General features: G+C 39.7%; 1 protein-coding gene and 1 pseudogene across 1 annotated transcript; both read left to right on the top strand.

Annotated features, from left to right (window-relative positions):
• Positions 1-33,153: 33,153 nt before the first annotated feature.
• DNAH5 (dynein axonemal heavy chain 5) lies at positions 33,154-361,614 on the top strand. The gene is made up of 79 exons (XM_063664667.1): positions 33,154-33,428; positions 114,905-115,039; positions 117,978-118,062; positions 122,768-122,928; positions 123,880-124,101; positions 125,491-125,628; positions 126,754-126,930; positions 128,876-128,989; positions 129,675-129,782; positions 131,490-131,612; positions 132,175-132,390; positions 134,699-134,806; positions 144,088-144,173; positions 144,652-144,973; positions 145,813-146,019; positions 151,108-151,279; positions 154,791-154,936; positions 159,770-159,935; positions 160,713-160,949; positions 162,837-163,027; positions 163,116-163,203; positions 169,129-169,262; positions 174,268-174,469; positions 175,032-175,267; positions 178,015-178,233; positions 179,721-179,783; positions 180,097-180,335; positions 181,370-181,610; positions 183,268-183,467; positions 186,407-186,560; positions 195,744-195,907; positions 201,588-201,744; positions 204,570-204,782; positions 205,466-205,690; positions 207,080-207,252; positions 215,813-215,991; positions 216,377-216,564; positions 216,886-217,080; positions 222,855-222,989; positions 223,820-223,927; positions 226,704-226,857; positions 229,499-229,645; positions 232,341-232,582; positions 235,359-235,535; positions 236,914-237,115; positions 237,988-238,130; positions 239,440-239,574; positions 253,748-253,870; positions 254,078-254,291; positions 255,594-255,817; positions 258,879-259,077; positions 261,812-261,984; positions 267,171-267,301; positions 270,701-270,854; positions 271,354-271,621; positions 276,969-277,200; positions 278,335-278,449; positions 278,820-278,996; positions 281,774-281,977; positions 285,059-285,238; positions 288,982-289,119; positions 293,621-293,756; positions 294,330-294,646; positions 296,826-296,981; positions 297,852-298,034; positions 311,676-311,919; positions 313,248-313,362; positions 313,856-314,046; positions 319,611-319,732; positions 322,348-322,497; positions 328,756-329,001; positions 330,898-331,117; positions 332,480-332,685; positions 333,312-333,515; positions 335,391-335,606; positions 341,300-341,512; positions 350,466-350,618; positions 351,028-351,259; positions 359,793-361,614. Exons 1-79 carry the CDS (start codon positions 33,264-33,266, stop codon positions 359,942-359,944), a joined length of 13,980 nt encoding a protein of 4,659 aa, XP_063520737.1. The 5' UTR covers positions 33,154-33,263; the 3' UTR covers positions 359,945-361,614.
• A 57,316-nt stretch (positions 361,615-418,930) lies between these two features.
• Positions 418,931-419,397, top strand: LOC129037250 (large ribosomal subunit protein eL29-like; annotated as a pseudogene).
• Positions 419,398-502,986: the final 83,589 nt, after the last annotated feature.

The following is a 502,986-nucleotide window of genomic DNA, read 5'->3' as shown; positions in this document are numbered from 1 at the left end:
CCACAGTCCGTTATCCAAAACTTGCCATTGGATGTGTTCCAAAATACAGAATCTCTTTCTTTCTTTCTCTATTTCTTTCTTTCTTTCTCTATTTCTTTCTTTCTTTCTCTATTTCTTTCTTTCTCTCTTTCTTTTTCTTTCTTTCTTTCTTTCTTTCTTTCTTTCTTTCTTTCTTTCCTTCTCTTTCTTTCTTTCTTTCTTTCTTTCTTTCTTCCTTCCTTCCTTCCTTCCTTCCTTCCTTCCTTCCTTTCTTTTTCTTTCTTTCTTTCGACAGGGTTTCACTGTGTTATCCAAAACTTGGCATTGGATGTGTTCCAAAATTCAAAATTTCCTTCCTTCCTTCCTTCCTTCTTCCTTCCCTTCCCTTCCCTTCCCTTCCCTTTCCTTTCTTTCTTTTTTTTGAGATGGAGTCTTGCTCTGTAGCCCAGGCTGGAGTGCAGTGGTGCAATCTCGGCTCACTGCAGCCTCCACCTCCTGGGCTTAAGTGATCCTCCTACCTCAGCCCCTGGAATGGCTGGGACAACAGACACGTGCCACCATGCCTGGCTAATTTTTAATTTTTTGTGGAGATGGAGTCTCCCTATGTTGCTCAGGCTGGTATTGAACTTCTGGCCTCAAGTGATCCTCCTGCCTCGGCCTCCCAATATGCTGGGATTACAGGTGTAAGCTAACATGCCCAGCCCAGAATTGTTTTTAATTTTAGAAAGATAATTCAGTATATACAAGGAATGTGATGTAATACACACAGCATGATTATAAACGACTACAAATCGTCCCATATCAATTTTAGGTTTGGTTTTGTCACTAAATATATTTGCTGAATGTTTATTTCCAAATTTTTAGAGCTTTATAAATGACAGAATTTTGGATAAAGGATTGTGGACATATATCAAAGGTTATCAGTTTGGGGAGATAAGAAAAAAATTTCTCTTTGTAACCCAATATTTTCCCCTTGTGTATGGTTTATTTCTATCAGCCTTTTGATAAAATTGGTCAATTCATGGAAGAAAGGTAAATTGAAACAACAGATTGAATATTTATTCATATGACCAAAGGACTTTATGCGTACAGTTCTCAAGTCAACTGGAGCTATTGTGGAGAGGATCAACTTTTGACAAAAGTGATAGGGAGAAAATAAAGCAAATCATGTCAACTATTTGGAAATTAAGATTCAAAGTTGAGGTCCGAGATGGATGCATAACATTCATTAAAGAAAGTTAAGCAGAATTTAAGTTATGGTATTTAGATTAGATGGGTGAGAGGCAGAATTTAAGTTATGGTATTTAGATTAGATGGGTAAGAAAATATATTTGTTTTAGATTTAACTACCTAATCGGGGTGATTATACCATTGTATTTATTTATTTTTATTTTATTTATTTATTTTTTGAAACAGGGTCTTGCTCTGTCACCAAGGCTGGAGTGCAGTGGTGTAATCAAGGCTCATTATAGCCTCAGCCTCCCAGGATCAAGCAATCCTCCCACCTCAGCCTCCCAAGTAGCTGGGACTACAGCTACTTGTGCCACCACATCTGGCTAATTTTTAAATTTTTTGTAGAGATGGGGTTTTGCCATGTTGCCCAGGCTTGTCTCAAACTCCTGGGCTCAAGAGATCTGCTTGCCTTGGCCTCCCAAGGTGCTGGGATTATAGGCATGAGCCACTGTGCCCAGCCAGTTATGCCATTTTAAAGTCCTTATTCTGTGTGAAGCTTTGTGTTACATTTGTGTTTAAGTACATTCCCCTACCTAATCCTTATACAACTCTGTCTAGGTTATGCAATTTGTGAGGCCCAGTGAAAAAAGGAACATGTTGGACCCCTTGTTCAAATTATTAAGAATTTCAAGATGGCTACAGAAGGGCATTGAACCAAGCACACGGCACTTTGCAGCTTTGCAGTGTGGGCCCTGCAAGATGGCACGAGTCAGATGCTATGAAGCTGGGTGTTATGTCCTCATTTATCACAGGAGGAGACTGAGACACAGAGAAGCTATGTCCTACTCAAGGCCAGACAGCCTGGATGCTGAAGGTGAGCCTTATTGGTTATTGTACCCTGAGTTCAGCTCAGGGTAGATGCTCAGTGAATTCTATAGGACAGCAAATCGGGACAATCCAGCACGTGTCGAGAAGTGTCTAGAACTTTTGTAGCTCTTGTTGGGGCACAAGAGAGAGCAAGGTAAAACCCGACAACACGCATAAATAGTTCATGCGAGTAAATCACTGCAAACATGCAGGAGATCCTTCTCCCAACTCCCTTGCCAGGCTTTGTGGGGCATGTTTGTTCATTCCTCTGAGTGGGTGTACTAGTCTGTTCTCACACTGCTAATAAAGACATACCCAAGACTGGGTAGTTTGTAAATAAAGAGGTTTAATTGACTCATAGTTCAGCATGGCAGGGGAGGCTTCAGGAAACTTACAATCATGGTGGAAGATGAAGAGGAAGCAGGCACTTTCTTCACAAGGTGGCAGAAAGAAATGCAAGCAGGGGAAATGCCAGATGCTTATAAAACCATCAGATCGCACGAGACTCACTCATTATCACGAGAACAGCATGGAGGAAACCACCTTCATGATCCAGTTACCTCCACCGGGGTTCTGCCCTTGATACATGGGGATTATGGAGATTACAATTCAAAGTGAGATTTGGGTGGGGACACAGAGACGAACCGTATCAGAAGGTAACATGAGCCATCTAACTTGTGAAGGTGTCTCATTAAACAATGATTTTGCCTAACTGAGGTAAATCAGACTTAATGCTAATTAGTATCTTCCAAAGAGTAAAAATAGATCTTTAATCGCTCACATTCTTGCTGAGCACAGAGAGGACCGGGGAGCTGGGCTTTCAGAACCCACGTCTTACTCCACATTTTACATATTTCATGCAAAATCTCAGGTCAGTTGCATGGCAGTTGCTGACACGCTGCTGAGATGCTTGGACATGGCTTATTTTTAGAGGCTGTTGTCATGAGAAACTCCATCGCTAATGGCTATAACTGTGCTTGCGCAACTATGACAGAGAATTTCCCCCACAATGCTATGGCTGGAATGATGCTAGTGAAATTCAGGTGGCAGTTGAAGACAAGAAGATGGAAGGAGAATGGCCTGAGATGTGACAAATACTTGCATTCACCACATATGATAATTTGGGATCGGCCTTGGCATAGGATGGCACATGAGTACTTCGGTGTTCTCCCCTCCTCCTGCAGGATTCCGGCAAGATTGGAATGATCACGACAGCTGACACATCCAGCTGAGACTCCTGGCATTGCTCACTGGCTTAACATGAAAACGTTTCTTTTGTCTCCTACTGGCATGGAGGCTGTGGAACAAACACCATTGGGATCACTTAGGGTGCTCCAGGGAAGGTGCCCTAGATGATGGCATGGGGTCTGTCATCTCTCTCCCTGCTGTCCCAACAAGCACAGAGGAAGGAACCAGCAGGTGAGGGGAATCCAGCCTCTTAGGGATGTCACCAAGGCCTCCTAGCTCTTCCCATGCTTCCATTCCACCATCCCCAGCACATTGACTTTCATCTTCAGCTTCGTCCTCTCAAATCCACAAGACATCGTTTTCTCATAAAATTGTACCCAAATACAGGAAGAGTGTCTTATTTTGGGTTCCCCTAAAAGCAGAGCCTGATATATAATTTGGGAACTGGTCCAGAAGTAGGAGTGAGCAACTGGGGACCATGAGGCAGGAAGGGAGGAAAAGGCAGTGTAAGGGCTCGCTGTGGAGGCAGGTGCCATGGTCTCTGGGAATCATGCAGAACGTGGTCAGAATTTGTTCATCTGAAGATGATGCTCCCAGAGCCTTCTTCCAGTGCCCCTGTTCCCCAGCGGCTTGGAGGGTTTTGAACGCAGGTGTTTGGCATGGCAGTGGGGCAGTGCAGGAGAAAACTCAAAGGCAGAAAGTCAAGGTGCTCAATGTGGGCTTGGGGTGGTGCACTGCCGGCTCAAGGTGAGTCTGAGCTCGTGAAGATGCTCTCCATTATGGTGGTCTGAAGTGAAGGTTCAGTACTACGTGCTGCCTCAACACCTAACAGTAGGAGGGTAAGCTCCCCTCCACTCTGCTCCTACAGATAAGGTTCCCTAGCCAAACAATCCTCCTTATCACTGTGACCAGCCACAGTTCCTCCTTATTCTTATCCTGAGTATAGGATTCAGTTCCCTGCCAGACCAGGGAATTATTCAAATAAGCCAAGCGCATCCTCCCATGGGACTCAGGGGGCGCCTCATCCTCCTGATGCTACAAAAATGGCTTCCCACAGCCCCTGCTTGTTCACTCTGTTGCCAAGTGCCCTCTGTTCCCTGGGCCCTGCTTAGTGTGGAGTGTGCTGTGTTCTCTTCCACAGGCTGTATGTGTGATTGATAAACTGCTGGCGAGCACATCTGTCCAGTGTTGGGTGTCAGGGGTTGAGTGCTTAGCTATCCCCATTACCCTGTGGTGGGACTCCCTCCCTCACCAGTGGGGTGTCATGGAAGGAATAAAAATCACTGTGACTCGGAATGTCTATCACCACTGCAGCTGAAATTAAGGTGGGCTAAGGGATTTGATGCCAGGAACTACAGGCATCTCCTGCAAGGGGGGAACTTGGGGGATTTTTTCCATTCTTGTGTCTCTTTTTATCAGGGTTGGAGAATCTTTCCCAGAAGCCCCCAGCAGGTGCCTCTCATGTCCCATTGGACAGAACTGGGTCACCTGCCTACCTCGGAACCCATCGCTGGCAAATGACAAGGGCATTAGCGTGACTGAATGGAACTCATCACAGTTCCCTGTGTAGGCGTAGGGCCCCTTTCCATGATCATATTTCTCCTCAAGGCCTGAATGAAACTGGGGTTCTGTTAGTACCAAATAAAGGAGGAAGAGCTGTTGTGTGCACAACCAACAGTGTCTATTCTCCAGACAATGGAGAAACCCCTCAAGGCTTTAGAGGACAGAAATAGTGCCATCCTTGATGTGTTTGAACTCTGGTGACAGTAGGAAAAATAGAGAGGCAAGAAACTGGGCAGGCTCACCAATTAGCTACCTGAGCTGAAGACAGTGACCAGAGCAAATAGCAAAGAATGTGGGATGTTCCCTGCAATTGTGGTCATCATTTAAATACTGCATTTTATTGGTTCTCAAACTTCAGTGTTCTCAGAATCCCTGGGATTCTGATTCAGAAGGTCTGGGCTGAGGCCCAAGAGGATGTATTTTTAACTCACATCCCCCAGGTGACTCTGAAGCAGTTACTTGGCCTATACCTTGGGTATCACTCCTCCAGTGAGTTAAAAACCCAGGCTGGGACTGTGACAAACACAGCGGCAGCCCCAGCAGGAGTAGAAGGTAGGCTTAACACTTCCTGAAGTTTACTTGTCCAACCCCTACTTGGTGCAGAATCCAACACCACTGCAGACCAGTTCCACAGTCTTGAGCAGTCATGCCAGGAACCTCCATCAGCTCAGGTGCTGCAGTTTCAATGTCAAACTTCTTACTCAAGTGGGACCACTTCTCCTCTTACCCTGGTGCTTCCTCGTGTAGCTGGTGACCCTCATCCTTGGGTTCATCGGATAGCTGTCCCTGCCTTTCATGTGCTGGATTGGTTTTGTTGTATCTTCCTGTGATTGCTGACTTGGCTTGAGCCAAACATCATCCCACATACATGCTTCCTCATTTCTTCCTTTCATTTACTGCGAGCCTACGTGCCAGGTATTGTTTTAGGCTATGGGTTTCCAACATGGAAACAAATGGGCAAAGTCTCTACTCTCATGACACATGACATGAGTCACACAGTAAGCAAATCAATACAGAGTGTAATAGGTTGAATGGTGTCTCCCCAAAATATGTCCAAGTTCTAACCCCTGGTACCCGTGAGTGTATCTTATTTGGAGATAGGGTCTTTGCAGATGTAATTAAGTTAAAGATCTCAAGATAAGAACATCCTGGTTTTAGGGTGGGCCCTATATCCAATGACTGATGTCCTTATAAGAGAATAGAGAGGGAGGTTTGAGAGAGACAGATGGGAGAAGGGGGAGGCAGAGATTGGGGTGATACTGCCTCAAGTCCAGGAACACTTGGATCACCAAAAGCCTGGAGGGGCCGGGAATGTTTCTCCCCTGGAGCCCTTGGAGGGAGCACAGCCCTGCCGACACCTTGATCTTGGATTTCCAGTCTGCAGAGCTGTGTGAGACAACACAATTCTGTTCTCTCTGCTGCCCAGTTTGTCAGAATTTGTGATAAAAGCCCCAGGAAACTTACACACACAGTAAGTCAGCAGTAAAAGCTGGGAAGGAAAACAAGGTAGGTTAGAGGTCGGAGCGGGCTGGCGGGGAAGGAGATGCAGCGTAATTAGGAACACCCGGGTCCTCATCGTGCCTCTGACTCCCTGACCCATGCCTCATGGCCTCTTCATATTTGTTCCACCCCGGCTGTGTGCTCAGACCCTGAGTCATGCTCTCGCCTCCCACTCATCTGAAGATGATAGCTCAGTGGGGACTCTGTTTACTCTCTGGGGAAAGTAAGCGGCTTCCTTGTGGATAGGAGCAGGGGTCACAAGATCAGATGAGGACGTGGGTGAGGGGCAACCCAGACAGCAAATGTTCCTTCCTCACAGGCAGCTGCTGCATCGCAGGGATTAGGTGGACATGGCCAGATCTTCTACCTTCTCAAGAGAAGCTAGAAATCTAATAGGAGAAATGTCCGACTCTTTTTTTGTTGTTGTTCATTTACTTAAAAAAATTGAGGTGAAATTAACATAGGATGAAATTAATCTTTTTTTTTTTTTTTTTTTGAGATGGAGTCTCACTCTGTTGCCCAGGCTGGAATGCAGTGGCTGATCTCAGCTCACCGCAACCTCCGCCTCCCGGGTTCAAGGAATTCTCCTGCCTCGGCCTTCTGAGTATCTGGGATTACAGGTATCTGCCACCACGCTGGGCTAATTTTTGTATATTTAGTAGAGATGGGGCTTCACTATGTTGGCCAGGCTGGTCTCGAACTCCTGACCTCAAGTGATTCCGCCTGCCTCGGCCTCCCAAAGTGCTGAGATTACAGGCATGAGCCACCGCGCCCAGCCTAAAAGTAATCATTTTAAAGTGAATGATTCACTGGCATCTGGTACACCGACAAGTTTGTACAACTACCACCACTATCTAGTTCCAAACATTTTCTTCACTGCAAAAGGAAGCCCCATTCCCATTATATAGGCCATTTCCTATTCTCTCTAAACCCCAGCCATGGTAGCCACCAATCTGCCTGTTTCTATGGAGTTACCTATTCTGAATATTTCATGTAAATGCGATCATACAATTAAATGTTAACAGCTAACAACAACAGCAACAACAACAACAAAAGACACCATGCGGAGCGAGTGAACTGGCCCTTGGACTTTCTGTTTCTGACCTCCTGCTTGGCCTCTCCTATTGGTGATAGGGTTCACAGGGCAGCTGTCTCTGGCTCGTTGGGATGCCGAGAATGCCAGGCTAGGGCCAGGCTGGGAAATTCTGTCCTGGGGAAGTGGTTTTGGTGGCTGTGCTGTGAATCTGATCTCCTCCCCAAGAGGAAATGGGGCTGCGTCCCCAGGCCTGGAAGGGCAGCCCCTTCCTTGTCTGTGAGAGGGCTCTGAGGGGTAAGAAATGATGCTCCCCTTCTTGATGGTCCCTCTAATGTGCTACTAGGCGAGGAAGAACGCTCTGGAAAGGCACCTAAACAAGAGGCAAGTGCAAGGGTGATAGCACCAGTGCGGGGCCCAGATCTCATGGCTCCAGAAGCCCGTGTGCTCAAGGATGCCCCTTTTCTGCCTGGAATTTTGCTCTGCAGAGCAACTTGTCTACAGGTCTGTTGTTTTTCCCCAGGAGAGGTGAGATCACACTCTTCCTTTCAGTTTAAAGCAAGGACAGCATTAGACGTTAGAGCTGGAGGCTGGGCTCATTCCTTCCGAGAGTTATTCGTTCTTTTTGTAATGGTTCTCGAGCACCTGCTGGGTACCTGGTTGGATAAAAACACATGAACTGTCAGCCTGCAACTGTTAGTACAGGGTGACAAAAAAAAAAAATCAGTGTTTCCAAGTGTTAGCAATAAGGAACAACAGGGTCAAAAGTAGGGAAAAAAAGATTTTACCAGGAAGATGGGGAGGGGGAGTCATAAAAAATTCCATTTCCTTCTTCTCACGCCACTGCACAAGGTCCTGGAATTTGTTCTCTGCACAAAAGCAGGGGTGGAGGTGGTTAGGGGAAGGGCTAGAGGGCAGGGCAGAGGGGTGAGTGGAGATCCAGCCCATTTGCTTACTCACCAGGCCCCCAAACACTGGCTGTCAGCAGCTGCTGCCCCAAGCGGGTGCTTTTTCCTAATTCCTTCAACCCGGGGGGGGCCACCTTTTTCTAATTTGCACAGAAGCGGTGTGAGCTAGGCTCAAGGCTTTGCATATTTCTGCTCTGCAGTTTGTATTTTGGGGTTCAATTTTGCAGTGCCTTTGCTGTTGTTTTTGGAATATAGGTATGTATAGAAATGGGATTTATTATTGTTGTAAACAATCCTTCTCCAAGCAGCTTTTAAAAAATATGATTACCTCCCTTCTGGCTGGAATGATCGAGGTGTGGTGCTGCCTAAAGACCAAGCGAAGGATACAGTGACTCACTTAGATTCTTTCCAATGTTTAATTCAATGAATTAGGTTTTCTTTAGAGCCTATGAGTCACTTTCCCTGCTCAGTGACTTGCATGACAGAACGGTGAGATAACCGGGAACTTAGGGAGCCAACTGGTAGGTTTAGTGAAGGATTCTAAAGGAATGTAGACCTTTAAAGACCTGGGGAAAACCCAGGATCCTGGACAAGAGTCATTTGCGAATGCAGTCCCCAAACAAGGAGAAACATCTTCCAGCAGTCACGTATTTTCACCTTCTCACATTTCACTTTTGTTTAAGAAAAGAGTCTGACATCACCAGCGTGATTTGCCATGTCAGAAATACCGCGGGTGCCTTTGCAAACAGCTGCAGCGTTTGTGCTCTGCTAATTCTGCAGTTTGGGTAACTGTTTTGTCCACTGAGGTTAGAGTAATTGCCTCCCACTCCCTACTTAGCTAGTCTGCATTCCCGGCCTACCCTGTGAGAGGGATCTATAGCAAATGCCATTTTCATCTCAGAATCATCAGAAGGTGAACTTGAATAACGTGATCCCTGTGAGCAAAGCACCTATATATCTGGGTGCTATGAATGCTTAGAAGGATGGTGAAGGAAACAGATGTTATCTTGTTTCCTTTTCAAATTTGGGTTGAACAGTGAAAAAGCTGTTGTGTGTCAAACATGAAAATGGTAAAATGATCAAAAGAATGTCTGTCCTATCGGCTCAGGCTGCACGGAGAGGACATGTTTCCTTTTTATCAGTGTTTATAACTTGCAAAGGAAAAATGGTTTTGTGGGCAACATTTCGAATCGGTCCATGGATAGGCTATTTGTAAGAAATGCAAAATCACTATAATCGTTTTTGTGTGTGAATTGCTATGTGCAAGAGGGGAGAGTTTGTTTTCTTGTGCCTGGTTGTTAGCCTGGCCATTGGTTATGATTTGTTTGACACCGTGTAGAGAAGGAAGCTACAAAATGAACTTGTGGTATATTCTGGTTATCTATTGCCATGTGTCAAATTACCCCAAAACTTACCAGCTTAAAACAACAGCCATTTTTATTCTTTGTGTGTTTGTGGGTGAGGAGTTTGGGCGGGGCTCAGCTGCTCCATTGTTCTGTTCCATGTAGTGCTGCCTGAGGTGGTGTGGTTGTATTCAGCTGGCAGATGGGCTGGTCTGGAGGGTCCGGGACAGCTTCCCTTGTAAGTCTAGCACCTCAGTGGGGATGGCTGCAAGGCAAGGCTCAGCTGGAATTGCTGACTGCGTGCCAACACTTGGCTCTACAGCACCACAAGCACAGGAGTCCCAGGGAGAGAGCTCCAAGACACCAATGTCAGGCTTCCATAACCTACCCTTACTAGACCCTCAACATTGGGCTTCCATAACCTGCCATTAGCAGACACTCAAAGCAGCTGTTTGAAACCTTTTCCACTACTTTCCCTCAAACTTTCAGCCCTAGCACCTCCTGGCTAGGACATGTCTTTATTGACACCTTCGTGATCAAACATGGGCCATTAGGCATAAACTAAGTGAAATAGAGGAAAACAAAAACCACATGGGTTCTTGAGCCAAAGGACCCATGTTCAAAAGTCATCATTTATCGTCCTTGAGACCTTGAGCAAATTACCCAACCGCTCTAAGCCTTAGTTGCTGATATGGTCTGGCTGTGTCCCCAACCAAATCTCATCTTGAATTCCCATACGTTGTGGGAGGGACCCGGTGGGAGGTACTTGAATCATGGGGGCAGGTCTCTCCTGTGCTGTTCTCATGATAGTGAATAAGTCTCACGAGATCTGATGGTTTTAAAAACGGAAATTTCCCTGCAATAGTTCTCTTCTCTTGTCTGCCGCCATGTGAGACGTACCTTCCACCTTCCACCATGATTGTGAGGCCTCCCCAGCCACGTGGAATTGTAAGTCCAATAAACCTCTTTCTTTTGTAAATTGCCCAGTCTCAGGTATGTCTTTATCGGCAGTGTAAAAATGGGCTAATACAGTTGCCTTATCTGCAAAAAGAGGGTAAAATACCCAAATCATTATTGATTGAATGAGATATGTATGACAAACACATTTTACGGGCATTAGTAAGTGTAATTTCAAATGTAATTGACTTCGAGTACTATTTCTGCCCAACCTGTCTTAATATGGGCTCTTTACCTGCCATTGCCATTTATTAGAAGAAATCTAGAACAAATCACTAAAACTCTCTCTGAGAACTGTAATTACTTTCAGAGCTGAAGAGATGATTAAATAAAATGGCACCTGTGAAAGCCTGTATTGTTCTCAGGTGCATTATAATGATGAATAACAAATCAACAGTATCAGAATTACAATCAGCTTATAATTGCTTTGTATTCTACATGGTCAGAAGTGATCACCCATTTCTCTGCCTGTTGCTTATTTTCACAATGCTCTCAATGTTGGAGATGCTATGGAATGAGGACTAGAGAAAATAAACTTGTTCAAGGGTGAGAACAGACAACAGACATCAGCAATAATTTATGTAGTCTAAGCATATGTGCAAATTCACTATTATAATGAAATAAAACTCAACCAAGTTGATCTGACACATTTAATGATATACATAATCCTTACTTCTACTGCATGGTAATTTGGCATAAAAAGTAAGATTTAATGTAACATAAATAACTGTAATTAGTATCACTTGGGTGCCACCAAAGCAAATTTTAATCCATTCTCTCTTTTGTTATTTTTTCTAGAATCCATAATTAGTAATGACGTTAACAGTTTTCCCTGATAACGCCTACTGTTTAGTTTTTTTATTCATTCATTTACTTTTAATTAATTAATTAATTCATTCATTCATTCCTTAATTCATCCATCAAATATGTATTGGGTGCCTACTGTATGCCAGCCATGGTTCTAGGTACTGTAGATACAGCTGGTCCTGGGGAGACAGAAAATAAAAGATCTTATTTCAGTAGGCTGTGAACTGTCCAGTGATAGGATACTTTGGGCACTATAAGGGCACAAAAAGGGGCACATAATCTAATTTTGAGGTTACAATAAAAACTCACTAGAGGAGAAGATGAGCCTTAAAATACAAGTAGAATTTAGCCAGGACAAGAGGTTGGGTGAGGGGAGGAACAGCAAAAGAGAGCCTGTCACTGGGCATAGAGATCAAGTGGGGTGTGGCTGGGGAGGAGAGGGAGGAATGAGCTGAGGCCAGCTCAGGAAGGGCCCCACTGGCCACATTTATTATTAATGAATCTAATAATAAAGATATTTAAGGGAGCCAGACTTGGTGACTCACTGCCTGTGGGGGCCTAAGGGAGCAGGGGAGCTAAGGAGGCCATCTACACTTTTGAGTTGTGGAACTTGGTAGAGAGGACTGCATTTTACATTTTATTTCATTTTAATTGATTTACATTTAAATAGCAACATGTAACGGGTAGCTACCATACTGGACAGCACAGATTCGGATCCATATGCCAACCACCTAGGATGCATCCTCTTGGATGTCTGATACGCCACTCACACTCAACGTGCTCACAACAAATATCTTACCCTCGACACAGCTCTTCCTCCTGTCTCAGAGGAATATGGAGGCTTGAAAGTTGAAGGAACTATTTCAGGATTATGAGTGTGGTCAAGGGAATTAAAACTGCAAGAGGTGGAGTAGAAGAGGGTGGAAAAGAACCCATGGGGTTTAGCAGCCAGAAGGCTGTTGGCAAAGACCTTTTCAGTAGAGTAAAAGCGCAGGAGTCAGATTGGGTTAGGAATTAATGACAGATGTAGAAGAAGAGACAACAGTGGTGGCAATGCAAATAAAAGCAAATTCAAGGGACACAGGCCAACTGCAGGGCTTGGTCCCAAGATGTGGCATTGAGAGAAAAGTTGAGAAGATTTGGGAGAGGTTTCTCGCTTGGGGGCCCAAAAATGTATTGATGTGCTCTAGTTGAGTGCAAATAGACAAATCGGCTCCTATGGCACAAATCATCTCTGTGCTGCAGGTGTGGCCGTCTCCGTTTGGTGGGGGTATGAGGAGGGTATAATATAGCTGGTATAAGCTGTAAGCAGACACAGGAAGTAGGGGAGAATCAAGTGGAGGGAGATGACATGAACTTCAGTTTTGCACTTGTTGGGTTTTAGGTGTCTGGGGAATATTGATTGGCACTGTCCATCGGGAAGCTGAATATGCTAGTCTGAGGCTGAGGGTAGAAGTAAGAAATGGAAAGATAGATTAGGAGTCCTTTATATTCAGTGGCAGCTCCAGTTTATCTATAAAGGAGGGGTTTGAGGGCAGCAATCTGGCTGGAAGTAGGGCAAAGGGGCTGTATTTACATAACTCCTTACATGAGCTGAAGAAAATGTCAATCGCCTGCATTGGTGAATGGAGGAGGCACGGAAGTGGACTGTCCCAGCCCCTTGGCCACCATCACTGCTGCCTAGAGGTGCTGCTGAAGCTGCAAATGTGGAGGACCTCTCTCATAGGAGAGTGGCTCTGTAATTTGTTGTACAACATGAGACACTTTGGGGAGGGAAAAGGGGACAACAGGTGTAGACTAGGACTGTCCTGAGGACACTGGCCTGTGAGGTTACCAGACCCAGGGAGTGATGGTGGAGGGATGGGGGCTGGTGAGCAGGCACTGAGCAGAAGCTGCATTCTAGGGTTGAGGGAAATAATGAGGCTGATGAAGGAGACAATACGTTTAGGGTGATGAAGAATGAGAGAAGAGTAATGTCCCGGGGGTCAAGGTTAAAAGGAGTTGAAAGGAGGTGGTAATGAATGTGGCCAAGTCTGTGGTGGTCAGGCAGGAAAAGGAGCAAGACAAGTCCCATAAGTTTGTTCTTCAGGAGTCATATAAGGAATGGTTCCTTCACAGAGTTATGAGAGTGGTGCGTGGATTACAAGGGTAAGGAGAGAGCATGGGGGCAGGAGCAAGAGGCTGAATGATAGCCTACTAGGTAGGAGTTTGGTGGAAGATCAGGCAAGGAAGAAGGCATTGATTTCAGGCAGGTGTATGGTAGAACACTGCCCTGGGGAAGTGTCAGTAGGTGCTCCTGGATAACAGGGATTTGGCAGCAGTGATATGGCATATTCTCCTTTTGAAGATTCACAACTCATAATAACCATTATTTATATTAACACACATTAGAAATGACTGCACATTAATTAATATACATAATGTGGCCAGGCGTGGTGGCTCACATCTGTAATCCCAGCACTGTGGGAGGCCAAGGTGGGTGGATCATGAGGTAAGGAGTTCAAGACCAGCCTGATCAATGTGGTGAAACCCTGTCTTTACTAAAAATACAAAAATTAGCCAGGCGTGGTGGTGGACACCTGTAATCTCAGCTACTTGGGAGGCTGAGGCAGAGAATTGCTTGAACGTGGGAGGCGGAGGTTGCAGTGAGCCGAGATTGCGCCACTGTACTCCAGCCTGGGAGACAGAGCAACATTCTGTGTCAAAAATTAAAAAAAAAAAAAGTAAACTATATATATACACACACACACGATGTAATGCACATTAACAAATACACAGCATAATAATACTCGTGAACACTTACATAGGGCTTATATTGTGCCAGGCAATGTCTTAAATTCTTTACCCAGAAAAATTAATGAAATCCTTACAATTACCCAATGAGGTAGGTACTCTTATTACTCCCATTTTATTGATGGTGAAACTAAGAGGTTATTACTTGCCCAGGGCTCCCAAGCTGGTGGTGGTGGTGCCAGGATTTGAGTCTCCATCTTTGCATAAACCTATTTATCCTATAAGGGATGGAGGGCTGATTCTTGGTGATGTTCGGGACCTTTAACTAAGAAAGACCAGAGGAGAAAGTGACCCAAATCAGAGCAGAAGGAAGGGATTTGGGGCTGAAGGAAGGGCTGCTGCTGGAGTGGCAGCCCACAGTGTCTCCTTCTCACTGAAGGTGACATCCACGGTGAGGAGAGAGCAGGGCAGGGGTGGAGGTGGGGAGCTGAGACAAGTGGGAAGGTTTGTAACAGCTGCAGAGAGGAACGGAAAGGAAATCATGGAGTGATTAGGAAAATGATTGTCAAGAAGCATTCAGAACCCAGCTGTGAGACGGAAAGCATGAATCTGTGGTGGAATCACTCAGCTCAGTTAAAATTTCTTGCCATCAGCATTTAGGCAGTTATGAAGCAGAATATGTTGTCTTGACCCCAACTTTTTGCTCTATCTGTGCTTTGGGGGTGATAGGTATGACTGCCCCGTTAGTTCTTTGGGCACACTAGACTCCTTCCCTTTCCTTCTGACTAATAAGACTGTGTTCAGCTCTCTGCTCCCATCCCAAAGACTTGAGACAAAAGAGAAATCTGAGCTGTCACGATGTGAATTTCCTACTTAGGACCTCATCTGCGGAGTCCAGGTCAAACCTGGTGACTCTGAAGAACCAGGGGTCCAAAGTGCCATCAGGGAGAAAAAGAGGATGGGGGGAAGGAGAACAAAGAGCCTCACACAGCACCCTAATTGTCCTCTCTATGCCAGGTACCAGAGGGCACCCCATACAATCACCATTCAGGGTCAAGCGCTGTGCCAGTGTTCTTTCCAGGGACATCTAAGGGAGCCCCCAGTCGCTGATTTGGAGGCAAGTTGAGCTAAATCATTCTCCCTGCCCCAAATAGAGAAATATCACAGGCTCCAGCATGGAGGAGACAGAACAGACAGAAGGGCCCTCTGTGACCAGCTGAGGTTCCAGTAGAAGGGTAGAGTAGGAGGTAGCGCCTACAGAGAAACGGACGGCATTTTAGGAGCAGTAAGAAATTAACGTCAGATCCTTTTGTGGTCCATATTGTTTTAGGCATGCTGCTGATCAGGTCGCAGAGGATAAGTAAGGTTCATGCAGAGGAAGAGAAATTTCTGCAAATAACAGGGGCTCTGTAACAAGAAAGGGAAATGTGAGGACCGATCAGACTGACACCAGAGCCCTGTGGGGTGCAGAGCAGCACCAAGTGGAACCAGGACAAATCAGGGCAAGGAAAAATCTGGCTGGACCAGAACAGAAACATGATCTTACCTCCGCAGGGTTCCTCGTGGAGAAGGCAGAAATGACTAACTCTAAGTCCACTTCCTCCTCCTCCTCTGTGTCATTATCGTTTGGGGTGTATAATTATGTTTAAGTCAACCATATTGTAAACTACATTTAGTTTTCATCCCGTGGTGTGAATTCAGTCATTCTGACCAAATCCGTAAGTATTGTTAAGGATAATTTTCTGAATGGGGTGGCTCCCTTCTATCTATCAAATTCAAAGGTTTAATTCCCACAGTGGGAGAAACTGGGACACTTGTTGCTCCTAGAAAAGGCTGCTCATATTAGACTTATGTCTGTTGGGGGGTGTTATTTCCCAGATAGTTTACATTCAAGAACGTGTTTAAGTCACATGGAATGTGTTTCCTCCTCTCTCTCTTTTACAACTTTACCGATACTTATATTTCAAATATGATACAATATACCCATGTAAAGTGCACAGTCCAAGGATTTTTGAATATATTCATGCAATTGTGCAGCTGTCACCACCATCTAATTTTTCAAAAATTTTTTTTTTGGAGACAGGGTTTCACTCCCATCGCCCAGGCGGAAGTGCAATGGCATGATCTCAGCTCACTGCAACTTCTGCCTCCTGGGCTCACGTGATTCTCCTGCCTCAGCCTCCCAAGTAGCTGAGATGTGCCACCACATCTGGCTAATTTTCGTATTTTTTGTAGAGACAGGGTTTTGCCATGCTGCCCAGGCTGGTCTCAAACTCATGGGCTCAAGTGATCCTCCTGCCTCAGCCTCCCAAAGTACTGGGGTTACAGGTATGAGCCACCGTGCCGGGCCAAATATTACAATATTTTTAGTACGCCAGAAAGGAACCTCTTTTCATTAGCAGTCACTCTCTATCTGCCCCCCTCCCTTACCCTAGGCAACCATTAATGTACTTTCTGTTTCTGTGGATTTGTCTACCCTGGAGAATCTACATAAACTGAATCATACAATATGTGGTATTTTGTGACTGGCTTCTTTCACTCAGCATTGTATTTTTAAAGTTCATCCATGTTGTAGTATGTATCAGTACTTCATTCCTTTTTGTTGCCAAGTAATATTCCTTTGTGTGAACAAATCATTTTTTGTTTATCCATTCACCAGTTGGGTTGATAACATGGTATTTCCATACAGTGAAATATTATTCAGCAATTTAGATTATATTTCCACATTTTGCCTTATGAATAATGCTGCTATAAACACTACATCCAAGTTTTGTTTGAACATATTATTTTAATTTCTCTTGGGTCTATACTTAAAAGAGTAGAATAGCTGGGTCACGTGATAACTCTATGTTTAGCATTTTGGGGAACTACTAGACTGCTTGCCAAAGTTGATGTACACATTTTACATTTCCACCGGCAATGAATGAGGGTTCTAATTTCTCTACATCCTTACCCACACTTGTTGTCTGTCTTTTATTTCAGCCGTCCTAGTGGGTGTAAAGTGTTGTTTCCTCGTGGTTCTGATTTGCATTTCACTAATGACTAATGATGCTGAGCATCTTTTCATGCATCCTCTCCTCTCTCTTTACCTTCCCTCCTCCTATACAGGTTTCTGGAGAGACTTCAATGTACATAGCATGAGGACAAAATCATGTCCTCCATGATTTTCCAATATTGTCTCATTATTGGCAGCGTAAAAACAGAGTAATACATTCTCCTTCTAGTGACTTCAAGGTCTGGAAAAGGACAGGACCTGCAGCGGGGCTCCACAGGCAGGGAGTGTAGCAGACTAAATGTAAAAAGGAGGTGAGATGTCCAGAAAGGAGAGATGGTAACTGGGTAACCCAACAACTGCAAGGGCTGGCTATGGCTTTCCTAGTTGGCTAATGACCATAATACTTGACTTGAATGGGGAAGGGTCTTGGAAAGTACCCCTAGAATGGGTGGGGAGATGCTAATGAACTTCCCACACTTTATACTCTTAAACTCTGCCAAAAGGAGGAAAGAATGTGGAGGGGATGAGTCTCTCACAAAACTGATTGATATATTGTTGAATGGTAATGTCATCTGCCATTAACTTCTTGCTGCAGAATGACCAAAGTGACAACATTGTGGGTGCTAATCCAAGTGGCATTTGTTGTTTGTAATTGGGCTTAGCATTCATATATGATCTTCCATCTATCACAGTTCTTGCACTTGATCAACCATCTGTGCTTCCCAGAGTTTTAAATCACATCTTGTTAAAATATGCAGACCCAAAGTAGCTCGAACATTAACCCTCTTCATGGCATCCCCTATTGTGGTACAGCTCTAAGCAAACTGAAATAATGCTACATTACACTGAGAACACAGTACCTTCTCGTACATTCTAGTACCTTCTGCCCGTGGAGCCTGGAAAACAGATATTGCCACGTATTAAGGGACATGTGTCATGTGACATTAACAAAGATATTAATAAAATTGTTATCGGTGGCTAGGCATGATGGCTCATGCCTGTAATCCCAGCACTTTGGGAGGCCGAGGTGGGCAGATAACTTGAGGTCAGGAGTTTGAGACCAGCCTGGCCAACATAGTGAAACCCCATCTCTACTAAAAATACAAAAATTAGTGGGGCGTGGTGGCCGGTGCCTGTAATCCCAGCTACTCAGGAGGCTGAGGCAGGAGAATTGCTTGAACCTGAGAGGCAGAGGTTGCAGTGAGCCAAGATCATGCCATTCTACTCCAGCCTGGGCGACAGAGTGAAATTCTGTCTCAAAAAAAAAAAAAAAAGTTACTGATGTACACAGAATCAAGTTTCTTAGAACCAAAAAATCTTTAAAAATACATTTAATGAAGACTAGTTTTGAAAAGAGTAATATCATCACTGTGTTTTCATAATGAATGTTCAAGTGGAGGATCCATTGTTTAACCTGAACCAAGTCAATGAATTTTCCAGGAGTTTGACTCTTATTTCTGGTTATTCATGTTGTAAAATGTACACATCCACCCTTGCAATGATTTAGAGGAAAATAAATGAACATTTCTAAAAAGAGCATGGCATGCTTAATTGCTGGCAATGAATTTTCCCAAACATTGGTGCCACTCAATAAATGATAGTTTGGAGAAAATTTAGAGGGGGCTATCTTATGATATCAAAGAATAAAAATCAAATAGATAAGAATAAATAAAACAGAAAGGAAAACATTTCTTTAGTCACTCTTTTTCAAATACTACCAAGAAAAGATGCCATTAGGGTGAAACTGGGGTGGAGTTGAATGTGTTATGTTGAGTTTGCCAGGCCCGTTCCTCCTTTTAGCTGCTTAACCTGAAAATGCAATCTGCATGATTCAGCCTCCTGGCAGAACAGACAAGGTCTTCCTGCTTGAATTTAACCTTCTCAAAACTGTCCTAAAGGCAAGCTAGGGCTTACCTGGCCTGGTCAGCTATGGGGGGCATTCCACTTTCTCTCCTGTCAAACTGCTAGGGAGAGGGGAGGGCAATTCAGATAAGGAAAACTGAAAGGGATTTTCAAATATTTACACACACACACATGCTGCATGCACACACACACACACATATATCTGCATCTCTCACTAATTCAGACAAATGAATGAACTTCAGATTTTTTTTAAGTACAGTGTTTATTATTTTTAAATATACACAGCAGTTAGGCCTAGGATAGCAAAGCACTGCCTAGCAGAAGTCCTCAGGGAATCAGATTTGATGAATGCGTAAGAATGCTTTCCAATTAACTTATTAATGATTTATGAATACATGGTTCTCTGGAGTGCCTACAAATATTTAAAAAACGTAATTACTTATAGGAAGATTCAACAGGCTAAGTTTTTTTCCTTCAAACAAATTTTGAATACACCATCCATTTACTTAGCAAACTCCTTCTTTACACATAGCAAAAAGACACATTTGAGACCAATTCTTGTTTTTGTTATCAAAAACATCCAGTTTTGAGGAGTCTAAATTATGAGACTTTGTGCATCTAGAATCTTAAGGTGGTCTATTCCCAAGTTTACCTAAAAACAGGGGATTTGTAGGGTCATCCCAGCAGGAAAGGGTTTCCCAAAGATCTAGTTACACCATTCTTGCCCTGGTGAGAAAAACCTGAGAGAATGAACGATGATTATCGCACTAGTAGTAATGGCAAGTGATATAAGTTGAGATTCATTTAAATTTTTAAAATCACATTAAATAAATATTAATTTTATTTAAGTTTCATATATCTTAAATCTCATCTAACTTTGTAATTCAATTACTTAAAAAAAATGTTTCTGGCTCACCCTGTAATCCCAGCACTTTGGGAGGCCGAGGCTGGCAGATCACCTGAGATCAGGAGTTCGAGACCAGCTTGACCAACGTGGTGAAACCCTGTCTTAACCAAAACCACAAAAATTAGCCGGGCTTGGTGGTGGATGCCTGTAATCTCAGCTGTTTGGGAGGCTGAGGCAGGAGAATCACTTGAACCTGGGAGGCAGAGGTTACAGTGAGCCAAAATCGTGTTATACTGTACTCTACCCTGGGCAACAGAGCGAGACTCTGTCTCAAAAAAAAAAAAAAGTTTCTATCCAGACTGACCTTGATGATCTTAATCTAAGAGTAGTATGTATAAAAATATGTGGTGATGGCACTTTAATTGTTTGATGGATCCAGTAAGGAACTGGTTTGAGAGAAATCTGAAGCTCTAGTATGTTTGACCATTAAAGAGAATGGTCATATTTCTCGAACTAAAAATTTCTTTACTTGTTTAAGGAATCTAGTGGGCTCTGCAAGTGTTCTTTGTTGAGAGTAAAAGGCTTTAAGGAGTATAGATTCCAAAAAGAAAGCATCCCTATTATAGCAACTCTGGAGAAAGGTTTCACAATTTGCCCAGGAGAAAATCTAATGATAACAAAAAAGTACTGAAGAGACTAAACAATTGTACAGTAGGAAGTAGGTCTTCTTCAGTGTTAGGGCCACTCAAAGATCCCCTTGGTCAGGAGTTCCTTGAGTCCCTGTCATATTCTCTTCTGTGCACCCAGAAAACTTTGTACATACCTCCTCTAAATGCATATAGTGTTGTACTGTTTCTTTGGCATTTATAGATCTTACTCTCCCTCTGGCCAGGGAGATCCATAAGGGCAAGGAGGGTGTTTCATTCATCTTTTTTTCCCTAGTATAGTGTCTGGCATTGTTTGATTAATGAATGAATAAAGAAATTAATGAAAAATTATGGCATGAGATGGAGGCTGAAAGAGTGGGAAGAAAGTTTCTGCATTCTTGAAGTTGTCCCTTTCAGCTTGTAGAAGACACTTGCTAGGAAATGAAATAGGTTCCCTCAAATTTCTCTGTTGAAGTCATACCCCCAACATGACTGTGTTTAAAGATAGGGCTTCTAGGAAGTAATTCAAGTTAAGTGAGGTCATAAGCATGGGGCCCTCATCTGATAGGACTGGCGGCATTGTAAGAAGAGGAAGAAAGAGAGAGAGATCGATCCCTCTACATGCACATACACCGAGGAAAGGCCAAGTGAAGACACAGTGAGGAGGTGGCCGTCTGCAAGGCAGGAAGTGAGCCCTCAACAGAAAGTTTTCATGCTGGCATCCCGATCTTGGGCTTCCAGCCTAAAAAGCTATGAGAAAATAAATGTCTGTTGTTGAAGCCACCCAGTCGATGGTATTTTGTTATAGCAGCTTGAGCAGACCAAGACAGCATCTTATTCCATGTCCTTCCTTCTCTGGTAGCTTCTTCCCTCTCACAGGGATGGGTCCCTTGGTCCTGCTGGCTTCACTGGTCGGGGCTGATTGGACAAGGTGAACAGCAGCCCCAAGATTCCCTCCAAGAATTGGGATTAAGACACACTTGCCAGTCCGTCTCTTGTGGGTGTTTGAACTAAGGATTTTAAAACTTGGATGTCATGGGGTAGCAAGCTTCTGCTGTGTGCATGCAGAAGCCAAGTTCTGCAGGGAGAGTTATGCAGAGAGAAGCAGGGATTAGGAGGGGGTCATACTGGGGCCACTGAGAGGTGCTGCTGGCTGGATGCTTCTGGTCGGCCATGCTATTCCTCCCACCCTTCCTTGTGAGTCTTCCTACATCTTCCCTGTACCTCATTCTCTTTCCTTCCGACAATTTGAATGAGTTTCTGTTACTTTTTGTCAAAGCAGCTTGACAAAGATGAGGCGTTTTGAAATTCACTTTCCCTTTCTGGCTTGTGTTCTCAGAAAGGAGACTATAGATTAGGAAGCATGTAGAGGCATGTGACAAAGCCTCCTCTTCATTGGCAGGAAACATTTTTCAAGTGCCCAATTTTAGGAATTCTCTGGCATATTTTCTTTCTGATATTCCTCCCCCAGTGTAATCCTGTGATAGAGTGTAATTCTATGGTTATTTTTGTCAATTGGTGGTAGATGGTATACATAATGTTTTCCAAATTCAAAATGGCAACTGAGAAAGAAAACTGTCCCAAACAAGGTCTGCTATAGAAATTTTTTGCCACAATTTATAACTCCTTTTGGGAAGAAATTAGCGTTTCTGAGCAGTAGTCTGACACATTTGAAGAAGGTTAAATAATCCATTTGGAAAGTTATCTACCTACCCACCCAACTGACCATCTGCCTTTTGAGAAGTCTGATGTCACCAGGCATAGTTGATACCATATCATAACAAAGTATCATTAAAAAATTTTAAAGCATGATTCTCATATAAATATAAAACAGGATATGTCAACGTTTTTTCAACTCATTAACGAGAGATCCATCTGGCTTAAGAATTAGAGGACATTCTGAAGTATTTATTATCAGTGAAGAGTGCAAAGATAGCTATCAAACTGGTTAATGTCCCCCATGACAATAAAATAGTAACTCTTGTGATTATCATATATACACACATACATACACATATATACATACATGTATATGTATATATGTATGTATATATGTGTATATATGTATACACACATACATACATATATACATACATATATATGTATAAACATATATGTATGTGTGTATATGTATGTATGTATGTACATATACATACGTGTGTGTGTGTGTGTGTATATATAATGTGTATATATTTTGAGACGAGATCTCATCATGTTGCCTAGGTGGGCCTTGAACTCGTGGGGTCAGATGATCTTCCCACCTCAACCTCCTCAGTCACTACAGGCACAGAGTACCAAATCCATGATTATCTTTGCACCCAGACAGACATCATTTTCCTGTTTACTGAACAGAAATCTATGAGTTACCCTATAACTTCACAGAGTCTGTGACCTAGTCAGTGGTAAATACTCATTCAAAGGTACATTCCCCTAAATAATTAAATCATCTTTGGATGGGATAATTAATAATGCCCCACTCTAAGACTCAAAAGTCACAAAAGCTTCCTTCTTTCTAATTTCCAAGTTTGGAAAATTTTTCTCTAGCTGCTTCTTTTTTTTCTCTTTTCTTTTTTTCTAAGATGTCTAACAAAAGGGACATCTTTGAATTGGTTGCTTCTTCTCTGGGGAAGATTCAGAATAAAACTTTGACACGTTTTTTTCAATTGGCTGAGAAATTGCTTTAACACTTCAATATTAAAAATTATTAGTAAGGTCATCCAAGTGCCAGAAAGCAGCCATTTCTTGGACAGATTATTTTTCACCATTAATTTTTTCCAACCATTTAAAAATGAATTGGCTACATTCCAATATAGGTGGAAAATAGTGTTTTGATAAAAGAGCAAATCCACTTTATGAAGCTTTATTATTATTATTGTTTTTATGTATTTATTTTTAGACAGGGTCTGGCTCTGTTGCCCAGGCTGGAGGGGAAGGATGTGATCATGGCTCACTGCAGCCTCGACCTCTTGGGCTCAAGTGATCCTCCCACCTCAGGCTCCCAGGTAGCTAGGACCACAGGCATGAAACACTACACCTGGCTAAAAACAGACACTTCTCAAAAGAAGACATTTATGCAGCCAAAAAACACATGAAAAAATGCTCATCATCACTGGCCATCAGAAAAATGCAAATCAAAATCATGATGAGATACCATCTCACACCAGTTAGAATGGCGATCATTAAAAAGTCAGGAAACAACAGGTGCTGGAGAGGATGTGGAGAAACAGGAACACGTTTACACTGTTGGTGGGACTGTAAACTAGTTCAACCATTGTGGAAGACAATATGGCAATTCCTCAAGGATCTAGAACTAGAAATTCCATTTGACCCAGCCATCCCATTACTGGGTATATACCCAAAGGATTACAAATCATGCTGCTATAAAGACACATGCACACATATGTTTATTGTGGCACTATTCACAATAGCAAATACTTGGAACCAACCTAAATGTTCAACCATGATAGACTGGATTAAGAAAATGTGGCACATATACACCATGGAATACTATGCAGCCATAAAAAATGATGAGTTCATGTCCTTTGTAGGGACATGGATGAAGCTGGAAACTATCATTCTCAGCAAACTATCGCAAGGACAAAAAACCAAACACCGCATGTTCTCACTCATAGGTGGGAATTGAACAATGAGAACACATGGACACAGGAAGGGGAACATCACACACCGGGGACTGTTGTGGGGTGGGGGGAGGGGGGAGGGATAGCATTAGGAGATATACCTAATGCTAAATGACAAGTTAATGGGTGCAGCACACCAACATGGCACATGTATACATATGTAACAAACCTGCACGTTGTGCACATGTACCCTAAAACTTAAAGTATGATAATAAAAAAAAATTTTTTTTGTAGAGACAAGGTCTTACTATGTTGCCCAGGCTGGTCTCGAACCCCTGGGCTCAGGCAATCTTCCCATTTTGGCTTCAAAAAGTGCTGGGATTATGGGTGTGAGCCACCCCACCCACCCAGCTTTATTATTTTTATTAGAACATTGCACCTTGGCAGAAGTAAATGCAATTTTATTATATGTATTACATGGTTAGCATTTACTGTAATTGTAAACCCGAAACTGCTTGTTGAATTTTACTATTAGATATTGAGGTCCAGACACTATTTTTGTTGTAGTATTTTCTCCATTTTAGATAGAAATATTTTGTTAAGCCATGATTCTACAAATATAAGGTCCAGTGGAAAAGCCTTTGGGTTTTCTTTTTGGTAGCATCCTTTTTAGCTTAATCCTTCTGTGGCAGTTTTATACTTTCTCAGATGGATAAAAAAAGGATTCATCTTCTGTGCTTAGCTTTCTACGTCATAAGATTTTATTTTTGCTGGGGTCTAAGTTTTAATTATAAAAGCATTTTTATTAATAATATTTTGCAAATAACAGCACTTTAAAATATATCTCTCTTACGTTTGTTTTGTAGCAGAATGCTGTCAGCAAGTAGTCATTGTCTAAAGGCTTTAAGATAAAAACTGAATCTTCCTGAAGAAGCAGCAATATTGCCTGTGGGCTGCAGCTTCAGCTCCTGCACAAGTTTCCAGCCTGCTCTACAGATTTCCAACTTGCCAACCCACACAACTGTGTAAGCCAATTCCTTGAAATAGATCTCCTCACTTATAAAATATATACAGTTTGCATATATATGTATATGTATATGGGTGTGTGTGTGTGTGTGTGTGTGTGTGTGTGTGTGTGTGTGTGTGTGTGTGTGTGTGTGTGTGTGTGCATGCCCACATACATGTATGCATACATGTATATCTTACTGAATCTGTTTCTCTGGCCGAACCCTAAATAATAATACACCTTTGCAACTGGTAAACAAGGCTAGGAACTAGGAAACCACCCTCTTCCTCCCTGCAGAGACTCCCTCTGAAGAGCTTAACTTTTAAAATTTGCTCCCTAATTCTGAGGTTATGTTTACTATGCTACCTTACATCTCTCCTTCTCTATTTTCATAATTCATTTTGTTAATTAGCATTCCCAAACTTTATAAAGTACATTACACAAACACACTGCTTAACAGTCTTATAGTATCAAATGTGTGGCTGTATCCATCAGGATTCTTCTTCTTTTTTTTAAATTAAATTTTATTTTATTTTAAGTTCCGGGATACAGGTGCAGAATGTGCAGGTTTTGTTACATAGGTAAGCGTGTGCCATGGCAGTTTGCTGCACCTATCAACCCATCACCTAGGAATTAAGCCCCACATACATTAACCATTTATCCTGATGCTCTCCCTCCCCACCCCCCAACAGGCCCGGGTGTGTGTTATTCCCCTCCCTGTGTCCATGTGTTCTCATTGTTCAGCTCCCAGTTATGAGAGAATACCCAGTGTTTGGTTCTCTGTTCCTGTGTTAGTTTGCTGGGAATGATGGTTTCCAGCTTCATCTGTGTCCCTGCAAAGGACATGATCTCAAAAGCTCTTTAAGCTGATAAGCAACTTCAACAAAGTCTCAGGATACAAAATCAATGTGCAAAAATCAGAAGCATTCCTACACACCAGTGACAGACAAGCAGAGAGCCAAATCATGAATGAACTCCCATTCATGATTGCTGCAAAGAAAATAAAAAATACCTAGGAATACAGCTAACAAGGGATGTGAAGGACCTCTTGAAGGAGAACTACAAACCACTGCTCAAGGAAATAAGAGAGGACAGAAATAAATGGAAAAACATCCCATCCTTTTAGATAGGAAGAATCAGTATAATGAAAATGGCCATACTGCCCAAAGTAATTTAAAGATTCAATACTATTCCCATCAAACTACCATTGACATTCTTTACAGAATTAGAAAAAACAAATTTAAAATTCATATGGAACCAAAAAAAGAGCCCGTATAGCCAAGACAATCCTAAGCAAAAAGAACAGAGCTGGAGGCATCACACTACCTGACTTCAAACTATACTACAAGGCTACAGTAAGCAAAACAGCATGGTACTGGTACCAAAATAGACACATATACCTATTGAACAGAATAGAGATCTCAGAAATAAGACCACATATCTGCAACCATCTGATCTTCTACAAACCTGACAAAAACAAGCAATAGGGAAAGAATTTCCTATTTAATGAATGGTGCTGGGAAAGCTGACTAGCCATAGGCAGAAAACTGAAACTGGACCTCTTCCTGACACCTTATACAAATATTAACTCAAGATGGAGTAAAGACTTAAATGTAAAACCCCGAACCATAAAAACCCTAGAAGAAAATCTAGGCAATACCATTCAGTACATAGGCATGGACAAAGATTTTACAATGAAATTGCCAAAAGCAAATGCATCAGGATCCTTAATTGCAAACAATAGAGATTGACCATCACTGATTGAAGCAAAAAAAAAAAAAAAAGAATTTATTAAAAGGATATCAGGCAGCTCAGAATAGTTGATAACGTTGAATGGCAAGGCTTGGAAAATGGCCAGGTGGATATGTCATTTGCACCCAAGAGCACAGTCAAACATCCTGCCATGAAACCAGTGTGCTGAGGACATTGCTACAAGCCATACTGGCTCCTGGACACGTGACTTAGAGGCTACTGCTGCCCGAGCTGCCCTTGCAAACTCAATGCCGCTGTTGCTACTGCCACCTCTGTTGGAATATACTCTCTACTGTCACGTGTTTTGGGGTCACCAGCTCCTGATTCAAGTCCAAGATGGGTGCATTTGATTAGTCACGTCTGGGTCACATGATGATGCCCTAGGTGTAAGTGTGCCTGGGAAAGCCCTTGGTACTTTTAGTTTCTATGGGGGATAGAGGGCTCTGCTTGGGAGGAAATTCTCCAAGTACAGGAAGGCGATTTTGATGGCAGTCAGCTAAAGAGGACAAATATTCACTACAGTGCCTTTTGGTACCACTTGTCTGTGGAAGGTAGCATGGCAGTAGCAGCCTAGATGCCATGGCACACATCATGGAGTTCTTAACTGTTATCAGCAGGAAAGCAGGCTGGGAGAGACCGGGAGGAGCAGACTGAGCAGCCAAGTGGCTAAAGGGACTTGAAGATGCTACCCATGGGCTTGTGGACCACAATGACCAGCAGGAAAAGGGTGCCTGCAAGGAGTGAGTGCTGTCCATCGTCAGCCACAGATCCTTAACGGAGCATCTGTGAATGAGGAGGGGAGCCTGCCTGCAGCCCTGCTCATCACCATCAGGCAAAAGCATCCCAAGGAGGGCCAACGCCTGGGCATCTGCTCATACAGCACTGACACCTGCCTGTGCCTGGAGACTTTGCAAGCTCATTTTATTGACATGGGGTAGACATTCCTGATTCAACATCCAAGGACACTTGTAAGCCATCTTATCACCTACTTCCAAAGCAGACAGTGGGATTCTGGACACCCAGGTTGCTGGGGGCAGTCATGGAGGGGAACAGATGCCGCTCACCCAGCATCTGTCCTTGGGTGGACCTGAGCCAAACCAATTTGAGATTTCATTCACTGACTGTTTAACTCATGCCACTCCTCCTCCCGTAAGATTGGGATGGTGGTGAAATGAACCTCTGCTTATACAACTTAAAAGTCTTAGATTTGTAAAATAAAATTGACCCACAAAAGTATCTGAGAATAGTTGATAGTTGCTGTATTGATTAGGAATGCTTTTAGTTTTGGGCAAGAGAAAACACAATTGACAATGCTTTAAATAGACAGGGGTTCAGTTTCCCCATGTAACAAGTGGGTTTGGGAGAGGCACCTGTTATTGTTGGTTCAGAGATTCAGAGATGTCAAGGCTATCATTTCTGTAATTTGAATGGTTATGCCTTCATGGTTATAATACGGCTGACTGCAACAGTTCCAGGCATCAGGGCCAAGTTCCAGCTGGAAGAAGGTGTGAAAGAGACAGCTGGGTCTGCCTCTTTCATCAGGAAAGCAAAAGGATTCCCAGGGGCTCTAGTAGACTGTCATTTAAGCCAGAATCATGTCATAGCACCACCCATAGCTGCGAGGGTGGCTGGGAAATATTGACAGTTTCCTGTTGCTCTGCTAGAGGCAGGCAAAGACATTGAAACGGGGATGGATGAGCCAACAAACAGTGACTTCTGCCACTGCCAAGTTTATCACGTGAATTAATATTGATTTTTGAACTTATTAATTCCTTCATTGTATGTTGACACTTGCTAGCCCACAGTTTATGACAGGCAACAAAAGTTTTCCCCCAAAATTATGAAAGTAAAGCTGTCAATAAAATTTTGTTTAGTAAACTCTGTCTCTCTTCTGCAAAATAGAAAGAGGTTACTATTATATGACTGTAATAATGGGCAAAAATGATGAATTGCATGGAGCGCTAGTGAGCTAAGAGAGCACTGTAAAGCTCTGTAACTCTGAAAATCAGACCTAGAGAATGAAAGGTATGATTTTTAAGCATTAAAATGTATTAAAACACAGCACAAAAAGAAAACTTGGTTTCTAGTCCTGTTTCAGTCAATAAATAGCTATGTGGCCTCCAGTGAGTCAGTCCTTGTTTTCTTTTTAATAAAATGATCATCTTCTCTTTTTCTTTCTTTCTTTTTTTTTTTTTTTTTCTGAGATGGAGTCCTGCTCTATCACCCAGGCTGGAGTGCTATGGCATGATGTTGGCTCACTGCAACCTCCACCTCCTGGGTTCAAGCAATTCTCCTGCCTCAGTCTCCTGAGTAGCTGGAATTACAGGCATGTGCCACCACACCTGACTAATTTTTGTGTTAATAGAGACATGGTTTCCCCATGTTGGCCAGGCTGGTTTCAAACTTCTGACCTCGTGGTCTGCCTGCCTCAGCCTCCCAAAGTGCTGGGATCACAGGCGTGAGCCACTGCACCTGGCCTTATAAAGTTATAGTCTTTTCTATAAAATAAAACATAATCTCAATTGGTTATTCTTAGATCTGAAATTTTATACTTCCCTGTGATTAGTCTTCATGTCTATGTGGGTGGACAAGAAAGAAATCATCATGTGTCCAATTATTTAGTCTTCTAAAATTCAAGAGTTGTTTCTGAGCACCTACTGTGTGCTAGGCAATGAAGTCACCAAGGATAAATCTCTTGTTAAAAGACCAGTTGAGTGGAGGTTTTAGATTGAGGCTTACTTTAAAATTTTCTCAGGAGGCTGGGCATGGTGGCTCAGGCCTGTAATCCCAGCATTTTGGGAGGCCAAGGTGGGTAGATCACTTGAGGTGAGGAGTTCAAGACCAGCCTGGCCAACATAGTGAAACCCCGTCTCCGCTAAAAATACAAAAATTAGCCAGGTATGGTGGCACATGCCTGTAGTCCCAGCTATGCGGGAGGCTGAGACAGGAGAATCACTTGAACCCAGGAGGCAGAGGTTGCAGTGAGCCGAGATTGCACCACTGTACCCCAGCCTGGGCGACAGAGCAAGATTCCATTAAAAAAAAAATTGTTTTTAGGAAAAGAAATAAATGGAATTATTTCCTGAAGCAGTTTAATCTAATTCCTTCAATGGTAGGATCATTTCCAGCCATGGTCTGGACAGGCAAGATCAAAGGAGCCTGCAAGCTCCTTCACCTCCAGCGTCTTCCCCACCAGCCAGTCATCTCACTCAAGGTTCCCATCACTGAGCTGACTCTGTCTCCAGAAGGTCAAGTTTACGAGTATAGCTGTAGGAAGGGTGTGAGAGCCACCTGAGCCAGCTATCTTGTTCTGACCAACAATTTCTCGCTGCAGAAATTAATCTATAATATTAGCAGGAAAGCCACAAGGGGGTCCTATGGGGGTAGTGCCTGGGGGAGGGAGTTGTTAAGTATTAATGGTAGACCAGGATGGCTGGGGAAGCTCTGAAACCCAGGCCAGACCCAAGGAAGTCCACTCTAGCTTGGGGATCCTAAACAGCATACATCTTTCTGGGAGCAAAGGACTTTTAGCAGGAAGGGAACATCAAAGACAAAAGTGTGTAGGTCACATTTTGCCTAAAAAGGCACAGATCAGGGAACTATAAGATTGTATTAGCCCAGCTTTACCCCCGGTCTCTTTCTGAAATCAGAAAGACTCATGTCAGCACAGAAGTGCCCAACACAGAAGCTTCCCTGAAGATGCCCCTCCCTCGACGCCTGCCCCACTGCCCACCTTCCGTACTGTCTGTCATCTCAATAGAGTCCACAGGCACGAGGTGGAACCAGGGCTCCCAGCTCCTTCTACTCTTCTGCTTATGTAGCCTCGGGGAGGCCACTTCATCTTTCTCTGTGTCTCATCTGTAATAGGTAGGGGCACTGATGATAATGGCCAAGTTTAGAGGATGTTTTAAGATAAAATGAGTTAATACATAAAATTACCTAGACAAGTATTAGCTCACATGTCCCCTTCTTAGACCTGCCCTCTATGGACAGACTTTTCCCTTGAAGCTGCATATTTTGATTAAGCAGAGTTTTTACCTCTGTTAAAACAAACACTGTTTTCTTGAAGGCCTGGTTCTAAAACCTTCTAAGGTGATTATGAGGGTTACACTGAACTCTGATGATATTCTAGTGAGGGAGGCAGGACAATGACACTGTGCACTCCCCGAGAGCAGCAAGGAGCCCAGCGACTTTGAGTCCCAGGCTGGCTTCCTCTTCAGGCTAACACGAGAGGTATCATGGGGCAAAGATACCCTTTGTAGGCAAAGTTACACAAACTGTCTACAAAAGCAGATGGCTGGAATGTCATTTCTACTTTTCTCGGTTTCTGAAAAGTGTTTTTGCCACTTAAGGATTTTTTTCCCCTCTGGTAAGAATGGGAACACTTGTTCAAGAGTTAATCAGGGCCCAGCACAGTTGCTCACACCTGTAATCCCAGCACTTTGGGAGGTGGAGGGATCACCTGAGGTCACGAGTTCAAGACCAGCCTGGCCAACATGGCGAAAACCCATTTCTACTAAAAATACAAAAATTAGCCAGGCGCTGTGGCGTGCGCCTGTAATCTCAGCTACCTGGGAGACTGAAGCAGGAGAATCACTTGAATACGGGAGGCGAAGGTGGCAGTGAGCCAAGATGGTGCCACTGCACTCCAGCCTGGGTGACAGAGCAAGACTCTGTCTCAATTAAAAAAATAAAATAAAATGCCAGGCACGGTGGCTGACGCCTGTAATCCCAGCACTTTGGGAGGCGGAGGAGGGCGGATCAACTGATATCAGGAGTTCGAGACCAGCCTGGCCAACATGGTGAAAACCCATCTCTACTAAAAATACAAAAAAATTAGCCGGGCATGGTGGCAGGTGCCTGTAATCTCAGCTACTTGGGAGGTTGAGGCAGGAGAATTGCTTGAACCTGGAGGCAGAGGTTGCAGTGAGCCAAGACTTGGCCATTGCACTCCAGCCCGGGCAACAAGAGCTAAACTCCGTCTAAAAAAAAAAAAAAAAAAAGTTAATCAGGTTTTAGTAGGCCTGACAAGGAGACGAAATCCTCCCCGCCTCATGGAGATCTGGGGCTGGTCTTCCTAGAGTTCATAGTCTAGTGCAGGGGCTCCCAACCCAGGTCTGTGGTCTGTTAAGGAACCAGACCTCATCGTAGGAGGTGAGAGGCAGATAAGCCAAAGAAGCTTCATCTGTATTTACAGGTGCTCCGGGTCACTCACATTACTGCCTGAGCTCCACCTCCTGTCAGATCAGCCAGGGCATTAGAGTCTTATAGGAACACCAATGCTATTGTGAACCGCCCATGGGAGAGATCTAGGTTGCACCCTCCTATGAGAATCCAATGCCTGATGATTGGTCACTGTCTCCCATCACCCCCAGATGGGACCATCTAGTTGCAGGAAAACAAGATCAGGACTCCCACTGATTCTACATTACGGTGAGTTGTATAATTATTTCATTATATATTACGATACAATAATAATAGAAATAAAGTGCACAATAAATGTAATGTGCTTGAATCATCCTGCCCCATCTGTGGAAAAACTGTCTTTCACGAAACCAATCCCTGGTGCCAAAAAGTTTGGAAAGCACTGGCCTAGTGGATCTGCTCTGACCAATATAGTAGCCACCAATCACACTGGCCATTGAGCACTTGAAATGTGGCTAGTTCAAATTGAGATGTGCTTTATGTGTAAAATACACATCAGATTTCGAGGACTAGTACGATAAAAGAATGTAAACTGTCTCATGAATAATTTTTATATTGGTAGCATATTGAAATAATATTTTGGCTGAAACATAGTAATGACTTTGTTCATTAATGAATGAAGAAACTGAAACATACTATTAAAATTAATTTCACCTGCTTCTTTTACTTTTTAAAATGTGGCTCCTAAAAACATAAACTTTCACATGTGTCAGGCATTATATTTCTATTGGACAGTGCTGGCCCAGATGAGAAAGATTTTGCAGATACGAAATATTTCTATTCAAATTTCTTTGGAAAGTGCTTTAAGGCAAATTTCCTTGGAATTCATACATGCCAATGAGGTATTATTCTGATGGGTGTACAGTATTTAGAAAGTTATCTTTATTACCTATAGATTAAAACTCAAAGTTAAACGTTTCTATGGAGGTCTTAGCTGGAGAAATAGCTGTGAAGGTACCAGACACGGAAGCAATGAGAAGAATCTAAAACTTACAGTCTAAGACTAATAACCAAGACTGTGCGAATTAATGTTGAAATCTTCTAAATTTCATTTTGAATTATTTTTTCCTCCTAAAGCTAGAAACACTCAAAATTGCGCGTTCAAACAAATGCTAAACAATCAGGGGAGAGCTAAGAGAAACCTAATGGAAAATAGTCAAGAAACGGCATCTGGGGCCCCGTGGCAGGCCGGAAGCTCTGGGCTTCCCCGGAACCGGAGCCGGCTCCGAGCGTGCAAGTAGCTCGGGAGCCGCAGCCCGGGAAGCGCCGCGCCGCGCGAGGGGCGGTGGCCAGGCCCAGGCGGAGCATTGCCCGTCGCCATGGCGACGGCAGCAGCAGCAAACAGCCGGCGAGCCTGGCGGCCTGAGCGGACACCGGAGAGCAGACGAGGGCAGGGCGCGGCGGCTGCAGCGGGGTCCTCCCTGCACCGGGGGAGCGCTACGAGTCCCAGCGGAGCGCCTCCGCACGGCGCCATGGACAAGCTGGTACTGTGCGCGCTCGGGCCACGCGGCTTCCACGCCCGGCCAGGGCCGCCGCGGCGCATGCGCGGCCGAGCGGCCCGGTGTTCCCTGGCTCGCGGGGTTGGCGGCAGAGGCCAGGGAGGGGCTCGGCTTGTGGTCCGGGGTTTTCAGAGTCTGGGGGCCAAAAGCACTTTCTTGACATTTTAGGGTTGGGATTGCTGTTTCTGGAATTTTGCACGTTTTTTTCCCAGGTGGTAGTTGTCAATCACGCCCACCAGGGCACCCCAAAATGCAAAACGCACTGAGTTCAGGGGCTTCCTCCTCTTCCTCTTGCTGCTAAAAGGGCCATTGGTTGTCTGCGACGTGGACCCAATCCACCCATTGTCCTATAGCGAGCATCAGAGATATCCAGGTGTGGCGAAGGTCGCTTTTGTGTCTGTTGTTTGTTGGCTGTTACCAGCTCTCATTAGCCTTCGGGTTTGGACAAAAGCGAATGTTTAGTTCCCCTGGAGAGAGGGAGGGGTACGGTGTGCAGAGAAAGCCCGGCTGGGTGGGTTCTTTCTGTCTCTTACATTTGCCTTGGTGCGCATCGCAGCAGGTGCAGCTGGAAACGCACGCTGTACATTTAAATCAGCTTTCATTTCGTTAGTCTGGCCCTTTTTTTTTTTTTCAAGTGAATATTGTGGAATGAAGAATAATCCAAGTACAGTACTTGTTTTTGCATATATCTTCAAGGACGATTGCATTTATATATATTTTCATCAGGTACACTATAGTCATATAACTGTAGGGATCTATTATGCTAATCGATAAAATATGCCCTTTGTCATGATTTTAAAGATATAAATTTATACTTGTTGAATTAAGAGCAATGTATCTAGATTATGCAAATAATACTTCAGCGTTTTCCTCCTCTCTGTAAATATTTACCTTGCTCAAAATTGGCTTTTATTTTTGTGTGTATCCTTTTATGGTAGACCCATATTAATATTCTTATTTTCATATAATTTATGTTATAAATACTTGGAATTTTCACTATATTTTGTGTTTATTGAAGACATACTCGTTAGCTCTTTTTAGTATTTCAAGTGACTGTTCTCATTTTCTGTCAAAGAAAATGGTGACCCTGAAATGACAGATGACATTGTTACTTCTAATACCAGTAAACCAATGACTGTTTTCTATATCTTAATTTTAAATCCATATATAATAAAATCTTACATAAATTTACCAAGTTTTCCCCTTTAAGGATATAAAGCATGTCTATTAGCTTTCATTTGGGTTCTTATATTTTATTAATTATGCTTGTTTTCAGGTTTCAGCACTATGCTCTTTGCCTCTAATTTTCTCTTGGTCTGTTCAAGTTGAACTTAAAGAACTTGAAAATTATCAAATATCTCTTATTTAACTTCCATAGTAAACTAGGAAGTTAAATTGATATACCTCTTTTCATCTATTAAATTTGCAAAGACCTCTCACCTCCCTCCAAGTGTTACTGGAAAATGTTTAATAACATGGGAAAATGTTTACAATTAATGAGTGAAAAAAGTAAATTATTGAAGCAATAGGTTCCAATTTTATGGAAATAAAAACGGTATATAAATAGCTATAGAAAGCAGAATAAAAGGACATACACCAAAATATTGATGCTGATTATCTCTGGCTAGTGGCATTAAAGAGGATTTTAATTTTCTTTATTTTTAACATTTCTATAATGAATATACAGATTTTATACATACATAATTTATAGTTAGAAAAAAATTATAAAGAATAGTGACCTCAAAAATGTTTGCACAACATTCTTCTCCTAAGACACACTTAGCATCCTTTGGTAAATATTTTCGGTTTTCTGTTCACTTGGGTCACATCTTTGTAAACACTGTTTTACAACTCTTGCTCTCCCCAGCTAAGTAAGCAATCCCCATTTTACTTAAGCTGGAAGTATGGTGGAAGGTGGTAAATGAGCATGTGCAGATCAAAGTGAAGACCAGCAATCATGAAACAAACCTGTGGCCCAGTCCTCCTCTGTTTCCTGTACTGCATGATTTTCTTAACCCTCATCATTGGCAGGTTAGTGCCCCTAGTCCAAGATTGATTTGGAAAGGATTTTGGTAGCCCTAATAATTTATTATGCCTTCTGCAAATATGGATTTTTGTGGTTATATTATTTAGAAAAGATAGAAGCAAATAGACATTCAAGCAAATAGAAGGTGTAGAAATTGTTGCATCCCTGAAATGTCACTTTCACAGAATGTTCAATTCTCGCAGGAAGGCAGGGTCCCTTGTGTTTGTTTTCCCCAGGTGCCTGGTAATGGTGTGGCCAAGGCTTGTCTCAGTATTGGGAAAAGGATACAGTGAGTATGGCTATTTCGAGGAATTGGTTCCTGCTGCATAAGAAATGCTAGGAGGAAGTTTACCTGTTACATTTTCTCCTTTAGTCACGCTAAGCTCTTTCCTGGCACTCACCAGAGTGGCTGTGTATTTATACCTCTGTTCTGTTTGCATTTGGCTTTGCTTCTTATGGCCTTTCTTTTAACAAACAGACAAAAAAAGAGTTGAGCAACTGCTCACTCATTACTTTGTTTATGAATAAAAACCAACGGCTTCAACTCAAGAGTGAGTTACCTACCAGGGATATTTGTATTTCCCAGAATGTTGAGTTACAGTCCTGCCAGGAAACCAGCTTCAAGACAGGACATGGATCAGTTTGTCCTGTCCTTGCAGGGGCAGGCCCGGCCCGTGGCCAGGCCCGATGCGTGGGGTGAAGGGCATAGAACTGGTGGAATGAATGCTTTCTTTTTCTATTTACCTCTCTCTAGAGAAAATGCTTAGAAAGTGAGGCTGGAGTTGAGAAAATGGTATTACAGATACCTGGGCAGTTCAGTTCAATTCCATAAATACTTATTAAGTACCTACTATGTTTAAAGTACTGTGGAAAGGCTCTGGGGAATATGACCTTCCCTTTCTTCTTTTCTTCCTCCGTTTTTCCTTCCCTCTCCACCTTTGCCCTCCCTCTTTTGTTTTTGTTTTTGTTTTGTTTTTTTTTTTGACAGAGTCTCGCTCTGTCGCCCAGGCTGGAGTGCAGTAGTGCAGTCTGCAACCTCCACCTCCAAGGGTTCAAGCAATTCTCGATTCTCCTGCGATTCTCATACCACAGCTTCCTGAGTAGCTGGGATCACAGGCGCCTGCTACCAAGCCCTGCTACTTGGTTGTATTTTTAGTAGAGATGGGGTTTCACCATGTTGCCCAGGCTTGTCTCGAACTCCTGGGCTCAAGTAACCCACCCGCCTCGGCCTCCCAAAGTGCTGGAATTACCAGGCATGAGCCACCGCACCTGGCCACCCTCCCTCTTTCTTCCTTCATTCATCTCTTCTTCTCTCTCTCCCTCCATCCCCTCCTCCTTCCCTCCCTCCCTCATTTCTTCCTCTTTCCCTCTCCCTCATCCTCTTTTTCCTTCTTTCCTTCCTTCTAAAATACATACTGCATGCTTTCTTTTCTTTTCTTTTCTTTTTTCTTTCTTTCTTTTTTTTTTTTTCTAAGACGGATTCGTGCTCTATCGCCCAGGCTGGAATGCAATGGCGTGATCTCGGCTCACTGCAACCTCTGCCTCCTGGGTTCAAGTGATTTTCCTGTCTCAGCCTCCCGAGTAGTTGGGATTATAGGCATGTGCCATACACCTGGCTAATTTTTGTATTTTTAGTAGAGACAGGTTTTTGCCCTGTTGGCCAGGCTGGACTCGAACTCCTGACCTCAGGTGATCCACTCACCTCGGCCTCCCAAAGTGCTGGGATTACAGGCATGAGCCCTCGCACCTGGCCTACATACTGCATGCTTTCTGACGGACTTTTTTTTTGAATTCCCCTTTAGGACGCTGGAGCTCTCCTAACATTCATTACACAATTAATGATGCTTCCCCTCTTTTTTGTGAGGACCAAATGAGATGAACAAATTGTGACTGCTGTCCACTGTTTTTGGGTAACTTACAGCAAGATCAGTGTCCTGCCTTCCAGGAGATGGAGTCAGTGTATTGAGAAAGGAGAGTGCACATGTGATAATTGTCAGATTCTTATGAGGAATCTGTCCAAAGCTTATGCTATTTTAATGTCTATTTAATAGAGAAAGCCTGCCATTGTACCTATCCCAGATGGGGTAATAGAATTATGATCAGACTCCCATAGCTCGTCATTTCTGCTCTGAGGAGGTAACACAAAGAGTCAGAATATGAGAATATCTTTCTTTTTTGAAGCAGCTTCCAGATTGGGCCAGCAGGGCTTGGCTGTGGGGATGTGGCCTCAGCTCTGTATCCACCCCAGGGAGTGGGTGTGACTTTTCTGGACTGCTTGGACATTGGAAAAAAAAATAAAGTCATACTCTTGGAAGGCTGAAAGCTCTGTGGATCATTTCTGAACACTGTTTAGCCTGTTGGCTACACAATGAAAGAGGTTGTGATGCAGTGGTGTCCTGAGATGTCCATCTGATTGTTCATTACAAAGAACCGGGCAAGGCCTAGCTCAGAGAACGGTGTCATTGCTGACTCTAGCAATGTTCCCCAAAGGAAGATCAACTGTGTATCACAAACTGTGTTGGGGCTGAGGATATGTCAGGGAAGAAACAGACAAGAGTCCTCACCTGGGTGGAGCTGACAGCCTTGTGGGGCTATGGAGAGGGCGTGGAGGGCCTGGTCCACATCCAGAAAGAGACCAGGAGAGGCCAGAGGAGGAACAGAGCCATCCAGCCAGAAGAAATGACTTCTGAGAAGACCCAAGGCCATTGGAGGCTCGGAGTGGAGCTTATTGTGGAGGCAGCAGCAGGAGGCAGGAGGAGATGCTGCTGCAGCCAGGGCCGAGGACCAGATAGGGCCTGGGTGATCATCAATAAGAGAGAATAAAAAAGACCAAGCCCTCCTGTCAGCCCACAGCATTTAGAATTTAGTAAAAGGACATCAGCATTGTAACTGACAAGGCGGGTTTGGTAAGTACCACAGCATAAGTGCTTACTATGTGTTATGGGCTAAATTATGCCCTCTCCAAGTTTGTACGTTGAATTCCTAAATCCCCAGTATCTTGGAATGTATTTGGAGATAGGGCCATTAAAGAGGTAGTTAAGGTCAAATGAGGTCTTATGTGTGGGCTCCAATCCGAGATGATCGGTGTCCTTGTAAGAAGAGATTAGAACCTGACACACAGAGACCGAGGGGCCACCATGTGAAGATCCAGTAAGAAGGTAGCCATCTGCAAGCCAACGAGAGAGGCGTCAGAAGAAACCAAACCTTAATCTTGGACTTGCGGCTTCCAGAACTGTGAGAAAGCAAATTTCTTGTATTTAAGCACCAAGTCTATGGGATTTTGTTATGGCATCCTGAGTTGACTACCATACTGTGCTAAACAGTTTGCCCAGATCATCTCAGTTAATACCTATTATAGCCTTGTGCTGGTATGTAAACTGGATTTTACCGGTGGGAAAATTGAGGCTCAAAGAGGTTAAAGCTCAAGGTTGGCTCAAGGGCAGGCAGCAAGTATATGTCAGGGATGAACTGAAACTCAAGTCATTCAGAGCGAAGGTCTGGACTCTTGGTCACTTCATCTTTTTGAATAGTGGGTGATGGGAACACAACGCCAGGGTTGGGTGTGGGGAGGTGTTGGAGGGGGGGAAGAAGCAAGACAAAAGGTGTGGGTCTGCAAGGGGGGGTGGGTTTGGAACGGGGGGCTGCAGGAATCAGGACTTGAGGAATGGAATAAGCTCTCCTGGGAGTGATCCCCAAGAGGCTGGGTCCCTTGTCCCTGCTGATTTTGCCTTCCGGCTGCCTCCTTCATTCTGCCAGCCCTGTCTGGCTCTCAGGTGTGGGACGCTCCCTCCTACCCTGTCTATTTTTCCATTTCCTCTCAGAATCATTCTCAGCCTTTTCCATGCTAGAAAATTATCTGTGTGCTTTTGTTCATGGAGTTTCGTCCTTTAAGACACAAAGCTGATTGTGGATGTGAATTTAAAATGCAAATTCCAGAATATAAGGAAGAAAAATAAAACACCATATTTTTGGTCTTTCAAAAAGTCTTTTACCAAAACTTATCAATTGTGCAATGATGACTTAAAAGGAACACATTCAGGTGCTGCATTTTGAAGATTTTTCTCATCAGCTGATGCAAGTTAGGATGTCCAAAGTCTGTTTTTTTTTCGTTTGTTTGTTTATTATACAGCTATTATAATTGTTTTTATTTTGTTATTATTATACTTTAAGTTTTAGGGTACATGTGCACAATGTGCAGGTTTGTTACATATGTATACATGTGCCATGCTGGTGTGCTGCACCCATTAACTCATCATTTAGCATTAGGTATATCTCCTAATGCTATCCTTCCCCCCTCCCCCCACCCCACAACAGTCCCCAGAGTGTGATGTTCCCCTTCCTGTGTCCATGTGTTCTCATTGTTCAATTCCCACCTATGAGTGAGAACATGCGGTGTTTGGTTTTTTGTCCTTGCGATAGTTTACTGAGAATGATGATTTCCAATTTCATCCATGTCCCTACAAAGGACATGAACTCATCATTTTTTGTGGCTGCATAGTATTCCATGATGTATATGTGCCACATTTTCTTAATCCAGTCTATCATGGTTGGACATTTGGGTTGGTTCCAAGTCTTTGCTATTGTGAGTAGTGCTGCAATAAACATACGTGTGCATGTGTCTTTACAGCAGCATGATATATAGTCCTTTGGGTATATACCCAGTAATGGGATGGCTGGGTCAAATGGTATTTCTAGTTCTAGATCCCTGAGGAATCGCCACACTGACTTCCACAATGGTTGAACTAGTTTACAGTCCCACCAACAGTGTAAAAGTGTTCCTATTTCTCCACATCCTCTCCAGCACCTGTTGTTTCCTGATTTTTTAATGTTTGTCATTCTAACTGGTGTGAGATGGTATCTCACTGTGGTTTTGATTTGCATTTCTCTGATGGCCAGTGATGGTGAGCATTTTTTAATGTGTTTTTTGGCTACATAAATGTCTTCTTTTGAGAAGTGTCTGTTCATGTCCTTCGCCCACTTTTTGGTGGGGTTGTTTTTTTCTTGTAAATTTGTTTGAGTTCATTGTAGATTCTGGATATTAGCCCTTTGTCAGATGAGTAGGTTGCGAAAATTTTCTCCCATTCTGTAGGTTGCCTGTTCACTCTGATGGTAGTTTCTTTTGCTGTGCAGAAGCTCTTTAGTTTAATTAGATCCCATTTGTCAATTTTGGCTTTTGTTGCCATTGCTTTTGGTGTTTTAGACATGAAGTCCTTGCCCATGCCTATGTCCTGAATGGTAATGCCTAGGTTTTCTTCTAGGATTTTTATAGTTTTAGGTCTAACGTTTAAGTCTTTAATCCATCTTGAATTAATTTTTGTATAAGGTGTAAGGAAGGGATCCAGTTTCAGCTTTCTCCATATGGCTAGCCAGTTTTCCCAGCACCATTTATTAAATAGGGAATCCTTTCCCCATTGCTTGTTTTTCTCAGGTTTATCAAAGATCAGATAGTTGTAGATATGCGGCATTATTTCTGAGGGCTCTGTTCTGTTCCATTGACCTGTATCTCTGTTTTGGTACCAGTACCATGCTGTTTTGCTGACTGTAGCCTTGTAGTATAGTTTGAAGTCAGGTAGCGTGATGCCTCTAACTTTGTTCTTTTGGCTTAGGATTGACTTGGTGATGCGGACGCTTTTTCTGTTAACCCCTGAAGGAGCTGAAGTGGTGTGAATTTTTGAACACAGGCACAACAGCAGTTAAGTGTGTTGTTTGCTCAGCATTCTGTGTCCAACAAACCTTTATTTTTGTGTTCCTGTGATGTTGAAGATAATGAGATGAAAGATGGACAAGTACCTGCCCTCAGCGAGGGTAGAACTGAGCTGGAAGAAACAGAGAGGCCATTTCAATCATTATGTTAAGTTCTAGGTTGGAAGCATTCACTGGACTGTTTTTGTCATAGAAAGTTGGAGAACAGACTCCTGCCTGGGAGGGTCAAAGAGGGCTTTCTGGAAGGCGATGCTTGAGTTGAGGCTAGATGATGAAATGGAAGGTAACAATGTGGCAAAGGGGAGGGGGCTGGCAAAGGAATAGAGGGCTTGCCACTGGTGGGGGACTGAGTGGTTTGGTGCAGCTGGGGTGGGGAAGAGTCATAGAAGGATGTTGAGGCTGAGGCTGCAGAGGGACTTTCAAGTCCCATCATGAAGAGGCTCGTGTGCTGAGTTTTGAGACTTATCCTTGAAATCTGAGCTGCCTTCCTGAGTCCCAAGGTGGCCCTGGAAGCATGCGTGGGATGGTTTGAGACAGGATGGGACAAGAGAGGGAGAGACAAGTTAGGAGGTGATTGCAGAAATCTAAGGAAGTAAATAATAAAGGAGATGGAGAGGCTATTTAGATGAACCCATCATTTCACAGTTTAAACCAAAGCTCAGAGAGGTTAAGTCAGTTTTCTAAAGTCACACAGCTAATGAGCAGCAGAACCAATACTAGAAAAGAAAGATGGAAAAGTAGTCATAATTTCTGAAGGCCTGCTCTGTGCTATGCATGCTACATACATGTGCAGTTTCCTTTCACCTCACAGAGTAAGTGTGGTGGTTTCATTTCAGTGATGAAAATGCAGAGGCTCAAAGAAGTTAAGTGGCTTGCCCAAAGTCAAACAGCTTGTAAGTGCAGTGATGAAACCCAGACCTTTGCACCACAGTGTGCTGCTGCCATTGGGTATTGATAACTTTTGCAACGCAAGATGCATTATTAATAGGAAAAAGGGAATAGAAAAGGACTCCTTGTTCTTTAACTCCTGGGCCTTTCTGACTCCACATTGCTTGGATTTCAAAACAACTCTGTTGTTTGGTACTCAAGCCTTTTACCTTCTTTCTCCTCTCTGGTATAGGCAGCAAAAGCCTTTAATTAGCTAGCCTGCAGCTCATCAGAGAAAGGTGGCTGTAACTGATCTCTCCCTTTGCTTTCCACATGGCCTTACATTTCACAGGATTCTCCTCTCTTTTTCTCTTTCAGATAAGGAACAGCTGGGCCAGGGGGACTCTTAACCTAGATTTTGTGGCCCTGTTTCACAATGAAAGATATTTAAACAGACACGAAGCAGCAATATTCGAAGCATTTCTTTTCAAGTGAAAGAGGAAGTTCCAGAAAGTTGGAGCTTGTTCTTGATGTCATTGCTGCACAGCAGATTACTCCCAAAGTTAGTGGCTTGAAATAGCAACAATCATTGTATTCTCTCTTCCGATTTCCATAGGTCAGGAAACTGGGGAAGGGATGAGTTGGGTGGTTCTGGCATGGGGGTCTCTCCTGTGGGGCTTGGGAGGCTGGAATAGCTGGGGCTGATCCAGCACCTCTCTCTCTTTGTGTAATCTCAGACAGCTCCACGTGGTGTCTTCACGTGGGTCACTTTGGACCTGCTCCCAGCAGGGCAGCCTCAGGGCAGTGGGCTGCTTTCATGGTGGCTGAAAGCTTCAAAGAGAAAGTATTCTGGAGAGCAAGGCTTGGCCGCATCACTTTTATGACCCAGACTTGGAAGTCACTTCCGCTGTAATCTATTTGTCAAAGCAGTGACAGTCTCTCCTCCACTCCGCATTGAGAAGTGGAGACCGCACGTCTCAATGGGAAGAATGTCAAGCTCACACTGAAGGACGAGCATGTGGGATGGGATGTTTTTGTGGCCATCTTTGGAACTACTCTCTGCCTCAGAAGTCATGAATGGAGTATGAGAGAAAGGTGAGAGGGAGGAAGGACTAATTTGTCTTCTTTCTGACAGGGGCTAATGGTAATCTCTTAAGTGGCTTTTAATTTGCCATTCGATCTTACCTACCAAAGAAGTCAAAGTATTGCTCACATTATAAGTGAATCTCTATATTCAAATCAATACAGGATGAAAAATGCACATGCATTTTCTTCACAATCAAAAAACAAGAAATGAAATTCTCCCAGGCCCAAACTTTTTTGGTAAGGGAATATTTATTATCAAGTAGAAACATTTTTAAGAATTTTATATGTAACTCTGATGTTTTCTTCTTCAGATTTATAATTAATAGCAAGAATACAATTTATAGAAATAGATCAGTTAGATTAATTTACTGCTATTAAGACAAAATGAAAAAGGACAATGAGAATGATGTATTTCTATTATTAGGTGACTATCAGAAATGCTATAAAAATGCTAGTCATAAAAAACGAAACCTTTTTGCTTCAAAGCATCCAGGTGCTGTATCAACTGGAACTTTAAGTTGTACATTCTTTTGTTTATCAAAAAAGACATCTATTGCTCAGTTTTCAATTACTATCATAGTTGTGTTTTGTTCTTTAAAATGATTTTGTTCTTATAAGCAGAACTTATGGTTGTTCTTTGATTTCTGCCAAAGTGGCTTTTCTGAACAAATATAAATATATATATATTTATTAATAAAAAGTAAGTACACTTGAAAGATTATATCAAGAAGTAGATCCTAAAATTAAGAAAAATCTTTTTAAAAAAGTAAACTCAAATTCTTTTATTAGACATTGCAAATTTCTAGCATTAGTGGGAACTTTTGATCTGCTAAACAAAAATACTTGTTTTTTTTAAGCTACTGTGTGTGTATGTATCTGTGTATTTTGAAAATATGGATCTATATTTATAATAGTAATATCTTGATGATTAAACATTGTTTACAGAATACTATTCAAACACATATTGTTTTGCCAGACAAACCAAATAAATAAACTTCATTTTTTTTTTCTCATTGAAGTTACTAAATTTAGTCAAGTTGATCCGGTTTTAGAATTATGTAAACTCAGCCTCAAAATTTTTCCAATTTTTTGATATTGTCAACTTTAAAAGTACATTTATGTGTTTAATGTTTAACCTTAGAAAAAAACATAAAAACATCAGATAGCCAGAAAAACTCCCCAAACATAATGATCTCTTCAGATGTGCACCCATGAAAAGATACACATATGCACTTCACTAGAACTATGCATCTGAATCGTTTTTTCTAACTGATTTTTTTCAGTATTGTACGAATAGCCAAAGATATTAAAATTCATGGCCTGGCACGGTGGCTCAAGCCTGTAATCCCAGCACTTTGGGAGGCCGATGCAGGCGGATGACGAGGTCAGGAGATTGAGACCATCCTGGCTAACACGGTGAAACCCCGTCTCTACTAAAAATACAAAAATTAGCTGGGTATGGTGGTGCACACCTGTAGTCCCAGCTACTCAGGAGGCTGAGGCAGGATAATCACTTGAACCTGGGAGGTGGAGGTTGCAGTGAGCTGAGATTGTACCACTGCACTCCCGCCTGGCGACAGGGCAAGATGCTGTCTAAAAAAAAAAAATTCACACCAGCAAAGGGTTGGATCCCCATTGGGCTTATTGCTTTATTCTGGCTTTGATGGTGTGTGCGTGAAACTCTCTAATGCGCTGAGTGGTGGGCAGCATCTGCCTTACACAATGTGCTTAGCTGTCTGTATAGGGTGTGATTGGTGCCTCAGCTTCTCTTTTGCTTCAAATTTTACCAAACTAAAGTCATCCCTTTCAGTTATAAAGTATCCTTAAAAAAAAAAAAAAAAAAAAAAAAACTAGACTGGGCACAGTGGCTCATGCCTGTAATCCCAGCACTTTGGGAGGCTAAGGAGGGCGGATCACGAGGTCAGGAGATCGAGACCATCCTAGCTAACACAGTGAAACCCTGTCTCTACTAAAAATATAAAAAATTAGCTGGATGTGGTGGCGGGCGCCTGTAGTCCTAGCTACTCAGGAGGCTGAGGCAGGAGAATGGCATGAACCCAGGAGGCGGAGTTGTCAGTGAGCCGAGATCACACCACTGCACTCCAGTCTGGACGACAGAGCGAGACTCCGACTCTGTCTCAACAACAAAAAAAAAAACAAAAAATCACTAAGTATCTCAAGGGAAGATAATTGCATTACTTTTCTTTTTTTCCAACTTTTATTTTAGAGTTAGGGGATAGGTGCAGGTTTGTTACAGAGGTATATTGTGTGATTCTGAGGCTTGGAGTATGAATGAATCCTTTACCCAGGTACTGAGCATATTACCTAACAAATAGTTTTTCAGCGCTTGTCCTCTCCTTCTCTCTCCCCTCGAGTAGTCCTCTGTGTCTATTGTTCCCATCTTTATGTTCACGTGTACCCAGTGTTTAACTCTTACTTATAAGTGAGAACATGCAATATTTGGTTTTCTGTTCTGTGTTAGTTTGCTTAGGATAATGGCCTCCAGCTGTATCCATGTTGCTGCAAAGGACAGATTTCATTCTTTTTAATGGCTATGTAGTATTCCATGGAGTGTATGCACCATATTTTCTTTATCCAGTTTACCACTGATGGGCACCTGGGTTGATTCCATGTCTTTGCTATTGTGAATCCGTGCTGCAATGAACATACCAGTGCATGTCTCTTTTTGGTAGAATGATGTATTTTCCTTTGGGTATATACTCAGTAATGGGATTGCTGGGTTGAATGATAGTTAACTTCTTAGTTCTTTGAGAAATCACGAGGCTACTTTCCACAGTGGCTGGCCTAATTTACATTCCCATTCTAATAAGCATTCCCTTTTCCCCTGCAGCCTTGCCAGCATCCATTTTTTTTTTTTTTTTGGCTTTTTAACAAAAGCCATTCTGATGGGTATGAGATGGTATTTCATAAGTAACTCCATTAAAATGTGGGCAGAGGACATGAACAGGCACTTCTCAAAAGAAGGCATACAAGCAGCCAACAAACATTAAAAAAATGCTCATCATATAACTATCATGAGAGAAACATATTCATTTTCTAGGGCCGCAGCACTAAATTACCACAAACTGGGTGGCATAGAGCAACAGAAACTTATTCTCTCACAGTTTGGAGGCTAGGAGCTGAAATCTAGGTGTTGGCAAGGGCCGTGCTCACTCCGAAGGCTTTTTCCAGGCCTTGCTCCTAGCTTCTGGCGGCCCCAGGTGTTCCTTGGCTCCTAGCTGCATCACTCCAGTCACATGGCTGTTTTCTCCGTGTCCTCACATTGCCTTCCCTCTGTGCTTGTCTCTGTCCAGCTTTCCTCTTTTCAGAAGGACGCCAGTCAGATTGGATAGAGCCCACTCTAGTGACCTCATCTTAACTTGGTTAAATCTGCAAAGACCGTATTTCCAAAGAAGGCCACACCTTGAAGTACTTTGGGGGTGGTCAGGGTTTCCAAATATATTTTGATGGGACAACCCATAACAGTATTATGATGCATGAACCTATTATCAGTAATTTCTCTGTTAGTGTGAATTCTTTTTTCCTTTAAAATACATGATAAATTGTTTTTTAATCTAAAAGTCAAAACCTCAAGGAGGTGTTACCACACACCTGTCAAGATGGCTATCATAAAACAACAGCAACAACAAAGGGCGAGTATTGGAAAGATGGGGAAATCCCGGAGCCCTTGCACGCTGTTGGTAGAAATGCAGAATGCTGCAGTTGCTACTGAAGACAGTATGGAGGTTCTCAAAAAATTAACAAATACAACTACCAGATGATCCAGCCACCCCTCATTTCTGGATATTTATCCAAAAGAACTGAAATCAGGATCCCAAAGAGATAGCAGCATTCTCATATTTATTGCAGCTGTATTTACAATAGCTAAGATGTGGAAACAGCCTAAATGTCCATCAACGGCTGGATAAAGAAAATGTGCTGTATACATACAATGGAATACTATTCAGTTTTAAAATGAAGGAAATTCTGTAATATGCAACAACCTTGAAGAGGTTATGTTAAGTAAAATAAGCCAGTCGCAGACAAATAATGCATGATTCCACTTAGATGAGGTATCTAAAATACTCAAATTCATAGACGCAAAGAGTGGAATGGTGGTGGCCAGGGGGCTGGGGGAGCAGAAAGTGGGGAGTTGTTAATTAATGGGCATGAAGTTTCAGTTAAACAGGATGAGTAAGCCCTAGAGATCTGTTGTACAATGTTGTACCTATAGTTAGCAATAATGTATACTTGAAAATTTGTTGAGAGGGTAGATCTCATGTTAAATGTTCTTACTACAGTAAAATAAAATTTTAAAAAGTAATTAATGGCAGGCCGGTCACCGTAGCTCACGCCTGTAATCCCAGCACCTTGGGAGGCCAAGGCGGGCAGATCACTGGAGGTCAGGAGCTTGAGACCAGTCTGGCCAACATTACTAAACCCCGTCTCTACTAAAAGTAGGAACATTGGCTGGGCTTGGTGGCGCGTGCCTGTAGTCCCAGGTACTTGGAAGGCTGAGGCAGGAGAATTGCTTGAACTTGGGAGGCAGAGGTTGCAGTGAGCTGAGATTGAGCCACTGCACTCCAGCCTGAGTAACAGAGTGAGACCCCGTTTCAAGAAAAAAAAAAAAAAAAGAAGTAATCAGTGGCATGGGGAAAAACGAAAAGAAATTCTCAAGCGATATGAATGTGTGTGCAATTCAAAACATGTATTTATCCCAGCCCTGCCCACTAGCTCCCTCACTAGAAACAATCATTTCAAGAGTTGTTTGGACTATTTTTTGTTATCCTCTCAGAAATATGCTAGGCATTTTCATTTATAAAATAGAACTGTTACTTTCCTCATAAGATAATGTTTAGAACAAAATGAGTCAGTAAATGTAAAATACAAGGTGAGATAAGGTACTTAATAAAAGTTATTCACTTTCCCAACTCAGAATAGGTAGCCTAGAGTTGGGTTTACACTGGAGCTATTGAAGCTTGCCTTTCAGAGCCCTTCACGTACATGGGAAGGGCCAAGCAATGTGTTCAATGGGCATGTGTTTTTGTAAAATCTGCAAAAGTAAAGTTCTGTTGTTTGAATGTCTGTGTCCCTCCCCAAATTCATGTTGAAACTTAATCCTCACTGCAATAGTATTAAGAGGTGGGGCCTTTAAGAAGTTATTAGGTCGTGAGCGCTCTGCTCTCATAAATGGGAGTAATGTCCTTATAAAGGGCTTAAGGAAGTCTGTTAGTCCCATCAGCCCTTCCACTATGTGAGGTGCAGCAACAAGGTGCCATGGATGGAACAGAGAGTGAGCCCTCGCCGGACACTGAAACTGCCAGCATCTTGATCTTGGACTTTCCAGCCTCTAGAATTGTGAGAAATAGGCCAGGCATGGTGGCTCACGCCTGTAATCCCAGCACTTTGGGAGGCCGAGGCAGGTGGATCACCTGAGGTGAGGAGTTCAAGACCAGCCTGCCAACATGATGAAACCCCATCTCTACTAAAGATACAAAAATTAGCTGGGCATGGTGGTACATGCCTGTAGTCCCAACTACATGGGAGGCTGAGGCAGGAGAGTTGCTTGAACCTGGGAGGTGGAGGTTGCAGTGAGCTGAGATCGTGCCATGGCACTCCAACCTGGGTGACAGAATGAGACTCCGTCTCAAAAAAAAAAAAAAAAATAGAATTGTGAGAAATATATTTTTATTATTTATAAATTATCCAATCTAAGGTATTTTGTTACAGCAGCCCAAATGAACTAAGACAGAAATTGGTACCAGAAGTGGGGTGCTGCTGTAACAAATACCTGAAAATGTGGAAGCAGCTTTAGAACAGGGAAATGGGCAGAGGCTGGCAGAGTTTGGAGGAGCAGGCTAGAAAATGTCTGCATTGCCATGAATGGAAATAAAGGATAATTCTGGTGAGGGCGTAGAAGAAGAGAGCTGTAGAGAAAGCCTGTATCTTTTAAGAGATTGCTTAAGTGGTTGTGATCAGAATGTTGGTAGAGGGGTATAGCTCAAGGGTAGAGATTTGACTACAGAATGTTGGTAGACATATGAATAGTACAGGTCATTTGATGAGGTCTCAGATGGAAATGAGGAATATGTTATTGGAAACTGGAGGAAAGGCCATCCTTATTATAAAGTGACAGAGAACTTGGCTGAATTGTTTTTGTGTCATAGTGTTTTGTGGAAGGCAGAATATTTAGTGGAAGAAACCTCTAAGCCAAATGTTGAGGATGTGATGTGGCTTCTCTTGACTCTTATAATAAAATAGGAAAAGAGAGAAATAAATTAAAAATGGAATTTATAATCAAAAGGGAAGCAGAACCTAAAAAGTTGGAAAATTCTTAGCCTGTAAAAAATAAGAAAACATGTTCAGGAGAGAACACCATGGATGTGGCTCTACTAGGGCCACCCCTCCAAAAGAAAAAGTGGTAAACCTTGGTGATATCCTCATGATGCTAACTCTGCAGGTACCCAGAGTGCATGAGCTGTGGGGGAATGGCTGTCTCCACCTAGATTTCAAAGGATGCCCTGGAGAGTGTTGGAGTCTGGGCAGAGAACTGCTGCAGGGGCAGGACCACCACAGAGAGTCCCCAGTAGGTCAATGCCTGGCAGAACGGTGGGGTTGGGACCACCACAGGCAGCCTACGCTAGGGCAATGCCTAGTGAAGCTGTGGGATTGGGGCTGCCCCTGAGATCCCAGAATTATAGAGCCATCAGTGTGCAACCCCAGCCTAAGAGGGCTGCAGGCACAAGACTCCAACCGTGAGAGCTGCCCTGTGGGCTGTGCCCAGCAAAGCTATGGGGCCAGGCTGTCCAGAACCTTGGGGGTCTAACCTCTGCCCCAGAGTGACCAGAAGGTGGGAGATGGAGTCAGCCTTAAGGTTTAATGTTGTTTGCCCTGTTGAACTTTGGACTTGGTCAGGTCCTGTCACTTCTTTCTTCTTTCCTATTACTCCTTTTTGGAGGGGGGATGTCTATCCTATGTCTGTCCCAAAATTATATTTTGGAAGCACATACCTTCTTTGATTTCATAGGTTCACATGAATCATACCTTGAATATCACCCACATCTGATTTAGATGCTGTTGATATGAGACTTGGGAATTAGACTTTAAAGTGGAAGCTGGAACCAGTTAAGAGTTTTTTGGGACTATTGGGATGGAATGAATGTATTCTGTATGTGAGAAAGACATGAATTTGGGGTGAGGGGGGCGGCGGGAGAATGCTATGGTTTAAGTGTTGTGTCCCTCCAAAATTCTTGTTGAAATGTGATGCCCAGTGCAATAGTATTAGAAGGTGGGGCGTGGAAGCACGTGCTCCGTGGAGGAGAGAGTAGTTTTGAAATGCATGAGCCAGAAAGCCAGAAAGCCAGTGTATGGGAAACACCTTTAATCATCAGATGTGCCCGAAGTGGCAAATTGGAATCTCGTCAACCAAAACCGGAAATTTTCTACCGTCCAGGCTATTTCTGATAATGCAGTGATAACAGTTGTAAACACACCATACCTTTCTTCCTTTATGGTAGGAATTGTGTAGAATAGGCTTTATCAGAATTCCTGTGTTTGTAGGGTACAAATCTGTAAACTGTACTGCAAAGAGCCATGCATCTCTCTGTGAAGTTGTGTGTTTTTTGCATTCCATCTCTCCATTATAAAAGTCAAGTTCCAGTCAACTCTGCTGAAGGCAGGACTAAATTATTGTTGTATTCACTCTGGAAAATATTACCAAGTTGTTGAATAAAGAGAGGGTCAAAAAGTTTGTGGCCAAAAACATACCTATATACCTATACCATCTATGTGTATTATCTGTCCGTATCATCTGTGTATTTGATATGGAAGTCTTTTAGGAAGTTAATAAAAACATTTTGCTACTTTTTTTTTAAACCTGGATTTTGTGTTGTCCGTTTTACAAAATTTGTAATTTGTTATATTTTATTTTTTGTTTCTAAGTAAATATTCACTTTAATACCTGGCTTTGTGTTCATAATTTTCTAATTCTCTTTCTTAATATGGACCCCTCAGTTTGCATAAGCCTCAGGCCCCACTAAATCGAGATGCAGCCCGCTTAGGCCTAAGTCAGTTGCTACCCTGGTGACGTGGAAGCTCATGCAATGGAAGGAGGGAAGCAGGAGGGAGAAAGAGGATACAAGGATGGAAGAAAAGAGCTAAAGATTAACTTGGCTTTCGTCACAATTATCCTGAGGGGCTCACTTTGGGGGTTTGGACATCAGGGCATTGTCTGTAATTGCCCGCTACTGTATATGTGGTGCACTGCATGTGGCAATGTGGGAGACTTCAGAAGAAACTGAAAATGGGGCATTAGTTCTCAGCCTCCTCATTGGGAAGACAAGCTTGCCAAGCACTGCTGAAAAACCCACACAGATGAAATGAGAAATGAAAACTGACTCAGCACAAAAACGCATATGATTATTATGGCATGCAATGCATGGGAAGGGTCATTGTGGGGTGTAGTCTCAAATTGGCCTCTACCAGCCACCCCAGGTCCTGTCTGTGACAAGCTTGCCACCCTGAACTCCTGGAACGGGTATTCTGGCTTGCGTGGATTCTTGTTTGCTGAAACTCATGTGTGATGGATGGATGCTGCTGGAGACGGATTGTGGCAATGAACACAAGCAGCCATTCCCAGTGAACCTAAGCAGGTGAACAGCTAGCCACGCAGGCGGAAGAAATTTTATAGGCAAATGCGGTAATGGCAGTAGACAAATTAGGTGAGCAGCAATCTGAGCATCTGTGCTCAGAGCCAAGGGGAAGAGGTGGGTGAAGAGCTCTCAAATTGGGGTAATTCATCTCCAACCAGCTTCTGGGTTCCCCTTCCGTTTAAGCTTATGAGCAGAAGAGACTATTCAACCTATGGTGTGACTCCTTTATAGCAATACTACTGAAGAATAAGATAACCTTATTTTCTGTGTCAGGTCAGACTTTGAGTGTAAGTAGTTGTGTCAGGGTTTAGGTATCTTTTCATATCAGAAATGCATAATAAGTCATTTTATAACAGGATTCTACTCTTTTATCTTTGTTCTTCAAGGTCAGGTAATTTTGCGTAGTAAGACTATAAGTTGCTTATAGTAGTAATTTTTAAGGTCTACGTTTCTTGAATATATCTACCGTTGGCCTTTACAGAATGATGATAGTACTCTTCTAGGTCAGCGTAAATAATTCATGATCACAATGGCAAAATTCCTTTTTCGGGAGGAAATTGTCTTTGCTTGCTGGGGGCTGGGGGAACTCTGGTTAGGTCACGAGAGATAGGAGATAAGACCTGGGGGCAAAGGCAGAGTGAGCATGGAGAATGATTTATAGCAGTACCACCATCTTAGGGCCAGCCGGTGGGTGGCTGAGAGGCAGAGAGATGGAGGCATGCGGGAGGAAGCGCAGTGGGAAGCCTGCAGGCGGAGGCTGGGATGCAGGCGGAGGCTGGGATGCGTGCGGGGCAGGAGTCATAGGAAGATCCCCCAGGTCAGAGGTGAGCAGAGGACAGCCTGACAGCAGGCATGCCTGAGGCTCACCTGGAAATTGCCTTCGTCCTTCCAACCTCTGAGGAGGTCTGCTGGCTTCACAAGCCACTTTATCACTTCGTGGAATTTGAGCAATGGGTTGCATTATATACCTGGTTCCCTCAGGAAGGTCACAGCTGGAGGTGATCTTGCACCCTTAGCCCTCTGGGATCTGCTGAAGTCTTGGGGAGGGTGTGGACTGTGTGTTTGGGTCAGATTAATCTCAAGAAGCCAGCACATTACAACCGATTTCTGGCTTTATCATTGCGTGGGGATGTCTGTACATTAGGCAAGCTGATTCCACAACCACCCACGAAGCCAGTCTCTTTTTATAGCTGTGCTCATGCATGTGAAGCTTTTTGGAAGATGGGATATAGGATTCGCGTTATTTATGCCCTTAAGCTCTTAAGGAAATATTTACGATTATGTCTAAGTCAATGCTGAGCATATAGGGCAACTACACTTACATATTAACCATATGATCTTTTCTTGACTCTAAATTCTATGTAATCTATATTTTGTTATATTTGTAATAGTATAGTGGGGTAGAATATATGAGTTTTTTTTAGCTGGTAAAATTAATCTCAGAATCTTTGGGTGTTCGGTCCCCTTTTTCCAGGCTTGCTTAGACCTAGAACCTTAAAAATGAGAATCCCTCCCAGCCACTCCATTTATCTTTAAAATATGTTCCACCTGCTTAAAGAGAAAATTTAGAGACAGTAATAAAAACTCAGAGTATTTAACTCCTTTCTGAATGTGTTGAGCATCTGCATCATGATTACATTTGTTCATTAACTTCATAATGACTTCGGATCCTAATTTTATCTATGTTAGAATTCTGCATTCTCCATTGGAAAGCTAAGCATGCGTAGACGGGCATCGCTAAGGAAAAAAGTGGACGCCCATTGCCTCTTCATTGAGGATGTTAATCATGTTCTGTGTCTGTGACTTCCCATTGCCCTTTCATTGGCTTATGTCTAATAGCCACAGAATATGCTTTAAGGGTGTTAATGAATAACAGAAATAGATTTCCACTTCTCAAAAAAGAGCTTTGGTGTTTCTGGGACTAATTAAGGCGTCTGAAGAAGTAACTGGGTCACTGCCTAGCAGTCTCTGTAGTGAGGATTGGTTTAAGAGGGGAGAGGCTGATTAAGCTTCACCTTGGGAGTTTTAATTATGTCTTGGTAACTGTATGGAAATATATACTCAGTGAACTAATAACTTAAATCTTATTATAAAGATTTTAAAATGGCCAATAATGTATTTTTACCTTTTTGATCTCCTTTTAGTATTGGGAAATAATGACATTAGAGGAGAGTGGAATGCCGATCACTTGATTGTTGTTCATTAAATATGTTATGTAAGTACAACTCCATTACAAGGGGATCCCCTGGATATGAAAATGTATTCTTGCAGTGGAGTTTCTGAAAACTAGACTTTTAAAGTCAGGTTTTTAGGCCACTGGCACCAAAGTGAAATAAAACAGGGCCCAGCACATCACTAGTAAATTAGGAAGTGCAAAGAAATCAGGTTAAAATTTTTATCCATTTTGGTCAAAGCAAAATTAGGTACAAATGACCTTTACAAGAAAGTGATACAAAAATTCTGAAAAGAGAGATCATGGACTTTCCTTCATTCTCATTCTTATGTTTGTTCCTGAATTTCTTAAATGTGATTTGTGGGATTTTGTGGGTGATCTGGGGCGATGGTGGTTTTTTTGTGGGGGTTTGAGGCTTGGTGGGATTAGGATGCTTGTGGAGGAGATGGAAGAATCAGTCAATTGAGGCAGAAGAGTGAGATTTTGAAGAACAAGACTTGGCATTTGCAGTGACATGAATAATATTATTTTAAGACAATCTAATCCTTGACTATTTAAAATGTACTTGTTCAATGGAAACTGTAAGCCAAATGGGCAAGAGGAACCTTGATTTATTCCCTGTGAGTTTGTGAAGCTACTTTGCAGCTCTTTGGGTTTTTGTCTTCGTCTCTTGTCTAGTACCAGCTTTATTTATCTGAAGATTACTGTTTAAAAGTCCGTTCATTCTGCTTCGTGTACTGGAGGATTTGCTTCATGCTTGTTAGAGATGACACTCAAACTTCTTTACAGAATTTAATCCTGACCCTGTTTTTAAGGGATAGACACATTTATCTCTTTCGCAGATGGAGATTTTTGCCTAAAGTCTGTGCTGAGGGACAGAGAAAAAGAAATAGTTCTCTTCCCGTTTTTAGGCTACATGGGTTTTCAAGATATATTTGTGTCCCCTTTCTCAAAATGTAAACCTCAGTCATAGGAAAATGAAGGGCTCCCCCTCACACCTCTGTTCTGTCTTCACCTCCTCCCTTGTTTCTCCATTAATCCTCTTTCCTCCTGACTCCTTCCTCATCCTTGTATACAATCTCCCTCTCCCCTTCCTCCTCCTCTTCCCCCTCCTCCTCCTCTTTCTCCTTTTCCTCCTCCTCCTCTTCCTCCTCCCCCCTCCCCTCCCCTCCTCCCCTCCTCTTCCTCCTTCTCCTTCTGTTCCTCTTCCTCCTTCCACTTTTCCTTCCTTTCTTTCCCCTAATCCCTATCCTTGGCTCCTCGGGTCTGGGTCTGTCTGACAAGCAGGCATTTAGTCCAAAGGGAACGATTCAGCCCGTATCTTGTTTCTCAACCCAGTACTAAGCAGGGCAGCTGTCTTAGTCCACCTGAACTGTTTTCTTTTTTGCCATAGACCTCAATGGACTTCATTTATTCCCTTTCAGCTCTCTGGTCTTGAAGGAGACAAAGTTTTTAAACAGTGCAGACTGACATTTAAGGTTTGCTATGCTCTCAGCTTAGGCATTTTCCCTTTCCCTCTTTTCACAATGTGGTTTTCTTTTACCTAGTTAAAAAGAAAAATTAGAGCTTTCATGCCAGTCAGGTTGGGGCATGCTCTAGAGAGACAAAGTCAAGACTTGCAACTGGCAAGAAGTCAATTCAGCCCCTGACACCTACTGTGCTCTGAGAGGGGAAGCAGCCCGCGGGAGGGATTTTAGAAAAAAACCCCAAACTGCCTCTTATTTAAAAGGTGTTATTTGCATGTTTCTGGCTCTGTGCAGTTAATTTATTTAGGGTTAAATATTTCGATGTTATCTTTTTTCTGGTTACATTTTTTCTTTTCCTTGTTTTTTCTGAGACGGAGTTTCAGTCTTTTTGCCCAGGCTGGAGTGCAATGGTACAATCTTGGCTCACTGCAATCTCTGCCTCCCTGGTTCAAGTGATTCTCTTGCTTCAGCCTCCTGAGTAGCTGGGATTATAGGCACGCACCACCATGCCTGGCTAATTTTGTATTTTTAGTAGAGATGGGGTTTCACCATGTTGGCCAGGCTGGTCTCGAACTCTTGACCTCAAGCAATCCGCTGGCCTTGGCCTCCCAAAGCGTTGGGATTATAGGGGTGAGCCACCGCGCCCGGCCTCAATTTTTTAATTTAATTTAATTTTATTTTTTGAGATGGAGTCTTGCTCCGTCGCCCAGGCTGGAGTGCAGTGGTGCGATCTCGGCTCACTGCAAGCTCCGCCTCCCAGGTTCATGCCATTCTCCTGCCTCAGCCTCCCGAGTTGCTGGGACTACTGGTACCCGCCACCGCGCCCGGCTAATCTTTTTGTGTGTGTTTTTAGTAGAGACGGAGTTTCACCGTGTTGGCCAGGATGGTCTCGATCTGCTAACCTCGTGATCCACTCGCCTCGGCCTCCCAAAGTGCTGGGATTACAGGCGTGAGCCACCGTGCCCGGCCGCCTGGCCCCAATTTTTTAAAGTTTTTAGAACAACTGTGTATTGTTCTCTTGTGAGTCTCTTCCCTATCCCCATCCCTGCCCCCCTCTCTTCTTTCTTTCCATCCTTCCTTCCTTGCTTCTTCTTTATGCTTTTAATTTACTTTTTCTCATGTTTTATTAGTTAAGTGCACAGAAGCTGGAGCCGGACTTCCTGGGTCTGAATCGGCTCCACCACTCATTAGCTGTGTGACCTTGAGTAGGTCACTTAACCTCTCTGTGCTTCAATGTTTTAGTCTATAAAAATGGGGATGGTAATAGTACCTACTTCGCAGGCCTGTTGTGAACATTAAGTGAGTCAGTATTTATGAAGTGCTTAGAACAGGGCCTGGTATAGAGTAATGCTAGTGATTGAAAATAAGACAAGTAAACCAAGGAAAAAGAACATTAAAAAAATCTGTAAGTCTACCTCTGAGTCTCAGAAATATTAATCACTATTAATAGTCTCCCTCCGCCGGGTGCAGTGGCTCACGCCTGTAATCCCAGCACTTTGGGAGGCCGAGGTGGGTGGATTGTGAGCTCAGCAGATAGAGACCATCCTGGCTATCACGGTGAAAACCCGTCTCTACTAAAAATACAAAAAATTAGCCGGGCGTGGTGGCGGGTGCCTGTAGTCCCAGCTACCCGGGAGGCTGAGGCAGTAGAATGGCGTGAACCCAGGAGGCGGAGCTTGCAGTGAGCCGAGATCGCGCCACTGCACTCCAGCCTGGGCGACAGAGCCAGACTCCATCTAAAAAAAAAAAAAAAAAAAGTCTCCCTCTGCATGTATGCACACGTTATTTATTTATTACAAAAATTTATTTTTTTACAAAATTGGATCATTTTTGGGACCTGATTTTTTTTTCATTTTACAACATATCATAAACGTCTTTCGACTTAATTAAAATGCTTCTTCAAAACCATTTTTAATGGCTGCATAGAATTTCATTGTATAGCACTCCAGTAAATGATTTTATGGATTTCTTATTGTGAAGCTGCACTTTTTCTTGTAAAATATTTCCTCACATGAATCATTAGAAAGAAATAGTTCCACCCACTGTTGTTATCACAATATCCCTACACTTCACTTCCCATTCTGCAAGCAACCCGTTCCCCACTACCCGGCTCTTTCTGCTTTTCTTGGGTCTCCAGTGACCCTGCTTACCACATACCCTCGATCTGTACCCGGGCTGCATTTCAGAAATGCTGTTCTAAAAGATTTTTTGGGCCTGGTGCGGTGGCTCACGCCTCTAATCCCAGCATTTTGGGAGGTCGAGGCGGGCGAATCACAAGGTCAGGAGTTTGAGACCAGCCTGGCCAACATGGTGAAACCCCGTCTCTACTAAAAATACAAAAAATTAGCTGGGCATAGTGGCACGCGCCTGTAATCCCAGCTACTTGGGAGGCGGAGGCAGGAGAATCACTTGAACTAGGGAGGCAGAGGTTGCAGTGAGACGAGATCGCACCACTGCACTCCAACCCAGGTGACAGAGTAAGACTCTGTCTCAAAAAAAAAAAAAAAAAAAAAAAAATTTGGGCTGGATTTGGGCTGGGTGCAGTGGCTCATGCCTGTAATCCCAGCACTTTGGGAGGCTGAGCGAGGCAGGCGGATCACTTGAGGTCAGGAGTTTGAGACCAGCCTGGCCAATATGGTGAAACCCCATCTGTACTAAAAATATAAAAATTAACCAGGCGTGGTGGTGCACACCTGTAATCCCAGCTACTGTGGAGGCTGAGGCAGGAGAATCACTTGAACCCTGGAGGCAGAGGTTGCAGTGAGCTGAGATCATGCCACTGCACTCCAGCCTGGGCACCAGAGCCAGACTCTGTCTCAAAAAAAAAAAAAAAGGTGTTTTGGTTGTCATAACCAAAACACATATTCCTTCCAATTAAAGTACAACAGAGCCACAGCCCTCCTCAAACATCCTGTGATACAGATGCCTCCCTCTCCAGAAGGGGAGACCAAAGGGGCAGTGGCATCAAAGTTTGTGTAGTGATGGGTAAGTTAGACAATTCTCTACAATTTACATTCATTCCACTTTTATTTTATCTATGATACTACGATTTTCTACTTCTTGAATTTTCAGATTTCTTAAATTCTCAGATGATAGCATAGTAAATTTCAGTTTGTCAAAATAGCAAATCCTTATCAACCAAAATAAGAGCAGAGGCGACCTGGGAGTGAACCTTTAAACAGGCAAAGATGGTGAAAGCTCACCACCTAGCGGCTTTCCATGAAGTGGCTTCTTTGAATTTGATCCTATTTTGGTTTGGGTTTCCATGTGACGGGTTTGTCTAGTTTTTGACTCTATGTTCATTTTTTTTCTACAGGCAAAAGTAGGCATTATTTGAAGAGTCCTATTGAATATTCTTATTTAAGATTAAACAAGATTTTTTTTTTTTTTGATACTGTTGCCCAGGCTGGAGTGCAGTGGCACCATCTCAGCTCACTGCAACCTCCGCCTCCCGGGTTCAAGTGATTCTCCTGTCTCAGCCTCCCAAGTAGCTGGGATTACAGGCGTGCACCACCATGCCCGGCTAATTTTTTGTATTCTTAGTAGAGACAGGGTTCCACCATGTTGGCCAGGCTGGTCTTGAACTCCTGACCTCAGGTGATCTGCCCACCTCAGCCTCCCAAAGTGCTGGGATTACAGGCGTGAGCCACTGCACCTAGCAAGATTAGATTCTTATACAAGATTCAATTCTCTTGTATTTGAGAGGTGGTGAGGCCTTAAACTTGGTTTATTTGCTAATATCTTATTTTCCTTCTCTGGTGTGAGCAGTTGATTAGTGTTATGTGACTAAAGTAGCTGTCACCGTAATCTGCTTGGAGGGGTATTGGTTATTTTACAGCTTCAGTTAATTTAGTATATATTGCATTTTCAGTTACTAGAAAACTAGCCAGGATATTTTCATCTCTACTATATTCAGTGTCTAAGTGTACCATAGACCTCATTTTAACCAAGAATGTCTTGGAATGAGTTCCCTGAAAAGCAGAGCCTGAGGCAAGGATTTGTGTTACGAAATTTATGAGGAGTCCAATCCCAGGAAGGCAAGAGTGAGGGAAAAGTGAGGAGAAGCAGGGGAGGAGGGAGAATCAATATGAGGGCAGGTTATTTAGCTGGCTGCATCCAGGTAGCAGTCTGGTGGGCTTCTGCCATGAGGCCACATGAAAGCAGGGCAGTCAAGGAGGGGGAACGAAGGAGAATTTTCCCTTGCTCCGGCTTCCCACTGGCGAACGTTTCACTTAACCGTATTAATTCCTCTGCACTATTAGTTACGCATGATGCGTGACAAGCAGATCGCAAGTGTCTTGTGGAACAGGGAATCCCTGGGACAGGTGGCGAGAGGCATGCAGACTGTTCATCCCAGATTCTGCTCGCAGGAATCTATAGAGGAACGAAGTAAATATCAATTATGGATCTTACTTTGTTTTCTAACAAATGCTTGCCACCCTTACAATAGTGATATCTGGGTTAGGATTCTTTTGCTTGCAAAAAATGTATACCTACTAAAGCAGTGAAAGGGGCCTGGGCCAGGGTTGTCTCGGGGAATTACAGCATGGGTAGTGATGATGCCAGGTCTCAGGAAGGTGCAAGAAGCAGATGCAGGTAACCTAGGGCTCTCATCTCTGCACACATGACGTGTCTGTGTCATTCTTGTTCCTGTCTTTCTGAAGACTGGCTTTGTGTCCATAGTCTTTTTGGAGAGAGAAGCCAATCACTAGTGTTTGAGCTTCACATTTACCACTATCAAAGAGACAGGTTCTAGATTAGCTCCAATTCCAAATTCAGGGATGGAAACGCTGATTTGTCCAGCTTGGCCCGGGTTTCTCCTCTGATCCAGACAACCCTGTAGGGTGAAAGGACTCAGCCATTTCTGGAATGACTTGAAGTGGCCTAGAGGCAGTAGAGGGGAGGTTACCAGGGAAGTGCAGGATGTTGTATTCTAGGCTGATGTAGTGATTGACACACTACTTTCCACCCCTGGGCTGCTGGGAAGCTCAGAATGCACACACACAGTCCTTCCAATATTCACTCCCCAGCGATTCCTCTTGGAGCCACAATGCATTTCTCCTCATCCCCTCTGCCTCCGGCAGGAGACCCTAAGACTGTGTCCAGCTTTTGCACTTACTGGGGATGTCTCCAGGTCTCTTGCTGGTGGTCACTCCTTCAGTGTGGTCATGATCCAGGCCAAGGAGTACAGCAGGGGGCTAAGTGCTAAATTATTTAATCATCCTCATGACAACTGATGCAAAGTCACGGAGGGGGAAAAAGGAGGGCTGATGAAACCAAAATGCCCATTTGAAAAAATCCTGAATGGAGCAGACGCTTCAGTGAATCCTCTGGAGTTTGGTCATTGGCGCAGAGCCTGGGCCATTTGCAGACAGGGTTAGGGAGATGAATGGGGTCAGGGATTCTCATGGGCATCCTGTTGTTAACTGGGCTGTGGTGTGAGTTCCTTGCTTGGCTTACTTGTTTATACCGAGTTCTGCCCACAGGAAGGAATTCCTGACTCCAGGGTCTTCTGGCGAGTTCTCTGTTGGGGCAGTGTTCAGGTGCTGGTCAGTTTTGCCAGTGGTATTCGCTTCCTTTGTTGTAATAAATCACAAGCTTAGTGGCTTAAAACAACACACATTTGTTATCTAACAGTTCTGCTGGTTAGAATTCAGGCATGGATCTCTCTGGGCTGAAATCAAGTCAAATGCAGTCAGATGCAGTCATGGCTGCATCTTCCTGGAAGATGTGCACAACGTGCAGGTTTGTTACATATGTATACATGTGCCATGTTGGTGTGCTGCACCCATTAACTCGTCATTTACATTAGGTATATCTCCTAATGCTATCCCTCCCCACTCCCTGCACCCCATGACAGGCCCCGGTGTGTGATGTTCCCCTTCCTGTGTCCAAGTGTTCTCATTGTTCAGTTCCCACCTATGAGTGAGAACATGCGGTGTTTGGTTTTTTGTCCTTGCGATAGTTTGCTGAGAATGATGGTTTGCAGCTTCATCCATGTCCCTATAAAGGACATGAACTCATCATTTTTTGTGGCTGCATAGTATTCCATGGTGTATATGTGCCACATTTTCTTAATCCAGTCTATCATGTTGGACATTTGGGTTGGTTCCAAGTCTTTGCTATTGTGAATAGTGCCACAATAAACATACGTGTGCATGTGTCTTTATAGCAGCATGATTTATATTCCTTTGGGTATATATCCAGTAATGGGATGGCTGGGTCAAATGGTATTTCTAGTTCTAGATCCCTGAGGAATCGCCACACTGTCTTCCACAATGGTTGAACTAGTTTACAGTCCCACCAACAGTGTAAAATACAGAGCCAAAGACAAAAACCACATGATTATCTCAATAGATGCAGAAAAGGCCTTTGACAAAATTCAACAGCCCTTCATGCTAAAAACTCTCAATAAATTAGGTATTGATGGGACATATCTCAAAATAATAAGAGCTATCTAGGACAAACCCACAGCCAATATCATACTGAATGGGCAAAAACTGGAAGCATTCCCTTTGAAAACTGGCACAAGACAGGGATGCCCTCTCTTACCACTCCTATTCAACATAGTGTTGGAAGTTCTGGCCAGGGCAATCAGGCAGGAGAAAGAAAAAAAGGGTATTCAGTTAGGAAAAGAGGAAGTCTTTGCAAATGACATGATTGTATATCTAGAAAACCCTATCGTCTCAGCCCAAAATCTCCTTAAGCTGATAAGCAACTTCAGCAAAGTCTCAGGATACAAAATCAATGTGCAAAAATCACAAGCATTCTTATACACCAATAACAGACAGCCAAATTATGAGTGAACTCCCATTTACAATTGCTTCAACGAGAATAAAATACCTAGGAGTCCAACTTACAAGGGATGTGAAGGACCTCTTCAAGGAGAACTACAAATCTTTGCTTTTTCGAGTATTTAGAGGCGGCTGCATAGCTTGGCTCCAGGCTCCTTCAAAGCCAGCAACATTGCATGTCTCTGTCATGCTTCCTGTCATGTCTTTCTCTGCCCCCCTCTCCTGCCTGTCCCTTCCACATTTAAGGGCTCCTTATGATTACATCGAGCTCTCCTGGATAACCCAGGGTAACCTCTCCATTTGAAAATCAGCTGATTAGCAACGGTAGTTCCACCTGCCACCTAACGTAACTGAACATGCCACAGGTTCTGGGGATTAAGTCATGGAGGTCTTTGGGGGCCAGTAGTCCGCTGACTTTAACAGGTGTTTTCTGTGGTACCAGCGCTTGCGTCTGAAAATTGTCTGAGTGATTGAGCCAAGAGGCAGGCTTGGAGTGGTTCTGTTGTTTTAGCTTCCACAAAACCTTAGCTGATTGCCTTGTAGATGCCATTTTTGAGGACTCTCTTTTCTTCCAGTTAAACAGGAAATGATGTCATCCAGAATTTGGTCATGCCTCCATCAGTGTCCTCCAGGAAGCCTGGGGGCTCTGCTCCTTCCCATAGCCTAGAGGCTTTTAAAGCATGGTCCAGGACCCCAGATCCTTTCAGACAGTCCTAGAGGTCAAAACTATGCACACGCTTATCCTACCTTGCCTGTGCAGCTGTCTCCCAGGGGCTCTGTGATATGGGCAGCATCGTCACACTGATGCTGATGGAACGTGTTTGTGTATTCTTGTGTTTTAAACATGTCTCAGTTTTAATTTTTGTACAGTAAATATCAATAGCTATAACCTCCCCACACAAAGGTTCTTTGGAGTCCTTGATTATTTTTAAGAGTGTAAGGTGTTCCTGAGAACTAAAAGTTCAAGAACCACTGCGCCAGCCATGTAACGACTTCAGGCTCCAGGTTTGGATGGGAACCAGCAGGTTGGGGTGTTGTCTGGAGGGTCACCCTCACCCACAAGCTCAGTGGAAGAGGAATGAACTCCATTTGGAAGGTGTTCTCAGCCCTCACCTTCATCCAGCATGGAGGCAGCTGGACACTTGTGTCCACCCTGCTGCTGGGACTGGTCTCAGGATTGCATCGGCATCAACTAGGAGTCAGAAAAATCCAGATTCCTAGGGCTTTTGTGCGGTGGTTCTGATGCAGTGGGTTTGCAGCAGGCTTGACAATCAGTGTTTTCCCAAGCATCCCAGGTAGTTCAAATGCCTGCCAGGTTTAAGAATGGCTGCCTAATCTACCAGATATGCCCCTTTTGGGAAATTAGGGGACCAAGGTTGTGGAGGGATTCTAAGTTCACCAAGAGATGGAAGGAAGAGAAAGCAGAAGGGGAGCAATAGAGGTGCTGAAGGCGGAGCTCACGAGGCCTTGCTGTGGTCTCCAGGGGTGAGGGACCTGCTGATTTCTCTCTGCCTCTTGCAAAAAGGCAGAAGGAAACCAAAATGATGATGAAAGCAATGCAGTAGTGCATATGTCTATTCACTCATGCAATAATGCATATGTCTACTCACTCATGCAATGGTGCATATGTCTACTCACTCATACAATAGTGCATATGTCTACTCACTCATGCAATAGTGCATATACCTACTCACTCATGCAATAATGCGTATGTCTACGTGTGTATGCATATACTGAAAGGCTGAGCAATGGGGTAGGATGAGGCAAATAGAGAAAATAAAGACAACTAACTTGGGCATGAGGGTCTAACAAATAATTCCCTTTAACCAAAATACAATCAGATGAAATTAGAAAAAAATTGAAAGTTTATTGTCATACAATAAGAGAAAGTATAGATCTTCATCCGGGAGATTTCAAACCAGGTGGTAAGAAGCTCGCCTTGCAGCTTGGCAGCACAGTGTTTATGAAGCATAACGAGGGAAGTGTTTTGACCTTTTTCTCGATTGGTTGTTATACATGAACATTCTTTTTAGGGCAAGTAGAACTGTTAGGGCTGATTTGTCTATAGCCGATTGGTTTAATTTCACCAAATCATGCTGACAAGGACGTAAAGCTTACGTCTTGTGTTTCAGTTATGATTAGAGCCAGCACTTCTAGCATCTCGAGGAAATCAGGATGACTTCAGTGTTGGCCACGTAGTTATGGGTAGATGGCCTTGGGTACATCTAAACTGTGACCTCCAGTTTTACTTTTCTGTAACGCTTCTTCGCTCGTTTCCCCTCCTTGACCGAGAAGGATTCAGAGATCAAGATGATGTCAGACTGATAGAGATCAAGATATTGATCTGTTATTACTGATAAAGCTGATTAGAAGTCTATAGCCATTCAGACATCCCCACCATCTGGATGGATGGAGCCTCCCTCTTCCTCTTAGGGGCTGTCCTGGTAGCAGCGATGAGAGCGGACAGACAGCAACTGCTTGGAAGATGGGGGAGAGAGCCAGCACATTCCACTTCTTTCATAGTTCCAATAAAAATATCCACTTACCTTGCTTCTTCCCACAGGCAAGGGATGGGGAGAGAGGCCAGGAGTGTGAGTCTACCTGAAGTTCCTCCACAAGGAAGTATGAGGCATGAGGAATAACTGACATTCAGCTCCATCCACTCCTCAGTCTCTTTAATAATGTTCCACTCTAAGGCAGGCACGGTGCTGGGTGCTAGGGCACAAGTGTGAACGAGACACATAGGTGACCTTAAAGAGCTCATGATCAAGTGCATTTTCTTCAGAAATGTGTTTCCTAGACCACTGACATCTGAATCATCTGGATTTTCACTCAACACACATGTTTTGAACACCTGCTATGAACCAGGGGCTATTCTGGGTGCTGGGAATACAGCCGCGGACAAAACAGACCAAGACCCTTCCCTCCTTAGCTTCCATTCTAGTGGGGATAGTATGTACCATGTCCAAGGCTGTGGGCAAAAATAAGTGAAGCAAGGGAGCTGGAGAAGGTTGCAGAGAGTGGGTGGGAGGCAGGGCTTGCTACTTTATATAGTGGGGATCAGAAGTTGGCTCACCGGTAAGGGAGCATTTGAGCAGGGACCTGAAGGACTTGAGAGAATCATATGGCTATCTGGTACATGGGGTTCCAAGATGTGGGAAGATCAGGTGCAGAGGTCCTGTGGCCTAAGCTTGCTTGGCATCTTAATGGAACAGCTGAGGGAGGCCAAGTGCCTGGAGGGGAGCAGCAAAGAGGAAAAGTGGTAGGAGATGGAGTAGGAGAGGTATGGGGATGATAGTGGGGGCTAGCAGGAAAAACATGAACTGACCTCCATTCTGAAAGGACAATTCTGGTCTCTGTGTGGGAAAGTGGAAGGGGAAAGATAGAACCATTTGGGTGCTACTTCAGTAGTTTGGGTGAGAGATGATGGTGGCGTGGCCCAGAGTGGTAGTGGTGGATGAGCTAGGAGGTGGTCAGATTTGGGCTGTATTTTGCAGCAGAGCTGGTGGGGTTTCAGGGTGGGTTAGAAGTGAAGGGGGATGAGAGAAAGCAGATCGCAAGGCTGGTTGCCTTAGCACTGGAAGGAGGGGGAAGACTGAGAGAGGAGCAGGTTTGGGATGATAATGGCGCATGATGTGGGAGATGCTGAGTTTAATGCCTGAATTTGAGACGTCTACACAGAGAACAGGGAGGGAGTTGGACATCCATATCTGGAGTTGGAGGAACGTTCAGGGTTGGAGATAAGAAATTGGAGGTTCAATGGGGTCACCTGGGGGTTAGAATGAATGGAGAAGGGCTGAAGCCTGGGCTCTGAGCCAACATAACCTTAGAGGTCTGAGAGGTGAGAGACTGAGAAGGAGAAGCCAGCGGGTCAGTGCAGGGTCAGGAGAAGGAATGTCCTGGTCGAATGAGGAAGGCATTTCAAGAAGAAGGGATGGGCTAGGCACGGTGGGTCACGCCTGTAATCCCACCACTTTGGGAGGCTGAGGCAGGTGGATCACAAGGTCAAGAGATCAAGACCATTCTGGCCAACATGGTGAAACCCTATCTCTACTAAAAATACAAAAATTAGCCGGGTGTGGTGGTGGGTGCCTGTAGTCCCAGCTACTTGGGAGGCTGAGGCAGAAGAATCACTTGAACCAAGGAGGTGGAGGTTGCAGTGAGCCAAATTGCTCCACTGCACTCCAGCCTGGGCGATGGAGTGAGACTCCATCTCAAAAAGAAAAAGAAAAAAAAAACCCAAAAAACTTTGCCAAATGGAGTTGATCAGTAAAACAAACTAAGCAAAAAACCAAACAAACTTTGCCAAATGCAGTTGATCAAGTTTGCCAAATGCAGCTGATCAGTAAGATGAAGATCAATAGGCTTTAGCCACGTGAAGTTCTTAGTGCCTTGATGAGCTATTTCCATGTAGCTGAGGGGACAAAAGCCAGGTTGGGGTGAATTCCAGAGAGAATTGAAGAATGCAATGGAAGTCATAGAAACCATTGTTTAGAGGCATTTTGATGAGAGGGGAGCCACTGGGGCTGGTGGTGGTAGTGTTGTGGGACTAAGGAGGGGTCATTGATTTCACACATAGTAGTTGAGCACCTACTGTGTTTCAGGCTTGGCTTTAGGAGTTTGGGCTACATTGTGAATGAAACTAAAAAATCCATGTGCTGGGGAAGCTTACATTCCAGTTGATGGTGATGACAATAACATTAAACCAACACATTTTGTTTATATGTTGGAAGATGGTTCATGCTATAGGAAGAAAGAAGGGAGGAGGTAAGGAGCCTCAAGCGTGTGTGGTGGGGGGACTGAAATTTTGAATAAGGTGGGTGAGTAGGCCTCATGATGAAGGTGATGTTTGAGGAGGGACTTGCTGGACGTGTGGGCTTTGGGTATATGTACATATAGGGGAGGCCATTGCTGCAAAGGAAACAGTGAGCCGGAAAGCCCTAGGTTGGAGTGTAGGTGGTGGGAGGGAGTCACGAGGAGAGACCAGGAGATGAGTCCAGCAGGGGGAAGGAAGCAGGGTGTCTGTGTAAATGGGGTGGGGTTCTAGAAGCCTTCGTGGAGATGTTGGCTTTTACTCAGAGTAGAATTGGGAGCCAATGGAGGGCAGAGGAGCCTGGCCAGGTGAGAGTAGAGTGGTGAGACCAGGCGGCAGACATTGTATTAGCCAAGGTTCTCTAGAGAAACAGAATCACTAGGATGTGTATTTATGTCTAAATTCACATACACAGTCATATTCACTTAATGATGGAGACACATTCTGATAAATGTGCCATTAGGCAATTTCATCATTATGTGAACATCATAGAATGTACTTACAAACCTGGATGCTATAGTTTGCATATCCATAGGCTGTATGGCATAGCCTATTGCCCCTAGGCTACAAACCTGAACAGCAGCTTACTGTACTGAGTACTGTGGGCAACTGTAACACAATGGTAAGTATTTGTGTATCTAAACATAGAAAAGGCATGGTAAACATATGGCATTATAATCTTATGGGACACTGTCATATATGCGGTCCATTGTTGACTGAAATGTCATTATGTGGTATGTGACTGTATATATACACACGTATATACACAGACACACAGAGCCTGGAGACTACGGAGAGTAGATTTTGCAGCTTGAGTCCAAAGACAGTCTAGAGGTGGAATTCTCTCTTCCATGGAGTCCTCTGTCTTCATTCTATTAAGGCCTTCAACTGACTGGAAGAAGTCCCACCACATTCTGGATGGCAATCTCCTGTACTGGAAGTCTACTGATCTAAATGTTAATCTCATCTAAAAATGTCTTCACAGCAGCATCTAGAGTAGTGCTTCACCAAATATCTGGGTACCATGCCTGGCTGAGTGGACACATGAAATTAACCACTGCAGTGGTGGTGAAGGGTGCTGGGCTCTGGTGCAAGGTCTCTCTCTCTCGGCCGGAGGCAGGTGCTGTTACAAGCTTGAAGCCACAGTGTGTCTGTGCGTGAAAGTGCTCCATATTCTACCCTCCATAGGGACGATGCTTGGCCCTTTGGGCCTCAAAGCTGCACCTGCTCTTCCACTCAGCTCTCACAGAGTCCTCCATGGAGCTTATATACACAGCCTCTTCCCACGGGAGTCAGGCCTGAGTCAGGTTTAGGGCCTGGAATGTTTTCCGAGAGAGTCGCTTCTCTTTCTCTCCCTCTCATGATTCTCCCCTGGGCTCCTGTTTGAGACTCTTTCCCAGTGGCCAAAATAAGATAAAGGGAAGAAAATCCCTCAAAACCCTCCTGTAATTTAACTCTTATGAACCCTCCCAGCCCCCACCAAGGACTTCCCCTGCTCATCTCTCATGTCCAGATGTGTCCAGGTACAGATGGATCCCATGTGAGGTTGGATCCCATCCTGGGCTGGGACCCAGGATGCTGATGTGTGAGATCTTGGAAAATTCCCTCTGCCTTCAACGGAGCAATTGGAGTTGCTAGTCTAGCAGTGAACCAGTGAGGCAAGAAAGGGGGAGGATTCGGTCAGAGCCAGGAAAGACGGAGGAGGAGGGGAAAATTGAGGGGAGGGAGGAAAGTTAGGAAGGTCTGTGTGCAAGACTTGGAGCACCTTGGGGTGTGTGAGAATGAGGGAGCAGAGGATCTTGGACTTCCCAGCCTCCTGAGCGGTGAGAAATGAATTTCTGTTGTTTATAAGCCACTCAGTCTACGGTAATGTGTTAGAGTGGTCTGAATGGGCTGAGAAAGGAGCTGGGGACAGAGATGGGAGAGACATGTGTGTCCCACGTCCTTCACAGTGGCTTTTCCAGTGAGGTCCCGGAGAACCTGGGAGATGTCGTGGGCAAGCCTCCACCTGAGTGATCATTGCATGGACAAGCAGAAGCTGAGAAGTTGCAGCTCCTAAAAGGATGCTTGAAATATTGATTACAGCTCCTTTCCCAATGATTCCTAGAGTTACAGTTAATAAGCCTTCCTACCAAGACTGCTAACAGGAGTGACATTGTAATGAAACATTTCCAAAATACCTGTGCGTCCCTCCTTAGCAACAGAATAGCTTGGGAGTAGCCCCACCTTGTGGAGAAGTCTAAAAATAGTTTAGTGACACACCGTTCAAGGTTAGGGAATTGAGACAAAATAAATTTGAATTTTAATATTTTTACTCTCCAGAAAATACCTTGAAGTTTTATATAATCAGACCAATATATTCCATGTGACACCTATAAATGTTATTTTTCATAGGTGATGAAGTCACTTTCATCAGTTGGTATGAAGTCTTTGTAATTGCATGAATACAGTAATCCCTCTTTATCCTCCGGGAATGTAGTATTCTGAGACCCTCAGTGGATGCCTGAAACCACAGCCTGGACCAAATCCTGTGTGTGTGTGTGTGTGTGTGTGTGTGTGTATATATATATACTTTGTTTTTTTCTATACATACACACCTATGATAAAGTTCAATTTACAGATTAGACAAAATAAGAGATTAACAATAACTTAGTATAAAATGGAACAATTACAACAATATACTTTAATAAAAGTTAAGTGTGGCCTCCCTCTTTCAAGACATCTTATTGTGTTATGCTCACCCTTCCTGAGATGGTTTAAGATGTTAACCCAGAAAGCTACTGAGTGATGGTTGGGCGGGTAGTGTATACAGCATGGGTACGCTGGACAAAGGGATGATTCACCTCCTGGCTGGGACACAGCACGAGTGTGAGTGAGATTTCATCACACTACTCAGAATAGTGTACAATTTAAAACTTATGGGTTGTTTATTTCTGGAATTTTCCATTTAATATTTTTGGACAACTGTTGGCTGCAGGCAACTGAGGAAAGTGAAACTGTGGATAAGGGGGAACTACTGTATCTAATAATAAAAAGCCCATATGGCTTACCCTTAATTTCTTGCACAAAGAATTATTTTCATAATTCTAATGCATTCCCTTATGTTAGTTTTAACTAAATCTAGGACAAAGTGTGTTTGTGATTATCTTGGACTTGGACTTCAATGTCTCACACTGTATCTCTCTCCTCAGAACTTAGTTCTTTTTTAAAAAAATTTTTTTTAGAGGCAGAGTCTTGTTTTATTTCTCAGGCTGGAGTGCAGTGGCATGATTAATGCAGACTTGAACTCCTAGGCTCAAGCAGTCTTCCTGCCTTGGCCTCCCAAAGTGCTGGGATTACAGGCACAAGCCACTGTGCCTGGCAGAATTTAGTTCTGATTCAAAATCTTGTGCAAGTTTAGCTGACTGGAGGAGCAAAATTATATATGGAACCCTAAATGCAAGATAGCTGCACAGGAGTCTGGGAAATGTGGTTTTTAGCTACAGGTTATTATGATACAAAAGAGCACAAATACTAGAAATGTATTAGAATGGATGTTGAGTGAGCCAATCTTCAGTATCCACTAGACACTGAAGACTGCAAAACAGAATTTTATATAAGGCTGAAATTCATCAGATATGTACTGGTACAGCCATAATAATTGTTGGAAAGTTGAATACTTTCATTCCATATGGTAAGTAAACCCTGCCTCAGAACTCTTAAATGCCCCATTTTTGCCCTGTCCATTCTGTCTTCTCACTTGGGATCCTTTAAATTTCTCAATCATCCAGCAATGTAAGGACTAAATTAATCCTGGCACAGAGCTATGGGCTGGCATCTGTTGTTTGTTGGTGCCAGATATGGTTTGGCTCTGTGTCCCCACGCAAATCTCATCTTGAATTGTACTTCCATAATTCCCACATGTTGTGGGAGGGACCTAGTGGGAGATAATTGAATCATGGGGATGGTTTCCCCCACACGGCTCTTGTGGTAGTGAATAAATCTCACATAAGGAAAAACCCGTTTTGCTTGGCTCTCATTCTCTTTCTTGCCGCCGCCATGTGAGACATTCCTTTTACCTTCTGCCATAATTGCGAGGCCTCCGCAGCCAGTGGAACTGTAAGTCCAATAAACCTCTTTCTTTTGTAAATTGCCCAGTCTCAGGTATGTCTTTATCAGCAGCATGAAAACGCACTAATACAGTGCCCCAGTTCATCAATGCCCCTACAATTCTGCCTCCTGGATGCCTGCCACTGTATTTGCTCCCTCACTCTGTGGACTCCAGAGGGCCAATCTGTGCCTCATCAATACTCCCCAGCTCTTGAGAAGCCCTGGAACATCATGCTGTAGGGCTGCCCTGGTCCTTACCAGCCTCCTGGCCACTGATACCAGCTTTCCATGGCTTCTGAGTCATCATGTGTCTCCTCCTGGCAAGGTGGGCTCAGAGGCATGGGGGAGTAGTGGTGTAGTAGTGGAACCTTAATGGGCAAAGATGCTCATTGAGGCCTGTGAAGCTGTGGCTGCCGACTCATGGAAATTGTAGTCTCTTTAGGACTTTGGATATAGAAAGCCAGGAAAAGAGGGTGAGTAGCAAAGGGTGTCCTGCAGGCACCAGTTCAATGTTTCAACCTCCCTAGGCATGAAGGGCATAGAGAAGGATGGATAGGACTTATAGGGGGTGGTTTCGGGCCAGGAAACCTCCTTTTCACCATCCCTATTGAACTTTACCTTCATCCAATGGGACAAGTTCATTAAAACCCATCAAATGCCATCCTATCATAGTTATTAATGAATATGTGTTGTCAATCCAAATAATAGAGAGGGAGATTCTCTAAAAGAAAATGATGTTGCTGGGCATGATGGCTCATGCCTGTAATCTCAGCATTTTGGGAGGCCAAGGCAGGCAGATTGCTTGAGTCCAGCAGTTCAAGACCAGCCTGGGCAACATAGTGAAACCCCATCTCTACAACAAATACAAAAAATTACAGGTGGTGGTGCTCACCTGTAGTCCCAGCTACTCGAGATGGGAGGATTGCTTGAGCCTGGGAGGCAGAGGTTGCAGTAACCCCAGATTGCACCACTGCACTCCAACCTGGGTGACAGAGTGAGGCCCTGTCTAAAAAAAAAAAAAAAAGGAAAAAGCTAATTAAAATAAAGAAAAGAAAAAAGAAAATGATGTTTATTCAGGAATAGGGATCTCAGTGGGAATACCTGTGCATAGCAAACTAAGTGCATATTCAGCAAAGTAAAGGAAGGCAAAAGTTTTAAAAGGAAAAGTGAGGATGATTACATAATTGTTTTTAGATAATTATCCTTGGCCACATGTACCAATAAGAAGAGTGACGTCAGTCGGAAGTCAGACAGGCAGTTGATGGACAGATGTCCTTGCAGAAGTATTTTGAGGTGGCAATGGCTTTTATGCAACGTTGTGGATTTTGCAGAGTCTTTTGTGGTTGTTCTTGCCATCAGGCATTCGCACACAAGAACCTTCTGTTTATGGCCTTCTTTGGTTCTATTTGCCAAGTTTTTTTTTTTTTTTAACATAAGTGACTCCATTTTGATTCTGACAACTTGCACAATGTATATCTCTATATGACTATATATATCCATATCTCACTGCTCTGTGCCAAGGGTTTTCTAAAAGAAGATTAACTCATTTGGGTCCTATAATTAACATCCTCCTCCTCTCCATTTTACAAATGAGGAAACTGAAGCACAGAAAAAGTACTTGAAGTCACAGCAGAAGAGGAGCAGCTCAGTTGCAGGGCCATCCCCTGAACACACCCATCTCATGGGTTCGAGCTTATGAATTATGATGTGGCAACGAACACTCTTGAAGACTTAGTGATTGTATTAGTTTCATATTCTTACTGTAAGAAACTTGGTGACCCAAAGCAGCCCAAATTTATTCTCATACAGTGGTTAGAGGGCAGGAGTCCAAAGTCAGTTTTACTGGGCTAAAATCAAAATGCTGGCAGGCATTCCTTCTGGAGCTTCTAGGAGAGAATCGTTTCTGTCCCTTTTTCAGCTTCTAAAGGTCATCTGAATTCCTTGGCTCCTGGCCTCCCTCTGGCATTGCTGCAACAGCCCTTCTTTTATCACATCAACTTTTCTCTGAACTTGCCTCTCCTGTCTTCCACTTATGGAGATCCTTGTGATTACACTGGGCCCACCTGGATAATCCAGGCTCATCTCCCTCTCACTGAATCCTTAATCTATTCACATCTGCTAAGCCCCTCTTGTCATGTAAGGTAATATATTCACAGGCTTCCAAGATTAGAACATGAACATTTTTAAAAACATTTATTTATTTTTAGAGATGGGGTCTTGCTATGTTGCCCAGGAACCTGGGCATTTTTTGGGGGGGCAAAATAATAATGTTCAGAGTCTAAAAAAATAGCAGATAGGAGGCAGGATTAACTTGCAGCTCCCACTCGAATGGACAGAGCAGCATGTGGAGACTCACATCATGAACTTTTGCTCCAAGAACTACTGCAGGAACATACCAGGGAAGCTGAGAGAATCCACAGACCCTTTGAAGGAAGCGGCTTGCTGCTGCAGGCCCCGTGAGACAGCTGAGAAACTCCGAGTGCCCAAAGTGTGAGAGGGGAAAGTCTGCTCCCGAGCACTCATCCTCACTGCGGAACCTGAAGGTCCAGATCACAGAAGGATTTGACCTTACCTAGAGCTGAGATGTACTGAGAGAGTCAAGTGAAATGTAGAGGTAGAGGAAGCAGCGGGAAGAGTCCTGTGGTCTTGGTCTCCAGGGTCTCCACTCTTGGTCTCCAGGGAAGCCATTCCTGACTTTGTTTCACAGGGGTCCTTGGAGAGAGCTGCCAGTGGAACTGGGGAAAGACCACAGGGAGAAGGAAACTTCCAGCTGAACTTTGTAACAATTTGGATCAAACGTGAAGTTTCCTGGACAGAATCCGGGGGAAGGGGTGAATGGGGAGTGTAGCTATGAGCATAGAAACTGCGCCAGGTGGGGAGGCATGGAACCTGACAGCCCTGCTTGCTTTCTCAACAGGGAGGCTTGTAGCCTGAGGCAAGTTCTCAGCCTGCTCACCGGCTGCCTGGAAATAAACTTGCTGCTGTTGGGCCATGGTAGGAGTGTTTCGAGCTGCATGGGAGCTGGGTGAGGCCTGTCACTGCTGGCTTTTCCCCACTTCCTTGGCCACCTGTATGACACAGGGGAGGCAGCCATAATCCCCCTGGGAATGTAACTCCATTGGCCTGGGAACCACACCCCCATCCTCCACAGCAGCCACAGCAAGCCCTGCCCAAGGGGAGTCTGAGCTCAGACACGCCTAACACTGCCCCCACCTGATAGTCTTTTTCTACTCACCTTGGTAGCTGAAGACAAAAGACATAATCTCTTGGGAGCTCTATGGCCCTGGCCACCACCTGAGAAATCCTAATACATACCCAGGTGACCCTAGGGTAAGCTTGTATCCTCCCTATACTACCACAACTGATGCTGTCTTGAAAGCATCACCTCCCAGCTGGAGGCCAACCAACACGAAACCAGCACATTAAACAAAACTACCATCAAGGACCCTCACAGAATCCACTTCACTCCTTTGCTACCTCCACTGGAGCAGGTGCTGGTATCCACAGCTGAGAGACCTGAAGATGGATCACATCACAGGGCTCTTTGCAGACACTCCCCAGTACCAGACCATAGCCTAGTAGGTCCACTGGGTGGCTAGACCCAGAAGAGAAGTAACAATCACTGCAGTTCGGCTCTCAGGAAGCCCTATCCCTAGGGGAAGGGGGAGAACACCACATCCAGGGAGCACGTGGTGGGACCAAAGAATCTGAACAGCAGCCCTTGAGCCCCAGATCTTTTCTCTGACAGAGTCCACCCAAATGAGAAGGAACCAGAAAAACAATTCTGGTAATATGACAAAACAAGTTTCTGTAACATCCCTAAAAGATCACATTAGCTTATCAGCAATGGATCCAAACCAGGAAGAAATCACTGAATTACCAGAAAAAGAATCCAGAAGGTCAATTATGAAGCTACTCAAGGAGACACCAGAAAAAGGTGAATACCAACTTAAATAAATAAAAAAATGATACAGGATAAAAATTTCCAGAGAAATAGCCTAAATAGGAAACAATCACAGCTTCTGGAAATGAAGGACACACTTAGAGGAATGCAAAATACACTGGAAAGTCTCAGCAATAGAATAAAACAAGTAGAAGAAAGAACTTCAGAGCTCGAAAACAAGGCTTTCAAATTAACCCAATCGGACAAAGACAAAGAAAAAAGAAAAAAAATGAACAAAGCCTCCAAGAAGTTTGGGATTATGTTAAACTGCCAAACCTAAGAATAATTGATGTTCCCAAGGAAGAAGAGAAATCTAAAAGTTTGGAAAACATATTTGAGGGAATAGTTGAGGTAAATTTCCCTGGTCTTGCTAGAGAGCTAGACATCCAAATAAAAGAAGCTCAAAGAACATCCAGGAAATTCATAGCAAAAAGATCATCACCTAGACACATAGTCATCAGGTTATCTAAAGTCAAGATGAAGGAAAGAATCTTAAGAGCTGTGAGGCAAAAGCATCAGGTAACCTATAAAGGAAAACCTATCAGAGTAGCAGCAGATTTCTCAGCAGAAACCTATAACCTTGAAGGGATTGGATCCTGTCGTTAGCCTCCTTAAACAAAACAATTATCAGCCAATAATTTTGTATTCAGCAAAACTAAATTTCATAAATGAAAAAGATACAGTCTTTTTCAGACAAACGAATGCTCAGATAATTCACCACTATCAAGCCAGCACTACAAGAACTGCTAAAAGGAGCTCTAAATCTTGAAACAAATCCTCGAAATACACCAAAATAGAACCTCCGTAAAACATAAATCTCACAGGACCTATGAAACAATAACACAATGAAAAAAACCAATGAGGTATTCAGGCAATAACTAGCAAGATGAATAGAATAGTAGTACCTCACTTCTCAATACTAATGTAAATGGCATAAATGCTCCACTTAAAAGATACAGAATGGCAGAATGCATAAGAATCCACCAACCAAGTATCTCTTGTCTTCAAGAGACTCACCAACACATAAGGACTCACATACATTTAAGGTAAAGGGGTGGAAAAAGATATTCCATGCAAATGAACACCAAAAGCGAGCAGGAATAGCTATTCTTATATCAGACAAAACAGACTTTAAAGCAACAACTGTTAAAAAAGACAGAGGGACATTATATAATGATAAAAGGACTAGTACAACAGGAAAATATCACAATCTTAAATATATATGCATCTAACACTGGGGCTCCCAAATTTATAAAACAATTACTAGTAGACATTAGTAATGAGATAGCAACACAATAATAGTGGAGGACTTCAATACTTCAATGACAGGTCATCAAGACAGAAAGTCAACAAAGAAACAATGGACTTAAACTATACCCTAGAACAAATGGATTTAACAGATATTTACAGAACATTCTACCCAACAACTGCAGATTATACATTCTATTCATCAGCACATTGAACATTCTCCAAGATAGACCGTGTGATAGGCCACAAAACAAGTCTTGATAAATTTAAGAAAATTGAAATTATATCAAGTACTCTCTCAGACCACAGTGAAATGAAATTGGAAATCAACTCTAAAAGGAATCTTCAAAACCATGCAAATACATGGAAATTAAATAACCTGCTCCTGAATGATCATTGGGTCAACAATGAAATCAAGATGGAAATTAAAAAATTCATTGAAGTGAAAGTTAATCGTGACAAAACCTCTGGGATCCAGCAAAAGTGGTGTCAAGAGGAAAGTTCCTAGCATTGAATGCCCACAGCAGAAGGTCTGAGAGAGCACAAATAGATAATCTAAGATCACACCTCAAGGAACTAGATAAATAAGAACAAACCAAACCCGAACTCAACAGAAGAAAATAAATAACCAAGATCAGAGCAGAACTAAATGAAATTGAAACAAAAAAAATTACAGAAGATAAATGAAACAAAAAGCTGGTTCTTTGAAAAGATAAACAAAATTAATTAACCATTAGTGAGATTAATTAAGAAAAGAAGAGAGAAGATCCAAATAAGCTCAGTTAGAAATGAAACAGGAGATGTTACAACTGATACCACAGAAATACAAAAGATCATTCAAGGCTACTATGAATACCTTTATGCATACAAACTTGAAAACCTAGAGGAGATGGATAAATTCCTAGGAATATACAACTATCTTAGATTAAACCAGGAAGAAATAGAAATTCTGAACAGACCAATAACAAGCAGTGACATAGAAACGGTAATAAAAAAATTGCCAACAAAAAAATTCCAGGACCAGATGGATTCATTCACAGCTGAATTCTATCAGACATTCAAAGAAGAATTGATATCAATCCTATTGGCACTATTTCAAAAGACAGAGAAAGAGGGACTCCTCCCTAAATCATTCTATAAAGCCACTATCAGCCTAATACCAAAACCAGGAAACGACATAACAAAGAAAGAAAACTACAGGCCAATATCCCTAATGAACATAGATGCAAAAATCTGTAACAAAATACTACCTAACCTAATCCATCAGTATATCAAAAAGATAATCCACTATGATCAATTAGGTTTTATACCAGGGATTCAGGGATGGTTTAACATATGCAAGTCAATAAATGTGATATACCACATAAACAGAATTAAAAAGAAAAATCACACGATCATCTCAATAGATGCAGAAAAAGCATTGGACAAAATTTAGCATCCTTTATGATTAAAACCCTCAGCAAAAATGACATAGAAGGAACATACCTTAAGGTAATAAAAGCCATCTGCGACAAACCCACAGGCAACATTATACTGAACAGGGAAAAGTTGAAAGCATTCCCCCTGAGAACTAGAACAAGACAAGGATGCCCACTTTCACCACTTCAATTCAACATAGTACTGGAAATCCTATCCAGAGCAGTCAGACAAGAGAAAGAAAGAAAGGACATCCAAATCAGTAAAAAGGAAGTCAAACTGTCACTGTTCTCTGATGATATGATGGTATATTTAGAAAACTCTAAAGACTCATCCCCAAAGCTCCTAGCACTGATAAATGAGTTCAGCAGAACTTCAGAATACAAAATTAATGTACACAAATCAGTAGTACTGCTATACACCAACAGCGACCAAGCCGAGAATCAAATCAAGAACTCAACCCCTTTTACAATAGCTGCAAAAAAAAAAAAATGAAATAAAATACTTAGGAGTAAACCTAACCAAGGAGGTGAAGGACCTTTACAAGGAAAACTACAGAACACTACTGAAAGAAATCATAGGCAACACAAACGAATGGAAACCCATCCCATGCTGATGGATGGGTAGAATCAGTATTGTGAAAATGACCATATGGCCAAAAGCAATCTGCAAATTCAATGCAATTCCCATCAAAATACCACCATCATTCCTCACAGAATTGGAAAAAGCAATCATAAAATTCATATAGCACCAAAAAAGAGCCCACATAGCTAAAGCAAGACTAAGCAAAAAAAAAAAAACAAAACAAAAAAAAAACAAAAAACAAATCTGGAGGCATCACATTATCCAACTTCAAACTATACTATAAGGCTATAGTCATCAAATCAGCATGGTACTGGTATAAAAATAGGCACATAGACCAATGGAACAGAACAGAGAACCCAGAAATAAAGCCAAATACAGGCAGCTGATCTTCTACAAAGCAAATACATACATAAAGCAGGTAAGAACACCATATTCAACAAATGGTGCTGGAATAATTGGCAAGCCACATATATAAGAATGAAACTGGATCCTCAACTCTTACCTTACACAAAAATCAACTCAAGATGGATCAAAGACTTAAATCTAAGACTTGAAGCCATAAAAATTCTAGAAGATAACATTGGAAAAACCCTTCTTGACATTGGCTTAGGCAAAGACTTCATGATCCAGAATCCAAAAGCAAATGCAACAAAAACAAAGATAAATAGATGGGACTTAATTAAACCAAAAAGCTTCTAGGCTAGGTGCAGTGGCTCATGACTGTAATTCCAGGACTTTGGGAGGCTGAGGCAGGTGAATCACTTGAGGTCAGGAGTTCAAGACCAGCCTAGCCAACATGGCAAAACCCTATCTCTACTAAAAATACAAAAATTATCCAGGTGTGGTGGTGCACACCTGTAATCCCATCAACTTGGGTGGCTGAGGCACGAGAATCACTTGAATCCAGGAGGTGCAGGTTGCAGTGAGCCAAGGTCATGCCATTGCACTCCAGCCTGGGAGACAGAGCAAGACTCTGTCTCAAAAAACAAAAAGCAAAAAGCAAAAAACAAAAAACAATGCTTCGGCATAGCAAAAGAAATAATCAGCAGAGTAAACAGACAGTGGGAGAAAATCTTCACAAACTATGCATCCAACAAAGGACTAATATCCAGAATCTACAAGGAACTCGAACAAATCAGCAAGAAAACATCAAACAATCCCATCAAAAAGTGGGCTAAAGACATGAATAGACAATTCGCAAAAGAAGATATACAAATGGCTAACAAACATGAAAAAATGCCCAACATCACTAATGATCAGGGAAATGCAAATCAAAGTCACAATGTGATACCACCTTACTTCCACAAGAATGGCCATAATCAAAAAACCAAAAAAGAACAGATGTTGGTGGGGAGGTGGTGAGAAGGGAACACTTATACACTGCTGGTGGGAATGTAAACTAGTACAACCACTATGGAAAACAGTGTGTGAAGATTCCATAAGGAACTAAAAGTAGAACTACCATTTGATCCGGTAATCCTACTACTGGGTATCTACCCAGAGGAAAAGAAGTCATTATATGAAAAAGACACTTGAACATGGATGTTTATAACGGTACAATTCAGAATTGCAAAAATATGGAACTAGCCCAAATGCCCATCAGCCGACGAGTGGATAAAGAAATGTGATACACACACACACACACACACACACACACACACGCACCATGGAATACTACTCAGCCATAAAAGTGAACAAAATAATGGCATTTGCAGCAACCTGAATGGAATTAGAGACCATTATTCTAAGTGAAGTAACTCAGGAATGGAAAACCAAACATCGTATGTTCTCACTTATAAATGGGAGCTAAGCTATGAGGATGCAAAGTCATAAGAATGATACAATGGACGTTAGGGACTTGGGGGAAAGGATGGGAGAGGGGTGAGGGATAAAAGACTGTTCAGGTGATGGATGCACCAAAATCTCAGAAATCACCGATAAAGAACTAATCCATGTAGCCAGTGGTATCTATGGTTACACTGGTTGGTGTCCATGGAACCTTGGTATCCTTGATATCCATGGAACCACCTGTTCTCCAAATACCTATTGAAAAAAAAAATAATAATAATATTCAGCTCACTACAGCTGTTAGTGAAGATTTTGAATATGTAAAAATCTCAGTATTAGGAGGGCTAGGACATTTTTGAATATATTTGCTGTTAATTCAGGAGGAACTGGGTGAACATCCAGCCCCATGAACAATATAACTGATATTAAAGAGAAATTCTCCAGGACTTTGCCACTGAATAACTGTCAGATTAATGGAGGAAATTGGTTGGAAGAGACTATGCAGTTCTCTATGCCAAATAATGCCTTAAACAAAGCGTGTCTTTTGGGATGATATGTGAAACATAAGACTTTGCTAGTTGTTCTATATATAGTTTGAATGTTTTATGAGAAAGTTACTGTTTTCCAAGGTATGAAAACATGATTTTCATTATTCCTTAGAGTCACATTGGTTTCCTGTGAAAAACTTGCATTATGACACGTAAATAAAAATATTATTTTACTTAAAAGAACTCAATTTACATACAGTAATTTAGGTGCTTATCAATCATGTCCAGTTTATTTAGGGAATAAAAGGGAAGACATTAAAAAAACGGATTTGTCTGTTGACTTACATATCAATTTTTTTAACGTATAGGTTTTAAAACATTAGTGCCCTCTCAATAATAAACACTTGAGGGGCTCATTCTGGTAGAATGGGAGAGAGTTCTAGAAACACATGTTGACCCTCTAGGGTGCCGTGTGTAAGAATGAAAGGCTATGATGGGGAGGGACTGGCATTAGGGAAAGCCCTGTGGAGGAGTAATTACTAACCAAGTTGGAAACAAAGAACAGGAGCTTTCCCAGTGGACGAGGTGGAGGGATTTTTCACGGAACACAGTATCGGGAGACACATGGTATGTTTTGGACATTGAAGGTGTTACTATCTGGTACAAAGGGGACAACAGAGAGGAGATTTAGGGTGAGAAATGAGAAAGGGTCCTGGGGCTCAAAGGCATTTATCTGTTTAATTCACAATATTGACACTATTTTGTCTTCTCATTCCTGATCCTACTTCAGATACTGTATATATCTTTGAACACACGTTGGCATCACCCTCAGATCTTTGTATCCCCAACTTCTGCTTAGCCACCAGGTTCTGTCAGTTTTGTCTCATCTCCAATCCTGCGGCCACTGCCATGGTTTAGCGCCTTTACTCAGGTCCACTGATCTGGGACTTGGAATCAGGAGGGAGTGATCTAAGGTCAAGGCTACTTACAGCCCAATTTTGGTGACCACTGAGGCAGGGCTGAGAGTCAAGCACAGCTGGAGTCCATGTCCTCCAGTGTAACCTTGAGTGATCTCTCTGCCTCTAGCCCCTCTTAGTTCCCATCTAGTTTCTGAGCCTGATCCTCCTGTCTGTCCTGTGTGCCTTTTCAGTATCATTCCAATAACCTCCTTTCTTGCCATTTACCCAGTCACTGGGAGTTGATTCCAGGACCATCAACCAAGTGGGAGGTCTGAGACTCGGGAGAGACTCACCCAGTCACTTGCAACCATGGAGGAGCCAGAGGGGCTCAAATGGCCCGTTTTGGTACTAAGGTGCTCAGTCCTTGCAGTGTTCTAGGTGACCCTGGGCTGTCTCCTCTGAGTCCTGTCTGGGGTGCCATGATTGTCAACTAAAGAAAAAAAAAGTCAAGTTTTTAAAGAATTAAAGTTAGCTTTATTTAAAGTTTTACTGAGGACTGTAGGCCAAGGCCTATAGCTGAGGAACAGTCTTATCAGACTACTGTGGACAGTGGTTTAGCCTACTGCTTATGAAGAGGTGGCCGGGGATCGGTACATGTAAAATTATAATAGACTTGTTTAGAAGTTATATCGAAGCAGAATTAAAGTTTGCGGTTGGGTGCAAGGGTGCATGCCTGTGATCCCAGTGCTTTGGGAGGCTGAGGTGGCAGGATTACTTGAGGATAGGAGGATAGAGATCACGTCTCTACACAAAACATAAAAATTAGCTGGGCATGGTGGCACATGCCTGTCGTTCCATCTACTCAGGAGGCTGAGGCAGGAGGATCGTTTGAGTTCAGGAGTTCCAGGCTGTAGTGAGCTATGATAGTGCCACTGTGGAGAAGGAGGGTAGCGGGGAGAGCAATTTTATTAATGTTTGGGTATAAGAGTATATCTGGTTATAGATTATGGAAGTATAATTACTAATCCTGTCAGACATTATCTTACGTGTAGGAAAAAACAAGACTAGGTCATTTATTTGTTTATTTATTTATTTTGAGACAGAGTCTTGCTTTGTTGCCCAGGCTGGGTGCAATGGTGTGATCTTGGCTCACTGCAACCTCTGCCTCCCGGGTTCAAGCGATTCTTCCTGCCTCAGCCTCCCGAGTAGCTGGGATTACAGGTGCACGCCACCACACCCAGCTAATTTTTGTATTTTTAGTAGAGATGGGGTTTTGCCACGTTGGCCAGGCTGGTCTCGAACTCCTGACTTCAGGTGGTCCACCCGCCTCGGCCTCCCAGAGTGCTGGGATTATAGGCGTGAGCCACCATGCCCGACCAAGTCGTTTATTTTTTAAGGAATGTAATGATTTAGGCAAGAGGCATGGGGGGCCATATGCTCTGTTTTGTTTGTCATTTTGTTTTTAGAGAGTTGTATGTCATCTCAGAGTCAGGGGCTTTGTGAAATTATTCTGGCAAGAAGAAATGAGCAAATATGGCTTTTTATGATTGTTACTTTGTCTCACACCAAGCAGGAGCTCTAGCGGATCCAAGCAGTGATAGGAACAGTATAAACACAGGGAGAGGGAGAAGGTGGCTGGTCCTCAAAATGGCAGAGCACTTGGGCAGGGAGATGCTCCCTGCTCTTGGGACGTGGCCACTGTGGTGGATGCACCGCTGCTGTGGGGTGTGATGGACGTGGCACTTACCTGTGAGGCTGGCCGAGCAGCTGCCGGGACAGTTTGTCTTTGCTTGTGTGTCTTAAACTCCCATTTCCTGTGACAAGGACTCCCCTCCCTGACCAAACTTTTGTCAGCGCCCTCTTTTTGACTAGCTGGGTTCTTGGCCCTATCCTTGGCCTGCCAAGCCCAGCTTTAGCAGGAATCTTGCTAAGCCAGTTTAGGGAGAACCCCTTCCATCCCCTTTATATCTAATCAAGTTCTTCTTTCCCACCACACTTGATATCTCATCAAATTCCTCTTAGTAATTTTCCATCTACTGATGCCTGCCCGTTGGCTAAAAATCTCCAGCTGCTTTTGCTGTATTTGGAGTTAAGCTCAGTACTGAAGTCTGTCTTCTCTACTGCAGTAGCTTGAATAAAATGTTTTACAATTTTTAACAAGTGTCTGGTTCAGAGTGTTATGAGAGTTTTATGAGAGTGTTTTTTTGGTTCCTGGCAATCCAAAAAAGAACCTTTAGAAAACACAGATGTGTTCTATAATGCTAAAATTGCAGCATATTGAATGTTTTATGAGAAACTTATTGTTTTCTAAGGTATGAAAACATGATTTTCATTATTTCTTAGAGTCACATTGCTTTCCTGTGAAAAACTTGCATTATGTCATATAAATAAAAATATGATTTGATTAAAAAATTCAATTTACATACAATAAGTCAGGTGCTTATCAGTCATGTTCAGGGTTCTTGCCACACACAAAAAACATAATAACAAAACCAAACACCACAAAGAAGCATGAGGAAGCTTTTGAAGGTGATGGATATATTTTTACTTTGATTGTGGTGATGGTTTCATGGGTATATGCGTATATCCAAACTCATGAAATTGTATATGTTAAATATGTACAGTTTTTTGGTATATCAAGTATACTTCAATAAAGCTATTAATCATAAAGAAAAACCTCAAAAAGTATATATATGCACTGGCACCTGCTTTGCATTGAAAGCAAAGCACAAACAGACACAATTAAAATAATATAAACAAATAATAAAAGCGTTAGTGATTGAGTTCTATGTAGAGGAGTACCCAGGTCAGGAGAGAGTATCAATCAAGGCAGCCTTCTCGAAGGAGGAAGCTTTGGGTCAGGTTGGGAGGGAGTTGAGCATCAAGGATTAGTAGGAGGAATGGGGGAGGCATCTCACCAAGGGGCTCATAATGCTGTGTAGTGAAGATGGGATCATTTTGTCTGTGGGCTTTGGACGAGTCGCTTTACCATACCTTTCTTTCTTTCTTTCTCTTTTTCTTTTTTTCAGAAGGAGTCTCGCTCTGTCACCCAGGGTGGAGCGCAGTGGTGTGATCTTGGCTCACTGCAACCTCTGCCTCCCGGGTTCAAGCGATTCTCCCGCCTCAGCTTCCTGAGTAGCTGGGATTACAGGTGCCTGCCACCACACCCGGCTAATTTTTGTATTTTTAGTAGAGATGGGGTTTCACCATGTTGGCCAGGCTGGTCTTGAACTCCTAACCTCAGGCAATCTGCCTGCCTCAGCCTCCTAAAGTGCTGGGATTACAGGCGTGAGCCACCATGCTTGGCTCGCTTTACCTTTCCATCTCTGAGTTTCCTCATTTGGAAAATGGGAATAGGAACACTCACTTTTGTTAAAAATTACACATACTGGAAACGTACTTTGACTTTCTCACTCTCAGTTTCCTCACCTGGAAAATGGGTATAGTAATACTCTCTTTTATTTTAAAAAGATGATTTGTATATTATTAAATATATACAGAAAAGAACTGGAAAGTAGTCGAGGGAGGGAGGTATAGAAAAAGTTATTCAGCAAAGAATCTTCTTCCTCACCTGCCTTTCCTGACTCAATGAAATCTGCCCACAGCAGAACTGGGCCTGGGGAAACTCATTCCAATTTCTTTCCTTCCTTGGAGGTTGGGGAAAGAGTGGAGATTTCAGAGGCTTTCAGGATACCAAAGAAGGTAGGGGGAATGATAGGAAGCTATTGCAGCCTATTTCCAGTTCTCTCTTCTTGTGGAACTAAGCCCAATCCCATCTCACAATATTTGATACCAAAAAGATGACCACATGGAAGTGGGCACACGTGGGCACCTATGTGCTGAGCATGAGGCTGGTTGTGGATGAGTAAGTGAGGCGTGGTGCGTGTGGAGTAGCCACGGGGAGAGGGTGGGTGTGGGAGGAGGGATACTGAGGGACTCCCAGGGACGTGAGCAAGGAGCCGGTCTGTGCCTTGGCCAGGGGTTCCCCTATGCTGATGTAAGAAGAGAGGCACAGCCAAGTTGTGTGTGATGTTGGTTTAGACCAGAGGCCAGTGAATTTTTCTGTACGGGACCAGATAGATAAATATTACAGACTTTGCAGCTCTTGGTTGTAACTGCTCAAGTCTGCCATTGTAGCATGAACGCAGCCATGGGCAATACAGAAATGAATAAATACGTCTGTGTTCCAATCACATTTTGCTTACAAAAATAGACAGTGGGCCAGATTTTGCATATGAGCCATAGTTTGCCAACCCAGAGAGTTAGGAATTCTGAAAAAGGGATGTTAATTTCAATCATACCCCAGCAAGACGATGACGATGTGAGCCCATCAGTGCCTAGTGTTCACCCCTCCAGTGTTGGGGTTCACTCATCTGTGCACCTCCTCACATTCACTGTAACACAGTACGGTCCACCTCGTTTCTCCTCACCTTGCTTCTTGCATTTGCTCCACCAGAGTAACCTAAACTCAACAATTTTTTTTTAATCTCCTGGGATTGAAAGAACTTTTGCAGCATACTAAATCAAAAACTAAAGATTTGGATTTTTTTTTTTTTTTTTTGGAAGAAAAAAGTGCTTCCCTCATGCTGTAGGGAAGCAGAACACTCCTTTTCTATTCTTGTCTTTGCATTTTGACTGTAGCTGGGAGTGAGTCCAGTTCTGGGGGTGTTTTTCCTGGACTCAGTCATGAGGAATCTTTTTTTTTGAGATGGAGTTTTGCTCTTGTTGCCCAGGCTGGAGTGCAATGGCGCAATCTCAGTTCACTGCAACCTCCACCTCCCGGGTTCAAGAGAATCTCCTGCCTCAGCTTCCCAAGTAGCTGGGATCACAGGCATGTGCCACCACGCCTGGCTAATTTTGTATTTTTAGTAGAGACGGGGTTTCACCATGTTGGTCAGGCTGGTCTCAAATTCCTGACCTCAGGTGATCTGCCCACCTCAGCCTCCCAAAATGCTGGAATTACAGGTGTGAGCCACTGCGCCCAGCTGAGGAATCTTGATAGAACTCACACAGAATTCCAGGGAGAGGACTTGGGGTAAGGAATGAAGAGGGAGACCCACGGGGGTAAAACCACCTCCAGGTCCCACCTTTTCTCTGCCTTGGTGGCCCCAATCCTTTTCTCAAGGACCCCACTGTCCTGGGTGCTGGGATGGTCCGAAAAGGGACCTGCACTCATGGCATGAAGATGTGAAGCCCGGTTCTGACTTGGGGCTGGTTTGGCCAACTTGGCCTGATGAGGGGCACCTCTCCCTGACCTTCACCACCTGGCATTCTCGAAGACTGAGAGAGAATCCACACTTTTCTGCCTCTTCCCTCTCTATCAGTCTTCTTGAGTCTTCAGTGGGATTCATTGTATTGAAAATGGCCTGTATCTGCAGTTCGGAGTTCTGCGAGGACTCAAAGAAGAACTCTTTTTAAATTTAAAAGCTGTTGAGAGCCAGGCACAGAGGCTCATGCCTGTAATCCCAGCACTTTGGGAGGCCGAGGCAGGCTGACCACTGGAGGTTAGGAGTTTGAGACCAGCCTGACCAACATGGTGAAACCCCGTCTCTACTAAAAATACAAACATTAGCTGGGCGTGGTGGCACATGCCTGTAATTCTAGCTGAGGCAGGAGAATTGCTTGAACCTGAGAGGCGGAGGTTGCAGTGAGCCAAGATCACACCACTACACTCCAGCCTGGGTGACAGATGGAGATTCCATCTCAACAACAACAACAACAACAACAACAAAAAGGCTGTTGAGAAACATAAAATTCCTTCATGATTAATTTCTGACATAACATTGTAGGAGCTTGTGATTTGTGTCACTTCTCTTTAAAATGCATTAAGGTTTTGTGTGTTCTGATGATTAATTTTGTTAACTATCTATGGCACTGTAAGATAATAATTTGGGGGAGATTATAAGGTTTAGTATATTCCTGTTGAAACATTCTATTAGAACATCCTTTAACTATCGTTTTTGTTAATGTTACCTGTAGTTCTAACAGATTTTGCTTATTTTATTTTAGTACCGGTTTTTGGCACATAGCTACTATATATTCATAGTAAATTTTACGTTTTACGAAAATAAAATGGCTGTCTTGGTCCAAATCTTTAATACCTTTGTCTTTAATTCTACTCTATATAAGAGTAATATTGAAGCACCTATTCCTTTTTCTGGATGTGTGCTGTATCTTTATCCAGTCTTAAAAATAAAACCAATGGAAAGAAAATTATCAGAAGAAAAATAGGAAGGGACATGAACAGGCAGTTTACAAAAATAAAAACAAAACAAAACACAAATACCCAGTAAATATTTTTAACATGTTCAGCTTCACTTGTCAAAGATTTGCAAATTAAACTTGCAAAAAGATAACAGTAACTTAACCATTTCTCATCTATCATATTTGTAAAGATGTACAAAATTACATTAAATTTCTCATGGAAATCAAAGAGTATAATTTTGGAGAGATGAATTTTATAATAATTTATTGAAATTAATAAGTAGAGATTTATACCAAGGATTTGTATGCAGGGATATCCATTATACTGTTATTTATAATAGTGAAAAATTGGAACCAATCTAAAAGTAAAAAAAAATTGGCTAAATAAATCAAGGCCTATGTAATCGATATGCTATGCAATCGTTAGCTCATATTTTGAAGAATATTCAATAATATGAGAACATGTACATGATACATTTTAAACTAAAAATAAAGGTATATATACATATATACATATGCATGTGTGTATTTTATTTTTAAGAAAATGGGAGCTGGAATATTTATTGCTCATGGAGTAGAAGAATATATGTTAATAGTGTTCATATTATGGTAATTTTTTCTATTTGCCAATCAATTTTTATTATTTTCATAATAAAAATAAAGTATATTTAAAAATACAGGTATTGGAATTACTTAAAAGCAGTTAATGATCTTAAAGAAAAGATGATGTTACATTTTAAATGAGAGGAAATGATCAAAATCAACTCAAAGAATTCACTATGTAACTATCAATATTGGGATTACTATATATGGATATATTTACATAGTTTCCTCTTTAAAGATTGAGATAAAAGTTTTTGCCTCTTCAATGTACCATCTTCCACACAGTAAGATATATTTTATTATTTATAATTATTTTATTATTTAACTTGGGCCATATGATATAGATAGAGAAAATGTCTAAATTGGAAATTTTTGAAAGGGAAATCATCACAACATAAAGACAAGTTTCTTATGGGTTAGAATTGAAAAAGGAAGACTGGCTTCTCTTTCATTAAAGCATTCAGTAACTTTCCCACTATTCTGTCTTCTTTGTAAATATGAGACAATAAGTGTAAATAATTGATAACCTTTGATGTACTCATGAGACATGGGTCTGTTTTGTATTTCCTTAGCTCTTCAAGCAATGGTTAATGGGTGAGTTATACTTTCAGCCACTGGATGGCAGCTAACCTCCACTAGTAGTCAGCTGTTTCCAGAGTCCTTCTGTAGTGTAGACTGTGCTTTGTTTAGCGTATTGTGCTTGAAGGGAGAAAAGAATTCAACATGCAGTATCTCTGGATTAATCTCATTTTATTAACCTCCGAACATAAGATTTTATAGGGCATGAGATTGAAATGCTGTAAATCTTGTAACCGGAATCTGAGGATTTCTTCTTAAAAAGAAAAAAGCTAGATAAACTTGTCTGTTGATTGCAGGTACAGTGTTGTTTTCATGGACTGTAGATCCATCACTAATAGTAGAACTTTGCCAATTTGACATCCCTGCACTACAAATAAAATTGCACCAACAATTCCCTGTAAGGAAAATATTTGTGAACCTTAGCTGAGCCATGGTAAGTTGATGCTCAGTATATTGAAATTCACTCTTATGAATAATTCAGTTCATGAAATTTCACTGTGCAATTCTATCCCATTTGATAATCACTCAATAAAATGATAATAAAAAAGAGCACCTGCTATGCAGGAAAAAATATGGCAGTTGAATCGTGCTGTAAACCTCACACTTTGGTCTCTGCTAATAGAGGAACGTAGAAGTGCAGGATAAGCAGTTTCTCTCCTCTGTCTAACTAGGGGCACACATGGGCAGAGTGACACTCAAAGGAGGGGCTGGGATTTGCCTTTTACACTTACTAATGAGTTCTTTTACTGCATATCCTCAAATAACTCACTATCTATAGCAACAAGTTAACAAAGATAAAAGACAATAACAAAAATGAGAACAACAATGGCATGAAAAAGGACACCTTCAAGGGGATAAAAACAGAATAGAGGTATTACTTAACGAGAGAACATAGTTTTGGTTGATGACTATACACAGTATAGATGATGTCTAAAAATTACCATTCAACATATATTTAATGAGCATCTGTTATATGGCAGACATTGTGCTAGTCACAGTATTCATAGCCTTTGTTTTAAAAAATATCCCAGCATAAAGTATATTTCTAAAATGTAATTATTATTTAGTATGAAAATGATGAGATTCAAGGAATAAGCTGTAGAATTTCAGAGAAGGGAGCCATGAGATTTAGGAAGACTGCTATAGAGGAACGGCCATGGGAACAGATTCCTGACACGTGAATGGGACAGTGACCAGCAGAGATGGAATGAAGTGTGTGTCAGACCCTATGAAAGTGCATTTAGGGAAGAGCATGTACCACCCCACTGGTGAGCGTGGACAGCAGTGGTGGTTTGCAGGGAAGGTAGGAGATTCTTGAAGTTCTTTTTTTCTTCATTGTTGCACGCTCTTGGGAAGGACCTTCCCTCCCCTCATGTATTGCTTTTCCCTGTATATTAGAGTAAAATTTAATATTGAAATAAGAGTTTTGAACTGATTTTAAAAAGGTTTAATCTCTACCAGAGTTAAATAGAACTAATTAGGGAAATATAAACTCTAATTTTAGATTGTTTACTATTTTGAAAACCTTCCGTAGGACAAACTTTTGTGATTTAAAATGTTTTCCGTTTTATTAATTTTCTTTTTTTTTCTTAAAGAGAAAAAAGTAATTCCCAAATGAGGATAACAGTTTGGAGAAAAATTGCCTTCAGCCTTAGTTCTTTTAGTCGTATTTGCCTCACATTTTCCCCTAGGAGACTGCTGTTTTCAACTTTATGTATTTCCTGGATTAAGAAAGTAATAGATTTTCTCTTATTGCTCCCCATCACTCAGTGAATTAACCCCTCCAATTTTTGTTTCTTTACATTTGTTATTATTATGTAATGAGCTGGGCACATCCTGTTTTCTTCCATTCTTTGGCAGTGAAACCCACTAAGGATGCTGAGTTCTCTTGGTCGGTGTATTAGTCTTGTTTTCATACTGCTATAAAGACATACCTGAGACTGGGTAATTCATGAAGAAAAGAGGTTTAATTAATTCATGTTTCCACAGGCTTAACAGGAAGCATGGCTGGGGAGGCCTCAGGAAACTTACAATCGTGGCAGAAGGCGAGGAAGCAAGCACATCTCACCATGGTGGCAGGAGAGAGAGAGAGAGTGAGGGGGGAAGTGCCACACACTTTTAAACAACCAGCTCTTGTGAGAACTCAATCATGAGACAGCACTTGGGGGATGGTGCTAAACCATTAGAAATCATCCTGTGAGCCAGTCATCTCCCACCAGCCTCCACCTTCAATACGTGGGGATTAAGTTCCACATGAGATTTGGGTGGGGACAGAGAGCCAAACCATATCAGTCTGCCTTTGACTTTATGTTGATTGTGTGGTCCTAAGTTGTTTCAAAATGAAGCACAGAATGGCAAGGAAATTGGTGATGAGTGAGAGAGAATGTGTGAGAATTGGCTGAGATGATTTTCCTTTAGGCTTCAGGGTCAGAAAGAAGGGAGATAGAAAGCAGCCGGGGAGGTTAAGAGACAAAGAGTCAGAGATGTCCCAATGTGGAAGGTAGAACAGGCCTCACTCAAAAAGTAGCAGCGAGATCAACACTGGGGCAGTTTAATGGGCAGCGGGGAAACACTGTCTTACTTCTGGAATTTTCTGTTAGAACAGATTCAAGTGTTAACCCTCTACTTTGGGAAAGGGGGAGGAAGAAAGTAGAGAAGCAGAGAGAAACGACTTTCCCTGGCCTGCTCTCGCTCACTTTCGGAACACCTCTCTCAGGAACATATTTTCCTTTATTTTCTTCTATTACAAAAGGAAGATCTTGCAGATTTTATTTAAGCTTTTACGTTTTTCCTTCTAATTTTTAGGCATGCAATTGCTCCTCCTTCACTAAAGTGATTTAGACCAACTTCAAAACTGAGTTTTATGAAAAGTTCTTTCCTTATCCTGTAAACCTTATTGCATATAAAAGGGTATATTTTCCATGTGTCGACTCATGAGCTTGATATAGCAGCCTGGATTCCCACAACCTTCATAAGGTCTTATAATTTAGTACTTTATTATTTCACTTAGTTAGTTTTATCTCCTTTAATGGATTATAAGCTCTTTCTGGGAAGGAAGTGTTTTATACTTGAATAACGTCGTGCAGGGTATATCAGGGAAGCCTAATAAATATGTTTTGATTGCCTTTGGTGAGATGAATGAGTACACTAAAGTATTTTCTTAAAATATGTAACATTTCCTCTTAAATCACACCTAAAATATGGACTTACTTTTCTTACCATGTAGAAAAAAAATTTACCACCAGGTTTGACCTTTAGGGTCTTTACTGTCCTTTGTTTCTACTGAAACAGGAACTGGCCAGGCGTGGCAGCTCATACCTGTAATCCCAGCACTTTGGGAGGCCAAGGTGGGTGGATCACATGAGGTCAGGAGTTCAAGACCAGCCTGACCAACATGGTGAAATCTCATCTCTACCAAAAATACAAAAATTAGCTGGACATGGTGGCAAGCGCCTGTAATCCTAGCTGCTTGGGAGGCTGAGGCAGGAGAATCACTTGAACCTGGGAGGCAGAGGTTGCATCAAGCCGAGATCGCGCCATTGCACTCTAGCCTGGGTGACAGAGCAAGACTCCATCTCAGAACAAAACCAAAAATAAAACAAAACAGGAACCGTCCCACATTTTGAATGATATAATATTTGAAAGTTAAAACAATCAAAAGAAAGTAACTGTTCAGATTAATTCCATTGCAAATATTGAATCACCAAGTAAGGGCTATATTTTCAAAATTCTTGCCTTATCTTGTTCTTTATGTTTTCATATCAAGGTCCATTTATGTCCCCAACTTGGAATTTACTTCAATCAATGACTGTTGATTTATGTAGTTAATTGTGCCATTTCATTTGAATGTTTGAACCTACCCAGGGGCTACATTTGAATATAAGGCCCAATGCTAACTGTTTCCAGTAGAAGAGTTCATGACAAATGGAAAATCAGGTAGCTGACAATTCTTTTGGAAGCAGGAACAAGGTATTACATTCTAAAGCTATTGCCAAATGCATTTATGATAGAAATGTATATATATATATACGTTCACTTTAATTGGGTGTCATTTCACCTCTGCTCTGTCAGGAAGTTGTGATGTTGGTTTTAGAAAGAAGTGTTGAAACCCATCCTCAAAAAAACTCTGAAGGGACATTTGATCCGTACAGAGTTTCTATAATTTAGTCTTGTTAGCAATAAGATGAACTTATTCTTTATGTGTATGAAAAATGAAGTTTGTGTTAGGTCTCTAAAAGAATATTTTATTAATAGCAATTTTGCTCTTGAAGGAAACAGCAGTGTCAGAGATTTGTCTTGTGACAACACATTAAGTAGTAATGACGTTTATCACAAGTTATGTTACAGTGTTTAAGAAAGGTCAAATACTGAACACATAGATAGTCCCAGCTACTTGGGAGACTGGGGTGGAAGGATCGCTTGATCCCAGGAATTCCAGGCTGCAGTGAGCTATGATCGCACCACTGCACTCCAACCTGGGCAACAGAGTGAGACCCTGTCTCTTTAAAAAACCCTGAAGAAAACAGCAATGGGTAAATAAACGGGTTATTTTTGTCTTCCTTGGCAATGTAAATTTTGTTTTCTTGGTAGTGGAGTAACTCTAATACAATTTATAATTGTAGGTAGTTTGACATTTAAAGACATAATTAGGTCCTGGATGGGGTTATAAATGGGCTGGTCTTCATTTAATGAGCAGTTGGAAAACCCAGAAATACAGTCATGGGTTCGATCCCTGCCCTGTGAATTTGCAGTGATATTGGTGGAGGTTGGGAGTCATCAAAAACACAGCCCCTGAGCTTCCCCTTGAACGCTGATCTGCCACCAAGTGCTCTCTTTCTGGGATGATCAAATCATTCTTTCTCTGGCTAGAAACATCTTCCTTTGATGTCTCCCTGAGCCTATTTTTAAGCTTTTCAGAGACAGAACTTTCTTTGCAGAAATTGCTGCGTGCTTTAAAAAAATGGATTTGCTGTCTCTGATCACATTCTTGTAATCAGGAGTTTTCTGCCTTTCAAATCAGTGCATCTCATTTTAGTTCCAAACTCCTTAGTGTGGGCGTGAGTGCTAACCATCAGTGTTTATGGATATGTCTTGCTTATTTTCATGGATTTTTATTTGTGATAAATGTCAAGCTATCCCAAGTTGGGAAATCCCTCTGTGATGGTAGTTAATTAATGTGCTTCTGTTGTGGTGATGTTAGAGGCCCTTGGCTGGGGTGATTTTTCGTTGCTTTTAGAAGATGTCTCTTGAGTCAACAAACAATTCCTATTATCAAGATTTTATTTTACATTAAATGCCATTCGATTCACTTTTCTCATTAAATCTTTCTATAGGAAGAGAACATGATTTTGAGGTTACCATTTTCATGATATCTTAGCACAAGAGAAAAGCAAAGAGGACCTAAATGCAGGGTTAAAGGAGAATTTTTATGTTTGCTGGTAAACCTAACTCTACTTTTTACTTTCTCTTTTTAATGAAAACTAACACAGCAGTGATAGCAGCAAAGTTCGCCCCCAAAATGATCCCTCAGGGGAACTGGAGCCCTCGACTTTCCTTTCCACAGCTGTCTGGTTTCTGCAGGGTGGTGTGTGTCTGTTGATGGGACAGAGCAAGCACAGGAGGATGCAGGCTGGGGACTTTCTCCCCCTTGTTAACTGCTCCTTGATGTCTTCAAAACCAGGGACCAAATCTTGGCATGAGTAATGACTTATGAAATTAAATATATTTTCCTTTTCAATAAATACCTTATAAACTCAATCACAATTAAAAAAAGAGAGAATATGGACCAGGCATGGTGGCTCACGCCTGTAATCGCAGCACCTTGGGAGGCTGAGGCAGGAGGATTGCTCGAGTCCAGAGTTTGAGACCAGTCTGGGCAACATAGGAAGACCCCATCTCTACAAAAAATAAGTAAGAAATTAGCTGAGTCTGGTGGTGCACACCCGTGGTTCCAGCTATTTGGGGAGCTGAGGTGGGAGGATTGCTGGAGCCCAAGAAGTTGAGGCTGCAGTGAGCCATGATTGCATCACTGCACTTCAGCCTGGGTGAAGAGCAAGACCCTGCTTCAAAAAAAAAAAAAAAAAAAAAAAAAAAGAGAGAGACAGAGTATATGAATATTGTTACTTTATATTCAGGAAAATAATCATGATTTGGTGCCCTAGAATGCCAATGTGTGAAGTGGAAAAATATCAATTAAAAGGTAGCAAAAAGGTGAAGACCATCAGCTCCTAATGCTTTCATAAAGCAAGAAGTATCACGTTAATAAGGGTTCTCTTCCTATCTCTCTAATTAATTGTGGTTGTATATTTGTTTGGACTTTGAATTTCTGAAAGTACAAGTAATTAAGGCATGGGGTTATTCCCAAGCTGTTGGTTGTCCTTTAGATGATAACTACAAACAAGCTTCTAATAAAGTTTTTTTTTCTTGGTTCTATATGCCATAATGCTGAAATTTTGGTTCTGAACAAGTAACAACTGCAATCACCAAGCTAGGCGATACTCTCTGAAGAGACTCAACATGAAACGTAACTGTGCTATGCAGCAGAACTAAAAGCAGGATGCCAGAAAGACTTACTATAATAATCTTGGTGATTTGCACCTAAAATTGAATTTACATGTCTTCATTCACAACCCATGAGCTTTGTGTGTGTAGGTTTGGGAGAAAAATTTCAGAAAGCACTACAGCTTTATATACAAAGAATACGGCTGGGCGTGGTGGCTCATGCCTGTAATCCCAGCATTTTGGGAGGCTGAGGTGGGTGGATCACCTGAGGTCAGGAGTTCGAGACCACCTGACCAACATGGAGAAACCCCGTCTCTACTAAAAATACAAAATTAGCCGGGCGTGGTGGCGCACGCCTGTAATCCCAGCTACTTGGGAGGCTAAGGCAGGAGAATTGCTTGAACCCAGGAGGCGGAGGTTGCAGTGAGCCAAGATCATGCCATTGCACTCCAGACAACAAGAGCAAAACTCCATCTCAAAAAAAAAAAAAAAAATACAAGTGTGGTTTGGGGAGCAAAATTTGTTCAAAATATGGGCATCTGGAAAGGAAAAAATCTCTTATGGAGAAAACGCTATTATCATAGGTATAACAGTACTGCAGTGTTTAAGTGATAGGCCTCATCTCAGATGATCAAGTGGTCTCATAAGTTTTCTAATGTTTTGTGTACCATGTTATAAGATAGTACAAGTAGAAATCATATTAAGATAACACTGCAGTTACTTTCAGTATGCAGTATACTTGGGATCTGAGATCCTTCACTTAGGTTGTGCATTTTTCTTGGAGCCAGAAGTTACCTGCAAGATCATTGGGCCACCCATCTCATATAATTTAGGGGAAAATGGGGCCAGTGTAGCTGGCTGGTTGTTAATCAGAGGCCACCTAAGCAACCAGTATGTACAGGATTCAGGATCAGAAGCGTAACGTCCTAAAGCCAGGACAACATTATTTCTACAGGTATATGGAAGTATTACCAGGGAAGACAGAGATACTTCTGAGACAGTCTTTTCTTTAATGTATCCCTCTGTTAGTGCCAAATATTCCTAATTCTTACACTTTCTACATGAAAGGCACTATGCAAAATAACATCTGGGAAGTGCGTTTAGCCCCAAGCCTCTCTCTTCCTCCAAACGGCAGAACTTAGATGCTCTTAGTGTTTACTCTAAATGCATCAGCTTTCTGTGTCCTCCTCTGGAGTTTCTCCTCTCTTGCCTATCCTCTCTTTTGAATTTTGACAGATGAGGCTCCCAGGAAACTTGTGCATCTTTTCAAGATTACCCTGTATAATTTCAATCCATAAAAATGGTGACAAAATCAACCAACCATATCACTCCATTTGAAGCTCTTAGAATCACTGTCTTCTTTTGTGAGTATAGCTCAAATGATTATGGCATCAATACTATATTATTGGTTCCTTTATTTCCTTTTTATTATGAGTTTTTTCTTTTTATTGTGAGTTTTTAAATTACAATTGTATAAAGAAAAAGATACTGGATGTTTTTTGTCTTGCATATAATCATACTGGCTTTCATGTTTTCAAGATGGAAAGACCAAAAGGAAAAGTAAAGAATTAGAGCTTTATTTACATTTCCTTAGTCATCTAGTCTCCAAAAGGTACTTTTTCTAGATTCCTCTACTTCTGCTTAAGTTATGATGATTCTTTACCCAAGCTGGGAAACATGGAATCCTCTCTGACAATGGTGTCCTTTTCTCTGTTACCGGTTGTCAAGTTCCATTGTTATTTGTGTGTTTTTTTTTTCTTTCTGGTTTGTTCTATCTGTTCTTTCTCATTCCTTCCTCAACCAGGATTTCTCTAGAGGAGTAGCTTAGGGGCAGCAATATATTGGACAGGGACAAGGAGACTTGCCCCTTTTATTCAGCTTGTGAGTTTATTCATTTTTAGGTGGTTTGGGTGACCACAGTTTCCACCTCCCTCTATTGAATTCTGTATTTCTTCATGCCCAGGAGACTGCCTTCAGTCTCTCTCTACTTCATCCTTATCTGCGTGCAGCTATAATACCAGCATAACCTTCCTAAACAAGACTTTCATTAATTCAGTGACTCCTTAATTGCCTGCAAGACCCACTACCTTAGATTGACACTCACCATTCAGCCTCAACATACCTTTCAGAGATTAATCAATCATTTTTACTTAAAATTGCAGCACAAGGTGGACTCTGTTGAATTCCAGTCTCCAAGATAATTTTTCACATATGTTACACTCTAGTTTTCCTATCTACTAATTTGAATCTTACTCTTCTTTAGGGCTTGCCTTAAATCCTCCCTTCTCAAAAAAGTTTCTTTTGATCATTAGAACTCACAAAACTGTATTCATCTGACCTAATCCATTATCAGATGAAACACATTACTGTGTCATTAACCACCAAGAAGGAAAAACACCTATCCATTAAACTAAGATTCATTGCTTTCTTAGAATTTCAATTTTATTTTAATTGAAGCTCTTTTAAACATCACCCCCGTGCATCCATACAAAGATAAGTGCAATGAATTAGTTAAGAAACTTCTAAAACTTTTTCACATGTAGGGTTTGACTCTTCTGGGATTTTCTTCCAATCTACTAACATCCTTCCTGCAAGTTGCAGTGCTGGTGTTTTCTTGATCTTCCCAGAAGGTGTCAGTGAAGATTTTTAGAAAACAACCAGGACACACATTTCTTCCTCACATGGACCTTCTGTGGTTTGTTGGCTGTAACTTCCTGGTATTGTTGTGACCTTGTGGTGCCACTTGGGTGACAGCTGGGTGTGCACAACCTCTGGTAAGGACACTCATGTCATGATTTTTGTCTGGCCAACAGCAATTATAAGAGGACATTGAATATAAGATGCAATATCATGTTGCATTTGGAATGACCACATTTCAATATGGTAAAGCATGAAGACAAATGTGCAATGCTTAATGGGTGAAATATGGTACTCTCTCATCCCACTGAACTCATTTGCCATTTTTATATGCTGTAGTTTGTATCATTGTTTGCAAGGCTATTAAACTGATGAATGTGTTTGATCCTGTTGGGCCTCAGTAAGACATTCTTAGAGATGGAAATCCATGAAAAACGTGTAGCTAGTAACTGATAAAACTTGGATCCACTCTTTTGCTGGGACATACTCAGAAACTGAGAGCAAAATTTTCAACCAGCTCTTGACTGAAATGTGTGGGTTAGGTTAAGATTTAGGAATTTGTCCTCTCCATTGATATTGCCATAAATTGTAGTCTTATATAACTCTTTTGCAGATAAAAAATGTGGTTATATATTTCATTTATTAGGTGCCTATGAGGATCTAGGAGTTTTAAATATATTTAAATCATTACCAGTCTGTTAGGTAAGTGGTTTTATTTCTAACGTCTAATTTAGGAGACAAAATATCTGATGTCACATAGCTGGGATTTAAGTTCAGGTCTGTCTGACCGCAAAGTTGCACTTTCCTATTAAGCCATATGGAACGGGATGTACATACGAGGCTTCAAGATGTAGAGTAGATGACTCCATAATTTAGAGATGAGTTTAGAAAATTTTACACTTTGGAATGTGAGCATAAAGGTAACAATTCAGAACATATGTCCATATAAAGCTTATACCTTATTTTATTTTAAAATGATACTTAACAAAATTTGTAACATTTTACTTGTAATTATACATTTATTTATATATTTGCTTAATATCTACCCCCAGTAAAGGCAAGAATAACCATTTTTTATTATGAGGTGTACATTTGTCATATTTTAACATCTATGAAATCAGAATACACCTTAAAGTGGATATGTTTAATAGGCAGCATTATTTTTTCATTCTGAGTGTTGCAGAGGATAATTATGCATTCTACAATTAATATTTTTAAATGTCTGAGTAAACGTCTGTTTTTATTAGCTGTTCTATTCATAGTGTATAGCACAGTGTCTGGCTGCATAAAATGCCCTCATGAGCTTTTGTTCAATGAATGAAAATGGAAACTTCAAACTTTGCCTGCAGGTACTTGGATTTCTGGATGAAGCCTTCCGCCCACATGAGGTCCATTGTCTACTCTTGTTTTCCCATTATGTCTGACAGGATTTGTGTATGACCAATATTTTCAGCCTGGAAGGATGCACCATCCGCACAGACGGGGCTGCAGACCTCCCTCGTTTGAGTCCTATATATAGAGCCCTGCCAGCTGAAGCTGTTGCCTGGTGGAAACTATTTGTAGGCAAGCCTTTCTGAGTTTCCTACTGAACAATGTTTGATCATTTCCCTCCAAATACCAGAAATTGACTTTCATTCTGGCAGGGACTGGGGGGGTAGGTGGCCTGTTGTAAATTCAGCCTTGGCTTGCTTTGTTTGTGTTGTTCAACAACTTCCAGTGAGCCTGAGCGCTCAAGAAGATCCCTTAAGACGCCATCTACCTTGCCCGAGGGGTTGAAATTCAGCCACGCAGACTGGAAGGCTTTGCAGTTTGCTGTGAAGCCTCAAGAGAGTCATGGTTATGCCTGCCAAACACAAAATGCATGCCATCAGCCATCTGTGGAAATCTTCCCAGGAAGTAACTCTCCCCAAGTGATGCGTTGTAAATGGGCTGCTGCTGCAATGAGGATGGTGCCTAAAATACCATTAGGGAAGCACCGATATAAATGTAACTAATGAAAGATAATCGGGGATGGAATGAATTGTAACATGTTTGTCCTGAGGTCATGTGTTGACAGAGGATTCTTGGGATGGATAGGAAATGCCATGTGAGGAGGATCCGATCCTACTGCTATTTTCTGGTGTCTTCAGCACCACACAGAGAAGGGACTCAGAGTCTAGATACCGTCTTCAACACTCTTTATTAGAAATGGACAACAGCCGTTTACCAACAACCAGAGGTTGACTTCAACAAATATCCTGCAGGGCCTGGCCTGGTGGCTCATGCATATAATCCCAGCACTTTGGGAGGCTGAGGTGGGCAATCGTTTGAGGCCAGGAGTTTGAGACCAGCCTGGGCAATGTGGCCAAACCTGTCTCTACAAAAAATACAAAAATTAGCTGGGTGACACTTGCCTGTAGTCCCAGTTACTAGGAAGGCAGAGGTGGGAGGATCACCTGAGCCTGGGAGGTTGAGGCTGTGGTGAGTGGTGGTCACGCCACTGCACTCCAGCCTGTGTGACAGAGTGAGACCTGCAGGTCTCAAAAAAGAAAAAAAAAATCCTGCAAACAAACTTAAACTTCCTGTGTTCTAGTTATCTACTTACCAAATAATATCGAGGTCTAAATGTTGTCTGTTAACCTGACATATGGAGGCCGCGCCCTAGCAATGAATATCGACCAAGTGAATCTCCATGTTCTGAAACCATGTCAGCACCCTGCCTTCCAAGTCAGGCTCCACAGAGGTTGACTAGCAGGATGTTACCAGGATGAGTTCCCAATTTCCTGATTATCCTTGGATGACCTTTTAGGATTTGAGTTGCTGGACTGTGAATTCCAAGGACTAAATTCTAGATTCAACAAGACCAACCTTAAATGTCCTGCCTTTTATTCATCTCGATGGGAGAAACCATACATGAGAGATCTCTCAAAGCATTTGGCAGTGTTTTCCCATAACATCTTCACAGTTAAGATGATCAAGATGTTTAGCCACATAGGATAAATTACCTTGGCTGAAGTGTATGTGCAACTGTGTGAGCACAAGTAATTTATGGACATGGTTTGCTATTTGCATATGAAATAGACTTCTTGTTCTTTATGGGGGAGAAAATGGCTCCTATGGGTCACAATTAGCCTGTCTGGCAATGAGTCACAATTAGTCACAATGGTGGCAGTGCATCGTGCTTGCAAAGTTGTTTACACAAAATAAGACTGAGTTTCTCGACGTGGACAATGTATTGAGAGCTGTGGCTTCTCGGATTTCTAATCTGATATGGTTTAAAGTTTCTCATTGTTCAAAGAAAACTATTTAGATATCACTGTTGACTCAATGCTTATTATTGGGCAGTGAACAGAATTAATTGAACAACAGAAGGAGTCGTGTTGCTACCGAGCAGTTAAAATGCTTTGATTGGTTGATAAACATGATTAAGAGGCATGGTTCAACTGTATAGTGTGTAAACAATATTACCCTAACAACACCAGGCTTCGAGAGAGGAGAGGCCCAGGGCAGACACTGTAGAAGAAAAACTTGAGTGGCATAAGTGGAGTTTTAATTTTTACTCTGTGAGCGTAGTGAATAATACATGCAAATTAGAAACGTGAAAGTAAAATGGAAGTAAAACTTTCCATTTGGAGGCCTGTTGGATGTTGAGCAGGTCTGCCAGGAGTTAGAAGACCATTCCGGAAGAGCTGACTCCAGCCTGTCCATGCATGGCTACAATGTTTAGGATTGGGAGGAGACAGCTGTGGAAGCAGAGTGTCACTCGAGTTTTAACGGTAAGGTGCTGTTGTCTGTACCTTTGCACGTGTGTTTTGGATTATCATCTGTCACACCTGGGTGGAAAAAAAAAACTGAAAAATGTTCCAAGTCACACACTGATGAATTTGTGAGAAACACATTTTTTAACTAATGTTCACATGGTACATAGGCTACATATTCATTTTTTAAATAAAAAAAATTTTGCATCCATAGGCTTTTCCGCACATTGCCGCATAAACTATGCACATAGAAATTCATGCTGCATCTTTTGGGAAGATGCTTTCCTGGGGTAAAAAACACATTCATGGTGGTTTGGACACTTTGTATTCTTTCAAACCTGTAAACTTTAATTGGTGATTAGAAATAGTTAAGGCAGATTCTAGGCTGCAAGGTTTAGGCTTTGAAATCACTCCCCTGTTCTATATGCCTGCAAATGAGGTCACAGACGGTGAGATGCAAGGCTGTGCCTTTGGAAGTCACATTGAAGAATGAGCGTCCCTAGCATAGGGCTCAGCTCAGCAGCTTTTTATTATGCAAATGCATAGAGAGGGATTTGGAAACCTCTTCCACTGCCAATTAATGTCAGAAGAAATTGGAGGTTTCTCTAGGACTCAGTTCTCAACCATTAACCCATGCTTCCTACTGGGCTTGATCACTGTGTCTTTTTGTGTATTCCCAGAAGCTCACATGATCCCCCCTAGCCTGTTGTTTTTACCACAAAAGAGCAGGCATCTACCTCTGAATTTTCTAAGTATGCCACCACCTGCCACCCCTCACCTGCCCAAGCCACAAGATTCTGACGCATCCTTCCCAAGGTGAACGTCTTCTAGCCAAGTCCCTGAACTTGCTTGCTGGAGTTAGAAGACCATTCTGGAAGAGCTGACTCCAGCCAGTCCATGCACTGCTTATTCTTTAAGACTAAGTGCTGGTGTTACCTCCTCTGAGAAGCATCCCCTGACATTTTGAGGAGGAGGCAAGAGTTTCCTTCCTGTACCCTGTTAGCACTTTCCTTCGATGTCTTATGGAGTCCTTGTTATATCACTGTAGTGAAATGACATTTGTCCACATGTCTCTTTCTCTTGCTAGATTGTGAGTTCTCTTCATTTTAAAATAATCTTCCTTTAACACAGAGCTTGGTCCATAGTATATGCTTGGTCGTTCATATATGCTTGTGGAATAAGTTGAATGAATTAAACATTTCACATGCCTGAACATTTTTCCTGTACTTCAGTACCAAGTCTGAAACACCACAGTTGATGATAAAATCTCAGTTATAATTAATGAATTATTCTTCCTTGACATGAACTATGTTTTGAGAGTAAGTCAAGTATTTTGGAGGTTTCAATTATATATTTAGGATGCTGGTTTGGTTCACTCCACTGAAGTATAATATTAACAGAATTACCTTAATAGTATTGCAGCGTATTATGTAAATAATTACACAGTTTCTACTTACTGCACTGTGTTAAAGAAAAAAATTATTCAGTGACATGTGTTAAAGCATGGTAAGTAAGACTTTATTCACGACCATCAAGTTAGGTATAAGGACCTATCTGGGGAGTGATGGGAGAGATTGGGCTCAACTGTGAATATGGCATGGCCAAGTGAGGATTTGTAGCCAAGGAGCAGGGCAGGGGTCAGTGGATAGAAAAATGCTTAGAGGAAACATCAGTGGGGAGGAGGATTCTGGCTAAACTGATGACCTACCAGGATTCTTGCTGAAGAAAGGCCAGGGGGATGAGACAGCACGTGGGGGATAGTGGGGGATGAGGCAGCACGTGGGGGATGGTGAAGGATGAGGAACCCAATCAGTGATTGAAGGTGATCAGATATTGAGTACCCTCCACTGGGGGTTCCTGTTAACTGACTTAGCAGATTTCTTTGCTAAAACTAGATTTTACAAGGAAGTGTACAGATGGGCCTAGGAGAAGATTCAGGAACCTGACTAAAGTTTGGCCATGCAAAGAAAGTTTGTCAACTGATAAGATAGCTTATTATATTATAACTTCATGATCGAAAATGACCAATGGGAAACATTCCAGAGCTACCTAACTATGAGTATGTATGTATTTAACTGCAAGTCCGTATATATTTAACTAAGTTCCACACTAAGGTCTGGAACTATTATTGCAATGACGCTATGTTATAATTAGGTTGCTGTAATGTAATAATTGACTTTATCCATAAATATCATGCCAATAACAACCAAATGTACCATAAAGTCAAGCCATATATCTTTTCTCTTGTATAATAAACACACATTATTTTCAATTAAAAAACTTGAAATTATTCTGTATATATTCATTTGCTCATTTGCAAAAATTATGGTCCAGATCTGATGTCTGTCTTTTTTCTGCTTTTCTCAGAGATAAAGAATGCTTAGTACCAAGTTACAGGTGTACGATGGACATGAATTCCAGACTTGTGAATTCTGTTTTTCTTTACTTCCCTAAAATGAAACTGAAGTCTATAACTTTGTTGGTTGACTTTGTTGACTTCCAGAAAAAAGAACAACTTGAAAGATAGATGGTAGTCCTCTAGACTGTTAAATTTACCTAATTGCAAAGCTGGTTTTAAAATGGAGAAAAGTCTTCTCCCCACTGCAGCGGAATGTGTGTTGTTCCTGTTTTGTGCTGTATGTATTTGTGTTAGGGAATGCTGTTGCTCATGAACTTTCAGATTGCTGCAAGTTTTCTCTGAACAGTGAATCTCTTGTGGGTAGAAGCTGTGGGGGAAGAGAGCACACCTCCCTCTCCTGCTGAGAAGCTCTGCAGGAGGGCAGCCATTGTTTCCAGTGGGGTGCTTAGTAGAAGCCAAGACAGAAAGAACCTTTGCTCTCAGATTGTCTTTTAAAATCTGAAAAGATGTCCATTTTCTCATTCTCTGGCAAATTAACCAAACCATTTTCAGCATCCTGTTAATCAGGCCCAGACCCATTTGGCCAAGTCAACAAATTTCACATAGAGCAGATCAAAACCATTTCCTTAGAGCACTGGAAGGTCAATGGATCTAGGGTTTAGCTGGGAAGAGAGAGGTACTATCTGTTTTTTAATTTTTTTTTTTCATTTTTAGAGACAGTCTCACTCTGTCACCCTTGGCTGGACTGCAGTGGCACCATCGTAGCTCACTGCAGCCTAGAACTCCTGGGCTTAACAAATCCTTCCACCTCAGCCTCCTCAGTAGCTAGGACTATAGGCATGCATCCCCGCCTCTGGCTAATTTTTTAATTGTAATTTTTGTAGAGATGGAGTCTTGCTATGCTGCACAGACTGATCTCAAACTCCTGGCCTCAAGCAATCCTCCCGCCTCAGCCTCCCAAAGTGCTGGGATAACAGACGTGAGCCATTGTGCCAGTCCTGGTGCTGCTTGTTAAGGCCCACTGAGCACTCTCTAGCCTGAACTAGTTAAGGCCCAAAGATGCCCCATCATTATCGTGCCATAGCTAGACTCTGGGGGAATGTAACTGTATGTGCAAAACCTGTCCATTCCACGAATCTCTCTTGGATGCCTACTTTGTACTAAGTGCTGTGCTCTGTGATGTGGCAGGGAAAAACCCTTCTAGACGCCATGGAATTTAGAGCTGAACTTGTTCTATCATTCAATTTTTGCACAAGTCTAGTAAGGAGAAAAGGAGAAGTTAGAGTTAGAAGATCCCAAAATTTATGTCCTTGGGCTTTCTCTATTAAGTTTCTACCTCAAGTGAGAACTTGATCATACTAATACATCAGGATCAATTTGTAAAATGACTTCCTTGAGAACAGTGATGTCAGGCTGGGCTGTACATTAGAATCACTAGGGGAGCCTGGGCCCCGCACCTGACCAGATAAATCAGAATTTCTCCGGGGTGGGAGGCCCAGGCATTAGTATTTTACAGCTCTCCAATGATTCCAATGAGTGGCCAGCTTTAAGCACAGTAGTTTGTTGTATGAATAAGGGAAGTTTGGGAATTCCACTCCTGTGCCATATATAACGTGAATGGTGACATATTATATATTTATTTTTAGCATATGGGTAAGGGCCATTTGAGTTATATGGTCTCTGCTGCCAGAGAGACCTCTTGAAATTCTACATGAGAGGCATTTCTGATTTTGGAGTGAAATCACTGTGGGGTTAGGGAAAGAGGACATATGGCCATGTGAAAGTCCACCAAATCTCACTTCAGGTCCAGAAATTTGGTGTGCAGAAAACAGACTCTAAGTTAGAATTTGGATGATGGAATGTCAGGGGGAGGGGAGGCTGTGGACACCGGAATATGCCTACAGCAGATTTGGGGTTGGTCTGGGTGAAAAATTCACACATCGTAAATGCTAAAGAGAGCGTTCTTTATTTTCCTGGAAGGAATGATAGGTAAGGGAGTGAGTAAATAGGGAGAGCTAGAGGCCTTGGGAACTCCAGCAAAAATAGACGGGATGCCAAAGTTTATCCCTGGACAGAAGAAAATGGATGGTACCACACGCTGAAGTGCTATCTCTTTGCAATAGAGGGAAAGTGTGGCTCTTGTTAAATAGAAGAGGGCTTCACTAAAGCACCTGCTGTGAGTGGGATTAGCCAGCGTGTCGTCGTCTCTTTTCTTTCCCGAAACCACTTTACTGAAGTGCTCTTAATTCTGGAAGGAGGTGCCATGCTTCCTCTGCAGCTGTGGCCCTTCACCGGGAAAAATGAAATGAAAGGGGAGTCAGAAAAGCCGAGACTTGAAAAGTACAGTTAGGAGTGGAGAGTCTCTAAATTGTGGTTCTCCCAGCCAATTAAAGAGCAGGTTAGGCTGAGCTGGGAAGCATCACAGAGCAGCCTCTTCTCTCTGAGAGAGGCTGGGAAAGGAGACAGGGCCCTGTGGGTTGAAACAGAAAAGCTGGAAGCGAAAGAGGGAGGCTTTTCTCTGTGGGAAGACAGGGAAATAGGGTTGATTGTAGAGGGCTCTAAGGGTAAATGAGTTAGAGAACTGCTTCCCTCAGTTTGTCTAATTCAACAAAATAAAATGGGAGGCAGGTAAAGCAAGGTTAGCTGTATTTGCTGTAAACTGAAGGGGAGCTACTATCCTATCCAGGGTAGAATTCTGTGTAGTCATTTATGTTCCAGGCACAACAGCATGGATCCTATTGGCTTAATTTTGATTCTGTAATCGTGGACTCACATTCGTCTAGAATAATTTGTTCCAGCCCTTAATTACTTGAGAGTGACTTGTAAAATAATTTTAAAATTATTTAGAGATATTAATTGAGGATCTTCAGTGTGCCAGGGCCTGTTGTTGACACTGCTGCTATCAAATAAATCAAAATGGAAAACATCCCTTCCCTGTAAAGCCGGTGCTCTTGTAGGAATGACGAGATTCTCTTGTTATTTACTTTGTTTTACTGCGCAGGAGATAAGAAGGATCAGGTAATATATGTGGCAGATAGGAGAACTAAACCATTTGGGTGTCTTTAAAAAAAGAAAAGAAATACATATTTTACAAATAACCAGGTATTTCAGCCAGGCATGCACTTTGAATAATTTTCTTTTTCTGCTTATGAATTTGTCGTGATTCATCCACAGTTGGGGAAAGTGAAATAAAGTGAAGTTAACTGGCCTAAGATGATGAAATCCATGTCCTTGGTTTCATCAGCACTGTGTTCTCATCAAGTGATCAATTATCTGTGAACTTGAGATTGACACTGACAGCCAAATGGAAATCAGTCATGGACGTTTTTACTTTAGTTATTTAAGATAAGGAACTTTAACCATATAGTAGTTCTGTCTTATCCACTGGGAATATATTCCAAGACCCCCAGTGAATGCCAGAAACCATGGGTAGGATTGAACCCTATATATACTATGTTTTTTTGTATATATGTATATACATGTACATTTATATATGTACATTTTTTATATATACATATGTACATATATATACACCTATGACAAACTTTAACTTATAAATTAGGTGCAGTAGAAGATTAACAACAACAGTAATAATAAAAGAACAATCATAACTATATACTGTAATAAAAATTGTGTGAATGTGGTCTCTCTCAAAATATCTTATTGTACTGTATCTACCCTTCGTGTGTTGAAGTGAGGTGATACGAAGCCTGCATAATGAGATGAAGTGAGGTGAATGCTGTAGGCATTGTGATATAGTGTTTGGCTGCTACTGATCATCTGATGGTATAGCAGGAGGAGCATGTGCTTCGGGTGATCCTGGATCATTGAGCTATGATGATGTCAATGATTGGATGCTGGGAGCAGATGATGTTGATGATTAATGGTTAGGTAATGCCTACAGCATGGAGATGCTGGATGAGGGGATGGTTCATATCCCAGGTGGTATGGATTTGGACAGCATGAGATTTTACCACATTACTCCAAAGGGCATACAACTTAAAATTTACGAATTGTTTATTTCTGGAATTATCCATTTAACATTTTTGGGACAAGGTTGACCACAGGTAATGGAAACCATAGAAAGGGAAACCTTGGATGGGGATAGGAGAACGGTTGTAATTCATAGAGTACATTATTTACAATGATCTCAGATGGGGATTTTTACCTATATTATGCTCTATTATATTTGTTACATTACTGTATGAATACACATATATAAAGAACAAAATACTCAAATCAAACAAATAGAAATATATTCATTTCAATGTGTGCAACTGGACTTCCTTAAGTCAGATCTCTTTCTCTTTCTCAGATTCAGACGTGCAACAAAGCTAATCATGTCACCTGGAAAAACTTTTTTCTTTTAACAACAAAATATTCTTTGGCTGCAGAACCCATTCCTTTCCCTACCCACTTCCCTGTGCAAAGGTATTGTATGAGGACCTGATATATGCAGTATGATGTAGATAACAGTGATGCTGTCAGATGGAAGCAGCAGTGAGTGGGGGGAATCTGGAGCCTCACCTACTGACTACCCAAATGAGGAACTAACCTCTGAGACACTTTCAGGAGTAGAAGATGGGGTGAGGGTGTTATTTTCTGAGAGACACAGGAGTGCAGTGAGAACTGAATACATGCATCCCAGCTGGAAGCACTTGGGTACCAGTCCACACTGGCACTAAAATATCCCTGATATAACTCAGGAAATGTGTGTAGTTAACTGGTCTCCATCTACAACTCCTCGTATAACCCTCGTATGGGGTCTCCTGCTAGAGCACACTAGATAACTGTTAAGTGCTTATTTTTTAAGAAGTGCTTATGGAATATCACTTTGAAGTTATGCAAAATTCTTAGTTGCCCTTGGGCATCCTATGTCTTGGTCTGGTCCTGTGGACAGCGAGGGCTTGATTCCCAACCCTGCCACTTTCTTAGTTGTGTGCTTTTGGGAAAGCGGTTAATGGTCCGTAGTCTTGATTTCCTGGTGTGGAGATAATAATGTCTGCTTCATAGGGATTTTGTGACAATTAAACCAAAACATAGTGAGCAAATTATGACTAACAGAACCAAGCTGGCAATGCAACCAGGGCAACCAATGCAAAATATACACTTCAGGAGGGTCTGGGAAAAGATGTCCTTGCTTAGGCACAAAAGAACTCTCAGACCCAATAGCCCCATCCTCCATCCACTTCTGCTGGCTGCCAATGGGGTCAGTGGAGTAGATCTGTGTCAGGAACAAACCTGTCAACAAGGCAGAGCTTCATAAGGGTGTAGGAAGCTTAAACATTTGTCCAATTAAAAGAAATCATTACGAAAATGTTTTGTTTCACTTAAATTTTGATGTCCAGGATCAAATCCTTGGTCATGCCATTTTAATTCGAGTGCTGTTTGATTTAGTGTGATCACCAAACTGCATGCAATTTAACCCTCACAAACCTCTTTCAAGTTGGGACTTTTATCTCCATTTTACTTTTATCTTCATTTCTATAAGGTCTCCCATATAGTTGAGGATTATAAGCCTAGAGACAAAATGAAAGACTGATCATGTATGTAGTTTATACACAGTTTGTGTATATAAACATGCAGACTTGGACTTTGGTTCTACAGAGTTAAAGGCAAACGTTAGTATTTTTTAAACATCAGATGGATAGATTAGTTTTGAGACAGTCAGAGCTTTTTGGGGTATTCATTAGGATTTGTATTTTAAAATTTTGAGTCTGTAGATTGTATAGACGTCTGAAGTTATGAGAAGTAGTCCACATATTGGAGGAGGAATGAACCTTGACTGTCACCTGGTCCAACACTTTCGTTTTGTAGTTGAGGAAATTGTGGCCTGGAGAGGTTAAATGAAAGGTGTGAGGTCTTGCTATTAGTATCAGAGCTGGAACTAGAACCTACCACCTCATTCTGACATCAGTGCTCCTTTGTCTATGGGGGATTGGCCACCTGGGAAGTAGAGCTCCTTTCTTGTGAGGTAGTACATTAGCCACTCTCCCATTCTAAGGCAGTAATAACATATCACAAATTGCCACAATGTTTTAATACTGCTCTAGATTTCCTTGGACATTGAGTAGGTTTCTGGCCATGCTCCCCACCCCTATCCATTGATGCTTGTTCATGCAATGCAAAACAATTTTAATAGGACTCCAGAAAAGTCTTGACATAGTTTACTTCCTGCCTTCTTAATCCCTCTCTGCCTTCACTTTCCAAGTGTCCAGGTGTTTCAAAGGCCAGTAGGACAAGCCAACCCCCAAAGAACTAGTCACCTGACTGCTTGTTGCTGGAGTTCCTTAGCAGCCAGAAAGCTGCAGGGTTAGGTTTGTGGATTGACAGTGCACTGTTCTAATTACTAAATATTTGTTTGACATTATTGACTTTTTTATGGTAGTTAAAAAACAATCTCAATATTCCCAGGATACCTTAGTGTAGGGCAATGAAAGTTGAGATTGATAAACACTGTGGCCTTTCATCTATATGACACTAGGATTGACTTCATATTACTTGTCTTCAGGCAATAGAACAATCAGTTTAAATAAGAAAATATATTCAAGTCTTAACATGCTTTTAAATATATTAAATAACTTCCGAAAACATTTACTTAAAAATATGTCAATAATTAGCTTTGTATAAATAAAGCTGCTTTGGAAGTTTCTTTCTCCTGTGATATTTAAGTAAAAATAGAATAATTAGTGTTCTATTTTAGGGAGTGATTTCCCTCTTTTTCATTAGAATATTTTTTCCTCTGGAATCAGAAACAATTGGGTTATGAAGTAATGTGTTGCCATGGGAGAATCTTATTTAAATCTCTGTGTTCTTTGGAAGCCCTCAGTTCCTTGCCATGGAAGAATCTTTTTTAAATCTCTGTGCTCTTTGGAAGCCCTCGGTTCCTTTACATCTTGAATCTTCTGGCTGTCTACTTCTTTTATTTTTATTTTTGGCTACCAAGCATTTGCCATCTCTTTGTGTTGTTGCTGAATTCCTGGCTCCCCGGTTGACCTCTGAGTTCTCAAGCCACTAAAGATATTTAGCACAAACTTAGAGTGATCACTTAGAGAAAAGTCTTTTATTTCTCCCTGCCAGGAAGGCAGAAAACAATTCAAAACAACAGGACATCTTCCTGGCTTTAGTGACTTTTGAAAAAAGTTTTAACTGTACTTTTATTTGATGTTTATGGAATGAACTAACATGTTCCTTTTTAAAGAAATGGTGAGAAAACAGGTAGATTATCTATTTTTTAAACCTGAATCCTGCCTCTTGCCACCTCCCCAGCAAAGTTGTCTCTCAGATAGGTAGTCCTTCAAGTTCAGAGAAATGTATGTCAATTATATAGGTTTAGCAATAACCTTTGAATTGCTCTGAAATCTCCAACTTTTTCATCTTTACTTTTCCATAAGTCTTTTGTACCTTAAAAAATTCTTTCTTGACTCTAAGTTTTCCTCTCTATTACTACCACACCCTATTCCCTTATAGTCAAGTTTCTGGAAAAAGTAGTTTATATTCAGCATTTTTATATTTCTCTTTTCCCAGTCATCCTTTTCTCAAGTCTATATTTATTTCTGTCCAACCAATGAAATTATTCTAACAAAATTACTCTATTATTTATTTTTGCATTACAAACCAAACCAAAACTTAAGGGCCTAAAACAGAAACAATCATCTGTTATCTCTCTTGATTCTGTGAGTGACTGGGCTCTGCTGGGTGGTTCTTCTGCAGGTGCCATTGGCTGGCTTGCTGTCATCTGTAGGGGAAACTTAGGTTGGAACATCCAAGACAGCTTACTCAAATGGCTGAAAGTTGGTGCTGGGGTCAGCTAGAAGGTCAGATGGTGCCATTGACCAGAAGGTTTTGTTCTCCTCCATGTGGTCTGCCTACGTGGCTGAGTTCTAAGGCAACATTCTAAGTGCAAAGGCAGAAGGTGAAGATCTCTTAAGAACTAGCCTAGGAAGTCCCATCTCATTTACCCTCAGATTTTTTTTGGTGAAAACTGGCCATAGGGCTAGCCAAATTCAAGGGGAGGGGAAATACAGTCTATTTCTTGACAGGTTAGTGGCACAGTCACACTGCAAAAAGCTGTGAGAAGCAACCATCCTGTAAACACAATCCCTAAAGATATCCTAATTAACCCAACCAATCCTGTATAGCATTGTTGCTATTGGTCACTCTCCATGATTTATTGATACTACGGTTTCTTGGTTTCCTTTCTATCTCTTTGCACATTCATCCTTAGTTTTTTTTTTTTTTTTTTTTTTTTTGTTTTGAGGTGGAGTCTCACTCTGTCACCCAGGCTGGAGTGCAATGGCGCAATCTTGGCTCACTGCAACCTCTGCTTCTTGGGTTCAAGTGATTCTCCTGCCTCATCCTCCCAAGTAGCTGGGATTACAGGCACGTGCCACCATGCCTGGCTAATTTTTGTATTTTAGTAGAGACAGGGTTTTGCCGTGTTGGCCAGGCTGGTCTTGAACTCCTGACCTCAGGTGATCCACCCGCCTCAGCCTCCCAAAGTGCTGGGATTACAGGCATGAGCCACTGTGCCCAACCTCATCCTTAGCTTTCTTTATTTGCACTTCTTTTTCTCCTTGCTCCTGGGATACTGGTGGTCCCCAATTTTTTTCACTTTTTTGTGTGTTTTCATTTCAATATGTTTGTTAGAAAATCATATCTGCACTCATGGTTTAAACTTTGATTTATTCATTCATTTGACAAATATTTATTGAATGCACATACCACCTGCTGGTTTAAAAAGCTGTTGATGTGTACTTTTGCAGGTTCTGTACTGCACAACTCCAACAGGTACTACATTGTTTTCACACTGATTTGACATTGTAGCTTTTATATTGACCATCTTCTCTATGTCTATGTCTATATGTGCCTGTGTCTATATCTATATATTTGTCTGTATCATATCAGTGGTTCTGAACAGGAGAAGTTATTTTGTCCCACAGGGGCCATTTGGCAATGTCTGGAGACATTTTTTATTCCCAGGAGTTGGTGGTGGAGGCTACTGGGACCTAGAAGTTAGAGACCAAAGGCACTGCTAAAACCTCACATTGCACAGGACTGCCCCTCATAACAAGAATGGTCTGTCTCATAAAGTCATTGTGCTGAATTGAGAACCTGCATGTTATCTGTATCTGCAATGCAATTTCCCCTTGAACATTTCCAGTGGCCTGTCTGCCTCGTCCACCTGTGTATTGAGTCACCTCAAAATCTTACACATCCAAAAGCTGAACTTATGATTGTGTTGCTTCAACCTGTTCCTCTTGATGAATCCAGTGTCTGGGAATGCCACCATCACCCACCTGACTGCCTCTGGGCATGCATCACGCCAGCCTACTTTCCACACTACTGCCACAATGATGGATTTTTCAGTGTTGCACAGACAGCTAAACACCTATCTCTCTTGATTTGAAACTCATGAGTGATTCTCCGTGGATTTCACATAACAGTTAAACTTTGTAATGTGGTTCAGAAAATATTTATGGTCTGACTTTTTTCTCATTTCCTATTGTGTTTTCCCAGTCCTTTTTAGTTCATGCATCCTGGCTACCTTGTGGTTTTCAGAATGTGCTTTCGTGTGCCTCTCAGCCTTTGTGTATGCAGAAAGGCGACTGTCCTAGGAGTATGACCAACCCTCCTTCAATGCTAGGCTTCAGCCACCTCCTCCTGAAAGCTGTCTTGTCATTCCCACCCCTACCCCTTATCAACTCCAGGCTAGAGTGGGAGACCCTTCTTTTTGCTCCTTCTCTGTAGACCCATAAATGCCCCTGCATTTGGAGGCCCATAAATCTGATGCCCCTGTGGCAACTGCCATGCCATCTGTCATATTTAAACTTTCAGCTCACATCCTGTCAGCCAGGCCATGAGCTTTTCTGAGGTTACCAGGTAGTGTTAGCCTCTTCAGTGCTGGCACATATTAGGGGTTTAACAAATGTTTGTTGATTAAAAGAAGGGATCCAGAGGGGCCACTTTTCTTCTTCCCAGTGGGAGTTACTGGTTGGCATTAAAGGTAATGTATTATTCCAAGAATGAATGGGAAGCTGAATGTCTACCGGTGTCAAAATAGTTGAATAAAGTATGGTACATTCATACTGAATATTTTTGCAGCTATTACACAGGATGGAATAGTCTGTATTAAACTAGAAAGAAGTCCGTGATGTATTGTTAAGGGAGAAATGCATGAAAACATTTTATAGTATGATGTAAATATAGGTGTGTGCATATGTTTGAATAGGATTGTATGATCATACAGTATAAGGAAAGACATGCTTCAAACTGCCAACATCGGTTACATTAAGCATGCCTTATTCTCATAATTAACAATTGATAGTTAAAGAGCAAGCAATGGTATTCAGAAGTTAATTTCAAGACCAAATATGTAGCTGTAGATAAACAATAAAGATAGGAGATACTGTAAAAAAATATTACTTTAATGGCTTAGGAAAATGTTTACAAAAATGGAGATCTCTTTTTTTGGTATTCTGTTGAATGCTTATATACGCATAGAAATAAGTGTGTAAAGATTTAGAACAAAATGTTAACAATAATAATTTCTAGATGGCAGATGATTTTTCTCTCTTTTGGCTTCTTTGTATTACGCAATTTCACAACAATGAGCATGCTTTATTTTCATAAGAGAAATAAATTATTTCTAAAAATAGAAGATAGTACATAAAAATTGGTACCATTAAGTTGTCTGTTATCTGGATACCTAAGACTTGAAAAAACAACAATTGTATGAAATTATTACAAAATGAATCCACTTGAGAACAGCAGTTTCCATGTAACATTTTTATTCTTTTCTTTTAGCAAAGACTGAAGGAAGAGAAGGAAGCCAAGCGGGCTCTTTTGGATGGGAGGCATAACTACTTATTTGCAATTGTGGCTTCCTGTTTGGACCTGGACAAAACCGAAGTGGAGGATGCCATTCTTGAAGGGAATCAGGTGGGATGCGTTTCACTTCTCACTGACTTGATTATGGAGGGCACAGATGGTCTGTTGACACAGTCCTGTGGCAGGATCCCATGCTGTGCCCAGAGGGAGGTGCCTGTCGTAACGTGGACAGGGCTCCATTCTGATTCTTTGCTCGTGCTTGCAGAATGAGCTTAAGGCTCTCCAGCTCTCCAGGTTGAATAGGGGCACTTACAATTGTCATTTGAGTTCCGTGATTCTGACGGCATTGTCTGCATCTGTCTACATCCAGTGAAGCTGGGCTCTCATGCCATTTTGGAAACTAAAGCCGGGGAACAGAATCTCCTCTCAAGTTGCCAATTCGTCTTTTGTGCATTTCCCCTGTTCTAGGCGCTGGATTTGTGCCATGATTTTCTGGCTTTCACTTTGGTTTGGCAGCTGAACCTGCTTTCTTTTGTTCCTAACCTGCTTGCTTTGGTTCCCATCTTCTGCTACAATTTTTCTTTAAAACTGGGGGTGTGATTTGCTTTGTGTTTGACCTTGGTTGGGGAAGGCCAAAATATGGGAAGATATAATTTCCTGGGCAGTGAGAAAAGCATATAAGCAGCCCTGTGATGATTCCTGAAGATTTTTTAAAGAAACTAATTAGACATTAGGGAAAAAAAAGGAAGAAGGCAAGCCCTTTCTGTTGACAGGGTGCCACACCGTTGGGAACTCTTTTCAGTGGTAGGCTTGTAAATTTTAACAACTGGCTTTGGGCAAGGTTGGAGGAAGTAGACAGGGAGGTACTAGTTTGAGCATCTGCTAATTTCTGTGGTGTAAATACTCCCACAATGGCTGGTTCTAAACTACTATCATCATGTTACGAAATGCTGAGTTGGAAAGAGTTGTGATCCATTGGATATCCTGGGCCAGTACGAGCCATCTGCGGCACACCACTGGCTTCATTCCTTCCTGCTGGGCTACTCTGGTGGGGTTAGTAGGAGTTGGGGAACAATTAAGAATGGGTAACACGAAAATGGGTAAACTACAGGATGGATCAAGTGGGAACTGTGGAAATGTGCTTCTCCTCTTTCTCCTTCTCCTCATAGCTGACACTTATTGAATGTTTACCATGTGTCAGTCCCTATTCTCAGTCCCTTTCATACATGATTTCATTTCCATCTTGATAATACCAGGAGGTAGGTAATATTATTCCCAGAATATGGAGGCATAAAAGCAGAGAGGTCCAGTTGGGGAGATTGTTCCAGAGGTGAAGTGCTTTACTCCACCCTGCTTCCCAATTCAGACATCTGGATTTGGGAATATGCAAGGGGAAGAAGCAGGCAAAAGTTCAGCTCTGTAGGGATCCCAGGTTAAACTCCTATGGCAAGGTCAGAACCCAGGAATGTCAGAAATGGCGGTTTAAAGAAAGCATCTGGCTCAGGCTTTCAAGCACAGATAGGAGGGATAGGAGCTTCAATACTGACTGTGATGGAAGCATGCCCTTCACTGCATTCTTGGCCTGGAATTGAATCTTGGGGAGTCCTTCCTCCTCTTCCCTGTGGCATCTTCAATCGTGGTGGAAATTGAAGGGGACTTATTTTTCACATTTAATTGTTCAGGCTATATTTTATCCTTTAAAAACATTATTTTAAGATGTAGTAAATACACATCACATACAATTCACCATCTTAACCATTTTAAGTGTACAGTTCATCAGTGTTAAGTACATTCACATTACTGTGCAACAAATCTTCAGAATGCTTTTTGTTACAAAAACAGAAACTCTGTACCCATTAAACTACCACTCCACAGTCCTCCTTCCCTCCAGCCCCTGGCAACCCCCTCATTCTACTTTTTGTCTCTAGGAATTGGACTATTCCATAGGTACCTCACACAAATGGAGTCATGCAGTGTTCGTCTTTTTGTGATTGTCTTATTTCACTTAGTGTAAAGTTTGCAAGGTTCATCCATGTTGTAGCATGTGCCAGGATTCCCCTCCTTGTTAAGGCTGGATTATATTCCCTTGTATATGTATACCACATTTTGTTTATCGCTTTATCTGTCACTTTCATCTTTTGTGGAAGCTATTGTGAGTAATGCTGCTATGAACACGGGTATACAAATATCTCTTTGAGACTCCGCTTTCAATTCTTTGGGATATATACCCAGAAGTGGAGTTCCTGGATCATGTGGCAATTCTATTTTTAGTTTTTTAAGGAGCCTTCATACTGTTTTCCACAACGGCTGCACCATTTACATTCCCACCAATAGTGCTCAAGGGTTCCAGTTTCTCCACATCCTCACCAGCACTTGCTGTTTTCTGTTTTTTGGTGGTAGCCATCCTAATGCTTAAAGGGCGTGTGGATTTTATCTTTTTGTTTTCATATGAATTCCAAACTGTGCTATTGTCTATTTAAAAGAAGTGTTTCTGTTGGTAGCAGACCATTTTTTAGACTTGTAGACTTATAGTGAGCCTCAGGGATGGGACTCTTAGTCCCAGCTTAGTGCCAGGTTGCTACTGGAAGGTGTGTTCATAGTCAGATATGTTCTCATGACAGTTTTTGTGATTATTGCAATTTAATATTAATTATCTCTAGAGTGTTAGACTAAGTTTTGAAAGGTTTGTTCTTGCTTATCTGCAGTTGACTGAAGCTTATCTGCAGTTGATCTCTATTTAAATCTCCCTTCAACAGCTCAACACTTTAGGGAATTTGCGAATATGGATGGACAATGCTTTTCAAATGTGCATAAGTAGCAAATATTTCTATGATTCATGAAATTACTTTTTTGAACAGAGCCTTTACTGTGGTGAGACATTTATTCTTTTGATATAAATGCTCCCTTTTTTATAGGATACATTAGATGCAGTCCTGTTTGAATAAGAAAGATGACAGTAAATTTTCCTTTTTTAGATTATTAATGCTGATTTAAGTGCAGTTTCTAATTTGGATTGAAAATCATTATCTTGCCTTTTTCTTTTTCCCAGATTGAAAGAATTGATCAACTTTTTGCTGTTGGAGGTCTCCGACACCTCATGTTTTACTATCAAGATGTGCAGGAAGCAGAAACAGGTATCTGAATTTGATGTGACATAACCCAGAAATGTGTTATTAGATTTATCTGAGGGTAGCTTGAAGAAGAAAGCCACTGTGAGAACGGACCTGTTTCACCTTGCGGGCGGGAGGGAGGTGTGTGTGTGGGTCCATGTGGGAAACCATTAGTGTGTGGCTGTGGCCCTGTGGAAGAAGTTCTGTTTCACCTCAAGGATGGAGGACAGGTTACAGTTGGTATTTAGCCTGGTTGTTCTAACTTATTGGAGATATTTTGTTTTCCTTGTCAGGCTGTGCTAGCAATGAAGATAATAAAGTAGATTACGTTTGACTTCCTTTTCTTATATTCTAGTTCATTCTGTGTTTTATGTTCTAGAACTTATGTTCTAGAACTTACAATGGGCACCTGTTCTAGAACTTACAATGGGCACCTGTTTCACATGTATATAGGCATTATTTCTTTTTAACATAGGAATTATTGCCAGTATGTGTAACACCCCTTTTTAGTTAGATATCACATTGTGTTTATTTTCTACTGACTCTGCTTTAAATAAGTAATATTGGATGACAGGTTTCATCATTCTCATTTTTGAAAAATTTGCAAATCTTTTTTTGTTGTTGTTATTTATTATTATTATTTTTTGAGACAGTCTCGCTCTGTCACCAGACTGGAGTGCAGTGGTGTGATCTTGGCTCCCTGCAACCTCTACCCCCCGGGGTTCAAGCAGTTCTCCTGCCTCAGCCTCCTAAAGTACAGTCCCAGCCTGTAGCTGGGACTAGAGGTGCGCGCCACCACGCCCAGCTAATTTTTGTATTTTCAGTAGAGACGGGGTTTCGGCATGTTGGCTAGGATGGTCTCGATCTCTCGACCTTGTGATCCACCTGCCTCGGCTTCCCAAAGTGCTAGGATATAGGCGTGAGCCACCGTGCCTGGCCCAAATTTGCAATTCTTTCTATGGATTCAACTGGCATAGTCTATTCTACTTTTAAGTGGATTAATGTAATTTTAAAGGCCTAAATAGGAACATAAGTTAATATCTGATTAAATGTATTATTTAATATATTAAAAATATTATATACATCCTTTTTATGACCCATTTGATAAAAGGGAAAATAGTTATTGCTCTTGGCATATAGTAAGACTATACTTCTTTGTTTAAAAACTGAAGAAATTATGCATGCAAATTCGAACTGGCATTTTCTCAAAGCTGTCAATTTGATATTTTGTGCTTAGAAAGCTTATTACATTTTAAGTGAAAAATCAAGAGATAGAAGGTTTGGTTTCTACACGAGATTGCAAAACATAAGCTCAAATGAAAGATCAAGTTTATCCATGAACGGAGCACTGGATGAAACTGGCCTTCTGTATAAATTTTACTTGGACCAAGAAGTGTTCGTAGGATGTAAACATAAAAGCAAGTTTAACCTTTAAATCTCACTGGTGATAGTCCTTCTTCTGAACTTGGATTAGAATGCAGGCAATCCCATAACTTACCTGGACGTTCTTAGATTACAAAAATTTCTATAGTCATTTCAAATTACAAACACAACCTCAACTCAAAAAGAAAAACTGTCCAGTTGATAGAAAGCAAAATATTCTTCCCTCCTCATCCTTGAGCCTCCCATTTCTCTGAAGGTTGAACTTCTGAGTAGGAGAAGAGGGAGGACCACGTGCTTTTCTCCCTACCTTCGTCTTCTACCCCTTGTCCACATCAGCTTAACTAAAGTGGCTGACGATGTGAGGCCAGAGGCAGGGCAGAGGTAAGAGGGAAGGGGGGCAGAAAAGTTTTTACTGGACTGGCACTGTCATGAGCTGCTGACCTTGCACTCTTACCTTGCTCTTGTGGGCATGGTGGTGGGTTCTCCCGAGGTGACAGGCTGTCCTGATGATGGCCTCTGAAATTTGGTAGTGTAAGCCACCAGTCTCGCTCACTCTGTCCCATCCTCCCTCAGGTGCTCCTTTTGAGTAGGATTTAAGGTGGCTCCAGTCTGGCTCTTTTCAGCAGGGCCCCCACCTGGATTCCTAGGTCCCTGCCCTCCATGGTCATGCTGTTAGCTCCCAGTGCAGTCCAGTTTCTCTCTATCTGCCTTATTGAGCACTATGCTTAGATTTCTTGGTCAGGTGTCATATCCCAGTCATTTTGTTCCTAAACTCCAGGAGACATAAATCAAGCTCTTTGGGTGGTTGGGTTGCAGACCTTGTTTATTGACTGGAGTGACTGTCCTGATTGTAGCACTGAAAGTCCTGCATCCCAGGAAACCCCCCTGTCCTGGGCAAGCTGGGACAGTTGCAGTCTCATTCTTGACCTGAGGTAAAAGTAGGAACACTTTATAACCTCACCGTTTGCATAGAATGATATGGTTTGGCTCTGTGTCCCCACCGAAATCTCATCTCGAATTGTAACTCCCACAATTACCACGTGTCTTGGTAGGAACCTGGTGGGAGGTGATTGACTTATGGGGGCGGGTCTTTCCTGTGCCGTTCTGGTGATAGTGAATACGTCTCACGAGATCTGATAGTTTGATAAGGGGAAATCTGTTTCGCTTGGGTCTTATCCTCTCTTTGCCTGCTGCCATTCATGTAAGACGTGACTTGCTCCTCCTTGCCTTCTGCTATGATTGTGAGGCTTCCCCAGCCACGTGGAACTGTAAGGCCAATCAAACCTCTTTCTTTTGTAAGTTGCCTAGTCTCAGGTATGTCTCCATCAGCAGCATGAAAACGGACTAATACTTAGTTAGCATAACTGTCCTCACAAAATCCTTTCTTAGTCTACATGCTCTTGACCCTTTTGCATTCTGATGGAGGCCTGGGAGAAGATGTCTAATCAGTTCTAGGACAACAGCTTTGAAATTTCTGCAGAATTTTTTTTTTTCCTTTGAAATTCTGTTTTCTGATGTCTATCATGCCTTGGTGCCTCGGTTGAAACTTGTTGCCTAACATCTTATTACTCATGAGACCCAGGTGATACTAGCCAGGAGTGGGACGCAATTTTGAATGAGGGGGAGATTGACCTTCTATTTAGCTTTAATGAGGGTTCACTGTCCAAGCCCCATTCAAGGTCTCTAGTCTAGCACCATGGGAGGAGATCCCTGAGAGAGGATTACTCCAAGAGGTTCCAATCCCAGGATTTTAGGATTAAACTTCTGGTCCACTCCCCGTCCCAAAGTCCACCATTAGCACCATCCTCTCACCCCAGTGATCCTGAGTGAGCTACCAGTCCATTTGGAGATCTAAACATTTCTTGGGCAGGTAAGAACACAACGGAATAGCTCAGAGTGTATTCTATGTACTTAAATTATCTACTCAATGAGCCACATGCTTGGATAATCAAAGATGGCTGTTCAAATACTGATAATAATAATGCTTACACAGGCTAGTATTCTTATATTCTTATGTGCTTTTCTAAGGTCTTTACACAGTGTGTTCATTTTCACAACAGTTTCAAATGCTAAGTTCTAGTATCATTCTTTTTTTTTTTTTTTTTTTGAGACGGAGTTTCACTCTTGTTGCTCAGGCTAGAGTGCAATGGTGTGATCTCAGCTCACCACAACCTCCATCTCCTGGGTTCAAGCGATTCTCCTGCCTCAGCCTCCTAAGTAGCTGGGATTACAGGCATGTGCCACCACGCCTGGCTAATTTTGTATTTTTAGTAGAGAAGGGGTTTCTCCATGTTCATCAGGCTGGTCTCGAACTCCCGACCTTAGGTGATTCACCCGCCTTGGCCTCCTGAAGTGCTGGGATTACAAGCATGAGCCACTGCGCCAGGCCATATTATTCTCATTTTTAAGATGTGAATATGAGAAAATGGAGGCACAGAAAGATAAAGTAACTTGCCAAGGTCACATGGCTGGGAGCACAGCCTGAGATTGAAGTTCTGAGAGTCTGACTCTAGAGCCCACACTGTTAATCATTAAGTGTTCCTACCTCTACAAGACTCTGACTCCAGCAGTATTTGAAAGATAACCAGGTATGCGGACTATGACAGAGTAGGGACAGCATGCAGAAGGGGGTTCCGAGTTTTGTAGTCAGAGCTGGTTTTTGACCTTGGCTCTGCCACCTATTGGCTGTTTGACTTGGAACATGTCACAGCTGCCTCAGAGTTGTTTTTGTTTTTGTTTTTGAGACTGAGTTTCACTCTGTTGCCCAGGCTGAAGTGCAGTGGCGTGATCTCTGCCCACTGCAACCTCCGCCTCCTGGGTCCAAGTGATTCTCCTGCCTCAGCCTCCCAAGTAGCTGGGATTACAGGCACCCGCGACCACGCCCAGCTAATTTTTTTTTTTTTTTAGTAGAGACAGGGTTTCATCACGTTGGCCAGGCTGGTCTTGAACTCCTGACCTCAGGTGATCTGCCCGCCTCGGCCTCCCAAAGTGCTGGGATTATAGGTGTGAGCCACCGCACCCAGCCAGGTTGTGAGTTTTAATAATGTACACAGGGTACCTAGCAGAGGGTCTGGAACACAGTACATGCCAGTAGATACTTTGTCCTCCTTCCCTTTTTTCACTGCCCCTGAAACAACAAATTTGGAGTGAACCTATGATCTTGAATCAAACAGATTTTTTAAGATCCTTGTAGAGCTCATTCTAGAGATTGTTCAAGAGGTGGACCCACCCAAGGCACATGGACAAGTCAACAATGGCAATATTTTAACAAGGAAACTTCATTCCAAAGGCAACCACATGGACTGTAAAAAGCATTTGTGAAACTAAAATTATTTTGCTTTTGTAGGACAACTTGGCTCTCTAGGAGGGGTAAATCTTGTTTCTGGAAAGATAAAAAAACCTAAGGTGTTCGTGACCGAGGGAAAAGATGTGGCTCTTACTGGGGTATGTGTGTTCTTCATCAGGACTGACCCTTCCAAAGCCATCACCCCTGACAACATCCACCGGGTAAGGGGCAAGAGCCATTGTTTACTCTGAATTACCAAAAAACACACAACTTGCACACAAATATTCCTCTGGTGGAGACAATCATTGTATTCACTACAGTATCTAAAACTACTTTCAGAGAAGTATTTTTTAAAAATTTAAAGCAAGAAATTAAGAGGACATTCCCTTTAAATCTTTTGAGTAAGAGGACTTAATATTCAATTTATTAACACAAATTGATATAACCTTCTGGGTGTGTGTATAACATTGAGGGCTTTCTTTTTCTAAAGAATTCCCCATGCATAATTTACTTAATGGCAAATTTTATACATTTAAGATAAGATTTCTGAAAGCGGATATATAACTTTATTTTTTTGTGCAAAGTAAAGTGCATCTGTACAAGTTTTCCCCTTCCCTGTGATGGGTGCGCTATCTTCTTGGAGCAAATAAACTGGTAAACATCTGGTGTTCTATTTATTTCATGCTTTTATTTTGATGATTACAATTTAGAATAGTGTAAAGCTTATTTCTTAACCAGGTTGTCAAACTAATTTTTTTTTTTTTTTTTTTTTTTGAGACAGGGTCTTGCTCTGTCACCCAGGTTGGAGTGCAGTGGTGCCATCTTGGCTCACTGCAGCCTCTGCCTCCTGGATTCAAGCGATTCTCCTGCCTCAGCCTCCCGAGTAGCTGGGATTACAGGTGCCCGCCACCACACCAGGCTAATTTTTGTATGTTTAGTAGAGATGGGGTTTCACCATGTTGCCCAGGCTGGTCTTGAACACCTGACCTCAAGTGATCCCCCCACCTCAGCCTCCCAAAGTGCTGGGATTACAGGTGTGAGCCACCACACCTGGCACAAACTAATAATTTATTGGGTATTTGGTAAAGTGACAACATTTAAGAAATGACTTAGTAGCTGTGTTTCATTTGAGGATCATTTTTACAGTAAAAGATCTCTTGCTTGTTTTCCAGGAGGTGAGTTTTAACATGTTAGATGCGGCAGATGGAGGCCTGCTGAACAGTGTGAGACGTTTGCTGTCGGACATCTTCATTCCTGCTCTCAGAGCCACGAGCCATGGCTGGGGCGAGCTCGAGGGCCTTCAGGACGCAGCTAACATTCGCCAGGAGTTCTTGAGCTCCCTGGAAGGCTTTGTGAACGTCCTGTCGGGTGCACAGGAGAGTTTGAAGGAGAAGGTGAGGACGAATAAGCTGTTCCTTTAAAAATGATCAGGTGGTCAACAAGCACACTACATAAGTGTGTAATGCTCCTCTTAGATGGTCTTAATTCCTCTATGTTGCAGTTCTCAATAATTTTTGTAGGCAATTTTATTGCTCCTTCAAGATGTGGTGGTGATTAGATTTAAATTTCTACAGTTTGTCATGATCAACACATTCAGGGGTTCCATAAAAAAGCTGGCAGTGGTGTAGGGCTTTACTCAGTCAGTCAGATGAGCGACTCCAAAGGCAAGAGTCAGAAATTCTTGTGGCACTGCTGTGCATCCTAGAATGAAAGGAATTTGGAACCGAAGTGTGTGTGTGTGTGTGTGTGTGTTTGGGGTGGGGGGCGGGTGGGGTGGGCGGCAGATGGAGGTGGGAAGAGATCCTGAAGAAGCAGAAGAAGGAAAGAGGAATTGATATGTTTGGAGAGAGCAAGTTGGATCCTGTGGTTCAGCCAATGATCAAAAGGGCCTTTAAGAATAGTTTTGGCAAAGGTGACATTTAGTTTCTGTATGATTTGTGCTGTTTATAATAAGTCTGTGTTTGTGATTACTTGGGGCAGAGGTTGATGGATGCACACTTGTGTGTGTGTGTGTGTGTGTGTGTGTGTGTGTGAGGGAGTGAGAGAGAGATAAAGATAGAGCGAGAGAGAGAGAGAGAGAGAGAGACAGAGGGAGAGGGAGAGAGAGAGAAGATAAGGGAATAAGAGAGATGACAGAGCTCAGATCAGGCATGTAGGGGCAGGTAGGGAAATGGATCCTATGGTCATGATGACAGTGTGACACTCTGCCCTCCTCTCCCAGGAATGCTGATCCTGCTGGGATTGGGGAAGGGGCATTATGCTTTCCAAAGGATGTGGAATGGGGGAGTTAAGCAAATTTTATCCAGACAGACACAGGATGACTCCAGCTAACACTCGAATTATATTTGTGATTAACTGTGATGGAGGGCAGACCAAAATGCAGGTTGGACCAAATAAAATGGTTGGCATTCTGTCTAAAAAAGCAGTGTTTTTTTCATATGGGTCCACTTCAATTGCAATAAAAGTATTAACAAAATGGGATGGGTCCCCAGGTGGGAGGAGGCATTCTTTCTGAGTGGGAGAGGGCAGTGGGCTTTGGGTTGAATTGTGAGGGTGTGTAGGATCACAGGGAAGTGTTGGAAGGTCCCATCAGTCTGGGGGCAGCATGGACAAAGGCACGTGGGAGTGGAAAGGAGGTATGTGCTACCTGGTGGGCTTTCCAGAGCGCTGTCAGAGTGCAGCAAAGTGGAAAACACAGGGCCCGTGGTCTGTGTGTTTTAGGGCCCGTGGTCTGTGTGTTTTACAAAAGCATCATCTGATTATTTAATTTTCATTCTAATTAGGTGAACCTTCGAAAGTGTGACATACTTGAACTGACAACCCTAAAGGAACCTACGGACTACTTGACTCTAGCAAATAACCCTGAGACTTTGGGAAAAATAGAGAATTGCGTGAAAGTATGGATCAAACAGACAGAACAGGTAATTTTGAGAAACCAAACATCAATTTCAGGTGCCACATTACTGCACTAGACAATGGAAGAAGGTGTATCAATATACGACATTCCATTTGTTAAGAGTTTTACTGTAAATCCTTGAGGAGGTGAGAGGTCCAATGTGGTTTTCATTTACTGTCATGAATTAAGAAGAGGTAGTAAGAATTCTAAGAAATGAAAGAAAATGGCTGTATATACTCATATCACTCAAATGCTGCCCTTTGCCAGTTTCTTTTCTCAACGTCTAATTTACTTTGGAGAGAACCCCTGTAGAAGCATGAGGAGTTTTCTAATTTAGTATATCCTCCAAAAGGGAGCTTGAGACTTCACCTTAAAAAAAAATTCAGAAAAGTCCTCAATGAAGGAATGAAGGTGGACATTACAGTAAAAAGTAGGCACAATTAAAATCCACTAGCCTGAGCCATGCAGTTTAACAAGGCCATGTTCCTCCAAGGTTATAGAGTAAATGAATAGCCAAGAAAAATTCCTGAGGTCAAGGCCTTCAGAAGCTCATTACAGCTCATTAAATAGGTAGTTTTCGATTGCAGATTGGGTGACTGTAGTTAGCAACAGTATACTGTATATTTCAAAGTGTTAGGTTGGTGCAAAAGTAATTGTGGTTTTTGCCATTACTTTCAATGGCTAATTACTTTTGCACCAATCTAATACCTAGAAGAGAGGACTTGAAATGTTACCCACACGTAGAAATGATAAGTACTCAAGGTGATGATACCCCAAATACTCTGACCTGATCATGACACATTCTACACATATAACAAATACTCACATGTACCCCATAAATATGTAAAATCATCAATAAAAGAAAAAAGTACGAATTAAAAATCTTAAAAAAATCCCCAAAATATAAACTGTTTTCAAATGAGGAAAGCATAAGTGGTTTTCAGTTAAAACAAGTCAAAGAAATTTTCGTTGAAGTTTTAAAAATGGATACATGCTGAGTGAGTAAAAGGTTGTTATTGGAAACATGGAATACGAATATATCATGATCCAGATAGGATAACTGATTTCCTTTTTTTTTTTTTTGCTTGTGTATAACTTTAGTATCTCCAGCCCCATGCAATGGCTCGTGTTTTTCCCCGCGCATTTGCAGGTTCTTGCTGAAAACAATCAGCTGCGGAAGGAAGCGGATGACGTTGGGCCACGAGCGGAGCTGGAGCACTGGAAAAAAAGACTCTCCAAGTTTAACTACCTTTTGGAACAATTGAAAAGCCCGGATGTGAAGGCTGTGCTGGCAGTGCTTGCGGCGGCCAAGTCGAAACTGCTGAAGGTCGTCAGCCATTTCATTTTGCCTTGTGAAATGGGAATGAGAGTTCTCTATGCATATTTTCAAGGCATAGAGTGATTAGGAACAAAAAATGTTATTATACCTTGATGAAAAACATTTAAAATTACATAATACTTTCCTCATATCACTTTGGAGGCTGTGGAAATAGTCTTTGAATGAAAGGCATTTGTTAGCTGGTGTACATGTATGTATATGTGTTATTGGCATTGTATGTAATTAAGACAGAACATGATAGCATGTTTATATATATATCTATGTTTTATGATTTCAGACCAGCTAGAAATAATAATAATGAAAACTCACCCTATCTGTATTTATTTTTTAGTCCTTGTATATTAGCTTTATATTGCAAAACAACCCCCAAACTTAGCAGCTTAAAACAGCCAATAGGCCAGGCGTGGTGGCTCATGCCTGTAATCCCAGCACTTTGGGATGCCGAGGCAGGTGGATCACAAGGTCAGGAATTCGAGACCAGCCTGGCCAATATGGTGAAACCCCATCTCTTAAAAAGCACAAAAATTAGCTGGGCATAGTGGCGTGTGCCTGTAGTCCCAGCTACTTGGGAGGCTGAGGCAGAAGAATCGCTTGAACCCAGGAGGTGGAGGTTTGCAGTGAGTCGAGGTCGTGCCACTGCACTCCAGCCTGGGTGACAGAGTGAGACTCTGCCAAAATAAAAAACAAAAAACAAAAACAGCCAATATTTCAATCTCACACTCTGTGGGCCAGGAATCTGGGTGCAGCTTAGCTGGGTGCCTCTAACTCTGGGTATCTCATGAGGCTGCAGCTGTGATGTGGGTTCATCTTAGGGCTCAACTCGGGGAAGATCTGCTTCTGAGTTTACTCATCTGGTTGTTGCTGGATTCAGTTTCTTGCTGGCTGTTGGCTAGAGGCTTCCTTCAGTTCCTTCCCACATGGGCCTCTCTGTAGAGCAGCTTAGAACATAGCAACTGGCTTCCCTTAAAGGGAGCAAGTGAGGGAGGGCAAGAGAGCACCCAACCTAGAAGCCACAGTCTTTATGTAAATTAATTCTGGAAGTGACATCCCATCACTTTAGCCATATTCTCCTTATTAGAAGTAAGTCACTAGATTCAGCCCATGATCAAGGAGAAGGGATGAATACAAGAGCTTGAATACAGGGAGTCTGTGGATCACTGGGGACCATCATAGAGGCTGCCTAACTCACCTGGCACTGGTGCTGCAAAGACTATTTGTTAACTATTTGCATGGGTGTTATTAGCTATTTGCGTGTTTTGATACATGCAAATAATCTAAATAATCAGTAATAATTTGTTGCAATGAACGTGCTATAGATTTACTTTATATTATTCCTCAAAGAAATAGCAGAGGTGAGCCTTGCAATACAGTTCGGTAATACTATCAGTCGGACTTCCATGAAGTCAATGGAATGTATTGACGTGCTAAATAATTTCCTTTTACTTCTCTCACTTTTAGATTATATTTCCATTTCTAAGTTCCTAGCTCATACATAGCACAGTACTGGCATACGGTTGGCAGATAATAAACAATTACTACATTAATGGATAAATGTATAAGGATATAGGAAGGGAGTTAAGGTTAGAATAGAGGAAAGATAGAAAATATGGAAGGGTGGTATCAAATGGGTCTGCTAACCAGTGCAGGGGAAAAGGTGTGAGTTTAAAGGGCGGTGCTGTCCTCCTGGTGCTCTGTGATAGTCATGGCATAGATTTTATATGAGAAGCCCTGGAAGATATGCTTTAAAACATTTAGTCAAAAATTTTAAATTGCTTTCCAGCATAGCAATATCTCTCGCCCCTCTGGATTCAGTTTTATGTGAGATGCACAGAAAGTCTGGCCTAATGGACTTGTGGTGACTCTTAGCAGCAGTTATGTTGGAAGTTCCTCTATTAATAATTGCATTAAAATTGCTTTTCCGTATTGTGCTTAGACTTGGCGGGAGATGGATATTCGAATCACTGATGCAACTAATGAAGCAAAGGACAATGTGAAATACTTGTATACACTTGAAAAATGTTGTGACCCTTTGTACAGCAGCGATCCTGTGAGTTAAGGATTTCTACTCTTTCAGTCTATAGATAACCCTTTTTGCGCTAGCTGAATTGAATATTGAATTTTGGTTCATCGATATTACAGTTCATTGGAAAGGTCTTAGAAACTTTATTTTCAAGAAAATTATATATATATAGGTATATACACACATACATACAGATATCTGTATTTCTATATCTTTTTCTCTAAATAGTCTATCTCCTATCTATTGAAGATGTATATGAGATGTTATATTTTAAAACATTTATTGCATATTACATTTTCCATTAAATATTGCAAAGGACATTCTGAACTGTATACCCCAAAGAATTGTGGGAAAAGTCATTAGCTGGTGATTTTTAAAAAATCTTTTAGCTTTAGGAAGTGCCTGCTTTTACTTATTACGACATTAACTGTTATGAACAGTTTATCCTTAATAATAGTTAACAGTTAACTTGCTGTTGCTTGTCATTAACAGCGGGTCAATGTTTCTTCCACTGAAATAAAATTTGATTAACCATATATGACTAAAATAATAAAATTAATATTACGTATATTATTTTCATGTAAAGCATTAGATAGTATTTTTAAATCTTTAATAGAAATCTCTTAAATTTTATTTTAATGCAGATGGAATGGTTAGTCTTAGAATTTTGCTGAATTTGATAATTTTTTCTGAAAACTTTGATATCTTTCAGCGATCCATGATGGATGCTATTCCTACACTTATAAATGCAATTAAAATGATCTATAGTATCTCTCATTACTATAACACCTCTGAGAAGATCACATCTCTGTTTGTAAAGGTAAGTGCATGATGTAGAGTCCATGTTCATTTATATTTCTTTGCCAATGATCAATTTTTTGATAATTAAAAATTACCACATTGGCTCAGTTCAATATGTATGTATCTTAAAATTTTAAGAAGGCTTAGGCTATCAATAGAGATAGAGTTAAATTTATGTCAGAGGCTGATTCTAGCAAATCATAAAGCATTATTTCCCAAAGTAATTATTATGATAAATATTTTATTATTTATATAATACAAATGAAAAAAGATTACTCTTAGAATTTCTTTCCCTATGTGGTTTAGCACATCATGTATTCCTACTGGGTAAATTTTAATTAAGAAAAGCTATATTTAACTGGCTATCTCCTGTTTCATATTTCATATGCCACTGTTCCAAATTTATTTGATGCCACAGTTGTTTACTTGGTGTTATTAGAACAGTAATCATGGTAATAAAAGCCACGTGCAATGTTCTAGTAATCTATAAAGGAATTATAATGATTCTGCCAAAAAACATAACGATGCTTAAACCTTATGTCCTAACTTGTAAGTGTTTATGGTAAGCACTGTTGCTATTCTCATTTTCAACAGTCTGTAAGAAGTAAATGACTTTTTCATTATCAAAGCAAAAATCTTAAGTGTTGTATTAAAATAGAAGAATTTTTGACTCATCAAGACTTGTGTTCTGAATACTAACGCAATAGGAAGCACAATTCTTCCTGGGAATAAAGACATCCAGCCTTAAGAGCTCAGTGGGAAACGTTTACCTTCTCTCATGCAGGTAGTTCAGGTAGATATAAGGGATGGCTGCAAGATTCCCCCCCAGCTTCCTTATACTTTAAAATTATATGTTAGGGTTGCGAGAGTATTACCTGGGTAAATGACACCCAAAAGTAAATGTGTGTTATTAATTAAGATTTTATGCGTATTATTTGCAAAACTTGATTTAGCATAAAATAATGAAACCACCATTTATCTAATTATAAAAAACCTTTCATTATGGAAATGTTGAATTAGGTACAAAAGGAGAGAGAATTGTATACTGGAATGCCATGTACATATCACCTAGATTCAGCAGATATCCATGCATGGCTGATCTTGTTTCACCTATACCGCCACCCCTTGCACTGTAAACCCTGGGCATCATATCATTCCATGGATACAGCATAGTCATTTAATTTTCCTTATACTTTATTCAAAAAATTAGTAAATTTCTGAGGATTTTTGTAAAGTTTGGAGAGATGAATAAAATGTTAGTGGTTTTGTACGTTAGTTTTCCTTCTCTCTGCGGCCTTCTCCTTTTGACATTTCCATTGCTGATCATGGTCACACGAAAAGATCAGGAGTGGCAGTACTTTACATGGTGCTAGTAAACTGTGAGTTAGATATTAGAGCAGGCTACCTAAGGAGATTTGGGGAAACTCATCAGTTTTTAGGGAAGGAAATGAATCCTTCCTTGGTTGGTTAAGACATTCCTCCTGCATAGACAAGGTGGCCTAAATTGTCGATTTTCCATGGTGCTTCCAACTCTGTGATTTCACAAATGATTTTGACAATATCAAAGGGTTATTGGTGGATTATAACTGTGATGGAAAAATATAAACCCAAGCTCAAGTTAGAAGATTGTGAACTCTGAGAAGTAGAAGAGTTAAGGACCTTCTAGTCCAGTTTACAATCCATGGCTGTTTTACGTGCTTAACATCATTTTATTGGAAAATCCCAGGTGACAAATCAGATTATATCTGCATGTAAAGCTTATATTACCAATAATGGAACCGCTTCCATCTGGAACCAGCCACAGGATGTTGTTGAAGAAAAAATACTATCTGCGATTAAACTGAAACAGGTAATGGTCAGTTTAGTATTTAGATGTTCTATTCTTTTTATCTTATTTTTGTTGAGACCATCTTAAATCATTTTGTAATTATTATATCATTGGTTGATAAAAAGAACAGTGATTCTTGACTATGAAGAAAATGGAATGTTAATATACCTTACCAGGAAATTTTTTCACCTTTTTTTTACCCTCCTTGGGAGCCTACTATGTCCTGATACCAGAGTAAGTACTAGAAATATAAAGACAGCTAATATGAGGTAGTTTTCCTTAAGCATCTTAAAGATGAATGGAGAGAGAGTCATAGAAGGATGCTATTACCAAAACCGTGGGACCAAGATGGGAAAGCCACACCTTTGAGTTGCATCATGAGTAACCCGATTAGAATCTAGAATTGCTAGATTAGAGGAGGTGAAAAGATGATTTTCCAGGCTGATGAGTGAGTACATGCAAAGGCATGAAACTATGAAAAGGCTTACAGTTCCATCCTAATTTTGCTGTCGCATTCACTTAAGAAAATAAAGTTGATACCTTTCTTGTTCCCTTTGTTGTATATTTTTCTTTTGATGTTAAGGAATACCAGCACTGCTTTCACAAGACAAAACAAAAGCTTAAACAAAATCCAAATGCAAAACAATTTGATTTTAGCGAGATGTATATTTTTGGAAAATTTGAAACTTTTCACCGACGCCTTGCCAAGATAATAGACATCTTTACAACCCTCAAGACGTATTCAATCCTGCAAGATTCCACAATCGAAGGGCTGGAAGACATGGTCACTAAATACCAGGTATTGTACTTTAAAGCTATATTTTCTAACATAATCCACAACTAAACTTCAATATTTTATGCAAATAACAGTGTTTAGAATGATTCAAATAATCAGTCTGTAAAGTAAAATATAAATAATCTCATGGCCTTTTAACAATAAAGAAATTAGATTTATTTGAGAATTGTGTAATGGTGCTAATATGTTCTTTTCAGGTGTGTGGTTATAAGAATGACTTTCCAATAGTCTAAAATTAATCACCATTAAAAAACCATTTTCATTAGTAACACAAGAAAAATGTTTAAATGTAACTTATTATTTTATTTATTCTTGCAAGAAATATTTAATGAAGAGTATACTGTGTCAGGCACTAGTTGATACCAGGTAGTGCATGACACTAAATTATCTCTGCATTTAAGCATTTTATTTGGACCCATATTAAAAAATATAAAGGACCTGATTTTATTCTAGATCTGACTTCCCTAATTATTTTGATTGTTAACTGCTTTATCTTGTCATGGTATCTGTGTGACTAATTTTAGTTTTGAAAGTGGGCATAGTGACCTAATAACATTTTGAAGATTTTAGAAAAACAATTTACAAACAATTTGCTTTAAATTCTTCATATGGACATAGTCATTTTTTTTCTTTTTTTGGGGACAGTGACACTAAATCTTAAATTTTTTTGGTACTTGAATTTGAAAAGGATCATATAATTAACCACTACACACTAATTTTTGTACTCTAACAATTTAGCCCAATATAAGGAATCTTTTTCATTTCCTGAGTATACCAAGTTTTGGGAGAGAAAAAGAAAATACCTTTATATAGCAGGAAACAGTGTAAGTTTACTGGCACATAGTAGATGTGCAATAAATATCTGTCAAGAAAATAAGTAGATTGAGTTTGAGTAGTTGATGTAAAGGTCACGATTAATCATTTCCTGTATTTAACTTAATAATCTTAAGTGACCATTAAATCCAGTTATAGAGCAGGATTTTCTCAAGTCCCCAAATCTTTAAAATTACTACACCAAAATGTAGTAGCTTTTCCATACTTCTTTTAGACATTTTATATAACACTATATATGTGTGTGTGTATATATATATGTTTATATAACACTATATATAACACTATATATGTGTGTGTATATATGTGTATATACACACACATATATAGTGTTATATAAATTGTCTAAAAGAAGTATGGAAAAGCTACATGTGTATGTATATATGTGTATATATGCATACACACACACACTTTTGATTCTTTTGATTTTAAGTAATATCAGCACTGTAAATCCTAGACATTGTATCATTCCATGCATATATATATAGTGCGTGTATATATTTTATATAACATTCCATGCATACACACAAGTTATATAAAAAAGTATATATATATACACACACACACACAATTTCTAAATAGAACTAATTTTGTAGTTATGCAGCATGAAAAAGTAGGTTGTTTTATCTAGAAAACTTGATTCAAGAAGTTATGCTGTTTATACACTTTTGTCTATTGAGAGATTTGATGTTTAAATGGAAGTGACTTTGAAGAGGAGATTGTAGAAGAAGGAGGCCCAATATTCTATATAAAAATTATATGCTTCTGTCAACAATGTGGGCACCTGAGTTTGAGAATGGCTTAGTACCTGGTTAAGAGGAATCACAGAGCATTATAGCTCATTATTCAAAGCAAACAAAGCTTCTGATAATAGCATTTTCAAGGAGATGAACTTCCTAGTTTGTACTTTCCTAGTCACAGGCTGCAGCTTTGCAGGGCAGTAGGAAAGAATTAATTTTAGAGAGGTTTTAAGTGGTGGATTCTGGTTTGACATTTTTAAGATGTTTGAGGCTTGGAAAGTAGTAACTCATCTGTAGATATAACATAATTTATTTTCTTCCTATATTGTTTGTGTTCTGTGAAAGCTTTATTTATTTTCTGAGAAGATTTAAACTATTCAACACAAAATATTTTAATAAATTCTACTCTGGGCTTTAAAAATTATTTCAGATATGATTAACAATAAAATTTTAGTGGAAAAAATCTTTCCCAATTTTCAGGTGTGGTTTTTATTTTATTTTTTCAAAAATACATAAAACATCGTGAAAATACTTTCCAAGTGATTTCTTTGAATGCAGTAGGGCAACCTTACACTGCCTGTAAAATAATAAGCACAAAACAATGTGAGTAAAAAAATAAGGCTTCCTTTAAACTTATTTTTTTTGGCAATTATTGTATAGGCTCTACATTTAAGGGTCATATTTAGTTAGGTAATATAAGAATATTGAAATATTATCTAATTTATCTCATAATATTTCAGGGCATTGTGGCAACCATAAAGAAAAAGGAATACAATTTCCTAGACCAGCGGAAAATGGATTTTGACCAAGATTACGAAGAGTTTTGCAAGCAGACTAATGACCTTCATGTAGGTTGTATAATAAAATTCCTGTTGACAGTCATGTGTTTATTTTTTCCTTTCTGTATAATGCTGTTAATCATTACCCATTCAGAAGGCAGAGGTGTCTTCATCATGGAGGTGACCGATAGCAACCTCAGCCTGTGTTTTGTGATTTCAGATTAATAATTGAAGGCTGTTTTTCATGGATTAAAGGGTCATAAATATAGCTTTGGTTAATGATGTGTATCAGACTTCTACATGTCTTCCATTGAAGTTCTTAGAAAGTTAACTTTCATCTTCTGTTGAACATTGTGGCATGATGAGAATGTAGACTCTTATTTCCATTTGTCACTGTGTGGCAATGATTATGACCAGAGGTAGCTCAGGCAAATGGTCAGCAATGTCTGGCAGATTCCAAGGCAGGGCTGCCACTGGCCTTAGAAACGGTGACACCAGGACCGGCTCAGCACCTGGATCCCGCTTGCTCTTGCAACCCCTTTCTCTCTTCTTTCACTGCTCACTGCAGACCAGCCATCTTGCCTTGCAGCTCACATGAGCAGTTTACGGCATCAGCAGCTTCTGAGACTGTTTCACAGGGCCAGGCCAGCTCCAGATTCCCGAGGAAGGGGTTGGGCTAGCCAGTTCTGGTGAGGTGCCTAGTACTGGGCCTCTCAACTGTGAGATCCTGTGGTGGACACAGGCGGAATGGGATACACTGGGTCATTGGGAATGTTTATTATCAAGAAAGGGGAGTCAGGGAGGGTAAGATGGGAAGACACCCAACAGGTATCTACCATAATGAATATGAGGACATTTTCTCATCCCAGTGAGGTGCAAATGTCTATCTTTCTGACTGTAAGAGGAAAATAGCCACTCTATTTCTTCTTTCCCAGAGTTTTTGATTTGCATTAAATTTGTGCACTTCAAAGTAAAAGGAGCTCTGAGACACCTTGGGAGGAGTGAGTTCAGTGTTAGAATGAGTCGTAACAAAGCTAGCTAATTCTATGTGCCAGGCAGTGTTCTAAGCACTTTGTATGTGCTAATTCGTTTAATAATCATAATAATCCTATAAAGTGGGTGCTCTTGTTACTCTCATTTTGCAGAGGAGGAAACTGGGAAACTTCACTGTGAGGGGAAGTGGCTTGCCTAAAGTCACAGGCATAACAAGGGGTGGAGATGGGGTGAAAGCCAGGCAGTCTGGCTTTGAAATTCAACTTTTTTAACCATTGTGGCATGCAGCAGGCTTCATTTGATGGGAAGAGAGAGTACCTATAATAATATAAGCAATGAATTCTTTTGGGGGCAGATTCAGACATAAGGACAGTGAATGTTGGTCTCTTTTTGTTGGAAATTGATGAATAATGGCAGATTCTGATGTTCACCTGTGTTTCTTCAGCAGTGTCTGACCATGTGGTACTTCTGTAGCTTATATGTGGAACATAGATGGTGAGCACCTCGAATGCAGGGATCATGTTTTATTCCCATATGTTAATAAGAAGATGTAGATTTATTGCAATGAAACAAGCATTTGCTATATGGCAATTATGTATTAGACTTCTGTGCTGTAGGTTATGAATACAGAAATAAATCAAGTAGAAATGCCCTCTCAGCTCATAGTCAGATAGGAGGCAGATGGTGAAATGATGAAAATATAAGCACATACATTAGAACTGAGTAATGAATTTAGCATTTGAAAAAGGGCAAATGGGGTTAAAATGGCTACTTATGAAAGAATACTACTCTGATACTATATGAAAAAGTGAGGATTCAAAAATAAAGACACATAGCTCAAGGCCTACAAAAACGTATAGGGAGATCAGGCCTGCGAAACATTATGTAGAATCTGATCATGTGAACCTAGGAAAAGATAATCTGATACTTCTGCTTGGCTGGGGTTAGGAAAGGCTTCAGAGAGGAGGCTGTGGTTGATGCTAGAAAGATGTTTGTGTGGTTATATTTTCCATGGTTTCAATTACCCAGGGTCAACTGTGGTCTGAAAATAGGTGAGTATAGTACAATAAGATATTTTGAGAGAGAGAGGGGCCACATTCACATAAATTTTATTACAGTATATTGTTAAAAATTGTGCTATTTTATTATTATTGCCGCTCATCTCTTACTCTGCCTATTTTGTAAATTAAACATTATTATGTTTGTATGTATGTACAGGCAAAAACATAGTATATATAGGGTTTGGTTTCAGTCACCCACTGGGGATTTTGGAACATATTCCTGAGGATAAGAGGGGACTACTGTATTAGTTCCCGTTGTACTCAGCCTTCTTAAAAGAAATTCAACACTATTATCCATCTTGTCTTCCATGTCAGAAATTGTTCAGTCCTGTCTTTGGTTTGCCAATGAGTTTTTCTTTGACTTACACTTCTTTATTCCTTTGTCCATTCTCTTTCTCTTAACTAATTGTTCTGCAGTCTCTCCTTTAAATACTTACCCACTCATGAATTCAGCCCTCATCTTTATAAAACTGGGGCAAAAACACCTTCCCACGACTCTGGATGGAGTAAGGGCAGTGATGCATCCAGGAGTCTTGGAGAGACTCAGCAACAGTGGAATCTCAATTGAAAGTCTTCGTGAGTGATTTGGATCAGGGTGGTGTCAAAGGGATCAGAGCCTGGAATCCTCTCCAGATTTAGGGTTCGTGCTGGTACTAACAGGTCAAAGAGGGCAGCATGTTGGAACCAAGTGGGCTGTTGGAAGTCTAGAAGCATGCTGATCCCAGCAGATGGAGAAGGCACTACTTAGTAAAGGACGGGTGTTGAGGTGGCAAGCTGAGTTAAAGGAAAACTGAGTAGGAGCTGAGAACCCAAAACTCATGTGAAGACGAGTATGAAGATTCCACAACCCAGACCCCACAAACTGTAAGGATGGACCAAGGCTCAGAACAAGAAAATTAAGTCTAGGTCTTACATGTTGACAGAGAGTTCAGCCCAGGCCTTTGCGAAGCCATAGGGTAGAAAGGCAAGGAAAACCAGGTAAAAGTGTTAGGGCTCAGTAGAGATTTGCTGGTGTCTGAAGGAGAGGGAGGCAGTGGAAGGGTTATAAATGCTCTAGTTTTGCATAATTTATACATAGACATTTTTTATGTAGTGAAAAAATGTAGATGTTTATTTAGGTAGGCTAACTGTACTGTTTTTTAATGCAGGAACATTTTTTCATCCTAGGATGTGGACTTAGCAGAAGAAATAATGTCACTTAAAAAATACATATACTTCCAGTAGAAGTAGCTGAAACTATTGAGGGCAAGAAAGTATTGTAATAGGCTTCCAGATCCTTCAGTTTTGGAGCTTTGCTGGATCAGGCAGGAGGTTTGCAGCTTACCCATCCCCCACCCTGCCAATAGCTCAGTCTCCTCCACAGGTAGTATTTTCTGTGGTGGTCTGGATATTGCCAACTGGTTTTCTTACCGTATTACTTCTGACCTAACATTATCTGAAATCAAACCCATTTAGGTACTAATTCTTAGTGCATATCAAACTAGTCTCCTCATTTTAATACTACATCAATTAATGTCTCTTCAAGTTTGCAAAGACTTAATTAAAACTTCTGACTGGTAAGTTGAAAAAAAATTGTTCACTTTGTCTTGAAGCATGAAATATAAAATAAGAAAATAATTTTTCTATGTTTTATTTAACTGAATTTAGATTTTAATTATAGCTCTGCACTAAAGCTTAGGATGCACAAAGAATAAATTGTGCTTAGTTTTTTGGTGCAATTTTTTTGGGGGGAGGGTCATAGTTACATAATAGTATAAGATGTGTGACGTTCTCAGGAGAACCCATAAAGACCATTTCAGAAAACATATTTGAGGGGTTCATGAAAAGGATTTTTAAAAATCTTTGATATTTAAGTCATTCTTTTTACAACACGTTTCATCTTTAATGCTTTTAGAACAACTTTTACTCTTTGATTAATATCATTACCATATTCCCCCTTCTCTCCCCCAGGTTCTTTTTTTTGGGGGTGGGGAGAGGGGGACAGATTTTCACTCTGTTGCCCAGGCTGGAGTGCAGTGGCAAGATCTTGGCTCACTGCAACCTCTGCTTCCCGGGTTCAAGTGATTCTCCTGCCTCAGCCTCCTGAGTAGCTGGGATTACAGGCATGCTCCGCTATACCCGGCTAATTTTTGTATTTTTAGTACAGATGGGGTTTCACCATGTTGGCCAGACTGGTCTCGAACTCCTGACCTCGAGTGATTCACCTGTCTTGGCCTCCCAAAGTGCTGGGATTACAGTCGTGAGCCATCGTGCCTGGCCTCGTTCTGCTAGATTCTGATTTGACAGATGCTCTCAGTGTGAAATTGCATTCACCCCACTGCCCTTGGTTAATTTTGCCAAAGGTTAGTGTGTATTATTATTTTTCCCAAAGAGCAGCTTTGGAGATATTAATCTTGTCTCTTATTTCTTTGTTTTTAATTTTATTACATTTTGCTTTAAAACATTTTTTTCTTCTTTCTTTGGATTTATTCTGTTATTTTTACCTTTCTTCAGCTGACAGCTTAGCTCATTAATTTCCATTTCTTTTCTTTTTCTCTTTAAAATAGGTGCATGAAAGTCTATATCTTTTCCACGAAGGGTCACTGTTGTTGTTTCTTAAAAATTTTAATATGTAGTACATGTTGTTGTTGAGTTTAAAGTATCACATAATGTTCGTTATGATTTGTTATTTTACTCATGGATTATTTAAAAGCATTTTTAGCTTTTTTATTGTACTGTATTGGCTCTCATTTTATTTTGACGTAAATTATTATATTTTGATGTGAGAACATGGAATACTTTATGTCAATATTTTGGTATTTACTGAGATGTCCTCCGTGGCCTAGTTCGTAGTTAAGATTTGCAGATGTTCCATGTGTACTTGAAAAGAGTAGTGTTTTCTGTCTGGATTTGGGGTCTTTTTATGTCACTATATCACACTTTTAATTGGGTTATTCAAATATTTTACGTCCTCATTAAATATTTTTAAAAAATGACTTTTTAAAGAGAAGTTTTAGAGTCACAGCAAAATTGAGAGGAAGTACAGAGATTTACTATATTCCCCCTACTATCCCCCAGAATGCATAGCCTCTCCCATTATGAACATCCCCCGATAGGGTGGTACATTTGTTACAACTGATGAACCTAAATTGACACATCATTATCATTTAAAGTCCACAGTTTACATTAGGGCTCACTCTTGGTGTTATACATTCTATGGGTTTGGACAAAGATATAAGGATATGCATCCACCGTGATAATATCATGCTAAGTGTTTTCCTACCCAAAAAGTCCCCTGTGCTCCACCTATTCGTCCTTCCCTCTCCCGGCAACTACTGTCTTTTTACTGTCTATGTAGTTTTGCCTTTTCCATCTCGTCGGAAGTATACAGAATATGCCCTTTTAGATTGGCTTCTTTTAGTTAGTAATATGCCTTTATATTTTCTTCATGCCTTTTCGTGGCTTCATAGCTCATTTCTTTTTAGCACTGAATAATATCCTATTATTCAGTTGTGATGTACCACAGTTTATCCAGTCACACATTGAAAGACATCTTGGTTGCTTCCAAGTTTTGACAACCATGAATAAAGCTGCTATAAACATCGGTGTGTAGATTTTTGTGTGGATATAAGTTTTTAACTTCTTTGGGTGAGTACCAAGAAGTATGATTGCTGGATCATGTAGTATGAGCATTTTTAGTTTTGTAAGAAACCACCAAACTGTCTTCCAACATGGCCATACCATTTTGCATTCCCACTGGCAATGAATTAGAGTAGAGTTCTTGTTGCTCCACATCCTCACCAGCATTTGGTGTTTCCAGTGTTCTAGATTTTGACCATTCTAATATTTGTAGTGGTATACTGAATGTTTTTTTTTTTTTTTCTTTCTTTTATTGTAATTCGTCTTTGTCTGAGTTCTTTCTGTGTTGCTATAACAGAACTGCAGACTGGCTGATTTATAAAAAAAGAAATGTATTTCTTACAGTTCTGGAGACTGAGAAGTCCAAGATTGAGGAGCCCATGTCTGATGAGGGCCTTCTTGCTGCATGGCAGAAGGCTGAAGAGCAAGAGAGCTTGAGAAAGCAAGAGAGGGCTGAGCTCGTTTTTTATAACAACCCGCTCCTGCGATAACATTAATCCACCGATGGTAGCAGAGCCCTCAGGGCCTAATAACCTCTTAGTGGTGCCGCCTCTTAATATCATCACAATGGCAATTAAATTTCAACAGGAGTTTTGGAGAGGACATTCAAACCATAGCATGCTTGATCCATGGGTTTCTTAGAATCTGTGCATATATTTTGATTCAGTTGGTTAAACACAGACTCGAAATTGTTATATCTGCCAAATAAATTGTTCCTATTAACACTAAATTGTGACCATATTTATCTTCAGTGAGGCTCTTTGCCTTACAATCAATTTTGTGAATTATTTATATTGCTACTTCAACTTCCTTTTGGTTATTATTTACCTGAAATAAACATTTTTTCTGTTGTTTTACTTCCTACTATTTCTTTCTTTCATTTTCTTTTCTTTTTGAAACAGGGTCTTGCTCTGTCACCCAGGCTGGAGTGCAGTGGCGCGATCTTGCCTCACAGTAGCCTTAATCTGCTGGGTTCAAATGATCATCCCACCTCAGCCTCCCGAGTAGTTGAGACTACAGGTGCATGCCACCATGCCCAGCTAATTTTTGTATTTTTTGAAGAGTCAGGGTTTTGCCATGTTGCCCAGGCTGGTTTCAAACTTCTGGGGCCAAGGAATCTGCCAACTTTGGCCTCCCAATGTTCTGGGATTAAAGGTGTGAGCCACTGTACCTGGCCTACTATTTCTTAATTATTATATTTTAAACATATCTCTTTAAAAGAGCAATGGTTGGATTATATACGTATAATACAAACACACACAAACACACATAATCCACATACATAGAATCCATATATATAAAATCAATATATCTATAATTTATATATAATATCCTTATATATAATTCAACACATGCACATATATAATCCACTTATATATAAAATCCATATATCTATAATACATATATCTATAATTTACATATAATATCCATGTACAGTACATAAAATATATATAATCCATATCTCTATATAATTTATTTATGTATATATAAAAAATAGCTGAGACTCTCTTTCCTTTAATTGCAAGTTTAAGCCACTTACATTGATTGTTGTTTCTAGTATAGAGTTACTTCTACAATCTATTTTGAATTTTCAATGAGGTGAACTTTTTTCTTTGACTTTTTCCTTTTTATATTTTGTTGATTAAATTTTGTAATTCTCTTTATTCCTCTTCTATTTATATTTTTAATGTTGTATTTATATTTTTAGTGGTTTTAGCATATATACCTGACTTTAAAGAGTTTAATTGTTTTATCAGCCTACCTCTCATTCATGCTATGGTTGTCTTGAATTTTAGTTTTACCTTTGCTGCTAAACTTTTCAAACTTGTTATTACTAATAGTTATTTAAATTTAGCAACATGTTTACAGTTTGCTTTGCTTATTCTTGCATCTCGTTAGTAATCTAATTGTATCTCTCCCTCTTTTTGGGTTCATTATCGTTCTTAAAGAAGTATATTCTTTAGTTTTATTTTAACAAGAGTCTGTTAATGGTAAACTCTTCCAGTCTTTACACCCATATGCCTATAAAGTTGCCCTCAATCTTGAATATTATTCTCGTTTTATATGTGATTTTAGTTTGGGTGTTATTTTCCGTCATCCCTTAGAAGATCTTTATTCATTGATTTTTGTCGGCTATTGTTCTCCACGAGGTATTTGCTATCAAATAGTTATTTCTTTATAGATAAATTTGATTTCTCTCTTTTGTGATTTTAATATTTCTATCTTTTAATATTAATATTAATATTATTTTTCTTTTAATATTGTTTTTCTCTTTAACTTTGGCATCTTTATGTGAGTTTTAAGTGTGATTAAATCATATTTCTCTTCTTCAGAATTTGATGTGCTTCTTCCATTTGAGGACTAAGTCTTTTTTTAATTGTGGAAAATTCTTAGCCTTTCTCATTTTAAATATCTTAGGTTCTTCTTCCAAGATTTCCAATAGACATATGTTACACCTTATTTTTCTATCTTCCATGTTTGTTAACATCTTTTTTTGTATTTTTCCATTTCTTTATTTCTCTGCTATACTTTGGGTGATTTTATTTGAAAACTGTCTTGTAGTTCATCAGTTTTCTTTTCAGGTGTTTATAATTTGCATCTATTGTATTTTGAATTGTAATTATGTTCCCCTTTATACGTCTAAATTTTATTTTTAAAAATCTGAGTGCTCTTATTTTATTCTGTTCTGTTCTTTTTATGATTTCTGTTTCTTCTTTACTCTTTAATCACTTTAAATATACTTATTTCATAGTCTCCTTTAGACTGCTCTATCATTTTTAGTACTTGGTTACTAATTCTGTTTTGCATTCTGCTCCTTCTCTCTCAAAGATGATTTACTTATGGGGTTTTCAAAAACTTTTTGAGCTTCTTTAGAAGTTATGTATTTATTTATTTTTCCTATAGGAATCTTTTGGCCCTGGGCTTTGAAAGTGTTTCTGTAGAGTGGCTTTTCTTGCTGTGGTCCTAGTGGTTTTGCCTTCCCAGACTAGCTTTTATGTTAATGTCTTGGGTTATATCCCTTTCATTTCATGTGTAGTTTAAACCTGGACCCCTTATCTAGGTGTGGCACAGATGTGGGATTTCAGTTCCTCTAGGGCAGGGATCAGCAAACTATGTCCAAGAGCCAAACAGTGCCCTGCCCATTTGTTTGTGCACTGTCTATGGGTGCTTTGGCATTCCAGTGGTAGAAGTGAGTAGTTGTGATGAGAAAGTATGGGAACCCTATTGTAGGGTGACTTTTTTTTCCACCTATTCAAGGGTTTGGGCAGATGTCAAACATCTTTGCAGCTTTCCCAACTTGTGAATCAATTCCCTTTGCATGTACTGGGCAGCACTTCAAGGATCCCTGCTTTCCACAGGCTCTGTTGAGAATGTTAAGACCCCATAGCCCTTCTCCCCATATTGTGATAAGGCCCCAATGCCACTCCCCAGGCTCTGTGTCTGGCCCAATACCCATGGAACCTGACATGGCGCCAACTCCGATGGCTGACCTGGCTTTCAAGTCTCTCTTTGTTACTGGCTTCTGGGCATTTATTTTTCTTTTAAGCTCATTCAATTTTCAGTTACATTTTGTTCCATATTATATGTGTTTGCACAGAATGGAAAGCTCTTTTATCTTGTTGCTAAACAGTAAATTCCCAATTCTATCGTTTATCATCAGATTTTATTCTATTTTAGAACGAGTTGCAGAAGTTCATGGATGTTACATTTGAAAAGGTTCAAAACACAAATCAAGCTCTAAGAATGTTGAAGAAATTTGAAAGGTAAAAGTTTAAAGAAATTGTCTATTTTCTAAAATTGGGATAGTTTAGCTTTTATTGTTGTTATTCCTATTATTATTATTTCATATTCTGATGGAAAGGAAAACCTCTCTTGGCAATTTGGGTCACAAGGTCATAGTTTTTAAGTTTTTCAGAGGATTAATCCTTTTAAGGATTCAAGATTTATTTTATTTCTACAAATAAAGAATACTCTTAGCTTTGAAGTACCTTGTGACAGCCTATAATAATATTTCCTAATGTATAGATAATTTGCAAAAAGTCTTCCCACATTAATAGTTTTGCCTATATTTTATGGATGAGTTTTATTTTTATTCTTTTAATATTCCACATAAATATCTCATTCTTTTCCATTAGCATTTAAAAAAATAAATATTAATAAATGAGATTACTAGATATTTTATTGTGTATTTTATTTATTTTATTCCATTAATTCAAGCTTTTAACTTTTAAAAAAAATCAGATTGAATATACCTAATCTTGGTATTGATGACAAATATCGACTTATCCTTGAGAACTATGGGGCTGACATTGATATGATTTCAAAGCTGTATACAAAGCAGAAATACGATCCTCCTCTGGCTCGAAACCAGCCTCCCATCGCTGGAAAGATTTTGTGGGCCCGCCAGCTCTTCCATAGGATTCAGCAGCCCATGCAGCTTTTCCAGCAGCACCCAGCTGTGCTAAGCACGGCAGAAGCCAAACCTATAATTCGCAGTTACAACAGGATGGCCAAGGTCCTCCTGGAGTTTGAGGTCCTCTTCCACAGGGCGTGGCTTCGGCAAGTGAGTCCCTAAATTTATACTCTTCCCGTTGTTGGAATCATGGAAACCCCTCTTCTAGCATTTAACAGTGTGATTTCTGTAGAAAGCTGGATTTGTAGGTATTTTGTAAGGCAGATGGGTTGAATCTGAGCATTCAGAGTGTAATATGTCCACAAAGAAAAATAAGTATTAGATTTGAAAAAAAACCACAAGCCAGGTAACAGAACCACATTTTTATTTAATTTATGAACTCCAAAGTGAGAAGATCTTGTTTATTGGTTCCTATGCCCGATCTATTAGGATATCTTCCTTTTTAAAATTCAGTCAGATCCTAAATGTGTCAGTAAACGCTAGTACCTCTGTTAAACAAAGTCTCAAATTTTCTTTTGTTGTACAACTGGTTAATCATAGCATATCCTACCAATACATGTATTTCTTTGTAGGCTGTCAGGATGCGATGTCTCCATAGCTGTGTTCATTGTTTTTCTAGATAAGTAAAAACTGAGTTTAGGAGGTCTTATGAAACTTTTATTAGGAAGAATAATAGAGGAGGCATGAAGGTATCAGGTAGCTAAATGGCTTTTGAGACATCACCGCTGTTGCAGTGTCCACTTATTTATCAGTGTGAGAGTCATTGAAAGGTTTTATTGAATTGACTGCCCAATATCACCACCAAGAACTTGAAGCCTATTGTAGGAGACTGGATTTAGGAGAAGAGTGAGTGATCTTATTGCCCTTAATTTAGGAAGCTCAAATCCATGGAAGAACATTTAATGATCCTTATTCCCAGAGACAGCTGAGCTAGATACTCTGTATGAATTGAACTTTCTAATAGTAGTGATGTTGTTTTCTTTCCACAGATTGAAGAAATTCATGTAGGTCTTGAGGCTTCTTTATTGGTGAAGGCTCCAGGCACAGGGGAATTGTTTGTAAACTTTGACCCTCAGATATTAATCTTATTTAGAGAAACAGAGTGCATGGCCCAGATGGGTCTGGAAGTCTCTCCATTGGCAGCTTCCCTCTTCCAGAAACGAGATAGATACAAAAGGAACTTCAGTAACATGAAGGTATACTACTTTTATTTTTTCCCCCCATTCTTGGCTAGCTCTGGAATGTGTTTTAAAAAATTATGGTGATGTGTCATATTCAAGGAGCAGAAAGTGGCCAGGATGAATGGAGTGACTGAGGGGACAGTGCCATGGGGTGCGACTGCAGAGTTGGCTGGGGCCAGGCCGTTACAGGTCTTGCAGGCCAAGATGAGAAGCTTGGGTTTTATTGTGAATGTACCAGGAAACCACTGGAGGATTTCGAGCCACTGAAAAAGGCACGATCTCTTTTTATAACAAAAATTGTTCTTACTGCTGGGTGGAAAATGGATGTTAAGAGGGACAAGGGGTATCAGCAGGAAGCCCGTTTGTGAAGTGTTACACTGGCCCAGGATGAAGATGAGAGCTTGAACTAGGATGGCAGCAGAGTTGTTTGGAGAATTTAGAGTTATGTCAACCGTCAGGTTATGAGAGAACTCGGGAATAATACCTGTGCTTTTGGTGTGAGCAATTCCATGAATTAAAACAGGGGTGCCATAGAGTGCTGTGTAGGTTGCATTCTTTATAACTTGCACAATACTATGCAGGGGCCCTGACTGTAAGTTCAATTTATGGAGATGGCGAAAACCAAAACTAGTGTATTTGGAGCAGCAGGAGGGAATCAGTAGTTCCCATTTAAGTACAAGATAGTTTTTAGACAGCCGAGTGGCAATGTTGTCCATGCAGTTGGACACGTAAGTCTGGAGTTCAGTGGAGAAGCCAAAGTGGGAGGCAAACTTCTGAGAGTTATCAGAATATCATTGTTATTTAATGTCATTGTCCTGGATGAGATCTCTTAGGGGAGAGAATACAGACAGAGAAGAATGGAGGGCCACTGGACCAAGCATTGGGTTGTTCCAGTATTAACAGATCTGAAAGAAGAAGACAGATGTGCAAATAAAACAGAGGATTGACCTTTGAGCTGGGAAGAAACCAAGTGTCAAGGAAACCAAGGATGGCCGGGCGCGGTGGCTCATGCCTGTAATTCCAGCACTTTGGGAGGCTGAGACTGGCAGATCACCTGAGGTCAGGAGTTTGAGACCAGCCTGGCCAACATGGTGAAACCCCGTCTCTATTAAAAATACAAAAATTAGCTGAACATGTTGGCATGTGCCTGTAATCTCAGCTACTTGGGAGGCCAAGGCGGAGAATCTCTTGAACCGGGAGGTGGAGGTTGCAGTGAGCTGAGATTGCGCCACTGCACTCCAGCCTGGGTGACAGAGTGAGATCCGTCTCAAAAAACAAACAAACAAAAAACAACAAAAAAAGGAAGCCAAGGGTATGAAAAGGCTACTGAGAGAGGAACTGGTCACCAGTGACAAATGCTGCTACCCAGGGGATGAAAAAGGTGAGATCAGAGATGCAGCCATGGAATCTGATAACATGGAAACCATTGTTAAAATTTCATAATGGTTAACATCACGTGACAATACTAAGTCCATGCGCTTGCACTGTACTTTACATTTAAAGCCATCTTCATGCTCATTGTTTCATTTGATCTTTTCTAACGCCATGTTAGGTAAGTAGGACAGAATACTATTATTTTATTTTATAGATGACAAAACTGTGGCTGAGAGAAGTTAAAAGATTTAGCAAAGGTCTCATAGCTAGAAAGTGGCAGAAGAAAGACTGGAACCCAGACTTGTAGTCCACCGTCTTCCCACCACTTCATGTCGTATTAAAAAGTTGTATTGGCAAGGGACAGACATTCCTCAAATGTAGACTCAGAAAATAGCAGTTAGCATGTTGAGATTCCCTTTTAGACTCTTTCACATTAGGAAACTCACTTAGTCAATTTACATATTCATAAAGAAAATCGTATTTTTACTAAGAAACCATAATTATAAGATTATGAAATTACTGATAATTTAATTGTATTTGCAGATTTGTTGTTTCAGTTGTCTGTTTCAGGCAACAAGCACTTGTAAGCATGTTGTAGGGTTTACAATAACTGTATCATTATATCATGACTTTATGGGTAAAGAACTTGAGCGGGGCTTGGATAGGTGATTCTTCTGTTCCATGTATTGTTGACAAAGGTTGTTTATTGGTACTCAGCTGGCAGATGTTCAATCTGTAAGGTCCAAGAAGGGCTCTTCTAGTTTCTGTTTCTTTCCTGAGGAAAGCTGGAAGGTACACTCCAGTGGGACTGTGAACAGGCACATCTATACATGGCCTTCCAGTATGGAGGCCTCTGGCTAGTATAATTTCTTATATGGCAGCTCAGGGTTTCAAGAACAAGCACTACAGTGAACAATAAAGAAGCCACATGGTCTTTATAATAGCCTCAGGTGTCTCATAGCATCGTCTCTGTTGTACTCTGTTGGACTGTAAGCCTACCCAGATTCAAAAAAAAGGGGATGTGGTTCCCATCCCATGAAGGGAGGAGGATCAAAGAATGTTTTAAATGACAATTCAAAGGAATAAATTATCATCTCATTAACATTTATTATCTTGGAGGTTGGGAGTTAAAAGTTCCTGCTCCACCTGAGTAGCTGGTCAAAGCAGATCTATTGGCAGGTTTAGGGGACCATCTGAAGTATTGCAGAGTTATTGTGCTGAATATTTGACAGAGCTTTCAGGCTTCTGCAGATATGCCAAAGTAGCTGAGAATTTGTTTCTTCATCTGTTCCTTGGAAGACAGTTTAACTGGAAAGAGAAGACCAAGTACAGGCTAATAGTTATAAATATAGGTTCTGAAGCCAATTTAATCTGGATTCAAATCATTATCTTTGGGTAAATGACTTCACCTCCTAAGCCTGAGTTTCTCTTTTGTCAAAGCTGTTGAGTAATCCCTTCTGGGATTAAAGGTGGGAAGTAGAATGCCTGCTAGAAGCAGATTCTAAGAAGTGCTTCCAGATAGAATAACTGGTGAACATTGAAAAAAGACAAGCAGTGGATACAAGTTTCAGGAAATATATAAGTAGCTGCTAATAGAACCAGAAAATTTAGACTTTTCTAAAGTGGCTTTTATGGACATTGAAAGAATCTTATAGAAATTGTGGAAAAACATTATATGAGGAAAGGATTAGGAGGTCCATTTGGGAAATACTGTGTTTAACAAAATTTTCAAAGCCTTGCAAGGCTTCTTACTTCTTAAGCAGGTTTCTAAGAATCATTAATATTAGATGTGACCACCCAAGAGGGGAGATATTGTACACAGCATTTTCAAACTTTATCTATCAAAGGGCCGTTTTTCTTATAGAATCTCTTTGACCTAGTACTCCAGGCAAAACAGTTTGGAAAACATTAATCTATTATCAAGGTAATACCAACATGCACATATATGATCTTAATACCAACTGTATTTATGAGGCACATTAAAGTTAGTTTCTTATAATTAATGATTATTAATATTGACATGGTTACATATGAACAAAATATTGACACAGTTTGACATTATGTAAATAATACTGACACAGTTTGACATTATGTACATTTCAATGAAAGGTGAGAATCCCCATTTCAGATGAAAAATCCTTCTGATAACAGCTAATTAGATAGATATTGATTTATTATCTCCTATGTGCCAGGCACTGGTTCAGGCTCACTGGACAAAGCAGACAAAATTCTTGTCCTTGTAGAACTTGTAGTCTAATTGGGTAAGACAGAAAATGAACACTGTAAGTAGGCAAATTAATATAGTCTATTGTAATAAAGTGATAGTTATTATGGACAAAAAAGGGGGATAAAATGTGTGAGTGGTTTTGGTGGTGGTTTATAATCTTAAACAGGTAGTCAGGACAGGTATAATTGAGAAAGTATCATTTGAGTACTTATTTGAAGGAGGTGCAAAGGCCCTGAGGCTTAGGACCAGAAAGGAAGACAGTCAGGCAAGTGCAGATAAGAGAGGGAAAGAGTGGTTGGAGATGAGATCAGAGAAGTAATGGGACGAAATTGGGTAGATCTTTCTAGAACAAGCACCTATCCAAGTCCTTTGTATAAAGGTTTGTAGCCCTGAATTAAATGGGAGGCTATATAACCATGTGAGCAGAGGAGTAACATGATCTGAATTCTCATTTTGAAAGGATCATTTTTGCTGCTAAACTGTACCTAGACTTATTGGGAGGGTGAGTGGAAGCAGGATCTGACTTGCTTTCCACATTTACAGTTAGTGCCATCATTGGCTCCTACCTAAATTATTGGGATGGTCTACCGTTGTCTCCCTGCTTCCACTCACCCTCCCAGTAAGTCTAGGTACAGTTTAGACAGCAAACGAGATATCCTAATGGATTACCTGTGTGTGTGAGAGTGAAAGAGGAATCAAGGATGACTCTGACTTTTGACCTGTGGACTGGAAGGATAAAGTCACTATCAGCTAAGTTGGAGGATGCGCTGGGAAGAGGTTTTGGGAAAAGAACAAACTTTCAGTTTGGGACTTATTAAGTTTGAAATGTCTGTTACATATTGATGTGGAAACTTTGGTAGGCTGCTGCCATTTGTGAATCTAGACTTTCAGGAGTGAGATCTGGGCTGGAGATGTAAATGTGTTCGTTTCTGGCATCTGGATGAAATTCAAAGCCGTGACACTAGTTGAGATCAATACTGGTTCCCAGTGTGCTTTGGGTCTTGGCAACAAGATTTGGCCTATAATCCTAGCAAAGGACTGAGGTAGACCTCTGGCGACCCAGATGTTTTGAGTGATGGGTGTAGTCTGCAAGAGGTCCCCAGAGGAGCAGCACACATGTCGTACCAGTGTACAAAGAGGAACAAACAAGCCTCTTTGTACAAATGAGCAGGTGAAGGTGCCATTCCCGTGTTTCTGCATGGTTTAGAAAAATTACTTGGACTTAGATTTTCTCCCTTTTTAGGCTGTGTAGGAGGTGAGACACTCTTAGTCTTAAATTCTTGTTCATCTTCAGTTGTGTTTTTTTGGATTAGGAATTTGTAATTATGGAGAGAGTCCTTGTCTTCTTTTCTTTTTATTGTTTTGGCTACTCTACCTGCCAGGCTATTAGAGCCCTACAGTTTGACCCTAAATAAAAGTAGTCATTTTGTATAAAACATGAGATATTAACAGACATTAGAAGTGAGATATTAATTGATTACTTAACCCCAATTTCATTGCAGATGATGCTAGCCGAATATCAGAGAGTGAAGTCAAAAATGCCTGCTGCCATTGAGCAATTGATTGTCCCTCACTTGGCCAAAGTGGATGAAGCTCTCCAACCTGGCTTGGCTGCACTGACCTGGACATCACTGAATATTGAGACGTATTTAGAAAACACTTTTGCAAAGATCAGTAAGTCTGCCTAAGTAATTACTATTTGTGAATTCTAAAGGCTGAGTTCCTAACATCTGTTGTATAATTTCTCATCAATATGGAGATACAAATAATGAAATGGGGAGTGTTATTCTTAAGCTGTTTCATAAAGAATTGTTCCAAAGCATGTGAATTCAGTAATTTCCTGGAAACTATAAATATTCACTATTTATCTAAATAATCCCCAGAGATTAACCACATATTTTCATTTATTTGTATTTTTGGACATTAGGATTTAAAGTATCTTTAAAGTTATTCAGCTTTTTATATAAATAGGTTAGTGTATTTTGAGAGCTTGATTTGAAAGATGTGGAGATTTGGATAGGGTACAGCACTGAACAACAGGATAAATGGGAACAATTTAAAGGAACACAATTTTCCTTAAAAAGACATATAATAGTCTAAAATATATGTAAGGTAGTATATTCCATAAAATGCGCTCTTCTGGAATGTGTACGGATATGTTGCAAAGAAGGGCTCAAATATGTCTGGGAAATCCAGGAGGAGCAGTTGGACAGGTTTCTTTGCTGGAGGACTTTTCAGAGCCTTTAACATGCCAGCGTCTAGTAGGTGTCCAAAAGTGGCCTTTTGCGTGTGGCGTTTCCCAGAATTCCTTGGCTGCCTTCCGGGAGGACACATTAACACCTTACAGATCCTCTGTGGCAGACAGTGTAGCACAGTTTGGAACAGGTAATGGTTTTTTTTTTTTTTTTTTTCTCAGAAAGACTTAGACGTTGCTATTGTCCTCTCCTAGCCAGTGTCTTACACCCTCTCCTCTGCATGGCCCAATCCTCCCCACTCTTATAGCCCAGAGTAAGTCTTGTCCCTAGAAGGCTGCTCTGATTACTCTACCTCCTGTGACCTCCTGTTGGATTTATATTTGGGACCAGAGACTTCATATTTTGGTTGTCTTCTAATGGTTTAGTACAGTTTCACCTTTCTCCTCAAACAGACTACAAAGGACCTGAATATCAGGCTGTTTAATTTTTTTCTTTTTTTATTGTAAATTGATAATTTATAATTGTATAGATTTATGGATTCTGTGAAGAGGGAGTTGCATGGGGAAAAATTGATGGGATACAAAATGGTGTTACGATTTATGAATGCAATGTGAAATAATTAAATCCAGGCTGTTTACGTTTATACTTCTTTTGTGTTAGCTGGGTGTGTAGCAGACATCCATATACTTGCAGATTCATAATTGCAATAATTTTATATACTTAGTCTCTCTTCATTTCTTTATCACTGTAACCCTGTTCCTACCCCTCAAGCCCATTACCTTTTTTCTGGATACCTCTTCCTGGGCTTCCCTTTTAGATAGCTCTCGTGATTCCTCCTTTTATTCTCTCTCTCTCTCCTCCGCCCCCGCCCCTCAGGTCTCTCTCTTGTTCTGGTATTTATGGCTGTTAACATAGTACCTAGACTATTTATAATCTAAATTGTCAAGAGCTTGTCTTATCAGTAGATTTTCACTGTACTTTCCAAAAAACTTAGGGTTCAGAAGGTCCAGCTATTTAAATAGCCAGGTACTTTATATTTAAGAATATTTGAGAAGTACTGGGTTGGAGGGGAGTAGAGTGAGAAATTATGGTTGATCCCATACCTCACCTTTGTTATGCTTTATAGATTGGGAGCTGGACTCAAAGACAAATGATAATGGAGTTTTTGAATATGAATGAATATCAAGCCAGAGATGCTAAATGGGTTTTAATGTTACATAGATGTAAGAAATAATAATGAGTTTAGAACCAAATTTCCTTGCTCTAAATTAATATTTCTTCCAAAATACACCTCCCCAGGAAATAAAACAAGAGGAAATTGGCTAAAATTTCCTAAGGAGGCACTTATGAAATGTATAAAAACATCATAATAAGAGTTATCATAATCAAATTAGAACAGGCGACCAAGATAGACTTTAGTAATATCCTTCCTTTAGAACATTAGTATTAGAGTATTAACAATTTGGATGTTTTATTAGAATGTTAGCTGGAGACAAGGAACTAGTTTCTAGAGAAACTTCTTGTTCTTGTTTTCTATTATGTTTTTCTTTTTGTAATTTAAGGAACTAAAATAGAACAAAGATGAAGTTTCTTTGAGAGAAAACTATGTAAAATCTCAAGAGCAGTTGGATTTTAATTGGATTAGTAAGCCAATCCTACTTACAAGTGGTCATTTGCATCATGCATTTAAGAGAGTATAGATAATCTGGGACACTCTCCACATTACATAATCCTTAACTTGATCACATCTGCAAAATCCCTTTTGCCATATAAGGCAACATTCACAGGAGATTAGGATGTGGACATCCTTGGGGACTATTTTTTTCGGCTTAACACAGATGTCCTTAAAGATGAAGAAGCAGTCCGTTAAAAAGAGTAGAGAATTTTATTGCTCACACATACTTAAATGAAAGTTTGGCTCTCTTTTAGTATTGAATCAATTTACCAGGCAGAACTATTTGGTATCTTGAGTACCCTCTTTAATAATTAGCTTAGAAAAAATAGAAAACTTTTAGGCTTTTATTCTTTAGGAAATAAAGGTATTTATTTAAGGAAGTGTTTACATCTCCGATACAGCATTGGTATGTAACGTTGACTTTCCTGTATTCAATTTCTGCTTTATTTCCCAGGAGAAAGGAGTATTAGAAAAAGAGAAATTTTACTGTATGGTATCTGTTGAAAAATGTATTACCCTTAGATGGATATCCATTAGTAATCATTCCTACTTTTGATGTGCAGTTGTTGTTAGTTTGCTTCAGAGTTGGCCTTTGCATCCATTGAACTTAGCATTCAGTATTACTGCAGCACAACTAAAAAAATGTACCCTATGATATTTACAGTGAAAGAAAAAATAGGGAACTTTCACTTTAGTAAAATTTGTTGAATACTTCTTGTGGAATAGGCACCGGGTTAAATGTTGAAGATGTAAGGGTAAAAAATATGAATTCCAAAGAAGATAAGACACGTGGGTAGACAATCCGCAGAGATGGAAGGATGCTCCATCTGTGGTTTTACAGGAGGAGCGACCACTCCAGTGCACATGGATTCACCCAGGGCCTCTGCGGGGAAATGCACTTGAGCCAGATCTTTAAGTATGAATGAGAGTTAGGCAGGCAGGAGCTCAGAAACTGGTTACAGAGAAGGAACAATGGCCCCAGGAAATAAAACAAAAGGAAATTGGCTAAAATTCCCTAAGGAGGCATTTATAAAATGTATAAAAACTTTATAATAAGAATTATCATAATCAAATTAAAAGGGGCTACCAAGATAGACTTTCCATTCTCCCTACAGAGTATTAGTATTAGAAAGTTAACAATTTGGATATTTTATTAGCGACAACCAAGTGTGAATCAGCGGGGATCTGGGGGACGCACGTAACTGAGAATCTTTAAAGCTGATTTTACTACTGTCATTTAATCAAGGGTTGATTTTTTTAAAAAAACAAAATGCTTTACTTAATCTCTTTTATTTACTTTTATTTTTTCCCGAAGAGGACCTGGAGTTGCTGCTTGACAGGGTCAATGATTTGATTGCGTTCCGCATTGATGCCATTCTAGAAGAAATGAGCAGCACGCCTCTTTGTCAGCTTCCCCAGGAGGAGCCGCTAACCTGTGAAGAGTTTCTCCAAATGACAAAGGTCATTAAAGCCGTGATTTTTTTGTTTAAAGTTTTTAGTGATTCATTTTCCTATAAAGGTGACTTTTTTGAAGTTTAAGTTAGATTTTTTTCTCTACTTGCAGTGCTCTGTGATAGATGTGATTCAAACATGGAATCTTCTGACAATAATTTGCCAATGAAGAGAAATGTATCTAAGTAAGCAGTCACTTAGCTATGAGGAGCACATCATTTCAGATCAGTAGGAGAGAAATTGCCATGGAACACACTTGGAATTTTTCCATTTTTTAATGAAGGATAGAGCTATCTTGCAGAAGTGCTTCTCATAAGCTAGGGTTAATTAACAAAACAATTGTTTTGAACAGCTTCTAGACAAAATTTCTTCTTTAAACATTTTTGTTGAGGGGGGTTTCCCAAACTGGTGTTCTATAGCACACAATTCTGGAGCCATTGCTGGGAATCCTGAGAGAGGCAGGGAGTGAGTGCAAACTGCTTAGGGTAAAGACTGTGCTTACAGATCCACTACACTTTAACATATTAAGATAAAGGCCCTCAGAAGATCTCAATTTAACCTCCCCTTTTTTTTTTTGAGTTGGAGTCTTGCTCTGTTGCCCAGGCTGGAGTGCAGTGACGTAATCTCAGCTCACTGCAACCTCTGACTCCCAGGTTGAAGCAATTCTCCTGCCTCAGCTTCCTAAGTAGCTGGGACTACAGGCACATGCTGCCACGCCTGCCTAATTTTTTGTATTTTAGTAGAGATGGAGTTTCATCGTGTTGCCCAGGCTGGGCTTGAACTCCTGAGCTCAGGCAACCTGCCCACTTTGGCCTCCCAAAGTGCTGGGATTACAGGCGTGAGCCACTGCGCCCGGCCCTTCATTTAACTTTTTGTAGCTCATTATTTCTCCAACACATTTGCAAATGGGACACTTTCTTTCCTGTGCCAGGAGTAAGCTCCCGGGAGCAGTGCTCCATGAAGTGCCCCTTCAGGCATGTCACGTTAGCGTCATTTACAATATTCCCAGTGGGCCTCCTGAGGATAAGGACTCCTCGATCATGATTTTAATATGGTGTGTTGGAGTCCCCAAGACCACCCCCACTAGGAGGACTCACAGCACTCAGCACGTAGTTGCACTGCCCTGACATAGTTAAGAGACGCAGCCGGATCATAAGGAACAAAGACAGGTGGTGTCTGGGGAGTCCCTGTCCAGGCTTTCTCATGCTCTCTGCCTCCTGTGAGGCTTGCCCGGAGCTCACCGTCCCCTCTGTGCAATGTTTCTGCCCAGGGAAACCTATTATTAGAGACTCAGGGTCCAAGGTTCTTACTGGGTCTGGTCACACACTCTGCTTAGCTTGGACCAGAATTCCAGACTCCCAGAAGGAATCAGGTGTTCAGCATAAACTACATTGTTTGCACAAGCAGTTTAGGCACAGCAAACTATCTTTATCAGCAGGGCAACAGGGGGAACCCTCCCAAAATCCAAGCTTCCAGACGCCGGCCAAGGGACCACCTCCCAAGCAGGACTTTCTAAGGACAGCAGTTTCAGGCCTGCTGTGTTCACCCCTTGCTGTATATATGGCAGGTTATATTAAGTCATTTTATACTCAGAACTTACCGTCTACATGTTAGAAATTTCTAGTCCCTCCTCCTCACATTCACTAACTGTGGGTACACCTAACCATCCCCTTGTTCTTCCTGATCATTTAAAAAATGATTTCTTCCTCTAAGAAATCACTTGCCTCCATGGTTTTACTCTTACCCCTTTTCTGATGATTGTTTTATAAAAACACACTTGCTTTAAATTTAAAGGAAAGTTTCAGAATATTTTAAAAATGGAAAGAAACTAGCCTTTTAATCAATTATACCATCATTATTATAGTATTAATGCATTTTAAGCTTTTTAATAAAGTTGTGATTTCTACTCCATGTATATCAGGTTTTGAATAGTACTTTTTTCTCCAAGTTAACATCTCCTCACAAAATATTCTTCATGTTGCTACATGGCTTTCATAGGCAGCCTTTTAATGGTGCCTTCAGAATATTCTATTGAGTTGATTCACTATAATTTACTTACCAGTTTCTTATTGCTGAACCTTTAGATGGCTTCCAAAGTTTTGCTAATTCGTCAAGAACTGCAGTGAATATATGCATGTATCATGTATTTTCTCCTTTAATGTTATTCCCTCCCCCAAAATAAAATTATTGTGTCAGAGTATGGCCTTATTGGATGGCTGTTGATATTGGTAGCCAAATTGCTTTTCAAAAGGATGTTATCAGCTTACAATGCCACCAGCAATGCAGTACTACCAATTTCACTTTCAACAAACACTGTTTTATTATAGTTTACTACTTTTAGTTTAAGTAGCAAAATCGTGGAACCCAATTTGAATTTGCATTTTTGATTATCAGTATAGGTATTAATAAATCATTTCTCTTGAGTTTGTTTATTTTTCATAATTCAATTATGGAGAAAAGTGAAAAGGATGATGGAGAAAAGGAGTACCTGACAGAAAGTTGTGATTTTATGTTCATGGTCAGTGATGACTTCTATGGTTAGATTTGAAGGGAGGGAGTGAGAGTGCAAGCCATGTGAACATTTTAGTGGAAGAACATGCCAGGCAGAGAGAATAGCATGTGCAAAGGCCCTGAGGTGGAAGCATGTTGTAGTTGGAGAAAGGTGTTGAGTTGAAGTACATTGGGTGTTCATATGCTCAGGTGGAAAATCAATACAGAGGAAGAAAGGGGTAGGCTTGGTTTCTGAGGAAGCCAGAGAAGCTGTGATTCAGAACTCAGGTTGTGGATTTAGCCTTGAATAAAAGGAAAATGATTGCATTCACCAAAACAAGAGGAAAAGGGGCTCATGATGGAGGCCGATTTGTCTTCTGCATGAGGGCAGTGGGAGTTGTTTGAATCCCTGTGTCATGACCTCCATTTGCTTTGTGCTGTAGAAATCAAGGTCATTCTTTGAGTATGATGAGGAAGGATGGTGTAACGATTTGAGGACACAGGGATTTGAAGACACAGCTATTATGGAGCTTGGTAGAGGGAAGTGGCTATAGTCATGTAGAATGATTCCCGAGTAGCATTAGGGGCCAGTTTGAGTTTGGGGACCATGAATTCCCGGTGCCAAGCATCTGCATCACCATGACCTGTGCGTGCTGGTGGAGAGGGTAGGTCACCTGGTTCATTTGGGTTGGGCGTCTCCTGGGTGGGGCAGTGGGAGGTTGAGAGAGTGATGGAGTAAAGGATATTAGCAAAACAATGGTTGAAGTGTGAAATCATGTTAGGAGACGGCATGAACCAGGGAGTAAGGATGAAGAGACCTGGAGAAGACATGGCTTCTAGTAGGTTCCTGGTTTGCCAAAGCTGAAGCATCGTGGGAATGAGGAAATGGTGGAGCCCTACGCTGATTATTCAAGGAGGACACCACTCAGGATTGAAAGACAGGCCCTTTTGGTGGGTTTCAGCTTTTGGGTGTCATCATGGAGGTTAGTTGTTGAAATGAAGCAGGATAAGTGGAGGCAGCATCTTTCATTTATTTTATTTGTCCTAGGGGATATTTTAATGAGTCTATTTATTACTTCTTTTTCCTCATTGCGTTTATATTCTGCTTGGTTAATTTCTATGCTGTTTACATTTTTATGGTTATGCCTTCTCACAGAGAGAAAGAGTTAAGAGATGTAAACAACGTTGTTGGAACTATATTAGTCTTTGAGAGGTCATCAATCTCATCTTCTAGAACCCTCAATACAAAGGAATTTTATGATTTCAAATATGTGCTTGTGTTACTGAGAGGACTGGAAGAGCTGCAAGTTAATTGATTCCCTGTGAGAGCTGGTCCTGAAAATGGAGACCACATGTGTTCCCCTCCAAGGTAGAGTCAGAGGACTTAAGATTCAGACTTTAAAAAATATTAGTGTTCTCTCAGAGAATTGAGGAGTTAGTTTACGTGGAATGAGATGACTAACCTTTGCAAATATTTAGGTCGTGTGGATGTTTGTGATTTTCCAACCAATAATAATAACAAGGACTTCTTGTGTGCTTACTTTATGCCAGGCACTGCTCTTAGTGTTTTACTTGCATTTATTTTATGGAATACTTGCAAAAACTACAGTGAGTTCCACTATTATCACCATTATACATATGAGGGAATTGAGACTGAGAAGGATTTTCAGGATCACGCAGAGCAAGGATTTGAATCCTAGTTTTAAGCCGTATAAGTTTAAAGGTGTATAATGCTGGAACTTGGAATGGAGCTGCACACTGGGCGTTAACTTACAGTCTATTGTTTCATGGGCTTACTTTCCAACCAGGTGGTAAATCACTGATTCTGTCTATATCATCCATCTATAACTATCTGTCTACCTAATCTCCTCCAGAATTGATCACCATGCCTCAAATCATGTTAGTTTATATTTATTAAATCCATTCTTGAGAAATGTACAATATAGTTAGAGGGGTGGGTAGTGTCTTTGAAATTAATGAGGGGATGACTATGGTTTGTTGGCAAAGACAAGGAGAGAAAGAAGGGTGGCTGGATCTGATTTATGTGATATGAAGGAAATGTGATGAGTAGAGAGGCTGCTGATGGCTTTTGAAGATATTTTCTCTACTGGTGTAGAAGTGCCTGTAATTTTGGTACATCTACACTGATCCAGTTGGTTCCCTTGTCCTTAACACATTCCTTTGCAGGACACGTGGTGTGTGCTAGTGTGAAGGATATGGTCAAGCATCACTGGGGCTGAAATCTCACCTGAAGGCTGAGCCACAACATTGCTATCACTGTTTCTGTGCTCTCAAGAGCTAGATAAAAGATAAACCGTATACCACTGTGCTATCTTTTTTTTTTTTGGTTAGGATCTTTGTGTAAATGGTGCACAAATACTACATTTTAAAAGCTCATTAGTGGAGGAGGCAGTCAATGAGCTTGTAAATATGTTGCTGGATGTGGAAGTTTTATCTAAAGAAGAAAGTGAAAAAATATCCAATGAGAATAGTGTTAATTACAAAAATGAAAGTTCAGGTAAGAGATGGGGTAATGAAAGGGTCTTGTTTTTCTATGACATTTACTAAAAACTAAAACTGAATTTTCTACATAGCAATTAATTTCATACTTCTATAAACATCCTCTGAATTTTCTAATGATATGTATAAATCTGAAATTATGGCCCTGAGCATATTTTAGTGACTCTATGTTGTTAATTCCTACTACTTTTGGTTAAACTTTGCAAACATGCACTTTGCATTGGCCCTTGTTAGCTTTCTTTGCATTTATGTGTGGGTGGGTGTTTTATTTGACCTTATCAATAGAGTTGGATGGATTATTGACTGGAATTCCCCTTGGAATGCCTCTAGACTGAGCACACCTTTTGCAGGACAGAGGAGAACACTGAGATGTGGATGTGAAGAAGGGAAATTATTCCCCCAAAGTTTTAGGGTTATTGGTGGGAGGTAGCACCAGAACCCAGGTCCTTGGGGGCCAGTATAGCTTTTCCAGCTGTAGCTCCTGCCTCTCTTGTTGGCTGTTTTCTTGTATTGAGAAGGAGATGCTTCCGTCAATCCCGCTGGTTCCTGATTTCCTCCTACTACTTTTTGATGTGCTCACTTCCATGAAGTGTGATGTTTAAGTGATACTAAACTTGCATGTAATTTATCCTTTAATTGCAACAGATGATTCTATCTATCCATCTATCTATCTATCTATCTATCTATCTATCTATCTATCTATCTATCTATCTATCTATCTGTCCATCCATCCATCTAACTTATTTCTATCTCTATCTCTTTCATCTTGTAACAGCAAAAAGAGAAGGAAATTTTGACACCTTGACATCATCCATTAATGCCAGGGCCGATGCCCTGCTTTTGACGACAGTCACGAGGAAAAAGAAAGAAACTGAGATGTTAGGGGAAGAAGCCCACGAGTTGCTCTCTCATTTCAACCATCAGAACATGGATGCTCTTCTGAAAGTTACAAGGAATACACTAGAGGCCATTCGCAAACGTATTCATTCCTCTCACACAATTAACTTCCGGGGTAATAATCTTATATGGTTTGCTTAGTGGGTGATCAGGCATAGTTGCTGGGGTGTGTGTGTGTGTGTGTGCACGTGTGCATGTGCATGTACATTCCTGTTAAATTTAAATAATTAAAAATATTCATCTTTTTTTTTAATTTTTATTTTTTGAGACGGAGTCTCGCCCTGTCGCCCAGGTTGGAGGGTAGTGGCATGATCTCAGCTCACTGCAACCTTCGTTTCCTGGGTTCAAGTGATTGTCCAGCTTAGCCTCCCAAGTAGCTGGGACTACAGGCGCACTCTGCCACGCCTGGCTAATTTTTTGTATTTTAGTAGAGACAGGGTTTCACTATGTCGGTCAGGCTGGTGGCGAACTCCTGACCTCAGGTGATCCACCCGCCTCGGCCTCCCAAAGTGTTGGGATTACAGGCGTGAGCCACCATGCTTGGCCATATCCACCGTTTATTTAGTGCCTTCTTGTAAGTTTAAACATTATGAACTTTGATCATCCCAACAATTCTATTAAGTAGATACTGTCATTACTCTCATGTTAAATCAGAGAACTAGAGCACAGCACAGGGAGGTTAAATAGTTTGCTTAAGCTTTTGTTAATAACATGAAAATTGGTAGTACGTTTAATCTTTTTGTAATAAGATGAAAATATATAAAATTATTTTAATTGGTGAAAGAAAAAAATACATACTTTAAAGGAAGTTATATGGAAATGATTCTTTCATGGTTAAATCATTAGGTTTGTTAGCCAGTCTTACAAAGTGGAAACATCTTACTAGTGTCACACTCTTCAAAGGATATATATGTATTTTACTATTTTTATGCTAATTTAGTACTTTCTAGCTGGTTTCCTCATTTTCACTAGCATCTTTTCCTCAGCACAGTTCAGAAATAGGTGTTGTATTTCTCAGGTGGGCCACAAAAATCTGTCAAATCTAGAGGCATCCTGAAATTAAATTTTAAGTTAAAAATGGTAAAAAGAAAACAAATAATAGTAATTAATGAAAACTGAAATAATAGGATAATAAAATTTTTAAATATATTTTGAATATTGGCATTTAAAGGAAAGCATCTTCAATATTTAATTAAAAGTGGGTAAATAAAAGTGGAAACTCTGAAAGATTTTTTTTTTGTTTGGTGCCATGGCTTATTATGTTTTACTTCATTCAGGATGGAGGATAGTTCTTTTCTTTGACACACGGTTATTATTAGAACTTAATAAATGTTGGCTGATAGGCTAAATATTCAATCACAATTATTTCCCAGCTTTTCTATTACAGATATTTGCAACTACGTCAAGTTATGTATGATACACAGACACATATACATACATGTCTATATCTACATACCTATACCTATGTTCAACCTTAAAAGCTCCTTCAGTATGAATGGCGAATTACACTTTATTTCTTTTCCATTTTTTTAACTGCTCCACATTTGAATTTTACACACCATGGTAGGAAAGGCCTATGATTTATCTGAAATTCCAAAGTGGTTATTTGTTCTAACTTTGGCTTATGCTGATAGTCTTGTTCTTCATTCCTGGCTTACGTAGCTACATTTAACTAATTTGTTGGCATCCTGTTATTTGGAAGAATCATCTTCAATATTTTAGAGAAGTGTTTATAATTTAGCCTGATCCACACAGTGGGTTTCTTTGTGGACAGTATTCCAAGAAGCTGTAAACAGCAAAAAATGCCTTGGGTTCCCCTGAACTGCTTTGTTATATTGAGCAATACCAGATCCTCCATTAGTTTTAATTGGCTTATTCATTCAACAAATATTTCTTGGATTTTATCCCTATTATGTATTGTTTTAATTTTTATGGTTACAAAGGAAGCAAATCTTATTTTAAATTAAAAATGTGAATTCTTCCTTGTTTTGGGTTATCTCAGACAGTAACAGTGCCTCTAACATGAAGCAGAACAGTCTGCCCATTTTCCGGGCAAGTGTCACTCTGGCTATTCCCAACATCGTCATGGCCCCTGCCCTGGAAGAGATACAGCAGACCCTGAACAAAGCTGTGGAGTGCATCATCAGTGTCCCTAAGGGGGTCAGCCAGTGGAGCAGCGAACTGCTGTCCAAGGTGGGTGTGGGGTGCAGAAATGGTTTCATATGGAAACCACTTCTTTTACAGATAGGACAGAGCTGAAAAATATCCTTTTACATTATAGAAAAAGATACAAGAAAGAAAAATGGCTGCTTTGCAGAGTAATGAAGACAGTGATTCTGATATTGAAATGAGAGAAAATGAACTTCAAGGTAAATGTTCTTTTAGTCTTTTAAAAGAGGCATTGTAAATCAACATTCATTGAGCTTAAATGTTTTTTAACCCCTCCATGTCATTCTCAATTTATTTTAGATGAGAATATTAATCTATGAGCCAATTTGAAGTTGACAAAGTATCAAGGTCCACGTATTTTAATATCACCATTTGAGTTGACTTCTGTTAATATGGAGAATCACGTTTATTGATTTGCATATATTGAACCAATCTTGCATCCAGGGGATAAATTTCACTTAATCATGATGAATGATGTTTTAATGCACTGTTGAATATAATTTGCTAGGATTTTGTTGAGAATTTTTGCATTTATGTCTACCAGTGATATTGGCCTGTAGTGTTTTTAAAATTGTAGTGTCTGTGGCTAGCTTTGGTATCGGGGTAATGCTGGCCTTGTAAAATGAGTTTGGAAGTATTCCCTTCTCTTTAATTTTTTGAAGTGCTAGAGAAATATTGGTATTAGTTCTTTAAATGTTTGGTAGAATTTAGCTGTGCAACCGTCTGGGGGTAGGCTTTTTTTGATGTAGACTTTAAATTACTGATTTGATCTTTTTTTCTTACTATTGGTCTGTTCAGATTTTCAATTTCTTCTTGATTCCATCTTGGTAGGTTAAATATATGTTTCTAGGAATTTATTTATTTCTTCTAGGTTGGCACAAAATTGTTCTTAGCATTCTCATGATAATTTGTATTTTTGGGTTATCAGTAGTAATATCTCCATTCATTTGTGATTTTATTTACTTGAGTCCTCTTTTTTACTTAGTCTAGCTAAGGATTTGTCAATTTTGTGTAGCTTTTCAGAAAACCAACTTTTTGTTTCATTGATCTTTTCTATTGTTTTTCTAGTCTCTATTTCATTTGTTTATGCTCTGATCTTTATTTCCTCCCTTCTGCTAACTTTGGGCTTGTCTGTTCTCCTTTCTCTAGTTCTTTGAGTTGTAATTTTAGGTTATGTATTTGAGATCTCTCTCCTTTTTTGACTTAGCTGTCTATTTTGCTATACTGTTTCCTCTTAGAACTGCTTTTGCTGCATCCGATAAGTTTTGATATGTCATGTTTCCATTCTCATTTGTCTCAGGACATTTTAAAATTTCTCGTCTAATTACTTCTTTGATCTGATATGAGAAGTTTTTTTCAGAAGCATATTGTTTTATTTTCACATATTTAAAACATTTGCATGATTTTTCCTGTTTGATTTGTTTCCTGATTGATTTCTAGTTTCATACGATTGGTTTGGAAAATTTGTTATAATTTGTTATAAGATCAAATTTGTTATAATTTGATCTTAAGTTTGTTAAGACTCGTTTTGTGTCTAACATATGATCTATCATAGAGAGAATGTTCTGTGTGCACTCGAGAAGAATGTATATTCTGTTTCTGTTAGATGGAATATTCTGTCTGTTAGGTATATTTGGTCTAAAGTGTAGTTCAAGTCTAATATTTCTTTATTGAGTTTCTGTTTAGATGATCTGTTCAGTGATGAAAATAGGGTATTAAAATCCCCTACTATTATTGTGTTCTAATCTGTGTCTCTCTTCAGATCTCTTAATATTTACTTTATATAGTTATATGCTCCAATGTTGGGTGTATATGTATTTACAATTATCATTTTGAAGAATTTATTCCCTTTTTATTATATGATGATTTTTGTCTCTTTTTACACTTTTTGATGTGAAGTCTATTTTGTTTTTTCATTTATATGAACTTTATTTTTTCATCCCTTCACTTTCAATCTGTGAGTGAACTTTAAGGTGGAATGAGTCTCTTGTAAGCAGCATGTAGTTGGGTCTTTTTGTGGTCTTTTAGTCCATTTGGCCACTCTATGCCTTTTGATTGGAGTGTTTAATACATTCACATTCAAAGTAATTGTTGATAGGTACAGACTTACTTTTGCCTTTTTGTTAATTGTTTTCTGGTTGTTTTGTAGACCCTTTGTTTATTTCTTCCTTTGTGGTTTGATAGCTTTCTCTAGTGATATATTTTGGATCTTTTCTTTTTTTTTTCTTTTGTGTATCTCTTATAGCCTTTTGCTTTATGTTTACCCTGAGGCTTACATAAAACATCTTATACTTATTATAGGCTATTTTAAGTTGGTAACAACTTAATTTTGATTGCAAATACAAATTCTATACTTTTACTCCCCACCTCATACATTTTAAGTTTTTGATGTCACACTTTACATCTTTTTGTAATTTGTATCTCTTAATAAATTTGTGTAGCTCTAGTTGTTTTTAGTAGTTTTGCCTCTTACTTTTTTACTGGAAATATTAATGATTTACCCACCACCATTACAGTATTAGAGTGTTTTGGATTTGCCAATATACTTACTTTTATGAGTGAGTATTATATTTTCATATGTTTTCATGTTACTAGTAAGTGTCTTCTTCCTTCAGCTTAATCTCCATTTAGCATTTCTTGTAAGGTGGGTCTTGTGGTGATAAACTCTCTCAGCTTTTGTTTGTATGAGAAAGTTTGTACCATCCCTTTGTTTTTGAAAGATAGAATTGCTGGATGTAGTATTCTTAGCAGTTATTTTCTTTCAGTATTTTGAATATATCACTTCACTCCCTTCTAACCTGCAAGGCTTCTGCTAAGAAATCTACTGATAGTCTTATGAGTGTTCTCTTACATACAATGAAACACTTTTCCCTTGCTACTTTTAACACTCTTTATCTTTAGCTATTGACAATTTGATTATAATGTGTCTTGGTGTGAATGTTTTTGAATTAATCTTATTTAATGTCCTTTGGGCTTCCTGGAGCTGGCTTTCTATTTCCTCCCCCAGGCTTGGAAGTTTTTGCCATTATTTCTCTGAGTATGTTTCCTCTGTCTTTCTTTTCTCTTTCTGGCAAGCCAATAATGCATAAGTTGTTCCTTTTGATGGTGTCCCATAAGTCTGTTAAGATATCTTCATTCTTTTTCATTCTTTTTATTTTTTGCTTCTCAGATTGGATGATTTTCAGTGACCTCTCTTTGAATTCACTGTTTTTTTTCTACTTCTGCTTGATCTAGTCTTCTGTGGAAACTATTAAATTTTTGTGTTCAGTTACAGCATTCTTCAGTTTTATGTTTGCTGTTTGGTGCTTTTTTATACTTTCTGTCTTTGTTGAAGTTCTCAGTTTGTTTTTGCATTTCTCTCTTGATATTGGTGAGGATCTTTATGAATATTACAGATGGTCCCTGACTTAGAATGGTTTGGTTTCACATTTTTTTTGACTTTATAATGGGGTTATCAGGAAGTAACTTTATAGTAAGTCAAAGAGCATCTGTACTAAGAATAGTTTGACTTACAGATTTTTAACTTTACCATAGGCTTACTAGGGTATTAAGTGCATTATTGACTTAGGATATTTTTGACTTATGATGGATTTATTGGGATGTAACTTCATCATAGTTCAAGGAGCATCTGTATTTTGAATTCCCTGTCAGATAAATCACATATGTCCACTTCACTCAGAAAAGATTCTGGAGATTTATTTGGTTATTTTATTTGAACTGTATTTCCCTGTTTTTGTTCATTTTCTTTGACCCTCTGTGTTGGTTTCTGTGTATTACAAAAGACAGCTACCTCTTTCAGTCTTGTCGGACTGACCTCATGTGGGAGGATCTCACTATTTTGACTGGCCAGAGATTTCAAGATGCCTCTCTAATCTTAGTGTTTGTCCAGACTGCTGTCTCTATTTTTTGTCCCCCCTATCCTGGAGGTTCACATATGATATGTCCTGTCAGTACCCCTAAGACTGGTAAGGTAGAAGCTAGATTCTCTAGATGTAGCTGGAAATGTTGGAGTGTTAAATGCATGCTCTAATTTTTTCTGTCTTCACAGTGAAGCTGAACATAGGCATTTATCTTCAATTCTCTGCATTAAGCCAGAGACAGGGTCTGTGGCAAATGCCTGCAATCATGTTCAGGCTGCATCCTCTGATTCTGGGGAGATAACTGATGGAAGTTGGCCTATTGTACATCCACCTCTTTGTTTTCCATGGTCTCTGGCTACTCAAAAGTGCAAAGACACACTGACTCCCAGAGCTAGCTAGATCATTAAAGAGACAGTCCTTTGGGTAGGAGCTATAGAAGTTATGGCACTTGGTGCATGTCGTAACTCCTTCCAGGAAGAATGGGTAGGCCTAGGCTTATCACTAGGTGAGCCAGAGGGAAGACTCATGAAGTGCTGAGCTCTGGCTCCAGCTGCTGGAGGGCTCCTGTTTGTTTGCCTCATTAGCTCTCTGATGTACAGTTTTTAGAAGCCAGGCCATCAGGTAGCCACTGGGCTGGGGTGGGGGTGGGGGGGGGCGGTGCCAGAAGCCCCTTCCCAGAAAGGAAATGGAAGCTGCACATTCTTGATCCTTTTCTGCATTGTTCTGAGGGGGTGTAGCCCCTGGTAGTGTTTTCATGTCCATTTAAACTTCCTTTCTGTTTTGTGATCTAGGGAAATTCACATATGCCTAATGCCCTTTCTTCACGTAGCTAAGAGGTTTAGGATTGAGTCCTTTGGGAGGTGGCTGCAGAAGTTGGGGCACTCAGTGCATAGCATTAACCCCTTCTGGACAGAAGCAGAAGACTGTGTTTTTTAAGCCCCTTCTCTGCACTACTCCTGGGGGATAAAGCCTGTTGAAGTGCTTGTGTGCTCATATTAAATGGCTGCTTCTTCCTGTGGTCTAGAGAGACACACAAATGCCAGTCCCGTCTGCTCCCAGAGATAGGAGTTTTAGAATGTAGTCCCTTGGGTGGAAGCTGTAAATGTTGGGGCACTTGATGTGAGGGAGAAACAAGGGGCCATGGTTTTAAAGCCCCATCTCTGCACAACTTCCACAGAATGAAGCCTCTGTAAGTGCTTCATGCCTGTGTAAAGCCCTCACTTTTTTCTTGTGGTCTAGAGAGACTCTTGTGTGTCTAATCCACTCCACTCTCAGAATTGGTGAATTAAGAGCCAAACCATGGGGAACCTTAAGAGTTATGGTGATACATGTGAGATCCAAAGCCTCATTTCCACAGAGAGAAACTGTATGTTGCAGATTCCTTTCCCAATTCTCTGGTTCAGTGCCCAGGCCAGGATACATGTCCAAGTGTGTCTCCACTTTTCCTGCCCTTTGATGTGGATATGTTTTTGTTTATAACATAAGTAGGAGTCTCTCCACTGGTCTCTGACTTTCTCTCAGATGGAATTGATCTGAGAATAGATGTGTATTGGGTGTGTCCATGGGTGGAGGGAGAGCCAGGATATTCTTATTCAGCCATGTTGCTGACTTCATTCTTCTAATTTCCCAGATTTTTAACTTTTTTGGCCAACCTCTTATTTGCCCCCAACTAATATCATTGCCTCAGGCAGCTGTGAAGTTAAGCAATTGTTGCTGATAGTCTTTTGACAAATGCCATGGGGGTAGGACTTTTTTTCTCGGAGAGTTCTGAGTCAGGTCAAGTAAAAATAAACTATTTGAACAGGGCTTTTCCAGGGAGCTCCCAGACAGCTCAAAGAGTGAGAATTCTATAGAGCTCCCTAAGGAGCTCCAAGCCCAGGCTGGCCCTTCCACGGACTGCTAGGCTACTGATGGTTTTTTTTTCCTCCAGTTATAATGGTTGTAAGGCTGCTGTTTTTCAAGGCTACCCTATAGCCAGAGAGCGGCAGTGGGACTAGAGCAAGTCAAAACACCACAAAACTTGCTGTTGTTACCAAGATTTAGCATTGTTCTTGAATAAACACTTTTTGGATTATTGCAAGCTTTGATTAATTTACAGAGTCCTGAAAAGTTGACGTTGACAACTCTTTCCGTTATTTTCATTGCTTTTATAAAGGAGAAGATTTTCAGAAGTCCTTGCTTTACTATTACAGAAATATCCTCATCTTCTAAAAGTACATTCTTGTGCTAGTAGTGTAAAGTTTTCTCTTCTTTTTTTCTTTTTAGATACCTTGGAGATAGCATCCGTAAATTTACCTATTCCCGTGCAAACCAAGAACTATTATAAGAATGTTTCTGAAAACAAAGAGATTGTAAAATTAGTTTCTGTGCTTAGCACAATTATCAACTCCACCAAAAAGGTATGTCAAGAGGGTCAGGCAGCCAGACCTTTTGCTTTGCAACATGCACTTGTGTGAAGGTGAACATCACAAAGTTGTCGTATATGTAGCCTGGGTCTCACACACTGTGCTTTCAGGGAGCATCTTGTGTGTGCTCAGCAAATGTTTGTCTAACTGAAGATCTTTCATTCTAGATTGCAAGGTGAAAGAAAATTATTCCTACTCTCATATTGTGTTTTGTTTAATGCTTTTAATGTCTTCTTTTAATACAAATGAATCTAACTTAAAAAAATCTAATATGTTCCAAACTACAAGCCAGACTGTTGCTATAATTCACCTTCAAAGAACCAGTGATACTAACATATTTGAAATAGAATAAGGTTTGTAGTCATTCTTTCATATTTGAGTAGTCAGGCAAATATTATAAAATATCAGATAAAAATTTATTTATATTGCCACATAGAAATTAAATGAAACTGAGATTAAAGAAGATATTAGTACTATCAATACAAACTTGAACTGGAAATGAATGTACATTCAAGGCAATTTTTTCTTTCAACATAATCTCCTCTCAACTTCCCTTTTTTGTTCATGCAAATCTATTTTACAGACAAAAAGATTTAAAACCCTGAAATCACCTTTTATTTTTTTAAAAAAACTCTTGTAATTCACATGGCCAGTAAGACTTGTTGACTTGTTAATAATGTTTCCCAGTGTTTAAGTAATAGTTGTTGCTCAGTAAGTGCATTTTTTCTATTACTCAGTTTTGATACAATGAGTTACATTCGTTTGAAAGCACTCTGAAAAGCTACCACTGCTGTAACAATGTGAGGAAATATTATTGAGTTTAGTTTTAATGTGTTCCCAAGGGAACTGGAAATCTTTTGCATTTATACACTTTTAATTTTCCTTTCTTAATATATTGAAGATCCTGTATTTAATTTTCTCCTAGGGACAGTATTCAAGTAACTCAATAAATATTTATCTAGTACTTAGATTATTAAGCTCTATACTGAATGATAAGCCAAGTATTCCATGATAACAATAAACATTCAGAAATATTTTCAAGTGCCTCAGTATTCCTAGAAAATAACATAAAATAAATCAGCAATAAGATCCACTAGTTTCTCTAGTATGATCAACCACTATTATGAAAATCTAAGAGTAAGAAATCATAGTTAAAATTAACATATAGTGCTGCAACAAAATACTTATCTCTGTGTCCTTTTTAAATTTTTTTGAAAGAGTTTCACTCTTGTTGCCTAGACTGGAGTGCAATGGTGCAATCTTGGCTCACTGCAACCTCCGCATCCCAGGTTCAAGCGGTTCTCCTGTCTCAGCCTTCTGAGTAGCTGGGATTAGAGGCATGCGTCACCACACTCGGTTAATTTTGTATTTTTGGTAGAGACAGGGTTTTACCATGTTGGTCAAGCTGGTCTCGAATTCCTGACCTCAGGTGATCTGCCTGCGTTGGCCTCCCAAAGTGCTGGGATTACAGTCGTGAGCCACCGTGCCCAGCCTCTGTGTCACTTTTATTGCATTTGCTTTTACATTATATGAAGGAAATTCTCAGATATTAGTTTTCCTTAAAATAGTAGAAAAGGTTGGCATTTATAACAACTTGAAGAACTTATTCCAGATTTATAGGATAGCCAAATTGTTTCTGGGAGAATATATGTACACTTAGTCATAGTATTAGATATAGCCAGTCCTCCACAGCCATAGATCTTTCTGAATGATTCTGCCTCAACCACAGAAAATCCTATGATCCCTGCCCCTTTCCTGTTGCTATAGCTGATTGGATTAGAACGTTAACCCAACCTGCCTTTAGCACGCCCATAAGTTGGTCATCAACTTTTAACACAACCTGGCTTAAAAAGATGAGCTGAGGCTGGATGTGGTGGCCCATGTCTGTAATCTCAGCACTTTGAGAGGCCAAGGTGGGGGATCACTTGAGGCTGGGAGTTTGAGACCAGCCTGGCCAACATGGTAAAACTCTGTTTTTACTAAAAATACAAAAATTAACTAGGCATGATGGCGGATGTCTGTAATCCCAGCTACTCATGAGGCTGAGGCATAAGATTTGCCTGAATCCAGAAAGCAGAGGTTGCAGTGAGCTGAGATGGTGCCACTGCACTCTAGCCTGGGTGACAGAGTGGGACTCTGTCTCGAAAAAAAAAATATAGAAATGTTGAGCTGGACCAAACAATCAAAATAACCTTGGTTACATAATCAGAACAACTCTACATATGTAGTTCATCTAATTTTCCTATTGAGGTCGTTTTCCTTTCGAGGTCTGGGTTACCTCCATGTGAAAAAGTTCCAATTTAATGAAGACAGACACTCTAATATAAAAGAATACCCTCCAACATATTTAGTTAGGGTATATTCTTAATATTATAAGCTTGGGTGGTGAGAGAGCTCTGGATTCTGGAACTTCTATCTATTTCTGGGAATCTTCAATAATCTGTAATTAATTCTTCAAACCATCATACATATGCGAATATGTCTACATGCTGTTGCAATGCATTCTTGGTCTGCATGTCAACACTTCAGCTCATGCAAACTAATCATTTGTGGTTGGGATAGGCAGTAATAGGTTTAGCTTTCTGCATTTTAATGGGTGGGAAGTATCAACATCCATTAAACCTGAGGCTTGGAGGGACATTTTAGCTGTATGTGGGGAGTTGGAGTGGAACTGCCTCTTGGTTTGGTGCAGATTGGTGCAATTTACTTAAAATAATCAGACCATTTAGAATCCTGTAATGCTCAATTATTTCAAATAATTGCATTAGTTATTCTTTATCAGCTAAATTTGTTTTTCATGCAGATGTAACTCTGAAATCATAATGTAAGACAGTGGAAAAATTTGATTCACAAAGGAATTAGAAATGAAGAGACAAATTTTTTGGCTAGGCGCAGTGGCTCATGTTTGTAATCTCAGCACTTTAGGAGGCCGAGATGAGAGGATCACTTGAAGCCAGGAGTTTGAGACCAGCTTGGGTAACACAGTGAGATCTTGTCTCTACAAAAATAAATAAATAAATAAATAAATAAATAATAATTAAATAAAAAAAGACAAAATTTTAATTATTTGTAGATGATACAATTGTCTACCAATTAAATCCAAGAGGCTAATCTGAAAAAGAAATTGTGGTCCAACAAGAGTTAAGTTAGTCATCAATGGAAAGATAATTATATGAGTTTTTCATAGAATACAATAAACATGTTCCTGAAAATGGTCCTGTTTTGAGAAGTTGCATATTTAATATTAAATAATAGGGATTATGAGAGAAACAAGATTGAGGCAGACACAAAATCTAGGCAATTTGTAACCAGAGTAGTAATAGAAACAACAATAATCATAGTCAAATATAAACAGTAACAATCATAGTGAAATATTCACACATTTAATAACACTATAGTAATTACAGAACTTTACCATAAAAGATGAAAGAAGCTTGGTAGAAGTGGGAAAAGGAACAGTTGGGATTGTGGAGGCATAGAAGCAAAGATAAACTCTACAAAAATCAGGCCAAACTCTGCAAAGAACATTCTTTCTTTGTTGTTCTTTTTTTTTTTTTTCTCGCTTATTTTTTTCTTCTCATTTTCTTTTTATTATTAATATTATACTTGTTCTTTCTGCTTTGATTGGTATTTATTTATTTATCTATTTTTATTTGTACAAATTTATGGGATACATGTGCAATTGTGTTACATGCATAGATTGCATAGTGGTCAAGTCCGGGATTTTAGGGTATCCATCACCCAAATAATGTACATTGTATCTATTAGCGAATTTCTCCTCACCCTCCCTTCTGAAGCTGATGAGAAATCTGACTCTTCTGAGTCTCTATTATCTATCATTCTGCTCTCTATGTCCATGCGAACACATTTTTTTTAGCACTAATTTATGAGTGAGAACAATATGCAAAGATATTCTTAAGACAGGCGGTAGCCTGTCCAAAAGGAAGAAGTGATGGAAGGGGAGTGGCACACAGGGCTGTACTCCTGTGTGGATTGCTGCTTTAGCTGGTACAAAGCAGTAGCATTTGTTTTGCTGGGAAAAGTAGCATTTGAAAACATGACCTCTGCATTCTATCAGCACTATCCCCTATTTACAATTGCCAGAGAGTCATTTCATCTTTACAGATGCATACTTGGTTAGCAAACTAGACTGTTCATTTACAAATAAATTTTTAAAAGTGTATATGCCATTCATAGCCAGTTATAATAATAGTGGAAAAGATCTTGTTTACAATGACAACAACGTTGAAAAATACCTAGAAACATGTGTAATAAGAAGTATCTGGGGTCTCTATGAAGAATTACACTAAAACTTACCAAGGAATTTTTGAAAAAGATGACAAGATATGGAAACATGCACTATGTTCCTGGTTGGTAAGATGTAGTATTGTTCAGATGTCAATTCTAGTTATATGAATTATACATTTTATGTGATTCCAGGCAATCTCTCATTGGAGTGATGCTCGCTATGTTCTGTTTGTCCTTCATGCCCCTAAGATCTAATCTCCACTCCCTCCACCTATCTGACCTTAGGCAACATGTCAGTAGATTCCCATTGAGGCTTCCAGTGGGTTCAGCCAATGAAGAATCTTGGAGGAGATCTGAGGGGAGGCAGAAAAGAGGAGAATGACCTCAGAGTATGTTTTTCATAGCACCTTCCCTGTAGCGTGACCTTGAGCTGTGGTTTTTGGTCTAAGGCCCATCTCCAACCAAGAGGGCCCTGTCCACAGGATCTTCAAGGGCTCTCTTCTAGTTTCTAGAAACTGCTCCTCTCGCATTTGGCTAGGGATGATAACAGTGAAACTGTTACTAGTCCTGGGCTACTGTCCACATTATTGTATATAGTCCCAGTTCTTTGGCATTTCCAGATAATCACAGAGTTCACTCAACATTTTAATAAATCCATAGGAACCACCAGCAGTTGGCAAATATTCATTTATATCATCGTGCCTTTCAGATTCTTCCTTCTTAACATAAATCTGTTGTTATTTGCATTCAGGAAGTTATTACATCCATGGATTGCTTCAAACGCTACAATCACATTTGGCAAAAGGAGAAAGAAGAAGCCATTAAGACATTTATTACGCAGAGCCCCTTGCTTTCTGAATTTGAGTCCCAGATTCTCTATTTCCAAAACCTAGAGCAGGAAATTAATGCTGAGCCTGAATATATCTGTGTGGGTTCCATTGCTCTGTACACAGGTTGGTTCATTTTCTTTCATATAGTTATGTAAATTAGCCAGTATTGTTCTGTCTCTTTACCTAGATTAGTATTCCAGAGAGTTCTACCTGTCTTAAAGATTGACTTTATGGACCTCAAGCTTTAAGACCAATTTGTAGATTTTAAAAAAATTTCCTTCTACATAATTATTGATTCTGGACTATTTTGAACACTTTGCTGCTAAACCTTGAAAAAAAGGCTAAGTCAGAGAAAGGAGATATCTGTTATATTTTGAATTAAAATTTACCCTTTATTTAACAAACAGCAATAACAAACATTTGAGGCTTATTCCAGAGGGTTCTGATATGTGCTTTTTTAAAAAAAGCATTTTGAAATGTGTATTGAGTTGTTGTAAAAACAGACTTTATAAAATGAATGAATATATAATGACTAGGAAAAGTTATGATTTTTTCCAGTTCAATTTTTTATGGGTTAGACGGCGATAAGCTGTAAAGTATTTACTACTGGAGAACAGCGACACTTTGACTTTTCATACTGATTCGAGTTTTTAAAACTGAACTGTAGACATTTGGGTTTTTATAGCTGACTTGAAGTTCGCCCTGACTGCTGAGACAAAGGCCTGGATGGTTGTCATTGGACGCCACTGTAACAAAAAATACCGGAGTGAGATGGAAAACATTTTTATGCTTATTGAAGAATTCAATAAGAAACTAAATCGTCCAATTAAGGACCTAGATGATATTCGGATTGCAATGGCAGCACTGAAAGAAATAAGGGAGGAGCAAATCTCCATTGACTTTCAAGTAGGACCTATTGAGGTAACTAATGATCATTTGTTTCTACATGTTGGACGCTATTAGCTGAAATATTGACTGGGTCTGGAGTGAAGTTACTAAATGGTTGCTAAACCAAGACAATAATTTCAATATTGTTGATGATACTGAACCCCTATAGCATGCCTTCCATGGGCCAGTTTTCGCCTTCACATGTCGCCTAAGGTCCTTCAAAGCAGAGCCTGAGATAAAGATTTCTGTGCAAATGATTTATTGATGAGTGCTCACTCAAGAAGGGGAGCAAGGGAATCAGGAAAGGAAGCCAATCAGCTATGGACTAACTTCAGCCTGATCCCATGGGTGCTCTACAACATCAATTGAGTTGGGCCCTCCTTCATGCAAAGGAGACTACCCTTTCTACTCCTAAGTCAGTAGGAAATGGGCTATAACTTCCCCATGAGAAGGCTCACCTTCAGCTGAGAAAAATCTTCCAGGGAAGGGACAGCTGCAGTCCTTATAACCAGCACTCTCAGTAGTCGGGGATGGGAATACCAGCTGGTAATCGGGACCTGGATGGGGCACTAACAGTGTCCATATATGCATTAACTCATTTCATCCTTACTATGGCTCCTACTCCTCGCATAAGGAAACTGAGGGTCAAAGAAATTATGTAATTTGATCAGTGTTGCACATCACTTTTATTTGTATAGCATATCATACTATCTTTTCCAGATGAAAATGTCTTTTTTTTGCAGTGAAGTCTGCTTTTATTTACTTATTAGTTATAATATTATCAACATACATAGTGTAATTTAAGCAATGGCAAAAAAGACAGTTGATTTCATTACAAGCAGACACCCTTGAATAGATTCACTTGAGTAAACGTCATCTCTTTCTAAGGAGTCTCCTTAGAAATCTCATGTTAAGCCACCAGCAAAATCAGTCTTAGCAACAGCCTTTTTTTAAAAAAAACAAACAAACTATTTTTTCCCTAATTAAAAAGTAGCATTGTAGAAAAATTAGAAAACACAAAACGATTGTATAAAACAAAACTTCAGAATTACCATAATCTTGTCAATCAAGTACATACCAAGATGTTGGTATATTTCTTTCCAGCTCCTTTTCATGTCTGTGTATGTGTGTGCAATTTTGAATTCCATTTTTTATTCATCTTGTAATACTTATATTATCATTAGAAATGAATAAGAGTGTGAATTATTAATATCATTAATAACTTTTCATAATCATAATTGTTGGTGCATGTCTTTAAATCTTATTTGCCACTTGTGATTGTTGACAAAGACCCAAGAGTGGAGACATTAAGGAAAAGCACTTCTCAGCCATGGAGGCACCGTGGGGTCAGGGGGTGGTGTTAACCTCCAGATGAAAATGTCTTATCAGAAGTGGGTCACTGTATTTGTTATTTTTAAATGAGACTAGTTTAATTGTAGCATTAAAAAAACTCCAGTTGTAAAATCATCATCTTTCATCACACTATAATTGGAATGTCTGGGCTTATACTCTGATGGTCGAGATCAGACTCTCTTCTCCCATTTTCTGCATCCCTGTTTGAATTTTGAAAATTTTCACATTACCGTGAGAATGGTACAGACTACTACACATTTTCACTTCTGCTGTGTTGGGCCAGGGGCATCACGTGGTCCAACCTGCTCTCCTTGGGTTGAAACATCAAGGCAAAGAGACATTTCTTTGTGCAGGATCAGGGGAGACCCTCAAGTATGAAGAGGAGGTACAGTAACCGACAATCCTATTTTCTCCCACCTAGGAATTAAGAACAAAAGTAGAATCAAATAGACAAGATCAAAACATCACCTTTATGCCTGATGGAAGTTATTTGGAAGACATAACTTAGTGTATTATTCCAGTTATTCCCCTCCCTTTCATACCCCCAAACACACACACACACATTATAAGCTAGTGAATACTAAATCCCAGGATTATTATACTTCCTCATCCATCAGAGGCAGTGTTGGAAAGCTGTAGGTTTTTGTATTACCCTGATCCAGTTTATGGCACTGAGGTGCTGACCACAGGCATGCCTCCATGGAGAGGGAGGGAAGAGAGAGAAAGGCACTGGGCTATCCTTGCTCAAATCAACAATTTTTTCCCCCAAATTAATAATCAGGCATTCATTCCACCTCTATGGGAAGGAGTAATGGTGGGAGAAGAGACTAGAGATATTTAGAGAAAATTCTTTCTTATGAAAACCAACCTTAGCCTCATTTTAATCTTTTAGCAAAGAAAGCCATCCAGGATTTTACATGCTGAAGGGAATGACTTGGCCCAGGCTCTGATTCAGGAATCCTCCCTTGTGTCTTACTGTTGGAACCTCTTATCAATCACGTGAAATAAGACAGAGTTAAAACCCTGATTGATTTTGTTATTCTAATATTAGAAGTTAAATTATTTTGTTTTTTATTTACTTGATAGAATTTTGTAGTGATCAAATACAATTTGGGGGCCTAAGTAAAAATATCTTTTATTTGTCTAATGGTTTATGGTTTTCAAAATGCATTTAAAATGACATTTTTCAATAGTCTCAAAGATCCTGTGAAGTAGCCAGAAGATTTTCCCATTTTATAGATGAGGAAACTAAAGCTGAACAGCTCAGTTGCTCAGTTAACCTCTTGCAGTTTGAAGTAGAATAACTAGAACTCTCAGGGTAGTTTCACTATTATTCTGGTATTTTCCATTCTTATCATTTAATAAATGGCTGTGTGTAGATTTATGCATCTGACTGGCCAAAATTAAGTTTTTCCTATTTTTTTTAGGAATCTTATGCCCTGCTTAACAGATATGGACTTCTGATAGCAAGGGAAGAGATAGACAAAGTTGATACACTGCACTATGCTTGGGAGAAGCTGCTGACACGTGCTGGCGAAGTCCAGAATGAATTAGTCTCACTGCAGCCCAGTTTCAAGAAAGAGCTTATTAGTGCTGTGGAGATATTCCTCCAAGATTGTCACCAGTTTTATCTGGACTATGATTTGGTATGTCTCTGGCTTTCTCTGTGTGCATTTTCAGGGATGAGTGAATACAGCATGCAAAATGTAGTTGTCTAAAAATTATGCGTAAATTTCTATGAAACTTCCTAGGAATTCCCAGGGAATGGGAATTTTATTTTCATGAGAGAAAAACATTTTTTCCACAATTCTTTCACCTTAGAGTTTCTATTAGTCTGTTTTCACACTGCGATAAAGAACTGCTCGAGACTGGGTAATTTAGAAAGGAGAGAGGGTTAATTGACTCACAGTTCAGCATGACTTGGGAGGCCTCAGGAAACTTACAATCATGGTGGAAGGCAGAGGGGAAGCAAGGCACCTTCTTCACAAGGCAACAGGCAGGAGAATGCGGAGTGAAGAGGGAAGAGCTCCTTATAAAACCATCGGATCTCATGAGAACTCACTACCGAGAGAACAGCATGGGGAAGACCGCTCCCATGATTCAGTTACCTCCACCTAGTCTCTCCCTTGAGACGTGGGGATTATGGAGATTATGGGGATTACAATTCAAGATGAGATTTGGGTGGGGACAGAAAGCCTAACCAAATCAGATTTCATACATAATAATTTCAACAGAAAATGATAAATTTAAAAGTGCTAACACTGTATAATTTGGTCTGTTACTGAAGTTGTTTGGTAGCATTCTAAATTTGTGTAGAAAAGTACTATTCACATGTAGTTATAATTGTCCTCCTTTCCACAGCATTCCTTGGTTACACAAATAACATAGAGCTCAGCAATTGCTGGGCACTGTCCTTGGTGCTGACTACACAGTAGTGGATAAGACAGATCGAGCCCTGCCCCCATGGAGTCCATATTTTAATTATCCGTGTAGGTTTAAGTACTGAATCTTCTAATGTAAATATGTTGTGTAATGAGACCCATTTCCAGGCAATTATAATGTGCTGGAGAAGGGAAATATATAGAGTTTAGGGTAAAATTTGTACCTATTAACTAGTAGCACAATAAACCACAAAATTAATAAAGTTAGAAGATTGGACCCGTGTACCAACTCCATGGATGAAGAAGCGCAGAAATCCACATATTTAAGATTTTCTAATGTTGGAAAATCTGATTCGAATGTTAAGATTATAGGCCACTTTACAAGTGGGTATTAGAATGATAAAAATCTATGAGTTATGTGATACTAGCATTTAGCTCTAAAGCAGACTTTATATGTGCTTCTTATAGAATAGGCATTGACTCCTCTTTGCCTGTGTTACCTAAGAAATGAATAATACATATTTTTAATCTTAAAAGTTTCTTGACTAAGGGAAGTTCTGGCATTAATTTGGCTTTTTTAGACTAGAAAAATATTTCTAAATAAATCACTTTGTGAGGCCCTTTTTTTCTAACAAATAAAAATGAAGTTTCCTATCATGCATGAAACCTAACTTTAATATTTAAATACTTTGAGTTCATGAAATTTATATGCAAACACTTCGTTCTATTTTTGTTTTTTTACTTTTGTTCAGAATGGTCCAATGGCTAGCGGCTTGAAGCCCCAGGAAGCCAGTGACAGGCTTATCATGTTTCAGGTAATCTTTTTAGTTTCTATGACTTTCTAAACAATGAAACTTTGTTGTGTTTTAAACACACATATATTTTCTTCTTTGTAAGATAGAGAGCCCTATTGTGGAATATGGTATGTACTTGCATTAAAAATATGATTTTGTAGGATTAAAATTAGAAGTAGTTTCTATGAATTAATTATGCCAACTTAGTATTCCTATTTACATGCGCCCAGAGATCATACATCCCTGGCTTGCTTGTTTGCCAGTCTTATATTTTTATTTGCATGTTGATCGTGTATAAATCATTTTGATGAGTTTTCACTTGTGTTTTTATTAGAATCAATTTGATAATATCTATCGGAAATACATCACATATACTGGAGGAGAGGAGCTTTTTGGCCTGCCAGCTACACAGTATCCTCAGCTTCTTGAAATAAAGAAGCAACTAAATCTTCTACAGAAAATATATACTCTGTACAACAGTGTCATAGAAACTGTAAATAGCTATTATGATATTCTTTGGTCAGAGGTGAATATTGAAAAAATTAACAATGAACTCTTAGAATTCCAGAACAGGTAAGAAATTAAATGTTTAGCATGCCCAGCAATTGAACTTCAAATGCTTTCCTCTTTGATAGGCAGCCAAGTTATCTTTTCACCCCAACTATTTCAAAAGCACATCTTGCTGCATTGTTGTTGTCCATTGACATCACTCTTGTCAAATGCTATTTATTAATTACTCCTGTGTGTACACAATGAGACAAGCACATTCTATCTATCAGGATGAGTCATGTTAGGGGCTTTTCTGCAGCTTGGTAGGAGCTGATTTTTATTTATATTACACTTATGAAACATTTGAAGTTAATGTTAGATTATCATCTGGAACAAAAGCAGGGGCCCATGATTTTTCTGTATTGTTGTAGCTCTTGAATTTAAAGAAAATGGAGAGCTGGCTGGGTGCAGTGGCTCATGCCTGTAATCCCAGCACTTTGGGAGGCTGAGGTGGGCAGATCACGAGGTCAGGAGATTGAGACTATCCTGGCCAACATGGTGAAACCCCATCTCTATTAAAAATACAAAAATTAGCTGGGCGTGGCGGCAAGTACCTGTAATCCCAGCTACTCGGGAGGCTGAGGCAGGAGAATCGCTTGAATTGAGGAGGTGGAGGTTGCAGTGAGCCGAGATTGCACCACTGCACAGCGCTATACTCCGTCTCAAAAAAAAAAAAATAAATAAAGGAGAGCTATTTGTTGTATATTTCACTTGACAGCCTGATACACTTTGCTATGCTTTGTGCTTAGTAAGTTCTCAGTACATGTTTGTAGAATTGAATTAGCTTGAACAGCACCTCTACGCTCTAAAATAATGCCTCTAACTAGGTAATAGTTGTGAAGGATTGGAAAAAATCTTTTCTAATGGGGATGACAATTTTCTGTAATATAAAAGTCATCTGTATATTATATTAACAGATAGCCTGCAAGTCATGGGATTTTAAAATAGGATAGGTATTCAAAGAGACTGTTTTTAATAGAAATACTAGCAGACCATCTTGGTCCAGTGATGTCTACCATCATATTTCAATGACCTTTCATGTTGGTGTCCCTTCACAGATGTCGGAAGCTTCCCCGGGCCTTGAAGGACTGGCAGGCTTTTTTGGACCTAAAGAAGATCATTGATGATTTCAGCGAGTGTTGCCCGCTGCTGGAATACATGGCCAGTAAAGCCATGATGGAGCGGCACTGGGAAAGGATAACCACCCTCACCGGGCACAGTCTGGATGTGCGGAATGAAAGCTTTAAGTTAAGAAATATCATGGAGGCACCTCTTCTGAAATACAAAGAGGAAATAGAGGTACAGTATGATGTGATGGAAGATTGCAAGGTCTCATGGGATTTATTTGATAACATTTCTATATTATGGAATATTGGATCAGTAAACTACACTCAGACAATTGAAACTCTTTTCCTGGCATTCAGCCACTAGTTCCTTCAACAAATGCTTATTTGACCTAAGATGGGACAGATTCTGCATCAGGATATAACAATGGCAGTCAGTCCTGCATTTACAGATTATTAAATAATTTTACAAATAAAGGCATAGTTATAAGCTGTGGCAAATACCATTGAATAAAATGTATGTTGTTCTATGAAAGCCTATGATAGATGAGTTTGGCTCACCTGGGGGTGATAAAGCTAGGGAGGACTAGGATGCATGCATAGGACTGGCTGGGTGAAGGGAGTGTGGTTATGTGGTTGGGGTGAGGGGCTTGGAAAATGCAAAGGCGGCCATTCCAGGCAGATGGTGCATTATGCATGGAGCATCTGAAGTGTGTTTGAGGAACCAGAAGAAAGCCCATGTGGCTGAGGTATGGAGGCAGGGCGGAGAGGAGACAGCAGAGGCCAGGGAGGCAGAGTGGGCCTACATGATGTTATCGAGCAATGGGCACCAGCTGGGAGATGTGTTTTCAGCAGGGGCTGACATGGTTAGGTTGACCGTTTGTAAGGATCACTCTGGTAGTGATCTTTGGAGAAAGAATTGAAGGAGGACAAGGGAAGAATGATGGGAAAAACCAACTGAGAGTTTCTAAGAGTAGCTCAGGCAAGAAATGATGGCTTGTTAGATGAGAGGGGAAGTAGTAAAGCTGGAGAGGAGAGAAAGGATCAGGGATATTTGAGGAGAATTTGGTGATGAAGGGAACATGGTAGGAGAAGGAAGGGGAGGGCTAAAGATGAACTCTAGATTTCTTGCTGAGAGACCTAAATGGATGAAGGTGCTGACCACAGAGATGGGGAACATGGGAAGGTGATCAGGTTGGGTGACAAGGTGCAAAGATCATGGGCTTGATTAGGGACATGAGTCTGATATTTCACAGACTGTGTTTGGGCTTTCCTTGAAACATCTCAGCAGGGAAGTTCAGTAGGCAAATGGATGTGGGTCTTGCCTGGAGATATGAAAGTGATTGAATTCATGGGTGTAAATGAGCTCACCCAGAGGGGGAACATAGGTGGGAAGAAATGAGGGTAAAGGGAGGGCTTGACTAATGGTCTAGGAGAAGGGTGAGTCCACAGAGGAGGCTGGGAAAGTGAACAGAGCCATGGGAGAATCAGGTTTCTGCTACCTGTGTTCATTCACATGCTGCATTCATTTGACTTTAGAGGTAAATCGGAAGTAAATTGAATTTTGAATCAGTGATTAAAGTTTCAAAATTGAAAAGTGATTTGCATATATTTTCTGTCATCTTTCCTTTTGGGCAAGTTTGCTGGGAAATTTTATAAATTTAAAGTTCTGTTTTTCAGTCATATCTTTATCTCCATCTCTCTTCATGCATCAGTATCTGCATATACACATTCTGTTTATTATATTGCATTTTAGGTCTGGAAATATAAAAGTTTATATATATATTTATATATATATGAAGCAAATAGTGAAGATGGGGTATTGCACGTAGACTATTAAGGAAGGACGTGTGACTTTCATGCAATAACGTGAGAGCTTGCCATTTTGATAGGACATCTGTATCAGTGCGGTGAAAGAGAGAGACATTGAGCAAAAGCTGAAGCAAGTGATTAATGAATGGGACAATAAAACATTCACCTTCGGTAGCTTTAAAACCCGTGGAGAGCTCCTCTTGAGAGGAGACAGTACCTCAGAAATCATCGCCAACATGGAGGACAGCTTGATGTTGCTGGGATCCCTACTGAGCAACAGGTGGGAAAACCATCTATCTTTTTCCTTAGATTTGAGAACCATAATAGCAAACATTTCAAATTAATGAAAAATCCATTACAATAATAGCCTTCATATAGTCTACTCAATGTGGAAAATACTTGTTTTAATTAAATTGATTAATTAATTAATGTTTGTATCCAAAATGTATGTTTACTCAGGCACCCACTTATATATAAATAATCAAGAGATTATATTTCAATTATTCTTGTTTTCATTTTGGCCTCAGGCACATGTTAGAGCATGTGTAACTCTGGTTTTATTTCATTATCCTCTATTTGCGGGGTATGTCTGAGACCATCCACTGGACAAAATAATGCAATGTATAATTAGCCACTCGGATCTGGGGAACATTTCAGCTTTGCTGCTAACAAGCCTGACTGCACAGCTGACAGTCTACAGGCTGTAGAATCCAGGAGGAACATTATTTTGAATTTCAGAATAATCATTTTACTCGAAAAACCTTTTTTTCCAATATCTGTAGACTAGAAACTCTTAGTTGTTTACATACTCTATTTTTTATATTTGTACAAATTTATGGGGTACATGTGAACTTTTTTTTTTTTTTTTTTTTGAGACGGAGTCTTGCTCTGCCACTCAGGCTGGAGTGCAATGGCATGATCTCAGCTCACTGAAACCTCAGCCTCCCAGGTTCAAGTGATTCTGCCGCAGCTTCTTGAGTACTAGGATTACAGGCAACAGCCACCATGCCTGGCTAATTTTTGTATTTTTAGTAGAGACAGGGTTTCACCATGTTGGCCAGGCTGGTCTCAAACTCCTGGTCTCAGGTGATCTGCCCACCTTGGCCTCCCAAAGTGCTGGCATTACAGGCATGAGCCACTGCGCCCATCCACATGTGAACTTTCGTTACATGTATATAATGCATAGTGGCCACCCCTCACATTTTGGACATACAAACCATACAGTCATGAATTTACATTTCCTTGTTTCATTGCTTCCATTTGCTCTTTCTGAAATAATGTTTTTGTTCCCCAGAATCTTCTCAAATATATGGTAATTGTGCAGAATGTGGATACCATTGAGATATGAATTTGTTGTTCTATTCTAGCTTTAAAATATCACCCAATTCTCCATATGTATGTGTATCAATACTTTTAATGTTGGAAATACTGTGTACTTCGTGCTATTTCAGAAAAATTTCTCTTATTTCAGTTTACTTGTTAAACTAAAGTAATATGGGGATATAAAGTTAGACTATTAGTAATCTTGAGTTTGGACTTCTCAGGATTTAGTGAGTTTTAATGAACTTGGTTACTATTCATACTAAAACAGAATAAAGGATAGACAGGCAATAATATACCCTAGGGAGATAGAAAAGACACTCATATAAATTAAGTAAAAATTATCTGGTTGGGGTGGAGAAACTTTTCTTATCAATGGCATCTAATCTACAGATAGAGTTATCGGGAGGAATATTTTTTCAATATATATTTATTGAACCTTTACTATGTGTGTGATGTACTCTTCTAGGTGCTGTGGGTAGAACAACAAATAAGGGAAAGATCTCTGTTTCTATGGACCTATATTTCTAGTGAAGAGCATACAAATATTCAGAAAGATGCGCGGAATATTAAAACAATTTGGTTAACAATTAAGAATATGGAAATTAAACTTTTATGCAATAATACGACTTCAAGTCCATATTATGTAGGGGTAGAGAGAACCACGAAGGGATAAGAAAGAGAAGAAGAAACATAAAGATAGGCTGTACAATCATTTAGGATTAAGTTTGTCTGTAAATAACAGAAACACCACATGCAAAATGGCTAATACAACACTGATGTTTATATTGCTCACACACAAAAGAATTCCTAACGTAGATGGTTCAGGTTGGAATGGGGGCTTCACCACATCATCAGGGACCCAAGCTTGGTCTGGCTCACTCATCTGTCTTTCCCAGGTGTGACCTTATTCCCCATACTACCCATTACATCCAATGCCACTACTCACATTTCATGTAGAAGAGTGATTCTCAATCTTTGCAACATACCAGATCCACTGAAAGAACTTAAAAAAATCCCAATGCCAGGGCCACTTCCCAGACCCATTGAATCAGAGTCTCTGTAGGTAGGACCCAGGCAGGCATCAGTAATTTTTAATGCTGGAGAGATAATTCCATTGTTCAGCTATGAGATCATTCCAGTGTTCCGCTAAATTAAGCACTGTTGATGTGGAACTTAGTCTTCTGACTGCACATTACTGCAAAGGGAAGCTGGGAAATTCAGTAATTTAGCTGGGTAATTATGAGCCCACATGGAAAAGCAGAAGGAAAAAAGGACATTGGGAGGCCACCCACAGGCAGTCTGTCTCAAAGAGGAAAAGGGGAAGACAGATTAACTATGGAAGAGGCAATAATCTTGCACACATGTACATCAAACATGAGTGGGTTGGACACAGGTGCGTGGGAAGTTAGAAAGAGACTCAGAAAAGGGGAGGCTAAGGAGAGAGTCCAGGTGTTATCATATTTGAAGATTGAATTAGTTGTCTGGCCCCCACTGATGGTTCTATAAAGGCTCCATATTATATGAAAAACCAGAGACTCCATGAAATAGGCACAGAAGCTCAGTAGAGCAAATATTATTCTCTAGCCATAGCAGCACTGGGGGTAATTATATTACCCTGGAAGCTTGGTGGAATCAAGTCTAATGCCTGATCTACTCCTTAGATTATAAATTTCCCACCCTTCTCTATGCTCTGGATCAAAGGGGAAAAAGCTAGACTAACAATGCACAATAAGTGGGGATGAATTAATCACTTGGTTGCATCACTTTAAAAGCCAGCAACATAATTAAGGTTGTAAAGAAAGAGGTTAAAAATTAAGATTTTTAGAAACCTTTTTAATTTGAAACAACAGCACAACAAAAATAAAAACCAAATCCTAAACCTATTTCTTATTTTAGGTACAATATGCCATTCAAAGCCCAGATTCAAAAATGGGTGCAGTACCTTTCCAACTCAACAGACATCATCGAGAGCTGGATGACGGTGCAAAACCTGTGGATTTATTTAGAAGCCGTCTTTGTGGGAGGAGACATTGCCAAGCAGCTGCCCAAGGTTTTGTAATCTTCTTTATGATTTCATCAGATTTTTCAGAGAAAGATCTCAGAACGAATACCCCATTAAATAATGCAATAATATTCCACTTCTATTGAATCCCCTTCCTTCAATCTTTTTGTTGTCACTGTTAATGCTGTTATTCTTCAAAGGGAGTGAGGAATTGTGGAAAGGAAACAATCAGAGTAAGAATGGTGCAAAACTGTGGAGGTTTGATAGGAAATAGAGGGTTAAAAAAACAAAAAATAAGTGGTCACATAATTGATATGCTTCTTTAGATAATTTCAAGGTAGAATTTGGAACAGTGTAGAATTATGGTGCAGTTATCTTGATAATGGCAGGCTAATTTGTTCTTCTACTACAGACATTTTAAAGTAATGCATACTATACAATGTACCCAATTATATCTGTACAGTAAAATTGAGGGGTGGAAACGTGCAGAAAAAATCTCCAAAACAAAAAGACCTTCTTTTCAAGATGTCGAGTATATATTTATCATCAAATCGTAATCATCTTACTGGGTATATATGGAGTATATTTTGAGATTTTTAAATGAACATTTTAACCAATTCTCAAGGATTCTTATTCAATTACCTTAAGCCGTATGCAAGATTATAACATTTTAACAATATATTTGAGTTTTAGAAGCATGATTATTTTAAATGTTTTCATCACATAGGTTTCTGAACTTCTTCTTTGGTTAGTTTTCAGTTTAATTACAGATGACAGATAAAATCAGACTGCAGACCATTTATTTTGGAGGCAATAGTGAAATGTATTCACTCACTAAAATTTTACTTTATTTTTGATTTGTCTTTGTGCGTGTTGTTCATCTTCTTTTTTTAAAGGTTTTAAGTAGGAGGTTTGGATTTTTTTTTAAATTATATTTACGTTCTGGGATACATGTGCAGAATGTACAGGTTTGTTACATAGGAATACACGTGCCATAGTGGTTTGCTGCACCCAGCAACCTGTCATCTACATTAGGTATTTCTCCTAATGCTATCCCTCCCCTTGCCCCACACCCCCGACAGGCCCCAGTGTGTGATGTTCCCCTCCCTGTGCTCATATGTTCTCATTGTTCAACTCCCACTTATGAGTGAGAACATGCGGTGTTTGGTTTTCTATTCCTGTGCTAGTTTGCTGAGAATGATGGTTTCCAGCTTCATCCATGTCCCTGCAAAGGACATGGACTCCTCCTTTTTTATGGCTGCATAGTATTCCATGGTGTATATGTGCTACATTTTCTTTATCCAGTATAACATTGATGGGCATTTGGGTTGGTTCCAAGTCTGTCTTTCCTTTTGTGAACAGTGCTGCAGTAAACATACGTGTGCATGTGTCTTTATAGTAGATTGATTTATAATCCTTTGGGTATATACACAGTAATGGGATTGCTGAGTCAAGTGGCATTTCTAGTTCTAGCTCCTTGAGGAATCACCACACTGTTTTGGCTTTTGTTGCAATTGCTTTTGGTGTTTTAGTCATTAAGTCTTTGCCCATGCCTATGTCCTGAATGGTATTGCCTAGGTTATCTTCTAGGGTTTTATGGTTTTAGGTCTTATGTTTACATCTTTAATCCACCATGAGTTAATTTTTGTATAAGGTGTAAGGAGGGGGACCAGTTTCAGTTTTCTGCATATGGCTAGCCAGTTTTCCCAACATCATTTAATAAATAGGGAATCCTTTCCCCATTGCTTGTTTTGTCGGGTTTGTTGAAGATCAGATGTTTGTAGATGTGTGGTGTTATTTCTGAAGCTTCTGTTCTGTTCCCTTGGTCTATATGTCTATTTTGGTACCAGTACCATGCTGTTTTGGTTACGGTAGCCTTGAAGTATAGTTTGAAATCAGGTAGCATGATACCTCCAGCTCTGTTCTTTTTGCTTAGGATTGTCTTGGCTATATGGACTCTTTTTTGTTTCCATATGAAATTTAAAGTAGTTTTTTCTAATTCTTTGAAGAAAGTCAATGGTAGCTTGATGGGAATAGCATTGAAACTATAAATTACTTTGTGCAGTATAGCCATTTTTATGATATTGATTCTTCCTATCCATGAGCATGGAATGTTCTTCCATTTGTTTGTGTCCTCTGTTATTTCCTTGAGCAGTGGTTTGTAGTTCTCCTTGAAGAGGTCCTTCATATCCCTTGTAAGTTGTATTCCTAGGTATTTTATTATCTTTGTAGCAATTGTGAATGGGAGTTCACTAACGATTTGGCTCTCTGTTTATCTATTATTGGTGTATAGGAAAGCTTGTGATTTTTGCACGTTGATTTTGTATCCTGAGACTTTGCTGAAGTTGCTTATCAGCTTAAGGAGTTTTTGGGCTGAGACAATGGGGTTTTCTAGGTATACAATCATGTCATCTGCAAACAGAGATAATTTGACTTCCTCTTTTCCTATTTGAATACCTTTATTTCTTTCTCTTGCCTGATTGCCCTGGCCAGAACTACCAATACTATGTTGAATAGGAGTGGTGAGAGAGGGCATCCTTGTCTTGTGCCGGTTTTCAAAAGGAATGCTTCCAGCTTTTGCCTATTCAGTATGATATTGACTGTGGATTTGTCATAAATCGCTCTTATTATTTTGAGATATGTTCCATCAATACTTAGTTTATTGAGAGTTTTTAGCATGAAAGGATGTTCAATTTTATCAAAGGCCTTTTCTGCATCTATTGAGATAATCATGTGGTTTTTTCATTGGTTCTGTTTATGTGAGGTGTTATGTTTGTTTGCATATGTTGAACCAGCCTTACATCCCAGGGATGAAGCTGACTTGATTGTGGTGGATAACCTTTTTATTGTGCTGTTTGATTCAGTTTGCTTGTATTTTATTGAAGATTTTTGCATTGATGTTCATAAGAGATATTGGCCTAAATTTTCTTTTTTTGTTGTGTCTCTGCCAGGTTTTGGTATGAGGATGATGCTGGCGTCATAAAATGAGTAAGGGAGGAGTCCCTCTTTTTCTATTGTTTGGAATAGTTTTATTTTTTATTTTTTTTATTTTTATTATTATTATTATTATTATTATTATACTTTAGGCTCTATGGTACATGTGCGCAACATGCAGGTAAGTTACATATGTATACATGTGCCATGCTGGTGCGCTGCACCCACCAACTCGTCATCTAGCATTAGGTATATCTCCCAATGCTATCCCTTCCCCCTCCCCCCACCCCACAACAGTCCCCGAAGTGTGATGTTCCCCTTCCTGTGTCCATGTGTTCTCATTGTTCAATTCCCACCTATGAGTGAGAATATGCGGTGTTTGGTTTTTTGTTCTTGCGATAGTTTACTGAGAATGATGATTTCCAATTTCATCCATGTCCCTACAAAGGACGTGAACTCATCATTTTTTATGGCTGCATAGTATTCCATGGTGTATATGTGCCACATTTTCTTAATCCAGTCTATCATTGTTGGACATTTGGGTTGGTTCCAAGTCTTTGCTATTGTGAATAATGCCGCAATAAACATACGTGTGCATGTGTCTTTATAGCAGCATGATTTATAGTCCTTTGGGTATATACCCAGTAATGGGATGGCTGGGTCAAATGGAATTTCTAGTTCTAGATCCCTGAGGAATCGCCACACTGACTTCCACAAGGGTTGAACTAGTTTACAGTCCCACCAACAGTGTAAAAGTGTTCCTATTTCTCCACATCCTCTCCAGCACCTGTTGTTTCCTGACTTTTTAATGATTGCCATTCTAACTGGTGTGAGATGGTATCTCATTGTGGTTTTGATTTGCATTTCTCTGATGGCCAGTGATGGTGAGCATTTTTTCATGTGTTTTTTGGCTGCACAAATGTCTTCTTTTGAGAAGTGTTTGGAATAGTTTTAAGAGGAATGGTATCAGCTGCTCTTTGAACCTCTGGTAGAATTTCTAGAAAAAATTTATCCATTTCTTCTAGCTTTTCTAGTTTATTTGTGTAGAGGTGTTTATAGTATTCTCTGATGGCAGTTTGTATTTCTGTGGGATCAGTGGCGATATCCTCTTTATCATTTTTTATTGTATCTATTTGATTCTTCTCTCTTCTTTAGTAGTCTGGCTAGCGGTCTATCTGTTTTGTTGATCTTTTCAAAAAACCAGCTCCTGGATTCACTGATTTTTTTGAAGGGTTTTTCATGTCTCTATCTCCTTCAGTTCTGCTCTGATCTTAGTTATTTCTTGTCTTCTGCTAGCTTTTGAATTTGTTTGCTCTTGATTCCCTAGTTCTTTTAATTGTGATGTTAGAGTGTCGATTTTAGATCTTTCCCACTTTCTCCTGTGGGCATTTAGTGCTATAAATTTCCCTCTAAACAGTGCTTTAGCTGTGTCCCAGAAATTCTGGTATGCTGTGTCTTTGTTCTCATTGGTTTCAAAGAACTTATTTATTTCTGCCTTAATTTCATTATTTACCCAGTAGTCATTCAGGAGCAGGTTATTCAGTTTCCATGTAGTTGTGCAATTTTGAGTGAGTTTCTTAATCTTGAGTTCTAATTTGATTGCACTGTGGTCTGAGAGACTGTTTTTTATGATTTCCATTCTTTTGCATTTGCTGAGGAGTGTTTTACTTCCAATTATGTGGTCGATATTAGAATAAGTATGATGCAGTGCTGAGAAGAATGTATATTCTGTTGATTTGGGGTGGAGAGTTCTGTAGATGTCTGTTAAGTCGGCTTGGTCCAGAGCTGAGTTCAAGTCCTGAATCTCCTTGTTAATTTTCTGTCTCATTGATCTTACTAATATTGAGAGTGGGGTGTTAAAGTCTCCCACTATTGAAGAGTATAGGCATTAAAATGTAAGATTTATGATGAAAATCTAAGTGGAGTGGTTCTTGTTAGTTTACTTTTCATATTGAGTGATGCATGAGGTAGGTGTTCAGAGTAATATTCTGCATCATAGAGAGAAGCATTTTTAATTTTACTTAAATTTAAATTAAATGTAATTAAATTACTAGTGAATCATTTTACTGATTGTACTTTTATGCTATAAAATGCAGTGCATTTGAAAATTTTTAGCTTATGTGTAAGCTTAATTTTGTAATTAAACATTTCTTTAACATGTTAAAAAAAAAGTCTCCCACTATTACTGTGTGGGATTCTAAGTCTCTTTGTAGGTCTCTAAGAACTTGCTTTATGAACCTGGGTGCTCCTGTGTCGGGTGCATATACATTTAGGATAGTTAGCTCTTCTCATTGTATTGATCCCTTTACCATTAAGCAATGCCCTTCTTTGTCTTTTTTGATCTTTGTTGGTTTAAAGTCTGTTTTATCAGAGAGTAGGATTGCAACCCCTGCTTTTTTTTGCTTTCCATTTGCTTGGTAAATATTCCTCCATCCCTTTATTTTGAGCCTATGTGTGTCTTTGCACGTGAGATGGGTCTCCTGAATACAGCACACTGATGGATCTTGACTCTATTAAATTTGCCAGTCTGTGTCTTTTAATTGGGGCATTTACCCCATTTACATTTAAGGTTAATATTGTTATGTATGAATTTGATCCTGTCATTATGATGCTAGCTGGTTATTTTGTCCATTAGTTGATGCAGTTTCTTCATAATATCAATGGTCTTTACATTTTGGTTTTTTTTTTGCAGTGGCTGGTTCTGGTTTTTCCTTTCTGTATTTAGTGCTTCCTTCAGGAGCTCTTGTAAGGCAGGCCTGGTGCTGACAAAGTCCCTCATCACTTGCTTGTCTGTAAAGGATTTTATTTCTCCTTCATTTATGAAGCTTAGTTTGGCTGGATATGAAATTCTGGGTTGAAAATTCTTGTAAGAATGTTGAATATTGGCCCCCACTCTCTTATGGCTTGTAGGGTTTCTGCATAGAGATCCACTGTTAGTCTAATGGGCTTCCCTTTGTGGGTAACCCAACATTTCTCTCTGGCTGCCTTTAATATTTTTTCCTTCATTTCAACCTTGGTGGATCTGATGATTATGTGTTTTGGGGTTGCTCTTCTTGAGGAGAATCTCTTGGTGTTCTCTGTATTTCCTGAATTTGAATGTTGGCCTGTCTTGCTGGGCTGGGGAAGTTCTCCTGGATAATATCCTGAAGAGTGTTTTCTAACTTGGATCCATTCTCCCCATCACTTTTAGGTACATCAATCAAATGTAGGTTTGGTCTTTTCACATAGTCTCATATTTCTTGGAGGCTTTGTTCATTCCTTTTCATTATTTTTTCTCTAATCTTGTCTTCACGCTTTATTTCATTATGTTGATCTTCAGTCTCTCATATCCTTTCTTCTGCTTGATCAGTTCGGGTATTGATACTTGTGTATGCTTCACGAAATTCTTGTGCTGTGTTTTTCAGTTCCATCAGGTCATTTATGTTCTTCTCTAAATTGGTTATTCTAGTTAGCAATTTCTCTAACCTTTTATCAAGGTTCTTAGCTTCCTTATATTGGGTTAGAACATGCTCCTTTAGCTTGGAGGAGTTTGTTACTACCCACCTTCTGAAGCCTACTTCTGTCAATTCGTCGAACTCATTTTCTGTCCAGTTTTGTTCCATTGCTGGCAAGGAGTTGTTATCCTTTGGAGGAGAAGAGGCATTCTGGTTTTTGGGATTTTCAGCCTTTTTGTGCTGGTTTTTCTTCATCTTTGTGTATTTATCTACCATTGGTCTTTGCTGTTGGTGACCTTCAGATGGAGTTTTTGTGTGGTCGTCCTTTTGGTTGATGGTGATGCTATTGCTTTCTGTTTGTTAGTTTTCCTCTAACAGACAGGCCCCTCTTCTGCAGGTCTTCTGGAGTTTGCTGGTGATCCAGTCCAGACCTTGTTTGCCTGGGTATCACCAGTGGAGGCTGCAGAACAGCAAAGATTGCTGCCTGTTCCTTCCTCTGGAAGCTTTGTCTGAGAGGGGCACCTGCCAGATGCCAGCCAAAGCTCTCCTGTATGAGGTGTCTGTTGGCCCCTGCTGGGAAGTGTCTCCCTGTCAGGAAGCATGGGGTCAGGGACCCACTTGAGGAGGCAGTCTGTCCCTTAGCAGAGCTCGAGCCCTGTGCTGGGAGATCCACTGCTCTCTTCAGAGCTGGCAGGCAGGAATGTTTAAGTCTTCTGAAGCTGCACCCCACAGCTGCCCCTTCCCCAGGTGCTCCGTCCCAGGGAGATGAGAGTTTTATCTATAAGCCTTTACTGAGGCTGCTGCCTTTTTTTCAGAGCTGCCCTGCACAGAGAGGAGGAATCTAGAGAGGGAGTCTGGCTACAGCAGCTTTCTGGTGCTGCAGTGGACTCTGCCTAGTCTGAACTTCTTTGCGGCTTTGTTTACACTGTGAGGAGAAAACCGCCTACTCAAGCCTCAGTAATGGTGGGCCCCCCTCCTCCCACCAAGCTTGAGCATTCCAGGTCAACTTCAGACTGCTGTGCTGCCAGTGAGAATTTCAAGCCAGTGGAGCTTAGCTTGCTGGGTTCCATGGGGATGGGATCCAGTGAGCAAGACCTCTTGGCTACCTGGCTTCAGCCCCCTTTCCAGGGGAGTGAATGATTCTGCCTCAGTGGCGTTCCAGGTGCCACTAGGGTACAAAAAAAAAAAAAAACTGGCTGGGCATGGTGGCTCACGCCTGTAATCCCAGCACTTTGGGAGGCCGAGGTGGGCAGATTACCTGAGGTCGGGAGTTCGAGACCAGCCTGACCAACATGGAGAAACCCCGTCTCTACTAAAAGTACAAAATTAGCTGGGCGTGGTGGTGCATGCCTGTAATCCCAGCTTCTCGGGAGGCTGAGCCAGGAGAATCGCTTGAACCTGGGAGACGGAGGTTGCAGTGAGCTGAGATCACACCATTGCACTCCAGCCTGGGCAAAAAGAGCGAAACTCCATCAAAAAAACAAAAAACAAAAAAAAAACTGCAGCTAGCTCAGCATCTACCCACACGGCCACCCAATTTTGTGCTTGAAACCCAGAGCCCTTGTTGGGTAGGCGCCTGAGGGAAGCTCCTGGTCTGTGGATTGCGAAGACCATGGGGAAAGCATGGTATCTGGGCCAGATAGCAGTGTCCCTCACAGCACGGTACCTCATGGCTTCCGTTGGCTGGGGGGAGAGTTCCCCAAACCCTTTCACTTCTCAGGTGAGGCAACACCCCACCCTGCTTCTGCTTGCCCTCTGTGGGCTGCACCCACTGTCTGACCAGTCCCAGTGAGATAAGCCAGGTACCTCAGTTGGAAATGCAGAAATAATCTGCCTTCTGCGTTGATCTTGCTGGGAGCTGCAGAGTGGAACTATTCCTTTTCGGCCATCTTACCCAGGATTCTCATGTTTTTCTTTTTAATGGATGAAGAAGAATCTAAAATTGGACTTCGAAATTTTCATGTAGAATATTTAAGGTGCTAGGTGTAGTTTCTTCCTTTCATATTTGATAGTATATACTCATTGGTAACATACAGAAACCTTTAAAGAAGAACATGAAAATTTGGGGCCGGGTGTGGTGGCTCATGCTTGTAATCCCAGCACTTTGGGAGGCTGAGGTGGGAAGACTGCTTGAGCCCAGGAGTTCAAGACCAGCCTGGGCAACATGATGGAACCCCGTTTCTACAAAAAATAAAAAAAATTTAGCTAGGCATGGTGGCACATGCCTGTAGTCCCAGATACTGGAGAGGCTGAGGTAGGAGAATCACTTGAGCCCAGGAAATCAAGGCTGCAGTAAGCTGTGACTGAGCACCTGCACTCCGGCCTGGACAACAGAGTGAGACCCTGTCTTAAAAAAGAAGAAAATTTATATGATTCCTGCCCTTTCAAGATAATCTGTGCATTTTCCATTAAATTTTTTTTACAATATTCCAGTTATACTGGAATTAATTTTGTATCTTTATTTTAAAATACTTTTTCTACATAAATAATCCAGTGCTCAATATAGAAAATATAAAAATAGGAAATGTACTTCATTTAGAGATAACCCATGAAAATAAATGTGTGTCCTTTCTTTTCATATTTTCTTGAATTGTATTATTACTTTTGTATTCATTTCTTGTTATAACTTAACATAATGGGAGTACCAAGGTTGAGCTAAGGATACTTACTTAATACAGGGGATGATATGGCACAGAAAGCCCAATAAGAGCTTCAATAAAATGTGTGTTACATTAGGCATATATTGCTTGGATATCTGGACCAGTTAAAACTCTAGCCTCAGCTGGAGGAATGTGAGATACTCTGTCTCTGAGATCACAGATGTGTCCAAATCTAAGTGTGCTTTGTTACCTTGTTCTCATAGGAAGCCAAGCGCTTTTCTAACATAGATAAATCTTGGGTGAAGATCATGACTCGGGCACATGAAGTGCCCAGTGTAGTCCAGTGCTGTGTTGGAGATGAGACCCTGGGGCAGCTGTTACCGCACTTGCTGGACCAGTTGGAAATATGCCAGAAATCCCTTACTGGGTAAGTTCACTGGCTCGTTGAAAGCAAGCTCTCAGTATCCTTGAGACAAAAGGATACAGGGAGACTAGATAGCATTAGCCAAATTTGTTTTCTTTTGCTGAGGCTCTGAATTCATGTATAAAGCTGTTGCACAGATGAAACTGATATTTTGAAGCCTTATATTCTCATCAAAGACTTGCTAGATTTGTCCTGATGTTGGAGTCATAGGACTTAAGGTTGCTTCCATCACTGGGATAAGACTGTATAAACATCCTCATACAGTCCCTGCTTTAAAAAATTAATACATCTATTTTCTGACATTCTTCTTGAATAAACATTTATAGAACCAACATATTTTATTATACTCATTATATGAAACAGTGTTTAGTATGTACATGCAGTCAGGATTATATTAAAAAGTGTCTAATATAATATCTATCTACACACACATTTGTGTGCATGGAGGCGTTGTGAATTCCAAGAGTCATAAAGTTTTTTTGTTTGTTTGTTTGTTTTCCTTTGGTTAATCACAATAAAATAATGTAAGTAGAAATATGTTACATAGTAATATGCTAAGTGTACATTGACACTTAAGGAAGTTTAACTCAAGCGCCTGAGCGTTTAACTTAAATAATGATGTCTCCTTGGCCCACTCTGGGAGACAGTTGATCTTTCCCCATGAATACATCCTGGTGGCCTCATGACCTGTAATAGTGTCCTGTGAATAACCAGCCTGTCCTGTGCACTGCGGCACTCAGGTCATCTAAGCCAGGCTGCCCTCATAGACACAGTTGACGGCTAAAATACTGGGCTTCAAATGGTGCTTTGGCAGGATCTCGATGAAATAAAGAGAGGAGTTTATTAAAATTGAACAAAAAAAGTGACTATGCTAAAAATGGAAAAAAGACCTGTAAGAGGGTACTTGTAAGCAGTATGGATTACTTATTTATTCTTGGCTAACCAAAAAAAAATTTGAGACAGCTGCTGAAAAATAACAATGCATGAGAAAGTTAAGGTCAAAGGAAAAAAAGGGCTAATAAGCTCAGAGGGTAAAATTGGTGCAGAGAAAAAGTACAAATGGACCTTAGATTTAGAGAGCAAAGATCCTTCCTAGGTCCCGAGGTAAAGGGTGACAGATGATAGGTTCATAGGATTCATAGAATGAAAGTTACTCGGGGAGACATTACGTTTTGTTGTCCTCAAATTGATAATTTGGAGGAACTTCTATTGTGTATCCTATTAAAAGGGAACCCAGAGCAGAGTCTCCATCTGCTTTCTTATCACAGCGTGAGTCAAACACGAGCCTCTCTAATGGAATGGCTTCATCCAAGGAACTAAGGGAATGGAATCACGGCATACACTTCAATGAATCCTCCACGAATATCACTTTCATATCTATGTTGGTGGAAGGTATTGGGCAGCATAAAACGTGAGCGAGGTAAACCCTGACAAGAATGCAGAGGACAGGAGTCTGCACTGCTGGTTAAGGACAAATTCATAGGCTTCAGCATACAGCTGGGGAGATGTGGAAGTTGGTGGACTTTTAGAAAAGTTGAAGAATCTAAACATGTGTAACTAACCTGCATGTTGTGCACAGGTACCCTAAAACTTAAAGTATATATAAAAAAAAAAGTCTAAACAAAACCGTGCGTACATGGTTGTCCACCCCACTACCTTGAAGCTAGAGGTAGGGCCAAGATTTTCTGTAGCAAATATTTGCAAGTTTACTCTAATTTAGGTGGTGAGTGTTTCAAAGGCCTATGCTATAGAGCAGGGGTCCTCAAACCTCGGCCCCAGTCCGTGGCCTGTTAGGAACAGGGCTGCACAGCAGAAGGTGAGTAGCAGGTGAGTGAGCAAAGGTTCATCTGTATTTATAGCTGCTCCTCAACACTCACAATATCACCTGAGCTCTGCCTCCTGTGAGATCAGCAGCAACATTAGAGTCTCATAGTAGTGCAAACCCTATTGTGAACTGCGCATGTGAGGGCTCTAGGTTGCGTACTCCTTATGAGAATCTAATGCCTGATGATTGGTCACTATTTCCCATCATCTCCAGATGGGATCATTTAGTTGCAGGAAAACAAGCAGAGGGCTCTCACTGATTCTACGTTATGGTGAGTTGTATAATTATTTCATTATGTAATAATAATAGAAATATAAGTGCACAATAATAATAGAAGTGAAGTACACAGTACATATAATGCACTTGAATCATCCCGAAATTACCCCCATCCCTGGTCTGTGGAAAATTTGAAAAATGGTCTTCCATGAAATTGGTCTCTGTTGGCAAAAGTTGAGGACTGCTGCCATAGAGTATCACCATAAACCTAAGGAGGCTTTTTAAACACCATGGCTGTAGCCAACGCCAATGTCAGTAAAGCACCCTTTAAATGTTTACTTTAAAGCAAAACCATTTGCAAGTAATTCTTCTAACATAAAGTTTTAGAAAAATGGAGTCTTAGGGATTAATGAGTTGATCTCCCTTATAAAATTATTAGATCAATTCAAGTAACTGTTGAAGGACAAAAAGATTGTTTTCTAATGATTGATGCTGTGCCATTCCATTTAGCCTAATAATTATTTAGCATGAGCAAATGTGGTTCAGGCACCACTGAGGGTTCTTGGATATAGACCCAGCAGGAATGCTCTGTGCCTAACACCAGGATCAGGTCAGAGAGAACGAGAAAAGGGTTTCTGAAAGTTTCCCTGGTCTGGGGGTTCTTCAACATGGAAGGACTGAGGGGCAGGGACCACTAAGACATCATGCAGGTTCAGTTACCACTGAAACACTTGCTGAGGAACTGTCTCCTGGACTACCTACAGCTGAGTTTTTTACTTTTCTCTCCTTTCCTCATCTTCTACCCATCACCACAGACAGACAGACACATACACACACATACATGCACAACACCCCCCCCATTTTTTTTTCTCTCTTTTTTTTTTTTTTGAGATGGGGTCTCACTCTGTCACCCAGGCTGGAGTGCAGTGGTGCAATCTTGGCCCACTGCAGCCTCTGCCTCCCAGGTTCAAGTGATTCTCCCACCTTAGTCTCTCGGGTAGCTGGAATTACAGGGGCATGCCACCAAACCCAGCTATTTTTTGCATTTTTTTTTTTTTTTTTTTTTTAGTAGAGACGAGGTTTCACCATGTTGGCCAGGCTGGTCTCAAACTCCTGACCTCAGGTCATCCACCCACCTCGGCCTCCCAAAGTGCTGGGATTACAGGTGTGAGTCACTGCGCCTGGCCTATTTTTCTCTTTTTTATTCTTTCTTTTTACTATGAACATATTCTGCTCTATCACCCAACATTTGGGCATTATTTTATAACCCTGCAGAGAAAATGTCAACTCTAAAACTGTTCACACTTTTTAAAAATTTTTATTTATTTATTTATTTTTTTACTGAGCTCTCCCTGTGTTTTGATTCTGTTACCAAGAAGAGGTTATGAGCAACATTTGTAAGCCTTGTATAAACATTTGAGAAATCATATTTATACAAAAACAGCACCCTCCCAAGCTGTCGAGGATCAGCATGGACAGGAAGGGTCTTCACACAGATCAGATCGTAATTGGAGTTGCGGTAATCAGACTGTGTCCGTGAAGATAAGGTGTCTTCTCTGTACCGTCACAGGAGTTTGGCTGTCACATGCCACAGCCTCCTTCCATGCTGGTCTAACGGGACAGAACACGTGACCCGATTCCTCACCAGAATCAGACCAGGCTACTGTGAGGAGGATAACAAACACATCGCAGTTATTCAAATAAGGATTGGGATATTTGAAGTAACAGAATTAGTAGTTTTAAACTGAGAAAAGTTTAGTTTTTTAGCTAAAACAAAAGTAAACATTACAAACGTTTAAGTAAGACTTTAAGAAAGTTGGGGGGGAGGGGGATAGAAGAAAACAGACTCTCCAGGCTGTCTCATGTCCAAAGTGAACAAATCCCATTGCTGCAAGAGCTTGTTTTACTGAGGATCCTGTGAGAGGTGGGTAGAATCATTTCAACCCACACGCCCAGGCTTATCCATGATCATCCCTGTAGACATGTCCATTTCTTTTCCAAATTCCTTACTTAGTATGACCCTCTCTTTGTATCTCCTTCTTTTCTTTGCCTTTTTCTCAATGAGTGCCCTCCTTTGTCTTGAGGAATGTAGCTCAGATTTGTCCCCAGGCTGGACATCCCACTCAGCAAAACGAGTCCAGCAGTTGATGAATCATGGACTGTCCGGCACTCCTCACGCATGCCCTGGGAGGTTGCCATCAGGCTCCGGTTTCTGATCCAAGTAATCCTCTAGTAAACACTTGATTTTTCCTAGAAAGTGAATTCTGCTGTTATGAAATAGAAATGTTTCCTTATAATTTTACACAGGAAATAAAGAAATAATACAATGTTCACAAAGAAGTGAACAACAAAACACTGGGGTCTACTTGAGAGTGGAGGTGGCAGGAGGGTGAGGATTGGAAAACTACCTATCAGGTACTATGCTTATTACCTGGGTGATGAAATAATCTGTACACCAACCTCCCGACATGCAGTTTACCTGTATAACAAACCTGCGCATGTACCCCTGAACCTAAAATAAAAGTTGGGGCCAGGTGTGGTGGCTCATGCCTGTAATCTCAGCACTTTGGGAGGTTGAGGCAGGTGGATCATTTGAGGACACAAGTTACAGACCAGCCTGGTTAACATGGTGAAACCCCATCTCTACTAAAAAAAAAAAAAAAAAAAAATTAGCTGGGTGTGGTGGCACAGGCCTGTAGTTCCAGCCACTTCAGAGGCTGAAGCAGGAGAAACACTTGAACCCGGGAAGTGGAGGTCGCAGTGAGCCAAGGTCATGCCACTGCACTCCAGCCTGGGTGATAGACTGAGACTCTGTCTAAAAAAAAAAGGTTGAAAAAGGCTAAAATGAATAATAATACAAATGATAAGGGAAGAGCAAAAATTAAAAAAAATAAAAATTAAAAAAACTGGTAAAGTTTAAAAAAGAAGTACAATTAAAATAATCATAATTATAACAAAATATGCTAGAAAATGAAGATAGAGAGCTATCATTAAGGAAATAACGGAATACACATATCCACACCATCAGGAATGACCATAACAGAAAGCAAATATAGAAATAAAAGCTTGGCTGAAAGCAGGTCAGCAATCGGGAACATTCAGTGGATTTTGGAAACTCCTGGAGGCAGAGACGAGTGCCACCGCTTTTCCATGGAGCTCGTCACAGCTGGGTTTTGCTTCTGCTTGGATGATGAATTCACTGGATTCTCTTTTAAGTCACAATTTCAAGTATTGTAGGGAGCCTTTAGATGACACAGTGCTGGGCTTGGAAACCCAAACCCAAAACTAAAACCTGCCTGGGTGTGTTTTTATCTTACTCACTACCTAGTGTTTTTATCTTACTCTCTACATGTAATATACAAGATTTTCCAGACTGTGCAAAATGTGTACATTATACTTGTGAAAAATGAGGGAATTCTGCCACCAATTTTGGGAAAAAATTATTTCTACATCAGAATGTGGAATGTTATTTGAAAACATTCTTAAAAAATTGAAAAATTAAAAACAGTGAGAAGTCATGTAGGAAAATCAGATTGTCACAAGTCACACAATCTTCCCCCCTTTTCCCATCCAGATTAATTTATTCCTTGAACGACCAGCTTTGCGTGGTTATAAAGGTTTATGTTTTTCCTCTCCTCATAGGTACCTGGAGAAAAAACGACTGTGCTTTCCTCGGTTTTTCTTTGTCTCAGATCCTGCTCTTCTAGAGATTCTGGGGCAGGCGTCGGACTCCCACACTATACAGGCCCATTTGCTGAACGTGTTTGACAACGTTAAATCTGTCAAGTTCCACGAAAAGGTTCGCCTAATTCTAATGGCAGGCCAACAATCACCGTACCTTAGAACCTCAACTATCTTTAAGTAGCTCTTTGAAAACAGGTTTATAACAAGGGTTGCTTCCCTGTTCATTAGCTCTTGGCCAGTGACTAAAAACAAATCTTGGGGCCCAATTTACCTTCAGAACTGTGTAATTTCTTACTATCCAAAGTGTAGATTCAAATTAAAAAAATGCTAGTTTAGGATTAAGAATGCATTTATGTAGCATTCATGATTTTACACACCAAGTTAACTAGTCAGAAATCCAACAAGATAAAAAACCAACTGTTCATAAAATAATGTCTTAACTAAACAGAATTGCCCTCATGATTTAATTGTTTTAATCTGGTTTTGGCATACTTTATTCAAACTTTTTTTTTTTAACACTTCCATGTGTATAGAATCATGAAGCTGCATGAGACTCATGATAGGTCATTTAACTTGACGGAGACTACCTCGCACAGCTGCTGAAATCTATTGTCTAATCCATCCCTCCACCCAAATTCCCTAGGAAAGTGACTCTTCTTGTTAGATATTGTACTCAGTTTCCCTCTGTTGCTTCATATAAACCCCTAGTAACATTCATTTCTTCATCCTAGCATGCAGTGTTACATTTATTGAGCAACTACCATGTTTCAGATGTCATGCTTAACACTGGGAATACACTAACCTTCCGTGAACTTGTGCTCTGGTGGAGGAGACAGGGAAGTAAACAAGTAGCCTTCAGAGTCCAGTTAGGGAGTGTTAGAGCTATTCCATTCGAAGCAATTAAAAGCCACTTGTTAAGGTCAAGCTCCTTGCTATCTGAGAGACATGATGCTGGCCTGGGATTCCCAGGAAGAGTATATCGTGATCAACACTGAAGTCAGTTTTATGTACTATAACACTCAAGAGAAATTGGGCAATTAAATTGCTGATAATTTTGGACTTGAATTATTATTACTGTGCTTCATTAAGCACAAAGAACGTGAGAATGCCCATCAGGGAGCCCTCACCTGGGTGTATGCGGGTGTCGAGGAAGGCTTTCTGCAGAATATAAATTTGCACTGATGTTTTGAAGGCAAGTGGAATATAACCTTGCAGGTGAAGAAGGGAAGTGTGGTCAGGTCAGAAGAAGAGCATGTGCAAGGGAGGTGTGGGCGCCCGGAAGTGTGGGAAGCCCAGGATGTCAGCAGCGTGGATGTGTGAGGGAGTGTATTAGTTTCTTAGGGCTGCTGTGGCTTAAAACAACAGAAATGTATTCTCTTAAAAGTTCTGGGGGCTAGAGATGACTGCATCTTAAATTGATCACATCTGCAAAGACGCTATTCCCAAATAATGTCACATTCACAGGTATCAGGGCTTAGGACTTCAGTATATCTTTTTTGAGAGACACAATTCAACCCACAACAGGGAGCTATGAGCAAAGAGAGAAGGGGGATGGGCAGGATTCCAAAGGCCAGGTGCATCACATTACGGAATTCAGCTTCATCCCGAACATGATAAAAAGCCATGGGAGGTGTTTAAGCAGGGCAATGACCTGATTTGTGTTTCAGAAACATTCTCTGGTACAGTGTAGGAGGCAGAATGAAAGGGGGCAAGGAAATCAATGTAAGAAGCCATTGCAAAATCAGGATAAAAAAGGCTGAACAGCTGTAACAAGGCTTTGTTAGAGGGGACAGAGAGGAAGGAAAACAGGATGGATTTTAATGGTTCAAAAATCAATGTTTCTTGTTGTTTTATTGATGTGTGGGTAGAAAGAAGGGACTAAATTCATCAGAAAATTCTTCCTGATGTTTCGCTTAAATCCTCTGCCACAGCACTAGGACATCATGGTCCAAGAGCAAAGCTTCTCACTGTCTCAAGTTGTATGGAAGATAATTTAAGTATCTTTCAGTATCTTATTTACTGTGTAGCTCCCTTTTGTTAATTAAATGCCCACAGACTTTTAGCCTTTGTTCTTAGCAGTTGTTTCTTAAGATAGTGTTGCTTTTGTTTTTTGTTGCTCCTGCCATAAGGTTTCTACAATCAGGGGCAGATTTTGCTTGTGTGGGTGCTAAATCTTATAAAATTATAAATACAAGTTCATATTCAGGGCCTTGGAAAGGGTCTGTGTAAGTGAGGGGCCCTGAAACTGAAGCCTCATTAGCTTTTTTGTAGATCACTTCTGTCTACAGCTAAGGAGGACTTAGTATAGCACTTTAGGTTTTAGAAGCCTCATTTCATTTGGGAAACTTTAGAGATTTTAAAAATCATCATATTCGTATTAAATATTTCTTTTAAAAATAAGGTTCCCCCCCTTACAGTATAGTTTATTTGGAATTGATTTCTTTCTTTCTTTCTTTCTTTTTTTTTTTGAGACGGAGTCTCACTCTTGTTGCCCAGCCTGGAGTGCAATGGCACGATCTCGGCTCACTGCAACCTTGGCCTCCTGGGTTCAAGCGATTTTCCTGCCTCAGCCTCTCAATTAGCTGGGATTACAGGCGCCCACCACCACACCCAGCTAATTTTTGTATTTTTAGTAGAGACAAGGTTTCACCATATTGCCCAGGCTGGTCTTGAACTCCAGACCTCAGGTGATCCACCTGGCGCGGCCTCCCGAAGTGCTGGGATTACAGGCGTGAGCCACTGTGCCCGGCCTGGAATTGATTTTGTATTGCCTTTTAGATTTCATGGCTTTTTTATTTTTTTATGGTTTTGAAGTAGTTTATATTTGGCTTTTACAGTATTTTATAATCTGTAGCTTTACTTTCTATGGGAAGGACAAGTCAATAATTAGTTTTTACTTTTTATATGCTATAGCTTTTTTTTTTTTGGTTTCTAACATAGATCTATGATCGAATTCTGTCAATTTCCTCTCAAGAGGGTGAGACGATTGAATTGGATAAACCTGTCATGGCAGAGGGCAATGTGGAAGTTTGGCTTAATTCTCTTTTGGAGGAATCTCAGTCCTCATTGCATCTTGTGATTCGCCAGGCAGCCGCAAATATTCAAGAATCAGGTTTCCAGCTAACTGAATTTCTTTCATCCTTCCCTGCTCAGGTCAGTGTATTGAAATTGGAAAGTATGTTTTGTAAAATAGTAATTTTAAATCTCAGACATTACCTGTTGTAAGCTTCACAAATGGCTATAATTTAACTCTAGACCGGTATTAAGATTTTCATAAGGACCTGTTAAATATACTTAACCTTTAAGATTTTAACTACAGATTATACGGTCATATATCTATAGACTTAAATGTAAACTTGGGTTATAGATATATTTGATGTATTGTCTTTAATTTAAAACAGTTTTTTCCCTAATCAATCTTTTGATGTAACAATGTACAAAAATCGTGAAAATGTACTGATTGAACCCTTTACTAAAAAAAAGAAAAATAGATTCAGCATAAAAATACAGGAAACAATGTTTTCTTAGTTACTGTGATTAATAAAAATTTGGTGAGCATCTACTCTGTCTCAACATTATGCTCGTTTGGGTAAAGCAAGTTTCAGACATTCTTTGCCTGCAAGCAACTTAAAATCTAGGGAGAAATGTGACTTCAACATAAATGACTTAAAATGATAAGAAGTAGAATTTCCATAGGTTATGATAAAAGGTATCAAAGTTGATGTAATCATGGCTTTACACTTGTGTAACAATCACAGCTATTGATCACGTTGTATTTCTATTTAAATACATAAATATGCCATACAAATTCATAAAGCCTTTTTTATTTCCATAAGGTTGGATTATTAGGAATTCAGATGATATGGACACGGGATTCAGAAGAAGCCCTTAGAAATGCCAAGTTTGATAAAAAAATCATGCAGAAAACTAATCAGGCTTTCCTGGAGCTACTCAATACACTGATAGACGTCACCACGAGGGATCTGAGTTCCACAGAACGAGTGAAATATGAGACTCTGATTACTATTCATGTGCACCAAAGGGATATCTTTGATGACCTGGTAAATTCTTTACAAATGCTGTGGCATGTAGAGAAAAACAAATTCTAGACACTATCTGTGTTTACCCAGTAGAACTAGTTTGATTGAATTCAAGGAAAAAATTAAATTCTGGCAAAGAATCATGTTCTTAATCAGAGCTTGTTATCAGCTTGCTTTTCAGTCTTAACTGAATGTAAGTCATATTCTGATGATCTGTGCTAAGATGTTATTGAGGCAATTAGACTTTATTAAAAAATGTTTTAACGTGATGATTTTTAATGTTAAAATTATCATGTAGCATCTGAAAAGCCTTCATACATCTTTTTCACTTTTTACCTATTAATTGAAGATCACCAGTTTCTTGCTATGAAAATTGTTAGTAATATTGCTTAGTAGAGCTGTTTAGGACTTCCGTTAAGGCTTTTGAAAAATCACATTCTTAACAAGTTTTGCTACATTTTATGTCATTGATTGCAAATGGTCTTTCCTAATAGAGCTTCTGACATTCAGGTGTCACACGTTTTTTGCTTTTAAAGAGAGAACAAGGTGGGAAAAGAGAGTTGTGTAGCTATAGAAAATGGGAAATAAAAAGAAGTGAAATTTGTCCTCTACTATAAAATACATTCAATAAGAGGCAAAAAGCTCTTATTTTCCTAATAATTTTCTGGATTTGTCCCACCCCATTATGTGAAAAAGATTATGAAAGATTGGTCCTGATATAATGGAAGTAAAGGCAGCACGCTGAAGCTATTGTGTGTTAATCTCCTGTCTTAATAGTTAAGCACACTACTTACCTTTCCGAGGAATAAAGGGCTCAGGCTAATTTTAGATTTCTTATTTGTCAAAGAAAATGATGAAAGTGGCTTAAAATTTTGGTTAAAAAATCTGGACAAAAGCGTTGCCAGGCAAAGACCTGTCATTTAGATGTTAGAAATTTTGGCCCAATGTAATTCTTGGGAAAAATAATTACTGGATTAAAAAATCCCAACAGTGTACTTTGTTATAGTCTTAAGAGATGTCTTTTTCCTAATGAGATTGTTTAGTTCTGTCTTTGTGTGTCAAAACATGCTTTTCATAGATTATATTTCATGGTGAGGACTATGGCATTAGGCATGTAAGGGTGAAATTTAAGAAATGAATATCTTATTATTAAAATACGTAAAGGTGCTTAAATTGGAGAGGCATAATTAGGGGTTTCTCTTGAGTTTTCTTATTCCTATATCTTCTAGTTTCTTTTTTACTGATCAATAAATGAATAGCTTGGCTGGTGATGTAGTTGACACTTGTGAAATAGTTCGGTTGTCTGTGAGTTTCATTTATTTCACTGTATGATCTATATGACTGCTAATAATGTGTATATTTAATGAGTGATTCTCATCAGAGCTCTAACATACACCTTTTGAATTTCAGTGTCATATGCATATCAAGAGTCCCATGGACTTTGAGTGGCTGAAACAATGCAGATTTTACTTTAATGAAGATTCTGACAAGATGATGATTCACATCACAGATGTGGCGTTCATATACCAGAATGAATTTTTAGGCTGCACCGACAGGCTTGTAATAACTCCACTTACAGACAGGTGATGGAACCCTTCTCCCCAACCCCCACCATTTTTATTCTCTCGAGTTGCTCAGGGGATTTTTGTTTAAAGTCTCTTAGGGTTTGTAGGCTCTTTTATACTAAAACCTTTGAAATTTAGTATTTTTAGCTTTGTTATCAGCTTTCTTTTCACATGGGATTTAGGTTTGTGACTGACACAGGCCTTGCTTCCTCTGCCTTCAGTCTTATAGAGGCAGAGTTTAAATGTGTAAACACCATGTGGACATAGAATGGGCAAGAAAGGGAATTAATTGCTGTGTGTTGTCAGGTTCAAATCACAGTGGGCCTTGCGGGGGCTGCTTGAGTATCTGTTGTTCTTACTGAGAGACAATTAAGATTTTCTTTAAGCAGGAAATAAATTGAGTATCAATACAGGTAAAAGTGGAGAGAGGCCACTGGAAAGGACACCAGAGTGTTAACTCTTCCCTTGGCCTGCTATTTACAAGTTGTGTTAGTGACACCTGCCACTGCAACCTCCCTAGATTCAGTCTCCTCATTTGTAAGATGAGCTAAGCCAGCGGTCCCCAACCTTTCTGGCACGAGGGACTGGTCTCGTCGAAGACAATTTTTCTACAGACCAGGGGGTGGGTGATGATTTCGGGATGATTCAAGCTCATTCCATTTATTGTGCACTTTATTTCTATTATTACATTGTAATGGATGATGAAATAATTATACAATTCACTATAATTTAGAATCAGTAGGAGCCCTGAGTATGTTTTTCTGCAACTAGACAGTCCCATCTGGGGGTGATGGGAGACAGTGACAGATCATCAGGCATTAGATTCTTGTAAGGAGTGAGCAACCTAGATCCCTCACATGCACAGTTCACAATAGGGTTCACGTGCAGTTCACAAAAAAGGTTGTGCTCCTATGAGAATACTGCCACTGATATGACAGGAGGCAGAGCTCAGGCGATTATGTGAGCCACGGGAGTGGCTGTAAATACAGATGAAGCTTCTCTCACTTGCCCGCCGCCCACCTCCTGCTGTGTGGCCTGGTTCCTAACAGGCCATGGAGCAATACTCTGTCCTCATTCAGCTCCAGTACTGGTCTGTGGCCTGGGGGCTGGGGACCCTGAGCTATGTTGTCTCTAAGGATGCTTGCAGGGCTAATATTCTGTGATTTGCTTAGTCTAATTTGAACTTTGTAATATCAACTACATTGTATATTTTAGCTTCAGGGATGCACTGAATGCTCATTATAGTCAAATGGCTTGCGTTAATCATTCCATATTGTATTCATATAACATAACATTACATTGTGCCCCATAATTATATACAATGATGATTTGTCCAGTAAAAATAATGTTCATTTAAAAAGTGAGCCGGGCGCGGTGGCTCACGCTTGTAATCCCAGCACTTTGGGAGGCCGAGGCGAGTGGATCACAAGGTCAGGAGATGGGGACCATCCTGGCTAACACAGTGAAACCTAGTCCCTACTAAAAATACAAAAAATTAGCCAGGTGTGGTGGCGGGCACCTATAGTCCCAGCTACTCTGGAGGCTGAGGCAGGAGAATCGCTTGAACCTGGGAGGCGGAGGTTGCAGTGAGGCGAGATCGTGCCACTGCACTCCAGCCTGGGTGACAGAGCGTGACTCCATCTCAACAACAACAACCAAAAAAAAAAAAGGGCAGGGGGAGTTCCCAAATAGGAATTTCTCATAAAATGCTTATGTGGTTATTTTATGTCTCCTGCCCTTCAAGCCTGCAGCACTTCCTTGTCTTCCTCTGTCTCCGCCGAAGGCCTTGTTTCTTGTTTTTTTGAGAAGATAGACGCGTTCATCTCCACCACCATGTGCGTTAACCTGGGTGCCTGTTCTCATGCAGCTGCTTTCTCTCCAGGCTTGCCGTCCAAAGCCAACACCCCCACTGACCCCAGGATTTCCTCTCTGGAAGCATCATCCATTTTCACTTTCTACTGAATCCTTTTCATCAACACACACACACGCTGTGATTGCTTCCACCCAGCAAACCCTACTGTGATTGCCCCGGTTTCCTTCCCACTCCATGCTCCCTTCAAAACCCCTCAAAAGCACAGTTTCTCTCCACCTTGTTTTCAACTCACTTCATTCAGGCTCTCTGCTAACTTTCTATTGCTGCCATAACAAATTGCCACAAATTTAGAAGCTTGAACAACACAAATTTGTTCTTTTTGTAGTTCTGTCCATCAGAAGGCTGATGTGGGTCTCACGGGATTGTAACCAGGTGTCAGCAGGGCTGTGTTTCTTCCCAGAGACTGAGTTCTATTTCCCACTCTTCCGAGTTGTTGTCAGAATTCCTTTCCTCCTGGTTGAAGGACCCAGATCCCCATTGTCTTAGGTCAGCTCAGGGCTGTTCTAGCCTCTGAAGGCTACCATGTTCCTTGATCCTGACTCCTTCCCTCATCTTCAAAGCCAGCAGTGGTGGGTCAGGTGCCTTTCATGCTTTGAATCTCCCCTCCTTCTTCTGTCTCATGTCTCTGACCTACTCTTCTGCCTATCTCTTCTGCTTTTAAGGACTCATGAGATTAGGTTGGGTCCACTTTATTATCCAACATAATCCCCCCTTCTCAAGGTCCTTAACATTAATGACATCTGCAAAGTCCCATTAGCTGTGGAAGGTAAGATGTTTACAGGTTGCAGGTTGCAGAGATTAGAACGTGAGTATTTTGGGGGGACCATTATTTTTTCATACTTTCCCCATCATTCTGATAAAACAGCTCTCCTGAAAGTCACCTAGACCTGTTGCTAAACCCAGTGGTTTTTCCTGGATCTCATCTTTCTTGAACAATCAGCTGCGTGGGTGCAGTTGATCATTCTCTCCTTTTTGATACACTTTCATCACATGGCTTCCAGGACACCATACTCACCTGGTTCCTCCCAGTGGTCTGGTTGTCCTTTTGTACCTGTTCCTACTCATTCCTCCTCATCTTTCTGACCTTTAAACATAGAACTGCCAGGCTTTTCTCTTCTCCACCTCTACTCGTTCTTTAGGTGATCCCACATGGCTTCAAAAACCCCAAACTCTGCCTCAAACCAGGGCTTCTCTCCCGAACTCCAGACACGCATACCTATCTGCCTATGTGACATGTCCATTGGATGCTTACAGGATATTTAACCTTAGCATGTTTGACCAGCCTCACAAAAGTGCCCTCCTGTCGTTGTCTTCATTTTAGCAAGTGGCCACTCCATTTTATCAGAGTGATGGGGGGAAGTGTGATAGTAAGAATAATGGCCCCCAAAAGATGTCCATGTCCAAACCCCTGAAGCCTGTGAATACATCACCTTCCAAATGGGCAATCCAACACTCCCTGGAGTAACCCTGAAGCCCTTCCTTCTCTCTCACCTCATTATCCAATAATCTACCTTCAATTTGGTCAGCACTGCTTTCAGGTTCCTTCTAGAATGTGACCATTTTCACCCCTTTGTCTTACTGATACGGCTCTGATGACTGGAGGAACAGCAGGGTCCTTTGTCTTGCACTGATTAAATAAATGCCAGGGACACACGTGGAGTTGTTTCAAGGGGTAGAAAGTTTAATAGGCAAGAAAGAAGGAAAATGCTCCCCAGTACAGAGACAGAGGGAGGGGTGCTCCGAGCAGAGGGAGAAAAACCACTTAGACGGGGGAAAACAGTCGGTTATATTAGGAGGCTGGGGGATGCAGTGTCTGATTTGCATAGGGCTTAGGGTATTGGTTTGACCAGGTGTGTCATTCATGTAGCCCTTGAAAAAACTGGTCCTCTGACCCCAGCCTTTTAATGTGTAAGTGCAGGTCGCAATGATGTCCTGCACACGTGGAGTTATCTGGAGGCAGCCATGATGCTTGGCGCATGTGGTGACAAGGAGAAGAGGGTGGGAATTGCCATGTTGGATGGACCCAGTTTCTAATCACCAGCATTTGCATATCAAAGCTTGCCGGTCTGGCTCTTTAAGCCGCTTTTCTGTTAGAAAAGAAATGTTTCAGGAGCTGCTTTTATTAAAAGAAAAAAACCTTACCGAGGACTCCTTTTACCCTCTCTATCTGCCTACAATTATTCCTATATCATTACTACTCTATTTTTTTTTTAGAAGAAGTCTCACTCTGTCGCCCAGGCTGGAGCACAGTGTTGCGATCTCTGCTCACTGCAACCTCCCAGGTTCAAGTGATTCTTCTGCCTCAGCCTCCTGAATAGCTGAGACTACAGGTGTGTGCCACCATGCCTGGATAATTTTTGTATTTTTAGTAGCGACAGGGTTTCACCGTGTTGGCCAGGGTGTTCTTGAACTGCTGACCTCAGGTGATCTGCCCTCCTCGGCCTCCCAAAGTGCTGGGATTACAGGAATCATTACTACTCTTATCTAGACCACCATAGTCTCTGACCTGCATCCTTCTGACAATGTTTTAACTGGCTTCCCTGCCTCCGTCGTTGTCCCTGTACAGTCTGTTCTCAGTTCAGACACCAGAATGTAAGTCAGATCCTTTGCCCCAAAACTTCTCCCGTGGTTCCTTCTCATGCAAAATAAAAGCCAACATCCTCACGTGGGCCTGTGCCCACGAGGGTACAATCTGGCCTTTGCTACTTCTCTGCTTCTCTATCCTCATTCAGCTCAGGCCACCTGCTCCTTGCACAGCTGTGGCACAGCCCTGCCACAGGGCCCTTGCACTCGTTATACACTTGGCCTGGCACCCTCTTCCTTCAATAGTGGCATAGCTTGCTTCCTTCTTCCTTTAGTCCTCTGCTAGAGAGTCACCTCAGAGGGTCTCCCGACCTCCCGCAATCTCCAAATCTCGTAACCCTCTTATCCTTGGTGCATGGGCTTCGTGTGATTTGTTTGCTAGAATTGTTCTGTCACATAACAGATGCTAAATAAATAGTTCTTGAATAAATGAAAGAAGTGATTATTTCCAAAATTGCATCTTAATGGTGAAAAATTTACATGGTACAGAAGAACATGAAGTAGCATGTGTGGGAGGGAAAACTTTTCTGTTTTTAAAAATGATCAACAGTTTATTTTCTATCCCTCTGAAAACTGTGGATGCTTAGATATTAAAATCCTTTTTCAGTTTCACATATAGGTATCATAGTTTACAGTCTTTTCTGCAATTTGATTTTTCCACTGTGTTCATTGTCTTGTGTATTTTTTATATTAAAAAACTGAGAACTTTAAAAGCAAAATAAGTATTTTTAAGTATGTAAGTGAAGGGATTCTGAAGTTTGTCTGTTTTACCCTAAATGCCCATTTGTTTTTCTTTAACCAACTTGATTATGTGGGAAGTGAGTTATTAATTTTCGATAGTAACTGAGATTCCACTGCAAGATTTGCTTCCCTTTTGCAAGAGAAAACTCCTTGTTGAAGTTAGTACTTTAAAAAAGTCAAATGCTGGAGGCACTGACGTGTTGACAGCCTTTCACTGACTGACCTGTGAATTTAACAGCTGTGGCAGCTCCCTGGATTCTGGGAAGCTCAATGCCATGTGGACAGAGTTGCAGACATTTCAGATGATAAAATAGCTATTATAATATGATAACATACAGCACTTTTCTCCAAAACTCCTAGTGTTTTTAATGAAGACTAGAGTTGTCCTGACTACTGCTGTCACTTCAGCAGAAGGCAGAGGAAATTGAGGGCTGATGGAGGCATCTTATCTGCTTGATAAGAAATGTAGACAGGACTTGTACCTTTCTCTGACATTCCCACAGCTTCTGTGAGTTTTGCCTGAGTGTTGACCCTTCAGCTCTGCCCCTAGCAGCTGTGTAGTATTGGACAACACACCTAACCTCCCTGATTCCCTTGTTTTGGAATCATTGTGTGGACTAGAGGCAACGTAAGTACCCAGCTCAGGGCATGACACAGCAAATGTTTGTTATTATTATTATTCTTGCTATTACTGCTGCTTGTCAAAATTGCTGATAACACTTTTTTTTTTTTTTTTGGGAAGGAGTCTCACTCACTCTGTTGCCCAGGCTGGAGTGCAGTGGCGTGATCTCGGCTCACTGCAACCTCTGCCTCCTGGGTTCAAGTGGTTCTCCTGCCTCAGCCTCCTGAGTAGCTTGGATTACAGGCACGTGCCGCCACATCCAGCTAATTTTTGTATTTTTAGTAGAGATGGAATTTCGCCATATTGGCCAGGCTGGTCTTGAACTCCTGACCTCTCGTGATCCGTCCACCTCAGACTCCCAAAGTGCTGAGATTACAGGCATGAGCCACTGTGCTTGGCCTATGATAACACATTCTTTTTTTTTTTTTTTTTTTGATAACACATTCTTTAGCAGCCTTTTCTTTGGTTTCTCCTTAAGCATGCCCTATAATCAAAGAGTCTGTAACTAAACCAAGTTCTCAAGGAAGAAATGTACTCTGCTGATGCACGTACCATTGTTTCTTAGGAAATTTTTCAGCAGTTTAGAACCAATAGGAGTTGAAACCATTTCTGGTTTACATGTGACAAAATGCACTGACAGTGCTATGAATACTTACGATGAATGCTGGTGATAGATTTGGTTAGTTCGAGTGCTAATGAGCCCTGGGGTCGTGGGGTTGGTCGCTTTTCATTTGGCATCAGGATCACATTCTGCATCTCTAATTCCTGTAGCTGTTGGGACAGGAGGGACCAGATAAGAATGAACGGCTGGATCAGCGCAAGCCATTTATTCAACAAATGTTCATATAGTACAAGGCGCCAGGGGTTAGGCAAGTAGTTGAGGGTACAAGTGTGAACCAAACCTAGCTCCTGACCGCAGAGAGTTTATAGCAGTTTAATTGGAGGTTAGAAAACTAAAATGGAGGTGATCACAGGCAACTAAAACACATAAAGTTCAAACCCTGTTCATGAATGGAAACGGTTTTGAAAATAGCCAATAGATAGACTAGAAAGGAAAGCAGAGAAGGGAGGCAAGGAGGGAGGTACACCCACATGTAGAATTCTCTAGACACACAGGGAGATGCTCTGATAGATCCATGCTTGTCACCGAAAGGCAGTTTGGGCACCAGTGTAGCAGTGGGTCTGAAGCCCCACCTAGCTGAGTCAGGGAGAAGTCTCCAGGCATGCCCACCTGCTTTTCATGTAAATAGGATCGATCTGTTTGAAGCAACTTGCTACTTGTTCAGGTTAAATATAAACCCAGTGATCTCAGTTGTAACAAGGGTCTGCATAACACAGCAGCCGAGTGATCAGAGTTGATGGAGATGTATTCCCTTTTTTGTGTTTGGTATTTTATTTAATCTTTTTTTTCAGTTTTTAAGTTCGGGGTACATGTGCGGGTTTGTTACATAGGTAAACTTGTGTCATAGAGGTTTGTTGAATAGATTATTTCATTGCCCAGGTATCAAGCCTAGTGCCCATTAGTTATTTTTCTTTCCCGGATGGAGTGGGCTTGTCCCAGAGCTGGGAAGTGAGAGCACTTGGCTTGTCTCAGCTGTCCTGCTGCAGTCCTGAGAAAAGTCACTCAATCTCTGTGAGCCGTTTTCCTTATCTCTGTACAGTGGGGGAAAGGAACGGTAGCTTCCTTCCAGGGTTCTCTGGGGGTGAAACGAGATGATGCATGTGGCGCACACTGTGGTGTCTGTTGTTGTTACAGACTCTGCTCTAGAAGGGATGGCAAAAGTGCAACAGGAGAAATAAGACCTTGGGTTAAAAGGGCAGAGTCAATTTCATGCCCAGATCTTCTCCTCTGTATCCAGGCTCTGCATACATTAAGGGCTGAGTCATTTACTTGCCTTTATAGCACTCGTTTCCAATAACATTGAGAACCTGGAACCACCCCCAGCTGGTGCACTCAGTGTTCATTTCCACTGCTCAAGCTGGGTAGTCACTTCATTTCCTTGGAAGTCTTTTTCAAGTCCGGATGAATGCTTTATAGTTTGGCCATAAGAAAACCCTACACGGCACCACTTTATAATTTGTCGCCTTTGGTAACACCAGGTGGTGCTGGCAAACAAGTAATTCATCTGCAAGTTATCAGGTGAAAACTTTTCCTTTGCAGGCATTCTTGTATTCTCTCGCCAAATCTTTTATTTGTTGATCTCATTTAGTAAGATGCAATTGAAAGCATGTGCAAGTTTAGTAGATACTCACAGAAAGAGATTGAAGGTGTGATTATTTAGCAATGTGTATTTTAAATCCCAACTACATCAAATGGCCAACTCTTAGATTCAAAAGGGGGTTAATCTATTTGAAAGGATCCCGATCTGTTTCACAGAATATATATATTTTAGATGGGGATAGATTTCTGCAAAAATGTTGCCAAATACATTTTGGAAATGCAATGTGTTATTTTTATACCTGGAGATTCTCTCTGCATATTATGATAAGAAAGCCTGAAAAATTCAGCAGTAAAGAAACCTGTTTAACCTTTTAAGGAGTTTTTAAACTTAGTTGATCATAGACTACTCCCTCCTTTTCCTCAACATATGTTAACATTGATAAGGATAAGTGTGTTTTAGGATGTTGTATTCGAAATGTTAGGTAGGGACAATGGCCTTCTGTTTTTTAATCTTGTGTGCGTTTCATGTCACTGTGATGTCTCAGAAGTATTTCCAGGTGACTGAGGGCTGGTTCTAGTGATGTTTCTACCCATGCAGATGTTACATCACGCTGGCTCAAGCTCTGGGAATGAGCATGGGGGGAGCCCCTGCCGGACCTGCAGGCACAGGCAAAACAGAAACCACTAAAGACATGGGACGATGCCTCGGGAAATACGTCGTGGTTTTCAATTGTTCAGACCAGATGGATTTCCGAGGACTTGGACGGATTTTTAAGGGTATGGGTTATATTTTTTAATCTGGTGAGAAATGTCAGCCAAGGTGGAATATTTTGCTAAAATTTGTTTTCAACAATTGGCCACATTTTAGAATCATTTTCAACTTTGTAAAATTTTTTGGAAAATCTTCAATCTTGGCAGGTTGTGTGGACCAAATGTTACTTCCTCCTGACTTTTTTTTTTGATATTCCTTTATCTTGGGTGTTTACAGGTAAAGTGCCAAATTGTGAGCCGTTTTGGGTCACTTGATGCATAGATCTATTTGTTCCACTTTACTTTTGAATGAACTTACATCTGGCTCATTTTAGCAGCTACATAATATCCTTTTTCTTGGTTTTCCAAAATTATATACTAATTGGATTTTTCATTTAATTTCCTTTCTAAGGATTGGCACAGTCTGGATCCTGGGGTTGTTTTGATGAATTTAACCGTATTGATCTACCAGTTCTCTCGGTTGCAGCCCAGCAAATTTCCATTATTCTGACATGTAAAAAGGAGCACAAAAAGTCTTTTATCTTTACTGATGGAGATAATGTGACTATGAACCCTGAATTTGGGCTTTTCTTAACCATGGTAAGGAGCTGCTAGAAAAGCTACTGAATTTCAGCCTTCTTATCACAATTTTCATGCATCTCCCTGGTCATATGTCATCTGTTTTCCTGAATGGAAATTGGGATTGTAACTTTACCTCCTTTTGAAAACCCTTTGGTGTTAAGCAAAGATCATATGAATAGCTCAGGACTTAGCCTGTCCAGGTAAAACGAGATTGAGATATGTAAATGAGTTCCCTGGTTGTCATTCCAGATTTGTTGTGTGTACATAATGAATCTTTTAATATGATGCTGACGTGTGCTTGATTGCATCATTCATCCTTGGGCTTTATTTTCTGTTTAGAATCCTGGCTATGCCGGACGGCAGGAACTCCCTGAAAACTTGAAGATTAATTTCCGCTCAGTGGCCATGATGGTGCCTGACCGTCAGATTATCATAAGGGTGAAGTTGGCTAGTTGTGGCTTCATTGACAATGTTGTTTTGGCCAGGAAGTTTTTCACACTCTACAAACTGTGTGAGGAGCAGCTTTCTAAGCAGGTGTGTCATCCTGGAGGTCTTAGGCACTTAGGCATGTTTCATTTTTCTATTCAGCAGAATGTTCTCATTTTGAGAAATTCTAGACTGGGCTTGTTGACAAAGGATTTTATTGATACTGAGTAGAAAGGTGTATTACTACAAAAATAATTTTATATGCATAGTTTTATTAAGAAGTACATTTAAATAAATTAATATTTACAGCATGGAAATGAAGTGAATATTATCTGCACTGGTTTAAGAGCCAAAGATTTATGGATATTAACATTGGCTGTTTATACCACTTACAGATTCATTGTCATATGTGTTATGTATTTTCATGATTTGTAGGAACCTCTCAATGATTTATTCTTCTTCATTCTAAGCTCACTTGAGTATTTGACCAAGGTTTACTAACTGTCTTGTTTATATGTTGCAACCTTCTTGCTAGTTTCCTTGATTAGCGTAGCAGGTTCAGGCATCATGAGGTTTCATAGTTAAAAGTCATGGAATTAAACATATACTTCTGCATTAGTTATCTATTGCTGCATAACAGTCATCTAACAATCATACCACAAACTTTGTGTCTTGTAACAATGTACATTAATTACTACATGGTGTCTGTGGGTCAGGAGTTAGCTGAAATGAGTCCTGTGGTTTGTGTCTAACAAGGCTACAATCAAAGTATTGGCTGGGGCTGTGGTTTCATCTGATGCTCGAATGGGGACAATCTACTTCTGAGCTCGCTCAGGTTGTTAGCAGAATTCTGTTAGTTGAGGGTGTAAGACGGAGGGCTTTGATTTCTTGCTGGCTATTCTCTGGGGGCCACTTTCAGTTCCTACAGGCTGTGCATAGTTCCTTGCTATATGGGTTTCCCCAAAATGACCACTTACTTTCTCAAAGTCAGCAAGGAAAGTGGTTTCAGCAAAACGAGTGCTACAGTCTAATCTAATGTGACCACATAATCACACACACATAATCACATACAACCTGTTGTCTCTGCTGTATTCTATTAGTTAGAAGAAGCAAATCACAGGTCCTGCCTACTCTCAAGGTGATATCATATAAGGACATGACCACCAGGAGGTGGACATCATGCCACAATTTTTTAGTACATATCCGTAAAAATTACTAGAAATATATGCTAAATAATGACACAGTGCAATAAACATAAGACTATAACATGGATAACACTTCCTAACATATATAGTCTTTGTTCCATCTCATCACTTAAGCTTTCATTTCAAACTTCTTTGAATCTTTATTACTTTTTATATCCACAGGTTCAACCTAATTACATTCCTACTCAAAAGTTCTTTTCCTGTGAGTGTTCAGGCACACACAGACTCTTCCGGCTCTGGCCATTGAGCCTTTCTGGTTAGTCTGACCCTAACATTTTGTCTCCAACATTCTTGGTTTCTTCTGCTTATTGGAGCCCTTACTCACTCATTCTTATTGTATTAGTCTGTTCTTATGCTGCTAATAAAGACATACCTGAGACTGGGTAATTTATAAAGGAAAGAGGTTTAATTGAATCACACTTCAGCATGGCTGGGAAGGCCTCAGGAAACTTGCAATCATGGTGGAAGGGGAAGCAAACACATCCTCTTCGCATGGTGGCAGGAAGGAGAAGTGCCAAGTGAAGAGGGGGAAAAGCCCCTTATAAAACCATCAGATCTCATGAGAACTCACTATCATGAGAGCAGCGTGAGGGTAACTGCCCTCATGATTAAATTACCTTTCACTGGGATCGTCCAGTGACATGTGAGGATTATGGGAACTACAGTTCGGGATGAGATTTGGGTGGGAACACAGCTAAATCATTATCATTCTGCCCCTGGCCCCTTCAAGATATCATGTCCTCACAATTCACAATACAGTCATGCCCTTCCAACAGTCCCCCAAAGTCTTAACTCATTCCAGCATTAACTCAAAAATCTAAGTCAAAGTCTTATCTGAGACAAGGCAAGTCCCTTCTACCTATGAGCCTGTAAAATCAAAAGCAAGTTATTTACTCCCTAGATACAATGGGAGTACAGGCACTGGGTAAATACACCTGTTCCAAATGGGACAAATTGGCCAAAACAAAGAGGCTACAGGCCCCATGCAAGTCCAAAATTCAATAAGGCAGTAATTAAACCTTAAATTTCCAAAATGATCTGCTTTGACTCCATGTCTCACATCCAGGTCCTGCTGATGAAAGAGGTGGGCTCCTAAAGCTTTGGGCAGCTCCACCCCTGTGGCTTTGCAGGGTACAGCCCCTCTCCTGGCTGCTTTCATGGCCTGATGTTGAGTGTCTGTGGCTTTTCTAGGTGCACAGTACAAGCTGTCAGTGGATCTACCATTCTGGCATCTGAAGGATGGTGGCCCTTTTCTCACAGCTCCACTAGGCAGTGTCTCAGTGGGGACTCTGTGTGGGGGCTCCAATCCCACATTTCCCTTCTGCACTGCTCTAGCAGAGGGTCTCCATGAGGGCTCCACCCATGCAGGAAACTTCTGCCTGGACATCTTGGTGTTTGCATACATCCTCTGAAATCTAGGTGGAGGTTCCCAAACCTCAATTCTTGTCTTCTGCACACCTGCAGGCCCAGCACCATGTGGAAGCTGCCAAAGCTTGGGGCTTGCACCCTTTGAAGCAATGGCCTGAGCTATATGCTGGCTCCTTTTAGCCTCACCTGGAGTGGCTGGGATGCAGGGCACCAGGTCTCATGCCTACACACAGCAGGGGAACCCTGGACCTGGCCCAGGAAACCATTTTTCCTCTTAGGCTTCTGGGCCTGTGATGGGGAGGGGCTGCCATGAAAGTCTCTAACATGCTCTGGAGACATTTTCTCCATTGTCTTGGTGATTAACATTCAAATCCTCATTACTTATGCAAATTTATGCAGCTGGCTTAATTTCTCCCCAGAAAATGGGGTTTTCCTTTGCATTGCATCATCAGGCACAAATTTTCAAAACTTTTATGCTCTGCTTCCTCTTGAAAGCTTTGCTGCTTAGAAATTTCTTCCACCAGATACCCTAAATCATTTCTCTCAAGTTCAGTTTCACAGATGTCTGGGGCAGGGGCAAAATGCCGCCAGTCTCTTTGTATAGCAACAGTGACCTTCACTCCAGTTCCCAACAAGTTCCCCATCTTTATCTGAGACCACCTCAGCTGGAAATCATTGTCCATATAACTCTTAGTGTTTTGCTCAAAGCCATTCAACAAGTCTATAGGAAGTTGCAAAATTTTCATATCTTCTTGTCTTCTGAGCCCTCTAAGTCTCTAGGAAGTTCCAAACTTTCCCACATTTTACTGTCTTCTTCTGAGCCATCCAAACTGTTCCAACCTCTGACTGTTACCCAGTTCCAAAGTCGCTTCCACATTTTCAGGTATCTTTATAGTAGCACCCCACTCTATGTGGCACCCATTTACTAGTCTGTTCTCCTGTTACTAATAAAGACATACCTGAGACTGGGCAATTTATAAAGGAAAGAAGTTTAATTGAATCACACTTCAGCATGGCTGGGAAGGCCTCAGGAAGCTTACAATTATGGCAGAAGGGGAAGCAAACACGTTCTGCTTCATGTGGCATCAGGAAGGAGAAGTGCTGAGTGAAGAGGGGGAAAAGCCCCTTATAAAACCATCAGATCTTATGAGAACTCGCTTACTATTATGAGAACAGCATGAGGTAGCCACCCCCATGATTCAATTACCTCCACCTGGTCCCTCCCATGACACATGGGGATTATGGGCATTACAATTCAGGACGAGATTTGGGTGGGGACACAGCCAAACCATATCACTTATCTTTCAAATAAATATTTTTTCCATGCTGTTTCTTGAATGGAAAAAACTTCCCACATCACTGGCTCCTGCTCTTATCTTCACTACCACTTCACTGCTTCCCTCACTCCTACCACCCATGTTCACAAGGTCATTGTGAAATGCAATAAATCAATGTGTGCAAAATAGTTGGACTCATACTGATCTCTTGGTGAACATTCTGTGACTTTCCCTTCATGCCCACAGATTTAACTGCATCCTCTGATAGGAAGTTTCCCATGATTAATTTTACTCACCAACACTTTTAGTCATTGTTACTTTTATACAAGTTTATTCACATTTCTATTTTATTATCTTTATTAGAATTTAAATTCCCTGAAGGTGGAAACTCAATTTGAATATTTTTATGTGCTCCATCTTCCAAATGACTAGTCTTAAGTGAGGCATACTGCTCCCAATTACCTTAGCAGATAACTGTAATTTTTTCCTATACATCTTTTTTTTGTGGTAAAAGTATATAAAATTAAATTTACTATCTTAACCATTTTAAGTGTACAGTTCAATAATATTAAATATATTCACAATATTGTGAAATAGATCTCTGTAACTTTTTCATCTTGAAAAACTGAAACTCTGTGCCCACTAAACAACAACTTCTCTTTTTCTCTTCCCTTAGCCGCTGGTAACTATCATTCTACTTTCTGTTTCTATGAATTTGACTATTGCCAATAGTTCATATAAATGAAATCATATAATATTTGATTTCTTGTGACTGGCATATTTTACTTAGTGTAATGTCCTCAAGGTTCATTCATGCTTTAGCATGTGACAGGATGTCCTTTCTTTTTATGGCTAAATAATATTCTGTTATATGTATATACCACATTTTGTTTATCCATTCATCTGTCAATGGACATTTGGGTTGCTTGCACCTCTTGGCTATCATGAATGGTGCTGCTATGAACATGGATATGCTGATACCTCTTTGAGACCGTGCTTTTATTTATTTATTTATTTATTTTTGCGAGACAGAGTCTTGCTCTGTTGCCCAGGCTGGAGTGCAGGTGCAATCTCGGCTCACTGCAACCTCTGCTTCCTGGGTTTAAGTGATTCTCATGCCTCAGCCTCCTGAGTAGCTGGGATCACAGATGCACACCATCACACTTGGTTAATTTTTGTAATTTTTTGGTAGAGATGGGGTTTCATCATGTTGTCCAGGCTGGTCTCAAACTCCTGGCCTTAAGTGATCTGCCCTACTTGGTCTCCCAAAATGCTGGGATTATGGGTGTGAGCCACTGTGCCTGGCCCATTCTTTCAATTCTTTTGGCTATATACCCAGAATTGGGAGTGCTGGATCATATCGTTCCATTTTTAATGTTTTGAGGAACCACCTTACTGTTTTTCACAATGATTGGATAATTAAATTTTGATTATTCCCTTTATATATGCTGAAATTTGACATAATTGAGCTTTTATAAATATTTAGTAAGGGAATGACAAAGCTGGGGGCTTGGCTTTCTAATTTGTCCTTATCCTTCTTCCTTCAGGTAATCCTGAAGTGCAGCTGCGTTTTTCCTCCCTGATTCTCCTGTCTTCTGACTTATCATGAAAAAGGCATATATATCTCTATGTATATGACAGTCATGAGTGCAGTCCCAGTTTAATTCTGATTCTGAATTTTAACTTTAGAGATATCAGCAAATTTCCTTATGTATGACTGATTAAGAGTAAGCTCAAAGGGATGTCTGTATTCCAAGAAGAAATTTATTCCTTTTCCCTGCCAAGCTGTAGCAGCTAGTTCTGATCTAAGGGCTTAAGCTAATGACGGCACATGGGAGGACTCTTTGGGATATTCCCTATTTGCTCAAAAAGTATATCTATATAGAAATATTTTACCCCACTGTGTGTATGCATTTTCTGAAGGAAAATCAGCATTTATTCATTATTGTGAATATAATTTCTGTCAGATTCATATGGCTTCTGCAAGTATTTTAATGTTGAAAATAAGTCCAATGTATCTCACATTCTCCAGGTTCATTATGACTTTGGCCTGCGTAACATTCTCTCAGTTCTTCGGACTTTGGGAGCAGCAAAAAGAGCCAATCCAATGGATACGGAGTCCACGATTGTCATGCGTGTACTACGGGACATGAATCTTTCTAAACTGGTAAGACTCACAGATGGAAATGTTCCACCTACTTGAATATCAGTTCAACTAACTGCCCATACATGAGACTTCAAAATATTTATTTAAATATTTTGCTCATTTAAAATGCCTAATTGTCAGATAAAGTGCTGGAGAGCATCACTTTAAATTATACTTTTTCAGACATTTTTTTGGGTAATGACTCCTATCCACTCTAAAATGTGCCTATTCCAATAGAATTGAAATGGATTTAAAAAAATACACGTTAAGATGCCAAATACCTTGAATCATTTTTGTGTTTTAGAACTAAAATCTCACCTTTGGAGTCTGGTAGAGCCTGGTAGGAAATGATGTGTAAATTCTACAAGTGTGTGATAGTTTCACACTATTATTTCACAATAGAGACTGATAATCAATGCCCACTATCCATGGATCTATGTAAAGGGTGACAAAACGATAGATTTTTATTTTAAATTAAAAGTATATACCAAATTCCAATTCACAAACCTGCTATTAATTTCTAATTTAAAAATTCTTTTAAGTTTAAATGAGAAATTGTAGACTATATGGTATCCCCCAAAACTGACTATTTTATGGAAAGATTGTCACATAGACAGTATTGTCTTTCCTTCCATTTCTTTCCTTTCTCCCTGTTCTTTTCCTCTTTATTTTTTTTTTAATTTATGGGAAAGATGAGGAAAATGTTTTTTAACTTCAATAAAGGTGATATGTTATTTGTTAGTGGTTACATTGCAATAACCTGGACTGTGTTGGGCATTTCCAGTTTATCTGCGTATTGCTATGTTTATACCAGAATAATTGTTCTGATTTCCCATTCTTTTCCTTTTTAGATTGATGAGGATGAACCCTTGTTTTTGAGTTTGATTGAAGATCTCTTTCCAAATATTCTTCTGGACAAGGCAGGTTACCCTGAACTGGAAGCAGCAATTAGTAGACAGGTAATATGCTTCACAGGGCATCGAGGGCTGGTGTCTATTTCATCTGAATTTAATGGGAATAAAGTGGGGCTGCTGTGGCTCCAACCTATGCACTCTGAGCAGCAAAAATAACAACAGTGAGGCTAACACTGCTGTCTTAAGGGAGGCCAATGCACACCATGGGTCAAACTCCCGCTGCCCTGGGTCTCCTACCATTGCACAGCCACATGTCCAGCTAGTCATGTGCAAGTAGCCTGGTTATTGGTGGAAAGCATTCCATAGCAGATGCAGAAATGAAATGTGATTGGTCAGCAGGGGGTGGATGGGGCTCATCTGGCTGCCTCTCTGGAGCTTGGCTGAGCTTGGTTCTGCCCTGGTGTTTGCTGTGTCGCCTGCCTCTGCGTGTTATTTGCAGTGATCTCATGGCTTCTCTTTCCTCAGTACTTGTGGCTTCTTGCTCAGACTCTGGGGGTGGGATACAGTGGGTGAGGTAGGGGAACCCACCACACTATGTATATCATGATGTGTCTGGACTTCCCATGGTACTTGGTGCAGCTTTAACTTTTTATAGTCTTCCTAGGAATGGAAATTAATCATGTAAACCTTATACCTCAATTTCTTTTTATATGAAGAAGAGTTTGGAAAAAAATGTTTTATGGAAGTGGTGATTAGCTCAAATTTATAAATTGCACTTCAATTCCTTGAAAATATTTGTAATAAAAGTCAAATGTGGCCGGGTGTGGTGGCTCATGCCTGTAATCCCTGCACTCTGGGAGGCCAAGGTGAGTGGATCACTTGAGCCCAGGAGTTTGAGACCAGCCTGGGCAACATGGTGAAACCCTGTCTCTACCAAAAATCCAAAAAATTAGTTGGACATGGTGGCATGTGCCTATAGTCCCATCTACTCTGGATGCTGAGGTGGGAGGGTCACTTGAGCCTGGGAGGCCGAGGCTGCAGTGAGCAGTGATTGCATCACTGTACTCTAGCCTGAGTGACAGAGGGAGACTGTCTCAAAAACAAACAAAACAAAACAAAACAAAAACAAAAAAAGGAAATCAAATGTAGCAGTACTTAGTGTATATTTTGCTTTGAAAATGTAGTATATAAATGTCTGAATTTCCTGATGAGGTAAGAGTGATAATTTGTCTGCAAGTGGTTTCTTCATCTTTTGGCTAAACTAATTTTAACACTACCTAAAATTAAGTATTGGGCCAGGCATGGTGGCTCACGCCAATAGTCCCAGTGCTTTGATAGCCCAAGGTTGGGGGATTGCTTGAGGCCAGCCTGAGCAACATAGCGAGACCTTATCTCTACGAATAAATTAAAAAATTAGCCTGGTACAGTGGTGCATGTCTATAGTCCCAACTACTCACGCAGCTGAGGCAGGAGGATCACCTGAGCCTGGGACTTTGAGGCTGCAGTGAGCTGTGATCACGCCACTGCATTCCAACATGGGGTGACAGAAATGAGACTCTATCTCTAAAAAAAATATAAAAATGTAAAAAAGCTAAGCATTAAGTAATTAATTAATATGATGACTTACGTTAGTAATTTGTAGCACATAAAAATCTGAAGAGCAAATCATAGCATAAAGTGATACATGATTATTATAAAAAATTATTTAAGTAAAATTGAAATCATTATGTACTGTGAGTTCAAGCATAGCATGACGATTAAGTGCATGGACTGTGGTTTTGAACTTCTTGGGCTTAAATCCGCATTCCATAGTTTCACAAGCTGATCATCTTGGGCAAATTGCTTAATCACTCTGCTTCAATTTCCTTATCTGTAAAAGGAAGATGTTGATATCATCCCTTCCATCATGTTATTATAAAGATTTCCATCATGTTATCATAAAGATTGATCTTAGAATAATATTTGGCACAGAGTAACTTCCATACATGCATTGATAGATAGAAACTCTGCAGTGGACATATAAAGACAGCTTGAAATTTATATGGAATTTCAATCAACATAGTATGCTATCCATTTTTCTAGTTATAAGTATCACCTTTTAAATTAAACACTTAAAATACATTTTGCTGTTTGAGTCTTTATTTTTAAGTTGCTCCTCAGATGTTCATTCAATAGAATATTTATATAAATGTTTTCAATTCCCAAAGATAAATGCGGATATTTCTTATTAGCTTGGGATAACATCTTCATTACATTCAGCCAGATTTTTGTCTATGTAAATATGTATTTTTCGTGTAATATATTTTTTATTATGGTAAAAATACAACATAAAATTTACATTTTAATCATTTTTAAGAAGAATTAAGCACACTTACATTGTTGAACAACTGTTGTCACCACCATCCATCTTCAGAACCTTTTTTATCATCCCAAATTGAAACTGTGTACTCATTAAAAAGTAAATCCTCCTCCTTCCTCCCTATGTCTGTGTATTTTTTTGTAGCACAATGGTAAATTGAGATTGTCATTGATGTGTTTGTTTTTTTTTTTTTTTTTTTTGAGACAGAGTCTTGCTCTGTTGCCCAGGCTGGAGTGCAGTGGTGCAATCTCGGCTCACTGCAACCTCTGCCTCCCGGGTTCAAGCAATTCTCCTGCCTCAGCCTCCCAAGTAGCTGGGACTACAGGTGCCCGCCACCATGCCTGGCTAATTTTTGTATAATTTTAGTAGAGACTGGGTTTCACCATGTTGGCCTGGCTGGTTTTGAACTCCTGACCTTGTGATCTGCCCGCCTCGGCCTCCCAAATTTTTGGGATTACAAGCATGAGCCACTGTGTCTGGCCGTCATTGTGTTTCAGTGTGTGGATTCTCTTATGTTTTCAGGTTGAAGAAGCTGGTTTAATCAACCATCCTCCTTGGAAACTGAAGGTCATCCAGCTATTCGAAACGCAGAGGGTGCGGCATGGGATGATGACTCTGGGGCCCAGTGGGGCTGGGAAGACCACCTGCATCCACACCTTGATGAGAGCCATGACAGGTATGGGGCAGCCAAGGTCAATGTCTGGGGTGGTCCATTTAAATAGTGGTGATACATTTGAATGCCCAAGAGGGATACACAAGCAGATACAATAATATATTTTTATAGGAGGAAATACTGCTTTATTAATTATTGGGAACATTTTAGAGATAACATATTACATTAATGAACCAGACAGAAAAAAACATTTTAGGTGACTTTATGCACTGCACTGTATGTTTTACATATGTTATGTAATTTGATTTTCACAATGATCTTGAGAGGTGGTTATTATCCCCATTTTGTATAAAAATCAAGGCTCAAATTCAAAAACACCCAAGGTCACAAAGATGGTAAGTGATAGGACTCAGAGTTAAGGTCAGGGCATGCTTAAAAAAAGCCCGGTTTTCCCAACATACCATGCCATTTCCCATTAAATACAAAATACAGCACACTATCTCCCAATAAATAGAAAATAATTCCAAACCCAACTCTTATGTTCTTATGTTCTATATGCTGAAGTCATCCCAATCCCAATCATAAATTACCTTCCTATTTGGAATCAGATTTATTTTAGTGAAGTTAAATAAATGCATTTCATTTCCAGATGTCCCTAAACCTTACATCTAAAGTCATCTAAGGATAATGGACATTACTATGTTCGTGATTATTTTTGTATTCTCTGGTTCTGATCAGACATCGATGACTCTCTTTCTAAAAATATTGGTATCCCGTAGACATTCCAAAATGTCACAGAGCCTTGGTGGTTGGAATGCAAAATATATAGCAGTGCATTGAGGTTCCAGGAGCTGACTGAAAGCCCATCCAGCAAAGAGGTACCTGGGTGGGCTTTCAGGCAGTTCCCAGAACCTCAGTGCACTGCTACTGATGCAACACTGGTACATTGTTGGTGGTTGTTGAGGATTGCCAGTATTTACTGTGGGACCCTGCAGGTGTTGGATTTGGTCTTTGTTTCCTCAGTTATTGGAGGAAGTGAATTCTGTCAGGACTCTACCAGGCAGTCCTCAGACTGAGATACAGTGTGTTCTCAGCTAACACCTACCTCTACCAAAACGGAGCACTTCAACCTGCAGGACTTATCACGTGGTTTTTCATGTATGCTATTAAGATTCTGTTTTGGGATTTTTATGTTTTTTAAATGATTTTGTTCTTCCTCTCAAATTTTTCTCAATAATATTTTTGTTGCAGTGATGAAGCTGCCTTCTGTTAACAATAAACTTTAAATGCACGTGGTACAATGACTCAAACAAAATGAGTACTAAATATTAAACAATATAGATACATTATGTATGGTATGTCTAAATTATGTAATCTGTATGGCATCACTGATTCTGGAGAAGCTCCTTGCAAAGATGAATTAATCATTAGACTATTTGCTGTTTATGAACTTGGTTTTGGTTTTAGTAGTAAACATTCATCTAACTTAAAGAACACATTGTTTCTCACTGAAAACGCTAATAATCCAAAAGATTGAGAAGATAATTGAACTTCTGCTGAAGAAGTGGAAGGCTGACGCATATTATTTGTTCCCTGATTTAGCATATATCTCATCAAGTGTCTTTAATATTCCATACTTTGAAGATCTGTCGGGTTCTGTATTAGAAGCAGGACATAGACATAGAGATAATTGTAACTCAACAGAGAATTGCTATAAGGAAGGTTGGGACAAGTATCCTGTGAGTAGATGCCAAGGAGATCAGAAAATCCTCTAAGGAATTATAGAAAGGCATACAGACCAGGTGCTACTTCATCCAAGGCTTGAGGGTTGAGTGCCAGATTGATAAAAAATGTTTTCAGCAGAAAAAAGAGCCTGTGCCAGTAGGAGGGATTGGAGAGAACATGATATACCCAAGGAAGTGCTTTGGCACTTCCGCCATGCCTGGCTAATTTTTGTATTTTTAGTAGACACGGGGTTTCACCATGTTGGCCAGGCTGGTCTCGAACTCCTGACCTCGTGATCTGCCCGCCTCGGCCCCCCAAAGTGCTGGGATTACAGGCATGAGCCACCGCGCCTGGCCCATTTTTATAATTTTATACTTTAAACCTTATTGTTCACTCTTCTGCTCATTAACCACAGTCCCTTATGCACAGAATTCCAGCCCATTGAAGAGTCAGCTTAGGGTTTGAAAGATTTGAATACATTTCTTGAATACATTTCTTGGTCACAAAAGAAAGTCCTTGATTCATGCAAAATTCATTTAGCTTATCGTTTTCAAGGTGAGCAAGAAAACATATCAGAAATCAAAGCTGATAATGGAGCAAATGAAGCATCTTCTAGGTGATACTTCAGGTACAAGATTTAATCTAGTGTAGCTTAAACCAAAGATTTTTTTTGAGCCATGAAATTTAGAGAGCTTCCAGATTATATTAGTACCTTCATAAATTCCAGCATGGTATCTTTTTTTCACCCCTAAACAATATGCAATTTTCTCTAAAGAAGATAAAAAAGTGCTTTAGTCAATAAAGTATAATGAAGCTAATTATGGTAACTTAGAATGCAGTAAGACATATTTTCAATGTAGTTCTGCAGTTTTCATATTTTGAGCACCTGCTGACAGTACACCACAAATTAGTGCAATGTTGCTTAATGATGGTTCACTTCCCATCTGAGATGTCTAAAATTTGGATTTACTTGGTATAGATTGTGGAAAACCACACCGGGAAATGAGGATGAATCCCAAAGCGATTACTGCCCCACAGATGTTTGGTCGGCTGGATGTTGCCACAAATGACTGGACTGATGGGATATTTTCTACGCTTTGGAGGAAAACATTAAGAGCAAAGAAAGGTAGAAGATAAATTACAAGGATTATTTTTGACATATACTTCTAGATAAAGTCCTTGGAGGCTATACGGAATTAGTAGAACAACTGTATTTGCCGTATCATATCTTAGCCAAGACTAAGAAATCATAAATCAGTATGATATTTGTGAATGTTGAAATAATGAAATTATTGATTACAGTATTTAAAATGCTCCCTTTTATGAAATAATATTTTCTAAAAAAATATGTCTGTATCCCTGTGATATCTTAGAATAAAATAGATGGAAAAAGCTGTTAAGGAAAATTGATGGTATTGAATAAAGTGATTTTACCTTAACTATTTTCACTGAATATTTTACCAATGTTGCTCTCATTTAAGTACAGCCTATTTTTAAAGAATTGATTTCTCTATAAAATCACAGAGAAAATGGGTTATTTGGGAGAGAAAATTGTATATAGCAAAAATGAAGTCTACATTGAACTAATAAATTATTCTGTGTAGATGGACATTGGTGTTTGGTTGTTTAAACAAACTCATTAAAGGCTAGTAGTTCAGTCTGAATAGTCCCTCACTTATGGACTTTGTAAATTGAATCCAGTGTTCTCAGAATATAAACTCGGAGGGAAGAGGTGACATCAGCTTTCTTCTCATTTGATTTCCTCACTCCTGAGTGAGTAGGCAAAGGCACAGTGAATACGATTGCAGAGAGAAAGAAGCAGGAGAAGGAGGAGATATTTGGGCTTCCTGGGTTTACCCTTCGGGCAACAGTGTCCTTCTGAAAAATGTTTAAAGTAGTACCATTGAAGTTCTCATTTAATAACACTAATATAAATTGTCGAAAGAGAAATGAAAATGCTTCATTTAAAAAAGTGCTCATATTAGAAATTGTTTTTGTTCTATTGGAAAGAAAGCAAATTTTATTTCTAATTTGTTCCAGTAATCCACTGTAAACACAGACCCAGTGACCAAATGTGACTTAAAAGAACAAGAGTTCAGAGAGTTTTTTTTCCCCTTCTTTCCACATAAAATAAAGGCAACATATGCTTTTTCTTTCAAAGTGACTCTGGTGATTAGATCACCATTTTACTTGAATTGCTAGTTGAATGAACTTGATTAGGATTTTCAAAGCATTTTATTTGAAATAGACTATCCTACAGTTGTTGCATAGCAAAGAAAATTTAGAACCACAAGGCAGGTCATGGTGTTGGTGAGTAAGAGAAGGGAGTAGTTGAGAAATCAAGAGGAATGCTACTATTAAATCAAATACCTAAATTTACAATGACGTTCTTCTTGAGCATTCTGCTGATGTCTGTCATTTTCTCTATCTCCAAGTATCTCCTCGTGTGACTGCTGTCAGGTTTCGTGCCCAGTGCTCCTCTGAAATTGCTGTAACAAGGACACCCCTGACCTCCAGTTTGTCAAATACAAATTGCCAGTTCTCAGTCTGGTACTGCCCTCAGGAGCATTTGGCACAGTTGATCGCCTGCCTTCTTGAAACCCTTCCTTCCCTGGGCTGCAGGGATTCCTCATCCTGCTAGCTCTTTTTCCACTTCTGCTTCCTTGAGAAGTCTAGAAGAAAGGGGAGCAAACACGGGAGACCATGCCAGAAGCCTAAGGGTTACAGAGCCTCGTCTTCAGCCCTCTTCTCTCTCCACACTTATCTAGAAGAAACTTACCCAGTCCCACAGCTTTAAATCCCATCTCTAAACTGGTGACTTTCACATTTTAATCTCCAGCCCTGACCTCTCTCCTGAATTCCCAACTCAGCAACTCTACGAGGATCTCTATTGGATGCCTTAGACTTAGGTGCAAACCAGAATGGGTTCCATAGCTCTGTCTTTCCCACTGCCCTCATATACCTCTCCCCTTCCTCCTCTTTTTGCCATTCAGGTTCAACTTCTTACTGTTCCTGGAACGTGATCACCTTAGTTTGGGATGCTAGAGACTGGGTGGCTTATAAACAATAGACAGTCACTTCTCATAGTTCCAGAGGCTGGAAGTCTGAGATCAGGGAGCCAGCATGGTTGGGTTCTGGGGAGGGCTTTCTTCATGGTTGCAGTCTGCTGATTTCTTACTCTACCCCATGTTGCAGAAGGGCAAGGGAGTTCTCTGAGGTCTCTTTATAAGGGCACTAATCTCGTTCACGAGGATATTTTAGGGGAACACAAACATTCAGTCCATTGTATTACACTAAGCCTGTACCTGCTTCAGGGGCTTAGCACTTTCTGTTCTTGCTGTCTGGAATATTCTACCTCTAGATCTTTACATCACTTCATTCTCTTCCTGGAATATCTTATCGACCACCTTATCTAAAACATGCCCCATGCCCTCATTCTACTTAGTTTTTTTGTATGTTAAACTTTTATTTGTTTGCTTGTCATCTCTACTCCTTAGAATGTAAGCTCTGCAAAAGCAGGACATCATCTCATTTACCACAATATCCTCAGCCCCTAGAACAGTGACATATGCAAGGTGCTCAATGAATATTTGTCCAATAAACAAACTACTTTTTGATTTAATTATGGGCCTTGACTGCTATATAAAGATCTTTGAAGATCCTTTGTAATAAAACAAGGTGATCATTTGGAGCAAAACTGTATTGAAAAATTAATGAAAATTACATCGAATATAGTACTTCTTCAAGCTATTTTAAACTTACGTGTACATGCATTGCATGTGTGTATGTATTTTTTTTCTCCCTTTGGTGGGATATTCTAGGGGAACATATCTGGATAATTCTTGATGGTCCAGTAGATGCCATCTGGATTGAAAATCTGAATTCTGTTTTGGATGATAACAAAACTCTAACCCTTGCCAATGGTGATCGGATTCCCATGGCTCCAAACTGCAAGATTGTTTTCGAGCCTCATAACATTGACAATGCTTCTCCTGCCACGGTGTCAAGAAATGGAATGGTTTTCATGAGCTCTTCTGTCCTTGACTGGAGTCCTATTCTTGAGGTATAATTGAATCCTCCTTTTGTATAATTAAAAAGGAAAACAGATCCTTTAGCAGTCTTCTAGTGTGTGTGCCAGTTTTTCTGCAGATGGCAGTGTAATTGCATTTTTATGCTAATGTTTATGGATGATACCTTGAATGCACTGGGACGTTCAAACCCTGATTGCTCCTAACATGTTTCTTCATTACTCTTCTAATCACTTTTGAACTGGGATTTCCAACCTCTGGGTTGTAGAGTAATTGCCAGGCCTGTATGAACCAGCAGTCTTGCCAAACTGTGTCTGAGGACTGAATAACTAAATTTAATTTGATCACTCTGGTGATTCATGATATTTTTGAAAGGTACACATTCCTATAAAGTTTAGGAGGACCATCTTAGAACATTAACTTGGAGTCAGTTTATTAAAATTGCATATAAGGAATTTTTATGAGATTCATTAGTTATAACGTTAGTTCCAAATTTGAACTTGGCAATAATATTTCAGATAATATCTCATCAATTCATAATCAGGAGTATTACTTTATTACCGGCAATATATCCTAGAATATATTGATGAGAATTATATTATAAATAAATGCCTTGCATACTTAGATATTTTGCTATATAAATATTATAATGTAAGGCAGAATGTTTATTAGATAAGCCACATGAAAAATCTTGTTTTACGTAGTTGGTTATATTGATTATTTTCATCACCTAAGTTTTTTGAAGATGATTTTGATTGAAAACATTTGAATTCCTAATTTAAATAAAGTAGATGTTTATTTTACATTATATCATTACATTTTCAAACTTTTATTTCTATATGGTTATATCCTAACTTTTTACTAATGTCTTTCCAGAATTGACTCAACTCTGTTGCAAAAGGCTTTAGATTTGGTATGAAGATGTGAAGAAGGAGGGAATCACATAGCAAAATGATGTTGACATAGAGTTGAATGTGTCACTAAAAATAGTTGTAAAGGTTTCAGATTTCACAATTACATTATCCATCCATTAAGAAGAATAAAAGCAGAGGGTTGCAACCCTGTCTTTGCAAAAGTAACCACTAATGACAATTCTTTAAAATACAGATGATTGGGTTACACTTCAATCTTACCAAATTAGAATCTCTGGGAGGCAACTCAGGATTGTTTTTTTTTTTATTTTAAGTGCCGCAACATTTTTTTTTTTCTCACATAGCCAGGCTTGGAAACCACAGGTACAGCAAAGTACAAGTGAAAATGTATATATGTGATTTTTCTAAAATACTTCAATTTTGAAAAGGTTTTTGAAAAATACTTTTATACAACTAGCTAAGGAATACTAGCTAATGCATGAGTTTGCTATTTATAAAATAAGCTTTTGCTATAGTCTGTCCATATTGAGACTGAATAAGACCTTTATGTTAATGCTATACCCACCTCATAATATCCTATATGTTTTAAATAATGCATTTTCTTTTTTGGAAATTGTTAGGAAAAGCAAGACTCATGAAGAATCAGATTGGAAATGTTTAGAACAGGAAAGCCAGCTCTGAGAGTTATTAGAGGGCAGAGCAATTTAAAAGTTGTGTTGCTGACAATCTGTCAGCTTCAGGGAGCCAAGCTGGTTACCTGCCTAGTGAATGTCGTCTTTCGGTTCCATCAACTCAAAAGTGCTGTGTTATGTTTTTGTCGAGGTAGAATCATGGTAAATTCATGAACTCATGAATAATTCAGAATCAACATTTTATTGCTTCTGTTCAGAGTCTCTAATTGTTTCTTGGAATATTGAGGTGAAGAATGAGCTGATCTCTTGACCTTAAGAGAACTTGCCTCATCTTAAGGAAACGCTGTGTGTTAAGTGGTATTTATGAGATGCAGTTTCTTAATACTAGGTTTCTCAAATGACTAAATTCTCTATTTTCATGAATATCCTTGATATTTTTCTACATTGTTTATTAATTAAATTAGAAGAAATAAAAAGAAACAACTAATTGTAGTAAAACTTTGTTTTCCATTAAAAAAATCTGGGGGCCAGGCACAGTGGCTCATGCCTGTAATCCCAGCACTTTAGGAGGCCAAGGCAGGCAGATTACTCGAGGCAAGGACTTTGAGACTAGCCTGGGCAATATGGCAAAACCCTGTCTTGACAAAAATTACAAAAATTAGCTGGGTGTAATGGCATGCACCTGTGGTCCCAGCTACTTGGGGGGCTGAGGCCAGAGGATCACCTGAGCCTGGGAGGCGGAGGTTGTAGTGAACCGAGATCATGCCACTGTATTCCAGCCTGAGTGACAGAGTAAGATCCTGTCTCAAAAAGAGAAAAAAAAACCTGAGTATGGATTTCCTTTGTTCATCTTTTATTCTTTACTTTTCCCCCCTGAGTTATTTCCATAGATGTGCCTTCTCATTTTCTCCCAGCATATTTTAATCAAGAGTTGAAGACTATTTCTCCATCTATGAGCATATGGATAGTGTAGTAGCTGAACATGTGGGCCCAGGCTTTCTGGGTCTGAATTCTGCCGTTGCCTCCTGCTTGCAGTAGGCTCCTGAGCAGGCTACCTACACTTCCCGGGCCTCTGTTTCCTCATGTGTAAAAGGAGGATAATAACAGTTCTTACCTTGTAGGGTTGTTTTGAAGATTAAATGAATTAATACGTGGAAGAGTTTGTAACAAAGCCAGGAAAAGAGTGTGTGGTATAATCATTAGATATTATCATTATTAACAGATACTTTTAAAATTTTTGTCCCCAAATGACCATTTTCCTAGTGTGCTAATAAGTTTCATGAATACACTTATCTGTGAACTGACAGAGTTTTCTTAAGAAACGCTCACCTCAAGAAGCAGAAATTCTTCGTCAGCTGTACACCGAGTCTTTCCCGGACTTGTATCGCTTCTGTATCCAGAACTTAGAATACAAGATGGAGGTGCTGGAGGCCTTTGTCATCACGCAGAGCATTAACATGCTCCAAGGCCTGATTCCTCTGAAGGTAAATTGCTCAACTTTCTAGAGAAATTCTCTCTTATCAACTTAGCCATGCTGCGCAGAGAGTACTATATTTTCTCTCTTATTAATGTAGCCATGCTGTACAGAGAGTACTATATTTGAAATTAGATTTGGTTAGAGCTGTTGGGGAAGGGGAATATTTCAAACATGGATCCCACATATATACATATTTTTTCATATCCCTTTAACAAAAAATACAGCTAACCATGGATTTGGAATTCAGTTGCAGGCTAACAAAGTCATGCAACAGGTATCCTAAAATTATTACTGTGTGTGTGTTTTAATTTTTATTTTTTGTGGGTACATAGTAGGTATATATATTTATGGGGTACATGAGATATTTTGATACCGTATGCTATGTGTAATAACCACATCAAGGTGAATGGGGTATCTATCACCTCGTTCTTCATTTCTTTGTCTTATGAACATTACAATTGGACTCCCTCAGTTACTCTAAAATGCACAACAAATTATTGCTGACGGCAATCACTGTGTATTTTTGCACCCATTAATCATCCCCATTTCCTCCCCCCTCCCCACTCCCCTTCTTAGCCTCTGGTAACCATCTTTCCACTCTATCTCCATGACTTCAATTGTTTTAATTTGTAGCTCCCACAAATGCATGAAAATATACCAAGTTTGTCTTCCTGCGTCTGGCTTATTTAACTTAACATAATAACCTCCAGTTCCATTCATGTTGTTCAAATGACAGGCTGTCATTCTTTTTTATGGCTGAATAGTACTCCCTTGTGTGTATGTAGCACTTTTCTTTATCCATTAATCTGTTGATGGACACTTACGTTGTCTCCAAGTCTTGACTGTGGTGAACAGTGCTGCGATAAACCCTGTTTTATTTTTTTTGGAGACAGAGTCTCGCTTTGTCGCCCAGGCTGGAGTGCAGTAGCGCGATCTCGGCTCACTGCAAGCTCCGCCTCCCGAGTTCACGCCATTCTCCTGCCTCAGCCTCCGGAGTAGCTGGGACTACAGGCACCTGCCACCACGCCCAGCTAATTTTTTTTTTTTTTTTTTTTTTTTTTGTATTTTTAGTAGAGACAGGGTTTCACCATGTTAGCCAGGATGGTCTCGATCTCCTGACCTCGTGATCCGCCCGCCTCGGCCTCCCAAAGTGCTGGGAGTACAGGCATGAGCCACCGCGCCCGGCCAACCCTATTATTTTTAAAGGCAGCTTGGTATTCCCAGAGATCAGTTCTTCATTTGTTCTCCAGTTTTATTCATCCTTTCCCTTGTTCTTGGAGGAAAACTAGTGTCTTGTTTCTATGTTTACTGTTTTCATTAAAACCCTAGAGCAATGTTTGGGTTTGAGAGTCAAGTAATTAAAAAAAAGTGTCTTTCCTTCTCAGGAGCAAGGCGGGGAGGTGAGCCGGGCTCACCTGGGGCGGCTGTTCGTGTTCGCGCTGCTGTGGAGCGCGGGGGCGGCGCTGGAGCTGGAAGGACGGCGCCGCCTGGAGCTCTGGCTGCGCTCTCGGCCCGCGGGGACGCTGGAGCTGCCGCCACCAGCGGGCCTCGGGGACACCGCCTTCGACTACTACGTGGCGCCCGACGGTGAGGACACCTGCCCGTCCAGACGGAACCCATGGGGGCCGTTCTTCCCTACATGGCCAATATTTACACTATATATATTGTTTCTAAATGAGATTTAAAATTATTGGCTGTAAGATATGAAAATGTTCGTGTGTGAAGAAAGTGAACAGTGGTTTCTTTTTAAAAAATCTACTTTGTATTTCAAATGCACATTTTCCTCTTGTTAAATATATTGTGCACTAAACTTTCAATGAATTAAGAAACATTTAAGAAACCAAATCAGATCCATTTCTGTCACTCGTTCAGTATAATCAGCAATTTATATAAAAGTCACAAAGTTTAAAGGATATTTTTGCCAAATATGTGTGTATCTATAGCTGTATATCTTTATCTCTGTATGTATATATACTTTAAGGTTATTGGTGTATGTATAAATATATAAAGTACATTTATACAAAAAATGAAGTACATATATGGGTATATAATAATGTATTAAATATTTAATATACATATGCATCGGCCTAGGATCTTTTGCCTAATGAAAAGTGTGTGAGATTAGACATTCGAAAGTGATTAATGATTTTAGATACATACTACTCTCACTCTGTTCTGTATTTTTATACATACTTCATGCTATTGAAAACTAATATATATTTTTAAAAAATTCCAAAATACTTCCTAGTATTTCCTAGGTTTACCACCTTGAAATTGTTCCTTGGGACATTTTGACTCAGCAAACACATACTTGTGTACTTAGATCTCTAATTTTAATGATCTTCATTTTATGGGGAAAATTTGGAAGGTGACCTCATAAGATTTCAAGGATGTCTGCTCATTACAGTTCGGAGTTGAATTATTAATATGGAGATGGAAATGTCCTCTGTTCACCTCAGGTACATGGACGCACTGGAACACACGTACCCAGGAATACCTGTATCCGTCTGATACCACCCCAGAGTATGGCTCTATTCTGGTGCCAAATGTTGACAATGTGAGGACTGACTTTCTAATTCAAACCATTGCTAAACAGGGCAAGGTATGACTTTTAATTTTTATTAACAGTAGCATATTTTAAAGGAAGACATGAAGCATCCTGCATTTATTTATTTATTCATTTATTTATTTAGTTATTTATTGAGACGGAGTTTCGCTCTGTCGCCCAGGCTGGAGTGCAGTGGCGTGATCTTGGCTCACTGCAAGCTCCACCTCCCGGGTTCACGCCATTCTCCTGCCTCAGCCTCCCGAGTAGCTTGGACTACAGGTATTTATTAGTGGAGACGGGGTTTCGCCATGTTAGCCAGGATGGTCTCAATCTCCTGACCTCGTGATCCGCCCCCCTCAGCCTCCCAAAGTGCTGGGATTACAGGCGTGAGCCACCGCGCCCAGCTGACATGAAGCATCCTGCATTTATTATAAAATGTTTTATGTTGCAGTTTAGAATACACGAAAATGTTACCTAACCTACTATTCCTTTATTATTCCCCACTAAAATATGAGTTGAATAGTTCTAATTCACAAGTAAGTAATTATTTCTTATGTATGAGTTGACAGAAAGTAAATTTTGACTTGCTTTTCCCCAAAGGATTCCTTCTGCTTTGATCACTGAGCTAGTTTGCTAGGGCTACTATAACCGGATACCACAGCCTAGGTGGCCTAAACAACAGCAGTTTCTTTTCTCTCTGTTCTGGAGGCTGGAAGTCCAGGATGAAGGTGTTGGCAGGCTTGGGTTCTTCAGAGGCGCCTCTCCTTGGCTGGTAGATGGCTGCCTTCTCACTGTGTCTTCCCATGGCATTTCTTTGTGTATACAAATTTCCTCTTCTGTTTTTTTTTTTTTTTTTTGAGATGGAGTCTCTGTCACCCAGGCTAGAGTGCAATAGTGTAATCTGGGCTCACTGCTGCTACCTCTGCCTTTCGAGTTCAAGCAATTCTCCTGCCTCAGCCTCCCGAGTAGCTGGGATTACAGGTGCACACCACCACACCTGGCTAATTTTTGTATTTTTAGTACAGATGGGGTTTCACCATGTTGGCCAGGCTGGTCTCAAACTCCTGACCTCAGGTGATCCGCCTACCTCAGCCTCCCAAAGTGCTGGGATTACAGGTGTGAGCTACCATGCCTGGCCACAAACTTCCTCTTCTTATAAGGACACCAGTTAGAGTGGACTAGGGCTCATTCAACAGCTTTATTTTACCTTAGTCACCTCTTTAAAGACCTTATCTCCAAATAGAATCACATTTTAAGGTACTAGGGGTTGAGGATTCAGCATATGAATTTTGGGGGGACAAATTCAGCCCATCACACTCATTTATTTCATTTCCTTTTTTTTTTTCAATTCCCTCTATTTTAGGCTGTGCTATTAATTGGTGAACAAGGAACAGCCAAAACAGTAATAATTAAAGGGTTTATGTCAAAATATGATCCTGAATGTCACATGATCAAGAGTCTGAATTTTTCTTCTGCAACCACCCCACTGATGTTCCAGGTACTGGCTCTTTGGTATGGCTCAGTAAGCCCAAGTTTGTGATAAACTTTGGAGGCTCAAATCTCTGCTATTCTGCTTCAATTGAATCTCATCTGAATTTTCATAACCATGATAAACCACCCACGTACGTCTTCCATTCTTTCAATTATTCAACTGCAATAGTTTCCCTAGTTAGAATATAACATCTTAAATTATGGAAACATTAAAAGCTTATATAAAGTGCTATAGGCCTCAATGCGGTTTAAAGTATCTATGTAGAAAATATTGTGAACATGCAAAATCCAAAACTGAAAGAAAATCATTTATTCCCCACCTAAACCTACTTCCTTTCCCAAGAGTCTGCTTGCCTGAAGGTGTTCCTAATACTCTTTTAGGCTGGGCACTTTGAAATCATCTTTAATGCGTCCCTCTTGCTCAGGTCTCAAAGGCTGTTAGAGTACCAAAAGAAATGCATTTCACGTCTATTTCTTTATCTTCATGCTCCCTGTTTACCTCTAGGTAATCCACTTCTGCATGGTTGCATACCAGGTTATTGGCATGGAAGAATCCCCAGCTATGATTGGTTCAAGTTGAATTCTCTTTCAGTCTAGCTTTTATACCTTCCAATCCTTATTTCCTAAAATGCCACTTTAATCTTCTTGTTCCCTGACTTCACATTCCACCCTGACTCCCATGCTCAATTGCAACAAGGTATAAAATCTTAGACCCTTAGATGTGAAATATTTTACTCTATGTATCACAGAAGTGTGAGAGAAAAAAAACCCCTCAAGTTTGCATTGTTTATTTTTTTTTCCCAATGAAACCACCAGGAATGACCTAGATTTGCAGTGGCTTAAATGGTTCTTTTTCTCCTGGTCCTAAATTGTACAAGACCTTATTGAAACTGAGGAGGAAATCCTAAATGTCAGTACATGCTTCAGTGATTTGCAAATTATCTCTCATATTTTTATTAGAACATTAATATATCACCAGAAGATACATGTCATAAATTGCAAATGGAAGGGAAATTTTTAGGGGAATGCAAATCCAAAGAACTTTGCTTTTAATGAACTTTGTTGTTCTTTAGCTGTTGGAATGAAAATATCAGAGCAATGAAACTTGTTGAAGGCATGGTTAAATCACGACTTTTTATCACTTAATTTAATTGGTGACAGTGGAGTGCCAGTACACTAAGGTCATTGATTCAACTTCTAAATAAGACTGTCAACTTGATTATACTCTTCTGGAGGAGACGGAATTTCCAGTATGGGCTATCTTTCTATCAAATAAATACCATTCATATAGTGTCTGGGTGGGCAGATCTGGATGGATGGTCAACCCCAAATTGCAGTGACTTAGCAGTGGCATTTTCGTGTTTGGGAAAGGACACATTTAATTATCCTAGGCTGGCAAGATGCTAACATTATATGTGTTCCTTTAATACCATTTTACAATTAAAGAGCTTTTGTTAATTTTACCTTAGGAGGACATTCTCTTTAAAGGTTATAATTAAAACATTATTTGAGGATAAAGGTTTTAAAAAAATCAGGTCAGAGTGTGATAGTTTTTCATTATGTGGGGTGATTTTCTAATGATCCACACTTCATGAGACTGTATCAACTCTTTAGGCCTACAATGTAGTTCTGACTGTAACTATGGCAGAGCTAATGCAGACTTCAGAAGTTAAGGGCTGAGTCCCCACAAGACTGCCCTCACTCAGGCACCAGCCACAAGCTCAGGAATTCTCAAGAGACCCATACCTCTGACCAAGTGGCTACAAATTAGGCCATTCCCTTAGCCCTCTCAGTTTCCGTAATTCACTAGAATGACTTACAGAACTCAGAGAAATGCTGTGCTTATCATTACAGCTTTCTTACAAAGATACAAATAAGTGTCAGTCAAAAGAAAAAGAGGGCAAGGTTTGGGAGGGACTCAAATGCAAACCTTTCCTGTCCTCAGGATGTGCTACCTTCCAGGCATATCATGTTTATCACCAACCTGGACACTCACCTGAGCCTTGGTGTCCTGGGTTTTTATTGGGGTTTTATTACATAGGCATACTTGATTACATCATTGGCCATAGGACAAGACTCAGATCTTTTTATTTTTTTTGAAACGGAGCCTCGCTCTGTCACCAGGCTAGAGTGCAGTGGCATGATCTTGGCTCACTGCAACCTCCACCTCCTGGGTTCAAGTGATTCTCCTGCCCCAGCCTCCTTAGTAGCTGGGACTATAGGCATGGGCTACCACACCCCGCTAATTTTTGTATTTTTAGTAGAGATGGGATTTCACCATGATGGCCAGGATGGTCTCGATCTCTTGACCTCATGATCTGCCCGCCTGGGCCTCTCAAAGTGCTGGGATTACAGGCGTGGGTCACTGCGCCCAGCCAAGATCTTTAAGACTGATCTCAAATCTCCATCAGTTCCCCTCCCAGGTCAACTGATATCATGTGACTTAAAACTTCAACCTTCTCGTCACATGGTTGGTGATGAGTGGTTGGCATGAGTGCTATGAGGGGCCCATGTGAAGAACAGGGTCCTTTCTATCACTCAGGAAATTTCCAGGGTTTAAAGACTCCCTCCCAGGAGCCAGGAACAAAGGCCAGTACAATCTTTTATTATACAACAAGGCCTTGTCACTGCGTTTTTGTTACCAACTCTGTGACATTTATCTCTGCCAGGTATTAAAGATCTGTGGCTTCTGTCTCTTTAACATGAAATATTTACTCATTTCCTGGAAAAAGCCATATGTTAGCTAGAAAACCTGTTGTTTGATATACAAATTCATAAACCATATAATAAATTTCTAGAAGTGGTACCATATTCAAATATAATAAATAGAAGAAGAATGAAGTATTCTTTAGGCTCCCATTATCTGACACACATGGCTTTAGCCAGATTCCCCACTGTTCTTCAGTGTTAAGGTGGAGTTAACACGTCACTATTTCTTTTTTCTGTTCAGAAGCATCACAGGATCATCCACTCTGTTTAGTGCCAGAGACTGTGGAGCATCAGGGCTTTCTATTAAGCAAGACTCATTAGTTTTAGAAAGCTTTCAATTAGCCGAACTGTTGTAATTAACTTTCTCACTGTAATTTTCAGTCATTCATGCTAAACAGGGCTGATGGAGCAGAGCATTTGTCTCTGCGTCTCCCACGTATCTGGATCCCAACCAAACTGAAATTGTAGATGAGAAAATAGATACTGTCCATTTCTCAGCTGTTACCGTGATGGCACACTGTCCAATGAAGGGCACATGTCTGTTACTTGACAGGTTGTTTCCATCGTGATGTAACTTTCACATCTTTCATCAGTAGAGAGGACTGTCACTTTTTGCCTCAGACAATCCAGGTTACTTTCATTGTCTCAGATTAATAATTAATAGCATCCTTTGCCACTATCAAAAGTTTGGACAAAAATTATACAGTCCACTCCACTTTTTGGCTAAGGGAATTTAGTCAGTTTTTAAAGAAAGTTTCCTCATTTTTCCCCCAAACTAATATTGTTTTAATTTTTTTTATTTTTGAAAGTAATTCATACATAGAAGTAGAAATTTAAGCAATACAAAAAAGGTGAAAAGAAGAAAGCAAAAATTAAGATAATTTCTGGAAAGATTTCTAAAAATAATTATAAAGTGTTTTGAATACAGCCACTATCTTACAAATGGTTGCATAGCAATAGGTTTTATTTAAAAAAAAATAAAACTCCTAGAGACTGGAAGGAAATTCCACAGTTTTTTTTTGGACCCAGAACCACTTTTCCAAATGACATCTTGTGTAGTAGATTAATCTATAAAATAAGTAACCATGGATTTGCTGTGGTGGAATTGGAGCTGGGGTCCTGAAGCACATTCCAGCCTCATCTTTTCTTCCTGCAAGGGATCCCTGTGTTTGCAGAAAATCCTTTTGGCTCCTCAGAGCATAGTTTGAAGACTAGTTTCCTAAGAGATAATATGTGAAAGTATATTTGTATCATAAAGCTCTCTTAAAATATCAGGTTTTACGGTTAAGACTGATGTGCTCGGGTGGAAGGAGATTCAAGCATTGTCTGAATTCACTTAGTTGGTGGCAGAACCTAAGCTGGAAACCGGGGTCCATGTGCTCTGCTGTGCCATGCACCCACATGCTTCCTTCCAATGACCTTTCTTTATCTATGTTAATATCTAAAGAGCTGGTTTATCACTTAGTGCACTTGTTTTATTTTTAGCTTCCAGTATGCATTATTGTATTTTCATGTGATTTTTGACATATTTTACTTTTTACAATGTACTATTGAGCATTTTAAACTTTCCTAATGTAAGACTATTTTCGTTTGGTTTAGTGAATTACAATAAAATGGGAAGATGTTATTAGGCAGTAGATTTCTTAATAAAAAGCATAACTCTCCATTTTTATGTTTTAGCTAATAGCACATATATGAAAACCTAAAATTAAGTATATTTTATATTTCTATTTAATTGTATGTAACATGCATGAAAAATGATTTAGGTGCTAGCATATAGAGCTACACATAGAAATAATAAAATAGCTTTACATTTTATACTACATTAAGCTCATGAATTGCTTTCATATATATTATATCATTAATGCATAATACTCTAGCAAGCTCAAGAATTGCTTTCATATATATTATATCATTAATGCATAATGCATATATGCATATTCATATGCATATTTATGTATGTACACATGATTTACATATCTATACACATTCTCATTTCTGGGTTGTATAATACCCAGAAATATTAAGTGGCTTACATGAAATCATAGAGTTGATAAATGTGAGAAGCAGTAGTTTAGTTCGTTTTTCCTGACTTTCAGCCTAGTCAGAGCTGTTATGTAAGGCCTTGCAGGTTGTGCAGATTTTGCACTGTGTCTCATTCAGAAAGATTATTGCATGAATGTTGTACCTAAGAACTAGGCAATGCACCGTCGCCTCAGCTGCACATGATCCTTCCAATACCCCTTCCAATGTTGCTTTCCTCCCTTTGTCTTGTTGGGGAAACAGACATATGCATAACCAAGTGTAGTTGACAAGATAAGTGCTACTTATGGCAGAATCTCAATGCTGTACTGTGGAGTCCGGAGGAGGAGCCGATTAGTTTCCATAGGGGATTACAGAAATCAGCATAATGAAAGAGTTGATCATTCCTTGGGGGAATTTAATATTTATATTAATTTCTAGGAATTATAAAAGCTGAGTTGTCTATTAAGAAATTAATTCAGTAATTGAATTGTCCCTAGGTTTAGGGCTTCTAGCTCAGAAAAGAGCCAGAAGGGAGCTCCATTCTTCAGCCTACCTGGTTTTCTGACCATCTGGTTTTCATGTCTTAAAATGCTGCTGTCACAGCTTGGGTTAATCATATCCTGTGTGTGTAGACAGACAATGAGATTGGAATCTTGTTTAGGTTTTATAAATTGCATAAGATGCTGTCATGCTGACTACGATTCTCCAATTTCAGAGTAAAGTGATTGTCTATTCTCAAAGAACAGTCTATGTCCTTAGTGCAAATCCTTGCTAGAGACTTAATTTTTTTTTTAAATCAGTAACTGGATTGAGAGAAGTGACATTTTTAGAAGATCATTCATCTAAATCAATATTTCACAAAATGAATTTGGCTAATGATAATCCTGAGAGTTTTTTTTGGCTTAGAAATGGCTACTCTAGAAATATATAAATAAGGATCCCATAAGGAATACTGTAAGCCAGCCTATAAGGTGAACATCACTTCACAGTCTATGTGGTTTTTTCTTAAACTGTATGTAAATGAACTAAGACCCTGAGGGTCCAGAACAAAGACAGTGAGAAGGACTGTCTGGAAGTGGGACTGGAGGAGTAAGTAGTGGGTACCATAGAGTTCCCTGTAAGTCACTGACGAGGAACCCCCTGGGGTCCTGAGGAGGATTGCATTGCCCTTTAGAAAGCTTGTTCTGGCTGTAGAGTGGAGAACAAGATGCAAGAGACATGGCCGCACTCAGAGAGACCTGAGAGGAGACAGTCGCAGTCATTTCTCAGGTTGGGCTGGACCAAAATGGTAAAAGTGAGAAAGGAAACAGAACAAGGAAGCATTCAACCTTGGCTAGGAAGTGGAACTGCCAGAACTTGTGATTGGTTGAGTAGAGGTTTATGTTAGTGTGTTCTTGCATTACTATAAAGAATGACCTGAGACTGGGTAATTTATAAGGAAAAGAGGTTTAATTGGCTCACGATTCCACAGACTATACAGGAAACGTGGCTGGGGAGGCCTCAGGAAACTTTCAGTTATGTTGGAAGGGGAAGTAGACATTTCTCACATGGCCGGAGCAGGAGCGAGAGAGCGAAGGCGGAGGTGCTACACACTTTTAAGCAACCAGATCTCGTGAGAATTCACTCATGAGACAGCACTGGGGGGATAGTGCTAAAACATTAGAAACCACCTCCATGATCCAGTCACCTCCCACCAGGCCCCACCTCCAACACTGGGGATGACAATTCCACATGAGATTTGGGTGGGGACACAGAGCCAAACCATATCAAGGTTGTTGGAGGAGAGGCATAGGAGAGAGTGAGAAAAGTCAAAAATGACTCCAGGTTTCTTGTATTTATTTATCTATGTAGAAAATATTTACCAACAAACACATAGTACCAGACACCCTTCTAGACACTGAGGATGAAATAATGAGTAAAATAAGGAAGACAAGGTGCCTTCCCTCCTTGCCTTCTAGTGGAGGAGACAGGCAATAATCTAATAAGCGAACATATCTACTTGGTTTTATTAACTGGACCGCAGTTCATAACAGCAAAACAGTGGATGAGGTGGGAACACCAGTCAAAGAGATTGGGAGGAATGTGGATGGCAGAATACTACACAGATGATCTGTGATTCTTTATTTAGATGGATTTCTTTGGGGGAGACAAAAAAATTCTAGGTAAAATTACAAATCATGCAATATAGCCATTGTGTATGAGTCATAAGGAAGTTTCCAGGATTGACTGCAGTCAGTGAAGGCAATTTAAGGGGTCATGACATTAATCCCCGTGAGAAAGAAAGACATAGTGGAATGGGTGCCTACTGTTGTTTAGGTAGGAAGAGATACTTTAGAAAGCGGTGTTGAAATTATAATAGAAAAACTCAGTGTTGTTAGATGTGGAAATGTTTGGATGGGGCAATAGGTAGTTGGTGCCAGTTTCTGAGTTGAGCACCCCGAAGGGGTTCAGACTTTGTGCTGAGTAAGGAAGAGGAGTTTATGTTTGAATATACTTATTTTTGTGATGTTATGGAACATCCAGCTTGGACAGATCAGATGTCCAAGTGTACAGTTTTTTTCAAACAGCCCCAAATGGATAGCTATCCAAAGGAGTAGAGCATGCAGTACAGGAGGAGCATGCCTAATCTGAAAATCTGAAATTCAAGTTGCTCCAAAATCCAAAACTTCTTGAGCATTGGCAAGCTCAAAAAATTTCACACCTGGCCTCAAGTGACAGGTTGTAGTCAAAATGCAGGTGCACAACGCACAGTTTATTCAGCGTCCCCAAGGGAAGAAAGACCCTCCCAGCACCCTCCAGCTTTCATATCTTTTCAGCACACTACCAGATTCCCCCATGCAAGCATGTCCAACGTATATTGTTGAATATCCACGAATGGTGTTTCATGCACAATATTGTATAAATATGAAATATTTAATTTTAAATATTTTAAAATAAAATGTAAGTAAACATATAAATACACATTTTAATAAATACACACATACATACATAGCATATAAAATTACTTCCTGGCTACATGTATATAGTGTATATAGGAAACACAAATGGCTTTTATGTTTAGATTTGGGTACCATCCCCAAGATATCTCATTATGTATATGAAAATATTCCCAAATCTGAAAACGTTCAATATACAAAACACTTCTGGTTCCAAGCATTTCAGAGAAGGCATAACCAACCTGCGCTGTGTTTCAGGCCTTCAGGAGGTCTTACCAAACTTCAACACTCAGGTAACTATTGAATCTGCAACAATTCTAAAAATGGAAAGAAATCTCAACTTCTAGGTTCTCAAGTTGCTTAATTTTTCTCCCTATTTTGTTGTGCTTTTGTCAATTTAACTCTTTTATGACATGTATAGCTTAGTGGTGATAGTGATGATATCCTATCATTTCAAAAAAATTAGGGTTACGGTGGAGGAGAAGAAAGTATAGGTGTGTGGCTATTACCCTGTATTACTCTGACTATCCCACCTAGTGCATATAGCTCTTGATAAAGCTTCCCAATACATAAAATCTTCATGTGCCAAAAAGTGTTCTCATTAATAGACATGGGAATGTCTGAAAGTCCTAGTTGGCCATAAGGAGGTGCATTTAAATTCATTGAAAAGAAGAGCAAATTTAGCAAATGCAAACAATTTTGCATTTATGTGGGGGGGTATGAAATTCTTTTTGCCATTGTACAATTTCATGGGAGATTTGTTTTGTAATTGAATGAGTTGTAATATATTTATATCTCATTCTATTTAAAAATAGTGAAAAATTTTCACATTCCTTGCTATTATTCATTAAAATGATGAGGCCAGGCACAGTGGCTCATGCCTGTAATCCCAGCACATTGGGAGGCTGAGGCAGGTGGATCACCTGAGGTCAGGAGTTTGAGACTGGTTTGGCCAACATGATGAAATCCCATCTCTACTAAAAATACAAAAATTAGCTGGGTGTGGTGGTGTGCACCTGTAATCCCAACTACTGGGAGGCTGAGGCAGGAGAATCGCTTGAACCCGGGAGGCAGAGGCTGCAGTGAGCCAACATTGCACTGCAGCCTGGGCAACAGAGCAAGACACTGTCTCTAAATAAATAAATAAATAAATAAATAAATAAATAAATAAAATAAAATAAAATCATGATGAAAATGTACACTGTGCAATTACTGTGAAGATTCTCAAGGGCAGTTGTATAGAGTTTTGCTTTTTTGTCTTGTATTTTGTCTCATTTTGTGGTTATATCTTGTTCATAAAAGTCACTTTTAACTGGTTTGTTTTTTGTCATGAAATAAAACATCTTTTGGATAAGAGAAGGAGAATTTATTTTATCTTAACTTTCTTCCACTTTCTTCTGTATTTATACAACATCTTTAACATGATTTAAAATCATGCATTAGTAGATTTCTACAGTGATAGAAATGAAATGAGCTTTTGAGTTTTGAAGCTTCTGGAGTTTGAGAACTTCGAAGCCCTTTCTGTTTGCTTTGCAGTGCTATACTCTGGTTGCTCATGCATACATTTTGAAAGACAATTGATTCCCAAGCCACATTGCACTACCATGGACATGAGAACACCAGTCAAGAGCCTGGAGTCCTCTCCTCACATCCTCTTCCTACCCCTTTCAGTGCCCCTTCTGTCAGTTTTTTATTTATTTATTTTATTATACTTTAAGTTGTTCTAGGATACATGTGCACAACGTGCAGGTTTGATACATAGGTATACATGTGCCATGTTGGTTTGCTGCACCCTTCAACTCATCATTTACATTAGGTATTTCTCCTAATGCTATCCCTCCCCCAGGCCCCCACCCCCAGACAGGCCCCAGTGTGTGATGTTCCCCGCCCTGTGTGCAAGTGATGTCATTGTTCAATTCCTACCTATGAGTGAGAACATGCAGTGTTTGGTTTTCTGTCCTTGTGATAGTTTGCTGAGAATGATGGTTTCCAGCTTCATCCATGTCCCTGCAAAGAACATTAACTCATCCTTTTTTATGGCTGCATAGTATTCCATGGTGTATATGTGCCGCATTTTCTTAATCCAGTCTATCATTGATGGACATTTGGGTTGGTTCCAAGTCTTTGCTATTGTGAATAGTGCTGCAGTAAACATATGTGTGCATGTGTCTTTATAGTAGCATGATTTATAATCCTTTTGGTATATGCCCAGTAATGGGATTGCTGGGTCAAACGGTAATTCTAGTTCTAGGTCCTTGAGGAATCGCCACACTGTCTTCTACAATGGTTGAACTAATTTGCACTGTTAGCAACAGTGTAAAAACGTTCCTATTTCTCCACATCCTTTCCAGCATCTGTTGTTTCCTGACTTTTTAATGATTGCCATTCTGACTGGCATGAGATGGTATCTCACTGTGGTTTTGATTTGCATTTCTCTGATGACCAGTGATGATGAACATTTTTTCATGTATCTGTTGGCTGCATAGATGTCTTCTTTTGAGAAGTGTCTATCCATATCCTTTGCCCACTATTGATGGGGTTGTTTGTTTTTTTTTTCTTGTAAATTTGTTTGAGTTCTCTGTAGATTCTGGATATTAGCCCTTTGTCAGATGGGTAGATTGCAAAAATTTTCTCCCATTCTGTAGGTTGCCTGTTCACTCTTATGGTAGTTTCTTTCACTGTGCAGAAGCTTGTTAGTTTAATTAGATCCCATTTGTCTATTTTGGCTTTTGTTGCCATTGCTTTTGGTGTTTTAGTCATGAAGTCCTTGCCCATGCCTATATCCTGAATGGTATTGCCTAAGTTTTCCTCTAGGGTTTTTATAGTTTTAGGTCTAACATTTAAGTCTTTAATCCATCTTGAATTAATTTTTGTGTAAGGTGTAAGGAAGGGATCCAGTTTCAGCTTTCTACGTACAGCTAGCCAGTTTTCCCAGCACCATTTATTAAATAGGGAATCCTTTCCTCATTTCTTGTTTTTGTCAGGTTTGTCAAAGATCAGATGGTTGTAGATGTGTGGCGTTATTTCTGAGGCCTCTGTTCTGTTCCATTGGTCTATCTCTCTGTTTTGGTACCAGTACCATGCTGTTTTGGTTACTGTAGCCTTGTAGTATAGTTTGAAGTCAGATAGCATGATGCCTCCAGCTTTGTTCTTTTGGCTTAGGATTTTCTTGGCAATGCGGGCTCTTTTTTGGTTCCATATGAAATTTAAAGTAGTTTTTTCCAATTCTGTGAAGAAAGTCATTGGTAGCTTGATGGGGATGGCATTGAATCTATAAATTACTTTGGGCAGTATGGCCATTTTCGTGCTATTGATTCCTTGTATGCATGAGCATGGAATATTCTTCCATTTTTTTGTGTCCTCTTTTATTTCGTGGCTCAGTGGTTTGTAGTTCTCCTTGAAGAGGTCCTTCACATCCCTTGTAAGTTGGATTCCTAGGTATTTTATTCTCTTTGTAGCCATTGTGAATGGGAGTTCACTCATGATTTGGCTCTCTGTTTGTCTGTTGATGGTGTATAGGAATGCTTGTGATTTTTGCACATTGATTTTGTATCCTGAGACTTTCCTCAAGTTGCTTATCAGCTTAAGGAGATTTTGGGCTGAGACAATGGTGTTTTCTAAATATACAATCATGTCATCTGCAAACAGGGACAATTTGACTTCCTCATTTCCTAATTGAATACCCTTCATTTCTTTCTCTTTCCTGATTGCCCTGGCCAGAACTTCCAACACTATGTTGAATAGGAGTGGTGAGAGAGGGCATCCCTGTCTTTTTTTTTTTTTTTTTTTAGATTTTATTCACTTTCTAATAGCTCTGCTCCTGAAAAAAAATGACTGCCTTATTTTTCTTTTTTTTCTTTTATTATTATTATTATTATTATTATTATACTTTAGGTTTTATGGTACATGTGCGCAATGTGTAGGTAAGTTACATATGTATACATGTGCCATGCTGGTGCACTGCACCCACCAACTCGTCATCTAGCGTTAGGTATATCTCCCAATGCTATCCCTCCCCCCTCCCCCCACCCCACAACAGTCCCCGAAGTGTGATGTTCCCCTTCCTGTGTCCATGTGTTCTCATTGTTCAATTCCCACCTATGAGTGAGAATATGTGGTGTTTGGTTTTTTGTTCTTGCGATAGTTTACTGAGAATGATGATTTCCAATTTCATCCATGTCCCTACAAAGGACATGAACTCATCATTTTTTATGGCTGCATAGTATTCCATGGTGTATATGTGCCACATTTTCTTAATCCAGTCTATCATTGTTGGACATTTGGGTTGGTTCCAAGTCTTTTTCAAAGGGAATGCTTCCAGTTTTTGCCCATTCAATATGATATTGGCTGTGGGTTTGTCATAGATAGCTCTTATTATTTTGAGATATGTTCCATCAATACCTAGTTAATTGAGAGTTTTTAGCATGAAGGGCTGTGGAATTTTGTTGAAGACCTTTTCTGCATCTATTGAGATAATCATGTGGTTTTTGTTGTTGGTTCTGTTTATGTGATGGATTACATTTATTGATTTGCGTATGTTGAACCAGCCTTGCGTCCCAGGGATGAAGCCAGCTTGATCGTGGTGGATAAGCTTTTTGATGTGCTGCTGGATTCAGTTTGCCAGTATTTTATTAAGGATTTTTGCATCGATGTTCATCAGGGATGTTGATCTAAAACTCTCTTTTTTTGTTGTGTCTCTGCCAGGCTTTGGTATCAGGATGACGCTGGCCTCATAAAATGAGTTAGGGAGGATTCCCTCTTTTTCTATTGATTGGAATAGTTTCAGAAAGAATGGTAACAGCTCCTCTTTGTACCTCTGGTAGAATTTGGCTGTGAATCCGTCTGGTCCTGGACTTTTTTTTGGTTGGTAGGCTATTAATTATTGCCTCAATTTCAGAGCCTGTTATTGGTCTGTTCAGAGATTCAATTCTTCCTGGTTTAGTCTTGGGAGGTGTATGTGTTGAGGAATTTATCCATTTCTTCTAGATTTTCTAGTTTATTTGCGTAGAGGTGTTTGTAGTATTCTCTGATGGTAGTTTGTATTTCTGAGATTCAGCTTCTTCCTGGTTTAGTCTTGGGAGGCTGTATGTGTCGAGGAATTTATCCATTTCTTCTAGATTTTCTAGTTTATTTGTGTAGAGGTGTTTATAGTATTCTCTGATGGTAGTTTTTATTTCTGTGGGATTGGTGGTGGTATCCTCTTTATCATTTTTTATTGTGTCTATTTGATTTTTCTCTCTTTTCTTCTTTATTAGTCTTGCTAGCCATCTATCAATTTTGTTGATCTTTTCAAAAAACCAGCTCCTAGATTCATTGATTTTTGAAGGGTTTTTTGTGTCTCTGTCTCTTTCAGTTCTGCTCTGATCTTAGTTATTTCCTGCCTTCTGCTAGCTTTTGAATTTGTTTGCTCTTGCTTCTCTAGTTCTTTCAGTTGTGATGTTAGGCTGTTGATTTTAGATCTTTCCTGCTTTCTCTTGTGGGCATTTAGTGCTATAAATTTCCCTCTACACACTGCTTTAAATGTGTCCCAGTTCTTTCAGTTTTAATATCTTTTTGTGTACTGCAACGAAGGTTTATTTATTTATTTATTTATTTTGAGACGGAGTCTCGCTCTTTCGCCCAGGCTGGAGTGCAGTGGCGTTATCTTGGCTCACTGCAAGCTCCGCCTCCCGGGTTCACGCCATTGTCCTGCCTCAGCCTCCCGAGTAGCTGGGACTACAGGCACCTGTCACCATGCCCGGCTAATTTTTTTGTATTTTTAGTAGAGACAGGGTTTCACCATGTTAGCCAGGATGGTCTTGATCTCCTGACCTCATGATCCGCCCGCCTCTGCCTCCCAAAGTGCTGGGATTACAGGCATCAGCCATCGTGCCCAGCCGCAAGGAAGGTGTTTTACAGAGTGCAGTGTGGTCTTCTCTTGCACTGCCTAAGCTCAGAATGTAAAAATGAGAGAGAAGACGTAAGTGGGCTTTGTTCACTCTGTGTCAGGGAATGAGAATTGAATCAGTGTAACTGCATCTGCCCAAAAGAGTGGGTATGAGCTGTTCCAGGTGACAGCAGCCAGTTTCAGCCTTCAGACCATGATGGGCTGTGCAGCTCGGAGTGCAGACCTCAGAAGCTTCTCACACAGTAGCCTTGTTTAACTTTGTTGCTGGTTATAGGGAAACTATTAGCAAGACTTTGAATAATGGGGAACATAGTGTCACCAACAGAAGAAGACAAAAGTAAATTTTTAGAAATGGACAGACGAGTGTCATCCCATTCAAATTCACATTGGTTAGAATTTCATTTCCTTCTAAATTAAACTGGATTTTCAAATTTTGTGAATGTTATACAAGACAATTTAGGTACTTTAGAATGTGTTAGAATTAAGGGGGGAAATTTGGCTTTTTAGAAATAATTCATATCAGTTCAAAGGTTACCAGTTTTTGTTGTTTTTTAAAATAATTGACCATGTTTTAGGGGATATTGTCACAGATGTTTCAGTTGATTTTTTTTTTTTTTTCACAGAGGACGATAGAGAGCTATGTGGATAAACGAATGGGTACAACGTATGGCCCTCCTGCGGGAAAGAAGATGACTGTTTTTATTGATGATGTGAATATGCCAATAATCAATGAGTGGGGAGATCAGGTATCATCATTCTATTGTGCATTTTATTTCTTTAATTTGGTATTGATTTATTCTTAGAAGAGTTTTTAGAATTTTTTTTTAAGTTTTTACTTTTTCAAGATATAATTTCTGAATTCCAGTAAAGTTCATTCTTTGGAAACACTCAAGGAGTTAGGCTCCAGGGATGGAAAGGAATGATGCTTTAATTCTGAAAGTTGTCTTTCCTAGGTTACGAATGAGATAGTGCGACAGCTGATGGAACAAAACGGATTCTATAACCTAGAGAAGCCTGGGGAGTTCACCAGCATTGTGGACATCCAGTTTTTGGCAGCCATGATCCATCCTGGCGGTGGACGCAATGACATACCCCAAAGACTCAAGAGGCAGTTCTCTATATTTAATTGCACGTTGCCCTCTGAAGCTTCCATGGACAAGATCTTTGGTAAAGTAAAGATCAAGAGGACATGGGGTTGGAGGGTGAGGAAGAACACCTGCTTGTGTTCCTTTCTGAAAATCTTCACCCGAGACCCACACAGAAAGAGCGTTGGGTGGCTCCTTGGTCTACAGCCTCCATCACTCTCAAGCAGTGTATTTCATTTCCTATAGGGATTGATTCTAGGTGTTTCCTGATTTGGATGACTCGGTAGAGCTTTTCCATCTATGGTTTTCTTTAACTGTTTCTAACTTCTTAAGCAAGGAGGTTTAACATTAAATGAACATGGAAATGAAATTGTTTCCCCATACATGAGATTGTTTCCTCGTGGGCACATAGTTTTGAGGTCTGGATTGCTGTGTTCCATGTCAAAAGTTTATGTAGCTTATACTTTAACCAACCCATAGAATGATTTTGGCCAAAGAAATAATGGCACCCAGAGCCCAGATTAGACACAATCTGAAATTCAGAGTAATTTACTGGATTGTAATAAGTTATTGATTAAATATGTAGTATTTCATAGATAATTTAGCTGAACAATCACTAGCCAAATGAGTAACCATATATGCCTACCCGAGTAATGATAATGCACTTATGACTTATTTGTGCAGAAAAGAGTGTAAATGTTTGAACACATTTATGTTAAGTATCTAGTTTACAATTTCTGAAGCTGCTATTGAGAAAAAGCTCATCAGGATTACCCTAATTAATTTCTGGCAAACGAAAATGTCATCTGGGTGCCCCAGGCTAGTGAAGTGTGGCAGTAATCTCCCTTCAGTCACAGAAGTGAGCAAGGTCTGGAAACCAACAGACATTGGAATTATCTAAGCTTGGGAAAAGAAACATGGACCAGAAAAAATGACTGTTATCATTTTTAATTATTCCTTATTGCCTGGAAAATTTTATATAAAAAGTAAATGAAAGTATTTTATAATGCATGGAAAGGCAGTGACAGAAACTAGAAACCTTAGAGGACTTATAAAAACATTTTTCTTATCTTATTATAAGGTAACTTCATACATTTATCATTGTTACCCATTTAATAATATTGAAGTGGTGCAGCCAGAGTTTTCAGCAGTATTTCTTAATCAATTTTTCAGTGTTTTGAATACTTATTTTCTTAAACCTGTATCTATTTTTTGTTATACTGTATTTGAAAAAGCAAGAGAACATTAACATACTTTTCTTTTATATATGATTATCTATTAAAATGTATAATGACATTTTTGCAAACCCTATGCTTAATGCTTTTCATTTTCATTTAATTTCTTTGAATGGCTAATCAAAATGCTGTAATTTTCCCCTTTTCAGGTGTGATTGGGGTAGGCTACTACTGTACTCAGAGGGGTTTCTCAGAAGAAGTGAGAGATTCTGTGACAAAATTGGTGCCTCTGACACGCCGACTATGGCAGATGACCAAGATTAAAATGCTTCCTACCCCTGCAAAATTCCATTATGTGTTTAACCTACGAGATCTTTCTAGGATCTGGCAGGGAATGCTGAATACTACTTCAGAGGTCATCAAGGAACCAAATGTAAGTGACACTGAAGAAAGAAAAACAAATGACATTGCTATTAATCATATATTCTAAATATTTTTATTGATTTATTTTTTACTTGAACTGTGAACATATTTTGGAATGTTTCAGCATGGGTATTCTTTTCTTTACTGCTTTAAAACTAACATAATGAAATAAGTAAATTATGTCAGAAAATGTCAATCAATGATAAATTCCAATTAAATTAGGTTTGTGTTTTAAGAACATCATATACACAATTATTTTTTAATGAAAAGAATAAAAGAAACAATTGATTTATTTTCCCAGTTCTAGTATAAGAAGAAGATATGTTTCTTATACTAAATAATGGAAACAATCGCTATGGATTTTACTATATGATAGTCTTCATATTTTAAGCTTGACATTTAAACTTAAAAAGTAATTATCTTTATAATAAATATTCAAAATTAAAAACCATTTTGTTGATAATCATCCATGATTTTTCTTTTCCATGTAACTGGATGCACTAAAAGAATTATGTACATTGGTAAAGTTGAGGAGAGGCAGCAGATTACAAAGTTCATTTAATAGAAAAATGATCATTTGTACACACACTTGAATATGACATTTCCCAGTGTTATAAGAATTTCCCTCAAACTAAGAATGCCGTGTAAAAATCCAGTATGCTTTTGTTCCAAAGCATAGCCTATGTGCCCAGGCTAAGACAGGGTTGGCCTCTCTTTAAGCCTTTCTGGAGCTAAAGAAGTAATTAAGCAAATGGGTTTTAGGGGACTTCTCCATATAAACACACAAAGACAGTTAAATTATCAACAAAACTGTTCATTAAGCACAAGTGTTGATTACTAAAAAAACCCACCACTGTCCCAGATGCTTGCAATATAGGTAACCAAACTTGCTGATTCTTTTTTTTAAAAAAAAATTATTTGTTGGTTTATTTTTAACTTTTATTTTAGGTTTGGGGGTACACGTGAAGGTTTGTTCCGTAGGTAAACATGTGTCGTGGGGGCTTATTGTACAGATTATTTCATCATCCAGGTATTAAGCCCAGTACCCAATAGTTATCTTTTCTGCTCCTCTCCCTCCTCTCACCTTCCACCCTCAAGTAGACCCCAGTGTCTGTCATTTCTGTCTTTGTGTTCGTGAGTTCTCATCATTTAGCTCCCACTTATAAGTGAGAACATGCGGTGTATTAGTCCGTTTTCATACTGCTATAAAAACTGCTGGAGACTGGGTAATTTATTAAGAAAAGAGGTTTAATTGACTCAAAGTTCAGCATGTCTAGGGAGGCCTCAGGAAACTTACAATTATGGTGGAAAACGAAGAGGAAGCAAGGCACCTTCTTCACAAGATGGCAAGAAGGAGAAGTGTGGAGCAAAAGGGGAAGAGCCTCTTATAAAACCGTAAGATCTCGTGAGAACTCACTCACTATCAGGAGAACACTATGGGGGAACCGCCCCCACGATTCAGTTACCTCCTTGTGGTCTCTCCCTTGACATGTAGAGATTATGGGGATTACAATTCCAGATGAGATTTGGGTGGGGACATATCATGTGGTATTTGGTTTTCTATTCCTGCATTAGTTTGCTAAGGATAATGGCCTCCTGCTCCATCCATGTTCCCATGAAAGACATGATCTCAGTCTTTTTTATGGCTGCATAGTATCCCATGGTGTATAGGTCACGCATTTTCTTTATCTGATCTGCCATTGCTGAGCATTTAGGTTGATTCTATGTCTTTGCTATTTGAATAGTGCTGCAATGAACATTCACATGCACGTGCATAGTAGAATGATTTCTATTGCTCTGGGTATATATACCCTGTAATGGGATTTCTGGGTCAAATGGTAGTTCTGCTTTTAGCTCTTTGAGGAATCACCATAGTGCATTCCACAATGCTTGAACTAATTTACACTCCCACCAATAGCATATATGTGTTCTCTTTTCTCTGCAACCTTGCCAGCATCTGTTATTTTTGACTTTTTAATAATAGCCTTTCTGACTGGTGTGATATTGTATCTCATTGCAGTTTTGATTTGCATTTCTCTAATGATCAGTGATGTTGAGCTTCTTTTCATATGTTTGTTGGCCACATGTATGTCTTCTTTTGAGAAGTGTCTGTTAATGATATTTTGGGGAAAATTCACTTTCCTTCCTACAGAGAAGTGAGAGTCAGTTTAGCAGCGTGAATATTTTAACTTGATTTTTTTCCCTCAAAGTTATTTACAAGTTAATGGAATTGTTGAAGTCAGTTTTCAAAGATTACTATTGAAATAGCCATTTTTGATGCTTATTTTAAATCAGCACAAACAATTCCAGCAATTGATGTTATCATAAACTTTTGTCTTAACTGAATCATTGAATATACTTCATTGAACTCCTTTTATATTGAGGCAACCAGATAGCATTCTATCATTAGTAATGCAATGGCTTAAAAATCTGCAAGCTGAAAAATGTTACAAAGCTAAGAAATTTCCACCAGTCTTTCATATCAAATAATGAGCTTACACATACATTTGTTATTCTTGCTATATAAACAGGAGTATTGAGCAATTAATTTCCTCAACTTTCAGTTAACTTTGGACCTTGGATTATCTGGATTAGGTGCTTGCTTTTTTTGTTCAGATAATCCAGTTTTTGCCACAAATTTTATTCACTTTGTGTTAAGTGAATACACCTTTGTAATTTTTCAGTTGTATACATGAGAATTGTTCATATTCTATATCTTATGTTATACTCTGGCCACATGAATGTAGATGTCTTATTAAAAAGACTAATTTATTACAAACTGAAGACTTTTATGTAGAATATTAGTTTGTTGATTGGTCAGAGCAATTTTCAATATTATTGTTGGAGGATTTTTTCTTCTTACTTCAGAGACTGCAAATGAATAGACTACTTTCTATTTAATATACTTGAATGAGGCCAATTTGAAGTGAAGTTGAGCATATTTGAACCCTAACTTTTTAAAATGTTGAATCTTAAATCAGGAAGGATAATACTCTACAGTACTGTCAACCTGAATTCCCAATTACGGCATAATAGGAATTACTAACACATTTTAATTATACTTTCAACAGGATCTGTTAAAGCTGTGGAAGCATGAATGTAAACGTGTTATAGCTGACCGCTTCACAGTGTCCAGTGATGTGACCTGGTTTGATAAGGCTTTAGTAAGTTTGGTAGAGGAGGAGTTTGGTGAAGAGAAAAAACTCTTGGTGGATTGTGGAATTGACACATATTTTGTGGATTTCTTGAGAGATGCACCTGAAGCTGCAGGTAAACTATCGAAGTGGAATTTGGAATTCCCCAAAAGGTGTTCCGTAAAGGGAAATCTGAAGACAGAAGATTCAGTTTATGGATGTTGAGTTTCTTTCTAGTAAACTTTACTGATACAAGCCTGAGACATAGTAGATGCTCAATAAAACTAGGATGAGTGAATTAATGCATTATCATGGAGTTTAAAGATGAACTATTTTATGCATATCACGCTTGGATATTAAAGTAGAGTTGGGGGGCAGGATTCGGTAGGAGAGAGTGCACAGGACTTGCAGTCTGGCAGACAGAGGTGAGTTTGAGGAAGGAATCCACCACACATTAGTTAGCTGGGCATCTCGGCACTCTCTTGAACCTTATTCATAAAAATAAAAGTATTACTATATGCATCACATGCACAATGGGGAGTCCATGAAATGTTTTCTGTAGAATGGCTTGGGCAGTCTATGGCCTGTAGTCACTGCTAAATGAAAGGCAGCAAATATAATGATACTTATTATTATTCAGGTCATCCCGAATGTGAAAATAAAAAGGAAAACTTCCAGTTGTATGAGAGGGTCATTAAATGTAATTGGAATGAGATGGCTGCTGTGGGGCAAGCTTTTGTGATTATGGTTCCAGGGGAAATTGAGATATATAACTTTTCTTATGAAAAGAGGCAGTGCTCCACTTTTTTTCCCCCTCAGAAGTAACTAGGCTTAATTAAAAATATTTTTCTTTCATTTAACCTCTTCTAATACTGAGGATGGATTTTAAGTTAATTTGCAGATTTTTAAAAGCTTGTTTAAAAACATGCTATGTATATCTTGAAAATGATTGGAAATGACTAGGCAGTGCTTCTCTAGATTTGATAACCGTAAGTGTGAACTATCAAAAGTTTCTGAGTGACAATTGCAAAATAATGTTTATTTCTGGAGATGCAATTGGAATGATCCTTCTACAGAAAGAAGCTGACACATTTTAGTTTAATCAGGTCAAACACATACAAAAATCCTGTAAGAGTAAGGGCATCTTACAAGGTAATTAAAATTTATGTAATTTATGCCATGTAATTCAGAAGGATAAATAATCAGATTATGATTTTCAAGGACCAAAGCACAACTGCTGCATTTTGGGGGTGTGGGGGAGAGTCTAGAGACAAATGCATAACTTTTTGTGTCATTGAAACACTTTATTTCTCAAAGCTTGATTTGGGCATTTATGAGAGTTGTGACTATTGGAATTAGATTAGTGAGAGCTTTGCAGATAGGTCAGTCTTCATGATTGTGTTAAACCATTCTCCTCGTTTGTTATAAAAAGATTAACATACTATTATGTTAGGACACAGTCAATTGAAAATAATTATGTGCTATAAGGTTTGAAAGATCCACTCATTCTTCTCGTACACAGTGAAATTCTAAGTTGTTATTGGCATATTCAACTAATGTGTCCCTTTTTTCCCTGTTACTAATGTTAATTGATTGTGAATTTATAGATGCCCAATTTAGCTTTTTCTTCGGCATTATGCTTTTTTTTTTTGAAACAGAGTCTCACTTTGTTGCCCAGGCTGGAGTGCAGGCTTGGCTTATGGCAACCTCGGCCTCCTGGCAATTCTCCTGCCTCAGCCTCCCGAGTAGCTGGGACTACAGGCACACACCACCAGGCCTAGCTAATTTCTGTAATTTTAGTAGAGATGGGGTTTCACCATATTGGTCAGGCTGGTCTTGAACTCCTGACCTCAAGTGATCTGCCCACCTTGGCCTCTGCTTTGTAGTTAACACTGGAAAAGTGTTAAGCTGGTATATTATATGTTTCTAATTTTTTAAAAAAGTATATTGATTTTAATACATCTTGCCCTAGTGAAATAATCGAATATGCTTATTCATTTAGGAAATTATTTTTCTATTTCTCTCAACCCTCCACCCCATATTCTAATTCACTTCTATTTTTACCACTGACCTGAGATTCATGAATTATAAAAATTTCCTGAGTAAATGCAATAACCTTTTTCTTTTTATTCTTATCAAACAGTTGTGTAATTCTTGACCTCCCTTGCTGATTCTGACATTGAGTCCCTACTGTTTTGACTTTCACTTGACCATTAAGCTAATATATCTGGGAGGACCTTTGAAATGCCAACGATCAGTTGTGGGTTCAAATTCAATTCAATGACGATTACATTATTTGAAATTGACTCTTGCTAGACAGGAAACAACAAAGACTGCATATGATCACAAAAATCCTAATGCTTCTATTGTTTTCTTCTGTTTTTGCAAAATACACACACTATGGCATTTTGCTTAAAATGAATGTTATATCTGTAAAACAGATTCTAAGTTCAGATGACTATAAGTAGGTTTTTGAAAGTCTTGTGATGTGTATTTCAATTCTTCATTTTCATGTTCTGACACCATGGTATGCCTATTCCTGGTGTGCCTATTCCTGGTGTGCCTATTCCTCTACATGTCGATAGTGCTCGTCAATCATTGTTTACCACAAAGAAGTGATAAATACTTGAGGTGATGAATAGGCTAATTATACTGACTTGATTACTATACAGCATATGCATGTATTGAAACATCACATTGTATCCCATAAATGTACGATTATTGTGTGTCAGAAATAAAACTTAAAAATGCTAAAAAAAAAAATGAATGTTATTCAGTGTTAGGTTGTAGAGCTTTGAGTGTATTAATTTAGGCTGAAGTAAAATGCACGTATTTGAAGAAACCTAACTGATTCTCTTTTCCCACCAAAGGTGAAACATCTGAAGAGGCTGATGCTGAAACGCCTAAAATTTATGAGCCAATTGAATCTTTTAGTCACCTAAAAGAGCGTCTGAATATGTTCCTGCAGCTCTATAATGAGAGCATCCGCGGCGCCGGCATGGACATGGTATTCTTTGCAGATGCCATGGTTCACTTAGTCAAGGTACAGTAGCCACTCTGAGTAGCGCCTGGTAGAGGTGACAGACATTTGGCTTCACACCATGGTCCTCTCCCTCTTTCATTTTCATTTCCTAGGAGAATCTTCAGTTTAAAATTAGACTCCATGCTATATTCCAATTTAATTTCTAAGCTGAATGCAACATGTCGCACCTTATAGGCTTGAAATAAGAGCCTGTGTACTTTAAATGTGTGATGTGATAATTTTATTCAGTGTTTCTATATGGCTTCCAGCTCAGTGCTTTCACCACGGAGGATGAATATGGTTGACATCTGAGTTCAGAGCATAGGCAAAGTCTGCATCTTTTTGTATCATGCAAAGAATATCCTATAAAAAAATAGTACATAAGCCTTGAAGACATTATGTTATGTGAAGTAAGCCAGACTCAGAAGGGCAAATACTGTATAATTCTACTCATATAAATCCCCAGTGTAGCCAAAATCAGAGACAAAAAGTAGAATGGAGAATTCCAGGGTTGGGTGGAGAGAGGATTGGGGAGTTAGTGTTAAATGGGTACAGAGTTTCAGTTTTGCAAGATGAAAAGCGTTGTGGAGGTCAGTGGTGCTGATAGTTGCACAACAATGTAAATGTACTTAATGATATTGAACAATATACTTAATGGTTACAGTGGTAAATTTTAGATTATGTGTATTTTACCACGATTAGAAACAATAATTTAAAAATAGTGTATAAACAGTTGACTTTGAGATGAAAATTCTGTTAGAATGAAATCCACCAGGAAAGTATAATTTCTATTCTAGTTTCTCATATGAGAAGGGGCTCCCAAACCCAGGGCCGCAGACCAGTACCTGTCTGTGGCCTGTTAGGAACAGGGCTGCACAGCAGGAGGTGAGCAGCAGGTGAACAAGCAAAGCTGAGTTCTGCATCCAGTGGCATTAGATTTTCATAGGAGCGTGAACCCTATTGTGAATGCTCATGTGAGGGATCTAGTTGCACGCTCCTTATGAGAATGGAATGCCTGATGATCTGTCACTGTCTCCCATCACCCTCAGATGGGACCATCTAGCTGTAGGAAAACAAGCTCAGGGCACCCACTGATTCTACATTATGGCAAGCTGTATAAAATTATTTCATAATATATTACAATGTAATAATAATAGAAATCAAGTGCACAATAAATGTAATGCGCTTGAATCATTCCAAAACCATCACTCACCCCCGTCCCATCCATGGAAAAATTGTCTTCCACAATACTGGTCCCTGGTGCCAAAAAGGTTAGGGACTGCTGATATGAGTCATTACCGTATCCATTTTTAGGACAGTTGATCCTCAAAGGTTGGAAGTAGAATATATTATTTTGTTTGAAAACTTATGTGACTTAATGTATCTATAGTGCAAGATAATGCCATTTAAAAATCCGTTGTTGATATTCTCCCTTTGTTGATATCAACTGCTTTTCCAGACTACATCCTTTTAGTTAGAAAGAAAATGATTCGACATTGTCTTCCATGATTTAGGTTCCACCATGAGGAACCACTGCACAATTACAAATTGTCACCTTTAAAAATTACTGAATCTATAATTGGAGGGGGTTTTAGAGGTTATCTAGTCAACCATTCCTCTGAAAATAGGGATTGCCTGCTCCTTTTCCCTGCAAGAAAGAAAAGCATTTCTGCAAGGCTGGAGTAAGTCAGAGAGAGGGAGGAAGACAGAGAGGCTGTTCAGGAGTTGGGTCTCCCCAGCACGAGGACACTTGGCTTGGCAACTCTGTGGATTCTCAGAATCTGAGACATCTGTACCGAATTATGAGCTCAAATATTCTTCCAAAGCCAACTATAGATAACATTTTGAAATTCGCTCTTAATTTATAGTTGATTAAGAGTTGTTTCAGGAAGAGTAAACATTCTGTCATTTTTAATAATTAAAAGGAAGAAAAAGAAAAGGAAAATGTATTTTCTAAATGACTATTACCAAAGGCAATTTCATGACAAATTGCCTGCCTGCTGGAGACAGAATCTGATTGACCTGGGATTTCATAGCTCAGGTTGAAGATGCAGTTATTTATGTTAAGTGTCATGCTTGAGCAAGTTCACTAGAACTGCCATTTTCTCCGTGATTCGCAGCCCAGACGATGAGTGAGGAGGCTTTCTTGAAACACTTTGGGTGTGATGTTGGAGGTGTGAATGCCTCGGTGCTGGGGCCTCGCTGGTGTTTTCTCTCACTCTCTGCCTCTTGTCTGTCTGCTCTGGAATTGGCCGAAGAATCCGTGACTAGAGTTTTTGAGCTAAAATGTTGCATTCCTCTCCACTTCCTGGCTGGCCCTGTCTTCTCTCATTTTCTGTGCACAGCGCATCCACGGTCTGTGTCATGCTGCTGTGAGCCTTGAAATACGTGGCCTAGTTACAAGGCACGATAGAAGCCAAGAGTCAGAATTGCAGACAAAAACTGCAGCAAAACAGGGTATGATATGAGACCAAGCCTATTTCTTAGTTGGAAACTCAATTTTCTTTCAATACAGTGTATCTGTGTGATACCTCTTTTGTCTCTTTGGTGAAAGTTCAAACCATGGTGTATATGGTTTTGCATGATCTAGTTCCTGCTTACCAGCCAGCCTCCTGAGTCATGCTCTGCCTGGTGTGTGATCCAGAACAATGGGCTGCTTATGGGTAAACAAATCATGATCCTGGAGCGCCTCCCCCATGTGCATTCCCCACACATATGCTACCTTGTGGAAAGTTTATCTGTGTGTTTGTTTCCCTATCAGAAGACTAGGCTCTAGGAGGGTGGGTTCCCGTCTTAGTGACCTCAGTCTTGACAGGATGGACCACTGCTGAGAACCACACAGAGAATCTGGATACATTGTCTGGAATTTAATCAAGTCCCCCAAGTAAGCCCTGAACAATCCTTTGCTGCCTTATATCCTGATATTTCCATACCTCATACTGAAGTTCTCACCCTAGGGGACACTTCAGGCCTTTTGCTAATTCTGAGATATTGTGTGTCTCACGTACTTCTAGTCATCCAAGTCAAAGTCCAGCTCTGCACCTGAGACATACCTCACCCAGGCGGGGATGTTTCCCTGGCATTCTTTTCTCTGATTGCCATCACTCCTGTCTCTGTACCAGTGTTCACCATGGCTCATGACCCCAGCCTCTGTCCCCTGTTCCAGCGTGAGCTCCTGAGGGGCGGGGTGGACATTATGACGTTATTCATTTTTGAGTACTTGCTGATGAAATTAAAAACGCATATCTCCATCTCACAATCTGTATATAAGAGGACAAAATAGCCCTATTTGAGGGTCTCACTGGATTTAACTGGATTATGAGGTTTTGAGTCTGCTTTGCAAGCCTTCTCTGTTCATGTATCTGCTCCTTTGTCAGATATGTTTTGAGGGTTTACCATGTGTTGGAAACTGAGAATAGAACATTTTAATATAAGACCTTGGCCCAGTTCCAAGTAAAGGTTTTGGGATGAAGATTCCTTAATACCTAATTAACGACATCTTGATATATCCACCCACATCAAAGGAAATGATGATGGTTGAAAAGTGGCAACCAAGGAAAGACACAGAATGTTCTAGTGTGGCTTCCAGTAGATCCTTACCCGCCGTCTGTGCCTCTTGAAGCTGTGTCAGGGGAAGATCTGAAGAGGCATGTGTGACCACCTCCACCCACAATGACTCTGGCGAGAACCACATAGAGGGGACAAGCAGGAGGCTGGAAAAACAGGGCATATGCACCTACCGGTCCTGCAAGTTCTCAGGTCCACATAGAGATGGAAAATGTGTTCTCCTTTTCCCAAGGTTCACACTAAACTGGGAAAGTAATTCAAAACCAGGCATATTTTCAACAAGAATAGAACGCACTGCAGCTAGTGAGGGAATTCTGAGAAAGGATGTTTAACAAAACCTTGGCAGAATGCAGAGCCCCAGTGACTACAGGAAGCTTCCCTGGCCGTGGAGAAGTGACCCCTTCCGTCCCTGCCTAGCCTCTATCATTCTTCTAAGAAAGATGAACATCACAGTGATACCCCTAGGCTCAAAATGCAGTTAGGAGGGAAAGAGAAACAGTTCTCACATAAGGTATAAAGAACATCAAGGGGAATTCTATTCCCATCTCTCCTAGGTAGGTTTGGAAGACTGATGGTGTAACTAGTCCATTCAACACCAATAAAGCCAAATAAACATGAACTTCTGCCACAAGGGGGCTGTGGAGTAGTCTGGGGCTATTGAACAGTGTGAAGTGCCCCCCCGCCCCGACCCATCTATAATCACTTATTGGTAGATACCTTAGGTATCACTGTCTTTGCCAAGTAATAGGAGGGTGTTTATTCTCATTTTCTTTCTTTTTAAAATTCCAACATCTATACCATATGTATTAGTTCATTTTCATGCTGCTGATAAAGACATACCCAAGACTGGGAAGAAAAAGGTTTAATTGGACTTATAGTTCCACACGGCTAGAGAGGCCTCAGAATCATGGTGAGAGGCGAAAGGCACTTCTTACATGGCAGTGGCAAGACAAAAAATGAGGAAGATGCAAAAGCGAAAACCCCTGATAAAACCATCAGATCTCATGAGACTTAGTCACTACCACAGGAACACTGTCGGGGAAGCCGCCCCCTTGATTCAATTATCTCCCACCAGGTCCCCAGCACAACATGTGGGAATTATGGGAGTACAATTCAAGATCAGATTTGAGTTGAGACACAGCCAAACCATATCACCTTATTTTGGGGGCTTTTCTTCCCTTCAATTTAAATTTGAACACTTTTCAAATGTGGAGGATATTCTCATCAACCACAATGCCCTGTGTGCCAAGGGTAGACATTGTTCTGACATTTCTGTTCTCCTTCCTATCATACGCTATTAGGTCAGACCAACTAACAGGAATCCTCAAAGTCCCCTTTAGATAGATATCTCCTTTAAAAGCCAGAGCAAGCACGGTCTGGGCTGTGTGCTGACTTTTCTGCCCTGGTGTCCTCCTACTTCCTAAAGGCACACCCCAGGGTTCCCACCCCGTCTGATGCAGCCCAACACTGTTCTATTTCAGAAATGCCCTCATTCTGTCAACCAGTATATCTGCAGTCTGATCTTGAGACACCTCTATCTTCCAAAATAATAATTAGGCCTTATTCGTATATTGAATAAATAGGAAAAATAGAACATTTACATGTTGAAAGATACATGCTTTTTCTGTTCCCTATTACAGATCTCTCGTGTCATTCGTACTCCTCGGGGAAATGCCCTCCTGGTCGGGGTGGGCGGATCAGGAAAGCAGAGCCTGACGAGGTTGGCTTCATTCATTGCTGGCTACATTTCCTTCCAGATCACTCTGACAAGGTGACAAGCTTTTACTTTAACTAACCTAACATGGATTTTGATAAAAGGTGCTCAGAGGCCACCTGAAGTTCAAATGCATTTCTCTTACATATAAAGAATCACAGTCGTTTTCCTTCTTGAACCTTTCAACCTTTGTTGAAAGGTTGACATCTTCCCCTGTCAACCTTTGTCATAGATCATAAACATTTCACAGTCATAATTTGCTTTTGAAATATTTCAAACTCTCAGTTAGTAGCCACTTCCCTACTTTTATGTTATATATGATAGTGTATTACATGCACTTCTTTTGGTGAATTTCAGAAGACAATTGTCCCTATTGAGTGTTAATTCAGATTTCAAGAATGTTAATACAATGGAAAAATAGATGAAGATTTTATATTGGTTTACTCATTCCAACATTTCAAAATAGTTATTGAACACTGCTTATGTGTCAAGCCCTGGCTAGGTGAGCAAGGTGAATCTAGCTGTATCATCAGGGATTTTGTAGCAACTCAAAGGGACAGAAAACTAAGCAACCCAACTCACCCAATAAGGTGTGATTCATAGGCACCATCTATGATAAGGAAATACATGCAGACCAAATCGTATTGAAGCTTGAGGGAGGAGCTCCTAACCTAGTCTAGGGGATGATTGGAAAAGACTTCCTGGAGAAAGTGATTAAACTGAAACCTCAATATGAGGAAGACTGAGAGCAGAAGAGCAGTAAAGTGTGTTCAAGGCAGAAGAATCAGCACAGGTGAAGTCAGTCCTGGAAGAAGTTAAATACTGCAGAGTGTACAGTGTAGGGTGACAAATGGGAATGGAAGAGAAATGGAGGCCTTTAAAGTGATGATAAAAAGTCAGACTTCATCCCAGAGCAATAGGAAACTATTGATGAGTTGCCCCTAGGGAGGACATGTCAGGTACATTTTATGTACAGAAAATAGATAGAAGGAACTAAATTGGAATAGTTATAAGGCTGTCTCAGGGGTCTGGGCAAGCCATGATGGTGTCATGAGTGGCAGCAGTGAGAATGGAGAATAGAGAGTGGAAATGGAAAAGATCATCAGGAAGTTGGAGCTTCAGGGCTTGGTACATCCTGGTTTCTGGCTTCGGAAACTATCTAGATGGTGCTGCTTCTTATCAAGACAAGGAACTCCAGAGGAGTTGACCACAGATGTGGGTGTAGTGCAGGGAGAAAACATAATTAGCACATGAAAAGTGAACATGAAGAGATAAACAGAGGTGATTCGGAGAGGTGAAACAGAATTTCAGGATTAACCAAGATAAGGTTAGAACCAGGAGGCCAGTTTGGGAAGTTAGGTTGGGCTGAAAATCATTTGACATTAATTTCTAGGTGTAGGAGCAAGAAGTCGGGCACTGATAAGCAGAACACGCTGCTGACCTGTCTCAAGATACCTGCTAGGATGAAGGCTGAAAGTTACTAAGCATTGGGTTTGGAGATTCAAATATTTAAGCTGTTGTTACACTTTGTGTTTTGTCTGACCTATAGGGTTCTTCTTGGAGAGTAAATCCAAAGATTACTGTTTTATTCAAGTACTAGGACAGAGAGAAATAATTCTAGTTACCTTGCATATGATTCTTCTAGTTTTTGGTTGGAAATCAAGCTACATAGAAGGCAACCTGTGCAGGAAAGGGATTGGACTCAAATTTTTGTTCCTAACATTTGTATAAAACCTTGTAGTTTTCAAAGCACTTTTATGTGCACGAGCTAATTTGATCTTCAAAAAAACCTCGTGAGTTAGTAGGACAGATAGCAGTAGCCCATCTTGCAGCTGAAGCTCAGAGAGGCTATGGCTTGCCCAGCATCTCTGATCTATCTGGGAATTGATTGTAGGATTTCTGGTTTCTAGTCTTGTGTGACTTTTACTGCACCACAATGCCACATCCAGTATACCCAACCACCACTCTCACTGTGGCAGACTAGTTCCTCTGCATGTCGCACTGAGAATGATCCATTACTGATGAGATGAAGGGCCAGGGTCTTTCTTTCCTTTTCATAGCTTTCAAGATGTTATCAAACTTCTAAAGGCTTTGTATAGCCATGTGGCTAAGGCTGAGATGCAAGAGCCTCTCATTTGGGAAGCACAGCTATTTGTTGGTGTCTTAGGCCATATTATTTGAGGCAGTGGGCCCTTGAGATCCAAGAGATTGGGTTGAAAATTTCCCCCATATCACAAGAAGCTGGGTGAGATGTTCTCCTCTTTTCTCTTTCTTTCTTTCTTTCTTTTTTTGTTTCTTATTTCTTTCTTTTTCTCTTTCTTTCGTTCTTTCTTTTTTCTCTCTCTCTTTCTTTCTTTCTTCTCTCTCTCTCTAGCTTTCTCTCCCCTCCCTCCCTCTCTCCCTTCCTTCCTTCCTTCCTTCCTTCCTTCTTTCCTTCCTTCTCTCTTTCGTTCTTTCTAGAGGCTGCATCTTCTAATTGTTTTCTGATCTCTCGGATCCCACTTTTCTAGGTGTCTTCTAGAAGTGTTTGTTTTCTGATCTCTTGGATCTCACTTCTTTAGGTGTCTTTTAGAAGTATTGATGCATAGTTGTGATATTTCCAATTCTAGGGTGTAGGTTACAGAAGTTAGAAAAAGGTAGAGTTAAATATTCACTAGTTTTTAAAAAAATCAGATGGCTTTTTGCTTTTGCACCCTGAATTCTGAGTTTATTTCATGACTAAAGTACAAATAATAATTTAGTAGGTCTGAGTCTCCAGAATTGGGATAATTTTATTTATACTTTTGGCATAATGTAGCACTCCACAGTGGGAACTCTCTAATCTTTGCTGATTGTAGGTTCACTTCCACCTAAAGATTGCTCTGGCTAATTAGAGAACCTTCAGACTGGAATATTTCATAACATTTCCAGGTAGTCTAGTACAGTGTACTGATTGCTCAGAAAACAAGCTTATTTATGTATAATACAAACGTGCAATGATGATAATGGTGTTGGGGGATGAGGCAGGCACTGTTTATAACAGAGCATCTCACTCACCCTGTATAACCAAAGCTTGCATTTATTTATTTTAGTTTAATTTGTGAGTTGTCATCTCAAATACCAATTGCCAATCAAGTATCAATAATTGAATTTGACTTTTCTATTATCATTGTCAAAAAATTTTCAGAAAGATACATTTTGAAATGTAATGACATTTGGTTGTGATAAAAATTCTATTTTTGTTCCAGGTTGACTATTCAGTATAGTTTTTTATGTAGAAACATTAATTAATTATAATGTTTTATGAAATGTGAATTTTTAAAAATTAATCAGTAACATTCATATAGAATACATACGTATATGATGGAACAAAATCAGCATTTTTTTGTTAGCTAAATGGCATAATGCATTGTTACAAGGTTCTTTCCCTCTCATGAAAATATTTTAGCCAATGACAAAATGAAAATATTTCTTTAGATCCTACAACACATCAAATCTGATGGAAGATCTGAAGGTTTTGTATAGAACGGCTGGTCAGCAAGGCAAAGGAATCACTTTTATTTTCACAGACAATGAGATTAAAGATGAGTCATTTTTGGAATATATGAACAATGTTTTATCATCAGGTGAGGTAGGAGCTCATTTATTCTTTATGTGTTTTATCCCTTCAGATTTCCTCCAACTTAGAGCTCTACATGTTTTCTTCCATTAGTGGTGTGAATAAGTGCTATTGGGGATGGGTATTAAGTGATCAGTATGAAGGATGGGTTTTTCTATTGGGTTTTTGAAGAATCAAACCCTCCATCAAAATTTGGAGCTAAGCATTTAAAACATCAGTGAATGTTCCAATAACAAATGAAAAAAACAGAAGAGCAAAGTTAGAAAGAAAGCTAATTAGATTTTTGGCATGTCCATTTACTCCCTTCCGGGGCTACAACTTTGCAGTTAATAGTAGAATCATTTATTTATTTCAAAACGTGGTGTATTTCATCTTGAAAACTTTCAATTAATTTTCTGTAGGTGAGTTCAAGAACACAAATGGAGAAAAGACATTCTATGTATTAAGCTCTATATTTTGATCTATTTTCCTATGTGTGTACTGAATCTGCATGCCTGTACTTCTTTTTAAGGTCTCTAACCTATTTGCTCGAGATGAAATTGATGAAATTAATAGCGACCTGGCATCAGTCATGAAAAAAGAATTCCCCAGGTGCCCACCTACCAATGAGAACCTGCACGACTACTTCATGAGTCGTGTCCGACAGAACCTTCATATTGTGCTCTGCTTGTCGCCAGTGGGGGAGAAATTTCGAAACAGAGCTTTGAAGTTCCCTGCCTTAATTTCAGGATGCACAATTGACTGGTTCAGCCGATGGCCCAAAGATGCTTTAGTTGCTGGTTAGTATGGAAATCTTTATGCCAGGGCATAACATGTGTTCAAGGATTCTAGTTTTTTCAGGGATGCTTGAAGGCTCTGCCTCAGCTGGATCTCCAGGCAGGCTCCAGGATGTCACAGGAAGGCACAGAGGTTTAATCTCATGGACAGCATTTGTGTTCTTTTTAAGTAGGTTTGTCAGCCCAAGAGTAGTTAAAGCCAAGTATCTCTTGGACATTTCCTTCTCAAGGCTGCAATGCTGAGAATCAAAGAGGAAAACATTATCCAGCAATTCTCTGCTGGTTTCTGTCCTTGACAAAAGATGTTGACCAGCATGGTCTCTGACTGGAGCTGCTTCTGCTTCTTTCTGATCTTCCATGCCATGGACCATTAGTGCTTCCTTACTTTGCAAATGAAATTGGAACATAAAAGTAGTAGAGGAGAGGTTAGAGAGCATACATTTAGCTTTTTTTTTTTTTTTGAAAGCTTTTGGTGAGAAATTGTCTGTTGATATTTTAAAAGATACAGATACCCAGGTCTCATCTCTATTACATCAGAACATCAGGAGAACCCTGATTCAGGACAGTAGTTTTCAAATTTTTAAAAATGTTTTATGCAGAAGAGCCTTATTTCCCAGTAATACCTTACAAGTAGTCCTAGTAGATAAAACAGTGAAAAGTAGATGGGGGTTGCGGGAGGAAGTGTTCTGGTGTCTCATCCTCTTTCTCCCCACTTCTACTGCCCTCACCATTGCCTCTACAGCTCTGTGGTATCCCGTCTGAGAATGACTGATTAACCCATCTCTTGCCCTTTAGAGAAGGAGAAACTGAGGAGCGTGAAGTTGAGGGTTGCCATAGGTGGAAAAAGTTAGTGGGATCAGTACTGAGACTGAAACCTAGCTTGTCTGTCTGTCTGTCTGTCTGTCTATCTATCTATATCTCTCTCTCTATTATCTATCTAAATATCTATTAATTATCTATCCATCCATCCATTGTCTATCCATCTATCTATTATCTGTCTATTATCTATCCATCCATCCATCTATCCATCATCTATTTATTGATTATCTGTCAATTACCTATTTTTAAAACAAATTCTTACCTACTGGGGAAGTTTTATTCTCAGCGCATCACTATTGACAGTAGTGGTTTTCCAATCTGTGGCTTTTAAACACAGAATATTTTAACATGTTTGTGATATAAATGTACAGCACAGTTCTGTCTTTTGTAAAGTTTGAGAAAAGGCCAGTGACTTAAAATTTAAAGTCCCATAAAAATGTAAATGTAACTGGAGGTAAGATTTTAAAACTCAAGTAGGATATACATGCAGAGCACAGATCAAGAGTATTTCAGAGCTGTGTTAAAGTTTATTATGAAATACAGTTATCAGTATGCAAGTACTTCATAAAATGCTCTGTAAAATATTATCATTAACAATAAAAATAACAATTTCAGGTGACAGATACTGTAATGTGCCATAATTAAGATGATTTAAATATGAAGCTCTTTTTGTGAAGTTCCTATTTCAGTCATCTCTTCTTTTGTAGACAAAGGTCTTATTGATCCCTCCTTTGTTAATTTCTCATTGTCCCATTCTTTCAAATCTTATCACACCAACACAAACCAAGATTACATGGATGGCAGAGAAACTTTCCTTTCTTTATCCTCAGTCACTGGCAAATATCCCAACCTTCATGCATGAATCTATTTGTTCATTTATTCAGAACGTACATATTGAGCTTCATGATGTTATTGCACAGACTCAAGACAAGACAGACTTGTCAACAGATGCAAGACAGACTGAATTCTGTACTCCAGAGTCTCTCCCCAGGAAAGCTCGTCCACAGCCTCCTTTATAATATGTGTCATCAATTTTTTCTCCAGTCTAGTCTGTCTCCTGGCTTGAAATCTGTGGACTCAACTGCCTGCCTGGTCCATTCTTATGGATGCTTCACAAGTTTCTTAAACTGAAAATGTCTGAAACTCAGAATGTCTCCCCCTTTCAGGAAGGGCCATTATCGCTCATCAAACTAGGCAACCTGAGACCCCTTTGTCATCAACACCTCCCCTTTTCTCCAACTCTCAAGTCTTATCCATCACCAAGTCATCTCCCTTTCACTGACATCCTAGGCCAAGCTATCATTGCTGCTCACCTGGAAGACCCAAATAGCTTTCTAATGATCTCTTCACCTCTTTCACCTGTTCCCCATCCATCTCACATGGCAGACAGAATAACAGTAAAAACACAAATATAGTTGCATTTGTTTCAGCTTAAAACCTTCAATGTCTTCCTGTTGTTCTTAGGAAAAACCACAACCTTTAGCAAGCCCTTCATGCTGGGAAGAGCTGACCCTCCCTACCTCCCCAGGCTCTCCTGAGGTCCCTTTTCCTTCCTGCTCTGTTTTCCTGGATCCTTGAATATGCTTTTATTTTTTTTGGTTGTGTTCCATGCAATGCTCTCCTCCTGCCATTTCTCCCCACCCACTCCTCCTTTGTCTGGATAATGCTGGCTCAGCTAAATGTCATCCTTCAGGAAAATCTTCCTTTGCTTCCGTCCGTTTCCCCCCTAAGCCAGGTCCTCTGTTATCCATTCCATAGCACTCTGTGCTTTTTCTTCTTGGGATTAACCGCAGTGTGTAATTTATGTACCTAGTTGTGTTATTTATTTGATGAATGCTTACTAGACTAGAGACTAAATTAATGTCTTACTAGACTAAAAACTCCCATGAGGTCAAGAACTACACATCCTTTGTTCACAATTTCAGCAGCTGCTGGTGTTTGATACTTATGACATTGAATGAATGGATCAGACTGTGTAGAAATTCATCATCTTTCCATAATATGGCCTTGATCACTTGCAGTCTTTCTCTAGTTCAACTTTGGATATACCTCTTTGCCCTCTGAACATGCTTTAATCATCCTTATCCTTTCACACTAGTCCCTCTACCAAGAATATTCTTCTCCATCTTCTTTATTTATGCAATCTCCAAGGCTTAATCAAGATACATCACATCCTTCAATCCTCCTCTGTTCTCTTAGGAATATTTGAAATTTTCCCATTTTCTTGGACCTCCTATATCTATACCACTTATGCTTGACATAATTTACCTGCACATTTAAATCTTTTTAAACCTTTTGATAACCAGTAATTTTTGTGGTTATAGCTCCAATTTAGTCTATTTACAGCCTACATACTACATAAATATTTAATACTATGCTAGTCATAGTAATGGATAAAGTAACTAAAAGACATAAGACATGGTTTCTTTCTTCAATAAATAGAAAATCTTGTTGGGAAAATCAATGTCTCCACACCCAATACTAACCTGCCTAATGTTATTCTGAAAGAATACCATCTGTGAGTATTAGAAGTACTTAGATACTTAGGGATTTCAGTGTTATTTGTTCTTTTTAGAAAATTAGCAACAAGGTTTCTAGAAAACTATTATTTTAGATGCCTTAAGGATATTGATTCTGAATTAAATTATTATCTCCAGCAGCATCTAGAAAGAAATATATCATTTGTGTTAGCATTTCATTTAGATCATAAGAAATATTTCCAATAAAATAAAAGTATTACATTATTATGTGTTTTTTCTAATTTAAAGAAGCCCCTAGGGCTGATACTGGATTTTGTAGTAATTTTAATAACTTCCAAATAGCTTTGAAAAAAAAGTGAGTTTTTTATATGTATGAATTTAAATGGACTGAATCTGTTGATGAATCATTTAAAGAAAAATATGCTTTATGTTGTAAAATCCCTGGAGGTAGCCCCAAAACTGGCATTACTGCCTTGGTGATGGGATATTGAAGATGACAGAAGGGTTTTCTGGCCTCTTGACTGAATCTCAGCAGGCACGGGTCACTCTAAGAGGGAGTGTTCTGCTTCTTTCTGTAACCTTTCCTGCACCAGAGATCCTGGGTCTGTGGAAAAATATACTTAGAATCCATCCTGATTTTATTCTCTTTGACTTTTTGGAGAGACAAAAAGACAATTTGCTACATAAAGAATAAGGTCACCATTATTGATACTGTCTGTTCAGATAAGAAGGAAGAAAATCATTACATGATAAATACAAGGAAGATTTCAGAAAGCGGGCACTTCCCCGAGAATATCCCAGAATGCCAAGTAAAGCATTTAGCATCATGCCTGGCACATGATAGACATCGCAGCCATTGTGGTTAACACCTACACAAAATGTATCATAAGTATGAATTGTTCTATGGTTCCAGTACCTAGACTTGAACTTCTTAGAGTTTAAATCGTTCTTTGTACTGGTTGGCTAACTTATATGAGAAAATGTGACTTAATTATTGCCTTTTGGTGTATGGTAAACTGTTTTTGTAACGAAGCTGTTGAATTGTCTCTATTATTTACATAAATGTAAATACAGCCCCACAATAACAGCCTTAAGAACTTAATTTAGTGATTGAGTACTGATGGTGATAAGTACTATTTTTATGTCTTTGCCTTTTTAAGCCTTGCTTACTTGATTCATTTCTCTCCCATTTTATTGACCATATTTCTCTTTATAATACTTATGTACATAGGTTGTTTCTTCTGAGATACATGGAAATGGTTGTGATAATTTTAACTGCATTTTGTGTGATGCTTGTAAATTCCTTGGGGTTGAGACCAAGTTTCACGTTCCTCTTTCATTCCATGGCACCCGTCACAGTGGTGGCTCCGCAACAGGCATTCAGTGTACCTGGTGATTGATGAGCCTATTCCCATAGCAGGGAAGGCTGTCTTAGAATTGGTCCCCCATTTGGCACTGTGGGGAAGGTAAAGGTCTCCAACAGGAGATTTTTTACCCAAACATTCTAAAAGAATACTGTAAATAAGAACTGACCACAAATGACCAGCTGCCACATTTAAGAACAAGATGACTCCAGCATAAAAAAATTTAGTGATGAGCATTTCCACATGCCAAATGCAGTCAGAGCCAGGGGGGACTAAGGGTGTGATAGGTTCTGAGTGACAAAATAAATGGCATTGTTAAATATGAGTACCAGGTGGCCACTGATTTCTGAGTTATTTGTACCATTTGTTCTGATGTAAACCATAAAACAGGTTGGCTGCTGATCAGAACCTGCAGCTGTGTAGAAGAGATGTCTCTGCACAAGCACCAGGCAACAAAGAGTGATGATAGGCTTAAAGTTTTTTTTATAGTTTTATATATAAAACCGAAAATAAAATTGTTGATGTTATAAGCCTGGGGCCAAAAATGCTGACACAGATCTACCTAGCTGGGGCTACAAAAATGGTTTGCATTCCTAAGAAATGTCTAAGTTTTAGAAATAAACAGTTAACTTTTAAAAGGGTAACTTACATACATATTTCATACACTGTCATCTTTATTATCTCTAGTGTCTGAACACTTCCTCGCTTCCTATGATATTGACTGCAGTTTGGAAATCAAGAAGGAGGTGGTCCAATGCATGGGCTCCTTCCAGGATGGGGTGGCCGAGAAGTGTGTTGATTATTTTCAGAGATTCCGACGTTCTACCCACGTGACACCCAAATCATACCTCTCCTTTATTCAGGGCTATAAGTTCATATATGGAGAAAAGCATGTGGAGGTGCAGACCCTGGCCAACAGGTAAGTGTGATGTTCTTATACAAAGCTATATTAAAGCCGTGGCTCTCAACCAAGGACAGATTTGCCCTGGTGGATATTTTGCAATGACCGGAGACACTTTTGTGTATCATAACTGTGATGGCAGGGCAGGGAAGGGGTACTGCTGGCATGTAGTGGGTAGAGGCTTAGGGATGCTGCTAAACTTCCTGAAGTTCTTTTCCTCCACAACAAAGAATTATCCAGCCCCAAATGTCCGTGGTGCTGAGGTTGGGAAACCCTCCTCTACAGCCTATTGATTATTCCTTGCCCAGTAGGATAAACTATTGCCAGGTTTTTATGTGGCCTACTGCGTTCTATAATATTGAGTGACATCAGGATAGAAACAATAGACCTGGAAGGGAGTTGCAAATGCAGACATCCCCTCTTCCCTCTTCTTGCCCTTCTCTTCCCATCCCTCCTGAGTGACTGAGAGGGAAAAGCCAGGTTGATGCATATGTTCACTGCCGAAGGAGTATCCCTGCTTCCCTGAAGTTTCTTCCAAATGTCACTGCTCTACCCTACGCTTTTTTGATCAGATCATCTTCCTGAGCATGGCTAGAATCAGCCAGGGTAAGGAATCCCTGGGTGGGCAATTACACGAAATGACTCTGAGGGTTCCCATCTTTATGGTCACGTTATTTCAGGTTCAGGCAGGCAGCTAGTTCCTTCCTACAGCTGTTCTGGTGGCTTTACATTTGTTTCTTAAGCCCACATTATTCTTCTTTTAACTTCATTTGTCTCTTTTGAAAAACAGGCATTATTTTCCTTCCTCCATGAGTGAGCTTTAAGCCTTACAAGTCTATTGTCATTTAGCCTAATGTCATTAAGTATGTTTCCTGCGTGATACAGACTCTAGCCTTAGTGTTGTTCCTAATTTCATGACGTGTGTTCTAGCAGGTTCACTGTTCTTGCACGTGGTCTGTAAAGAACATACGTGTTATCAGTCTAGAGTCAAGACTGGACCTGTATCCTTTTTGCTAAGCCCTCTTGGGTTTGCCACTTGCATACATGCAATCTTCAGATATAACCATTACCACTCATTATTGGACCAGTACTTGAAAATTGCATCCAAGTCCTACACATTTTAACATTGCTTGCTTGGATTTTCAATCCCAGAATGAATACTGGATTGGAAAAGCTCAAAGAAGCTTCAGAGTCTGTTGCAGCCTTGAGTAAAGAACTGGAAGTGAAAGAAAAGGAGCTACAAGTGGCGAACGATAAAGCCGACATGGTGGGTGGGCATTTACACATGTGCCACATTCCTTTTGAATTTTCAGTTCACAAGTGTTAATGATCTATGCATATTCACTGGCTATAACTATTGAAGTATACATTAATTTCCATTGGAATAAAATACTCTTAATTTTATGTATAAAAAACTGGGTAAGTGCGGGATGCGGAGCTTGCAGTGAGCCGAGATCGCACTACTGCACTCCAGCCTGGGTGACAGAGCGAGACTCCGTCTCAAAAACAAAACAAAACAAAACAAAACAAAAAACTGGGTAAGTGAACAAAATCAACAAATCAAGGCAAAAATGTGCATTTTCAGCTGGATGTTTAATACTTTTTGATGAAATATTGTTTGCCTTATATTGAATTAGGTCTTAAAAGAAGTGACAATGAAAGCACAGGCTGCTGAAAAGGTCAAGGCTGAGGTACAGAAGGTGAAGGACAGGGCCCAGGCCATTGTGGACAGCATCTCTAAAGACAAAGCCATTGCTGAAGAAAAACTGGAAGCAGCAAAACCAGCTTTAGAAGAGGCAGAAGCTGCATTGCAGGTGCATCTATGTGATATAACAGATGTCAACTTTAGGGCTTAAGAGGCAGACTAATGCTAAAAAGATTAATAACAGCAAGGAAATGCTCTACTGGTTCAGACGAAAGCTGTATCCACTTGAGTGATTTCAAGCAATATTTTCTGCTTGAGACTTTATTAGCTCTTTATAGGTTTTGCATATTCTGCTTAACATCTCACTCTCTTCACTCATCAATGCTGGGCAATGCCATATACTGGTGGCCAAGAGTCCTGGGTCCTCATTTCAACTCTGTTGTCAATAAGCTATGTAATGTTGGAAAAGTTACATCAACTTTCTAAGGCAACATTCCCTCACTCATTCATTGAGGCCAATGGAGTAGGTGATCTGTAAGATGCAACGTTTTCTGTCTATGAATTACCCAAATGAAGAACTACTGATCTGATGTAGCTCATTAATGAGAGAGTTTGAGCAGGCTTCCAACGCAATTAAACAGTACAATTGTGTATTAGTCTGTGTTCACACTGTTTAAAGATGTTACCTGAGACTGGGTAATTTATAAAAAAAAGACATTTAATTGACTCACAGTTCCGCATGGCTGGGGAGGCCTCAGGAAACTTATGATCATGGCAGAAGGTGAACGGAAGCAGACACCTTCTTCACAAGATGGCAGGAGAGAGATTAGGGGAAACTGCCACTTTGAAACCATCAGATCTCCTGAGAACTCACTCACTATCATGAGAACAGCATGGGGAAAACTGTCCCCATGATCCAATCACCTCGCACCAGGTCCCTCCCTTGACGTGTGGAGATTACAGTTTGAGATGAGATTTGGGTGGGGGCACAGAGCTAAACCATATCAAACTGTGTGGCAATACACCAATGGCAAAATTACAAAGGAGGTTGAATTTTGAGCAAATGAAATGAGTTTAGTGAACTAGGCCACACCTTAAAGGCTGGGCCAGTTTTGAAGACTCACTTTTACTAAGAAAGTTCCAGGTATGTACAAACTCTAATATTTTGACGTCAGGTTACATAAATCTATACAACAAATAAGATAACAAATCTTGTGCAAAGAATGTGTCTCTTCCTATCTTGATATTAATCTGACTTTAACCAGCTCAGAGCAAAAATAAAAAATACCTCCAGATGTTAGATAACTGTTCTATTGCCACAGCATATAGGAGATTATATAACAGTCATATTTCTTGGCCTGCAGAAAAGAGAGGACTTTAATGCTTAGGTGAAACAGGTTGAGTTTTTGTTCCCCTTTCCAACCTCTTTTACCCGGGCATCTAACACAGCTGAGCACCATGCTATTTGAAAATTATTTTTAAAGCTAAAGTAAAGTAAGCATGCCTAGCCCTTACATTTTATATAACTTCAATTTGACCCTACCCTACTTTCCTCACTGGCTGCTGTTCTATTTTTCTCTTTTCTTTTATAACTACGCACCTCAAATAAAGGTCTGTTTGCCATTTTCAGTTCTCTACTACACATTCACCCTAACTTCCAGCTGTCTGGCTTTCATAAATGCTAGTATTAATATATTAAAACAGGCTGGGCATGGTGGCTCACGCCTGTAATTCCAGTACTTTGGGAGGCCGAGGTGAGCAGATCACCTGATGTCAGGAGTTTGAGACCAACCTGGCCAACATGGTGAAACTCTGTCTCTACTAAAAATACAAAAATTAGCCAGGCATGGTGGTGTGTGCCTGTAGTCCCAGCTATTCAGGAGGCTGAGGCATGAGAATCACTTGAACCTGGGAGGGGGAGGTTGCAGTGAGCTGAGATTACGCCACTGCACTCCAGCCTGGGTGACAGAGCGAGACTCAGGTCTCAAAATAAAAAACAAAAGCAAAACTATATATATACAAACCTTTTGAAGGTATGTAATTACATTCCTAATTTACCAAGTTTAGTGTTTTTTCTTTGTCCTCAGTCCTTGGAGAAAAAATCATTCACTTTTATGAGAAAGTCATTGGTTACTGTCTTTTGATAGAAAGGATGCAAATACAAACCAGATGGATGTTTTGAAGATCTGGAAGGAAGGAATATATACTATTTGTCTTAGAGATAGGATTGTTTCCAATTCTTACATTTAACATTTTGTCGATACTTATTCCATAGTGAGTTTTAGGTGATTGAGCAGTTATTATCAACCAAAACAGGTGTATGTGACTATTAAATCATTTACTCTATAAGTGTATACATACTAGAAATGGAATGGAACTTTTCTAAGAGAGAGCTTAGTAAAATTCATATTGCTCAAGTCCCGTCATTTAAAGGTCAGTTCCCAGCTAAGAAACCTCTAATTATTCAATCTGTCAGCCCTGTGGCTACCCTCTGGTGTCAGTCCACAGTGACCAGCCTGAATTGTTTAAGAGAGAGAGGCAGATTCTTGACCTACATAGCTAATAGGTAAAAAAGCACTGCAAATACTATAATTCTCCTGGTTTTGAACCTCGAAATCTACTTATGTGCTGACTATTCTTTTTCTTTCAGATTTTGCCTTTCTTTTTTCTGGCACAAAGCCATCTGTGCACTTTTAGAGAAGTCACAGCTCTTTATCTTCTCGCCAACATTTCTTTCCTGTCACTGCTAGTTTGAATAGTAGAAATGTGAACTTGTTGGAACGTGGTGTTTCTTTGGGATTAAATATGCATCTAGACCCCATGGTTCTGCATCTAACTTAAAACAGTTTTCTGTCCTCTGTTGAAATAGCAGCATTTGGACATGCAAGGTTTGCTTGTCTGTGCTTTCCTATCTGAGGTTGGGTGATCTTTCCTTTCATCCCCCAGACCATCAGGCCTTCGGACATCGCCACTGTCCGCACATTGGGCCGCCCCCCTCACCTCATCATGAGGATCATGGATTGCGTACTGCTGCTGTTTCAAAGGAAAGTCAATGCTGTGAAAATTGACCTGGAAAAAAGCTGTACCATGCCCTCCTGGCAGGAATCCTTAAAACTGATGACTGCAGGGAACTTTTTACAGAACTTACAGGTTGGTAGTTCAGTGGTGATGGGCTAAGAGGGAACTCATTCTTCACTGGTGTATGAGTCCTTTTGGTAGAATAAGTTTCTAAAGAAAGAACTCACTCTACATACATGTTTTTTTCAGAGTAAAACTTTCTGTCTCAAATATAAAACATTATAAGCATTAGAGTTTTTCCTGACAGATTTTAGTTGTATTAAAGCATCATCAGTGTTATGTATACTTCAATAAAAGTTAAAAAATCATTTTAAGAAGACAATAAATATGTATTTATATTATATTCACATGAATACAAATATTTGTATTTTGCATTTCTCAGTAGTAATTTTTTAGTATTAATTTACAGCTTTTTTAATTTTATGAGCTAGAACTTAACATGAATAAATGCACAAATTTTAAATGTATAACTTGATGAATATTTACATATGTATATACCTATTTGTGAACACTGGAAGAAAAATATATATTTTCAGACCCCAGAAATCTCTTGTGCCCCAACCAAGTCAATAACTTTCCTTAAGATAATTATATCCTTACCTTTATCCAGATAATTAGCTTTGCCTGTTTTGAAATTTGCATATATGAAATAATATTGTATGAACGCTTTTGTTTTGACCTTTTTCATTCAACATGTCTGTGAAATTCATTCTTATTGTTGCAAGTGACAGTCTTTCTTTTTTCACTGTTACATAGTTTGCCAGTATATAAATGTGCTGTAGTGTGTGTGAGAAATGTTTAACAACTGATTCTTAAGGGAGAAAGGAAAAAAAAAAAAAGAAAAAAAAAGCTCTGATTTGAAGTCTTGCCATGGTGTAAGCACTCCCATGATGGCTGTTTTAAGCTGCCAAAATGATGTTGCTGAATCTAGAGTTGAGAAGAGGTGCATGGTAGCAGCCATTGTGTAGTGTTTCCACCATGTAGATACAATAGTTGTAGATGACCTCAAAAACACAGATGATAGTAAAATTCAGTCTAAGAATTAGCAAGTTACGAGCTTTGACTATAATCTTTGTTTGAGATATCATTTATTTAATTGTAAGCTTATATATTTTAATTTTTAATAATGGCTGAGTCTAACAAGTTTGCAGAATTCTTGGAAATTTAACAATCATTTCTTACAAGGCTGTTTGAACCAGCACCAGTGTGAAACACTATAATATGCTTCATTTTGTTTGTCCCTTGTACTTTTGATGAATTTTGGGCTTAGTATCAATTTATGGCTATTATAAATCAAGCTGCTGTGAATATTGGTCATTTGGTGGCTCTAGGTATGCATTCCTGTTGGTTTCATACTCAGGAGTGGAATTTCTGGGACTTTGGTTATAGACATTTAATCAGCTTTGGTAAGTAGTGGTGAAGAGTTTTCAAAACTGATGTATCTATATATATATACCTACCAGTAGTGTATAAGTTGCTCAACATCTTCACCATTTTCTACTTTTAGCTACTCTGATGAGTTTGTAGTGGTGTCTTATTATTGTTGGCTTCATTTGCATTTCCCAACCTTTTCATAGGCTTATGAGCCTCTGGGGAATTCTTTTGTTAAGTGCCTGTTGGAGTTTCTTGTCCAGTTATTTTTTTTTATTACTTTGTAGAATTTCCTTATATATAAAATATGACTAATTTGTCATTTATATATTTGCAAATATCTTCTGCTGCTTTCCGGCATTAGTTGTTCCCTCGATTAATGGTGTCTTTTGATAAACAGAAATTCTTAGGTTTAATGTAGCCCAATTTATTAATATTTTCCCTAATAGTGCTTTCTATGTTCTGTTTAGGATATCTTTGCCCACATCCAAGGTAGATTTCTAGTTTTCTTCTGGAAGCTTTCTTGTCTTTTCTTTCATGTTCAAATCTCAAAACAACTAATTGGTAATACCCAGTCCACCTCTATTTCCCAAGTTGTGAATTCAGCACCATCTTTCTTTTGGTTTTCAATTCAGCATTGCTCAAGTGACTGCTATGTCTGGAGCCTGTGGTGAGGTGCACACAGCAGCTATAACGATAAGTAGCTTATGAAACTAGTGGGCCAAACAGACTTGTCCCAGATAATTATAATATGAGACTATGCCAGTAGACTTGGACTTTGGATGGAATCCTGACAAGTGATTCCACGTTCCTGACATTTACCTGGTGGCAAAGCCCCTGCTCTTGGACTCTCCCTTGCTATTTGTCATTGTCACCACTGACCTTCTATTGCTCCCAGACATTCATGTGGCTTTTTTTTGGGTTACAGTTTTTCAAGTCTCATAAAAATGAGTTACATTAAACGAGGTCTGAATGAGAGTGTATTCTACTATACATTATGTGTTCTGTGAAGGTTTGTGTCACTAAATTATTTAGTTGCTAAATTTCTTTCCGCTTGGAAAACATTGAATCATCCTCTTTTGAATGATCAAACACCACTTTAAAAGATCCAATTTCATTGTTTGGTCAGTCTTCTTTTTGTGATGCAGAAAGGCATTCTTAATTCATTTCTGCTACTATTTTAAATTTTTATCCCACCAGAAGATAATAATTCTCTCGTATTCTTGATAGTTCTGTGATTAAAAATTAATTCATCACCCTCAAAGCCTAATGTCCAAGTTATTATCTTCACATTTTAGGTGAATTTAATAAAACTTCTGTCTGAATGTATTAAGCATTTAGTTGCTGATAAATGCTAAATATGTATGTCCTCAGACTGAACACACCTGTGTGTGTTTGGTTTTCATTGTGGATTTTATGGGTTTGTAATTCATCCATTTAGGATTAATGACAAAAAATCTTTATTGCTTTGGAAATTCTAATAACCATATTAGTGTTCATCACCTAAATAATTTACTCTTTCCCTCGATCTCATGATATTTATTGAAGGTTGGTATCTTTTCTACAGAAGGCAAAGTGTACTCTAACAGACTTCTTTACTATCATTTCTTACTGTACTTTTACTTTTAGGACTTTTGCCTAATATCTTAAAATAGTGACAAAATATAATGCCCTTCATTCATTTGTGGTCGTTGAGTAGTTTCAGTGGCATTGAGAGCATGATGCAAGTATGACTTTATGGAAAGAAGTGTTTTGACTTTATTTTCCTCTTTTCTTCCATAGCAATTCCCAAAAGACACAATCAATGAAGAGGTGATAGAGTTTTTGAGTCCTTACTTTGAAATGCCTGACTATAACATTGAAACTGCTAAACGCGTATGTGGAAATGTAGCTGGTCTTTGTTCCTGGACGAAAGCTATGGCTTCCTTCTTTTCTATAAACAAAGAAGTGCTGCCTCTGAAGGTAAGCCTGCTAGGCAGACCTGGGTGAAGGTGGCTGGGCGGAGTCTCCAGGTCGACCCGTCTTATCTTTACAGGAGCACATGTGCCTGTGGCTTCTGGTGTTAGGATACTCAGGACAATGGGGAGAGTGAGCATAGAAAGGCCAAGCACGGGATGTTTCTTTCTTCTTTGTAATCCTGTTCTAATCAGAACCATATGAGCCTCTAAGCAGGGACAGACTCTCTACAAGGATGCTCCCTACAGGTCCATTGTGGGCTGCTCTATATTTTTCCTCCACAATGTTAACTTGAAAAAACAAAAACAAACAAACAAAAAATGCTGCAAACTGTAGCATAGAATCCTCTGCTGATATTTAAGATCTTTATCCAGAGAATCCTATGAGTGAGGTAGGGTCAAGACAGAATATGCTGAAAGCTGGTCTTAGCTTGGCTTAAGACATGATATATTCCCCCCTTTTCCATTTTTGTTTTGTCTCTCAGGAAAGAAACTGAATATCTGAATATTTGTTATTTAATGTGACTTTTTAGACATGCTTTATGTTTCCTTTGTGTAATTGAATCCTTAAGCTTCATTTTTGCATATTCCTCTACCATTAAAAAGTCAGTCTTCAGCAAATGGAGAGGCAATGGAGATGTGTTTTTTGAAAATGAAATGCTGATGTCTCAAAATCATATCTCATGGCTTGGTTGATTATTTTGCTTTTGTATGAGTCTCATCTCTCTTAATCATCAACTACATTCTACTTACACTTGTTAACTACCCAAGAAACTTAACAATCATCATAGAAGTAATCAAGAGTATCAGGAAGATAGGCATAGAGTTGCAAGTTCTATTTTGTTTCCACTTGTTGTGATACCAGGACCATTTATTCAGTGATTGAGGCTCTTGAGGTCCCAGGACAACCTAAAGGGACAAAGAGTCATTTGAGTCCGATAATTTCAGAGCAAATAATTGATGTCATGCTGTCTGACACCATGGATATTGTGACTATTGAAGACTTCAGCATAGCTCAAAAATGGACAATCTGATATTGACTGAATTAGAACCATTATATCAAGTAAAAAGTACAGGTCATTCTTTGCATACTTTTCCAGTGGGTAACCATGCGTAGTGTCTTTTTTTTTTTTTTTTTTTTTTGAGACAGAGTCTTTCTCTGTCACCCAGGCTGGAGTGCAGTGGCCTGATTTCAGCTCACCACAAGCTCCTCATCCCAGATTCATGACATTCTCCTGCCTCAGCCTCCCGAGTAGCTGGGACTACAGGCGCCCGCCACCACGCCTGGCTAATTCTTTGTATTTTTAGTAGAGATGGGGTTTCACTGTGTTAGCCAGGATGGTCTTGATCTTCTGATGTCGTGATCTGCCCACCTCGGCCTCCTAAAGTGCTGGGATTAAAGGCGTGAGCCACCGTGCCCGGACACATAGTGTCTTAAAGAGAACTACTATTAAGTTCATGATGCATAGTTTTTTTCTGTTATTGTTGTCATTTTAAGTACATAGCTGTAATTGTTAAACATGGACATTCTGAACAAGGCTTGCATAAGAACAATGAGATCTCTTCCCCTGTGTTCAATGCCATCCACATTTCAGCTTTCAGCTTGTCTCAAGACAATCTGGGTCCTACAGTAGGAAGTGAAGGGAACACTATCAGTAGTGGGAACCTTTTTATTTACTCCTACAACCTGTGCTTTTCTTTCTGAGAAATCTGTTCTCTTATATTCTTATAAGTATCTAGCATCTTGGACCACTCAGCTTGTCAGGTTCCTCTTATGTCAGTCAGAAAAATACATGCTGTTACACAGACCCACATTCACTGTGTAGGGAGGAGTAGAAGAGGCAGTGAGTGCATATTGACACCAGGTGGTTCTGTTGAATATATTAAGAAATTCAGACCTAAGCCTTTAACTTCCCTTCTTCCTGGAGGGGCTTCACTTGCAAACCCCTGCTTCTTAAGTGAGGAGAGGTCAAGGGCATTCCCTAAATTCCAGGCGGAATCTCTTAGACACTAATTACTAACGGACACACTGAGGAGCTGTTATCTTTCATCTTGCAATCCTTGTAGTTGGGCTAAGTGACTTCTAGTAGTGAATAAATTCAAACAAGTATGAATTACAGCAATAGCAATTTAGATTCTATTCAAGTTCCTTATAATGAGATTCTCCTTGAAAACTTTATGGAAATCAGTATCAGTACATATAAAGAGAATGTTATAAAAAAGCAGAACTTAAATATTGAACATAGATAATAACAGTAACAACATCTACTATTTATTGAACTCATGTTATGTACCAGGGACTAGACTTGGGATTTTACATATATTATCTTATTTAATCCTCATAAAAAGTCCTAGGAGTTAGTTTTTCAATATTTTAATGAAGAAACTGAAACTCACAGGGTTTAAGCAGCCTGCACAGAGTTCTACAACTCCTAAGTTGAGCAACTAATTGGGTTTGAAGGATTTTGATTAGCAATTGTTGACAGCTTCATTTAATATAAATTTTATTTATTTATTTATTGGTGAGTAAAGTACTAGAAAATGTTCAAAATCTTTGGATTTGCAAAGTTTGTCATTAGCAGGTGACTTTAAGTTGTAAGTTGCTTGACACAGTGACTTTACTTTTTCCTTCCATGTTTTGAGCCATGGGAACAGTTGCAGCTTACAGCAGAGCTGAGGAAAAAGTGTTCCACCAGTCAGGTTCTTTTTAAATTGTAACTTACAAGCGATGCTTTTCTCCGTCACTGGATCTAGTCAATTATGGAACTCTTGAGTTTTTCCCTAAAGATTTATTCTGCCAAAATTTGGAAGCCTGAAGTTTTGAGATAGGAAAATAATTTATTTCAATAGTGTTTTAAAAATAATCTTTTCTCAAATGCTTCAGAAAGAATATGCCTTCTAGTCATCCCATGAAAGTCAATATTAACATTTTGTAAATTTAAAAGGGAAAAATTTGGCTTCAAAAATGATTTTAAAGGATCTAAATTTCTTAGGCACGAACTACTTTTTTACATCTCATCTTTTGCTAATATTGCTTTTGGTTAAGTCTTTTGATTCTATCTTAATAGCTTCTTTAAAACAAACATTTTTAATTAGTCACAGCTCAAGGTATCAAATATGCTTTCCAGAAGGCAAGAAATATATGAAAGTGATAGGAACAATGTCAAGACCACCATGATACACAAAACCTAGATATTTATATTCAGTAAATAATCATTTTACATCCTTTATTACTCCTCAACAGTGAAGAGTCCTGCTAGGCAGATAGTTCTAAATATTGTTTTTTTCTACAACTCTCAGTATTAGCATGTTTTATAATTTACCTATATACATTTAATATTACAGTGTTCTGATCTAGGCAGACTATGGCCTGTGGGCCAAATCTAGCCCACTACCTATATTTGGATGGCTTGTGAAATAAGAGTAGTTTTTACATGTTTAAATAGTTTTAAAATAAGTACATGAACAATAGTTTTGATTTTGTCGCTTGGCCCAAAATATTTACTATCTGGCACTTTAAAGAAAATATTTGCTGACCTCCTTTCTAATGAAGTGTAACTTTCTGCTTATACACATTTATGTCAAGTTCACATTAAGATTTGTTCAGGACTTAATGTGATTTGAAAGGATTCTGGAGCGAGAACAAAGCAAAGGTATAAACACGTGGCATAGCTGAGTTCTCAGACCCTGAAATGCAGGATGTTTTGAGGTTGGCTGCCCATCTCTTCACTCTGTGTGTGTCCTGTGCAGGCCAACTTGGTGGTGCAAGAGAATCGCCATCTCCTGGCCATGCAGGATCTGCAGAAAGCCCAGGCCGAGTTGGATGACAAGCAGGCAGAACTTGACGTGGTGCAGGCTGAGTATGAACAGGCCATGACTGAAAAGCAGGTAACTGCCCTTTGTCATGGCAGGGACTGTCACACATCTACACGGCTTCTCTCTGCAAGAGTTTGGGTTCTTGTGGGGTTTCACTGAATTTATACATAATACATACATAGCACATAATGGACACCAAGGGTCTTTGGTGAGACAACACGTTGGTCAGTCAAGATGGCAGTCAGTGCTGGAACATAGCTATTCTGAGTTTCTTTATTAGTGGTGATGGTAATGATGACAGCATCTTGTGTAGTAGCATTTTTGTTATGTTTTTCAAATCATGTCCTCCCATTTTTATCTCATTTAATCTTTGAAATAACTTGCAAGGTAGGCAGGGTGGATTTATTTATTTATTTATTGAGACAAGGTCTTCCTCTGTCGTCCAGGCTGGAGTGCAGTGGCATGATCATGGCTCACTGCAGCCTTGAATTCCTGGGGTTAAGTGATCATTCCACCTCAGCCTCCCAAGTAGCTGGGACTACAGACATGCACCACTATGCCTGGCTAATTTTTTGTAGAGACAAGTTTTCACCATATTGCTCAGGCTGGTCTCGAACTCCTGAGCTCAAGCGATACACCTGCCTCAGCCTCCCAAAGGTTGGGATTACAGGTGTGGGCCAAGGCACCCTAGTGCCTTATCTATCTTTGTTCTCATTTTAGAGCATTCAAGTCAAATGCCTAAAGAGATCACAGAGGAAAAGTACCTGAGTTTCTAAGTAACCAGTATTTTGTCACTTTTTTTCTTTTACTTTAAATACATACTGATTTTTTTTTTATAAAGTGGTCTCCCTAGAGTGTATAAGCTTTTGGCTTAATAAAATCTGTATCTGCCTCTGATAAATCCAATATTTGGTAAATAATAGCTAGATTCACTCTGTTTTACCTTGATAATTTTATGAAATTCACCTCTACCCCTTCTCAGCCTTTACTTGGCCGAATTGAAATTCCTGCCTTGTTAGTTTTGTAGGGGTCCCAATAAAAGAGTTTAGATAAACACTTCAGTTTCACTATCTGCAGAATGTATGATATATTCTCTTAAAGATAAGTCTTCTGCAAGCAAAGTAAAAGCTTTTGGAAGCTTTAAAGAAGTAGCACTTTTGAAAAATGTCTGTTCATGTCCTTTGCCCACTTTTTAATGAGATTTTTTTTTAAATTGTGAATTTCCTTAAGTTCCTTATAGATCCTGGACATTAAGAGTTTTTCAGATGCATATTTTGCAGTAATTTTCTCCCATTCTATAGGTTGTCTCTTCACTCTGTTGATAGTTTCTTTTACTGTGCAGAAGCTCTTTATTTTAATTAGATCCCATTTGTCAGTTTTTGCTTTCTTTACAACAGACACTTTTCAAAAAAAGACGTACATGTGGCCAACAATCATATGAAAAAAAGCTCAGTATCACTGATCACTAGGGAAATGCACATCAAAACCATAATCAGTTACCATCTCACACCAGTCAGAATGGCTATTATTAAAAAGTCAAAAAACAACAGATGCTGGTGAGATTGTGGAGAAAAAGAATGCTTATACACTGTTGGTCAGAGTGTAAGTTAGTTGAACCATTCTGGTAGATAGTGTGGCAATTCCTCAAAGACCTAAAAACAGAAATACCATTGACCCAGCAATCCCATTACTCGATATATACCCAAAGGAATATAAATCGTTTTGTTATAAAGCCACATGTGTGAGTATGTTCATTGCCGCCCTGTTCACAATAGCAAAGATGTGGAATCAACTTAAATGTTCAACAGTGGTAGACTGGATGAAGAAAATGTGGTACATGTATACCGTGGAATACCACGCAGCTATAAAAAAGAATGAGATTGTGTCCTTTCAGGAACCTAGATGGAACTGGAGGCCATTATCCTTAGCAAACTAACACAGGAACTGAAAAACCAAATACCACATGTTTTCACTTATAAGTGGGAGCCAAATGATGAGAACACATGGACACATAGACGGGAACAACACACACTGGGGCCTATTGGAGGAGGGAGGATGGGAGGAGGGGGAGGATCGGGAAAAATAACTAACAAGTACTAGGCTTAATACCTGGTTGATGAAAAAATCTTCACAACAAACCCCCATGACACAAGTTTACTTATATAACAAACCTGTACACATACCCCTGAACTGAAAATGAAAATGAAATTATAAAAAAGAAGTAGCACTTATGTGGGTTTACATACTTATGCCTCATAAAATTCACTTATGTATGGAAAACATTATGGCAGTTTGAAAGAATCTACTTTGGAAGGAGTGTTAATTTCTACCATTTTGGATGCTCATTTGTATCAGGAAGCTCTACTGAACACAGTGAAAATACTTTACCTTCTCATTTTATTATGTGTACATTTTAACATTTTTACCTTAATTCATTCAGCAAGCTTTATTGTTTTTGAGCATCTGCTATTTGTTCGGTAAATAATCATGGGACCACAGAAGAACTGTAACATTATGGCTCTAACTCTAAAACTTGAATTTCAACAAATGTCAAATTCCTTATTAAAAAAACGAAATCTGGGCATGCCTACAACCAGCTTCTGAAGTTGATCTTCAGTCATTTCCGTTGCTCTTCTCCCTCCATAGGACTCCATGAAAGTCCAGGGGTTTGTGGGCCTCCCAGAAGGCAGAAGGGTTCCAATCTGCAGTTCACCATGGCCCAGGCCTGCATGGCCCATTGAAGGAGAGTGTGTCCTGGCTATGCCCCATGCAGAATCCAGTGCCTTTGCCTAGGGCTCAGCTTGCCTAGGCCTGCTGGAGAGCTAGTCACCTCTCTGGGACCTATGAAAGAGTGGGCCTGAGGATGGGGGTACTACTCAGGGAACCCAGTAAGTCCCGTGTGCTCCCCTCAACAGGCTGGGGGGATCTCACGGAACTTACGGCTTTCTTTCTCTTGCATTCTCAACATTTACTCCTTTCTCTTCTCCCAAATTATAATCCCCCAAAGAAGCCTGGGCTTCCAGAAAACAAAAGCCAGAAAGGGAGAGGACTGGTCATTTTCTGATTTGGCTGATGGAATTGGAATTGCAGAATTTAGGGAAAGCAAATCAATATTAAAAGTATGTTACAAATAAAAAGTTTTTTTTTCTAATAAACAATGTAGGATCATCCTTCCCAGCTGGCACCATCCCTCTTGAGGGAAACAAACAGATGTGAGTGGCCGTAGTTAGGGGATGTTTCTCTCCAATGGACTGTTGGTTTTTTTGCCTTAACTTCAGAGGAGGAAAATAGATTAGGATGAAGTGGAATAAATATCTTGCTTTTGAAAAACACTGTAATGTGTTATTATTACAAAAGCAATTCATATCTCTATAGAAAATACAGGTAACTCGGCGATGAACATTAATCATATTCTGTTATTATTCATATCATAATATATGCCTTTCACATGCATTTTAAACTCAACATAACTGATAATTTAGGAATGCCATGTTATAAATTGAATTTTTAACAATATATTGTGATCTTTCTTGGTCATAAAAATTTTTATAGGATTTTTTTATGGCTTCAGAGTATTCTTATTCATGGATACACTATAATTTATTTAAATAATCCTCTATTGTTAGACATTTAGCATGTGTATGTATATTTGAACACCCAGTGACTTGTCATGTAGCTAAACCTTTGTCCATATCCATTTTATTTCATAAGTTTAGATTTTTACAAGTAGAATAAGCAATTGTTGCTTAAACACTAAGAAACAGAGCCATTTGTTTTTTGCCTTTTGTGTTTTTTTGAGTGGATTTGAGCGGCACGATCTTGGCTCACTGCAATCTCCACCTCCCGGGTTCAAGTGATTCTCCTGCCTTAGCCTCCCAAGTAGCTGGGATTACAGGTGCCTGCCGCCACGCCCGGATAATTTTTGTATTTTTAGTAGAGATGGGGTTTCACCATGTTGGTCAGGCTGGTCTTGAACTCCTGACCTCAAGTGATCCGCCCGCCTCGCAGCCTCCCAAAGTACTGAGATTACAGGCATGAGCCACCGGAGCCATTTGTTTTTAAGAACTAAGCACTGGTCAGGTGCAGTGGCTCATGCCTGTAATCCCAGCACTTTGGGAGGCTGAGGTGGGTGGATCACCTGAGGTTGGGAGCTTGAGACCAGCCTGACCAACATGGAGAAACCCCATCTCTACTAAAAATACAAAATTAGCAGGGTGTGGTGGCGTATGCCTGTAATCCCAGCTACTTGGGAGGCTGAGGCAGGAGAATCACTTGAACCCGGGAGGCAGAGGTTGCAGTGAGCTGAGGTCATGCCATTGCACTGCAGCCTGGGTAACAAGAGTGAAACTCTCTCCAGCCAAGTTCCATGGGCAGGGGATAAGAGAGAGGACAGGGCAAAGGAGAGAGGACTGGGCTGACGGACACAATGGAAATAGAGTCTCATGCTTCTTGTGAAGTATGGCTCACATGTCTCAGGAAGGCAGATAATATGGCGTGTTCTACAATTATATTTTTGAGCCAGAGGCTATATTTATTTCAGTAAAAGTTTTCTTGTGATTATGACCTTTGTTAGACCTTGCTTGAAGACGCAGAGCGATGCAGACACAAGATGCAGACAGCTTCCACGCTCATCAGTGGCTTGGCAGGTGAAAAAGAAAGATGGACAGAGCAAAGCCAAGAGTTTGCTGCACAAACTAAAAGACTTGTAGGTATGTCAATTTCTTTATTAATGAGATTGTGTGTTGACTGTGATAGGGAATTCGAAAGCTTATACTTTAATCCAATTCGTGTGTGTGTGTGTGTGTGTGTGTGTGTGTGTGTGTGTGTGAGTTTCTCCAGCCATTTCAGAGAAAGAGACATTGTTCTGGCATCTATGCTGTCCTTATTAGATGTGTCAACTACCTTTATGCCTTTTATTATCAGGTCACTTTAGAATTCTGTGAGTGCATGGGTATATTGATGAAGGTCACATTTAATGAAGGCTCTGTCTTATGAGGTTTGATTCTCTTAAACTTAGAGGTCATCTTTTCACTTCTAATGAGAGTAAAGATAATCCAGTGCTTGACTGCTAGTAGGTATCACTTGGTAGGCCACTTGGACCTTATTGACTAATAAACCAGACTACTGCTTATTCACCAGCACAGCCACTTGTGCTTCCAGTTTGATTTGTGGAATTTAGTTTAAAAGAATTATTTCCTTTTTATTTTTTTTCATTTTTAATATGCTGTACAATCACAAGGATGAACCTAAAGTATTTCAATGGTGTTTGTTTTCTATTTTAGGGGATGTACTGTTGGCTACAGCTTTTCTATCTTATTCTGGTCCATTTAACCAAGAGTTTCGTGATCTTCTGTTAAATGACTGGCGGAAGGAAATGAAAGCCCGGAAAATTCCATTTGGACAGAACCTAAATCTCAGTGAGATGTTGATTGATGCTCCTACTATTAGTGAATGGAACCTCCAAGGTCTGCCAAATGATGACTTGTCCATTCAAAATGGAATTATTGTCATGAAGGCATCTCGTTACCCTTTGTTAATTGATCCACAGACTCAAGGCAAGATCTGGATTAAAAATAAAGAAAGCCGAAATGAACTCCAGGTAATTTGTGTTTTAGTATGTTTATGTTACCGGTTAAGTTTTATTGCCTCAGATAAATAAAAATCCAAGAGTAAAGAAATATTTGAAAACACTAGAGACGTTTTTGTAATCCTAGGTAGAGCAGTAGCAGATGCAAGCTTAAATCTAATATAAAAATATTTTCTAAAACTTTCACTATTTGCATTTGTGTTGATCTCTACCAATGCCATCTTTCAATGGTTTCAGACTATCCTGTCAGGGTCCAGGGCTCTCTTTGATAAGTAGAGAACGGCAGAACTGTATCACACAAAGTGTGCAGCACTTTGCATGAATACTTCCTAATTATTACATTATTATTTGTCACAAAAGTGGTAGTGGTGAAGAAAAAACATTGTTCCCACACAGAGCCTTTACATGCTTCCCAATAAAACAAAACGATGGTTTGCTAAACAACAATGCAAACATTGTTAAGTTAAACTTCTTTACAATTTCACCAAGTGTGGGTTTCAAAGCCAAGGATCTCTAAAAATCTATATGAAAGTTGAATGCCCCTTATCCTAAATACTTGGGATCCGAAGTGTTTCAGCTTTTAGATTTTGGAATATTTGCATGTACATAATGAGATAACGTGAGGATGGGACCCAAGTCAGAACATGAAATTCATTTATGTTTCATATACACCTTATTCATATACTTGAAGATAATTTTATACAATATTTTAAACAATTTTATGCATGAAACAAAGTTTGTGTACATTCAACCATCAGAAAGCATAGGGGTCAGGTGTGGAATTTTCCACTGTGGCGTCATGTGGGCTCTCAACAAGTTTTGTATTTTGGAACATTTTGGTTGCTCAATTTGTATTTGCCTCTTGCAGTAGAATGCTTTAGGCTTCATTTGAAAATAGTTATCCCATGTTGCCCAGGCTGGTCTCGAACTCCTGGGCTCAAGAGATCCACCTGCCTTGGCCTCCCAAAGTGCCTGAATTACAGGCATGAGCCACTGTGCCCTAATGTCTAAAACACCAAAAGCAATGGCAACAAAAGCCAAAATTGACAAATGGGATCTAATTAAACTCAAGAGCTTCTGCACAGCAAAAGAAACCACCATCAGAGTGAACAGGCAACCTACAAAATGGGAGAAAATTTTCGCAACCTACTCATCTGACAAAGGGCTAATATCCAGAATCTACAATGAACTCCAACAAATTTACAAGAAAAAAACAAACAACCCCATCAAAAAGTGGGCGAAGGACATGAACAGACACTTCTCAAAAGAAGACATTTATGCAGCCAAAAAACACATGAAAAAATGCTCACCATCACTGGCCATCAGAGAAATGCAAATCAAAACCACAATGAGATACCATCTCACACCAGTTAGAATGGCAATCATTAAAAAGTCAGGAAACAACAGGTGCTGGAGAGGATGTGGAGAAATAGGAACACTTTGACACTGTTGGTGGGACTGTAAACTAGTTCAACCCTTGTGGAAGTCAGTGTGGCGATTCCTCAGGGATCTAGAACTAGAAATTCCATTTGACCCAGCCATCCCATTACTGGGTATATACCCAAAGGACTATAAATCATGCTGCTATAAAGACACATGCACACGTATGTTTATTGCGGCATTATTCACAATAGCAAAGACTTGGAACCAACCCAAATGTCCAACAATGATAGACTGGATTAAGAAAATGTGGCACATATACACCATGGAATACTATGCAGCCATAAAAAATGATGAGTTCACGTCCTTTGTAGGGACATGGATGAAATTGGAAATCATCATTCTCAGTAAACTATCGCAAGAACAAAAAACCAAACACCGCATATTCTCACTCATAGGTGGGAATTGAACAATGAGAACACATGGACACAGGAAGGGGAACATTACACTCTGGGGACTGTTGTGGGGTGGGGGGAGGGGGGAGGGATAGCATTGGGAGATATACCTAATGCTAGATGACGAGTTGGTGGGTGCAGCGCACCAGCATGGCACATGTATACATATGTAACTTACCTGCACATTGTGCACATGTACCATAAAACCTAAAGTATAATAATAATAATAATAATAATAATAATAATAATAATAAAAGAAAAAAAAAGAAAAAAAAAAAAAAAAAAGAAAATAGTTATCCCTGTGCATTGCTTCATGATAATGTCTGTCAACAGCAACCTTGTGATCCTGTTCCTAGATCACGTCTTTAAATCACAAGTACTTCAGAAACCACCTGGAAGACAGCCTTTCTCTTGGAAGGCCTTTGCTTATTGAAGATGTTGGAGAGGAACTAGATCCAGCACTAGATAATGTTTTGGAAAGAAACTTCATTAAAACTGGGTCTACCTTTAAGGTAGGTTAAACCTATGGATGACAATGTGCAGAACAATTACCATGAGGCCAGGTCCCTGTGACACAGATAGAATTCTCTCAATAGGCAACAACTTAAATTTGAGTCCTTGGGAAAGGTTTGTTTTTCTCTTCTACACTTCTTGACTTTGGATTAAAATATCCAAGAACAAGCCTTTTAGGAATATTGACTTCACTAGTAATGTGAAAAGGGTCTGACTGCATTTGATGCTAACAGCTTTGAAGCCTCTCCATGCCCCCTCCCCTTCTGCCCCACCCACATCTGGGCAAGCTGATAAAACCTGGGTGCCCCCTGCTTTGGCACGGGTTGAAAATTCAAACCATGCAATCCCCTGTCCACACCTATGTATGGGAACCCTCACCCCAGCTCTATGCCCTAAACACCATAAAGCCCTAGAGCAGCTGCCCCTCCCTGCTCTCTCAAGCCAGTTTTTGGGACCTGTTTGGGAACCTGCTCTGATCTCTCCCAAAATCTTATCATGTGAGTAATAAACCTTTTTATACTCTTTTGGTGCATGTGTAGCAGCATCAGTCTCAACCTGCGAACTGAATTTTGGGTAAGGGATCCATCTCACTCCTGCAATGTGATCACAACAATTTTGGTGTTAAATTCTATTTTCAGTCCATTATATATGTGTGTGTATATATATGTTTCTTCCTCCCATCCTTCTTTGCTTCCTTTCTTTCATCCTAGTTGTCTGAAGCTGTGCAGACGCCTCATGACCATTTCTTTTTTAGTATACAAATGACCTCCAATTATGTAATTATTTAAAACATACTTGATCTGATACAGAAAAGACACAGTAAGGTATATCTCTATTTTATTACTTTTAAATTTCTTTTTATAAAAAAGGTGAAAGTTGGTGACAAGGAAGTAGATGTGTTGGATGGCTTTAGACTCTACATTACCACCAAATTGCCTAACCCAGCCTACACCCCTGAGATAAGTGCCCGTACCTCCATCATTGATTTCACTGTCACCATGAAAGGTCTAGAAGATCAGTTACTGGGGAGGGTCATTCTCACAGAGAAGCAGGTGAGTGAAGTGTGGCTCCCTCCCATTCTGCATTGCTTTAATGTCATATTTCATTGACAAAAATAAGATAATGACAGTTGTAATAGGACTGAGTTTCTCTCCTTTTATTCCCTGTGTTTTTTCCATTAATCTCCAAGTGTTTTCTTTTTTTCCTAAAGGAAATTATTAACCAATCATCTACCCATATATTTCACAAATGTCTCATAAATTACGTATGTCATTGATTGCCTTTATACAGACTGATGATGAAACTACGAGGAATCAGTCTCATTTTCAGCATCATTGCTCTGTTCTTAAATTACTTGATTTTTCTGAAAAGTGTGTTCTATTATGAATTCTACTCATCTGTTGACTTTTACTTTTCTAGTACACATCTAGGTTTTTCTTTCATTTGATTCATTATTATGCTTTTAGAATATAAAATTAGAACTTTGTACTCATAACAAACAACATTGTCCGTTCTCATTTTTCATCTAAGAGAGCCCTGTAGTATGTCCTGATGGGATCTGATGTGAGAAGACAGAAGTTTGTGCCACCTGAGTTTCACTCTGTAACTTTTGAAGGCTACTGACTTAACTATGCTAATGAAACATAACTCCATTTCTGCCTTCTTTACTTCTGTTTTACTTCTTTACTTCTGCCTTCAGTACTTCTATTGAGCATGAATAACTTAATTCTCAATGAAAAATGGCCACACATTTGTAAACTTCCTTCTTTTGAATGAACATTTTCTTTAGGGAGTATGTGAGGCTTCAGCAAAGAAACGTGGAAGATTTTAATGGGAACGTTATGGTGAAACTGCATGAACTCTTAACATTGCTATTGATTTGCTCCTGGGTTTAATAATATTGAGGAATTTAGTTAACTTTACGGCACCTTCTATGCTGACCTGAAGATTATTTATGTTAATACAGTCAGCAAAGTCTTTGGGGTCTGTCCCTCCCCTTATCTTTACCTTTTCTGTGTGTTGTACGGTGCTTGCCCTTCTGAGCCCTACCACATGTCTATCTCTTTCTCCTCCACTTCCTCCCCTTCTCTCTCCCTTCCCTTTTCCTGAACATTATTGTTAATTTATAGCACATGAATCACAGAGTCATAAAATTGGAAGCTGCATTAGGAGCATTTAATCCAGCTTCATATATTCGCATGGTTGAGTGATCTCAGAATGGCAGATACTGATTCTGGTTCCTGCCACTGAGTTGCTGTTGTGGTAATGACAGCCTTCAAAACATGTACTTGCTTAGTTTTTGAGTCCCGAGTTAAATCTCAGTAGAGGTGGTGGAGGAAATTTAGCATTGTCATATAATTACTTCAGGCGAGACTGGGATTCTTGAGTAATAGCATGTGACCTTGAGCAAGTGGAAGTTCCTGAGGGTCTTTTGGGCCACCTCTGTCACTGGTATTTGAGACTCTCCTTCCACGTGTAGACTTGGCTTCATAGAGATAAGGGGCCCTGATGGCAGTTTGAATAATATTCTTGTCCTTGGTTTTCTTATATTCAACTGAATGAATACAGTCTCCTTGGAACAAATAATTTGATCTGACAGACTTGGATTGCAGCAAAACACAACAACAGCAACAGCAACAACAAAAACAAAAATAAACCCATCACTGGGCCTTAATTCCTAAAGCAGAGGTTTAAGATGAAATAAGGAGCTTGTTAAGCTCATTTGAAAGCACTTGGAGCAGCCCTGAAAAGCCAGTATGGATGCAGGACCAGGCTTTTTCTTACTTCTTAGGAAAATTGAGTGTCTTGAGAAAATTACTCCTTTAATATTATCTCATTATCAGAATCTGTTCTGGGCTCACAGTAAATAATTCTTACAAAATGATCAGCCAGATAATGTGACACTCATTTTTTTCTTTCATAATAACAGACACTCGTTTTCTTTTATAATGTGAACAGCATTATAACGCCTAACCTTTATTTATTTTGTTCCCAAAATGAGGTCTTGTGATAGAAGAAGCGAGCTGCTAGGCTTAATTTTGATGGATTTTCAGCAGTATGCTTATTCTAAGGGGCTTTTACTTTTGCAGCTTCTTCACTTCCCAGCATATTCCTGAATCTGCTAACACTGCTGGACCTTCTCAGTCTGGGTGATGCAAATGGGTCTGAGTTGATCCCTGCTGCTTTGGGGTCATTTCCTACAGTCTAGTTACTCAATTGAAAAGAGTCTTATGTCTGTGCCTTATGAACACAGATATGTCAGTTCTGGCCAGGGCAATCAAGCAGGAGAAAGAAATAAAGGGTATTCAATTAGGAAAAGAGGAAGTCAAATTGTCCCTATTTGCAGGGACATGATTGTATATCTAGAAAACCCCATCGTCTCAGCCCAAAATCTCCTTAAGCTGATAAGCAACTTCAGCAAAGTCTCAGGATACAAAATCAATGTGCAAAAATCACAAGCATTCTTATACACCAATAACAGACAAACAGAGAGCCAAATCATGAGTGAACTCCCATTCACAATTGCTTCAAAGAGAATAAAATACCTAGGAATCCAACTTACAGGGGATGTGAAGGACCTTTTCAAGGCGAACTACAAACCACTGCTCAAGGAAATAAAAGAGGATACAAACAAATGGAAGAACATTCCATGCTCATGGATAGGAAGAATCAATATCATGAAAATGGCCATACTGCCCAAGGTAATTTATAGATTCAATGCCATCCCCATCAAGCTACCAATGACTTTCTTCACAGAATTGGAAAAAACTACTTTAAAGTTCATATGGAACCAAAAAAGAGCCCACATTGCCAAGACAATCCTAAGCCAAAAGAACAAAGCTGGAGGCATCATGCTACCTGACTTCAAACATACTACAAGGCTACAGTAACCAAAACAGCATGGTACTGGTACCAAAACATAGATACAGACCAATGGAACAGAACAGAGCCCTCAGAAATAATACCACACATCTACAACTATCTGATCTTTGACAAACCTGACAAAAACAAGAAATGGGAAAAGGATTCCCTATTTAAAAAATGGTGCTGGGAAAACTGGCTAGCCATATGTAGAAAGCTGAAACTGGATCCCTTCCTTACACCTTATACAAAAATTAATTCAAGGTGGGTTAAAGACTTACATGTTAGACCTAAAACCATAAAAACCCTAGAAGAAAACCTAGGCAATACCATTCAGGACATAGGCATGGGCAAGGACTTCATGTCTAAAACACCAAAGGCAATGGCAACAAAAGCCAAAATTGACAAATGGGATCTAATTAAACTAAAGAGCTTCTGCACAGCAAAAGAAACTACCATCAGAGTGCACAGGCAACCTACAAAATGGGAGAAAATTTTCGCAACTCATCTGACAAAGGGCTAATATCCAGAATCTACAATGAACTCAAACAAATTTACAAGAAAAAAACAAACAACCCCATCAAAAAGTGGGCAAAGGATATGAACAGACACTTCTCAAAAGAAGACATTTATGCAGCCAAAAAACACATGAAAAAATGCTCATCATCACTGGCCATCAGAGAAATGCAAATCAAAACCACAGTGAGATACCATCTCACACCAGTTAGAATGACGATCATTAAAAAGTCAGGAAACAACAAGTGCTGGAGAGGATGTGGAGAAATAGGAACACTTTTACACTGTTGGTGGGACTGTAAACTACTTCAACCATTGTGGAAGTCAGTGTGGCGATTCCTCAGGGATCTAGAACTAGAAATACCATTTGACCCAACCATCCCATTACTGGGTATATACCCAAAGGATTATAAATCATGCTGCTATAAAGACACATGCACACATATGTTTATTGCGGCACTATTCACAATAGCAAAGACTTGGAACCAACCAAAATGTCCAACAACGATAGACTGGATTAAGAAAATGTGGCACATATACACCATGGAATACTATGCAGCCATAAAAAAGGATGAGTTCATGTCCTTTGTAGAGACATGGATGAAGCTGGAAACCATCATTCTCAGCAAACTATCACAAGGACAAAAAACCAAACACTGCATGTTCTCACTCATAGGTGGGAATTGAACAATGAGAACACTTGGACACAGGAAGGGGAACATCACACACCAGGGCCTGTTGTGGGGTGGGGGAGTGAGGAGGGACAGCATTAGGAGATATACCTAATGCTAAATGACGAGTTAATGGGTGCAGCACACCAACATGGCACATGTATACATATGTAACAAACCTGCACGTTGTGCACATGTACCCTAGAACTTAAAGTATAATAAAAATATATATTAAGAAAAACAAGGATAGTACATAGTTTTAAACTTTCTCAAGTTGTTTCTGCTAGAAATTTATTCAAAGGACAATTATTGATATTTTATAGAAAAAAAATGAGCTGAGGATACAAGAAAATGGATCAAGCCTGTTTGCTTAACAGAGTCATGGGCGTATTGCCTGCCAATCTTTTCTCTCAGTTGGGAGAAACTCTACCTGAATCAAATATTTGCTGTTAATATTAATTGCCTCCCGTATTTCATATCCTACCTGTTGTAAATCTTAATTTTAAAATAAGAGGGTTTAAGAGTCAATACCCCATAAATATACTGATACATATTAGTTATTCACCCAAGATATAATGCTTCATAGGCCTGTGGAAATTCTAACTCCTCTTACTAACAGCCCAGGTGCCTAGGGATCTGCAGTGCACAGTTGCAAACCGTGTGTTGGTCTGTCCTCCCTCTTTCAGGCAGTCAGATATCACCCTTAGGTATAATAAACTCAGGGCCTTCTGTAATTCCACAGATTTAGTAACCTAACAAATAGATTTGAGTTCACCTGTTAATAGAAGCAGCAACCTGAAGCTTCTGAATTCTAGGTGAACATGATTAGAGACTGAGCACAGGTCTCCTCCCAGGAAGCTGTCTCAACCCATCCTCTCTCTCCACAGCATTCTCCTAGTAAGAGCTTCTCCAAACCGCAAACATCGTTACACACAGAAAGAATTGCTCTCAGTGGCTTTTTAACAGAGAAGTTTGACTGATTTCCTTAGTAAAAGTGTTCTAAGAATAAAAAGAAATAAGATATTTTAAACTTTAAATTAAGTTTTTTCAGTAATATTGATGTTATATGAAAACTATTTTTATGTTGTCTTATAAGTCAAAGAAGTAATTATGTTAATTGTATTAAGATTCAATCTTTTTTAAAGTAATGGAAAATAAAGTAAAAAATAAGTGAAATCATAAAAAAAATAAAGTCCAAATTATTCTTTTGACTTGAGTGACAATGCAGTCTCTTTGACTATAATCTCACTTCTTGGGTGATTATAAATATAAAATATCAATTTGAAATTTTATTGATTTAAGGAGAGCTGTTGACGCTAGGAAGATTATACACAGGAAGGGATAGGATATCCCAAACAGAATAGGAAGTTGATGTTGGAAACCATCTGAGGAATGTGGGGCTGAAACAAACGCTGAATCTCTTCAGTGGGGATGAGTCATGACTTCATAGGTTTGTTGATTCTTCTTGTGAAAGGAGGCTCTGAACAGTAATTGATCATGCAAGGGAAATACAGATCTTTGACTCCAAAAATTTATCAGCTGTTCTGTGTCCTAGGGATACAGAGGCAATGAGGGACCTTATTATCACACATAATCGGGTCTCATGAATGCTCAGTTGTACATCTGCTAGATTTGTTTGCTTCAGAAACACGTGGAAACCTTAGAGCGTATGAATGCAAGGAAGCATGAATTTTAACAGAGTTATATTTTCTGTGTGCTTCAAAACAGTCATTTTAAATGCATGTGCTGTTCAAATTCACATCAAGCCTATATCCAATTGTTTATCTGATGTACCTGTGAGTAGATTTGGACATTCTGCTGTTATTACCAGAAGGTGATGTATCTAGACCATTTTGAACAGGCAGGAAACCAGTAGGCCTACAACAACCTGCCTTTATAGAAACCAAATATCTTAGACTCACTCTCACTTTGATCATAGAGAATAAAATAGAAATTAAAAAAAATCTATGTTCCATTGGGAGAAAAATGCCAGTGTTGATCAACAGCTCCTACTGGTCACACAATACAAGGCCTCGGGGATCATCATTGTTCAGAATTCTGGATGAGCAAACAGGTGTGTGATTTCCTTTTGAGGTGCAAGTACCTGAACTTGGTGAAACTGACATGGGAAGTAATTTAAGAAGGACATTAAACAGACATCGTTTTCACCAGCTCACTGGTGGTGAAGGAAAAAGAAATCTCTTTCTGAGTTCTCTTGTTTAATCTTTCTATTTTAATTACTAGTGTAAAGTACAAAAGAGAAATAATATTTGGTAATGGAGCCTGAGTGATACCTTTAAGAATGAGAACTCTGGCTGCCATTTGTCTTTTACTGATTTCAAAACTTTGGTTATAAATGCAGTTTAAGTACACAAATAAGTTTAGTTTTCATTTGCTTCTTTGTTAAGCTACTTACAGTAAAAAATCATTTAATTAACAAATGCTATGTTCACGAAATTTTACCAAACCATCCTGTATGTGTAAATTTTTATTTTATTTTTAATTGACATATAGTAATTGTGCATGTTTATGGGGTACATAGTGATATTTCCATAATACAATGTATAGTCATCAGATTGGGGTAATTAGCGTATCCATCATCTCAAACATTGATTATTTCTCTATGTTGGGAACATTCAATATTCTCCTTCAAACTATTTGAAATTATATAATATATTATAATCATTAAGTACAGTCATCCTATAATGCTATAAAACACTATAACTTGTTTGTCCTATCTAGCTGTAATTTTGTATCTTGACAAATCTCTCCCTCTCTCACCCTTTCCCCCACCCTTCCTAGCCTCTAGTATCCTCTGTTCTACTTTTCACTTCTATGAGATAAACATTTTTTTTTTAGCTTCATATGTGAGTGAGAATATGTAGTGTTTTACTTTCTGTTCCTAGCTTATTTCACTTAGCATAATGACCTCCAGTTCCATCCATGGTGCTGTGAATGACAGGATTTTATTCTTTTTTATTGCTGAATAGTATTCCATTGTGTATGTATACCACATTTTCCTCATCCATTCATCTCTTGTTGGGCACCTAGGTTAATTCCATATCTTGTCAATTGTGGATAGTGCTGCGGTAAACATGCGGATGCAGACATGTCTTCGATACACTGATTTCCTTTCCTTTGAGTAAATGCCCAGTAGTGGGATTGATGGATCATGTGGTAGTTCTATTTGTTTCAATGTGTGTATCTGTGTGTGTACTTTTTTGAGGAACTTTCATACTGTTCTCCATAGTGGTTGTACTAGTTTACGTTCCTACACACAGTGTTTAACAGTTCCCTTTTCTCTGCATCTTCATCAGTATTTGTTATTTTTTTGACTTTTTGATAATAGCCAACCCAGCTGGGGTGAGATGATATGTCATTTTGGTTTTGATTTGTATTTCCCCAACCATTAATGATGTTGAGAATTTTTTCATATATTTCTTGGCCATTTTTATGTGTTTTGAGACATGTCTGTTCAGATAATTTGCCTGTTTTTTAATCAATTTTTTTTCTGTTGAGATGTTTGAGTTCCTTGTATGTTCTGGATATTAATCCCCTTTTAGATAAATAGTTTGTAACTATTTGCTTCCATTTTGTAAGTTATCTTTTCACTCTGTTGATTGTTTCCTTTGCTGTGCAGAAGCTTTTTGATATAACCCCATTTGTTTATTTTGGCTTTTGTTGCCTGTGCTTTTGAGGTGTTATTCATAGAATCTTTTCCCAGACCAGTGTCTTGAAGCATTTCGTCTGTGTTTTCTTCTAGTAGCTTTATAGTTTCAGGTCTTACTTTTAGATCTTTGATCTATTTCTTACTTTTAAAATTCCCTTTGGAATATATCACAGTTTATATAAGAATTTTACATTGTAGCCTTAGAATATATATAGAACACTTATCACACATCTTTACTCTTTTATCTATCTATCTATCTATCTGTCTGTCTGTCTGTCTGTCTGTCTATCTATCTACCTACCTACCTACCTACCTACCTACCTACCTACCTATCAATATATCTGTCTGCCTCTAAGAGATAATACCTTTGGTGAGAAATAGACTTATGGATAAAATTATTTTGATTAATTTTGCCTCATCATATTAATCTGAAAATGTCTTGTCTTCTTATGAATTGGTGGAATGAAAGTAATCGTTTAATACAAATGTTTAAATCAGCCATATAAATGAAAATATGCCTATAACCATATCCCTAAGTAGGTTTTCAATCTTTTAACCTTGAACAAAAACCAAGCAACAGTTGTTCTATTTTTTTTTCTCAGATAACCTTTCTTTTGCCAATAACTTTCTAGTGCCCAAGTATTTGGCCACTTGTTTCTATTTAATATACAGATTGCTTTTGGGATTCCAAATAGTACCTTAAATTATATTATTTACTTAGTATGTTTTATTTTCATCTGTTTCAAACTTTGGGGAAATGTACTTCTTAGCTTTATTTTAATCCTTTGGGGTATATAGGCAATTACTTTAATCGACAAATTTGTTAACAATTGTATTAAATTGACTACAGCCATCTCAATAATGTTCAATCTTTTTAGTTACTATTTGAAAAATAGTTACTATTGAAAAAATGTACAAGAATTGAATGGTTTGCCACTCATTGTATACATCATTACTATGTTTATTTTATTAATATTTGTTTCATAAGCAACATGGAGGCATGGTTTTAACCCCAATTCATAGTTCTCAAGTAGAAATAAGATTAGAAAACTAGATTGTGACAGGTTTTGCCAACTATATTGAGAATTTTGGACCTTTCAAAATAGGTAAGGGAGATCTCCTGAGTGACTGTGAATGGAAAAGGGTCAGCAGGAAAACCAGTTTTGTTAGAGGAGTCCATGAATGACAAGTAAATTCTCAAGTAGGGCAGTGGTTATGTGATTGAAAAAATGGGCAGAAAGGTAAAGGTTTCTGTGCAGCAAGAATTGATAAGACTTGGTTCTGCTTTTGAGTTTGATAGTCTATGCTCTCATTCCCAGTTGAAACAAAAGTATTCGTCCTTAGCATTCTAAGTTCTCCTTTCTTATCCCTTTTCAGCTACTTTATTTTGCACTTTTATGATAATATGTGAAATTTGAAATATCATTTATCATTTACTTTGTGCCACATTTCAACTTGATTTTTCAAACTACTTATTTTTACAGTAAGCATTATCGTGCTTCTGAAAATTTGGCCAGAAATGAATCAAGGGAGAAGATGGAAGGCAAGAGACATTTTGAGCAGTTATCATAATCTAGCCACTACCTTAGCTGCATTACTGGTGATATCTTCACCATAATCCTATGAGCAGTTTTTACATACATTTTGTGGATGAAAATACTGAGGCTTTCAGAGTTTTAAAACATGGCAAATGTCATGTAGCTGATGGGTTTTGAGAGCTACAGTTCAAACATATGTTTTCCTGATGTCAAAACCATCACTCTTTCTACTGCTTTACTTTTCTTCCCTTACCTGTCTTCAGGTGAAGACCTTTAAATGCTCACCCTTAGGAACTCAGAAATGATAGTGATAGTGTGTGAAATTTATAAATATGGCAATAAAAATTGTTTGAATTTTCATTATCACTTTTATTTCCTAGTACAACCATAATGTGAGGGCTTTTATTATAACTGCTTATGGAAATGAATTTTATAGCAGCCATTAAATGTCACTTGTTTGTACTAATTTCTACATTTTCTGAAATTTGAAATTCTCATCTAGTGAATCAATGAATTGAAATAACCACTAAGGGAGCTTTCATCTGTAACCAGATAACAGATGGAAACAAAGATGATAAGAGCAAGTTTTGCTTGAGTTGCTACATCTTAAAGAATTAAGAATTGACACAAATCCTGAACTTTTATTTTGCTTAAAGAGGGAATTCTTCCTTTCCTCGAATGTCCCCAGACTTGATTCACTGTGCTCAGAGCATGAGTTGAGAGTCTGGTGGGGTCTTACTAACTATAACCATTCAATCAATGGTGATTAACTGGCTGAAACATAAAGCAGAGGCCAGTGGTCTTTGCTGTTTGCCTTCATGCAGTTTTGCTAATACATCCTTTATTTTTAACGTCACGATTTTCAGAGAGTGAGCATTTCCACATCTGCATTTCTGGCACAAAGACTAGATTTTCCAGTTCACTGTGTGTTTCAGTTTATCAATTTGAAAACAGATGCAACATTTAATCATTCAATCTGCAGTATTAATTGAGTGCCTACTATGTACCAGACTTTGTTTCACTAATTGGGGAATTTATCAACGAACAAAATAGACTAACAGACCAAACTATCCCTGGAGCATAACATATAAATAAAATACTAGCTGGTGGGCTGGTATTTTAAAGAGGATGGTCACAGTGGGGCTCACTGAGAATGTGACATTTGAGGAAGACTTGAATAGGGGAAGAGAGTGAGTTATTTGGAAGAAGAACAGACTTGACAGAGCTGCAGCCAATGCAGAGACCCTGAGGCAAGATAGTTCCTCGTGTGTTTAAGACAGTGAGTCTCAAAGCGTGTTTCCTGGAATAGCAGCTTCACATCACATGGGATTAGAAGTGCAAATTCCTAGATGCTGTTCCAGGCCTACAGCACAAGCCTTCCAGGTGATCCTAATGCACTGAAATTTGAAAACCACTGATGTAGGAAATAGCAAATGTGGCTGGAGCAAAGTGAAAAAGGGCAGAAAAGTAGGAAATGAGGCCCCAGCAGTAATGAAGGAGGGGGCAGCTTGGTAGAGCCTTATAGGCCTTGGTAAGGTCTTTGCCTTTCACTCTGAGTGGAAAGATTGGCCACTGGAGGGTTTTGAGAGAGGAGGGTATGTTTTAGTAGCATCATTCTGATTGCCGGGCTGGGAGTAGACCAGGGGGTAAGGCTGGGGGTAAGGAGACCTGTTTAGACCTCCTAATTTAGAGGGGAGGTGACGATGATAGTTTAAACCAGGGTGGTGATAGTGGAGGGAGTGAGAGATGATTAGATTCTGAATCTCATTTTGAAGTGGAGATGATAGAACTTGCCAATGAATTTGTTGTTGAATTTGAGGAGAAGAAAGTGACCAAGCAGGGTTCAAAGGTTTTGGCCAGAACATCTAGAAGAATAGTGTTGCCATTTGCTGGGCTGTGGAAGGGTGAGCTTGAGCATGTTTGAAGGGAGGATCAGACGTTTAGTTTCGCTGATGGTGCTAAGTAGGAGACGTCTCTTAGATGTCCAAGTAGAGATGTTGAAAGGAGGTATGATCTGAAGCTGAGATATAAACTTGGGAGTTATCAGCATAGCAATAGTGTTTAAAACAAGATGTAATTCGTGGAGTAGTATGGGGATAAGTTTCTCGTAAGCGTAAACTAAATACTAAAAATGAATAATTGTAAGAGCCACTAAAGGGAAGAACTTGTGTAATGGTTAACAGTGATGGTTTGGGCTAGGTCTGGCCTCTCCTTTCCCTCCATGTCTGTGTGCATACTGGATCATAACAAAGGTAAATTGTGTAATTAATCATGTAATCAGTGAGTAGTCCATTATGTTTTATATGGTTTCATATGATTCATCACTGCATCACTTTAGATTTCTGGCTCTCTTAATAGGGAGTAGAATCTATAAAACCTTCTGTATTAGTCCATTCTCTCACTGCTATGAAGAAATACCCGAGACTGGGTAATTTATAAAGGAAAGAGGTTTAATTGACTCACAGTTCTGCATGGCTGGGGAGGCCTCAGGAAACTTACAATCATGGCCGAAGGCAAAGGAGAAGCAGGCACCTTCTTCACAGTGTGGCAAGACAGAGTGAGTGCAAGCAGGGGAAGTGCCAGACGCTGATAAAACCATCAGATCTTGTGAGAATTCACTCACTCTTACGAGAACAGCATGGGGGAAACTGCCCTCATGACCCCATTACCTTTACCTGGTGCCACCCTTGACACATGGGGATCGTGGGGTTTACAATTCAAGGTGAGATTTGAGTAGGGGCACAGAGCAAAACCATTTCACCTACTGAGTCATGTCCAGAGTACCCAGTTGAGAATGTACATTTCTGAAGCCGGTCTAGAGATGTGAGCTTGGTACCATACGTTCAGGTAGCTGCCGTGAGTCCAATCAGAACTGTCAAACACAATGTCAAAATCACAGGTAAAGCTCCTGTGATTTTGCAGTTTGTCACCTGCACTTAACCCTAGTTTCCCCGTATTTTACTTATAATGAATTGTACATTATAAATGCAGTTAAATGTAGGTGAATTGTCAATGGACTCCATATCCAGGAAGCTCTTCAAATAAACTCTCTAATATATAAGTTTCATTTTAAATTTGTAAATATCATTTTCTTGTTCTTTCCATTTTTGATTATTTTCTTTAGCGTCACAGATAGAGTCTCTCATATAGCAAGTTGATATCCATGTACAATTTGACTTGGTGCCAGAAGCATATTTCTCTTTTGTTTCCCTGCCTCTGAGCTTCCTCTTCCTGTGGCTTGCTCGGTGTCACACGTATTTCTCCTTCTCCCACCCTTGCCACCAGCTCCATCTTTTCTTTCCTTCTCTTCCTCTATCTCTCCCTCTCCAAGCTGCCAAGAGGAAGAAATGGCCAATAAGGATAAGAGTCTTCCAAGGCTTCACTCTCCCAGCTGTCTACAAAGCTTCCTCAAAAAAGATGCAAAACTTTTCTGCTCTTGGAGAGAACAGCAGGCCAAGAAGACTTTTCAATTTAAATGTGCCCACAGTTGCAGCTCAGTTGCTTGCCTAAGATTTCAGAGAGTAGTTTTTCACAGACTTGGATACTTTTTCAATTAGCAAGTTTGAAATAACCACATTTAAACAATAATGAAACTCTCTTAAGAAAGTAGACAGAAGTAAACCTATTTAATCAGAGATGTATATCTTTGTCTTCAAATATATTTCCCCTTCAAAAGAAGATTATATGTATAATATTAAATATAATCACAGCAATCACTTGAAACTGATTTGACTTTAGAAAATAAATGGGTGATTAAAGGGATGCTGGTAGTATTTTTTGCAGGTTTCATGTTGCTTGGCACCTATTCTTCCTTCCTCTGTTACTGCTTCTCCTCCTTTTTTTTAACATTTTATTTTTTATTTTATTTTATGTTAGATAGAGTCTCACTCTGTCATCCAGGCTGGAGTGCAGTTGCATGATCTCGACTCACTGCAACCTCCGCCTCCCTGGCTCAAGGGATTCTCCTGCTTCAGCTTCCCGACCAGCTGGGACTACAGGCATGAGCCACCATGCCCAGCTAATTTTTTAGTAGATACAGGGTTTCACCATGTTGGCCAGGCTGGTCTCAAACTCCTGACCTCAAATGATCCGCCCGCCTCCACCTCCTAAAGTGCTGGGACTACAGGTATGTGTCACCACGCCCAGCTATTTTTTTTTTTTTTGTATTTTAGTAGAGATGGGGTTTTACCACGTTGGCCAGGCTGGTCTCGAACTTTCTACTTCAAATGATCCACCTGCCTCTGCCTCCCAAAGTGCTGGGATTACAGGTGTGAGCCACTGCGCCCGGCCCTTCTTTTTTGATGTCCATATTTCCTGCAGTTGATTATGATAAATACAGTATGGGAGCTTCAAAGCAGCCATGTAGGTTAATGTCTTAAGGAATACTCAACAAGAGTTGTTAATTGAGGTAGAAAATATATTTATGCAAATTAATAGGAATTGGAGAAAGAAAGAACTCATCTGATGGAAGATGTAACTGCAAACAAAAGAAGGATGAAGGAATTAGAAGATAACTTGCTTTACCGCCTGACAAGTACCCAGGGGTCCCTGGTAGAAGATGAGAGTCTCATTGTCGTGCTGAGTAACACAAAAAGGACAGCCGAGGAGGTGACACAGAAGCTAGAAATTTCTGCTGAGACAGAAGTTCAAATTAACTCAGCCCGGGAGGAATACAGACCTGGTGAGTTTGGTAATGAAAGACAAATGTCACAGGAAAATGAAATGAGAGAGGAATGAGAATTAGAGAAATGGAAGGATGTGAGGGAGTTATACAAATGATTATGCAAAGTGGAGGTATTTTGTGGAATTTCTGTTGGGAAATATTCAGTAAAATGGGGGTCAAACATTTTTTATAATAGTATAAATTTTCTGGGTACTTGTCATTCATGTTAGTTGGTAAATCCTTTAAGGTTCTCATGAACTTATTTTGATGTTAGAAAGTAAAGAAGGAGAATTTTAAAAAATCTGATGACTACAAATTAGTGAAATCTGAGCAATTAGTGCACCAGTTATTTATCGTTTGGTAACACTATGTTGGAATTTTGTTTATAGTTTTTGTATTAGGAAGGTAGTTCTGTGGTCTCTTGGGAGATTTTTATCCTCAGCCACCAATTTGCAAATTGGCCTTGTACAAGAGAAACCTGCTAAATAATTCAGTTGGATTGGCTATCTTTTAGTATTTTATTATTCCTCTTAACAAATAATCAGCCGGGCACAGTTGCTCACGCCTATAATCCCAGCACTTTGGGAGGCCGAGGTGGGCAGATCACCTGAGGTCAGGAGTTTGAGACAAGCCTGGTCAACATGGTGAGACCAGCCTGGATAACATGGTGAAACTCTGTCTCTACTAAAAGTACAAAAGAAAAAAAAATTAGCCAAGCATGGTGGTGGGCGCCTGTAATCCCAGCTACTCAGGAGGCTGAGGCAGGAGAATCTCTTGAACCCAGGAGGCGGAGGTTGCAGTGAGCCGAGATCACGCCACTGCACTCCAGCCTGGGGGACAAGAGTGAAACTCCGTATCAAAATAATGATAATAATAATTAAAGTGTCATTTATTGTTAGAGAGGCAGAAACATCATCTTTGCAATGGCTTGTTTTGCGGACTTGAAGCCCAGGTTAGGCATGGCTTCTCCCTGGAACTTAAGGATGAGGTCCCTAATGGCTACCTCGCTTGCTGGGTGTTAAACACACAACCTTTGAAATTTCTTTGGTTGTCTTTTCTACCTGCAGTAAAAATAGTAAAATATTTTTACGAGGAGTCTAGAGATTCTAAAATGAGAAGTACCATTTAATAAATACAAATAGTTGATTACTTACAAAATGTTGTAAATAATAAATAAATATATTAATAAATGAGTATTGCTTTGTATCCCGTATCTGGTAGGCAGCCACTGATAAGATATAAAAATAAAAGTTGTTGTTTTCATTTAGAGTTTAGGCTGATCTCTTTGCATGGATCATTAATTTTCCTCTCTCGTAGCACATGCAACCTTGCTCTTTGTCTTCCAGTGGCTACACGGGGCAGCATCCTCTACTTCCTCATTACTGAGATGCGCTTGGTTAATGAGATGTATCAGACTTCGCTTCGCCAGTTTCTGGGCTTATTTGACCTTTCCTTAGCCAGGTATGTCTGTACTCGGGAAGCCAAGCTGAATTCTATATCTGTGCACTAAAATGATGACATTACATTTATAACTTCCTTCTCCTTTGTTAGTAAGAGTCTTTTTCTTTTTTAAATCTCAGATCCGCATAATTACCAATGTGTTAACAAATCATTCTGATTTGCCATTTTATACCCAGAGAAAACTTTACCAACTATTTATCCATTGATTTGATTCATTTGGCTTCGTATATTTCTGTTAAACAAGAAAATTCCCAAGATATCGTTGTGAGTGATGATGCCCTGCAGGTAGAATTGATTTAGACAACATTCAGGATTCTGTTATGTTATTTCATGTTGAGAGAATGCTTGTTATTTTAGATTTAGGAGGCTTTCTCTTGATGTGTAAAAATAATTCTTCCTCTAAAGTTACTTATTTTCCATTAAAGACAATTGTTTTTACAGACAATTGAAAAAGGCAGTGGGATAAGCCTGATTTAAATGTTCTCTTCACCAGGTCTGTCAAGAGCCCGATTACAAGCAAGAGGATTGCTAATATCATCGAGCACATGACCTACGAGGTTTATAAGTATGCTGCCCGAGGGCTGTACGAGGAGCACAAATTCCTGTTCACCTTGTTGCTTACCCTAAAGATTGACATCCAGAGGAACCGAGTCAAGCATGAAGAGTTTCTCACTCTTATTAAAGGTCAGTATAAGAATGGAGACTATAGCGCACAGGTGCAGATGGAGGAGTTATTGTGAAAGCCCTTTGCAGTACATTTTTTGGTTATAACAATTTCCTTGCATTATATAAGACTGCATTTAGATGAGATATTTTATTTGTTCTTTTCTTGAGTGATAACTATCTATTGAGGACCTACTGTATACCTGGGCATGGAATAGGTATTTGGGGCATGTCAGTGAACAAAACCCTTGAAAAGCATATATAGATTTAGGGAGGGTACAGAAAAAAATAATAAAATAATACATGAATTTTCTAGTGAGTGGGAAGATGGTAAGTCCTATGGAAAACAGAGCAGGATGAGAGGGATGGGAAGTTACAGGGCATGTGAAGTGGGAGAAGCTTCAAGTTTTAAGTGGGGTATTCCATGGGATATTTAATGGGGTGGCATTCCTAAGAGATCGGTAGGTGGGCAAAGACCTGAAAGAGCAGGAGGTGCTGGCCGTGGGAACATTTAGGGGAAGAGGGCTGAAGCAGAAGGGATGGCATCAGGTCAGGGCCTGTGTGGAGTGCGGCTGGTGTGACCGGGTGATGAGTGAAGCGGATGAGGACCCCGTGTAGCTCATCCTGTGGATGATTTATTCTGCATCTACTGAAGCATTGCTCACAGCCATGTCCCCTGGGCCATTCAAACGAAACAGCCCAGCGGAAGGCTGGAAAACATAAATTCACTATCACATTCTTGAATGTCTTGAAAAAAATATTTGAAGTAACTGTGTGTGTTAGTTCTCAATGCTATAAGAAATTACTATAGACTGGGTGGCTAATAAACAACAGACATTTATTTTTTCACAGTTCTAGAAGTTGGAAGTCCCAGATCAGGGTGCAGCACAGTGGGTTCTAGTGAGGAGCCTCTTCTGGGTTGTAGACAACTGTCTTCTCATTGCATCTTCACATGCTGGGGAGCAGAGAAGAAGAAGCAAGCTCTCTAGTGACTATTATGAGGGCACTAATCTCATTCCTAAGGGCTCCACCTTCATGACCTCATGTAATCATAATTATGTCTCAGTGGCCTCACCTCCCAGGACCGTCAGAATTGAGATATAGGGTTTCAACATATGAGCTTTGGGGAGACACAATATTCATCCCATAACACTATGAAAATGATGCCAGGGTCTAAATAGATTCATCTAGTATGCCTTTCTAACCAAGTGTTTAAAGATAAGACATAATTTTATCTAGCAGGAGATTTTCATGCTTAACATGGAGAGTGGATTTGTAGGGGAACTTGAAGATGACCCCTAGGGGAACAGTAGGGAAAGAATGTGGGTATACACATGCTGTGTGCCCTGGTGGGGGTTATAGGTCCATAGTCATACATATGCAAATGCATTTTCATATGCATATACATATGCATATATGTGTGTGTTTATATATATCTTATAGTAGCAACAAAGACTCATCTGTTTAATTTGAACTTAGAAATGGTTGAATTATGAACAATCTCTCTCTCTCTCTCTTTAATTGTCTCTAACCATTAAACACTTACTCTTTAGCTATATTTGAACCTTATTTTCCAAATTTCCTGAATCAGAATAATTGGCAGATGAGTCTCTGGAGAGAAAGATGTGTAGATGCAAGAGTTGCCTTCTCTGGTGAACCCTTAATATGTTACCAATTTCTGGCCTCAGTGACTCTAGTCCCCCGTTTCTAGAGCTTTTCAATGGATTGTTGTTCCTGTCATTCTCAACTCAGGCATGAAATGTATTTCCACATAGAAATAACTTTGAAGAGAGTGTCCAGCTCTTGTTGAAATACTGTGAAGCATATCACAGTTTGTCTTCATGATAGCAAACGTAAGATTTAGAGTTAGGAAGTTGAGAGTTAAAATATGTGTTGGCTTTGTCACTTTCTTGATCTTGAGAAGGTCATTTACCCTTTTCAAACTCCAGTTTCCTCATCTATAATACAAGGATAGTGAAATCTACATAGTAGGATCATTGAGAATTTACACAGTTTATGTAAATCCTGATACATAGGATATACTTAGCAAATGATGGGCATCATTATATTATCTTCATCACTGTAGTTATTTTGATTAGTCTGATGCTTGTATGGGTTGGACTGGTTGTCATGGGTCTTTGGCTTTCAACAGCTGTTTGTAACACTGCTTTATGAAACAGTTTCAGAGGAAACTTTGGAGCAGGATTATGTTGCAAATCTGCCCTTCAATGGTTAGGTTGATGAGAGCTACCTGGTGACATAAACTATCTCTGTAAGGACTTTAAAATCATTTAACATAATTTAAAATGTTATTTAGATAGTGTTATGGTGCAAACGTTTGTATCCGACTAAAATTCATATGTAGAAAACATAAACCCCAAGGTTATGGCATGAGATGGAGGGATTTTTGGGAGGTGATTAGGTCATAGGGGCAGAGTCATGATAAGGGATTGATGCCCTTATAAGAGAGGCTAACCCAGGTGTGGTGGCTCAAGCCTGTAATCCCAGCACTTTGGGAGGCTGAGGTGGTCAGATCACTTGAGGTCAGGAGTTCAAGACCAGCCTGGCCAACATGATGAAACACCATCTCTACTAAAATACAAAAAAAATTAGCCAGGAGTGGTGGCTCACACCTGTAGTCCCAGCTACTTGGGAGACTGAGGCAGGAGAATCATTTGAACCTGGGAGGCGGAGGTTGCAGTGAGCCGAGATTGTGCCACTGCACTCCAGCCCAGGTGACAGAGCAAGACTCCCTCTCACAAAAAAAGGGGCTCAAGACAGACCCCAACTCCTCCACTATGTGAGAATTGCAGTGAGAATATGGTCTTCTATGAACCAGAAGTCAGCCCTCACCAGACACCAAATCACTGGTGCCTTGAACTTGGACTTCCCATCCTCCAGAACTGTGATAAATAAATTTCAGTTGTTTATAAGCAGAGTGCCTCCTAGAATATGATATTCTGTTGTAGCAGCTTTTAAGCCCAATAGCCACAACAGATTTCCATTTTTTTTTTTTTTGAAGACAGGGTCTTGCTCTGTCACCCAAGCTAGAGTGCAGTGGTGCAATCACAGCTCACTGTAACCTCCAACTCCTGGGCTTAGGTGATCCTCCTGAGTAGCTAGGACTACAAGCTCATGCCAGTACATCCAGCTAACTTTTAAATTTTTTGTAGAGATGAAGTCTCATTATGTTGCTCCAGCTGGTCTCAAACTTCTGGGTTAAGTTGTCCTCTTGCCTTTTCCTCCCAAAGTCCTGGGATGACAGATGTGGGCCACTGCTCTTGGCCTCAACAGTGTTTGGATGGTGGTCTTTCAGTCATTTCTAAGATGGGAAAGGCTCAGCCTAGATTATTCTCTAAGTCTGCCTTAGCTGTGACAATTTATGATTGTGTGGCATAGCTTGTATAAAACTTTCATTATAAGCATGTATCATTTTCACAAAGTATTATGGTAAAAACCCCAACTTACTTTTTTTTTTTTTTTCCAAAGCAAGAGTTTGAGGAAAGAAGGGAACAGCACAATTCTCAATTATCTGGACAATTTATTTCAAATTATTCCTTTCAGCTATTTATTCATCAAGGGTCTGTTTAATTTGTTACCACATTATTCAGGAATATGCCTTCTCCCCCAAGTTACAATCACTATTTGTGCCTAATTGCTTATTTTGGGAGCCGGCAGGTTAGTTATGACATCGTTACCAGCTACTAAACAATGAATAATACTCTGGCCTGGGAGGAACACTCTTTCCTTTCTGTGAATAGCCTTTCCCTAACCCTCTGGTGGGTGTCTTACTCTTTTCAATTTGTTGGAAAATGGACAGTTGCTAAGGTGCAACATTTTATTCAACACAGTGCATTGTCTTTAGGTCTTTGCTCACTGGTGTTAATCTGTTTTCATTTTACGAGCTAATTTTTTCTTCAAATTGGCTTCAAGGCCATACTCACCTCATTGTAAATACATTTTGAAGGATTTGGCAAAAAATAACAATTTAGTAGTGTACATGGTGCCTGGATAAAATAGAGATTAGCTCAATAAATATCTTGAGTATTATCATTTGTTTATAACTTACTCTGTTCAAACAAAGATTTTTAAAGTGGCCAAATGGATTGATTTTATCATTTTATGAATAATGCGTAGGCCAGGCACGGTGGCTCATGCCTTTAATCCCAGTGCTTTGGGAGGGAGGCTGAGGTGGGCAAATCACCTGGGGTCGGGAGTTCGAGACCAGCCTGACAAACATGGAGAAACCCCGCCTCTACTAAAAATACAAAATTAGCCAGGCGTGGTCATGCATGCCTGTAATCGCTGCTACTCAGGAGGCTGAGGCAGGAGAATTGCTGGAACCTGGGAGGCGGAGGTTGTTAGCCGAGATCGCACCATTGCACTCTAGCCTGGGCAACAAGAGTGAAACTCCATCTCAAAAAAAAAAAAAAATAATAACAGCACTTTGGGAGGCCGAGGTGGGTGGATCACGAGGTCAGGAGATTGATACCATCCTGGCTAACACTGTGAAACCCCGTCTCCACTAAAAATATGAAAAATTAGACAGGCATGGTGGCGGGTGCCTGTAGTCCCAGCTACTCGGGAGGCTGAGGCAGGAGAATGGCGTGAACCTGGGAGGCGGAGCTTGCAGTGAACCGAGATGGCGCCACTGCATTCCAGCCTGGGCTACAGAACGAGACTCCATCTCAAAAAAAAAAAAAAAAAAAAAAGAAAGAGAGAAAGAATAATGCATAGAGCATATTTTCCTTGATATTCTTCAATAGATGTTATTTATTAAACAGTATATTTTATCCTAGAGAAGACTTCTTAACTCTTTCTTAAAATATGATTGCTCACACATTCAGTTGTTCTGAAGTGGACAACAAAAACATTTTTAAGGTGTCATTTTTGTTACATTGCTGTCAGAGTTATGTGGGTTACATGAGCTTTGGTGAATCATCAGTGAAAAGATAAGGGTCGGTACCAAATGGAAATGTTTGTTGTGGTTAGCTTAGGGTATAACCACAGACATAAGTGATATAGCATGGAATCCTTGGGGTGTGTTCAAGGTAGATGTAAGTAATATACTGATTTATAGAAGAGAATCCTTCAAACACATCTAGTACTACTAACATTTCTAGATAAAGTGTCTATTGAATATTAGCTTGTGCTAATATTGGGCAATTCTTAATATTGACAATTGCTGCTCATTTAGTGACCCTCTGCCATGTCCTCTATCCTGTTTTGTGTGCTTTACACGCATACATCGTGACACAGGTTTAATTATTCTTATTTTACTAATTTGGAATTAGAGACCTAGACAAATGAAATGGCTTGTCTCAGACCTTGTCCAGGGGAAACTAGGACAGAATCCAGCATCTGCCTGGTTCCAAAGTTATATTACTGATTGTTAAATGAGTTTTTTTCTAAAATTATCTATTGATTTATTAAATGTTGCATGTTTCTCACTATGATTTATATTTCTATGCTTAAAAAAGTGAAAGCAGTAAAATAAGTGAAATTAAAATAATACAAGTTTTACTAAATAGATTGTTTTACAGTGAAGGAAGGGAAATCTGATAATTTAATGTTTAATTTTAAAGGAGGTGCCTCATTAGACCTTAAAGCTTGTCCTCCAAAACCATCAAAATGGATCCTGGACATAACGTGGCTGAATTTGGTGGAACTTAGCAAACTCAGACAGTTTTCAGATGTCCTTGACCAGGTAACTGTGCTTTGAATCAACTTAAGCTAATGTCATGTTGAGCAGCTTTCTGATTTATCACTAGATACAATATTTGTGGAAGAGAGATAGTTCTTAATATTGTCACTCTTAAAATGGTATTACATGTGCTTGACCTTCCTCAAAGCACACTTACAGTCTGATAAGGCATCCTCCGCTCATCGTTAACTGGTCTTGCAGATAGAAATGTGCCCAGGAACTTTAACCAGTGCCATCCTGGGCCATATGTTAGTATCACCAATTGGATGTCCCCAAGTAGAAAAACTGATAGATCCAATTAGATTAAATGATTAGATAGACTTAAAAAGCCTTTTCCTTCTTTCTAGAGGTTAAATGAAAAGACATATGAACAGCCTGCCTCTAAATGCTAAATTTCCTTTCTTGCCTCTTGTTTCTCTCCCTCTTCTTCTTCTTCCTCTCCTGCCCTTCCCATTATTTGACTTAGTTAGGCACCTGGGTATGAATCTCCTGCAAACACTTGGCCTCTTATCTTTAGAAGTTATCATCTTTCTTTTTTTTTTTCTTTTTTTTTTTTTTTTTATTATTATTATTATTATTATTATTATTATACTTTAGGCTCTATGGTACATGTGCGCAACGTGCAGGTAAGTTACATATGTATACATGTGCCATGCTGGTGCGCTGCACCCACCAACTCGTCATCTAGCATTAGGTATATCTCCCAATGCTATCCCTCCCCCCTCCCCCCACCCCACAACAGTCCCCGAAGTGTGATGTTCCCCTTCCTGTGTCCATGTGTTCTCATTGTTCAATTCTCACCTATGAGTGAGAATATGCGGTGTTTGGTTTTTTGTTCTTGCGATAGTTTACTGAGAATGATGATTTCCAATTTCATCCATGTCCCTACAAAGGACGTGAACTCATCATTTTTTATGGCTGCATAGTATTCCATGGTGTATATGTGCCACATTTTCTTAATCCAGTCTATCATTGTTGGACATTTGGGTTGGTTCCAAGTCTTTGCTATTGTGAATAATGCCGCAATAAACATACGTGTGCATGTGTCTTTATAGCAGCATGATTTATAGTCCTTTGGGTATATACCCAGTAATGGGATGGCTGGGTCAAATGGAATTTCTAGTTCTAGATCCCTGAGGAATCGCCACACTGACTTCCACAAGGGTTGAACTAGTTTACAGTCCCACCAACAGTGTAAAAGTGTTCCTATTTCTCCACATCCTCTCCAGCACCTGTTGTTTCCTGACTTTTTAATGATTGCCATTCTAACTGGTGTGAGATGGTATCTCATTGTGGTTTTGATTTGCATTTCTCTGATGGCTAGTGATGGTGAGCATTTTTTCATGTGTTAGAAGTTATCATCTTTCTAGAATCAGCCAGCTCCTGATGAACTTTGCATGTGCTGGAATCATGGAAGTTGGGTGTAGAGAATTGAATTAGGACAAGCCAAGAAACAGGTTATTGAAAATCAGGTGACCATAGAAAAATGAGGTTGGTAGCAGGGTGGCTTTATTCAGCTATAAGTTGAAGACTTTTTTTGACCAGGAAATGTCTTAAAGTTTGTTCTTGACTTCCTCAGTTTAAGTTGACCATTTGCTTATGTTCTGCTATACTTTTATGTTTTGGCTTATCATTGGTCGTGTTTATTATTACTACAATGTACTTGGGGGTACAAACCATTCTTTTGGGTTATTCCCCAATAGGATTACCCCCAGTGACCTTGCCTAGACCGTTGATATTGAAGTTGCTACCTTCTGGAGATGATACCTTATGCACGAAACCCCTCAATATTAAGTAGTCTTTCACGATCGAAAGAAGTTACTATTTTTATTCTTACATGGTACTTTCTAAATATGAACCTGGAATGATTTGACTTTGATTATATCCCAAGAAAGACATTGGAACCCTTAATGAAAAGGAATATACCAGAGAACATAAGATGATATTTATCTGTAGACATTATTTGTTTGTTCGGTGTTTCTGATCTGCTTACCATGTAATTCCTGCCTCTCTTTGGCATTTTAAGCTGCAGAGGATAATGTACTGTGTCCTTTTACTCTTTCCCAGTTGCCTAAGGGTAGCAGGTGTCTGATCATTCATTTGATGATATTAACTGGCATATTTCTGATTACTCTAGATTAATAGAGTATTGATCAAAAAGCTGTTCATTCAATAATAAACATGTGTTAAATGTCTTCTTTTGTGTCAGGAGTGATCCTGGGCAATGAGGAAACATAAGTGAATGAGATTTGGTTCCTGACATGAGAAGATTTTGTGGAGCAAATCAGACTTCGTTGAAATAATGAAAATGAGTTTCCATTGATTTTGTTGTATTCTTTACAAATTTGTTACCACAAAGGCATAGAAGAAATTAAACATCCCAAGACTCTCCCTACTTTGAAATGTAGTTGTAGGCTGATGTTAATATAGACTGACTTTGGAGCAAATGACATTAGATTTTACACTGTCAAACTTTCTATAATATAAAATAAAGAAATAGCCGAGGAATATAATTTATACATATCTGGAGAGGTCAGAGGTTTGATGAAACATCTATGACCTGTTACTGAAAGATTGTTGGGTGGCATGACACAGTTTTTATCCCGTGGTATTTTCAGATATCGAGAAATGAGAAAATGTGGAAAATTTGGTTTGATAAGGAAAACCCGGAGGAGGAACCTCTTCCAAATGCCTATGATAAATCTCTTGACTGCTTCGGACGTCTTCTCCTTATTAGATCCTGGTGTCCTGACAGAACCATTGCCCAGGTAAAAAGTCCATATTAAATAGAAAAATGAGAGAATATTTTTAAAGAGAATTTTCTTTTAAATTAAACAAAATTTTTAAAGTGAATTCTAGTGAGAATTTTCTTGTAGGCCTCTGTGTGATTTTCTAGCAATATGTGTGAAAAACGGAAAAGTAAACAAATAGATGTATTGAGGCATACATTTGGGCTAAGTGATTTAGTAACTTTTTCTCACCTAACTGCTACAATAGGAGTAAATGAGAAAACCATGATTCTAAGGTTGGCATATAGGTATAACATAAAGGTAATGCATTATTCTTTTATATCATTTTTTATTCAATCAAAGATTATATGGCTGCTCCATTTTGCTGGTAGTAAAACAGTGTTTCTGAAAGCAGGAAGAACATAAAGTCATTAGGGTGAAGAGAGTGGGGGAAGGACAGTGTGCCCAAACTGTAGTCATTTCCCCAGAAAAATGTCACAGCTCTAGATGTCAGTAGGTTGTCTTACAACTGAATTTCACATATGGTTTAAATGTGAATCCTGCCTCCAGATGATTCATCTGTTTAAAGACCTTTAATTTGCTGGCTTAGTATCATGGGACTTTACCCACTAAAAGGACTTGTGTCTTGCCTTTATGATGAAAAGTTTAACTCTGATATTCAGCCCAGGTTGACTCCTTAAGGGCTTTTCCAAATAAGCTGTGGAGTAGCAATAGCCTTGGGTTTATAATAGAATGTAAGATACTTTCTCCTTCATTCTGCAGAAGGAGTGTTAAAAACTTATGGAGTAACTACCTCCAAGTCCACTTAGGTACTGTGGAATCATGAAAACAACCAGATTCAATGATTCATTGAGAAAAGAAAAATGAGTTTCACAATTCGGGGCACTGAGATCACCTTTCCTTTCAGTTTTTCTTCTCAGTTTCATTACTTTTATCCTGCCCAGCTGCATTGTCAAAGGGTTGCCTTATTTAAGGACAGTGTGGAAAGAAATGTTTGAGTAGTCTCTTTCTTATCTTTTTCCACAGAAAGCTATATTTGCTTCAATGCTGAAATTCAAGTAACTCTTTTTTGTAACTTTATCTTCATCCTAGCTTCTCTGATCCCTGGACTTACCACAGCCATGGCGTCATACCTGTTCTCCTTACATTTCTTCTTGTATACTCTAGTCCACTCTGCACACGCTAGAAGAAATGCAAAGATGGTGCCATTCATTGGCTTTTCAAGTCCTGCAGTATCTTCCCATGGCCCTTATAGTGCCCGGGTCCTAAACAAAGTTTAGAAAGCCCGTTGGATAAATGTTCTCTCCTCTCAAGTTCTTATTCTCCTTTTAGAATCCTTTTTGTGATTTTCAACCTGACAACTTTCTGGGAAGCATATTAGTAGATCTACAATGTAGGTACATTCAATCCCATTCCCCACAGGCAGCATCAGGCTATATGCGTTTCTTATTCTCTGCATTTTGGCTGAGTGTGACTGTCCACATCTGTGCATGCCTGATTGCAAAAATGCTGCACTGTCCAAGTGTGTCTCCTGAGAGGTATACATTTGTGTCTTAAAAATCCTCAACTGGCCAGGCGCGGTGGCTCACACCTGTAATCCCAGCACTTTGGGAGGCTGAGGCAGGTGGATCACGAGGTCAGGAGTTCAAGACCAGCCTGGCCAACATGGTGAAACCCCATTTCTGCTAAAAATACAAAAATTAGCCAGGCATGGTGGCGGCACCTGTAATGCCAGCTACTTGGGAGGCTGAGGCAGGAGAATCGCTTGAACTTGGAAAGTGGAGCTTGCAGTGAGCTGAGATTGTGCCACTGCACCCAGCCTAGGTGCCAGGGTGAGACTCCATCTCAAAAAACAAATACTCAACAAAGGGAGGTTGGCACAGGTGTGCAGGTTATTTGTTCATTTTCTCCCCCATTGAAAGGCTGAATCTGTTGCATTGGGACCACATATTGTTATGAACAAGTTCTGCAGAGTTGTGTGAAGAGCAGTGTATGAAAATGCAGCACTCCACAGTGGGGTGTTGGCTTTCTTTAAAGGCTGGCAGGCTGTGCAGAAGCCTGGCTTGCCACATCTGAATGAACTCTTACATCAGTTATTATGGGTGTCCTCCTGTCCCTAGCCAGTGACTTGCTCTTTGCTGCTTCATGGTCTCTGCATATGTTTCTTCTGCATAGAATGCACATGCTCTGACCCACTTAGCTGTCCTCTTTGCCTCAATAAATCCCACTCATCATCCAACCAACAGCTTAAATGCTTCTTTCACAAGGGAGCCTTCTCTGACATATTCCTGCAAGATTAATCAGTTTCATACTTTCATGTCACCCTGCAAGTCATAAATCCTTCAAACTAGTTATTTTGCTATTACTTGCTCAATGTATGTCTCATCCTGGCATGGAGGTTGGGGGCAAGCTTCATAAGGGCTGGGCCATTTGTTCACTGATCTGTTCCTAAAACCTGTTGCACTGCCTGGGACAGAGGAGAGGGTCATGGACCAAAGTTTATATCTGTTGCATGAGGTGAATTATCTAACATGGTTTGTTAGTTTGTGCATTGCTATAAATAAATACCTGAGACTGGGTAATTTATAAAGAAAAGAGGTTTAATTGGCTCATGGTTCTGCAGGTTGTACAGGAAGCGTGGGGCTGGCATCTGCTCAGCTTCTGGTGAGGCTTCAGGAAACTTTCAATCATGGTGGAAGGTGAAGGAAGAGCTGGCATGTCATATGGCAAGGGCCAGAGCAAGAGAGTGGGGAGATGCTGCATACTTTTAAACAACCAGATCTGGGAAGAACTCACTCACTATCATGAGTACAGCACCAAGCCATTCATGAGGGACTCGCCTCTATGACCCAAACACCTCCCACCAGGCGCCACTTTCATCACTGGGGATTACATTTCAACATGAGATTTGAAGGGGGCAAACATTCAAACTATGTTATTCCTCCCATGGCCCCTCAAATCTCATGTCCTTCTTACATTGCAAAATACAATCATCTCTTCCTAACCATCCCCCAAAATCTTAACTTGTTACAGCATCAAGTCCAAAGTCATAAGTCTCTCTGAGACTCATCTCCTCCCACCTGTGAGCCTGTAAAATCAAAACAAATTCTTTACTCCCAAGATACAATGGTAGTAAGGCATCGGGTAAATATTACCATTCCAGAAGGGAGAAATTGGCCAAAAGAAAGGAATAGTTGGCCCTATGCAATTCTGAAACACAGCAGGGAAGTCCTTAAATCTTGAATCTCCAAAATAATTTCCTTTGACTCCGTGTCATGCATCCAGGGCACACTGGTGCAAGGGATGGGCTCCCAAGACTTTGAGAAGGTGGGGAGACTGAGTAATGCCTGGAATTATTGTCCTGCTGGCTGGTGAGATAATGCATGGAGTTGGGTTGAAGTTGAAGAAAAGAAGATGAAGAAATGTACTCTTTCTAATGCATGCATGTGTGGTTTCAGATCCTTGCCTACCGCAGTGGGGCCTTCCCTGGGATTGCTGAGCATCCTTGCATGTTACATATTTGCCCCAAAGACTCATTACAACCCTTAGGCTTGGAGCCAATTTGAACCATGATTGTGACCCTATTTAAGAATGTCCCTGCCCAGGAACTGGAATTATGACCAAAGGTCCTTTCTCCAGATATAAGTGAAGCAGCCTTCCCTGTTGTTATCTATTCCAGAGGTTGGTAAACTAGGGCCTGCCAACAACATTTGGCCCACTGTTGGCTTATGCTCAGCTGGTGACTTAAGAATTATATTTTTAAATGCCTGAAAAAAATCACCAGAAGACTAATATTTTGTGATAAGTGAAGATTGTATAACATTCACATTTCAGTGTCTCTAACAATTTATTGGAATATAGCCATGCTTTTTATTTGTGTGCCTACGACTGCTTTTGTGCAACAATGGCAGAGTTGAATAGTTGCAATAGAAATGATTTGGCCACCAAAGTCTAAAATATTTACCATCTGGCCCCTTAGTATTCTAGCATGTTAGCTCATGGCTTGGATGGTAATACCTGAACCGGGTCAATGCTTAGTTATATGGCAGAATTGGCCACGTTGAGCCCCATGCTACCCTGAGGTAGAAAGTACTTGAATCTTGATGAGTTGCACTATGGAGATGCCACAGCGATGGCGGAACATGTGGCTGAGAAACAGCTGCAGCTGTGGAATGCCTCAGTGTCCAGCCTTTGAAGTCTTTCCTGATCAAGGACTCCCTGCTTCAGTGACTGTGACTGAATGTGTACGTGGAGTAGACATTTGGGGAAGTCAAAGAACATATCAGGCAAACTTATTAAACACCTGCCAGAGGCTGTAGAAAAATATGTAGGCTTTTACATACAAGTTAGAGATTTAGATATTGGATCTGCCCAACCTAGAAAAAGTATTGAGAGGTATGAAAATAAATAGCATCCTGTGCCTCAAATTCAACTGGACTGAAATTCACCTCCTCAAAACCTGCCAGGCACTGAACTAATAAAGAGGAAGGTCAGAAGGGGTGAGTCTCTCTGTGAGTGAGGGGCCCAGGTGCTGTTTCATCATTTCATTGCCAGTGGCCTAGTCCTGTCAAAGAGGGCCCGACCACCATTTCTTGTTCCTTTGGGAAACCAGGTAGAGGTCTTTACCCAAAGCCATCTAGAAAGAGTTGCCAAGGCAGAAATCCTGTGTATTCTACAAAGTTGGCATGCCTCTTAATCTGCCATTGGTATGGGGGAATGGACATTATGAGGAGGATTATGACTTTAGAAGAACGAGAAGAGATCCACAGTAAAATGATCCAGCTGTTTCTGAATTAGCTGGTATGAGTTAGGGAATGTGAACACTCCTCTTTTTGTGTTTTGCACTCTCATGAGGAAGATGGACATTCCATGACGACCAATTTTCAGACACTCTTTACCTGGCTACGTGAATGATGAAGCTTGTTTGAGAAGTCTCCACACACCAGGTGGAATCAGAAAGTAGGACCAAGCCAGTCGTTCAACAGTCTAGACTCATGTGGCACCCATTTTACCTCTCTTACCAAGCTACCAAAGGACATTGTAAGCCAGGAGATTCCTCTGTGGTGGCCACTTCTCTCTCACTGTAACCCACAAAGAGGGCAAACACAAGTGGGAAACGTCGCACCAATTTGTAGGCTCAGATGCTTGGGGTACATTTTGAAGATGAATAGGGGATAGCAAGATATCAGAGATGAGGGAGGAGCCCACATTACTGGCTGAAAATCAAACTCTGATATTTTAAAGTCAAGGATAATGACTGAACCAGCTCTGGCTCCCCTTTGGTCCAGGTCTATCTGAAACCTGTCTGATTCAAGGGAAGCTCCATCTGAAGCTGTTTTGTGTTTCTCTGGGAATTGGAGTGGGGAGGCTCACCTGCCTAGCCCTTGGGAGAGTTACAGGTCATGTTGCACCCACGCGTAAGTTATGTGAAAATGATTATTGTGGGCAATGCTACTGGGGAAAGAAACTTGGGTTTTACCCATCTAAGGTGGAAGAAGACCATCAGAACAGGAGGAAAAATGTTTTGGAGGGAATTTAATGGTTTAGAAGGCAGAGAATATAGACTAAGGGTCATATTCATAATACCATTTGTTGAAAAATAAATTATAACTCTTTTACCTCATTTGAAAAAGGACTTTGTTGTTACCAGAATTTTTTTCTATGGTTGTAATAAAGTTGACAAAATCTGTGATATTTCGAGTATGGATTTCATTCAAAACAAAATTAACAGTAAAGGGATGAGCCAAATATGGGAAGGAATGACGACAATGATGAGGAGAGAGATTATGGATTAAATCTTTAAAAACTCATTCATTCATTCAACAAGTATCCAATATATTTCATAAAAGTAGTCACTCAATAATTATCTATTTAATCAGTACCCATTACATTCCAGGTATTGTGTTGCTTACTTGATTATTTAAATGCATATATATTTGCCTTAGAGCATCCTAAACAATAGTTTCCAAGTATTTTTATTTTCTGGTCTAGCAGGAAGCAAGCATTATATTGAAATGGGTTTCAAACCAGGAGTCATACAACTTTGGTTCTTTTGACTGTCTGATTTTGTACTGGGTAAGCAACACAGTCTTCCCACCTATAGAATGGAGATATAAACAAACAAATATGAAAAAACAGTCTCTACTCTGTTTCCCTGACAGGGTTACTGTGGACATCATTGAGATAATTACAAAAATGAATTTTGGAAACCACACTACATTATCTACATGAAAGAGTTGGAATGACTTTTGCTGACTTGTATACTGTTTTTGGCAGGCCCGCAAGTACGTCGTGGACTCCATGGGAGAAAAATATGCCGAAGGTGTTATTCTAGACTTGGAGAAGACGTGGGAGGAATCTGATCCACGGACGCCACTCATCTGTCTCCTGTCTATGGGCTCAGACCCCACAGATTCCATCATTGCCTTGGGGAAGAGATTAAAAATAGAAACCCGTTATGTGTCCATGGGCCAGGGCCAGGAGGTCCATGCTCGGAAGCTCTTGCAGCAGACCATGGCGAACGTAAGGCTGAATGTCTATTTTTGTGCCATGCTGTTCATATTACAGGTTATGGAATAGCAATGCAGAAGAAAAATATAAATCATTAGGAGTTTAAATTTACATGCTGCTTGCTGTTTACTAAACAGCATTTTTTAAAAATTTAAGCTAACATTAAAACTTTTGAGGCAATGTGGCAAATAAATCAACTACCCAAGGATAGCAAAGTGGATGGTCTACTCAGTAAGATGAAAACAAAACATTTAATGCAGAGAATGGAATCCCAAAGAAATGGGATTCTGTGGGTGAAGATGGAACATCAGAGTTCTCACCTAAGAAGTTTAGATCACCTGGGTGCGATGCCTCACAACTGTAATCTCAGCACTTTGGGAGGCCGAGGCTAAGGATTGCTTGAGCTCAGGAGTCCAAGACCAGCTTGGGCAACATAGCCCCCATCTTTACAAAAAAAAAAATTAACTGGACGTGGTAGCCTGTGCCTGTGGTCCCATCTACTTTGGAGTCCGAGGTGGGAGGATCACTTGATCTGGGAAGGTAGAGGCAGCAGTCACTGCAGTCCAGCCTGGGTGACAGAACAAGACACTTTCTCAAAAACCAAAACAAAGCAAAATACAAAAGAAGGAAATTCAGGTCAGAGTTCACTTCTATGCTGGATAAAAGAGAGAAACTGAAGTCTTTTTGTAGTTGCTGTGTTTTATATTGAATTTCCTTTTTGTTTTGAATTGTGGACGGTGTCAATTGAAATTTTCAAAGGGTAAAGTTTAGATAACTTATTCAGCAGTACTGTAAATTTCTGAAGAAAGTATAAGGGAAATGTGAAATCTCTAAATTATCAGTTTTACGTGTAACTCTGCTAAGACTTTAGATCTAGTGCTTGTTTTTTTGTTTTTGTTTTTTTTCTTTTTGAAAGATAACTCATGCAGCTCTAGTCAGTGATCTAAGACGGGTTATAGAAAAACACCTCAAGATTATGATCTGGATCTTGTAAATGATTTTAGCAAAAATATTTTATAGATTAGATATTGAGGAAATTATTGTTACATGACCCCCAATTTTGCCTGTGTTGCATTACACAAAGACCTTCCTATACTTATGGTATAATTCAGGCAAAAGATATGGCTTATTATTTTCTAAGGCTCTTGCTCTTCTTAGTGTGGTCAGATTCCCAGGGAAGGTTCTTCCACATTCTAAAGGGTGTATGCTCTGTTGCCAGGATTCTGAGAACTAGTGGGAGGCAGGAAGTAGCAGGTCTCAAAATTCAGCAGGCAATCATTCTTTCACCTGGTTTCAATGTGATACCTATTCCCTCAATGTGCTGGTATCCTCCAATCTAGACCCTGTTTTGCCTTCTGTAGAAAATCAACTTCTCATTTTTCATTAAGGCAGGCAGAATTTGGGGAGTTATGTGGTATAAATCAGGTTGCATCTCAGCTTTCCCTAAATGCTAGCTTAGGATTCAACTTTCTTGAACCTCTTTTAAATGTTAGTGATAATGCCTTCACTCTCTCTGTCATTGTCCTTAAGAGTTCATGCCTTTAAAAATTTTCTTCATTGTAGTTTTAATGGAATTTGGGGAGGGATCTGAGTTAAATGGATGTTTTCAATCAGCCATCTTTACTTGGAAGTCCTTTTATGTTTAACTTTGATTATATTCATGATTGCGACCATATAGTATTGGTACAATTGCATACTAGTGTATACTGGAACAAATGCATGGACTAAAAAAAAAAATAGCTTATCTCAATTAAACATTTTTGTTTTCTTAGATTTGACCTAGATTAATTTAAAATGGTTAGTGTTTTTCTATTAAATTTTGATTACTTAATTTCTAAAGAATGTAGTAATTCAGAATTTGGGTGAAACACAAAACCACCTAATTTCCGTTTACTGCTGTTGACTTAGGGAGGATGGGCACTTCTGCAGAACTGCCATCTGGGACTTGATTTCATGGATGAGCTGATGGACATAATCATAGAAACTGAGCTTGTACATGACGCATTCCGCCTCTGGATGACCACCGAGGTTCATAAGCAGTTTCCCATTACACTTCTTCAGATGTCCATTAAATTTGCCAACGATCCTCCACAGGGCCTCCGGGCAGGACTGAAAAGAACATATGGTGGTGAGTCCAGAAATACTTCCAAGTCTACAGGAGTTTTCTGTACTTAAATTGTTTTCCTAAAAAAATTATATAAGGATTAGCTAGGATACAGTTATAGCAAATAGTACTACTGTTTAACCTGATGGGGAGGTGGTGGTCCTCTTTTGTGAATATGTCCCGGCAGTGTGAAAGAATCAGAGCTCATGATTCCCACCTTCTAGTTTCCTATTTTCCCAGTACTGCCTTATTTAAGCCCATGCTGTTCTCCAGCTAGACATAATTAATATCAAAAATGAACAATTTTGTCATTTATGGTCTTTAGGCTCCATACTTAAAGTAGTACAGTAGTCTCTTCCAAGAGGAGAGTCTGAATTAAAGTCATGCCTGCCTGCCTTTCATTAGGGCCATATGTCAGAAGGTAGCTAAGTTAAAAATCCAGTGGCAGCAAACTCAGGCCCAAATGCCCCCATCATGACTGGGGCTGAGGTCGCTCTCTTGGCCATTGCTTCCTCTGCTTCATAGCTTTATGTATGGGGCTTGCGGTCATGAAAAGAACATGGAACTTTCAGTCAGAAATCCTGATTCTGGCCCTTGCTGTTGACAATTACTTTGTTCTCTTGGGTGTGAGTCATTCAATCTGAGTTTCAATTTTCTCATATATAAAATAGGGACAAGAGAATCTCTCCAGGAGAATTGAAATAAGTTGTAACTAAAATCATGTATTTGATAACCATAATAAATATAATTATTGTATTTCAATCTGGAAAAACTGCAAAGAGACTTTTGGGGAGTTGCTAACAAGACTGAAATTCCTGCCAATCTATAAGATAATGTGGGGATAAAAGAGAGGTGGAAGGATAATGGCGGTAAAAAGTAAATAAATAAGTCTAATTATATATACAATATAGTATATGCATATGTATCAATCATTATTAATTGGAGCATGTACTCAGGTGCAAAGGGCTTCTATATACACCATCTTAATTAATATAAAATTAGTTAAAAGTATATGCCCTAAGTATATGCTCAAAACAACAGTAATAATAATAGAGTAGTAGTTATAGTAATAGTGGCAGAATTTATTTAACTGTCATTACCCTTCCATCTTGATTTTACCCCCACATGATCTTGTTAGACTGGCAGGAACTTGACCCATGTTAGCAAGCTCCTCCCCCCCCCAAAGTCTCTTTGAAGATTTTTCAGAGAGAAATGGCCTCTGGACACCCAAAAGTTAAATTATTATTATCACATGAGTGTCATAAAAATAATCCAAAGTAAGTGAATTTTAATATCAGGGATTTACAAAAATGATTACTTATAAAAGTAGTAGAAAATAAAGACATTTGAGAGATGATAAATTTTTCACTCAACTGACCACAACAGGTGTGAGCCAAGACCTGCTGGACGTGAGCTCTGGGTCCCAGTGGAAGCCCATGCTGTACGCAGTGGCTTTCCTGCACTCCACTGTCCAGGAGAGGCGCAAGTTCGGTGCCCTGGGGTGGAATATCCCCTACGAATTTAACCAAGCGGACTTTAATGCCACTGTGCAGTTCATCCAAAACCACTTGGATGACATGGATGTCAAAAAGGTACTGCTGTGCATGCTGCCTTGTGCCCCTGGTGGCTGTGGGCTTGGGCCATCAAGCTCACGGGACCTCCTAGCTTTGGGGTAAATTATCTAAGAGAATTTGCTGTGCTTGCAAAGTCATCTTTAAGTCATAGCAATTTGGGTCACACTTGCCTCTTGATTTCAGGAAAAATTGGTCAAATTTTGATTATTATTTTATTTCTCAAAAGCGAGTTGACATTCCAAAGAAGATAGCCTCAAGGGTCCTGTTCTCAGGGGGTGTGGGGCGGGGGAGGCTTGTTCTTCAAAATCCTAGAAAATGAAAATGGCAGTCCAGATCAGTTTGAAGTGTGTGCTTTCTGAAGAACTGCCTCAATACCCTCAAAAAGCAAACACTATTTTCTATTTATATTGAAGTATGAAAACATATGAATGCATCAAGGAAGTCTATTTCAAATCATGGACATGAGCATTGAGTAACTACTCTTCTTTACCTTTTTACTTTTCTTTCTTCACTTTCGCTTTGCAGTACTGATGAAGAATGACTGACTGAATGATGTTGACAGTGAATACATGGGTGTGACTTGGCAGGGAAATAATAATGCAACGGTAGTCAGTTCTACATAATTATTCTATAAATTTTCCCAGGGCGTCTCCTGGACCACCATCCGCTACATGATAGGAGAGATTCAATATGGAGGTAGAGTCACTGACGACTATGATAAGAGATTGTTGAACACATTTGCTAAGGTTTGGTTCAGTGAAAATATGTTTGGACCAGATTTCAGTTTTTGCCAAGGATACAATATTCCAAAATGCAGCACAGTGGATGACTATCTTCAGTATATCCAGGTTTGTCAACTTCAGAATTTTATGCATAGAGCAAATATCTGTAGCCATTTGAGTTTTGGGTATTAATCGCACTGTCTATATTGCTTTTACAATACATTTTAATGGTGATATATACTAATGCTTTTGCTGTGAAGGATTTCTTCATATTTTTATACTCAATGGATGATTAAAATGTTTATGTTTGTTCTGAGTGTGTGTTTTGTGTGAATCGTGTTTCCATCCCCCCTCTTTTTTAATGCCCCAGGGAGGAATTTTCTTTGAGGAAGATGATAGATTAGGCAGATTTAGAACTAGGAGACCTACACAAATCACCTGGAGTTCTCTGTCTGTGAAACTTCGGCTGCCACCAGCAGTAGGGCAAAGGCAGCTTCTAGACCCAATTTGTTCTGTTTTCTAATCCATTTGACAAATCCCATGACATCTGTTCCTTAACCCTGGCCTAATGAACAGCCTATGGATATGTCCAGGAAGCTGCTTTGTGTAAGAGTTTCCTCTAAGACAGGGTTTCTCAACCTTGGCACTATTGATATTCAGGGTTGGATCATTCTCTGTTGTGGGGGGCTGGCCTGTGCTGTTTAGCAGCATCCGTGGCTGTTTAGCAGCATCCCTGGCCTCTATCCATGGGATGCCAATAATAACCCCATACCCAATTGTAAGAACCAGAAATGTCTCCTGAAATTACCAAATGTCCTCTGGGGGGCAAAATTGTCCCTTGTTGAGAAGCACTGACATAAGAAGGAATAGGTAGATTTCTACAGGCAGTTTGGGAATAGGTGGGGAAAAAATTCTGATTTTCAAGGTGACTGCGTCTCTCTATACCTAAAATTCATTATATCGTTATTTAGCAGTCTTTTTGGTCTCTATCTAAGATTTATCTCAGAGTAAACAAACTAAAACATAACAGCCCCAGAGGGCTAAATTTATCATGTTGTTTTGATATATAAATGTAATGAGTTTATCATATATTACCACCTCTGCACTTTCATTAATTCAAATCAGCAAATATATTTGTCTTACTGTACTGCATGTATCTTTAAATCATCAGCACTGAATAAGAAAAATGGCCATGAAGGTATACATTTAGGGGTGCCTGTACATATATTTTTATATACACCCCATCTCACAGTGCATTTGAGGTAGCTCATAAGAAGACATCATGCAAGAGGGAATAAAATGAGGGAGAAGAAGGGAGGGAAATATGAGTATGACTCATATTAAATAATTAAGGATAAGATTCATACATAGAAATATGTGTCAAATTGTCCGTAAATTTTCCTTTTTTTCAAACGGCTGGGGGATCTTTTTGCCTGCTTCTCCTGCTTCTGCCTGTGTCCCACACCATCGCTGTCTCTGTTTTTCTCTCTGACTCTGTTGCTTTCTCAGTTTCTCTCTTTTCCTAGTCTCTGTCTTTTTCCCTGGGAGGGTACGACTCCCACGTGCTGCCTTTATTTGGACCACGATTACTAAAGCTGTCATTTCCTGGTATCTTCTAAACATAATAACCATTAGTTATACAACATTGATTTGGACAACTGGTTTGAAGTCTGTTAGACTGTCAGAAAGCAAAACACCAATCCACAGCTCCCTTTCTATCTCACATATTGTATAACAAGACAGTCTCTCTTGATTAAATTTTGTTTGAGGTGCAGACTGTAAAGAGCCATGAGCCTACTGTCTGTTTCTCAATGTTAATTGTTTTTTTTAAAGGAAACTTTTTATTCTTTTCTGGAGAAATTATTGAGGTTTGTAGCTTGACACCAATAAGACTTAAGTAAATGCATATCCTCATAAAAGCATTTTTGTTTCCTAAAATAGTGTAATTTAGACGGTGCTTATGTTGGCAGTCTGTGCTTATCTAGGGTGTTTGTTGTTCAGAGTTTGCCTGCCTACGACAGCCCTGAGGTGTTTGGGCTGCACCCCAATGCTGACATCACCTACCAGAGCAAGCTGGCCAAGGAAGTGCTGGACACCATCCTAGGCATCCAACCCAAGGACAGCTCTGGTGGAGGGGATGAGACCCGGGAGGCGGTGGTGGCCCGGCTGGCTGATGATATGCTGGAGAAGCTGCCCCCAGACTATGTCCCCTTTGAAGTGAGTTGATGAAATCCTGACAAAATGTCAGCTGGGGTTGCATATCTTCGGTTGGGAGAGTGAGGAAGAAGAAAGGAGGGCAAAAAGTAATTTTCCTGAAAATAAAAAACATTCTTTTAAAAACCAGCTTCTTAAAGAACCAGAAAAAGAAGTTTTTGCATCCATGAATGTAATGTAATCTTTTCAATATATAAACCATAAGGAAACTTGTTGAGAATGTTAATACTTACGATTGATTTACAAGTGTGTACTGATGGATTAGAACTGCTTTTCTGAACCTTCCCTGAGGTACTTTACATTGCCATTTGTTCAAAATAAAGCGAAGTATTATTAAAACACCTGATTATTTAAAAAATACATTTTATGTAGTTTAATGCACACCTTAAAATTCAGACCTTCTTTATTTCAGAGAGTCTACATTTATATCATTACCTCTGCAGCTTCTTCATCTCATTAGTTTTGAAAATTGATATTTTTTAGTATGTAAGTAGTTTCTAAGCAAATTTATGATGATGAAAGTTAATTTTTTGACATCTTTTTAAATTGAATTAATTTAAAAAAGTTTTTTTCATGAGTTGTTGGGGTACAGGTGGTATTTGGTTACATGAGTAAGTTCTTTAGTGGTGATTTGTGAGATATTGGTGCACCCATCACCTAAGCAGTATGCAGTGCACTATATTTGTAATCTTTTATTCCTCACCCCCCTCACACTCTTATCCCCAAGTCCCCAAAGTCCATTGTATCGTCCTTATGCCTTTGCGTCCTCATAGCTTAGCTCCGACATATCAGTGAGAACATATGATGTTTGGTTTTCCATTCCTGAGTTACTTCACTTAGGATAATAGTCTTCAATCTCATCCAGATCGCTGCAAATGCTGTTAATTCATTCCTTTTTATGGCTGAGTAGTATTCCATCATACATACATACATATATATATATGTTGGTGTGTGTATATATATATATATATATATACCACAGTTTCTTTATACATTCGTTAATTGATGGGTTGGTTCCACGATTTTGCAGTTGTGAATTGTGCTGCTGTAAACATGCATGTGCAAGTATCTTTTTTGTAGAATGACTTCTTTTCTTCTGGATAGATACCCAGTAGTGGGATTGCTGGATCAAATGGTAGTTCTACTTTTTAAAGGAATCTTCACACTGTTTTCCATAGTGGCTGTACTAGTTTACATTCCCACCAGCAGTGTGGAAGTGTTCCTTGATCACTGCGTCCATGCCAACAACTACTGTTTTTTGATTTTTTGATTATGACCATTCTTGCAGGAGTAAGGTGTTATTGCATTGTAGTTTTGATTTGCATTTCCCTGATCATTAGTGATGCTGAGCATTTTTTTCATATGCTCATTGGCCACTTGTATATCTTCTTTTGAGAATTGCCTATTCATATCCTTTGCCCACTTTTGGATGGGATTGTTTGTTTTTTTCTTACTGATTTGTTTGAGTTCGTTGTGATTCTGGATATTAGTTCTTTGTCAGACATATAGATTGTGAAGATTTTTCTCCCACTCTGTGGGTTGTTTGTTCACTCTGCTGACTGTTCCTTTTGCCATGCAAAAGCTCTTTAGTTTAATTAGGTCCCAACTATATATCTTTGTTGTTATCGCATTTGCTTTTGAGTTCTTGGTCATGAAATCCTTGCCTAAGCTGATGTCTAGAAGGGTTTTTCCAATGTTATTGTCTAGAATTTTTGTAGTTTCAGGTCTTAGATTTAAGTCCTTAATCCATCTTGGGTTGATTTTTGTATAAGGTGAGAGATGAGGGTCCAGTTTTATTCTTATACATGTGGCTAGCCGATTATCCCATCACCATTTTTTGAAAAGCGTGTCCTTTCCCCACTTTAGGTTTTTGTTTGCTTTGTCGAAGACCAGTTGGCTTAAGTATTTGGGTTTATTTCTGGGTTCTCTGTTCTATTCAGTTGGTCTATGTGCCTATTTTTATACCAGTACCATGTTGTATGATGCCTCCTGATTTGTTCTTTGTAGTTTTGCTTTGGCTAGGCAGGCTCTTTTTTGGTTACATATGAATTTTAGAATTGTTGTTTCTCGTTCTTTGAAGAATGATGGTGGTATTTTGATGGGGGTTGCATTGAATTTGTAGATTGCTTTTGGCAGTATGGTCATTTTCACAATATTGATTCTACCCATCCATGAGCATGAAATGTATTTCCGTTTGTTTGTGTTGTCTGTGATTTCTTTCAGCAGTGTTTTGTAGTTTTCCTTGTAGAGGTCTTTTGACTTCTTTGTTACATATATTCCTAAGTATTTTGTTTTTTTGCAGCTATTGTAAAAGGGGTTGTGTTCTTGATTTGATTCTCCACTTGGTCACTGTAGAAGAGCTACTGATTTGTGTACATTAATCTTGTGTCTAGAAACTTTGCTGATTTCTTTTATCAGTTCCAAGAGCTTTCTGGAGGAGTCTTTAGGGTTTTCAAGGTAAACGATCATATCGTCAGCAAGCAGTGACAGTTTGACTTCCTCTTTACTGATTTGGATGCTCTTTATTTATTTCTTGACTGATTGCTCTGGCTAGGACTTCCAGGGCTATGTTGAAGAGGAGTGGTGAGAGTGGGCGTCCTTGTCTTGTTCTGGTTCTCAGAGGGAATGCTTTTAACTTTTCCCCGTTCAGTATTATGTTGGTTGTGGGTTTGTCATAGATGGCTTTTATTACATTGAGGTTTGTCCCTTGTATGCCGATTTTGTTGAGACTTTTAATCATAGAGCGATGCTGGATTTTGTCGAATGCTTTTTCTGCATCTATTGGGATGATCATGTGACTTTTGTTTTTAATTCTATTTATGTGGTGTATCACATTTATTGACTTGCATATGTTAAACCATCCCTGCATCCCTGGTGTGAAAGCCACTTGATCATGCTGGATTTTCTTTTTGATATGTTGTTGGATTCAGTTAACTAGTATTTTGTTAAGGATTTTAGCGTCTATGTTCATCAAGGATATCAGTCTGTAGTTTTCATTTTTGTGTATGTCCTTTCCTGCTTTTGGTATTAGGGTGATGCTGGCTTCATAGAATGAATTAAGGAGGGTTTCTTCTTTCTCTATCTTGTAGAATAGTGTCAAAAGGATTGGTACCAATTCTTCTTTGAATGTCTAGTAGAATTCTGCTGTGAATCCTTCTGGTCTTGGATTTTTTTATGTTGGTAATTTTTAAATTACCGTTTCAACATCACTGCCTGTTATTGATCTGTTCAGGGTTATCTAATTCTTCCTGATAAAAGCTAGGAGGGCTGTATTTTTCCAGGAATTTACCCATCTCTTCTAGGTGTTCTGGTTTATGTGTGTAAAGGTGTTCATAATAGCCTTGAATGACCTTTTGTATTTCAGTGGTGTCAGTTGTAATATCACCTGTTTTGTTTCTTAGTGAGGTTATTTGGATTTTCTCTCTTCTTTTCTTGGTGAATCTTGCTAATGGTCTATCAATTTTATTTATCTTTTCAAAGAACCAGTTTTTTTGTTTCATTTGCCTTTTGTATTGCTTTGTTTTGTTTCAATTTCATTTAGTTCTGCTCTGATCTTGGTTATTTCCTTTCTTCTGCTGTGTTTGAGTTTGGTTTCTTCTTGTTTCTCTAGTTCCTTGAGGCGTGACATTAGAATGTTAATTTTTGTCATATTACCAGTGTTGGTTTTCTGGTTCCTTCTCATTTGAGTAGACTCTGTCAGAGAGAAGGTCTTAGGATTAAGGCTGTTGTTCAGATTCTTTTGTCCCACAGGGTATTCCCTTGATGTAGTAGTCTCCCCCTTTTCCTATGGATGTGGCCTCCTGTGAGCCGAGCTGCAGTGATTGTTGTCTCTCTTCCGGGTCTAGCCACCCAGCAAGTCTACCTGGCTCTGGGCTGGTACTGGGGGTTGTCTGCACAGAGTCTTGTGATGTGAACCTTGTCTGTGGGTCTCGCAGCTGCGGATAGCAGCATTTGTTCTGGCGGAGTTGGCGGTGGCGTGCAATGGACTCCTCCTTGAGGGTTCTTAGCTTTGGTGGTTTAATGCTCTGTTTTTGTGCTGGTTGACCTCCTGTCAGGAGGTGGCGCTTTCCAGAGAGCATCAACTGTGGTAGTATGAAGAGAAACCAGCAATAGGCGGGGCCCTAGAACTCCCAAGATTATATGCCCTTTGTCTTCTGCTACCAGGGTGGGTAGGGAAGGACCACCAGGTGGGGGCAAGGCTAGGTGTGTCTGAGCTCAGCCTCTCCTTGGGCTTGTCTTGCTGTGGCTGCTTCAGTTTCTTCAGTGGGGGTGTGTGTTCAGGAGAGGAGGTGCTCCCTTTCCCACTTCTGCACTTGGGGCACTCACAGTATTTGGGGTGTCTCCTGGGTCCTGCAGGAGCAGTCCACCTCCTTCACAGAGTCTGTGGGTCTTCTTGGGATTGCTGCTTTGTTCTTGGAGTCGATCCGGAGCTAATGTTCACAATGTAAGCCTCTGAACACTGCTCTGTCCATCCAAGTCAGAGCTGCAGTCTAGTCTTGCCTCTGTCCCCCAACTGTTTTCTTTTTTTTAACATCTTAATGAGTATTGTGGAGTTACCCTGATAGTATTTTTTTAAATCTTCAATTATCCTTTGAGTTACAAACAATTCAATTACATATGCTCTCGAAAAAAATTTTTAAAAATTTACAAAATAAAAAAATAAAAATCTTTGATTAAACCAACTCCAAGGGGTAGCTGATTTTCCATATAGTTTTAAGAGATGACCTGGACAATCATTTGGTGCTTCTAACACAGAGCCACCCTATTTCTTTGTATTTTTCCCTTTTGTACCTCATTTTCAAGAGGAATCCTGTAGCATTTTGTATCTTTTGTACCCCACTGTTTTCTACTAAGCAGGCAATTTTGGCTGCTAATACTACAGACTGAACTTAAGGACCTTTAGTCAAGGGGATAATGTCCCTGGAATAACCTCTGATCACTTGCTTGGAGAAAAATCAATACTGTTTTCAGCTTTCATAAGCACTCTTCATTATAGGGTCAGGCAAGGCGTCATTCATGTCTAACGGGTTGAAATAGTTAGGAAGTGATAAAAATGTCTAAAAATAGAATGATAACTACATAAATAAACATGGTAAGTAGCAGGAGTTAGAAGAGTCTCCATCCTTTTGCTGAATTTGTCAGTGCTACCTTAGGTTATAGCAACTCAGCCTAGCACAATATCTGATACATAGAAGACTCTCGATAAATACTTGTAGGATGATAATGAATGGATGGGGGGATGGATGGATGCTTTGATGGAAAAAACAGAAAGCTCTTAAAAGAGAATTCTAGTTTTTTGAAATAGCCAGCAGAATGGTTGTGTGTGTGTACATGTTTGCTTGTGTGTGTCCACATGTGGGTTTGAAAGAGCTCAGATTGGCAGAAAGGGAGTTTCTTGATAAGTGCATTTGCTATTTGGAAGACTGCATGGTTGTGGTCATGCATTTTACATTCTTCTGTGAATTAATGGCTGCCTGTTCTTTCCCACATGGCATGAAAATTCGGGCTGGTCATCTAACAGATACTTTTTTCTGTTTTCTTTTCTTTCTTTTTATTTTTTTGCCATGCAATAAAATAGAAGCTTATTATTTATGGAATAGTAAGAATTTGGGCCTGTTCAGAGGCCCCAGGGAACCAGGTCTATAAGATCCTTGGTAGCTAATTGTGAACATGTGCTTTGAATATCTCCATGGCAGGTAAAAGAGAGGCTGCAGAAGATGGGGCCGTTCCAGCCTATGAACATTTTCCTCAGGCAGGAAATAGACAGAATGCAAAGGGTACTCAGCCTTGTCCGCAGCACCCTCACTGAGCTGAAACTTGCTATTGATGGCACCATCATCATGAGCGAAAATCTGCGAGATGCATTGGATTGCATGTTTGATGCTAGAATCCCTGCTTGGTGGAAAAAAGTATGTATAAGCCTGCTGTTATTCTGCCTGTTCACCTACTATTATGAAGAGTTGTAATTGGCAAGTGGAAAGCATGAAAGGATAATTTAGTCAACATGATTCTTTTGCATAAGGACTAAGCCCCTTATAGCCCTGTATTTTTAGACCATAGGTAGGGAAGGAAGTTTTTTTTTAGCAAATCCCATGAATCAGGTTCTCTGCTAGGACATTTAAATGCGTTATTTTACTTAAATTTTGTATTTTACTGCTCTTATTTTACAGATGAGAAACTTAAGGTTGGGACAGGCTAAGTCTTTTCTCAGATTACAGATCTAAGTATTCCAAGAATCAGAATTTAAACCCAAGCTCCTGGACTCCAAAGCCCATGATGTTGGTTTCATAGAAGGAAACATGCCTCACCCTAACATCAAAAGTCACGCCAAAAGAAAAAAAAAAAGAGTTTCGTATAAGGTGTAAGGAAGGGATCCAGTTTCAGCTTTCTCCATATGGCTAGCCAGTTTTCCCAGCACCATTTATTAAATAGGGAATCCTTTCCCCATTTCTTGTTTTTCTCAGCTTTGTCAAAGATCAGATAGTTGTAGATATGTGGCGTTATTTCTGACGGCTCTGTTCTGTTCCATTGATCTATATCTCTGTTTTGGTACCAGTACCATGCTGTTTTGGTTACTATAGCCTTGTAGTATAGTTTGAAGTCAGGTAGTGTGATGCCTCCAGCTTTGTTCTTTTGGCTTAGGATTGACTTGGCGATGCGGGCTCTTTTTTGGTTCCATATGAACTTTAAAGTAGTTTTTTCCAATTCTGTGAAGAAAGTCATCGGTAGCTTGATGGGGATGGCATTGAATCTGTAAATTACCTTGGGCAGTATGGCCATTTTCACAATATTGATTCTTCCTACCCATGAGCATGGAATGTTCTTCCATTTGTTTGTATCCTCTTTTATTTCCTTGAGCAGTGGTTTGTAGTTCTCGTTGAAGAGGTCCTTCACATCCCTGTAAGTTGGATTCCTAGGTATTTTATTCTCTTTGAAGCAATTGTGAATGGGAGTTCACTCATGATTTGGCTCTCTGTTTGTCTGTTATTGGTGTATAATTCAAGATGGATTAAAGACTTAAACGTTAGACCTAAAACCATAAAAACTCTAGAAGAAAACCTAGGCATTACCATTCAGGACATAGGCATGGGCAAGGACTTCATGTCGAAAACACCAAAAGCAATGGCAACAAAAGCCAAAATTGACAAATGGGATCTAATTAAACTAAAGAGCTTCTGCACAGCAAAAGAAACTACCATCAGAGTGAACAGGCAACCTACAAAATGGGAGAAAATTTTTGCAACCTACTCATCTGACGAAGGGCTAATATCCAGAATCTACAATGAACTCCAACAAATTTACAAGAAAAAAACAACCCCATCAAAAAGTGGGTGAAGGACATGAACAGACACTTCTCAAAAGAAGACATTTATGCAGCCAAAAAACACATGAAAAAATGCTCACCATCACTGGCCATCAGAGAAATGCAAATCAAAACCACAATGAGATACCATCTCACACCAGTTAGAATGGCGATCATTCAAAAGTCAGGAAACAACAGGTGCTGGAGAGGATGTGGAGAAATAGGAACACTTTTACACTGTTGGTGGGACTGTAAACTAGTTTAACCCTTGTGGAAGTCAGTGTGGCGATTCCTCAGGGATCTAGAACTAGAAATTCCATTTGACCCAGACATCCCATTACTGGGTATATACCCAAAGGACTATAAATCATGCTGCTATAAAGACACATGCACACGTATGTTTATTGCGGCATTATTCACAATAGCAAAGACTTGGAACCAACCCAAATGTCCAACAATGATAGACTGGATTAAGAAAATGTGGGAAATATACACCGTGGAATACTATGCAGCCATAAAAAAGGATGAGTTCATGTCCTTTGTAGGGACATGGATGAAATTGGAAATCATCATTCTCAGTAAACTATCGCAAGAACAAAAAACCAAACACCGCATATTCTCACTCATAGGTGGGAATTGAACAATGAGAACACATGGACACAGGAAGGGGAACATCACACTTCGGGGACTGTTGTGGGGTGGGGGAGGGGGGAGGGATAGCATTGGGAGATATAGCTAATGCTAGATGACGAGTTAGTGGGTGCAGCGCACCAGCATGGCACATGTATACATATGTAACTAACCTGCACATTGCGCACATGTACCATAAATCCTAAAGTATAAAAAAAAAAAAAAAAGTTTCTGCTATATGCTGTCGAAATGGGAGGAGTTCCCTTGTCCCCCTCGCAGGGCATGTGACAGGGGTGTAGCTGGGTTTTCCGTGCCCTGCTGCTCAAATCCCTAGGGGGAGCATGCAGAGGGGCAGGTTGTGGGGACTGTTTGGGGGGCTCCAACCCCATGGCAGTGTCTAGGGTTGAGTGTTTACAGCTCCCGAATGGGTGTGTGTTACAGTATACTCTTTCAGTTTTGCCATCTGCAGATGGCTCGCGTTAATCAGCTCAATTAGACCCTCTTCTTTATCGCAAGGACAGAGGGCTTTCTGTTTCTGGGTTCTTGCTCTGGTGTACTGGAAAAATTGCCTCACATGTGGGCTTAGAGGTTGGGTGCAAGGTTTTATTGAGTGGTGGAAGTTGCTCTCAGCAAGGTGGATGGGGAGCCAGAAGGGGGATGGAGTGGGAAGGTGGTCTTCCCCTGGAGTTGGGCCGCCCAGTGACCGGACTCTTCTCTGACCATGCCTGAGCAAATTCCACGTCGTCCCACTGTCATCGGTATCTGTTGGTCCTGCCAGTATCTGCTGGTGTCTGTCAGTGTGCCCTTCTGCGCTTCTGCTTCTCTTGACATCCAGCCACTTGTGTGTGTGCCCGCTATGGTCTCTTGGGTTTATATGGGCACAGGATGGGGGCCATGGTGGGCCAGAGTGGTCTTGGAAAATGCAACATTTGGGCACGAAAGCAAGAGTGCCTGTTCTCACTTAGGTCTGTGGGCACAAGCCTGAGGGTGGAGCCTTCACCAGGGACCCTGCCCTTCTCTACCCAGCACTTCCCTGCCCCCCTCCAGTATCACTACATCTGTAAATACAGTATGTAGTATGTATATATCAAAATAAGAGGATAAGAATTTAACAGCATGTTCACTGGTTACTTGTTAGTAATTGTGCTAAAGACAGATACAGTTTTAAGGAATAATTTTTGACTTGGAAAAGTAAAATGAGTTCCTGAGTGTCTTTGTAAGTAGGAAAATAAGTGTATTTTAGTAGAGGACATTTGAAGGGATGGAACCTAAATTGTATTCTTCTCTTTGTTCTGTATTTGTGTGTGTGTGTGTGTGTGTGTGTGTGTGTGTGTGTGTGTGTGATGTGTATGCACACCCATGTTATGGGGAGGCATAAGTGAAGTTGCTAAGATTAATTATGGTGAAAACATACATAGGAAAAGAGTGGGAGGTGTAGCTGTCTTGTATAACCTATTTCTTGGGAAAATCTGGATCTGCTCCATGGCTTCCTTTCCATCTGACTCCTGCCATTGTCTGGGGGACTCCACACCCACAGCATGAACCCAAGCAGGGCTGACCTGACTGGTCACTCCCAATGTCCCTGCTCCCTAGATTTTCACTTCTGCTCCACTTCCTCATTCACTTGCCCTGCTACACCTAAAGGTTGGAAGAAGGGGGAAATCAAGACAGAAATGCAGGCATGGAAAGGCAACAGGATTCACCCCTTTGAGATCTCAAGTTATGCATGTGAATGAAACCGGCTTTCACTGGTGTGCCTCGCCTCCAGCTGGCTTCAACTGCCAGGAGTAGGCCTGGGAAGGTAGATACTTGAGGAGCTTCCGTGTTGGACACCCACCTGGAGAGTGCAGTGGCGGTGTGGTAGGATTTTTTGACTGCCATAACAAAGTACCACCGACTGGGTGGCTTAGGCAAAAGAAATTTGTTTTCTTGCAATTCTGGAGGTGGCAAGTCCAAAATGGAACTGTTGGCCAGCCATGCTCCCTTCAGAGTGTCTAGGGCAGCATCTTTCTTTGCTTTGTTCTACCTTCTGGTGGCCCTAGGAGCTCCTTGGCTTGTGGCAGTCCTAGTCCAATCTCTCCCTTTGTCTTCATATGACTTTCTTTGCCCTGTGTACGTTGACATCATCTTCCCTCTGTGCACATCTGTCTCTGTGTCCAAATTTCCCCTTTTTATAAGGACAGCAACATATTGGATTAGGGTCACCCTTATGCCCTCATTTTCACTTGATTTCCTCTGTAAAGGCCCTGTTCCCACATAAGATCATGTTGTTAGGTGCTGGGGGTTAGGACTTCAATGTATGGTTTTGAGGGGACACAATTCAACCCATAGTGGGAGAGGTAGCTAGGTCATGGAAGCCATTCTCAACGGGGAGATTATAATGATGGAAGGTGAAGACGAGAGGAGAGGAGATGGGACAAAAACTGTTAAAGACTTATTTTAAAATTTATTTTACTTGACAAAAATTATATATATTTATGGTGTGCTACATGTTGTTTTGAAAGATGTGTATGCTGTAGAATGGCTAAGCTGGGCTAATTAACATAGGCATTACCTCACATACTTAATTAACATTTTCTGTGGTTCAGATCTAAAAGCCACTCTCAGCAATTTTCAAGAATACAGTCCATTGCAGCCGGGCGCAATGGCTCATGCCTGTAATCCAGCACTTTGGGAGGCCAAGGCAGGTGGATCACGAGGTCAGGAGATCAAGACCATCCTGGCTAGCATGGTGAAACCCCGTCTCTACTAAAAAAATACAAAAAATTAGCTGGGTGTGGCGGCATGCGTCTGTAGTCCCAGCTACTAGGGAGGCTGAGGCAGGAGAATGGCGTAAACCTGGGAGGTGGAGCTTGCAGTGAGCCAAGGTCGCGCCACTGCACTCCAGCCTGGGTGACAGAGCCAGACTCCCTCTCAAAAAAAAAAAAAAAAATTGTCTATTGCTATAAACTATAGTCACCTTGTTGTAAAATAGATCTTTTGAACATACTTCTCTTATCTAACTGAAATTTTATACCCTTTGAACAACAACTTCCTATTCCCTCCCTCCTCACCCCACCCTCTAGTCTCTGGTAACCACCATTCTACTCTCTATTTCTATGAGTTCAACTCTTTCAGGCTCCACATATAAGTAAGATGATGTAGTATTTGCCTTTCTGTGCCTGGCTTATTTCACCTAGCATAAGGGAGATGGGACAAAATTTATGGATGAGGTGAAAATCATGGAACCAAAGAACCGGATACCGTGCTTAGGTCAAAGGACTGTCCTTGAACAAGTGAACTGGAAGTGGAGATTGTGGTTGAAGAATGGAATGTGGAATGGGGGTGGTGCATGTTGGATTTCTTAAGGCGGCTAAACAGCTAGCTCTTTTCTCCACCTGAATTCCAAAGCAATTAAATGGCAGAAAAGGAGTAGTGCAGATTAGAGAACATTTACTGATAAAGCTGATATTGAACAATGTGGCTTCTATCTGCTGGAAGGTGAGTTTTGGGGTTTTAAAAACAGTATTCGGAATCAGACAGACTTACCCACCAGCAGCACTACACTAGACAGCTTCCTCTACAGAGACTTCCCTGTGAAGCGAGAGTGTGCAGGAGCACAAGAGAGTGTGGGAGCAGAAGAGAGTGTGTGGTCCCTTTCCCCTTGCTACCCCCAGTAATAAAAGCAGAAGGGGCTGGCTCGCTGGGCTTCCTAACTGTATCTCTATCTTTCCACCGCTGCTATGGCTTCTCCAACGTCCTGCTGCCCTAGTGCTAAGCCACTGATCATACTTCAGGAGCTGCTGTTGTAGCTGCACCCTACTTCCTATGCCCCTCACCAGCTGGGTGCATCCTTGGCTCCACACAGTTACTCTGGGACCCTCATTATGGAGGCCTTGTCATCTGGGAGCTGTACCACCTGGAACATGTGGCCTCTGAAGTCATCACAGCAGAGGGAAGGGAGATGGACAAGGCACCCCAGGTCTAGACTTTCTGGATTAGGAAGTGACCCGTGCCACTTTCATTCACAGTCTATAGATCAGAACTAGAGCCTTGGACCCAACCTAACTGCATGTGAGGCTGAGAAGTATAGGGGGCACATGGGACATCTGATGAGCAGAATCTGTCTCTGAAACAGCCAGAAACCAGATGAATTTCTTTACCTCCTGGGAGTGGGGAGAATGAGAGGGTCAAGGATCTTGGAACGTTATATGAAAGGAGCTGTCTCCCCATAGAAGGAAATATAGGAGTGGAAAAAAATGCACCTCCCAACAGGCTAGTGTTTGAGGATGACAAAATTTAACATGAGAGCATGGGAGCAGAGGAATAAAATGGAATGGACATCAGGGTCATTAGAGAGCAGAGGGTCATGAGATAAGATAGTAAGATGTTAAATGCATCATTCACATGGATGCTGAAGTCACCTAGAATGATTTAATGAAAGTAAATAAAGGCAGTATATGGGTTTTGAGTATGCACTTACTTGGCCGGAATACCCAGGTTCAAATCATGTCTCTTATGGGCTATCTAACTTGGGGTATGCTAGTTGCCTTGTTGTGCCTCAGTTTCCTTATCTGTAAAAGGGAAATAATAGCATTATATAATTCCTAGCATTATTGTGAGGATTAAATGAGTTGATGTGTGTGAAGTGCTTGGAACAGCGCCTGGCATGTGGCCAGTGCTATGTAAGTGCTTGTGGTTATTAATAGCAAAACTGCACCACCACCACCATCGCCACCACAACCACCATCACCACTATGACCATCACCACTACTGTCACCACCACAGCCACCATTACTGCCTCCACCACCATCACCACTACGACCATCACCACCACTGTCACCACCAATTACTGCCTCCACCATCACCACCATCACCACCACCACTACCATATCACCACCACCACCACCACCAACACCACTAACACTATCATAGTCATCATCCTCGTGATTATTTGGGGGATTGAGTAGAAGAGTAAATCAGGAGCCAAATTCCTTCATGAATAAGAGGAAGTGACCAGTAGGTGATAGAAACAAGAAGGGGTAAGGATAGTATGTCCAGATGGCAAGAGACTCAAAGGAAGAGAATGATGTAGTGTGATGATCTGACAATAACAGTCAGAAACGACAAGGTCACCTCCTCTTCTCCTGGCCCTGAGGGTTGAGTATGAGGAAAGCAGTAGCCTACATTTGGAGAAGGCTGTGAGGGAAGCAGTCTGTCCTGGGTAGAGTGTGGGGTGGGGGGCACACTTCAGTTAACAGAAGGGATGGAGAGAATGTTCCAGAATGAGGTGGAGGATCTAGAAGAGTTTTCTGATCATGGCACTGAAGATGCTGAAGGTAGAGTGGAAAGGCTTGGGAGGGGGGCTTGCCCCTTCTTATTGCCAAGGACAGAGGGGGATTCCGTCAGGTTGGGGGCTGCACAGAGAGGGCAGCGCACAGACGTGAGGTTGATGGGTGGGAGGATAGAGGGTTGGCCTCTGTAGGTTACTTGGCTAAATGGGAAGGCAGTAGGACTTGTTTAGTGCTGAGCCTCAGGTATGTCATCCAGGGCTTCAGCAGATTACGAGGCAGTGAGTTCTGCAGGCAGCATATAGTGAGTAGGACTTCTTCTTGTTGTCTTCTCCATGTTATTTGATGACACCACCCTCCATCCCTCTCATCACATAGCTTAGAGACTCAGAATCAGCTTTGACCAGACCCCTTTATTTCCTTCTCATCTTTAATAAATCCATTGCCCATGCCAGAGAGTTTTTTATCTGAATTGCCTCTTTTCATTGCCAAGGACAGAGGGAGAATCTTCCAGATCACTGGCCATTGTGAGTTCCTTCCCTACCAAACCAGATCACCCACCTTGGTAGGACCTGGGAGGCTCTGGAACAGGAATCCCTGTCAGGGGCACTCTCTTGTTAGCGGCTCCCTCTGCCCTCAGACCGAACGTAGTATAAACACACATCTCTTTTAGTTAACAGACCTATAAAGATAGCAGACAATGAGTGATTTAATTCTTAAATTATGATCATTTTATTCAGGTTTTTATTCTTCTCAGCTTATTATCAGACTTTGGAATCTCAATAACTCTTGAAAAATAGGCAAATTAATTCTTAAGGTATTTGAAATTCAAGTGTTATACCCAGGTTGATGACTACATTTATTCATACATAAAATATTGCAATTACAGTAAAACATTATAATCTATGATTTGAAGATACCTTACACTGCTGCTGCTGATGACATTAATGACATATTCATGCCAGTTGTCATAATGGAAGCTCCACAGGTGAATTCAGGGAGAAAGTCAGAAGCAATAAATGCAAATAGTTTGTGGATGATAAAGAGTCTTGGGTTTCCATTTTTTGCTCCTTCAGGAGAGGAAATAAAAGTGTATTCTAAAGGGACAAACATTCTGGAAAATAACTGTTGTTTACCCCATTAAAATTAAGTGTAGCAAGTCTTCTTCAACTTATTATGCATGGGATCTATTTTAAAGTGTTGATTTATCTTGATAAACCATGAGCATATTTAGGTAAATAAAAATCATTTTTTATGTGTTATAGATTGAAATTGTAACCTAAGGAAAAATGACAAAAGCCTTTAAATTTAATCCAATAAATTGTTTTGATTCCTTTACAGCAGAATCAGTGATGAATATATTGGTACATGGAAAGTGATTCAATTGACATTAGGTATCTTGAACAGCTCTGTGAATTGATCTGATGTTCATGTGATGACTAGTATATTCTGTCATATCTTAGTAGCGTTAGTATTATTAAGGAGAAAGAATAATTTGAAACGCTTATGCCAGAATCCAGGGAAAATTCATGACTTAGGGACTTTTTTCATTATAAAAGTGAAATTGATATTTCATCTTTTTTTTTTCAGTGAACATAGCTGGTTTACACTGCAGTATTAAACCTATATCAATTAATTGTTTTAATGTCTTCATTGCAGGCTTCTTGGGTTTCAAGTACACTGGGTTTCTGGTTTACTGAACTTATAGAAAGAAATAGCCAGTTTACCTCGTGGGTTTTCAATGGCCGACCTCACTGCTTTTGGATGACAGGTTTTTTTAACCCCCAGGGATTTTTAACTGCAATGCGACAGGTAAGAGCTCTGATTTGCACCTGTTGTGTTATTATAATTTTCCTCCACAGGATTTTCTTTCATTATAGTTTTAAAGACTATAATAAGACAGAGAATGACTGTCTCTTTTTGATACTAGCAGTTACATTGTCATGAACATAAATCCCAGCCAGTTGTTCTTAGGCTGCTAGCTCGACTTTCAAAATATTTATTTCTTATTTTTGTATTTGATTTGTTATTTCTTTTTAAAGTAGACATAGCTAAATTAGAATGTGGTTTTTTTTTTATGAGAGAATCTTGCTAATTCTTTAAATACTATTGTACTTCCTTCGAGTTAGAGTGATTTGGAGCCAAGCTTTCATTACTATTATGCTCTTTCTATTAAGACAAATCTCTAACTGCTCCATTCATCTTTTGCTGCCCTGAATAGGAAATAACTCGGGCCAACAAAGGCTGGGCTCTGGACAATATGGTGCTTTGCAATGAAGTCACCAAATGGATGAAGGACGACATTTCTGCCCCTCCCACAGAGGGTGTCTATGTCTATGGCTTATATCTTGAAGGTGCTGGCTGGGACAAGAGGAACATGAAACTCATTGAATCAAAGCCAAAAGTGCTCTTTGAGTTGATGCCTGTCATAAGGATTTATGCAGAAAACAATAGTAAGTTGTGTTGTACCTTCAGTAAGGGCTCGCATTGTTCGTTTGGATGACATTATCAACACAGGATTTCATTATTTTTGTTATCATGTAGTAGAGATTTTACTCTCTTATCAACTAGCTTTACATTCACACCCATGTTTAATGGGGACTGACTGACCTCTAGGCACTTTCTTGCGTATACTGAGGAGGCAATAGTTCTAGATAGTACTTGCTTATCTAATAAAGCAGATTAACATGTGTGGATACTCATGAAATATTAGCTGATGAGATAAGAAAGTAATGTTTGGCATAATTAATAGGCATGGGAAAGGAGAGTGAGATAACAGTGGGATGAAGTGGGCAGCGGCTGAGTCTCAGGAGCATTTGGGCCTGGACTGAGCTTTGAAGAATGGATACAATGTGGTAGGGTTAGCTGTGGTAAGGAGACTTTCTGGATAAGACTGCACAGGGCTCACTTGGAGGCTGTGTTTCTACCAACTTGGAGGTTTGAACCAGGTAGTGAAGTCTAGACTGAATTCAGAGGCATTTGGCTTAATCCTGTAGCTAATGGTAAAATACTGGGTTCTTATTTCAGTCTTTGAATGTAATAACACTTCTGTGAAGTACACACGTGATTCTAATTTAACAAAATTATCAAAGCTGTACTTGACAAGTCTAAAAATGCCTAAACTATTTTCCGTTGTTGGATTGATGTTTTCTGGTGACTTTTTTTGGTCACCTTTCACTCAGCTAACATCTCACAGCAATAACCACATTTCAGCACACGAGGGAATTCCCTGTTCATTTTAGAAGCATAAACCATAAACTCTAGCCATGATAGTGGACCCCAAGGAAGTACTGATTTTATGATAGAAGCACAGAAGATTCTAACAAGTAAAGGGATAAAATAATTTATGAACTGTAAGTATTTATTTATTTATTTATTTATATGAGACAGAGTCTCGCTCTGTCACCCAGGCTGGAGTGCAGTGGCACCATCTCAGCTCACTGCAACCTCCAACTACCGAGTTCAAGTGATTCTCCTGCCTCAGCCTCCTGAGTAGCTGGGATTACAGGTGTGCACCACCACACCCAGCTAATTTTTGTATTTTTGCTAGAGACAGGGCTTCACCATGTTGATTAGGCTGGTCTCAAATTCCTGACCTCATGATCCGCCCCCCCTTGGCCTTCCAAAGTGCTAGGATTATAGGCATGAGCCACCACGCCCGGCCCCAAGTATTTATTTTTTAAGCAAACATTTGCTGGATGTCTAATAGTTACCAGCCATAACCTTAGGTGCTATGGATGCAAAGATCATTATGAACCAGATCCAGCCCCCAGAGATTCACAGTCTAGTGAAGGAGATCCATAGTAAGTAAATAATGAAAATACAGATTGGTGCATGTTACGAAAGAGATGCTCAGAAAGAAAACATAAAGATGTCTAGGAGTTTAGGGGTGATTGCTTTTGAGATGTGCTTTGGAGGACAAGAATGAGAGTTATGGGGAGTTAGACTTTTCGTGGCAGAGGGAAATAGCATTAGCTCGCTTGGTCATTCGATGACTGCTTACTGACCATCTGCCAAACACTGCCCTAGTGCTGAGGCTGCAGCACGGAGAAAAGACCAAACAGGCTTCTCATTCTCGTGGAGCTGAGTCGCAAACAGGGGTGATAGCCGTAAAAGAAACAAATAGAGTTGGGCCTTGTTACTCACAGATTTGTATCTGTGAATTTGCCTACCTGCTAAAATTTCTCTATAGCCCCCAGATCAATACTAATGGCACTTTTACGGTCATTCACAAACATGTGCAAAGCAGCAAACAATTGGAGTTGCCAGACATACATATTTCTAGCTGGGACCAAACAAGGTGAGGCTGTGCCTTCTTGTTCCAGCTTTCATATTACAACTAAGTGTCCTGTTTGTTGTCTCTTTAGTACTATGTTTTTCAATGTTTTGGGGGGTGCTTTTTCCTATTTAAAATGGCCCCCAAGTGTAGTGTTTAAGTCTGCTGTTTCTGAGCACAAGAAGGCTGTGCCTTATGGAGAAAATACATATGTTGGACAAACTGACTTCAGGCATTAGTTATAGTGCTGTTGGCCTTCAGTGCAATGGTAATAAATCAACCATATATATTAAAAAGATATCCTTAAACAGAAACACACATGAAACAAGATCGTGTATTGACTGCTTGATGGAAATGTTGTGACCGGAGGCTTGCAGGAAACTAACCCTGTATTTCCCCTAGGAGAAATGGCTTGGTGTTTGTTAATTCAATATTCATGGTGACTTTATAGGACATAACTACTGTGTTTAATGAGAGTTGACTAGAAATGAACATACTGATTTCAGATACTTCTTGTTTCTCTGCAAAAAACACATGCGTGGTGTCTTAGTCCATTTTCTGTTGCTATAACAAAATACTACAGACTGGGCATGTGATAGACAATAGAAATTTATTTTGCTGCTGGTTCTGGAGGCTGGGAAGTCCAAGGGCAGGATGCCACCATCTGGTGAGGGTCATTCCATGGTCACAGACAGAAGGTAGAAGTAAGCGTGTGAGACAGAGAGGGGCACCAGGAGCTGGACTTGGTTTATAGCAACCCATTCTTGCAATAACTATCTCACTGGCATGATGATGACATTAATTCATTCATAAGGGATTCACCCTTTTGACCCAATCACCTTTTATCAGACTCTACCTCCAAATATGGTTGCACCAGTGATTAAGTTTTCAACACATGAAATTTTAGGGGGCAAATTCAAGCCATACACATGGTTGGAGTGTAAGATAATTTAGGAGTTCTGTGAGAAATATTGAGCTGAGATCCAAGTGACAGAAAGAGGCTATACTAACATCCTGAAGCAGAGGCAAGAGTGGAAAGTCATGAGGTGGTAATGGATGTGCTGGGTTTGATGAAGAGTTTAGTTCTGGGATTTAGAAGACAGACCCAGTCCAGGTTAGCTGGATGTTAGCAGTGTGTAGGTGGATAATAAAGCTTCCACATGAAGGAGGTTCTTCAGGTAGATGTGGAAATGGAGGAGTTGGAAGAGAGAAATGATATTTATGGAGAATGTTTAAAGGTGGATTTCACACCATGTCTCATTTAGTCTTTACAAAAGTTTGCTAGAGAAATGATTTTTGCTTTGAGGACAACAAGCTAGAGAGGTTGTGATTTGTTGAAGGGAATAAGGATTACCTTAGGAGGGGACCAGTGTTTAAAACATGAAGGAAGAAGAGCGTGTGAAGGGGAGAGTTGAGCATCAGATTAGGAACACGAAGGTTCTCAGCACACTGCTTGGCACATGGTGTAGTTCAGTATTCATTAGTTGAATCTAAAAAGATAAATGTGTCTACCTGGGCTTAGGCAAGCATACTGCCTATGGCTTTGTATTTACTGGTTCTTAGGGTAGTGTGACATCTTGGGACAGTAATTATTTTATAGAAATAATAATCAAGTGTTCCTTTAGCCAAAAATAGTATTTTAGAAAAATTGCTTTATCATATCATTGCATCTAGTCAACATATTGTAAAAATGTTTCCCTTATAAAATGAAACAAAAACCTTTTTCCAGTTGAGTTACATGTTCCTATTTTTTCTTGTGACTAAACCATAAAAATTCATGGCAATTTGACATTGAACATCTCAGCATGGTAGTAATAAAGTAATAATTTTATAATATTGGCAATTCTTTATGATTTAAGAACAGATTTTTATAGAAGAACTATACCCACCCTGCTGGGTATTAGCCAGTGGTGATGCTCATTAGCAGCAGGTAAGGGAGAAAATAAAATAAGCAAAGGAAAAAGGGGCTAATGTCAAAGTATTAAAAGAAAACTTTAGTTCTTTATTCCTTTTTTGATTTCAGTAAGAGTTGGTGGAAACTTGGTTTGCCAAATAGCTTTGTTGTTGAAGAGGTGTTTCTTTAGTGATGGAAAACTAACATTCTGTTACCCCTTTCATGTGATACATTTAATTTTTACTCAATTTTGATAATTGAGCCGGGCTCTGATTGACTTAAAAGGGTGTGTAGCACCATTAATGACCAAAGTGCAGCATTTAAAAATTGGAATTCTTATAGTTAACAGTTTTTACATTAATATGAAAGAAATTTTTCGATTTAAATAATCATTAAAATATAGATATAGGACTGGTTTGTTTTCTACAAGAAGAAATCTAGATATTTATTTTAACTCTAAAAATTGAGTGACATACCCTGAAACTTTAAAAAGAAATCATGTTTCTTGCTAGAAAATCACGGAAAAGTCATTCAAATAGTACTAAATTCACCAAGAGGGTAAAGCCACACACACACTGTCTAGATCCTCTATTCTCAAAGGAAGCTGAAAAGGACAGATAGAAGAAAGATATGTGTCTTCACAGATTTATTATATGAGCAGATTGATGATTCTCAATGAACTTCAGAGCTGTAGCTGACGTGATGGAAAACCATGATTGGAACATTTGCGAGGGACGAGGCAAGCCTTCTACGTACCTCTGGTCACTAAGCAGGTGCAAGAGGGGTCTCAACGGTTATTTCCTGCTAAGGAAAAAGTGTATCTAAGAACACCGTCGGACCCATTCTGACCTGAGACTGTGCAGATTTGGGACTGGGGTAGGGATAGCCATATGTGGTGACCAGGGTCACCTCCTGGCTCCTCCTCCTGGCTCCTCCTCCTGGCTCCTGAGCCCACAGGATTTAATCCACTGTCAGCTTGTCAACCTGGAAGTCTGTTAAAGTCATGGGAAACATGAGTCTGGGAAATTGTTTTAGTGAAAAGGTCCATGCGTAAGTAGATGCATGTGTGTGTATGTGCATGTGTATATATGTGTATGTGTGTGTGCATGTGTGTGTATGTGTGTGTGCCTGTGTATGTGTGTGTGGAGACTGAGAGATGAAGAAGTGTGTCAAATAACATCTCTATCTTAGGTACCTTCTACATTCCAGGCATTATATTATACCAGGCAAATACATGTGTTAACTTATTTAATCTTTACAACAACTCTGTCAAATTTATCATCCTCATTTTGCAGATGGAGAAATTAAGGTTTGGAGACACTGGGTAATTTGCCCATGATTCCTGGCTACTGACAGGGAAAGCTGGTATCAGAATCACATTTGTTTGTCGTGAGGTATATGCAAACCTCTAGGAATTCCCATGGTTAATCTTCTACTTGAGGTTCTGTGTTTACATGTCCTCTTAGTGCCTGGCATGAAACTTGAAAATGGGGTCAGCTAAACTCAAAATGAGGACAGCTCCCTTGAATATCGAAGTCCTGAGTTAATTTTTCTCAGGTACCTGCTAAGGTAGACTGTAGGCAGTAGGAGGGCACAGGGAGAACCCTCTACGGATGGTGCTTTCCTTCCCCATACCTCCCTCCGTCATGCTGCAGGCTGAAAAGTGCTCGTGCCCCTGTTCACTGGTAGGGGACTGTGGGCCCAGGGCCAGGATACCCGGGTTGTTCTCCTGGCTTTTATCATCCTAGTCATTAGTCACGTGGCTTTGGAGGCATCTCAAATATGCCACAAATTGAACTCAGTTTCTAGTTCTGTCCATTTCATTTTCATGTTTTCTGCAAAGGCAGAGGTATACATGCATAGTGCATCCCATCATAGTGCAGAGATGAAACGGAGAGGCAACGGATCCATTCTGACTAGTTTCATTCTCAGTTATCACTATAGCTCTCTAATCTTGGATGACTCACCTCCTTCTGTCCCAGTTTTTGAATCTGTAAAATGATTAAATATTAGTACCCATCATATAGGATTGTTGAGAGAATTAAACTGACAATGTTATATACATAGGAAGCATATAATAAATATTTTTTCAATTGTTACTATTATTAACATGCTTAACTCACATGCTTTTTAAAGGATTAAAAGAAATAGTGTATGTTAAGAGTGAACTGTCTAGTAATTTACATGTTATTAGCAAAAGGGTGGTTAAATAAAAGAATGATTTAACGATTCTATAGAGACTCTCTATGTAACGGTTATTTTGGATGTTGGAAGGAATATATGGAACGTACACTCACATGTAGATGAAAAATGCAAGATAGATAGGGAGGTTAAATAGTCAGAAAATGAAATTCCCCCAAGGTGTTTTATTAAAACCTTTAAGATCCTAAAGGATATAGCTTGCCAATTTGCACAAGCTCTTCTCTCTCCTCCTTCTGGAACCCTAAGGCTTCAAACATACTTAGTTGATTTTTTCTACCTACCTAGCATGCTTATTTTTGTCTTCAAAGTTATTTGTCTAAGCAGGGGGATGGTTTCGAATCATCTGCTTTTGTAGTTGTTTAGCATCTGTCAGCGTTTTCACTATTAAATTATATCTTCAGTGGCTTCTATGCAGAAGTTTGCTGCATGCTGTGACTTGGCATGAGCACCTTCAGCTCTGAAGCAATTAAAAATAAATAGAATTGGATAAATATTTCAGAAAATTATTTTTACCTGCTTATTGAAGAGAATGCTATTTTTTCCTTCCATTTTTCTGTTGGGATTAAAATCCAAGTAGTCAAATACTTCTCAAGTTGTAATTATTGTAATTGTCATGAGATTCAGATGTAAGGCACCAAAGGCTTACTTCAAGGTTTATGAAATGGTTAATCAAATCTGCAGCAAGAAGAATGAGTTTTATATGTGTTACATGTTTAAAGATCCCAGGATTAAAGGATTTAACTATATCAGTGAGTATAGTTAGTGTTAACCGTATTGCATGATTCATTGTCATTCATTTACTTGTTCAGAATTTTTCATATATATTTGCCTAATTATTATTACTAGTGATATGTGCATAGAAATTGGAAAAATTATACCCAGACTTAAAAATTAGGTATCACATTGTTTTAGGTTGTTTCTAATGATTAATTTCATGAGATTAAGGAAACACAGAGTTTTAAAATACTGTAAAATATCTTTGTTGTTTTAGAAGAAGGTTTCTCAGTCTCTTGGTACTATTGACATATTTGGTCTGGATAACTCTTTGTTTTGGGGGAGCTGTCCTGTGCATTATAGGATGTTAGCAGCATCCCTGACCTCTATTCACAAAAATGTTAGCAAAAAGCCCACAATTGTGTTAACCAAAAATGTTTTCAGATATTGGCAAATGTCCCCTGTAAGTAGAATTTTCCCTGGTTAAGAATCACTGCTTTAGGATTATTTATTTTATATTGAAACTTATGTATAACATGATTGTATTCAAGTGTTTCACTTCTTCTAATACAATTAATTAAATTTATAGTGGGTATGTAAAAACACAGGGCACAGCAGGTTACAAGTTCTATTGGATCAAATAATGAGACTTTAGTTTCTGATAGTGCCTTGCTTTTGTAATTTTCTGGAAAAGGTAAATTTTTGAGCATGTCAGTTTTGAGAAATAAATTCAATAACTCTGATGTGTTTCAGTGCCCATGTTTGTACCATTAATTCACAAAAGCAGAGCATCCTCTTAGTTAAATGTGATTTCACCTGAATAGTTAAGTGAGGGTTGTTTTTTTTTTTATATAATATTGACTTTCTGGAAGAGTACAGGGATGGGTGTAGACACACTCTTGTCCACAAAAAATGTATAATCTGGAAGAGAATATTAAATAATATACTGTTTCCTGAGATGCGTGTTAGGAGATGTGCAGATAAACTACTGTGGGCAGAGTGGATTTCATAAGAAGCTAATGATGCTTAAACTCCCAGGCTGCTCACAGGCAGAGTCTCCTTCCAAAGCCTACTTTTTTATTTATAAATTTTACTCCTTTTCTTAAAGAGGGCCCTCATGAATTGTATAAGTTTAAGTCCCCACAGAACTGGACCTGTCTCTGAGCATGGGGTTTCCAAGGCTGGAGAGAAAGGGAGCATGTGGGTGGAGATGGATGTGTTAGAAAGGATCTCTGAAGGACGGACATACATAGATTGCCTTTCATTGCAGTGTCATTTTGGAAACTGCATCTATTCTTCTACTCCAGAAAGGTAGATTGAGTCTCAGGGAGGTGAATTGGGCCATTACTCTCTGCATCCCAGCAATTTTATTTCTCTACATATGTGGAGAATTCACAATACCTGATTTAGCTAGGGGGTGGGGAGGCACCCTCTGTCCTAGGATTTAAAATGTGATGTAGACTATGGCCTGTGGGGTTGAAGATTTTGAAATAATAAGGTAATGCCCACTGGTGCTGGATGCCTGAGTAAAAATGAGATGTGTGTGTGCTCAAGGTTTGGTGAGGAGGTGAAGGAGAACAGGTGGAAGGGATGTTGAGTGGACAGGTGCAAAGGAGAGACAGGAAGCATGTGGGCATGTGTTACTGTCCATGGTTCAGGGCAAGGGGCCAGCGGAGGCCACCAGAGCCTGTCTGGGTGTCTTGCCACAGCTGCTGGCACCCTGTGGGAGCATCTGCCTCACATCTAGGTATTGCCTGACCTCAGAAAGAATGTCCCTCATTCTGCCAAACCCATCTGTCTTTGCAATGACCTACAGAATGCAGAAGCATGGCTCTGCATTCTCCTTGGGCTCTAAGGTGGAAAATTCACCAAGTTCTTTTCTTTTATGATTTTTTTGTAGCTTTACGAGATCCTCGGTTTTACTCCTGTCCCATCTATAAGAAGCCAGTTCGAACGGACTTGAACTACATTGCCGCTGTGGACCTCAGGACGGCCCAGACCCCTGAACACTGGGTGCTCCGTGGGGTTGCCCTTCTCTGTGATGTCAAGTAACATGTGTGGAGTGTCCCCACCCAATGCTTTGGAAAATGCAAGATCTAAATTATTGTAACCTGTATTTCTGTATGACTGCTGGACAGTGTATGTCAGGTTGTTTATGCAATTAATGAGCTGGGTAGGTTTTCCTCACTCCTTAATTGGATGCTTATATTTTACCTGTTTCATCATTAGTGACCAATGTCTGAGTTTGTTGAAAATGTTATTTAGTGATATAAAAGTAAATTTACAGCATCCTAATGAAGTGTGGCCCTCAAATCCACAGTAGTGCATTTTCTTCTTACTTCGCTCTGAAGACTGACTAGGGTAAGCAGACAGTATTTCTCTGGAAGGAATTATTCTTCTGTTAATGTGGCCTGGTAACAGCCAAGTTCTTGAAGGTAACAGGGAAAGTCTGTGCTGATTTTGCTTCTATTGCCTTTCGTATTTAGGTCAAGTTAAGAGACTTATTTTCAGGGTTTCAAGCAGCCAATTAAAAATACCTTTTAGAAAATAGATGGAAATAGAAGAATGGGTTAAGAATGTAAATAGAAAATTTACGTAAACATAGAGAATAAACGTAGAACAATGTTTAAGCCTACTTATAATTAATAATGAAATACTAATTGATAATTCTTATAATAAAAATTAAAGCTAAAAGTAAATCATAGCATGCTGTCAGTAAAACTGATCCACTCACAAATTGCTGGAGCAATGTAAATCAGCCCAACCTTTTTGTAAAATGATTAAATACAGAAAGAGCAATAAAACTATTCACACAATTGGATCTTTATTTTCTCTATATCAAGGAAACAATTTAAAAGACTGAAAACAGTCTATATAAAATTGCATTTAATAACAGAAAAAAATGGAAAAATCATAAATATTCAATAGTCAGGCTATGCTTAAGGAAATTTAGAGATATTCGGCAACCATAAAAAACAATTTTGAAGATTCCATAATATGAAAATGGCAGACCCAGACTGTTAAGTGAAAGATTTAGTTTACAAAATATTGAGCACACTGTGATTATAACAGCAAAATATATTTGCATGTGGACAAAGATTAGATGGCAAGACAGAAAAATAAGAACAGATGTGATAGCAAGAATTATCGCTGGCTTGAAAAAAATGTGATGATCAGGAGAGAAAATAAAGGGTAGAAATATTAGACGGTGTGTAGGGATTTCCTATGGACTTCTATTAATTAGGAAACATTATCAAAGGAACTTTCCACATATTTGTCTTTAAATTCTGGTTACACGTTATTAATAACTCTTCATCTAACCCATTGACTAGAAAATGTAGTCAGTACTAAATTAGAATTGTGGTTTACAAACTTCTGGTTAGCTCTGGATCTTTATTTTTTGAATAAACTGCATTTTTTTTGATAAACGGTTTTTGGTAGGTGGATACCGGGAGACAAGTGTGGGTCCCTCTCACTGGGCTTCATTCTGTGGACCAGGATCATTATTTCATGCTCATGATGATGAGAGTTAGGACTGAGTGGCTCCTGTGACTCCCACCATCTTAGATGATACTGTTTTCTTGTGAGTTCTTTCTTTTGGTGTGGATTAGTGTATCAGTTGATTTGTGTGAATTGTGTTGAAACAATCATTTCATTTTGAAAAGCAAGTAATGAAAATGTGGGCATCATGGGAATTAATAAAATGTTTTACTAAATGCCTCATTCATAATTGTTGTTTATCAGAAAAGGGGGTAATTGGCACTAAGTGTCTAGAAATAAGCTTTCAAAACTGGATTTTTTATCAAATAATTTGAAAATGTTTCATTCATGTGATTTTGTGATACACATCTGTTAGTATGCATGCATGAGTCTTGGAGACCCAAAGTAGAAAAATACCATGAAAACAACTAAGAACTTTTAGGAACTAATTCAACATGGCTGGCCCCTGAAGCAGTGATGAGTCAATGAGGCCCCTTTGTGCATAGCCACCCACCCCTACCCAGGCTCCTCCCACCAAAAGGTGCTGGGCATTCCACAGTCAGGTAGGCAAGGGAGGACCGATTGAACAAATCTCTCCTGCAATGGAGAGGCTTTCTGATGGTCTTAGACATGGAGAAAAAACAGCCAGAGGCTTGGTACCATTGCAGAGTCATATAGCAGTCTTTTTCAACTGTCCCAATATTGATTTACTAAAAAATATATATTTTGCACCTCCTGTGAAGACTCTCTGCTGAACTGGTGATGCAATGGTCAAAGGAAAAAAAAAAACAGTCACAGTGCCTAATCTCATAGAATTCACCTGAGAGGAATAGATGCAGAATATAGCAATTTTTCAGGTACATATGTAGTTGTATTAGTCCGTTTTCACACTGCTATAAAGAACTACCTGAGACTGGTTAATTTATAAATAGAAGAGGTTTAAAATTGACTCACAGTTCCGTATGGCTGGGGAGGCCTCAGAAAGCTTATAATCATGGTGGAAGATGAAGAGGAACCAGGCATATCTTCACAATGGTGGAGCAGGAGAGAGAGAACGTGAAGGGAACGGCCACACACTTTTAAACCTTCAGATCTTGTGGGAACTCACTCACTATCATGAGAACCACACAGAGGAAACTGCCCCCATGATCCAATAGCCTCCCACCAGGTTCCTCCCTCGACATGTGGGGATTACAATTCGAGATGAGATTTGGGTGGGGATGCAGAGCCAAACCATATTGTTCCACCCCAGCCCCTCCCAACTCTCATGTCCTTACATTTTAAAACACAATCATGCCTTCCCAAAAGTCCCCAAAAGTCTTAACTCATTCCAGCATTAACCGAAAAGTCCAAGTCCAAAGTCTCATCTGAGACAAGACAAGTCCCCTCCACCTATGAGCCTGTAAAATCAAAAGCACCAAATGGGAAAATTGGCCAAAACAAAGGGGCTACAGGCCGCATGCAAGTCCAAAACCCAAGAGGGTAATCATTAAACCTTAAAGTTTCAAAACAATCTCCTTTGACTCCATGTCTCACATCCAGGGCACATTGATGCAAGAAGTGGCCTCCCAAGTTCTTGGGCAGCTCTACCTCTGAAGCTCCATAGGGTACAGCCCCTGTGCCTGCTTTCATGGGCTGGCATTGATTGCCTGCAGCTTTTCCAGGTGCACAGTGCAAGCTGTCAGTGGATCTACCATTCTGGGGGCCACAGGATAGTGGCACATTTCTCATGGCTCCACTAGGCAGTGCTCCAGTGGGGACTCTGTGTGGGGGCTCTAACTCTACATTTCCCCTCTGCACTGCCTTAGTAGAGGTTCTCCATGAGGACTCTGCTACTGCAGCAGACTTCTGCCTGGACTTCCAGGCATTTCCATACATCCTCTGAAATCTAGGTGGAGGTTCCAAAACCTCAAGTCTTGTTTTCTGCATACCTGCAGGCCCAACACCATGTGAAACCTGCCAAGGCTTGGGGCTTGTACCCTCTGAAGCTGTGTCCTGAGCTGTACCTCGGCCCCTTTTAGCCACGGCTACAGCTGGAGCAGCTGGGATGCAGGGTGTCATGTCCCAAGGCTGCACAGAGCACTGGGGCCCTGGGCCCAGCCCATGAAACAATTTTTCCCTCCTAGGCCTCTGGACCTGTGATGGGAGGGCCTGCCATGAAGCTCTATGAAATGCCCTGGAGACATTTTCCCCATTGTCTTGGCTATTAATATTCGGCATCTCTTTACTTATGCAAGTTTCTGCAGGCAGCTTGAATTTCTCCCCAGAAAATAGATTTTTTTTTCTTCTGTCACTTGGTCAGGCTGCAATTGTTCAAACTTTTATGCTCTGCTTCCTCTTTAAACATAAGTTTTAATTTCACACCATCTCTTTGTGAATGCATATGGCCATACACTGTTAAGAGCACCCAGGTCACCTCATCTCTTTCAAGTTCAAAGTTCCACATATCTCTAGGGCAGGGGCAAAATGCTGTTAGTCTGTTTGCTAAAGCATAGCAAGAGTGACCTTTGCTCCAGTTCCCAATAAGTTCATCTCCATCTGAGAACATCTCAACCTGGACCTCATTGTCCCTATCACTATCAGCATTTTGGTCAAAACTATTCAACACGTTTCTAGGAAGTTCCAAAGTTTCCCACCTCTTCCTGTCTTCTTCTGAGCTCTCCAAACTGTTCCAACCTCTGCCCATTACTCAGTTTCAAAGTTGCTTCCACATTTTCAGGTATCTTTACAGCAGTGACCCAAACTCCTGGTACCAATTTTCTTTATTAGTTCATTTATACATTATAATGAACTACGTGAGACTGGGTAATTGATAAAGAAAAGAGGTTTAATTGGCTCACAGTTTCACAAGGCTGAGGAGGCCTCAGGAAACTTACAATCATGTTGGAAGGCCAAGGGGAAGCGAGGCATGTCTTACATGGTGGAAGGGGTGGGGGCTGTCACACTTTTAAACCATCATATCTCGTGAGAACTCACTATCATGTGAACAACATGGGGGAGACTGTCTCCATGATTCAATCCCTCCCCCCAGGTCTCTCCCTTGACACGTGGGGATTACAATTCAAGATGAGATTTGGGTGGGGACACAGAGCCCAAACCATATCAGTAGTTACGTATAATCTAAATTTACGGTTGTATAACATGATGTACATTAGGTGTCTAGAAGATAATATAAAGATTGTGCATTAAGTGCTAGGAAGGAAAATACTGGATGTCATGAATGAGAATAACAGAGGAGACTGCAGCACATCAGTTGTGTCACCACTATCAGGCAGAAGCCATGTTACAATGTCACCATTTATTTTTACTGTTTTATTGATATTTTTAATTGATTGATTATATTGCATTTATGGAGTAAAATGTGGTGTTTTGATATATGTATACAATGTGGAGTGATTAAGTGAAGCTGATTTACATATTCATAATCTCTCTTGACATTTATTTTTTAAATTTAAATTGATGTTTTTAATTGACACATTGTAATTGTACATATTTATGGAGTACAATTTGATGTTTTGATACATATTTATGTTGCATAATGATCCAATTAGAGTAATGTGTATATCCAGCATCTCATGCATGTATCATTTCTTTGTGGTGAGAACATTCAAAGACTTCTCTTCTTCCTAGATGACATTTATTTTTATTGAGGACATACATGCAATAGCAGGGAGGTACTCCCCTGAGCCAGAGCAGCTGCTGCACATCCTTGCCTGGCTTTTCTCTGGTTTTCTGGTTCCCTTGTTCCCTTGTGCAACTCACAGCTTCTGGTGACCCTCTCTGTGCAGGTAAGGTCCTTCCAGAATTGGGTCTAAAAGGAAAGTCTTGTCTCATAAAGAACTGTCTTTTTATGTATGGGGCTTATTTCACCATTCCATAGAAGCATACCTTGGCTTCTCTGAGCATCTTTAAGGGAATGTTGGCAAACATTAAACCACCTCAGCATTAGTGAGGCCATGTCACCATCAGTGGAAAAAGCCTAGCCAGGGTCCAGTGTCCTTGAACAATGTCTCTACTCAGGATACTCTTTGCCTGGAGAGAATTAATTTGATTGGACCACAAGGAAAAGCAGCTCTGAGAAGGTGACATCTAAATTTAGATTTAAAGGAGTAAAGGAAAATATCTCAGACCCCCAAGCGCTGGGGACTGGCCTCCTGCTCCCTAAAGGGAGAAAGTGGGCACCGTATCTGCAGGACGGGTGACAGGAAAACCTGACTTGGAGTGGAGGGATGTGGAGGGATGTGGAGGGCTGCTTTTAAAATGAAATTTCACACCTTATTATGACGGCTGCCAGTTCGGAGTAGTGGTGAATGGAAATCATGTGTTTCTAAGTCATTGGAATGAGGAGTACTTTTTGTTAAATGCCATTTGCAATGGAAAAATCTCATTATAAAGAATTCAGTATTAAGAGACCTGATGAGACAGCCACAAATTTTATACTTAAGTAGCTTGTAGGATTCTATAGTTTAGACAAAATATACAGCATCAATGTCATTATTAGTGATAAATTTTTGTTCAGAGATGAAGCGTTATATAAAACTAGGGGAAGTGGGGATGGTTAGTGAGTACAAAAAATAGAATCAATAAGATCTAGTATTTGATAGCAAAGCAGGATGACTATAGTTAATAATAACTTAATTGCACATTTAAAATAACTAGAAGAGTATAATTGGATTGTTTGTAACACAAAGGATAAATGCTTGAGGTGATGGACACCCCATTTATCCTGATGTGATTATTACACCTTGTATGCGTGTATCAAAATACCTCGTGTACTCCATAAATACATATGTACCTACTATGTACCCAAAAAATTTTTTTAAAAACCTAGGTATGTGAGTGCATACTGATAATGTAGTTTCTGAATTTTTTTCAATAGGAAGATTCTTAGGAATGATATAAATAATAAAACATACGTATGAGTAATTTTGTCTTAAAGACAATCCTCTCCCCAAAATCTGCAGTACACATTCTTTTTTCCTAAAATGGCCCCGATGACATGCATAATTGCTTTTACATTTTAAATAATTTTCTCTTGCAAGTATTAGGAGTGATTTTTAAAAACTATGCAACTGATCACTGTTGATTAGTATCCCCTGTCAACACATCAAAATAATGCCTCTTAAGAATAAACAAGTGGTACACTTATATTCACAATATGACTCTCCATGGTCTGAATCCTTTGGAAAACCAATAAACCAATCAGTCTGTTTTGAAAACACGAGGAGGAAATCTAGTGGTATTCTTGAGGTTTATGTGCTCTGGTCAATTGACTGGCATCTGCTACGTCCAACATGTGCATATCAAGTTTCCGTAAATATCCCCAGTGAAGAAGGATAAGAAGGATTCAAGGTCAGCTTTAGAATCAGATATGAGATTTGGCTAAGAAACTGTGAATTTACAAACATGTTCTTAGTTGTCTTAAATGATGAGACTTATTCTGTGCCACACTTTAAACAAAATTAATGTTGTCTGTGCAAGAGTAGAATGTGTTGCTTGTCTGATCTGCACCCTGAGGGGCTTTTCTGGTTCTGGTCTTCAGCCTGGAAAACCATAAATCTGAGCAGCCAGGTAAATAGTGTTTATAGACAGAATTCTACTCTCTCCTTTCATTTGCATAAAAAAGAAAATATAGAGAGCAGGTGGGAGGGAAGGAACTTGAAGTGGAGAATGAAGTATCAAGAGTGGGATGCAGTGGCGGATAAATGGCCTCATGTTTCTTTTCCTCAGACACTGTTAGAATTTGTTTATTAGCAATAACCCTTGATCAAGGCAATGAATTAATCTCAAAACTCCTCAAATGAGCCTTTTAAAGGTGGCTTCTTCATCCCCGGGATTTCAGAATTTTCTTGCGAAGTGCCAACAGTATTATGATCTAATATTATAATGTCGGTGCCTTAAAGGATTTTATCCAAGGTCTTATAAAAGTCCTATGTCTTAGGAACACCCATAAAACCACTGTGTGGACCTGGCTAATGAGTATGCTTTCTCTGCCTTCTTAGTGTCTTTCTCTGATTTAGGACTCCATTTAGTTTTCCAAGGCTCTGGATTTATAGGCATACTAATTGTTTCCAAGTTTGAGTTTATGTTGGGTGGATGCAGGGCCAAGATCGGAAGCTTTGTCCTCTCTTTAATTTGCATACCAAATGGTATTTTTCATTGGGCAATACATTATTGCTCCTTGCTGTGCATCTTGTGGGCAGAGCCAAGACACATTGTGCAGCATGATGATTTGTCCCTGTTGTAGTAATGTTTTATGATCACTGGAATACCTTTCTTCATTTATTTCTTCACTTAGGCTAATATGCACAGCATTCATATCAAACGTAATCACAAACACGCTAGCCTGGAAGGCCAATTAAGTTTTCCCCAATACTTTCTGCAGGAGTCGATTTTAATAAAACCACGTAGAGTGTTCATTCTGAGTAGCTGAGAAGAGAGAAAGATTAAATGTGATGAAGGACGCTGAAGAGACTACCTGGAAAGTCACGGAATGGAGAGACCTGTGAAGGATTATGAATCAAAACCTGTGCTGCAGCTGATATTGAACACTCCTCTTTACTGCTGAGCACAGTTTAGAATTCATTCTTGAGTTTCACCTCAATGCAGTCAGCTGTGATGGATCCATTTATAATTTATTTATGCAAATACTGAAGGCAAATCCTGGGAGACCTCTAGGAAAAGAGCTTATAAACATTTTAGTGTTTTATCATTTGAAAAGTGGTCATTTGCATGCAGCAATGAAACTTTTTGCTATTCTAGCAATAGTGAAAATGTTTTTAGTGTTTCCGGAACATAATACATTGAAATTCACATATGATATCCCCTGATACCTGATAACCCAGATAACAATGATTTATAAATGGTACAAATCAGGGGCTTTTGAAAAGATGATTGTTAAAAGTTGGATCATGTTACTAAAAAGCATTTTTTTCTAGATATTTTAGTTGTATTAGAAATCAGAAAATTGAGCATTGGCTGGAGAATATATCCATATTTGCTTTAGCTTATTTTGGCTTATATTGAATGAATATATCTATATTTGCTTTAGCTTATTTTGGTTTGTATTGTTTGTTGTTCGTTTCCCTAATCTGTTTTTCTCATGCTAAAAGTCTACCAATAGTCTTCAGTAGAAAAGAGCAGAACACATTATTTGACCCGTATTGGTACCTTATAAGGATGAAAAATTCACTGATAAATTAGAGCTGAGTGTGGAATAGTGAGAGAAACTTTCTAAGTTAAAGTTAGAAGTATAGAATTTTTGCAAATTTAATTTTTTTGTTCTCTGATTCTAGCCTGTTTGCATTTAGATGTAAGTATATTATTAATAGAAAATATCTTCTAAAATCAATGACTTGTGCATGAACAAAATCAACTAGCTTATTTTGGGAAAATTTACATCTCTTTAATAAAATGAGTGGGTCTTTAGGTGAATGATAAAAGAGAATGCAGCACTGTCTGGAAATTAAATAGACCTTAGCAATATAATTTCATGCCAGCCTCTTCACAATTGATGTAAATACATCTCATAGAAGAAATATTACACCAGAGCCTTATACAGTTGCCTATGATGTATGTCTGTATCATGCTGCAATGATGTCTTCATGGTTCTACTGGGATAGAGGCCGTGGCAGGCAGTCCCTGCTAGTGGTGAGCTTCAGAATGAGGTCTGCAGTCTCTCATAAAAATTCCAAGGTGGTTTTCAGTTTATACAGACTGCGACAGACGTTTGCCTAGTTGTAAAACCCTCAAATTGTGTCTTTGTAAAAAAGACCTTTTCCTCTACCTTGCTGCCACCTTCAGCCATAATATTGACACTCCCCAGATTAAACTGCTAATTGTTTAAGATGAGAGCCCCTTGGAGGACTACTTGCATTTAGATAGAGAGCTGGACTCAAAGAGATCTTTGCTTGCTATTCTTTGCTGGCCTAGACTCTTCCTTTGCCCTTCAGGAAACACAGTCAGCATTTTCACTGAAGCTTATCTTTGCAATGTGGGCAATGGTTGACCTAGAGAGCGCCACAGATTGTCTTTCAAATTTAACCACATGTTAAAAGGTCTGCATCTCATACATGAGACTATGTCATAAGCTGCAGGTTCAAATTAATCCTGGCCTAATAGAACTATTATTAATAATATTTTGCTGCAAATAAAAAGTTTAGGAATGCCCCAAACCTGGAATCTCTTGGCCTAATCAGTCACCCCTATTTAGTTGCATTATTTAGGCCCCAGCCAGCTCTCTAAAGGCTCTATCAACCATGAGCACCTTTATATATAATCATGCCACTAATCATAAGTACACAGGCTACCCTGTAATTAAATGTCCGTGGGAAAAAGTGATTCAGAGTTCTAGATTCAGATGCTAATATGCAGCCCCCACCATCGACACTGTCATCTCAAGCCCCTACTTCCTGCCTTGCTCTATTAGGGGTTCTAGTATGCCTACCAACTCCTTGCCTAGCTCAAATCATCTTGTGGTGGCTTGTATCATCTGGAACGCACGGGAATAGGAGTGTGAGTAGCCCTAGGCTTTGGAGTGTCTCATCTGGAAAACTTCCTCCTCTCAGAGATACTTTTCATCAACTGGCTTCCTAGTCACATCCTTTCTTGATTAGAATGATGCCAGGGAGGTGGCAGGGTGACAGGGAAAAAGGGGCATTTGGAACTTGCAGACTGGTTCAAACCCTGGATGCACCATTTACTAGCTGGGTTTATTTGGAAAGTTGGTTAGCATTTCTGAGGCATTGTTTCCTTATCTGCAAAATGGGCACACGGTGTGGTACCTTCCTTGTGAGGTTGTTGGGATGAATAATAAAGACATGTTGAAAGTACATAGGACAAAGGGGGGCTCACCCAAGGTGAGTTTCTGTCCCCCTTCCTGTTACAGGTCAATTCAGGTATAGAGGAGAGAGAGTGAACCGCCACTGCCTGGTGTGACAACATGTTTTTAGGAGGAACGCTTAAGGACCAGTGAGTGGTGCTATGGTTTGAATATGTGGGTCCAGCCAAAATTCATATGATGAAATTCCCAATGTGATGGTAGTTGGAGATGGGGCTTTTGGGAGATAGTTAGGTCATGCGCAGGGCCTTAAATAAGTGGGATTAGTGGGCTTATAATAGAGGCCCAAGAGAGACCCTTTGCTTCTTCTGCCATGTGAGGATACAGAGAGAAGGCATCATCCATGAACTGGAAAAGAACCCTCACCAGACACTGAATCCATCTGTGCCTTGGTCTTGGATTTCCCAGCTCCAGAACTGCTGTGGGAAATCAGTGTATATTGCTTCAGCTACCCACTGTATGGTACTTTGCTAAGGCAGCCTGAACAGACTATGACAGGTAGGTACAGTCCTTTTACTCCTCCTCACAAGGGTATTAAGCCCAGCTTCTTCTCCATCAATGCCATTCTCTCCTTGTTTTCAAGTTAGAAGCAAAGTGATTTCCTGGAGTTTCTTTTGTTTTTGTTGTTTTGATGGGAACATGCTTGTGAGTCAATTCCAAAGTAAAGCCCTAGAACGTCTCCAATTTCTCTCTGCATGATATGCATAAATACACTAAGTTTGTATAATATGCCATTTAATGCTGATGTCTGATGCTGATATTCACACCATAAGTTATTAAATGATACTGCTTTTTCCTTTGTGCCTGTTCAGACTAACAAAGCCTGTCATGTATTTCATTTACTAACTAGTGACCATCCATGTGAGATGACAAAAGGGAGATGTAAAATAAATAGATACTGGGTCACAATCAAAGTTACTGCTTTTGTTTACTATAAAAACCTTTCATTTATGAAAATAATGGCGTTTAACCTTGGCTGTACTTGAGAATCACTTGGAGAGATTTTTTTAAATGTTGATATTAAGGCCGTAGCCCAGTCTAACTAAATAAAAATAACTAAGGGGAGGGGCCAGGGCATCCTGTTAAAGTGGCCAGGGTTGAGAACCACTGTTTTGAATACAGTAGTCCTCTCTTATCCACTGTTTTTCTTTCCAAAGCTTCAATTACTTGTCAACCAAAGTCCAAAAATAGGTAAGTACAGTATAATAAAATATTTTCAGAGTGAGAGACCACATTCACATAACTTTCATTACAGTATATGGTTTTAATTGTTCCATCTTATTAGTTATTATTCTCTCTTACTGTGCCTAATTTATAAATTATACTTTATCATAGGTGTGTGTGCATTTATAAACTAAACTTTATCACAGTTGTATGTAATTTATAAACTAAACTTTATCCCAGGTGTGTGTGTATAGGAAAAAACAGAGTATATATAGGGTTTGGCACTATCTATGGTTTCAGGCATCCACTGATAGTCTTGGAATGTATCCCCCAGGGATAAGGCAGGAATAATGTTGGAACTAGTTGGTACCATTAAAAACAAACACGAGTTGGTGGGTGCAGCGCACCAGCATGGCACATGTATACATATGTAACTAACCTGCACATTGCGCACATGTACCATAAAACCTAAAGTATAATAATAATAAATAAATAAATTAAAAAACACCCACCAATAAAATAACTGGAAAACACACATTTGTGCATTTGTGGTTAAAAATCCTTCGAGCAATTTATAACTAAAGAGAGTCGAGGTGGTGAAAACTACTTTTTAGAATGTTATATTGCAATGCTTCTCATATAAAGCCTCTTTTAAGTATTCCTCAATTTTCAAATCTCTATTATATACTATTGTTTCTGAATGCTGAATGCTGTTACTCTATGAAACCATGAAACTGCCACATTCTTTTAAACTGCTATGCAAACATACCATCTAAGTGTTTGTTCTTTAAATGTCCACAAGAGAAAGCAGGAAAGATCCAAAATTGACACCCTAACATCACAATTAAAAGAACTAGAAAAGCAAGAGCAAACACATTCAAAAGCTAGCAGAAGGCAATAAATAACTAAAATCAGAGCAGAACTGAAGGAAATAGAGACACGAAAAACCCTTCAAAAAATTAATGAATCCAGGAGCTGGTTTTTTGAAAGGAACAACAAAATTGATAGACGGCTAGTAAGATTAATAAAGAAGAAAAGAGAGAAGAATCAAATAGACACAATAAAAGATGATAAAGGGGATATCACCACCGATCCCACAGAAATACAAACTACCATCAGAGAATACGACAAACACCTCTACGCAAATAAACTAGAAAATCTAGAAGAAATGGATAAATTCCTCGACACATACACCCTCCCAAGACTAAACCAGGAAGAAGTTGAATCTCTGAATAGACCAATAACAGGCTCTGAAGTTGTGGCAATAATCAATAGCTTACCAACCAAAAAGAGTCCAGGACCAGATGGATTCACAGCCGAATTCTACCAGAGGTACAAGGAGGAACTGGAACCATTCCTTCTGAAACTATTCCAATCAATAGAAAGAGAGGGAATCCTCCCTAACTCATTTTATGAGGCCAGCATCATCCTGATACCAAAGCTGGGCAGAGACACAATGAAAAAAGAGAATTTTAGACCAATATCCTTGATGAACATTGATGCAAAAATCCTCAATAAAATACTGGCAAACCAAATCCAGCAGCACATCAAAAAGCTTATCCACCATGATCAAGTGGGCTTCATCCCTGGGATGCAAGGCTGGTTCAACATACGAAAATCAATAAATGTAATCCAGCATATAAACAGAACCAAAGACAAAAACCACATGATTATCTCAATAGATGCAGAAAAGGCCTTTGACAAAATTCAACAACCCTTCATGCTAAAAACTCTCAATAAATTAGGTATTGATGGGACGTATCTCAAAATAATTAGAGCTATCTATGACAAACCCATGGCCAATATCATACTGAATGGGCAAAAACTGGAAGCCTTCCCTTTGAAAACTGGCATAAGACAGGGATGCCCTCTCTCACCACTCCTATTCAACATAGTGTTGGAAGTTCTGGCCAGGGCAATTAGGCAGGAGAAGGGAATCAAGGGTATTCAATTAGGAAAAGAGGAAGTCAAATTGTCCCTGTTTGCAGATGACATGATTGTATATCTAGAAAACTCAATTGTCTCAGCCCAAAATCTCCTTAAGCTGATAAGCAACTTCAGCAAAGTCTCAGGATACAAAGTCAATGTACAAAAATCACAGGCATTCTTATACACCAATAACAGACAAACAGAGAGCCAAATCATGAGTGAACTCCCATTCACAATTGCTTCAAAGAGAATAAAATACCTAGGAATCCAACTTACAAGGGATGTGAAGGACCTCTTCAAGGAGAACTACAAACCGCTGCTCAAGGAAATAAAAGAGGATACAAAGAAATGGAAGAACATTCCATGCTCATGGGTAGGAAGAATCAATATCGTGAAAATGGCCATACTGCCCAAAGTAATTTGTAGATTCAATGCCATCCCCATCAAGCTACCAATAACTTTCTTCACAGAATTGGAAAAAACGACTTTAAAGTTCATATGGAACCAAAAAAGAGTCCGCATCACCAAGTCAATCCTAAGCCAAAAGAACAAAGCTGGAGGCATCACACTACCTGACTTCAAACTATACTACAAGGCTACAGTAACCAAAACAGCATGGTACTGGTACCAAAACAGAGATATGATCAATGGAACAGAACAGAGCCCTCAGAAATAACGCCGCATATCTACACCTATCTGATCTTTGACAAACCTGACAAAAACAAGCAATGGGGAAAGGATTCCCTATTTAATAAATGGTGCTGGGAAAACTGGCTAGCCATATGGAGAAAGCTGAAACTGGATCCCTTCCTTACACCTTATACAAAAATTAATTCAAGATGGATTAAAGACTTAAATGTTAGACCTAAAACCATAAAAACCCTAGAAGAAAACCTAGGCATTACCATTCAGGACATAGGCATGGGCAAGGACTTCATGTCTAAAACACCAAAAGCAATGGCAACAAAAGCCAAAATTGACAAATGGGATCTAATGAAACTCAAGAGCTTCTGCACAGCAAAAGAAACTACCATCAGAGTGAACAGGCAACCTACAGAATGGGAGAAAATTTTCGCAACCTACTCATCTGACAAAGGGCTAATATCCAGAATCTACAATGAACTCCAACAAATTTACAAGAAAAAAACAAACAACCCCATCAAAAAGTGGGCGAAGGACATGAACAGACGCTTCTCAAAAGAAGACATTTATGCAGCCAAAAAACACATTAAAAAATGCTCACCATCACTGGCCATCAGAGAAATGCAAATCAAAACCACAATGAGATACCATCTCACACCAGTTAGAATGGCAATCATTAAAAAGTCAGGAAACAACAGGTGCTGGAGAGGATGTGGAGAAATAGGAACACTTTTACACTGTTGGTGGGACTGTAAACTAGTTCAACCATTGTGGAAGTCAGTGTGGCGATTCCTCAGAGATCGAGAACTAGAAATACCATTTGACCCAGCCATCCCATTAATGGCTATATACCCAAAGGATTATAAATCATGCTGCTATAAAGACACATGCACACGTATGTTTATTGCGGCACTATTCACAATAGCAAAGACTTGGAACCAACCCAAATGTCCAATAATGATAGACTGGATTAAGAAAATGTGGCACATATACACCATGGAATACTATGTAGCCATAAAAAAGGATGAGTTCATGTCCTTTGTAGGGACATGGATGAAATCGGAAATCATCTTTCTCAGTAAATTATCGCAAGGACAGAAAACCAAACACCACATGTTCTCACTCATAGGTGGGAATTGAACAATGAGAACACATAGACACAGGAAGGGGAACATCACACTCTGGGGACTGTTGTGGGGTGGGGGGAGGGGGGAGGGATAGCATTAGGAGATATACTTAATGCTAAATGAAGAGTTAATGGGTGCAGCACACCAGCATGGCACATGTATACATTTGTAACTAACCTGCACATTGTGCACATGTACCCTAAAACTTAAAGTGTAATAATAATAAAAGAAAAACAAAACAAAACAAAACTTACTAAAAGTTTAAGAATAAAGTCAAAATTGTAAAATTATTTGCTTGATATCTTGTGATGTAGAATTTTTTTAAAAAAATTATGTGTGTATATATATATATATATATATTTATTCATAAGTAGAAGAATCTGATTAGCCTTATGTAGTGGGTTAAATGCTGGCCTCTCCCAAAAGATGTGTGTACTTAGAATCTGTGAGTGTGACCTTATTTGGAAATAGGTTCTTTATAGATATAGTTAAATTAAGGCTTTCAAGATGAAATCATCTTGGATTATCTGAGTAAGCCCAAAATCCAATGACAATTACTGACCTCTGAAGTCTTTGGAGGAAGTGTGACCATGAAGAGACGTTGATTTTGAAACCTTCTGGTCTCTATAACTATGAAAGAATAAATTTTCTGTTGTTTAAAGTCAAAAAAAAAGTGGCATAATGTATATCAGTATTCTTAGATTTTCCGATGCAGTTTAATTTTGTGGGGATCTTGTTATAAATGCAGATTCTTAATTCATCTGACCTTAACCTTAAGGTCAGGGGTAGGGCCTGAGACTCTGCATCTCTAGCAAGCTCCCAGACAGTACAAATGCTGCTGAGAAGATGCTGCATATTTCTTCACGGATTTTGAGGCTCTGCTGCCAGATAATTCACAAATTAAGAATTATTACATCTTCACGGTGACTTGACCTCTTTGTTATTGTGTAATGTTATTTCTCTTTATCATTGGCAATATTTATTTTTCTGATGTTTCTTGGTTTGATATTAATATAGCCAGTACAGATTTATTTTGATCATATCTATGTACCCTTTTATTTTCTAGCGTTTTAAACTACCTATGCCTTCATATTTACAGTGAGTTTCTTATATAGTTAGTTAGGTCTTGCTTTTTAATGTAGTCAGACAACCTCTGTTTTTTTAATGACCATTTATATTTCATATAATTATAAGTAAGGTTTGATTTAAAGATGCTGTCTAACTAGTTGTTTTCCATTGGTCTCATCTCTTCTCTGTTCATTTATTCTGCCTGCTTTTGAATTGGATGTTGTTTATGATTCCATTTTATCTCCAATATTTACCTAGTAATTACAGCTCACTTATTTTTACTTATTTTTGATGGATATCCTAAGGTGACCAAGACAGCTCTAATGTTCCCCTCAGATTGACTGAACTTTAGATAGTCTTCTTTCTGACCATAGACTCTTGATTCTATTTTCCTAAGGGCATTTACTCTAGAAAAGTTGCTATGGTAAATTCTTTCCCTACCCTTTTAAAATATAAATCTTTCTCAAGAATCTGGGAGCCATCCCTTTGAAATGTAATCAAGAAAGATAGATAGGGCCTCTATCTCCCAGTATCTATGGGAGGGTAGGGAGCCTCCCTTTGATAAGTGACAATTAGCAAACACAAGTGCTCTAATCACATTGACTAACCTCTTTTCCACTGTCATCCAGTAGAGAACATTAACTCACACCAGCATTTAAAAATCCTTCAGTGGAGTTAAGTTCAATCTTGCCCCCCCACCCATTTCAGTAGTCTTGAATAAAGTCTTCCTTGCCATTTTTAATAAGTGTCCAGTGCAGTTTTTCTTTTACAAAGGTTTACAATATACATCTTTCCTTATCACAGTCTACATTCAAATTGTATCTCTTCATGTATAAGAATCTTACAATTTCCCCTGTCTCATCCTTTGTGCTATTTTTGTCGTACATTTCACTCTTACATGCATTATAAACCCCATAATACAGTAAAACTACTTTTTGTGATAGTAAATTACATTTTAGACTGATTAAAAATAAGAGAAATGTTTTTTATATTTATCTTACTATTTTCATTTTCTTCACTCTTCATTACTTTGTGTAGATCTAAGTTTGCATCTGCTACCATCTGGCTTTTGCTTTAAGACTTTCTTTGAACATTTCTTGAAGAGCATTTCTGCTGACATTTTTCAGCGTTTGTTGTCTGGAAAAGTCTTTATTACCTCTTCCTTTTTGCAAGATATAATTGATGGGCATAGAATTCTGGGTTGTAAGTTTTTCTCATTAAAATTCCTTTTAACATGTGGTTACCTTTGAAAAGACAAACTGTGCTCATTTTGTTTCCAGTTTCTTCCAGGGACAGCAGGTAGGATGCTTGCTGATGTAACCAAGTACCCTCAGATGTGAGGGTTTGCAGAGAGGTGAATCCTGAGCACCCGAGGGCAAGGATGTCATTAGACATTTTCTAGGTAAGCTCCCCCAGTACTCCAACTGCCAAGATGCTTGTTTGAAAATTCCAAGGGTGTTTCTTGAAGTATGAAAGAATAATGTAGGCCAGTGAAGCATAGAAAACAAAGTTCCCTTCAATTCCAGATCTCTTAAGTTATAATTCATAGTTCATATGACCTTTTCTCCTGTTAGAATGGGGATAACTTTCTTTGACACCTTCTACATTTTACACAGAAACATAGTACCATTGGCCTTCCATATTGGTGGGTTCCACATCCATGGATTCAAACAACTATGAATCAAAAATAGCCAGAAAATAAAGTTCCACAAAGTTTCACAAAGCAAAACTTGAATTTTGCTGTGTGCCAAGTATTATGCATACAGGAGGATGTGCATAGATTATATACAAATACTACACCATTTTATATAATAAACTTGAGCATCTGCAAGATTTTGGTATTTGAAGGATGTCCTGGAACCAATCCTCCATGGATACCAAAGGATGACTGTATATGATTTTTCTAATTTCCTAAAAATAAAATATCATTGTTAATATACCATTAGTATCTTTATGCTTTTCATGAAGGTCAGAATCCTTATTTAAATAAAGAGAAATAATTTACTCTGTAAAGTGCACAACTTTGAGATATTAGCAGTTTAGCTTGTATACATATAAGTGTTTTATTAAATAATTAAACCATTGTATTCCTTTCCTATAAGTGCTGTAACAAATTTCCACAAACTTAGTAGCTTAGAACAATAGAAACATATTCTCTCAGAGTTCTGGGGGCCAGAAGTTCAAAATCAAGGTGTCAGCAGAGCTGTCCTCCCTCTGGAAGTTCTAGGGGAGAATCCTTTCTTATCTTTTCCAGCTTCTGGAAGCTTCTGGCATTCCTTGGCTTGTTGTAATCTAACTCTTCTCTGCCTCTTCTCATCACTTTGTCTTCCATATATGAGTCTAATTTCCTTCTTTCTCTTATAAAGACACCTGTGATGGCATTTAGGGCCCACTGAGATAGTACAGTGGGATGATCTTATCTCAAAATTCTGAACTTCATGAACGCATCTGCAAAGATTCTTTTTTCTGGTAAAGTAACATTTACAGGTTCCAGGGCTTAGAACATGATATTTTTGAGTGGCCATTATTCAGTCTATGGTGTTAATGTTACCATATTTTTCCTATATGCAAACTTCTCTTGAAAAACACTGGTCTTGAGGGTTGGTAGAGAGTTATTGAGACATTCTGTAGCTAAAGGAAGGCTGGCTTGCAGAATTCTTTTATTCTAGGCATTTAAGCAATCCATCATCATCATCATCATCATCATCATCATCATCATCATCATCTAGTATTTACTGAGCATTTCCAGTGTGCCAGGACTGAGGTGACTTCCTGAAAGCTTTACTATCGAAAAGATGGTCTGAGGGCCAGCAATATTGCAATTGCCTGGGAGTCTGTTAGAAACACAGACTCTTGGGTTCCACACCACATCTGTTCAACCACAGTGCATTTGATCGTGATGTCTACTGATTTGCCTAAACATTAAAGTTTGAGAAAGCTCTTTTGCAGTATTAACTTATTTAATCCTCACAAATATTGTGGTCCATGCCTATTTTATAGATGAGGATCACAAGACTCAGAGAGTTTGAATAACTTGCCCAAAGCCACTTAATTAGCAGGGATTGGATGCCATAATTCAGTCCAGATCTGTTGTTTCCCCGAATGTGCTATTAACCATTTATGATGCCCTGCCTCTTCGCATAGCATACAGTGGACGTTGACTCATTAGAAAGCACAGGGAAATACACTTTCCAGCAGCTGTAGTAAATCCCAGGAGGTTCTAGTTTAAGTTTCTCCAAGCTATTCAGTCATTCAATATTAGCCCTATGGGGCTCCTTAAAAACAGCATTTCTAAACTGTAACCATCCTAGAAAAATTCTGCCAACTTGCTAAAAGGATCAGTTAGTCAACTGCTTGAGGGATGGCTAACAAAATGACTTTTATTTTGCAGAAAATTTAAAAAATGCCAATTAGAACCAAAACATGAGTGTAACTCCTGCCACCTGCCTCCTGTTCATCCACATAGATGAAAAAACTGAGAAGCAGACACTATATTGCAAAAGGGTGGAGAACTACTCACTACTCAGGGTAGGAAAGTTTAGCCAGGGTTAGAAATGTTTTTCCATGTAGCAATCTCACATACTGTCATTTTATAATAAACCAGCCCATCAGTTTATCAACCAACGAGCATTTGCCAACTGCTGGCATATTTCTGGAAACACAACAGGCTTAATGGAATTGGTATGATGTGGTTCTTTTCTCCATGTACAGGCTCCCTGCTCACTATCTATAAAAGGGGATACAAGGGCCCTGTGGCATTTTCTGTTTCATAATGACTTTATGTTTATGATTAATAATTTCTCAGAAAGTGATATTAAGTATGATGTCTGTATGTGAAATGAGTATTTTCATCACTCTTCTTTATCTGAGCATTGAAAATTGTTTTCTGCCCAAATCTCCTTCCTTTCTAAATTATAGTCATGAATTCTCCACACTGTGTTTATTAAAAACCAAAAATAGGCCAGGTGCAGTATGTATTAGTCTGTTTTCACGCTGCTGATAAAGACATACCTGAGACTGGGCAATTTACAAAAGAAAGAGGTTTAATGGATTTAAAGTTCCATGTGGCTGGGGAGGCCTCACAATCATGGCGGAAGGCAAGGAGGAGCAAGTCATGTCTTACACAAACGGCAGCAGGCAAAGAGAGACAGAGAACTTGTACAGGAAAACTCCCATTTTTAAAACCCTCAGATCTTGTAAGAGTTATTCACTTTCAGGAGAACAGCACAGGAAAGACCTGCCCCCATCATTAAATTACTTCCCACCGAGTCCTTCCCACCACACATGGCAATTCAAGATGAGATTTGGGTGGGGACACAGCCAAACCATATCATGTTTCACATCTGTAATACCAGCACCTTGGGAGGCCAAGGCAGGCAGATTGCTTGAGCCCAGGAGTTCGAGATCACTCTGGGCAACTAGTGAAACCTTGTGTCTACAAAAAAAAAAAAATTACAAAAAATATTAGCCAGGCCTGGTGGTACATACCTGTAGTTCCAACCATTCAGTGGTCTGAGGTGGAAAAACACTGCCCAAGAGTCCCAGGCTATAGTGAGCTATGATTGTGCTGCCACTGCACTCCAGACTGGGTGGGTGACAGAGTGAGACCCTGTCTCAAACAAACAAACAAACGATCAACCCCTCCAACCTAAGACAAACAAAAACAAAAAAAATTATTTTTTAAAAGAGATATTTATAAAAATATTTCTGTAAAATATTTCATCTCTTTATGTAAAGATTCATATAATATTTCATCTCTTTCTGTAAAGACTTCATTTTGGATCTATTTTACAAGCTGGAGCAGACAGTAGGAAAAAGAGCCAACATTAGTCAACTTAGGTGGAATACCCACAGTGTCTCACTTATGCCCCAGAACAACCTCGTGAGGTAAAAATTATCTTCATTTTACATCTGAGAGAGCTTGATAAAATTAATTTGGTCAGGGGCCAAGGTTACAGAACAAGTAAGTCATGTAGTGTGCCTGGCTGCTGTGCTTATTTTCATATTTTCAGTCCTTTAAATGACCAAGATTCAGTTCAGTATCCCTGGCATTCATCTTAACTAGTCTTTATCAGCACACCCTGGAACTCAGCCTGGAGATAAACACCTGCTCTATCAGTGACGCCCTGACCTGCAGATGCACTCAGGGGCCGGAGCCTGTACTGTTCATTTCTCAACTGCCCGTTCGCTGTGCTGGGTCTCAGGGACAGTGTGTTCTGTGAAAAATAATTTTCTGTTTGAAGGAGAAGGATGATATCATAGTTAGCATTTCTCATTCAAAAGAAAGGCTGTTCTTACAGTGTGGTGGAGAACAAGAGGGCAGCTGTAGTGGTTTGTGCAGTTGAGAATATAACGCCCCCCTTCCCCCGCCATGATGACATTCTCATCAAAGAAAGAGAGAAAGACTTCTGCAGGTGCACCTCACTCTTTGGATTCGCATACCTATTGACTATTCACAGTTTACCTCAGAGTAAGATTTACAGAATCTTTATTAAATAGTTTTTACATTTTACAAAAAAGTCTTCATCTTGAACAAAATGAGTACACTATTTTTGAAGAGATTTAAGATGGTGAGAATGGCAGGTTCCTTTTGGAATGCTTGCTGCTTGGATATAGCTGAGGTTTTTATGTAGTGTGAAGTGAGCCTGCAGCCAAGACGTTTGCAATTCTTTCCCACTGGTGAGAAGATTGATATTGAAAGATGAGGAAATGATCTCATAGCAGAGTTCACAGTTGTAAGTTTTACTTACTCCTATTCTCCTAGGTATGCAAAAATGTGATGGGAATTAAACAGTCCCTAAAAGAAGAACACACATATTTATCTGAGAAATAAGAAAGAAGCAACATGAATTCATATGCTCTGCCGCTCATTGTTTAAACATTAGTTTGAAACCATGTGGCAATTTAAGAAAAAACAATTAAGACAAAGTTCTTCTTTTTCCATAAAGCCTCATTCTGTATCATCTGAACAATAGTTGTCTCCACTTTATAAAAATCACAATCTGGCTGGTTTTTCCTTGTCCCTGGATATTCAGTTCAATCCGTGTCTTAAGTGCAGTGTGAAGCCCAACATTTCCTACAGTTTGTCAGAAGATTCCTGGCTCCTTCTGATACAGTCCTCTCTGGTTTTGCTCATTCAATCTTTCTTTTATTTTACTACTTGTGCCCATTGCTTTCTCCTCCATCTCAGTGGTTCTTTTATTTATTTATTTATTTTTTTGAGATGGAGTCTTGCCCTATTGCCTAGGCTGGAGTGCAGTGGTGCGATCTCGGCTCACTGCAAGCTCCACCTCCCAAGTTCACACCATTCTCCTGCCTCAGCCTCCCGAGTAGCTGGGACTACAGGTGCCCACTACCACGCCTGGCTAATTTGTCATATTTTTTAGTAGAGACAGGGTTTCACCGTGTTAGCCAGGATGGTCTCGATCTCCTGACCTTGTGATCTGCCTGCCTCAGCCTCCCAAAGTGCTGGGATTACAGGCGTGAGCCACCGTGCCCGGCCTCAGTGGTTCTTTTCCTGAATTTTCTCCAACAATAATCACATATGGCCATTGTGTGTAGTAGACTTTTTATTGCAGAGTTGACTAATGTGGTGATAGGATTACAAAACACAGTAAATAATAGAAAGTAAAATTGAACAGAGAGTGCTGTTATAAAACAGTGTTCTCTCATTTCTTTACCCTACCTATTTTCCTGGTTCCCATCTCTTTTCTTGCTCCCTACCTCAGCTCTCCAACTGCAGTTGGTTTTCATCCATGACTTTGAAGATATTTTTTTGCTCCTCTTCTGGTCTTTCCATCTATTATGCATATGTTGTTGTGCTTGATGATATCCCACATTTCTTGAGGCTCTGTTCGTCTTTTAAAATTCATTTTTTAATTATAAGTTTTAGGGTACATGTGCACAATGTACAGGTTAGTTACATATGTATACATGTGCCATGCTGGTGCGCTGCACCCACTAACTCTTCATCTAGCATTAGGTATATCTCCCAATGCTATCCCTCTCCCCTCCCCCGACCCCACAACAGTCCCCAGAGTGTGATGTTCCCCTTCCTGTGTCCATGTGTTCTCATTGTTCAATTCCCACCTATGAGTGAGAATATGCGGTGTTTTTGTTCTTCAGATTTCATAATGTCTGTTGATCTGCCTTCAAGTTTGATATGGTTTGGCTCTGTGTCTCCACCTAAATCTCACCTTGAGTTGTAATAATCCCCATATGTCAAGGGTGGGACCAGGTGGAGATAATTAAATCATGCGGGTGGTTTCCCCGATGCTGTGCTCATGATTGTGAGTGAGTTCTCGTGAGATCTGATGGTTTTTATGGGGCTTCCCTCTTCGCTGGACAGTCATTCTCTCTTCTGCTGCCCAGTGAAGAGGTGCCTTCCACCGTAATAGTAAGTTTCCTGAGGACTCCCAAGACATGAGGAACTGTGAGTTACTTAAACCTCTTTTCTTTATAAATTAACCAGTCTTGATTATTTCTTCATAGCAGCATGAGAATGGAATCAAACAAAGTTTATCCTCTATCTTTATGATCTATCTTCTATACTGATCTATCTTCCACTTCATCTGTTGCTTCAGATTTTGTAATCTCCATTGATCTATCCTTCAGTTTGCTGATTCTTTCTTCTGTCAATTCAGATCTACTTTTATACCTGTTACGGATTGAGCTGTGGCCCTCCAGATTTATATAATGAAGTCCTAACCGCTAATACTACAGCATATGACCTTATTTGGAAATAGGGTTGTTGCAGGTGTAATTGGTTAATATAAAGTCATACTAGAGTAAAGTGGGCCCTTAATCTAATAAAACTGGTGCCCCTATAAAAAGGGAAGTGTGGCCAGGTGTGGTGGCTCACACCTGTAATCCCAGCACTTTGGAGGGCCAAGACAGGCAGATCACCTGAGGCCAGGAGTTCAAGGCCAGCCTGGCCAACATGGTGAAACCCTATCTCTACTAAAAATACAAAATTAGCTGGGTGTGGTGGCGCATGCCTGTAACCCCAGCTACTTGGGAGACTGAGGCAAGAGAATCATTTGAACCCAGGAGGCAGAGGTTGCAGTGAGCCGAGATTGTGTGATTGCACTCCAGCCTGGGCAACAAGAGTGAGACTCTGTCTCAAAAAAAAAAAAAAAAAGGGAAGTGTGACGGTCATACTGAGTGTCAACTTGATTGGATTGAAGGATGCAAAGCATTGTTCCCGGATGTGCCTGTGAGGGTGTTGCCAAAGGAGATTAACATTTGAGTCATGCTGGGAAAGGCAGACTCACCTTTAATCTGGGTGGGCACCATCTAATCAGCTGCTGGCATGGCCAGAATATAAAGCAGGCAGAAAAATGTGAAAAGGCTAGACTGGCTTAGCCTCCCAGCCTACATCTTTCTACCGTGCTGGATGCTTCCTGCCCTCAAACATTGGACTCCAAGTTCTTCAGGTTTGGGACTTGGACTGGCTCTCCTTGCTCCTCAGCTTGCAGATGGCCTATTGTAGGACCTTGTGATTGTGTGAGTTAATACTACTTAATAAACTCCCCTTTATATATGTTTATCTATCCAGTTAGTTCTGTCCCTCTAGAGAACCCTAACTAATATAGACATTTGGAGCCAGAGACACACACAAGAATAATCCCATGTAAAGATAAAGGAAGAGATTGAGGTGATGCTGGAGAAGTGAAGGATCACCAAAGATTTCCAGCAAACCAAAAGAAGCTAGGAGACAGGCATGGAACAAATTGCTCCTTCAGAAGGAAACAAGACTGTGGACAATTTGATTTAAGACTTCTAGCCTCCAGCACTATGCAAAAATAAATTTCTGTTGTTAAAGCCACCCAGTTTGCGATATCTCATTATGAAATCTCTAGCAAACTAATACACATTCCTTTAGTGATTTTTTTTTTCCATTTCGGTATTGTAGTTTTCAACTCCAGAATTTTCATGTGATTCTTCATATAATTTCTTATATTAATGTTCTGTATTTGATGACTCTTTATGATCCTACTTTCTTTTGCTTTTTTTGTTTTAATTCTGTTTTAGGTTCAGGGGTACATGTGCAGCAGGTTTGCTATATAGGCAAATTTGTGTCATAGGGGTTCGTTGTACAGATTATTTCGTCACCCAGGTACTAAGCCTAGTACCCAATACTTATTTTTTTTTCTGCTCCTCTCCCTCCTCCCACACTCTACCCTCAGGTAGGCCCAGGTGTCTTTTGTTCCCCTCTTTGTGTCCATGTGTTCTCTGATGGTCGACATAGCTGACAAAAACAAACAATGGGGAAAGGACTCCCTATTCAATAAACTGTGCTGGGATAACTGGCTAGACATATGCAGAAGATTGAAACATTCCTTGCACCATATACTAAAATTAACTCAAGATGGATTAAAGACTTACGTGTATAACCCACAACTATAAAAACTCTAGAAGACAATCTGGGCAATACCATTCTGGACATAGGAATGAGCAAAGATTTCATAACAAAGGTGCCAAAAGCAATCATAACAAAAGCAAAAACTGACAGGATGTAATTCATCTTAAGAGCTTCTGCACAGCAAAAGAAACTATCAATGGACTAAACGTATAATCTCCAGAATGGGAGAAAATATTTGCAAACTATGCATTTGATGAAGGTCTGATATCCAGCATCTATAAGTAACTTAAACAAATTTACAAGAAAAAACAACCCCATTAAAAAGTGGGCAAAGGACGCAAACAGACACTTTTCAAAAAAAGACATACATGTGACCAAGAATCACATGAAAAAACCGACAATATCATTGATTATTAGAGAAATGCAAATCAAAACCACAATGAGATACCACCTCGCACCATTCAGAATGGCCATTTATTAAAAAGTCAAAAAATAACAAATGCTGGAGAGGTTGCCAAGAAAAGGGAACGCTTATCACTGTTGGCGGGAGGGTGAGTTAGTTCAACCATTGTGGAAATCAGTGTGGCAATTCCTCAAAGAGCTAAAACTATATTTTCTTTTAAGTCCTTAAACAGGCTTTCCTTTAGTTATACGAACATATTTATAATAGCTGCTTTGAAGCCTGCCTGCTGAGTCTAACATCTATATAACCTCAAAGACAATTTCTTTTGTTTCCTCTTTAAATCCTTAAATATGGGTCATCTTTCCTATGTCTCCACATGTTCTGTATTTTTTTGTTGTTGTTGTTAAAATCTGGACAATTTTAGATAATATATTGTAGCTAATCTGTATCCTGAGTCTACCCCTCTCCCCCGACCGGGGCTTGTTTTCGCTCTCTGTTTGTTTCATCTGTTTGTTTAGAGACTTGGCTGAACTAGTTCTGTGAACTCTATTTCCCTGGCAGTGTAGGCTCTGATGTCCCAGCTTAGATTTTTTCCCCTTGTCTTTGTTATTTAGTTCAGCTGTGCAGGGGTGGGTCTCAAGTCAGCAAAAGCCACTTTTCATCAAAAGGTTGTGCTTTAGCTCCTTAGCCAGTGCACATTTCATCTTTTATCATTGGATACATGTATGGCATAGGGGCTGGTTTTATAGTTTGGGGATTTTATGCTTTTGTTCCACATTCCACCAGGGACTAGTGGCTTGGAAGTTTCTTTTTTAGTCACCCCTGAAAAGATGCAGTTTTGAACATGCACGTAGTCTTCCAGGCCTGTAGGGATGAGTGTGATTTTATTTTTAAGCCTGGCTTCCTAGGAGCAGCCCCTGGGTCAGAATTGCTTATTTTCTAGTCAGTGTGTAGTCAGATGGGCCTACCAAGCCTCTTGCACCAGTATTTGGTGCAAAAATGACCCATTGAGAGGTGTAGTAAACAAAGTCAGTTTCTCTCTCCCAGGACTAGTTCTGAAATCCAGGCCTCAAATTAACAAAAATTTATCCCTTGATATATTATTATTTACTGCTTATTTACACAAATTCTAAATGGCTGTGAAGTGCCTGCTCTTGCACACAGTCTGCAGCTTGTACAGTCAGTCTTCCCAGCCTCCAGGGTTGACTGTGACCTCTGGAAAGTTCTTCTTCACTGTTTCTGTACCTGTCTTTCTTTTTGAAACTTCTGCTTTCCCATTGCATTTGTTGCTACTAGTATCATGGAACTACCAACCCCTCTTAATTGATCTTCACCAATATTGCCATTGTTTCTAATGCTTAAGTGTGCAATTTTCTATGCTCTGTTCCAAATAAAGGTAGTTTTCTCAGGCAGATTTGTGGAATTCTTTGTCCTTACGACCTACCTTCTTGGTCTGCCTCTCTCTGGAAAGAACCTGAATGACACTCCCTGCTCTACAAGAGGGAGACAAAGGGAGGTTTTGATAGCCTTTGATCTTCTTGTTTTTCTTCTTCAAGCATAGATCCTCTGCCCTATTAGCTTGTTTGGGTGGGGTTGATGGGTCCTCAATATTCCTGACTTACCATTCCTGGAATATAGCTTCTGTCCCAAAATGGGAATTGGGTGGGGAAAGGAAACCTGAGTCCCCTCCACCATTCCCACTGGGAGGAGAGCTTCTACAATAAAGAACTGGAGTGTTGAGAGATAGAAGCAGCCTGATCCGGAAAGCACAGCATCGGACTGCGAGCTGGGGGTGGAGATAGCCCCGTCTTCTTGGCTACACCTCGCTCATGCAGAGATCCCATAATAAGGAGTAGGGCTTGGGGTGGAAGCTGATCGTGGTTCAAATGCCACAGACTTTCTGTTCTTACTGAGATTCAGTAGATTTTATTGAATATTTGTTCCTCCATTTGCTGCATATGCTTATGACACTTCCAGAGACTTTACATGATTTAAAAAAACAGTTTTAACCAGTTAAGTGGTTTTGGTACTGAGAGTATACTGGGTCTGTCATACAGCCATTCTAGAAGTCCAGCATGCCCACTTTATTTTTACTTCTTGTCTCTTATTCATTACTCAGCTTCCCACCGGCAGCTAGCCGTTCTCTCTCTTGCCCAACCACTTTTCTTTTCCTTCCTTGTTTTTTATCCCATACTAAACAACTCTTGCTTTTTTGAATGCAGAATAAGTCATCAATCTCACTTTATAGTTCTTAATCCTCCTTTCCAAACAAAAATGACCCATTGAGAGGTGCAGTAAAGAAAGTCAGTTCCTCTCTCCCAGGACTAGTTCTGAAATCCAGGCCTCAAATTAACAAAAATGTATCCCTTGATACGTTATTTTTTATTGCTTATTTTCTCAAATCCTACATGGCTGTGAAGAGCCAGGAACTACGCTGGAGCCAATAAAGGAAGAAGCTTCTGCATCTGAGAGGCTCTCAGTCTTCTAGGGGATACAGACATGGGAATAACCCATGGCAACTGCATGCAAAGGCTGAAACAGGAGGATGTGCAAGGGCTCTGGGGAGCACTTGTTGTCTGGTAACCCAGACAAAGTTTCAGAGAAGGAAGCAAGGGCATCCCATTCAGAGGAACTACAGGGAGGCCAGGCCAAAAGGTGTAAAATGTGAGTTTTGAGTCATTACAAATTGTTCAATAAGAGCAGAGGGGACGAGTGTAGAGACGTGCAGACGTGAGAAACAAGAAAGGTAGACAGAGACTTGCTACCTGGGTTAACTTGGTAGTTCCAATTCTACCACCCTAATTAGATGTAGTTTAACAAGGACTGACTCATATTGAGACCTCCTGCTATTCAGTTAATGAATTAGACTCTGCTGGACATAGTAAAAGCTTTCCATAGGTAATTGCTTAACTATTATCTGGAATACTGGCTGTTTCTAAGTTGACAATTAGAATCTCACATCAGAAAGATAGTAGGCAGACACCCCCATCCCAGGACTTGCTAAGAGATAGCTAAGCTGGTCCTCTGAAGCTCATCTGATTTTTCATCCAGCCTGTTTAACCAAAAGACTAGATCCTTAAGGAGAGTTCGTGGGCAGAGTCCCTAAAAGAGGGCAGATGTCAGCTTAGGGATGGTGGTGAGGATCTGTTTCTCATCCCAGGAAAGTGAGGGGCACCAAGAGAACCATCTGGAAAGATTGGGAGTACTTCCCAGAGGGGGATCCTGGTATCTTACTCCTTGCCTGACACTTACTATGTGCCAGACACTATAGGAAACACTTACATGTATCTAAAGTTATTTAATCCTTAGAGCAGCCACACAATATTGGTATTTTGGTTTTTCAATTTTATATATGGGGCCCTGAGACTTGCTCAAGGTCATGTAGATGGTAAACAAAAGACCCAGGGTTTGAGTCTGTGAGTCTGGCTGCCATGCTGCCTTTTGCTGTGAGTGGATGGGATCAGGCCATCTTGGAAGAGCCCACCCTAGACAGCAGTTTGCTGGGTTGAGGGAACACTGGGCTGTGAGGAAGCAAAGCTGAGTAGGGCCATCACAATAGGTCAGGAAGGGAGGTCATTGCCTAGTGAATAGGGGACAGAAGAGTGGAAGAGAGGAAGAATGGGCCACACTCCTTTCTTTACTCTAGGTACATGGATGATGGGTATGACCTGTATCAAGGCAGGGGTAAAGTTCTGAAATATAGATAGAAATAGATCATAACTCTAATGACTGACAGTGCATCCCAATTATTATTGGGATTCCAGGAAGCAACACTTAATATACGTATTTCGTGCCTGATTTCTGTTTGAATCAACTGATAGATTCCGAAGTTAGACAGAGGAAGATACAGCATTGTTTTAACTTTGCAGATAAAGCTGGTTGAAGAGTTAGGCTTCTGTTGTATTGCACATGACTGCTAAAACCTTATCCCAGAATTCACTTGCCCATCCACTTACAGGCAATGTTGAACAACTGTTCAAGAAGTAGCGAGGGCGGTAGAAGAGAGGAAAGGGCTTCCTCCAAAGGACATTTTCTACTTGGATATGTAAGGAGTAGTGAATATGTGATGGGAAAGTGATAAAACCTGAAATTAACCGGAGTCTGAAAGTGACAAGAAAACAATGAACTTCTCCAGAAATATTGTCAAAAGTAGGAACAAGACAGTGGAGAGAGCATGTTTGAAGGCAGTCATTGGTTGGCATAAAGTCTTTCCCTAAAACCTAGGAGTTTGGCCCATTTCACATTTCACATTTCAGTTTGCAGAGATTATTTGTACCCATCTTCCATGTAGGGAGAGAACACACAGCGCTAACTTATTTCTAAGCGTGAAGGATGGTCTCTCTTCACTTACTTATTTCACTTCATTATTTATTTATGCTATTTATGCTTTCCTCCTTCCCAGTTCTCCCACTGATTGCATGTTATTCAAGTTAATTTTCATAAATAAATTATTCCAACAATGGATTAAGTATAAATTAGTTGACATAATTGTGCATCCATTTTGGTAAATACAGAATGTGACATTAAGTATTTTATGCTAACATAAGCTCTTGGTTTCTTTGATCATTAACACTTTCTGAATAATAATAAATCACATATTTCTCATTATCCTTTAGGTTCCTTTAAAATCCGTGAATTTCAATGGAGAGTGATAAAGGAAAACAAAGATCATTCTTAGCTAGATTCCTGTATGGAATACAACAAAATAGAAAACACACACACACTCACGGCTTCCTTTCTTAGTGAAAGTATGTTTCATTCCCATTAGTGGATCATTTTTTCTGCCTTAATTTTGAGGCACTTCCCAAAACAGCAAGATTGAATATAGTTATTTAAAGGAATTCAAATCTTGAAAATTGGTGACTCCCTTCCATTCCATAACTCAAAGTAATTTTGGGCTCAAAGAGCATCCCAAAGCTAAAACAATTTATTTTAAAGATAACTTGCAGAAGGAGTATTCTTAATCACTGTCTTCTTGTCCATTTTCTCCCTCATGTTTCATTTCCTTCCTTGTCTTTCCCCCATTCTCCTTCCTCTCTCCAAGTCTTCCCTTCTTCTCATCCTCCTTCTTCATACCTTCAACAGATTTAGACTTGCAAAGTCCTTAGTTTCCAAGACCTGAAGGGAGAGTGTACTTTTCCTGGGAATCCCAGCAAGGTCCTTAGAGGGCTTTGCTTGGCTTGGCTCAGGTCACATCCAATGTATGTGAAGTGGCCTGAAGGATGTGACTCTGATGGGTCAGGACATGGTTATGATGTAAATCTGGAGAGTGGGAAACCTGGTGAGTCACAGGGAATGAGCAACAGGAAGGGGTGGTTCACAGAAGCATCAGAAATATTCTTTTGCCAAACTAAGTGGGGAATGGATGCTGGCAAGAAAGAACAGTGGAGTACTTCTACAGCTGTCATCGGTATGTGTGTGTGTGTGTGCACATGCACTCATGTGTGTTTAACCTAAGGGCTATGCTAAGAAAGCCCTTTCCCAGTACAAGTGTATAATATTTTTATGTTTTTGCAATCATATTTAATGTGATAAGAATTTGTTTTGGGTTTAAGTAGTGGTATCTTTTGAATCCATTTTTTTAAAGTAGCCAATTTCTGAAGACGGTTTCTTAAATAATTCATCATTTCTCAACTGATTGTAACAGTTTTTTTTTTTAAGTTAAACTGTCCTACACACACCCAGAGCCAATAGAGGACTGGTCTTTGCATGATTTGCTACACTACCCTGCCTGTCAGGAAAGTTCACAGTTCTTTTTTTCCTTCCACCCAAACTTCTTGTTTTGTTTTTGTTTTTGATTTTGGCTGATGCTACTTTCCCATTGAGTAAAATGGGAGCTGAACATGTGCATAGATATAATGAGTGTATTTGAAAAGCAAAGAAAAGAAAGGAACAAGGTTAGAGCCACTTAGTTGTTAAAAAAAAAAATGCCCGGAGAAGTTTTCTCCATCTGTCTCTGGGTGTCGGCACACTGGAGAGATTTCTAGCAACGGGGGATGGGAGGTTCACAGATCTAAGGGTTAGAAGCCAATGCCAAAAGGAGTAGGGGTGCTCTACCAGGGATAGGGGATTACAAGTAAGAGGTGGTCAGTGCGGCTCCTTGTGTCACAAAGTACTCTTGCATTCTGGCCGCTGGATTTTGACGTGAGGATCGTGGCCCCCCAGGAAACAGTGTGGATCTGGTCATGGACTTGGCACATGTGGTTTGGTTGATCGGCCCTTCCAGTAGGTAGTTTGCCCAGATGTGATCTGCTTGTGGGCGTGCACCACCTGTAGTGTGGCTGTCCTATGTGTCATTGCTCGCTTTCTTGTACTTGCTGAGCGCAGGGTCCTCTTCGGCAAGCACAGTGGACTGCTGGGTCCTGCAGTGCCTGAGGGGCTCATGGCCATGGCCAGGACCAGGATGGCCACCAGGATCCTGGGTTGCATGGGGACCTAGCCATGGTCTACTCAAATGCAGAGCACCTAGCATGGAGCTGCAGCCAGCTCTAGAGGTGTGAAGGGGGCCTAGCAGCATCTTAAGTGACTTTCTATCGGGTTCTCACAGCCCCTAAGTTATCTGGGGATCCCAAGAGCCATGAGCCCAACTTTAGCTTGCCCTTCTCTGAAGACCACTGTCATGGCAGCATTTGGATAACCAAGAACTTTTTGTTTTATATATATCCATTTCTTTACCCACTTCAAATCAACTTAAAATCTACAAGTATGTAGGTTTTCTTGGCCATCTTTAGGAAATACGTTGGGAGAAGAGACTTTCCTGCACATATTTTAAGGCATAAGAAATTAATTTAAAATAAGAACATTAATTAAGTATTCTATGATGGAAATAGCAGTAGATATGAAGTCAGAATACTCTTTTTTATTATCTGCTTTACCTTGGGCTTGCTGCCTAACTTCTAATCATCAGTTTCCTCATCTACAAAGTAAGAGTAATACTGTGACTTGCAAGGTTATTTTAAAGATTAAGTGAGACTTCTTGAATATCATTATCAATCTGGCAGTGTGTTCACATTGATGAGTCAATGCTCAAGTAGATGTAACTCATCTTCAAAGCCTCAAAATTCCTCTCATGTATCCATCATTGCCAAATTCTTTATATATGTAGGAAACAGTATAGGAAACAGTTTAGCATAGCTTGCTCATGTTAATAAAGTATTCTCTATGTCTGTTTTAGCACTATTTGTAGTGCTATTCAAATCCAGGTCCATGAATTTAAAAAATGAATGGAGGACAAATAAGTTGATGAGATTATAACTGCCTGGCTCATGGTAGAAGTTTCGCAAATGGGTGTTATTTTAAAATGTAATCAAGACAATTGAAATAGGTGTTCAAAAAATGTGGCATACTATCAGCAGTAAATATTTTGGCCATACTCCCCGCGGAAGAATTAGTTTTAAAACTTTAAATAGTTATGTGTCTGTAATGCTAATGCACATGGGCTTATCTTATTCATGTTACCTATTTTGTAGCTCTCTTGAAACTAGCTTTCCTCTGCCACATTTACCTTCTCTTCCTGAAGGGCATGCACATTCTTCTGAGTGGTGGGAATGTGTGAACATGCCAAAAGAAGTGTGGGGTCCTGCAGTGTGTGATGGCGACTGGGCAGTGGTTGCCTCCATTCTCATGGCTGTTCCTTGGAGCTATTTCTTTTTTTTTAAATTTTATTTTTTTATTATACATTAACTTTTAGGGTACATGTGCACAATGTGCAGGTTTGTTACATATGTATACATGTGCCATGTTGGTGTGTTGCACCCATTAACTCTTCATTTAACATTAGGTATATCTCCTAATACTATCCCTCCCCACTCCCCCCACCCCACAACAGGCCCCGGTGTGTGATGTTCCCCTTCCTGCGTCCATGTGTTAGGGCACCGGCAGCACTTAGGTGTTGTCGGGTTAAATTAAATATACACCAGTTAGCATTTCCAAGCAAAATTATATATGTGGGCACTGTCATATTTTTTAAATGCAAGTTGAATATGAGTGGGAGTCTGGTATTTTTGGATCTCTTTTGTGCAGACAGACTTGAGAGTGGCTCCCAAGATCCCCACCTCCTGGTGTTCAGTCTCGCGAGTGATCCCCTTCCCTCCAGTGTGGGTGTGGTCTGTAACTTGCTTCTAGCCAATAGAATATGGAAAAGATCTATGTGATTATATGTGTGCGGTTCTATGATTATATATATTACATAAAATTTCAGCACTGGTTAGCTGGGATCTCTTTCTTCCTTGTTGGCTTTGAACAAGCAATCTTCCAGGAATTGAGCAGCCTGGTTGGGGAAGCTCACATTGCAAGGAATTCTAGGCAATCACTAGTTGCTGAGGGCAGTCTCTGTCCTACAAACAGCAGGAAAATGAGGCCCTTGTTTCCACAGTGACAAGGGAATGAATTCTGCCAACAATCTGACAGAGCTTTGAAGCAGGTCCCTCCCCAGTTCAGCCTCTGATGAGAACACAGACCCAGGCAACACCTTGATTTTAGCTGTTTGGGACCCTAAGGCAGAGGCCCCAGCTAAGCCATGTTTAGACTCCTGACACACAGGAATTACAGGACTATCTACAGAAACCTTAGATAATAAATAGGTGGTGTTTTAAGCTTCTAAGTTTGTGGTTTTTGCTTATGCATCAATAGATAACTAATACATTTTACCCCATATTTTTCACCAGATCAAATGCCCTGTTGTTAGTTAGCATCTGATAAGCCAATGAATTGAAGTAGGAAATTCTCTTAGTCCATATGTATGAAAAAGGTTGCTATAAAGGGATAAATAAGTCAGCATTTATGGGCCAATGATATATTAAAAAGTGTGTGAAAAGCACTGGCCTGAGATTCATGTTCTAGGTTCCAGGTTTAACTCTAACATCTTATGTCATTCTCATCTTAGACCCTTCTATTTGTTAACTTAAAAATGAAAATTTTGAATCAGGCAAATCTTAAGCTCCATTTTAGTTGTAAATTGTATTACAGGGTTTAAATTTACAGCTCTAAGAACTAGAACTGTGTTACCTCTAGTTAACTGTTAAATAAACCCCCTGTTTATTTTGGAATTCCTGATGCTCATAAGTGTCTGGTTGGGAATAAAAGGGCCTTACTTAATGACTGAAGAGAGCACATTAACTTCTCAGTAGAAACCAGCTGTTTAATTTACATAATATTTTTAAAATCTCATCTTTTTTTTTAAGCTGGGAGGTCTATCAGCAGGGATATGACAATTTAGGTACAGCCTGTTAAGAATAAATAGATTTTCTCCATTCATTACCATATTAAAGAAAAGAGGAACTTTTTCTTTCCAAGCTGAAAAATGTGAAATGTTTGGCCTTTATACATTTCCCGTCCAAGAAAAAATTAAACAAAAAATATAGGAAGAACAAAACAAAAGAAAAACAAAACAAAAAAAGAAAGAAGATCAATCTATTTGGATTACACAAAGAAAGAAAGTAAAAATAATTTTATTTATTTTATTATTTAAAAGATATTTCGTGCATCCCAATTAGAATAGGGAATCTTTGTTGCCTTACTTGCTGTTTATAGTTTGTATAAAAGATCCTATCCAGTAGGTGTCAGCAAAGTAGTCTTACAAATCATCACAGGGGGCTTCTCCTATGAGCTTTATAACCACTGCTAGGTAAATTATAAGAATTTTCTGCAGGGAAATATGTTACATCATTGTATCTACAATTAAAGAAAAATATGAAGAAAGAAAGAAATTTCCTGATAGAAAAAAAATCTGCTTTCTTCTCTTCTTTTTTGGCCCCATGTAACAAAAAGTGCATTCTGAAATATCATAGAGAGAAACGGCACAGCCTCCTGGTTTCGGATATTGTAATAAAACAGGAGATCGTGTGTACCTGAGTAGCACTCACAGAAGATATTATTATGTTGTGAAAAGGTTTTAAGATGTATGTGGGTGTTTGGTATGTGCATATCTATCTATCATAGTCTGAGAAGCCCAGATAGTAAAATCTGAGCTGGAAAGTTTCTGAAATAAAAAGCACAGCCACATTAACAACATCATTTTGAAATATATGGAATTTAAGAGGCAAATAGAACAGATAAGTAGAATGCTAACCTAAGGTGGAATGTGTGTTCCTTCTTCCCTTCCTCTGAAAGAGGCCGTGGTAAGGGGTTGTGAGAAATCCTAGCACAACCAGAGGGTGTCCTGTGGGAAGAGGAGAGAATAGGTCTTAGAGAGGAAAGGAGAGCTTGTTTCTCAGGAAAGATGTGTAGGCTCAGAGGCGGCCACCTTCCCAAGGAGGACTTGGAGAGTATCCAGCCTGATCACAGGACTGAAAAGGAATTACAGTACAGTGGGGAAGATGGACTAACAACCATGGAACATAAAGAGAAGAGAAGCAGAGTAGAAATGAGGAAATTTATTTCTTTTCTGGTTTTATCGAATTTTAATTCAAGTATAATATAGGTCAAGAAAGTGCATGTATCTTAAGTGTAAAATTCAATAAAATATATAAATATTAATACGTAGTCTACAAATACATACTAATAAAGATAAAATTTGCCCTACTGGCAGAAGAACTCTGAAGGAAGAATGGAGAATTGAAACAGAAAATCAACTTTTCAAAACAGGTTGCACTATAACTTGCAAAAGTAGAAAAGTTGGGCCAAACCAAACCAAACCATCCAGTGTGTTGTAGACGAAATTCAAACTCCTTGAACTGCAGCCTATTCAGATCTGTGTATTTCAAGACAATGGGGTAAACTGACCCAATAGTGACTCCAAAGGGATCCTGTGTTCTAAAGATAAGATGCCTGGCTGTTCCAGACACTCCCCAGTTTACAAATTCAGACCATTCCCTGCCTATCCTGTCCTGTGGTTAATTTCAACATCAAAAACATTAAGAACACTGCTTGTCTAACTCTTCCCTTTGGAGACATACCACAATTTACCATAGTGTTGATCTCTCTTGCTTCAGCAAGTAAGAAAAGTAACTGTTCTCTACAGGTGTGTTCCTGGTAATCCCTGACTTAGAGGCACCAACATACATCAACGCTCCTGTGTAAAGCTCACTCAGATTGAGAAACAACATTGCCAGCACCCCTGAGGTTCCCTTTTTTGGCCCCTTGCAGTTATTACCATTCCCTGTAATAACCAGTATTCTGACTTCTATCATTATGGATGTTTTTTTACAAAAATAAAATCAAACACATGTACCTTTTTGTGTCTGTCTTATTTTGTTCAGTATTATGTTTTTGAAATTCCTCAACTTGTGTGTGTAGCATTAGCACATTATTCTCATTGACGTATAGTATGCCATTGTATGAATATACCACCATTTATTTAGCCAGTCACTGTTGGCGATTTGGCTTGTTTCCATTTGACACTACGTCATGATACTGCTCTGAACATTCTTGTACATGACTTTTCGTGCATATAAGCATGCACTACTCTAGTTGTGTGCCTGGAGGTGGAATCATAGGATCTCCATTTGTTTAGTTCGTGGTTACTGGAAAACAGTTTCCGAGGTATTTATCCCAATGGATACTTCCATGAGCACTGTATGAGGCAGTAGTTTTCATCACTCTCATCCTATTAACATTCCAGATGTCTGAGGCCTGTCCTACAGCAATTAAATTAGAATATTTGTGGGTGGGGCTAGAGACTCCTAGTTCTTAGGTGACTCCTAGGAAATTCTAATGTGCAAATAGGGTTCATAACCACTGATGTAAAGAGGTCCCAGGATCAGTAGCACTATACCACAATGGGAAAGTCTACCTTATGGAGAAGGGATTTGGATACCAAAAGGCCTCCAACCCTGGGCTTCCTACTGCCTCAGAAACACCCAACATGAACTGAGTTGAGTAGGATCTATGTGTGTAGGATCTATGTGCTGGTACAAGGGGCCACACTTTGACAGCCACTTGTCTAAAGCAAGCCCAGGGTAGGTACTCTTTCTCTGTGTGGTGAATGCTGTAAGTTTAGCATACTAGCTCTAAAAGGGAAGCTTTTTCACTTAATAAACTCTGATAAATTAAATAATACTTCAGACTAGAAATTTTACATCAGAAACAAAGATTGGTAATTTTACTCACAAGCTATTAGTGAATCATTTGGAGAAAGAGATGCCTTATGATCTAAATGGAGTTACATTTCTACAAAGGATTCTTTTAGATATATTCTTCATAGTCCAGGCTGATCCCTATTTTCTCTAACTTCCTTTAGTAGTTTTCGCCATTCTGTGATGGTGTGATGGTATCTCCTGCGGATTGACTTTGCATTTTCCTGATAATCAATGATATTGAGCACCGCTTCACCTATTTGTTACCTATCGAATATCTCTTTTTTTCTGCTTTGAGACGGAGTCTTGCTCTTTGTCACCCAGGCTGGAGTGCAGTGGTGTGATCTCCGCTCACTGCAACCTCTGCCTCCTGGGTTCAAGCTAGTCTCCTGCCTCAGCCTCCCGAGTAGCTGGGACTACAGGTGTGTGCCATGCCCGGCTAACTTTTTGTATTTTTTTAGTAGAGACGGGGTTTCACTGTGTTAACCAGGATGTTCTCTATCTCCTGACCTCGTGATCTGCCAACCTCGGCCTCCCAAAGTGCTGGGATTACAGGCTTGAGCCACCGCGCATGGCCCCAGATACTTTTTTTGATGACTTGCGGATTTGTAGGAAGGCTTTGGGATTTAGTTTGAATGTTAGATCTGGATTTGAGCCCTAGATTTGTTGCTTACTAGCTGTGTGATATTAGTTGGAGCTGGGACCATGAGTCTATTAGAGAAGCATTTAAGAGAACAAATTTTATAACAGTTTATGTGCAATTTCAATGTTAATCCAAAATCATTTCATATATATACATAATATACATAATATATAATATATAACCTGCCTTGGTTTCTAAAAATCTCTGTTTGACAAGGCTGTGTTAGATTTTGCTTTCCTGAATTCTGAAAATCTTTGGGTGCTAAGATGTATAGCTCATGGTTCAAATTTTTTGTTCCCTAACAACTCTTAGAAGGCTTTTTGCTCCATGGAGTCACTCCTCCCTTAGGCCTGTTTTCCTCCTGTCTTCTGTGATCAGGAAACTGGGGTTTGGAGAAGTGGAACAATGTGGTTGAGACCCACCACTCCTAGAAAGTGGTAGTGTATGGTATTCAACTCAGGCCTGCTGGGTCCAAGAGAGTAGACTGACTATGCACTAAACCATGCTGTCTCTTGATGGAGCCCCAAGGTTTGAGTTGGAAAGGATTTTGTTGAGCTACTGCTAAGTGTGAGACACATTTGGGCATTGAAATACCATGCTATAGACTGTAGTCCTTGTATTATGTTCTCCTTCCTATGATGTGCATTATGTAAATATTTACAATCACCTGATATGTCTAACTACACATTTACTAAGCATCTATTATAGGCATGATAAATACAATAATGAATAAGATACACATAATTCTTCCCCACATGGAGCTCCCTACAAACAACTATTTCAAAAGAGGTTTAGAAGGCACATAGAAAGGTATTAGAATAGATACATATCTGTGTGTTATTTGTGTGTGTATGTGTGTGTGTGTGTGTTTGTGTGTGTCTTGCATGAGTACAAAATGAAGGACTATTGAACTCAGGGTTCTACCCCTCCTTGCCTCTTCTCAGGCCTTACTTGATCTACTGTTTCAAAATATTTCTTCCACCTGACTTTTCCTCGTCATTATTTAAGCAGCCCAGTTTCTTCCCTCTTTAAAACAAGACAGTACAAACGACAAAACCTCCTTCCATGACCCTGCACACACCCGCTGGAGGGCGGGGGAGGTGAGGTAATGGGGAGCAGTGTCACAGAAGGAGGGTGCGGGGTCATGGAAGGAGGGTGTAGGGTGATGGAAGGAGGGTGTAGGGTGATGGAAGGAGGGTGTAGGGTGATGGAAGGAGGGTGTAGGGTGATGGAAGGAGGGTGTGGGGTGATGGAAGGAGGGTGTGGGGTGATGGAAGGAGGGTGTAGGGTGATGGAAGGAGGGTGTGGGGTGATGGAAGGAGGGTGTAGGGTGATGGAAGGAGGGTGTAGGGTGATGGAAGGAGGGTGTAGGGTGATGGAAGGAGGGTGTAGGATCATGGAAGGAGGGTGTAGGGTGATGGAAGGAGGGTGTAGGGTGATGGAAGGAGGGTGTAGGGTGATGGAAGGAGGGTGTAGGATCATGGAGGGTGTAGGATCATGGGAGGAGGGTGTAGGATCATGGAAGGAGGGTGTAGGGTGATGGAAGGAGGGTGTAGGGTGATGGAAGGAGGGTGCGGGGTCATGGAAGGAGGGTGTAGGGTGATGGAAGGAGGGTGCAGGGTGATGGAAGGAGGGTGTAGGGTGATGGAAGGAGGGTGTAGGGTGATGGAAGGAGAGTGTGGGGTGATGGAAGGAGGGTGTAGGGTGATGGATGGAGGGTGCAGGGTGATGGAAGGAGGGTGTAGGGTGATGGATGGAGGGTGTAGGGTGATGGAAGGAGGGTGTAGGATCATGGAGGGTGTAGGATCATGGAAGGAGGGTGTAGGGTGATGGAAGGAGGGTGTAGGGTGACGGAAGGAGGGTGCAGGGTGACGGAAGGAGGGTGCAGGGTGACGGAAGGAGGGTGCAGGGTGACGGAAGGAGGGTGTAGGGTGACGGAAGGAGGGTGTAGGGTGACGGAAGGAGGGTGTAGGGTGATGGAAGGAGGGTGTAGGGTGATGGAAGGAGGGTGTAGGATCATGGAGGGTGTAGGATCATGGAAGGAGGGTGTAGGATCATGGAAGGAGGGTGTAGGGTGATGGAAGGAGGGTGTAGGGTGATGGAAGGAGGGTGTAGGGTGATGGAAGGAGGGTGTAGGGTGATGGATGGAGGGTGCAGGGTGATGGAAGGAGGGTGTAGGGTGATGGATGGAGGGTGTAGGGTGATGGAAGGAGGGTGTAGGATCATGGAGGATGTAGGATCATGGAAGGAGGGTGTAGGGTGATGGAAGGAGGGTGTAGGGTGACGGAAGGAGGGTGCAGGGTGACGGAAGGAGGGTGCAGGGTGACGGAAGGAGGGTGCAGGGTGACGGAAGGAGGGTGTAGGGTGATGGAAGGAGGGTGTAGGGTGATGGAAGGAGGGTGTAGGGTGATGGAAGGAGGGTGTAGGATCATGGAGGGTGTAGGATCATGGAAGGAGGGTGTAGGGTGATGGAAGGAGGGTGTAGGGTGACGGAAGGAGGGTGTAGGGTGACGGAAGGAGGGTGTAGGGTGATGGAAGGAGGGTGTAGGGTGATGGAAGGAGGGTGTAGGGTGATGGAAGGAGGGTGTAGGGTGATGGAAGGAGGGTGTAGGGTGATGGAAGGAGGGTGTAGGGTGATGGAAGGAGGGTGTAGGATCATGGAGGGTGTAGGGTGATGGAAGGAGGGTGTAGGGTGATGGAAGGAGGGTGTAGGGTGATGGAAGGAGGGTGTAGGATCATGGAGGGTGTAGGATCATGGAAGGAGGGTGTAGGATCATGGAAGGAGGGTGTAGGGTGATGAAAGGAGGGTGTAGGGTGATGGAAGGAGGGTGTAGGGTGATGGAAGGAGGGTGTAGGGTGATGGAAGGAGGGTGTAGGGTGATGGAAGGAGGGTGTAGGGTGATGGAAGGAGGGTGTAGGGTGATGGAAGGAGGGCGTAGGGTGATAGAAGGAGGGTGTAGGATCATGGAGGGTGTAGGATCATGGAAGGAGGGTATAGGGTGATGGATGGAGGGTGTAGGGTGATGGAAGGAGGGTGTAGGTTGATGAGAGGGTGTAGGGTGATGGAAGGAGGGTGCAGGGTGATGGAAGGACGGTGTAGGGTGATGGAAGGAGGGTGTAGGGTGATGGAAGGAGGGTGTAGGGTGATGGAAGGAGGGTGCAGGGTCATGGAAGGAGGCTTTCTCTTTGGTATGGTTGTGTTTGAAAGAGGGATAAACTTGGATATGTAAGTATTTCCTGCCTAAGCCTCTGGAGAGCACATCTCATCCCAGTTCCTCATGGTCCCTTGGTCTTCAATGCGATCAGTCTACCCCGTGGGTGCTGCTAGTTTGCTGAGACAACGGCAGTGGTGCTTCATTGAAATCATGCTCCTCGGGCTGCACCTTCCTCATTTCTCGGCATCTCATGACTTAGCTGGACATGCCTTCATTCTTCTTGGCAGTTTTTCTTCTCCAGTTCTTCCCATGGCTGCTCAGTCTTCCTGGGTTTTTTTGTTTTCAGTTGGTCTCTCAGGATACTATCCTAGAGGTTCTTCTCTCTCAACATACTCTCCATAGGTGTCATCTCACTCCAGGATGACACCATCAAGTCTCTATCTTCAGCATCTATGACTCACAACTGAGATTCAGTCCCAAATGTCCAACTGTCCACTGGACATCTCCATGTAGACATCTGACAGGACACCTCAAACTTCACATATTCCAAGTTAAATTCATTATCTGCACCCTTTTTTCTGTTTACTCTGTTCCCTAAATCAGAGTAGCACCTATATCTAAGAAGTTGTGAATTATCCTGGAATCCCTTTTTTTCCTTTTATCCCCCACATCAAACCAGTTGCAAATTTTACCTCCTGAATTTTCTCCCTACCTCTCCACCATTGTATAGTGGAGACTCCTATACTAACACAGCTTCCTAAATGCTCTTCTGGCCACCAATATTGTTCCCACCAAAACTAATTTTCTTGCACTAGCTGGAAATTTGTGTCCTAAAGGTCAAATTTGTCATGTCCCTGCTATGTTTAGAACACCCCAAAAGCTTTATAATCCTCAGGAGCAATTGTAAGCCCTTTATCTTGACTTGTGAAACCATTTCTTATCTATACCTGGCTTACATGGTTTACCCCTCTGTCCTGTCTCCTCTCATTTTTTTTCTTTTGAAACAGAGCCTCACTCTGTCACCCAGGCTGGAGTGCAGTGTTGTGATCTCAGCTCACTGCAACTTTGGCCTCCCAGGCTCAAGTGATTCTTGTGCCTCAGCCTCCCAAGTAGCTGGGAGTATAGGCATGTGCCACCATGCCCGGCTAATTTTCTTTGTATTTTTAGTATAGATGGGGTTTTGCCCTGTTGGCCAGACTGGTCTCGAACTCTTGGCCTCAAGTAAGCCAACTCCCTCGGCTTCCCAAAGTGCTGGGATTTTAGGTGTGACCCATCATGCCTGGCCCCATCTCTCCTCATTCTTCCCTGCAATCATAGTGTTCCTATTTATCTTTTTTTCAGCCCTACTCTTTGTTTTGCATGGGGGCTTTTCTCTTTTGTAACCCTTGCTTCTTCCTTCCACACCCCATGATCTTACTCACTTTTATTCATCCTCACTTCTCATCTTAGCTCCCATTTCTCTAGAAAGAATTCCCCCTTTTCTCCCAGCCAGCTTGAATTAAGTGACTCATCCATATGTTCTCACAGCTCCTAATTTATTCTGCTCAGAGCTATGACTTAAAATTCACAGTGTGATTACCTGTGAGGGCAGCCATAGGACCGTGTTTATCAGGCTCCTTATTTCCCCCTAGCATCTAGAACAGTGTAGAAAGAATGTTTAAGGATTATATGTACATAAAAACTCCTCAAATATTTCCACATAAACTTTTTTTTTTTTTTTTTTAAAAAGCCAAATGCAAGAGTTCCTGAACTGAGGGGTAATGAGTCTATAGTGATGTCTCCCAGACTTTCTGGCTATTGTTATTTCATTCCTGTAGGTTTCCTCTTAATCCTCTGTCTTTATTTCCCAATTCTCCTGCAATTAGAGAATCATGTGATAAATTGTAGGACAAACAAACAACCAATATATTTTTGCATTCTCTGCAAGGAGCAAAATTGGAGACAAAATTCTCTATGTTCTGTCATTCCATCAAAGGACACAATACAAAAAAATGCCACAGGATCTGGTCTCTGATGTTGACATCAAAAATTGCTTTGTGGATAAGCTGTGTGTGGCATCACATAATTGCATACTTGTAATTTCCACATATTTCCAGGAATTCAACCATAAACATTTAGAAATGTGGCTAATATCCTTAATTTTAACTTTCCTCTAATTATAGCACTTTAATTGCTAATTGTGATTGTCCAGAACTTTTACACAAGTAAGAACTTCCCAAAGGATTTTCTGTGGAAACTAGTCCCTTAAGATGCTCATCTAGACAACAGTCCTGTATTTAATAAGTTTGGGAGCTATATGTCCTCTTTTCTTTCAGCAAGTCACAATGTACATCAGCCTAATGCAGGCTCTGTGATGTGTGCAGTCATCTCAGTATCTCCAGTCCATTTTCAATCAAAAAATCCTTTTTTCTGTAAATTTATTAATTTGCTGAAGAATGTAGTTTAAATAAATTGATTTTGGCTTCTTATTTCTGCCTTGTAGCACTCCCTGTGCTAACCAGATTCCTACCTTTATTAGAAACTGTATAAAATAATAATAGTGACAGTAGTTAATATTTATTGAGTGTTACTGTGTCTATTATTCTAAGTACTTTATAGGTATTAGCTCATTAATCTTTCCACCTATCCTATGAGGTAGATATTATCATCATCATCCACCTTATATAGACAAGAAAACTTAGGCACAAAGAGGTGAAGTATTTTGTCCAATGTCACATAGCTGTTGAGTAGTGGAGCTAGGATTTGAACCCAGGCAGTTAGATTTAAGAATCTGGGCTTAGTATCATTTCTGGTGACTTATCTACCTTATTTTCTTTTACTATCCTGGATCCTGCACAGTGCCTTTCAAATGGTAGGTGTATTAGTCCATTTTCACATTGCTGATAAAGACATACCTGAGACTGAGCAATTTACAAAAGAAAGAGATTTAATGGGAGGTACAGTTCCAAATGGCTGGGGAAGCCTCACAATCATGGTAAAAGACAAGGAGGAACAAGTCACATCTTACATGGATGGCAGCAGGCAAAGAGAGAGCTTGTGAAGGCAAAACTCCTGTTTTTTTAAAACCATCAGATCTTGTGAGACTCATTCACTATCAAGAGAACAGCACAGGGAAGACCCGCCCTATAATTCAATCACCTCCCACTGGGTTCCTCCCGTGATACATGGGAATTGTGGGAGTTACAATTCAAGATGAGATTTGGGTGGGGACACAGAGCCGAACCATATCATTCCATCCCTGGCCCCTCCCAAATCTCAAGTCCTCACATTTCAAAACCAATCATGCCTTCCCAACAATCCCCCAAAGTTTCAACTCATTTCAGCACTAACTCAAAAGTCCACAGTCCAAAGTCTCATCTGAGACAAGGCAAGTCCCTTCTGTCTATGAGCCTGTAAAATCTAAAGCAAGTTAGTTACATCCTAGATACAATGGGGGCACAGGCATTGGGTAAATACATCCATTTCAAATGGGAGAAATTTGCCAGAACAAAGAGGGTGCAGTCCCCATGCAAGTCCAAAATCCAGTGGGGCAGGCAAATCTTAAAGCTCCAAAATTATCTCCTTTGACTTAATATCTCATATCCAGGTTATGCTGATGCAAGAAGTGGGTTCCCATGGTCTTGGGCAGTTCCACCCCTGTGGCTTTGGAGGGTACAGCCTCCTTCCTGGCAGCTTTCATGGGCTAGCATTGAGTGCCTGCCGCTTTTTGAATCAAACAGTGCAAGCTGTCAGTGGATCTACCATTCTGGGGTCTGGAGAGCAGTGGCCCTCTTCTCACAGCTCTACTAGGCAGTGCCCCAGTAGGGACTCTGTGTGGGAGCTCTGACCCCACAATTCCCTTCAGCACTGCCCTAGCAGAGGTTCTCCATTAGCGCCCTGCCCCTGCAGCAAACTTCTGCCTGAGCATCCAGGCATTTCCATATGTCCTCTGAAATCTAGGTGGAGATTCCCAAACCCCAATTCTTGACTTCTGTGCACTCGCAGGTTCAACACCACATGGAAGCTGCCAAGGTTTGGGGCTTGCACCCTCTGAAGCCACAGCCCAAGCTCTCCACTGGCCCCTTTTAGCCATGGCTGGAGCAGCTGGAATGCAGGGCACCAAGTCCCTAGGCTGCACATAGCACAGGGACCATGGACCTGGTCCACAATGCTATTTTCTCCTAGGCCTCCAGGCCTGTGATGGGTGGGACTGCTATAAAGTCCTCTGACATGCCCTGGAGACATTTTCCCCATTGTCTTGAGGATTAACATTCTGCTCCTTGTTACTTATGCAAATTTCTGCAGCTGGCTTGAATTTCTTCTTGGAAAATGGGTTTTTCTTTTCTACCACGTTGTCAGGCTGCAAATTTTTCAAATTTTTATGCTCTGCTTCTGTTTTAAAACTGAATGCCTTTAACAGCACCCAAGTCACATCTTGAATGCTTTGCTACTTAGAAATTTCTTCTGCCAGATACCCTAAATCATCTCTCTCAAGTTTAAAGTTGCACAAATCTCTAGGACAGGGGCAAATTGCCACCAGTCTCTTTGCTAAAACATAACGAGAGTCAGTCACATTTGTTCCAGTTCCCAGCAAGTTCCTCATCTCCATTTGAGACCACCTCAGCCTGGACCTTATTGTCCATATCATATCAGACTTCTGTTCAAAGCCATTCAACAGGTCTCTAGGAAGTTCCAAACTTTCTCACATTTCCTTGTCTTCTGAGCCCTCCAAACTGTTCCAACCTCTGCCTGTTACCTGGTTCCCATTTTGGGTATCTTTTCAGCAGCACCCCACTCTACTGGAACCAATTTACTGTATTAGTATATTTTCACACTGCTGATAAAGACATAACTGGACTGGGCAATTTACAAAAGAAAAAGGTTTAATTGAACTTACAGTTCCACATGGCTGGGGAAGCCTCACAATCATGGCGGAAGACAAGCAGAAGCAAATCACATCTTATGTGGATGGCAGCAGGCAAAGAAAGAGACTGTGCAGGCAAACTCCCATTTTTTTTTAAACCATCAGATCTCATGAGACTCTTTCACTATCATGAGAACAGTGCAGGAAGGACCCGCCCCCATAATTCAATCACGTCCCACTGGGTTTCTCCCACAACACATGGGAATTGTGGGAATTACAATGCAAGAAGAGATTTGGTTGGGGACAAACAGCCAGACCATATCAGTAGGCTTTTATGAATGTTTGATGCTACCTGAATCATCTAGCGTTCTGTCTTTGACAAAGAAACCAACTTTCATCCCATCTGTATCATTCCTAACAATGTAGTTACCTAGAAGAAGCCAAAACCGTCCCCCTCCAACTTTGTTACCTAATTAAGGAAATAGAGCAGGAATTATATTGTAGTATATAGCTAGCACATGGTGGGCATATTTGAATAATCTGCCAGAATGTAGATTGAAAAACATGCTATAGTCATGGGTCACAAAACAAACGCAGACATCACAAAACAGACTGCTAGAGAATGACAAACATTTGAATATAAATTAAAAGGAGCTTTGCAGACACAGCATAACAAAAAGCCCAATTAACAAAACTAACCATATGCTACCACCAGAATGGTTGGACACAGTGTAAAACACACATGCACATTAAATGCAAAGAAATCACAGATGAAACAGCTTCATCAGAGAAACTGGAACCACTGCCAAACCTAGATGCTGCAGTGATAAAAGGGCTTCTTTATAGAGTCACTTTAAATGTCCCCCAATAAAATAGTTATCAAAGGTACATACACCCTGAAGCCCTGAACAAATAGAGGTAGAAACTAAAGCAAAACAATAAGCTTTTGGAGCTGTTTTATTATTTTCTTCCACATTGAATAACCACATACCTTGATTTATTTGTAACATTTTTAAAGGTATTAACAGAGTAGAGGTGAAGAGCATAAACTTTAGAATCAGGCAGGCTGAGGTTTAAATCCTAGCTGTGCAATGTGCTAATGGCATAATTTTTTTCCATAATGTTTAGTCTAAGTGATAGTACATAAGGAAATGGGAATAACAATATTCTTTACACTTCTTTACACTTTTATCAGGATTAACACTGATGATGTACCCAAAGGGTATAGCATAGCATAGCGTTTAGCACACAGTAAACATTTATTCTGTAAATAAAAGCTGCTATTATTTATTTTTTAAAGCTATACATATTCTAGGATGCAAATTGGAATGTATGTTTTGAGCTGTTGACTGTTTAATTTTAACTGAGCAGAAAAGATTTCCATCTTGGAGAATTCCATCTCTGACATTATATTATTGTAACAATAGTGATAGTGGTGGGTCATAAAATATTCCATTTGTTCACTTGTTCATTCATTCATTCATTTATTCATCTGTCCATTTCATTCCACAAACAGTTCCTAAGCATCCTTTAGGCTCAAAATGCACTGTCCTAGGTGCTGAAGATACAGAACTGACTAAGACACAACATCTGCCATCAAGATGATCCAAGATTGGTGGGGGAGACATCCAGAAATAGAGATAATTGTAATGCATAAAGTAAGTAGTAAAATAGATACAGGTTTTGAATATTGTGAGAGGGGCATTCGTTCTGTTAGGGGAGGGGTGCTCAGTGAGGAGTCATTTGTACTAGATTTTGAAGGATCAGTAGTGATTTCAGGAAGAAATAGGGATTTGGAGATGTTTGAATTTGCTTATTGCAGTTATTGAATAGTAGACCATCATTTCCTGGGACTATTCAACTAACTTCTAACTGTGTCATGAAGGAAGGAAGAATGTTCCAACTTTCTTCGGTTTATTACTCCTCCCAAACCCAGGCCTTGAGAGAACTCCACAGCATTTAAAATGTAGATAGTTAAAATGTAGATCACAGCGTTTAAAATGTAGATATTTAAGAAAGAATGTGGACTTGGGGGTTTTCTAGACTTGGGTGTGGCTTTTCTTACCCTTCCGAACATGCTCTACACAGCTCCCCAGATGACCTCAGCAGGGTTGAGCTCGAGTTGCCGGTGGGCTTAGCCTGCACCCACTCACTCCATATTGGCTTCCTTTCCTTCCTGTCTCTCTATTTCCTCCTCTACCAGTGCTTCTGGGATCACTTCTAAAATAAGCTATTCACACTCAGACCCTTACATGAGGATCTGTTTTTAAGAGAACCCAAGCCAAAACAAGACCTCTCTGCTTGATTGCATGTTGTCAACTTGGAGTTACTGAACTCATCTAAGTCTGTGAACTATGTTTCCCAGAATCCCCTTCCATGTATGATTTTAGGATGGACATTTGGAAAATGGAAGTGACCAGAAAGCATTACTCTCAGAAGGCCATGGCAGCCAACATAGTGACACACCAATGCAGCTGTGCCTAGCAGGCCTCAGCTTCTAGATTCCAACTCCTGGCCCTACCAACAAACAGCTCCAATGCCAAAACCGAGCACTAGATAACATTCCTTCTGACCATTATGGTTAGTGACTTATTCTGATTCTCCATCTCCATCTTCCAGACCTTCACTTCCCCAACTCTTCCTACATTTGTTTGTGCTCTAATTGCTATAGCAAGCCTCTTATTACCATAGCATTTTAGTGATTCTGTTTTCCTGACTGACATCTAACTCTAATTCATAATAATTCAAAGAGCTAATGTGGAGAGTGTTTAGTGCTCATCTTATACCAGACACTGGTTTGAGTACTCTGCATAACAACTCGATCAGTTAGGATTAGTATTGTAATTATTTCCAATTTATAGATGAAGAAACTGAAGGACAGAAACTCTAGATCAATCAGTTCAACATCACAAAGCCAATAGGTGATGGCACTGAAATTCAAACCAGGCATCTGACTTCAGAGCCTGTGGTGCAGCCAAATTTCTACCTCCCCACTGTGGTCCAAAGAAGGTAAATTATTCCATACTTCTACCAGTTCTCTCCTCATTCATTCTTTCTCCCCTGGTTAAATCCTCCTTGGCCTGGGTCCATGTCATGGGGACCATGTACAAGTGACCCTTGGGAGGATGCCTCCCATAGGACAAGTGGTGTAGTTGGAAATTTCTATATAATATGCACAATGTGCATTTATTGAAAATATGTCAAGTCCTAGTGTGATGGCTAATGTTATGTGTCAGCTAGACTGGATTAAGAGATGCACAGAAAAACTAGTAAAACATGGTTTCTGGGTGTGTTCTTGAGGGTGTTTCTGGGAAAGAAGAGCATTTGCAGGGGTAGACTGAGTAACGAAGATCTTTACCAGTGTGCGTGGACACCATCCAATTTGTTAAGGGCTGAATAAAACACAAAGGCAATGAAATGACAAATTCACTTTCTCTTTTTGAGCAGGAATATCCATCTTCTCCTGTACTTGGGTATCAGTTGTCCTGGTTCTTGAACTTTCAGACGTGGACTGAGACTTACACCACTGGCTCCTCTGGTTCTCAGGTCTTTGGGCTTGGACAACCCACAACATTGGCTTTTCTGGGCCTTCAGCAGCTTGCAGACAGCAGAGTGAGGCTTCTTAGCCTCCACAGTCATGTGATTCAATCCTTCATACTAAATCTCTTGCTATATGTATCCTACTGGTTCTGTTTCTCTGGAGAACCCTAATATACTCAGGTCCATACAAAAACCTTACGTATTTGTCTGTTCTCATGGTGCTGATAAAGACAGACCCAAGATGGAGTAATTTTAAAGAAAAAGAGGTTCAATGGACTCAAAGTTCCATGTCGCCAGGGAGGCCTCAATCATGGTAGAAGGCAAAGGAGGAGCAAAGGCACATCTTACATGGCGTCTGGCAAGAGAGTGTGTGCAGGGTGACTCCCATTTATAAAATCATCAGATCTCATGAGACTTATTCACTGCCATGAGAACAGTATGGAAGAAACTGCCCCTCTGATTCAATTATCTCCACCTGGCCTCACCCTTGACATGTGGTGATTATTACAATTCAAGGTGACATTTGAGTGGGGACACAGAGCCAAACCATACCACCTTACATGCATTATTTAATGTGATATTCAAAACAACTTTATGATATAGATTTTTTAAAAATATTTAACTTTCTTCTAGAACTGAGGCTTGTAGAGGTCAAGCAGGTGTGCCAAGTGCACACACCAGGTACGTGGTGAAATTGGGATTTGAAGGTTGGCAATTGGCCTCTGCAGTGTACTCTGCTAATCTGAACATGCTTCTTAAATGCACGATTTAAATTGTCTTTTAAATCTGATGTCATCAAATATCTGAAATGGTTATATTGTATTGGAGCAGCTGAAAGCAGACTAGGAAAATTGCACGAAGTGTAACACTTTATCTGGGCTATCAGTAAATCATTCTAGCATGAAATCCAGGGACTCAAGAAAATATACTAAAATTGAACCACAACTCTCCCTGGCATACCCAACTACTTATTTTTTAATTCTAATTTGAAAGTTTGAAAAAATCTAATGTAACCTCTCAGAAATCTGTTGCCTTAAGTAATTTTTTAAACATCTCAATTTCTCCTTTATAAAGAAATGGCTATCATATTATTAATTTGAAATGACTGACTTGGCAAAGCATATCACAGTACCTCTCTCCAGAGAGTTGCAGCAGAGTGCAGCAACTTTGATATGTGCTAGGAAGTGCTGAGAGTTTGTTTAATGACAACAAAAATGATGTTGTGCTAGTTATTATATACGTGAATCCCATTTGTTTTATTTTCCCTTTAAAATTTTTTTTTCTTGTAATTCATTACATTAACTCCTAGTCTTCCTGGCTATAACTTGTTATCCATGACTTGAATTATTCTACTGAAGGATGCTTTATCATTTTAAGAAAACCAAGTGTTAGAAAGGACCTTTCATTTCTATTTGGATTACTTATCATTCAATAATTAGCCATCCCTCCAGACAAGGAATTCAAAATGGGAGTTATGATTTGCCAAGGCGCCTCACAGTTCCAGCCATTAGTGTTCACCCAGCTGAAACTACAAGACTAAAAATAATCCAATTAAGTAACAACAATATATTTTGAATCAGTACTCAACAGATGGTAAAGCATCCCCCATTCATCATTAATTAATGTTCATTTAGCACCCATGGAGAATGACTCTGGGTTACTCCTTCCTGAAGGTAGAGATGAAACTTCTGCATTGGAAGGTTGTACCATCTGGTTGCTGAAAAAACCACCTTACAGGATCTGAAATAATTTTGTAGAATAAATCATCCCTGGAAATGGGAATGTCAAGGACCTCAATAAATTTTGAGACCTTCACAGAAGAATTTTAGGGATAAAGCCTAAAATCTATGATTTTTCTTATTTAGGAAGAATTTAAAATTACAAATCTATCTCCTTCCTTTCTCTACTTAACATGCCAGCAGATATACTGAATGATTTCCCCTTCTTTTAATTTTGCCTTTATATTTTATAAATTTTATGATTGTTTAGTTTGTATTTTGTATCTATTCTCTCTCTGCTGAGTTCTGTATGGCACTCCCAAACGTATATGTGGGTAACATTTAAAGTTGGTAAAGTGATGCTCAAGCCTAATCAGTCTTCCTGAGAGAATATTAATTTGGTAGATAATTTGTGGAATGGTTTATCATAATTGAATTTCTGTGCTGTAATAAGAATGGAGTAGACCCATGCCTCTCTTGAGTGTCTCTTTGTTTATAATTCTCTTTGAGAGTAATGTTTTCACTGTATTCACATATCATAATTAAAAGAGCTTTTCCAGTGTTCTTAAAAATTTCCCACTGATGGAATACTCATTAAAACATTTTGAAAAGTTAGTTTACGTATTTACTTTTAATAGCATTTTTATAGTATTTATTTTTGTGGACAAAGTGCCTTCCAAATTTAGACTTACACCTTTAAATGTATACAATTTATTTGTTTTCTAGTTACAAGCTATAAAAATTTTAATTATCGACAGCAGCTAGTTGCCCATTCAAGCTCCTCTCTCCCTAAATAGGAGATGGCAATGTGTTTAGCTAAAATTTATGATTTCGTAACCCCTATTATAATCAGGAATAGACAATAAAATATAAGACCATATATTAGGTGGTTGTTTTTGAGAATTCCCTTTAAAGGGGCTTACTCAGCTGGAATGCAGGCCTATGACTGGTGTTTCAGCATCCATTTTGTTACTATGAAGTAATCTTGACAATAGAAGCCACAAGCTGATGAAAGCAGAACAGATACTTAAATGGAGCTTGGATCATGATGGTCATACCAGTTCTGGACTGCTTTTATTTGAACTTTATATGTACAAAAAATAATCCCCTATTTTGCAGAATGCACTTTTATCTTGGATCAATTCTCTAACCTAACTGAAACATATTTTCATAGTGGAAGTGGGTTTGCATAGTGACCTACAAAATCTCTACTAGATATGATTCCATGATACCTTTCTGACACTATCTCTTGCCGGTCTCTCCTTTGTACATTCTATTCCAGCTACGTGGCCTCTTTGGTATTCTTGGTATACATCAGGTATAATCCAGCCTTCAGTATTTTGTACTTGCTGTTCCCTCTACCTGGTGTACGATTGCCCTAGATGTTTACTCAGCAAATTCTTTCATGTCCTCCAGACTGTTGCACTTCTCTTTCACCCTCTCTATTGCTTCAACTTGTTATCCCCTGACATTTTATATCTCCCTTCCCCAATTTAATTTTCTCTCTTGCATGATCTAACATTGAGCATATTTTACTTTTTAATCTATTTTATTGCCTGTTTTTCTTTAGAATGTAAGCTCCAAGAGACAGAGATTTTTGCCTATTTCATTTACTAGGATACAGCCATATACTAGGACTGCACATACATATTTGTTGAATGAATGAACGTGATAAGGAATTGGTTGACCAAGGGAGATGAGGAGAAAAAAATATTAAGACTCTGATTTGGAAAGCTGGAAAGCTGGTAACACTTATTTTGTTTAAATAGCAGGAAATCATGACCAAATTTCAAATGCATAAGTGAAGAAGGAGATAATGCATATTTCCCAAATGAAAAGTGTAAAGAATGAAGCAAGAAAATGCAGGAAGATGAGGGCCAAAGAGCTCAATGAGAAGGGATTGCTGTAGTCAAGGGTGGAGATATGCTTTTCTTAAGAGTAGGAATGAGAATACCTAGAGATTGAAGATAAGAGAGATTTTCATAATCTGAGGTGGAAATGGAGGAAACTCAAGTTTGACAGTCTTAATCTTCTAAGAAGATCAAGATGCAGACAATCTGATGATTGTGAGGGAAGAACAGAGATGGAAGGATGGAGTGAGGGGGAAAAGGTTTGCAATATCCGCCACTGTAGGAAAAAGGAATAAAGCAGAACTAAATGAAGATTGCTACTGAGTGGTACAGAAAGGCTGAATTGAAGCAGACAATGAACATTTCTAGTCAAGCCAGTTGTCATGGTTTTGTTTCTTTTCTTATCATTATTAGCAGCTCTTGGCAGAAGCGGGAAATTAGCAGGAACAGGTGGTCAGCTTTTCCCACAGTTGGTAAATAGTAAGGTGAGCATGGCGGAATGTCTGGGTGGCAGTGGTTGAGTAGACTGTTAAAATGGCATCCGAGTTGGGAAAGGTAAGTGGAGCTAGACTGAGGAGGATAGAATCTGAGCTGTGAAGACAGGACATGTCCTAAAGTCTCAGTGACTATGGGCTCTGCCTCTGTCCTCAACTGAAAGTAGATCTGGACTTTCCATTATACTTCTTATACCATACATAAAGTTTATATTCAAGGACTCAAAGTATTCTTTAACCCATTTGCCATTTGGACTGATGGATAAATGTGACCCAGTAGAAAACCTCTAGGACAAGATTTATGGTGGATACTCTCAGGTACTCATGCCAGGAAAGACATACAGCTCATCAATAAGAATTCTAGCATGCAGTCGGAGGAGAAACACTGCTCATTTCTGCTTGGTTCTAGGTGTGTGAACTTCACATTAACTCTCATTATTCCCAGCTCTCCTTTTTGTCCATGTGCTTCAGAGAAGCAAAACAAAGAGGTTGGTAACTTGGGCTCTGAAATCTGTTATCTGAGATCAAATCCCGGTTCCACCATTTTCTAGCCATGTGATCTAGAAAAACAAGGCATTTAACCTCTCTCCGATTCAATTTTCTTATCTTTGAAATGGGGGTGATGCTGGAACATACTGCATAGGATTATTTCAAGGATTGGTAAGATCTGTGTAAAATATCTAGAAAGAGATCAGTGCATAAGTACACTTAATTACTTATGATAATAATGATGATGATGTTGGTATTAATGTGGTAACTACAAGAATTCAATGGAGCCTGCAAAAAAAATATAGCCATCATTCCTCTAAGGCCGGGCAAATGAGATGTGTGCCTTGTGAACATAGGCAGGGTAAAATTAATAATTAAGATTATAATTGCACAAATTATCATGAGAACTACATGAATTAAATATCTGGCCTAGGGCTTCCCACAGAGCATATTTAGGTAAAACAAATATAAACTTCCAAGAGACATCTAAATTGTTCAATGGCTTTCTAAAAAAAGACTCAGGTTAAAAATATTGATTCTCAATTCAAATCACTACAATTTCATTATAAGAAAATTAGCAAATAATTAAGAAAATTAAAAATATCCATAATCCCACTGTCTACATATAGTCATGAATAGATGCAAATAACCAGGGATATCTGGAAAATTTTGCCTTTTTTTACTATATGTCATACATTTATGTTTTTATGAATGTTATCCTTTAGTGCTTCATGTGGGAGTGGCTCATCTCTGTGTCTTTGGCTGATACTCTGTGATACTGGTGACTGGGCTATTTCCCTTGGAGCCTGTTCCCTCTCTTCTCTCTCCTTTTTTCATGTCTGTGCCTTACTGTACCTGTCATTATAGCAATCCAGAAATCTAGGGGAAACTGTGGCTTTGTTAGACTTCTAGCCTGAGCTGTGGGCTCCTGTCCAACTTCACCAGGAATTCTGCTCTGGGAGTGTATCAGATGGTGGCCTGCTATTAATAAAGTGACTTTCATTTCTACCCTATTATTTACCATTAACCTCAGGGGGTAAAGCCAAACAGAGCATTCTTAGCTTCCTATAATGAAATATCATTGAATACTATAACATTTGACCCAGGTTCCTAGTATCCCATCTGTATTAACCTGTTCTCACACTGCAAAAATAAATACCTGAGACTGGGTAATTTATAGAGAAAAGAGGTTTAATTGGCTCAAGTTTCTGCAGGCTGTACAGGAAGTTTGATGTTGGCATCTGCTCAGCTTCTGGGGAGGCCTCAGGAAACTTACAATCATGGCAGAAGGTGAAGGGGGAGTAGATACATTACATGGCCAGAGCAGGAGTGAGACAGCAGGGCAGGGGTTGGGGGGAATAGAAGGGAGGTGCCACACACTTTTAAGCAACTAGATCTTGAGAGAACTCACTCTCTACCCGAGGACAGTACCAAAGGGATGGTGTTAAATCATTCAGGAGAAATCCATCCCCATGATCCAATCACCTCCCACCAGGCCCCACCTCCCACACTGGGGATTACAGTTCAACATGGTTTTGGGCAGGGACACACATCCAAATGATATCACCATCTAATCCCTGGCTCCACATAAACACCTCATATGTTCAGCTGAATACGTTTTCTTTCTTTCTAACTGTAATGTACACAAAACCCTTAGCAGAGTAGCTGACACATAGTTACTACTTAATCAATTTGTTTTAAGCATTACTTCATCCTTTTAAATATCTTAAATACAATAAATATTAGAATATCAATATTTATTTATATTTATTATGATATTTATCTAAATATAAATATCAGTATTCAACTCTTGAAACAATGATATACCATATCCTTTCAAATAATCAGTGTGTTAGAATTTTGGGTTATTCACTTTCTTAGATGTTTGTGATTACCCAAGGATCACCCACTGATGGAGGGAAAGGACCTAGGTAAGAACCTCCCAGGAGGGGATTTAGGAATATGTACCTTTAAGATTTTTGTCAGTGTTGCCACATTGCATGAGGTGGCAACATTGCATACCATTAGGCATTCCACAACTTTTCACACAAAGTTCTTGCTTACTAAACTAATGATTAACCAAGTACAAGTCACTTTGATGGATTTAAGTAGGTTCTAGCAAGAGAAGAAAATAAAATATTTTTCTAAAACATTACATAAATGAAAAAAATAAAAAGGTTCTGAAATCCAAGAATGACAATTTCATGGATATCAAATTATATATTATATATAATTATATTAATAATAGAGATAATGAAAATTGTGATGCTTTACATTCATATAGAACAATTTCTAACATTTAGATTGTCATATGATTCTATAATATTCTTGTGATTTATAAGCAAATGAGGAAAAACGATGGGAAAGGAGTAATGATAAAAGTACATATTTGAATGCCTATGTTTCTTAACTGATAGAGTAAACCTAGGTTTAAGATTAAACAGTTAGTTTTGATAATCCCAACAAATTTTGAATGAATTATATTCAAAAATATTTCAGAATTTTTCAGGAAATGACAGTGCACTAAATATAATACATACCTAACCTAAAATATAGAATGACTTTAAATAACAATTTTATATTCTGAGCTTGTATGACAACATTTCAAAATAAGTTATAGTTTTTATGTGTAATTATAACTAGAACACCACAGCTATAAGCTATTGCATGTTATCAAGACTTTATTTTACTCATGGTGAGACACAATGTCAGTAATAATATTTTATGGTACCATGAAACATGCAAACCCCTCCTGTTTTCTGCACAATTATCTGACGTGACAAATTAGGCAACATTTTAGTGAAAATCTTGGGATAGTAAGTCATCAGTAATATTAGCCTAGGATGTTTCATTTCCCCCAGGATCATCAAATTATTAACTTATTTTTTATAACTCCTTACAAAGTATTAAGTGCTTTGTATAATTTGTCTCATTCGGTCTGCAGGAGAATCCTAGGAGCTAGGCTTGGCATGTTTTGTAGGACAGTGTAGCATAGTGGTTAACAGCACAGATGCTGGTGCCAAAGTGCCTGCCTTTGAACCTTTGTTTTGTCCTCAGGAGCTTTGGGACCATCTGACTGTGGGTCATTGGTCCAAACTGGAACAGGAGGGTGGCCACTTCATAGTGGTAAGGGGTGAGTGAGGTGCTAGACATGAGATGCTTGGAGCCCCACCTGGTTATGACAGACACTGGACCAGTATCAGGATACACTGCCCTTGTCTTGCAGAGGAAGAGCCCATGCTCAGAGAGATTATAATGCTTTTTCAAAGTGTTTGCATCTGTTCCTTTTTGTAAGGTTGGTTCTTTATTGTGAAACAAAGGGAAAGGGGCTGGTTAATGCAACAAAGAAAAAGAAAAAAATTAAGAAATTGTACTTAAGTACAATTACTTTAGTGTATTTTTGGTTTTTTTTGAGACGGAGTCTCGCTCTGTCGCCCAAGCTGGAGTGCAGTGGCGCGATCTCGGCTCACTGCAAGCTGTGCCTCCCGGGTTCATGCCATTCTCCTGCCTCAGCCTCCCAAGTAGCTGGGACTACAGGCACCCGCCACCGTGCCTGGCTAATTTTCTGTATTTTTTAGTAGAGACGGGGAAGTGTATTTTCAAGAATCATTTGTTTAAGAAAAGCCTTCTACCTTGTTTACTTCTGTGATAATTTGAGTTGGTTATAGCCTGAGAGGGGTGGTGATGGGCAATACAATAGCAAAAGAGCCCATATTTTAAGAGCTATCAACAAAGCAAATGCATTTTCATTTTCTACTTATGATATCAAAAGACTTTCCCTAATGATAGATTATTTCTATGATGACAAAGGAATTTTAATACAACTAGAAGCATTTCCAAAATTTTATTCTTCATTTGGCAGTGGCTGGATGGTGTTGATCATATATACTGCCTACATATTTTTTTGCCAATTTTCTTCAGGCACACATAGAGAGAGATGAGATTTCCCTCTTCTTTATAGGGTTAAGTTAAAACTAAACAGCTGTCGTGGCATGGTGGCTCACACCTGTAATCCCAGCACTTTGGGAGGCTGAGTCGGGCAGATCACTTGAAGTCAGGAGTTCGAGACCAGCCTGGGCAACATGGTGAAACCCCATCTCCACCAAAAAATACAAAAGTTAGCCAAGCATCGTGGCACACCTGTAATCCCAGCTACGTGGAAGCCTGAGGTGGGAGAATCACTTGAACCAGAAGGTGGAGGTTGCAGTGAGCCCAGATCACACAACTGCACTCCAGCCTAGGCAACAGAGCAAGACCCTGTCTCAAAGGTGCAGACATGGTCAAGACCAAGAATCACACCATACACAACCAGTCCCAAAAATGGCACAGAAATGGTATCAAGAAACCCTGATCACAAAGATATGAATCTCTTAAGGGGTGGACCCCAAGTTCCTGAGCAATATGCACTTTGCCAAGAAGCACACGAAGGGCCTAAAGAAGATGCAGGCCAACAATGCCAAGGCCACGAGTGCACGTGCTGAGGCTATTAAGATCTTCGTAAAACCCAAAGAGGTTGAGCCCAAGATCCCAAAGGGTGTCAGCTGCAAGCTAGATCGACTTGCCTACATTGCCCACCCGAAGCTTGGGAAGCGTGCTCGTGCCCGCATTGCCAAGGGGCTCAGGCTGTGCCAGCCAAAGGCCAAGGCCAAGGATCAAACCAAGGCTCTGGCTGCAGCTCCAGCTTCAGTTCCAGCTCAGGCTCCCAAAGGTGCCCAGACCCCTACAAAGGCTTCAGAGTAGAGATCTCTGTCTGCCAACGTGAGGACAGAAGGACTGGTGTGGCCCCCTGGGCTACCATCTGCATGGGGCTGGGGTTCTCCTGTGCTATTTGTACAAATAAACCTGAAACAGGAAACAAACAAAAAAAACAAATAAAACAAGCAACTAAACAAACAAAACCAAAAAAACAACAAAGAACAACTAAATAACAGATATTAGGACATTTGAACTACTGGCAGCTTTTTCTAAGCCTTTGAGGTGACTTGAATGACAGTCAGTGATAATAAGCTATAGCTTTCTTCTCTTTGCCTATAGTGCTGGGCAAAAGGCGATGGAGAACACCGAGAGAGTGTGTGTGTTTGTATGGTGAGCTGTTCAGTTTTATTTATCTTCTCAATTTCTAAATTCTCTAAAGTTTGGCTCAAATTCTTACCTATTCTCAACCTATGAGTCTCAGTCTTGGCTACATTTTTAAAGTCTTTGGAGTCCTATATACTAATTAATAGATAATACATATACCTGATGTACATATATATTTATTAGGTTGGTACAAAGGTTATTGCAGTTTTGCCATTAAAAGTATGACAAAAACCACAATTACTTTTGCATCAGCCTAATACACACATACACACATGTATATGCCCATACACCTAGACACCTATACGCATACACAGACCATACCCTTAGAGGTTGGCTCCAATCAACATCTCTACTAACTTTCTAACCGAATTGACTTAGCTACCACTGTCTTTCCAGGCTCTCTACTTTCTATGCAGATATGTGCTTTGGTATAGTTATTCCCTCACTGGAAGCTCTTTCTCTTCCCTTTCTCCCTTCTCCATTTCTAACCCTCTGCGTGGAGCCTTTGATTGCCTTTCGACTTCCCATCAGCTTTTACCTCAATTCTCATTTTGGCTTTGAATTATGTAGGGCTTTCTACTTAACTGTTCCAAGCATATCTATCTTGCCTTTTCAATTAGACTAATGACCAGGTTAGTCTAATTAAATAAAAGAGAAAGATATTTCTTTTATCTTTATTTTTTTCTAATGCCCAAGACTACATATGTATCTACCATTGTGCCACATGCTTCGTAATCATTACTTGAAGGAATGAATTTCATCCAGGTTATCCATATCCATAGTTTAAAGGAAACGCCTGTCGATCAGAATAGTTTTAGGCTGTAATCAATCTATTAACCACAATCATTACCTATAACTCATCTAGTTTTAAAACTAATTAGTTAAAATTTTAAATTGATGAATAAAAATTATATATATTCATTATGTAAAACAAGATGTTTTGAAAACACATACTTTGTGGAGGGGCTACATTGAGCTTATCAACACATGTATTACTTCATAAACATTTTTTTGTGATGAGAACACCTAATACTTACTTTTGGCAGTTTTCAAGAATACACTGCATTGTTATTAATGACAATTACCATCTTGCACAATAGACCTCTTGAACTTATTCCTATCTAACTAAAATATTGTAAGCTTTGACCAATATCATTCCAACACCCTCACCTCCCTCTGAAAAATCCCTGGTAATCACCGTTATACTTTACTTTTATAAGTTCAACTTAAAAAAATTCCACATATAAGTGGGATCCCACTTATATGGTATTTGTCTTTCTGTGCCTGGCTTATTTCACATAACATATTGTCCCCAAAGTTCATCTATATTATCACAAATGACAGAATTTCCTTCTTTTTAAAATGAGAATATCACACACCGGGGCCTGTTGTGAGGTGGAGGGAGGGGAGAGGGATAGCATTAGGAGATATACCTAGTGTTAAATAACGAGTTAATGGGTGCAGCACACCAACATGGCACATGTATACATATGTAACAAACCTGCACGTTGTGCACATGTACCCTAGAACTTAAAGTATAATAAAAAGATAAAAATAAAAAAAATAAATTGAGCCATGTGTACAAAACTCTGAGCAAAAAAATAAATAAATAAATAAAAATGGGCATAGTTTTCTATTGTATGTATACAACATCTTCTTGATCCATTCATCCATTGATGCATACTTAGGTGGACTCTGTATCTTGGTTATTGTGAATAATGCTGCAGTGAACATGGGGTTGCAGGTATCTCTTTGTTGTACAGATTTCATTTCCTTTGGATATATACTTAGTAGTGGGATTGCTGGATCATATGGTTGTTCTATTTTTATTTCTTCGAGCAACCTGCATACTGTTTTTCATAAGGGTTTACCAATTTACATTGCCAGCAGTAATGTGCAACAACCCATTTTTTGACTTTAACCATATGACCAATCACCTATGTAACCTTTCTTCTTGGATGTCTAAAAGGCACTGAAACCTGTCATTTGACCCTCTGACTATGTCAAATTCCTTGTCACATTCTCTTATATTTATATCTCCTTTAAAATTTTACATTTATTTGTGCAATTATTTGCTTAATCTCTGATTGCCTCATTGGACTATAGCCCAATGAGGGCAGAGAATATTACTGTTTGGCTAACTATTCTATCTTTCATATATATCAGAAGGAAGAAATGAAAGAAGGAAGGAAAAAGGAAGGAAGAAGAAAAGGGAGGAAAGAAAAATAAAAGAATGAGAAATGTTCACAGTCTATTACTAAAACTTCAAAACCTGTTAGTCCCTTTAGCTGTTATGTTTTGATGTTTCTTTGCAGACTAAACTAATATTTCCAAACAAAATTGCTTTTAAAATTTAACACCAAGCTCAATTTTCATTTCAAAATTGTGCCAGTTATTGAAAATGTTTTATTATTATGTGGTGTCACAAATGGTCTGGAAGCTCCCTCAAACATGCCAGGCATTTAGTATTGGGTGTCTATGACTGTCTTCTAAAGATAGCTTATCTAGTTATTGCTAAACAAACAAACAAGAAAAAAAGAAAGAAAGGAAAGAAAAAAAGCCTGAGGAAGTAATCATCATGCTGTGTGTAAAATAAGTGCAGCAAATAGCTCTATAAAATAATATTTTTAAAAGACACTTTTTCATTTTGTTTTGTTTAGTTTAATGTCCCAGAACCTTCCAATTGAGGGTTAAAAGAAACTACTATAAGGAAAAAAGTTGGTTAAAATTCAGAACAAAACCACAAATGCAGAAAAAAGAAAAAGAAAAGGGGTTGCTGGAAATTCAGATGTACGTTTACATCCTAAACAATAAGACATACATAGAAATAAAAATTTCATTCTGGACTAGGATGAGACAGGATCCTCCCAAGATGGTCCTTGCATTAGTCCATTTTCACACTGCTGATAATGATATACCTGAGACTGGGTAAAATTTAAAGGAAAAGAGGTTTAATGGTCTCACAGTTACACGTGGCTAGGGAGGCCTCACAATCGTGGTGGAAGGTGAAAGGCACGTCTTACATGGGAGCAGGTAAGAGAGAAAATGAGCAACCTAAAAGGGAAACCCTTTATAAAACCATCAGATCTCGTGAGACTTATTCACTACCATGAGGGCAGTATGGGAGAAACTGCACCCATGATTAAATTACCTCCCACCAGGTCCCTCCCACAACACTTGAGAATTATGAGAGCCACCATTTGAGATGAGATTTGGGTTGGGACACAGCCAAACCATATCAGTCCTCAAACAGAAGGCTTACCCAGGTCTGTTGGAAGCAACTTTCCACTCTCAGTGTCCAAACGATCCCAAAATATTTATTGTGAAATGTTTCTTCTAGATCTCGAGATCTCTAAAATGAGAAAAATTTTCCCATTTCTCTTAATGAAGATTGGCTCTACTACTGGTTGGATATCAGGAGATCGTTCAGCTCTGCTAGTATTTGTCCTCCCTTGGAAGTCTTACAGGTACCTTTCTCACCTGGGGTTCTCTAACTCTGAGAACTCTCAATTTCCTCCATTGTTTTCTTTAAAAAATAGATTTGAAAGCATCATCCTCTAGAGAGTCTGTTTTAATAATTCTAGAGTGGTGGGTCCAGGAATTTGTTTTTATTTTATTTCATTTTTAAGGCACCATAAATGACTCTAATGAATCACCCTAGGTGAACCCAATGAGAAACATGGCATTACAGTTCTTAGCCCTTGAGAAAAGTCACATCTACACAGGCTTTATTTGCCCAATTATCTCAGCAGAGACTTATATTTAATATACTTGTTTCTCTTATATTAAAAAATACTCTTCTTTCCCCCTGTTTTCTAGTATGGTTCTTTCCCTCTTTCTCCCCTCCCCTTGAGTCCTACTTCCCCTCATCCTACAGATCTATACTTGGCTAAGCAGGATAATAACCCCCGTTTTTCAGATTTTGTGTAGCACATTTTGTAAGCATCTTATCTTGATGTATCTTTTCTTTCTAATACCTTTTAACCCCCAATATTCTCCCTTTTTCTTCAACTAGTGTACTCTTTAGGGATATCAGCCCACATTGTCTGAGAGCCCTTACAATAGCATTTCTGTTCTTCAGGGTATTGTTTTTCTTTGTATTCATACTTTACTGCTTTTTAAACATATTTAATTTTTTTATTAGGAAAGACATTGTTAAACTTCTATCACTTTTGGTTGAGGGTTTGGTAGGGGAGTGTGATGATGAGGGCTGAATATGATCCTTTAGCAGCATGGGTTTTAGCTGCAGGGGTCCCTTTACATATGGATTTTTTTCAATAAAAGTTGGTCCCCGCTTAGGGGTGAATTTCACATTCACAACCAGATGTGAGTGGAAAATACAGTATTTGAGGGATGCCAAACTTGAGAATATGGAGGGCCCACTTCTGTACACGCTGGTTCCTCCGGGGTGACTACAGGACTTGAGTGTGTGCAGATTTTGTTTTCTGTGGATGGTCCTGAGATGAATTCCCTGCAGGTATCAAGGGACAATTGTACACACACTACACACACATACACACACACACACACACGCACACACAGGTCTTTGCTAATAATCCAAAAACTGTGCTTCCTAGATCTGATTATGATATCTGATTATGGTGATTTCTCTGTTATGGTCCAATCAGAAGACAGAAACCACTCGAGCCTTTCAACAGAGGGAGCTTCATTCAGGGAATTTGTCCTTAGGGAAGGGAAGATCTGAGAAGCCAAATGGGATGGTTGAAACACTCAAGAGATTAGTAACAGAGCCGGAAGCTATGCTCACTCTTAAGACTGGCGAGACATTGGGAGACAGTGGTGTTGGTGGTGTTACCAGAACACAGGAACCAGGGTCTCATTCAGGGAGTGAGGATCATGACAGGGCCATGGTGAAATCTAGAGTTCCATGGAAGACACCACTGCTGGGTGTGCTGTGTGAAACAGAGCAAGAGGGAGAAATGCCCCTACTCCTTCCCAATATCTGACTTCTTTCTTCTTGCCCTCCAGTCTTCTGCCAATACTATCCAATAGTTAAAGCTATGTGGAATCCAGATAAGGGATCCTTGAAAATGTAGTTCCTTAAAGGAAGAGCGGAAAATGAATTTAAGAGAAAAAGACACATGACTGGCACAGTTTCTATACGAGCACCAGCTCATATGACATATGGAGTCTGCCTTTTTTATCCAAGCAGGAATTACTCCCCATTGTGAGTTACTAAGTATTTACATCCCAGCTAGCCACAGAACCCAGAAGGGTCCTCAAAAGATCCTTAAGCTGGGGCCAACAGATGACACCAAAGAACATCAAACTGTGTTTGGGACCAGATGAAGTTAGATGGTGCAGACCGCAGAAAGAGCTGCAACAGACTGTACCCAACAATTGCGTTTTATGCTATTTAGTTTTTATGACCCAGTGTCATGATAGAACCTCTGTGTTTAATGCTGGCGTCTGTTCACCTTTTCTACTTCCTTGCCTATGATTCTGTGTTTAGATCATTTCAATTTGGTTTGGTTAATTCCTCCTCTGGAAATGTTCTGTTAGTATGACCTACTGACTGCCAAATCCAGTGGTAACTTTTCTTGGATATTTCAGTTGGATATTTGGTAGCATTGAAAACTGTGGAGTACCTTCTTCCTCTTTAAAACTTTACAGACTTCATTTGAGATAATACTTTTATTGTTTTTCCTCCTAATTTTGACTGTTCTTTCTTCTGTTTTTAATTTTTAATTTTTAATTTTTAGGTTCAGGGGTACATGTGCAGGTTTGTTATGAAGGGAAATTGTGTGTCATGGGGGTTTGGTGTACAGATTATTTTGTCATCTAGGTAATAAGCATAGTACATGATAGGTAGTTTTTGGAACATCCTCCTCTTCCAATCCTCCACCTTCAAGTAGACCCTGATTTCTATTGCTCCCTTGTTTGTGTCCATGTGTACACAATGTTTAGCTTCCACTTATAAGTGAGAACACACAATTTTTGGTTTTCTATTCTTGAGTTAGTTCACTTAGAATAAATGGCCTTCAACTCCATCCATGTTGCTGCCAAGGTCATGACCTCATTATTTTTTAATGGCTGTGTAGTATTCCATGGTGTATATATACCACATTTTCTTTTTCCAGTCCACTGTTGATGGGCATTTAGGTTGATTCCATGTCTTTGCTATTGTGAATAGTGCAGAGATTAATTTATATGTGTTTTTATGAAATGATGATTTATATTCCTTTGAGTAAATATTCAGTAATGAAACTGCTGGGTCAAATTGTAGTTCTATTTTAAGTTCCTTGAGAAATCACCACACTGCTTTCCACAATGGCTGAACTAATTTACATTCCCATCAGCAATGTATAAGTATTTCCTTTTCTCTGCAACTGTTGTTTCTGTTTTTTGTTTTGTTTTGTTTTGTTTTGTACTTTTCAAGAATAGTCATTCTGAATGGTGTGAGATGGGATATCATTGTGGTTTTCTGTGCATTTCTGTAACAATCAGTGATGTTGAGCAGTTTTTATTTAAATATGCTTGTTGGCTGTGTACACGTTTCCTTTTTGAAAAGTGTCTGTTCATGTCCTTTGCACACTTTTTAACAAGGTAGTTTGTTTTTTGTTTAAGTGGTTTAAGTGCATCTTTGTCAGATGCATAGTTTGCAAATATTTCCTCTCATTCTGTAGGTTGTTTACTGCATTGATAGTTTCTTTTGCTGTGCAAAAGCTTTTTAGTTTAATTAGGTTCCTTTTGTCAGTTTTTGTTTTTGTTGCAATTACTTTTGGTGTCTTCATTATGAAATCTGCCAGGGCCTATTTCCAGAATGATATTTCCTAGGTTTTATTTTACAGTTTTAGGTTTTACATTTAAGTCTTTAATCCATCCTGAGTTAATTTTCATATACGGTACAAGGAAGGGGTCCAGTTTCAATCTGCATATGGTGAGCTAGTTATCCCAGCACCATTTGTTGAATGGGAAGTTCTTTCCCATTGCTCGTTTCTGTCGACTTTTTTAAAGATCATATGGTTGTAGGTGTGTGGCTTTATTTCTGGGTGCTCTATTTTATTCCATTGGTTTATGTGTCTGTTTTTGTACCAGTACCCTGCATTTTGATTACTGTAAAGTTGCAGGTTAGTTTGAAGTCAGATAATGTGATGCTTCCAGATTTGTTCTTTTTGCGTAGAATTGCTTTTTCTATTCAGATTCTTTTTTGGTTCCATGTGAATTTTAAAATAGTTATTTTTTTTTCTAATTCTGTGAAAAATGTCATTGGTAGTTTGATAGGAATAGAATTGAATCTGCAAATTGCTTTGGGTAGTATGGGCATTTTAACAATATTAATTCTTCAGCCTTTTTTCTTTTATTTCTCTAATTACCTTTTAATTCTAAATATTTGTGTTCTCAAGGACTCTAAAATTGGGCTTTTTGCCTTCTCCCAGCCCACTCCCCTGTTTTACTGATGTGTGTTCCCTGGACTGTCTCATACTATGAAATCAATATAACCTATGTCCTTTCAAATGTCATATCTTCTTTTTACACGGGAATTATCTCCTAAACTTTAGGTCTGCATTTCAGTTGTCTACAGATCGCCTTCACGGGCAAGTATTACCTCAAACTCAGCACGTCCAAAACCAAAGCTATTATTTTCTCTCCTTAAACCAATTCATACCTAGTTAACAGTAGCATATTAACTAGAAAAACTTATCTCTCTGACCTCCTCCAAGGTGTATTAGCAACTGTCGTCTGTGCTTTCAGGACATATAATTTATTACTTTCCACTATGGTCTCAATGTTTGTTCTCCCCCCGAATCCAAATGCTGAAACCTACTCACCAATGCAATGGTATGTGGAGGTAGTACAGTTTGGAGGTAATTAAGTAATGAGGATAGAGGTCTAATGAATGAGATTAGCGCCCTTACAAAAGAGGTCCAAGAGAGCGCCCTTATCCTTTCCTGCCCTGTGCAGACACAGCGACCAGGAGCCATCTATGAGAACCAGGAGACAGGCCCTAACCAGACACCAAACCTGCCAGTGCCTTGATCTTGGACTTCTAGCCTCCAAACTGTGAGAAATAAATTTCTGTTGTTTATAAACCACCCAGTTTATGTTTTTTTCTTGTATTGGCCTGAGCATACTAAGGTACTCTCGTATTTTTTTTGTGGTGAGTTTTTGTTTGCCTGTTAGTTTATAGATTGTGACTTCATCAAGAGCAGGGACTGTATCTTATTTATCTCTGAATTCCCAGGGCCTGACTCACTGCACGCCTTATTCTCATTATCCCCTTCCTTCTGAGATCCTGATTACCCTTCAAAAGAAAATGACAATATGTACATCTGTTTACACATTTGGAGAATTCATGGTATCTTTTATTTCCTTAACTGTTTTTACTTCAGTTGCTTACATTTTCTAATTATTTTAGAGAGTTTGGACATACCTATTTTATTTTCACTTGCCTGAGAATATGAATTCCAGCAATTTGAGAAATACACATTTTTTGTTTGTTTTTGTTTTTTGAGACGGAGTCTCACTCTGTCACTCAGGCTGGAGTGCAGTGGCACAATCTCGGCTCACTGCAACCTCTGCCTCCCTGGTTCAGGCAATTCTCCCACTTCAGCCTCCCAAGTAGCAGGGATTACAGGTGCGTGCCACCACACCTGGCTAAATTTTGTATTTTTAGTAGAATCAGGGTTTCACCATGATGGCCAGGCTGGTCTCAAACTCCTGACCTCAGGTGATCCACCTGCCTTGGCCTTCCAAAATGCTGGGATTACAGGTATGAGCCACTGCTCCCAGCCAAGAAATATACCTTTTGAACCACAAGAAATCAATTTGTCTAGAGCATGAAGTTCATTGCAGTGGAAATTTTACTTGTCTCCTATACCATATTTATTTTTATAATGTGGATGAAGAGGAAAAATGAGAATATTTGACAATTATTTTGTTGTTGTTCACCATAGAGTTCCATAGATTTTGACTGTAACCTTATTTTTTTACAGTAACCTTTTTTTACAGTAACATTTTTATTGTACTTGAAAGAAGGTACTTACTTATAAAAATTTCAAAGATTTTCTCTATTTTTAAAACAAACAAACAAACAAAACAGAGTCTCGCCCTGTCACCAGACTGGAGTGTAGTGGCATGGTCTTGGCTCACTGCAACCTCCACCTCCCTGGTTCAAGCGATTCTCCTGCCTCAGCCTCCTGAGTAGCTGGGACTACAGGCGAGTGCCACCACGCCAAGCTAATTTTTGTATTTTTAGTAGAGACGGGGTTTCACCATGTTGGCGAGGATGGTCTTGATCTCTTGACATTGTAATCCACCCGCCTCGGCCTCCCAATGTGCTGGGATTACAGGCATGAGCCATCGTGCCTGGCTGATTTTCTCTGTTTTAAAATTGATGAGTTTGCATATATCTTAGTATTCTACCAAGGATCTGGAACTTACTTTTAGTTGTGTCTCAATTCTAGAATTTGGATGAATGACATAATTCAAAAATCAAGTTTAGGTGAAACTTTATAAATTCAATCTGAGACTTGGTCTCTTAGAAAACAGAATCTGATGCAAAGATGTGAAATATTGATGCTTTACTTGGGCAATGCAACCCCAGGCAGCAGAAGAAGAGTGAATAACAAGGTGTGCCAAGAAAGAAAGATGTGAAGAGATGCATTCCCCAACCACTGTTTCATCACAATGAGGTATGAAAAGACACGGCTGGGCCCCACAGGTGCACCTCCTCAGCTCAGGGCACTGACAAAGACTCCTGCATGGAAAAGCTGTGCCCATAGAGCAGCCCATGTGGGTGGTAGGGGTTGACTTCCTTCTGCTTCCTGTTGCCATTGTTCAAAGTGTGCTTCACAGGGAGTTAACTCTCCTGCACTTCTTTTTATTTTAGAGTGGGGATCTCCCTCTGTCACCCAGGCTGGTGTGCAGTGGCATGATAATAGCTCACTGCAGACTCACACTCCTGGGCTCAAAGGATCCTCCCACCTCAGCTTCCCAAGTAGCTAGGACAACAGGTGCACACCACCATTCCTGGTTACTTTGTTTTATTTTATTTTCTGTAGAGATTGGGACTTGCTATGTTGCCCAGGCTGGTGTCAAACTCCTCGCCTCAAGCAATCCTTCCACCTCAGCCTTCTGAGTCCTTTTTTTTGGTACAAATGTATGGGGTACAAGGGCAATTTTGTTATATGCATAGATTGTATAGTGGTCAAGTCTGGGTTTTTATTCACCTGAATAATATGCAGTGTACCCGTTAAGTAGTTTCTCATCATTCATCCTCTCCTACTACCTCACCCTTCTGAGTCTCCGATGCCTATCATTCCACTCTCTACATCCATTGTGCACATTATTTAGCTTCCACTTATAATTCCACATGTGATATTTGTCTTTCTGTGTCTGACTTCTTTCACTTAAAATAAAGACTTCCAGTTCTGTTTATGTCGTTGCAAAATACACAATTTCATTCTTTTTTATAGTGGAATAGTATTCAACCGTGTATCTATAGCACATTTTTCTTTATCTGATTTTCCACTGATGTTCACTTAGGTTGATTCTGTATCTTTGCTTATTCTGTTCTATGCTGAACAGTGCTGTAATAAACATATGATATGATTTTTTTTTCCTTTGGGTAGATGCCTTGGACTGGGATTTCTGGTTTGAATGGTAGTTTTATTTTTAGTTCTCTGAACAATCTCCATACTGTTTTCCATAGAGCTTGTAATAATTTACATTCCTACAAAAAGTGCATAAGCGTTCCCTGTTCTCTACATCCTTGGCAACATTTGTTATTTTTTGACTTTTTAATAATAGCCATCTTATGTGGGGTAAAATAATATCTCACTGTGGCTTTATTTTTACTTTTTATTTTAATTTTCCTGGATAAATCTCATTTGTTTTTTATTGTCTTTTATGTTAAACTTTCTACAAAAGGACGTATAAATGGGTAAGTAGAGAATCTCTATCTACAAAATGTTTTCTCTGATGACTAGTGATGTTGAACATTAAAAAAATATACCTGTTGGCTATTTATTTTTCTTCTTTTGGAAAACGTCTATTCATGTCCTTCGTCCACTTATTAATGGGGTTATTTTGTTTTCGTTTTTGTTGAGTTGTTTGAGTTCCTTGTAGATTCTGGATGTTGGTACCCTGTTAGATGCATAGTTTGCAAACATTTCCTCCCATTCTGCCATGTTCTCTGTTCACTCTGTTGGTTCTTTTGCTGTGCAGAAGTATAATACTTTTAGATCACATCATGTGATGGTTAGTATTACACATCAACTTGATTGGTTTGAGGGATGCCTACGTGGCTGGTGAAGTATTGTTTCTGGGTGTGTTTGTGAGGGTGTTTCCACAGGAGATTGATATTTGAGTCCATGGACTGGGAGAGGAAGACCCATCTTCAGTGTGGGTGGGCACCATCCAATCAGCTGCCAGCACAGCTAGAACAAAGTAGGTGGCAGAAGGTGGGATAAGTTTGCTTGCTGAGTCTTCTGGCTCTCTTTCTTCTTCTTGTGCTGGATGCTTGCTTCTGCTCCTCCTGGCCTTGGACATCAAACTCCAGTTCTTTGGCCTTTGAACTCTGGGATTTGCATTGGCAGCTACCTGGGGGACTTCGGGCCTCTGACTGTAGATCAAAGGCTGTACTGTTGGCTTTTGTGGTTTTTGGGCTTTTGGACTTGGACTGAGCCACTGCTGGCTTCTCTCTTTCCCCAGCCTGCAGACAGAGTATTGTGGGACTTCTTGTAATAGTGTGAGCCAATTCTTCCTAATAAATGCCCTTTCATACATACGTATATCCTATTGGTTCTGTCTCTCTGGAGAACGCTGACTAATACACATCATTTAGCTCTGCCTATGGTCATTAAGTATGTTAAATTGCATTCTGTGTGGGTAGTGTTATTTTTATTTCCCTGTTTTGTACAAGCTACAGTTCACCAATGGGCTAAGCTCTGTTGCTTGAATTCTGGTAGCAGAGGGAGGGGCCACACACACATGGCAGATGGGCCAGGCTGCATGGTGGTAGCTGAGAGCAAGGGATTTTCTTGCCCTAAGCAGAGTCCAGGAGGCAAGAGAATCACACATAACCCAAAGAAGTGCATAAAATTAGCATCTAATAGAGGTGTTAACTCAAATTCTCCTCTTCCAGGGTTACCTGGCAAGTTTACAGAGAGGGAAGGAGAGCAGAATATTTCTGCCCAGAAGTTGCATCAAGACGACCAAGTTGCCATGAATAAATCATCACAGAATTTCGAACTGGACAACAGAAACAAAAACATTGAAAGCTAAATTCCTCCCGTAATCCTTTCTTGCTTCTGTGTATCACTTTTGGAGAAGTCTGCATTGTCTCTTGCTGTAGGATGACTGCATGGGACAGCCTTAGTGACTCTTCTGAAGAAGCTTTCTGGTCTGCTTTCCTTTCCCATGGTTTTTAAAGAGAATCTAGCTTTCTTACCCCTGCCTTCTGCTAAAATAAATGTTAAAAAAAAAACTGGAAAAATTAGTGACCTACAGTTTTCCAGGGATAAGACTCACCTATGGAGAAGCATTATTCCGACGACCTTTTTTGCTGAACTTGAAGCATTGTTTCCAGAGAAAGATATGTCCTGGCTCTAATTGCATTTCAGATTTTCACTTTTTCTTTGGTTAGGAAATAGAGCTGCAGGATGTTTTACCTTCAATGGATGTTTTAGGACCCAGCCATACCGTGAACAATTTTCCCCATGGGCATGCAAAGTCAGCTGGTTCTAAATGTGCCTCCAGAAATGAGCAATCAAAGCTCTGACTAGAAACATATGTCCAGGTCTCTTCCCTATGCAGGGCTTTGGACATTGACTCCAGTCCTGAACATGACCAATCAGGAGTTGGCACTCCTTACAACACCCTTCTTTTGAGGTCAGTTGTGGATTACCTGAATATTTTTTGAAAAACTTTACACAATGCCCAAGAGTAATCCTTAACTGCATTTGTTAAATCCCCAAAGCAATATAATACACATATTCTAATAGTTTATTATCTTTGAGCTCTCCTTTCTGAATTGTGCTTCTTCTGTTCTTTAACGGAAAGGAGTGGTATCAAAACCTGCGTCTGTGGGGTTGGGCTGGGAGTCCTGTCCTCTCCTGGGCAGCTTATGTCCCTTTGGTGGCTGCTCCCAGTGAGTTCCTGACCTGCTGCTGCCCTTCAGTGTTTGCTTTTAGATATCTCTCACCTAGAATGCCAAATGATCGTTTGTGAACTGAAACAGTTCCCTGGGGCTAGTTGGTGGACAGCCCATGCATTCCAGACCACTGGCATCCCAAACTACTTGGAAATGGCCAATAAATGAGTGTTCTTTTTATTTTCCTGTTTTGTACAAGTTATATCACTAGTGGCCTAAGCCAAATGGCTTGAATTCTGAGATGTACATCTTATCATTTTTAAAGTCAATGCGGAGTAATTTTTCCCAATATTTTGCTGACAATGGAGACGGCTTGATATAGTATCTTTCATTCCCTTCTTCCTGAAAGGACAGACTAACTCTCCAAATCGTTATCCAGCTTGACAGAAATCAATGAAATCTACTAGTGGAAATTCACATTTCACCCAACAACGTGAAAAGGCAAATAAATAAAAGTCTATTCAATTGTGCAAGTGCTTTGCAAGCTCTGTCTTGAAAGAAAAATAAAATAGGATGGCTTTGCTGATTTAAAAATTTGTTAGGGTGTTTCAATCTGGGTTAGTTCTTGGCTTTATCTTGAAGATTTCGGCCACCTCTAACAAGGAATAGCTGAAAATTGTACTAGGCTGTTAACCTTCATAAAAGAGTAAGTACTTTAATTTTATTGGATATTCCTTTTATTATATTGATCTGCTTTTTGGCAGGTGCTTTGTTAAGAATTGTGGGAGATACAGGTACTTGCTATTTGCCCTAAAGGGGTTATATTCCTGTGTGGGAGAGAATATGTGGATGATATAAAGATGACTTGTATCATTAGAGTTGAACAGGCTTGTACAATATAGCAATTGCTAACAGGCATTGCATTGACCTAATTTAGGTCTAAGAGGATTCTCCACTGATTGTTACTTGGTTGGCTAAAGTCATATCATAAAATAGTAAATCACTGTCTTGACTGGGAAGAAGTACTCTCAGAATTGTCTCATAAAGTATTTGAAAAAATAGAAATTATAGTAAATGAATGAATGAATAAGTAAATAATTAATTAATATTTATTTCTTAAAATCAGGAGTTCTAAAGCTTACCTAGAGCCTTGAATGTTGGAAAACTCTCTTTAAGTCAATGCCTTTAGCTTAGTTCTGCAAAATGAACTAGTGTTTCTCCACAAGCAACCTTTAGTGATAGTTTTTGGTATTCTTTTAGTTTTACTAGCTGTGTTTTTCCTTACAGGGAACTTAAGGTCTCTAGGGGTTACTTAGGGTCTTCTGTCAGTACATGCTATTCAAAGCACAGTTTGGCATTCATTGGATGATTTCCTTTTTTATCCTTACTTTCTTTGTCTCTGCTTCTATTCCTGGCTATATTTTCAGCTGCCCACCTCTGCATTTTTTACATTATTGGTTCTTGGATCTATGGTGGTCTCCAGTACAAAAACAAATCATGAGTTGTTGGTTTTCTTTTTTTTTGTCTCCCAAAGAGTCTTTGCTATTAGAAACCACCTTTAACTGCATAAAGAGCACAGATAACTAGTAAAGTGAAAGTTTAAAATTTGCTAGAGGTAAAGCAACTATAGTAGCAACCCTAGATAGAGTGTGGTTCATGAGCTCGAGCCTGCCAGCCTAGCGCTGGTCAGCTCCACTGCCGGCTGTACATCCTAGGAAAATAGGCTCTCTGGATAGATATCAGAACCTGTGAGTGCTTCCAGAAATGACATGAAATTACAAATTGAGGAAGTCAGAAAATAATATGTCCATGTAATTGACCAAATTGTTGCTGACATTGATTAAACACAAATGGCTAGAGATCCAGGTGATCTGGCAAAAATATATATTTTTGGTAGAAACCTTAGGATATTAAGGCACTGTTAAATGCCTCTGAGTGGCTGCGGTTATAAGTGTTCTTTTTTGTTGTTGTCGTTCTTCATATTCTGTAATGAGATCACATTTTTTAATAAAAGAAAGTAATATTTTAAAATATGAAATAAAAGCAGTTGGAAAGTTTAATTAAAATTTTTTTTGTCAATTATTCCTGTTACATTTACTGTAGGGGCAGAGGGAAAACTTCTCTTATGTTCCCTCTTAAATTTTGCTGAAATGAATGACAATAGACAGATTAATAGGAGAAAAAGGCATATAAATTTATTAATGTGTATAAGCACAGGCGCCATGTAACATTGTGAGACTCAAAGAAAAGTCAGATGGTTGAAGCTTATATATCCTCTTCATAGGAGAGAGGGGAAGGGAGATTGGGGAAATGTGGGCAATTATAGGGGGTAGTACATGACTTTTAGATGAAATGAATAAGCCTGAAGATCAATGGCCTGGAACAAAGTTCCTTGGAGCTCCAAGAGATGTGATGGGAAGGTGAGAGGTGGAACTTCACTGTAAACAAAGTTTGTCTTATTATGCAGATAAAGTCTCCCAAAAGTGTCCCTGGCAATCTCCCAGAGTTTCCCTGAGAAGAATATATGAAAAGTCTATCTGGGTGAGGTGATGACTTTTAGTCTCTTTCCATCACCATTCCTGGTGAGTTATTCGATGAGATTCCTAGGGAGGGGTTTTAAGACAACTGCAATTCTTCTGCAAGAACTTCCTTTAATCAGATAAGGGAACTTCAGAGAAAGCCCTTCCTGGTACTTCTGGAAAGAAAGGGGACAAGAGAGACAGGCAGTGGAGGAAGCTCAGAGAAGGGAGTTTGGTCCCGAGGTTTATTTCTGAGGCCTTTCAGTTCCCTCTAATTCAAAGCACTCAGCATAGCAAAGCACCATGCACACCAAGCACAATATTGGAAAGGTTAGCTAAACTTTTCAAATTGTGAAAATTTGAGGAAAATGAAATTCTGTCAATCAGTAGTTTGTTATACTGTATGTTTATCCTTTCTTGTGGCTTTAAAAAATTATGGTGTTTTTAATATATATCTTACAGAAAAAGAATAAAAAATGATTAGAAATGGAAAAAAATCCAAAGCAGTAGAAAATAATGTTCTGAAAATAACATGAAGGATTGCAGAACTTCCCTGTAATGCCCTAAAATTTTACCAATGTATGATAAATAAGTTGCTAGGGAATATAAATGTTCTATAAGCAATTGTTTAAAACTATTGTCTTGATATATCTAATTTTGTCCAGTTTTCTTTGACCAAACTAAATGGCAACAGTGGAGTTAGTTCCAATTTCTGTTGACTCCAGGTCACACCAATCCAACACCTTCAATTCTTATATTAAATGAAAAGCTAACCTTGTGCATCTCCTTTACTGAAAGGTCTGGTTTTTTCAGTTATTCTTTTTTTGTTGTTGTTAAGGAAGACTTCATTTCAGATTTTGCTTTCTACTTCCTTCCCTTTCCTAGTCTTCCTTTCCCCTCTCCTCCCATCTCTCCTCCCCTCCTTTCCCTCCTTTCTTTTCTCCTCCTCTTTCTACTTCTGTCCTCTGCAGACTTTATTTCCATCTTTATCCTTTTCTTTTCCATTTCGTCTCTCTTTTCTTCGCTTTTCTCTTTTCTCCCTTCCTTTCTCTGCCCATCTCTCTCCGTGTCTCCTTTCTTCCATTTTTCTTTCATAGAGCTGGAATTAAAACAAAACAAAACAAAACAAATGGAAAGAAACACAGGTATTCATGATTGGCCTTTCCTGTTTCCCAGACCCTAGGGAAACAATGGCAAGATTCAGTTACAGCTTGATGGAAATTTCTAACCGTTTAACTCCATTACAAATGTCATCCATGTAACAGAGAATAGCTTCCCCAGTAGGCTTATTGTCATGTTTTATCTTATTTGACCAGGTCATGAGTTAATTGAACATTATATGAAAAAGTCAATATATGAGTTTAATTGTACTTAATCATGTTTTAATGATTAATGACCTTTGTGTCATAAGTGAAAAACTTCGTAGTGTCCATTGCCTTGTAGTTCACATAACATAATGAGATAAATAGTAGGATGGTGAGGTTAATTAATATAGGTCAGGCCTGTTCAGGTTTGTTTTATTTAATCCAGAAATAACCTTAAAACAACTGGATTTGTACTATAGCACTTTTTTTTGAGACAGGCTCACTCTGTCACCTGGGCTGGAGTGCTGTGATGCTTTGATAGATCACTGCAGCCTCAAACTCAGGTGACCCTCCTGCCTTTTTTACGGAGGAGTTGTGTGTGGTAAGATTTGGTACCCTTGTTGCTTGAAGAACTTAAGATGTTTGTGAAGCATCTCATTTTTTTTTCTCATTAGTTTACGTCATTCTTATGCTTTGAGCAGTTAGTTCCTGATGCTAACTCTATATTTAGAAATGATGTAAGTTGAATGAAGTGCTCCATAGAAACAATGTGACATAAGGGGCAATAATCCCAATGAAGAGCCTAGAGCTTAATTAATATGAATGACAATGTATCTTGGTGTATTAGTCTGTTTTCTCACTGCTATAAACATACTACCTGAAACTGAGTAATTTATAAACAAAAGATGTTTAATTGACTCACAGTTGCACATGGCTGGGGAAGCCTCAGGAAACTTACAATCATGGCAGAAGGTGAAAGGGAAGCAAGGCAAGAGAGAGAGTGCAGGGGAAAGTGCCACTTTTAAACCATCAGATCTCATGATAACTTCCTCACAATCATGAAAACAGCATGGGGGAAATCACCCCATGATCCAGTCACCTCCCACCAGGTCCCTCCCACAACATGTGGGGATTACAATTTGAGATGGGATTTGGGTGGGGACACAAAGCCAAACCATACTGCTTGGCTTGAATCAACTTAAAGATTTTGTTTTTGTTTTTCTAAATTGTTACTAACCCAGCTGGACTTTCATGTAAACTTTTCTTTTAATTGACTATTGCAATGGCTTCCTATTGTCCCTGTTTCCTTCTATCTGCCCTCTCCAATCCATCCCATATTTTTTCCAGGTCATTTTCCTCCAAGGTGGCAATCTCATCATACTACCTGCTTGATTTTTCAGAGATACTTCCCTCCAGAAGTTCCAAGAAATTTCAGAATAAAATCAAAGCTTCAGTCCCTTTATGATTTGGTCCCTGCACACCTTTTATGCTTATCCTAATGTTTCCCACTTCTACCCATTATCCTGCAGTTGTCCACCACATCTCCAGATAAACCAGACTTGTACTTTTTGGAGCCCTGTGATTTCCATACCGATGTCTTCCTAACTGTAGCGGATACCTTCACCTAGAAAACATCTGCCCTCACTTTTCCTTTTGGAAACCTAACCCTGAAGCTGATCGGATCCCAACCTCTAAGGCTGGTTGGCTGTGGTGCTCGACTCCTTGCTCTGGTCTCTGTTCGCATTTACCATGGAGGCGTTGTCCATGTTTGTGTTTTACCTCCACCACCAACCTGAGAACATTTTTTAGGTTAATTCTGGACCTTGTTCTACTCATCTTTGTATTTCAGGCAATTAATGTCAATGGACAATTTACAAATAAGAAATAATAATAACAATGGCTAAATACCTGTAAATGCTTATTGACTGGATAAGCACTCTGCTAGTAGAAATCATTCTTCCTATTTGATGATAAAGCTTTCCATGAATGCAGTTTATGGTCCAAAGCACCCTCCTTTGGCTCCCTGAGTGCCCTTTGGTGCCTCTGTATTACTTTTTTATCCTCCTCTCACCTCTCCTGTCCCAAAGCCCTCTTGGTATTTTTCTTAAACCCGTTTGTCTTCCCTCCCTGTTTCAACTTTTTTTCTTAGCCTCTTCACTTCTCTGTCCTTGTGCTACACAGCCACTTAGCAGCATTTAACATTGTTGACCACTCTTTCTTTTCTAGAAACTCTTTGTATTCCTTAGCAATACCAACAGAACAAAATTCTAAGAATTCATCTTAGAGTCTTCTTTTCCCCTTTGTGTTGCACATCCCATCTATCAAGAAGTTTGATCAACTCCAAAAATATATATATCTCATTTTGTCATATCCTATCTATTCTAGCCTAGTCTAGACTAGCTTAGCCAAGACTATTCTCCATACCTGATCCCTTCTTGCCATTTCCATTTCTACCTCTCTGGTGCGATTCTAGTTCATTTCATAGGAGTAACAGGTAGCCTCCACATGGGTTTTCCTGCTTTCCCCGAGTGCGCCTTAGCTTCCATTTTGTACACAGCAAACAGAATTTAATGTTAAAATGGAGATCAGATCACATCATGCCCCTGCTTAACTTCCCCCATTCAGATTTCTGCCTGGCCTCTTCACCCCAGGCCAGGGATACTGGTAATATAAACATCAGAAGGGTCTCAAAATCCCAGTAACAGAGGAGATCCTATTTCCAAGGACAGCTTGGGACTTGTCAAGACCCATAATCTCAGGGATATCTTGGTGCTAGAACAATAGCCTAGACATGGTTATGTGGCATCGGGACAGAAGGACCTTAGAAGCTTGAATCAAATCCTCAAAGAGAGATGGAAGCAGTAGGATATTTTTCTTGCATGAGAGAGGGACCTGTGAGCAGGTGGGAGAGTCTTCAGTCAGGAGGAACAGCAGTGACTGATAAGGGCCAATGACAAGAAGGATATTTTAGTGCTTGCCCATGTGGGTGGATGATGAAGACCAAGAGCCATGACCTCACACTGCACACACTCGTGTTTGGCGCTGCACAAGTGCTAAATAACACGATGTAACTCTATGGATTTGGGGAAGTGAGCAAGACCCAGAATCAGCTTCAATTTAGTTTCTACTATTGGATACAGTGGGGATTTAACATAGAAATTAAATTCAGTTGGAGAACTGAAGTTAAAAATTACATACCATGGGCACATGAATTTGCGGGCTGTTATTTTGTACCTGATGTTGATTGAGATTGAAGAATAATACATATGGGTGGAAGTTAAAGGAAAAAGATTCTACTGTTGGCTCTAACTGTGTGTCCTTAGACCAAGTTCTTTAATACCTTCAGATCCTGTCTTCCATATCTGTAAAACAGTGTTACTGGGTTAAATAAGTGGCATCCTAATCTAATTTATATAATCAATCATCATCAGTCATTTGTCTTAGAAGAGTTATCACACACCTACTAAGCAGAGGAGGTGCATCCAGCACTGGACCATTATCTCTTTCATGGAAAAATATCTTTGCTAGTTTTGTTACTTTCTTATTCTCATTTATAAGATGGTGATATATATGTATATCTTATATAATTATCAACACCATGACCATTTTTACGTGTGGTTTCTTTTTTTTGATACTTTTTTAAAAATTTACTTTAAGTTCTGGTATACATGTGCAGAACATGCAGGTTTGTTACATAGGTATACATGTGCCATGGTGGTTGGCTGCACCCATCAACCCATCATCTAGGTTTTAAGCATTGGATGCATTAGGTATTTGTTCTAATGCTCTCCCTCCCCTTGCCCTCCACCCCCCGACAGGCCCCAGTGTGTGATGTTCTTCTCACTGTGTCCATGTGTTCTCATTGTTCAACTCACACTTATGAGTGGGAACATGCAGTTTGTTTTTTTTTTTCCTCTGTTAGTTTGCTGAGAATGATGATTTCCAGCCTCATCCATGTCTCTGCAAAGGACATGAACTCATTCATTTTTATGAATGCATAGTATTCCGTGGTGTATATGGCCACATTTTCTTTATCCAGTCTATCATTGATGGGCATTTGGGTTGGTTCCAAGTCTTTGCTATTATAAATAGTGCTGCAATAAACATATGTGTGCATGTGTCTTTATAGTAGAATGATTTACAATCCTTTGGGTATATACCCGGTAATGGGATTGCTGGATCAAATGGTATTTCTGGTTATAGATACTTCAGGAACAGCCACACTGTCTTCCACTATGACTGAACTAATTTACACACCCACCAATAGTGTAAAAGCGCTCCTATTTCTTCACAGCCTCACCAGCATCTGTTGTTTCCTGACTTTTTAATAATCAGCATTCTGACTGGTGTGAGGTGGTATCTCATTGTGGTTTTGATTTGCATTTCTCTAATGACCAATGATGATGAGCTTTTTTTCATGTGTTTTTTTGGCCACATAAATGTCGCCTTTTGAGAAGTGTCTGTTCATATCCTACACCCACTTTTTGATGGGGTTGTTTGTTTTTTTCTTGCAAATTTAAGTTCTTTTTAGATTCTGGATATTAGACCTTTGTCAGATGGATAGATTGCAAAAATTTTCTCCCATTCTGTAGCTTGCCTGTTCATTCTGATGATAGTTTCTTTTGCTGTGCAGAAGCTCTTTAGTTTAATTAGATCACATTTGTCAATTTTGGCGTTGGTCACAATTGCTTTTGGCGTTTTAGTCATGAAGTCTTTGCCCATGACTATATCCTGAATGGTCTTGCCTATGTTTTCTTCTAGAGTTTTTATGGTTTTGGGTTTTACACTTGAATCTTTAATCCATCATGAGTCAATTTTTGTATCAGGTGTAAGGAAGGGATCTAGTTTCTTTTTTCTGCATAAGGCTAGCTAGTTTTCCAAGCACCATTTATTAAATAGGGAATCCTTTCCCCATTTCTCATTTTTGTCAGGTTTTGTTCTGTTCCATTGTTCTATATATCTGTTTTGGAACCAGTACCATGCTGTTTTTGTTACTGTAGCCTAGTGTGAAGTCAGGTAGCATGATGCCTCCAGCTTTGTTCTTTTTGCTTAGGATTGTCTTGGCTACACATGTTCTTTTCTGGTTCCATATGAAATTTAAAGTAGTTCTTTCTAATTCTGCAAAGAAAGTCAATGGTATCTTTATGGGAATAGCCTTGAATCAACAAATTACTTTGGGCAGTATGGTCATTTTCATGATATTGATTCTTCCTATCAATGAGCATGGATTTTTTTTTCCATTTGTATGTGTCCTCTCTTATTTCCTTAAGCAGTAGTTTGTAGTTTTCCTTGAAGAAGTCTTTCACTTCCCTTGTAAGTTGTATTCCTAGGTAATATATTCTCTTTGTAGCATTGGCGAATAGGAGTCCACTCATGATTTGGTTCTCTGCTTGTCTATTTTTGGTGTATAGGAATGCTTGTGATTTTTGCACATTGATTTTGTATCCTGAGACTTTGCTGAAGTTGCTTATCAGCTTAAGGAGTTTTTGGGCTGAGATGATGAGGTTGTCTAAATATACAATCATGTCATTTGCAAACACAGACAATTTGACTTCCTCTCTTCCTATTTGATTGCCCTTTATTTCTTTCTCTTGCCTAATTGCCCTGGCCAGAACTTCCAATACTATGTTGAATAGGAGTGGTGAGAGAGGGCATCCTTGTCTTTTGCCAGTTTTCAAAGAGAATGCTTCCAGCTTTTGCTCATTCAGTATGATATTGGCTATGGGTTTGTCATAAATACCTCTTATTATTTTGAGATATGTTCCATCAGTACCTAGTTTATTGAGAGTTTTTAACATGAAGGGATGTTGAATTTTATCGAAGGCCTTTTCTGCATCTGTTGAGACAATCATGTGATTTTTGTCATTGGTTCTATTAATATCATGGATTACATTTATTGATTTGCATATGTTGAACCAGCCTTGCCTTCCAGGGATGCATGGTAGATAAGCTCTTTGATGTGCTGCTAGATTCGATTTACCAGTATTTTATTTAGGATTTTCACATCAATGTTCATCAGGGATATCGGCTTGAAATTTTCTTTTTTTATTGTGTCTCTGCCAGGTTTTGGTATCAGGATGATGCTGGCCTCATAAAATGAGTTAGGGCGGAGACTCTCTTTTTCTATTGTTTAGAATATGTTCAGATGGAATTGTATCAGTTTCTCTTTGCACCTCTGGTAAAATTCAGCTGTGAATCCATCTGGTCCTGGGCTTTTTTTGGTTGGTAGGCTATTAATTACTGGCTTTCAGAATTTGTTATTGGTCTATTCAGTGATTTTAATTCTTCCTGGGGGGTTGTACGTCTCCAGGAACTTACCCATTTCATCTAGATTGTTTCATTTATTTGCATAGAGGTGTTTATAGTATTCTCTGATGGTAGTTTGTATTTCTGTGGGATCAGTGGTGATATACCGTTTATCATTTTTTATTGTTTCTATTTGATTCTTCTCTCTTTTCTTTTTATTAGTTAACTAGCAATCTATCTGTTTTGTTAATTTTTTCAAAAAAAATAAAACAGCTCCTGGATTAACTGACTTTTTGAAGGATTTTTTGTGCCTCTATCTGCTTCAGTTCTCTGATCTTAGTTATTTCTTGTATTCTGCTAGCTTTTGAATTTGTTTGCTCTTGCTTCTCTGGGTTCTTTTCATTGTGATGTTAGGGTGTCGATTTCACATGTTTCCAGCTTTCTGATGTGGCCATTTAGTGCTATAAATTTCCCTCTTAACACTACTTTAGCTGTGTCCCAGAGATTTTTGTACATTGTCTCTTTGTTCTCATTGGTTTCAAATAACTTCTTTATTTCTACCTTAATTTTATTATCTACCCAGGAGTTGTTCAGGAGTGTGTTGTTCAATTTCCATGTAGCTGTACGGTTTTGAGTGAATTTCTTAAACCTGAGTTCTAATTTGATTGCACTGTGGTCTGAGAGGCTGTTTGTTATGATTTCTGTTCTTTTGCATTTGCTGAGGGGTGTTTTACTTCTGATTATGAGGTCAATTTTAGAATCAGTGCAATGGTGTGCTGAGAAGAATGTATATTCTGTTGACTTGGGGTGGAGAGTTCAGTAGTTGCCTACTAGGTTCACTTGATCCAGAGTTGAGTTCAAATCCTGAATATCCTTTTAATTTTCTGTCTTGTTGATCTAATATTGACAGTGGTGTGTTAACATCTCCCACTATGACTGTTTGGGAGTATAAGTCTCTTTGTAGGTCTCTACATGAATCTGGGTGCTCCTGTATTGGGTGCACATATATTTAAGATAGTTAGCTCTTCTTGTTGCATTGATCCCTTTACCATTATGTAATGCCCTCTTTGTCTTTTTTGATCTTTTTTGGTTTAAAATCTATTTTATCAGAGACTAGGATTGCAACCTCTTCTCTTTTTTTGCTTTCTATTTGTTTGGTAAATAGTCCTTCATCCCTTTATTTTGAGCCTATATGTGTCTGCATGTGAGATGGGTCTCCTGAATACAACACACTGATGAGTCTTGACTCTTTATCCAATTTGCCAGTCTGTGTCTTTTAATTGGGGGAATTTATCCCATTTATGTTAAAGGTTAATATTGTTATGTGTGAATATGATCCTGTCATCATGATGCTAGCTGGTTATTTTGCACATTTGTTGATGCAGTTTCTTCATAGTGTCATTGGTCTTTATATTTTGGTGTGTTTTTGCAGTGGCTGGTGCTGTTTTTTTTTCCATATTTGGTGCTTCCTTCAGGAGCTCTTGTAAGGCAGGCCTGGTGTTGACAAAATCCCTCAAGATTTACTTGTCTGGAAAGGATTTTATTCCTTCTTCACTTATGAAGTTTAGTTTGGCTGGATATGAAATTCTGGGTTGAAAATTCTTCTATTTAAAAATGTTTAATATTGGCCCTCACTGTCTTCTGGCTTGTAGGGTTTCTGCAGAGAGATTCACTGTTAGTCTGATGGGCTTTCCTTTGTAGGTGATCTGACCTTTCTCTCTGGCTGCCCTTAACACTTTTTCCGTTGTTTGAACCTTGGAGAATCTGATGATAATGTGTCTTGGGGTTGATCTTCTCGAGGAGTATCTTAAGGGTATTCTCTGTATTTCCTGAATTTGAATGTTGGCCTGTCTTGCTAGGTTAGGGAAATTCTCCTGTATAATGTCCTGAAGTGTGTTTTCCAACTTGGTTCCATTCTCCCCATCACTTTCAGGTACACCAATTAATCATAGGTTTGGCCTGTTCACATAGTCCCATATTTCTTGGAGGCTTTGTTCATTCCTTTTCATTCTTTTTTCTCTAATCTTGTCTTCACACCTTATTTTAGCAAGGTGATCTTCAATCTCTGATATCCTTTCTTCTGCTTGATTTATTTGGCTATTGGTACTTGTGTATGCTTCTTGAAGTTCTCGTGCTGTGTTTTTCAGCTCCATCAGGTCATTTATATTCCCCTCTAAACTGATTATTCTAGTTAGCAGTTCCTGTAACCTTTTATCAAGGTTCTTAGCTTCCTTATATTGGAATAGGACATGCTCATTTAGCTTAGAGGAGTTTGTTATTACCCACCTTCTGAAGCCTACTTCTGTCAATTTGTCAATCTCATTCTCCATCCAGTTTTGTGCCCTTGCTGGAGAGGAATTGCGATCATTTGGAGGAGAAGAGGCATTCTGGGTTTTGGAATTTTCAGCTGTTTTTTCCTCACCTTCGTGGATTTATCTACTTTTGATCTTTGAGAATGGCGACCGTTGGATTGAGTTTTCTGTGGATTTGGGTTTTGAGTTTTTGTTTATGTTGTTGTTGTTGCTTTCTGTTTGTTAGTTTTTCTTCTAACAGTCAGGGCTTTCTTCTGTAGGTCTGCTGTAGTTTGCTGAAGGTCCATCCCAGATCCTGTTTACCTGGGTATCAGCAGTGGAGGCTGCAGAACAGCAAAGATTGCTGCCTGCTCCTTCCTCTGGAAGTTTTGTCCCATAGGGGCACTGGCCTAATGACAGCCTGAGCTCTCCTGCATGAGGTGTCTGTCAACCCCTGTTGGGAGGCACGGGTGTCAGGGACCCACTTGAGGAGGCAGCCTGTCTCTTAGCAGAGCTGCTGTGCTGTGCTGGAAGAATATCCCTTGTCAGGATCAGCTGCTCTCTCCACAGCCAGCAGGCAGGAAAGGTTAAGTCCACTGAAGCTTTGCCCATAGCCACCCCTCCGCCTAGGTGCTCTGTCTGAGGGAGAAGAGAGTTTCATCTGTAAGCCCCTGATTGGGTTTGCTGCATTTCCTTCAGAGATGCCCTGCCTAACCAGTCCCAATGAGATGAACTGGGTACCTCAGTTGGAAGTGCAGAAATCACCAGCCTTCTGCATTGGTCTCACTGGGAGCTGCAGACTGGAGCTGTTTCTATTCAGCCATCTTCAACTATACTTCTTGAGTTATTTTTCTATGTGTGGCTTCTTTAACAATTATGGAAATAAAGAAATCAAATGAGTTTGAAGTAGTTTGGCAGCAAGATATTAAGTATTTCAGCATATTCATTAGAAATGACACCTGTTTATAAATAATCATTTGAAACGTATATTGACCCACTGATAGGTTTTATTAATTTTTTTATTTTTTATTTTTTCTGAGACAAGATCTCTTCTGTCATCTAGGCTGCATGATCACAGCTCACTGCAACCTTGATCTCCCAGTTTCAAGCGATCTTCCCACTTCAGCCTCCCATGTAGCTAGGACCACAGGTGCATATCACATGTCCAGCTAAGTTCTGTGTTTTTTTTCTTTCCATACAGATGAGGTTTCCCTATGTTGCCCAGGGCTCAAGTGATCCTCTTGCTTTGGCCTCCCAAAGTACTGGGATTATAGGCATGAGCCACTGTGCCCAACCCCACCTGTATGTTTTAGTCTAGCTATCAGAATGAGTTGTCTAATAAGAAAATGTTAATGATAATAAGGCAAATATTTCAACGATTGGAAACAAATATGTAAATGAGGCTCAAAATATAAAACCTGCAACAGAGTTTTACTTTTTAAATAAGCGAGGTGCAATATTGGTGTGTCATGCTGAGCATAAATGATACTTTGACTCATTTAGCTTCATTTTTCAGTACATTTAGGGAAATTATCGTTACAGCAAAATACATAGTTTGCTATGCTCTTGCATAAAAATGGAGAGATGACATATGAATAAAATCTAACAAGCATTACCTCTGGTCTTGTTTTGTACCCTAGTCTTAAGAAAGTGGTACAGTGTTAATAATGCAAAATTAAATGGAAATCTAGGTGCCATTTTATGACTTCATTGAGCCTCATCACTGAGAATGTAATTTCTCAAAATATGTCTTCTATCTCTTAATGCTTTTTCTTCCTTTAAATTTTTGGGAAACCACTCCAAATATCAAGTGAAAGGATGAAGACACGGCATAAGTATCCTGAGTGGGCTGCGCGCAGAGGCTCATGCCTGTAATCCCACCACTTTGGGAGGCCGAGGTGGGCGGTTCATTTGAGGTCAGGAGTTCAAGACCAGCCTGACCAGCATGGCAAAATACTGTCTCTACTAAAAATACAAAAATTAGCTGGGCAAGGTGGCATACCTGTAGTCCCAGCTACTTGGGAGGCTGAGGCAGGAGAATTGCTTGAATCTGGGAAGTGGAGGTTGCAGTGAGCCGGAATCGTGCCACTGCTCTCCAGCCTGGGTGCAGAGTGAGACTCCATCCCAAAAAAAAAAAAAAAGGTATCCTGAGTCCTGACTCCTGGTTCTTGTTCCCCACTTAGCTAGTTGGACTAGTCATTCACTTCTCTGGGCCTTGGTTGCCTAATTAGAAGGTGAGGGTGCCAGATAGAGGATCTCTCATGGATATTCCAATTCTAATAATTCATGGAGTGACACAGCAGAGTTGCTGAGGTCCCACTGGTGAGCCAATTGGTAATTGTATTAGATGAGCTGTGTTTTGTATATTCACTACTGAGAATGTTTGCTGTCTTGATGTCTTACTGTTTTGAGAGGCTTCCCCACAGATTATCAATCTCTATGTCTACCAATAATGCATATTTCTTGAAATGTCAACTTTATTTTGACCTTTGTATCTAAAATAGCTTGAATGTTTGTTCATCTCTATAGAGGCTGTACTGGTAAATCTTGTGCCAGTTATAGGGAGTCCTTGTGGTTCTGTCAGTGGCAGTAGCATTCCTGGGATCAGTATGGTCTTGTAGCAAAGAGGATGGGTTTGAAGTTAGCAGGCCTGGATTTGAATCTTGGTTTTGGTCTTTACCGGCATATCAGAAGGTTCATTGTAACTATTGAGTGAGTCATCAAGATACAAGAAAGTTTTCAGATGGAGATGCTGATTTTTAAAGGAAGTACGTGGGAATCAATTTCACAAATTCCCAAGCTCATCACATGTAGGGAGGATATTAAAAGATTCAAAAAGAATGTAGAGAGAAGACTTGAGAGAAGGTGGGATGTTTTTTGAGAGCTTATGGAGTTCTGTGAGTCTCATATTCCTCCCTAAGCTACTAATGAGATAGCTTTGAGCTTTAACAGGACTTCTTGAATAGTATGAAGTTCTGACGATGGAGCACAGTATCTTTTAGAAATCTCTCAGTCCACAGGGTGGCTGGTAAAGTGTTCTGAGGGCTACAGTAGCAAAGAAGGGCTATTGTGGGTCCTTCCTGGGTCTTTCCTGTGGGCCACATGTGAAAGAGCTGATCTGCAGTCATTTTACATTTTTCCTGAGAGGACCTCCTTGGAGGTCCAGTGGAGAGGCTGTTTCTATGGAATGGACCATGAGAAACCCAGGGTGGAGGGCCAAGGGACACCTAGAGGAAAACTGTGTCTCCTGGCCTTGGGAGTTGTTGCCAGAGAGTTCATGAAGGTGCCCACTAGAAATGGATTTGGATTTTTCATAAGCCAGTTTCATAGGCAGTCAGCACAGGATAGCAGGTAGGAAGTCTCTGTGCCTTTCTGCCTCCTCCTTCCCTATATCTGATCCAGAAGAAACCTAGAATCAGCCATGATGTGGGAGGGTAGGTCAAGGAGAAGGTGAAATAGCAACTTGGAAACAGAAGGCCAAGGATTTCCTTCTGTGCTTCTTGCTGGAGGAAGCAATCAGATGTAATTTCTAAATTGTGACTATGAACTGGCCATAAGGTTTTAATTTTCTCATAGTGATCAAAAAAGTCTTGAGTTTGCCTGACTTTTTATCCAGCTGAGTACATTTCAAGGAACAGAAGAAACAAAAATAAACTTGTATTCTGAGTATCTCACAGGCAAGCTTGTACCATTTACTGGAATCTAGAATGACGTTGACCTAGGGACCTTATTTAGAGTGGTAGAGTTCCATTGCCCCAGTTATCCTCAGATGGTGCTATCTAGGGAGACTTAGTGGACTAATGATCCTCTTCCCATTGTCCATTTCTTCATTTCTAAATATGCTGTGTTTGTGCAGAATCAGAGCAACAATGATGTTAAAATATTTCACTCTTGGTAGGAGTTTGATCAATGATATCTTTCTTTAAAACCATCTTAATTTGAAATGATTTCATAAAATAATAATTTTGATTTGATTACAACCTTTTTGAAAGAGAAATAAATTTAGAGTGAAAAGCATATTAAAATCCTTCAACTGTGTTCTGATGAAAGGGTTTCTTTCTGCATCTTCACAGCAGCTTTTCTACAAGGGCAGGCAGGTAGTGTGACCCTTTTCCCTCTTATTATCACAGCCAGCAATCAGAGCAGCAGGACCTCCTCTGTCTCTCCCTCTCAAAAGAAATGGGAGGGTTGGGCAAACCTTATCTCCCAGGAGAGCTCCTGACAAAACAGTCTCTATTTTTAATATCCATGGAATCTATACATTTTCTCAGACAATTCTTAGGATAAAAGGAGAGAGCATATTCTGGCCCACTAGGGTCTTAGAAATCGTCACCTCCTCCTTGGGTGGCTATTGGGGTGAGAGGAAACAAGCAACAGATCTTCAACAAAAGCCATTAATAGATGCTGAAGCACTCAAGTATCCCTCCCCACATCCCTCCATCTCCTCACCTTGTGCAGAAACACAGAGACTCAGATGAAGTGAAGCTGTTCTTTCTGAAACGTAGCGACCGATGCCTTCTTACCTCTTGTTAACCCATGAGCTGTATGAACAATGGGCATGTAGTTCTCTTTTGAGATTGTAGCTGTGTTGGGTGCAGAAATATGGGTAATATCCACATTAGAATTTTCAGGAGTTACAGAATTGTTGTCCATTTCACTGGATAAAGGAGGATTCTCTGGAGTCGTCAGTGAGGCTGAATTTCCATTCATGATTTCAGGGGACATAGTTGACATTTTTGCCATCATCATGCTGTGCTGGGCAGAGCCTTGTCACCAGGGATCAAAAAAAGGTAACAGAGGCTCCTCTGTATCAGAATCTGGAATGACATTGGTCTGGAGGCCTTGTTTAGGGTGGCCCCTGCCTCAGTTCTCAGCAGAGACTTATTTCTGTAGCACGAATACCCGGGAACTCAGGCAGGCAGGGCAGGTCATGTTCTGTGTGTGAAAGGTGTCTGGGTGGTTTTAGTCCAGTATTAAAAACTTAATTTCATCAGCAGTTTGTCAGAATTGACTTTGTTAGGAAAGCACATTTTGGGTGATTACTAATACAGCAAGTATATCTATCATTCTCTTTCTCAAATTAAAAAATTTGTTGATGTAATACAAGTACAAAGATTCACAAGTCAAGTAGTACTGGAGGGGATTTAATAATAAACAGCTATCTCCTGTTTCACCCTTTCTCACCCCTCAGTTCCACTCCAAAAAGCCAACTATTTCCAAATTAGTAGTGCTTTATTCACCCTGGTATTTATTTCTGTATTTCTAAAGAAATTGCATACACTTGCTGTTTTTTGATTTATCCACTTTAGTCATTACCTATTGTCTTTTTATTATAGAAGATAAAAATGTGGGAGGTACTTTTTTGAGATCTCACATATTAAAAATGTGTTTTTTAGTATCTCACTATTAATTTAGGGGTTAAACTTTTGTGCTGGGTGTCATCTTTGTTTAGAATTTTTAGGTCCCCTGTTCCAGGTTTCATTCTGATTTCATTTTTTTTTTCTGCAACTATTCTCCCACCTCTCTAACCCTCAGAACCTTGTAGGATCTTTTCTTTATCCTTGGTTTTATGGACCTTATAGGAATGAGTCTTGGTGAGTCCTTTTTCTTTTATTTGGCTGGAATTTGCTGTGCTGTTTCAACTGGAAAACTTAATTTTATAATTCATTTGATAATTTCTTCTCCTCTATTTCCTCTGTTCTTTTAGTCAGGTATTATAACTTGGGGAGGTAACTTAGATATTGATTCTATGTTTAAAGTTTCTAAGTTTCTTTTCTTTATTTTAAAAATAATTTTATGGGTCCACAGTAAGTGCATATATTTATGGGGTACAATAAATATTTTGATACAGACATACAATACGTAAAATACACTCCAGGTAAATGAGGTATCTATCACCTCAAGCATTCATCTTTTCCTTGTGTTACACACAATCCAATTATACTCTTTTAGTTCTTTTAAGCTGTGCACTAAATTATTGTTGACTGTAGTCACCCTGTTGTGCTATCAAATACTAGATCTTATGTATTCTATCTAACTATATTTTTGTACTCATTAACCATTCCCACTGCACTTCAGCCCCGACTACCCTTCCTAGCCTCTGGTAACCATCATTCTATTCTCTATCTCCATGAGTTCAATTCTTTTAATTTTTAAGTCCCACAAATGAGTGAGAACCTGTGAAGGTTGTCTTTCTGTGTCTGACTTATTTCACTTAACATAATGATCTCCAGTTTCATCCACACTGGTAAATGACAGGCTCTTGTTCTTTTCTGTGGCTGAATAGTTCTCCATGTGTATACATACCACATTTTCTTTATCCCTTCATCTGTTGATGGACACCTAGGTTGCTTCCAAATCTTGGCTATTGTGAATAGTGCTGCAATGAAATTGTGGGAGTGCAGATGTCTCCTAGGTATACTGATTTCCTTTCTTTTGGGAACATCCCTAGCAGTGGGATTGCTGGATCATATGGGAATTCTATTTTTAGTCTTTTGAGGACCTCCATACAGTTTTTCACAGTGGTTGTATTAAGTTACATTCCCACCAACACTGTGCCGTTTTCTCCACATCCTTGGCAGCATTCATGATTGCCTGTCTTTTGGATAAAAGCGATTTTATCCAAAATGGGTGAGATGATATCTCATTGTAGTTTTGATTTGCTCATATAAATGGAGTCATACAGTATTTGTTTTTCTGTGACTGGTTTATTAGTTTCACGCCCTCCAGGTTCATCCATATTGTCATATATTGCAGGATTTCCTTCTTTTTAAAGGCTGAATAATATTCCATTGTTTGCATATACCACATTTTCTTCATTCATCTGTCAATAGGTTGGTTTCACATCTTGTCTATTGTGAATAGTATCACAGTGAACATGGGAGTGCTAATATCTCTTTGAGATCCTGATTTACATTCCTTTGGAGAAATATCAGAAGTGTGATTGCTGTATCCTATGGTAATTCTAGTTTAAATTTTTTGAGGAATCCCTACACTGTTTAATATAGTGGCTGCATCATTTTGCACCCATACTAACAGTGTACAAAGGTTTTAATTTCTCTATATCCGTATCAACACTTGTTGTTTTGGCTCCATTGATAATAGGCATCCTGACAGGTATGATGTAATATCTTATTGTGATTTCAATTTGTGTTTCCCTGATGATTAGTGACATTGACCATTTAAAAATATATATGTTTACCCATTGATCATATGTACGTTTTCTTTGGAGAAATGTCCATTCAACTTCTTAACCCATTTTTAAATTGAATTATCTGTTATTTTTTAAACTATTGAGTTGTAAGAGTCATAGATTCTTGAACTTAATGAAATTTGTTATTTGATCTTTTTATGTTTGGCAATTCCCATTAAACAAATCACTTGGCTGAGGTTGTACCTTGGAATAGAACCAAGTAGTTTCAGTTCTAAGTAGCCTTTGAAAATAATATGCTATTTCCTGACAGTGGTCTGTAAAGATTGTATGGACCCTTGATAACATGGGTTGGCTACTTACAGAAAAGCAGATGCTTTGGGTGAGATAGGCACCTGCCCAGCCTTGTGTTATGTGGACTTAATATTTTCAGTGTTAAAATCAGTTCTAGGCCAGCAGACATTTCTTCTATCCAAGGATTTTATGCACAGAGAAGCTGCATGGAGGAGTAGAACTCTGGAGGTAACATGATGATTTACCTGTGGAAAAGTGATGCCATATTTCACAAAGGCACCATTCATGGATAAGAGCTGTCATTTACAGTTTGCAAGCCATTCTTTCTTTTTTTTTTTTTCATGGTCTTGCTTTTTCACTCAGGCTGGAGCTCAGTGGCCCAATCATGGCTCACTGCAGCCTCGACCTCTCCAGTTCAAGTGATCCTCCCACATCGGCCTCCCAAGTAAGCTAAGATGACAGGCACATGCTACCGTGTATGGCTAATTTTAATTTTTTAATTTTTTTGTAGCTATTGCAGGGGGAGGGGTCTCATTATGTTGCCTAGGCTGGTCTTGAACTCCTGGCCTCAATAATTCTCTTGCCTTGGCCTCCAAAGTGCTGGGATTATAGGTGTGCTGTTGGCTTCTTTATTGGTCACCTTTTTACTCAGTTTAATATTATGAACGGTAATGGAATTTAATTAGCCTTAAGTTGTTTGCTTAAGTCACTGCTTCAGTAGAGGAGTCTGGGATGAGTCACTGTAGATATTTCAGGATATAGGTAGGCAGTATTTGTTTTCCTGGTCTTAATTATAATCACAAAGCCCTTGAAAGAGACTCCTATAATGCACCCATAGGATAAAAATGTAGGGCATAGGTAATCTTAGGGATCAGCACTTTAGACTTATTTATTAGTGCCTCATGTGTGAGAGGAACCATGCTGACTGCTGGGTTAAGCAGGTAATTAATTAAAATGTTATGTTATTTTTCTGCAGTTTGGTATTTATGGTATTTGTCAGATTTCAAATTTATTTGTTGTAAATTTTTTTATTTTAAATATTCATGTTTGTACCTAATTTTATATTCATAACTTTTGGTGTTCTTATTTGAAAGAAGTTTCTCCAAATTGAATTACCTAGAGGACCACACAACTTGGACAATCTGAACAACTACTGGCCTAACCCCTTTGGAATGCAGGTGACTTGGGAATACGGACTTTGCCTACCGTATTTACTACTGTATTGTCAGTGCTTAGTGGAGCACATTGCTTGCGGCAGATTCTCAATCAAACAGGTACATGATTTCTGTTCAGAATTTTGTGCAGCCAACATTGAGCATCTCCCAGAAACACAGCAGCCTCTGGGTGGATGTCCATAGTAGATTGTGTATACCTCATATTGAGTGAGGTGAATACCAGCAGCTTTCAAGAGTCAGTCAAAGGGAATACTGGGAACCCTGCCTTTGTTTCCCTCCTTACTCTCATTCTTCTTTCCTCGAATACATAGCTTTCCAAAATGTAAGATTTCCTAATTTTTATTTTTGTGGCTTGGCTCTCTCATTGGTGAGGTATGGATTCAAAATGGCAGTGGCTCATGCCTGTAATTCCAACACTTTGGGCAGCCAGGGCAGGTGGGTTGCTTGAACCTAGGAGTTTGAGACCAGCCTGGGCCACCCACAAAACATACAAAAAAATTACCTGGGTGTGGTGGTGCATGCCTAAAGTCCCAGCTACTCAGGAGGCTGAGATGGGAGGATTGCTTGAGTTCAGCAGGTCAAGGCTGCAGTGACCTGTGATTGCATCATTGCACTCCAGCCTGGGTGACAGAGTGAGACCCTGTGTCAAAAAAATAAAGAAAAAGAAAAAGCATATAAAAGTACCACTGTCTAGGATTTCCAAGGAGATTAAATGGGATAAAGTCTGTGAAGCACTCAGTACAGCGATGGGGAAATCTTAGCTGCCATCATTCTGATCTTATTCCTAGAGCGCTTGTCTCCATAAAGTCATAGTTATTGATGATAATGGTGCAAAGTGGGTTTTTATATTTCCACAAGCTCTAGAAAACCCCAATATGAGGTCAGTCACAGGTGGTGGGAGATTCATGTTTAGGTTCCACAGACACCAAGGTACATAATAACAGGCTTCTGCTTAAAGTCTCCAAGCTAGAATCAGCATCATGAATCTTTGGCAGCAGGCCCACCGACATGCGACTTTCCAGAATCTTCAAAAGCAATGCTTAACATTGCTAACATCCAAATTTCCTGGTATATATTGAAATGAATGTTAGTACTTGAAAATAGGTTTAACACATGGTCCAGCTTTCTTTTTACGTGGTCCCTGTTTTTGTCAGAATATATTACATTGAGCCAACAAAGGCAGACAATGCTATTGTCTTGGTCTGTTTTCACGCTGCTATAAAGAACTTCCCTGAGACTGAGTAATTTATAAAGAGGCTTAATTGACTTACAGTTCTGCATGGCTAGGGAGGCCTCATGAAACTTACAATTATGGCAGAAGGGGAAGCAGGCACCTTCCTCACAAGGACACCTTCCTCACAAGGACAGGAGAGAGAAGAGCAAAGAAGGAATTCCAAACACTTATAAAACCATCAGATCTCATGAGAACTCACTCACTATTGTGAGGAAAGCATGGGGGAAACCTCCCCCATGATCCAGTCACCTCCCTCACTCAACGCATAGGGATTACAGGTCCCTCCTTCGACATGTGGGGATTATAATTTGAGACGAGATTTGGGTGGTGACACACAGCTAAACCATATCAGCAGATCCTTGATAAATATTTATTGAGTCCAAAACCAGAGAGCTAAATGCACCCAAAATTCCTACAACAAAACATGACAGAACCTAAAATAGGATAGAAACACTAATATCAAGCCCTGGAGTTTCCTGGTATTAAAAACAAAATAGCCCAAATTTTCTTCTAGCTTGAACCACTTGAGAATTGACCTTTAAGACTATGATATAAAATGTAAATGAGATAAACACTGCCATGAAGACATACTCATGGAAACGCAGTGATTTTCTAGGAATTAAAGAACTGCAGCTTTGGTGTTAGAGGTCTATTCCGTTTTGTTTTTTTTTTCCAGGGAGATATTGAACATCAAACAATGTGTCATTCCAGAATGTTGTTTTTACGTTTTTTTGGTGTGAAAATTTGACACAAACATGTATTGATTCTGACTCTAATGTATAATAATTACATGGAGAAAAACTAGCCCTCTGAATTTTGCTTTTAATTAAATAAAATTTAATCCTGTATTACTGGTGATATGCTGAAGCAGGAGGATACTTTGCAAACTTAATGTGAAATTTATTAAGTCTACAAAAGTTGATTGTACACTTAGCTAATGCCAGATGCTGTGATAGGTGCGAGGTTTCAAAAATCAATTTACTCTTCAAGGCGCTTGCAGTCTAGAAGAGGCTGGTGTGCAGGAGAAAGTGTTTGCAAGGCTCTGTCAGCTGGTATAACAGTACCACTGGGTATAAGCAATGGAATGGTTAGAAAAGGTTTAGAAGGTATGGAAAGGAGACATTTAAGGAGGGGCTCAACATTGGTGCTCTTTAGTGTCTGGGGTAAAGTAAGGTAAGTAAGTAAAGTAAGTAAGGCTTGGGGAAGTAGGGGTTTAGAGAGGAAACAAGATTTTGGAACTGTCTTCCTGCTACTGATCATTGGTCTATGAGCACTAGGGAGCCACTGGAAGATTTTTAAGTACCAGAGACACTCAGTGATATTTGCACTGAAGAAAGATAGTGTGCCTGGGAGGTGAAATAAAAAAAATCCAGTCAACACGAACCGAGTTAGAATACCTCTGCTCCAATTTTCTCATGGAATCAGTGTATGTACAAGTGTTCATCACCCGGACAACAAAACAAAACAATAGATGAAAAATAAACCTCTATAAATTAAAATGGAATGACTATTTGCAGTGTAAAAGAACTCCTCCTCTTGACTAATTTGAATCACATGACTTTCAGGTAGCGAAAGGAATTTAGTCACATTTTTAGAACACCTCCTGCCTCCCTTGCTCTAAGTTGGATACAACCAGGTTAGTAATATATATGCAAGTATTTCGGAAGGAACCCTCAGGAAAAACCTAGGAAGGGATCCCTGGGATGACCACACTTAAACTATTTTTCTTATTCTACAATTATTCTACTTTAAATAAAATTACCTTTGGGATAACCATTTATTGCTCTCTTTGTGAAGCAATTCTCCTGCTCAAACTCTCGAGGGTAAGAGCCCAATTCAGAGACCCCCTTTCCTGCATCCCTTGCCTCTAATTATATATTGCACTTTACTCAGGTTTTTCTCAAATTTTCCCTTTCCCTTGTTTCTTGGCCTTCATGACATATTCTTAATAAGGCAAAGGAAAGAGATAGATAAGTCATAAGCCACAGGTGTGTTATCATCCCTCTGCATCATGGACCTGGCCTCTAGCTGGTCCTTTTCTCTCTGGAGATACAGTGGGGACAGGAGAGCATGAAAGAGATTCAGGATTATGAGAAGTACAGATTTGAATGGCAAGTCAACAAATCTACTTTCTCTACAGTAACTATGCTCCCAGAGGGGCCAATTCATCAAAAAAGAGTTTGTTAGGGAGGTGAAGGCCACTAAGCAATTTCCCTGGGAGACAGAATTATGAGTTTGGGGAGAAAGCCTCGAAATCCAATAGAAATAAAATGTGTTGAGCTTTGTATGAAAAGACAAAGACATTCACTTGGTCTGACTTGGACTGTGCATCACTGCCTTGCTGCCCTGAAAGCATTTGCAAAGCCTCTCAGCATCTGTAGCTCTGCACCTTCTTGGCTGTTGATGTCTTTTGTTACAACATGGCTCTTCCTATGAATCAGTGTGTGCCGAACCCCGGAGAGCAAAGCAGGCAGCATTTTGTCCTTGTCCTCTTCTATACCATCTTTCAAGGTCCATCCTTTGAGTACCTTTCTATAGTCCTCTGGTTAGCATAGGCTGTTTGGCAGCTCTGTAAGTAAGTCATGTCTCCCCTTTCCATGACTGTACCTTTCCATTCTCCTTCCTTCAAAACTAGCCCCTGTATCTTAAGTCAGGGTTTGTAGAAGCACAGCCAGGGATTCAGATGCATGTGACGTACTGAAGGAGGGCTCTTGGGAGAAGGGGAGTGAAGAAGCAGTATAGGACATGGGGCAATGCTGACGGATGGGGTCTTGGCGGGGGACCAGTGTCATCCTGGTCCCAGTGAATGCTCTGGAGCACATGATCTGCACCACAGAGTCAGCTTTTTTTGAGATATGGGAGTTTGCTTTTTGTACCCCTTTTCAGTCAGTGATTGGCTGTGGGCTGTCCCAGGTTGGGGTGAAGGTTGCCTAACCTCTCAGAAAAGGCTGATGCCTTTAGGCTGAGGACGGTTGTCTGCAGAATGGACAGTTGTGGGCCACGAGCAGCCAACACTCAAAGGAGTTGGAGGGTCAGTAACTTGGGCAGTAGGTCAATCTGAGTGCAAAGGGGTCAGGGCAGAGCACCAATAGCATCAACTGCATGTACTCCTTGCCTTTAGGCCAGAGTTTCATACCAATCTTTAAGAGATGATAAGTGCCTACCCTGTTTTCTTTTCCAGGAGTGTTTACACCATGTCCTAAGCTGAAGGAAATAATGAACAGTGGAGGAGCCACAGGCATTATGCATGAGTCATGTGGAGAATTCTTTGGGCAGTAGGCAGAACCATCCTAGTATCTTGTTCATCATATTCACAAAACTGGAGTCCTAGCCAGAAGCTTTGTGTTTCTGTCAACTACACGTATTTCCTGGTAAAGCTCAGGGCTGCATGGTTTGATTCGTGGTTTGTGTGCATCCTCAGAGAGTTGTTTCTTTAATTCTCCAGGATACACACATCCAGCTCAGATATGTGACCCTAGGAAGCTGAGTTATACTAAGCATGGGTCTCCTGCAGTGAGGCCGTGTGATCCTGTAGTAGACATGGCTACCAGATTTGTGTAGTTTCTTCCATTGTTCCAATTCCTGGGAGCAGCTGAGTAGCCAAGGACTACATTTACTAACTTCCCTTGCATGAAAGTGAAGCCATACAGCTATTCTCGTCAATGAAATGTGGGCAGAAATGTCATTTGTCACTTTGGGGCCCATGTAACTAAAAGGCAGAGATGACTTCTCCACTATCTCTGTTCTTCCCTCTGCTACGTGGATGTCAACATCTAGTTTGCAGAAAGTTGGGATGGAAGAGTCTGTGCCTGAACAACCTGTGGAACTCCCCTGCAAACACATAAATTGAACTGTTATATGAGCAAGAAATAAATTTCTGTTGTATTAAGCCACTGAGATTTTGGGGGGGGGGTTCCTCAGTTAAAGCAGCTGATGTTAATTTAATTTACAAAGGTGTGGAACCCATAGTTGTCTGCAGTGAATACTGACTCACAGGTGATCTTTGTGAATTAGTGAGGGGGAAGTTGGATGCTTACAGAAGCAAAAGTTTCTCAGCTATGGTTAGGGAGCTTCCATTTAATGTAAGCATCCTAATGTAAAGGTCATACTAGAAGTGCTGATGTGTCTTTATACTCCCATCATTGCAGCAAACACCGCCAAAGTGACAGAACTTAGGGAAATCTCTCACAAAGTTTTTGTGATTTCAAAAGTGGTGTAGTGCAACCTGATATATGATCAAGACCTGGTCATTATTGTTAATCTTGGTCGAAGACAATTCTGACTCTGCAAAGCTGCTCAGAAAATACAGAAGGCAGTGTTGATAACCTCTGAAATAAATGCTGTAGGAATTGACAATTCATTTGTCTAGATATGATGGCTCAAGTTGCATATTCATCATTCTCTTATAGTTTTGAAATACTTGAAAGTTCTCTCTAAATCATTAAGAGATTAAATTGTATGATGTAATTCCCATTTATTATGTCTCCATGGAGAGATACTAAATGAAGTCTTAGAATACTAATGTTAGCTTTCCTCACATAAGGATTCCTGATTCTTTGGATTGAATTGGTTAGCCTGGCTTGTTTACTGAGATAAAAGGGAAATTATTTTAATTACATATTTGAGAAAACACATCATAGACTCGTATAATCACTAGAACAATGACTTGTCCCCACCGTGGCTTATGAAACCAAATTAGCATGGAGGAAATGGGTCTCTTGTATTAAAATTTATTCCAAGCTCACTGCTGAAGGCAACTATCAGAGCTGATACACAGAAAAGAAATGGTGCTAACAAAGTGCTGCAGAGACAGGAACAAGTCAAATGTGCCAGGAAAGCAATTAATATAATGCTTATTTCTTCAGGCAATTGAATCAAGGTCAAGAAGAAAGCTCTAGTCTTTTGAAATTCTTACATCATCTCCTTACTTTGGACTGTAGAAGCTGAGAGTTCACTTGCAGAGTTCTCTCCTGAAATCACATAAATAGCCTAGATATTGGAAAAGTATTTTTTTATTTACTTTTTTTTATTATTATACTTTAGGTTTTATGGTACATGTGCACAATGTGCAGGTTAGTTACATATGTATACATGTGCCATGCTGGTGCACTGCACCCACCAACTCGTCATCCAGCATTAGGTATATCTCCCAATGCTATCCCTCCCCCCTCCCCCCACCCCACAACAGTCCCCGAAGTGTGATGTTCCCCTTCCTGTGTTCATGTGTTCCCATTGTTCAATTCCCACCTATGAGTGAGAATATGCGGTGTTTGGTTTTTTGTTCATAAGAAAGCTTCGAAACTAACAGTTAACTCTCATTTTTTGTTTGTTTAAAAAACAGAAAAGAGGGACATATTCCTTATTGAAAAAATTTAAGCCAAACAGAACAAACATGATAAAAAGTGGAAGTTCCCTATGACTCTCCTTCCCAGTTACCAGGGTAATCACTAATATCAACTCTGTATATACCCTTCTAGGTACGGAATATATAATGCACCATATGTTATATTATACATAGTATACAGTATGGGTTATATATATACTATATATGACATATTACGTATAAATAGAATATGCTTATACATACAAATGTTCTTATATAAAAGAATATATAAATGTTCTTATATAAAAGAATACCATATTTTGTACACACCTGTACAATTTGCTTTTATTTCATTCAAGAATGCCATGAACAATTGAAAAACTGGGAAAAGTACTATGGTTTATGTCACAGAAAATGTTTTAATATCACTTAGTACATACTAAAGCTTTCTAAAACTTGAGAAGAAAATATTAACAACCATTTAAAAATAAGCAAGAAATGTGAACATACATTTTACAGAAAAAGATGTGCAAATAGTCATTAAACATGAAAATGTGATCAACCTCACCCACTTTAAGGTAGTTAAAAATATAAATCTACATTGTGAAACCATTTCTCATTTGTCAGATTGACCAAATACTACAAGTTTGACACATCCTCTGTTGGTGAACAAGTGAGAAACAGGCATGTTCACATGCCTGTTTTATTGCTAGTGGGAATAAAACTATAGAAAATCTATGGAGAGCAATTTGTCAATATTTAGTAAAAGTGCACTTAACCTTTGACCCAGCAATTTCAAATCTATAAAATTTCACTTCAGTGTCTCAAAAGGTCTATTGGAAATAATGCAAATTTACATTTGAACAAAGCTATTCATTGCAGCAATATTCATGAGCAAAAGCTGAAGACAATCCAAATCTTTATTACCAAGGGAGTAATTGAATAAACATGATGCAGCTGTAAGAAAGAATGAGTGATATCTTCATGTATGATGATAGGTATGGTCTACTCTACAGGATATATAGTCCAGAGAAAAAAATTACATGAATAACAAACTATATAGAGTATATTGACTTTTATTTTGGGGAATAGCATAGACATACACATAGACCAAAAACCCGTAAGAATGCTGGTTACATATTGGAAAATAGGGAGAAAAGAGGACATTGATGGAAACTAGAGTTCTCTGCATGTATCTTTTTAAAAATAGTTTTTACCTTGGGAGCATAAAAATGTTTTATGCAATTATAAACCAAAATTAAAAAAAATTCAGAAGGCCATCCCTTAAATAAATAAATGTCTTGTTATTTTGAAACATATATATATATAATGACAAAGTAAATACATAATTATATTAATGTCACTAGCAACCAATAATTTCAGCATGAGTAAAAAGAATACAATCTTAAAAAGTTTCCTATGAAAACATGATTTATTTATGTCTGTCAATGTGTATGTTTCTAGAGAAAAGAAATAGATTTTGTGAAGAGCCCAATAGTAATGAGCGCCTCTTAATGCCTACATTGTGTTTTCTAAATACCATATTATACTAAAATTAATCAAGACCCCTTGGGAGAAAAATGTATAGTCGAAAATTTGGGAGCAGGAAAGGTACAAGGTATGCTTCAAACATCATTTTGCATTAAAAAGCAAAAGATGGGGTGTGGTGGTTCACACCCGTAATTCCAGTGCTTTGGGAGGCTGAGGCAGGAGGATCACTTGAGGCCAGGAGTTCAAGACCAGCCTGGGCAACATACTGAGACCCTGTCTTGACAAAACAGAAAAAAAAATAAGCCAGGCATGATGGTATGCCTGTAGTCCTAGCTAATTGGGAGGCTGAAGAGGGAGAATTCATTAAGCCCGGGATGTTGAGGCTGCAGTGAGTTATGATCGTGCCACTGTACTGTACTCTAGCCTGGGTGACAGAGTGAGACCCCATCTCTAAATATATATAATATGCAATGTATATATATACATAGCAAGGGAGGTATCAAAGACTGCTGAGGGCTCTGTTAAAAGGATAAAGAAGCCATCTTGAAGAAATATCTAGTAGTCAGAAGTTTAACAATGTGAACACAGAAAAGAATGACTCTAAAAAAACTCCCTCATTAGTCATTGTTGGAGGTTAATAAGGCAACAACTTGTTATTCTTCAAGTTAGTAAATAAAAGGAACAAATCAAGTATTCATTGGTATTTCCTAAAAGTATTGTATTTCAGGGAAACCAAATAGTTGGGGAAAAGAAGTCTTTTTAGAGAAGAACTGCATTTCATATAGAAGAAGGGAATAGCAGAATTTAAATATCACCCATTGCAGCCTCCATCAGAAGTAAAGAAGTTAATTCAGAGGACATAGAAGAGCCAGACAGAATCAAATAAAAGCCAAACAGGTAAAGTTTCTACCTGATGTTGTGGAAGAACAGGTGTAGGAATTTTTGGACTTCTGGTTCTAGCTAATATGTGGTAAGCACACCTTATCCCATCTCTTTTGTCTCTCTCTCACTAGCAACAACTAATAACCCTGCACTAAAATGCATAAAGCAACTATCAGAAGACATCAAAAGTTGGGAAGATATGGGTCTATTGAGTAAGGACCTGTAGGCCTCAAGTATGACCCAGCAGTGAATTCCTTGACTTTTTTGTCTTTTTGCCTACCATTTATTTCTGTCTGGATGCTAAAACAGTAATATGGTTTGGCTGTGTCCCCACCCACATCTCATCTTGAATTCCCATGTGTTGTGGGAGGGACCCAGTGGGAGGTAATTGAATTATAGGGGCAGGTCTTTCCTGTGCTGTTCTCATGATAGTGAATAAGTCTCACAAGATCTGATGGTTATATAAGGGGGAGTTTCTCTGCACAAGCTCTCTTTTTGCCTGCTGCCATCCATGTAAGACGTGACTTGCTTCTCCTTGCCTTTTGCCATGATTGATTATGAGGCCTCCCCAGTCACATGGAACTGTAAGTCCATTAAACCTCTTTCTTTTGTAAATTGCTCAGTCTCCAATATGTCTTTATTAGCAGCCTGAAAACAGACCAATACAAACAGCCTGAAAAAAGAACTGCCAATAAATAAGGCATTAAGAGCCCCAGAAGAGCCTACTCTCTCCAGCCAGAGGACCAAGTAAAGGAAGTCCTATGGGACAGAACCTTTCTGATTTTACCTGCCCTACTCAAGGCAAACAACACCAGAGAAATACCACGTCCTCTGCCCCACCTTCCACCCGAGCTTCAGCTTGGGATGCTATGGGAGGGAGCCCTGTGGCCTCTCCCCACTACAGAGTAAGCAGCAGCCAGCAGACGTGTGTTCCTCCCCTCCTACGGGCTCTGAGACTGCAGAACAGAGCTCTGTGGACTCTCTCCACCCTACACACATTCTGCCTGATTTGGGTTACTTTATTTTTGAGCATGAAAAACAGGAACATGGTTCTGAAAGTCAGAGGTGTATAAAACAAACGGTATTCTCAGAGAACACCTCTCCCACTGAACCATTTTACATCATTTCTATTCCACTGTTCTTTCCACCTTGTTTTTGCTCACCCACCAGTCACATCAGTTTCTGGTTTATTCTTCCACAATGAGCAAACATGTCTTTATTTTCTATTTTTTCCTCCTTATCGTCTGGTTTTAGAGTCTTTTTAAAGTAGAATAGAAGCGCCCCAATCCAACTGAATTGTTACTAGTCATTGGTTGGTTAGATTTTTTTTTAAACCCACCCAGTTCTGTTGGGAAGCATAACAGAATATTTGTTATTCTCATTTTTGTTGATTTCTAAGTGCCTGAGCACAGCCCATGAGCCAGGCATTCTGCTAAGCACTTTAAATCCATTATCTCCTGTACTCCTCACAATAGTTTGTGAGGTTAATACTATTATTAGTCCCATAATAATAACCTACCTGTCTTAGTTAAAGATACCAAGACAGGTGGGAGGTGGTGGAGTCTGGATTTGAATTCAGGCACTTCAGACTCCTCCTTTACTCTCAACCCTGACAGCGGTGGATTTTCTGTAGGAACGTCCTTTGCCTTAGTCCAATCTGATGCCTATATTTTGGGTTCCCTTTGTTGGGCTTTATCATCAGTTTGATTCCATCAGTTCTATATCTTTGAGAAATTTCTCTTTATCTTGTTTGCTGGTGAAGACCTTTTCTGATTCTGCTGTAATTTATCCTCTGTTGTATTATATTCTGGTCACATCAGTGGGACATTGGTTTCAAAAAAAGGCAAAAGTGTGTGATCTCTTGGCTATCTTCAGTTGGAAGTTTCCCTATTTTTTCTTCAAAATATCTGAATCAGACTCCCTTTGTGCAGACAATTTTCTCTATGTGTGTTGTTTTGAAATCTATTTCCCCAAAATTGTAATGAAATTCCAAGGGTTATATTTTATTTCTAATTCCTTATTATTGTTTGTAATTTGCAAAAGTTCAGTTTTCAGTTTCTGTCCTGTCAACATTCATCTCAAGTCTAAAACTCATTTCTGAAGTGATCAGTGATGTAGAAAACACTTTTATGCCTGAATACAACACATTCTAGAAAGCAGCACATCCTGGAGAGTGGCAAATCCTTTGGATTAGGAAGAAAATTTCATTGTTTTTTAAAAATCTTTTGCTCAATCTGTATCATCCGTTTTTTTTATTAACACGACGTATTTGTTTGATACTGAGTGTTTTCTATTTACAAGATACAAACTTGACATGACAGACAAAATACTCTCCTACTTGATCTATAGCTATAATTTTATACTTTAACAGGCTTACTTGATGATTAACTAATTGTCCACATTTTTTTCATCTTCCAGTACCATGAAGAATTTTTAATTGCCATTCTTGTCCATTCTTTCCCATGGGACAGCTTTCATATACACGAAGAAGGTCTTATGCTTCCTGTGTCCATCATTTAACAAGAATACTGGAGTTTATGAAATTCTCTATTACACTAAGATCTGGCTAAACATATTTCAGTAAATAAGGAGAATTTCCCTTGAATTTGAAGCTCTTAAATGATTAAGAGTTTTTTTTTTTTTTGCCTCCTTTCCCACAAAAAAATTTTCTTTCCTGTCAAAACCAGTGAAAATAATTTAAGTCTAGACTAATATGTTGCTAAGCTACTAGCAAAATATGGATACACCATTCTGGCTAAAGAATCCTTAACTTTTTAATGTTCTGACTGTAGGGTGTTTGACTCTGCAAATTTCTTCTACTGTGGATTTTCCTTCTACAATATTAATAGTTACAACAGATGGCTGTCTTCCCACAGCGGGGACTTTGGCACCAAAAAGAGCTATGATGGCAGATGTACTGTCACCTCTCCCACATGTAGCACTTATTTCATGAGGAAAGTTCTAGGATTCAAAATTAAAGAAGCAATGGGTTTTGAAGAATGAGCCTCATACCAGCTGCTTAGCAACAACTCATCATTCTTTATTCTTCATAATCCTAATGAAAAAGAATTAGTACTCCATTTAAGACTGCTATTAATACATGATAATGTTGTTTTCCCTTGGGATAGCCCATGTTATACAGTGCTGGCATGGCAACACTCTTTGGTGCTTGAGTCATTTCTATACATTTGTGGTCGATGGCTGTTTATAGGCTGGGTGCATAGATGGAGTTCTGTCGGGAAAAAGAATTCTACTCAGATCAGACCTATCAACTAAAGAGACTCTAATGGGAAACTCTAGAGATGTAGCAAGATAGAGGGGAAAAAAAACAGAGGATGCGGATCCACCCTGGGAGTCGCAGAGTTGGAAATTTGGGTCCTCCCATTGGCTATGAAGCAGAGACCCAGGGAGCCAGGAAAAATCCAGTATTTAAAAATCAGATTTCTAGGACACAGAACGGTCACAAAAGAGTAGAAAGGGATGGGAGATGGGGGAGGGGAGGGCAAGCAGAGTGTAAGCAGCACACAGGTAATAGATTAGATGTTTTAAATAGGGTCCCTTTGTCATTTATCCTCATAACAACAAGCTGACAGGCTGTGTTGCCATTTTTAAATGAAGAAGGTAGACTTCAGACCCCTTACATCTGTCTAACGTCCAACAGGGAAGCAACAGTGGAGTTGGAATGCACTTGAATGTCCTCAAAATGATGTTTTTATACTTTATGTAACACTGGCTTTAATACATTTTAACACAGGATCATGCTACTTTTATGCTGTAAATTATTCAGTAATTCCTCTTATCTTTGAGATAATATCAGACTTTGTAGTTTGGCATGAAAAAACTGTCAGTATCTGGCCCCTTTTCCTCTTCAACTCATGTGTCGAGCTCGCAACATCTGAACCTCTTCACATTTCCTTACTCCCCATCCACTCAGTTTTCACATTTCAGGATGTTTGTAAATGTTGCACATTTTCGTGGTACCCTTTCAATTCAGTTTTCACCTCTCACCATCTCATGTTGGTCTTTCAAAGCTCAGTTCAGCTACAGTGTCACTTCCACCTGGAAATGTTCCAGGACCTCGTGCATCCAATCTGGGTTAGGCACCTTTCTCCAAATTCACACAACGTAATTTGACAGTCACAATCACAGAACTAACTGCATGGTGCTGTGTGCCTTTCTCACTGGACTGTGTTTGAGGGCAAAGATTGCTTTTTATTTATCTTTTTATCCCCCAGGCCTAGCTCCACAACTGCCATATCCACGCACTATTGTAATTGTTGAACAATGAATGAATGCTCTGAATTATTGAGTCTTTAGCTTTTTTGCATACAATATTTACTTCTGGAGGGGAGAAGGGATACTAAATCCCCAATGCTCTAGGTACAGGTAACATACATGTGCAGTGTTACTTCAGAGGATGTGCTACAGCACCAAAGGATTCAACTTCCCAAAATAAAAGAATTTCTTTGATACAGAACAAAAGCAAGGGGACATTATTGAAACACATTTACCTTAAAGTTGAAGGAAGGCTAACTATCTGCTGAAGCACATCTGATACACCGGAATAGATGGATCTGCTAGACAAAGAATGAAGAGTGACTCTCAGGTAAAATATATGACAGGTTTTAGCTATCTGGATTGTGGGGGTGGGATAGGTTGGGAAACAGCCCTGGAGATATTTGAAGACAATAAGGAACAAAATGTGCAATAGAAAAAGTCAGTGGACCAGCCTGGCCAACACGGTGAAACCTGTCTCTACCAAAAATACAAAAATTAGCCCAGTGTGGTGGTGGGTACCTGTAATCCCAGCTACTCGGGAGGTTGAGGCAAGAGAATCACTGGAATCCGGGAGGCAGAGGTTACAGGGTGCCAAGATCACGCCACTGCACTCCAGCCTGGGCAACAGAGTGAGACTCCGTCTCAAACAACAACAACAAAAAAAGTAAATGAAAATTCAGATGAGAGCCCAAGGACAGACATTTGACTTTCTCCCTCTTAGTTCTTATGTGTGATTGTGTGTGTGTGTGTGTGTGTGTGTGTGTGTGGCTCCATTTCAAAAGAGAGAAGAAAATTAGAGAGGATTTGAGCTAACAGGGGAAAGATGATATAGAATAGCAAGTTAGGAAGATAGAATTGGAGAAATGAGAAAACAAAAACTGAGAGCCAGAAAGAAGTGAGATTGTCCATTAGTGGTTCTCAAATATGGTAGAGAGAGGTTGGAAGGGCAGTGATATGTTGGAAAATTGCACAGTAGAAAGAGGAAGTGATTCAAAGTCTTCACCTATTCTGTATCTTGCCTTTGCCTGGTCATGCTTCTATGGTTTTAACTGAATATTAGAGAGTAAATGGGTTGGGCTAAAAACTGTTGAATGTTACATAGATGGGGCCAGCAAGTAAAAAGGCCCAATGAGAAGGCAAAAACATTTATTAGAATAGAAGTTGAAGGCAGTGGTGAACGAAGATTAAATAAAAACTGTCAATTTGGGCTATTGTTTAAAGCCTAATGGGTGTTACGAAATCTGCTTTTAGTTTCATGGTTTTCTCAAGGAAATTAAAATTAATTTTGTGAGCTTCAGGGTAAAAAGGAACTCAAGAAAAATGCAAAATTTTGTAAGTGTTTTTAAGTGTTGGGAACATTTTGTTATGTGGAATTAGGAACTTTACTTGACTAATAATGTGAGAACAGTAGCAGCATTTTGGTGTATGTGGGTTTAAAAATATTATTCATAGGTAGCATATGCCATGGGGGACTTCAGAATATGAGATTAAAAAACATATTTTAAAAATTGTGACAGAATTTGAGGGAAATAAGAATTTAACTTAAACATGTAAGCACCCCCATTCTTTTTTCCTAGTTATTGGCATAAGGAGATTTTGTATAATTATAGTCTAGTGCCATTGTGGAGGAAAGAAAATATTAACAAATCATTTTTTTTTCTATGAAGTGAAGGAAACATCTAGAAACTTTTCAGCTACTTTACTTGCCAGACAGTAATAACATATGTAAGTTTAAATAAAGTACTGAAAGCTACTTTTGCCCTCTGATGATAAAGTATTTTGTTATGCATTTCAATAGGTATTTAATTTTTCTTTTGGCAGTGGATAGAAAACCTCTCTTTTCCAAAATGTTTAAAGCTTTGACAATTTTTCCTCAGTGGTTGCATTGTAGATTAGGAATTAATGTCTAGGGAATGCGGAAGAGGCCATACGCTAAGAACCTAAACCCTAAAGACCTGATTTTTGAATATGTTAACAGATTTGGTGTCAGCACTTAAACTTGGTTTGTAGAGTGGTAAAAATTGAGTCCAAGACCACCCTATTACTCTCCTTACCTGTGAAAGTTAGAATGCTAGAAGATTGTCTTTTCTTCCCCCTACTTTATTATCAACAGTATTCACAAAAGAGAGAAAATAAGTTACTACAAAAAAGCTACATTCTTCATTTGCATTATATTATTATTGTGTTTTCCTATACAGTATTTGATATGAGTGAAAATCAAGGGGTTATTTTAGAATAGAAACATACATCAGAATATGGGGATATTGGAATTGTCAAACTATGATTATTTTTTCTCTGGACAACTCCCGACTGTTAGGCAAGCCAATAAAGAGGTGAGTTTTGGACAAATAGAATGGTCTTGCTTTTCCTGTCTTCATTAACAGAGTAAAGATTTGCATCTCAAGATGAATTGTACTGTGTTTGTAGAGCCTCCCAAAGTTGCCAAGTACACATATTGATAGGGTAGCAATATCATTTTCAAGAGAATATAAGGCAGTAGTGACTAACAATGAAGTTCTGCAAACCTGTATTAAGAGCAATCAGGTAATTTTGTTCTATTTCTGTATTTTATTTGTTTTCTAAAATATATGCCACCTTTATTAGATCATGAGCCTTTTGAAGTCACAGCCTATATCTTATGCATTTATGCATCTGCAATTCTTAGCACAATCCCTGGCACATGTGTTACTTAAGACAATTATTGTATAAAACTCATGCCCGGGTCCTATAGACGAGGAGGCCTCCAGATGGAACTGAGGGACTCACAGTACATTCTTGTTCACACCTAAGACTTCAGCTTCCTGAAAAGATAATCTCCCCACCAGAGAGTAAGATAGTCTCCACAACTTAGCCTCAGGCATGCAGGTTTGGTTTTCAGGGTCTCAGGTGCACCTAGGGCAGTCCTGGAGGAAGAGGGTAGACAAAATCCCACAAAAGCAGATGTCAGAAACATTGGAGGTCATCTGAAACTGGGTAGATTTACTCATGTCTTTATGTGTGAGACTTGAAATTCCAGACATTCTTAGAGATGGATGAACTTTTTTTTTTTTTTTGAGTTGGAATCTTACTCTATCACCCAGGCTGGAGTGCAGTGTCACAATCTCGGCTCACTGCAACCTCCACCTCCCAGGTTCATGCAACTCTCCTGCCTCAGCCTCCCAAGTAGCTGGGATTACAGGTGCCCGCCACTACTCCTGGCTAATTTTTGTATTTTTAGTATTTTTAGTAGAGAAGAAGTTTCACCATGTTGACCAAGCTGGTCTTGAACTCCTGACCTCAAGTTATCTGCCTGCCTCCCAAAGTGCTGGGATTACAGGTGTTAGCTACCACTCCCTGCTGAGATGGATGAACTTTTAAGGGTTTAACTGTTAATGGTTGGTGTTTTATGTGAGGCAAGAATCTGAGATATCTGGGTTATTGCTATTAACATAATTCCTTTCTACTCGTGGACTGTGAAATGTACAGAAACTTCCTGATACTTCATAATAGACTTTTTATTTCGACTTCCTAGGTGCTGGACCTCCCTTTATTTATTTATTCAGAGAAACTTTCAAAAGGCGTATAAGATTTTTGTTTTAAACAGCAGGGTAAGCCTAGGTTATTAAGAGATTAATATTGTTATCACATATTGGTATTGACTAGATTATTTGCTCTTAATTATAGAATCTTGGCTTCCTATTTACTTTGGCCTCATTGATCTGGGACAAACAGCGTTGTTAATGAGGATGGTTCTCGTCATTAAATCCCTGATGTTCTTGCCTTAGCATCTGCTTTCCTTAAATAGTTGTTGTTTTCTAACACAGTAATGCCACTAATTGCAGTATTGAGGGTTAATAACGTTCAAATGAGTCCACTGATTTACACAAATTAATTTGTGTGCAAACTGTTGATAGAAAACATTAACAGAAGAGTAGAGATTTTTTTATTTAAGAAAATGAGATTTATACACATTGAATTTATAAAACAACTGATTACTAAATAATGGTTTGATTATAAGAAACTTCACCATATTTTAAATATCGATTACCAAAATATATTAAAAAATAATTCAAAAAGTATTTCTTTTGTAGAGTTTTCTACATTAAAATAACCTCTAATTCCCGTGAAGACAGTCAAAGATAATCAAAACAATGTCAGAAAGTACTCAAAATATCTAACTACATTTAGAAAATACATTAAGAAATGCTACTTTTTTCTATTGCAAAGGCACAATATTTTCTTGAAGTTAAAATACTATCTACATAGACATGTTGTTAATTATGGCAGTTTGAAAAAAGAGAAATACTACTATGAACGTATACATTATGATATAAGTGCTGCATTCAGAAATGTAACGTGTGTAACTATGTGCTTATTAAAACCTAGTACTTGTAAATTAACTTCAGGAATTGTAGAAAACTTAAAGAAATGGAGAAATACGCTATATCCTGGAGGGAAAGACTAAATAAAATAATGATATCTTTTTTTAAATTAATCTAAAAATGACGTTGAAATAAAGACAAGAAATTTGTATGGAATCTGACAAATTAATGCTTAAGTTTATTACAAACAGTAGCCAAAAAATTTGGAAGTTTGAAAAAAATTCCTGGTGAAGTGGAGGTGATGTTTTTTAATGGGTTATGATTATAAAAATAGATTTCTTTCATTTCTAAAACTAAGGGGTAGTCACATAGGTCAATGAAACAAAGTACAGAAATATTATATGTACTTATGCACACAAATGACAAATGTATATATCCATATATATGGAATGAGAAAATTTTGTATGTGATAAAATTTGTAGTTCAAGCCAGACTAGAAAAGTCAAATTATTTAATAAGTGATAGTAAGATAGCTAAGCATTCATTTGGAAAAAGAACAATGACTATATCATGACATATTTCAATATTAATTGCAAATGGATTAAATATATAATTGTAAGAAAATTATATGAAACTATAAACACTCTAAAAGAAGATATGGGAAGACAAATTTATAATCTTAGGATGTGAAAGTCCTTCCTAAGTGTGACTGAACACCAAAAAGATAAAATGAAAAGAGCTGAATGATTGGATTACATAAAGATTAAATGCTTGCCTATAGAAAAAGACACCATAAACAAAGTTAAAAGACTAAAATTAGAATGAGTAAAATATATGCAATATGTACTACAAATGAAGACCAACACTACTGACAAATGAAGGGTTCCTACATATGAAAAATAAGGACAATATATAAAAATGCATAGAGAAAGAATTACAAATGGCCAGCAAATAAATTAAAAGAATATCAGACATTATCAATCAGAGAATTAGAAATTCAGGCAATTGAATTCTATATTTATTCTCCCTTTTGGCTTATCAGGGTACAAAAGTTTATAAAAAAACTATTATATCTAGTTGGTAATGATGTAGCAAAACGGGCCACTATACTGCTTGTTGGTGTTATAAATTTATATAGCCAATATAAATGGCTATATAAATAGCTTTGGGGGTGTCTTTGGCTGCATTTCTTGCATTTAATGGGTATAGCAAACCAGCATGGCACATGTATACATATGTAAGAAACCTGCACATCTAAGTACCCTAGAACTTAAAGTACAATAATAATAATAATAAAAGAATATCTACCTTGAGAACTAAGTTCCACATAAATATTTGCTGTCCTGTGGTTCCCCTGTAGAAGGATGGGATCAGTACCTACTCAAATTTGGTGTAGATATCTGGATGCCATGCATGTCACAAGAGAACATGAAAAAAAATTATTACATAATGAAGCTTTCTGAGGAGAGCAGAGCAGGCTCCCAAGCAGTGTGACATAGCTTGAGAGAGCAAAGGGGAGTGAGTGGCAATGGGGAACAACACACAATGGGGCCTGTCAGGGGGTGGGGTGGAGGGAGGGAGAGCATTAGGAAAAGTAGCTAATGCATGCATGCTGGGCTTAATACCTAGGTGGTGGGTTGATAGGTGCAGCAAACCACCATGGCACACGTTTACCTAGGTAACAAACCTGCACATCCTACACATGTACCCCACGACTTCAAATAAAAATTAAAATTAAAAAGAGGAGTGAGTGGCTTGGAATTTAATTGTAGTTAGCAGGTTCTTGTGTGGGGCCAGGGCTTGCATGAATTGAATTTCCCACTGGCACAAGGGAAGAGAAAGCATGGGCTTTTCTATCAGCTTCCCCAGATGTGGGGCAAGAGGGGAAGAGGGTGGTGGCATGACCCTTGAAAGCTGTCAGCAGTCGAACATTCAGAAATCGATATAGACTCTTCATTATACTTGCATGTAAACTCAGAGAGACATTTATTAGGACATTCACTAGAGTGTTGCTTGTAATAAAGGAAGCATAGAAACAATGTAAATAGATCCAGGTCCACTTACATTATGGAATACTATGGAGTAAGAAAAAAATATACAATGGGGTAAGTGTGGGGTTATTGATATGGGAAGATTTCCATCATTTGTTATCAAGCTAAAAGAGTATATGTGTGTATAGTAGAATCCAACTTATACAAAAAATAAAATGCAACTTCTATACAATGTTTTGTATGTGATTTATATAAAATCAGGATTATTCAGAGGACTACTTAGGATGGGTGTTGATTGAAGAAAGACGAAACCCAGCATACAATTAAGGAACTATGTATACTTTTGCCATGTTTGTTGGAGGAAACAAAGCAAAGCAAAACACAAGATTAGGTGGAGATGAGGTAACATAGGATGCATTCATAGCATTTGGTAAATAATGCATCAAAACTTTGGAAATTCCCATGATCCTTTATCTACCCCATTTTCACCTAATGTTGCAGTAACTTTCTAATTTTTCTCCTCCAGGGTTCCTTCGAACACTCTGAAGTTCAGCTCGCCAAGGTCATTTTTATATCTTTAGGATTTTCTCTTTTTTCTATGTAGTGTTTTCCTCTCTCTCTCTTGTTTTTTTTTCATCAGCTCATTTCTCCTTCCTACATGAAAAGTCCGCTACCTCTCTAAATGCCTCTCTCCCTCATTTGCAACTCCCACTACCTCAACATAAGTCGCACAAATTTTTGGTATTTTTTAAACAAATATTTTAAAGGAAGTTTATAAACACACACAGTATACACAGTTTTGTAAATTTGAGATCTGTTTAACATTTTTTAAAATTTAACATTAGAGCATCTTTCCCTATAACATTATATAGTCTGCCCAACATGAAAACATGTTGTATACTTTCTTGTCATAACCATACTGTAACCATAATCAGATGAGTAAACTTTAGTCAAGCAGAATTTAAGTAACTTGCCCGAAGTCAGGAAGTTAGTTAGTAGAGGGGCCACAGCTGACCCCAAGCAGTTCTGCCTCCAGGGAAAGGTCAGAACTCGAGCTCTACCCTTCCTTGGGGGTAAACTACCATGGAGAAAACTCCCCTCCATTTGTGTTTTGGCATTAGCCTAGGAAATTTTTTATTTATTTTTTATTTTTTTTGAGACAGAGTCTCACTCTGTTGCCGAGGCTGGAGTGCAGTGGTGTGATCTTGGCTCACTGAAACCTCCACCTCCCGGGTTCAAGCGATTCTCCTGCCTCAGCCTCCCGGGTAGCTGGGATTACAGGCATGCACCACCAGGCCTGGCTAATTTTTGTATTTTTAGTAGAGATGGGGTTTCACCATGTTGGCCAGGCTGGTCTTGAACCACTGACCTCAGGTGATCCACCCACCTTGGCCTCCCAAAGTGCTAGGATTACAGGCGTGAGCCACTGCACCTGGCCACCTAGGCAATATTTAAAATTTTCAACCTTATTTTATTTTATCAGTAAAGGATGTTTTATTGGGGAACTTACAGACAGAAGTTCCGCCCACCTCCCGGGTTCAAGCGATTCTCCTGCCTCAGCCTCCCGGGTAGCTGGGATTACAGGCATGCACCACCAGGCCTGGCTAATTTTTGTATTTTTAGTAGAGATGGGGTTTCACCATGTTGGCCAGGCTGGTCTTGAACCACTGACCTCAGGTGATCCACCCACCTTGGCCTCCCAAAGTGCTAGGATTACAGGCGTGAGCCACTGCACCTGGCCACCTAGGCAATATTTAAAATTTTCAACCTTATTTTATTTTATCAGTAAAGGATGTTTTATTGGGGAACTTACAGACAGAAGCTTGGTCTTGGGCAGCTGCAGGACAGACCTCTGCACAGCAACCCCACCACATCCAGGGCTTGTATACCACAGGGAAAGGAGTACATGGTCTGTACAAGATAAAGACAACTCTCTAGAACAGGCAAGAATGCTGTGTGTCATAGCCTACAGTTTGTGCAATAATATCAAGGTTGGGTTGCTTTGATCTAAAACAGGAGTACATGTTCTCACACTATGCACACTAAATACAGTAGAAATCAGGAGGCATTCAAAGGACTGAGGCTAATCAGAAGTCAACATGGCAGACTAGCATCCAAGATGGAGTCACTTTTGTCTCCACAAGTGGCTAGAAGTAATTAGGAAGTCACTGGTAAGCACTTTGAGCTGTGTGATTTTGACTTTTCTTTTAGATACAGAGGTACACACACAGGTGGTACACTTGCAGGTTTGCTACATGGAAATGTTGCATAATGCTCTGGTTTGGGGTGCAGATCCTGTCACTCACAAAGAAAACAAAATACCTTAGAATACAGCTAACCACAGAGGTGAAAAATCTCTACAAGGAGAACTACAAAACACTGCTGAAATAAATCAGAGATGACACAAATAAATGGAAAAACACTCCACGCTCATGGATTGAAGGAATCTGTATCATTAAAATGCTTATACTGCCCAAAGCAATTTACAGATTCAAAGCTATTCCTATCAAACTATCAATGCCATTCTTAACAGAATTAGAAAAAAAAATATTCTAAATTTCATATGGAACCAAAAAAGAACCTGAATAGCCAAAGCAATCCTAAGTAAAAAGCAAAGCCAGAGGCATCATATTATCTGAATTTCAACTGTACCGTAAGGCCACAGTAACCAAAATAGCACAGTACTGGTACAAAAACAGACTCATAGACCAAGGGAACAGAACAGAAAACTCAGAAATAAAGCCTCACACAACCACTTGATCTTCAATAAAGTCGACGGTAACAAGCAATGGGGAAAGGACTCCCTATTCATTAAATAGTGCTGGGATAACTGGCTAGCCATAAGCTGAAGATTGAAGCTGGAATGCCTACTTTTCACCCTATAGAAAAATCAACTTGAAATGGATCAAAGATTTAAACATGAGACCTCAAACTAGTTTAGAGATTTTTGAGAGTGCCACAATATATTTCTGTTCCTTCAGGGAAACCCTTGGTTGTAATTTCACACCTGTTCATGAGGCAGTGACCTCTGCCTAAACTCCTTGGGCTATTACTATCTGGCATAGTGGGCCACTGTCTGGCCTACCTTGTGGAAGACTCTGGAGTCAGTCTGAAAAATTCTTCTTGGGCTATAAACAAGAAATCTAAATTCAGGTTGCCAATGAGAAGCGTGAGTAGTAATCTCAGATATGTGCTGTTCCAAGGGAGGTTTTATTTATTTTTTTGTTATTATATTTTTGGTTTTGTTTTTACATATGACCGTCTTGCTATTTTTTATACTAGGCTCAACAGCAACAAGTTTTTATTTGGAAAACATTAAATACTTGCACAAAACTCTCCTTTTCCTCCTTTGGTATATATTTAGTGGGTTATACTCTTATCAAATAATGTTTATATTATACATGCACATTCAGAAGAACTAAAGAAGTTCTTTTTAAAGATTGATAATTTGCACCTAGAGATATGCTTTGTTCCCCAAGTTAACTTAAGAAAATGCAAACATAGTTTTCTCATTCCTACTTCTCCTAACTGTTTACATTACATGGTGTAGTTATAAGTAACAACAAACACTCCATTACAGCATTGTTTTTCTAAGGGTATAATTTGGTTCGTCAAATTTCCCTCCAAGGCTGAAATGTAACCTATTATACAAGCTGTTAAGCCCAGGAGTAATTTTTTGGACAAAAATTAGTTTGGCCATCTTTTTTAAAGCTCCAAGAGGGATAAATAAATATGGAGGACTTTTTTTTATTGCTGTTCTTTTGCAACTTTAAAAAATGGCTTTGTTATATTGTATGATTTATACATCCATGTAGAGAACAAAAGCAATAAGTTCTTTCTAACAAACAACTTTGTCTTTTCTGAAATAAAATTCTATGGGAGAAATATATCCATAGTTGGTAGCTAAAATCTTTCATGTGGATGCAGGTAGAGAGGACTGATTTTATAATAAGATTAAACAATTAGATAAAGTCACAGAGGGTTCAAGGGGTAACTAATAATTATTTATAACCTGCTACGGATTACCATGTTAAACATTGACAGGATGACCTTTGATATCTAGGACAGTTAATATCCCAATGCAATTTTGTTAATGTTAACCTAGTAACCTGTTTTTATAACTGTTATCTTGTTGCCGAAACTTATCATATGAAATGGGCTCCAGGCAATGCTCCATTCTTTTCTCAAGTCAGGCATAATGATCAATTAGGGGCTACCTTACTGTCATCTCTTAATACCTTAAAACCTAACTATTTCATTTAATTCTGTCTGTCAAATACTACCCTTAAGCAGAATTAATCAAAAAATTCTTTAATGAATATAACTCAAAAAAGATCTAAGCTATGGATATTTTCTTTTTTAGCTTGATCAATTCTATAAAGCAGTAGCATCTAAACTCAGGTTTGTTTCAGCCTAAAGATAGTGAGTTTTCCTTCTCATTTTATCCCATTCGTGCAAAGAAATATTATTTAAGAAACAAAGTAAGAAAGAAAGACCAATGTCTGTCCAATCTGAATGCTCTAAATTCAAGAGTTGCAATTCATTTTTCATTTATAATAATGTATAATCTTGACTTAATTGTCAGAGACCGTGGAAAAACAAAGTGACGCCATCTGAGAGAAGATGGGCTTTTTGGGGGCCGGGACCACAGCTTTGCTTCTGGTGAGAAGTTGCCATTAAAAGCCAATTGTGTGATTCTCTGCTCTGTATAATCAAAAGCTCTCAGAGGACTGAGGTGAAAGAGTGACAAGCGATAAAGGAGAAGGGATATGAGATAAATATGGGCTGTGCAGAGCAGGTTGTTTTCCTGATAAACTGTCAGTATACTGAGGCATTTAGTTTCCTATATACATTTACATGCATATGACTAACAAAAATCTGCAAAACTGTCTGAGTGGTGCTAGGAAGGTACCTAAGTGTTTTTCCAGAGAACAGCCCAACTCTTTGAAATTCTGCCCTTAGAAATGGTGTGGTGAAATAGTCCAGATTTCCTTTTTAACACAAGTAGGTAAGGAAGAATAAGGCCCAATCCGGGGATACCAATGTCTGGAATGTTCTTCGCCAGCCTTATTGCATGGTTGGCTCTTTTCTAGCATTCAGGTCTTAATGCAGCCATTCCTGACCACCCCATCTAATGAGGCTTTCACTTTATTGTCTGGTTCATTTATTTTCTTCCTAGCACTTGTAGTTTGTAGTTAATCTTTTATTTATTAGTTTGCATGTTTGTTTATTTCTCTGTCACTGGAATGTGAGAAAATGAGGGCAGGGTTCTTGACAGCCTTGTGAATGAATCTGTCCCCAGCAGAGCAACTGGCACAAAATAGCATGTAATCAATATTGGCTGTGTGAATAAATCAAAGAATCAATGACCGAATGAAAAGAAGATTGACTCAGATTTATATTCCCAGGGATTGGTGAGCAACTGCAGGTCGAAGCAGATAACTGGGTAAGCAATTAGGTAAAGCAGTGAAGAAGTCTCTTCCCATGCCCAATCCTTTCAAAACACACCCACCGTTTTTCACATCTCTGCTATGCCGTTCCAAAGTGCCTCTCACGACATAGGTGCCAAAAGTTGTAGCCACTTTTAAGTCATGAAGTCAGATTCCCTGGGAATGAAAATCCAATATAGTCACAGTTCTTGGTTAAACGCCCTTCTTAGGACATAATAAAATTTATTTCTCACCTTTTAGATTCTATAAGAACATGTTTTTTATAATACAATTTTAATATACATGGAAAGAACAGCTTCTTGCTAAACCTTGCTCAAACATTTTAAGTAAATTTTTCATAGAGAATGTAGATTTCATATAATTCAAGTGATTGAGTACTAAATGCCTACAACATGCTGAGTCCTGTGTGGGAAATTTAAAGAAAGAACTTATTGTCATTTCTCATTGAAATAAATTAGACAATTACAATATTATTTAGGAGAATCTGAAATTAAATGTCAAAATGAGTGTATACATATTATGCAGATTAAGAAGTCAGAGGAGCAAAGAATCAATGTAGATTAGATTGGTTACAGTAGAATTTGTTTAAAGAGTAAAGCTTCATCTACTTTTCAAATGGAAAAAGACAATGAAGCTAGGTGCAGTAATCCTCTTGAGGACCATAATGTTGAAGTCAGCATCTCTGTGAAGATGTAAAGATATTCCTGACAGCAGCCACCTATTATTAGAAAGGCCTAAGGGACTCTGTCTTGGTTTACCTGGTAACTTAGATTACCTCAATTTATGTCAATTTATTAACTCTATGTTACTTTCCATTTTTCCCCTCCTCAGACCTTACAAATTCTTTGACACTCCATCCTTGTGTCAGCTAGAAGCAAGGAAAAGGTGGCGTTATCTCTACTTAGGCCATAATGTAAAATAGGGAGAAGCTACATGTATTAGGGTTCTCCAGAGTGACGAACAAATAGGATGTATGTATTTATAAAAAGGAGTTTATTAGGGAGAACTGGCTCACATGATCACAAGGCACAGGACCACGATAGGCCTTCTGCAAGCTGGGGAAGAGAGAAGCCAGTCGAGGCTCAGTCCAAGTCTGAAAGCTTCAAAACTGGGGAAGCTGCCAGTGCAGCCTTCAGTCTGTGGCCCAAGGCCCAGGAGCCCCTGACAAGCCACTGGTGCAAGTCCAAGAGTCCAAAGGCCAAAGAACCTGAAGTCTGATGTCCAATGGCAGGAGGAGCTTGGAGGAAGCTTCCAGCACGGGAGAAAGAAGGAAGCCAGAAGACCCAGCATCAAGGTTCTCCCACCTTATTCTGCCTGCTTTGTTCTAGCCGTGCTGGCAGCAATTGGATGGTGCCCAGGCACATTGAGGGTGGGTCTTCCTCTCCCAGTCCACGGACCAGCCATCTAGGCATCCTTCAAACCAATCAAGTTGACACCTCATATTAACTATCACACCCCACCTCTGTTTTCTGCATAAAGACATGACTACGATGGGAGTGTGATTCCTAAGGGGAACATGATTCTCAGCTTTTATTCAGGGACTTGGAGTCTGGCTGTTCTTCCCTACCTGGGATTCAGTGTTTTTTTTTTTTTTGTATTAGGGAAGTCAGAAATGCCTTGTAGACCTCTCCTATGGTGTCCAGAATTGGTGGGTTCTTGGTGTCACTGACTTCAAGAATGAAGCCGGGGACCCTCGCGGTGAGTGTTACAGTTCTTAAAGGCGGCGTGTCCAGAGTTTGTTCTTTCTGATGTTCCGATGTGTTCGGAGTTTCTTCCTTCTGGTGGGTTCGTGGTCTCGCTGGCTCAGGAGCGAAGCTGCAGACCTTCGCGGTGAGTGTTACAGCTCTTAAGGCGGCGCATCTGGAGTTGTTCGTTCCTCCCGGTGGGTTTGTGGTCTCGCTGGCCTTAGGAGTGAAGCTGCAGACCTTCGCAGTGAGTGTTACAGTTCATAAAGGCAGTGTGGACCCAAAGAGTGAGCAGCAGCAAGATTTACTGCAAAGAGTGAAAGAACAAAGTCTCCACAGTGTGGAGGGGGACCCCAGTGAGTTGCCACTGCTGGCTGGGGCTGCCTGCTTTTATTCTGTTATCTGGCCCCACCCACATCCTGCTGAGTGGTCCATTTTACAGAGAGCTGAGTGGTCTGTTTTGACAGGGCACTGATTGGTGCGTTTACAATCCCTGAGCTAGACACAAAGGTTCTCCACCTCCCCACTAGATTAGCTAGATACAGAGTGTCCACACAAAGATTCTCCAAGTCCCCACCAGAGTAGCTAGATACAGTGTCGATTGGTGCATTCACAAACCCTGAGCTAGACACAGGGTGCTGATTGGTGTGTTTACAACTCAGCCTGAGAGGACCGACTCACTAGTATTTTACTTAATAATTTGAACAATAAACTGGGAATTGGTCATTGTATGAATCTTGTTTAAACTTTTCAATTTAAAATTTAAAATTAATTATGCTAGCCAGCTTGGCTCTCTGTCTCAGAAAAAAATCCCTTGTGTTGAAAGATGGGATTTTAAGACCTCTACTGATACTTTTACATTACACCCTTCTCCCCAGGTGCCCCCGTCTTGGCAAAATTCTTATTCTTAGTCATAGGGAATTTCTTGTTTTGGTAACTGAGACTGTTCTGCTCTTACATTGTTTGCCTGAGGGTCATTAGTTATTCTTAGTATTCTCTGCCAGGGTAAGATTAGGCAATATAGCAGCAGCAAATTCATTTCAGTAATTCAGTGGCCATAAATACAAACTTTTTCTTCCCTATGCTACATTCAGGGAGGGTTGGTGGTGGTGGTTAGAGACCCAGGCCTACAGAGACACGATCATTTTGTGACATTGGCATCTCAAAAAAATGGATCACTGTAGCAGAGGAAGAGAACATGGACAACCCACACCCACTCCAGAAGTGGCACACTTCATTCCCACACAGGACTCATTGTCCAGAATAGGCACCTACCTCCTGCTAACCGCAAGGGGAGTGGAACATGTTGAGAAACACACACATATTGGTAACCACTATGTTTCTCTCCATATACCCTAGAGACCAGGCCTTGCATGAGTGGGTGACCTTCTTTCATCATAAGGCCGTTCACAATTGTTGTACCTGTGATAAAGAGTCGATTTTGTTTTAGGCTCCAGACCATCCTGGGTAGGCCTGTGCTGTTTGGCTATACTTGCATTCATTTCTATAAATGATTGTTCACACAAATAACTTGGATTTATAGATTTAAATGTTTTCTTTCTTCTTTTTTTGAGATGGAGTTTCGCTCTGTCACCTAGGCTGGGGTACAGAGGTGGGATCTCAGCTCACTGCAGCCTCCACCCGCTGGGTTCAAGCAATTATCCTGCCTCAGCCTCCCAAGTAGCTAGGATAACAGGCATGTTCCACCATGCCTGGCTAATTTTTGTGTTTTTAGTAGAGACAGGGTTTCACCATGTTGGCCAGGCTTGTCTTGAACGCCTGACCTCAAGTGACCCACCTGCCTTGGCCTCAAGTGCTGGGATTACAGGCTTGAGCCACTGTGCCTGGCTTAAATGCTTTGTTTCTGTACCCAGTATTTGGACCCTGGGAATTCAAAAGAACATTTTAAATGTTTACTTACAGTTGCTAAAAGTATGGAAAAGCCTGTGTTTAGTGCTTCAATCCTCAGGGCTCTTATTGGTGAGACAGGTGTATCACTTGGTCATGTGGCTTAGTTAAGCAAGTTTTTATTATTACAAACTTCAAGGCTGGCAGCTCTTCAACCCTTACACTGTGCAGACTTCTAGGTTAAATAATTTCTAATGGTGGGTGCCAAGTTTTGATACTTGTCAGTCTGGCAGTGATGGATTCAACACCAGGGAGACTCATTAAAATGGAGCCTTGGTCCTCAATCAGCTGTCAGTTTTCTAGCATGCGTGGCAAAACCCAAAATGTCTTCTGGGCTTGGCTGGATTTCTGATGGATTGGGTTACCCCAAAGAGGAGCCAAGGTACACGGTTTTCACATGGCACTGGAAATCGTTTATCATTCCAAATGAATGCTGTATATAGTAATCAACATTTGGGGATAGAATTATTTTGGGAAAACTATGGCCATTTGTGATCAATTAGGGACATAATCTGATAATGACAGCAGTGACCGTGAGGTTGAATGTGTTTGCCATTATAAGCTGCAAACATTTAAAAATGAATGCTCAGTTTATTGTACTTCAGATTGGCTAATAGGCACATGTAGGAATGCAGTGGCAATATTTATTAGATCTAAATCTTAAATACAGTTCATTGAAGAAATGAAAAGTAATCTCCTAAATTTTCCCAAAGACTGTTCAAGTATTATTGTTGTAGCAGCTGTTCTAGGAACATCTGTTTATCATCCATCTGTTTAGTATCTACATCTAATTTCTCTTTTTGTTGTATTATTTTATTGTTGCTTTACTGTCTGAAGTTGCAACTATAATATTTGGTTTAAAGAACTCTGCCTTACTCTAGAATTGTTCATAAAAGAAAGGTGGTATTTTCACACCTTTTGAGATACAATTTTATTTTCTTCTATTTCTGTTTATTTCACATTGTTCATATTCCTGTTACGGATGCCAATAGGAGAGATGACTAGAAAGTATATATGACTTTACTCCACAGATTTCAAAGTCGGTGGTTTACAGAAAACATAAAGCATAATGCTTTCAATGTTTATTGGAAATATTATTCCTAAATGGCAAGAAAAAGACACCACATAGAAAGCAGTGAGAAGATCAAATGACAGGATTGATATCGATATCTAGCTGTAGAAAGACTCTATGATTTTAAGAAATGTCAGTGTTAGTGCTAAATTTATCTGTTTATTGTAGGCTCTTAGAGTAGGACACATTCGATTAACTAAAACTAAATTCTAGCCTTTGCCCTGGCTCCCTTGTTTTAATAACAATACATGTTTAAATGAAAATTTATAAATTCACTTTTGCCTTTCACACTAGTGATTCAACATGACCAAAGAGAAAAAAATGGTTTAATAAGCTCAATTAAGTAAGTGTTTGCTCAAAACTTTTGTTATAACTGAAACAGCAGCAAAACAAATTAATGGCAAAGGAATTAATTCATAGATATTCACTGGTATATGATGAATATAATTTTTTGTGATCCAAGATTTCTTGTAGCTACCTGAAGTTTAGAGCTTACATAAAATTTAATATAATTTTAGCACCTAAATATAATTCTGTTTAGGTGCTTCCCTTATACATGAGGTGGAAATTAAGGTGGAAATTATTATTATAATAGAACCTCATAAAAAATACCACTTAAGTTATAGTATGCCTTATAATAATCTACCTTCACTCTCATTTACTTAGGGGGTTCTTGATGAGTCTTTTCAGTGCATTCTTCAAAGATCTTCTATCATATGCCTTTCAGTGAGAAGGCACAAGGATGGGGAAGAGGATATCATTTTTCAAAGAAGCATGTGGGATTTATAATACCATTTGTGAGAAAAAAAAACTTTTAATGAAATGGCCATGATCTGTTGTTATTTAGTTTAATTTTTACCTTTTCAGTGCGAAATTGGTGCACATTTCCCCCCTTAGGAGTGCATTCATTACTATGGAAACAATTTCATTGGCAAAAACAGAATTTTCAAACACTACACGTATAATGTAAACTTCATGTAAGCATGGGATTGGAATTTATGCCTTGGTAGTTAGAAAGACAATCATAAAGTTGTTCCCTTATATGGAGCTGGGGCAGTGGCCACTGCAATGATTGCGTATTTACCCACCTGTGCAACCAAAGCAAGGGACTAATTGGGACTTACCCAGGGAACTTGGCTTTAAGTTGTGAGAATTTCTTTTTTATTTACTACACCAAATTTAAATTTCTTGAGTCTACTCTTTGTTATCCTGCCAGACCTTAGTATTTTCTTCTGACAAAAATATGACCAATTTTATCCTTCTTTACACGTTTTTAACACCAAGAATGATAATTTTCTGTCACTGGCAAACTTTCCTTAGTAAGTAGAATTAGATCCAGCTGACTCTTTGTGGCTGGCTTTGATATCCTGCATTACCCATGGCTGGCCGTTCATCAGAGAACCAGTCGTGACCCTCAGATTAAGCACATGGAGTATATGAAGTGGGGCTGGAAAGGAACAGGAGAGTGTTTAAGTGGGGTTCTCTTTTAGATTCAGCTTCTAACTGAAATAAAGCAGAATTCCAGATGTCAGGAGGTCTCATTAGGCTGTTAACAGTCTCCCAGATGCATCCATAAAAAAATTCACTTCTTTCTCCTGCCTCTCAAGCAACCCATGGAAAATAAAATAATTGGTAACTGCCAAGCTGGAACAGGTAGTTTGGCATGAGGGTCAAATAGACCAGAATCACAGAACCGGTTACAATTAACTGGCCAGTTGCAGAAAATGTTTGATTCCAGCTGTACCTCAACTGTGGAAGAGTGGCAGAGATGGCACATTTCCTCAGGGGAGCTAGTGCCCCAGAGGGGAATGGTAGAAGCTGACCTAAGCACTCGACTTTTTTCTTCCCAAGTGAGCAATCAGGAAAGTCACAGCACCACCCGTGGGGCAGAGTAATGGGAAGACCACCTGCAGGGGCGTGGAATATGAGGAGTTATGCTCCCCTTCACAGCAGCCACACACACAATAAACAACCTAAGCCTTCTCTCTGGTCTCCTAATTATTTGATAACTCTGTTTGTTTCTCAGCTCTCGATTCCACCAACATCGAAAGACTTTGACCCCTTCTTTCGGGACTCTACTTTCTGGTTCTTACCTATCGTCCTTCCACCTCCACCTGACATCCCTGTGGGCTGAACTTCACCTTACCTCATCCTTCTTGTCTGCTTTCAGGACCAATGGTTGGATAGCCACTTAGAGGTCACTGTCTCCCCACCCTGACCTACATCCACAACTACTTTGCCAAATGCCTGCCCAGGGTAATTCTTTATCTGCTTTCTCCACTCTTCTACTTGAATTGACAAGCACTTTCAGAGAAAGTCACAGCCTAATATCCATTAGTTAACCTTGAAAAAAGAAATTGATATTAATATGGAGTTAGTGTGGAGGAAGAAGAGGTTAGTTTCCATTGAACCCTCAGTATTTATGAAATATCCTTTATTGGTATCTGATTAATTTTGCGTTTAAAAAATTCCATCCCACACAGTAAAGGCTCTGAAATTTTTTACTCATTGCAAGAAAACAACCCCTAATCTCCTCACTCTCCCAGATGACCACACCTGCTACTTTATTGAAAGTTAAAAAAGAAACCCTTTAATTTGGACTTTCTCAAATTTCTTCTTTTGTGTCTTGAGCTTTCTCCCCACATTTTCTTTTTTTCCCTTTAGTTTAGGAGATGCACTTGTCTGTAATTGTAAGGCCAGCCCATTTCCCTGTGCCTGTCCTTCCGTCCTGCTGCACAGCTTTGGGGATCCCGATTCTCTGGTAGCGCCCTTCTGTTTTGCTTCAGTGAATAACTTTCTGTTCACTGGCTCTTCCCCTTCTACCTACAAATGTGTTCAAATATCCCTATTTAAAAATGTCCCTTATACCCTTTCGTCTTCTCTAGAGATCTCTTCTTGTTCACTAACAAATTCCCCAATATAAATCTATGTTTGTTGCCTCCACCTCTTAAGGATTCATTCAACCTCTGACCCTTGGAATTTGGAATTGGCTTTCAATAACTCCACTGAAACATTTCTGATGATGGATGTCTTCCTGAGGGCTATTTTCAGGAGGTTTTTTTCCTTAACCTGTCTTTAGCTTTTGACTCTAATGACTACCTCTCATTAAAGCCCTGCTTTCTTCCTGAGTTTTCACTTTTCTGAGAGTTCTTGTTATCTCAAAGAGAAAGAACATTTTCTCCCTTTCTTAGTCATTTTCTACTGTTACCTACTTTGTAACACTAATCTTGTGACTGCTAGGGGTTCAATAATTACCTCCATGCAGATGATTTTGCTGTTTTAGTGAATTCTAAGGCCCATTTTCTAATTCACTGATGTTTATCTCCACCTCATATTGCAAGAGTGCCTAAAGATCGACATGAGTGATCAGCCTATTTATCCCTTCAAATACACTCCTTCTGAATTCTGGTTTCTATTATTGACCAAACTTTCCTTCCAGCTCTCAAGCCCCTCTTCCTATTCACATTAATTCAGTTCCTACTGATCTACCTCGTCCATGACTCTTGAAACAAGCTTTCTATATCATTCCCACTACAACTGCCCTAGTTCAGCCCTCAGTTGTCTGTAGCTTAGATTTTTCAATAGCTGCTTATTTTGTCTCCCTCCCTCAGTGCCTTCCAACTTCAATTTCACCCACATACACGAGATGAATCCCCCTAAAGCAAAACTCTGCTTGTGCTGTAACTCGATGTTAAAGTTGAAATTTCAGCAGTATACTAGACTAGAAACAGATTTTTAAAGGAGATATCAGAGAGTCAGCTTCATAAATCTGAAATTCCCTGCCCATAAGGAATGTTTTGGTGAGTTGGGAGATTGAAGTTGGGAGATGATTTTGAGGATATTATTGGAAAGAGCTGTGCTGTGAATCCTACCCACTGGCAATCAGCAGAGATGGGTGGATCTTCAAGACTAAACAGGGGTGCTTCAATGGGGGGAACTACATGTTCCCTGAAGTTGAAGGATACTTCAGGATGGTCCGTAGCTCCTGCAAGAGGAAGCTGAAGCAGTGTATTGCAGCCTAGTAAAGGGCTACACCAAGGATGCCAATGCACAGCCCCTCCAGCAGGAACATGAGTCTGGGATGATTTGAAAGGGGATTTTGCTCCAGAGAGCAGATGTTGGAGTGGAGGAACCCAAGTAAAGTTGCGTGAAGAACACTGCTAGGGATAGAAGCTGACTGGGGATGAGGAGAGGCTGGTTGAAGGCAAGATCCAGATTCTGTCAAGGTTGTTGCAGGCAGTCGGGAGTGGGTGGGGGCACAGGAGACTCTGAATAAAGTATGTGAGAAGTCCATTTCAAGTAGTTTCTAGGTCCAGAAATTAAGAAACCTTCTCACAACAGTATTAGACAGGATGAATTTTTCCAACCACCATGTTCTTTCTTCCCACTGCTACCCGCTTCAATCCTGGTGAATAAGAAATATCAGCTGGCAAGTGAGACAGCTGTTCATCATGAGGTAGAAATAAAAGGTCAGTTGCATGCTGCCTGCAGGCACCCACTAGCCCATCTGCTGCTGAAAGAATGGCAAGGCATTACATCTGAATGAGGGTTGAAGGATTGACCAGTGTATTAAATCTGATAAACTTAATCACTGAATTAAGATTATATCTGGGACAAAGTAACCATTTCTATCAATTAAGATTGACCAAAAATGTTATGAGACTCAGTATTTTTTTTCCAGAGAAGGAGGATAGTCTTACTGAGCAGGTTTAAAGAGATAGTGAGAGACTCCTTAAAAAAGTTGATTTCATGATGACATGCTATATAGGTCTTGCTTGCATGGTGAACTGGACAAAATCACTGATGTTTTTTCAGGGTCTCCTGAAATAGAGCAGAGTTTGCATGGTGACTTTTAGGGAAATCTCTTTCTCTAGCCTCATTTTTTCACTTATTTCATGCCTATCCTGGTGTGTGGTGACTGAAAGAGCAAAGATTTGAATGGCATGCTTGCTACTCACTAACCAGGCATTTTTGGACAGACTCTGTAGTCTCCAGAGCCTTTATTTCCTTATCAGAGGTCCCAGTTCATCTCATGTTGCTAAAACAAAATATCTCAGGCTGCGTAGTTTATAAAAAACAGAGGCTTATTTGCTTATAATTCTGGTGGCTGCAAAGTCCAAGATTGGGCAGCTGCATCTGGTGAGGGCCTCATGCTGTTTCAACTCATGGCAGAATGTGAAAGGGGAGCAGGCATGTGCACAGAGATCACATGGAGAGAGAGGAAGTAGAAGAGAGAAAGCAAGGAATCCAGACCCTTTGTAACACCTTGCTGTCATAGGAACTAATCCAGTCCTGTAAGAGTAAGAACTCACTCCCGTAAGAAGGATTTATGAGGGATCCATCCATTCCATGACCCAAACACCTTCCACTTCCTACCGCCCAACACTGCCATACAGTCAATCAAATTTCAACATGAGTTTTGGCAGGGATAAACCACATCCAAACCATAGCATCAGTAGAATTGACTAATAGTGTACTATGTAAGTTTATTGTGAGGATTTAATGGGAAAATGTATCACTTCTGTATACCTTTCTCTCATTTCTCCTGTTGAAGGCATTCTCTAATTCTTCTGAGTTCATGGAACATGTTGTTTACTTTTCTTATCACTTTCTTCCTTATATTTATTTGTTCATTAAATAATGACACTCTACTATGATGAGGATACAGAGATGAGATATTTTTCCTGTCCCCAAGAAGGGCCACCAAGTTGCTCAACTTCAAGGGCCTGATGTAAATACAGTTTTATTGCAATACAGCCACATCCATTGTTTTACATATTTTCTCTAGCTGCTTTTATGATACAACAGAGTTGAGCAATTGTGACAGATTTTTTTTATGGCCCACAAAGCCTGAAATATTTGCTGTGTGTCCCTTTAGCAAAGACCGTTGCTGACCTCTGCTCTCTGATATAGTGAGAGCATGTGGTACAAAAGTAGGTGCTCAGGTATTTGCTAAACTAAAGAGGTGAATAATCACCAGTTGGCTGTGATTCCTATGTATGCAGCTGAGTAACAAATGAATCAGCATTTAGTCAACAGCTTAGATGATTTCTTACCAGTGCTTCTCAACAAATGTTCTAACTGACACATGGCTGTCCATAGTAATGAGAGTCTTTTAAAGCAAGAAATAAACAGCAATTGTGCTAGTCTCTAGACATGAGAGAAAATGATGTAGTTTTTCTAGCTTAGGATATGTTATTTAGATGCATTTTTAATGAATATTTTTTCTTCCAAAAAATCGGCCATGTGAGTCAAGGAAAGATATGACAGCTATAACAACAGAACTTGTGTAAAGAAAGGATGTTATAAACCTAATAATAGTATAAAATATCTAGGAGAATTTTTCAGAATTTCCTCTCCACTGAGCTTGAGGAATATCTTTCATATCATTGATTGTTATGAGAAAATCCAACGTCATCAACCACAAACTCAGCATCAAGTGGCTTACACAATTTTTGCAGTTGGGCATGTTCATATTGTTCATAAACATAAAGTAGTACCACAGGCACATTGACTTAACTTTAATGAACTACAAGAAATTTCAGATATTAAAATGAGGTAAGTAATAGAAATTTGTTGGAACATTTCTTTTAAAAAACTTAGATACCCACTGAATAAACCATAGTGTCATAAATATTTGTATCAAAATATACTGGTGCTTAAAATTTCAGCTTTTTTGTCTAGTCCCTTAAAATGGAACACAAGAATGATTAGAGTGATAAATGAACTGAAATGTTTCAGAAAAACCAAATTTCTTTATTCCTTTTTTTTTGAGATGGATTCTTGCTCTGTCATCCAGGCTGGAGTGCAGTGGCACGATCTTGGCTCACTGCAACCTCTGCCTTCCAGGTTCAAGTGATTCTCCTGCCTCAGTCTCCTGAGTAGCTAGGATTACGAACACATGCCACCATGCCTGGATAATTTTTGTATTATTATTTTTTTTTTAGTAGAGACGCGGTTTCACATGTTGGCCAGGCTGGTCTTGAACTCCTGACCTCAAGTGACCTGCCCTCCCAGCCTCCCAAAGTGCTGGGATTACAGGCATGAGCCACCATACCTGGCCAAGTTTCTGTATTCTATATTAACTTTTTGTATATTCCATTTTAATTTATAGTTTGATAACTAAAATTTGTTGATTTACTGTTCCTGGTTTAACTAAGAATGCAAGTAGTGTCCTAAGTTTCAACACAAAGGCATATTCACTTCCTTAAGCTCTAGGAAACATCACTGGAATGGTAGTACCTCAGAAGCCAGTCCTAAGAAATGCACCTTCTCCTCAATCATAGGCACCAAAGACAAAAATAGACCCCATTGTAGAGATGAGTGTTGGGGTTTGATGGTGAATAGTGGGGGTAGATAAAACACCTGAGTTGGAACCAATTGAAAAGAATAGTGTATTAGTCCGTTTTCATACTGCTGATAAAGACATATCCGAGACTGCACAATCTAAAAAAGAAAGAGGTTTAACTGGACTTATAATTCCATGTGGCTGAGGAAGCCTCACAACCATGGAGGAAGGCAAGGAGGAACAAGTCTTGTCTTACATGGATGGCAGCAGGCAAAGAGAGAGAACTTGTGCAGGGAAACTCCTCTTTTTAAAACCATTAGATCTTATGAGACTTATTCACTATCACCAGAACAGCACGGGAAAGACTTGCCGCCATGATTCAATTACCTCCCACCAGGTCCCTCCCACAACACGTGGGAATTCAAGATGAGAGTTGGGTGGGGACACAGCCAAACTATATCAAATAGCATAAGATGGAGAGTAAAATATATTTTTTATCAATTTTAGTGCTATTTTAAAAAATAAACTTTTAATTTTAGACCAATTTTGGTTTTACATAAAAATTTAAAGGGTTTATAGAGTTCTCATATACTCTCCACCCAGTTTCTCTTATTTTTAATATGTTATATTAGTTTGGTAAGTTTTTCTTATTAATGAATCAATATTGATATGTTACTACCAACTAAAGTCCTACTTTATTCTGATTTTCTTAACGTTTCCCCTAATATCCATTTTCCTTTCCAGAACCCCACTCAATATAAGTTACATTTAGTTATCATGTCTCCTTAAGTTTTTCTTGGCTGAGAAAGTTTCTGAGACTTTACCTGCTCTTGATAACTGTATTAGTCCATCTTCATACTGCTATAAACAACTGCCTGGGACTAGGTAACATATAAAGGAAAGAGGTTTAATTGAGTCACAGCTCAGCAAGGCTAGGGAGGTTTCAGGAAACATACAATCATGGCAGAAGGCAAAGGGGAAGCAAGGCACCTTCTTCACAAGGCGGCAGGAAGGAGAAGTGCCAAGTGAAGGGGCAAGAGTTCCTTATAAAACCATCACATCTTGTAAGAACACACTCACTCTCAAGAGAACAGCGTGGGAAACCACCCCAATGATTCAATTACTTCCACCTTGTCTTTCCCTTGACACATGGAGATTATGGGATTACAATTCTAGATGAGGTTTGGGTGGGGACACAAAGCCTAACCAGAACAATAACCTTTAAAGTTTTGAGTTTGGGCTAGTTATGTTGCAGAATGTGCCACTATTCTACTTATTATCATCTACATTATTAATTGCTGGGATTTATGTGAAGTTTTTCTTGTAATTAGACTTGGATTATGTGGTGTTTTTTTGGAGAAGACAATACAGGTAAAGTGCCATTTTTTTAGCACATCATACCAACAGTGCATACTCTCAATATCACTTACCACTGTTGATGTTAACTTGGATCATCTAACTAAAGGCAGTGTTTCTGAGGTTTCTCATGGACATTTACTTTATTCTTTGGATTATAAACTAATACTATTTTGTTTTGTTGCTCAAGTTGTTTTAGCTTTGGCCATTTTGTGTATGTGTATGTATGTGTGTGTATGTGTGTATGTATGTGTGTATATATATATATGTATATATATATGTGTGTGTGTGTGTGTATGTATATATATATATATATATATATATATATATATATATATATGCTTAGCACTTCTCTACTTTCCATCACTATAAGATGATTCAGGCTCATCTTGTATATTTCTATCCTATTAGTTGAATCAGCTATTTTTCCTAAGGATTCGTGGTTCCTTTCTTTGGTGAATGGGATTAGAAACCAACATCTGGGCAGTAGGTGTGCCCATTGCTCCTTGAGGTGTCTTGCTTCTAGGCCTTCCTAGCTGAACAGAACAAGGAAATACATGTATACCAGTCCATTTATACACACATCTCTATAAGGACCTCCATGTTTAACAATCTGTACCTTTATTAAGCTAAACATGAGTTTAAGCTCTAATTTATTACCACATGGATCACTGTAGCCTCTTCCTCTCATCTGTCTGTAAGTTCCCACTTCAACAGTGAGAGACCTGGGTCTCACCATCTGCCATCCATGTGCTTAATTTTTCAATTCCAGTAAAAACATACAGCATTATTAGTGTTAAGAATCTATACCCTGCAATTGGAAAAAAGCTTTATCAGTTAGAGTGTGGTGTTTACGTGCAGTTTCTTTTGTCTTTAGGTTTTACAGACTTCACTCTTTTCCGATGTTACTTAGGTCAGCACCTTTTGAACTCACCTCAATCAATAAAGTGGTTTTATGTATTTTTGATAGAGTTATTTTGTCACATTCTTCATTCCATCCTGATATACCCCCACTTTCTAAAAGATATTTTTAAAATTTGCATAAACTAAGGTTCACTCTTTGCACTGTTAAAGTCTATGGATTTTGACAAATGTGTAGCACTATGAATGCATGATTGTAGTATCATAGTAACCCGTTTCACCACCCTAAAAAATTTCCCTCTGCTCACCCATTCAGCTCTCCCTTATCCTTCCAAATCTCTGAAAGTCCCTACAGTTTTACCTTTTCCCGAATGTCATGTAATTGGAATCACACAGTAGTATGTAGACTTTTTAGACTGAATTATTTCACTTAGCAATATGCATTTAAGATTTATGTGTCATATGAATAATACTCCATTGTACAGAGGTATCAGTTTATTTCATTCACCTATTAAAGTACATTTTGTTCGATTCTAGTTTTTGGTGACCATTAATAAAGTAGTTATAAACATTTATGTGCAGGTTTTCCTGTGGACATAAGCTTTTGATTCATTTGGGTAAAAATCTAGGAGTGCGATTACTAGGTCATATGTTAATACCACGTTTAGCTTTGTAAGAAACTGCCAAACTGTCTTCCGAAGTACCATTTTGCAATCCCACAAGAAATGAATAAGAGTTCCTGTTTCCCTATATTCTTGTGAGCAATTGGTGTTGTTATTTTAAAAAAATTAGCGATAATAATAGGTGGTGTTTAGTTAATGGCATCTCATTTTTGCTTTAATTTTTGATTTCCTAATTACAAATGATGTTGAGCATCTTTTTGTATGCTTGTTCACCATCTGTGTATCTTCCTTGGTGAGGTGTCTGTTCAAATATTTTGCCCATTATTTAATTGGGTTGTTGTTTTTCTTATTGTTGAGTTTTGAGAGCTCTTTTTATATTTCGGATAGGTTTGTTACAGATACGTTTTGCAATTTTTGTTTCCCAGTTTATGGCTTGTCTTTCCAGTCTATTAAGAGTGTCTTTTGCAGATTAAAAGTTTTAAATTTTAATACAATTCAATTTATCAGTTTTTTCTTTCATGAATTATATTTTTGGTTTTGCATTTATAAACTTATCATCAAACTTAGGTCACACAGATTTTTCTTCTGTGTTTTCTTCAAAAAATTTTATAGTTTTACATTTTACATTCAGGTCTTTGGTCCATTTTGAGTTAATTTAAGTAAAAGTCATAAGGTCTTTCTTTTTCTGGGTTTGTTATTTGCATAAGGATATCCAGCAGTTCCAATAACATTTGTTGAAAAATATAGTTTTTCTTCATTGAATTGCCTTTGTTCATTTGTCCAAGTTTTACTAATTATATTTGTGTGGTTCTTTATTTGGGCTCTTTTTAAAAAAATTTTATTTTTAGTTCTGGTGTACATGTACAGGATGTGCAGGTTTGTTATACAGGTAAAAGTGTGCCATGGTGGTTTGCTGCGCCTAGCAACCCATCCCCTATGTATTAAGCCCAGCATGCATTAGCTATTTTTCCTAATGCTCTCCTTCCCCACTCAACCCATTCCCCAACAGGCCCCAGTGTGTGTTGTTCCCCTCCCCGTGTCCACGTGTTCTCATTGTTCAGCTCCCACTTATAAGTGAGAACATGTTGTGTTTGGTTTTCTGTTCCTGCATTAGTTTGCTGAGGATAATGGCTTAAGTCAAGAAACAACAGATACTAGTGAGGTTGCAGAAAAATAGAAATGCTTTTACACTGTTGTTGAGAATGTATATTAGTTCAACAATTGTGGAAGATGGTCTGATGATTCCTCAAAGATCTAGAACCAGAAATACCATTTCACCTAGTAATCCCATTACTAGGTATATACCCAAAGGAATATAAATTGTTCTGTTGCAAATATACATTCACGCCTATGTTCATTGCAGGGCTCTTTATTTTTAAAATTTATCTATGCGTCTATTCTTTTGCCAATATCACATTGTCTTGATTATTGTAGGTTTATAGTAAGGTTTGAAATTGAGTAACGTGAGTACAACTTTTTTCATTTTTAGTGTGGTGTTGGCCATTCTAGCTCTTTTGTTTTCCATATAAGCTTTAAAATCAGTTTGCCAATATCTATGAAACACCTTTCTGGACGCTTGATGAAGGTTGTGTTGAATCCATATATCAATTTGGGAATAAATGACATCTTGACAATACTAAGTCTTCCCTTCCATGAACACTGAGTAACTTTACATTTATTTAGATCTTCTTTATTTCTTTTTTCAAAGTTTTGTAACCTTTTATTAATAGACCTAGTATATATTTTGTTAGGTTTCTACCTACGAACTTAATTCTTTTCCTTTTTGGTAATGAGATTGTGTTTTTATTTCCAAATTTCAGTTGATTACTTCTGGCATATAGGAAAGCACTGTATTCTACAACCTTGCTATATTTACTTATTAGTTTCAGGATTTTTTTTTGGTCTGTTCTTTGAGAGTTTCTACACAGAGAATGATGCCATCTACCAAAAAGGATAGATTTCTTCCCCATCTGTATACTTTTTATTTCTTTTTAAACATCTTACTACCATAGTTCTGACTTCCGATGTGATGTCAAATAGGAAGGGAGACCCTTCCCTTGTTCCCTACATTAGGAAGAAAGCATCCAGTTTCTCACAGTTAAGTACAATGTTAGCTGTAGGGTTTTTGTAGATGTTCTTTAGCAAGTTGTAGAAGTTTCCCTATATTCCTCATTTGCTGAGAGATTTTAATCATGAATAGGTGTTGAGTTTTGTCGAATGCCTTTTTGGTCTCAATTCCTGTAATTATGATGGATTTTTTTGTATAGTTTTCAAATGTTCAACCAGCCTTGTATTATATATCCAAAATAAATTCTGCATGGTTGTGATCAAAGTTAAGGTAGAAATAAAAGGCAGCATGTCAAACTATATGCTAAATATTAAATGCAAATCAAATACTCTCACACTTCATTTTTTTCTAACACCAAATGACATTCCAATCAAAACAAACAAATGAACAAACAAACAAGCAAAACTTTTCCTAATTATAATCTTCCATAGTGATAATCATGGGTAAAAATCACAATCTGATGAGTATCTTTTGCAGGGGATTGGGATGGACAGATACTCAATTGCCTTCTCTATAAATGCTAAATGATTTCAGAGTGAGAAAGAAGGCCATATGGTTGGTTAGCAGCCAGTGAACTTAAGAAGACAGATTTATAGGGAGGGTTAGTTTTACCTGAAACTGTGTAGTTCAGTTCTAATTGACTGCGATTTGTATGTGTTATATAATTTATAAAATGATAGCTTTTCAGAAAAATCCTGTTTTTCTCATAAACTGACAATTTATAATTGTATAAATTTATGGAGTATGCAGTGATGTTCCTGTTTACTATTAATCTATGGAATCAAAGTGTATGACTGAAAGAGATAGCATATATGGGTCAGTACCCTGGTTAATAAAAGTATTATTTTATTGCCCATGAGCTGAAACCAAAGCACTACTACTACTACGACTACACACACACACACACACACACACACACACACACCATTAGACAGATATATACTTGGCTACTATGATGAGTGGCACAAACAAGAACTAGACCAAGACATCTGCTGTTTGCTGTGGAAGTAGACATTAGGCAACATAAAAATATAGCTGACAACCATACATAAAGGTTCTATGATCACACTCAGGAACGAAGAATTCCAGGTATTTGCTTGCTGTGGTGATGAGCAATTCTAAGCAGGTTAATTAGAAAAACACATCCACTCACACGAGGACCACTTTCTCTTTTGTGGACTGTGTCACTAGAGAAATCTGACCCGTGATGTTCTCACTGTTACCCACACTGAGTCTTTTAATATAATGAAACATTATTTCCACTGAAATATCATGAGGACTATCTGCACAGTCTTCTTACACATTTTTGCCAGATTTCCTCTTCAACAAACTCCTGGGGATGCAACATCTTTCTTACTGAAAACCATCTATGGACAATTCCTCCGAACTGATTTTTCTATCATTTGCCAAGTAGTTCATTAATCTTTAAGTATTCTCCTGTGAATTATGACCATGTTACACCTTATGTGATTGAGATTGCTTCAAAGCTTCCAATGAGAGAGAGGAGATAGGGGTGGTGATTAGGTTTCTTACGTGTCATTTGGCCACAGGCCTCACACAGTTATTCGCATGACAACCATTGCATCTCTAGATCCACGGGTGCTTCAAGAGTTGAGAAGTAACTCTGTCAGATGGCAAAACAGGGCTCTAAGAGGGGATGAAGAAGGAACATTTGAGTCAATGTTGGAGAGAATTGAAGCCAAGGCACACTCCTGTCATATACATATTTATGAGTTGGATTACTGTGTACTTTCCACCATTTCTTTAGTTGTTTTTCCTAGAACTTCTTTCCTAGGAAGCACTTGGAACTAGTGATAACTGTCAGAACAGATGAAAGCAAGAAGTAACTTTAAGCTTTGTTTAAAGATTTAGTGTTTCTGTTTCTTTGTTGACATGAAATATCATATGAAATATCATATGAAATACTGAAAGTCAGAAATCAAATTTGTGTGTTTGAAATTTAGTAAAAAGTAAAGTGAACTTTGTCCAAATGCCATTCAAATATAAAATAATTTAACTGTAACTCACACTGCCCACATTAGGATTAGCTTGGGACACAGGAATTAGTTAAAAATTATTGATGTTTTAGGTTGATGGTCAGAGGACTGTAGAATTATAATACACGTATTAATTTCCTTGTTTGTGCCCGACACAGAGTTGGGCATTATCACTAGAGTAAAAGACAGTGTGTGTTGAGGGCTTGAGTAGAGGAATGCAGAGTGGTAAGCAAGTAACCAGAGGAAACTCAAAATAGACCTGAGGTCGGAACATATTTGTAGAAGCAGATCATGCTGCAGCTGGTTCTTAAAAGATACATGGGTGTAGTAGAAAGAATAATGATCCCTCAAAAATGATCATGTCCTAATCTCAGGAACCTGTGAATATGTTCCTTTGCAAAATGGACTTTGTAGAAATTATTAAGTTAAGGATATTGAGATGGGGGAGATTATCTTGAATGATATGGATGGATCCAAGGTAATCACAAGGATCCTCACAAGCAAAAGAGGGTGGCAGAAGAGTCGATGCAGATGCGATGCAGAAAGTCAAATATTGCATATTCTCACTCACATGTGGGAGCTACAAATGTTGATCTTATGGAGACAGAGAGTAGAATGATGGTTACCAGAGGCTGGGAAGGGTAGAGGAGGGGGGCAGGAATAAAGAGCAGTTGGTGAATAGATCCAAAATCCAGTCACACAGATGGAATAAGATCTAGTGCTCCAAGACAGGGATGCCCTCTCTCACCACACCTATTCAACATAGTGTTGGAAGTTCTGGCCAGGGCAATTAGGCAGGAGAAGGAAATAATGGGTATTCAATTAGGAAAAGAGGAAGTCAAATTGTCCCTGTTTGCAGACGACATGATTGTATATCTAGAAAACCCCATCGTCTCAGCCCAAAATCTCCTTAAGCTGATAAGCAACTTCAGCAAAGTCTCAGGATACAAAATCAATGTACAAAAATCACAAGCATTCTTATACACCAACAACAGACAAACAGAGAGCCAAATCATGAGTGAAATCCCATTCACCATTGCTTCAAAGAGAATAAAATACCTAGGAATCCAACTTACAAGGGATGTGAAGGACCTCTTCAAGGAGAACTACAAACCACTGCTCAAGGAAATAAAAGAGGATACAAACAAATGGAAGAACATTCCATGTTCATGGGTAGGAAGAATCAATATCGTGAAAATGGCCACACTGCCCAAGGTAATTTACAGATTCAATGCCATCCCCATCAAGCTACCAATGACTTTCTTCACAGAATTGGAAAAAACTACTTTAAAGTTCATATGGAACCAAAAAAGAGCCCGCATCGCCAAGTCAATCCTAAGCCAAAAGAACAAAGCTGGAGGCATCACACTACCTGACTTCAAACTATACTACAAGGCTACAGTAACCAAAACAGCATGGTACTGGTACCAAAACAGAGATATAGATCAATGGAACAGAACAGAGCCGTCAGAAATAATGCCACATATCTACAACTATCTGATCTTTGACAAACCTGAGAAAAACAAGAAATGGGGAAAGGATTCCCTATTTAATAAATGGTGCTGGGAAAACTGGCTAGCCATATGGAGAAAGCTGAAACTGGATCCCTTCCTTACACCTTATACAAAAATTAATTCAAGATGGATTAAAGACTTAAATATAAGACCTAAAACCATAAAAACCCTAGAAGAAAACCTAGGCATTACCATTCAGGACATAGGCATGGGCAAGGACTTCATGTCTAAAACACCAAAAGCAATGGCAACAAAAGCCAAAGTTGACAAATGGGATCCATTAAACTAAAGAGCTTCTGCACAGCAAAAGAAACTACCATCAGAGTGAACAGGCAACCTACAGAATGGGAGAAAATTTTTGCAACCTACTCATCTGACAAAGGACTAATATCCAGAATCTACAATGAACTCCAACAAATTTACAAGAAAAAAACAAACAACCCCATCAAAAAGTGAGCGAAGGACAGGAACAGACACTTCTCAAAAGAAGACATTTATGCAGCCAAAAAACACATGAAAAAATGCTCACCATCACTGGCCATCAGAGAAATGCAAATCAAAACCACAATGAGATACCATCTCACACCAGTTAGAATGGCAATCATTAAAAAGTCAGGAAACAACAGGTGCTGGAGAGGATGTGGAGAAATAGGAACACTTTTACACTGTTGGTGGGACTGTAAACTAGTTCAACCATTGTGGAAGTCAGTGTGGGGATTCCTCAGGGATCTAGAACTAGAAATACCATTTGACCCAGCCATCCCATTACTGGGTATATACCCAAAGGACTATAAATCATGCTGCTATAAAGACACATGCACACGTATGTTTATTGCGGCATTATTCACTATAGCAAAGACTTGGAACCAACCCAAATGTCCAACAATGATAGACTGGATTAAGAAAATGTGGCACATATACACCATGGAATACTATGCAGCCATAAAAAATGATGAGTTCATGTCCTTTGTAGGGACATGGATGAAATTGGAAATCATCATTCTCAGTAAACTATTGCAAGAACAAAAAACCAAACACTGCATATTCTCACTCATAGATGGGAATTGAACAATGAGAACACATGGACACAGGAAGGGGAACATCACACTCTGGGGACTGTTGTGGGGTGGAGGGAGGGAGGAGGGATAGCATTGGGAGACATACCTAATGCTAGATGACGAGTTAGTGGGTGCAGCGCACCAGCATGGCACATGTAGACATATGTAACTAACCTGCACATTGCGCACATGTACCCTAAAACCTAAAGTATAATAAAAAAAAAGTTATCTATAAAAAAAAAAGATCTAGTTCTCAGTGGTACAATAAGGTACGACTATGGCTAACAAGAATTTATTGTATATCTCAGAATAACTAGAAGAGTGGAATTGGAATGTTTGTAACACAAAGAAATGATACATGCTTGAGGTGATGGATTCCCAATTACGCTAATTTGATCACTGCACATTGTATGCTTGTATCAAGATTTCACATGAACCCCACAAATACGTAGTATTACGTACCCATAAAAATTACAAATAGAAAAGTAAAAAATAAGCAAGTGTGATGATGGAAGCAGAGGCAGAGTGATGCTATTGCCGACATTGCAGATGAAAGGATGCCACGAGAAGGCAGACGCTCTCTAGAATCCGGAAAAGGCAAGGAACAGCGTCTCTCCTAGAAACTCGAGAAAGAACGAAGCTTTGCTGACACCTTGATTTTAGCCCCATAAGACTCATTTCAAACTTCTGTCATCCAGAATTGTCAAAGGATAAGTTTGTGCTGTTTCAAGTCACTAAGTTTATAGTAATTTACTACAGCAGGAACAGGAAACAAATACAGTGGGAATTAGCTTGTCTCAGCTGCTGGTGAGAAATGTTAGAAAGCAGGGAGCTAGGAAAGAAAGATATTCTAGGAGAGAAAACAGGCGCTGCAATGGAGAAAGGCATAGGAGACAATGTCCTGTTTGGGGCACTCAAAATCAGCCAATGTACCTGTAACAAAGTATATGTGAAGGAATATGATCAAAGTGGTGCTGCAAAATTGGATGAGGACATGCACCCTGAAGGGAAGCACTGAGGCGCTGCACTTGTCTGGAAAGCAATGGGAGCCACTCAGCGGGGAAGTGCAGAATCATACTTACACTTAGATACATCACTCTGGAGGCCCAGTGAATGCTGGGGTTATCCGCCAGCTGCAGGAAGAATCAATTGTGAAGATCTGTGAAAGCCAGGTGTGAGACAGCCATGGGAATGCAGAAAGGGAATGACTTTATATGATATTGCAGGAATAGAAGTGAAAGAGTTGTTGACCATGTGGCCACAATGGGAAGAAAGACTTAGGCATTTCATATCATGTCAGTTTTTAGAATTGAGCGATCGAGTGCCATTAACTAAAGAAGAGAGGGAAATGGTATTTGTTCCTGCTCAGCATCTGCTTGATTTCTATCTGGGTTTTGTCTCTCCCTCCCTACTTTCAGTCCATGAGAAGGTATCCAAGAACCCTGAGAAGGGTGAGGCCAGGCCTGAGGAGAACAGAGCAGCCCATTGGATTCCTCTGGCCAATGTGATTGGCTCAGTGTTAGACATGTGACCTAGGCCAGTCCAGTCGAATGCCTCTCAGAGCTCTGCTGAGAATGCTGGGAAAATCACCTCCATCATAGCAGCACAGCTCTGCCCTAGATTTTCTTCTTGACTAGGACCCAGATGCATGTGGTGGAGAAGGACAGTGGCAGCCATTAGTAACCACAAATGACGATCTACACAAAGGTAAAACTTAAGAAATAATAAAATAAAATAAAATGGAACTAGCAGAACTGAGAGGTAGAGCAAGATCAGGCCAACTTAGTAACAGTACTGGAGTTTCTGATCCTATCCTGGATCCACAAGTTTGATTTTTTTTTTTTCTTATTTGCAACCAAAGTTATCTTAGAAGAGCAAAGAAGAAAGGGCAAGCTTGGATGTTTCTGTTTGAAGACACTTGGGTGGAGCTATGTAGTAAGCAAATAGAAAAATGGATGTAATGATTAAAATGTTATGTAAATGAAGATATTTATTTGGGATTTATCAGCTCATTGATAATATTAACCTGAGGGTGTACTACGTGACTACAAGAGGCTTAAAGTCAGAAACTGAAGACTACCAGTGGTCAATAGTCAGACATAGAGAAAAGAGCTAGGGATAGTGAGAAACCATTACCAGAGAATGAACCTAAATTGATAAATTTGTAAAAATGAAGAGATTAAAATCAGCAGAAAAAGGCCTTGAGGTGGCCGGGCGGGGTGGCTCACGCCTGTAATCCCAGCACTTTGGGAGGCCGAGGCGGGTGGATCACGAGGTCAGGAGATCGAGACCATCCTGGCTAACACGGTGAAACCCTGTCTCTACTAAAAATACAAAAAAATTAGCCGGGCGTGGTGGCGCCTGTAGTCCCAGCTACTCCGGAGGCTGAGGCAGGAGAATGGCCTCAACCCAGGAGGTGGAGCTTGCAGTGAACCGAGATCCCGCCATTGCACTCCAGCCTGGGTGAGAGAGCAAGACTCCAGCTCAAAAAAAAAAAAAGGCTTTGAGGTAATTTATCAAAATATAAATTAGTATTGGCTATTTTGGGATATTGAGGATATAAATGATTTTTTCATATTTTCTTCCACTTGTTTTCTAATATTCTGAGTATTGCTTCTAAAATAAAACACACATTTTATTTAAAGACAAATTAACTGAAAAATGCACATCTCATGGATTTTTTTTCAAAGAAGAATAAGTGATCAAAACTTTTCAAAGTTACTGGAAGAAGGGGCACAAGTACAAATTGGAAATAAGACACATTCTGAAAAACTTAAACATTAGAGTCTAGAGAAGCAATGAATAAAAGTAAATTTATTTCTAAAACTTTTACATTGCCTGATATTCTATCAACTTTGGTGCTGCATTTTCATTACTTAACAGTAGACTTTTTTAAAAGAAAAAGCACACACAATAAAATATTATGGTAATAGTAGTGTATACGTATAGTAGGCTCACTGAGTAGGTTTCCCGGGCAGTTTAGATAGTCATCATTCGGTGGAAGATGCTTTATTCTTTATCCTTTTGGTAATGCCTAAATTCTTTTGTATAGCAAC

This window comes from Pongo pygmaeus, chromosome 4 (assembly GCF_028885625.2).
Source record: "Pongo pygmaeus isolate AG05252 chromosome 4, NHGRI_mPonPyg2-v2.0_pri, whole genome shotgun sequence".
NCBI lineage: Eukaryota > Metazoa > Chordata > Mammalia > Primates > Hominidae > Pongo > Pongo pygmaeus.
The sequence above is the reverse complement of the archived record's forward strand: the minus strand, read 5'-3'. Positions and strand labels throughout refer to the sequence as shown.

Bases quoted from the DNA above. Each gene is read 5' to 3' on its own strand.
- DNAH5 (XM_063664667.1), top strand. From the start codon at position 33,264: ATGGCGACGGCAGCAGCAGCAAACAGCCGGCGAGCCTGGCGGCCTGAG. The intron at 163,028-163,115 runs GTGGGTGTGGGG...TTTACATTATAG, and splicing joins GCAGCGAACTGCTGTCCAAG to AAAAAGATACAAGAAAGAAA. The intron at 311,920-313,247 runs GTGAGTTTGGTA...TTTGTCTTCCAG, and splicing joins CCGGGAGGAATACAGACCTG to TGGCTACACGGGGCAGCATC.